Source organism: Halichoeres trimaculatus, unplaced genomic scaffold (assembly GCF_033239565.1).
Source record: "Halichoeres trimaculatus isolate MK-OKI-2021-1 unplaced genomic scaffold, fHalTri1.1 fHalTri1_scaffold_5, whole genome shotgun sequence".
In the NCBI taxonomy this organism is placed as follows: domain Eukaryota; kingdom Metazoa; phylum Chordata; class Actinopteri; order Labriformes; family Labridae; genus Halichoeres; species Halichoeres trimaculatus.
This window is the reverse complement of record NW_027437183.1, coordinates 16,710,414-17,239,119: the sequence shown is the minus strand read 5'-3', so window position 1 is coordinate 17,239,119 and position 528,706 is coordinate 16,710,414. Positions and strand designations below refer to the sequence as shown.

At 40.9% G+C, this 528,706-nt stretch overlaps 33 protein-coding genes, 1 long non-coding RNA gene and 2 other non-coding genes across 52 annotated transcripts in view; 19 read left to right on the top strand and 17 right to left on the bottom strand.

The window, feature by feature from the left end:
• Window positions 1-43,645: 43,645 nt before the first annotated feature.
• rgmb (repulsive guidance molecule BMP co-receptor b) lies at window positions 43,646-52,336 on the top strand. Its single transcript, XM_074671265.1, has 3 exons — window positions 43,646-44,222; window positions 48,050-48,603; window positions 50,104-52,336. The coding sequence occupies exons 1-3, from the start codon at window positions 44,105-44,107 to the stop codon at window positions 50,860-50,862; spliced, it is 1,431 nt and encodes a 476-aa protein (XP_074527366.1). The 5' UTR covers window positions 43,646-44,104; the 3' UTR covers window positions 50,863-52,336.
• Window positions 52,337-56,503: 4,167 nt separating this feature from the next.
• erap2 (endoplasmic reticulum aminopeptidase 2) lies at window positions 56,504-63,536 on the top strand. Of its 2 annotated transcripts, none has more exons than XM_074669812.1 (21): window positions 56,504-56,542; window positions 57,090-57,444; window positions 57,548-57,734; window positions 57,874-58,043; window positions 58,123-58,261; window positions 58,344-58,478; window positions 58,562-58,682; window positions 58,768-58,922; window positions 59,013-59,126; window positions 59,235-59,366; window positions 59,627-59,758; window positions 60,025-60,093; window positions 60,172-60,347; window positions 60,449-60,528; window positions 60,627-60,810; window positions 61,072-61,228; window positions 61,333-61,517; window positions 61,659-61,820; window positions 61,967-62,107; window positions 62,425-62,506; window positions 62,661-63,536. In XM_074669812.1, the coding sequence occupies exons 2-21, from the start codon at window positions 57,281-57,283 to the stop codon at window positions 62,805-62,807; spliced, it is 2,832 nt and encodes a 943-aa protein (XP_074525913.1). In that variant the 5' UTR covers window positions 56,504-56,542; window positions 57,090-57,280; the 3' UTR covers window positions 62,808-63,536. The 2 variants fall into 2 exon arrangements, with proteins under 2 accessions (XP_074525913.1, XP_074525912.1); XM_074669811.1 differs by having other exon boundaries at window positions 56,536-56,610.
• Window positions 63,537-63,897: 361 nt separating this feature from the next.
• lnpep (leucyl/cystinyl aminopeptidase) lies at window positions 63,898-77,210 on the top strand. 2 transcript variants are annotated; one of them, XM_074669809.1, is made up of 23 exons: window positions 63,898-63,967; window positions 64,231-64,333; window positions 66,482-66,576; window positions 67,235-67,437; window positions 68,602-68,713; window positions 68,847-69,104; window positions 69,290-69,480; window positions 69,664-69,802; window positions 70,027-70,161; window positions 70,295-70,415; window positions 70,514-70,665; window positions 71,301-71,414; window positions 71,505-71,636; window positions 71,775-71,909; window positions 72,326-72,486; window positions 72,569-72,657; window positions 72,750-72,933; window positions 73,088-73,244; window positions 73,649-73,833; window positions 73,935-74,096; window positions 74,354-74,494; window positions 74,574-74,655; window positions 74,812-77,210. In XM_074669809.1, exons 2-23 carry the CDS (start codon window positions 64,306-64,308, stop codon window positions 74,941-74,943), a joined length of 3,108 nt encoding a protein of 1,035 aa, XP_074525910.1. In that variant the 5' UTR covers window positions 63,898-63,967; window positions 64,231-64,305; the 3' UTR covers window positions 74,944-77,210. The 2 variants fall into 2 exon arrangements, with proteins under 2 accessions (XP_074525910.1, XP_074525911.1); XM_074669810.1 differs by lacking the exons at window positions 63,898-63,967; window positions 64,231-64,333 and adding an exon at window positions 66,719-66,793.
• Window positions 77,211-82,311: 5,101 nt separating this feature from the next.
• Window positions 82,312-85,966, bottom strand: slc14a2 (solute carrier family 14 member 2). The gene is made up of 10 exons (XM_074670911.1): window positions 85,906-85,966; window positions 85,406-85,474; window positions 85,139-85,310; window positions 84,556-84,745; window positions 84,297-84,425; window positions 83,965-84,157; window positions 83,458-83,605; window positions 83,126-83,260; window positions 82,912-82,961; window positions 82,312-82,830 (listed from the first exon to the last, which is right to left on the bottom strand). The coding sequence occupies exons 1-10, from the start codon at window positions 85,927-85,929 to the stop codon at window positions 82,420-82,422; spliced, it is 1,521 nt and encodes a 506-aa protein (XP_074527012.1). The 5' UTR covers window positions 85,930-85,966; the 3' UTR covers window positions 82,312-82,419.
• Window positions 85,967-112,605: 26,639 nt separating this feature from the next.
• Window positions 112,606-150,288, bottom strand: setbp1 (SET binding protein 1). The gene is made up of 7 exons (XM_074669902.1): window positions 149,477-150,288; window positions 142,618-143,211; window positions 125,313-125,686; window positions 122,522-124,435; window positions 122,190-122,397; window positions 121,036-122,092; window positions 112,606-117,296 (listed from the first exon to the last, which is right to left on the bottom strand). The coding sequence occupies exons 2-7, from the start codon at window positions 143,050-143,052 to the stop codon at window positions 116,791-116,793; spliced, it is 4,494 nt and encodes a 1,497-aa protein (XP_074526003.1). The 5' UTR covers window positions 143,053-143,211; window positions 149,477-150,288; the 3' UTR covers window positions 112,606-116,790.
• A 10,130-nt stretch (window positions 150,289-160,418) lies between these two features.
• On the top strand, window positions 160,419-166,018 carry cdk7 (cyclin-dependent kinase 7). The gene is made up of 12 exons (XM_074670147.1): window positions 160,419-160,536; window positions 160,768-160,827; window positions 160,914-160,947; window positions 161,043-161,110; window positions 161,228-161,296; window positions 163,121-163,231; window positions 163,378-163,496; window positions 163,813-163,912; window positions 164,007-164,093; window positions 164,187-164,336; window positions 164,776-164,914; window positions 165,584-166,018. The coding sequence occupies exons 1-12, from the start codon at window positions 160,471-160,473 to the stop codon at window positions 165,610-165,612; spliced, it is 1,032 nt and encodes a 343-aa protein (XP_074526248.1). The 5' UTR covers window positions 160,419-160,470; the 3' UTR covers window positions 165,613-166,018.
• Window positions 166,019-169,182: 3,164 nt separating this feature from the next.
• serinc5 (serine incorporator 5) lies at window positions 169,183-189,567 on the top strand. The gene is made up of 12 exons (XM_074670837.1): window positions 169,183-169,395; window positions 179,388-179,552; window positions 182,784-182,962; window positions 183,146-183,228; window positions 183,369-183,462; window positions 183,906-184,117; window positions 184,409-184,501; window positions 185,615-185,741; window positions 186,355-186,424; window positions 186,618-186,654; window positions 187,084-187,228; window positions 187,557-189,567. Exons 1-12 carry the CDS (start codon window positions 169,369-169,371, stop codon window positions 187,699-187,701), a joined length of 1,377 nt encoding a protein of 458 aa, XP_074526938.1. The 5' UTR covers window positions 169,183-169,368; the 3' UTR covers window positions 187,702-189,567.
• A 260-nt stretch (window positions 189,568-189,827) lies between these two features.
• thbs4a (thrombospondin 4a) lies at window positions 189,828-199,322 on the bottom strand. Its single transcript, XM_074669993.1, has 23 exons — window positions 199,144-199,322; window positions 198,151-198,348; window positions 197,768-198,015; window positions 197,383-197,506; window positions 196,482-196,573; window positions 195,778-195,829; window positions 195,477-195,679; window positions 195,264-195,401; window positions 195,105-195,185; window positions 194,867-195,019; window positions 194,609-194,713; window positions 194,405-194,512; window positions 194,159-194,318; window positions 193,120-193,238; window positions 192,973-193,025; window positions 191,949-192,033; window positions 191,744-191,840; window positions 191,452-191,630; window positions 191,289-191,337; window positions 190,971-191,167; window positions 190,312-190,484; window positions 190,095-190,234; window positions 189,828-190,011 (listed from the first exon to the last, which is right to left on the bottom strand). The coding sequence occupies exons 1-23, from the start codon at window positions 199,223-199,225 to the stop codon at window positions 189,962-189,964; spliced, it is 2,886 nt and encodes a 961-aa protein (XP_074526094.1). The 5' UTR covers window positions 199,226-199,322; the 3' UTR covers window positions 189,828-189,961.
• A 1,652-nt stretch (window positions 199,323-200,974) lies between these two features.
• mtx3 (metaxin 3) lies at window positions 200,975-205,993 on the top strand. Of its 3 annotated transcripts, none has more exons than XM_074671336.1 (9): window positions 200,975-201,100; window positions 201,703-201,772; window positions 202,141-202,217; window positions 202,307-202,399; window positions 202,487-202,669; window positions 202,856-202,932; window positions 203,566-203,723; window positions 203,952-204,095; window positions 204,209-205,992. In XM_074671336.1, exons 1-9 carry the CDS (start codon window positions 201,008-201,010, stop codon window positions 204,214-204,216), a joined length of 903 nt encoding a protein of 300 aa, XP_074527437.1. In that variant the 5' UTR covers window positions 200,975-201,007; the 3' UTR covers window positions 204,217-205,992. The 3 variants fall into 3 exon arrangements, with proteins under 3 accessions (XP_074527437.1, XP_074527436.1, XP_074527439.1); XM_074671335.1 differs by having other exon boundaries at window positions 203,952-204,040; window positions 204,209-205,989; XM_074671338.1 differs by lacking the exon at window positions 203,952-204,095 and having other exon boundaries at window positions 204,209-205,993.
• Window positions 205,994-207,864: 1,871 nt separating this feature from the next.
• cmya5 (cardiomyopathy associated 5) lies at window positions 207,865-218,725 on the bottom strand. The gene is made up of 13 exons (XM_074669701.1): window positions 218,562-218,725; window positions 217,121-217,760; window positions 213,561-216,947; window positions 210,976-211,071; window positions 210,604-210,848; window positions 210,193-210,317; window positions 209,928-210,062; window positions 209,574-209,720; window positions 209,256-209,403; window positions 208,990-209,123; window positions 208,792-208,909; window positions 208,538-208,714; window positions 207,865-208,460 (listed from the first exon to the last, which is right to left on the bottom strand). Exons 1-13 carry the CDS (start codon window positions 218,666-218,668, stop codon window positions 208,208-208,210), a joined length of 5,712 nt encoding a protein of 1,903 aa, XP_074525802.1. The 5' UTR covers window positions 218,669-218,725; the 3' UTR covers window positions 207,865-208,207.
• A 4,376-nt stretch (window positions 218,726-223,101) lies between these two features.
• Window positions 223,102-230,394, bottom strand: LOC141790069 (voltage-dependent T-type calcium channel subunit alpha-1H-like). Its single transcript, XM_074669700.1, has 19 exons — window positions 230,280-230,394; window positions 229,957-230,172; window positions 229,803-229,883; window positions 229,596-229,681; window positions 228,936-229,059; window positions 228,774-228,842; window positions 228,452-228,636; window positions 228,124-228,250; window positions 227,793-227,918; window positions 227,538-227,627; window positions 226,794-226,968; window positions 225,512-225,663; window positions 225,299-225,408; window positions 224,972-225,105; window positions 224,721-224,779; window positions 224,332-224,410; window positions 224,020-224,141; window positions 223,342-223,494; window positions 223,102-223,257 (listed from the first exon to the last, which is right to left on the bottom strand). The coding sequence occupies exons 1-19, from the start codon at window positions 230,385-230,387 to the stop codon at window positions 223,198-223,200; spliced, it is 2,256 nt and encodes a 751-aa protein (XP_074525801.1). The 5' UTR covers window positions 230,388-230,394; the 3' UTR covers window positions 223,102-223,197.
• A 7,619-nt stretch (window positions 230,395-238,013) lies between these two features.
• LOC141790494 (CCA tRNA nucleotidyltransferase 1, mitochondrial-like) lies at window positions 238,014-241,750 on the bottom strand. Its single transcript, XM_074670388.1, has 8 exons — window positions 241,636-241,750; window positions 241,296-241,425; window positions 240,052-240,245; window positions 239,784-239,922; window positions 239,481-239,607; window positions 239,156-239,349; window positions 238,723-238,976; window positions 238,014-238,376 (listed from the first exon to the last, which is right to left on the bottom strand). Exons 2-8 carry the CDS (start codon window positions 241,423-241,425, stop codon window positions 238,131-238,133), a joined length of 1,284 nt encoding a protein of 427 aa, XP_074526489.1. The 5' UTR covers window positions 241,636-241,750; the 3' UTR covers window positions 238,014-238,130.
• Window positions 241,751-242,814: 1,064 nt separating this feature from the next.
• Window positions 242,815-248,953, bottom strand: tent2 (terminal nucleotidyltransferase 2). 2 transcript variants are annotated; one of them, XM_074671268.1, is made up of 15 exons: window positions 248,653-248,953; window positions 248,418-248,572; window positions 247,679-247,786; window positions 246,942-247,209; window positions 246,712-246,826; window positions 246,546-246,634; window positions 246,373-246,430; window positions 246,035-246,101; window positions 245,858-245,934; window positions 245,594-245,722; window positions 245,457-245,500; window positions 245,101-245,237; window positions 244,150-244,241; window positions 243,950-244,029; window positions 242,815-243,856 (listed from the first exon to the last, which is right to left on the bottom strand). In XM_074671268.1, exons 2-15 carry the CDS (start codon window positions 248,534-248,536, stop codon window positions 243,770-243,772), a joined length of 1,470 nt encoding a protein of 489 aa, XP_074527369.1. In that variant the 5' UTR covers window positions 248,537-248,572; window positions 248,653-248,953; the 3' UTR covers window positions 242,815-243,769. The 2 variants fall into 2 exon arrangements, with proteins under 2 accessions (XP_074527369.1, XP_074527368.1); XM_074671267.1 differs by having other exon boundaries at window positions 248,697-248,953.
• A 2,622-nt stretch (window positions 248,954-251,575) lies between these two features.
• homer1b (homer scaffold protein 1b) lies at window positions 251,576-273,982 on the top strand. Of its 2 annotated transcripts, XM_074669474.1 has the most exons (9): window positions 251,576-252,259; window positions 257,468-257,624; window positions 259,368-259,499; window positions 261,754-261,846; window positions 264,543-264,691; window positions 270,502-270,658; window positions 270,894-271,004; window positions 271,092-271,172; window positions 271,267-273,981. In XM_074669474.1, the coding sequence occupies exons 1-9, from the start codon at window positions 252,240-252,242 to the stop codon at window positions 271,456-271,458; spliced, it is 1,092 nt and encodes a 363-aa protein (XP_074525575.1). In that variant the 5' UTR covers window positions 251,576-252,239; the 3' UTR covers window positions 271,459-273,981. The 2 variants fall into 2 exon arrangements, with proteins under 2 accessions (XP_074525575.1, XP_074525574.1); XM_074669473.1 differs by lacking the exon at window positions 251,576-252,259 and having other exon boundaries at window positions 257,322-257,624; window positions 271,267-273,982.
• A 69-nt stretch (window positions 273,983-274,051) lies between these two features.
• On the bottom strand, window positions 274,052-293,097 carry LOC141789920 (junction-mediating and -regulatory protein-like). The gene is made up of 10 exons (XM_074669472.1): window positions 291,640-293,097; window positions 286,542-286,715; window positions 280,503-280,653; window positions 279,729-279,898; window positions 279,447-279,612; window positions 279,051-279,220; window positions 277,537-277,614; window positions 277,344-277,439; window positions 276,715-277,261; window positions 274,052-276,620 (listed from the first exon to the last, which is right to left on the bottom strand). The coding sequence occupies exons 1-10, from the start codon at window positions 292,471-292,473 to the stop codon at window positions 276,313-276,315; spliced, it is 2,694 nt and encodes an 897-aa protein (XP_074525573.1). The 5' UTR covers window positions 292,474-293,097; the 3' UTR covers window positions 274,052-276,312.
• Window positions 285,006-285,077, top strand: trnaq-cug (transfer RNA glutamine (anticodon CUG)). The gene has a single exon. It is a non-coding gene; the product is annotated as a tRNA-Gln (tRNA).
• Window positions 293,098-293,669: 572 nt separating the features above from the next.
• On the top strand, window positions 293,670-293,741 carry trnaq-uug (transfer RNA glutamine (anticodon UUG)). Its single transcript has one exon. It is a non-coding gene; the product is annotated as a tRNA-Gln (tRNA).
• Window positions 293,742-295,025: 1,284 nt separating this feature from the next.
• LOC141790741 (betaine--homocysteine S-methyltransferase 1-like) lies at window positions 295,026-297,748 on the bottom strand. Its single transcript, XM_074670810.1, has 8 exons — window positions 297,634-297,748; window positions 296,943-297,075; window positions 296,639-296,751; window positions 296,350-296,541; window positions 295,953-296,100; window positions 295,682-295,864; window positions 295,276-295,504; window positions 295,026-295,135 (listed from the first exon to the last, which is right to left on the bottom strand). Exons 1-8 carry the CDS (start codon window positions 297,649-297,651, stop codon window positions 295,051-295,053), a joined length of 1,101 nt encoding a protein of 366 aa, XP_074526911.1. The 5' UTR covers window positions 297,652-297,748; the 3' UTR covers window positions 295,026-295,050.
• A 2,035-nt stretch (window positions 297,749-299,783) lies between these two features.
• On the bottom strand, window positions 299,784-302,915 carry LOC141790579 (betaine--homocysteine S-methyltransferase 1-like). The gene is made up of 8 exons (XM_074670559.1): window positions 302,750-302,915; window positions 301,904-302,036; window positions 301,432-301,544; window positions 301,143-301,334; window positions 300,724-300,871; window positions 300,458-300,640; window positions 300,096-300,324; window positions 299,784-300,019 (listed from the first exon to the last, which is right to left on the bottom strand). The coding sequence occupies exons 1-8, from the start codon at window positions 302,765-302,767 to the stop codon at window positions 299,935-299,937; spliced, it is 1,101 nt and encodes a 366-aa protein (XP_074526660.1). The 5' UTR covers window positions 302,768-302,915; the 3' UTR covers window positions 299,784-299,934.
• A 587-nt stretch (window positions 302,916-303,502) lies between these two features.
• Window positions 303,503-305,988, bottom strand: LOC141790648 (betaine--homocysteine S-methyltransferase 1-like). The gene is made up of 9 exons (XM_074670664.1): window positions 305,826-305,988; window positions 305,675-305,745; window positions 305,392-305,524; window positions 305,193-305,305; window positions 304,903-305,094; window positions 304,670-304,817; window positions 304,398-304,580; window positions 304,014-304,242; window positions 303,503-303,841 (listed from the first exon to the last, which is right to left on the bottom strand). Exons 2-9 carry the CDS (start codon window positions 305,693-305,695, stop codon window positions 303,736-303,738), a joined length of 1,125 nt encoding a protein of 374 aa, XP_074526765.1. The 5' UTR covers window positions 305,696-305,745; window positions 305,826-305,988; the 3' UTR covers window positions 303,503-303,735.
• Window positions 305,989-306,021: 33 nt separating this feature from the next.
• Window positions 306,022-308,204, top strand: cenph (centromere protein H). The gene is made up of 10 exons (XM_074670667.1): window positions 306,022-306,312; window positions 306,527-306,666; window positions 306,810-306,865; window positions 306,934-306,979; window positions 307,074-307,142; window positions 307,288-307,344; window positions 307,437-307,500; window positions 307,676-307,727; window positions 307,815-307,975; window positions 308,056-308,204. Exons 2-10 carry the CDS (start codon window positions 306,548-306,550, stop codon window positions 308,146-308,148), a joined length of 717 nt encoding a protein of 238 aa, XP_074526768.1. The 5' UTR covers window positions 306,022-306,312; window positions 306,527-306,547; the 3' UTR covers window positions 308,149-308,204.
• A 64-nt stretch (window positions 308,205-308,268) lies between these two features.
• dimt1l (DIM1 dimethyladenosine transferase 1-like (S. cerevisiae)) lies at window positions 308,269-311,780 on the top strand. The gene is made up of 12 exons (XM_074670666.1): window positions 308,269-308,487; window positions 309,130-309,203; window positions 309,307-309,393; window positions 309,958-310,019; window positions 310,124-310,217; window positions 310,297-310,346; window positions 310,431-310,554; window positions 310,667-310,759; window positions 310,840-310,904; window positions 310,998-311,061; window positions 311,163-311,269; window positions 311,382-311,780. Exons 1-12 carry the CDS (start codon window positions 308,430-308,432, stop codon window positions 311,422-311,424), a joined length of 921 nt encoding a protein of 306 aa, XP_074526767.1. The 5' UTR covers window positions 308,269-308,429; the 3' UTR covers window positions 311,425-311,780.
• Window positions 311,781-313,069: 1,289 nt separating this feature from the next.
• LOC141790224 (kinesin-like protein KIF2A) lies at window positions 313,070-330,530 on the bottom strand. Of its 3 annotated transcripts, none has more exons than XM_074669942.1 (21): window positions 330,320-330,530; window positions 323,837-323,931; window positions 323,252-323,374; window positions 322,333-322,387; window positions 321,245-321,361; window positions 319,664-319,764; window positions 319,423-319,518; window positions 319,285-319,339; window positions 319,035-319,197; window positions 318,833-318,923; window positions 318,639-318,702; window positions 317,861-317,952; window positions 317,633-317,775; window positions 317,302-317,506; window positions 317,104-317,214; window positions 316,951-317,018; window positions 316,611-316,703; window positions 315,015-315,162; window positions 314,371-314,472; window positions 314,085-314,220; window positions 313,070-313,983 (listed from the first exon to the last, which is right to left on the bottom strand). In XM_074669942.1, exons 1-21 carry the CDS (start codon window positions 330,378-330,380, stop codon window positions 313,898-313,900), a joined length of 2,205 nt encoding a protein of 734 aa, XP_074526043.1. In that variant the 5' UTR covers window positions 330,381-330,530; the 3' UTR covers window positions 313,070-313,897. The 3 variants fall into 3 exon arrangements, with proteins under 3 accessions (XP_074526043.1, XP_074526042.1, XP_074526044.1); XM_074669941.1 differs by having other exon boundaries at window positions 316,578-316,703; window positions 330,320-330,529; XM_074669943.1 differs by lacking the exon at window positions 316,611-316,703 and having other exon boundaries at window positions 330,320-330,529.
• Window positions 329,909-340,027, top strand: unc45b (unc-45 myosin chaperone B). Its single transcript, XM_074669940.1, has 20 exons — window positions 329,909-330,122; window positions 333,713-333,874; window positions 333,975-334,011; window positions 334,131-334,306; window positions 334,594-334,683; window positions 334,779-334,946; window positions 335,169-335,334; window positions 335,460-335,630; window positions 335,739-335,910; window positions 336,007-336,307; window positions 336,490-336,584; window positions 336,766-336,907; window positions 336,991-337,131; window positions 337,238-337,365; window positions 337,550-337,616; window positions 337,719-337,832; window positions 337,918-338,033; window positions 338,160-338,277; window positions 338,373-338,528; window positions 339,387-340,027. The coding sequence occupies exons 2-20, from the start codon at window positions 333,713-333,715 to the stop codon at window positions 339,657-339,659; spliced, it is 2,793 nt and encodes a 930-aa protein (XP_074526041.1). The 5' UTR covers window positions 329,909-330,122; the 3' UTR covers window positions 339,660-340,027.
• Window positions 340,028-345,838: 5,811 nt separating this feature from the next.
• Window positions 345,839-348,113, top strand: LOC141790850 (uncharacterized). Its single transcript, XR_012598286.1, has 5 exons — window positions 345,839-346,075; window positions 346,736-346,765; window positions 346,852-346,902; window positions 347,074-347,287; window positions 347,371-348,113. It is a non-coding gene; the product is annotated as an uncharacterized LOC141790850 (long non-coding RNA).
• An 807-nt stretch (window positions 348,114-348,920) lies between these two features.
• Window positions 348,921-384,738, top strand: pip5k1bb (phosphatidylinositol-4-phosphate 5-kinase, type I, beta b). 2 transcript variants are annotated; one of them, XM_074669394.1, is made up of 15 exons: window positions 348,921-349,152; window positions 360,732-360,836; window positions 360,947-361,015; window positions 362,572-362,702; window positions 364,927-365,044; window positions 367,918-368,070; window positions 368,532-368,831; window positions 376,055-376,257; window positions 376,588-376,671; window positions 377,214-377,262; window positions 377,379-377,463; window positions 378,989-379,147; window positions 381,150-381,276; window positions 383,251-383,374; window positions 383,508-384,738. In XM_074669394.1, the coding sequence occupies exons 3-15, from the start codon at window positions 360,947-360,949 to the stop codon at window positions 383,508-383,510; spliced, it is 1,605 nt and encodes a 534-aa protein (XP_074525495.1). In that variant the 5' UTR covers window positions 348,921-349,152; window positions 360,732-360,836; the 3' UTR covers window positions 383,511-384,738. The 2 variants fall into 2 exon arrangements, with proteins under 2 accessions (XP_074525495.1, XP_074525496.1); XM_074669395.1 differs by lacking the exon at window positions 360,732-360,836.
• Window positions 384,739-384,833: 95 nt separating this feature from the next.
• Window positions 384,834-405,867, bottom strand: LOC141789881 (ceramide transfer protein-like). 5 transcript variants are annotated; one of them, XM_074669388.1, is made up of 18 exons: window positions 405,197-405,866; window positions 404,830-404,964; window positions 402,383-402,499; window positions 393,598-393,705; window positions 393,219-393,357; window positions 392,629-392,715; window positions 392,386-392,543; window positions 390,306-390,398; window positions 390,070-390,156; window positions 389,788-389,880; window positions 389,334-389,411; window positions 388,487-388,582; window positions 388,023-388,155; window positions 387,852-387,922; window positions 387,632-387,760; window positions 387,195-387,324; window positions 386,583-386,720; window positions 384,835-386,434 (listed from the first exon to the last, which is right to left on the bottom strand). In XM_074669388.1, exons 1-17 carry the CDS (start codon window positions 405,284-405,286, stop codon window positions 386,593-386,595), a joined length of 1,872 nt encoding a protein of 623 aa, XP_074525489.1. In that variant the 5' UTR covers window positions 405,287-405,866; the 3' UTR covers window positions 384,835-386,434; window positions 386,583-386,592. The 5 variants fall into 5 exon arrangements, with proteins under 5 accessions (XP_074525490.1, XP_074525491.1, XP_074525489.1 ...); XM_074669389.1 differs by lacking the exon at window positions 389,334-389,411 and having other exon boundaries at window positions 384,834-386,434; window positions 405,197-405,867; XM_074669390.1 differs by lacking the exons at window positions 402,383-402,499; window positions 404,830-404,964; window positions 405,197-405,866 and adding exons at window positions 393,893-394,045; window positions 396,555-396,641 and having other exon boundaries at window positions 384,834-386,434.
• Window positions 405,868-406,771: 904 nt separating this feature from the next.
• polk (polymerase (DNA directed) kappa) lies at window positions 406,772-413,639 on the top strand. Its single transcript, XM_074671201.1, has 15 exons — window positions 406,772-406,905; window positions 407,022-407,164; window positions 407,451-407,570; window positions 407,682-407,834; window positions 408,079-408,210; window positions 408,347-408,497; window positions 408,669-408,878; window positions 409,207-409,331; window positions 409,554-409,720; window positions 409,812-409,844; window positions 409,960-410,056; window positions 410,643-410,814; window positions 410,959-412,008; window positions 412,917-412,965; window positions 413,109-413,639. The coding sequence occupies exons 2-15, from the start codon at window positions 407,036-407,038 to the stop codon at window positions 413,188-413,190; spliced, it is 2,670 nt and encodes an 889-aa protein (XP_074527302.1). The 5' UTR covers window positions 406,772-406,905; window positions 407,022-407,035; the 3' UTR covers window positions 413,191-413,639.
• Window positions 413,640-414,312: 673 nt separating this feature from the next.
• Window positions 414,313-418,782, top strand: ankdd1b (ankyrin repeat and death domain containing 1B). Its single transcript, XM_074669344.1, has 15 exons — window positions 414,313-414,463; window positions 414,851-414,951; window positions 415,087-415,185; window positions 415,274-415,372; window positions 415,504-415,608; window positions 415,687-415,788; window positions 415,949-416,047; window positions 416,550-416,648; window positions 416,793-416,891; window positions 417,017-417,115; window positions 417,214-417,312; window positions 417,514-417,609; window positions 417,958-418,159; window positions 418,369-418,500; window positions 418,611-418,782. Exons 1-15 carry the CDS (start codon window positions 414,313-414,315, stop codon window positions 418,664-418,666), a joined length of 1,638 nt encoding a protein of 545 aa, XP_074525445.1. The 3' UTR covers window positions 418,667-418,782.
• Window positions 418,783-418,860: 78 nt separating this feature from the next.
• poc5 (POC5 centriolar protein homolog (Chlamydomonas)) lies at window positions 418,861-426,091 on the bottom strand. Of its 4 annotated transcripts, none has more exons than XM_074669342.1 (13): window positions 426,016-426,091; window positions 425,625-425,708; window positions 425,044-425,197; window positions 424,235-424,342; window positions 423,855-424,054; window positions 422,899-423,075; window positions 422,530-422,634; window positions 421,711-421,890; window positions 421,360-421,543; window positions 420,509-420,639; window positions 420,140-420,241; window positions 419,786-419,956; window positions 418,861-419,652 (listed from the first exon to the last, which is right to left on the bottom strand). In XM_074669342.1, the coding sequence occupies exons 2-13, from the start codon at window positions 425,706-425,708 to the stop codon at window positions 419,518-419,520; spliced, it is 1,731 nt and encodes a 576-aa protein (XP_074525443.1). In that variant the 5' UTR covers window positions 426,016-426,091; the 3' UTR covers window positions 418,861-419,517. The 4 variants fall into 4 exon arrangements, with proteins under 4 accessions (XP_074525443.1, XP_074525442.1, XP_074525444.1 ...); XM_074669341.1 differs by having other exon boundaries at window positions 426,012-426,081; XM_074669343.1 differs by lacking the exon at window positions 426,016-426,091 and adding an exon at window positions 425,831-425,918 and having other exon boundaries at window positions 420,509-420,636.
• A 6,548-nt stretch (window positions 426,092-432,639) lies between these two features.
• sv2ca (synaptic vesicle glycoprotein 2Ca) lies at window positions 432,640-467,675 on the top strand. The gene is made up of 14 exons (XM_074670150.1): window positions 432,640-432,720; window positions 433,184-433,393; window positions 441,144-441,952; window positions 452,792-452,972; window positions 453,782-453,933; window positions 459,917-460,050; window positions 460,515-460,604; window positions 460,994-461,104; window positions 461,208-461,296; window positions 462,413-462,577; window positions 462,762-462,895; window positions 462,992-463,198; window positions 463,426-463,585; window positions 463,713-467,675. Exons 3-14 carry the CDS (start codon window positions 441,355-441,357, stop codon window positions 463,894-463,896), a joined length of 2,205 nt encoding a protein of 734 aa, XP_074526251.1. The 5' UTR covers window positions 432,640-432,720; window positions 433,184-433,393; window positions 441,144-441,354; the 3' UTR covers window positions 463,897-467,675.
• Window positions 467,676-468,852: 1,177 nt separating this feature from the next.
• iqgap2 (IQ motif containing GTPase activating protein 2) lies at window positions 468,853-502,518 on the top strand. Its single transcript, XM_074669544.1, has 38 exons — window positions 468,853-469,241; window positions 472,169-472,268; window positions 479,477-479,633; window positions 480,053-480,130; window positions 481,125-481,201; window positions 482,967-483,034; window positions 483,884-483,997; window positions 484,127-484,305; window positions 486,151-486,238; window positions 486,405-486,568; window positions 487,068-487,155; window positions 487,319-487,482; window positions 487,601-487,761; window positions 488,211-488,335; window positions 488,518-488,681; window positions 492,147-492,237; window positions 492,463-492,630; window positions 492,778-492,920; window positions 493,084-493,254; window positions 493,451-493,534; window positions 493,638-493,709; window positions 493,801-493,870; window positions 494,254-494,462; window positions 494,657-494,806; window positions 494,892-495,055; window positions 495,249-495,473; window positions 496,576-496,716; window positions 497,209-497,293; window positions 497,446-497,678; window positions 498,199-498,331; window positions 498,969-499,071; window positions 499,163-499,304; window positions 500,179-500,266; window positions 500,403-500,615; window positions 500,733-500,893; window positions 501,038-501,181; window positions 501,642-501,750; window positions 501,870-502,518. The coding sequence occupies exons 1-38, from the start codon at window positions 469,196-469,198 to the stop codon at window positions 501,981-501,983; spliced, it is 4,986 nt and encodes a 1,661-aa protein (XP_074525645.1). The 5' UTR covers window positions 468,853-469,195; the 3' UTR covers window positions 501,984-502,518.
• On the bottom strand, window positions 488,675-490,863 carry f2rl2 (coagulation factor II (thrombin) receptor-like 2). Its single transcript, XM_074669546.1, has 2 exons — window positions 490,606-490,863; window positions 488,675-490,343 (listed from the first exon to the last, which is right to left on the bottom strand). Exons 1-2 carry the CDS (start codon window positions 490,676-490,678, stop codon window positions 489,301-489,303), a joined length of 1,116 nt encoding a protein of 371 aa, XP_074525647.1. The 5' UTR covers window positions 490,679-490,863; the 3' UTR covers window positions 488,675-489,300.
• Window positions 502,519-502,737: 219 nt separating the features above from the next.
• f2r (coagulation factor II (thrombin) receptor) lies at window positions 502,738-504,975 on the top strand. The gene is made up of 2 exons (XM_074669545.1): window positions 502,738-502,859; window positions 503,617-504,975. Exons 1-2 carry the CDS (start codon window positions 502,790-502,792, stop codon window positions 504,837-504,839), a joined length of 1,293 nt encoding a protein of 430 aa, XP_074525646.1. The 5' UTR covers window positions 502,738-502,789; the 3' UTR covers window positions 504,840-504,975.
• A 2,160-nt stretch (window positions 504,976-507,135) lies between these two features.
• LOC141789958 (saxitoxin and tetrodotoxin-binding protein 2-like) lies at window positions 507,136-509,820 on the bottom strand. The gene is made up of 6 exons (XM_074669547.1): window positions 509,592-509,820; window positions 508,982-509,124; window positions 508,119-508,183; window positions 507,874-508,002; window positions 507,688-507,783; window positions 507,136-507,609 (listed from the first exon to the last, which is right to left on the bottom strand). Exons 1-6 carry the CDS (start codon window positions 509,718-509,720, stop codon window positions 507,551-507,553), a joined length of 621 nt encoding a protein of 206 aa, XP_074525648.1. The 5' UTR covers window positions 509,721-509,820; the 3' UTR covers window positions 507,136-507,550.
• Window positions 509,821-513,769: 3,949 nt separating this feature from the next.
• Window positions 513,770-528,706, bottom strand: part of ssbp2a (single stranded DNA binding protein 2a) — a 54,672-nt gene continuing 39,735 nt past the window's right edge. The window contains exons 5-17 of the mRNA XM_074670228.1: window positions 520,549-520,638; window positions 519,192-519,251; window positions 519,016-519,082; window positions 517,987-518,057; window positions 517,842-517,909; window positions 517,481-517,529; window positions 517,364-517,399; window positions 517,201-517,255; window positions 517,035-517,105; window positions 516,790-516,868; window positions 516,647-516,675; window positions 516,448-516,546; window positions 513,770-515,787 (exon numbers count right to left, since the gene is read on the bottom strand). Of these exons, the coding sequence (XP_074526329.1) occupies window positions 515,758-515,787; window positions 516,448-516,546; window positions 516,647-516,675; window positions 516,790-516,868; window positions 517,035-517,105; window positions 517,201-517,255; window positions 517,364-517,399; window positions 517,481-517,529; window positions 517,842-517,909; window positions 517,987-518,057; window positions 519,016-519,082; window positions 519,192-519,251; window positions 520,549-520,638 (804 nt within the window). The 3' untranslated portion in view covers window positions 513,770-515,757. The remainder of the gene's footprint in view (window positions 515,788-516,447; window positions 516,547-516,646; window positions 516,676-516,789; window positions 516,869-517,034; window positions 517,106-517,200; window positions 517,256-517,363; window positions 517,400-517,480; window positions 517,530-517,841; window positions 517,910-517,986; window positions 518,058-519,015; window positions 519,083-519,191; window positions 519,252-520,548; window positions 520,639-528,706) is intronic.

The following is a 528,706-nucleotide window of genomic DNA, read 5'->3' as shown; positions in this document are numbered from 1 at the left end:
AGCGCTGGATAGGTCAAAGTGATGAAAGGACCTTTGCAGTACTGAAGTGCAGTGAAATGATTGCTACATTTGATGCACATATAGTGTGTCAAAGCTTCCCCCTACCCCCTTATTCCACATGAAGAGAAGAAATGATGTATTATGTTTTAATAATGCATGAAAGATTAACATTGGTAGAATACCTAACACCAAATCTAAATGATTCTCACAGTGTTTGCTGCTACAAAAGTGTCTGTTTTTGTATCTCAAATTATCTATAAGAGATGAGACACATTACCTTGTAACAGGAAATGTAGAGGTTACAGTCAAGCTGCTGCTGTGTAAATATGTTTTTACTAGGGACTGAGATATTTCGGGGAATGTTTGTGTCAGTGCCATCTTTTAATGTTTGATTTTCCTTACCTGGTTTGCTGCAGAGCTAGTTTAGGATCACAGGGGACTTGCCCCCATCAGCCCACAGAGGATGTCTGCTCCACAAACAGACAATTTTGAGGGTAATACACATAAACACCCCAGCACACACGCTCACAGTGTCAGCCTTTTAAATTGCTTTCTTGTTGTTTTCCAACATTAAGCTTCAGGGAAGGGGGATGCCAAATTGAGGCAGGAATTGGAGAAGCTTAGGTAAGTCTCCAGCAACAAGCGTGGGCTTTGTTCCTCGGGTATCATCGCTGTGCCTTTAGCCAGCTGCTGTGTGTTTGGAAACATCAAATTTGATTAGATTAGAGCAGAAGAGAGGAGATCTACTTACTCTGCCTGTTCTGCTGCAGGTCTCCTAAACAATAAACCACTCTCAGGTGCCGGCACAAGCAGGAGGTGAACGAGGGGCTCTAGGAGAAATATGAGGAAAGAAGACATAACCTGTTCTAAGCTCAGCTGATAAAGCTTGGTATGCAGATTCATGCGCACAAAAGACGATTTGACTCAAATGCCAAAGAAGTTCTTTTTGAAGTTTTAATGCAGCTTTTCTCTATATTGTGGTGTCAGCATGATCACCTCCGCTCAACAAGGTACGCACTCATCATAAATGCTATAAACCTTTAAGCTTACAGTTTTTACAGCTGCAGTTCACAGACATACAGGATGTGTATCCTTGCATTATTGCTGGTAAGATTTACATAAACATAAATTGTTGGCTATTCATATAACAGATATTAAGAATTGTTTAACTTATACATATTTATGGACCAGGGGTTTGTATCTACCTTAAGCTCCATGTTTATGGACCTCAAAGTTATGCTAATGAATATATCAACAAGTGTGTTGAAATGTGTACAGCTATGTTTGCATGCACAGGAGTATACAACAGGAGATGTATCATTTTGCTATGTTCACACCTTGACTTGACCGGTTACATTGTGCTTCCCTGTCAGTTGATCAGGTTGGCGCTGCACACAGTAACAAGGCGCTGCAGGGCAGGTTTGCATAGATAAAGCCTGGTTGGCAGCACAATGTGTACACAGCGACACGGCCAGCATAGTTTGATATATTCCTGTTTTACTGCTGCACCAAAATTTTCAAAATGATCCGTACTTGTTATTTATAAATGCATCATGTGCACTGCATGTTGATAATGTTTGCAGGGGTCTGTGTCGACATGAGCAACAAGCTAGACTTCCCTTTTAGCTTTCATGACACATAGCCAGCCCCCGAGAGTGGTAGAAATCATGTTACTTTTATTTTTCTGAGCTCATTAAGTTGTTTTTAAGTGGCTTGACTATCGATTTGGAATGCGGTTTGGATGAAAAGACAATTTGTTGTTTTACAGGTAGACACTTACTTAATCTCATTCTTATTTAAATACAGTCATGGCTGTGAAGTTTTTATTAAACAAGGTAAAAGCCAGGGAAAACAGTGCGCCATTCCAAAATATAGTCCCAGAATGTATTTCCTCCCAAAAACACAACTTGCTACATAATTGACTGAAAGACACAAGGCAAGGCAAGGCAAGTTTATTTATATAGCACATTTCAGCATGGCAATTCAAAGTGCTTTACAGACAGAACAAATTAAAAGAAAACAATTGAAATTCAATTAAAAACGTAGTTTAAATTAAAAAGATATAATAAAACAATAAGATTAGAGGTCAAGAGAGGTCCCAAAGCAGTTTAAGCTTGTACCTCATATATGGAGGGTATGGTCCCTAGGGATGGGTACCTTTCACATGTGAAGCGGCACAGTACCAATTCCTGGTACCTGGCAATCAATATCGGTACTCAATGGTACCAATTTTGGGTACTTTTGTGTATGTTAATGTTGTAATAAATATTATTTTGTTTAATGATAAAACCTATTTCTCAATATATAACCTTGCTATACTGTCTCTAAATTTACATGAGTTGGTACTTGGTACTACAGACAGGATTCAGTCTGTACCTATAAAAGTACCTAATTTGGTACCCATCCCTAATGGTCCTTGTGGCTGATTTGACACTTAGCCAAAACCTCTTGCCTCCCCTTACTCCCCGTTCCACACTTTTCTTTTCTCCTTTTAGCTGTCATCATCTTCATCATTAAGGTCAAAAAAGCCCCTTAGAAATTGAAGTTGAAAACGAAAAACGAACAACAAAAACACGAGAGCTAACAGTGTTTCTTTTAACACATGGCCAAAGAAGTACAAGTCAAGTCCTTGTTTGAAGTGTTATTGGACAGGAAACGGATGCGGTTGATAGAAAAATGTGTTGAGACAGATCTGTGTTGGTGTATGTGCTCGTGTCCACGCGTCTTTGTGTGTAAGTATGAGTGATGCAACATAGGCTGTGGCCACATAATAACATGCCACAGTGACAGAGAATGCTGCTAACTAACAGCAGTTCTCAGATGATCCTCTCCATCACACACACACACACACACACACACACACACACACACACACACACACACACACACACACACACACACACACACACACACACACACACACACACACACACACACACACACACACACACACACACACACACACATCGCCCTTGCTTGTCAGACCCTTGTAATGGGATCACTGAGGGATTGGTCCTGCATCAGTCACAGCACAGGTGCAAATGTGGACTCACACACAAAGATACAACCACCCACACACTCTCTCACACACACATTTTGTCTAGAGGCTGAACATGGCCGTGTATCACTGGAACAGGAAAGCTGCTCTTTATCTCAGAGCCTGCCGTTGTTAAGGCCATCAGATAGCAGCTACATTTTGTGTGAGTGTGTGCACTTGTGTATGTGCGTTTGGATGTGATGTACGCACATTTGAGTGTATCTGTGTGTCTAGTTTAATAGCATTAAGTCCTGCAAGCGTGAAATGAGACAGTCTCCCACTATCTGTCTTAAAGAGCAGGGCTGAGAGAGCAGAGTGGCTGAAATGTACTGATGGATCATGCAGGCTTTCAGTTAGATGAGCCTGTTCACTGCGATAGAAACTGTGCAGGTCTTTTCGAAAAACGTTGCATGACAGATCACAAAAAGAGGAATCAGTTTTCTTGTTTTGACTCATTTCACAAGTTGTTTTCACTAGAAACACTTTTGATGACATTGCTAAAAATCTTCTTACAGCTCATTTCAACATCATTCTTGTTGATCAAAACTAAGAAATCTGGTTTGTTCTTGGAAATGAAACCAGTTGTCCCCAGGGAGCCTGCTTATGAAATGCACGTCAGCTTAGATGGTCATTTTGTATTGTCCTGTTACAGAGGGCAAAGATCAATACGTATCAGACTTCCGATTACTGTAAGGAAGCCAGATTGTGTTTCATTGTTTTTACTTAAATTAAAATGTAAACAGAAGATTAGTAGAATCATAAATTCATGCTAATGCTGGAAAAATTGTCTGGAGTGAGCTTCATAGTCTAACTGCAATGACTGCAAGAGATATCAGTCTGTTGCAAAAAAATATGAGAAGTTGAATTTCCCTCCTCTTTCAGATAGTTTTGAATCTCACTTGTGCCCAAATCTCTTCTCTAGCTCTCCAGCTGCTTCTGCTCTGTGAGGAATAAAAAAAACTCTCTCAAGCACACTAGAAAAAAGATTGTGCATCACAGTAATCACAGCGCAAAGGATGCTGGGTAATTTGGTTAAAGATGTCAGGAGCGTAAATCACCTCCAATCAGACTTGCTCTCCCATTGGTCAGTTCCCCCACCTCCAGAAGAACTTCATTGGTCATTTGCTCATCTGGCTGTCTCTGCAGGTCTCAGAGTTTAGCTGCTGCTCACCAGAACACATGGAAGTGTGAGACTTACAGGAAGCTTGATATAAAAAACAAAACAGAAAACATGCTGCATGACAGTTGAGTGGCTTATATTTTAATTCTTTTTTTTCCTCAAATTCACAGTGTAGTTGAGTACTACAAGGATTAAACAGACCATTACTCACAGTAAAGCTAACTAGTTGGTAGCAAAGGTTAGCATGTGACAAAACAGACTAACATAACTGAGCCCATCTACCATCACCATAAGATGAAGGTTCTGTCAATTTTGTGTTTTTTAGCTATGGTGTTGATGTGTCAGACACTGCAAGATAGTTTATTTATCGCATACAAGTTTATTTCAACCCCCTGATTTTATAGCTCTGCTCTCAAAGCAGCTTGTCTTTCTTATGAAAAGATTGAATCAAACACTGAATTTAATTTTAGAATCTGCCATATGTTTCACATCAAAAACAGGTGGTGGAAAAATTTCCTCACTCTATTATCTGGTGTTGCTGTGGCTGTATGTTGTTCTCCCTCTATAGTGTTGTAGACTCACACACACTCACACACACACACACCCTTACATACATTCATATTGTAGATGTTCTGGCCTTTGATTTTATTCCATAGTGTCTCTGCGAGTGATCATCAAACAATAACTCGATAACAGTGTGGCACCCTCACTGCATATCTACAACTAATAATAACTTTTTATGCACAATGCACACTCTCTCTTTTGCTATCAAACACACACATGCTTTCATAACCCATGCTCATACAGGCCTGAGCTGAGCTTAGACTTAATGATTTTCTGAACACTACACATCTCAGAGAGCTTTTCCATTTGCTCTCCCTCCCCTCAGGCAAGGACCTTCATCACGCCACCGACCATTGATTGGAACGATATACAGCATTAATAAATGAAATGAGTGCATTGAGCTAATAAAATGGCGACACACAGGTAGAAATATGCATGACATTCCCAAGTCTATCAAGAATGACGGAAACGTCAAACTGTGGCAGCAAGTGTTTACTTTCTGGACGGAGGCAGTGGAAGTGATGGACAGTGAAAGGGGCATACAAATGAACAGCCACCCACGGGGAAAGTCATCCCACCTTGGATGTTTTCTGCACAGGGATTGCTCTGTGTGAGGCTGCGGTTCTCAGTAAATATTCCTGGTATGTGTGTATGTGGTGTAGTGTACACTCCCAGGAGAGGGTGCTGTGTGCAGTGGCAGAAAGGATGCTGTGTGTGCGTGTGTTTTTGTGTGCGCGTGGTTGAGTGTGAGTGCCTGTGTCCTGTCCAGGTGAATGTATTCTAGGTCAGGCTGTTTGTCAGAGCTGAGACCAGATCGATGTGGCTCTAATCTAAGGCAGTATGATGTGATTGATTACCTCATATTCTGAGCCCTTGCACATAGACCTCCACTGAGTATGACACAAACACATTGTGGTCAGTTCACCCAAGCAAAAGAAAAGATTGGGATGAAATAAAATAAGAGCAGATTGGTTTTTCTAGGCACACACGGCTCGACAGTCTATTGGGAAGGTCAGAAAAGATGATGAGAGCAGAAACTGTTCATTGATACCATCTTTCATGTCTGAGATGTCAAAGAGTGTGTGCCTTTTTTAAAAATTGTTTTTCCTTTTCTGGATTAACACTCCAAACTGCCCTCCACCAGCTGTCTGTGTGTGTTGATGCAAACGTGCACAGTGTTGACATGTTTGTTTTTAAAAGCTGAGGAACCCCGACGGATGAGAAATGGTTTCGTCTGAGCGATTCGACGAGTGTGTCAAATGAGCGGAGCTGCTCATCCCAAAAGCCTTGCAGGGTGTTTGCATAATTTTCCATGTTTGAAATGTTAATGACACCTGTAGGCAACAGTATAGTGGCTCTGCTTGTAACTGAAAATGAGAGCGATGTGTGCATGTAAACATGGGAATTTCTCTGACTTATTGAGTTTGTGTGTGTGCATTTTCTTGTGTTTATTTGCTCTATTTGTGTGTGTGTGTGTGTGTGTGTTCACACTTGGCCTTCAACCTCTCATTGACATGCATGGTGTCTGGAACCTCACATGAACTGGTGGCGGGCTTCCCTGTGTGTTTGCTAACTTGGTAATACACTCCACCCTCTCATGTCAAGCTTGCTTTATGTACCATTTTGGAGATGCCCAGCTCCTCCTCTGATACCCTCTCATTTACATTGAGAAATGAAGCATATTTCCTCCACTTTAAATAGATAAGCTTAGCTTTAGATACAGGTAACAATAACTATTGTGTGTTTTACCCATAAAACTCATCACTTAGAGAATTTTAGTAAAGGTTTGGATGTTGAACTGTTTTCTTTACTGAGGTCTAATGTACTAAGGATGTATAAAAATGGATGGATCAGGGTTAATCACTAAACTTTGGACATACCATTGGATGTTCTTTGTTTGCACCCTATTTCCCCAATGTCATACCCAAGAGGCAGCCTCGTGTATAAAGATATGAAGCAATGCAAAAGCACTAAAATATTCAGTTTGCTGAGTGTTCACTTGAGGCTAGCTGCTTAAGTACTGGAAACCATATACACACCAAGCCGAAAAAAAAAAAAAAATCACAGCAGAAATAATTATTTTTACAGACTGGTTCAAAAAAATCTTCAGCTGAATAGCTAATTTCTAACTTGACAGTCCAGAAGATATTAAGAATGCACAGCTTACCTGATTGACAGAGCCTCCCATAGCTGTTAGTGAGGAGGCTCAAAGCCTGCCCCATTTCCAATATGGCCCCTGTTGACATTTTGCTTCAAAATTCTGTTTCAGAAACCGATGGGTGATGTCATGGAGACAACATCCATTTGTTATACAGTCTGTAGTCATACCTGGTCGGCTGTCGCTCAGTGGTAGAGTCGTCCTCTGTTAATTGGAAGGTGGGGGATTCCATTCCAGCTCCTGCAGCCACCTGCAAAGTGTCCTTGTGCAAGACACTGGACCCCTAAATTGCTCTCACTGTTGGACAGTGGTGTATGGATGGGTGTGAATGTTCTGTGAATGTGTTAGTTAGGACCGACGGTTCCTAATAGGAACCTCTGCCATCAGTGTGTGAATGTGTGAATGAGGCTGGTGAGTGGTCAGAGAGACTAGAAGAATTCTATATAAGCACTGGTCCATTTACCATACCTGACACTTTCCCAGTCAGGTTTTGTGTTTTCTTTCTGTTACTGATTAGGGATTCATTCATTTTCTGAACAGGTGTACACCCTGGACTGGTCCCCAGTCAATCACAAGGCTGACACATAGACAGACAACCTTTCACGCATGCACTCATGGAAAATTTAGAGTGTTCAGTTAACCTGATGAGCGTGTTTTGTGGACTGTGGGAGGAAGCCGGCGGCGTACCCACACATGCATGGGGAGAACATGCAAGCTCCACACAGAAAGGCCCACCGGCCAAGCTTGGAATCGAAATGGTGACCTTTTTGCTGTGAGGCTGTAGCGCTTACCGTTGTGCCACCATGCTGGCCCCTGTTACTGATAAGTTGAATAAAATTCCCCTGACTGACAAACAAGGTTACATCTTCAAACCTTTCATCTTTCCTTAAAGTGTAACATCCAGTCTTTCTTGTGATTGATTTAATTTATGTCGGAGCTTAAACTCAACGACGAAAGGAGACAAATACCACTAAAGTTTGTGTCAGGCCACAGCCCCTAAGGAGGATAATGGGTTTCTTTTGGTCCAAATACATGTCTCCCCCTGTCTGTCTGCCTTGTGGCTGCACAGACCTGCTCTCTCAGCCTCGCAGGACCAAACTCACCGTATGCAGTTTCACATCTGAGCACAGATAAGGCCCAGTCTGCTGGTTTTATCACAGCATGTTTCACTTGCCAAATGTGTGAACCACTCCCTGTCTGCCCCCCCAACCGTCTGTCTGTGACACCCCCCCCTTCCTCATCTCTGGACATGCCATCATGGCTCCATATCGTTGTTTTATCTCTCTCCCATTTTCCCCATCCCATCCATCACTCTGCCTCCATGGCATCATGGGAGGAGGACAGTCCTTCATGTTGTGCCCAGGTTTGCCTCTCTGAAGTTACTGCATGTATGTGTGTGGGTTTGTGAGCTTGCATGAGGCCTTGAAAGCTGGAGCGAGAGCATCTGAAAAATCACCATTACAGAGCAGGTGTCCTTCCATCTGTGCAGATCACAGTTAACTTCTTTTCTTTCTCTCCCTCTCTTTATCTATCTTTCTGAGTCTGTCACACATATTCTGTCCTCACAAGACTCACCGTTACAAAGAGACATTGACTGCAGGGCTGTGTGACATTACAAACTGAAATACAAAAATTCAAAGAGGACAAAGGGACTAAAGAAGAAAGAGTCAGGAGGGCTCGAGGAAAAGGAGAAAAAAGAGGTCGCCAGAATGAGGAAACAGCTGAGAAGAGAGATGAAAGTTGAGGTTAAAAAGAAAGGCCAAGACAAAGAATGATGCAACAGAAAGACAAATATTTAATGTGTGTATAGACTTTGATGAAAGGGACACCAAAGATATGTTATATGGAACAATAATTGAGTATGTGGTTTATAAAGGTTTGGAGTATTATGAGAAAGAGAGGTGCTAGGAGGCACGATCCATTGATTAAGTCACCACTGCTGTATGCAGTTATATGCAGTGTTTGATGTGTGTGAAAGTGTGTGTGTGCATCCAGAAGAGCCTGAGGAGCCTATATAGTCGAAGCTCACCATTAAAACATGTCTGAGGGCTGCAGGAGGCAGCTGAGCCTCTCCCAGGGGACACCAGCCCACTGCCGGTATAGATGGTTGATTTCTATGAATGTTAACGCGGAAGTAAGGATGAATGAATGTAAGTCAGACGTGAAGATGGATTGTCAGGTGGAAAGATTGATAGATAGATAGAGATGTCTACTGGTAGATGGATGGAGAGACAGGCAGTTTGTTTAATATTATGCTTCAGAAAAGATGCCAGGGAGGTGAGGTCTCTGCAGTTATAATCATTTTTCAGCCCTGCCACAATATCTGTCATTCACAATGCTGTGATTTCTGAACCAAACAAATCTGTGGCAGCGCAGCCTTTTCGTGAGTTATTTTTTCGACTGCACTCTCCAGAAATTAATATACTGTGCTGCAAAATGCTGCTTTATCCTTTTTCCTCTGGATTATTCCTAATTAGGTGATATGTTAGAGTTCAGTATTTTTTGTCAGTTGGTGACCAGGTATTAAGGTAAACGCCTGTTTTTATTAATCAATTAATTTTTTTAACTTCTGTGTCTGCTGTCAATATTACAAACTTAATCTTTGTTTATTTTTCTTATGCTTGAACAAAACAAAAACAGGCCGCATGATACTATGGTTGACTTTGCTGTGACACGATAATAATAAAGAGACCTTAAATTTCTTTCATTACTAAGGTTTCAGATGCAGTGGCGGCTGGTGGAGGGGGGGGCTGTGACTCCAAAACAGACATATACTAATAAGCAAACATACGTGCATGGGTATCACACCTGTGTATTTACATCAATGAAAACAACAAAAAATGCAACATTAAACTGTTAAGCATTTGAAACGGTTGACACAGTCCATTATTTTAGATAGGATGTGCCTGTTTTTGTCAACCTCTTCATTGTGATTACATATCCCTACCCTGTAGCCATCATCAGACTGACATGAAATATTTATTTTTCCAAACAAAACTAGTCGCAGGGCATTTTCCATGTGGATCCCAGTATGTTCATGCCTCTTTGCCTTTTCTGAAAAGTGCTTTAAATCAGAAAAACCTGTCAATCATCCACACTTTATAATGGACGGCTGGGCTCCATAGCGGGAGGGTGGTGGTAAGCAAATCCAGCTGCATTCAGCTCTGGGGCCAAGACAGGTGCGCCCTGACATGGTCCCATCTCTTGTATTGAAGAGGAACCACTGCCCATGTACAATTTATAACGAGGGTCTATGGCCAAAGATTTCTGCACCCCCAGGTGGAAACACGTCACCAATCAGATAACACCGATGAATGAAACAACTTTATTCATTATACATTATATTTTATTATTTCCTTTTCTTTTTAATGTTTCATTCTTCAAGGTAATGTTGACGGTAATGATTGTGGGGCGGGGCCCTAGCGCCCACTATTGGCCAGCCACCACTGGTCAGATGTTTGTAGAACAACTCATATCTTAACTACAGATACTAGACCAATGCAGAATGGAGTGTTTAAGGGTAGACCTGCACCTGTGTTCCCACAATGGCTTCTACATAACTCTGTTTTAGGGTCAACAGGGGAGGTCCAAAAGTGTGATGACAGCAGAGCTGCATTACACTGCTATTTTAGACTGGCACCATAAAAAGTAGAATTGTCTTCAAAAGGAAATAAAAGTTTTGCGCATCAGATGTCTCAGTCTTAATATAACTCAGTATCAGCCTCCTATGACGTCAGTGGCCTGATGGGTTATTAAATTAGTTTCACAGTCTTTGACTGTGGATGACTGAACTGATTGTGTGTGTGTGTCTGTGTCTGTGTGTGTGTGCGTGTGTGTCCAACATCCACATGATCTGCCCCTCCCATCATTCATGGACACACACACACACACATGCGCGCACAAACTTCATTAGCTCATATGTACTTTTTAAAGACATCATGAGGTATGAATAAAGTTGTTTGAATTAAATCTTCTTTATCAATTGTGCAAACAAGACTAAGCTTATTAAACTAACACTTTCAATACTGTTGTTTATGGCACACAGAGGTTATTTAATGACATTTCCTTATCTGACATTGTGTCTGTGCTGTAAGTTATTTACTGATATATTTATCTCAGCTGATTACTGACAGCATCTCGTGTAACTGAGGCCCTTCTTGTCAGACTGTCAGAGACTAGTGGTGCACTAGCAGTGTCCCTTATGTTCAAGTTGACATAGCAGAATTGTAGATGTCTGATAAATTCTTAAAACGGTGAGCATGTTTTTGTATTTTAAACGTGAGGTCACCGTAGACTGCTTAAGTGGAAGTGAAGTAGTAGTAGTAGTTTGAGAGTAAACACCAATTCTCTTGGGTTCCCTGAGACACTAAAACAGCTGCACTTGCACATTTTCCACTCAAGCAACAACGATTAAAATGACACACTTTCCCCAAACAATGACAGCCAAGCACTTGACCCAGTTCTTTGTGAATCAGTGAAATGATGCAAAAGTCTCTCGTGCAACCACAAACCCGTACACTGTTCTTGTCACCCCAGAGCACCATGGTACTACAAATGTAGCTCTCGCTGGAAATGCATCTGCCATCTCAAGACACTCCAGAGCTGCAGGTCACTCAGAGGCCAGCCAATCAGAGGCCTTGCAGTGAAGTCTTCTCCAGACCCCCCTTGCAGAACTGAGAGGCATAACAGTGTATCATCTTAATCAGACAGACATCTGGACTCATACATTCAGCCATCCTGCCTCTGTGGTTTTATGAATGGTGTTAATATTTGTTATGGTTGACCCTTGCGTTCAACATAACACCTTATTGGATCTGTATTAGACACACTCGAGGGGGAATGGAAATAATTGAAGCCTTTCTGTGAGAATCTGCCCTTTCTCTGAGGTGATTTAAGGAAACAAGCAGCACTTAGAAGCTTTGAGCCCTGAAGTTGAATGTCTGGAAGCATCAGCCCAACCATGCATGTGTGTTGTGTGTTTTTTACATACGCGTGTGCTTGACTGAAAGTGTAATTCTGTGTGATGCACGGTTGCAGGCACCTGCTGTTGCACTTTTATGGGACTGACCTCGCAGACAGGCACTCACTGAGCTCCAGAGTCAGGTTTAGTGCACTCAGTCTGTTGGTGGTTGTGAGATGGAAAAATGGTGCTCACAGCTTGAAGTGGTGCTGTTTGTTTCATTTGCCACCATTTTGCAAACACCCTTTCACTGCCACACTCACACACACACTAGCTGTTGAAACATCATTGTGGAGAGCTTTTGATGGATGCAGTACATTTTTATGTCTGGATTTCTAGTCTCAGTTTAGACATCAAATAGATTCACTAAAACCAGGGATGTTGGGATTCTTATTCCACTCATTCTTTTTCCTTGTCAAAACTTGTTGCCTTCATTACAGGATGCAGCTCGTCTGCTGACAGTTTGGCAGGAGCCTCTGGTGTGTTTTGCCGGTGGTGGCGGCAAATGTAGCCTCGAGCCACTTGCCTCAAGCAGAGATGAGAAGTGCAAGAGTCTGGTAAATAGTTTTTCTTGAACATCAGATTAACATTTTTACTTTCAGCTATTTCAGCCGTGTAGTCTTCAGCCCCTCTGACACTGCCTCATGAGTTACTTTAGCCAATTTATCTGATTTGGAGCCACTCTCTCTGGAGCCACAAAAAGCTTCATACACCTTCTTTTCACTTATGCAGTCTTTCTGTCCGGAAGGGGTAAACAGTGTCCCTTTAATGAAAGTTGCATTAGGCCATGATTTGGTTTTATTGGTGTGTGACAGCGATTGCACTCTTGTAGGTTCAGTAATGGTATTATATTTTGGAAAAACTTTCTCGGGAGCAATTTTCATGAACATATGCCCTGCAGCTACCACTTGGGACCAATCATTGCAATTAAAAATTCTATTATGACGGTGAAAAAAAATAATTGCTTGAGTCCAGTGGGAATTAAATTAATCACTCATTTTTAACAGCAGCAAAAAAGACAAGATAAGCTGTGAAATAAACACCATTTAGCAACAAACTACATTGCTCCAGCATGTTTCAAAAGCAAGGGCCTGTCAGTCTTGACTGTTGTATCAGTGCTGGGAGCAATTAACACTGTCACTGTTGATTTTGTTCTTGACACAAGTGTTTTCAAGTATTTTTCTTTTCATTTGTGTGTTGAGTTGTTTGTGCTATATCCTGTAATTGTTTACTTATCTCCATGGGCTAACACAGCCAATTTGGCATCAGTTTCCTTTGTAAATGTCAGTCAGGCCGTCTCAGAAAGTGTTCCTCTGCTCCTGAGAGGTGGCACCTGGAGCATTACACTGCCCTTGTTTTGCCTGTCAGCCTCCCTGAGCCTCATCTGTCCTCCTTCCTTCCCTTTCCTATCACTCTGATCTTACCTTCTCTTATTCTCTCCTTTCCTCTCCTCTCCTCAAATTCTCCCCCTGTCTGCTGCCCTTTCTTCGTCTGCCTCTCTGGTCTTCCTCTGGTTGTCTTGGGCTCTTTCAGGCCCTCACATGGCTGTCCTCCGTCTGACAGCCTCAGAATGGAAACAAAAGAGTGGATGGAAGATGGAGGAGGAGAGATAAAACAGCAAAAAGCAAAGTGAAGTCACACTTTCAGCCTCACCGCTGTCTCTCCTATTCTTCCTTACTTTGCTGTCCTCTCTTTTGCTTAATGTTTGAAAGAGCTTTTATTCCACAAATTCTCTGCACCCTCATGAATAACACATGAGCATCAGCGGCAAACTCTCGTTCCTTTTTCTTTATAGCCACCCCATTCTGCTCCCTGTAAAAACACACGCACACACACACACAAAGACAATTACACACACTTCACTCACAGATGGCCTGGTCCAGGTCATTTCCTCTGAGGATGGAGGATAACTGGATTTACCAGTCTGCTGTGTTCTGCTGTTCTGACATATCTGTTTATGAGCAGAAAAAGGCAAAAACACAACCAGCTGATAAAACTGCTCTGTGTGAGTGTATGTGTGTGTGTGTGTGTCTAATTCCTTGAGGTCTTTTTAAGCCTGCAGCAGCAGGGCCCTGCTGTTGATCATACTGCCCCTACAGTTCAGTATTAGTGGTAGTAGTAAATAGGATATCAACCACCTTGTGACAGTATAATGTTGAGTTAATGTCTCTAGCAGATTATTCCATTATAGCTCTCTGTGTTTTGCTGCAAAGACTTAATGATATTATTCCTCAATTCTGTCACTATATGAGGTTACCATTTCTTCTTGCTCTGTGCGCTCACAGTCTATGCATGTTGTATAACTCTGCTGAAAAAAGCTATTTCCCCATCAAGTTTGACAGTTTCCAAAGGACCTCTGATGTGTCATTTTGCAGAAATGTTTCAGTCTCTGAAAACTAAATGCGCCTCATGCCTTTGGATGTGAACGAATAAAGCTCCCCAGCAGGATGCTTGGATCCATAAAACATGTTCTGAAGCTGTGAGGGAACTATTTGGCTGTGGAGGTTGTACGCTCTTTAGTTATTTCCCGTTGAAAGGAAATAAAATTCTTGTCATTAAACTGAAATGGTTACATTATGGTATTTCTCAGAAAAATAAAGTGAACACATTATGAGCAGGCACTGGTTCTGTGCATATACTAGCCTAATCCTATTTCCTGGTCCTGGTCCTTTCACCCAGCCCTATGTTTGAACCGGGCTCAGTGTCCTATTTCTTCCTTGGCTTGAGGGGTTATAGTGGTGTAACAATCCAAATGGCTCTTCGGACAGAGCATTTTCAGAGGCTTCTTCCAAATTAAGCCCTTGATGCCTGTTGTCGCAAATTTGCAACATACCCTGTAAGGTCTTCATGCAGCTGAAATGACCTTTGTTTCTCATTATTACCTCCACCAAGGAGGTTATGTTTTTGCAGGTTAGTCAGTCTGTCTGTTTGTTTGTCTGTGAACAACATAACTCAAAAAGTAACAAACAGATCTTGATGAAATTTTCAGGGAATGTTCAAAATGGGATAAAGGAAAAGTGATTCAATTTTGGAGGTGATCTGGATCACTGTCTGGATCCAGGATCTTTTGAAGGATTCTTTATCATTGTGAGATAAGGCCGTTTTCACCATATGCGTATAAAACTCCATGATAAATGGTCAGATTGCTTTGCAAAACAATACAAAACAAGGTCACCATAGTTTCTGACAGATGAAAAAGTATGAGCCAGATCCTGGCAATATTCTGGATACTAAGATCTGGAATATGAAATATGTACTGGGTCATTATCATTTTCAACACTGTCATGTAACAAATTATCATTAAAATCTGCAACTAACACCAAATTGTAGCAGACAGTCTGCTGAAAGGGAGTATAACATTGAAGTAGGACTAAAGTGCTGCGTGACAATCACAATATGCTTGGTGGAGGTCTGTGCTCTCTGAGTGCTTTTCTAGATACATATTGATTCATATTCTACACATATGAGAGGTCATATTAGATCCATTATGTCACAATATATTGGTCAGGGGATGAACTTCTCATGTATTTCCAATAATATAACTTAGTTATAACTATTTTGTGTACTATACAATATCCACTTAATTTCACATCTGTAAGAATGCAAAAACACATAAAAATAATCTATTTTAATATTGGTAATTAGATCAGCCATTAGGGGGTTAAGTTGTGGTACAAAATTTCCAGAATAATTTGTGTTCAGGAGGGGTATGAGCTTTTAGTCCACTAAACAGTTAAACAATGTTAGTCTCTATTGTTTGCATTAAAATCACAGTTTGGCCAACAAAATATCAATATGTTCATTACTGACGGCCAAAAACCTTCTCATACATTGCGTCTACTCCTTCCTCATGGAACTCAGTTGTACAGATAGTTATTAGGTTGCATGCTCTGAGGTTGGGCCTTTGAGAGGTTTTGAATTGGACCATATACATGAGAGCTACCTGTCTGCGTATTTATACTTGGAAGTTGACAGTAACGTAACAAATAGAAACGCTGTGTTTAGACTGAGCTTTCAGCAGGTGTGTGTCTCTACATCTGTGTGTGTGTGTGTTTGTGTGTGTGTGTGTGTGTGTGTGTGTGTGTGTGTGTGTGTGTGTGTGTGTGTGTGTGTGTGTGTGTGTGTATCCAGGTCTGCATGTGGAAGTCAGCGTTGCACGGAAATAACCAAGTTGGCCAATTAACTGAGCGTGAAGTCATCAGCCCACACAGCCATGTTGCGATTTCTTTGCCCCCATGGTTCAAAATAAACACACGCAGGCAATACACACACACACACACACACACACACACACACACACACACACACACACACACACTCACACACACACACACACACACACACACACACACACACATACACACACACAGGTCTCCAAACTAAACAAACCATTAAAGTTAACTATCCTTCCCCAGGGTGTCCTCTGCTGGGAGGTGCTGAAACATAACATATTTCATGTTTTTTGACTGGGGCTGTCAGTCAGCTGCCAGCTTTACTGTGAGCTGCACCGTTCCAGTCTGAGATCATGGATCAACTGGCAGGCAGGGAGACAGAAAGAGACAGACAGGCCTGCGCTGCTGGAGATTTTCCCCTTTTTATAATTCAAATGGTGAAGATGACATGCTGTGAAAAACTAATTTAGACATCATAAAGCCACTGCTTAACACCAGTTTAGCTGTAATTGAAGGGAAGGTCACCTAGTTATCACAGATCTGTCTTCTTTGTTATTTGCATGACATGGCTCGATAGATGTTTAAAAAATGACCTGTTTTATTCAGGGATCGCTCTCGTGTCGGCGGATGTGTTGTGTGCCAGGTGGAGACAGGACTAGTTGAATTCGGATTGATTAGTATTTGTCCTCTGAGCACCTGCTTAAACACATACACACACCACACACACACACTGGTATACAGCGGTAAACGAATTCCCAGTCTGATGTTTGAGCTGCATTACAAATGCATATGTAGTGTTTAGAGTGGCACAGAGCTCCTTTCATATGGAGATGGAGAGGCTTTGACCTGCCAGCGCCTATCTGTGCAGCGTTACAGCCACAGCTGCCCCCTCTGTCTTTAATATATCTCTTATCCTTTCTCTCTGCGTCTGCCCTGTATTATAATAACCCCAACAATATGTGCTGCAGGGAAACTTCTATTAATAGTGATGATAATATTGCTGCCCTAGATGTTTGCCTTTGTTCACAGTCTAGATAATAAATTAATAAATCTAAATTCATAAGGTGGTGTGGTTAAAGGCTGGGCTGTAAATGCATAATGAAAATACTTTAAAAAAGAGCTTTCAGTTATCAGGGGTGACGTCCTTTTCTCCAGCCTGCCTGCTGATAAATATGATGGAGATGAATGTCAGCCAGGCTCATTGTTTGGCTGCCATTAGATCTGTGGGCGACTCATCATGTATGTCAGCGTGTGTCATGTGCATATGTGGGTGTGTATGTGTGCTAATTATATGCACGCTCTGAGCTCCAGCCTGATTGTGAGTCTGACATGAGCTCACCTCCGTCTGAGGGAAGAGACGGGAGAGGAGGAGTGCCTAACGAAAGCAGTGAGGAAGACAAAGATTTGGAAGAAGTTTAAGGAGACACAGGCGGCGACGACTGTGATCAAGCTTTTGTCAGAGATTTGTCTGTGTGTGTGTCTGACAGAGCGAGGGGGGAAGAATCCTTGCCATGACAATATATTCTTTGCTTTGCAGGTGAAGTCTGACCTGTCACGCTTTTCCAGAACACCTGCATCCCTCTGTTTTTTGTTTTTTTCACTCTTTTTCTCCTCTCTGCCAAACAAAGGCAACACAGTCTGTTCATGCTGATGCCAGGCTGAACAAAGACACAGGATGAAACACCCTCCTGATGTAGCAATCCCTTTATGCCAACACTTCAAAACACATTTTGTTTTTTACTTCCACTGTCACTTAGTCTCTGTGTTTTTCTGACACATTCCCTTTCTATTTATATCTTTTCTTATGTAGGGTGTGGTGGGAGTTCCTGTCCTGTGTTTTATAGTACGGCTGGGCCACCATGTTTTCCCAGTGAGGGGTTGTGTGGGCATTTTAGCCTTTGCTTGACATTATCCTCTAAAACAGCTTAAACCTATGCTGAGCATATAGATGGTGTGTTGACTCTTCCACCCTCCCCACACACAGGAACACACACAAACTTGCACAAAGATCAACCATTGATCTTCTCTTTCGCCCCTGCCCGGGCAATTATCTCCCTAATTATTCAGAATCCATCTTCTGCTCAGTGTAGGCCATCAACCAGAAAACAAGGACTCTGCGTGTGTGTGTGTGTGTGTGTGTGTGTGTGTGTGTGTGTGTGTGTGTGTGTGTGTGTGTGTGTGTATAGATGAGACATAGGGTGGGACAGAAACTGTTTCCTTAATTGCTTAAAAAAGACAGGGAGCCTGCTCTGGCTGACATTTGCTTGCACCTTGCAAACAGCAACCTGCAGTGTAAATCAGGCGAAGGCTTATGCACAAACACACACACACACACACACACACACACACACACACACACACACACACACACACACACACACACACACACACACAGAGAGGGACCACCACCATGGACAATATGTCAAAGCTGTCATATTTACGCAGCCATTAAGGGAGAGTCAGCACCCTGGCTCTTATTAATGATGTCACTGTGGACAGTATGTCGTATTAATGATGTCACAGCAAGAAGTGAGCTACAGCAGTGGGTGTTCATCAGCCTGGGTGTGTGTGTGTGTGTGTGTGTGTGTGTGTGTGTGTGTGTGTGTGTGTGTGTGTGTGTGTGTGTGTGTGTGTGTGTGTGTGTGTGTGTGTGTGTGTGTGTAAAGTGGATAGGAGAGGGGTGGAGCAGTGCTTCATTTGTAACACTGTCCGACCTTGATGCCTGGGAATGAACGATGGGGGAGGGGAGGAGAGTCGAAAAGGGGTGGTAGAGGAGGAGGAGGAGGAGGAGAGATGGTGAGGTGTAACATCTCTTTGTCATCACCTCTCTCCTGTGGTTTTCCACTTGGCCCTGACGCTCTGCTCCATGGTGCTTGTAGAAGCACAAGCTTGCTTTGTGTGCATGTGTCAGAGCCGCTGTCCTTTACTTTTCAACGTGCTGCATGTGTGTGTGTGTCTCCTGTATGAGTGTTTGAACAGGCTCAGACACCAGAACAACACCAGAACATTCCTCTGGCCTGACCGGGATTACACCAGGCAGTCATGCAGAGAGGGGAACGGGCAGAATAAAGGAAAAAGTGTGAAAGGGGAGAGTTTAATCAGTGGGTGTGAATACAGGATTAGCTTATCGTCACTGGCAGCAAAAATGTGATACTGCAAGAGCATCGCATCACTGACAGCTGAGATACTGATTCAGAGCAAATGTTTGGCTGAATCCAAGTATTTCTCAAATGCATTGTAGAATCAAAACATGATGTGTTATATAGAATTTTGACTGACATTACACTTTCTTCTAGCATTACACTGTTGTTGTATGTTACTTTCCACAATAATTTACCCGAAAAAAGCTGATTTCAGAGCTAAACTGCAGTCTGAACAGTGCTTTGATAAATATTATCATCTCACCAATACAACATTTAAGTGACTTTAAAGGCACACTTGGTAATAAAACCATTGAGGATCCATGCACATTCTAAAAAGTAACAATCTTGTTTTGTGAAATCCTTTAATCATGTCTAAAGTGGTTTTATGAAGCCTTAAAGCTGACATCAGAGGTTTACATGGAGCTGATGTCAGTTCGGAGGAGTTAAGAAAGGGCACGGGTCAGGTTACTGTGTGTGTGTGTTTGAAAGGTGATGTGCACATAGGTGCTGACTGCACTATTCCTCGCTGCACCAGGGTTGGATTAGTGTGAACAAACACAATTTACAGTGATTTATGCCCTGACTCATGAGGACAAGGTTACAGAGGGGCCCTCTCCTAAGGCTTTGTGCAAGATGGACAATAGATATGTGCACACATTTTCTCCCTTTTTCCCCTCCTCTTCACCTTTACCTTTATTTCTTTAGATAAACAGTATAATGTCTGTGTTTCAGTGTGTGGGGTGTACTGCTGCTGCTGTGTGCTCAGCCTCGGAGTGTTAGTAGGGGCCACAACCCCTGGCAATAGTATAAGCATCTGGATAACTGTGCGTGCGTGTGTGTGTGCGTGTGTGTGTGTGTGTGTGTGTGTGTGTGTGTGTGTGTGTGTGTGTGTGTGTGTGTGTGTGTGTGTGTGTGTGTGTGTGTGTGTGTGTGTGTGTGTGTGTGTGTGTAAGAGGTTGTATGTCCTGCAGGCTGAGACTAATGATGCTTTTGACCTGCTCTTTGTTTTGAAACAGAGGTGCTGGTGGCCTCACAATAAATACACACTTATTGTAGGGGTTGCTTGGAGTGTGTGTGTTGGTGTGTGTGTGCACTCTAAAGTCGTCACATGTGGACGTAACATCCCATACTTGCATTATTCAAACAAACATACAAACACTTTTTCTATCACTCTCCTCATACACAACACACACACACACACACACACACACACACACACACACACACACACACACACACACACACACACAAACCACAAGACAGTTAGGAGAGCTGCTTCAGACGCACACATCCCAAATTTATTTTAATGCATTTCAATGAAGAGCCCTCAACACAGACACAGCTGTCATTGACAAAAAAGGAAACAAAGGCAGACAGACAGACAGACAGACAGACAGACAGACAGACAGACACACACACACACACACACACACAGACACACACACACACACACACACACACACACACACACACACACACACACACACACACACACACACACACAACTGGATTTAGGGGCTAGGACACACTAATGCGCTTAATCATTTCCAGAGTCGGTGTGTGCTGTGTACTCACACAAACCAGAGCTGCAAATAAAACAGCAAACAGTTGTGGACAAACAGAGATGTGGACAAACTCAACTCAGTCTCATTCACACATTTAGTGAACAGTTACAAACACTCAGCCTCATTACACTCAGGCTTTTTCAGGCTTCCTTTTGTGCACACACACCAGCTACCACTAGAGCGAATTCATCAACATAGATAAGAAAAAGACCTAAGAGATTTTTCACACATTAGTCTCAGTTTTTAGTGAAGCTGCTCAAACTTAGAGGTGTAAAAAAAACCTGTATGTGGTTTGTCTCCTCCCATAATAACCTTTGATAAAGTTACACCCAGTATTTGCATGTGTGAATCCACACAGACACATTTTGCAGCATTTCTATAAATAATGCAACTTAATTTTTCCATCATATAGGCTAATTAAAAACTCATTCACCATCAAGCTCATTTTTAAATTTTATGACATGACTTTAATTTTCAAGAGCTTTTCTTTGCAGGCAGTGACTGCCCAAGGGTATGTAAAATTACTGAAATGCAATCATCCTCTCGCCAAACGAAACCATTAAAGCCACAGCCGGTTAGCAGCACTACATTTACACTGAGGAAGTAATTAGGTAAACTTAGACATGGTTAAGTATTGCTATGCTACACTAAGTGACCGGTTAGACTGTTTGCCAGATTTATAAGTTAATTTAGAGGGCTGTCTACTGCATGGCGTTCTGTCTCTTGAGACAAAAGAAGATGCTGCTGGTGGCATCACGGGTCTTACACCTGTTACATAATGCTAAAGCACATCTGGATGGCTCTATTGTTGCTCCTGCTGAAGCTGATCAAAGTCAGGAAGAGATGTGCACATCTGAGATTAATGAGTCTGTGCAGTTCTCTGGGAGTGTTACTAAAAAACCAAGATGACGTAATGGAGCCCACCAGTGTGCAAAACTAAGTGCCGCTGGAGCAGCCAATGTTGACTTGGGCGTCATCCATGGTCACTGCTTTGCATTATTTTAGCTCCAAAGCATCTTTGACTGATAGATGAAAAGTAAAACCAAAGAACAAAAGAATAAGAGCATGCCAGATCCCATGTAAGGTACATTTCTCTGTTAATGACCACAGCATTGGGAGTGTCTAAGGTCCCGTTTACATGACAATGGTTTTAGGGTGAAACGCAAAAGTTTTGTTGCGTTTTAGCCTCACGTATTCACAGAAACAGCATTTCAGTCGACCTAAATGCAAACTTTTGAAAACGGCCTCCAGAGTGGGATTTTTCTGAAATGCTACCGACACCATTGACGTGTCAGCTGGCTTTTTCAGTGGAAACGCTGACGTCACACTCCCCTTTGCGCGAGCGCATACAACAGGACAACAGTTCCATTGTTACAATTGTCGCAAACTTCAGTGTTGTGCTTGTGCTGCTCAGTCTGCTGTATCTACTGACTGTCTTCATACAAAATGTGAATCTGTTGCTCGACTTTTGCTCTTAGTTTCCCCCAGTTTTACACCAGATGATCAGCTCAACTCTACTTTGGTGGAGATTGGTAGAGGTCTCCCAAAAGCTGCTTCTGGACAAGATAGTTAAAGCACCACCTGTAGGCCTGGCATGCTTACTACAGCATTTTCAGCCCCTTGCCATTTCTGTGTAAACGCAGATTTTTTCACTACGTTTTCACTGTATTTTAGCGTTTTCAGATGAAACGTTGTCGTGTAAACGGGGCTTAAAACTTATTGCAATAAATAAAAAAAATTGATGATTTTTTTGACTGTATGTATGTATTAATGGTAGGAATGTTAAGAATGTAAAAATTAAATCTTTGTCCATCTTTGTCTATGAGAAGTGTGAAGAATAAAAAATAATGTTTGAAATAAAGGCAAGAGAAGATTTACAGTTTTGCTTTAACTTCAATTTGTGTTCCAGGACGCCCTGTTTTTATTTTTATCGTTTTTAGATGAAGCAGAGTTTTGGCTGTGTTGGTTCCTGGTTTGGTGCCATGGGTGCAGAGCATTCTGAAACATCCTCCCTTGTACCCCCACAACACACAACTGCATACCCCAGTGGAAAGCAAAGGTTATCTTCAGTCCCAGGCGGGCGAATGCCCACCGGACCCCAAACAACGATGTACTGTGTGTGTTGTGTGTCCTAAGGATGCGTGTGTTGCTAAGTCTTTCCTTTCCTCCGTTTCTCCTTCATTCCCCATCATTCTGCTGGGGTTGACAGAGGACAGATTGAGCGCTGGACAGCAAATGTGCTGATATCTGCGCCTGTGTGCACATATGTGTGTGTATGTCTGAATGTGTAGTCAGGGATAGCTATGGGAAAGGATTAGGACAGCTTTAGACAGGCTTTGTTTAATAAGCAGCACAACGGCTGCTCCGGATGGGAAACCACCCAACTCCAAACACGCACACACACACACTCACACACAGAAAACACATAGGAAAGATACCAAAAGGCTAAAACAGCTTGGACTTTTGTCATGGTGGAAGCCAGGCCGTGGCTAAGTGAGGTGTGTGTCTGTTTGTGTGTATGTGGGGAGGTTCTGTTCCAGGGATTGGGGTCCCTGGCTGCGGTAATGGGACCGATGGAGCTGAAAGGGAGGGATGAACCAAGGGATAAAGGATGGATAAAGGAAAGGATGGAACTGTGCACATTGCCCAAGGAGCTCTGCACTGATTGGCTCAAAAGTGACCATATATATGAGTATGTGTGTGTGTGTGTGTGTGCATATATGTGTATGTGTGTATGTGTCCCTGCAGATGTGAACAGCTTAGTGATTTTCTCAGCGGACCAATTAGCGAGAAGGGGTTTGGTCCCCATGTGCGGAAGCCCCCGACTGGTAATAGGAGCTTGATTAGTGGTTGAATTAACTGAGATTCAGCTCGTCTTAACGCAAGTGTGCTTTTTGTGTGTGTGTTTATGTGGGGCTTGTGTGGATTTATCACAACAACTGAGTCTAGTCAGTGAAGTGATGCTAATTCAGCTAAGGCAGCACCAACGAGTAAAATCCCATTCCCATCCGTCTTCTTAATACATGCAAATGGATTCCCAGTGCGTGCATCACAACAGAGATTTTACCGTCAGAGATGTTCCTCAACTAGGTCAGGGGGATCAGACAGGCTGAGAATCCAGAGCAAAGGATGAAAAAAAGGCTCAAAGTGTGCATCCTATCCCACAAAGGTGTGATGTTGGAATCAACAGTTCCAGTAATGGAGCGAAAAGATGAAAGTGTGATAAGAGCGAGTGAAAGAGGAGAGAACGGTAGAGACAGAAAGGGCAAGAGGAGAGAGGTGAGGCCTGCTTCTGAGCACCACTCCTGGGAGCCTAAATGCTTCCTCATCAGTAAACAGTGAATAATTCATCTAGTTACCATAGAGAGCACACTTACTCATACACACTCGTCTATGTGTGCACTAACACACACACTGACACGCACACACAATGCAAAAATTATATTCATGTCACAGACAGGCCATTTTTACAGCAGACAGACAGCCAGGTTCAGCGTGCAGCTTTTATTATTCACTAGCTTATGAACTCTGCAGGACCCTTCACTCTTTGACTGTCTGCATGTGTGCACAAGTGTGTATTTGTGTGTGAGCATAATGTGTGTGTCTATTTGTAGCATGTAGTTTTATTTTTCTGCATCTGTAAGGGTGAAAATGAGGACAGTGAAGAGAGGCACGCAACATTCCCCTAGCCCTGACCCTGAGGCACACACACACACACACACACACACACACACTCATGGAAATGGCTCGAACAGATGACACTTCACTGCTCTGGTTTTATCCCGGAAACAATATACAGTCCACAAATTCTCAGGACCTCCTGCGTATACTTGGCCTAAACTATGGATTCAAGGTTGCCTATATTACATAAACACACACTTCTCATATCTGCACACACAAACACACAAATGCACTTCTTCCTGCAGCAGAGAGGCTCTGTGGGAGGTGCGATATCTTCGCCTCTATTCCTCTCTTGTGTCTTTAATTCATGTTTGTCATATGTAATAAGTGGATGTCTCTGCAGAATAGTGCTGCGTGCTGCAGAATAAAAGGACAATATTTTATTTCATTTCCATAACTCAGCCAGAGAATTATCATTATGCTAATGTTGTGGGGGAACCACTGCGCTAAGGTGGCCGCCTGGCTTTGTTTTTTATAAACTGTGAGGAAGACAGGGTGAAACACAATAAGCGGTGGAATAATCAATGCTAAACTGTTTACAAAAGCAGCCCCCATCGCCTTTTACTTCCATTATTTGATCACAGCAGTATTTCACATTTGAAACTTAACCAAATATGAAGCAGGGGGCTGTGACATGGTAATGAGCTACAAGAGGAGGAAATGGGTTTTTGTCTCTGGGTAATTTCAGCCCTGCATGTGTCTACGTGTGTGTGTGTTTGTGTGTTTTGTGAGATGACTGATGTTTCTGACCGTAACCTCTGCCCCAGAATACTATGGACACCTGTCTTCCCACGCAAGATCCTCCAGGACCCTCCTGTTCAATGCAGGCCTGATTTATTAGACCCAGAGGGCTCCCTCTCCCTCCTTTTCTGCTTTCTATGTCTCATACTCTTCCCTTTTCCCCCCCTCACCCTCTGACACACACTCACATACTCACACACGATGAGACACCCCTCATCCTGAAGGGCCATGGAGAGGGAAAGAGAGAAATGGCTCCTGTCATTTTTCCTCTTTTAACTGGGGCTCTGCAGCGGTCTCTGTCACCGAGCCCCCGAGGGCAGGACATCAAACAAAGGAAAAACCTTTCACACTTTATTGTCTTTTACCACAGAGAGCTCATATCTCTTTTTTCCACTCTGTCCTCTCCTTCTTTTTTAACACGTCTCTCATATTCCTCCCATTCATCTTCTCCTTCCCTTTCCTCATGGCTCTGCACATCTCCTTCAATATCTATATTTTATGAAGTTTGACGTTTTGACAATGCCCTTTTGAGTGTGCCAGCTTGTCAAAGATACAGAGAGGCCAAAGAGGGGGTTGTAAAAGAGACTGCAGAGGAGACAGACATTTTGAGGTAGAGAGGCGGGAGATGGACGGCTGCCTGGAATCCAAACAGTCGACTGTCAGATCAAGAGGATGTTTGCGGAGCGGAGGTGCCAGACAGGAAGCCTCACCTTTAAGGGGAGAAAACTTAAAATTGACACAATATAATGCTTCAAAACTCACAAAGTAGTACACATGTAGAAACCAAAAGAAAAATTATCAAATTAGTGTTGATCATGCTGTTATTGACATGTTTCCAGGTGTATAGACTGGAACAAATTGGCTGTGACGGATGTCCAGGTTGTCATGTATGCTCTCCACACATATTCTTGCAAGACTACTGGTCACTGAATGTGAGTTTCCTTCTAAATGCTTGTTTTTGTGTAACTTAATCAAAACTGAAGCTGATTTAAAGGAGCTGGATATTCATGGAGTAAGGGTTTCGAAAGTGAACCTTTATCAGACACATTTTGGATTCTGGCAAGCTTTAGCTTTTTGCTTTTTACTCTGAGTAAATTCATTAAAATGAATTTTGGGCAGAGATAAAAAAGAAAGCAGATCAGGCTCCAAGAATATACAGGAAACATCAATCCCAACATCAGAAAGAAATAAAGCATACCACTTTGAAAGCTACACTTCAGGCTAAGTCATGCATGAGAAAATGCAATTAATCATGGGCAAAGTGTGCCATATAAAAAAGAAACAACTGATTTTCCTTAATAACCAAGGGGAAGGTAATTAGTTTCATGAAACTTTATATTTATAAACCTTTTTTTCTATAATCCTGAAATTTTAAGGACATTTTTTGAAGCAGAAGCAGACAGACTACACATGAGATCTTATCACTGAACATTAACATTGATTACATTAACAGTGGAAACTATGACTGCATAAATTAAAACAAATTCAAGAGCCTCACAGTATTGCAGGGGGATTCATCCAAAGGAAGACTTACTTAAGGCTAATGCTCACTATCCAGTATGAAAAACAACAGGATAGTGAAGCCAATTTCAGGTAGCTCTTTGTGTGTATCGTAGATGCACTTAACAGCATCTGTTTTGTGCTCCTCTAACACCTGCCTTAAAAGAATAGTTTCCTGTATTTTTTGAGGTGGGACTGTTAGACTTGTATAGTGAGTGTACACAATCAACAGGAGGCACCTGTCAGCTGAAAACCTTTGCTGAGACACCAGCTGGTAAAATGAGAAAGAAGCTAAACTAACAACTGCTGAAGGTGGAGTCAGCTTTATCATGTTATTTAGCTAAATTTGAGAAATTCTAACCAAACTAGAAAAGCACTCAGAGAGCGCAGACCTCCACCAAGCATATTGATTATCACGCAAAACTTTAGCCCTACTTTAATGTTATACTCCCTTTCAGCAGACTGTCTGCTACAATTTGGTGTTAGTTGCAGGTTTGGTTGATAATTTGTTACCTGTCTGTGTTGAGAATTATGATGACCCAGTTCATATTCCATATTTTGGATCTTAGTATCCAGAATATTGCCAGGATCTGGATCCTACTTTTACACCTGCCAGAAATTATGGTGATTGTATTGTTTTTGCAAAGCAATCCGACCATTTATCCTGGTGAAAATGGCAATATCTCACAATGATAAAGAATCCTCTAAAAAGACCCCGGATCCAAATGGTGATCAGGATCACCACCAGAATTTAATCACTTCTTTCTTATCCCATTTTGAACATTTTCTGAAAACTCCATCAAGATCTGTTGGTGACTTTTTGAGTTATGTTGTTCACAGACAACAGACAAAATCGCCCCAAAACATCACCTCATTGGCTGAGGTAAACACCTAGCAGTCCCTCCTAGGATCAAATATTGCAGCATGTGGTTTTAGGTTTCAGTTCATTGGATGTCATTGGACGCTTGGTGCATCTCTCTCTTGTGTGTCTGTGAGAAGCCTGACAGTAACAGACCATCAGTTTTAACACTTTTGAATAAGACTATAGCATAGAATACACTGAGTGTCTGTGTAGTTTGGTAGTAGCTTAAAACCAAGGTCATTAAAATGCAAACAGTGGTGAGGGAATATACGTTTCCAGAGCCTTCAGACTCTCTGAAGGTTGGAGCTGGCACTTGGGGAATGAATGGAAAACTGAGTTGTGTTTTCAGCAGGCGTTAGAAAAGCCTACAGGGATTCAGAAAGTACCTTAACATAGGGAGGCAAGTGTTTCAAAGTGACTTTCTGGGGTTTTCATTCCTTATACTCCAAAGTGCACTCTTAATCTGTGACGTTAAATTTGAAAATCCACATACCTGGGGTTCCTCATTCTGGACTAAGACCCTTATTCTGCTTGATGTACTTGACACATGGTTTTCAAGCTGACAACAATCCATCTCAAAACAGTGCGTAAACTTAGTAGGTGAAATAAAGTTCCTCTTTATTTTAGCTCCAGCAGCAGTTTTCCCTGCTTGTGATATAACCAGCGACTGTTGTAGCTATGGCGCAATACAATATTTCACAAAAAATAATATGTAGGCCAAGAGCAACTGTTGTTTAAAGCAGAAATACTGGATTTGAGTCTTTACCATTCCCTTCTTTATAATCCTCTGATCTTATCCAGATTTAGCTGCAGTGTCATTAACTTTTAGATTGTATCAGAATTTAAAGAGAACAGAGAGATGATGTATTTTCACACAACACACAGACAGAATAGGGAGGAAAGCGGAGGCTATCTGAAACCTACAACCCAAATATCCTGGAGCAGCTTATTAAACTTTGCTAAGCTAGTGAACCCTACATAGCGATATCGCTGAGTCTCTTGAGTAGCTTTGGAGGAGAAACTTATTCATGATTTGATAAATAATTAAATATAACTTTCCCGTCTTAGGAGAATAAAACACTCTAAAATGATGTTTTAAATATATCCCCTCATGTTAATCCCAGCTTTGCATTTAAGTGTGTGACAGCGAGAGTCAACACGCAAATCCAAAGCTACAAAGAGACTAACCCTGGAGACCCATGGTTTGTCTAGCGGTAAAATGGCTGATCACACCACACTTAGAGCTTCACATTCCAGCCCCACAAGACATAAAGCCTTCTACACAGGGTTTCACACACACACTCACACATACACACTCACACATACACACTGTCAGTATGACCAGGGCAGGGGTTCAAGCTAACGGCTCGGGGCGACCTTCCTCTGGGGTTACCGTCTCCCTGAGGACTTCCTGCCCTTTTGCAGCCTGCAGAATTTCTCTGCCAGAAGACCCTTACAGCGTCATTATTTTCATCTTCCAGGCAGGAGACGGAGCACTTCAGGAAGCAAATGGCTCCACACAGCTGCTATCTTCTGATCTGAGTCGGGGGTCGGCCAATCAATACCTCTGAGGGGGATCAATCCTGCTGCGTGTCTCTTAGTGCTTTTCACACTGTTTGTATGTTAGAGTGTGTCATTTCCCAGGTGGTCATACTGTTGTAGCTGCTATAAGAGCTGATGGGGGACCCTCTGACGACGGCTGTGAGGAGCTTCATTCTGCACAAATGCAGAGTTTAAAACATAACAGGATTGGCTGCTGGAGTTTGACGCTTATTGTTTGCATGTTTGGCTAAGTGAAGGCGCATTTGTGTGTTTTTGTACAGTCAAACGTGCTGGGGAATGTGTCTATGCACACATTTTAGTATCTGTGTGTGTAAGAGTTGTTCCCAGGTGCACTGCCTGAAGGTTGGTGGGGTGAGAGGGGGGAGTATGTGTGTGTGTGTGTGTGTGTGTGTGTGTGTGTGTGTGTGTGTGTGTGTGTGTGTGTGTGTGTGTGTGTGTAGGGATGACAGGATGTGTCAGGAGGATTCTTCTTCCAAAATCCCAGGACATGAAATAAGGTCAAATTCAAAATATTGTGTCAGACAGAAAAAAAGAAAGAGAAGAAGAGCTGGGAGGTTTTTTTTATGTAAATTAGGTTCTTCAACTGAATTAAAATGTGGAGCTGAAGCCGCAGATTTCAGTAAAATAACCTTAACAGCACATAATAGAACTGAGGAGAGGTTTTGTTGATGATAGTAGTAATGACACTGTAGGAAGACTTTTCCAGTGCTTGGGAATTTGAGTTCATCTGTGTCTGAAAGAGAAATGTGTGGTTTCTTTTTTTTGTCAGCTTAGGTTTAAAAAAAGTCACAAATTATTTCTGTGACTCAGGAGTCACAGTCAGAAGAGGATGAGATGCATTTTTTGAGAGTGTTTGAGAATCAAAAACTAAATTATCAAGTATGCTGTGTTATTTGAGTTTTATTCTCTGACTGTAAAACTTCTACTTTCAGCGAGTTGAAAGCTGCACAGAACACTCTGTAAAACATTTTTTAAAAAGAATCTTTGCCTAGACACATTTAAGTGTTAGTGATTTGTAAATGAAAGCTTTAAATCTGATAAACCTCTGCACACATACAGAACTGGAGAGAAAGAAAGAGGCAGAGAGGATCATAAGGCCGAGCTGAACGAGACAGAGACAAAGAGAGACACAGAGAGAGCAGGGAGACACCTGCGAGGCCCTTCACCTCTTTTCTCCGTTATTCCGTTTAGCCCTCTGGTGATTGGGTGTGTGTGTGGGTGTGAGTATTAGCTTGTAAAATAACAGAGTAGCTCCACACGTAAACACAGAAACACATGCTGACACAATAGTATCTGAATATTTCTCAACACCCAGGCGTTGAGGAGAAATCATCTGTGCAAATATTTGTTTCACAGCCCGTGGTTCCATCTGAATAAGCCATCAGTTAAAGTGTGTTTGACGACTGAGCGTGTGCACATTTGTTTGTGCTTTGTTTCTTGTTTTATTTGTGCAGATCCTTGAATATCCGAACATGTTTTTCCACCAGCTTTTCATGAAATAAAAGAGAGGTGTTCTTAAGTTTTGAAGCCTGAAACCTGAGGATTGAATAAAGGAGTGAGGATGTGCTGTTAGCGTGAGCTGGTCTCTTCAGTTGGAGTGAAGGATAATAATAATACATGATGTGAAACAGTTGGAAATATGTAAATCATTCATGTTTAGTGCAAACATTTGTTTCTGTGCTTAATCTGCTGTTGGCTTAGATTTAACTCCTTGATCTGAAAGGTTTCACAGATGTGTCTTCATTAATTGGAGCTTCTTATTATCATAGTGCACCAATCCTTCATGCTGATAAATGAGAAGTCATCAGTGCTGATGGCTTTGGTCATTTGTTTTTAACAGAGTTAAATGAAAACCAGTCATGAAAATGATCTCTGATGGATGAGGTCTTTTGAGCTCTGGATTCTTGTGTTGTTTTCTTTCATCTCAGAGCTTTTTCACATCTCTGGTAGATAAACAGGACTCAGAATTGGAGCTTTGGGGTCCTACATGTTCCCTAAAAACAAAATATTTATTTCGATTTCATTCCTGTCTCTCCATAATATTCTTCTTAACTAGACTTCACTGTGATACAATACATTTTTTATCATGCAAATATTAATTTTAAACATCTCTGGGTTGTTGATTTTTTCATTTCAATAGGGAACACTGCCCTAGATTGTGCAATTTCTTCCCTCAGCAGACAGCTGCTCCAGTGTATTTCCACGCTCTAACAGACAGATTGTTGTTAAATGACTTTTGGACAGCACCCCACCCCTCAACCCAGCCTGGGTGGGCCTGTCCGCAGGGTGCCAAACGGGGTGTCTGAGGCCAGTGATGTGAATTGACATGCTGTTTAAAAATGGATCTGTCTGAATTATTCAGTCTGTTATTTTAGTGTCAGCAGTGGATGGTGATGTCTGGTTGTCACGGAAACATGGTCCCATGATTCTGAGGGTGCAGCTGAGTCCCCCGGAAGAAGAGGAGAGGGAGAGACTCGGCACACACGCTGGATCATTTCCGCAGAGAATGAGGTGAAAGTAAACACTGTCAGTCCCACTCAGAATGCGTCTCTCCAATAAAGAAAGAGAGCCCAAGAGAAAGAGACTCTTTCTGTACGAACAGAAGAAGTAAGATGTTATACAGCAGCCACACAAATGACGGAAAACATGGTGAGTGTAGACTGCCAGGAGGGTGTCAGTGAAATACAACTGTTATCTGGAACTGATGAGTACATATAGGCCGCTCTCTGGCTCTGTCTTTCTCTTTCTGCCTGTCTCTTTCTTTCAATTACACACACACACACACACACACACACACACACACACACACACACACACACACACACACACACACACACACACACACACACACACACACACACACACACACTCATACACTCATGCAGGATGGGTCCTGGGGCTTTATGAATCTCCAGTGAGACATGAACACATGGAACAGTCATCGAGCTTCCAGCTGCTGGTGTGGAGTTTCTCTCTGTGCTGAGAGGCTGGCTCTTCACTTGGTGCACACTTGTCTGCAAAGAAAAACTCTTTGTCAGTCAGTTTTCCTCATGCATTTGTCCACATGCCTTGGTCTCTGCATTTGTGTGTGTTTGTGTGAGAGAGCCCAGAAAACATCTCTTTGTGAGCGGCCGAGGCTGTCGAGGCAGAAAACCGGCTGTGGGAACAGCTGGGGAATCAGACGGTGATTCCTTCTTCCCCCCCTGAACGCTGAGACTTACACGCTGTCCAAAGCCCAGACAGAAGCGCTCCTTTGCCAAGATGAACATGCATATGCATGCAATCATGCACATGTACACACAAAGGCCTCACTTGCACAGATTGTTTCATACATTTCAGGTCATTTCATCATCTGTTCGTCATTTTTCATCCTAAACGCTCCACCGTAAACAGTCGTAATGCACTCATTGATTTATTCATAGAAAGAGTCTTGTGTACAAATGAGTTCCTAATCAAGCAGCTTACCTTTGATATGTTGTGCTACCTATTGTTTCAGCTCATTACACATTCTCTCCACAGCTGTTTAAGCTTTATTTAACCAGACACATTGATAAAGTCAGCACTGATTCCTTCTTTCATAAGCAGGGACCCTTTCGTTCTCCTTTGCTGTCACAGTTTTCTTTTTTTGTGCTGTTGAGAGCATCACTGTTGTGTCTGCATTCCCAAAAAGCTTATTGAAGTTTAAAGCTGAATCTCTCAGTCACATTTACACTAAACGAGTGTTTAAGTCTTCAACTGAGCTGCTGAGTGCCACAGATCACCAAAATGTTCACTCCTGCTGCAGACATTCAGAGACACACAGCCTGCTGTCTTCCCGGTATGACTCCAAATCCTACTGTCCCTATTTCACTTTCATCCCTACCTGTCAGCAGATGAGAGCTCCACACACCTGCGGCAACCTGTGTGTATGCTGGTGTATGTTTGTGTACATTTGTGTGTGTGTGTGCTCAACGAGGAGCATGCTGTGCAAGCATATTCCCAGCCAGCGTTTCTGACAAGCCTAATGAATCTCCAGAGAATTCACTACCTGCCAGCTCGCTCTTGTTCTGTCTTGTCTTCATTGTTCTCTCACTCTGTTTTCTCCACTCTTGTTTTCTACCCCCTCCTTCGCTGTTTGTGTTCCTAAATCGACACTGCCTGTCTCAGCGCCGTGGGTTTCTCCTGCTTCAACTAACAAGCTTCCTTTTATCTGTTTGGGTTGCACTCTTCACACATCCTCATAAACTCCCAAGGAGGTAAATGGTCCGAGAGAGACCTCGCTGTTGTTCATGATGTAAATTAGATGAACTTTGCTCACGATAATCTTGGTGATGCATTGCTCAAACTTCTCCGGTATAAAGAGTAGGGGGTCTCCCTCCAGCGAAGAGCCTTTAATTATACTTACCCATGCTGTATTAGTCATGCCTCAGCTCAGTTTGTCTATCCAAAATCCATTACCTATGCCTGAAGAGGCCTTGTTAGTTCACAATTGAGCGCTAATTACCCAACATTATGATACATCGGCCTCATCTTGCAGTAATCACAGTAATTAGTGAAATAAAGTCGCTCTACATGAGCAGGGAGGCAGAAGAACCACAACGGTGCGGAACAATAGACTCAAATTTAGTCGCTGCAGCACCAACCTTAAATGTCCTTCAAAGTACATCTGCACACACTCACACAGACACACACACACATACACTCATATATATGTCTGACATGTTGGTTTCCAAAGTTGTGACTGCATCACTGATCTGTTGCCTTGCTTGAACTGATGGAGGGGGAGCACACACAGAGCATGAGTAATGAAACGCTTCACACTCATTTGGCTTTTGCACTTCAAATGAGATTGGCGCGGCACAGCATCTAAAACACAACCATTAGATCTATAATGACTCCACAGCCTACTCCCTGTAGACTGACACACACACACACACACACACACACACACACACACACACACACACACACACACACACACACACACACACACACACACACACACACATAAGCAGCGCCCTCCCAGCCCCCCAAATAGTCTATGTATTATGCATTCCACCCATCTGCCACTCTGTGAGCACTCTATCCCAGGGGGAAGAGAGGGGAGGAAAGGGGGAGGAGAAGAGAAGAGAAGAGAGGGAGGCACTCACAGCTGGATGGAGAAGGGAAAAGGGTGATCCCTCTCTCCCTCCCTCCATCTGTAGATCTTTCAGGTTGCTGGAATGTGCGAGGCTCACCTGTGTTCAGGCCTCTCCTCACAGACAGGTATGAGCATATGGCTCTGGAGTATGAGTGATTTATAGATGCCCATACCTTTAGTGTGTGTGTGTGTGTGTGTGTGTGTGTGTGTGTGTGTGTGTGTGTGTGTGTGTGTGTGTGTGCATTTTGAGGGGTTTTTGGGTTTTGTTTACCTCTCGAGGATGTTGAAAGCCCAGTAGGAGATGGAAGCTGACCATCTGTAGCCCCAAGACTCAGAATATCTGTGATGCATCAACAAATTGTGTGTGTGTGTGTGTGTGTGTGTGTGTGTGTGTGTGTGTGTGTGTGTGAGTGTGGGTGGGTGTGTGTGTCTTCATGTCTTTGGTATTTAAAGAAATGCACAGAAAGCAGCGTTAAACTGCATGAAGAGTATTTTGTGTAAGGGGGAGAATCATACCAACACCCAGACTTGTCTCTTCTCCTAAAACTGAGCCGGTTGAATCACATGGCCTCTGCTTATTCATGTCGATGTTAGCTGGCAAACGGACTGACAAAACAAGTTTCTCTACAGAGCCAGCTGCAGGCAAGAAGGGAGCAGTTTTAATAGCGAGTCTTTGTCTCACAGCTGCCAAATATTCACCCTGACCCAAACCAAACTGCAACCCCATGATCCTCATCTGCCGTGTTACATCCTTCAGCTATTTCCCTCTCACCGCTCCCTCTCACTGCTCTCTCTGTTTGTGTGTGTGTGCTCAGAGAAAACAGGGGCTTCCTTGTCATTGTGCTGTCTGATGCAGCTGTGTGAGCTTCAGATGTTTTCACACAAAGGATGAAATGATAGATAAGGGAAATGAAGAGGGAGAGGAGGAGGAGAATGAGGACAAAGACGATGAAGATGAAGCAGAAAAACAACGGAAGAAATTGTCAAATGTGTCGTGTTTGTTTACTCCACGTTGCTTTTTAACATTAAAAATAGAAAATAATTCTCTCTACAGTGACAATGAGAGTTTGTTCCTTCTGAATGTCTCTGTGGACTTATGGCACCTTTGAAGACAGGTGTGTCGTCACTTTTAATAATCTGTACATCGTCTGTCAAATTTTGATCTGATCTTTGGAAAATCAGTTAGTGCAAAAATAATAACTCATTCTGTCTATATTTAACATTTCAACCTTGTTGCTTACCTTTAGCTGAATCTTGGCTCAGTGTAACTAATGAACTGTCAACCTTTTATAGAAAGCAGTGTTTCATACTTCAAGAGCTGGTCTTCTTCTTTCAGGCATTTAAAGCTGCAGAGTGATGATCTATTAGGTTAATCTGAGCTCCCTGATGATGCTCTCACCCCCCATGCTGACACTTTCTGCATACAAGCACCTGAAACCCGCCTCGGTCTCCCTCCCCTCTTTAGACCAGTGCACGCAGACACAGGAGGGCTCATAGGTTCAACTGGAGTGAAACACAACATGAGTTTGGCCGGCGGAGAAAAAGCTATCAAACAGGCTATTATAGGATAAGGTTTCCACTTCTATTACAGCGGGCTTTGATACCTGGATTTTATCTTTTCTGTTATCGTCTCGCATCAGGAATATAAACACACACACACACACACACATACACACACACCCATATGCACACACACACACACACACACACACACACACACACACATACACACACACACACACACACACACGCATATGCACACACACACACACACACACACACACACACACACACACACCTGTAGTCTCCACTTACATTTACCACCCATCTGTGAGCAAGGAATTCTGAGATTTCTGTGTGTAAGTGTGTGATTGTGTGTGGCTGTGTGTTCTGAATTTGTGCTAAGTAGTATTGAGAATGAAAGCCTGTATTTACTGTGTGCTGTAAGGCGGTGTGGACGTATATTTCTTCAAGTACTAAACTCGATTACATTCTCTAAGGTTTTCTGTCTTCATGAATTTCTGAAGTTACCAAATACTTCTTTAGTTTAAGAGGGGAATTATTCCTTAAACTTATTTTCATGCAGACTTGAACAGCCTGCACACCATGTTCAACCCCATTCCACTGTACATGGTGATACAAGTGTCACCGGCAGTTATATTTTCTTTTTAACATATTTGACCTCATATTTATTTCAGGCTAGGTGCCTCCCTGTTGGCTATGGCTGCCTTTTGTAGCAGCTCTCCCTTCTCTGCCTGTTCCTTGTAGTTTTTTAGTCTCTTTTCCGTAATCTTTGTATTTGGAGTGGATCATTACTTTGTATGGCTCATTTGTTCGTCATGAACACCAAACTTTTTGTGGCTTCAGTCATATTTTTACTACTTTTTCTCTTGTGTTTGTCTGGAGATCCTACATGTAACACACATTGCTTACATGTGAACTCAGCTGTTAGCAGCCTGTAGCATAATGCTAACTGGTGTAAGGCCTGATTTCTTTCCACAAGGTGAGGAGAAGAAGGTGAGAACGACGTGCTGGTTCTCAGGTGTGAGCAAAGAAGTGACGACGTAGACTTGTCCTTCCATCCATCGTTATTAGGAACGTAAGATCTATCTCAAATAAGATGGACAAGCTAGCTGTGCTAATTCAGCAACAGAGGGAATACCAGAAGGCAGAGTAGCATCATGCTATTCACAGACATGGCTAACTGAGCTAACATCAGACACCAACGCCACATTGGAAGAGCTTCACCTGCTGTGAGCAGACAGGATACAGGAGACAGAGACGGAACAGACTGCTGAAGAAGCTCAGTCCTGGACCCTGTGGAGGTGGAGGCTGACTGAACTGGAGAACATTTCAGGTATCATGCTGATACTTTTACACTGAAAAAAATGAACTACAGCAACAATTTGGTCACTGTGTGTAAAATGATAATGAAAACTGATTTTGTAGGTTTTTATAAGATTCTTTCATTAGAAAATGTGCTTTGACAACAAATCAGATGTTGAAAAACAAACTTCTTTTTGTCTTGTGGAAAAATTAAATGTTCATTTTAAATTTGATGCCAGCAACATGCTTCAAAAACTTTAAAAACAGAGTCAACAAAGCTCTGAAAAAGTTGTGTCATGTGAAACTAAATCCCCCGGAGGGAATTTTCCCAACTAATTTGATAAACTTGAAACATGTCAGTAACATAACAAGGTATAAAGAGCGCATCCTGGAGAAACTCAGTCTCCCAGGAGAAAAGACGGTAGTGTAACAGTTTCAGAATGTTCTTCAATGCAAAATTGCAACAAAACTGTGGATTTCATGATCTACTATACATGATGCCATTGAAACCTGCAGAAATCTCTTCACAAAATCAAATCAGTAAAATTGACAATGCGTGGCCCTCAGTAGCACTGCATTAAAAACAGACGTACTCCAAGTTATAATCACTACGTGGACTCCAAAATTCCCTTCCAAAACCTATTGTCTGTTAAGACTTTTTGTTTCCTTTAGTGTAGTTACATTCACTACTTCATTTGTGCTCCTGTGAAGCACAGGAAATCATAGATTTATTGCAACAGCTTTTCTTTTCTATAGACACTGCAGCCTCTGACATGTGCAACAAAGTAACTCTCAACACATACACACTCACGCATGCAGAGACAGGTGTTCATGGAGTTGGGAGAGCCATTTGTTGAATGACGGGCTGTTTGGAGTCGGGGCTGGGGAGAGGGGAAAAGGGGGGTGGAGAGAGGTAGAAGTGGAGAAGGGAGGCAGAGGTGTGGAGGTGAAGACAAGCTGGACGTTTGGAAACAGACTGTCTTTGTGCCTGAAGTTCACTCAATGAATGCGTGTGACAGGGCAGAACGGCTCTGTAGACCTGTGTGTGTGTGTGTGTGTGTGTGTGTGTGTGTGTGTGTGTGTGTGTGTGTGTGTGTGTGTGTGTGTGTCTCAGCCCTCTGCTCCCAGGCCTCAGCTGTGTGTAATTGATTAAATGAATTAGTGTGAAATATGGAATTAAACTACATGAATAGGGTCATATGGTGTCTAGGTTTGATTGGGGGGAATCCGTGTACAGAGATGTGTGATTACAATCAAATATGAATTAACTCATAATGAAGAGCACCATATGGGTGCACATGTGTAAATGAATTAACCAGTCTGCGTCCATGTCAATAAAACATCCTCTTGCAGGGAACTCAAAGGTTTTTTACCTCCATGATCAAAAACTACTTCAGATCACTCTACTTTATTTCCGTATTTCAGAAACCTCTGGATGACGGTTCTTGAGATGCACGATCAAATCTGTTAGAGGAGTGTTGTTTTTCCCCTCAATGCATCACTTGTGCTTCACAAGTAAAGCAAACAGTGATCTTGCTTCTAACTATGACCCTTAGAAATTCAGCTCACATGTTGAATCAAGTCAGCAACCTCTGGTCTGGAGAAACCAATGCTGAAGTGCAGAAAAACTGCAGTTCTTTGAGTGTCCACTTGAGGCTGCCTGCAAAAGCACTAGAAATCACTCAAAACACCCATACAAAAAAAAGGTCTTTACCACAATAATGAAATGTTCACAGCCTGGTTCCACAAAAAGTTTACAGGTTAAAACTCATGAGTTTTGAAAATGTTAAGGTTTCAATCATAGACTGTGAAAAACATGGACGTAGTCTCGTCGACATCACTCGTCTGTTTCTGAAACAAAAAATGAAGCACATCATCTATAGCGGCCATATTGGTAGTGGCAAGGGCTTCGCCTGCAGCCATAGGGCGCCTGTTGGTCACGTGACCCTCAGCTGTGCCTCTTATTGGGGGAGCTTGCAATCTTAATATCCTCTGAACGGCCAAGTTAGAAAAAAATTCACCCCGTATAGTGGGTGCCAGCAGTAAAATTAGCGACTCAGACAGGAGACGTTTTTGAACCAGGCTGTAAATGGGTTAATTTCTGCTTTGAAAATGGCTTTTTCTGGCTTGGTGTGTATGACTTCCGCTACTTCCGGAGCCAGCCTCAAGCGATCACTCAAGAAACAGCAGATTTTAGCACTTCCGCTTTGTCTCATATTCTTAGACCAGGGGTTGCCGCTTGGTTTCAGTTTGCCATAAAGAGGGTAAGGCTGACTTCACTCAAAGGTGGGTACATTGTAGTTGTAAGTGGGAAAACTAAAAGCTCCCCTCAACAGAAGTCATCTAAAAGTTAGTTTAGGTCAGCATTTACAATATGTGACTGCTGACAAAAGTCTTCAAAAAACTGCTTCTGTGACCAATGAGCGACATCACTAGTGTTATATCTGTATTATACAGTCAAAGGTTGAAGCTAGTAGTTTGCACATATATGTTGTTTTTCCATATGCAAAATTACCTTTATATATATTTTTTATAATATATAATTTACTTTCACAGCTTGTTATTCAACCAGGTTTTTCAACCTGTGACACCTTGATTACAGTCAAAAACATCAATGCCGAAGCTACTTCAACATTTATTACTCTTGATCTTGTGCCTCATTTCATTTCAAGACACAAATAAAAGTCCATTACGTTTTTTTACACTTTGAAAAATATATTACGAAGACAAATTATAAGATATCTTAATCAGATTTGTTATGTGTGTGTTAACTGAACCCCTAAAAATGGCTACTTTTCGAGAAAAGGCACAATGTGTGTTATGGTTCATTGAAACAAAAACAGACACACTGAGTCAGCAAAACTACCAAAGCGATAAAGGTATTGTGTATATCACAAAGATACGGGACGTGACTGAGCCAAAGCAAATTAGTGATGTCATTGCCCCTATTGATGGGGCTGTGCTGAAGCGAACATGGCAAGAGAATGTAAAGAGACTTTGTGGACACCCTGTATAACTACACAGTGAGTCCCATTCCCATCATGCTTGGTATACAAACATATGAACATCTGTTTTCAACATTCATCCATCAATCTTACAATCTTAACGTTGGTCTTCTCTGAAGGTTCAGCTAATTCTGTATTAAAAACACTCCACCAACTGACAAAATGTCCTGACTCATGGTCAAACACACACACACACACACACACACACACACACACACACACACACACACACACACACACACACACACACACACACACACACACACACACACACACACACACACACACACATTCAGACTCCCTGGTTGCTGAGATCACAGGCCTCTGGCACAAACAGGAAACTAATATAATCTAATATCTGGGCCTGCTCGAGCTGCTACCATCATCTCCTTAAGACGCACTTTCTGTCAGACCCTGCCTTTGTGTGTGTGTGTGTGTGTGTGTGTGTGTGTGTGTGTGTGTGTGTGTGTGTGTTTGTTATTTTACTGACACAATCAGCAGAGACTCACAGCCAGCAGTAATGTAAGTGTACATACTGTGGTTGAGTCATGTTAGACTTAAAGTACCCAGCTATGACACACAGCACATAAAATATCAGCCACAGAGACACTCTGTTTGCTTCACAGCACACATATGCACACAAACACACACTTCAAACCCATATATACTGTTATCTACACATATTCACACGTACACACACACACGTACACACACACACACACACACACACACACACACACACACACACACACACACACACACACACACACACACACACACACACACACATACAAACCAGCCAGGCCAGAGTGGCACAACAGGCAGCAGGCAGAGGATTACTGCCTCTGCATATATGCAAACAACACAGCACACACACAAACAAATTACAAGATTGCAAACTGAGCCCTGCACAGACATGTACACTTGGTTGAAGAAAAAGTCCAGATCCTTCTGTGTTTTTTCAGCTTCTTTAAAACTTTTGCTGCTTCATTATCTTAAGTCGACACGGGGCGTTTGGGTCAGGTTTAACTCCAGTGCAATAAAAAGTTAATAATAAGAAAAATCATTGGAACAGGCTGCAGAAGGTTGGTGTGCAGTTATTCATTAATGAATTATAGCTGTAGGTATAGAGAACAAAAGCAAAGGTGCTGCTTGTGTTGAAAGTATAACAGTGTGTGCAGTGTGTGCAGTGTGTGCAGTGTCTTTCAGGCCAGAGGCTGTTTACACTGTCTGCTCACCTCGTACCTCCTGCAGCTCTGACTGTTCAGATTTATGACTGCTACCGTGTGAACAGTTTGTTGTCTGTTTATGTCTGGGCTGTTTTGTCGTGCTCAGACACTTCTCTTTCAGACTTTTTCTGTTCTGTGTTCTGTTCTTTTTCCAGTGAAGTCAGTCAAGATTTAAAGTTTCTCCTTTATATAAACATAAAAACATACTGCCCAACTTCTTTCATCTGAATCATCATTATTTGCAATTAAGTTTAAAGTCTGATGTTTAACTCCAGGAGGGTTTCATGTAAAACAAGATATCAAACATAGACTTAGCCTTTAAGTGAATATTTTTCACCAATTAACTTTTCTTCTCGCAAATATCGAGCCCATTTGGACAGTGGATCAAAGAAATCAGCGATGAAGAAAACAGGGAGTCGTCTTGCATTTAAAGTTGTGACAAAAAATGGAGGAGTTATAAATCTGAATAAACTCTCGCTGAATTATGGTGTTAGTCTGGTTTTCATGTTTTTGTTTATTTATTACCGGTGTTCAGTCTCAGACTGATCAGTGCTGTGTCTTTTCATTGAAACACATTTAAGGTAATCACAGGTTTTAGAGAACTTCTTTAGTTTGGTTTCTTTTGGTTTTCAGAAAATTGTTCATGTAATCCATCAAGCAACATAACAAGTCTTACATGGGTCAAACGTACAATTTGAATGAATGAGCAATGAAGATAACAAACCATTCACAAAAACATAATTTCCAAGGTGGTAAACACAGGATCTGGATATCAGAGTCAGGGGCATCAATTCTGGACTCCAGAGCGAGATTCTCCATCTGTCTTCACCACCACAGACCAAACCAACTCTGCAACTGCTGTAACCACACCACCATTATACTCATGACCCACTGAAAGCTTTTAATAACTAGAGTTTCTTACTGTGTTTGAGTAGAGTTACTTTCTAAAAATTGGAATACGTAATCTTAAGAGGAAAGCACATTTCCCAATAGCAAAACAAGGAGATTTCTTTTAATACATCTTTGGGTGCTTGAGTTTATGATTTCTTTAACCCTATCATAGACTCCAGAACTATCTAGATCACTTTACTTTTAACTTGTGTGACCATGTTAAATATTACAAGTCAGAAAAAAAATCAGCAGCACAGTGGATTGTACTGTCATGAGCAAGTTAAAAGCCCCAATAAGAATGCAGAAGAGCAGCTCCGCCACCCTTTACTTTACTTGTTTTGCATCTCAGAGGATATTTTATTTTGATTTATCTGAAAAGACAGCTTAAGAGACAGAAATTGTAGTGAGTAGAGGGAGTGGGGAAAGGTATGCAGTGCAGGATCGAGGCTGGGAGTCAGACCTGTGCCAGCTGTGATGAGGACTGTGGCCTCTGTACAATAGGGGGCATGACTAAGCCAAACCAGAATCACTTGACCTTACATTTGGTAATGCTCCTCCCTTCTTTGTTTATGTTCTAGTTTTCAGACTTAAGAATATACTGACGATCCTTGGCTTGTCAGTCCCACTCCCTCCCCCCACTATCATGCTCATGATCATAATAACAGGGCTTGTAAAAATCTAAAAACAAAAACAACAGTGATAATTAGTATAATATTTTTTTTAAACCTAACTTTATCTTCATTCTGTATAACATGTTTCATGGTAACTGGTAAACCCAGTACCCTCAAGCATGATACTCTATGTGTTCTGTTTTTCAATTATGTAAATTATTCATTTTTTAATTGTGCAAACAAGGAAATTACATCCAACACATAAAAAGTGTTTCATATTAACTTGAATCAAGTTACATTACATTCTTTTCCTTCAGCTTAGACTGCTCTAGGTGGCAATGTTTGCACATATTGCTCAAGTAGAGTAGCAACTATAAAAATGCATATTTGATGATAGGATTACAGTATTTATAGATGTCTTTATTAAATGATTGTTTGTATAGTTGAAACTAGTGGAAGTTGTGGTAATTTACACAAATCATAATTAAAAAATAAACAGACCGAGGGGGAAAAGATGATCTCTTTGAAGTTTCGGATGGGCTGGATCAGCCAAATGAAAATTTTGGCAGCACAACATCAGAAAGCCATTATTGTCTTCAGTGCAGTGATTTAATGGCATCTTACCAACGTTTACTACTTTTATCTGCTGCCTCTTCATTACTTTGCAGACTGCTCTCACTCTCTCCTTGTGTTTGTGTTTGTGTGTGTGTGTGTGTGTGTGTGTGTGTGTGTGTGTGTGTGTGTGTGTGTGTGTGTGTGTGTGTGTGTGTGTGTGTGTGAGAGAGAGAGAGAGAGAGAGAGAGAGAGAGAGAGAGAGAGAGAGAGAGAGAGAGAGAGAGAGAGGTAGTGGTAGGCGGGTTTTCCGCCTGCAGGGTTTGGTTGATTCTCTATTGATTTGTCGGAGGGGAAGAGGAGGAGGAGAAAGTGAAAGGGGAGGAGTGGAGGAGAAATCCCGGCCTGCCGAGGAAGAGAGAGATGTGATTGTGCGTGTTTGGGACGAGAAAGCAGAACACGGAGTGGTCACAAACGAGGCAAAAGTCCACGCGCGGAGGCAGCGCACTTCTCTCACGTGCTGGCGTAGATTCGTGCAGTGAGAAAGTAAAAAGTGTCGACGGAGTGACTTCTACTATTACTTTGTTTTTCCTCCTCTCTTTTGCCTGTCCTCCCCCTCCGCCCTGCATTCCGCGGAGCAGCTGTGTTTTAATGCCCCTGCGCACCCGAGGAGGAGAGGAAGGAGAGAAGAGTGAGGAAGAAGAAGAGGAAGGAGAAGAAGAAGAAGTGAGGAGGCCTAGACACCATCCCTCCTCGTCCTCTGGAGGTCTGTGCACTCTCCCCTCCTGGCCCTGCATGGACGGGGATGGGGAGAGCCGGATGCTGTTGCCGCGGGGCTGAGCGCCTCGCCTCCCCGTCTCTGGTGCGCCGCTTCCGGCCACTGCTGCTGCTGATCATCGCTCTGTGCTATGGAGCTCATCTAGGTAACTAACACCTCAACACTACAACAACTAGTGTGACATAAGAGCAACTATCATGCCATTCTACTCACTTTATAATGCAATTACGCACAGATTGGTGTGTGCCACACCAAGTGCAACTCAGTGACAACAATTCCTGTCAGTCTGCTGCTTTAACCATCATCAGAGCTACTTTATTGTTTGTTATTAAGCTTTTGTAACGACTGTGTGGCCGATACTTGTGCATGGCCCACTGCTGCCTGACAATGGCTCTCTCTCCAGCGGCAGTGCAGCAGTCTGAGCAGGGATCGAGTTTCTCCTCTCTCCTGGGCCGTCATTCTCCTGTCTGCCCCTTAATGGCTCGTGGAGGAGGGGAGGAAAAGAGGAAAAGAGGGTGACTATCTCTCCTCAGGTTCAAATATATCTGAGTACAGCTTTAATCAGAACACTATCAGAAAAATCAGAAGATTCCCTGAGTGAAAATCTGACTTTAAAAAGTTGGGATCTGGGTGGATGTGTGATAGAAATTTGACTTTTTAATGCAGGAGCAAGAATTGCAGGATGGAAACCACTGGAAAAATCATTATATGGAGTCTATAAAGTCAAAAGTATAAAATTTGGCTTTTAAACATATAAAAGGTTTGATCACAGAAGGGCTTCCCTGATCAGTTACTTCCAGTTTTCTTGGTTTTCCATCCCAAAATAAGCATCAAATGAGACAAAATTGTGACAGAAAAAATCTAGGTTTCGACTTGTACATTGTACCACAGGGGTTCATAAAGAATACTGATGTTGAAAAGAAAAAAAAAAATACTTTTCTATCACTGTAAAAACTAAATTCATGCATTAACCTTTTATTTTCCATGTTGCACGTTATTTTGAAATCTGTTCAAAGAAGTTTGGTTAAACCACAGATTTCTTTCAGAAATAAAAAACGCTGCATACCCTCCTCTTTCCAGAAGCCTGCTCTGCTTGTGTTGGAGTGTGTGCAGGGGGTCGGCTGTTGTGGTGGCTGTCTGTTGAGCAGTCACACCTCCAGTAATTAGTTTAACACGGCTCAGGCAGCGGGACAAAACGGCCCCTGCACGGTGGGAACAGAGAGACCCACTCCACATTAAAGACCCTCTTGGCACCTTCTGCTCTGTGCGTCATGTGGAAAGAATGTGCATTATGTTTGTCTGTTTCAGCCAACAGGAAAGTTTTATTCGTCAAAACTTGCACATTTCAACCCATTTAGATATATGTCGTTGCCACTTTGTGTCTGTTTGGACCGGGAGGAAGGAATATCAGAGTTGTGGACTATTGTTTGCTCTCCTGAGTGTCTTTGTTGAGTGCGAGCAGCAACAGCAGTGAGCTCCTGTAAAGCTTTGTGTCTCTAAGCTTTGCAAGGCTGTTTGTGTGATTTGAGCTCAGTGTGCGAGAGACAGAGATAGGGAGTGCACACAACAAGGTGATCAATAAGCACTTCACAAGCCATTCCCTCAGTTTGAGAGATGATCCCAGTAGATCCTCCCTTGATCTCCAGAGATCAGAGAAGTTGGAGGCTTGTCGGATGGGGAGAGAAAGAATCGAAGCCACCGAGAGATTCAGCTGGAGGATCTTTTGACCTCTGTCTGATGGGAGTGAGGGAGCCTGAGGAGAGATGACCGGGGAATCAGCCGGAGGGGGCTGCAAGCTGAAAACACAACAGAGCCTTTGCTGTATCAAAATAGTGCTGATGGGAGGAAATGATTTGAGCTTGGAGGATAAAAACAGTCTGTAAAAGAAGAGATGAGACCGGTGAGGTGATAAAAGCATCTGGGAGAGATGGTGGAGAGAAAAATAGGGGTACATATTGTGAGGAGTGGTGTGTTTTATTGTGTCTGTATTGAAAACTAACCCAGGGGATGTAGCAAATCAGGCTGTGGGTGTGTTGGACAGCCCTGGTGTGTGAGCTCCTCTCATGAGGAGTTCTTTTCTCTCTTTTTAACACTATTTTCAACTCAATTTAGTATTCATCCCCTCATCTCAAGTAACCACAAATTGCTTATTTATATGCATGGATTGGGTTTTCTTTTGAAAGTACAGCTGTGCATGCTTAGAGAGAAGGCTTAAAAGAGCAGCTTCACAAAGAAGGGAAGACGGTGGAGCCTTGAAGACCAAAATTGTGCTCCAAACTCTTCTTTTTGCTCACAGAAGTGTTCAGTGGTAGATCAGCACTTAAGGCGGTGTTGTTTTGTTTAAATAGACACTTGTTCTTGGAAAGGTTTTAACATTTAGTACAAGTTCGGCGATTTAAACGGAGTCCTTCAGGTCCAGAGTGAACTCCCTTTTGGCTCCATCACCCGACACTGAATGAGTGCTTTTGTGTGTTTTTGAGCAGCTCATGATGTCGATACCCTTCGAAAGAGAATAAACCCGCTCTGATTAGATTGGGAGCGGTATTTCGGCACTGCGAGGCAGATAGGAGGGGAAGAAGGAGGCTACTGGAGCACCAGTCAAAGACACAATGTGTCCTCAGTACTCAGACTGTCTGCACAGTGGTGGCTGGCATGGCAGGCAGCTTATATGTGTGTGTGTGTGTGTGTGTGTGTGTGTGTGTGTGTGTGTGTGTGTGTGTGTGTGTGTGTGTGTGTGTGTGTGTGTGTGTGTCTGTGGGTTGGTGTCAGTATTTAACAGGCAGGAGAGAGATTCTGGAGCGTGGTGTGAGTGGGGGTCTGTACCTGCACCCCTGTTCTCTGAAACTCAGAGCACTACTGCCCCCAAATGGTGGCACCCAACTCCTTCATGCCCCAAAAATCAAACAAATGTAGAGAAGAGCTGCAGTGTGTTGTGTGCGTGTCAGATGAAGCTTGTGCTTGTTAAGACATGGTGTAACATTAAAAGAATCTGTTGATTTCAGTGAAAAACACGTTCTCAATGGTTTTGCTTTTGATCATCCCACTATCTGAAGATCACTGACTTTGTGTGTTAAACGGAAGCGCGACTCGCATTCTTTCCAAGATAGCTATTTGTGTGTATGAGTGAGTGTGTGTGTGTTTGTGTGCAGCTGCCCATACACTGCAGAGCTTCTCTCTGCCCTAATCTAATAGGAGCATGCTGTGACTGATGCATTAGGTCTGCTCTCTAATCGCTCTCCCTCTCCCTCTGTGATCTGTGATGTAAAAGGCTGGTTTGACCCCTGTTTCATCCAAAAGTAAAGCAATAGATGAAACACTAGGGATGATTAAAGACCAGAAACATGTTTCTAATTGTTAAAAAGCAGAAAAGTCAGTCTTCTGGCTGAATTTTTTCAAACCTTTTCTGTAAACAAACAAAAGGAAACTTTGAAGTTTATTTACTTCTTCCACTGCTGTTTTAAATGTGGTGCTTGTTTCTATCATTATCCTGCAGAAATGACCACAGAGTCTTTTAAAGTGCGTCAGGTGGTATGTTAGTACGCACAGCACATCTTGTATTCTTTGTGTAATAGTGTTTGTGTTCTGTGCTCCTCAGCTGTATAAGCAGCATTATCTCTCAGCTTGTGGAAAAAAAATCCTTCTTTATCTTCTCCCTCTGGCTGCTCTTTGGTTTATTACACTCCAGGTTTATTACTCTCACAGAGCAACCGGCTGATTGATCAAGACTTTCATCCAGCAGCAAGGACTTTTTTTCCCTTCTACTTTTATTAGCTTAGATTGTAACAGCACGGTAACTTTGTGTGCTTGGATTTAAAGTTATCTGTACACACTTATTCTAGTTTTTTGTGCTCTTATACTTCTCATTTCATGGTAAATCTAGCTTCTTTTAAAGACAATACCTGTGCCATCAACTTTAAACTACATATCAAAAGCTTAACATCCCTTTGCTGATCTACTTCCCTGTCTCTCCAGGTCAGTGCCAGGTTGTAAACTCTCAGTGTCGTATCCAGAAGTGCACCACTGACTTCGTCTCCCTCACCTCCCACCTGACTCCAGCTGTGGATGGCTTCCACACAGAGTTCTGTAAAGCTCTGCGTGCGTATTCAGCCTGCACCCAGAGGACCGCCAAGTCCTGTCGGGGGAACCTGGTCTTCCACTCCGCTGTGCTGGGCATCTCTGACCTCATGAGTCAGAGGAACTGTTCCAGAGACGGGCCAACATCCTCCACGCACCCCGAGGTGGTGCATGAGCCCTGCAACTACCACAGTCGGACCCAGCACACACACACGCACTCACACGTGCACACACACACGCACACCCACGGTCACAACCACGCACACAGCCACTCTCGGCCTGGGTACCTGTTCTGCGGGCTGTTTGGAGACCCCCATCTGAGGACATTTAAGGACAGCTTCCAGACGTGTAAGGTGGAGGGGGCGTGGCCTCTCATTGACAATGACTATCTGTCAGTGCAGGTCACTAATGTACCTGTGGTACCTGGCTCCAGCGCCACAGCAACCAATAAGGTAAGGGGACAGTTGTAACACAGTTGAGTCTTGTTTCTGTGGCTGAGTCTGGAAGAGTTTGAGTGGAAGCAGCTGATCAGTGTTTGTGTGTCGGAGAGAAAACACCAAGTTCTCAGCCTTTGATGAAGAAATCTTTGCAGATGAGACTGGAAAACATTTCCACTACTCTTAATTTTTTCTGATTTTCTCTCTCAGTGTCCCTTTTTTTCTCTGTCAGACTTGTTGGTGTGAGTGGTTTTGTGTCTTTCCCTTTTGACTGCGGCAGTGTTGGAAACTGAAGTGGGTTAAGGGCTGCATTCAGCCTGACCTCTAATAACGTGGAATGATATGTGTGAAAGGCCCCACTGTTTACTTATGTGTGTATTTGCACGTCTTTATGTGTTTGTGTCTGTGTGTGTGGCTCATAAGTGGCTCAAATTGCACTGATCTTAAAGCACTAAGTGTGTTGAAGGTGTTTTTCCGTGTTTGACAACAAAGACTCACACGTACGCATAGAAACAGACACACACTTACGGACATCATCGTCACTGAATGAATAAGGAGCTACACAAGGTGATCTTTGTGGTGTTAAAGAAGCTTTGTTGATGTTTCCTTCGATGATCTGGTCTCTCTCCTGCTTGGTCGATAGCTTTAATTATTAAAAATACATACACACCCATGCAGACACTTAGTCATGCACACACTGGCACTAACACACTCACACACACACACACACACTAAACAAATAGCAGGTTTGCTACACTATGGAGCGAAGTTTTGACCTTATGTCAGAGGTGGGGCAAGTTATTAGTCATGATTATTAGGAACACACACACACACACACACACACACACACACACACACACACACATTAACAGCCCTCCAGGCTTAATGGCTCGCCAGGCTTCATTCCTCATGGCTGTCATGTGAACAAAGCAGCCATTCACCGGAACTATGATGCTAGTGCTAACCGTAATGCTCACACCACACCCTGCATCCAGCCAGGCCTCCACACACCACTAGAGTCTTGTGTGTATGTGTATGTGTGTGTTTGCATGTTTGCTTAGCTGTGTCAAATTACAACTTGTTAAAAAGTCGTAGCAATTTCTCAAGAGCAGTGTGATGGGACTCAATAACCTGAGTTATGTGGAGTGTTTTCATGTTTGTGCAACTGAAAAAAATTCCTCTGCCCTATGTGGCCTACAACATCTCATTAAAGGGTTTCTGATAGTCTATTAGACAACATAAAATAACTGAGTTTTAAACCAAAAGGTGCAAAACTAACAAGTGAGAAATGTCTCACATATAGATCAAATTACAGATCCCTTTGAATTGCTTGACTTTCCGGATCAATGTAGATGTGAAATTGTCTTAAAAATGACAGCTGTTTGTGTGTTCATGGTATCAAATGAATTGAGCTCAGTATTTTTGCCATTCTTTCTAAGTTTGTCCTTCATACAGCACATTTAAACTGAACAGATCCCCTCAGCTTACCAGATGATTCTCTCTCCTCTCCTGTAGATCACAATCATCTTTAAGCCGTATGAGGGCTGCACAGAGCAGAGGGTGTACCAGGCGGTCACAGACAGCCTCCCTGCTGCCTTTGACGATGGGACAATAAGCAGTGGAGACCCAATTCATGCCTCTGCTGGTACAGACGGTGCTACCAGGAAGGTCCGGGCTCTGTGGATCTCAGAGCGCAGTCCAGGGCGCCACGTGGAACTGCACGCCGGCTACATTGGTGTTACTGTGATTGTACGCCAGCTGGGCCGCTACCTCACCCTGGCAGTGCGGATCCCAGAGGAGCTGGCTCAGGCTTATGATGCCACCCAGGACCTGCAGCTGTGTCTGAACGGCTGCCCCAGCGGAGAGCGAATCGACCAGGCAGGGCATCTCCCCCTCCCTGTCTCCCCTCCTGCTCTCGGCCTGCAGCTTCAGCAGCTGCGTCGACCCAGCTACGCTTCACAGACACAAGCTTCCCCCTATGGTACTGTGCAGGTCTTTGGGGTGGAGGGGGCACAAGAGCGCTGCAGGGAGCAGCTGGAGGTGCAGGACATTTACTTCCACTCTTGTGTGTTTGACCTCCTGACCACCGGGGATGCTAACTTCACCGTGGCTGCATACAGTGCCCAGAAGGATATGGAGAGTCTCCACCCTCACCAGGAGAGGTGGAGGATATACCCACGCAGTTCTGCCATGTCCACCCTGGGTTCATACTCTCAACCTGTCAAACAGCTTGCTCTGCTCTTGCTGTGTGCTCTGAGCATGGCATCAGTTTAAGGGCAGTGGAGGGACTCTACGTGTGCCGTTGGCATTTTGGCTTTTGTTGTGTGCACTAGAAAGAGTGCCTTTTCTGGGCACTGTTACCAACCACTGGTTCCTGTCTTTGATGGAGAGGAAGCAGTGAGCTGGACATGCATTGGGAACTGTAGTTATTGTAAGAGAAGTAGCAGAGCTCCCAGAAGACACAGGGAATACCTGCAACACAAACTGTGTCATCAGTGAAGAGACACTTGTGGGTAAAGAGTGTGTGGATACACACTTCAAACTGTAAATAGCTTGTCTTCAGTGCACAGTGTAATGGCGTAGACTTTTTTGGTGTCTTTTAATGTGACTTTCTTTTATACCTCAAACAGAGGATGTTTCTTTTAACAGAAGCACTTTATTTCATTTTTTTACGAATCCACGTCAGTGTTTCTCCAGCTCATTTACCCTATCCACCAAATACACCCAGTAATAGGTTTGTGATGGCGTACATTTTGGAATCAATGTATTATTTTACTAGTGATCTTTTCAAAGTAAAAGTCTGTTGAATCCAAGGAGCTGCCATTTTTTGTTGAAATGCATCTTTCTTCCTGAAGCTGATTTGACTCAGCGTCCCGTGTTATGTCAGTCAATGTGAGTTGTTCTCTTTTGAATGTATTTTGAATTTTGTCAAAACAAATGACATCGGTACTACTCTGTTGCTGTATGAGTTTGTTGTTTTTCCTCAGTCCTGGTTTCAAATAAGTGTGAATGAGTGTGTGTGCGTGTGAGTGTGTGCACAAGTGTGTGGCTGTGACAGTGTTTTTTTATTCCTCTGAGAATCGAGTTGCAGGTGTTCCCACCTTTTGTTTTGCCAAGATGCTGTGACACAACAGGCACAGTGTTTTCCTTTGTTAATTTGAGCCAAAGAGAGTTAATTTATGTTTCTCGTGTACAAATGGATTCAGAACTCACTGAGGAACCAGCACCCTCCTCCTCCTCACACTGTCTGTTTAATGTTTCTACTGTAGACTGTTTTAGTCCCACTGCCAGGACTGAAGAGCTGCTCCAAACTGGGGTACATGAAACACACAAAACACTGTGAATCAGCAGTGTGTTGTGGCAAATGTATTCCATTTGTTTTCAATAAGAAAAGCCAATCTTTGAAACTATGAACCTTTTTAGCATTCTGTGTCACTGTGCCCTGTTTGGTCATCTGTTTGAGCTTATTCTCACTCTTTGGCATCGTGTGAGTGTCAGTTTGGTAAAGAGTGACTGGTCTATGTTGAAATACTTAACTTATTTATGATTGTAGTGTCCTGTAGAGGAAGTGAAGGTCCATATCCTTGCTGTTGGATAATAATTTAAAAAATGTCAGATGTGATTGTACTGCCACATAGTGGTGCTCTCTTGCTATGTCTGTGTTACTCATGGCGCTCGAAAAAAAAGAAAAGAAAAAAAAACTGTGTGCAAGTGTTTTATTTAAAAAACAATAAATTCAAAATGGTTCAAGTTTTCTTCCTCTTCATTTATGTTGCATTCAAGCTTTTTGTTAACATGTTACAGCCTTGAGCTAAGTTTTCCACACAATCCTCTTAGTACACCATGTAATTCAGGGTAACAAGTAAAAGAAGAGTGAGTCACTGACACAGCACAGCAAAATGTGTGTTACTCCACCAGCCTGAGGTTAAGCTTTGATCAGATACAAGGTTTTCCCTCACAAACATAATCCGTTTTCAACTGTCAACCTGAAAACACCTGCTTGGAGGTCAACGAAAGGCATACCAAAGGCGTTCCAAAGGCATACCAAAGACTCATAGCACTGACACTTTGCACCCCTGTGATTCAAACAGATGGTAATTTTCCATTTAATCCATATGATTCAGGTCCACAACTCCAACTATGAAGTCAACTGTCTTTAGTAAGTCCAGAAATCTTCAAGTGTGGAGACTCCAGACAAGACAGAGTTGTTCTCTTTGGGTCTGTTTCCAATGTGAGATTTTGTCATGCATCAGATGCCCGTCGTTTCCAACCATCTGAAAGTTCAAACCCAAAATTAATACCATTTAACAGTAAAATATTATGTATATATTGATTGCATTTGTAAATTAAAGATAAACTAAAATGATATAAACTCAGAGAATTTGCTTAGAATGATAAAGATAACCAGACATTTTTTATATAATAAATTTATATACAACTATGTATAATGTAGACTTTATCACATATATTGAATTAGGCCAGCAGATTAATCTCCTACCATGTAATGACAGCATATGTGGTTATCAAAGTGTTAAAGATGATGCTCTTCATGAGAAGTAGCCTCAATATCGTGACAACCACTGTGTTCGTCCAAACAACAACATCTGGAACATAAACCATACAGACAGAATATGAAACAACATCTGTATGGATCACTAGGATTTCTTAGGTTTATAACTAATAGTCAAACTTCTCACCATCTGTGTCGCCTTCTTCATGGCAGGTTTTCTTTCGATGATCTGATTGTATAAGAATAAGTTCATTAAAAAGTGAGGTTGTTATAAATTTGTGAGTTTTAAACACTGAAACTTAATCTAATGTCCTTGAACATGAGTATCTTCAGCCATACCTGATGGAGTGGTGTGATGTTTCCTTGGGAGTCTGGGCCGTCGTCTTTGAGTCACAGAGCAGCTGAAGGATGGCCAGTCTCTGGTTGCCACAGTAATAGTTGCCACAGCACTGTGGCTATGGTGTTTGCTCTTTACAGAAAGGCTATATGGAGAGCTGGACAAGTGACCTTCTACTGGTGACCTCCAGCTGACCTCTAGGTGCCCTCTTCTGAAGTCAGTCACCATGCAGACCAGCATCGTCCAACCAAGCCTTTCACCTGAGAAATGGACCGGAGGGGCCAGAAAAGCCAGAACATTACCTTCCACACTTCCTGGAGGGAGATGGAGGATGACACGAGGAGGAATTAATGAGAGATGAGTTAAATACATGACACATTATAATGCACAAAATGACAAAACTCAAAACTATACAATAAAATACAAAACAAACTAATACAATACAATACAATACTGAACCTCAAGACAAGAAACAAAATGAAATGATGTGATACAGAACAATACCATGCAATGCAATAAGTCCATGCAACATGATACTCTACAGGCTAACGGTCCCCTTGGGCTCAGTTTTCTGGGACTCATATTTTGAATATGCTGTGCTGCCTTCACAATAAAAACAATCAAAAACAAACAAAAATATACATCTTGACAGAAAAGTACACAAAAGAAATCTACAAACATCAAATATTGCACATTACACATTATGCCAAAAATCTGCACAACAACGTAAATTAAAAAAAGCATAAGAAAGAAGAAAAGAAAAAGCAAGGAGAATTCCAGTGATGGGGAAAAGGTGTAACATAAGTTTCAAATACAACAATGAAGGGAAAAATGCAAGATGGTAATGAAATATGGAGCAGTAATGAAGTCTAATACTTTTCTCTTAAATTCATACAGACATAATTTTAAATTTGCACAATAAAAATAATAAAAAGAAAACCATAAACTAAACAGCATAAACAGAAAGGCTCAAAACTGCCCTCTGCAAAACTGCTGGGAATTTGTGTTTTTGATCTTAATGACTAAAAGAAATTGCCTTTGCTTAAGTTCAACAGCCACTGATTGAATTCAAGTACAGGCTGCTCCTCAAACAAAAAATGAAAAGATAAATATTTTGAAATTGATGATTTTTGCTTGAACGCAAACTAAAATCTCCAGCCCCATTGTACCCATTATATCAAGATAAACGTTATGATCATGAATGAGAAATAAAAGGCTCCTACCTGTCCACAAATAGATGATTGGAAGGTAAAATAGTCCTCTGCTGGGCTCAGTCATGACTGATAAGGTTACAGTAGCTTTAGTGATAATCTGATATGTGTCTGGGTGTGTGAATGAGTCAATGTACTATGTGTTTATAGGTGTCTGAATTGAGGGGTGTGCTGGTTGGCTTTGCCAGGAGCATTGCATTGTGGGAGATTGAAATATCTGATAGTTGTGACCTTATAGTGACAATGGACACCCTTCTGCACGCGCGTGCGCACACACACACACACACACACACACACACACACACACACACACACACACAGTAAAGTAAAGTGGAGAATAGAGAGACAGTTAGGAGTAAATGGATCGACTAGAGACACACCTGCTGCTTACTGCTGTTAGGAGTGAGGTAAGACAGCGATCATATCAACACACGCCAAACATCACACAAGACAACATGCTTTCAGGGTACACCTGCACACACACACACACACACACACACAGGGGCGTATTTAGTGGTTTGGGGGCAAACACAGTCAATGGGGCCCTCCATGTCCTTGTAACTCATCTTCCTCAGAGCTAGACTGGCCTTCCCTGGGTTTGCTGTCTCTTTCCCAGAATCAAGGCATGAGACAGTGCTAATCTTGTACATGATAACTTAACACAACTAAATGCATTTCCTTAAGTTCTGTACCTAAGTTTGATTTTGAAAAAAAGTGAATTCATAATCTAGTCCACTTTGTCCTGGATTTGAAATCTTTTATGGTCAATTGACAGCTTATTTGTCCCACAGTGAGGAATTTACAGAGTAACAGTAACAAACAAGAAAGTATGAAGTGAAAAACATTAGAAATAGGTAGGTTAGGAAGGTTATTTACAACAATAGGTAAATATTGAAAAAAAAAATTGGTAAAGAAAAAATATGTAAATATCATGCACAACATAAAACTGGGAAAAAATCTACTGAAAGAGGCGATACTTACAGTTACTTTTTGGTACTATTATTTTAAAGTTAATGTATTTTTCTTTGACCTCCTTTCCAGTGAGTTATGTTTCCAAAAAAGAGATTTTGTACAATAATGTTTATCACCAACTCAAAAAGTTTGATTTTGAAAAAATTATCCAATTTCCTGGGCTAGATAAAGTCCTTAAAATCCTAAAAGTCTGATATGTTTATCTCAGATCTCAGAGCAACATTGTTTTTATTACCGACTTGGTTGAAAATAAGAAAAAAATGGGGAAAAAGTGTTTTTTACCACTTTCTTCCTGAATCAAATTATCAGATGTGTTGTAACATGGAATAGCCCATTGAATAAGAAAGGAGGGGGAGTACCCAAAACCATCATTAAAGATTAAGCCTTTTGATGTATTTTGAAGCATGTGAAGTAAGATTTAGAAAAAAGAAATGCTTTCAATTGAACAGAACTTCATAAATCAGTTTTTAAGAGATGCTTTGGGGGCCCCTGGGAATCTTGGGGCCCAAGGCAACTGCCTGTGTTTGCCTAATTGTAGCTACGCCCCTGCACACACACACACACACACACACACACACACACACACACACACACACACACACACACACACACACACACACACACACACACACACACACACACACACACAAACACTATAAAACTATTGCAATAAACGTGTTGGGAGTCAACATGTCAATGTGAAGCTACATCAGGACAATACATTTTATTTATTTTTTCCCCATGTAACTTGTTTCTAAATTTATACATCTATATATTTGGATTATTTATTACAAAAGCAACCTTTCACGTGCACTTTTAGGATTTCTCTTTCCACTCCTGCAGTGGGCGGGAGAAGCTTTGCTGAAAACAGAAAGTGAAAGCTAACAGCCGGAAGGATGATGAAGCTCAACCTGTGTAAACGAGGTAAAGCTGTAACTAGTTCTTTGGCTTTTGCATTTACGTAATTCTATCAAAAAGGACCTCCAAAGCAGGTAAAAAAAATATAACTACCTCATCAAAAATAGAAATAACATTGCGTTAAATTTGAGTTAAACTTGTTTTAGCGAACACAACTTGTCGTCCTAGCTTGGCGGCACATAGCCTCAGCCTGTGCAGCCTGATTTGAACTGCTGCTCTGCTCCTGACCTGCAGCTGTTGTCACCTCACAGTTATAGCTGTGTCCTCATCTTGTTTTGTCCGCATGGAAAATCATGTGGTCCCTTTGTCACATGGTTGAGTCTCTGTCGGGTTCGAGATGTGTTGTGGTATGGGCTAATACTTTAATGTAGCTCTCTTTTTATGTTTGCAATAGTTCTGTATTTTGAAAACACAGACAATTCACCAGTCGGTGAAGTCAGATAGTTGATTTTTACTAAGATTTAAAGGTAGTTTTTTTTCAGATAGCGACTCTGAAACATGCCACATCTATAAAACTGACTGGAAAATTTAATTCTGTTCTTTTGTCTTACAGATTCAAGATAAAAGGTCCTGATTCATTTTACATCTGCTTTATTTTGATGGTCTGAGATCCAGCAAGGCGATCTACAGTCACACCAGGGGTCCTTCATCACTCTTGTTTGGCATGTGACGGAGTTCAAGTCAAGCTGCCAGCCCTTTGTTTTTTTGTTTCTGAATCAGTGGCTGAACAACATTTCCTCTATAATGGCCTTGTTTAGGACTTTTATGCTGTCTTTACTCCACATGTCACTTGTGGGGTCTCAGCCCTCTTCAAAACAAAGTTTTGATGCTCCTCACCCAGTGGGAGAGCAGTCAACTTTGGGCACAGATAATCTGTCTTTTCCATGGAGCCGTCTCCGCCTGCCGAGGTATCTACCGTACTGTCATTCTGTACACTGACTTACTAAAAGTTAACGGGAGCCTGCTTTGGGGTCACATTTATAAAATGAACCATCCTTTTCTTTGTTGTAGGTACATCATTCCTCTACACTACCATCTGCTCATCCATCCAAACCTCACCAGTCTAAATTTCACTGGATCAATTCAGATCCAGGTTGATGTCCAGAACAACACAAACTGGGTTGTACTGCACAGCAAAGGCCTGAACATTACCAAAGCCACAATCTTAGACCAGAACCTCGCTCATCTGTCTGACCAGGTAACACTAAATACAGAACTCAAAGTTATCTATCTGTTTCACAGGTCTTCAAGCTTATCCTCATATTCAGACAGCTTTTAATATCTATAAAATAAAACTGAAGGTGTCTGGATTGATTACATACTTTTTCTCCTCACAGGATCTTCCAGTTCTTCATAACCCCTCCCATGAACAGATTGGTATTTTCTCACCCAGGGTGCTCACTAGTGGTCAAAATTACTTTCTGTATATTGAGTTTGGAGGTGAACTATCAGAGGGCTTCCATGGCTTTTATAAGAGCACATACAAAACCAGAGCAGGAAAGACCAGGTAAGAGCAGACAGACTGATTCACAGCAATGACTCCACAGTGAGTCCACAGTGCCTCATGTACTTTCTGATCATTCCAGGACTTTAGCTTCTACACACTTTGAGCCCACCAGTGCCCGGATGGCCTTCCCTTGTTTCGACGAGCCAAGCTTCAAAGCCAACTTCTCAGTCAGGATAAGGAGGAATCCTGAGTTCATCGCTCTGTCGAACATGCCTGTAGTGAGTGATGCTTTTTGGATGCTTTATTGCTCCATTTAACAATGACCTTTTCCTAGTAGGTAAATTTTTTTCTTTATTTCAGGTTAAGACAGTGAGAGTCAGTGATGACCTGCTTGAGGACCAGTTTGATGTGAGCGTGAAGATGAGCACATACCTTGTAGCTTTTGTCGTCTGTGACTTTAAGTCTGTCACTGCAACAACATCCTCTGGGATCCAGGTACAGTCTCAGACTTGTTGCCATGTCTTAAAAATGTTGCTTACATTTTTGGGAGAGTTTTTATGCACTGCTTTGTGTTTTAGGTGACTGTCTACGCTGCTCCTGAGAAGATGCAGCAGACACACTACGCCCTGGAGGTTGCTATCAAGATGCTCGACTTCTATGAGGAGTATTTCAACATTGAATATCCTCTACCCAAACAAGGTATACTTTTTTACATATTGTTATTTCCTTCTTTTATATGAAGTGCTTTTCTGTCGCTTCACCAGTTGTTTTTCATCTTTCTTAGACCTGATAGCCATTCCAGATTTTGAGATGGGTGCGATGGAGAACTGGGGTTTGACCACCTACAGAGAAACCAGCCTTCTTTTTGATCCCCTCACATCCTCTGTCTCTGATAAGCTCTGGGTTACTATGGTGATTGGCCACGAGCTTGCCCATCAGGTGAGAATCTGATTACATGCTTGTTTAATTTCATTAGTTCATACGCTCATAGATGTGAAAGAGTGCAGACTTGTAAAACTTGTGCCGCAGTGGTTTGGTAACTTAGTGACCATGGAGTGGTGGAATGACATCTGGCTGAATGAAGGATTTGCAAGATACATGGAGTACATTTCAGTGGAGGCCACCTACCCTGAGCTGAAAGTGGTAGGTGCTTTGTTTAAAACGAGAATCTGCTAGAAAGATCTTTTTTCTGGATTGATGTGAAACCTTGAAGAAAGCACTGATGATACTTTTCTGCGCTCCATCTTGCAGGAGGAATATTTACTGCACGTCTGTTTTGCAGCAGTTGGCCTTGATTCATTGAACTCTTCTCGGCCAATTTCGAGCCCAGCAGAAAACCCCACTCAGATCAAAGAGATGTTTGATACCGTCTCCTATAACAAAGTATAAATCAAGTCCTTGGTCTTTAAATGTATCCAGTCCTTAGTCAAACTTGTGGTGCAAAGTGTGTTAATGGATATTTCTGTATTTTAGTTTTGATCTCCTTTAATGAATTTGAAAAGCCGGACATCAGCCCCTTTTTATAAGCAGGTGTGAGTGTGTATGAATATTGATGTGTAATCAGGAAACTTGTGTTTTCCTATTTATTAATGACTAAGTACTTGCATTCAATAATGCATTCAACACACTGTTTCTCCCTCCAGGGTGCATGTGTGCTGCACATGCTTCGACACTTTCTGACTGATGACGTGTTTCAGAGCGGGATTGTACGATACCTTCGCAAGTACAGCTATAGAAACACACACAACCAGGACCTGTGGGACAGTCTAGCCAATGTAAAAACGTATTCAATAATTATACAGCCCTTTGTTATCTTCTTGTGTCTTTGTTTTTGGATGTATTTTTCCACCTTAAGGTTTGCTTTATGAGACATAAAATGCATTTTTATTGATTTTGGTGCCACATTGATTGGCCATCAGCAAAATCATGTTATGAAAATCATGCTAAAAATCCTTCGGTGGGGCTACAGTCTGTCATAATTAGTATTGTGCAAAATACGTCAGTTCTCTTTCAATAGGAATAATACGGTTTTTATTCTCAGACTTGCTCAGAGGAGGACTTCATCTCAGGAAAACATTGTTACATCAGCAACCAGGCCTCCAAGAATGCAGTGAGTAAGCTTTTAACATGAACAGTCCCTTGTGGTATTGGTTATTGTTGATTGCACATCTCTGACTCTCTCTTGTAGTACCTGTTTGCAGGGGAACACCTGGACCTGACAGCCATAATGAACACTTGGACTCTGCAGAAAGGGATCCCTCTGGTGGTCGTGAAGAGGAAGGGTTCTCGTCTCTTGCTTAGACAGGAAAGGTTCTTGAGGACTGTGCTCCCCTCTGACCCGCTGTGGTCTACAATGCAACAGGGGTGAGAATTTCCACTATTTAATTTACATGTGTTAATGGCTGGCTCTTTTTTTACATTAAAGTTTCTTCGATGTTAACTCTCCTCTCTTTTCTTTTGTATAGTTTCCTGTGGCACATCCCTTTGACATACAAGACGGCTGCTTCCAGCTCCATCCACAGGCACCTGATGACAACACACACAGGTAACATTAAAAAGCATAAAAGTATATTTATTTATTTCTATACTTAGTTATTTTTTGTTCCAGCTGTTATTTTGTTTCTTTTTTCCTGTCTCATGTAGATAGTATACATTTAGAGGAGGAAATCAGCTGGGTGAAAGTCAACAGTGACATGACAGGATATTATGTGGTTCATTATGAGGACGATGGTTGGGACAAGATGACAAACCTGCTGAGGAAAAATCACACTGCTCTGAGCTACAAAGACAGGACTCATTTAATTCACAATGCTTTTCAACTGGTGACGTAAGCAAACGTATATACAGTAAATATATGTGTATGCATACTGTGTGTGTGTATATGTAAGTATTCTATACTATCGCTGTACAGTAATTCTGCACTAAGTGATTAATCACAAAAAAATGTAAGTCACAATAACTAGTGGAATCAGTAATGTGTGCCGTCTTTAGTCCGCACAGTAATAGACAAATAAAAAGAGTATACAATGAGAAGCTTTGAAAAATGTTTTTTTTTTTACATTTTGAATATTCTTGTCGACCCCTAAAGAGCAGGACTCCTGCCATTGAATAAAGCCTTAGACCTGATTGGATACCTACAGCTGGAGACCCACACTGTGCCTCTTATCCAAGGGCTGGGCTACCTGGAGTTCTTTTACCGCATAGTTGAGAAAACGAATGAGTTTGATCTGACAAGGAACCTGGGGGTGAGAGGACAAGATTGAATTTTTTTTTTTTTAATTTATACTATTAAAAAGTTCATTTCAGATGCAGCATGACTTCATGTGAGATACTGGATTTCTTGGTACAGGTTTACATCCTGGGTTTTTTCCGGGATGTCATTGACCAGCAGACGTGGAGCGACAGCGGCTCTGTATCAGAGCGACGGCTGAGGTCAGAGGTCCTGTCACTGGCCTGTCACCTTGATGACCCTTCCTGTATAGAGCGAGCACGCAACAGCTTTAACGACTGGCTTCAGTCCAACGGTACACTCAAGTATGTGTGTCCAACTTCTGTTTAACCACATACCAACCTCAGTCAGTAACTGCTGATATGACTAATATAAACTGTAGCTATCCCTGTACCTGGCTGACTGGTTAGAAGTTTCATCACATCTCTGTGTTTTTTCTTTCTTAGCTTGCCCACTGATGTCGCAGAGACGGTGTATTCAGTGGGAGCACAGGATGACCACGGCTGGGCTTCACTCCTACACACATACAGTGTCTCCATCTCTGCAGCTCACAAAAACAAGATTCTGTTTGCGCTGACCTGCAGCAAAAACAAGGACAAACTACACAGGTACTGCTTCATGATTTTACACAGTTAATGCTGCCACCTTGTGGTAAACATGTGTCGTGCCTCATGGATGAAAACATGTTGCATCACAGATAGAGGAAAGAATTTAAGCTTTAATGAGTGGGTTATGTTATGTGTTTGTGTTTCAGCCTGCTGGAGTTAGGTCTGGAGGGAAAAGTGATTCGATCACAAGATCTATCCAGTCTCATTCTCATGGTGGCCAGAAACCCACAGGGACATCACCTTGCCTGGAACTTTGTCAAAAAGAACTGGAACACACTGGTTCAGAGGTTGGTGCAATATATAAGACACATTGTGAATAATAAAACACTATAAGTCAAATCACAGATGCCATTTAAAATGTAGCTTTCTTTCACAATTTTCACTTAACAAAGGCATCTGAGAGATTTTGTACTTACTCACTCCGAGCTTTTCCATTTTATTTGAACCAGGAAGTTCTGAATTTTAAGAGGCTTTAGTAAGAAGTCAAACGGGTTTTTGGTTTGATGAAGACCTGATTAAGCAACAATTTTGTAGCTTCCTTCCACAGCAGTGAATTAAAATGACAGAATGTGCACATCCTGTCTCCTGTCTGTCTGGACTACAGGTTACAGTTGGACTCGTCATGTATTAGACACATCCTTGTTGGTACCACAGGCCAGTTTTCATCTCAGGAGGATCTCACTGAGGTAACTCTGATCTTATAAACCACACAGATATAGAATTGATTAAATTTTTTAAAGAGCAGTGTTTCAGTAGTGTCTGTGAATTCATTTTTTTCAATTCTTTTTCTCATATTTACATTGTCTGATGTTGAATTAAATATGCGTGTTTGTCCTTTAGGTGCAGTTATTCTTTGACTCCATCAAAGAACAGACATCTCAGCTCAGAGCGACTAAGATTGCCCTGGAAAATTTGGAGAAAAATGTCCGCTGGGTTCAGAGGAACCTGGAGCCTCTGAGACTCTGGCTAAAAGAGCAAATGAAATGAAGGACAGCAGCAACCGAGCTGGTGTTAATAAATGCACTAGAGTGACCCTGTCTACCTGAACCACCTCCCAGTGACTTCTATGTGTTATTTATTTCATGAGAGAGGTTTTCACCAGACTACATACTTCAGAAAGTGATGTATTGTAACAGTGTCATCATGAAAACAGTTTTTACAAGGTTTTGTTAAATTAGAGAGTTGAAATTTTGTGTACAAATAGAAACAATCATTCAAGATGACTTATTTTTCAGACAAAAAGGATTATCAATAATAGAGATGGCAGCTGAGCTGGGGTTGTGTGTAAGGAGCTTTTGAATGCTAAAAATTCTGTTTAGTGTGTGTTTTTCTGCTTGTTTGTGAGACAGAGGTTTTTTCTTGTGTTGTTCAAAGTTTTGTTAAATATTGTGGTCTGAAATTGTGTATTTTTAAATCAAAATCAGCTTGTGCTTGAAGCTTTTCAAGAACTGTTTCTATGAAACTTCCCTGCCCACATGATAAGGTTGATTAAAAAAGAAGATGTCCTTTCCAAAGTGATGCCTTAATGTTGAATGAATGGATGATGAAATATATTAAAATGGGCTAAATTGCTAAAGTGTTGAGGTTAATGAAGCATCCAGATTTTGTTGTTGTTGTGATTATTGCATTTTTAAAGTTGTATTTTAATTTTACATACCGAAAAAAACAACTGGGAATCATGAATGTTGTTTTTAATATATTACAATATGACTTGCAGCAACTGGATTGTAGATATCTTAAATATGATTGCTTTCTTTAGGATAATTTTTAGTAGATATTGTAAATGGTCAACTGGACAGAGACTGAAGTGGAAATCTGATGTGATTGGTGTGGATAGTAGAGAGGCCTGTGTCATTGTCGATAACTCTAAGGACTATTTAAACTGCTGGGAATAGTTCACGCCATGAGAAATACCCTCATTGATGTCTGAAATGTAAATATTTACAAAAGTGTTCGGATTAAATGTTAAACGGCTTTTGAAACAAAGTCCTGTCAAATATGTGGTAGCGTCAGAGACGAGGCCCCGCCCTCTGCAACATCAACCAATAGGATTCCTGTAATGTAATTTGATGGGAAGTTGTCAACAACTGGTCGGGGAGGAAGGAAAGTGTCATTTGGTCGTTCGTGAGTTTGCGGAGCATGTAGTAGTAAGATTTGTTTACACATTTTAGTATTCCGTTGGGTCTTTTTTACACCACCAAGCCGTTTTGGTATTTTTGTTCAACAGCATGGGCGACAAATTAATTAAAATTAGCTAACGCTAGCTTTATGAATGTCTTTCAGTCAGTTTGAATTGTCAGAAGTTGGCTAGTTCCAAGCTAGCAACTACGTAGCTAACGTTGGTACAGTGAAGATAGGCTGTTGTTTACTGTGGGTGTCTGATAGCCTGCGGTCTGTTGTGATCATACAGGAAGACATCTCGGCAGTCAAGTTGCTATAGACGTTTCCTTGTTTTGAACACCGGGAACCGTCAAAGATACCCATCATGGATCCCTTTGACAACCACACCTCAGGTAAGGAAGGAAGAATGTGACAACAGATATATTCAACGGGAAGCTAACAGCAGCAGGCCAGCTAATAACTAACGGGACAATAGCAGCAAGCTTCCTGACTGTGACATTCACCCGAGGACATGTGTGGAGAGGGGTGGGCTTGACTTTTAACAAGCGTAACCAAAGCTTACTTTAACTTTTGCTCTGCGAGAGACTGATATCTCTTTTGCTGTTTGAATGGTCTCAAGCTAACCTAACCTCAGCATCAGTTAGTTCACCGCTCTGCTTTTAGATGAGAACATTTCCCTGCACAAAACTAAGTCAACCTCTGAGCACAAAGTCATCCATATGTGATTACTGTGGGGTTACAGATTTTATTTCATTAGAGCAGAATCTAGTTTTTTACAGCTGAAAAACTTGAGGAATTGGGGAACTTGAAAGGCACAGAGTCTGCATTTCAGACTCAAGCTGTGTTTATAACACAGCAGTCCAGTCTGAGCCCCATGGTTTGGTAGTAGCTGTGTTTTGTCTTTGTGTGGAGAGCTGATAAGTAAGCTCAGCGCAAACAGCCTGCAGCAGCCAGCTGCTTTATAACCTCTGCTCTGGTCCCAGGGTGTCAAAAGCTTTATTAAACAAACAAAAAGCTGCTGCAGAAGCTATATAACAGCAGAAAAACCGAGTGTTCTCCTCAGGTTCCTGCCTTTTATTTAGGTTGTTTGTAACCAGGGGAAGGGATAAACAAAAACCATTAGTTGAATTACTTGTTTGTGTCTTGTTGTAATTAAGGTATTTTCTCAAGTAAATCCCAAAGTCACATCTTAAGATAACATTATGACAAGGTCATTGCAACCCCACAAAATATTTTCATTGAAAGAAAACCAAAAGAAACAAAAAGCAAACTTATATGCATCCATAAAAGTAAACTTCTTTGCCTCTTGTAAAGGCTTAAGATGTGTTTTGAGTAAACAGGAAGGCTGCAGATAACTTGCCTTACTGCTGTATTTACACACAAGCATGAGAAAGCAACAGAAGGTGTTTGTTCAAGTGTGCCAGGTGTGTGTGAAATTTTTGTCTTGAGATAACCATCAAAAGACATTTCCACCTCATCTATCATCTTGCTTAAATAGAATAAATTTGATCAAATTATCACAAAAATAGTCCACAGGTAAAGGTAGAGAGTTTGACTTTTTTTTCCTGTTCATCAAGTTAAGTGTGGATTTTATCCATCTTTATTTTTATCCAACTCTCTTCTACACATTTTACATTACCTACTACTTAGCTCTCAGCCTATTAATATACCTCCATGCCAGAGCAATGACAGAGACACAGTCCATACAGTCTTATCAGCAACACTGAACAGGAAGTACATGGGAAAAAAATCACCTTTCTGAACAACTCTCTTCCTCTTGGGAAGCTGAAGATTGTCTTTGTTTGGTGGCATTGTTACTGAGTGACACTGTCTATGTAGTTGCTTTCACAGCTTTTCACCTAAACCCATGAACAACTGACACTGACAGTGCATTGTATCAGGCTGGTAAAGGCATGGATAAAATGTGAGCTAACATGCAGGTCATTTTACTACTTTCATTATTAAATCAAGGTGTTGAACAGGGCTCTTATTGTTCTGCAAAACGCTGAATGAGGTATCCTACACATCAATATACTAAAAAACAGGGGTTGATTCTTATTGTTTTATTTATTGTGTTAGCATTGAATGATCATGTTCAGACAGAGTGTATGTGTTTGAATTTTTTCCTACTATTGATGAGGCTTGTGAATGAATTGTGTTGGAAATAGAGTGATTTCATAATACCGTTTTTCAAAAGGAACTGTTTGCCTATCCTGACAAACTGATTTTAAGTAGGTCAAAGCACCATGAACAACTGAGGTTTACCAACAGGAAAATGAAGGTCCTCAGTTGGTGCTCTGTTAAACGAAGCTTCAGGTTGCCTGTGTAAGCCTTAAAAATAACAATGCTTTGTGAAACAAAATAAAGCCTGTTGCTATTACTGCCCTAAAGAAATATTAGACACTTGCTTTAAAGAAAGATGCACAGTGTGTTATTGTAAACACTTATTTGCTTCCGTTTTCTCTCCTTCACCCTCTTACCTCTCTCATTTCTCCTTTCGAAAAAACACTGACGGATTTCACTTCCTCTGTGTGTTGTAGAGCGAGCAAACCTGCCGAGAAACATGATTGAGAACAGCATGTTTGAAGAAGAGCCTGACGTTGTGGATTTGGCAAAAGACTCCTCTGCTTTTCCGGTACGTCTATGTAGTGTTATCTTATCCCTTGCATGCTATGTACGTCTTTATTTCAAGGAGCAGTCTGGCTACATCATTTGCATGAATCAGAATTCAGATTTGCGCCACCCTGCAGACATCTTATGAGTGCTTTCATCTTCAGAGCTGGTGGTTTTAACACATCAGAGCCTTGTACCTGGATAAACATCAGTAGATTGGAGGTTGGCTGACACTTTAGGTTAGCCTTTGATGCTTTCCTGCATGCCTTTACTTCATTACATACATGACAAACTTATTTCTCATTTTTCACTTACATTATCTGCATGTTGAAAGTATTGATATTTGTGTACTTGAAGCCACCTAGACCCATTTTTCTCATTCAGCTTCTGCTGAAAAACACAATATGGCATTAATCCTCATGAGCAAAGTCTGATAGAGATTAAGATTGTGCATCATTAACCACTGTTACCTGTGCCCCGCTCTTTTTCTACTTTGTGTCCCTGTCCTGATCATTTTCCATCATTATTGCCTCAGCTCTCATCCTCCTCACCACCTCCACACATCTTACCCTGTGTTAATACATTTACCTGTGCAGGCAATCAAGTTATTAGCATTATAAAGGAAACACTGCACTGCTTAGCTGGAAAATAACTGAGTGCAGCGTCTCTGCTCTCCCTAGACGTTTCCTGCTCTTGACCCAGATGAAGTAGTGTACGAGCCTCGTAGCTCTCGGTTGCTAGTGCGTGGCCTGGGAGAGAACGAAATGGACGAAGATGAGGAGGACTGTGAGTCTTCAGCCCGTCTGCTGGGCATGTCCTTCATGAACCGGAGCTCTGCTCACAGATCCAGCTCCTCTCCTTACACAAGACAGTCTCCTCCCAGGTAATACACTGAAAAGTATACTTTTGGGTTTGAGTCTCTGCTGTGGTCTGCAGTTTTTCTCTAAGCAGTGGTAAATTAGTATCTATAATTTGTGTTAACTATCCAGTCAGAAGAAAATTCACATTTTTGATACAGATGATGGATGTACGCTTTCACTTCCCTAAACTAGCATGTGAAATTAAAACAGAACTCATTTCACACAGGGTGAAACCTGTTTTAAATAAAGAGCTAAATGCAGTCACAGTATTAGATCAAATACACTGCCTGGCCAAAAATAAAGATGACACCAGAAAAATAGGTCACACATGCTACTATTTTGTCGGACCACCTTTAGCTTTGGTTATAGCATGCATTCACTGTAGCATTGTTTCGATAAACTTCTAGAATGTCATACGATTTATTTCCATCAAGGCTAACTGGGAAAAAAGCTTTTTTTGGGCGCATCAGGGTAAGAAGAGAGGTGGATGAATTGATCACCCATCATGCCTAGTGCCTACTGTACAAGCCTGTGGGAGCAGTGCTGTGATCTGGGGTTGCTGCAGTAGGTCAGGTCTAGGTTCAGCAACAGTCTGTGCTCAAAGAATGAGGTCAGCTGACTACCTGAATACACTGAATGACCAGGTTATGCCATCAATGGAGTTTTTCTTCCCTGATGGCACGGCCATATTCCAAATTGACAATGCCAGGATTCATTAGGCTCACATTGTGAAAGAGCGGTTCAGGGAGCATGAGACTTCATTTTCACATATGGATTGGCCACCGCAGAGTCCAGACCTTAACCCAATTGAGACTCTTTGTGATGTGCTCGAGAAGGCTTTGCACAGCGGTCAGACTCTATCATCATTTACGCAGGATCGTGGTGAAAAATTAATGCAACACTGAATGGAAATAAATCTTGTGACATCTCAGAAGCTTATCCAAATAATGCCACAGTGAATGTGTACCGTAATCAAAGCTAAAGGCGGTCTGACGAAATATTAGAGAGCGTGACCTTTTTTTTTGGTGGCAACTTTTTTTTTGCCAGGCCATGTATAATTTAAGGCAAAAATCCAAACTTGTTTAAGTGCACACCAAATGCTTTTAGTTCTTCAACCAAACCTACTACTGCTGTTTATCAACCTGTATGTGTTCAGTAATTCAGTGTTGAACCTTTTATTATCTCAGGTCTTGTTCACGTCCATCAGCACGGACTATGGTTGTTTGTGTGTTATTCCTGGTGATTGTGGCCTCGATGACCATGGTACTCTACTTCTTACCTGGATGCACCTTTACCAGGGTAAGCTGTATTGACTTGCTCAGTTCAGATTTTCCCTCACCATGTTTGCACAGCCAAACATGACTCTTTTAACATGATGTATGAACATCCCTGTTGGATCATTATTCTCATTTCACTGGTTGTCCTTCTGCAGGCAGGGTGTCGTAAACCAAACAAGACATCTCCTTTAGAGCCTGTCTACCCTTTGTCCACAAATGGTGAATTGTTTCCATGGACACAGTACCGGCTGCCACGCAGCATTCATCCTCTGAGCTACGATCTGACCCTGAACCCCAACCTGGACACTTTGACCTTCACAGGCATCTCTGTTATCAGCATGTCAGTGCTTCACAACACCAAAGTCATTGTCTTGCACAGTTCGGACCTCAACATCACCAAAGCTACATTTAAGGTTGGTGCTAATGACTGTGTATAAGCACAGAGTTGGAAAATTAGGTGTTCATTTTGTGGTTTCTAAAGCCTACCTGACTGCATAAGCTGTCTACGCACATTTAGCCTTGCCTGAAGAAATGACTGACTCAAACATGTTTTCTTTGGTTGTCTGCCACTGTTAATTCATGTTTTACCTCTTTCCAGATTGGTGACAAAAAGGCCAGCGATGTGACTTTACTGGAGTACAAACCCAGACAGCAGATAGCTGTGAAGTTCTCTGAGGAGCTGAAGGCGGGACAACACTGTGTCCTGACCCTGGAGTACTCAGCCAAGCTATCACACACCTACGATGGTTTCTACAACAGCTCGTACACTGATAAAGATGGACAGAAAAGGTGCATGCCTTTTCTTTTTCTTTTTGGAGAAATAGAATCAGTTTAAACAACTGATCTTATGACTTTAACTCAAACTTAAAACCCGGCACTAAGGACACAATGCTGGCTGTTTTTTTCTTTTTTAAAGAATTTACTTAATTTTCTACCTCTGTATGATCATGCTGCTGTTCCTCTTGTCCTCAGGGTCCTCGCTGCAACCCAGTTTGAGCCGCTGTCAGCTAGAAAAGCTTTTCCTTGCTTTGATGAACCATCATTCAAAGCCACTTTTCTGATAAGAATCAGCAGAAAACCAGAATACATGACTCTTTCCAATATGCCCAAGGTGATATAATGCATTTTTTTCTTTAAACCTTTATCATTTCAATACAGAAAAATATCCTTTCATATTATATTAGTAACTTATAAATCAGCCCATTGGACATTGTGACTTATATTTTTTTAATAAGCTAACAAAACATAATTGTTCTTTCCTGCATCTTCGTTTTTTAACAGCAAACAGAGACTCTGACAGTTTGTTGTTAATTGTCCTCATGCTGTGGGTTTCAGGCTAAAATCAATCAACTACCCAGTGGCCTCATGCAAGATGAGTTTGAAAGGACCAGTGTGAACATGAGCACTTATCTGGTGGCCTTCATAATCGCTGACTTCAGTCATCTCAGCCGTAATGTCTCAGATACTTTGGTAAGTCTAACTCAAGTATAACTTGTGTCTCTCTTATATTAAAGCTCTTCATGAGTGTTTTTCGAGTTAAGTGCTCAGTAGAGTTGTCTTGTTTCTTTTGAATCATTGTCATATGTGTAAATGTGTCTTCTAGGTGTCTGTGTACTCTGTGCCAGAGAAGACCGAGCACACTGATTATGCTCTGGACACAGGAGCCAAACTGTTGGAGTTCTACAATGAATTCTGTGAAATCAACTACCCCCTCAAGAAACTGGGTAAGTACAAATAGTATGGTGTAAAAAATACTTAATCCTTTTAGCTGATTTTTCATTGCTTCCCTCTTTACACTACAGACATTTTTCTCTTTTTCCAGACTTGGTAGCTATTCCTGATTTCCTGGCAGGAGCTATGGAGAACTGGGGACTCATCACTTTTAGAGAGACCAGCCTGCTGGTGGGCAAACAGTCCTCTTCTCTGGAGAAACAAGTGGTCGCCTCTGTCATAGCGCATGAGCTTGCTCATCAGGTAGCTTTATTACCTCCACCAAGAAGGTTATGTTTTTGGGAGAGTTTGTCTGTTTGTTTGTCTGTTTGTTTGTCTGTTTGTTTGTCTGCGAACAACATAACTCAAATAGTAACTAACAGATGTTGACGAAATTTTCAGGAAATGTTCAAAATGGGAAAAGGAAGAAGTGATTAAATTTTGGAGGTGATCCAGATCATTGTCTGGATCCAGGAAACTTTAAAGGATTCTTTATCATTGTGGGATAGGGCTGTTTTCACCATATATGTATATAACTCCAGGATAAATGGTTTGATTGCTTTGCAAAACAATACAAGACAAGGTCACCATAATTTCTGACAGATGTAAAAGTACGATGTAGATCCTGGCAATATTCTGGATACTAAGATCTGGAATATGAAATTTGTACTGGGTCATCGAAATTTTCAACACTGTCAAGTAAATATTATCGTACATACCCGCAACTAACACCAAACTGTAGCAGACAGTCTGCTGAAAGGGAGTATAACATTAAAGTAGGACTAAAGTTTTGGTGACAATCAAAGTATGCTTTTCAGGTGTGACTGTGAAACAGCAGATTGACTGAATACGCTGCAGACTTGTTTTCAACTATCTTTCATGCTGTGTTGTTTCACAAGTGGTTCGGAAACCTGGTCACTATGAGCTGGTGGAATGACCTGTGGCTCAATGAAGGCTTTGCCACCTACATGCAGTACACGTCGCTGCAGACAGTCCTGCCCCAGCTGGATATCGTAAGTTTTGCCTTTGAACTAATATTTATCCAACAGATGAAGCTGTTTGCTTGAATGTGTGCTTAAGCAGTGATTCCTGTTGTTTTGCAGGGCAATTTGTTCCTGTCAGTGCGGTTCAGAGCCTTAGACAAAGATGCACTGAACTCCTCCCATCCGGTATCGACAGAGGTTGATTCACCAGAGGAAGTGGAAGAGATGTTTGACTCTGTCTCTTATGAAAAGGTACAGCTTTATAAAATGTAGACGGGCAAAGACGTATTTAATTTTAATGAACTTCTACATCTATTGTACAATTGAAAAGACAATGTTTCTACTGTTATCACACTGAGTTCTTGGTTGCTTTGTGCCACTGTTTTTCAGGGTGCGTCCATCCTCTTGATGCTGAATGCCTCACTGCCAATAGAACAACAGTTCAGAAAAGGCATCATTCAATACCTAAAAGAGTTCAGTGGATCCAATGCAGACACAAACGACCTTTGGAACAGCCTAACAGAGGTGTGTGTTTGTGCTTTTCTGAATTTTGTGCTATAGTCAACAGCAGATGTACTGATTTGGCTACATCTGAACTTTCCACTCTAAACTGTCAGCCAGTCACTTGGCTGCGGTATTCCTGGCCTAACCCAAGTTGCATTTGGCTGATTATATGGTCCTCATGTGATGAGTGATCACAGGAAACTGTCAGGATCTGCTTCATCAACACATGAAGCAGTAAAAACCATGTGCTTTTGGTGTGCTTTCTGTGGTATTTATCAATTATATGAGAGAGTTTAGCCAGCTACCCTTACCCTGCAGTAAATACCATCATTGCATCATTATTTTTTGCCTCCATTAAACTGTATCTCTGTGGTTTAACATAATAACAAACATGCCATCAGATAGCTGAGACTGTGAATCTCCCTCCCTGTCCTCAGGTTGAAGTCTCACCGCAGCACCTGAATGTGTCAGAGATGATGAACTCATGGACATCTCAGAAAGGCTTCCCATTGGTCACTGTAAGCCGCAAGGGAGATCAGGTGACCCTCACACAGGAACACTTCCTGCTCACTGCTGACAATGCTACACACAATTCCAGGTAGGTAACATGAAACACACAGATACACACAGCGGTCACAGAAACACAGTACAGCCCCAACTGAGTTTTGTGCTGTCTTCAGCTTGTGGACTATTCCAGTGACATACGTAAACGACAGCTGTAGTTTGGCCCCTGAGTGCAGACAGGTGTTCACCCTGAAGACCAAGTCAGGTAAAACAGAAAGAATCAACCGGCAACATCAAGTCTCAGAGTGTCACTGTGTCACGTGATACATTTGAGTGTGTGTCTGTGTGTATTAACAGGGTCTTTTAAGGTGCCAGAAAGTGTGAAGTGGTTGAAGCTGAACTACAGACACTCTGGTTTCTACATCGTCCACTACGGAGACGAGGGCTGGGCTGCTCTCGTTTCTGCTTTGTCTACAAATGCCACTGTTCTTACACAAGATGACCGAGCCTCGCTTATACATAATATCTTTGCTCTCTCCAGGTAAAGCCTACAACAGCACTTGTTTCATGTTGAATCCCATTCAGTGACAGGAAAATCCATGGTTAAGGAGGATATTCCAGTATCTGTATTTGACTTTTAACAAGCTTTCAATTTCTGCCTGTCTTTCCTCTCCCTCACTGATCTGTGTGGACAGACTTGGACGTGTGACCTTCAATCAGGTCCTCAACTTGTTGAACTACATGTCCAATGAAACTGAGACATCTCCTGTGTTGGAAGCCTTGTTGCAGCTAAACAATATCTATCGGCTACTTGACAAAAGACACGAGACTAAACTTGTGGCCCGCATGAAGGTACACTAAAACACACTCATAAGCACACTGGCACGTATGAAGTTTGAATATTTTTTGAATGAACATGCATAAATCTACAGGTCTCACAAATTTTCAGACATTGGCAAAAGAGGATTTTGAATACTGGTGTGTCACTGGTAAACCCTGTGAATGTTAAGCTGAAGCATTTATTTACTTGAACCCTACATAGGCCTACATGTTTAATCTGTTTTACCCCACATTTTAGACACTTCACTTTTCTTTAAATACAAGCTAAGTAACATAAGATGCGTCTGGTTCTGATTTGTTTACTCATAAGAAGTTGGAAAAAGCGTTAATGAATTATTCACTTGTCCTCAGAAAGTGATAAACTCAGTGATGTGTTTATAGTAATGAATCCATGGTTTCCTTTCCTCTTACAACAGAGTTATATAATGCATCATTTCGGTTCCTTGATGAGGAAACAAACATGGGAAGAGGAGGAGAGTGTGTCCAAACAGGAGCTGCGGTCAGCACTGCTGGAAACGGCTTGTAATCTAAATGAAGAAAACTGCACTCAGCAGGCCAGAGCCCTGTTCAAGAAGTATGTGGAGTCCAACGGGACATTGAGGTACTTTAAACACTTCACATGAATTTTACCTTTCAAGGCCACATTGAAACTCAGAGTACAGGTAACCTTAGGTATGTTTGCTTCTGTGTACAACTTTGTAGGATCCCAGGAGATCTGCAGCAAGTCGTGTTCAATGTGGCTGCTCAGTCCGATGAAGATTGGGAGACTTTGCTCAACTTGTATTCTGTAGTCACCTTTGATGCAGAGAAACGAAAAATGCTACGAGGCCTGGCATCCACTCAGGATGCACGGCGCATAGTCTGGTAAGTGTTTGTCTTTAATCTTTGTCAGGTTCACACCTCTCTACCCACCAATGATTTCTTAAACTAACGAGAACATAATCACAGTCAATGCACAGAGTGAAAGAGTGTTGAAAGAAAATAATGTTCAGACCTGTCTGAGCCAGTAGCAGATAGTGCAGAGATACAGTTTGCAGTATTTTCTGTGTTAAATAACATCAAGAAGTCTTTTAATAACACAGGAAGAAAAATTAGTCTCTCATCTTATGCTCTGTCTACAGGATTCTGAAGGCAGGTCTGAAGGGGGACATTATCCAGACACAGGAGCTGCCTCTGGTCATCAGCACGGTGTGTAGCGGCTTCACTGGCTACTTGTTTGTCTGGGATTTCATACAACAGAACTGGGACCTCCTAATAGAGAGGTAAGTGCCTGTCAGCTTTCAGCATGAAGGTGAGTTTTAGGATCATGTCTATCAAATTAATTTGTGTGTTTTTCTGTAGGTTCCCTGTGGGCTCCTTCGCCATCCAGTCAATCATCAAATCTGCCACCTCCCAGTTCTCCACACAAGCACACCTTGATCAGGTATGAATTTGATATAGTTCATTAATGTGGTATTGTATTCCAGGCTGGTGCACTTCTTTGCAGGAAGGAACAGTATACATGATCCTTCTAGTGCTCTTATTTATTTTAAGTTTGGATTGGCTAGTAGCTGAATATGTGTGTATATGTATTTTACAGGTCAAGAGCTTCTTTTTGAGTCTAAAAGAGCGTGGCTCTCAGATGAGGAGTGTGCAGGAAGCCTTGGAAACCATCAGGTTAAACCAGCGCTGGATGGATGAGAACCTGTCCACTCTCCATAACTGGCTCTGAAAAAAGGCACTCTATCCAGTTTCTATCCAGCAACCGCAGACAGTCGCACAGACAGCAGCAGTGTTTGCACTATTGTAGGAGTGTGTTTCTTCACTTTCTTTTCCTGGTTAGAGTAGGAATCAGAGTCAGAGATGGTGCTCTACCTAGGATGGGAAGGTGTTTGGTTTTTCTTAGAGGTTGGGCCTGTAAGTTATGTTTTTTTTTTTTTTAAGCTCAGGGTGGCTTTAACAGGGAGATGTCAGGCACAAAAGTGCACTCCTCACACTTCATGCTTTTGACCAACCCTGTACTCAGCAGCTCTCAACCTCCTCAACTCCTAGCAGTTAACCATGCTTCATACACACTCCTCACCTTCAGCCTGCTCCGAGACATCTTGCCTGTCTGAGCAGTTGAGTAAAGACCACTTTGAAAAAGGAGGATTTTCAACTTTAATGTCACTGCAAGATCCATCAGTCACTCCTGGACCTCCTCTTAGCTGTCAGTCATCTGTAAATGCAGCTGTCAGAGATCCCCCAACAATGAAGGATGGGATTTTTATAACCTTATATTGTTATCTTATTAAAATCTGTGTGAAATCAATAGCTGCCTTCCTTTCAAAACTCCAGTTACTCATGCTGCCTGAAGCATTTCCTTTATCAGTCACAGTTTGGCAAGAGCGTTAGTTGCTTGATTGATAGCTCAAATACTAAACTTGTTTTGGCATCGGATGAATGTACTGGAAAACCCTCGTACTGTGTACAGTAGATGCCGTACTGCACTATAGTGCCAGTTAAAATCAACCAATGTGTCTTAGGAGAGAGCAGGCAGTGCACACTGGAGCCAGATTTTCATTTTTCTTTTTCTGTCTGTCTCATAAACCTGTTTCTGCTCCAATTTACAAGTTAGATTTCCTTTTCACCTGTAGTACAGTCATGTATCAAGTCTTTGTTTCACTCCATGTGCTTGTAAACTTGTAATTATCATGTAAATACGCTCAGCCCCACAGTTTCCTCCTGCGTTTTTAAATGTGTTGGTTGAAATATCTTTTAATATATTTAAAGATTTTAAGATTTCAGTTTTGTATATAGAGTGTAAAGAGGATATGTATACATAGACTTGATTGAGGTCAAATACTTTAAGTGTATTTTTTGTTTAAGGCCTCCTCAGGGAGGGGAGGTCATTTGCTGATGAATGTTTCCGTTTAAGGGCTAATGTGCATATTGAGGACACAAATTGTACAGAAGAACATCTATAGTGGGCACGGCTAATCTGTCCAGTTAGCGTTTGTTTATTAGCCAAATAAAAATACTGAGGGACTGAAGTTACTCTAGTAAACTGGCAGCATTGCTTCCAAAAATGAAGGGTCAGCTATTTATTAAGAGCGTGAACAAGCTTCTTCAGCTTAAGTTCTAAGATTACATTGTAACACTTTTATTTTTTCACTTATAGCTACATTTAAACTGGTACTTTTTTTCTTTGTTTGAGATCTTCATGAGGACTGCATCTGTTCCTCTGAATCTTTTTTGTCTCAAGTTAAAGAATATCTGCAAGACTTTTTAGGCCTTCACCAGAAAATAGCAGACTTGCCTCATCATGTGGTCCTTTAAACAAGGTTGGGAAAGCTGTTCATTGATGCCCTTGTGACTTTTGCTGGTTTGGTCTAAGTGATTCAAAAGACTGAAGGGATCCAGGAAGGGACACTAAAGTCAGAAGGGAAAAAATAAGAAGTAGATATAGATCGTATCACAGTAAGGGTCAAGGTTTAAGTCATCACAGTGCAGATATTTTAGAGTCTAACAGGGGAATCAACGTGTCAGTTTTTCACTTGAAGGATGTCATTGCAGTTTAAGACTGCAACAGTATTGCCTTGTACCAGTCCACCAAAGTTTCATGTACAATGTGATCAAATGTTTTGCTGGTATTTGCTTTAAATACATGTCTGTTATGTTCCTGTTCAAGCTTTATTGTGAATAAAGGTCCTACTGTCCAGTTGTAGCTACCACATTAATGTACCTGCTTGATTTAGGCTCTGGGACTTAAAATGTTCATCATGTTTCTGTTTTAAGGTCGTTACTTCATGTGATGTCACTTGATGATGTCATTCAGGCACAGGGTCCGGTCAGGGGTCGTCTGATGTCAGGGTGTAGTTGGCAACCACATATGTTGTGAACCTGATTAAACTGGCTGATTTTGCACTGAGATGAAAGTCTGCAGATGCTTCTGAAACTGTGCTGCTCTTTATGTGAACAAAATATGAATAAAATTGCTTTTCTGAGGAGCTTGATTTTTTTTTTTCTTGATTAAATTTCATATGGTTGTGTTGGTGTCCTTGAATTCAGGGTGTAGTGTTGATTTAAGTCAGTCAGTCATGCAAATTATTTTACCTTTTTTATTATTATTCTTAAAGTCTAAAACTTGCCCATTGACTGAATGATGTTTATCCTCCAGAGCAGCAGCAGTAGGAACAACAACAACAACAATAATAAATCTCATCTGACTTAACCTTCAAAAAAAAAAATTAAAAAAAAAAAAATCATTGGATCACATGTGAACTCTGTCCTCATCATGGTCTGCTTCACTGAGATGAGATGTCACTGTGTTAATAAAGCTGCATAACCTTTTCCTTTCTCTCCAAACAGTGTTCGCAGTGTGTCATGTAAGCTGTTTCCCTGTAGTACCAGCAGAGGTCCTTTTAGCTCCTTGTTACTTTTTTGACAGTTCTTTGGTGCTTCTAATTTATTAGACAATGCCTTTTGTTCGGATCTGTTACTACATAAGCTGTAGCTGTCATTTTCTCAAACAGATTCATTTGCAATTTGAGCATATTTTAACTAATGATCATTTCAAAGGCACTTAAACCTGTGTGAAAACCATCACTGCATGAAAAGCAGTTAGAGAAAATGCTTTTTTTTTGGGTGACTTAAGGTCTTTTTCTCCTATAAGCGCAGGTTTCTGTGCATTTCAATTCAGAGTACGTACTGAACTGCTCTCTCTGTGTTCTTGTGTTTAGTGTGTGTGTGTTTCACAAAATTTGTTTTGGGTCTTGAGTACTTGTTTGGCAGTATGCCACACAGCTGGAAGACATCACAGTGCCAGTATTTTCACCCTCATACTTCCTTTTTTTTGGCCAATTAACTGAAGTGCACACAGACAAGTAATGGCTTTGTATTTAAAAAAAAATAAAAAGAAATAAAAAATCAGTGAGATTACTGAAGAAGTACGAGACCTGACTCACACCACGGGTACAAATTTATCCTTTGCTGATGGCAAGAAAGATGTCATTAATTGTGTTTGCATGTGTAAGCATTCTTTCTTTGTTTGTATTCATTACACATTAAAAACAAATTAGTGCATTAAAGCAGAGTAAACAGCTATGAAGACAAACTTCTTAGACCCAGTGGATAACACAGAGATTTTTTTTTTTAAGTAACAGTGTAAGGCTTTATACAGAGAGCAGAAAAACCAGCAGTTGTAAAGGAAAAACTGTCAAGATCACTGTTTGAAGCCGTATTACAGAGCATTTGTGTGCCAAAAGGCGCGCGCGCACACACACACACACACACACAAACAAAAAACCAAAAAAACAATCACCCCAGGTTAATTCACCATCAAAAAACACCAGAGGTCACAAATCTTGTGCTGACGGGATGCAAATGCTACTTTATTTGTGCCTTGAGTCATCACTCAGTCTCCCTCTGTTGGCCCCGTTCAGTCACGGGCTCTGTTGGAAGCTAAACCATCCCAGGTATGCAGCTCTGCCAGGTGGAGAGGTCAGGCTGACATAATCAGCAGAGCTGGTCATGGTCACAGTAACCTCCACTGGCACCTCCTGCTCTGTGGGCATCAGATTGATCTGAGTGATTCGTCTGTGAGTGACTGACATGAAACAGTGTCTGATCTCAGATACACACAAAATCTTTGAGGGACAATGTTCGTATGAGGAAGTGTAAGCTACGGGTAAACCATGCAATCAGCTTGTTGGTAACACAAACTTGATTTTTCTTGATTGATCTATGTTTGCTGCCTCCTGTGCTGTGTAGCTTTTACGTTGTACTAAGCTGTGTTCTTTTTGCATTATTGCCATGGACTAATTTCTCCACATCATTTCATCTAATCTTAACTTGACCTTGTTTAGGGTCATGATACTTGAAGAGTGTGGGGATATGGGTTATCAAAGAGGTGGATTAAAGAGACAACCCAGCTGCTCCATTGTCTTCATTTTGTGTCAACTATCCTGTGAACACTGAGAGTTCAGCTGTGGAGAAATGCAGTTTATGCAATCAGAGGCAGTTTAAATGTTGGTTGTGATTTTGTCTGCTAATTCCTCACAGTTAAGTTGTTTAAAGTACACTGGATTTTAACAAGATAAGACTTTTCATATCGATAGAAAGTTAAATTGGCCACTTTCAGTCCTCATTGCAATCATTCCACTTTGGCGGGATGACGTCTGTCTGTGGTCATATGCTGAAACTTTTTTTAATCTGAGTTGACAAAGTTTTGATCTTGAGTCTTTTTGGTTACAGCCTCACCACCCTTACGTAAGCAGGAATCCATCAGACCGCCTGATAAAGCTGGTGGAGTCTCTTATTTTGTAACAACCTGCATGTTCCAGAGATGTTAGGATAGGGGCATGTCCCACATTAGGACATCACCTCACTGACAGCTGGCTTGTGTCACACATAGGTGACTTAAGCTACACATAAGTTGATCTGTGAGGATTTTAGAAAATGTCAGAAACCAGGCTGACCTTGTTATATCCATAGACTGTATGATAAATGGACGTAGACTCCATGACGTCACACACCTTGTACTGATATAAAGTAATAAAGCCTTTCGTCAGCGGTGGGCATATTGAAGTTTCTTGCTCAAGAGTCAGGCTTTGAGTCTACTGTCTGTGAACCTGGCTGTAAATGTTTTAAAGCTGTAGAGAGTCAGTCTTTTGGCTTGGTGTGTATGTCGTTTCTTGTTTTTCCGCAGCAAGCCACATGGGCTCCTTTTCATTAAATCAGGTTTGCCTCTTGGTTATATCTGAGAGTGCACATTTGTTTGTTAGACTCCTTTAAGTGATCATTTAAACACATTTATTATTGAATAATTCAATTTATATGACATAATATCCTTTAAGAGCATCCATGTAACAGCTGTCAGTTCAGGTCAATGTCACGCTGAAAAAACCCAAGGGAAGAGTATGCATAGATGCCCCACGCTGATTTTAACGGTTTGCTTTTACATCACTACCATAGAGCCATGAAGGCTGGCTGCTAATTCCCACAGCACTTGAAGGATAAAGACAAATGCAACTGTTTAAAAAAACACTCACGCCAAGGTTTGTCTTTATGATTAATTCTCTCCATCATTATCCTTATATTCATCTGCATATCTATTGTTGTCAAAACATGATCATTTATATGTATTTCAGAACATTAAAAACAACAACTAAAAAACCTTTGGTCTAAAATTAACTTGGACAAACTCATTTCCCACCATCATCCTGGCACGGGACCCAAAGTAATACCCTGATCAAACTAGGCTCAGTGAGAAAGTGTAACCCAATACTCTAATAGAGTTTTGAGCAGGTTCTGGTTCCCAAACTGAAATTTAAATCAGCCGTTGGTTCAGAACCTGAAAAGTTGGTGACATCATCAGTGGGCGTGTCATATTCTTTATTGATTAAAAGTGCAGGAAGTAAAGAAAGTAGGGGGAAATAAAGAAGAAGATGCAGTATACTTTTAATACATTTGAGTGTTAGCCTACTTTATGTTCAGAGATTTTTACTGTTAAGTTTCTTTTATTTATGTGTCTTTGTTTAAATTTTATACCATGGAAGACATGGTGCTTTTTTGCTCCAAAGCAGACATTTGTTGTGTATTTCTATTTTCAATTGTTTGGGGAAAAAGGCATTGATAAAGCACATTTTGTTAATAAAACACTTTACTAACAAATAATGAAATCATGCCATCTCTCAGTCATTCTTTAATTAAAAAACAAAACAAAACTGCACAGCAACTAAAAGAGCTGGCTGCATATGGAGTGGAAATAAAGAGATATGTGCAGCAGAGAAAGCAGAAATTATACATCAAAACTATTGAACTGTCCTTGATACAGTGTTAAAAAACCAAAGCAATGAAGCTCTCACAACAGTTCCTTCTACACCCTCCCTCCTTTGTTCTGCTTCAACTGGTATGAACGTGTGCTGGTTGGCAATAAAGCACCAAGGTTGTTACAACCCAGAACAGGATCAGCTCCAGAGCCAGACCTGTGCTGGTGTGAAAGCCCTCCAAGATTTCAAATTTGATGTGGTCAGTTCAGGCCACATTTCTTCAAGCTGCTGCTTCATTTATAAAGGTTATATGGTCTTTAACCCTCTTTATCAACATTCTCAATCTCACATGAGCAGCAGGCAGCCCTGGAAGCCTCTCGACTGTGTTTTTCACCACAGATACTGAAATCTTAGGGGCCGTTTACACTGCAACGGTTTTAGGCTGAAACGCAAACGTTTTGTTGCGTTTCAGCCTCAGGTTTACTGGGAAATGGCATTTCACCTGACCTAAAATGCAAACTTTTGAAATTGGCCTTCAGATTGAAATTATTCTGCAACGTTGCCGTGTAAACAGCAAGCCTGTGTTTTCAGTGTATTGGGGAATACTAAGTTATAGACTTCTGTAGATGTGAGCGTTGGTCCAAGGCTCCTATCAAAGATAATGAATGAATGAAACCTCACGTAGTTTTTCAGTTTATTAATGGTTGAAATGGTTTAAACAGGCTTCCACATAGATTCCTATATTTAAATTTCACTAAAAAAAAATAAATTAAATTAAACATTTTTTCTGTTTTATTTGATAATAAAGACATCAATACTTCACTAATATGGTTTTGGTTGATGAGAGCATTTGTAAACAGGCTAGCACACAGTACTGTAAACCACTAGTGAAAGCTGTGAGGCTGAGAGGCTCCAGCTCAACCACCAATAATTATCCTCTAAATCTCTGCAAACATGTCAAGATCATATCTATTGTTAAAAAAAAACTCACATTTTTGAAATACCACTGATGGAAAGTTAACCTCAGTGGTGCTGTGTAAATAAGCATGTGCACGTGGGTTTTGTTCATCACTGTTGGGTGTTCTCAGGAAAACCTTCTGTTGAGTCTGAACTACTCATGACACGTGTGTATTTGATTTGTAAGTTGTATTAAGATAAGTTGATAGTGTTGTTAATATCTTAATATCTAGGAAGTATTTTGGACAACAATAAATAAACCACCATAGACAAAATGCCTTAATATAAAATAATTTATTACAGAAATATACATTTGCAGTGTAAAAAAAGTTGCAAGTCTTCAAATCATCCAGTAAAAAACAACTGAAAGGAAGAATCACCAGTGACCACAGTAAAAATATAAAACTCTGAAAGATTTTTTTCAGATATACTTCTTTAAATTCACACGTTGAAAGCCATACACTCTCACATTCTCTCCCGCTCTTTGCAGATACACCTTTTTAAACATAGTCAGCTGGATCCAAATGAGTGTGTTGAATTCCTTGTCCTTCAGTAGCATCGTCTTCTCCTTCAGGTGCATCAACTTCCACACACATCTCGTCAATGTTCCCCTCCAACGCTTTGCTCGCGTCTCTCCTTTCTGCTTCTTCAAGCTCCAGCCTCAGCTGCTCTTTCTCATTTTGTATCACTTCCTCTTCCAATGCTCTCTGCTTTTCCTCCCTCTCGCTCTTTTCCTTCTCAACTCGCTCTCTTTTCTCCTCCTTTTTCATCTTCCAGAAGAAGACCAGGTTTTTCTCGGGGTAGGTGACTTTGGCCAGCGGCAGCTTGAAGATCCTGTTGGTCCCCGTGGTCAAGAGGAGGAAAGTGAGTGCGGACAGACAGAACGGCCATGTGCAGGCTGGCAGACCAAACTGTGAAGGTAAAACACAGCGGTTAGTTTTGTTTACTTCAAGTTGATAAACAAATAAAATCAGGAGACAATATGTGCTTACCCTGGACATGATGTTGGCGATGGCTGAACCGAGGTATGCGCAGAAAAAAGCTGTGGAAGAGGAGAGGTGATGTGAGATGGTGCTCTGCTGCATGCTGTGGTAAAAGATTGAATCTGGTTTCTCTTTTACATAGTTTTACATGTCATTTGATTTTATCAGTCGCACATGATATGACTGGAAAGGACAAGTCACAATCATGTAGTGGTCTACTCACCACATGTGATGGCGAGTAGGTGCACCTGCCAGGTAAGAGCATAAAACATTCCTCCAATGGCAATGCAGGCTAACACACAGTTGTACCCCCAGAGACCAAAGTAAATGTCACCAAACGGAGCTGCCAGAGCCAAGCCTGCATGAAAAAATCCCAACTATCAAGAGGGTTCAAAATTCAGTTAAAATCCCTTGGTTAGTCATGACTGTGGCTTGAATTCATTATGAAAGCATGTAAATCATGTTTATTGAGAGGAGAAAAAGTGATTTATTCATTCATTACTGTGCTGGCTTCCTAAATGAGATACCAGTTCATGTATGGTCAAGTCAACTCACCAGAAACCATGCCCACAGCAGATCCAAGGACGGCATGTGCACAGGTGATGGGCGACGAGATAAACAGCGAGATGATGAAGATTCCCCCAGTCCAAGGGTTGTCACAGCCATAGACCTGTCCAATCCCCACAGGCACTGACATGAACAGCTTTGGAGGATAGAGACAGAGAGGCGACAAAAAAACAGAAGCACAAAAATTATGCTTTGAATCCAGAAAGTTTTGCCTCTCTGTTGTGAGGATAAAGTAAGAAATTGTCATGCACTCAACTTTCCTGCTAACTAAAAGAACCACGCTTGGGTGAGCATAGTAACCTTAATGCTAACTGAAGACTTGTACTTCGGCAAGGTTTTCTCTCTGAGATAATCTTGAAAATGATTTTTTTTCTGGCATTAAAAAAATCTAGAGAATCTGCTGCACATGCATTGCATAATGGCTGTGTTATCAGAGCAGAGCATCTCCAGCATACCAGGCCTGGGAGGGGAAAACAGTCCTTGCGTGTCACTTACCTTGGCCACGTCAATTTCAGCCCATGTGATGTTTGGTAGTTCAGAGCGAGGCTGGATAAGGACTTGGGGAAAATGATGATTGTAGTGTCCAGTGGCGACCATGTGAAGACACACCAGGATATTGAAGGGCAGCGTGAACACAGGCAGATCCCACCGGCTGTTGATAGATGCCAATGCACTGGACACAACAGGACTGGAGAACAACAATTAAACATAAGTATTATATTTGTTTTCCTTTTCATTTAATTTTATCTAAATATGTTTACCATGATCTTTATTGCTGCCTGCATTTTTCTTCAATATACATCAGCATTTATCATGAGGTCTCTCACCACATCATGGACATGAAGATGTTTGGTAACAGGAGCCACCAGTACCAGTCTCCTCCATTGGAGAACACAGCCATCAGCAGACCCACAAGGATGCCGTTGTAACCATAGAGCCCTGCAGCGATTGCACCCCTGAAGAAAGCACAAAGTATTGAGACAGAAATTGCACACATGGGAAATGATGCTAGTCTGCTTTGAGAAGTAGCAAGTACGGTGTAAGGTATTTATGTACAGACCACCTTTTATTATATCTTTCCTTTACCTGTTCTGTTGCAGAATAAGGGCGGATATGGTGGCAAATAGTGTGCCAACAAAGCCATTGAGAGCCCACCAGTAGTTCTGCAAGATGAGGCCAGCAAAAATGATGAGCCCACTTAAAGGGTTGTTGACGAACATCACCTGCGCAGCCCCACGCAAGACCCAATCTAGCACCTGAAGCAAGAGGAACTGTTCTGTACAATGAGAAGAGGAGACAGGCAGAAGAGTTACATTTCAGATCTTTTTGGCCACAAAGAGTCAAGCATTAGAATCCCTATCAGTTTTTAATATAAAATCCCTAAATTGACACAGTTCAGATTAAGTTAAAATATGAGAGACCATCAGCTAAAAAAAAAAATGGGTGTTTGAACTTCCTGAATGATTCAGAAGCTCTTACATATCAGCAGATTTCTATCATGTGGGTAACTGTTTGAGTCATGCGCTTCTGTGTAGCTATCACTTTTCTAACCATGTAAACAAAAAATTTAAAAGCAGAATCCTTCAAAAAGTTGTATCTAAAATAAAGGTTTTATGTTGGCTTATACAAACTGTATTTATGTCGTGACCAATGACCAGTGTTGACTTACTTTCTATCCATTTTCCAAACACTTCCATGTCTCCAGCAAAATAGGACACTCCTTTGAGGAAGCATGTTTTTGCCTTCTGCAGGTTTGGGTGTTTTGGGTCCTTTTTCACGTTTTCCTGGGATTTTTCATTCTCAGATGTCAGGTCGGCGTGCGCCATCAGGGGCTGGAGCTCCTGCAGAGTTAGATAACAGCTGCTTACTTCAGCATGAAATAAAAAATACAGCATCCATTTTATTCTGTTATTTTGAACTGTGTGGACGGACTCACAATGGCCGTGGCAGGAGAGGGTGTGAAGAGGGCTGCAGGAGTGGAACAGTCGATATTCCTCTGAATATCCTACAGAAATGATATGTTGTGGATCATTAATCACAATATATTTACCGAAATCCTTTGGATTAGCCTACATGACACCAGTGTGGAGAGTAAAACTAACAAAAAATGCACAAAAACTCAAAAATACATTTTTTGTTTTTGGAACTTTCATAAAACAGTGAATAAACAAAATTCAATTAGTAGCATCTTTGTAACAGTATTTTTTGATCTTTTTTTAATTTTATTGTTACATTAAACAAAAGTACAGTTTACAGTATATTACACAATTTTTATCAATTACCATTAAATACCCAGTTAAATTACTGCTGGTATAAAACAACTTAACATGTACCTTAACCTGTGTCTGTAAACTTTGTTAAAATTAAAAAAATTTAAACACTAACGAGAGTTTGAAGACTGTCCTGACTCAACCTAACAGTTATAAATGCTCTTACCGTCGCACAGTGTTGTCCAGGCATAAGTCCCAGAATAGGCTCAGGCTGCAAGGGTCGCCAGCTTCTCTAAAGCTGTATCATGGAGACTTCCTGTGAATGTTTTTTTATAGCCTCACGAAAAACCCTCCTCTTTTCTTTCTCTGCCATATCTCCTCAAGGGTCACTGATGATTGGTCTTACACCCTCAGCTCCACCCATCTCTCAAACCCCTCCAGTTACATTGACAGGATGCAGCAGGTATTCAGAGCTAAATGTGACAGAGTCATTGAAGTACCTAAAAGAGGCAATCTACCAACTCTCACTTTTCAAACCAGAGGTTCATTTAGATTTTCTTGACCTTTGTGCTTCAGAAATTGCAACAGAAGGAACAAACATGTTAACAAAGCAGATGAGGCTATTGAGTAAACTGCTGACCTCACGTGAAATTTGCAGCCCTGTTCTTACAAGGGAGGGCTGAAAAGTTCACAGCCTGACTAGGAAGGAGTTATGCCATGGTGATGAAATTTGGCGTGCATTAAATTCAACTTTTTTTGACAGTTAAGGCATGATTTATTATCAGATTAACTGACGATGATGTAGTGTCTGAAGACTTTGAAAAGTAGAACCAGAGACATTTTGAGAATATGAAAAAAAATGGCACCATGGTGTCATCAAATATCTGCAAAAAAAAAAAGGAGTCAACCCCCAAGGACATTCACACAGACACGGTAGCCACATTAGGGGAAGATGCTCCAGCTTTATCAACTGTGAAAAAGAGGGCAGCTGAGTTCAAGAGGGGTAGGGAGAGCCTTGAAGAGCAGCAACAACCCAAGAAAACACCAACCGTGTTGAAAAATAAACCAGCTTGGATTAAGGCAGTTTGCTCTTTCTTATCTTTAATAAGAATTTTGTATCAGAATTTTTTTTCAATCATTGTTAAAGCTCCTTTGAGGGACCTTTTGCCAATTTATCCATCCCCTGTGGATGAAGTGGTCTTTGCTGATCTTGTGTCTACTTACGAAACAATCTCATCCTGCTGGCTTCTGGCTGTCAAATGCATCATTCGTTCATCCAAAAGAAAAAGAAAAAAGGTGTTCAAAACACATCCTCACAGGAGCTTTAAGTTCATACAAAGGGACAGAAATGTACATACACTTACATAACAAGGGGCACAACTGAGATGATGGACAGGTGTGTGCAGAAGTTTAAAGCCTCACCTCTCTGTCTCTGGGTTGATTAAAAGTTGGGACAGTGTTTTCATCATGGCAGCAGCCATTGCTTGTCTTAAGAGCATTTCTAACTAATGGGCAACATTACAGAAACTATACAGTCGATGGTCTGATGTTATGTATTAATTTAATTGATCCAAATCCTAAACTAAACATATATTGAGTCAAAGGCATGACTAACCACAGGTACAGGTGCATATGTCCCCAGAGGCAAGTGTCTGATTACTTTTTAACTGAGAGGTTAAACACAGCGGGCAAGTTGATGATGTAAGGACAATTCTTAGCGCTCCAGACTGACAGTGGCCTAGAAAATATTTCATGTAATGCTATTTTTCCCCTCAGCTTAAGTACTTAGCACGTGTTTGTGTCAGTCAATGTTTTGACTTTATGCAGTTTACAGCTTAACAAATGAAGCAAAGTGTTAGTTCAGACAGGCACTGAGTCAATCTGCTTGGCCGAGCTATCGCTCATTTGCTTATGGGGGTGGCCTTGTCGGGCGGTCTCACATCAGCTGGTCGTTCCCCCTCCCAGCCAGGTCAGCTTATCTATTTGGCGCGGTATTTAAACTCCCCCAGTCTACCTGAGTGTCTGGCTGCTCATCTGCACGCTGCTCATGACCCACCTCCTCCTCAGCTCCTCCTTTTGTGTTCTGACTTATCAATGTCATTAATGCTTGCTCTGATCTGGGGGTTCTTGCTGACCGCTCTCTCCCTCCCTCATGCTCCTCCAAGTTGGCACTTGGAAAGGCAGGGAGGAGTGCTCTTCCTGCCTCAGGCTTTCCCCGCAGGCACAAAGAAGGGGAGGGAGGAGAACAGAGCCACACCGCCAAAGTTCAGTTTGTTATGTAAAGCTTTTGCAATTCCATTGGTCATCATTAACTCAGGTCAATGTTATTGCCATGTTATTATTGTGCAAGCAGTTGTAATTAATCTTGATGTTTTATTGTAATGCAAGTAATTTTAATTCCAATGGTTATACTTTTACTGAAGTAATTGTAATAAATTTTTGACAAAGTGATCCTGGCTGAACTGATGTTGAGCTAAACCTTAAACTGAATGTCAGGAGAGTGTTGGTGGTTTTAGATACGAGGGTGGGCTGAAAACTTAATAGCTTGACTAGGGAGGAGTTACACCATGGTGACGAAACTTCACATGCATTAAATTCATCATTTCTGACAATAAGATGAAGCATCTTCTCCAAATTTTATCCATATTCACAAAATGTCTCTGGTTCTACTTTTTAAAGTCCTCAAACACTACATCAGCATCAGCTAATCTGAAAATAAACCATGCCGTACGTGTCAAAAAAAAGCTGAATTTTATGCATGCCAAGTTTCACCACTATGGCACAACTCCTTCCTAGTCAGGCTTCAAACCTTTCAGCCCTCTTTTTTTTTTTTTTTTTCCCTGAAATATCCACCAGTCTTCATTTGTCCTGTAAAAGCTGGACCACAGCACACTGCAGTATTACCCCAGCACATGCTACTACATGCTCCCGCTTGCTACGTCATTCTTTACTTTTGCTGTGTAGTGAAATGTTTTAAAAGAGGTCTGCACCAGGGGAGGCAAACTTTTCTCTAAACTACATTCCAGAAACAGAGACTTGACATTACTTGTGAACTTTGCCTTGACATCTGATTCACGCATTGAGAAGCTAGTCTTAAGTCGAATGTTTTTGTGCTTTCTCCTGTGTGATTTGTTAACCTCACTTCCAGGAATGCACCACACAGTCAAATGTCATGTATGTTAAGAATGACAGACAGCAATCCCCCCCTGTTCAGAAAAACCGATGAAACCAATTAGAGGAGCGATCAGAGTAAAACTTGTCAACAACACTCAGGAGTCGCCTCAGTGCTCTAGTATTTAATCTCTTCTCTTAGAGTTGAACTGCTGTGACGACTGTTCATGGTCCTCTGTACATCATTATGCATTTACAAAGTTTAACACAATGATAAAAACTTATTTTAATAAGAATCTGTGTTAATGTGTGTATTTCTCTGATGTTGAACTTTTTCTTGAACTCACAGATCCTAAATATATAACGACAGACAAACAGCTTTACAGCATATGGGCCACAAAGTTTCACAAGCTTTGAACATTTCTTAGGATGTTTTCCCTGAGAACTTGAAATTTTATATGCAGGAAATAATGGACTCAAAACTTCCTGTTCAGTTTGAAAGTTTGTTCAAATGACTTCCTACCAAGTGTCTGCCACCTTCCCAGTTTAAAACAGGAGGATAAGAAATAAGGTGCACATGAATCGATTTCTTTTTACTGCATTCAACACCAAAACTTTTGGGTACAATTTTGACACTGTTACTTCTTTTACTCTGGGACAGTTTTTCCAAATGAAACCATAAACAAACATTTAGTGCATTATTTAAATTGTACATTTGGTTCCTTATGTAAAACCTGAGAGTTACATAAGTGGGAATACTCAGAGGACAAGTGCTGCCCACCAGTGATTTTCAGAGTTCCAGTGGAATTTGTAAATATTTATCCTGTTCCACTAAATTATGACTGCTGCATGATATTTCAGTGACATTATCATAAACCACACTCACACATAGGTGCACACGCCCGCACATGAATGCACAATAATAGGAAGAAGACAGGATAAACAGGGAGGGGTGTGTTTGTTCCTTTAACATTTATTCAGTCATTAAACACAATTAGAGTGAGTTTACAAAAATGATGAGCTGCACTTAGTGCTGCTGCAGACATCAAGTTATCTCTGGCGGAGGAGAGAGCTTTCTTTCGTCACATTGATAAAGAAGTCTCGAAGACACTGAAAAGAGGAGAAGAGTGGCATCTGAAGTTGTTTTGGATTCAAAACTAAAAACATAAAGCCCTGAATTTTTTTTTTTTTTTTTTTTTTTTTAAAGCATGTTCTTTTGGTAGACTGTTTCTCCCGGTCTCATCTGCTTCATGTGGTTTTTCATAAAACATTTTTTTGCTTTGTTTTGTGTCAGTTATTATGACACCAATCCTCTTTGCAAAAACTTCATTCAAAGTTTTTGTTTTTCTCAATCAGATGATCGAGAAGTAGATCCCAGGTCCATCTGTCCACATTCCCAAGTATTTTTGGCTAAGAAACTTCTCAATACCAACGACTGCTTTACACTGCATCCTCTGAAATTAGCGTGTGAATGTGACATATGATATAAAACCACTTTGGGAGGTCAGAGCTTTGCCAATCCAGTTCTTTGACCATCAAAGTTAATAACAGAATTCATCTACTGCAAACAAGAAGAGCTGTCCCTCTAAACTTTATTCAATCTATTTGACAGAAGCCTGTTGGTGCCATAGACTGTATATAGAGTGGACAGTGTGGCTCTGTTATTTATCATTGTAGGGTTTTGAAGCCAAAATACCCCCGGCACAGGCGCAGCCATTGAAACAGTTGTGCAACCAGAATCTGCACAGTACAGACGATGAGGGATTCTGGGAGAATCTGAGTGGAGCTGGGTGAAAAAAATAATACGTTTTTTTTATTCGAGAGTCTAATCACTTCTTGACACTGCCTCCTGACATACTGTACAGTCCCGGAAAAAAATACACAAGAACGGCAGCTGTCAATCATCGTTGAACGTGACAGAAAACCTTGTTTTTAACTTTGGATAACTAATTAAATGAAACTTTTCAGAAAAACAGAGGACTTGAATACAAGGCAGCCAAATGGTATCTTTAAATCACCACAACAATCAGATATGAGAAACATTTCTACGAGGTGTATTGATTATTTAGAGTTTAACCACAGCCCATCTGGAATGGCTGGAGAGTTGGATTTTTTGACCTATACTGCAGCCAGTCACCAGGGCGAGCAGTTTTTGTGGCCACCTCACTTCTAACTGAGCAAGATGACGTCCATTTTTGTTATAGTCTATGGTTGGTGCCCCAACGTTGTACTGATGCTGTCAAACAAAGCTAGCTAGCTAGCACTAGCTATGCAGACAGGTCTCCCATTAATGCACAAACTGCTGGAAAACTGGCCCATGTTTTTCCCACACCTCAGACTGTTCCATCCGTCCACCTTTGTTCCCATCCCCAAAAACACTGATACCTGGTTTGAAAAGGGTCCGTATACTTGAAGCATCACTCATTCAGCTCATCCTCTGAGCACTCATCCTGAGCTCAACCTGCAGATGTAAACTGTCACTCTAATTAGCCTCTGGTACACGCTGTGCTGATGCACTTAACTTCACACAGAGTATTCAACCTTTAAGGGTTTTTTTGTTTGTTTGTTTGTTTTTATTTTAGTTTACCTGCTCAACCTGACATTGTCAGGAAGGGGTCACAAGTGCAGACCTAGAGGGTTCTTGAAGCTATCCCTAGGGAACAACCACTAGTCTCAAACAACTAAACAAGGGGACAGGGAAGAGGGGGAAAAAAAATCAAACGTAATGCTGAATGGAAACTGAGCTCACAGGAATTACTTTTCATGTAAACAGAGCAGCAGCCAAAGAGAGCACAAAGTGTTTAGGTGATGAGGCCCTGTTAAGGATTTTTTTCAGAAGAAACTAGAAATACAAGAAAGACACTGGAAGAGAATGTCATAATGTCATGCTTGAGTTGACTACAACCTCTGACAGTAAGATAATGAGTCTGCACAGGGACCTGTAGCTCATCAGTATTTGAGATTCCCCCTCCTGCTCCATTTCTGGGGCAATCAGGCACACACACCTGACCCTGCATTATGATAGCATTGATAACTTATATAAAACAGTGATGCAAACAGACATAGTTATATTTGACCACAAATCATACCTTCATTTGATAACACATAAAAATCTATGTTCAAGGGAAAGTTTGATGAAACATGTCCATTAAAACAAAAATATTACATCCTGTTGATTTTTGGTGTCAAATTTGTTACATAACTGAGTTTACTTTACTGACCCTAAACGCTGCAACCTGTTAGACAGACAAGGATGAAGTAGTTGGCTGCCAGACTAGCAAGATAAATGGTGAGGTTTTATGCCTACATGTTCGAAATCATACACACACATTTAACATGACATGTTTACTTTTTTAGAGGCCACCACAGGCTATGTGTACATATCCTCAACGGCCAGATCATTTAGGACCGTCCTGACCAGGTTGTTTAACATCAGTAGGAGCCTTTAGGCTGTTTACATAAATTCCTACACATATTTTCTACCTGCTGTTTAAGAGATCAAACGCTATGATTGGCAAGACCTGAATCAGGTCAGATTGAAATCTGTCTGAACTGAAGCAAGCATAATGTTTATGAAGGACAAGATGTGATGAACTTATAGATTTGTTGATTCCCTGAAACAGCTGCTGGTTGATTTTCATCATGACCTGTGGCCTAACTATTGAACCAAGTTTAAAAACACAGAGGCCAACTTTGTAGACTTCAGAGTCTGGGTTAAGGTGAGTGAAAACAGATTTCTGGACATGATGACTTATAGAAGTAATGTACACAAACATCAGCTTAAAAGATGATATCTTCCTCCCAATGGCCCTCTAAATCAGTTTTAAGATGCTATGAGGAAGATCTGTCTTTACTGGGCTGACCTCGCCACCTTCTGGACGGGAGACTCCGCACACTGTTATGAAAATGACTTTTAGTGAGGTGTGTATTTGTTTTGAAATGAAATAGAGATCGGATCGTAACAAATTTCGTTTGTTCAAGAAAACTTTTTACTGGGTACAATGCGCCAAGGTAAGGGACTTACCAGTACAGCTACTTAGCGCTACAGTTTGAAACGGGACATCAAGCAAAAATTGTAGTAGCTGTCTATATGTAGCGCTATCGTCAGTCTGGTGCTCCAACATATCTGTAGGCTAACGAGACAACAAGCAAACTCTGGAAGTTTGTAAGTACTTCAGTAGTTATCTGTATTTTACGTTACTCACAGCCCAGTGCTGTGAGATGTGATGGAACTGTATAACGTTAGTGAATCCTGGTTTCTCACTTTCTTTTAATTGATTGACTCTCAAGTTTGAACAGACCAGTGCAGAATAACTGCTGCATGTAGGTTGGAATAAACATTATCACAAACAGCTTAACCCCTGTATTAGCCTTAAGCCTGTGCACCAGCACCCAGTTTAGCTTTCTTCTGCTCTTCTGTCCTTTTTCTGTCTGACAGTTGGGCTCCTGTGTGCACCATCACTACAAAATTAATCAGGCAAATTGTTTTCAGCAGAGATAACACAGATCTCTCTTCTCACCGCTAAACTTTGCCAATCCTGCTCAACCCGAAGCTGAGAAGTAGCAGTTAGGAATAACCTGGAATATTAGCGCTGATAATCTCAAGTTAAAGTGTGGATTATGATCAGACATATTTCTAGAGGGGAGACTTTTTCAACATCCCTTAGAAACTCCTCACAGCCCCTTTAACATCAACTCAGAATCAGTTTGCACAGAGGATTTATAACACTGAGAATAAGTCTGAAAACTCACCATACTTTAACATTAGTGATTTTTTTTTATTCAGCAATCAAATCCTTATCTATGAAGAAATAGAAAGATTCTGAAAAGTTAAAGCCATGTTCATGCAGCAGCCACTTCAGTTTTAATAGGTTGACAGGGACATCTGGTGGTAGTACAAGATATTACTCGTTAACTATGTCCATTCCTTTTTCCTCCATGGTTGTTAGATCTGCAGACCTCATTGTTGGACACTTTCATCTTAAAGCTGCTGTTTACGAGAACTCAGTTTTACAAGAAACTGAAGAAAGTTTCCTCATGTGGATTGACAAATTGTCACAGAATAAAACTTTTTGGGCAAAGATGCACACGGATCAGACTCCTCTGGCTTTCCCTCTGCAGACCTGAGTCTGACATGAATGAAAAAGGCAGCACCACTGTGTGTTCATTAAGTCAACCCATTCTCATCTACACACAAATATGATGGAACTGCAATGTTTGCCCCTATGAGTGTGTGTGTGTGTGTGTGTGTGTGTGTGTGTGTGTGTGTGTGTGTGTGTGTGTGTGTGTGTGTGTGTGTGTGTGTGTGTGTGTGTGTGTGTGTGTGTGTGGTGAAGGGGCTCTTCAACCTCTGCTGCAGTCTATGGAACCTGATACTTCATGACTCCTCATCACAAGAATGTGAGTTTCCTTCTCTCAGAGCATCTGGCCCAACGCCCGGCCACATCTCCATCTGTGTGTGTGTGTGTGTGTGTGTGTGTGTGTGTGTGCGCGTGCAAGTGTGCGCGTATGAGTGTTACTTGTTACTATTTGCCCCTTTCTCAGAATGAGCGGCCTCTTGCAGCACAGTTAGACATTCTTTGTATGAAGGTTGTCTAATTTGTTTTCTACGTTGATGTGTTGTCTCTTTAATTTCTAACTTTTTATCTTAACTACGGAGTCATACCAGCTTAGACCTACAGGGGGTTAATCACAGGAGATGGTAACTAACCATTGACTGTACAATTAATGGATGAGTCTCCACAAAGTCACCCATCTCTCTCTGAAACAGATTTTTGAATAAAATTTGCTGGTGTGGTCATATTGAAAGTGATACAGGCTTTGAGTCTCCACACTAACATCTAGAGGGTACCCGTCAGTCAAGTGTGTTGAACTGTGCCTCTGATTGGACAAACTCACAATCTCAATATCTTCTAAACTGCCGAGTTAGTGCTTCAGTATTGTCCCATATTTTCAGACCGCAGGTTGCCGCTTGTAACTAACACGTCCTTTGATGATTTCTTACATCACACAAAATAAATAAACTTCTTTTTTTATTGATTAGGACACAAGTCACTGTCTCCAAATTACCATTCCATCCTGATGAACTTTGTGTTTGTGCAGTTGTCTTTTTTTTCCTTCAGCACATTTTTGAATTCTCTTCTTTGTGCTATACAGTTATAGACACAAATGGCTATAAGTTCTAAGACCATCCAGCATCTTTCCCTCTTTCTACCATTCAAGTACCTCTGACAAACTTTAAACCTGCCAAGTATCAGCTTTAAAAAAACACTATAGTATCATAGGACAAAGCATGTGCATAAACTATCTTTATATTAACCACAAACCTAGCTCAGTCCCCACAAAACCCATATCTTAGAATCTTCTGTATTCGCCATATTTCTCCATGTGTCCAACATGTTAGCATCATCGATGCTAAAATTAGCAATCTGTAATCTTCATAACCAACATTATCCTCCCTTCTTGTTTCTTTTTGATAAGAAAAGTAACAAGGTGGATAAGCAGTGTTTCAGTAACTTCTGTTTCAGCTGTCCCTCAAATTAAAACCAGATTTAGACAACAGCCACCTTAGTCATACTCCACAAGTATCACCAAAAGCCTTAGACGTTTTCTTTCACATGCTGGTTTCATAGTCACTCTGTGATAGACAAGTACCATCTCAACTGTACTGTGAAGGTCTGCTTTAAAATGACTGAAGTGCAGCAGAAGGGTTGGAGCGAATATTGGGTTTCCAATACTGGCTGTACATGTAAAGTGTATTTTTTTTTTCTGTTTGTTGTTAGTTAGGCTACAACCAAAAGAGCTTTTCAGGGGTCTCAAGCAGCAGAGGTCAAAGGTCATTGTAAAACTTCAAAAGAATGTCTCCATCTCTGTCACTAGATGAGTGTATATCACAGTTTTTTTCTCTACAAACATCATTCAATAAAAAAAAATCAACCAGTCACTAATGTTTTTTGTTTCTGTTTCTGTTAAAGCCTTTTTGGGGCATAAATACCTGGTAGCTTCCCACAATGGTGTATGCACGGCTTACACCACTGGCTTCTAGATGGGCCAAAATCTAAAACAGCCAGTGTTATCCTTGGAGTAACATCCATTAAAGATCCTGTGGTGAGTTTTTTCAAGTTATGACACAGTCTGAGAATTTTTTATGATCGACAAAAGCAAACCAGAGCATCAGCAACAACACTAAAAATGTCTGTTACTGCTGTCAGTGTATTCTCAAATGATGTAAATCAAAGCACATGACACAAAAGTGTCTTTATTTGCATTTTCTACAGGGAAGATTCACAATTACTAGACAGTGAAAGACAGCAGGAGATTTTTTTTCCATTAAAAACCACTTGGCCATTAGATCCTTAATACTGATTCAATATGAAAGATTTTGTAAAACGAATTTCTAAGACTTACTCTGTAACATTTTCACACACTTTTTGACACAATTTATTTTGTTTATTTTTTTCCTACAGGAAACCAAGAAACCGGTGGTATAAATTACATTACACTTACAATACATTACAAGATGTTGAAAAAAGTCTTTTTATATTCAAATAAAGTTTTTTTTTTTTCTTCATTTCATCACTTGGAAATCAGCTTTCAGATTCTAAATCACTGTCTTTCAACTAAAGAGCTGAATTCTGTTCCTCCTCAAACACTTGGTAAACCTCACTTCTCAGAAACCCAAAACATAATACAGCTGTTTATTTGTGTGTGTGTGTGTGTGTGTGTGTGTGTGTGTGTGTGTGTGTGTGTGTGTGTGTGTGTGTGTGTGTGTGTGTGTGTGTGTGTGTGTGTGTGTGTGTGTGTGTGTGTGTGTGTGTGAAGCAGGTATGTGTAAAACAAAGGCTCACTTGTTCACAGCAGTGCTTTATCCTCATTACACTCCTCATTTGTTTATACTGTTAACTCTCCTACTTCCTACATCCTTCACTGCCCCCCCACCCTCTCTCTCTCTCTGGTGACACATTCATTCAGTACATGATCTGTAATCAGTGTTTACACTCTTGCTGCCCTTCACTCATGACATGAGTTAAAGCTCAAACATGTTGCTGTAAATTGCTCCGTGATGGCAAGACATGCAGGCTTACAAACATTTCACATCTGAGTCAATAAGCCAAAGTGTTAAGCAATGCAAGGAGAAGACTCAAGCAGAGAAACTGACGCATGAAAATGGATGATGAGGACGGCTGGGATAATGAGAGTGAATGATGGGGTAAAGGTGGAGTGAGTGTGTTCGCTGGTGATATAAGTTAGTGTAAGGAAAATGTGAGAAACAAAGGGTTAATTGTGCAGAAAGCTCTTGGCTCAAACAGAGACAGGCCTGCAGAATTAAAATCAGACAGACAGAGGAAAGTGGGAGCAGAAGAGAGAGATGAAGGGAGCGAGAAGAAAGAGCGAGAGCGAAGGAGAGCAAAAGACAGAAAGTAATTGGTTCTATGATGGCTTCCAGCTGCATGGCACTGAGCCAAACCAACTCTTCATGTCACACACACACACACACACACACACACACACACACACACACACACACACACACACACACACACACACACACACACACACACACACACACACACACACACACACAGGCTTCACATCAGAGGTGCACTATAAACATGAGATCTTGGTAGTTTCTGACTGTGTACGTTAACAACTGTGACACGCTCGGTTGCTCAATGTGAAAAATTCATCTTCTGATTGAAATAATAACTTGTTACTCTCAATAACGATTACTTCTTGTTCTGGTGGCAGAAATGTGTGACATTAATAAAAATGTGTGCTTGTGTATACTGGCTACATGATAAGATGGCCATTATTTTAATAATTTGATGTTATTATTTTCACAAGTGCATCCTGAGAGCAGATTCCTGTAAAGGATTACAACAGCCACCACTAGGGGGCAGAAGACTGAATACTTCTTACAAGACACTTGTACTCAATAACTCATTGTAAACACAGCACAGCCTCATTTAGCGAGATCAGAGATAGAAAACAGTGAAAAACTCTGTTAAAGATGTTGACACTTGGTGACTAGAATTCCCTGACAGCTGAGTGAAGCACATTTGGACAGATGTATGTCTGTGTGTGGCATCTGTTTCAGGGAGAGATAGTAAATTAGCAACTTTCCCTGCAAGGGAAGCAACAAAGTGTCACTCAAAACTAATTGCTGTAGCACACACACACATACTGATTCACTGAGAGCACGACAAAACCACACAGTCATTACGCCAGCTATCATAAACATTAAATAGTGGAGACATGATAAATAACTTTGGGACAACTCAGGGCTGTGAAGCAGGAGAGAGCGACAGATTAACACCCATGTTAACGATTTTACGACAAACAAACACTGTCAACAAATAAACAATCAGAATGAGTTATAATAATGAGAGGAAAAAAAACAGAAAATTAGCCTTTTTGTCATAAAACACACCCAATAAAAGTAGTGACCGTTAAATTATTCAACAGACAGGCAGAAGAATGGCCTTCCAACAAAAAGAAACCAAATTAAATCATCGTATGACTCCAAACAACAGGGCTGTGAACAGCTCCCATCATGCCTCACAGGAATTGATTTTGGCATTTACAATTAAGGGATTTTTTGTGAGTGTTTAAAAAATGCAAATTAACAGTCACAGATGTCCCTACAATGGACTTCAAAAACTTGACAAAAACACAAAAGCAGCGTTTATTTAAATGTGATGTTTTAATGATGTATCAGAGTTTGGCTGAGATATTTATGAAGGCAGAGCTCGGGCTGGATTTAGGGGACTCTCTAATTGATATGCAGCTGATACTTTGTTTTACACTGTTAGGTTAGCCACGGGCTGATCAGTAACACAGTAACTCCTCAAACAAGGCTTCTGAGGGCTAATCCATGTCTTGAGTCAGTAGAGCCGTCTGCTGTTTGACATTCTCACAACTTCTTGCTCTCTCCCTTCCTCGAACTCTAGTTGCCTGGAGGCTTTCTCCACTAAGTCAAAACATTGGCAGTTCCAACATTTTAATTCCTTTTTGAAAACTGATTTCCCCCCTTTTATGGCCCCTGCTCATCTGTTTTCTATGCAGCCGTGACCAGGAGAATAATGTTATTAGAGTCCAAGTAAAGACGAGAACACAGTTTGGATCAGATGGCGCTTGATGAGGGCTGGAAAACGCGAGTATTTTAATGGCATGCCAGATTTCTCTTTCTCCCTCTCCCTCTCTTGCAATGACGATGACGGACGTCCACTGCTCCACAGATGGTGGAGGCATTAGTACGAGGATCTTCAGAAACCGGAGAAGTAAAATTATTATCTCTGACATTTCAATACAGCTTTCTGGTCCAAGCCTCCACCAGGGCTTCCAAATCCATTCAAGCTAATCTTTACTCCTCTTCACACAGATTATCCTGCTCAAGGCTTTTCCCTTTAAGCCTCCTGGGATCACGGCACTTCAAAATCATCTCAAACAATTTACAGTATGTAGAGCGCAGCCACAACATAAAGACACCATCATGTAATGATATTTAAGCCTATAGATACTGACGGGGAGTGACTGTAGCCATTTCTCTGGGTGTTTGCTTCCTCAGCAGGAGGTGGGCTAAATCCCAGGCAATGCTATGCTAAATTAACGTAGCATGAGTTAACTGTGTTCTTCACTTTCACAGCAATATGAGCAGTTATCACAATCACATGAGAGAGTCTTATTATGCATGCTCGCAAATGACTAATCTTTAATGAGACCCACATTTAACCTTCTAATGGCTCTTTATTAGACTAACAAGCTATGTCCCAGTGTGTGTGTGTGTGTGTGTGTGTGTGTGTGTGTGTGTGTGTGTGTGTGTGCATGTGGTAGGAGGAGAAACGTGTGTGTGAGTGTGTGCAGACTGTATGTGAGTGCAGCAGTGAAACACTAATTAAGCTGTCGGATGGTGCAGCAGATTAAGAAGGGCCCCCCTGCAGAGTCTTCAGCCCCAGTAGGCAAACAGGCTTCATCCCCTCAGCCAGCCAACCCAAATACATCTCAGCCCAGCACTACTACCCATAATACACTGCTCCACAGTCACATATCTGCAGCCCAGAGAGGCTGGATCAGATGGCCAGCCAGAGCCAACAGCCCAGACTGCTGCTAAAGTTTGGACGGAGATTATTAGCTGCTCTCAATGCAATGTCTGCTTTATACGCAAAGATTTCTCTCATATGCATCTCACGCGTATGCACACAGACATGCACAAAACAGGAACATGAAAACACCGAAACTAGCAGGGGGAGAGTTTGTTGAATGTTTTGCAGAGGGCAAAGCGTTTGTTTCATGGTCAGAGAAACCACAAGATTATATAAAGTTCTTGTATGATGTGTGTATGTGTGTGTTTAAAGATGGAGTTACTCCACCGCAGAAGGAAGGAAACGCTAGCCTCCACTTTGCACAATAACAGTCAAAACTTTACTGTAAGAGTTATGAAGGGGAGATGTTAAAATAACAAGCCTGCAGTTTAAATAATTCCTCCGTCTCTCTCTCTCTGTCTCCCTAGCTTATCACACACATACAGAAACACACACTCACACACAACCCATCATCGCAGTATGTGTACAGCAATTATTCCAATCCATCTGCTGTCACATAAATTAAAGAGGTAACTCTGGTCGCACTCAGCAGGTTTTGTGATTCCTGAATCTTTGGCTGCTGCACATCCTGACCCGAGTGAGTTTAAATAAATTAATGAAGAAGGCTGCTGAACATTTCTCACTTTATAAATGACCCAGTGTTTCATGTGTCTCTGGTGGATTTGTGGGTTTTTCATTCTGGGTGGCCACAGAGTCTGATCTGGGTTTCTCTCATAATAAGTACAGTATCAAATTCAGCGTCCAGTCCAAAGGGAGCACAGCACTGTTTCTCTTTGCAGTGTGTGAAATGACAAACCAACCACAAACAAGGGTCAGACAGTTTACACCTTTTACATGCTCACTTTTCACATTTTATGCAGAAACTCCATCCTAAGTTGTGTCCATGTACCTGAGCCTGACATGTCAGTGATTTCAGCTCCTTCGTCCTGGAGGAGGAAACGCTGCTCTTCCAGCTTCTCAAAATGGCCGCCTTGAGGCATGGAGGAGCACAGCTCATTTTATTAACGCTACACCTTTGATTAATCTGAGCAAATCTGTTCCCCATCCAATGGCTGACAGCTTTGGGGCCGAGGCAGGGACCCCAATGCATGCACAAACACTCACACACACACAAACGTGCACACACACAAACACACTGTGGTGAGTGTTGACACAGTCCAGATGTTGGCAGCTCTGTTCCAAATGAAAGCGGGGCAGCCGGCCAACAACCTGAACCGCTCTCCCCATCAAATGATATGTTTACAATAATACTGTTCAGAGACTCAGGAGACACACGCACATGTGCACACACACACACACACACACACACACACACACACACACACACACACACACACACACACACACACACACACACAGAGCCATGTGCGTTCAGATGGCGCACACACGCATGAGCGCAACATGCAAGCGTATTCTCAAAGCAAGGGGAAATGAACTAATGGAAAGGCAGCGAACCACATTGGGTGCAGAAGCAAACCTTGTGGTGCGATGTAGAAAAAGGGAGCCTGGTAAAAAAGCGACAGCAGAGACAAAGCAAAAACAGCAAGACATGAGGTGACAGAAAGACTCATCAAAAGAAAGGAGAAGTCATTATCGCAGCCTTGTTTGGATCTTTATCCCTGCCTGCTATGTCAGTCAGACAGTGAGAGGCAGGGGATGAAAAATGATTATGTTGTTATGTAATGTGCTGGTGAGGAAACTGAAAACAACAAAACAGGAAAAAAAAAAACCCATAGGTTTCACACAGAGGTACTGCAGAGGTCAGGCTGTACCTACTGCCTCTACAGAAAACCCATCAAAAACTCCCTAAAACACAACATGACCAACTTATCAGGGCCAGGCTATAACAGACAGATTCGTTTTCACTTCATTTCTCTTTATCTTTGATGTCAGCCCAAGGGCTTTTCTAACACCAGGCATGTTTCAAGTTGATTAAAAACATGATCATAAATGTATGAAATGTAAACAGTTTCCTCTCAACATAGACAATTTGTTGTCTTGCATTCCCCTAAACCTGCATGGGGTGCTATAAATTTAGCAGTCGGTCTTTCTCTCACACACTCTTCTGTTGACACACCAAAGGATTTGCACAGGTGTTTACATCTGATGGCTGCCTGTGACTATTTCCATACAATGTGTCATAACCAAATATTGTCAAAATGTGTCTAATGAGCAGCCACTCAGTCTCAGTCTGCTGACTCTGATCCAGCGTTTGTTCTCGGCATGTTACTCGTGACTGTCACACAGTGTCAAACCTGCAAGTGTACCTGACAGCTCAAAGCGTCACTCTGCCTCTTAATGTGCACACGACAGACACACGCATGAGCGATATGTGCATGTTGGCTGATATGTTTGGTTATGTGAAGATTAGCATGGGTACCATTACCAGCAAAACCACACATATGTTGCGATGAAAACACTTTGATCTTTGTTTCTGTTTTCACTGTCTCCTCCAGTAATGAAAATCAGATCATACTTCTCATTGTGGACCTTGTTGAAGACAAGCCACCACAGGCCTGAAAGAGAGGACAGAAAATGACTCAAACAAGCCTGATAAAGTTAATTTATTCATCTGTTCCCAAAGATCAAACAACAGGAAGTCCACTGCCTCCACATGCTTGAAAGGAGCTTTTTAATCCAGACAGGTGTAAAACTACAGATTAAAAGGATAAGAGCTGATACAGATGTACTCACAGTCAGCCTGAAGAAGGACCTTTATGGTTATCCACCCAGTGTCATGATAGCATAATTATATTAAGAAAATGATTTCACTTTACTCTGAAAAAGATTTCCTCTGAAAACTTCTGTAATCATTTTCAGAAGCGCTCTAAGGCACACAAATCTGCTGTCAATGAGAAGAACGATTCTATAAATATGCAAATTTAATAAAGATTCTGAGTGTGTTTGCTGTTAAAGAGGTTTTCTTTCATCCTTTGAGCAGCAAGCAGTCTTCTAAACTGACCAGTGTGTGTGTGTGTGTGTGTGTGTGTGTGTGTGTGTGTGTGTGTGTGTGTGTGTGTGTGTGTGTGTGTGTGTGTGTGTGTGTGTGTGTGTGTGTGTGTGTGTGTGTGTGTGTGTGTGTGTGTGTGTGTGTGGTGTTAGTATGACTGTGTAGCAGAGGGTGTAATATAAAGTAAGATAGTAAGAAAGTAACAGAGAATTAAGAGACAGAGAGAGTAAGCAAGCGAGAGAGTGTGAAAGAAAGAAAGAAAGAAAGAAAGAAAGAAAGAAAGAAAGAAAGAAAGAAAGAAAGAAAGAAAGAAAGAAAGAGAGAAAGAGAGAAAGAAACAAAGAAACAAAGAAAGAAACAAAGAAACAAAGAAGAGCTAAAGTATTGTATTAATTACCTATATAAAGACCAAATAGCCACCCCAGTTTTAAAATATGAGGCAATGCAAGAGTGCTAAAATCTGCAGTTCCCTGTGCATCCACTTGATTTGCCCGAAACCACGTCCACACCAAGCCAGAAAAAGCCATTTTCACGGCAGATATCAACAAGTTTACAGCCTGGAACAAAAATTGTCTCCTGTTTGAAAAGCTAAGTTCACTAGCAACACACCGTACAGGCCTACAGAGGGTGATTATTTTTCTAACTCAGCAGTTTAGAAGATATTAAGGTAACAAGTTCACCCAATCAGAGGCAGAGCTTAGCTAAGTGACACAGCTGGGTGCTCTATAGCTTCAAGTGAGAGGACTCAAAGCCCAACTTATTTCCAGTATGGCCCCTGCCGACAAGTTGCTTCAAAACTCCCTGTCAGAACAGAGAGGTGACGTCACAGAGACTACCTCCGTTCATAACACAATCTATGATTAGGACCAACTGTATTAGAGTGTAAAAACAAATGTCGGCGTAAAATATGATAATTTGTATTGTAACTGTAACATTGTTTTGTACATAGATTTGGCAATTACACCACTGAACAATTCATGTCAACGATACGGTACTGATGCCTGGTACCTGGTAATTGGTAATCAGTAATGGTACTCAACGGTACCAGTTTACGGTACTTTTCTGTGTTTGTGTGGTAATATATATTATTTTGTTTAATAATAACATCTCAATCTTTTGAATTCAACATTTTTCTTCTTCCGTATATAACCCTGTGTTTCAATAGCTTAACATGGTACCTTTTGATTTTACGTGAATCGGTACTCGGTACTTCAGATGGAATTCGGTCGGTACCTACAAGAGTACCTAATTGGGTACCCTTCCCTACTTGAAATTGAGTGAGAGAGTGTAAGGCAAAGACGGAGAGAAGGAAAGAGAGGACACAGACATCAGATGAGTAACTTTATCATAAATGAGTAGATATTTATTATGAACTGATGTTTTTGTGTTACTGTTTTATGTACATAGTAGTGTATTTTCTTTCAGTTGTTACATGTGTTTTGTTGTTAATGCTCTGGCTGTAGGACCTGACCCTCATTCCAGTCAAGCTGAATTAAAGAAGAATGTAATTTGTAAGTTAGAGACACCGGTTTTCATCATATCAAACAAACAAACAGTGATTACAGATTACTCTGTGTTTAAACTCTGTGCATATCATTTTAAAAGTCTGGTTATTAAGTCAGGATCGTTCTCGTCAAAGAATTAGTTATTCATATAAAATAAGTCATTTCCTCTAGTATGGCCCTGGTCTTGGAGGTCTCTGCCCTTCAACATGCCAATGTGGAGGGAAAAACCTGTGGTAGGGAGAGCACACCTGCTTTCTTTCTTGCATATGAAAAGCCAAGGCAGGGAGAGCAGCAGCAGCAAAAACCTCAGCATCAATGACAAAACATGTGACACTGGTGAAATCAGGCACCGCATTAAAGGAGGAGCTGGGGTGGAGGTGAGCAGGCAGACGAAAACGGTATAAACCGAACTCCAGTTTTGCCATTTACCAATTGAACGAGTAGCTGCAATGAGCCAAACTGTCAGCTGACTAGGCCAGCACTACAAGCACCTCATATCACATCCTTGTTAACACAGATTGTCTTTAAAACTTTGACCATTCTCGATTTCGTTGTTCCAACCACACTGGACTTAAATATACCAACAAAGCAGGGTGTACAGGAATTCATAGTTCTCAGCAGAAAGACTGTGGTGATTTTGATGTTTTTGATGATTCTCAGACTAAAGCATTAGCTCCTCCTTGAGATTCAAATTGAGTGACTGCTGAATGCAGTGCCTTAGAGTTTAATACAAACACATTTGCGTTGCTTTTGACATGGAGAACTTTTACCAAAATCATGTCAAAATGTATATTTCAGCAGTTTGATTCCCCAAAGGTCTGAAGAGCTACTGACATGCTGAACTGCCTCAGCCATACTTTGTATTAAAACATACATTAAATGTGGCCTAGGTGGACATGATAAGAATACTTGCTCGTCAGCAATCAAAAATTCAACTCACCAGGTCTCCCAAAGGAGATAGCAGCCAAATGACAATCTTTTTTGCACAGAGTCACCCACGTAGGTATTTTTTGTACTTGATAGTGTGATTGCACATAAGCAAATCCCCTTCTTCATTTGTCTGGTGATACATCATTGAGGCAGTATGAAATATTTGAGGAGTTTGGAGGAGTGTTGTTCAGCACGGAGCTTGAATGCTTGGCACTGCTGAAACATATGGGACAAATTATCTGTACAACACTGAGGAGGAGAAAGAGACAGAGAGAGACGGAGACAAGGAGAATATTTCCACCAAATGTTTAACTCCATAATTGAACATTGCCTTTTATTTTGCAGTTTTCGGCCTTTTGAAGCCGCACTGTTCCATGCTATCACCGAGCTGATGGAAGTGTAATGAAGTGTGGAGGAACAGTGCCAACTTCAGCAGGAATGCCTGTGGTTCTGCCTTCCAGCCCAGCGCTAACAACACAGCAGACAAACGGTGCAGATGAAAACCAACCGAGAAGCCGAAATCATTTTTAACACAGAGACACGCTCCCTGTGCGTCACATAATCTCCTCCACCAAGGGGTGTGTGTGTTCGCTACGGGGGTCCATTAATAAAATATGACTGTATCATATAATAGACTCGTCTGCCAAATTACAGGAGACAGAGAGACAGCTTATTAGGAGGATTGAGGGGGAGGTGTGTGTGTGTGAGAGAAAGAAAGACTGTGTATGTGTGTGTGTGTGTGTGTGTGTGTGTGTGTGTGTGTGTGTGTGTGTGTGTGTGTGTGCAAGATGGAGCCTGAATAGAGAGATTAAGTGGCCTACTCTCATCAAAAAGGCACATTACCTAAGTGTTGGCATCATTAATAAGACTAAGGCAGAGCCAATCTGCTAACAAAGGCTCTAACTGTGACCGAGCAGACATAAGAGGGTTGGACAATTACTCTCCACTACTGCGCTTAGAAAATTCTCCCTTTCAGTTTTTTTTTTTTTTTAAATTTTTTATCCCACCAGCACAGAAAATGTAATCCTATATTACACTAACCTCCTTATTTATATACAGGCAGGTATATTTCTAACATGCTCATACACACACACACACACACACACACACACACACACACACACACACACACACACACACACACACATTAAACACAGCACCACACTAAATCCAAATCAAACTGCCATGAGTCACACTGTCACCGTGGCAACAGTGGCCGGCTCCATGCAGAACACATTGTGTTATATCTCCGGTGTTTTTTTTCCAAGCACCACACAAAGACACAGACATGACCAACTTTCAGCTACAATAATTCCTGCACTGATCCTCTGAGTGAAGCCATGAATAAGGCACTGAGCTGTGCAGCTTTGACTCACCAAAGGTCAGAGTTCACATTTTATCATTGAAATCCAAACACTTTTTCCCCTTTTCTTTGATCTGAATTGAGAACCTACATGCATGTACCTGTCACATTTGCTGCTTCCTCCACACTGAGTGGTCCTGCTCTCTGTCCTGTGGATATGACAGCAAGATTTCTGAAGTGTTCTGCGATGCACTCATATTTTTCACCACCAGATGGTGTCTCCAAACCCTGCCATCACTTTGCAGAGGAGAAAAAGAGAAAGGGAGGTGTGCTTAGATGTTGCCTGCTCTATCCATCTTCATAAACACAAGCAATAGTCATCCTCTGAAAACAGCGACAAAGATAAATGGAGGGGATGCTTGGTTAGATGGCAGGCTTCCTGGTTAGTTGGCTGGACTGCAGGACTATCTGTTGTAAATTTATGGCTCTGTCTAATGTGTTTGTGGTCTGTGTGGCTGTGGACGTGCCTCAAACAGTCACTGATATTCACTGGCACATACTCAGGCATCCTGTTGCAAATTTTAATTAAGACTTGGAGAAAATTGTTAATACATAGTGACTGGTTCAAAATTGTCACAGAAAAAATACTGTTTCACCAAGGGCTATGGAAAACTCACTTAATATTTGAAGAGGCATTTGGATAACATTTTTAAGTTCTTTGTCTTAGTCTAGAAAGCAAAGATACTTGCAATGTGTCCCGACACTACGCAAGAGACACAACAGTCTCACCATAATGCCACAAGAAATCACAGTAAATCCTGTTTTGACAGAACTGGAGAGGGGGGTTGTTGGCACTGACATGAAAATAAACCACAAAAGGCCAGTTTGCAGCCTCTTCGAATGGTTGTGCTTATGGTATCTTGACAGAATCCATAGTGAAACACTTATTTATTTAAGGCATCTGAAGTTGGCATAATTTTTGATCACAAACTAATAATTTGAAACTTAAATTAACCAAAGCCAACCTTTTCCATCTGTGACAGATTTTATGAACTAACTCAAAGCTCCTCCCAAAAATACAGACTCACTAGCAGTGGGCTAGTATTTTGGTCACTCCCCTTGCTGTTGGAACTGTTAAGAGCTGTTGTCATACAATGCTAATGCTGACCGTAGTCTGCAGGACGGATGCTCCTCATTCTCTTTTATTACAGGCTGTATAAAAATTGACTACACAACAGCTCCTTCAGTGTCAAGCCAAAAGGTTTGAGGCTCATCCATCCAACAGGCAAGAGTACATATTGTAAACCACACCTCCTCCATGTAAACAAATGGGACATGAGTTAAAATTTAAAATCAAAGTACACAATCCCAAATTTGATTTCTTTGTTATTTGATGAGGCATAACGTCACGTGTCAGGCATTATAACAAATGCCTATATGACTTTTCCATAACAATTAATTTCAAGCTCTAACTTGGCTGTTTGTAGGTTGCATGCCTTGTTTAGCTAACTTAATGGATGCCACATTAACATCGTGACCGCAACTGCATACCAAACTGCACAGACTTTTAAGCAAGTTGTCACTGGATACAGCATGGGAATTTTGCATCACTCTTAATCCCTTGAAGCCTGCTGTTGCAAATTTGCGACATACCGTATCGGGTCTTGATGCAGCTAAAATGACCTTTTTATCTCTTTATTACCTATTGCCAATAGGTATCAGTGATTCATATTCTACACATACCAAAGATTGTATCAGATGAACTATGTCCCAATATATTAGTCAGGGGATGAACTTCTCATGTCTGTATATATAATATGACTTAGTTAGAACTATTGTGTGTACTCTACTCAAATTTACAATCTCCACCTAATTCAACATCTGTAGGAATGCAAAAACACATTAAATAATCTATTTTTATATTGTTAATTCAGGCAGTAATGGGTTAAACAGTTGGTAGAGGTGGAGGCATGTCATCCAGTTTTATGCAGTCATTGTCTTCAAGAAACACTGTTAGTTTTTTCTTACACAGGTGATGAATTTGTCATCAGCTGACCATTAACTACAGTCTTTCTCACAGGTGACATGGCTTCATTTAAAAGCAAACTGACCAAGCTTGACAAAATAAGTATCGGATAAAACATGCTGATCTAAAAAGTATTTTGCCATATTTTATAAATATTTATCAAGGGTCAGAGGTGGTTAGTAAATTCAAAATGTATTTTTGCTAATTTTATTTACAAGGATGATATAAACCTGTTTATCATGTTTAAAGTCAAAATCTCCGTTGGTCCCATATAATGCTCCTTTTCTGCAGTTTAATGTGGTTCATTGATGTCTTCATGAAATGGTAGTAACATTTCTTGGTCCAAAAAGCCAATAAATCAAGCACAGCAGCATTGTTTCCAGGCTCTCATAGCCCCTCTGTTCAGAACGGTCTGATTTAGTGGGCGTGACCTTTATATGTAAATGAGCCACCGCTGATACCGCCCCGCTCTTACGCGTCAGGATAGCGGCGCCACCAGCTCCGAGTGCACAATGATAAAAAAAAAAACAGCGAAGCTCGTTTACCGCAGCTAAAGTTAGCATCCTGAAATTAACACAGAGACAGGGGGCACTGAGGAAAAGCTCTTCCATCTGCTCCACAGCACACAGCATTTAAAATACTCACATTTCCAGGGTCCGAGGTTTGTTGGCGGGTGGTTGGTAATGCGCCTGGATTCAGTACCTGTCTATTCGCTAGCCCTCTGTTGTACTGTCCAAAGTTTGAAAAGCAGTCGGCCGTCAAGTGACTAGCATACACATGCATAGTTTTACTGAGTGTAGCTGGCATATTTCCCGTATAAATGAACTCTAGCCACTTAGTCTTGTCTTCTTCCGAGATGGGAAGCTTGAGCATTGAACTATGTGGCCGTTTACATCCAACAACGGCGCAGCTCTTCAGGCTAGCATTCAGAACAGCAGCGGGGAGGGGAGGGGGAATCTGCTCCGGTGGACCAATCAGGCCAGAGTTGCTCCTGATTGGTCAAAAAAGGGAATCACTCACGTCTGCAAACCCTCCTAACCCTCCTGGATATTCTAAACAGCACATTTTAGGTCACAAGCACTACTAAGTACAGGTTTGGTCATTAAATGTCACATTTTGTGGCCTGGGAGGAAAGCCAAAGACCCACAAATTTCACTAAAAGACTTAATAAAGTGGTTTTTGCACAATATGGGACCTTAAGTTGTCTGTGATCCATCTTACCAGGTAAAAGCAGGGTTTTCATTTTTGTCTCTCTTATATAAATGTAAATATTTTTGCTTTTGCTGATGGGAATTTAGGCCCCAAATAGTGATCCAGGTCACTTAGCGTGGCAAAAACTCACTCTTTGGTTTATCAAAGGGGGCTAACTAGAGCAGGGTCAGGACATATAATGAGGCTCCAAATCTGCTGATGAATTCAGGTAATTGAAAACAATAATTTTACAAAAAAAATAATTTAACAGGGTTAAGGGTTTGAATATATACACACATTTTTTTAATTAATTAGTCTATGTTAAAATCTAAATTTAGAAAGTAGCACTGATAATGAATGATTAATAGAGGTGTTCCAATGCTCTGTCTAATCTTAAAAGCATCAACTCAAGCTAACCCACTATCACATTAGCATACCTGCCAACACTCCCAGGAGTCACCCGTTTTTAACACGTTCTTCCACTGTACTCCTAATTTTGCATTTCTCCCGATTTTTCACGTTGATACCAATTAAAGGTTCATAAGTACTTTGAAGGCCACATGTGGTTAGACATGGCAAGCCAACTTGGCAGCGACAAGCATAGGTAGATTTCAGCAAACATGGAAGTTAAAGAGTATGTTAGCAGACCAAGCGGCAACATCCAGTCTAAGACAATGCGAAAGTGCTAAAATCTGCCGTTTCTCGAGTGTCCGCTTGGCTCCAGAAGTACTGGGAGTCACATACACACCAACCAAAAAATGCCGCTTTCAAAGCAGAAATTTACATATTTACTGCCTGGTCAAAAAAAAAAAAACATCTCCTGTCTGAATTGCTCACTTTACTGCTGGCACACACTGTACAGGGGGTGAATTTTTTTCTAACTTGGTAGTTCAGATGATATTAAGATTACGAGCTCGCCCAGTCAGAGGCATAGCTCAGGTCACGTGACTGACGGGCCCCCTTTAGCTGTACGTGAAGCTCTTGCCACTTCCAATATGGCTGCAATTTCTGATTTGCTTCATTTTCCATTCCAGAAACAGAAGGGTGACATTGGGAAGACTGTTTCCTGATTTTCCCCTTGGGGATAAATTAAGTATTTTCTATTCTATTCTATTCTATTCTATTCTATTCTATTCTATTCTATTCTATTCTATTCTATTCTATTCTATTCTATGTAGCAGACAGACAAAATGTTGAGATGCTGAGGCCTGCTTTGTTGATGTCCAATATTGGCAGGTATGCACTGGTCAACTTACCAACTGTGTCAATATTCTCTCTTCATGATGCTAACTCATGGTGTAAACTTTTTCGTTCAGGCTCCAGTTGCCAATGACACAGTGTTCAGAAATCAAACTTTGCTCTCCATCTGAAATCAGGCTTGGAATGTGAAATACAGAGGCAGCCAGGCAACAAAAACAGGAATCACACCTGACAAGTGTTTCAAACACCTGCTAAGTCAAAAACATGTGACAATAATAAACTGTATGATGCTCAATGTCTTCAAAAGAATAACATGTTACGTTCAAGTCCACATGCTATTTCTTTCAAGATACCTATGTTTATTTTTCTAGCTTCTGCCCTGGTAGTATAATTTATATTGTTACATTACCCTAAAGGGGCATTGAAGTTTTCTATTTGAGAGATGTTCAAAAGTATTGTTTTTGGCTTGCTTTGCTTTTTTTAAAAAACAAAAATTTCCATGTTGATTACTCACTCAGTCATTTTAAATTTACTACTGTTCTGTGTGTTTATCAAATTTTTTTTAATAATTAACACATTTTACCTTTTTATTTATGGTATTGTATTGGTATCATTGTTACTTTGCTTGTGTAGTGTCCCACAGTGTTTTAAAATAAGCTGTCATTAAACAATTCTCCCTCGCGCTGCCCCTTAGTATGAGGGTCCTGTTTTTCTCTTCTGAGAGCAGCTCTGGCTCCACAGTACATCCTTCATGCAGGATGTGTTTTTCTGTGCTGTTTCATGGTGATCACAGTTCTGGTGATCTGTCTCATCCTCTCTCTGGTGCTGGAGGTGGAGTGAGGCCGTGCAGGCTCATTTACAGGCATCAGTGGAAAGTGATTTGGGTGCAGCCTCTCTGCAGCCCTGACTTCCATCAGAAGAGGGTTTTTTTTCTTTTCTTTTTTTTTTTTTTCAGCATAACACCAGGGATGCCAACAGTTCCATCAGCACCACTCGGTACACTGAGACACATTTGGGCAGCTCACCCTGCAACCATGGTAACAGAAGAATTTTACTAGTTGGCAGCAGCCAATAGAGGGGCACTTCCCACTCAGCTCTATCCAATAAGGGAGCAGCCTACAGCCCAGCCCACCTTGAACTGACACTGATGGGCTAGTGCGGGCAGGATTTAGAGATGTAGGCTTGGCTGATGAACAAGTACGAGTTAGAGTGTGTAGGTCTGTGTGTGTTAGCGTGTGTGAGTGAGGCTGTGGCATAATCTGATGAGAGGATTCCCTCTCTTTTAACCGCAATGAGCGAACACGTAGTGAAGCAGTACTCATTCACTGAGACCTTCCAACACTGAGCACCAACAGTGCAGTGAACCCTTCGGTAATCTAGCTCCCACACATTCACATGCAAGCTTCACACACTTGCTTACACACGCTCACACAGTCTAAGCCAGCCTGGAAATTATTTTTCAGCCTCTATATCAGCCCCGTCTTTTTATGTGACCAATCAGTTTTTAAGGAGTCTGTATACATTCAGTTTCAAGATCAAGAAGAAAAATAATATGCCACTATAAGCTGTCAATAAAGTCATTTATTATTTCACACAATGGATAACATGAACAACTTCAACTGTAGTTCTTTTTAATAAGTGCTCAACGCTGCCAGCCAACAGAAGGGTAGCAAAAGAATGAGCTTTTCTCTCTGAGGAAAGAGAAATAAAAAACAAAACAAAACTTAAAAAAAAAAAAACCTACAAAGATCATGAGAGATAAACATGACCAAAAGCATGCCAGCGGACATGGATATACATATATTTTGCATGTATATATGTGCTTAAGACATATATCTGTATGCCAGCAAATGCAAATACAAAATATATGTGTACAATTACACATACATACTGTGAAGGATATATGCATATGCATGCGCATCTAGTATTTACTCTATATGTCAAATATTTGCAGTTTTTAATATTCATACAATGTACAAAAATGCTTCATGAATTAAAAAATTCATTACAAAAAGAAACATATCAAACAATGTACAAGTCTTGCTCCAAATTCAATTGAAAGTCAACTTTTCGGCTCGTCTAAAATATTTATGCATACAATCAAGTTGAGCATGCAAATAAAGGAAACCCACTCTAGAAAAAGGTTCAAATACACTATGTATACAAACTAAAATATGCCCACACTGTTAGAAGAGCTCACTTTGTGCTCTGAAGAAGTACATTTATTGGTTTTCTCAATGCTTTATCTGCACTTTCAGCTTTGAATAACATTATAGCTTAGAAGTGTAACGAATGCTGTGAGGATGACGACATGTACATTAATGAGGCTCTGTCTCATGTGACCCCCTCACTCCATGTGTAGTACACTCATCACAGTGCGCATCAGAGGGAACTGTGGGTGGGTGTCGGAAATCTTTTGCCGTTTTATCCCATGCTAGTTGCTGTTAAGTGTGGATCACAGTTAATAAACCCCAAACACTGATATCAGGTCAAACACTGCTGCGTTGTCCTTAATGCTCAGACCAAAGACAACATAAAAGACCTTCACATCAGTACTTGAGACCTGCTGTAGCCACTGGTCCAGATTAGCTGCTAATTAGAGTAAAACAACAGGTATCTCAGACACTTATCATGGCCACGTGCCCTCTGCAGCCTCTGTGTAGAGTGAAAGCTCTGGATTTGGACAATACTTGTCAGTGTTAAAAGGCACCGGAGCATTGGCTGGTAGGAGAGACAGACAGGACAGACAACACCTGGGGTCTTAAACTCGTACACCAGAGACCACTGCCGGACCACAGTATGGAGGAATAAGCTGCCAAGCATGTAGTCTCTACACCTTGAAAACCACGTCTAGACCTCATCTTCACCACAACAGACTGCAGACCCAACAAGTTATCTAGAAAAGCAAGGTTAAGCACATGAGCATTAGGACGAGTGTATTTTTGGCTATTTCCTCTGAGAGCTTACACACAACCTTCTTGCTTTCTCTTTAAGCTACTGCACTGCCCCAGTTGGCTGCAGGCGAAAAAGCTGCATGTCAGCAGAGACTCCTATTTTTGGTCAGGTACACAACAATGGGGTTTATATCCTCCAAACTTTTAATGGTGTGAAAAAGCCTATTGTTTTAGCATTCTGTTGAATTTAATGGACTGGAGCCAGGACTGTTGATGTACAGCCAAATTTTCTAAATAAATAGTAATGGTTTAAATTAATTTATATTTTTTGATCTTTAGCAGTCTTATTATGGAAAGAAGGTCCTCTGTGGTTTAAGGAGACAGTCCCAGATAGCAGAGCCCAACCAGTATCCATGCAGGATGGACATACTAACACTATTTACAACAAACACTTCAATACTGTAGGTTAACATCTGGTTAAGGCTGTACTGCATAGCGCTGCAGTAACTATAGTTTTTATGAAATGATAGTCACTTTCTGCACAACTTATTACAAATTATTACTGGTATTATTCACAATTCGTGTTACATGAATTCATTTTATCAAGTAAATAAGACCACTTATTTCTCTTTGTCGAAGGGTGGACCCAGAACAGAAATTTCTTTTAAGGTCATCGCCAGGCATGGCCTGATGCATAGCAAACAACAATGTATGAGAGCGTGGTTTTCATGGCATCCTCTGTCCCTCCTTTGTATACCGATTGTATGTTGTAAATAAGTGGTAAACAACTGGTCGGACTTGATGATGTTCAGTTGTATCTGGGACATTGAGTAGGATCGATATCTTTGGATAGAAACACACGTGATGTGGTCTCCGCCACTGCAGTAAAGGAGCACAGAGGCCAGTACATGTGTGCAGCTAAACCAGTTTTTTATCCTATGTTATTTATAAGTCCAGCCCTTTTAGTTGTGTTATAGTGACAAGGAGACAGACGAGGTGCCGGGCAATAGAGTATGCCGACTGTGGAAGCTGTGAAGGGACACAGGCAGTGTCAGGGCTCTGATGACTAAGACACATTAATCATATGCACAATCATGAATATTTGGGGTCAATTTCTGGGGGCACTCTTAGCCCATTTGATAGTTCTTGGGTCAAATGTTATCGGCGTGTGAGAAAGAAACATAAGGCACAAGTTAAACTGCTGCAACTGAGAATCCCATTCGAGCCAAAGAAGACAGAGTCTCCTGGAACAAAACTTGAACAAAGTCATGAAAGAAACACTGATCCATTGCTTATAGTCTGAATACTTATGAGAGAAAATACCAACCACTATCCAAAGCCATGTACATTGTAGAGTTTAACAAAGGCTTAACATACTGACACAAAAATGCAAGATGGCTACATTCTAGAGTGCATATAGGAATGCTTCACTTTAGTGCCAACACGATGGAGTTTGTCAAACTCTGATTTATTCTTTTAAATAATACATCCTTACACTGAATACTGAGACTTTGGTTTCTAAATCTAAATAATGGATTTACTTTCAAAAAATATCTGGATTGAAAATCATGTTAAGTAGAAAGTATGGGGTTCACTTTTTAAAACACTGTTTGTGAGCCCTCTTCAGCTGAACTGTCCAATCAGGATTCAGACCTGGGCTTCGGTTTGACGCTTTTGGCTGCGCAGCCTGCATATACAAATTGATTAAAATAATGCATGCTCTCTGGAATGGATATCCACACCATCGAAGGCCAAAACATAAGGCTGGAACAAGCATGTAAGTGCTGCATTTGATTGATGCAAGTGTATGGTTTTTTTCATAGTGCATTAAACCAAAATTACACCTGATATTCCTCCTGTATGCAATGCCCCCTGGTTATACACACAACGATGAGGGTATGAATGATTACATGCGGTTCTTTCTGTCTGAAAACAAACTTGTCTTGAGTCGCACCCATGTCTGTTTTTGGTTATAAAACAATACACAACTTTCATTGTCTATGGTACAACAATTCTATTTGATATACTGTGTGCCAGTACACATCTATGAGCTGGTTTCTCACTGAACAAGGCAGGCGACAGTGGACTTTGTTTCTATGTACAATCTGGGACAGTTTTATCCACCATATTGCCTTGATGTCACTACTCAGGACGGGCCTGAGCAGGGGGAGAATAAATGAGACAGGGATAAGTTTGAGGAAGGAGCAGAAGCAATGGCATATGTAAAACATGACTGGGAGAAGATGGAGGAGATGAAGTTGAACGGCACGCACCAGGGAGGGCTAAAAACTTTAGGTGAGTGTCGAGCAGGGACAGGGAATAAGGGTGAGGAGTTTACAGAAAATGTTAGTTACTCCTCAAGGAGGGTAAAAGAAACATGAAAGGTACAAATAATAAAAGGAGTCAAGAACAGGGAGAAGAAATGGGGTAAGGTGGCTTATTTACTGCTATTTTGTCCCACATGTCTTTGACAAGCTTCTTCAAAAAGGCAAAAATAAGCAGAGCTGCACAGTTTAATATTAACCATCCCCCCTCCCCTTGCTGGTAAATATATGGCTAAAGCCACATTCAGATACAGTTTCATAAAGTACCATACACATCACTGTATCAGATACATAAAGAATCACATAATGTCCTAAACTATCATAAGTACCACACACTTTATAGCATCAGATTCAGTATCAAATAGTACCATATAGTGCCATTGTAAATGAAGGTCCAATGAATCCTTGAAAGGCTCATGTCTGGTTTAGCAGAGAGAGAACACAGGAGGCGCTCTTTCCTCCCGATCCTCTGCAGATCAGAAAAAAGTCAAAGTGCACTGAAGAGGCACTGCATTTGATAGACTTAAAACAGCAGTGACTCCAACTCAGTTACCGAGTCACTCCCTCCTGCACATCTATAGACTAGAGGGAGCCCATAACTCGTCCCTGCTGTGGCCTCGGCCCCTGCGTTTCCCAGCTTTGACCGGAGGAGGCACAGATCGTGCTTGATGCACAACTGTTTCAATAGTTGCTGAGATGGAGTCGTGGTTTGAGAACTCCAGAGGCTCAGGGGTCAAGCTGGGCCTAAGGCTCTGCCTTCCTGGCAGGTCGTCGCACCTCTCCAGGACTGGCATCCCCAGAGTCCTACCATCACCTCTCCTACCAGCCAACATGTCCAAACCCAGACTGTCACCCCGATCGTTCTCTCTTCTGTCAGTTGGCTCTGGTTCTTCCACAGGCTGTTTTCTGGGCCGTCCGGGCCGTCTTTTGATAACGTTGTTTCCTGTTTTGGCTTGTCGCTGCAGGCGCTTGGCACGGAGGATCTTCTGCACATGCTCAAAGTTCAAAGAATGCATCCTCCTCACGTCCTTTTGGATCTGCTCCACCTCGCGTCGCTTGTACCTCCGCTTACCGGGAACACCTGGTGGTGGAGAGAGTGAAGACAAGTGAGTCAAGACTTCCTACAGTAAATAAAAAAAGAAAAGCTCCATTAAAAAAAGCTAAGAGTTTTCATGCTAGTGTGTCAGATAAAATGAGCAGCCTTGGAAAGACCAGGAAAGACATCGTGCCAGTATAGCTCATGGAAAGAAGAGCTTCCTGCTAATTTTGACATATTCATGTAAGCCTTTGAAAGCCCAGCTGAGCCAGGAGAGCAGATCCTGTCCTGTAATTGTCTACTAGAGAGCAGAGAGGGGAGAGGAGAGAGAAGGAGATCCCATTCTGTGAGCAGGAAACCCACAGAAATGTCTCCTTCAACCATTTAATATGTCGCTCCACAATAACAACCCTGTGCATCTGGAGCACAGGCTGCCAAAAAGCCAAACACGCACACAAATGCAAACACACATATTGACACACTTACTCACATGCGCACACTCACACAGGCACAAGCACAAAAAAACAACGTGCGGTCACGCTCACATGCACAACATGCACGAATAATGAATTCAGCAGTTCAGAATGGCTGAGCAGAAGAAACTGGAGCCATATTGTTTCTTTCACACTGGTGAACTGGGCAGTGTGCCCTTTACACGCTGTTCTATCATTCCTCTTTCCTCCTTTCTCCATCACTCTGTCTCTTTTCCTCTCCATTCTTCTGCAACATGCTACTCCCTAATTTTCAATTAAACTCCTATCACAGCACCATTTTATTTCCGCCTCTATTCCAGAAATCACTTCCTGGTTTCTGTCTGTCTCTGTCATTTTTTTTTGTTTTCCATCTCTGCCCCCATTTCTTAGCTTCCCCCTCCTCTCTGCCTGGGCACTGTTCCCAAAGCTCAGACAGAGGCACAGCCAAAATGGAGGAAAAGCACAATCAGGCACCAGTCCCCCAAGTAGTGTGCATACAGCATGTTTTTCTTTTTCTTGAGATATTTCTCTGAACATTGGATTCCTTCACAATTCTTCTTCCCTTTCCCCAAATGCTGCTGCTGTGGTGCAGCAGGTTAAAGCAGGTGCTCTAGAGTTGGACTGCACTGAACCAAATCAGCACTGAATTTTACATAACAAATATTCCAGGCCAGATTGCAGATTATTTTTTAAGGTCAGTGCTCTTATGAATGAGATTATTTTCCATGTTTCATAAAATATAGAGAGGACTATTCAGTTTTGTTTTGTAAAGCTTTACAGAGATTCAATTAAGCTGTGAAACAAACAGATACTGATCATATCTGTGATTTTTTTTTTGAAACAATTTTAAATCAGCTAAAAAACAGAAAACTAACATGAATGTTAAAGTGTCAGAGTGTCAGGCTCAGTGCTACAGTATTTGCATGTACTCTCTCAGTACTCATGTGCTGAGAGGGAGGAAAGGCCTGAGTGCCCTCGATTTAAACCCCAGCTGAACATCTCTCCCTTTTGTTAATCAAGAGTTTTGTGCAGACAGTGAAATTAGTCTAATGCAGAGAGCACTAAGTAGCAGTAGTTTATGAGCTGCACAGAAATGTGCACACACTCAGCTATCTTACACTCACACACACACACACACACACACACACACACACACACACACACACACACACACACACACACACACACACACACACACACGCACGCACACACACACACACACACACACACACACACACACACACACACACACACACTACAAAGTAGCAGAAATTTATGAGCTGCATACACGGAACATAAAACCGGTGACCTTCAGCAGTGTGAGGGGCTATATAGCACTGAGGACCTGTTTCTCTGTGGAGTAGGAAGTGACTACGACACAGAGCTACATGCTCACTTATCTTCTGTAGTGACCAAAACCAGGTTTCAAACACAACACTGATCTTTGATGCATGCTACTCTGTTTGAGAATTCTGCATATCCGTCTTTCTTGTGTCACAAGTCATGTGACACAAGAAAGTTATTCCTAGTTAAAACATGTACACATATGTAACATGAGTAAATAAAAGCAATGTGAATCAGACAAAAATCACTGAAAAAAAACTATTAAACCCAACCCAACAAAGAAGCTCAATGATGGATTCTGTTATTTATAAACCTACAGATGAATATTTTGATATTAATAAAAATTCACATCTGGACCAACAACTGGTGAAAATGTATCTGCTGTGTGTATTGGACTGGGGCTGTGCCTGTTTGTGCATAGCGGCATGATTGGTTGCGCTGCGTGCATGTGTATGCACATGCGCCTGTTTTAATTGGGCTAAAGCTGTGAAGTGAGGCAGTAAGTCATGCTAGAGGAGGGGCAAGGGAAAAGGGGGACAGTAAGGGTAATGGGGGAATGAGGGGGAGGGGAAACAAGGGGGGAAACAGAAAGAGAAAGGAAGATGGAAGGAGGAGGGGTGAGGAAGAGGTAAAGAAACAAGGGGAAGTTAGTATGTGGATGTGGGAAGCTAAAAAGGAAATCAAGGGCATAAGTGCAGAAGCAGCAGAAAGAGGAAAAGGTGAGGACAGGGAAGAAGAAGAAGAATAACAACACTGGTGGGATAACACAGACTGGGGGTTGGGTAGGGGGAGTGTGGGGGGTTAGCTTGTATATGAGTCATCCGTCCTGGTTCCCCTGGGGTGGGGGTGTATTCAAACTGAGCCCCTGGCTTCTCCTCCCAGCCACTGGACTAGGCCCCAGTCATTAAACCTCTGGCTGCCAGCCAGCTCTTTTAACACAGGCAAGGGCCTTTTACGGCGTGTCTGTAGAAAATAAATCACACTGTGTGAATAATATATCTCTGGCAAAGGCATTGGCAGGAGAGGAGGGATGGGAGGGGGGGAAGGAGAGATTGGTGAATTATAGTTGTCTCCATCCATGCATTACGTTCTCTCTATCCCCAGCCAGATGTGCTCAAAGACAGCAGAAAACAGAATGTACCAAAATACACACCAGTCGGATAGTAAGAGTACGGTCTGCTCCCTGTCCTTAGAAGGTTTAACAGGAACCACTTTGAGGATTATGCGGCCGTGTATGTTTAAAAGGTGAAATCTCTGTTAAGTTCCATTAGATATCATTAAGTTCTTCACCTGCAAATGATTAGCCAGTTATCACCAGGGAAAACAATATCACACAACACACCTATTAGATCTGCACCCTATTTAGCTTTAATAGTCCCGAAACTTTGGTAGGTCAAAGCTGTGCACAAGCAGGCTTTACCATTTAACGTCACACTATTTACCTTATGCACATGCAGTCTTTGCTCAAAATACTGGATCTGCACACATAAGCTTTGTGCAGGCTTTGTCAACATGGCAGTAAAATGAATCACTTAATCTGTGGTTGAACAGGTGAGTCAAAAGGAAGCCATGGAGTGAGAACACTGCCTGTGTCAAGTGGTTGTGCTTTTACCTCTGAAACAAGAAACTTTCAGTTTTGTTACTCAATCATACTTTTGTTCCTACTTCCTTTAAGGTAGAATGTGTTTTTTGTTGTTGTTTTTTTTAACTCTGAAGTTAGATTCAGTGGCTTTTCTCAGGTGATGGAAGTGGAAGGAAACTACAGATTGATCCCGTGTCAACTGGATAAACGTGAGCAAGCAGCAGGGGGTTTTACAGTAGGCCAACTCCAAAAATTTCACCTTAGCACATCAACCATTCAAAAAGAAGTTATCTTTTGCTTCCCTGGCTCATAACACACTGAAACTGAAGCTATTACACTCCATGGTTTTTAAAATGAACGAATAGTTTTATTATTGGGGTCTTACCAGTAAGGGAGGGACTGGAGTCCAATTGTCCAAGCTCTTGTCGAGCAGTTTGGAATGACAGTAAGCCCTGATCTCCAAACTCAGTGAGCCTCGTCTTCCTGCTCCTCCCACCACAACTGTCCTCATGTGACCCCATGATGAGGTCGGGCGTAGACTCAGATCGCTGAGATTGGCTGCTGTAGCTGCTCATGAAGCTGTTAATTGGCTGTCGAGTCTGACGGGAGCGGAACTGGCTGTCAGCGAGAGAGTGTGTGGACAGCTGGTCCGACTCAAACATCCCTAAACTGGACCCCAAGCCTGATGCTCTCCCGCTGCCCCTCTGCTTCTCCAGATGCTTTGAGGAAACCTGATTGGCCAGGTCCCTTCTGTCACTCAGCATACTGAGGCGTGCGTTTGTCTTGGCTCCACTAAAGAGCCCGCCCAGCTCTTGGCGGTCTCGCAGTGAAAGAAGGGGTTCATCCTTGTGCTTGTGTTTGTGCTTGTGCTTCCTTTTATGGAGGCGAACCCCTGCAAGACTTCCTGCATTGCCACTTCCCAGGGAGCCCAGACCCTCTCTCACTGAGGGCCCCTGGAGGGGGGCACTGGTACTGCGGAGCTTAGCCCCTGGCTGGAGCTTTGGGTGTCCACTAGGGTGAAAAGCCTTGGGTGGGGGGACTGCTGGCCTCATGAAGGGGGATGGAGGTGCAGGACCAAGTGAGTGATGGGGCAGGTAAAACGGGGGAGGAGGGGGGAAGTAGCCCAGACTCAGATGAGGTGCGTAAGGCATTGCATATGGTGCTGCATAGTAATTGCCCCCAGCCAGCGGATAACCGTATCCTTGAACGAAAGGCAGCTTGGATGTGATTGGCTCGCTGACTTTTGCTGGACGGCCACGTCTCCTCTTAGCCTTCAGATCAGCACTTCTGCGGAGATACGAGCCGGAGTCACATGAGTAGGAGTCGTAGGTAACAGGGTAGTAATGATGGAAGTTGAGGCGGAAAATTGATGGGTATGGGTGCTGGGGGTAGCAGGTAAATCGCCTGTGAGATACTCGTAGCTGCTGGAGCTTCAAGACGACCTATGGGAAGGAAGAAAAGAAAGAGTGTTTAGGAAAAGATGGGAAATATACTTCTCTCAGAATTAAATGAACAGAGTTTATGAACAGTTCTTCTAACCTCCTCCAGCTCAGAGAGAAAGTGAAGGTGGTCTCGACTTTGTAGGCACTTTCTCTTCCGCCGATGATGTTTTTGCTTCTTTTCCTGCTGTGACAGGAAGTTGTCAGCAGCAGTAACTTGACGATCACAGCGAGGTCGGCTGTTCCTATTGGAGGCTTCTAAGGCTGCTGCCTCAGCAGCCTCATACCCACACAAGTCAAACGAGTACCTGTTTGAGCACAACAACAACATTAATTTCACCACCTGTGGGAGCATATGTCAGTTTAAAAACTGCGAAATGAATAACCTTAATAATGGGTGGAGTAATGTAAAGAGGTGTTTAAACTCTGTACCTGCGTCTGGAGGCGGGGCCCTTCTCAGTTTGGTCTGAGGTGCTGTTGTTGTCTGTTCCAATCCCACTGTCACTGGGGATAGTCTCCTCACTGTGGGACTCGCTGATGGGGGACAGGGTTGCTTCTTTAACCGATGCACCCTCTGACAGATGTGAGGGGGAATTAGCCAGAAGACGTGGAGGAGACAGCTTCCATCCCCCAGAGAGAAGGCCTCTGCCTGGCGGCTTAGAGGGCAGGGCTGAGATGGGCTGCAGACTGGGCATGGTGGCGTCAGGGTGGCTTGCTCTTAAAGATGGAGCAGTGGAGTTTGGAGATGAGGTGGAGGAAGGCACTGCAGGGCTCTCATAGAGACTTGATGTGGAGATGGACATCAGAGGCTTGTCCCTGGAGGGTTTAGAAGGGACGGAGCCTTGGGTCTCTGCTCTGGGTTTACGCCCTCTCTTCTTACCAATGTAGATGGTTCCTCTTTTACTGACATTTATCTGTTTTCCCAGCCGAGCCTCGATGGTTGATGCCATGGCTGTCATTGCTGAAGTTACTGGAGTGGCGGTGGACTTCAGAGCCAAAGTGCCATTCTGATTGGAGCCTGAAAGAATCTCATTCAGGATGCTCTGCATTTTCCCCAGCTTCTTATTCACTGGTCTGGAAAAGCCCCTGCCACGCTTTAGTTTCAGACTGGAAGAGTTGACACTGGTAGTGGTGGCCATTTGAACTAATGTGTTTAGAGTGTGAGTCTTTCTTCTTCGGATCAGCCCTGCAGATGCTTCCTGTGCCAGCGGGCTTGGAGGTGACGTTGAGGTACCTTCATGGATGGTCTCCACTGTTAGGAGTGGCTGTTTTTTGGGGCGGCCTCGTTTCCTCTTGATGGGTGTGTGGACAGTCAAACTGTCAGTGTTGGTGTAGAGTGGGCTGGAGGGGGTAATGGGGAAGGCAGAGGGTGGGTCAGCCAAAGCGGAGGGGCTAGCCCTGATGTCTCTCTGAGGTGGTGTGAGACAAGCATGGCTTTTGGCTTTCAGATAAGACCACCTGTCCTTGGTCTTGCTTGGTCTGGAGCTGGTTGTGGAGCTGGTGCTGTGGCTGGGGCTTGGACTCAGGGCAGCCCGTGGTCTGGGGCTTGGACTGGGACTTATGTTGAGCCTGGGTTTAGGACTTGGGATGGGACTAATGCTACTCCTTGGGCTTGGGCTGGGATTTGGGCTTGGGAGCCTGGGGTTAACGTTCAGACTGGGTTTGTTGATATGATTGTGGATTAGTTCTCTGGGTTTCAGGGCATCTGTGCTGATCTTGGGACGTCCAGCAGGGGTCTTTTTCATCCTGTTTGACTCTGGGTCAGTTCCACTTGTGACTACTTCTCCTCTTTCGGGCCTATCAACCCATTCTCCTTTTTCTCTCTTATCAACTTTATCTACTTTATCAGTCTTATCTCTACCGACATCCACCAGGCTTGTGAGTCTGGGATCATTTTTATGAGTCTCTGTCTTATGTGCTACTTTGGGTTCTGGCGGCCCAGCCTGATGCTTCTCAGTACTTTCTTGCTGTTGCTGAGATTGCTCCTCTGCAGAAAATGACTCGTCAAAAGATGGCCTCCTCCGCCTCTTCCTTCCTTTTCCTTCCTCTGTCAGCAAAGGCATCCCTCTTTCCTCTTCTTCTCCTCTCCTCCCCATATTTGTTCGCTCTCTGTCCTCTTTCCTCCTTTCTTCTCTGTCTTCATGAAACCGCTCAGTCGTCTCCTCCTGCCTGTACTTCTGTCTCTCCTCTGAATCAGTCGGGCTCTCCGATCCTTTCTCTGCCTGTCGTCCCCAAGGTGTTTCAGCACTATGGGGATTACCAAGCGTCCTTTGGGAGTCCTTCCTGCCGTACTTCCTCTTGATGTTCCCAAAGAGCTGTTCACTGACCTCCTGCAGACCCCTACCCCTGGAGACGGTAAACATAGGAAAAATGATGATGTGAAATTAACAGAGAGAGAGAGAAAGAAAGGTATTCTGCCTGCACTGTAGAAGCACTAGCAGTTTGGAAATGTATTACTGCTGTGTGTCACCGCACATAAAACTGATGTCATAACTCTAAACTCTTAAAGGTACAGTGCACAGTTTGTTGCAGCATTTAGCAGAATTGACTTGGGGGCACTGAATATGTTATGGTATAAATAAGTATGGTTAAATGACTGTTCAATCACTAGGATGTGAAGATCATTTGGTTTTTGTGTCCACTCTGAATGAGCCTTCTATATAATAAGCTGAGCTCTTTCTGCAGAAGCAGTCTTGCAAGGACATGTTTCTACAGTGTCATAGAACAGACAAACTTGTAAAGTACTGGTTGAGACACACAGCATAGGAAAAAGTTGTTGCTTTGAGAGGAGGCCTGAATTAATCATACATCACAGGGGCTGCTTGTCCCCAAAGGCCACCATCACTTCTGGGATTTCACCAATGGAAGGGTGAGCCAGGAAGTGTTTCAGTCTAGATGTCAACCCCTTAATAATACTAAATATTTTGGTTTCCATTTACGGTACTTTTAGTAACATGTTTTCTGGAGTCCTCAATCAACTGGTTTTAAAATGCTTCTTTACACATAAATAAATAGATACAAACATTTATATCAGAAGTCTTCATTTCTCCAAAAGTAGCTTTTTAATATTTTAGTCAATGACACATTTCACATCAGAACCTTTTAACGTGTTTTGTGTATAAAAATGTATTTCCTACATACCCTAAGTTAACTATGCTGTTTATATTAATGTGTCCATGTTTTGCCCACAAAACAGTCCATCACAAAGTACCATGAACCATACCTGCTAAGAGAGGTCAGGTTGAGAATACTGGCATCTGTAACTACTGGCAGCTGCAGGTCTGGGGTCAGAGATCTCTGAGGTGAGGGGCTCTGTGTAGCTGATCGTGAGAAAGGTTGGCCCAATTCTCTGGGTGTCTGTGAATCTGCAGGATTGGTCGGGGAAGCAGAAGGTGCTGTAGACGTGATCCAGTCTGGATTGATTTGGTGTTGGTGGAATTGTGGCGAGTGGGCGTGATGTGTTTGCTGTGTGTGTGAGAGTGTGTGTGCAGGAAGGAGGGAGCTGCGGAGCTGGTGTTTGGGTGGAGTGTGATCTCCCAGTAGTTGCAGCAGGCCTCCTTCTCGCTGCTCAGGCATTCTGAACTGGCGCTCGTAAGTCTGGAGACAACAGAAGAGGGAGAGAAAAAATCTGGTTACTACACACAAACTGATCACAAGACAACTTTCTACTGCTGCAGGGAAGACAGATGATATAATAATGTGATCATGACTCTATAACTGCTCTATTTTCTGCTTTCATAGCAGCAGCATATATTCACAGAGAACACACATGTAGGACAGCATCCATTTCTGCATCCACTTTATTTTTGTCAGCACAAATCAAATCAGTGAATTGTTGTGCTGTGATGTTACATTCTTGTATTTTCACAGCAGGACCGAGGCTTTAAATACATCTTGTGTGCATGAGCAAACAGTGCGGCACAAACAAAAGGCTTGTTTACAGAGCAATTAAATTCCTGTGGCAAGGATGTTGCATGCTGGGAGAGCTGGGGGGATGTAGTTTGGGTGTCTGACTGCACACATATTTAAACACAGTAGTCTCGCTCTGCCATGTCCCTGTATGCTCTAAACCAAATATTACACTATATAACATTTTATTTCATTGGAAACTTGTGTGCTCCGTTTACAAACATACCTTACAGAACCAAAGTGTTTACTCTTCTACTGCTTACTGAATATAAATCCTGAACTATGGCATCTTTTTCAAACAATTTTCCGGTGAAGGGCCAAAACTCTGTACTGAAACATTTCTCAGTCACCAATTAAAATCTTTCTGTGTAAAACTGAAATGCTAAACAAATGACACAGTGTGTTATACAGTAAAACCCTGCTGAATGTATCCGTGCTGCATAATCAGTGTTCTGTTGGAAGATGAGAAATAGAGCAGCGGATGGCCTTTGTGGTTTAGCCTGTTATTAACAGACTCAGTATGACGCAACAAGACACTGCTCTGCTGCGCTGCAGGGAGATGTAACCTAACCACAGGCCTGCCTCTCAGCATATACACACAGGCAAGAAATCACACACTAATACACATTGCTACAGTGAATGTACACTTTCAAAGGCTTTATGAAATCCTGCCTGCACAGAGAACAGAACAAAATGTTTATGTACGACACACAGGCAACTAATTTAAGTCTTGATGGACGAGCACCTTGCACAATACACACATTTTTACATGCATGATGAAGAAATATATGGTGCACAGAGATCTTATCACGCACATATCAAAGGAACAATCCCTTCACTTTTCTGTCTTTGCTCTCTGACAATATTCGTCCCTCATACCATCAGCACCTTTTAACTCCTTTTCTACTTCTACTCCATCATAAGTCAGCAGAGGCTTTAACTGGCCAGATACAAGCTGCAGGATCAAAAGCATGAGAAAAAATACACACATGGACACTTAGTAACACAACACTTAGCCAGCTCATGGATGAGAACACACACTGCAAACATGGAAGCAAATACTGCGCATGGTAAATGATTAACAGCGCCGCAAAACACACGTGCACACATTTATAAACTGCACACACAGCTACAATGGCCTCTTTGCTGGGGCGTGTGTGTTTATGTGTGTAAGTGTGAATGTGTAAGTGTGCATGGTGACACTGGAGAAGAGACCTTGTGAGTCCACAGAGAGATAAGATGACAGACACCTGATACACACATGCTTTCTCATTTAACCTGTCCAAGAGTACCTGCTGTTTCAGGTTAAAAGACAGCACAGAGGAAAGGGAGAGAAGGGGATGCAGCTTGTTACACGCACATACATACACACACACAAACACGTAATGTATCCTCCCCTCTAACCACACAGCAACCACAGGGAGATAATAAAGGGAAAGGCGCATGTACACCTTTCCTACTAAAGATAGAAGAGCAGCAGAGAAGAGAATAAAAGAGGAATGGGGCGCTCACCCTCCTCTCTAGTTGTGGTTTGGCACTAGTTCAGCTTTTTGTTCTTAGTTTCCGTCCTTCTACCACATCCCTCTCCTCTCTACCTCTTACACTCCATGAAGCTGTTCAAGGGAAAACATTCACTGTCTGATATGAACAAAAGCAAATATAAATAGATAGAGGTACTCCCGTGGTTTCTGTAGTCAATACAGAACAAAGAGAACTCCTTATTCTCCTTGATTTCCAGACAGTGAGTATACAGCATGGTCACTCCTACAGCCTGACTCATTTTGACAATTACACAAATGTTTTGGGCTTTGCAATAGAGCTGCCAGAAATGATAATGAGGGGATATCCTTATGTATCCTTTATGGGTGTGTTAAGTTGTGTAATATTCAGAGTATAGAAATAACTGCCTCTAGATAACAAAATAAGAAGCTCTGTTTACAGAAGACAATAATAATTTATCTTGCTTTTACCTCAGAGTTGAGTTAAATCCTTGGCCTAAGCTTTTCTTTACTCACAGCCTTTAACCCCAGAGTTACTGTCTGTCCAGCCTGTTCTTTGTCAATACTTTGTCCAATTAAACACTTTCTAACTATTATGGGGCCTTGTTTTTTAATATTTGATTGTATAAACATCAGTTTTCCTTCATTCTTTTAAATTGTTGTCATATTCTTTTTCTTCTTTTCCCTCCGTTTCTATTTCAATAACTCTCAGCTGCATGTTCGACTGAAGAGTGCTTTGTAAATAAAGTTGAGTACCGTCTCAGTTTAGTCTATAACCTCCCTGTGCTGCTGCTGGTCTGCAGCAGGGGGCAGTGCTCAGGAAATCAGCACTCTCATGGACTCTGACCCTCTGGAGCAACCCACTAGCACAAGAGCTGCAAGGCTTCAGCCTTATCCACCCTGTCTGTCCTCCTACAAGCCCCTGCTGATCACGCTAAGATAAGGAGAGAAGCCAACACAAACCAGAGCCACAGCATGTTCAGTCCTCAGCCTGTTTGATGCACTTTCCCTCCCTTGAGGCTCTCGGGGCTGTGTTTAGGGGTTAGGGGTCATGCTCTGCGGCTAGGTCAACAACCATTTCTAGGATGTCTTCCTCTGGGTGAGCACTGTAACAACATGGATTGGTCTCAGTCAGTCACACAGAGCTCTTCCGACACCCGAATGCAGGCAGATATGGACCCGCACATTCCTTTCAGCTGGTGATGTAACCATCAGATAAGGTCAGAGCGCAGTGGAGGAGGTCATGGATAATATGTGACTAAGTGCTGCAATCACCCAGCTGAAAGGCACTTTGCAAATGACATGAGGAAAATACATGTGAGAGTGTGTCTGAATGTTACATTCTCACTCTGCAGGTTGTTTAGAAAATCTGAATTTTTCTACTCCTCTGGTTTGATGTGAGGGGAGGTATGTGACGGCCCCTCCTGTCCTTTCCTCTCCTGCAGCCTCTCATTTTCCACTGTTGAATAAACTTAAACTCTCTCTCTCCCTCGCACACACACACACACACACACACACACACACACACACACACACACACACACACACACACACACACACACACACACACACACACACACACACACACACACACACACACACACACAGCACCCTGGCTGCACCATTATACTGGGAAAAAGAACACCCTAAACAGGCACACCCAAATCTCACAACCCTAGCACAACACAAACACACATATACAGGACTAAACATATACACAAACTCTATGCACACTAACACACAGGCACACACAGGCACACACACACACACACACACACACACAAACACGCTGCCCTTCAAATAGTTTTTCGCAGCCTTTTATTTGGCTGCACGCCCGGTGGTTAGAGTGTTTCATTTTTCCCTGTGTATGGAACTGGGCAGCTGTCCAGACAGACACACAAAGAGAATGAGAGGGAGACAGAGGGGGAGAGAGAGAGAGACAGAAGGAGAGTGAGAAACAGGGAGGGGGGGAGAGAAGAGGGGAGGGGGTTAGTAAAAGAATGAGAGGCAGAGAAGAGGACCAGCAGAAAAACATGAAGAGAGGTGCCTAGACCCGTTAAAAACTAGTTCTCTCTGAATCGTTATGACTGATATGATCCCCCCAAACACACAGACACACACACACACATACACACAGATATACACACACACAGACACACACACTCTTTGGCTTTGACACCATGCTGTCTCTCGCTGCCCCTGTGGCCTTGTGTGCTGGCCCCCCCATCTCATCCCTCCTTTTCTTCTTCTTCTTTTCTCTTTTCTGGAGCTGACCATTCTCCCCCTGTGGGAACTACCATCCTCCCCACCTCCCCCTCAGCCCCCTCACCCCTTCTCTCTCCAGCTCCATTCAGTGCGCTGCCTCTCTGTGATCTGGGTTTCTGACAGCTTTGCGTGCACACACACACACACAGACACACACAGACACACACACAGCTCCTCTGCAAACAAACACCATGAATACTAACACGGCTTTGTGTCCGAAGCACTTAAAACAGGGAAGAAGGAGAGGGAGGTGGGGGTGCAGAGAAAAAGGAGGGAAAGCGACGAAGGAGAAAAGAGGCACTGTGTTGATCTTGTGGCCACTCTCACAGACCCCCCCCTCCCTCCACCACCACCACCTCCCATCCCTCTCCACCACCCACCCCTCCATCCCTGTTTCTCGTTCTCTCGTTCTTCCCACCAGTTCTCCCGGGAATAAAGACTTCCATTCATGCGCCTGAGGAGACCCACAGCAGGGGAGAGAAAAGAGGGAGGAGAAGAGGGGGAGGAGGGAGATGTCAAGGTGGGATGACTGGTATTGAGCCCGCTGCCTTAAATGTGTGTGTCAGTTTTTTTCTAATATCACTTAGCATGTGCTAACTTAGCCAACGCTTCACTCTCTCAGTCCTGGCAGCGTGTGTGCCAGCCAAGGCATCTTCTGGGAAAGCTGGGTGGGAAAGTTTGGAAAGTTGGGCTCCATTCAAAACATCCAATCTCAGACTAATGCTGCAATTGCAAAACTATGTGTACAGCCTACAGCCACTATTTAGCAAAACAAAAGGCTTGATTACTTGGAGAAAAAACCCTCTTCCCTTCCCTCTGTTTTGTGCTCACTCTGCTCAGCATTATCGTGTATTTGATCTACAGTACAGCACATTCATCCTTCAAGCAACAGATTTAATGCACAGCAGTAGGTGTCAAGTAAAAAGTTCCCTCCTGCGACCACAGCAGTAATCCTTCAGATTGGAGTGCTCCTAAAGATAGCAGCAAAACACACAAGTGTTCTTGTCACACTCTCTTCAGACACGCTTACATGTAGACGACTCAATCTGAACAAAAGCCTCTGATTGGCTCAACCCAGGCATGTTATTACGGTGCAATTGGAGGTTTTCACCCTCTCAGTAATGACAGACACATTTACATGCTACACAAAGTATACGTCTAATCCCTGCTATTAGCATTAATGGTGCGTGTGCAGGCATATGTGTGAATAGCTCAAAGAACCACATTAGGAGCATTTTTTTCAGAGTGATTATTACAGCGATTATGTCGCAATTGTTCCTTTTATGGACGTGGCCAAACCTCCAGTGGCAGTTTTATGCATTTCAGTCAGCACAAAGAAAATGTACACAGGCATGGAGATTAGCCCCACACACACGCACGCACACACACACATACACAAACTCAGCCAATACAGGATGGAGTGCCTCATAAATACATATAAAGCTGTTCAATCAATGCATTTATTGTGGGATTTAAATGACATACCCATTCATACATGTGCACAACACACAGCACAAAACCAAAGGGACGTGTTTCTCAAAGCACACTGTGCACCATATGAGCCAATCGTACCACTTCAGTCCAACAGGAAACAATTAACAGCCAATGAGCTGCTCTAAATCCTAAGGGATGACTTCCTGTGTGGAATGATGGGTAATTCAAGACAGAAGCTGTGCTGAGATTAAACACTTCCTCTGTGGTAAACAGTGGTGCAGCCAAGCACCACCCGCTGTCAAGTTATTCGGGAATAACTCACTCGTCTGCTTCTTTATAACTGGGCAGTAAGCACTCAGAATCATATCACTTGAACATTTCTGTACAGAAGTAAAGAGTTATATATAATCATGGGGTCTATTCTGCTAAAATCTCTTTTCTTTTCTAAAATGATTTGTTGACAGTATGCAACAACAAACGGCACACAGCACAAATTGACCAAAGTTATATTATGGACACCCTATACTGATGTTAACATGGTCAGTATCAGTATCCATCTCCCTGCTTTTCACTTCCTCCCTTATGCACACTGTTGTTCAACATTTCCACAAAAAAAACATTCTCTAGTATTTCAAAACAATCCCAAGATGGCAAAGAAACTTTTTTTGTTAGGCTAGAGATCCTCGCTTTTATCTGCTGTAAAGGCTAGCTAAGTGGCGGACAACATTAGCTGACAACTGAGTCTTCTTCTTTTGCTCCTGCTGCTTCTTCATCATCTGTCCTCTTCTTGTTTTAATAGCAGATGACAAGCAGCAAAAACAAACTTCTACCAGCCCTTGCTTTGCACCAATTAGTTGCAAAGTAATGCAACTAATGTATCCTACTTTTTAGCATTATATCAACTTTTCATTTTTAAAAAAGATAGTTATAACCAATACTAAAGGCCTAATTAATCATAAATATAAATGCATTTTGTCCACTAAATCTAGAGCTTTCTTGCTCTCAAAAGTGTTCATAAACTTCACATTTTAAAACTCAAAAAGTGCAAAGAAATGCGAGTAATCTTAGCTAACAGAAGCAGGTTGTCCAATATCGGCTCAATTAAATCCATGTTGTGCATCCTTGATTTGACTGTTAGTATGCAAAACAAAGGAAAGAGATTTAAGTCATAAAAAAAGAAGAAATTAAAGGCTGTACAATTATCTCTGTAACAGATCAGATATTAATCCATCATGAATATAAATGCTATCTGTAGTACCGCATGGAAAAATCATTCATACAAAGATGACTGTAAGCTGTTAAGAAGAGACAAGTGACTAACTCAAAGAATGACTCCAGACTTTAAACTTCAACTTAAAATAGTTACAGTTTCATTGTTTAGTCTGTATATTCCTGTGAATATCTCCAGTCCTCAGATGATCTCTAGTTCACAGGAGGCAGAGAGTCACAGTGCTGCTGTAATGACATCCTCAGTGACAGGGAGAATGGGCAAAGTGAGACACAATAGTCTTAACCAATCAGACGGCCCGCCTCCCCTCAGGCCCCCTCGTACCAACAATAACGCCTTTGTATGTGGCTGCACTCCACTCGCACGTTCACACACACACACACACACACACACACACACACACACACACACACACACACACACACACACACACACACACACACACACACACACACACACACACACACACACACACACACACACACACACACTCGAGCAGAGCATCCTACACTTTTTCAGAAAGTCACAAAGGGAGAGAAAGAAGCAGGGCACCAAATCTAGAGCTGCATCAGTACATGTAAATAAACAATGTTAGAATCAGAGTGTCGGTATTCTATCTCTTTGTGTTAGAGTGTGTGTGTGTGTGTGTGTGTTTCCTTCCAGGCTGAGCACATGACTGCAGCTGCCCCCTCGCTCCCTCGCCTCAAACTGGTACCCCTCCTTGTTGTAGGTGAGAGGTCACACGGAGTGGCATTCCTCTCGGTCTGAGAGTGAGCAAGTGAGCGAGCATTACATGGAGCAAAAAGGGGGTTAGAGAAGGGGGGCGGGCAGAAAACTCAGGGGGGGCACAGACGCAGTGGAGCAGGGCAGGTAGAAGATAAGGAGCGCAGGGCGTGAGTACGGGTGAGCATATGTGTGTGTACATGTGCCAAGATGGACAACTAAACAGGAGACTCTTGTGACTCTTCACTGCTTCATAAACACAGCTGTTTGTTTAGTCTGAGCTGACCCAGGGGACAGACACACAGACAGAAGGACAGACAGACACATTTATATCATTTATTCATGTCAGCATTCATACTTAAGAGACAAGGAGCGTAAACAAACAGCAGAACTATGGATGGGTTGTTGTTTTACAGTGTGCTACAAAGACTGGAGAAGTAATAGAGGACTGGGCACAAAGGGACACACTTAGGCACAGGTCAGTGCGGTCCGTGGCAAACTTCTGTTTTTACTGTACCAATACATGTGTAAAGTTAAGAAATGTTTATACCCCATACTGGTGCTTGTGTCTATGATTAAAAAGGTCAAAGACATGAATTACAAATTAAATAACTCTGTGTTTCTAATACTGACTAAAATGTTTACAAAATAAGTATTTGCCTTGCCATCCAATGCACCAATCCAATTTCATGAACAGTTCATTCAAAATATGTCACAGAAACTGTGTGAACAGAGCCTAAATGCTAGCAAACACTGTTTGTGTATCAAGAAATGTTTAATTCTTGGCATTCAAAACATAAAAAACTAAACCAAACCATCTCTAAAAATCACAAAAGTCCAAGGTTTTGTTTTTCTTTTTGGTGCTCAACATCTTTCCGTGTCATTCTCCTTGATCTGCTACACACAGATTCACACACACACACACACACACACACACACACACATTTCTTCTTGCAGGCATGTCCCAGACAGCTGATGGGGCCATCAGATTTCACTGACAAACATACTTACACTTCAAGTGAGACACAGTGAAAGTCAATACTCTGCTGCCTGCTTCTCCTCTCCTCTGATTCGTGTAAACCCACTCCCTGCACCCAGCGTCACCCACTATCCCTGCTGGACCTCTTCTCTGGACCGCAGAATACACTCCTCACATAAACACACAACCCTACACACATGCATACCCACACCGACTAACCACAGGGGCATGATGGAGACACAGCTACAAAGCAGCCACCAGGAGCACATGATCCTGTGACTCAACGTCATCCTCTGTGACCACAAGAAACATCCAACATGGCTGTCCTCCAGATAATAACAGAGTTATGGGAGTCTCATGCTGTGTCCCAAATCACGTACTTCCGCACTTACACTTACTTTTTTGAGTGCATGAGTGCGTTCACACTGACAAAATGGAAAAATGTAATGCACTTTGATTTCTCAGCTGGCACACTCAAATGGTTCAAAAGTTGGGAGTGGAACGCTGGACACTCAATCAATGGTCTACATATTGGCTTCTCAGAGAAAGGGGCAGGAACAGATCAAATGATGAATCATGGATGTTATCAGTGAAGCAGATGAACACCTGTGCATGGTTGTGAAATGCGATCGTAGTTGTGCAAAGCTGCAGTGTTTGATTTGGGACAACACTACCCTGAAAGATTTTGTGTACGCGATTTGGGACAGTCTACACCTGACAAAAAAATCTATTTAGGTCAGAAGATACTTTTTATTCTCTCAACTTAACTACCGATGTTTCCATGATGTTCTTCTCTGTAACTGGGGTTAAATAGCTTTTAATTTACTGAACAAATCAGTTTTGTTTTGTTTTTTGAATACGCTTATGGGTGAGTAAATTGCTGCTAACATTAGTTTGGCCTGTTTGTAGATGCTCTTCTTGACACTGGGTAAGGATTCCTCTATTATTCACTTTAGTTAAACTGAACCTGAGGTCTCCTCTTCTATAAAACAAAATGACAGTATCACACTAGACCGTTACAACTGATACACTAAAGTGGAGATACAAATCCATGAGATAAAAAAATAAATTTTAAGTAGCAGAGAGTGGCATCTGCCTTTGACTTCTCTTATTTTGACGTTATTGTGTGTCATACTGCATGTGCCGAAGATAAAAATTTTGTAGCAAGGATTCAGAACTAGGCTTTTCCACACACACAGACAGAAACCTGGGCAGTCTGCCAAGCTGACTCTTTTAGCGTTTGTCTTTCCTTTTTTATCAATATAAGATCCACTATTAATAAACCAATAAACTTTCTCTCTCAAACACACTTTCTGTAATCCTCATGTAGGCTACACAACAGTGGTAGTTTCTCCAAAGCATTTCTCTAAGCAAGAGGGAGAAAGAGTTCCAAAGTAAAAGCACAAGATCCAAACTATATTGTCTGGACGAGGTACCTCTTACATCCTTTCAAAATAAAAGCATCAATGATAATGAAAACAGGAGAAAAAGAGACCATGGTGTAAAGGGGTAAAATGCAAATGAAATCACTCATGTAATGCATGACCTTAATATAGTAACATGTGCCCAATACCATGAATCTTAATGTTGACTCCTGCTTATTATTACATCTCAGGTAGCTACCCTTTGAAAATAAATATTTTGCCAACACTTTTGCAGGCTCCTTGTTTTCCACTGGCAATATAAGTGCTCTTTTATACCTTCTAAGCCAATTTGACAAAAATTAGCAACCACATCATGTCCATCCAGGTTAATAACTTCAGTTAGTTTTTCTCGGTCTTCTGATCTCACCCAATCACTGGTGGGACTCAAACTCGAGTGGCAGAAAGAAAATAAGGTACTGGAGCATCCTTCGTTGTAACAATGTTCATAGCTGCCCCCTGACAGAGCCATGGCCATTTCTTTAAATGCAGAAGCTGCCTTGGGTCTTCATTAAAATGTAACTTGAGCTAGACCAGCTATTATAGTCTGCCTGCATCTGCCTGAAGAGGGACAGCGACCCACTGGGACTGGACACAATAGTGAATGAATAGGACCTGACCTTTGGGACAGACTGAGAAGATGGTATGTGTGTGTGTCTGATTGAGAAATTAGCTACAGTTCCAACCAAATGGTCGGCACACACACACACACACACACACACACACACACACACACACACACACACTAGAACTCCAAATCCAGCCCTGAGGGTAAGAAAGCAAAGGCCAGACTCCAGTTGTCTCAACCCTGACCCACTCGCACAAACAAACAATTCAATGCACACACACACACACACACACACACACACACACACACACACACACACACACACACACACACACACACACACACACACACACTGATGCACACACAACTGTGGAGTCAAGCTACCAACTCAACGTTTGAATGTCCAGCAGGGTCAAAGTTCAACCCTTCTTCTGCCAGTCTCCCAAGTTCTTTTGTGTGTCTGTGTGTGTGGGTGTGTGTGTGTGTGTGTGTGTGTGTGTGTGTGTGTGTGTGTGTGTGTGTGTAGTGTGTGTGTGAGACTACATATACATGTGCTCACTAGGAGTGACCTTGCAGAGTCATTCATTGTGGATACACTGAAGGACCATTACTACCGCAGAGCTGATTAGGGAGCAATCTTGCTTAGTGTGATGTAGTGTGCGTGTGCGTATGGGTGTGTATGTGTGTGTGTGAGTGTCTGTGAGTGTGTTTTGTTTCCTGTGTGTGTGTTCAGAGTGAAAGACAGATGAACAGATTGTGTTTTGACTCTCTTCAGGTCTCTGAGATACTCAGGAGCAGATCAGAGGTTAGATGCTAGGAGATGTGTGTGAGTGTGATATCGTTGTAGAGTGGGCGTTGGTGTGTATTTCGGGTGTGTATGGGGGTCAGACACAGATGGACAGCTGGTGTTTCAGTGGTGCTAAATCACTCACCCCTCCCCAGTATGCAAGCACATACACACATATACACATGCACAGACACACACACACGTCCCTTCCCCCATCAGCCACAAGGAAACGCCCCTTAAAACATTCCCAGCTCTTACTCTACAAGACTGCTTACTACAGACACACACACAAACATACACACACACATTTAACAAAATAAAAGCATGACTATATTAACCAAGACGATGGAGACTGAGAACTTCCAGTCTGACAGTTTGGTCAGGCTGTATAAGAGGTGAGCATTTCTCATCATACACATTCATAGATCAGTCAAGGATTTTTGAGGATGAGCCCTGTCCCACACTCACACACACACACCCACACACGCTCCCATTTTATGAGCTCATCACGTCCCTTAGGTCACCAACCGCCATCTCAGCCAGGGATAAAAAAGCTCACATCAAAAGGCTAACCATCTCACACACACTCATGTGCACGCCTAGCATGCGCACACACTTGGCGTGGCAACTGTGGCAGCATTAATTTCCTTGTGAATGCACTTGACAAACACATAATAATCCCAGACACTACTGGGAGACCACCAAGCAGTAACTCACACACACACACACACACACACACACACACATACACACAGACACACAGACACACACAGCCAGGGGGACCACCAAGCAGAGGGGCTGTCAAGACAAGATAAGTGTGTGTCTACTGTCAGGGTTTGGAGTGGGCCTACTAATACACACGCACGTATACAGATAGACACACACACAACAACAGAAGCACACAGCCTGGCCTGGACTCCTGGAAAAGCTCTGGCTTATCTCTCCCCACAGATAGTGAAATGGATTAAGAGCCACATTTGGCACGTCCTGAGAACTGGACAGATAACCAGGAAAACACTCTCTCTAACTGCAATCACTGCTCAACATGATTTGTGTGTTTGTGTGTGTCTAAGAGTGTGTGTGTGTGGGAAAGATGCTGGATGCATTTTAGCTTCCATGTGCTCCTGCATGTGTAGGCATTGAACCAGTAACCATGAGTTAATGCGTGCACGCGCGTCTGTGTGTGTGTGGTGTCTGGAGGAGTGATGCAGCGGTTGACCCAAGACCCAATCTGTTAGAACACACACATTCATCTTGCAAACACACACAGCGTGTGCAGACAAAGAGCTGTGTGTAAGGGGACGTTCAGCATGTGTGTGATGTCAGTGAGAGACAGAGAAGGGGAGAGCATCATATCCCGTTTATGTGTGTGCGTGGGTCTGTCCCCTGACACTTGGCGGCTGCTCATTGACCCCCCTGGTTACAGATGACTGCTGTGGAGATGGTTCAGAGGTGAAAGGCATGTTCAGATCTCAGAGTTGTGCCATTTCTCTCTTCTCTTTGGTATGATCAGTGGCCACATCACTCCCTTATTTGATTACTCACTACTCCCTAAGCTCAAGAAACCCAGCTGTCTGATTCATCATCTCTAATGACTGATACTTTCTTTCTCAAAATTTGATTAATTGCATCTTCGTTTCATTTCAATTCAGGATGCAGTTGTGAGCAATGACAATTTTGTTGATGGTTGATTTTAATTTACAAAATAAATTATTTTTTGGCATTATTTCTTTGTTATTCTTGTTTGTCTTCTTGAAATGTCATGTCTAACAAACTGTGTGTTGTTGATCTTTCCAAGAGACGATATTTTACTCCCATGCTGCAACCCTTAAAGCAAGCCAGTGTTTGTCCAACAGGTGACTTTTTTTGCCAGTCAAAACACCTCTAATCAGCTGTTGAATAGACAAGTTTTCTGGTATCGAATCAACACAATACATAGATGACAATAATAATATAATTGTAGTCTTTCTTTATAAAGTGGTTTGGGAAAAAGTTGAGATGTCAGATCCCCTGATCAAATCCTAAAAACTGACTTACATATGAAGTGCATTTTTGGGGGAAAACATGGCTCTTGATATAGCCTGTAGATTCAACTTTTTTTCATGGTCTAGTATTAAAAAAGCAAACTAAAAAATGCAAAAATTGTAAATATAAAAAAATCACTATTTAAATCGAACCGACACCCCAAAAGTCAGGAGAAACACATATTGTCCCAGTCCTGTGTACTGATGCCAGTCAACCTGGTAAACACCAACACCAATAGTGCACTGATGCTGAGGCCCAATGTTTTAGTGTTTACTGTTGTTTCTGCTTCAAAAGCATTGTAGTTGCTACCAAATTGGCCAGCCTATGCTCCAATCCTGTACCATAATTTAATAACCTCACCAAAAATCTACATCAACTAATTAGCTACTGTTAAAAGAACATGAACGTCTTGGGGCTGGTGCATATTGTAGCAATGTTAGTAAAGTCATCAGTTGGTGTTTTTTTCACTGAAATTATGCATGTGTTTTAGTTTTATTATGTATGTTATATGTTGTTTCTCATGTTAAATCTGTTGAAAAAACTTATATACTATTAAACTATATATCTAACACGTTATATATTACAACACTAGGCACTTAAGAGAGTAAAAAGGTTGGTTGTACGAGTAGTACTAGATATGAGGTGAATACAGCGGGATCTTTGAATGAGCATGTGTTAAAACCCGTACTTTTTATTTCACCTTTGAAAGAACCAAATCTACCTCACTGCCTTATGTTGGTGTTACTGTTGGCTGTCAGAAATGTACATTATCTCTCTCTGTATTTGGTGCACTCAGAAAATGGTGATTCCTAATTCAACTATTGCTAAAAGGGAGTTATGCCAGTTCCTCACATGGATAACGGAAAGTTTGTCAGAACAAAAGTTAAAGAAGAGAAGAAAAGAGGAGCTGTGACAGCTGAGTTTCATTCTGCAACAAAAGAATGGTTTAAAAAAACACCATGTCCATGTCTTTCTTTGCTCCCTTCTCCGTGTTTGCCTTCTTATCTGCCTGTCTACTTCTCCCCTTCTTCGTCTATTAGAGTCAAATCTTTGTCTTAATGGGCATCTATTGTATCCTGCCTTTACCCCCCCTCTATTCATCGGACTACCACACGCACATACACACTCCCTCTGAGGGGGCCCCTTAACCAGGCTCTCCATATGCCTGACCCCCACCTCTTTTCTTCTCCTCCTCTTTCCTCCACAACCCCCGACTCCTCTCTCCCCCCCCCGTCTCCTGCTCACACTCTGGCTTCTGCTCTGCTGCCCCACGCTGCCATCTGCCACAAGACAACAGAGGCTGAAAGAGGGAGGAAGAGGAAAAAAAGAAGGGTGAAAAAAAGCGAGTGAAAAGAGGAAGACACGAGGGAAGAAAAGAGTGGGGAGGAAAAGTGGAGTAAGAGCGACAGATAACAGATAAAAGATAAAGAGAGAAAGAGGGAGAGAGTAGATGTGGACACAATATAGCAGAGCGGCTGTCCATCTGCTCTTCCTCTCGCCTCCCCCCTCCCCTCCTGACACACAGCCTCACACACACACCACAAAGAGAGTATTTAACCTCAACACACACGCAGGCACACACACATATGAGAGGTAGACAGAGAGCAGCCTAGCCTCTCTCTTTAACCCGTTCTTCTCCACTGAGCTCGCCTGTATTACACCCTTGGGGTGGCAGGTGATGGCTGGATGGAGGGAAAGGATGCAGGAGGGGGAGCAAGGGGGAGAGGGAGGGGTGGGGGTGTGATTGAGGGACAGCACGTAGGGGATGAAGGATTGAAAGTGATCTGAATCAACACCAACACATCCTCCACCCCCTCCCCTCCCCAAACCTCAAACCTCAATAGAGAGCAGCTTGCTTTCCTTGTCACTATGACAACCTCTGTCAATCATACTGTAACAAGGGGACCAATGGCTGGATTGGGGATGGGTGCCCCCAATTTAGAGTGTCAGCTAAGTTGTGGATATAATCACCCTTGAATAGTTGACTGTATGGTAAAAATCTAAATCCTGCAGATGCCTCGCTAAAATTGTGGCTGCCAGGATCCTTAAAATGTCAAAGTCTTGCATAATGAGTCACTATTTTAATTGTTTAAAACACCAGATATACATTTTGACTGGCAACACACCTGATGATTTTAAGCCACATTAATGGCCCAATCTAACACTCCTAGTGATCAAAAGGCCGTGTTCTGATTCAGGCTCCACATAACTGATTATTTGTCCAAATAATCCTCAAATATGTTGAGTCAATATGACTACTTGACTACATTAATATTAACAATTTCTGGACTTCTAATGAAATACCTGCAATAGTCAAAGAAAGCAGCTGACTGGGAAGTGTCATCGGCTTGTTGTTACAGCTCAGGAGCATAGCAGGGAATGTAGACAAAACTGTACCCACAATTTTAACATCAGTAAAGAGCCAAAAGTTGTCCAGAGTGTTCTCAGCTTAATGTAAAAATACACTGGTTACTTTTCATTTAGTACGTTTAGAGCATAGTCTATCTTTCACCCTTAATAGTTGATACTTCAGTTCTTCTGTATGAGTCTGAAGACAGCTATAAAGAATGTGTAATACATTCATACACTGCTGGTCAATGAGACTATGGGGAGCTTTACTGACTCTATGAGCTGTATGCAGCCTGTAATTGGCAAACTAATGTCTCATTTTATAGACATCATATCTTATAGAAAATTGGATGTCTAATATGATACATTATCCATGATCTGGCTATCTAAGGCTGTGCTATTGGTAAAAGTAACAATAATTCAGGGCTTTGTACTCACAAGCTTTCTTGAATCTGAGTGAAAATCATAGGACGGAAGCATAACAGCAAAAAACAGCTCAGCATCACGTTGACAACACGACACCTTTGCTCCTGCTGGGCCTGTCGAGCTTTAAGACATGGAGATGGCTGTCATGTTTGGACACACAAGCACACACACAGACACCAGACTGTGTAGGTCAACACACCCTGCAAACACAGGATTCCCCAAAGGACCTGTACCAACACAGTGTCACACACAACTAACACCAGTTTACAGAGTGTGATGGCTGAGAGGGGGTAAAGGGAGTACAACACAAAAGGGCTGATTTTATCATAACAGACGAAAGGAAAAGAAAGGAAAGGAAAGGAAAGGAAAGGAAAGGAAAGGAAAGAAAAGAAAAGGAGAGTGGAAAGGTCTCTGTGTATATGACCACAAATGGAGAGAGCAGACACCAGCTGTCACTTGCTTATGTCAGCCCTATTCTCAGCTCCTATGTGAATGTGTGTGTGTGAATGTGTGTGTGTGTGTGTGTGCATGCGTGTGTGTGTGTGTGTGTGTGTGTGTGTGTGTGTGTGTGTGTGTGTGTGTGTGTGTGTGTGTGTGTGTGTGTGTGTGTGTGTGTGTGTGTGTAAAACTGTGTGATCTCAGCTAGCCATGACTGGTTTCAATTACACAGCAAACTTTGACCCTGTGCAGCCAAGCAGGGAAACAAGCTACTGAGCGAGAGGTACAGTGAGAGGTGCAGAGCATAAGAGAGGCGGGGTTAAGTTCAGAGATGTTTAACTGGTAAGACCTCCACAGAGTTTTTCATTGTGTAAAGACTAAAACTTGTAAAATAATAAATAAAATCATTTCAAAGACATCATTCTGCACACGTTACAAAAGGGAATATGACTAGCTTCACCTCAGGATTGCACTTACTCTTTTTCTCGGAGGTCCTCGTTCCTCATCTTTTTGGCCCCGCCCTGCTGTTGCCCCGCCTCCTGTCCGCCCCTGTCGCCCCCCTTTTCCATCACCAACTGGGGGTCTGATGGTCATCCTGATTTCAGGTGGACAAATGTAGTTCTCCAGATTCTTGGGGGGCTTCTTGGTGCGCTTGGTCGTCTGGATCTTTAGCTTTAGACTTCCTTCCTGGAAACTTGCTTCCTTGATGGAGAACTCCTGCTCCTCTAGAAGCCCCTCCCCTTGCTCCTCTAGCCCCTCCCCTTCACTGACGGCACCATTAATCACATCATCACCACGCGCCAAACCCATGTCCCCTGCTCCCTGCTGGTCCCCTTCATTTGGCCCCACCCTGCCTCCCTGTAACTCCGCCTCTTTGGGTCGGGCCGAGCCAACAAGATCCCTTGGCTCCATCCACACTCCCGCCTGAGCCAATCAGGATGGGGGAAGCTGTGGTAGCCAGCCAATTGGTAAGGTGAAGAAAAGTAGTCAGTCGGGCTGGTTGCTTGTTGTCAATCAGCTACTGGGGTTGGGTTGGTTGTCCCGCAGGAACACGGCGAAGCCAGGGACAGTCTGCAGAGAGAGCAGGTGAAGGACATGATTAGGGAAAAAAAACAAAAAAAAGAGTCCTGTCATCTCTTTAGCTTCCACTGCAGTGCAAGCTTTCAGCACAGGCCTGTCTGCTGTCATCAACATCATTAGCTGCCTGTTATGTATGAAGACAAACACACAAGCTGCACAGAGCTGTGGAGGCATGCCGCCACACTTATTTGCATTCTGAACCCTCGCAAAAACAAACTCTGTTTTGACACCCACTTGCCTTCCTCTCTTCCTACTCTCTTCTTCACTCACTCTTTGCTAATCTCCTCTCCCTCCCCTGTCCCTCACTCTATCCCCAGGATGGATCTGAAGTAGAGCCGTGCAGACACCAGAGTGATCAGCGCAAAATAAGACATTCCTTTTCTCTGCTCTAAAACCAGGCTGAAGTTAGCCTGAGGACACAAGAAGCTGACTTCTGTTTTTTTTTTATCTTTTTCTTTTCAGCAGAGCAGAGAGGCAAAGGAGGGAGGGAGGGAATCACACACATGGGGAGAAGTGGAGGCAGCAGAGAAAGACGGAGGGAAGGAATCTAAATTCTTTCCCCAGATGTGGTTTACGAGCTGGTCTGGAAAAACTAGCGTCTGAACTGTTTTACACATGCATGAAGTGGCACTGATACACACAGGCATGAAGCACAGCATACAGTTATGCACATAAATACTCAGAAATAACGGTGTTGCTGTCACTTGGTTCAGTTTTACTCCTGCTGCTGTTTGTGTGTTCTAGAGAAAAGATTGGGTCAACCATTTATCAGAAACTTGATTTTCCTTTTTCCTTTTTGGACCACTGCACATGCAGACGCAGATTTATAGGACATAACTCCATCAGTACACACAGTGACATATGCATTCACTCAGGCTTACTTCCACATAAACAAAAGGCAACCCAAACAAACACTGGACTACACTTCTCACTGCAGCTCCAGGGAATCCCATCAGTCAATATGACATGAGGCATGACTGAGCTGGAAGAGGGGAATGCCGTCTAACTCACTGAGCTCAGACCGACACCATTTTCACTGATGTGAACCTAGACTGGACCACTACCTGCAGACATGACTCAAATAAAAGCTTACAGCCTGCTGCAGATTTACAAGGACCTGAGAGCACAAAAGGTTTACAGCACATAAACCTGTATACGGTATTACCCAACCTGATGGGGGGAATATAGAATTACCCACCCTTTACCCTTCGCTAATACCCGTTCTGACATGGTTACTACTGCTGGTATTTTACACTAGCTGTGTGTGTGCGTGTGCGTGTGCGTGTGCGTGTGTGTGTGCGTGTGTGTGTGTGTGTGTGTGTGTGTGTGTGTGTGTGTGTGTGTGTGTGTGTTTCTACTGTACCAGCCTACGCTACTGTACAAACAGCTGATCCCCTTCATAATACCTCACAACACATGCTATGCCTGCTTATCCTTTAAGGTCCCCGGGGGCTGGATAAACTGAGCTTGGCGCAACACGGACAGGTTGCCAGTCACTCAGACTGACACATTAATACTCACATCCACACCAACAGTAGTTACATATTAACCCAAAGTGTTGTCTCTGAGCATTTGGAGGAACTAGAAAGTAGAAAGTGAACCTCCCCGCTGTGCTGTGCTGACCAGTTCAACCCCTGTACTTACAGTGTGATTGAATAATCATAATCCACAGCAGTCCAAGACTGCACACAAACAACATTTAACCCTGAGGTTAAAGTTTTTCTTCTGCTATTGCAAGATTATATTAAAAGGGAAAAGATCTGTGTCTACGCCTCTTTATCCTTAGCCCTAAGTTTTCTGATCTAAAGCCTCAGCCTCTTGAAGGTGACTCATGCTGGGTTATGGATGCAGGTTTTGGTAACCGCATGCTGGTTGAGCATGTGAAAGGCTTAAAAAGACCAAATTGTGGTTTGGCATGTTTAAGTTTATCAACTTAATGTTTTTCCATTACCAAAGTCTAGTTGGATTAATTGCATTACATTTTCCAAAGCATAAAAACATTCTCATACAGGAGTTACTGATTTTGATTTAATGACCAAGGTATGAAATGGAAGTTGCTTGAGTCTATTTTGCTCTCATATAGCAGTCACATTGTTGTCTCACGGTTACACATCTCTGAGGAGGTACTGTTATAAAGATGAATCCTTCTTATTGCCTCAAGGAACTCTTCCAACTCAACTTTCAAACTGCCTTGCAATGACCTTCATAAATGGAGTAAACTTCCAAATTCCTCTCAGTCTCTAAAAACGTCTCTTATTTGATTTTTTCTGTTTGATTTAAAGACAAAGATTGTGAGTGCCATGCTTTTGACAGCTTAAAATCCCAGACGTCAGAGCTTGCTCAATTAAAGTCTTCCATTCGTAAAAGTCTTTAAAAGAGATGCTACTGCTGCATAACCACAAGATGATAAGGGTTACACCAATCAGCAGAAATGACATGTAAAAAAGGATAATCTGAGGACAGTCTGCAAAATTATTTTTATATTGAATGGAAAATACTTATGAATTGGATGCTACAAAATCAGTTGAAAACATCCAGTTTGCTTGGAGAATTTGGCAGAGTTTACGTTTAGCGATGGCAAAATCATGACACTAGCCTCTCCTTATAACTTTTATGTATTCCGAGTTTTAGAGGCTGTAACAAATGACAGCAAGTTCAGGCTCTGTCTCTGATCATACAGTGCCCACATGACCTTTTTTGGTACTCCAGGATCCTCCCAGTCCCTAATGTCAGCGCGGTGACTCTGCCTCATGGCATGTGTGAAAGCCACCCTGTGTCATGTGACTGGAGGACAATGACAGGAAAAAGAGACAGCTGCCAACCCCAACATCATACACACGTACACACGTGAAAAAAAAGGACGCCAATCCACTCTTGGTGGTGCTCTTGAGACTCCTCTCTCAGCTGTTTGACAACAAAATGGCGTCATATATTAGTACAATCCTCGGTCTGGGCCATTACTGTTTAAACTACTTAGCCTTGTCATGACTACTTCTCCTGCCCCCCTGCTCGGTGCCCTAAGCTGTGTTAGTTCTCTGTTAGCTGAGAGTTTATGTAAGACTGACCCCTCCTCGGGCCTCACTTGCCCAGCCTGAGCCTCCCTGTCTCCTCTCTCCTCTCCCTCTCTCAAGCTCTTACACACACATACACCTCGAGCAGCCTCAGACAGCAGGCTGATTGTAAGAGGCCAGACTCGCTGCATAAATAGCTTTATTATGTTCTCAAAAACCTAGCAGCTCTAACAGGCAGCTTCCCTCTCAAATAGCATAAGGTCGCTCCCTGTGCTGGATGTGAGAGGCTGTGAATGAGACACTTTGCCTCGTCCTTTGAAAACAATTATGTTAAAGCATTGATAATGGAGTACAGACGGACAGAGCAGAGATGGTGAATGATATGGACACACAGACAAAACAGAGGTAGACTGCCTGTGTTTATGTGTGTGTGTGAGAGACAGGGAGAGAGAGAGGGATGGCAGCAGAAACACAACCTTTTAAGGCTGCATACCCAGCAGCCCAGTGCCTGAGGTGGACTCACAAATAGCTCATACACACATGCAGACAGATGCTCATACACACTCATACACACACATCCAAAAGCACAGCAAACGCCTGTGTGATTGCGCAAGGTGAAGAGTCTTTTTTTCTCCTCTCCTTTGATGTGAGAGTGGAGTAGAGGCTCGACCAGCCCTGGCAGAGGATGAGTATCTCAGAGGGATGATGAACATTGTCTCTCTGCCATTTTCACTTCTCATTTATCTTTTTTTCTCTTTCATTCCAGCCCTTTAGTTAAGAGGCAATCACCAATGTTTCAAGAAGAATCCGGTCTTTGGTTGCAGACGTATAAAAAGGCATGGCCCCTGACTCAGAGTCTATCAGTCTTCTGCCTCAGAGCGGGACAAGGTGAAGAGAACATGTTTTACCTGCCATATCAAAAACAGGATCTGTTTTTCAGGTTAATAAACTCCTCTTTTCACTGCTTGACATGGAAGTCACAGGCATGTACTCAGCTAGAAGGGCAATCATAAAGAAGCATGTGTGGCAGCTGTAATACAAAATGATGGCCTTGTGCAGTTAAGCATGCACACACACACACACACACACACACACACACACACACACACACACACACACACACACACACACACACACACACACACGCACACACACACACACACACACACACACACTCCTCTGGATGAACCATATGCCAGGTAGTACTAAAACCATCCTAATCTAACTACCTCTGCACAAGCAGATGAATGTTAAACCATTTTAACTGCAGCAGAAGCCACAAAATGGCTGTCAGCAAAAAAACACCTCCCCTTCTCCCCAACTGTCTTCCTCCTTCCCCTCAACTCACCCCCTCCCCCCTCCAACCTCTGTTCTCTCCCCTCTTCTCTCTGCTACCTCTTTCCTTTCCCCTCTCCCTCCCTCTCTCACTCTTTCTGTGCGCTCTGCCAAAAGGTGCTCCAGTGCTGATATTCCGTTAAGAGTGCCTGCCAACAGTTAGATTTGTCCTTGGATCCCGTTCACATTCCCTCCTCCCCCTCTCTGTGATCCTGTTTCGGCCCGAGGTATCCAACTCAGAAGGGGGATACACCTAATCGATTTCTCACGCTTTAATTTAAAGGTGGCATGGGCATCTCATTACCTAATAGGGGGTTTTTAATTGCCTGCCTTATACTTCTATGCCACAAAAATGCTGCCAGAGTTTCCACTTCAAACCCCCAAAACCTGTTAACAAGACAAGATCGATGGTTTCAATCACCTCTATTATCCATCCCTCAACCCAATTTCTCTCCACCTGGTCACACACTTCTCTTAAATTGCCTCTATATTGAAGTCCTTTCTCTTTGTTTTCATTCAGTACCCATTTCATCGCCTTCTTTCCCATATATCCTACAGACCTGACCATGTTTCCACACTCTCTCTGACTCATTCAGGCTTGTCTATTTATCTTGTGGTCCTGTGGTTGTGACTTGGGTTTCTGGAGGCTACTGATAACAGCAGCATAGTGCAATTCATTTCCAGCTCTCACCTTCATGCACTTTTGGCAACTGTTTCCGACTTGCAATTGAGTGATCAGCTATTGATAAATGTAACCACAGTAGAGTAATACTGGCTTTCAACAGCCCAACCATGTGTAATATGGGAGACAAATTTGTGTATATCAGTCAGGGATGCTCTGCTACCATTTTTCCTTCCATTACCTTGACTTTGGAGTGCACTAAAATACAGATAGCGGTTGAGAACCAGCGTTAGATAGCTTTAACCTACATTACAGCACCATACTGTAGTTTTTTCTTCTTTTTTGAGCTATCAGACCATTACATAGGCTGCCATGCTTGTCAGTATTAGGCAACAGATTTTTGGCAGTTTTGGAGTTTGATACCAATATTGCTATTGGGTAGGATTGGCTATATTAGTACTAGAAGCACTATTGGTATTGGAATAACTCTGTTCAACTTTACAGAAGAAGCCAGAAAAATAAAGGTGTGAAGTGAGACATACTCCTTGCATACCAAGTGTGTTCTAGCACAAAACTTCCACTGCACTTTTCCCTTAACATTTGTCCCTCTCCAGCTTCTGTAATTTAACCAGCACAGGTTACAAAGCCACGTTCAGTCTCTGAATAATCTAACATTTGAATGGTTACAGGTAAACATGACCAAGCTTATGACAGACTGAGATACTCATAACCATGTGTCTGCATGCTGCATGTCATAGACTGCTCCACTGTGTGATGGACTATCGATGTCAGTGAAGAAGCAGGAGGTCCACTCCGATAGAAAAACATTGGAGCTGAGCGCTCGAGCGGCAGTGTTTGAGCTGCCTCTTGATCAATGTGTAGTGGACACTTTATCCCATTGACCTAATTAGCTGTTTTATTTTACCGCCACCTAATTAACAAGGTATTACACACACTAATAATAGCTGGAGCCCGAGTGCTAGCGCATTGTTTGGGATGGTCTGTGAGTACGTGCGAGACTGTGCGCGTGATGGACTGAGTATGTTGGCGCGTGCGTGTGCTAAGTCGAATTTGTTGGCATGTGACTGGAAGAAATTTCCGAAATTTTATGTTGTTAACTGAGTAAAAGGTGACCAATGTGGGATACAAATAATACATATGTTCGGTAAGCATGTAAAAGCGAACATGTAAAGCAGACGCACAGCAACACATTCATAAAAACATGAAAACATTTAAAGCAGAGGTGTATTCAGGTGTGGAATGTGGCCAGTCAACCGGGACTACTTACCCATGTCTAATGTTGTCACACACTCGGCTCTAACGTGTAAATATTTTATCAAGATCATTTACAATCCATTTAGACACATTTTACACAAGCGACGGATGGGATGACAGCCTCCCGGGGAGCTGTCAAACGGTGCCACAGAATATGCAGATATTGTTTTTGACAGAAAACCCCGAGGAAAATGGCGTCAACGGGGCTTTGGGAAAGAAAAAAAAAAGCGAAAATAGGTTTTGCAGCCGATATGATGACAAGGGCGAGAAAGGTAGCCTCACAGGGAGCAAAAAATCCAATAGGAAACTTGGCTCTTGTGTCCAAATCCAGTCAGAAAAGAGATCTTTGGAAGCTCCGGCGGATTGACTCGTGTTGCAGATCCGCGGAGATGCAGAGAGTCTCCGGTGCCCTGCAGGATCGCTGGTCACTCGGGGAGCTGCACAGTGCTCCGATCCCTCGCAAATCCGCTACTCGGCTCGGGGTAGGAGAAGGAGGGGGGACTAGGACTATTACTGCAGTCAAAACAAGCCCGCATTCGACTACAAGCCCAAATCCAGCGGGAAAATGTCAGAGACAAGACCGCGCTTTCCTCCGTCACTACACGAGAGCAGGGATCCGAGGAAGGAGACGGTGGGTTAGGTTGCTTTCCTTCGCCTTTTGCATCGGATCAGGGTCTCCCTGCGTCCCCCTCTCTCTCTCTCTGCTTTTCGAAACGGTGAATGTCAGGTCCCGGAGCCTGGTGTCTGGTAATGATCTCACCCAGCAGACTGAGAGCTCTGACCGAGCAGATCAGGGGAAGAGGAGAGGAAAGAGGAGGAGCGACATCGCCTCCACCTGGCAGCGCGGACGCTTAACGTGTCTCCTTTTGCCACCTTCCCATAATTCCCAGGGCTTTTTTTCCTACGGGACTTTAGCGCAAGGTGGGAAAGCAACATCTGGCATAAAGATTGTTGTTTGGACAGTCATTGGGACACTAGTAGGACATTGTGATATGGTGTATTTTGCCAACAGGTCCAAACACAAGCATGCATACACTTTTGCTGAGTCTGGCTCCGAAATAGTTTATGCATTGCATGAGAATGAAAATTGAAATAAACATTTTGTGCTTTTAGATGAATGCTTAATAAATTTTCTGAGTCTAAGAATGACACATCCCTACCAAATTATTCAAATGAAATAGTTTATTAGAGTTCAATGTTTCAATTAAGCACACACATAAGTAGAGGAAAGTTTAAGTTACCTTAAAGGAAAAAAAAAAATGGGGGGAAGTTAAGCGTTTCTGTTTACCATCCAAAGATTTGGAAGTTTCCCTGCCAAAAAGCATAATCACTAACAGCACACAACTATCATTTACAAAAACCTTTTTATAAAAAGAAAATTTTTTTAATGTACTTGTTAAATGTTGAATTCATAAAACATATGCAATTGTATGTTGCAGTCACTGTGTTTTAAGATGATATGTCTATGATGACACTTTTACTCATAAACAAGTGCATAAATCTTGTGAAATGTTGGGGGTAGTTTCTACATGAAACATTTTTTCAAACCTGTGAGCTAACCTATAAATATGGTTTATCACCTTTGTCATAACAGAAATAGGGTTGTCTTCAAACCACAACTACAGAGCTGCCTGCTGATGATGAGATTTGACAGGCACAGTGTAATGAAATCCAATCCAGCATGCCTGTAAAGTGAGACAAAAGCAGCAACAACACATTGATTCAGAGGAAGACTGTGTGGGTGAGTGAATGATTACAGGTAGGTTGATGATCTGTGTATCTGTATTTGTGTGAATGTGCTTTCCCCTTACTATGTCAAATTTCTGCAGGATGGAAAACTCACACCAGCCAAACATGAACGAGCCACATTTGTTCCATTAACTCATCATCGTCAAGTTGTGTTGATATCGCGTCTTCATGCAAACCTTGACCTTCCCTGTATGGAAAACACCCTTTAACATTAGCAAGTGATGCAAATGATGTCAGATGACCTTTTCTCTCCTAGAGCCACACAGTTAGCTGTTACTCATCCCTGCCATGTGTGTGTGTGTGTGTGTGTGTGTGTGTGTGTGTGTGTGTGTGTGTGTGTGTGTGTGTGTGTGTGTGTGTGTGTGTGTGTGTGTGTGTGTGTGTGTGTGTGTGTGTGTGTGCAAAGCATGTGCGGAACACCTACTGGGAGGTATTTCATTAGCTGGGCTGATGTTTATGATTATGTGCCCAGTAGCATGTAAATACTTAACACACTTTCACATTTGTAGTGAGAAATCTGCAGTGCTGGCCCTGGTTTGGGTGTTGTTGCTTTTCACTTCCCCTGCGGCTGTGGCACACTGGAAGACACACAAACTTGTGGTGTATGTATTTTTCTTTTCTTTGTGTGTCTTTTGCCTGTGGTTTAGTGTAGGTACAGTATATTGTCCTTAAAGTCTCAATGCCATAAACTTAACTTTTGCTCCTTTACTGTCATGCATACCCTTAAGTCTTGAGTGCATTTTCATTTCATCTCTGAGAGGATTTAATGCCTTTAAATGGTCATAAGTGAAGAACCAAGCTTTTAAATTAGCTGATTTTTGTAAGAGTATGTTTTTTTTTGTTGTTGTTTTGTTTTGTGTTTTTTTTTTTAGATCTTGAGCATTTAGAATTTTAGTAACAGGGTTAAAAGCAGATTTAGGTTTAAGTTTAGCTCAACATAAGCTTTCAAATTAGAGATTTATTGTAATTAAAGCTACTTAAGATTGTAAAAAATGGGAGCAAACTTAAGATTTTGGGGATAAAGAAGACTATAAATACAGACTAAAATAATAATGTGTGTGAGTTTGTGTGTGTGTGTTTGCTCTCACTCATGTGTGTCTATTGATTTGAGATGTGTGCAAGAATACAAAGAGACCCCTGAGAGTGAGGGGTCAACAGCTGCTCCCCAACACCCAATCAATTGCCGGGTATCGGTAAACATTACACACAGACATACATGCATACACACACACATGCACGGACACATACAGACGGCACTCTGTTCTTGAATCTGTTGCCATGGATACCAGATACAGGCAGCCAAGAGGGAGCAGTTTTCCAGCTTAAACTGTAAATATTGAATTATGACGGAGAGGAAGAAGACAGCAGAGCAGGGAAAACGTTCCTGCCTGAATGATCTAAATATTCAGATCATCCTTTCATCTCTATTCACTGCTACAGGAAATCTGGTGCATCATTCATGTTCATCAAGTTCTACACAAAAAGATCAATGTGTCTTCTCCGGTCTCTGCCATTTATCTGAGTCTCTATTACAGACTGAGAGCTGCCCCCATTCCTTCATCTCTGCCTGCCTTTTTGTCTGCGAGATCTTCATTCCCTCAAGTGGGACGCTAAAATAAACGCTTCCCCATGCTTGATTTGCTATACATAAAAGTGAGTCTCATTCACAGCACTTTACCAGACGCTGGAGCTTTTATGTGGCTACAGCTCCTCTGTGGTTTCATCAATGGGGAGAAATAGATTGAGATAAAGAAGTGAAAAGGAGGAAAAAAAAGTGGTTTAACAATTAATAAATCTTTTAACTGAGGCCATTGGAGAGAGGGAGGGAGAGAGGAAGCAAATGAATAATAAAAGCTGCAAGTGGAGTCTACAATAACAACAACACATGGATACTCACACCAAAGCTGAGATACTTAACTGTGTTGGGAGTCCACACGCTAACCTTGAGCTGACATTGCAAGCTGGGGAGACTCACATTCAATCAATGAAGGGCTTTTCTCAGGGAGTCCACTAATCTCACAGGGCAGCCGAGGGTTCATCAGAGCCCATAGCCCCCTGGGACTGACAGAGCTAATGGGGTTAGCTCAGAGAGGGAGGGAGTGTGTTTGTGTATGTGTGTGCGTGCAGAAGCTGTGTGTTGAGCATGCAATGATCATGCAATGGTGTGTGATAACCTGCACTTGTGTCTTGCAGATACAGACGAGTGCATGCATGTGTGTGTGTGTGTGTGTGTGTTTGTATGTGTATGTGTTAGAAAGAGCAAGAGCCGTGCTGATGGAGTGAGAAGTTAATGGGACGTGTGACAAGGTTGATTACCGAGGCCTCAGTGATCTGGCTGGGTTAATGAAGTAAATGACTTCTTGGACAACACACCGCTGAGGCGATCTTCAACTCCTGATACACTCAGATAAACCAGAATGGCCTCCTCTTCTCCTTCATTTACCTTCCAACGACCAGTGGTTTGAACTTCCTGCTGCACTTAGCTGAACACGGAGTGCATATTCAGAGACATCACGGATTTGAATCCATCCTAGAATACTATGTACACATCCTCCACTTGTCATCTTTTCTGAAGGATTTCATCATTTTTTATTCATCAAGGGACAGTGTACAGCATAACAAGCACAACTTTTACTATTTGATCAATTATAGCAGAGTTAGCTTAACACTTCTTTACATCTACAGTGTCTTGGGAGGCCAAAATAAATCATCTACATCGTTAGCTCCTGAGAGTAGTTTTTATCTAGTAATGACACAGACTGAAACTGATGCCTCTCTATACTCTGGAAAGATTATAAGAGAAAAAAATGACTGATTTAACTCTGTGTGTTTATTTTAAGGCCTGAAACTGCTGCAGGGTCAGACAAAGTGATTCACAGGATGCAGCAGAGGAAGCAATTTCATAAACGTCATGCCCAAGAGTCTTGATGAGGGATAAATTTAACTTTTACAATATACAAGGATCAATTTGTTGTTAAAACACTACTTTACACATTATCGAGTCATAATCAGTAAATAGTAAAATGTATGGCTCTGTGCATAGAGGGCGCCAACATCAACACAAACCCAAAGTTCCCTACAGGAGCTTTAAATAAACAAAATTGACTATCACACATATTCGCACACATATACTACATTATGCAGTCATACAAAGCAGTACACACATACTCACACACATCCATGTAAAATAATATGATGGTTAAGGAACAAGAGAAAACCACGACCAAAAAATTAAAAGTTCTTGCCACATTTCACATTTCATTACATCAAAGCCATCCTGAACTCAGTGTAAAGGCTGACTTAAAGTGGCCACCTGCTGTTTGTACATTCTTGCATGTACACACACAAAGGAGGAAAAACAGACATCGCAACACTTTGTTTTATCCATTTGGGGCTGAGATAGAGATTCTTCCTCTAATGAGAGCGATAACGATGTCTGAGAGGAGATGCAGACCAAAACAAAACAACAACACAGATGGGAGCTAAGACAATAACAAAGACAGCCCCTAAATGCAGTTGACTGTGGACTCCCTGCTGGCTCTGTCTATGTGAAGAGATGACATCGAGCTCATCCCCCTGCTACTTATAGGGACATTATCATAATGTTGTTGCTTTATGAGCAGAGCCATCAAGTGGGCTCATTTTGAAGTCCTCCACAAGCCCTGGTGCACAAAATGCCTCTGATGCTGCAGAAAGACAGCAGCGCACAAAAACGTCTGCCCTAATATTTATTCAAACTGACAGTCCTGGCATCTAACAATGCAGCCCAGGACTGACAGCCCCAATTTGATGAATCTTTGCTTTGGTTGTAAACAAACGGCAGCAAAGGAAGATAATGACTGTCCTTCTGTTTGTCCTACTGCTTTCTTAATGTTTCCTCACTGCAGATGACTGCACAGAAGAAGCTTTAGATGTGAATAACTGTGGACTGTGAAGGACTGCTGTCTGACAGTAATTGCTGAAAGTTGATCAGATTTAGGTTCCAGTCTCAGCTATTAATCTATATGGAAAGACATAAAGCATCTTATCAGCACATGACTAATAAACAATTAGTTCTCGGAAACAGATATTGTTTGCCACGGCTTGTGTGAACCTTCACACCTCTAACATCCACCCTGCAACATCCTGTTGTGTTATAACTGTGCATGTGGTCAGACACAGCTGTGTGTGTGTGTGTGTGTGTGTGTGTGTGTGTGTGTGTGTGTGTGTGTGTGCGTGCGTGTGTGTGTGTGTGTGTGTGTGTGTGTGTGTGTGTGTGTGTGTGTGTGTGTGTGTGTGTGTGTGTGTGTGTGTGTGTGTGTGTGTGTGTGTGTGTTAGAGTCAGAAACAGAAACAGAGAGGAAAACTCCCTAGATGACAGAACTCTACCACTTCCCCAGAGACTGTGTGAGTAAAATGGAGACAGAAAAGGACAGCAGGTGTACCAAACAGCACCAACTGTGATTCAGCTGAATCATTTTCACCTTTTTCTTTTTAACCTTTTTTTTTTCCAATTAATTGACCTCATGGAAGGTTTATGAAAAGATGACAAAGATATGTACAACGCTTTGGTAGTGTTACTGTTATTAGTGTTACTTGACCAACAAAAAATCTGACATTTGATACATTTTACTCCATAGTTAGAACATGTTAACTAATTTTTCAAATTTAGATAAAAATGACTGTCCATTGGAGAACTGGTTTCCTTTATATACTGTGTACCGATATGGACCCTAACAGTTTATGTATGATGAAAACAAGGCAACTACCCCCCTGTCAACAAGAAAAACAACAAGAAGTCACTTGAGCTTTTAGCAAGGAACACAAGATTTATTGAACTTGTGACATCACCACTTAGTGAATCTGTGACTATAAAAAGAGAAACAAGACTTTATTGTAAGACAACCGTGAAGAGGGCTTCTTGAATGCTGGGTTCTGGACTGTTGGTAGAGGTTCTTGAAGGGGAGGTGGGTGAAAAGAAGCATTTAAGACTGACAGCCTGAAACTAATAATAATAATATCCTTTGTTAACCAGGTAAGGAAACTCACCTCTTTTTCAAGAGTGACCTGGCCAAGACGGCAGCACAAATAGAAATAAAACAAATTTCAATTACAGATACAAACAAACAAACAATGCATAGGAATGTATAATTACACAGTGCAGTCACAAGAACCAATTGAGCTTATTTCTCTGTATTTCATAATTGTTTTAAATTCCCCTAGAGTTACAAGATGTGTCAACTGTAAGTCCTTCTGCACATCATTCCAGGCAGATGGGGCAGAAAATGCAAAAGCCGTTTTGCCCAGTTCAGTTCTTACTCTTGGGACATGCAGCTGTATGGTGTCCTGAGAGCACAGGCCATATTGGCTGAGGTTTCTTCTCATGTGTGAACACAGGTATGTAGGAAGAAGTCCAAGAATAGATTTATAAATGAAAATCAGCCAATGAGAGTATCTGCGAGCGTACAGAGAGGGACAATGTGCAATAGCATATAGGGAACAATGATGAACTTGATAGCTGCAACCAGTAATAAAACGCAGGGCACAGTGATATACAGTATCTAATTTCTTTAAAAATTGATTAGGAGCATTCATAAAAAGCAGGTCTCCACAGTCCAACAAGGGTAAAAATGTTGTGGTGATCAAATGTTTTCTAACTTTTAGAGAAAAAATTAACTTGTTTCTAAACAAGAAACCCAATTTAACTTTCAACTTTGTAGAAAGTTTATCAATGTGCAATTTAAAAGATAGATTGTCATCAAGAAGATTGCCTAAATATTACTACTAGGTATTCAATTAAAGATATCAGCCTTATGATTATGTTTTAGTTTGTTTTCTACAGATGTTTAGTCTCTTTCCCCTGCCCAGGGACTACAGATGCGAATTAGCTAACAGCATTCATGGGTAAAGCTTAGAGACTGTGCCAACGAATAGCTTTTGTGAAGTTACTACAAAGCTATCAGAGGGACAATAGAGACCCTAAAATGAGCATAACACCCCCTCTTTAAGCCATATCACATGAGAGGGAGTGAGGTTGTACTGAAGATCAGCACTGCTGTGATTTGGTCTTACCGTTGTGTAATATTACATCTTAACAACTTTCCCTGTAGTAGTGATTCCCCGTAGTTGCAAAAGCAAAAGAAGAAACTGATTTTTAGTTTCTGTAAATTTAATCATTCATCTCCCTGCACCAACAGAATTTGATTCTTGCTGGACTGTTGCCAAGCAACCCAAATATTTTCCTGCACACTTGTTCCTCCGAGTATGTCCACAGCTTTAACAGACCAACTGCAGCTGTATCTTTTGTTGGATTAATGTTTCTATTCATCATCAAACAGTGGAAAATGAGTCCTTCTTTTACAGTAATTTGGTAGGCTGTGTGATTCTGAAGTGTCAGCCAAATCAACCAAGTTCATGTGATGTCTGCTGTAATGATTTTAATGGTGTGCAGAACACTTGGCTGAGGTAGAGTGAGACGAGCAACAAATCCTCCCAGTCACATTGCACTTGTTACCAGCACTCATAGAACTGCCAGTTGTATAATCACCTGACTTGGTCAAGAGTAAATCTTTTTTTTTTCTAAGAACATTTGTCCTCCTCTTGAACGATGGCCATAGCCAAACAAAGTTAATCAACTAAAACAAAAAAAATCTTTTACAGTGAAGCCAGTTGAAGCTTTTGACAGTGATATTTTCCTCTGAGAACTTATCTTACCTCCTTATTCAAAACTCTCACATTGTTTTTTTCACAACATGACATTTTACCCATTGTCTTCAGTTGGTGGTGATAGCTTTTTAGGGATGTAAGTTCAAAATGTGCAGCAGATTTTTTTTTTCTTATCAGGGTGATAAAATAAAGGAGTTTAAGACAAGGAAAATCACACATTCAGGGATCCAGTAACATGTCTATTTTGAATGAAACTGGTCAGATTTTCATATTTACAATCAGGGACTTGAGGGAAAATACAAAGTGACCACATTTTCTCGCTCAGGCACATTCACATTCACACTCACACTCACACTCACAGAGAAGCACACACAAAAGACACCTGGCCTGCATTTGTTGTTTACTGTACATCTTGTGAACACTGTCCCATCTAAAGCTGCCTCCCAGCAGCAGGATGTGGTGGTGCGACACGTCCTCGCTCAACAACACCCACTTCCTATGAGTTTGATAAACAACCCTGTGGTTTCACTCACTCTCCTCCTGCCCGTCAAACAGAGGAACACACACATACACACACCAGCTCAACAGTATCACCATCTGCTAATGTGACACATAAGCAGTGTGAGTTATTGTGCATAATGTTACCCAAGCTAACATGAGATTTACTGTGACAAACTGTATAAACTCCACCACATTCATTTATGTATCCATAACTCAGCTGCTGCTCTCTTCATCCACTCAGGGAGAGACTGAGGGGAACGAGAAAAGGGAATGACCTCAAATCATCGCAGAATTAGGAAAGGACGTCAGGATGTCACATTTGTTTTAGAGCAAGTGATGTAAGTGAGTCTGAGTTATGTCCACCCCTGGACAGATATATTTTCTGCTTTAAGCCCGCCTTTATGACCCTAAAGGTTAATGGAACAATGGCAATAAACTATAAACTTCTCTTCTCTTCTCTTCTCTTCTCTTCTCTTCTCTTCTCTTCTCTTCTCTTCTCTTCTCTTCTCTTCTCTTCTCTTCTCTTCTCTTCTCTTCTCTTCTCTTCTCTTCTGCATGGCTGCATAGGCACATACGGTCCTGTCAGTCACATCTGCGAGCTGTCAGGATGTGAATATGTGGATGCATCTGGGGGGTGGGGGGGTATAGGGGCGTAGGGAGTAAGGGGTGTATTAGGCCTGCTGATCCTTCACAGTCCTCTTGTCAAACTTAACATGAAAATGAAAGTCAGTGGGGAAAAAGAGAGATTGTGTGATAGGGTAGAGAGAAGGATCACACACACACACACACACACACACACACACACACACACACACACACACACACACACACACACACACACACACACACACACACACACACACACACACACACACACACCAGAGTCAAAGAGAGACAGGGAGGGTCAAAGGAGAGGAGCCATGCCTAATCCTTTGGGATGTGAGGGTATCTGCTGTGTATGGAGATGGGATGTAGAGATGTAGAGATGTGTTCAGCGGTGCATGGATCACAAAACCTTCCTAACTGACAGAGGAGACTCCCGGGAGACTGGTGTCAAACTGATAACTGCTGAAATTTGTATTGAAACACACACACATACACATACACACACACACAGTGTGGCTCATAACAGTTTGCTACATTGCATCATAACTTCAGAATTTAAAAATTTAAAGGGTGCATGGGATCAACGATTGGATGTCGTTTCTCTGACAATACACAAAATCATATTCAAAACTTACCAATTTGCTGTATTGTGTTTGTTTAGAATAGAATAGAATAGAATAGAATAGAATAGAATAGAATAGAATAGAATAGAATAGAATATAGTGCAGCACTGTTGCCTCACTGTTAGAAGGTAACAGGTTTAAGTCTTTGAATACATTGTCTTCTGCTTCCTCACACAGTCCAAAATCATTCTCATCTGGTCAATTGATCTGGTCATAGCTGTGAGTGTGTCCATGAAAAGTTGTCTGCCTCTATGTGTGAGCCCTGATAGACTCACCTACATAGGCCCCAGACCTATAGGGAAGCATAAGAATAAGGGCAAAGCAGAAAGGATAATGAATGGAAAATAAAACCTTTTTGTTTGTTTTGCTTTTTTGTATTTGTTTTAAAGGGTTGTTCTCAGGAAAGGTTGCCTTCATCTCACCAATCTGCAATGACAGCAAATGCATTGACTTTTACCTTGAAATCACACCATCCCAAAGGAACCTTTTTTTCTTTTATTTTTTTTTTTAAGAATCCTTCAACATCTAATTAACGGCAAAGTTCAATGCATTTTCAATACATCTGTAGTCTTTTGAAGTATTTGAAATGTGATGTTTGTTGGTGCTGGACTTGACAGAGGAAAGATGACAGTCAGTTTTAATCAAGAATGTAAATAATGCAAGGAAATTGAAAACATCAATAAATATAGCTAAAAATGTGGTGATAGATTGAAATGAATTAAAAATTAAAGGATGCTACTCGTGGTTTTGTGTACTCGGTGTAACAAAGGGCCGGTGGGTGGCGATGTTGGTCAATATAAAATCTCGTTTAACCCGGATACAGTACTTGTGGACCTTTAACAAGGCAGGAAGTTTTCCTTACTGCGTCTGACAGTTGGCTACCATGGCGCTTGATGTAAAATCCAGAGCTAAGCGATACGAGAAACTAGATTTCCTCGGAGAGGGTCAGGTAGGCATTGGTCATATCAGTCTTCATGTGCTCTGACGTTTGACGCTCGCAGGTTTTGGGTGGTTGCGTGAAAAGCATGTTAGCAGGCCAACTAGCATTAGCTGGTTGCTACTGTCAACAAAGCATGGCTAGTTAAAGCTGATGAGCTCACAGCAGCAGGAATGGTAAAATTATGTGTACATTCTGGGCTCTACTGTTCCGTATTAATTGCTTTCTACCTGTCGTCTCCAGTTTGCTACAGTGTACAAAGCCAGGGACAAAATGACTGATACTATTGTTGCCATTAAAAAGGTAAGACACATTAGCTTTGTGCTGAGCTCTTGTTAGCATTTGGACTGATGTATAATAACAAGCTTGTATCCTTTCTCTCTTGCAAGATCAAGGTAGGCCACCGAACTGAGGCCAGAGATGGTAAATGTTTCCATAATGCACAGACGTTACACTTTAATTTTACTGCATGCAGTAACGCACGATCCACCTGTTACTGATTACACTTTTCTTTAAAGGTATCAACCGAACAGCTCTCCGAGAGATCAAACTGCTGCAGGAACTTCATCATCAAAATATTATTGGGGTAGGAACGCATTGATTAGTTTGTAGCTTGTATCTTGAAATTACCATTTTACATATATCTTCTTCCAAAATGTGTTCCCTTTGAATGATGGTTGTTTGAAATGTGCTCTTTTTGTAGCTGCTTGATGCCTTTGGACATAAATCAAACATCAGCCTGGTGTTTGACTTCATGGAAACAGATCTGGAGGTAAAAAAACAAACAAACAAACAAAAAAAACAAAACTTAGAATTAAAAAAAAAATCAGACTAAAAAATACTATTTATCTGCCATTCTGTCCCTATCCAAAGTATAATGCTGACCTTATTTAAGAAATTATTGAGATAGACGGTTTTAGTGCACTCTAGCTTTGAATTAATTGAATCTGAAATATTTCAATGAAGGTACATTTCATGTAAACACTTAGTTTAGTTTAGTTTAGTTTAGTTTAGTTTAGTTTAGTTTATTTACACACAAATCATCATCCAGAAGATACAATACAATACTTCGAGTATACAACAAGCATCTATTCCTCATTATTATTATTATTATTATTATTATTATTATTATTATTATTATTATTATTATTATTATACAATCAGGTGTTTGAAAGGGATCTCCCCAAGGAAGCTATTTAAAGCTTTTAACAGGGGGCCCGGTTTTCCATGAAAATAGGATATTAGCCACTTGCCAGATATCTTCAAAAAATGAACTGCCTTTTACAGGAAAAATGATTTGGAAGTTGTACATTTGGAAAAAGACTGAACATGTTGCCATAGATATCTTGGTAGAACACAAATTAATATATAACTTTTCAAAGTGAATTATTTTTTACTAGTACTTCTGATACATAAAATTTCAATAAACAGTGACAGATTATTTTGATCAAAGACAGCACAGTCACTCTGCCATTAAGTAAAAAATCACACACCACTCTCTGAGTTTAGATTTTTTTTGATAAACATTATATATATATATATATATATATATATATATATATATATATATATTAAAAGTGCACAATAAAATAAACAACTGTCAGAGTGTATGTATTTTTTTAAAGTTAAAACAGTTTAGCTGTTAACCCTCCCTGGTTTATTCATGTTGTTTCATATTGCTAATTGCTGTAGTGTTAAACCACATCAATTAGAAGCAACTAGTGGTAAGGAGGAGTTGCTCAACACAAGATTTTCTTGCCTAGAGTATCTGATGCTGGTATCTGCAGCCTTCACGAGTACCGATACTTTGAAAAAAGGCTGGTATTGGCACTCGCCCATCCCTATCTTTTATATTAACTATTAATTATTTATTGATTTTTTATATATATATATCATTGATATGTATAGAAATAGTGATAGCATAACGATGTTCAGCTTTGCCAGAACAGAATGTATTTAGAGAGGAGCTGAATGGTCACAAAGAAGTGTAATGTTTGGAGGCTCATATAGATCCTTGAAATATATGTGCAGAAATACATAGACAGCAGCGAGTACACCCATCTGACCATCAAGGGGTCCTTTGAGGTCAATACGGCTGTTAGATGTCTCTCAGACTCCTCCTCTGACTGGTTTTAGCATGCAAGGCTCCAGATGGGTTCAAACCACAGACGCATCAGGCTTTTACAGAATGATGCAATACAAGATAAGCACACTTTAAAATCAATACCACTCTGCTCTTGGCCCTCACATTGAATTGATGCCAGTAGTAGCCTGTAGATAGGAAGGACAGGCTTGAGGATGAAATATGATGCTAATGTCTTTACCAATAGTGAAGGGCTATTTTATCTACCATGCTTACATTTGAGTGTAGGAGCTTATTAACTAAAGTTACTGGTAACAATGGAGGCTTTCAATATGGAGAATCTAAACTATGAAGAAAACTCATTGAGATGCATCGTGTTGTTTTAGATGTAAATCTGCTCTGAAATCATCCGAAACAAATGTGTGGTCCACAGCAATTTATAGATGTGTAATGGATGAGTATGTGTTGTCAGATATCCTGCCTCATTTCAGCATTTTTTTTTATTTTTTCAAGGTGATCATCAAAGACACCAGCCTCGTCCTGACACCAGCAAACATCAAAGCCTATATCCTCATGACTCTGCAAGGATTAGAATATATGCACCAACACTGGGTCCTACACAGGGTTAGGAGATTGATACTCCCTACACACACACACACACACACACACACACACACACACACACACACACACACACACACACACACACACACACACAATTGCATCATCACACTCTGACAGTAGTTGGTATTTTGCTGCTTTTTGTTTAGGATCTGAAGCCAAACAATCTGCTGTTGGATGGTAATGGAGTTTTGAAGTTGGCTGATTTTGGTTTGGCCAAATCATTTGGAAGCCCAAACAGAGTCTACACACATCAAGTAGTTACCAGGTCCGTGAATTTTATATATTTTTTTGTGTTTTTGTGTTGTTATTGTAAACCTTTCAGTAAATACATAATAAGCTGGTCAAAACATGTGTGATAGAACCTCTGATTGAGAGTACACTACACCGATTAAATAGCAACATTTGTGCTCCTCTTTCAGGTGAGAAGAAACTTAAGATTTACCCAGTCCTGGCAGCTTCATTGTAGTTTAACATTGTTAAAATCTTAAAGATAGTTGGTTTGAAGTGTAAAATATCTAGTGTGCTTTCTGAACAGCTGAAAACTTGAACTCTGCCTCTATGTTGATTATTCCTTTTCTCAGATGGTACCGCGCCCCTGAGCTCCTGTTTGGTGCCAGGATGTACGGTGTGGGTGTTGATATGTGGGCAGTGGGATGCATCTTGGCAGAGTTACTTCTACGGGTACACAAACCATACTTCTCCCAGATATAAGAAAAGGAAAAGTTTCATGTCACAGGAATCATGCTTATTACTTTGTGTCTCTCACTTCTTATAGATACCGTTCCTTGCTGGAGACTCAGATCTTGACCAGCTGACTAAGATCTTTGAGGCTCTTGGGACGCCCACAGATGAGACATGGCCTGTTAGTATCTGTTTTATCAAGTTTCTGATTTTCTTGTTAACCCCCTCAATATTCGGATACTTAAACACATTCGTCTGTCCCATGTCTCTGCAGGGAATGAGTAGTCTACCAGACTATGTGTCCTTCAAAATATTTCCTGGCACACCTTTGGAGCATATATTTAGTGCAGCTGGAGACGACTTACTGGAGCTGCTACAGGCCCTCTTTACCTTTAACCCCTCAACAAGGACCACAGCCACACAGGTAATACAAGGATTAAGAACAGTGCTGCTTCATTTTACATTATGTATTCACATTAATGTTTATCCTGCTGAAGATTTTTTTTTAGAAAACAAAACACAGAAAAAGCATCAATAATCTCTTCAAAATAATGTGCAGTAGCACCACAAGTGGCCAAGTTGTAAACTCAGGTTTGTTCATATAGGACAATCTTTTTCTCTGACAGTGAGTTGAATTTCCATGCCCTTAAAGAAACATTCATGTGTATTTATTCTACAACTTCTTCAAGAGTTGTAATTAAAATGACTCAAATACAGTGGAAAACAGTAATTATAAAAATACAGAGAATAAATAACTAAACACATGTTGAAACTTTTTTCAGAGCGTATTGCTCTCTAGTTTGTAATGATGTGTTTATTTATTGTGTATTTCTTTGTTTATTCTGCCATCTGTTGTTCTTCAGGCACTGAAGATGAGGTACTTCAGTAACAGACCTGGTCCCACTCCAGGTCCCCAACTCCCCCGACCCAACTGTTCAGTGGAGGCTCTGAGGGAGAAGGACACAGTGGGGCTCAAGAGAAAAATTGAGGGCCTGGAAACAAGTAATAATCAGAGATTACCTAATAGATGGCTTTTGGATCTTTGTGAACTACTGAATTTACATAACCTTGACATACCCATAATCAAATAAAGTTGTTTGGTATCACTGATGGAGATAAAAAAGGGGGCGAGGATGTTTTTGTTATAGAATGACTGAGGTTGATTTAAAAAAGAACTGGTAAATTTAGAACAACCCACTCAGACCAGGCTTACATATGGACAGTTGTGAATTTTAGCCACTCGTGTGTTCTCATGGTTATACACACTTCAGTCAAGAACCTAAAAAAAAACACTGGACTGAACCCAGTAATTCAAAGGGTGTTGGCTGCTCATTTAGCTGCAGTTAAAGATTATAACACACATACGTTCAAATGTAAGTACAGTTTGGTGGATTGTGGGAGTGGAGCCGTTTATAGAAGGAGGATGTTGATGTTTCTGGGAGGTTCAAAGCTTCACCAGCTCCTTCTGTGGTTTGAAAATATAGGTTCCTTATTGCTGTTCTTTATTCCACTGTGTCTTACAGAGAGACCTTTTGACTACTCAAGTGGTTGCTACATTGCTGATTATAGATTTGCTCAAAATGCATTTGTAACGCTGATAAAGTTTGTGTCAGTTCAGCTCTGAAGGGCTTCAAAAAAACAGTTTGTGATGAAAATTTTTGTTCTTTTCAGCTGTGATGAAGAAGAAGCTTGTTTTCTGACCAGACTGGGCCTACTACATCTGATGATCCCTCCTCAACTCCATGTGTGTCTCAGCGTTCCTGTGCGTCTCAGGATTCTACACTGTAATGAAATAAAGAAGTCCAAAACCAGTAGAAGGAATGAGTCTGAGAAGAGCTGCCTTTGAGAACATTCCAGAGGTTTTAGCTGACTGTAGCTGACTGTAACATCAGTTGAGAAATGTGCCTAAGGTTTAAAGTGCCCAAGTTGCTGCTGTGTTCTGCTGGGATCCAGCAGAGGCTCTTTATGGTCAGTAGTGCTAACTCCTTCATCTCTGGGAGCCTGTTTGAAATATGTTTATTTATTTTGCTGGAAACAAGAACAAGTAAGCTAGCAGGCCTAATTGATCTCATGTAAATGTATTTTTTGTATGAAAGACCAATAAATGGTGCAAATGAAAATATAGTTAGCTTTGTGTTTTCTTTTTTGGTTAAGTCGACTTTTGGGGCTGCTTAAGCTAACTGTAAAAGATTGTTGCATGAGATAACTAAGATAACTGAGAGATATCCCCCTAAAATTATGCTCTTGCAGTTGATACTGAACACCAGCACAGTGTACACAGAAAACAAACCAAATCTGTGGAAGCAGTATTCACAAAGTCTCCTTTTTTCTCTATTTAAACATGTATGGACACAAGTATACTCTAGTTTATTCCCCCAGTATGTTAGAGTCAGAGGGATGTGTTTCTGACAGTGTGTTATTATATGGCATAAGCCCTGTCTTTAGGGCAGACAGGTTGACACAAGGCTTGGCACCAGCACAGGCATCATTGTCCCACTAGACATTTCTTCCCCCTCTTGTCAGTTCTCTTTAATATTACTGTGATCTGACACAGCCTGACACGTCAGAGGCCTGATGCTCTGGCAGGTGTTCAGCTGCTCTTTTGGTTTTCTGTCAAACAGGATCAGATCTGAGAAGAAAACAGAGAGATCAGAGTGGGTTAAGAAGAAAGCTGCCTTGTGTGAGAGTTGTTTACTCATATATGTTCACAATAGAGCACTGAGAGGGGACGCAGTGACTGCTGATGATGAATGATTTCAGTGTGCCGTACGTACTGACTGATTGGATCATATGACAGGTTTGGTAAATACCAGCACAGTCAGAGAGTGCTCAGCATTAGCCTTATCATCCAAGGCCACTTCATTGGCCAGAAAACCCTCTGTGTCCCACGTTCTGTCACAAAATGGGATTGTGGGAGAAACTGATATTTGCTCATGTGTGTGAATCAGCAAGATACACTCGTGGGTTGATCTGCGGTGAAATGATGAAGACTACATTCTAAATAATCTGCTGTGGAGCTTCATGTTTATCAGATTTTAATAACAAGTAAAGGCTCTTAATGTGCACAATTACTTTGTATTAATGGAAAATGTTATAAAAAGGAAATTAAACTGCACAGAATGCGGCTAGGTAATCCTAAAACCATAATAATAAAGATTTTGATTCCTAACCTTTTTTGTGTGAACTTTGCTATATTTGGATTCTTAACTTTTGAAATGGGTATTTAGGATAACAGATATTATGATTACTCTAAAGGGAAAAGAAAGTAAGACTTGCTCCACAAATAAGAGAGGTTATCTTTAATGACAGACATTGCCTCATGTACTTTTACTCTATTTACATTTTGCTTCAGGGTGGTTATTCCCGATTGTTGAACTTGAATTATTAGGCATTTTACATTTCTTTGCTTTGTATCAAATTGAAATTGAAGCTCTTGTGTGGACTTTCCAGTTGGTTGAGTAACAGGCTGAAACAAATACTTAAGCCTGCCTATTCATGAGCCACAGAATCAAACGAGACCTCCATTGACATGAATTAATATTTCTCTGTTTAAACTTTTTAATGCCTGACACTGCTGCCAGGGGGAAGTGTCAGACATAGGGATTCACTGCATGCAACAGTGACAGCCTCTTATTACATTATCCTAAGCATATATTATTAAAGACACATACAACTGTTAATGTAGATGATACACTGTATTAAATTTATCCCCAATAAATAGACAGATAAATAAATATAAAGTTAAGGTAATTTAAAGGGGACATGTCATGCTGATGCCTGATTTAATACTTACATATAATATAATAAATTTGAAAACAAGACCTTACACCCCCTGAATTTTCAAAAAATTAGATATTGTATTTTTTTCTGATATCCTAGAACGAGATTTGATGCCTCTGAAAATAGGTCATTGCCAGTTGGCCGCGAGATCTCGACCGTCGTAACAACACGAGGTACTTTTCTTTTTATTGGAGTAATCTGATAAAGCAGCTCCTCCTCTGTGATGTCAGTCAGTCACACAACCGCCACCAAGGGATACACCCACCAAGAGCCGAGTATCCCCCCTCAGATGCTGAATGCTGGGACTCTGCTCTGCTGAGCAGCTCGGCTTTACATGGTGAATTAGCAGTTAAAACACTGTAGTTTTAGCAGACGTCGTAATACTTGTGAGACTGTGATATTTGCATGCGTGTTCTGACATGCACTGCGAACCTGGACCACAATAATGCTGCAGTGATAACATAGTGACGAACTGACGGTAGAGGCGATCTTTAGACTACACTTTCAGCATGATGGATAAAACAGACAGAGAAAAGTGAAGGGGCAGGATGGAGCCCTGTTATAGAAATAGTTTATTGGTGAAGTCTCCCTATATTTTCACACATAAACTATACATGTTACAGTACTGGTTTGATTCACCACACTGAAGCGTCCTGAGATGATCTGTGTCAAGGTGGATTTTGTTCCTCCTGAGCTGCAGAACCGTCCGGGTCTGACTCGGGGTCCAATACAAAAGGACGTATCCTACACTCTGCCATTTTATTACTGCTATCAATGCCTTACGGTGAAGTTTTGGCAAACAGCAAACTTGCTCGGTCTGCTCCATCCAAAATGATTCTGCCATGCTGCAAAAACCGCCCCCGAGCTCTACCCCCCCCTCTGATAGAACTGACCAATCAGAACACAAAGGGCTTTGACGTTGCGAGGTTACTGGAGGTCATTCTAGAAACGGAGCGTTTCAACAAGATCTTCAGAATGGCCTAAAATGAGGATATTGTGAACGTTATAGTGGGGCAATAAAGGAACTAAATGACTTGTACTGAGGGCAGAAATGCTTTACAAGCATCCTAGTCTGGCATAGTGAAAAGGAGAAACAAGCATGATATGTCCCCTTTAAAGGATAAGAGCAGCAAAGATGATAGCTCCCTTTTGGCCACAGGGGGCACCATAATCATCACAATGAAAGAGTTTCTTGCAAAAGCTTTGAAACTGGAAAAAAAATGAAACAAAATAAATTAAATGATTTTAATGATCATTGCAGAAATGGTTTCTATATCAGTGATAATCAACTCTTTGGTTCTCTGTGGTCATATTTTATGCTATATTTGTGAGGCTTGATCTAAGAGCCTGTCATGTAATTAGTCACCTAGTTTCAACAACTTTTTGATGTTTTCTTTCTGTGGATAAGGAAGCTCATCTTTCTGTTAGGTTTGTAATAGTATGATTGTGGGAGGAGAGACGAGGAGGAACCGAAGAGGGGGGAGGAGAGACAGCGACAGCAGCGGCTCGGCAGGCAGGCAGGCAGCGAGGAAGGCAGGAGGGAGCTCGGAGCAGTTTGAGGTTCCGCGCGTTGCTTCCCGTGTGACTGATTTCATGTGGAAGAAGAAGAAAGCGCATGAGAAAAGCAGCACGCTCCTCTTTCTCTGAAACGGAATTAATTTAGTGACCCTCTGAAAATGTGCACACCGTGTTGTGTATCGCAGGTAAGGAACGATGCTGCTGTTTCATTGTTGCTGTTCCACGGTAGAGGGATGAGCGTTATATGCTAACGTTTCGTCGACTGTTGTTTCAGTGTTGTTTACAGTTTGTATGAATGCACGGAGCGTTAGCCATTCACCGTCGGCTAATGCGAATCAGTGGGGGTTTTGATGTCGTGGTGATTTCCCAAAACACTGTCAGCTGTCATAATTCCTCATAAAAAACACAGTTTCAGAATTTATTAGACGGAATGATTGAATAAGTTTACAGTAGGAGCATAAAAGCGGCTGACAGACAAAGGAAACTAGCCAAACCGTCACACGGTACTGTACCTGCTATCAACAGAAACGTCATCTCTGTTTTTACAGATGTGCTGGATGAGAGCAGTGATATAATATAGATTCACGGGGCTCAGACTATGTAGTTAATGACTTGGTGGTGGTAATGTGTTTTCATTGTGCTCGTCTTGATGTTCTTTTCAATAAAGCACAGTCGCACTTTTTAGGAGCAGTAGCTTAAAACTTCAGCCCAATCCGACTCACAGCTGGAAAGTTTCATAGACATCCAACTGAAAATAAAGTAGTAGTTTTGTACATTTCTCTATAGTTGAGGACACGTCACCTGTAAGTTTGTAGAAACACTCAAGAAGATTGCAGTTTTTTAGTCGTACAATAAACACAAGTACACATGTACCAATAGATAATGCTAATGATGTTTGCCCCTAGTTGTTTGTTCATGTCTGTTTTGAAAGGTGTCTGATTTTGAAAGGGTATTTGGCACTTGATAGGACAAAGAAATGCATTTTAATCCATCTTTTAACCACTTTGTTTGTATTTTGAGAGTTAATCAGACAAATAGTCAGAAGCTAAGTCATGAGGAAAAGAACTAATAGTTAAAAAAGTTTGATACTTGAGTATTTAAGGTCTGTAAGTTAAATGGAGTGAGGGAAGCAGACAAACATTGGTTCATGTGGTTAAAAAGGCTTTTTTCTCAGGGCTCGAGGGTTTGTTCTCCATCAAACAGATTGTTTTTGACCACAGAGTTACCACTGCTGAGCTGGTCTGATCAGTAATTTAATTAGGGATACGCATCCATCATCTAAGTGGAGCTCCATCTATTTCCTGCTCTTTTCAAAAGCAGGGAAACAGGGAGGATTAAGAGGAAATGAATGGTAAACAATGAGATCAGTTTTGTGTTGCTTAGCTGGTGGGCTAATCCCTGTCACAGACACCCTATTTAGTTTAGTCACCATCTCTTATTTACGTGTATACTTGTAATTAACTTCTTTCAGGTTTGTTTATATGTGCCCCTCTTGAGGTTTTGAGTCACTCAAACTGATGTGTGGACTGTTAATTTCCTCTTTGGCCCTGAGGTGGAAATGAAGAGAGGGTGGGCTTTGTTTGGGTTAAATTTAGGGAAAAAAAACTGAGCAAGCATGGTGAGAGAGCAACTCACTCATATTTTCCCTGCTGGATCAGGGATGTGTGCCATATTGTGTCGTGATAGGGGGTTAGCTTTAGCTCAGTGCTTCGTCCAAAGCACTGCGAGCGTTGGCTGTGAATGTGGGACGGGACTGAAACCATGTGGGTGAATGTTAGCAGCACAGCGATGGTACCAACAGCTTTGGCAGGGTTCATGAGACATTAAGAGCAACAGTCTGTTTAGAAAGCAACTTTTTCTGGTACAGTATGCTTAAATAAGACATTCAGCTCTGAACTGATGATATGGCCTTTGTGGTTGGGTATTGAAGAGAGGGGTTTTGTATCACAGAGCTCTTCCTAAGTACATGCTTAATGCATCAAATTGCATGTCCACATCATCACGTGGGGTGACTGATGTGTGTTTGGTAATGAAATAAGGATTTCTTACCCCTCAGAATCCCAGCTGACTGAGATATGGTCAGAAACATGATGAAATTTGATGGAAATAACAGTTAAACTGTGTCCAAAAGGATGTCTCAATTGATCATCCTCTGTCAAAAAATAAAAATGCAACATATTAATTGCATACTGATGGAAAATAAGCAAACCCTTAAACAAAAGAAGCATTGATTAGCAACTGCTTTTTGTTTTAGCTTTCAAAAATCAGCAAAAATTACTCTCACACTTCTTTTTATCAATGAACAGTTTCATCTCTCGTCATGTCATTGAGGCTGTATTGTTGCAGACAGGCAGGTGGTTTTACAAATCCTGTAAAATCATTGGCATGCAAACTAAAGCCTAAGTGAATTTGGCCACAAACATCTGTTGCGCCCCCTCCAACATAAATTTCTCATTCAGACACAGATTAACGTTACAGCCAACTGTGTCCATACGAGACATGCCTGCTATTTCGAGCCTCTCCTCAGGAATTTTGCTGTGGTCAGCAGCCCTGCAGGGGTTTGTTTTCTTACATGGACATCACTGTCGATCTTTTGTCTCCCTCTGAACCGTCATGTGGCGGCTCTGGAAGCTTCCTCGGACTTTCTCCTCTTCCCATATCTTGTCTCTGATTTATTTATTTATTTTTTGAGGAAGGGAAGATAGGGCTGATGAAATCATGTGAAACGTCTGCTGAGCCCTTGCATGGGGCCTTAAGTGTCAGTTGTCTTGCAATAAGGCTGTGTGACTTAGAAATGTGGAATATTTTGGACACTACCCTGTAGCTCATGCTGATAAACAACAGGTTTTCAGATGTAGAACAGACGGGATGTTGAATTAACCTCTTGATCTTAAACCTTTCATTTTCTGCCTTCCTGTTCTTGTTTGCTCCGTTTCCGTCGCTTATTTTGGTCAGGGACTCTTTTGTCTGCATGTGATTGTCCAGCTTCTCTGTTGTTTCATTTCTCCACGATGCATCTGCTTTGTTTTACTTTTTTTTCTGCTCATTGGACTTAACTTTCTCTCTGTCAGTTGTAGCTAGGGGCCGTGTTTGCCAAGTGAGAGGCAAAGGCTTCTCTTTGTGTATAGGAAACAGAGCAGTGATACATTTTTGCTGTGTGTATACAGCTGCCTAGCTATATAGACAATAGAGCAGCTGTCAGTCACGATATAAGAGCAAATAGAGCAGGTCTTGATCTGGAGCTTGGCTAGCCTCAGATTTGTGTGAGAAAGATCCAAACTTACAGCTTTAAGGTGTCCTGTTACCCTTTTCCACTTATATTCACCCACTTTGCTGGTTTCTCTTCTCTATATTCAGAGCAAAGCTTTGTTGTAATTTGAGATACGAGGGTGTGTCTACAGTTTCGTCTGAGCCATTTGTCATGATTCATAGTGGTAAACTCTATCCAGAGGCCTCTATCATTAAGCTCTCCATAGCAGGGAGTTCCCACAGCTTTAAAGCTGTATGTGAGAATGTAAAGTAGGACAGCAATAAAATACACTGCGTTATTTGTGACGAATGAATAATTCAATAACACCACTGATGATTTAAGTCAACATGAGTGTTTGACTCCCACAGTGACAGCCAGTGAAGCTGTTATGCTACATTCTTGCTATATTCAAGCTGTTCTGACAGAGATCCTCTCAGGCGTGAGTCACGTCTGTCTGTGCTGCTCTCTGTGTTTTCCCTGTGAAAATAAGTCCTTAACTGCACAACTGATGGTTTACTTCTTTAACTTTTCTGAAAATAGAAAGTCAACATCTCAAATCAGCTGATTAAAGTTTTCTCCTACACTGTGTGTGTTTGAAAATTTGAGCATGTGGGGAGATATGTATGCATATGTATGTACATATGTATGTGTGCGCTTACGAGCAGATGTAGGTAAATAATTAATGAATTTTTATTCATATGGACTAATTTAAATGTGTTCAGTAACACTATGTTAAGACAGTAAATAAAAATAAATGATATAATATTAGGTTGAATTTTATCAGAGATTAGACATTCTCTAAAAAGAGATGTTAATCATAGATGTCAGTGTATAAAAAAAGGAAGCTTGGTGGATTAATATTTCTTAAATAAAAAAGGAGAAGATTCAATAAGTCAACGTCAAAGCAGTTAAGTCAGTCCTCTTGTTAATACATGGTTTGTAAAACTGTAAAGTTTTCTCTGTTCTGACTTTATTGTAGTATGTAGATTCGTTTTGTTTATTCTTTTCTTTTAAATGCTTGAAGTAAACATTTTCAACTCTGTTATGGCACATTTGATGGATGTTGGACTCTTATCTGTTTAACCAGCTCTTCACTTTTCTTATCTATGCTTCCTGGGGTTTAGTGAGTGACCTGGCCGGCTTGCTATTGGTCCGTCAGATTTCACGTAAGCAGCTGGGTCTGTGTGGCTGTGTGTTTAATTTAGGTTCCCTCTGCTGTTTCTTGCTTGTTAGATATTGTTTCCCCTCCTGATCTCTGCTGGTTTGACAAAATAAAGGCATAAAAGAAAAACTTGGTAATTATCATCAGTGCTGAGCTGAACAGCTCACAGTCTAACCCCACATGTGCTCTTAAGATTGTTCTTTTTGAAGGACTGTTTGAGTTTTGTTGATTAAGCATCCAGCTGTAGGTCCGAGTCCTTTTGGAACAACAACTGAAGGTCACACAGACTTATTCTGCCTCTGTGGCTGCTATTACTAGCCTTTGGGTTCATTTCCTGAGGGTACGCTCACCGCTGTGTCCAATCCTCCCTCTATACTAAAAGCTGGGGTGTGAGTGTGTGTGTGTCCTTGTCTTTCCAGCCTTGAACAGCTGGAAGGTGGCCAAGCATTGGTTGGTGAGGGATTTCAGGGTAAAGGGCAGCTGAAGATAATGAAGGAAGGGTGGAGAGGAGAAAAATGAAAGGAAAAGACAAGAGAGGTCAACAATAAGCCCCAAAAGTACCAGGGTGGGGGAGGATAGAGGAAATAAGAGGAGAGAGGAACACAACTTCAGGCCTTTGTCTCCTTAGAGCCCCACAGACACTGAAGCCCTCAGTAGAGCAGTGTAACAGTCGTGACTGAGTTAAATCTGAGGGTGGACCCAGCAGGTGGCTGAAGTGCTGTCTTATGAGTTGATAATCTTCAGGAATGGCTGCTTGGGGGTTGCTGTTGATGGTGAAGAAGGGGTGCACGCTGCAGAAACACCAACCACCTGTCGACATGCTGGTGGGGCCGGCGTTTCGCTGTAAAGGGGGTGGATGGCCCTTGAAGTGCGTAGGGTCAACACTGGTTACCATGGATACACTCTCTGTGTATCTATGTTTGGTGGAATTCCCCTAGATGTCCTCTTCTTTTGCTCCCCCCAGCCTGCTGTTGGCCCCCTCTCTGTGTTTAGAGTCCGCTGGTGAAACTCCCCTTAACTAATGAAATCTAAACACCCTCATGACTCTAATCACCCCACTTTTTTCTCTCTGGCTTTTTGGCTGTTTAGGTTAATTAATCGACAGTTGAGCAAGACGCGTGGGCGAAGCAGAGACAAAGGAAACAGCTTATCTTGTTAAGCTCTGTTATGTGTCGTCAAATGGAGATCAGAGACCCTGACATAAAACTTGCTTTCGATCCAAGATTTGAAGTCTGTGTTTGAATGAAAGCACAAAGTGTCACATGCAGCCTTGGAGGCAGTACCTCAAACCTCTTCATTGGCACTCATACCCTCTATCTCAGGCTTAGGTAAATGGTGTTCAGATTTATGAGCACTCCACAGTGATCTGTGAGAGGATAAAAGCTCTCTCCTCATGAAACCTGAGAGGGGGTGAACTGATGTTATTCACTGATTGATCTGGTTTCAAAGCATCAAAGAAGTCTTTGTGTTTGTTGCCCATAACTGCTGGCCAGAGAGCACATGTGGGCAAACTTCTGAATTGACCTATTTTCCTGCTGTTCTGCTTTCATCGTTTCAGAATGAGCACATTAAATGAGTCTTAGATATTGATATTGATTCATGGACTCATGCTTTGATATCTCAATGGGGGTCAAGTGACGTCCTTTCTGTCTTAAGACCCTTTGTTGTAGCAAAGAAGACAGACGTCATCAGAAAACTTTAGGCCAAGATTCTAGATGAAAAAAGGATTTTCCTTGTTATGTTTCTCCTGATTGTTTGGGATAACGCTGAGTGCTTTGCAAACAAAACACATATGTTGCTAAGAGCCTTTAATTGTTAAAAAGTTAATTCAGGATTCCAGAGTTTTAAACTTGACTCATACCATGGAGCATATTTTTCTGATCTGTAAGAACTGGGTCACAGATCAGGTGCTGTAACAATCGCCATTGTGCTTGACGACTAGCTGCCTAAACTTTATCCTTGATTTTTGCAACACAAGAGTATGAGGAGGTTCAGATACAGCTCCTTGAAATATTCAAACACTGTCTCTCCTCCGTATTCAAACAATGGTAATCAGTGAACCTCCCAGTGAACTGCTGCAGCACTCCTCCGTCTGCTCAGGCTGAACTTTCACAACACGTACAAGAACAAATCACTCAGATACTAAAAGTTACAGAAGGAGAGTACAAAACAAACTTAGAGCACAATTTCTCTGCAGTTACTACATGTTATTCCCACCAACAACATCTCACAGGCCTCTCAACTTCCTTTCAAACTAAACCAAACAAAATGTTCCTGTTCAGGTAAAAAGTCCAACGCGTTCACCAAAACAAGTAGAAGATTTCTCCTATTGGTGTGTTTACAGACCCAAAAAACCAAAGTTATGTTACAAAAATGGTGCCAAAACCATCAGACCCCCTAAGATGTCCTTTAAAAAATATTAAAAACGGAAAATTTCATTGAGGGCCTAATCATTCTGACCTCAGCTGCTTGGACTGTACGGGGCAGGATAACCTGCTGCCTTTCCATCTTTCTGCTGTTTATGATACTTCCTGATCATTAGCAATACATGTTCCGAAATAAACAATCATTTGACCTCAACACATAATCTACTGATTTCTGATCCTAAAGATATTCTTGCTAAAAACTATTTTGATCCAGCAACTGTAAAAAGTGCATCAGATATTGATATTTTTATAAGCTCATACACAGTTGTATGACAGGAGAGCTTTCCCTCAATGTTTTGTTTTAAAGACTAACCCCAGTAAAACAAAGCCCAGACAAAAAGTCATGGCTCACAGAAACCCTTCTCCAGCTTGAGGTTATAATCGACAATGTGTCTGGGAAGACCAGCAGGGAGACATCAGGGCAGACAGCAGGGGGGTCAGACCCATGTGGGCAGAGAGTCTTGATCCTGACCATGTGCCTCTGTGGATCCACGAGTGAGCAGCATACCGCACATTACTGACATGTGAAGCGGAACGCAACACATCACACAATGTTGCACGCTGGCTTTACCACATCTGTAAACTCTGGCTGGATTACAGAACCCAGTTAGGACAGGATTGGATTACTGTTACGGCTGAGAAGAATATAAATTACACTGCAAAAAACTCAAATCTAAGAGTGTTTCTGACCTTAATTTTGGTCAAGAAAATGTCTCATTATATCACATTCACCTGAAAAGTCCAGGAAATGCCTTATTTCAACACATTAATGACAAAAAGGACATCTGAAATGCAGAGTAACCAAAATCTACCACACTTATAAAGTATCTCATATCAAAACATTACTAATAGTATTTCAAGAAACTTTACACTTTTTTTCTTTTAATATTTTTACTCTTCAACAAGTCAGGCATCATTTTTGTCTTTAAATACCTCAAAAAATACATTTCTCCAGGACTTTCCAGGTGATTGTGGGTGATATTAAGTCTAATAGAACAGAATAGAATAGAATAGAAAATACTTTATTTATCTCTGAGGGGAAATTCAGAAGTCACGGAAGCAATAAAAGAAAACAAAAGTAAGAAAGTGTAAAAAGGTCCACAAGAAAACAGATGATGACGGCTTGACCATCATTCTCCAGTCAGCCAGGGTCCACAGGGTTCAGGACTTAGCTGCTTCAGCAGTCTGTTCAGTCTCTGTCTCCTGTATCCTGTCTGCTCAAAGCAGGAGTTCTTCCAATGTGGCGTTGGTGTCTGGTGTTAGCTCCATTAGCCATGTCTGTGAATAGCATCATGCTACTCTGCCTTCTGGTATTCCCTCTGTTGCTGGGTTAGCATGGCTAGCTCGTCCATCTTATTGGAGATAGATCTTACGTTCCCAATAAGGATGAATGGAAGGAAGGTCGTTGTTGTCACTTCTTAACTCACACCTGAGAACCAGCACGTCGTCCTCACCTCCTTCTCCTCACCTTGTGGGAAAACATCAGGCCTTGCACCAGTTAGCATTGACATGCTACAGGCTGCTAACAGTTGATTGCACATGTTACCAATGCAGCAATGGTTACATGTACAATCTCCAGACACACACAGGAGAAAAATGGTAAAAATATCACTGAAGAAAAAAACAATTTGGTGTCCATGACCAACAAATGAATCATACAGATGCACAAAAAATAAGAGTAAACACTGGATTAGGTTTCAGTTTTTAAAGTGTAACCATGCTTTGAGATATCGTAAGTCTATAAGGTAGTATAATACAAATTTTTAGAGGATTAAAGTTAAAGCTTAGTTATGGAAAAAAACTTTGGTGACAGGACTGATGTCTTATGGCTGTAAATTCTATATGTTGGTATGATGTCATCAAGTTTGATTCTCTGCCTTCATTCACAGATTTAAGGCTAAAAACTGATGGCTAAGGTTGATTTGTTGGTGTTGAAGAGTTTGTAGCACAAACCAGTTGTTTTGGTGACTGCTTTAAGTCAAACATGCTGTCACAGAGTGTGTGATTTGCCTGAGATCATTCTTGACACAATCTAATGACAAGCAGTGACCTGCAAACAGCTGCTGGTCTATCCGCCCATGGTTTCCTTCCTCTCACCAGAGACCATGATGACAGCAGATGGAGTTCAGCCACGCTCTGACCAGCTTAGCATGTACCCTCACTAGCTGAGGGAGAACACACACACACACACATGAAAATAATGGTTTGTAGCAGCCCACCAGCATTTAAGAACCACTGTACCTTTACAGTGCACCACACCCCAAGTCTAGACCACATCAGAAGTTCACCTCTCCCAGCTCCAGAGTTTGCGGGCTGAGGAGGCTCACATCCACAGGATGGGGTGGATACGTATAAAGAGCTCACACAGTAATTATAGAGCGTCCTCTCTCAAATAGAACGCAGGGCCTCCCTTTACAAAACTGTCCCTATATGAGGGCCTGTCACAAGAAACAGAGTAGGCCTCTGTGTGTGTTTGTGTGCAGACAAGAGTGTCTATGTTGACCAGAAAATGCCCACTCTGAAGCAGGAGGAGGATTATGTCCCTCGTGATAGAAACCATGAATGAGCAAACAGGCAGTCAGGCATTTGTCCTCTATTTTGAGTTCCTCATGTTCAGTAAGGAGACCTTTCCTTTGCTTTGGTTAGCAGTAAATAACAACATTCCACCATTTTAAGCTGAAGCTCTGGGAGACAAAAAAAGACGATATTTTCTTTCATTTGTTTCAACTTTAACAAGCTAAAAACTAAGGTTCTCTTTTCTTCATGTTCATATTGTTTAAATCATGCATCCGTCATCATCACAGCCTATAGCACTAACATGCTACACACCATATGCTGCAGTCTCCATCTCTTAGACCCTGGAACATGTTCGACAGTTAACAAAAGTTTAGTATTTCATGAATAAAATGAGTCGTTAAATGTCTGTAACTGATGATAATCTTTCTAGAGGTGTACCAGCTGTGCTCTCTTGTCCTCTCTGTCCATGCTGCGTATAATTCACAGTCATGCTGAGATATCAATCCCCCTCCTTTCTCCTTTGTGATCCCTCCTTATTCCATCTAAAGATTTTTTTCTGGGTTCTTAAAACACTGAGAAATTATTCTTCAAGGAATATTAAACTTCTGCTTTCAGAGTATTTTCAAGCGTTGATACTTTGTGATGTTTCAAGATCAAAGCGTAACCTCCACAGCTGACAGATGCTGCAAAATAGACACCGTGGTCCTCTGAAAAAAAATAAACATTGTTTTTTTAATTGATTGCATATAATTGTGTGGAAAGTTGTGAAAGTGATGTTTGAATTATTTCACAATCTTTCTCTCTTTGTTGTTCTGCTTGCAGCTGGCCTGCTGCTGCGGCTCAGCGGCCTGCTCCTGCTGCTGTAACTGCTGCCCCAAGATCAAACAGTCCACAGGGACCCGAATCATGTACGCCCTCTACTTCCTGCTGGTCACTATCGTCTGTGTCATCATGATGTCCCCCACTGTGGAGCAGGAGATGAAAAAAGTAAGTACAGAAATCACACTCAAAGCTCAAAACAATACATGTTCAAGATAGTTTCATTCATTTTGAAAACAGTTAATTTCAAATAATTTAGATATGTAATCGAAGAATTTCAATGTTACATGCATAGTGGAACTAAGTGTTGGAAGCAGCTTCTGTTAGATAAGTGCTTTCATAGTTCATTGACAAAGACCAATGAATAGTTATGATAAGAAGATTTAACAATGTGTTTTTGAAATGGTTTATTCGGATCATAATTCTTAAATGTATCAAACAGGTCAAAACCCATGTTGCAGTGTTCAGCCATTGTTTTTATCTCTTTCTAAAAGTGTGCATGCAGTCCATCAATGGACAAAAGAAGTTCTGTCCCTGGGTTTCTGTATATTCTTTGGTCTCTGAGTGAGCAGATATTGGTCAAGAACAGCTGAGAGCACTAAATCTATCATTCCTGGTAGAATGGAGTCATCTTCTCAAGTTGACAGCCAGGCTAAAGTTGTCAAAGGGGCAAAGGTTAGCTCCTGTCCTAGCTTCTGTACAAGCTGCAGGCTTCTCAGGTCTTATAAATCCTCAACACTTTCTGAAGAGCTGTCAGGTTTTAACCTTTTTGGTGAAGACTGGAGATATGTGAAATGGGCACATTGGTTCAGACTGGCAAATGAGAATTTCTGCTCTATTAAGGTTTTTGCTAGGGATGCACGATATTGGATTTTTGCTGATATCTGATATGCCGATATATCGAAACCCCTTTTGGCAGATACCGATACCGATACCGATACCGATACCGATACCGATACCGATAATCACAAGTTTGTTTGTTTTTTTCACTGTAAAGAAAGCTAAGTCTATCCTGTACTGGAATTTATATGTTACTCTTATTGTGACGGTCTTATTTGTTTAAGAAACACACGTAAAACAAGAAAAAAACCATTTGATTTTACCATTAATAAGAAATATATTATTTTTTCAAACTAAAGACATTCAGTATTGAAATACAGAAAAATAATTTCTTTAGATCACATAAACTTTAAATGTACAATGCATTTTTAAACATAACCAAGTTGCATTTGATTATTTTAGAGCTACTGTAACAACCTGGTGACAGACACAGAGCTCTGCAGTGCAAAAAGTGAAGTGCTACATTTTATTTAAGGGGCTTATTTTTCAGATGGAAAATAATAATAATCCTAACTGAATAGCACCTTATTGGCTGTGCATATCGGCAGAAATTTTCATACCTGCCGATACCGATATTGTGCCGATAATATCGTGCATCCCTAGTTTTTGCTTCACAGCTGCTTTCTGTTAATGAGGACAAAATGTAACAAGTCCCGTCTACGTTAACTCACAGAATTTAGCAGCAGCACATACACTGAGGCTTGGGTGTCCATTAGAGAACTTTGATATAAACCCACATAAAATAAGATTTTAGATTCTTAGGTCACACACCCTCCACAGATCTATGTCTTAACTGGGTGTTGTCTCATCAGATGAGCCAACATTTGTTGTTTTTTGCTCTCGTCTATAAACAGAACAAGCTTTCAGAGTGATTTCAGAGTTTCCTTGTCAATGCCAAAAGGCAAAATTAAAGATTTATAACATTGCTACAGGCAAAGCAGACAACCTACTTCTCCACCTGGAGATCTCCAGTGAGTGTTCACAGCAGTAAGGTCAGAGCCTGGGAGGCAGGAGTTCAGGCTGCCTGCGCGTTTGTTTTAAACCGCCCACCTTGCCTCTGAGGCTGGGAGAGGATACACAGGAGGCCTGCTGCTCCCGTTCTTCTGATCTCTACCACTTTCATGTGTTTTTTCCCTCCATGTTGCCTCTTTGATGCGTCATAATGCAGGATTATTGTCAGACTGACTCTTTCTGGTTTCCTCTGAGATGATCCAGCTCGAATTGAAGTTTCTGTGCTGTTGTCCTCATCCGTTGGGTGAGTCAGGGTGCAGGTGTCAGAGATGATTTCCAGACACATCACCTTCCCATCCTTTAGCCTTTACTAAGATTAAAAGCTGAATATCAGGGCTTGTGAGTGAGGTACATTTCCACTGGTACAGCAGAAAACTACTGAGAAATAATCCCTCCTGTCGTCTTTTACAGTTTGTCTTCTCTTTCCCTGTCAGTGTCTGCTCTAAACAGCTCCCCACCGCGTGGCTCCTTGTGAGAGGAGAACCCAGCAAAAGGCACAAAATGGCCTCTTGTAGCCTCATGCAAAGCCTGCTGAGTTACACACAAATATATGCACACACACACAACACTGTCAGCGCCACACTGAGCGCAGCAGGAAGTCTCAGCTAAAAGAGCAGCCTTTGTATATATGAGAGTGCTGTTCTTTTCTGGAGAGATTTACAGCTGTCTGAATCAGCCCCTCTCCCTCTTAATCACGACACCATGGACATGCTAATATGGTCCTCAACATGAGACAAAAGCTCCAAAACGGGCTTTTACTCTATGTTGTGATCTGGCTTTGGACTGTGCTGCACACTACAAGGATGACAACTCAATCCTCAGCATCTAATGCATGTGATGAAAGAAAAGAAAACTCAAGTCATTTCATATTTTGAAGTAAAAAGCTTCTGTTTTCTTTAAAAAAGTGACTTTTATTTATAAAAGCAGTTCCTTTATTTGACTTTGACTTTACATCTCCACAGTCCTCACAAGACAAGAGATATTTAGCCTCTATTCTGTGGTAATCGTCTCAAAGACTCTCTCTTCTGTTGGCAATGAGCCACTGAAGCACTTCCAGTTTTCTTTTGGAGACAACAACAAAGTCCTTACCCACTCCACTTCCTTTCATTTTCCTTTCTTCTTGTTTTTTTTCTTTCTCCTGGACTGCAGGTGAAAATAAACATTCATGAATGTATTTTAACACGAGTGTCCCCATCTTTCTCTTGATTCTTCCCTTTCTCGCTCCTCCCCAATCCCTCGGACGTGCTGACAAGAGGCGGTTAATTTATTCATCTGTGTCTTTTGTTTGTGTACACTGACAGTTGGTTGTAAGGCCTCTCTAACAGCCTGTAGAGAAGGAGGAATGAAAGCGGGCTTCATGGAGAGAAAGAGGGGTTGTTGTTGCTGCCTGTTCTCTCTTTCTGCTGCTTTAGAGGCGTGACACTCAGAATAGCAGCTATTGGGTCTTTTTCTCAGAGGCCGCAATCAAGACAAACACAGTCAGAGCTGTTGGTTTCTTTTTGGACATCATAATGATCTAATCAAAGTGTGTGTGATTTTGTCAATCAGATCCCTTACTACAATGAGCTGTGTGAAAAGGTGAACGCAGGGGAGAACTGCAAAACTCTGGTGGGCTACTCCGCCGTCTACAAGGTGTGCTTCGGCATGTCCTGTTTCTTCTTCTTCTTCTTTCTCTTTACCCTCCGCATCAACAACAGCACTGGCTGCAGGGCGGCCGTGCACAACGGGTAAGACATTCGAACAATATCATCTTATCCTGCTGTAATTATTCCTAAGAAGTTTTATATGTGACACATTTCCTGCATTGTAACAAAGTTTTCTTATATGTCATTGTTTTTGTTTGTATTTCTGTTCATTGCGTGCCCTTTTTTCCTGTGCAACTCTCAGTATCATTTCTTCTTCACCTGCAGGTTCTGGTTGCTTAAGTTTCTTGCACTGGTAGGATGCTGTGCTGGAGGTTTCTTCATCCCAGAGGAGGAGACATTTCTTGAAGGTGAGGAGAATGCGCTCAAAAATAGTTAATTTTCATTGTCATGCCATCTTTTTTTGTATTTAACACCAGTTTACAGTACATTTCTGATGTAAAGTCTTCTCGCTTACATAAACCGTTTCTGCCCCTGTTCAATCCCACAGTGTGGCGCTATGTCGGTGCAGCGTGTGGGTCCATCTTCCTGCTTATCCAGCTCATGCTGCTGGTGGAGTTTGCCCACAGATGGAATACGAACTGGTGAGCACAAGTATTCATCACTTTTTCACTCTGACTCAGTGAGTCAATGAGTCAGAGTCTGTCCAGCTTACTCAAGCACCATCACCTTGTAGTTGGAGCAATGCAGAGTGTGGGACATGTTACACTGTGAGAAAATTTGTATGAAAATATTCATCCATTTTTTTCCATACCATACCATCACAAACGTACTGCAGCAGATTGTTACACATTGATAAAGTTTTACTATCACAATCAAACTTTTAATTTCCTGACAAGGTGCTGATATAACAAAACTTTCCCTTTCTTTTAACTTTTTTTAGGACAGTCTTCCCTGAGTCAGTTTTTTTCCTTTCTCCCGTTCACTTGATCTTTTTTACTTATTTAATTTCCTTTCTCCTTGTTCATGTTTGTTTGTTGTCTTTTCTTCTGTCTGTTTTCTCCCTCTCTTCTCTTTCTGTCTGCAGGAGCTCAGGAGTGAAGTACAATCGTCTTTGGTACGCAGCTTTGGCATTCGTGACTCTGATGTTATTCACTATTGCGGTTGGAGCCGTAGTCTTCATGGGTGTGTACTACACCCACCCTGAGGCATGTCTCAAGAACAAGATCTTCCTGGGCATCAACGCCAGCCTGTGTCTCATCGTCTCTCTGCTGGCCATTTCCCCGTGCATTCAGAAATGTAAGAGCTCATGCTCCAAAGCGCATTGTCTCATTTGAATCAATAATGCATTATGGATGCATTTACATTTAGGAGAACTATACTGAAAGCTAGTTACCTGAAAGAGAAACACACAGAATAGCAACGTATTACACACATCGGCTGTCATATTGCAATATACAGTAACCACAAAATACACACTGTTGGTTGAAGTTCTTTTAGTATTTCTTTAACTTCATGTGCAGCTTCTCAGGTATCTTGATCCATGAAGTTCTGACATTAAATCCCATCATTTGATTTGTGTCTCTGCAGTGCAGCCAACATCAGGCCTGCTGCAGCCCGGAGTCATCAGCGTGTATGTAATGTACCTCACCTTCTCAGCCTTTACCAGCAAACCAAGAGAGAGTGAGTCCTTTTTATGCTCTTATCAGCAGGTGTTATATGTACCGGTGTTTGTCAGACTAACTACAGGCCAGTGGGACATTATTTCTGTCTGCATTCACACCACTATTATGATGACTCATACAAACTTATTACTGACACAAACCGACAATTACTGAATGAACACTTAAAGTTATGCCACAGTGTTGATCAATTGATATGAAGAGCCAGGTATTAAAGAACAAAGCTCCCAGGGCAGGAGTCAACAAAAGCCTTTAAAAGCCAAACTGCTAAATCCTTTGCTCCCAGGTTACTGCCAGCATATGCTGGGGTCTGTGTCAGAGGATAGCATCTAGGCTAACATAATACTTGCTCATTTTATTGTTAGTTTCACTTTGGTGGTCTGTTCTTCTTGAGGTTTTCTTCCAGCGTAGTGAAGTGGCAGGAAAGACTTAAAAGATGTAAATATTACACTTTTGCTGGATGCAAAATCTCTTAATTGAACACACAATAAAGCATGGATTTTATCATCATGTTTTGGTCTTTTGCTCAAGTTGTAAAAAATTTTTGGAGCTTTTTTTAAAACTTTTATTAAATTATGTTTTGCTCAATTTATAGTGGAATTTAAAAAATGATGGTCGGTTGTTCTTGACAGCGCAATTGACGTACCCTCATGTATAGACCAATTAATGTGCACTTATGTCCCTCATAGTCCCTCTTGTGCTAAGAGACGAAGCAGGAGTGACATAAGTTCCTCTTAACAGGGTTTTAGGAACTAAAACAATTCATTATACTTGAAATGCATAACCAATAGAAAGAGGGGGCTCCTAAAACTCCTATGGAAGTATGATGATTAAAATATGATAATGGTCTAATTAATAAACGTGACTGAATGTTTGAGACAAACGGCTGTCTCCCTGACTAACACTCCAGTGCACTACATTCAGCTTTTGTTCTTACTGTGTTGTCCCATCTCTTCTTTTCCTTACCCACCCCCCTCCTCTCACCCCTGCTCACACTGTGCCAAAACACACACTCTCACTGCATCTTTCACCATGTCACTCACTACTACTACAATACTCCCTCCTCTTCTTCCATCACCTCATCCATCTCTGTCTGCACATCCTTTCTGTCCAGCGTTGGAGATAAATGGTGTGAACACAACCGTGTGTGTTTTTCCCTTCAACTCTGGGCTGGAGGGCGACAAGAAGATTGTCACAGCTTTTGGAACCGTTATCCTGTTTGGCTGTATCCTTTACTCTTGGTAAGACTCACAGACACAGACACACACACACAGACACACACACACACACACACACACACACACACACACACACACACACACACACACACACACACACACACACACACACACACACACACACACACACACACACACACACACACACACACACACAACACCTCTCCCAAGGTCTGGATACAGACCAAGTCTCCCTGCGATATATTTATATGTTTTACTGTTTTATCATTAAGACCAGATATAATTTAGAGGCAACAGTCCAGTTCCATCAACACAGCGCTGCTTTGAAACAGTAAGAAATGAAAGTCCTGTACTTCATGAAATGCTGTGGAGACAAGGATGGGGCAGTTTTGATTGGCTGTGACTCAGGAGAAACGGCGCATGATTGGCTGTTGGTGTTGAGAGTCAAGAATTGTGCTTTTTTTTCTGTCTGTTCACATGTGTTTTCCATCAAGCAGAGGCATCATGTCTTTTGTGGTTTCTCCTTGAAGAAGGGGAATTAGACTGTGCAGCCGCTTGAAACTGCAAATTATTCATAAAGAGACGCAGTGACTGAATTACAACCTTTCTCTCCCTACATCTGTCTCTCTGTTTCTGTTTTCCATCCTCCTTTTAGCCTGACTTCTACTACGAGGAGAAGCTCTGCAGCGCTCAGAGTGTGCAGGAACAGTGAGCCAGCAACTGAGGTAAACACAGAAATATTCAGATCACACTGGATGTGGGGTTAATGGAATATACAGAGTGGCTAAACAGATATGAAGGACAACCAAACAGGCCGTCCCTATTAGAGAAATGTTTCAGATACAAGAGAATCAACTCAGGAGACATCACGTGTGTGACTTTTGTTCAGTCACCTGCATGTTTTCTTTTCTCCTGCAGAGAGCTCGCTGCTGTTTCTGTTTTGGAGACGACACAGGTGAGGAAAGTTTCCCCACCCCCACACTACTATCACATCCAGTTTTCCCTCCCCCTCCCTCCCCCTGCGTATCTAGGCTGTTTGGTGTGTACGCAGAGAGGCTGCGCTCATTGCTATTCCTCAGACAGACGGAGGATGGTGAGAAAGCATTGGTCAGCAAACACAGATGATGTCACTGTTACTAGGAGGTTAGTATGACACAGTGATGTAGGACCAGCAGTGAAGTGGGATTATGGGTAGTCTGACACTGCCCCCTGCTGGACATAAAACACAAAGTGTTTCAAATGGGCCTTGCAGAAAAACTGAATCACTTCAAGGAAACATGATATGGAGTTATATCTGATGAACGTGTTTGGACTTCCAGGCTCACTGTGTCAGAAGGTTTCAATCATTTGACCCACAACCTCTCTGTGTCACGTGTGTCTTCAGATGACTATGATGAGGAGAAGAGCGGCTCCGGCCAGAACGTGTTGTATGATGAGAGAGAGGCAACCATCTACAGCTACGCCTACTTCCATTTTGTCTTCTTCCTGGGATCGCTCTACGTCATGATGACTGTCACCAACTGGTTTCAGTAAGTGATACTTAGCGTGATGCTTTTCCTGAGCTTGTTTTACACATGCAACCAGTTCCTGTGGCTGATCAGAATGAGAGAAACAAGTTAAACAGAGTAAGCATTGCAAGACAAGAAAATATTTGTTTCAAGTTGGATTGTTTCTGGATCTTATTCATCGCTCATTAATTAAACAAGACACAGATTCAAGGCTGTTAAACTTAAAATCATCTCCTCTCAGCGAAGGCTTGTATGCTTCTTGTAATGTCGCCCTGCTGTTAGTGAAGGTTGAGGTCATCTGTCCTTCATTGTGTCTTGTCTCAGCTCTCTCTCTCTGCTTCTCCTACAGTTATGATAACCATCAGATCGAAAACTTGATGGATGGTAGCACATCTGTGTATTGGCTCAAGATGGTTTCCTGTTGGGTCTGCCTGCTCCTCTACATGGTGACCCTTATCGCTCCCATGATCTGCCCGAAGCGCTTTGAGGCCTAGGAGACACGTCACTTCACTCGAGTCAGACTGCTCTGATTCTTGAGGCAGAAGCTCGCGCTGAGCCAAGGGACCACCACAACCCCCTGTTATGTTGTAATACAACCCGATACTACCCTCAGCATTTTTACACGGAAGACTATCTGTTGCCTTTTTGTTTTATATAATTGTGTTTTTATTTTCTCTGTTTTATAATGTCAAGCTTTTAATACCTTGATGGTAATTTTGTTATCTATCTATCTACTACCACTTGCTCCTGGAGCTTTTTATTACTTCACTGTCTACACGAAGTTGAATCACATTTTAAGATATGTGAAGCATCTCTTGTCGTTTTGAATTCTTTTTGTGTTTGTCCGTTTCCCCCTCAGCCAGGCATTTCACTTCAGTTTTGTACAGTTGGATCACAAAGTTGTTGCAAAGTTTAGGGACAAATTTATTTCAGATGTGAGTTGTTACCAGAGACTTGTATTTATTAAGGTGTGTCTTAAGTAACCAGAGATCATTTTGTGAAGAAATGTGGTACTGAATCAGATTTGTCCTTGACTTTGTTCATAAACTCATCTCTCAGGCTCAGATGTAAGCTGTTTATGTTTACGCTTTGTTATGTTGCGCCCTTTTGTAGACGTTTTCTATGCAACAGAACAAGCTCTTTTGGATATTATATACATCCTGTGTTGTGCAGTTTCCAGTTTGGCCTCAAAGATTTGGTGTTTTAGATTTAATAATGTCCTCGCTCCCTTTGAGCAAGACCTTTTCTTAGGAAAATCCATGTGTTCAACATTTCCAGTCATGATGGTTGTTATGCAGGGCAGCACTGTTCAAATCAACCTGCCTTGCGTAAGAGTGACGATAGTCTTTACGGGAGTGAAGTGTCCCCTCTCTGGATAAGATCGTGTTTGCCAAAGGTAGATGTCAGAACATAACATACTGTACGACTCAGATTGTCTGGTCAGTTATAGAGAAAAATGAAGAACATGATGTATTTGCATGCTCACGCCAACTCTTAAATCAGCTGTTTTCTGTACAGTTTTACAGACCTGTTACCTTGTTTCTGCTAAATATGTCAGCTCATTATTGAGGTCAGAATAAAGTAGCATGAGTGCTTTTCTTTGAGTTATTCAACACTGGATGTTGAGATTACTGCCAATTTAAAATACACACAAAGACCTTCAACTCTGTGTTAGTTGTGTAACATTTTAATATTGTATAATACAAAATATTTCACATCTTAAACCACATGTTCGTCTCCATTCATTATTAACAACTGTATTTTCCTGTCAGGTATTACGGCTAACGTGTTTTATAATGACTCTATGTACATTCTGGCTTAAGCTCTGTGATCTGTGGAAAGTTTCACTGACGTCTGCAGGATTTGTTGTTCAACTTAAAGCTCCTGTGAGTTTTTTTTTAGCTGGTTATGAAAGAGACTGAATTTAACCCTGATGCCTCTTCATGGCCTACAGAAGCAAACCCAGCATTGGTCATATAGTGTTTTTCTTTTAATCAGTGCAGCAGGGAAGTGTCACAGTGATTGACTGTACTATTTCTACAGCAGAGATACTTAGTGCTACATTTCACTGTCTAAAAAGAGAAGGGACATTTTGTCAAGAACTGCAAAAAAAAGAAACATTGTTTTGACTGCAGGGTTCACCGAATTAACACAAAGTGAACTTCCCTCACAGGAGCTTCAAACTGGGAACTCTTCTGCATTTTAACTGTTCGTGAGAACCTTTAATATAAATGGTGCTCTACGGCTGTGATACCAAGCTACAAAAAGTGTCAAATCAGACAGCAGCAAAACATACTGGATCTCTTTTTGAAGTACAGAAACATGATTCACAATGTCAATAAAACATCCATTGAACGCCATTTGGTGTCTTCATTTGGTGATGGGATTTTTCTTCAGACAGACAGGTAGACAGCACACTGACATTTGTATAAAAAACTGAGAGAAACTTCTTTGTTTTAGTGAAATGCTCAACATTTTATTGGACTATGTTCAAAGGCAAGTATTTCTACAGTAGTAGTACTCAGAATGGTGACAAAAAGACATACACAGACCTGTAAATGATAAAAACAGGAATGTACAGGCTTCACCTGAACTGATTAAAGGTATATAATGCCCTAAATAATGTTCTCTAAAGATCCTCATATTTAAATGACAGATTTAAAATACCATCATCAGAGATCCTCTCTGAACTGTTCTTTACACGCCCTCACGTTTATCTCTTTGTATTTCCTAAGCAAGCCTTCCTCCCCTGCTTTACTCTGTGTTTTGGTTGTTGAGATCTTCATAGTCAAAAGGAATCGTGTCTGTGAAGAGAAAACATGAAACCCATCAGCATTCTTAATATGCAACTAAGAAAAAAAGAAACTCCAATCTTGCTGTCTCTCACCGTTGCATCTGTACTTCAGATTGGACCAGATTATATTCTCCTGAGAGAAGCAGAACACGCCCAGTCTCCCACCTCTCATACTGGTGTCAATAATGGCCCCTGTGTCCGCCACTAGGTCTGAACCCTCAAAGAAGCGAGCCCTGGTCCACACAGGAAATGACTTAGTTTATCAGCACACACCATGTGAGTGTGTTTGTCTCTGCGTGTGCGTCTGTACCTGATATATCCAACCTGTGGTCTGTGCTGGAGGAACCAGCGGTAGGAGACCTTATCCTTCCAGCCCACGTTTCTGGGGTCCTTCCACAAGAGACGGACCTGGTCTGTGGTGTCACCTGTGTGCCAGAGGGAGTTCCTCAGATACTCACCTGGACCAGTCTTAGACTTGACAGCCTGAGGATAAAAAGAGGGACCATGAGGAATCCACAAATCTATTAACAATCTCTCAGGAGCTGTGATCTCTTTCAGATATCACACGAAAGACAGAGGATTCCCTCTGTCTGATCATTGGATGATAAATAAGAAACTGGTAAAAACACATTCACACAAAAAAAAGGCTGGTTCCAGGAAGTGGCTAAAATCAAAAAGACAGCTGACTTTAAAAAGATGAGCCAAATCAGTAATGGCTATTTGATGCACTGCATTTTTATTTAAAGCTCTTGCAGTTAACACTTAATTGTATTTGTGCTGATGCTGTTTGAGATTAGGAAAACAAAAGTTGAAGGAAAATATCCTACGAGAAAAAATAAACTAAAGCATGTCTGATAGCAGAAAAAAGGTCTAACCAGACCTGAAGTCTGAGTGGGTGTGCACTCTGTGAATTAGCAGCTCTGACAGGAAAACTTAGTAATTGTAGCAATTCGTCAAACAGCATTTTACCTTGAGTTGTATTCCAGGATCAGCCACTGCTCTGAAGGGCGCGGCCTGCCAGTAGGTCTGCTCTGTCTGTTTCCACATCACCACGTAGAAGGAGGAGGAGTCCTGGTAGCCAAAGATGAAGCCAGCGTAGTCATCATCGGTCACTGTGTTCACATGGAAGGTACCCTCGAAGTCAACCCCACTGAACGCTGTGTAACCTTTAGGTGTGGAAAGAAAACACTGCATCAGACGCAAAGGCTGAGAAAAACATTGAGAATATATGAAATGCATCGCTGTTGAGACATCATCTGTGATAAGACGGTATAAAGGCATCGTTACCAACTGCAAGGCCAGGATCAGAGTTCATGGTCTGAACTATCTCCATGCCCTGTGAGGAGCAAAGAGAAAAGCTTCAAAACATTCATAGTTTACATTCGTTAAAACTTTTTACATTAACAGCATTAAAGTGGCTCTCTCAGACAAAGGGTCGGGTTTCAATCACCTGATTGAGGACCACCCAGTTGGGGTCAATCTGAGAATCCCCCTCTGGATCCAGCACCACAGTCTGATAAGCTCTGAAGTCGGTCAGGGTGACCTCAGCGTTCTCCGGGCAGTGATCAATTATGTCGATGACATCATCTTTGTCAAAATCTCCTTCACAGGCATCCCCGACATTGTTTCCTGAAATACCAGATCTTCATCTTAAAAAGAATACACACACTGAGCACAACAGAGGGACAAACACTGTGGACACACACATCCAGGCACAGGAGCAAACGTGAAGTCATACTAACTATCTGTGTCCTTCTGGTCTGGGTTGGGGACCAGTCTGCAGTTGTCGGATTCATCCAGTACACCATCATTATCATCATCATCGTCACAATCATCTCCCTATGCAGAAACAATGACAGGTTAGGAGTACTACTAGTCTGTCTGTGCGTTAGCATACGTAAGATGAAAATTAAAGATAATCAAGCAAAAGAACAGAGCATGACAAACCATCCCGTCCTTGTCTGTGTCCAGCTGAGAGGAGTTGATGACTGTGGGACAGTTGTCTTTTGAGTCCTGGTGGCCGTCGCCATCACTGAAGAAAGACGAGTTGCAAGACAAGCAGAGAGAACAAATGGTGAAACAACATGATACACACTTCTCTTCTTCTGATATTTTTTTTTCTTTTTTCTTTTGCCTTTTTCCAGTCTACCAGATAAGACTATGAGAGCATAAACTGTTATTTTTACACTTCATGGTATGTTCAGCTGATGTTCTTAAAGCTACAGTGAAGAACTTTCTGCTTGTGTTGAGTATGGCACCTCCTGTGGACAAGGCAGATCAATTTATCACTTTGCTGATCTAATCCTGTACACAAGTCTATCCCCTACCCCACTGCAGAGATGACAGGTACATAAAATAACTGTTAGAAATCTAAAGTCTTTTCTCTGTAGGTCTGGATTGCTTTTGTTGGTCATGTAGAAGCATCAGTACTACTTTTAGCCTGTTTACTAACCGCACATAATCTCCTTTCAAGAGCTTTATGGTTTTGGTTAAACTTTTCTAAAGCAGATACTGAATAATTTACCAATGCTTGCTTATTTCAGATATTCTTATTTACAATAACTATTGCAGAGGAGTATCTTTGTCAAAAGAGGGGTCTAGGACTATTATTTTCCATCAGCCAGATTTCAAGCAGAGGTCATATTTACCACTTGAAAGCACAAAGACACATCTTCACGAGTGAAAACAACACTTCTATAACCTGAAAACAAACAGTATGTTTGATGAGGGAAACTAATATCTATTGTTTTCCGGATGCTGTTGTGTTCGTTCCCTTTGTTGTTGATTATTTAACCAGAGGGTAACTGTAAACGATTGGCTACCAGCTGCATCACTCATCTAACTGCCTGTTCAAAAACACAACCAGATGAGTGTCTTTCCATCGTTCTGACTGTTCTGACTCAAGCTGATACAGCACATGATTCTGGATTTCAAAAAAGAAGTGCTTTTGTGCCAAGGCTTTGGTCTCCACCTGTCTATGTTGTTGTCACAGGTGTCTCCCACAAGATCATTATCCGAGTCAGACTGCAGGAAGAAAACACACAAAGTTATGACTCTTTGGTATAATCTCTTCTTTCAGGTTTTTATTTATTTCTTTGTTCATCTATTTTTTTTTTACCTGGTTAGGATTGTGCATGTCAGGACAGCTGTCACAAGCATCTCCGACTCCATCCCTGTCTCGGTCTTCCTGGTTTGGGTTGGGGACTCGCTGACAATTATCCAGAATATTCTTCAAACCTGAGAAATAAACATCTCAGTGCTCTCATTTTTGGGTCATGTGTTAAAGCTCTGACAGGACAAAGAAACAAAAACACCTCATGACAGAATGCAGAGCACAGACAGGGGCTGTCGAATGCATCAGCAGATGGCAGTGTTTGTTTAAGGCAAAGGTGAAATAGTTTCCAGTGGCCTTCAATGCCTGGCGGAGGCTTACGGTGGAAAAATGCTTTGAGAGAGGAGACAGACATGACCAAGCGCTCAGCAATCCGGTCTTGGAGTTAAAGACATAACCAAATGATCAAGAGTTTGGAGTTCTGCCAGGCTGAGTGAGCATGGGTCACTACACAGAGTCTAAACATGCAACCTGCGTAAGCATGTAAAGGTAAACACGGAGGCACCACAATGGCAACAAGTTTCAACTGTGTTTCCAGTGGAACAAATGAGATGTGCTCTAAAAGGGCAATTAAGTGAGGTATGTGAGAAAAGTTTGTCGGACAACAAGTACAACTCCAGTTGGAACATTTGAGCATTTAACAGTTTTCTGCTTTAATAATGCCTGAGTTGTTTTCCTGAAAAGTGGTGAGCTAAGTGGCAGAGGATGTGAATTGGAAACAGACACAAAAAGACCTGAAGGATGTTTTGAACAGATAAATTGCTGCTCCTCTGTACTTTTTCCCAGACAGGGTGGTAAGGGGTGTGTTCTCGTCCAGACAGTCTGCGGCTTGGATCGCTCTCACAGACACTGGAGTCTTTTAATGTGATTATCAGCCATTAGGTTTCACGATGCATTCCGAATTTTATGTCCTCAAATTGATGCAATAAAAGCCATAATGAAGACATTACTACACCTCCCACCAAACGACATTTTAGTCACTTTAACCGTATACAAGAAATGATGGTAGAAGAGATGCAAAGAAATATGAGATGTGCTCTCTTACCATCTCCATCGATATCATCATCACACTCATCACCCAAGCCGTCCTTATCGGTGTCCGTCTGAGAGGGATTTTCAATTGTTTTGCAGTTGTCACAGGCATCACCGTGAAGATCCTTGTCGCTGTTCTTTTGGTCCACATTAGGAACAAGCCAGCAGTTGTCCTGAGACAGAAAATGTGTATTACTATGCAGGACATTAAACATGAGTGGAAGAGTCTCATTTGTGTACATGAGCCCCAAAAACCTACTTCTATGTTAATAATGCCATCACTGTCTGCATCATCATCACAGGCATCTCCCAACCCATCCCTGTCCGCATCCTCTTGACCAGAGTTTGGAACAAACACACAGTTATCCTGGAGAAAAAAAAACACACACATATAACACAAACATTAACTTTTAAACAAGCAGGTTATCAAATACAATAAGGAGAGACGGATCAATATGTGTACCTTCTCACAGTTGTTGTCTCTGCACTTCAGTTTGAGGTCTGGATATGCATCAATATCAGTGTCCTTTCCACACACATAGCCGTTACCTGCCCAGCCAACACCACACTAACACACACACATACACACACCAGCACAAGCAAGAAGAAAAATGTCATGCTGCAATGATGAAATGTTGAACACTACAATAATAAATGACTTCCATTCATGTGAGGCTTTAACAGAAAGCTGGATATGAGTTCAGTCTTTTGAAGTTCTCACCTGGCAGCTAATGCTGCCGTCTCTCTCCACCACACACTCTGCGTTGGCGTCACACGGGTTTGGTTGACCGTTGGGGCAAAGCCTCGTTCCTTGGCAGCCACTCACCTGGTCACCTGTAAAGCCTGTTTTGCAGTCTCCACAGCGGAAAGAGCCCTGTTCAACACAGCACAGAGTAAAGAACCACAGCCTCCGATGATGAGGTGGTTTTCTTTGATCACTCTGGTCTCAGTGGTCTTACCATGGTGTTGTGGCAGTTTGAGTTAGGAGTACAACCTCCATTTTCAGGTGGGCCGAGACACTCATCTATATCTTCACACACCTGGGATGAACAGATGGGTCATGGTACTAAGAAAGATTTACTCTCTGCTAAAAGATTTTTACTGATTTTTGGATGTACCTGTTTATTTTTCTTTGCATAAGCTACTCCAACTCCATTTATCTCTGGTCCCGTGTATCCCAGAGGACACTGCCCACAGCGGAAACCAGGAGCAGTGTTCACACACTGCACACCAGGGAAACATGGCCCAAACTGACACTAAAACACACAAAACATCCCATTATCCCCATTTAAAGTACAAATTTCACTTTAAAAATATTGTTTTTAGCATACCTCATCGACATCATCACAGTGAACCCCATCTCCAGTATATCCATCCGGACAGGGGGCACACTGAAACCCCCCAGAGCCAGTGGGGATGCACATGCTCTGTGTGAAACAGGTACCCAGTGGGCACTGCGTCAGGGGCTGAGGTGGCATGATGAACTGCCCTGGAGTTGGAGCTGGACCGTTGTCGGTTGGACGGCCATCTGGACCTGCAGACACACAAAGACAGACTTGTAATGTCAAATTTCTATGCATATTTATCTAATGTACAAAGGAAAAGTCTGATTAAAGCTCTTATGCTGCTTACCACAAGGAAGACACTCTGCGATGGTGTTCCTCAGAAAATTAATCTCTTTAATCTAAATCAGAGACAAAAAGAATGGTATTGTGTTGTTTGAATTTATTGAATAGGGTTTGAAAGCTAAGTTTTTTTTCTTGTTTTATAAGATTTTGATAAAATTTTTCCTGTTTTATTCCATTATGTTAAGCTCTTGGCTGCTTTTTGTCTGACAGAAACTTTGTGGACTGTGCAGAATTTTAATCTCAATAAGTTTTTATCCTGAACAAATCTTCTGCTTTAAACGATCATCTGAAATCATCCACCCCCATCCCCTCATGAGATGAATGTCCTTGTTTTGTCTGTTGCTGGGAAAATAAAGTCTGAAAACAAAAGAGCAGCAGAGAGTCAGCATTCTCTCACAGTCTGGGTTCTTGATGTTCACAACAAATTTGCTTTAATTACAAAAAAATGATCTTAACCTGGAACTTCCAAATGGTTTTGAAGCAGCCAACATTCTTCAGTATTAAAAATAGATAACTCCTCAAAAAAATAACGAGATAACTACTTGTTTTCTACAGCCCACAGTTTCCCAAAAGGCTTTACTTACTCTTGCTGCCAGCATCATTCTGGTATGTACCAAATTTATCCAAACACTGGATTGTTTATCATAACTTACAAGTCTTTTTTTTGTTTCCAACTGGAGATACTCATGAGGTACACAAATAGGTTACCTGCTGGTTGAGCAGCTGCTTCATTTCAGCAAACATGCTCTTTAGCTCCAGCATGGTGGTCTGGTCATGTGTTGTACTGCCTCCCTGGATACCTGAGGGGATGTTGCAAAATAAACTAAACCAGAGAGTAGAATACATAACACATGTACCAAATCTAATTCTTTAAACCATCAGAGTTCTATAGTTATATATATAGCAGTAATTTAACTGGGTTATTCATGTATGACACAGTCTGGGTGTTTTCTCAATAACCAGTAAATAATCTAAAAGTTATTAGAAATATAATCTAATGATAAATCATGCAAAAGCCCTCAGCTCTTTGGATCCAGACAGAATCTAAGTTCAGGTAAATGTGAAAATGTGCCAGTAAATCTGCAAATATGTGATCAAATCAGATTATTGTCAATCATTTCAAATCAGCTACTAATCAATTCTTTCTTCTTTGGTCTTTGGAGACAGTTCATACATTTCTCAGTGTGTATTTCATTGTATTATATAAACCTTTATGAACCTTTATGAACCTTTATGGACATATAGAAAACATGAAAACATACTTTTCTGACTATCACAGGAAAAGAAAATAAATTGCAGGAAACAGACTGACTTGAATGCAACAACCGCTTTAAATTTAGAAATAATGACAAGAACATGCTGACACTTAATTTACATGAAAAAAATCTTTCTTTGGAGGCGTTTTTTATACAGAACACAAGATAGTTTTAAAAGGCAAACTGTGATTTGTTTTAGCTCAGCGCTAAAGCTAGCTTTAAGAACAGTTGCATGTGTTTTGATCAACAGAGGTTTTCATTTGCAACAGTCTGAATGGGGTGGCTGCTCAGGTGGTCTTTTGAAGTTGGAGGTATCAGATCATGTCAGACAGTAATCTGTTGGATGTTCTTACCCAGCAGCTGTAGAGTCTCTCTGGCAGAGTCCCCAGATGCACTGTGATCCATTGAACAGTCCTGCAGGGTGGCCACATTGTCTACGGTGTCTTCTATTACCAGCTTCAAGTCTGTCAGTTCATCCTGACCAAGAAACAGAGGACAGAGAGGGATCAGAGGGTTGGATGTGGCTTATGCAGATGGTGCACAATTCAAACGGAATACAGGTGGAGTGTATCGTACAGAGCTGCAGCTCGCGCACAGGCTTCTGCCTTTGCCTCTAACTTTCCCTGTCCTCCTTCAAACACCTCTCTACAAAGTCCTTTCTATGTCTTTTTTAAAGGAGTATTCATTGTTCCCATGCAGATAATCTTTAAGTTTGATCACAGCAAACATTAAAGTCACCTGTCCTCTCGTCTGCAGCGTCCTCAGTGCCACCTTATTGGAACCAGGTGGGATGGACCCAAACGCAGCGGGCAGATCATCCAAAGTGTGAGCCAGTCGACAGTCTATGTAGATGTGAAGGCGAGGAGGACCACGCTGCAGACCGCTGGCATGCAGCATCACATGGTGATCCCTGCCATCTGCCAGAGAGGGGTGGTTGAAACTGGTCGTGCCAAATCTGCCATCAGTCTTCTGGTAACGAATAGTCACTGGAGATCGGACAGAAAATAATGAAACACAGCAGAGAGGAAACAGAGATTTGGCAGCAGGAAACCATGATAAATACAGAGGCTACTTCTGCTGAAGTAGTTTTCACTGTTTCATGTGATGGTATAATAACTCACCCTTGCTCAGTTTGGCCTGCACACTGAGCTCCAGATATTTGGTGTTGTCTTGAGGGTTGATGACACTAAAGAGAGAGGTGGGGGCCTTGTTCTGGAGCCTAAAGGAAGAGAGGAGGAAAGCCTCATCTCGCCCTTTGTTCTTCAGACTTCCTTGGAGTAAGTCGGGCAGGCAGTCTGGAGACACCAGCAGGTCATAGACTAACACAGGAGAGGACTGTTAGAAAACAGCATCATGTTACTGTAAATTAATTGTATTTTAGTGAGCAGCTTCAGAAATATTCAACACACCCAGAACTCTACATCTGGTAAACTGTTAGCTTTTTTCTGTGTTAATGGATGGTGTGTGTTAATGTCTTTGGCCCACAGTGCTCTGTGAATCACCACTGCTGAGTCACAGCACTATGGTACTTTATTATGTGTGATTGTGTATTTGCATGTGTGTGTTCATGCATATGAAAGTGCATATTCGTGTCTGTATCCTGCTGTGTTTTATGGAGTGGTAGATTGGAGTTACAGAAAGCAGCAGCTGTAAACTCTTTCCACTGGAACAAACCAACCACCTCACGTGCACAGACACATTCACACATGTACACAAACGCACTTGCACACAGCCATGAGCTGAATTTGAGACTAATGTGAAGAGACAAGGAATGGTGTGGAAACACTGAAGTGCAGGTTCAAGGCAAAATAAATGTTGCATATGTATTGTCACAAATAGCAGATGGTTTTGTTTGGACCACCTAAAACTGACATTATTTAGGTCTCTGTCCTTTCTCAGACGTAACATTTAAAAAGTCCCAGACAATCAACTCTGTAACAACCATGGTCATGGTTTCATTTATTTGAGACTTTCTGCAGATCAGAAGTTGTAAATCTCACCAGCTGATCATGATGCTTACATCGATAGAGAAGGCAGGGTCATTAAGAGATTTTTAACTAGTGCTGTTCAAAGGAAAGAGAGTATGCAAGAGCTGGATGGTGAAGAGAACTTACCAATGCCTTGTGCTGTGATAGTGAGCACCAGCTGTTGCAGCAGTAGAGACAGAGCTGTTGCTCTGGCCCACAGACCCATCATCAGAGCTTCAGTACAGGATACACCTCAGGCGTGAGCTGGATTCCTCTAGAAGAGAACTGAGAGTCCTTTATATCCTCTATGTCCCCGACTAATAACCCTCTTGTAGACTGTCCATGTAATAATGGAAAAATCCAGATGTTGAAGCAAAACCTCAGCAGAGGTGAGGTGATTTTGTGGCGGTCGCTTTTAAAGCAAAGGGGAGTGTCCTTTACTCAGCTGTTACAAAAGTGGAACAGTGTGGGGATGATTTTAAAAGTTTGTGGGAGTGTCCCCCTGCTACTACGGTTCCATCAGATGATTTGTTTTGTTTATTCACTTGTGGGTTGAAGCTGAAACAAGTACTTTGAAGTGATAGAGACTGTGTAAAAATCCTTCAGCTAAAAAAAACAAAAGTCACTATGTAGATATAGTTTCTAATTTCATTTTATCTTCATTCATATTTTTGAGTCAACATCAGAATTTCACTTATTGAGAATTATGTTTACCATCTTTAGTGGAATTACTATACAAAAAAATAAAAAAAATACCCACTCTGAATCAAATTGTATACAGTCAGCCAGATCTGAAAATCTTTGAAAAGGATTGTGCTTGGGTCCTGAGGGAGCACAACTTGACTCCAGCTGGCTTTGTTTCCTCCACAAACATCATCAACCTGTCCCATAGTTGTGGAGCTTATCCCCGAGCTCATCTTCAGTAAGCCAGTTTAACTGTGTGCCAGATGTTTTAAAATTAAATTCAGTTGCATCTAACTCTCCTACATACCCCCGCAAACCCTTTCTTAATCCTATTTGTTGAAGAACTGGGGAAATAAAAGGAAAAGAGGTCCAGACTCTGGACCCTGGAAACACTTCATGATAGATGTCTGGAGCTCATCTTACAGCTTTCTCTACTTTCCACAAGTACATTTCAACATCTGAGCTGCTGTTTCAGGCCAAAGAGAGACACTCAGCATCCTTTGGTGCATTTTGTGTCTGTGTTTGGCCCCCTGGACTCTGATCAAACACCAAGTTTTTCCTGTCAGCACAGGGGCGGAAACCAGAGAAAAGAACAATGGCACAACAATATTAATTACTGCATGACATCACATTAGCAACATGAAAGTTTAGAGAACTGATTAAACTCTTGCTGAAATAGTAAGCTAGCCTTTTAAATATGCTGCTTCATTTAAGACAATTTCTGTGGTTTACTTCTTGTTTAAAACACCCAATAAGAAAAAAAAAACTAACTGAATGATATGAAGGTATACTTTTAAGTTAGCAGTATATAATGATATAATATCTTATTAATGAACATTATCATCTAAAACAACTAGATGACACTAGGGTGTGCTGTTCAATTTTTGCTTTAGGGCAAATGAGGATGTTTCTCAGGTTGAATGTTCTCAAAGTTGTTTTTTTGCATTTAAACTTACCACCAGTAGCTATGTCATCCCATTTGAGATGCATCAAGTCGAGGTGTTGCTTGCTTGAATACTTAACGCTTAGCTCAGCATTGGGCCCTATAAACGATTTATGATCCTCGGTGAAGTAAACATCACCTCAACTGACAAACAGCCAGAGGTTTTACTGGAACCAGTGGCACCATTTAAAGGTGGATGACGGAAGTTTGTGACTCTTTTTTAATGAGAGGAGTTGAATGTGGTGAAAACATATTTTCATAAGCGGAGCTAGAGAAACATTTGGACATTTTGTGTTTGTAGAAGTCTTCACGTCTTCGCTGGATTTCTGGAACTCTGCAGCCTCTGAGACGACAGGTACGTAGTGACGTCACCCCGCCCCTTCCATGAATGAAAACATGGCGGCTGCCATGGAGCTGAGATGCTGGGGAGGAGACTGGGGTTTGCCTTCCGTCCACACAGAGTCTCTAATAGTTCTGGTAATGGTATTGCCTGTTTGTGACATGAGGAAAGCTCTTTATATCCAGCCCTCGTTTTAAAGAGAAATGCATTTTCTCCCGGGCTTCTTCGCGTATTTCTTTGCATATCTCTGGTTAGCTCTTATGCTAACTCACCTACTGCAGCTTGTCAGTTGACCGTGCTCCGCTTGATGAGCAGGAGAGAAATAAATAAAACCGGTGTATTTTATGTTTGCCCAGTTGCGACTTTAAAGCTGTGACTGTTTGTTTATCCTTCATGTATTGCTGGTCGTCAGAAGTTACCATGTCAGATAACATAAGTAGTGTTCTTCAAGGTCAGCTTGTCGACGCGAATATTGTGTTTTGTTTGAATGTTTTCAACTTTGCCTCACGCGAAAGCTATCGACGGTGGCCGACGGAGGGTTCATCATGTCAGAACAATAAGAAATCATTTTTTTCTAACTGCTCATCGTGTGTTTGTCTAGGAAGCACGTGCACTAACAATGCTGACCACAAGAGGACACTTTAACCTATTTCCCTGCAGAGTAGACATGAATGGCACCTGTACCCTTTTTTTTATTTAACATATATTGAATAGTAGACATATTTTCATTTTTTTCCAGGCATATGCCAGGTTTTCTGGGGCAAAAGTCGCGGTTTCTCCCATAGATTGGACTTGGAAAACTCTAACAGGTGGGCTGCAGCTTGCTGTAAACCATAATGTCATAACATTGAGGTCAAAGATTCGCAGAGAGATTGTTTTGCATGTGGTTGACGGTAAATTTTATGGCTCTTGTAGTAATATGTTTACGGTACATATACACATAAATGTTCTGAAAATATATCTCTTGCAGCTGTCTTTCTAAAGACACTCCTCTGATAGTATCACTCATGAACTTTGTAAATAACCACAAGACGATTCAACACAACTGCAAATAGTAGACTTAATGAAAGTACATCACATTGAATTTCTTAATCCCTTATTGTTGATGTAATGTCTCTCTTGATTAAATAAGCCTTGTTTCAGTTGCAATGTATTCTCCCTTCCTTTAAATCTGCAGCAACAGTCCCAGAGTTACTTTGTGGAGACTCATCAGTCCAAGAACCAACACAGATTCTCAACTTCCTGAGGAAACAGGTACAAGTGGATGTTCATTGCTAATTAGCTGGTTACACCCCATCATTATCAACAGATGTGCCATGATAGCTGTATTTCTCTGTTTTCAGAGGTTCAATGCAGACTTCGAGCTGACAGCCAGACAAGGAGCAGACACCATGGCATACATTGCTCTGATTGAAGAAAAACTGCGACCAGCTGTGGTAACAGCATCTCTGTTCTGCTTAGATCCTGACAAAAGCTTTTCTTTAAAACTGTACGTATTTAGAGTGATGCTTTGTGTCTTACAGTTGCACACATTCTGGGTGGATGCAGAAAACTATGCTAATCTGACACGCCCTTGGTTTGCGTCACGCTCGCCATTCCCTCTTAACTTTATCGTCCCAAGTCGGTGTGCTAACACCGCGCTCTCTCGCATCCTGTTGACTAAAGGAGAAGCACCACTGCACAGGATCACTGAGGTGGAGGGAAAGGTAAACATTAGCATGTCTGGTGCCCCCTGAAAGTTGCGACTGACATGTGAAGTTGTAATTGTTATTAGTTGTATTTTTAGCCTAGTTTTGGGGTACAACAAAAAAACTGAGAGAGAAAGTAAGACAGACAGACTGTGACCCCAGTTGTATCACTTTTTAACCCTTGTGAATATTTGTCACCCTCAGATCTACAGTGATGCTAAAGAGTGCCTGAATCTCCTTGCCTACAGACTGGGAACTGCAAACTACTTCTTTGGCAACTCGTAAGCTCCATTAAGTTTAATTTGAGTGTTTTTCCATTTTAGATCACAGTTAAGTGTTAAGTATTCCAGGGACGATTTTCTGTGTAATTACACTTGTTGTTTCAGCACAGACATTCTTCCTTTTTAAGATTTTGGTCTGCTACTTTATCACTGCTCACAAGCAAAGTAGATGTGCATGTTTCTGATCTTCCTCAATAAAGGTGTACTTCACCTCACAGATCACATTTTCTTTCAGATTTGACCATGAAAACAATTGAGGGTTTGTCAACATGTGACTTTTCCTGCTGATTCAAAACCTATTCTCTGCATCGGCAGTTTGGTGGATAAGCTTATCAGCAAGAAACTGACGTGAAACAACAAATACACAACATCAGCAAATTATGTCGGTGTGTGGCATGTTATTTGCTGATGAGCAAGTGTCTATACACAAAGCAAATATCAGCAGATAGTGTTGTTCAACAGATACACCGGTGAATCCCTACAACAAAGCTTGACATGGTTTGAATTGTAATCTCTATTTCAGGGCACTGATACTGTAAGTCTCACTTCCTTGGATGTCTTGAAGCACAGCATCACCTGTCACTCTGTGTGTGGCAATATGTAATTTTACACATGTGTGTTTATGTTTTATAGGCCAACCAGCCTGGATGCATTTGTGTTTGGTTTTGTGGCTCCAATTTACAAAGCCAGTCTGCCCAGCAGCCCTCTGCAGAGCCACCTCACACAGCTGGAGAACATCACACGCTTCTGTGACAACATCCTCGCTGTCTACTTCAGCTCAGACCACCCGAGTAAGACCTCTGCACATCCCCACACACTGGGAATGTTGGTTCTCTCGTAGCTTTGATTTGGTGAAAGGGAAAGTCCACTAACAGCAGCAGCATTTTCTCTCTTCTTACATTGGTGTTTCACTGCATTCTGACTCTTTGTATCTTCCTCGCTTTTCAGGTGCTCTCTAATCTAAAACTGCTCCTATTCCTCTGCTTCATCTTTCCTCTTTTAACATCATCTCTCTCCAGGTCCTCCTCCACCTGTCCACGAAACAATGGATGCCAACCTCCAGAAACTAACCCAGCTTGTAAATAAAGAGTCCAACTTGATAGAGAAGGTGCTTCTGCTTTCCTTTTATCCTCTTTGCATGAGTGCATGGGTGCATGTGGCAGGTACAGTCTCAGCAGAAATTAAACATTCAAATAGTGATTTTTTCTGAATTATTGTCAGGATATTTTCTCTTGCATCATGTGACTGCAACTAAACTGGACTTCCTGAACTTTAGATGGATGACAATCTCCGCAGCAGCCCACAGCACAAACCCCACAGACCAGAGCCCAAACCCAGTCTGGCCAGTGAGAAGAACTCAACCCCTGCCTAAATCTCGACCTCTCAACCTCTGTGAACAGGAGAGGACCAGCCTTCAGATTAAAGGTGCAGCTCTCTGACGGACTACACTTCTTGTAATGAAAAAGGTCATCCAGCTAACCTTAACTTTGAATGGCAGATGATCTGATAATTAATGGGTGGATGCAACAGAATTATTAAAGGGACTCATTTAGAAGAAGATGATGATAGATGTTTAAGATGCTGGTCTGAAAGTGAAGGAAAGTGCATGTGTGAGGGTTTTAAAAGGTTCAGTGCATGTATGTGGTTAAGAGTGGAATGCAATGAAGAGGTGCCTGATGAGAAAGACACAGAGTTTGAAGTAAATGAAAAGACCAGCAGAAAGAAAGAGGGACCTGAAGATTAATGATTCTTCTTTTTTATTTTAAACTCATGAAATGTTTTCCTGCCAATATTTATTTTCTACATGTTAAAATGCTCTCACCTGTTTTATTGGGGTATTTGAATGACTGAGATTATATATCTATTGCAAAAAAATCTGGCTTTAATACCATAGTAAGTTATTTAAAGCTCCCTCTGAGCATGCTTTCTTCTCCATAACACTGTAATAATGCTCAGTAGACTCTAACAGCATTTAAATTGTAATGTACAGTATGAATATTGGTAGTCAAAGCAACAGAGATTACCGTGCACCTATTGCTCTGCTCCTTCTGCTTTGTATAGCTTGTAAACTTGTAAATAGTGTCATTATTTAAAATTCTTCTATGATAGGGCTGATCAGCTTGTTCAAAGTCTCTGACAGATGCGTAAAGGTAAAGGACAGGCCTTACAGATATTTTCTACGCTCCATCAGAATAAAAGGGACTATTGTGTTTGTGTGAGAGAAGTCCCAGGGAATCTTGTAAAGCAGTTCGTCTCTCATTGGAGAAATCATTCATCCTTAACAATCCACTCATTTCTTCTGTTGCCATGTTTGTTTTTCTCTCTCGTTTTTTGTACATTTGTTTTTATTTTGTTGTTGTTTTTACTGCCGTGTTATAATTTGCTGTGCCTATTTAACGTCACCTTGTGAAAACTCAAGTGTCTGTCCCACTTAGGGATGTCTCATTAGCTGCCTTTATTTGTTTTTTTTGGACCACCTGAATTTCTTCGAGTGAAATTGGACTATGACTATAACATGGGTTGCCAGTGTTTGTGTGTTTTCTCACTCTTGCGTCCTCAGAGCTCATACATTTACTCAACTGTGTCTGCTCCATATGATTGATTTCTCAGAATCTCAGTCAAAAAGGTTTTAATACTTGAGACAACACTTGGCCATTGCAATGTCAAAAATTCCTGGTTACATTCCCTTTAAAGCACCATATGGCATACATTGAAATGAAAGCATTCATTGGTGTGTGTGTGTGTGTGTGTGTGTGTGTGTGTGTGTGTGTGTGTGTGTGTGTGTGTGTGTGTGTGTGTGTGTGTGTGTGTGTGTGTGTGTGTGTGTGTGTGTGTGCGCGCGCGCGCGCGTGTGCGTGTGTGTGTGTGTTTGTGTTTGTGTGCGTGTGCCTCTGTGTGTGTGCTGCCAATCCCAAAATGTTGTTTTTGAGGACCATATGGGTGCAGTGTGCCTTCATGACTGCTTGTGTTTTGTACAATAGTCAAAATGCGACCTCTGTAATTTTGATACACTGTCATAAAGTGTCATGTCTATTCATCCTCTGGGGATAATCAATAACATCTTATTGAAATAAAACATTATTTCAACACTGAAGCTGTCCCCTTTTTTGAAGCATGTGAAACAACTGTGTGTATCAAATGTGCATGTCAGCTGTTTGGCTCCTAGTTTGGGCATAAAAAGATCTTCTGATGTGTCCTTGTCTGTTAAGCAGGAAGAAAAAAGGCTTATTTTTTGCCTTTCACTGTGGGCTTGCCATGTAGATTTTTGGAGAACAAAGATATCTTTGTTTGGTTTTGGACTTTCACTTGGAAAAAATAAGTCATTACACCAAAAGGGTGTGATGCAAACCTGATATCAGATATTTTCAAAGTCAAGTCACGGGTTAAGGGCGAGGCTCCTGTTGAGGCTTTACTTGGCCGGCTTGTCAAATCTTCTGTGAAAGCCACATTCTTTTATCATGTTTGACTCTTTCCTCTTTTGGAGTTGTGAAAACTCAAGTTTGTCATTTTTATGAGATAGCTTCAAAAATCAGTTTGTTGAAAATGTTACAGAACCCTCCCATCTGCTGTTGTGAGACTTTCACAGGAAAAGATCCTTCTGAATTCAAGTCCGAGGAAAAGTCGTTCCAACTCTTTGACTCAGTGTTACCCACAGCAGGAGGACAGATAAGAGTCAGTCCAAGTGGAAATGAAGCTGTTACTTTTCAAAGTCCTCTCCAAGTTGGAGTCCAGTAGATCACATGAAAACCAGCAGCTGCACCACACTCCTCCTCGTACTCTTCCTCTCACTCTCCTCCTCCTCTCTTTGATTGTTGGGAAATGAAGCAGAGGTTGTCACAGATGAGGGAAAAAAATGTGAGTGTCTGGAAAAATTGTAACACAGTAATTATAAAATGAGATGTCCTCTGGAAAGCCTTTTATTTTTTGTCAGTGAGATGTGTCTCCTAAATCTACAGTAGCCGTAAGCAATAAAAAGTCTGGAGGTCTAACAAGAGAGATGAGTTTTGCAGAAATTGTTGGTATTAATTTCAGCCTAAGGCTTCTCAGTGTGTAATGTAAATACCAGGAAACGCAATCACTGCTGTGCATGTTTTGATTTATATGTTGATAATCATTTACATTATTTTACATCCCAGTAAGAGTAAGGGGCAATAAAACAAACATGGCAACCAGACACAGAAGGTATAACAGAGCAATTACAGACAATTAAAGAAATACATTTGAGCCCACAGCTGTAGTTGTTCATCAGTCCTTAATTGGCAGCACGGCTACTTTGGAGTTGTAGAAGCCATAGAGAAGTTCTCAGTACAGCTGATTTCCCTAAAAAGAAAAAAGTTAGAGTCCACTTCAAGCAGGGCTGTGATGAAATACATCTTTGGCTGATCCGGAGCCAACAGCAACAGTGTGGAGTGCTGAGGCCCCCTAGTGGAGACTGTGAATCAGAGAAAATAACATATGACCATTGACAAAATGATCCTAACAGTCCAGTTTGTTCTTTTTTCAGATAAATAAACCTGGTAATTTAGTTTGGATCAGTCTGTAAGACAGGGAAATAACAAATCCAAACTTCCTGAAACAAAAATAGAAGCAATCACATCTTTTAAAAAGTTATTTACACAATTTAACAACATGAAACACAGTTCAAAGTGCTACAGAGGATTTGTTGGAGTCATTTACTTGTTTTTTCTAACCGTGCCAAAAGGAAAGCCTTGACGGTTAGTTGTCAAAGTAGACACATGAAGTGTTTTTGACAACTGCCATTCAAGCCCTTTCAATAAAGACAAAAAAAAAAGAAGAGTTAACCAGAGAACATTTACAAAGTACAAAACTATCAAATCAGTTTATGTTGAGGTTAAATTTACACACATTTCTCTTCTCTCTAAAAAAATGTAATCACATTTCAGTTCGGTTCAGTTGATTTTCACACTCTCATCATTTCTCTTCACTCTCAGTTTTTTTAAATATGTTATAATTTTTTTTTTAATTTACAGTTTAATTTCCATCACAAAAAAAATCCAACTGATTTTTCTTTTCTATTAAATCACTCTTTGGAACAGTGTGATCTCATTTAAACATACAAACCCATAAATGAGGATCAGAACGTAAGAAAACTGAGATGAAGTGTAATTCAGCCTTCACAGTGACTATCAGAATAGCTATTTGTGTCCTTCTATGTCTGCAGTTCTCTTTGTAATGCCATCATGCTAAAACCAGTGAAACCAACACGTCCATCATGGACTGTAAACTTCTTGTTTGTGTGAAGCTGGAAGTAGAGCTAGCTGTCCCTCGTAAACTCCGGCAGCTCCGGCACCATGCTGACCTCCAGGTGACCTGGCAGCTCCAGTGCCAGAGCAGGGTGGCACGGCTCGGTGAAGCACTGACAGAAAGCTCCTAACAACTGTCCGGTTTGGGCGTTATAGAAAGACAGATGACCGAGTTGGTAATCCAGGAGGGTGCCCACTCGCTCAGGCATGTCAATTACAAACACACTGGAGTGTACATCATTGTGGAGCAACTGATACCTGCAGCTGAAGAGGAAGCTGGATTAGACCAGAGAGAAGAACTTGAAATATGTTGTTGATACTGCAAAATGTTTGATACCTACCCTGACGGAGCAGGGATACACTGCAAACACCATGACAGGCTGTTCTCCCCCAGCGGGCTGTTCCTGCTGGCTGAGCCTGATGCCACTCCAAGCCTGTAAGCTGTGCTTCCTGACACAACCGTCTCCCAGTAGTACCGACCTTTACACGGCAACAGCTCACCCAGAATGGACAGACACCTGGAGAACAAACAAACTCTGGTTTAAAATGTATCTGAAAAAGTTCTTCAGGGCTTTAGGCGCCTTCTGTAACTCACAATTTGTCCACAGATGGGGTGTTTTCAGGTGTGTCCTGGGGGAAGTGGACGATGGTCTCATCTACTGACAGCTCCAGGGCGGGGTGAGCTGTGGCTTTTAGCAGGCAAAACTTTGTGCCTGAAGAAAAACACAGGTCACAAAAATCATGACAGTCCATGATGTTACACACGACTGAAATATAGAGTTTGTTTTGTTACCTTTGGTGGAAATGAGAGCAGCCTCGCTCTGTTCACTGGCTCCGGCCTCATTCACAGCTTTGATGTAAAACAGATAATTTTCATTGGGCTGCAGGAGGACTCTCTGTTCACAGCTTCGGATCCCTGAGATGGTCCTGATAAGAGTATATAAAACAACACACGCACTTATAAATTAAAGGTGTCCGTGTATTACATATTTTACTGTAGTTTTTTCTACATTTGTGTGCCAGAATATTTTCTGTTGGTCATCTCAGGGTGACGCTTACCTGAGCCCCTCTCCTTCAAGCTCATACTGACGGCAATACTCTAAGATGAAACTCTGCTCTGCAGCCTGTTTTTCTGAGCTCCATCTCAATGTGGCTGAATCCCACATGACAGTACAGCGCTCCGTGTCAATCACCGGCACTGATGGAGCTGCAGAAAGCGCATGAGATATTAATTAAAGTGTGACATGTGCTTTCAAGTGCCCAAAACCACATCCCTATGGCAGAGATTAACATGAAACTCAGTCTCAACCTCCATCATTTGCATTTCTTTCAAGTAATGATGTGTTGATGTGCTTCAGCTTCAGAGTGTGGACTGACCGGTTCTGAAGGAGAGTCTCTCGCTGGGCAGAGAGCAGCCTGTGTAGTTGACAGCCATCACCCACACCTTGTAGGTTTTGTCCGGCTCCAGTTCCTCCAGGACGCAATAACTCTCCTTTACTGTGACACGGTACTCTTCTGATACAGCTGGGACAACAGGAGATGGGATACACACTAAGGACTCCTCTATAATCTCAAGGAGTCTAAAAAATTTTTATGAAATATCACATCACATTATGTTATTAAATGTGTATTTGTTGTATTTGTGAAAAGGGAGCTATTAAATTAAAACTTCACTTCATTTGGAATTTGAAGTAACCTTCATGTGTAATAAACAAAATAGAAATATTTTACCTCCCTGTGGATCCTCCATACAGTAGACCTGAAAGCAGTCGATGATGTCCCCAGCGTTGACCTTCCAGTAAACTGTGACGCTGGTGCTGGAGGCTGAGCCGGCCTCCTGAGGCTGCAGCGTGGGCCTCTGAGGCACTGAAACATAGACCAGAAAGCACACACACAAGAATTGTAACCTCCATATACACAAACATGACTAAAGACTCCTTGGAGGTGTGTCAGCATCAAGTGCAACAGCAAATTAATGCACTAAACTCAGCCTTACCTGGGATTCCTTTGCGCTGTGCGAGGTGAGAGCTAGAGGAGTTGCCCTTTGCGTAGTCCTCAAACACCAGCAGTCCCCTGGGACCCAGCTCCAGTGACATGGCTGAGTCCAGAGCTTCCTTTAGCCTGACCACACAAAAAAGCCTCTGCTGAGAACCGCAACCTTCTTTCTGATATCTACTCTTGTAGCTTAATTTTCAACACAATGAAGCAGATTACACTAGCTTTGCATGCAAAGAAGCAAACTGCTGGTTATGACTATCTAAAATAAAGTTTAGTCCAAAGTAACTCACACTCCATTCACAATAAGCACTTTACCTCGAGTGAATGTCTTCAGGTGACTGGTGGGAGGAAAGAGCATAGAGGGGTTGATCAGAAATGTGATCTATGCAGTGGTTGGACAATATGACACCTTAATCCAACAGCCTCAGCACTCACCCGTGCGTCTGTCTCAGCCTCCCTGTCTGTGGTCTCCAGAGTGGTTTTAGCGGAGTCAATGCTCTCCTGGAAGGAGACAATCTGGTCATATAACTGCTCCAGCTTGGCCTTCTTTTCCTCCTCCATGCTGATGGACATGGTGTTGTACTGCTCCATCACTAGAGCCATCATCTCATCATTCTGTGCTTGCATGGCTGCCTCACACTCCACACACTGGTCCTGGTCCGGGAGAGGAAGGGAAAACACAGGGGATTACAAACAAATAGTGTATAGCTAAAAATAAATGGTAACATGATATTTATCTAATAAAAATATCAAATGTCAATCTTGAGTCAGCATGCTTTACCTCCACTGAGTTGTAGCCCAGTTCAAGCTCAGACACCAGGTCCTCGATGTTTTCTGACCTCCCCTGCAGCTCTGAGATCCAGTCACCCAACTTTTCCTGATCAAAACAAAAACATAAATCAAACACCACGTTTAAAGTTTTTAGATCATAACATGGGTCTGTGTGTCAAGACCATAGACTGTATAAGGTCAAGACAATAGTCACACCTGCTTATTTACTTTTGTAGAGCTACCAGAGAGGCTGATATTAGATAATCAATATCAAGACTTTTCCCTGTCACTACAGCAGTAGTGACAGGGGATTAACTCTAACAAACAGTAACCCCCCTGCCCCTAGTTGTAATACTGGAATAAAGAAGAAAACTGTCCCTCATGTATTTAACTTTCCCTCTTGTTTTTCTTTTAAGCTGCAGCTGAACCACCACACATCAAAGAGGTTATTATCTGACTCTTTTCCAGTCTCACTAAGGTAACTTGATGACTCTGGGGGATCTAAAGTAATGAGAGAGAAAATCTTTTTTCCTGTTTTCATTATATCCACCACAGGTTAAAATATCTGTGAAATGTCGCCCCCTACAGCCATGGGAGGAATCAGCGTTAGGTGGAGGAACGCTAGTGATCTCCTCTCACCACCTGAGCACCAATGGATCACATTTAACTGGGTCAAGTCAAGTGTGTCACTTATCGTTCCCTGCTCTGTCCGAGGCTCAGCTCTCTGCTGAGATTGAAAAAACAGGTGTATATGAGTGTGTGTGTGGGGTGTGTGTGTGTGTGTGTGTGTGTGTGTGTGTGTGTGTGTGTGTGTGTGTGTGTGTGTGTGTGTGTGTGTGTGTGTGTGGGGGGGGGGGGGGGGTGCGTGTGAGGACGAATGTGTAAGCATGCTTGCACCCAGCCAAGCTGAACTCCAAGTTGAGCTCTTTTCCAAACCTCTATAGTAAATTTGTCAGGATTGCTCTTCCCCCTCTGTGGAAAATCTGAATATTCTGCAAGTCTTGGTGCTGTACTGAGACTATATAATAACACTCTGATCGATGTCTTATTTACAGTACAGCTGTCAATGCTTTACACACTCATACACATGCGTATATATATATGACCCTCTTTTCAAGTTCATGTGGAAATGTCATCAGATCATTTTTAGACTTTTCAAGCTTTCCTTACATTTTCATAATAAGTACTCTGCCACACTCTTCTTCAAACACAAAGAAACATCTTATTTCCCCTTACACTAAAATAAGAATAAAAAAATAACACCTGAAAGGATGGTGATAGTTTCTCCCAGAAAATAAAGCATCTGCAAACACAGTGTTCTTCAGGTATCCTATAACTAACCTCACAGCTATTAAAAACTGCAAGTTAAAAAAGAAAAGCAGCTTTCTTTCAGACTGGACAGAAGCTTTAATGTCAACATGAGATTTTAAAGAAAGGGCACATGTTTGACCCTGTGCTGACCTGCAGGGACAGCAAGCAAGAAACAGATCACATTTCAGTCGCCTCTTAATGATGTCACACTGGACCTTTCCACCGATCAAAGCAGAGCATTACATCACATCAGCTCAATGTGGATGGTCCTCGGCCTGTGCCCAGCCTGAGAGCATACAGCCGCCTGATGTGAGACTGCTTTAATATCTGATGACTACTGATGGGTACTTTTACAGGTACCGACTGGATTCTGTCAAAAGTACCAAGTACCGATTCGGGTAGAATCAAAAGGTACCATGTTTAGGTGGCTAAATGCATCTTTGTGACTGTGAGGCAGTGGAAAAGTAGGTGATTTTCCATGCTGGACATGAACACAGAATTGCAAGTTTATATACTGCAGAATAAATATGTTAAATTGAAAAAATATATATACTTCAGTATTAAACAAATTGATATTTTTTTACCACATAAACACAAAAAAGTACCAAAAATCGGTACCGTTAAGTACTGATACCGATTGCTGGGTACTGGGCATCGGTACCGTATAATTTCAAATGTGAGAGGTACCCATCCCTGCTGATGACCTGATCTGATGCTGGTATAGTGTAGTGATCATAGCTGGGTGACTCAACACTGGTTAGTGTATGGTGATGAGCTGCTTTATGTGATAGTCCGCGATCAGGCGTAAGAACTGCTCCATCACTGCAGCATCAAGACTGATCAAATGATCCAAGATTCATATCCAAATGGACAACATCATAAAAAGGAAAGGAAATTTGTGTTTGGTAGATTACTTCTTAGTTGTAAAATGCTTTTTGTCATTAATTATTATCCCGTTGCCAAATCTGACAATGCCAAACAGTTTATTCTGATGTTGGATCTTGTTTGGTGGACAGAATGATTGAAGTCTGAAAAAAAGGACACATCTAGAATTCAACAATTAATTCTTTTTACAAACAGGAGGCTTAGTACTGCATGGAAAAACCATACACAGCCATAACAGCCTCACACTTCATGGTTTTATGGAGCACCAGCTTGAAGTAGCTGATCTCACAGGCCCTATCCAGATCAGTCAAACTTAAAATGCTGACTCAACCACTGTAGCTGGGCCCATGCTAATAAGCAGCACCTGGAGGAACCTGAAGAGAAAGTTAATAAAGTTACCTTAATATCCTCATAGGCTTTGTCCACAGCAGTCACCTCGTGGCTGTGATGCTCTCCAGATGAGAAGTCCTCCTCTGACAGCAAACATCCACATGAAAAACAGAACCAGTCCATCCCCTGCAGCTCAGCAGCCAGCCGGGCCTGATTCTCCTCCTCTTCATCAATGATTTCATAACCAGCCTCAACCAGCTCTTCTTCTTGGGACAAATCAAACGCTTCCTCCTTAGTCTCCAAATCCATCTTCATCTTCTCCTCTTTCACCTGCACAGTCCCAGGAATTGGTGGTACCTCCTCATCTCCCTGTGTTTCTGTTTGCGGCATCTCTTTTGCATCCTGTTCAGTGATGATCTCATATTCGAGCTCCTCCACAGTGACCTCTGGAGCTTCCTCTGTGACTGCCTCAGCTTGCTCTACCTTTTGCTTTTCCTCCTCTCTACGAAGATCAATTTCTGGACTCGTATCCTCTGCAACGATGATTTTTTCTGGGACATCCTTCGCTTCATGTACGTCTTCACTTTGTTCCACATTTGGCTCCTCTGACTGCAAATACTCTTTGTTTAGCTCAGACAAATCCTCTAGGGGAGTGAAGCTCCTGAGACGAGAAAAAACGCCCTTGTCTTCTTCAAGTTCCTGCTCCTCTATGTTGGCTTCCTCTACATATGCAGAAGGAAAGCATGTTGTGCCAATTTCATTTTTAGGTTTTGTTTCTTTTTCAGTAACAATCTCTGGTTTTGATATTTCCCTTACAATTGTTGGTTGGGCTTCTTCTTCTTTTACATCTATGCCTGGTTTTACATCTGTTTTCTTTATAACAACAACCTTAGGTTTTACTTTTTCTGAGACAACCTCAACTTTTTCTTCTTCTATAACAACCTCAGGTTTAGCTTCTTCAATAAAAGCAACCTCAGCTTTTGCTTCTTCAACAGTAACCTCATGTTTTGCTTCTTCTATAACAACAACCTCAGGTTTTTCTTCTTCTACAACAATCTCAGATTTTACTTTTTCTAAAACAACTTTAGTTTTTGCTTCTTCTACAATCACCTCGGCTTTGGCTTCTTCTACAATCACCTCAGGTTGTGCTTCTTCTACAATAACCTCAGCTTTTGCTTCTTCTACAATAACCTCAGCTTTTGCTTCTTCTACAATAACATCAGGTTTTGCTTCTTCTACAACAACAACCCCAGGTTTTGCTTCTTCTACAATCACCTTAGCTTTTGCTTCTTCTACAATAATCTCAGGTTTTTCCTTCTCTATTACAACCCCAGGTTCTACTATCATAATATCTGTATTTTCTTCTTCTTCAGTAACAATCTTTGGTTTTGCTCCTTCCTTTATATCAACCTCTGGTTTTGCCTCCAGCTGAGACTTTGCTCCTTTTTCCTCATTTTGAGCCGGCAGACTCTCCTGGACCTCTGTGATGGATTCAGGTGCTGTGGGAGCCTGGCATGTTTCCACAAGTTCAGTGAGAGCTGCTGTGACACATGGCATCTTCTCTAGCTGCTGACTGACCTCTATGTCCATCTCCACTGCTTGTCCTTTGGGGACAAAGACAATGAGCTCATCGCCCACGCTCACCATCTCCTGAACCGTGGACCCAGTCTCCACTGCAGGAGTTTCATCTTTGGCCTCAGTTATCAGTTGTGTTTTGTCAAAGCTCTTCTCAGTGTCTAGTTTCTCTTCTTGTTGATGCTTATTCATCTCAAGGATTTCATTCTGTTTCTTATCTGAATCTGTTTTTAGCTCATCTGGTTCAGTTTTACCCCCTGACCCCAGATCAGCCTCAGTTTTAGATTCAGTCACATGGCTCTCAACTGTTTCTGCTTCAGCCTCACGTCTTTCTTCTCCTGCAGCTGCTGTCTGAACATTGGTTACCTCCTTGAGATCAATCTGAACTTGAGTTTGGATCTCTGTTTCATCCACTGCTTTTTCAATAACCTCTACAACTGCCTGCACATCAGAGCCGCAGTCAGTGGTAACCTCGACGGGTACAGCAGCTTCTTTCTCCTTACTCAAGGATGTTACAGTCGATGTCTCATTTTCACAGGGAGTTAGCTTATCTTGTGTTTTATCCTCTGGCTCTTCTGTAACAGCCTCAGTTACTACTTCATCCTCAGAAGTCACCACCTTTGTGTCAGCGGCTGTTTCTTCAGACAAACTCTTCTCAGAGCTTTCTCTTGTTGTTTCGGACTCTATGATGGTGAGAGGAACCTCACTGCCTACAGGTTCCTCCATGGCTGTTTCCTCTGAAGCACTGACAACAGCCTGAGCTGCTTTTTCAGCCACTTCCAGCGTCTGATCTGTCTGCTCAGCTACAGTAGCCTGTTCAGTTGTTTCTGCTCTCACCTCTCTCTGCTGCTCCTCACAGTCCTCTGTTGTCTCTGTTTTACTGTCCACCTGTTGAGTTTCAAGAGGATGTACCTCCATCTGATCGTCTGTAGATTTGCTCTCTTTAAATGACTCTTCTTTCAGTTTTATGTCCTCTCTTTCTTTATCTTCTTCAAGTTTTTCTTCCACTGCTGGTTTGATGTCTTTTCTCTTTTCTTCAGCACTGATCTCCTCTGTGCTTGGTGGCTCCATCTGTACCTCATCCATGTCTTCCTCTTGGACGGCTCTTGTCAGACACCCCGTCATATCAAATTTATTCTGCGACCACATCATCCTCCCCTCTCCCTTATCCTCAGCTAACTCTGGTTGAGCCTCCACTGCAGGTATTTCATCCCTCAAAGTAAACTTCTCCAGGTAGCCCTCTGTCTCCTCTGAATCTGACATTCGCCTCTTATAAGACTTTTCAGATGCCACGCTCTCCGCCTCAGAGTATTCCTCGTCACTCCTCCTCCTCTCGCCGACTGCGTCTTCGTAGAGGTCAGAGTACATGAAGGACATGGCCGTTGGCTCCTCCAGAAGGATGGGATCAATGATCTTTGGTGGTCCAGGGGAGATGAAAATGGGTGTGAGGATTGTTTCTTGACTGCCAAACAACACTGAGCCATTCCCCTTCAGAGATCTCTGGCTCTCCCGTCTCATCCTCATTCCTCCTCCACTCTCTGCTTCCTCATCCTCTTTGCGCGGTGGAGGTCCTTCTCCATAGAAAACCTCATCTAGGTGTTCCCCAACTATCTCTACATCTGTGACAAAAACAAAAGAGTCTTCTGACGCAGAGGGGCTGTCTGTGGCTTTTTCTTTGGTGGTTATTTGCTCCTCTTCAAGGGTCTTTCCTGCAGGCTTTTGTGCCTCCTCTTTGATCTGTGGAGCTTGATCTCCTGGACCACCCACATCAAGCAGAGTGAACTTCTCAAAGTAGTCTATGTCTCCAGTGGAGTCTTTTGGAGTGGGTGTTTTACTAACTTCAGCATCTGTTGGGGACTCAGATGAGTCTTGCTCTGACCGCTGAGGAAAGATCACAAACAGAGGTTCAAACCAAAGTCAATGATTTGGTAATTTACAGAAATTTGCGATGCAAGTAAGGGAAGTTATTTTATATAAATGGCAGAAAACACAAACAAACCATGATATGACTAAGTCAAACCTCTCAAATCAATCAGATAACTGTTTTAATATACCTCTTTTTGATCCAGTATTTCCTGTGGTAAGAAATGGTTCTGTTGCTGTGTCAAGTCATGGCTGTTCTTAGACCGGATCTTTGGAGTCTGGTCCAGATAAGACAGATTGTCTTGCAGCTCTGTGCTCTCCTCTTCATCCACAGTGGGGAGTTTTGAGGGAACTCTGATGTTCAGAATCTCATAACCCTCTGAAATCAAACTGAACAGCTGCTGATCCTTGTTTCTGATCTCCTCTAGGTCAGGCCCTGCCGGGGTTTTCTCTGGTTTCACGTTAGGGAGCGACACCTCTGCCATCTCCGGTCTCTCTACCCCCAAAGCTGAAGCTGATCTTGAGCTGCCAGGTCGGCTCAGCCGGTCCCCTAGCCTGCTGCTCCTACCTCCAGACCTGGTCCTCCTGCGAACTATTTTCTCCTCATCAAAGACGATGGTAATTTTTCCCGCAGCTCCAGATCCCTCCATGCTGTAGGCTTCAGAGGTGGAGCTGGTCTCAGAAGCCCAGGGTGTAGAGCAGCGGCTAGAGGCTGTCTCCCAAACAATCCCACTGTCCTCGCTCTGGACGGTCACCATGGAGAACGATGGATCCACCATCAGGCACTGGAGTTTGGGCTGCACAGACTGGTCCTGTACAACCTCCCGCAGACTGGAGGAAAAAGAAATGGACAGGGTTAGAGGAAAGTAAACAGGCTGAAGAAAGAGGGCATGACTAAACAGTCTAGATGCAAGAGGAGATCCTTTTGGCAGCGCTCAGAAGTGCAAGCAGAGAACAAACTAATGAATCAAATCAAAACACATCGGAGCATGACGTGCCAGCATGAGGAAAACAATCATGTTCTTGCACCTGAGTTAGCTTGGCAAATCTAAACTGAGGAGAAGATAACACCTGCTGATCTATTCTCGATTTGACAAGCCGAGGAGTGCAGATCTCCAGCATTAGACCCAAGCTGCCAAACGTGAGTGATGAGCTGAAAAAAACTAATCATCAAATGCACTCTGAGCTGTCCCTTCTGCTATGAATACAGCTCAGATCCTGCTGGGTTATTGCCAGGTGACGTCCCAAAGCGTCATTCATGTAATATTAGAGAGGAGATGCCTCTGCCTTTCCAGATACACTCAACATATCAGTGTCTTCTACTATTTCTGACATGGCAAAGGTAGCTAAAGCACCAATATAAAACATGATTAATGAGATGTAAATTATGAGGTGGTAGATTAATGTTAATGCTAGAAAGCCACACTGACTTCGCAGAGTATGAGTGAAAAAAACAGATGATCCTTGGATACACTGTTCTGATTAGTCCAAGAGGCACAGGAACAAGTGGTATCTCTTAGACTCCATGCAATAAATTTCATGTTTACAGCTTTGTGCAAAAGACATGATTCATTATTCACTGTTTAAGCTAATTCAGTTCATTTAGTGATTGAGGTTCAAAGAGTAAAGCACCTGTTTCGTAGTTCCTCCACTTCATCTTCATCGTCCTGACTGTTGGCTTCACTCTGAAACTCCTGCAACTCTGTCATCTCAGAGTCCAGACTCTCACACTCCTCCATCTTGGTCGAAACCTCCAAATCTTCCCTCTGTAGTTCCCAGTGTTGTTGTTATTTTGTTGTTTTTTGAAGGGGGTAAGTGCTTTTTAGAGTCCTCTTGATTTTTTCAGCCAGCCTGATTTTTGAGAAGTTGCTCTGCCTGTTTGTGTCATTCTAAGCTGGGAGCCGTCCATCTGACTCAGCTGGGAGACAGAAATAGACTGAGGGGAATGAAAAGAGGGGAGTGGGCTTTGAGAGGGCTGAGGACGTGACAGAAACTGGGCCACACTGTTTTGGGTTGAGTGCACTCAAAACAGAGAGAAACACTTCATCTGAAATAAACGTGAGGAGTTTTGTGCTGTGCCAAACATTTTTTTATGTTCACAACTGGAACTGAAAGATACGAGCTGAATGAGCCGGTGTGGCTTTAAGATCAAAATCCCCTTTGCCAAGTTAAATATAGGCCTGAACTGAAACAGGACCCCCAGTCTAGCTCCTCTACCTCTCTCCCCCAACCACACACACACACACACACACACACACACACACACACACACACACACACACACACACACACACACACACACACACACACACACACACACACACACACACACACACACACACACACACACAAAACACCTTTATGATGAGGAATTTGAAACAAATTCCGACTGACATCGACATGGCAAAAAGGCAAAGGGTAATGAATATTAAATTTTAAATAAGAAAATGTACCTCCATAAGAAGGAAAATTTTGCCTCGTGGCAGACTGTGAGACATTAGGCAAATCCACTAAGGGAACATGTTGAAGCACATGAGCAATTGAAATGAAGACCATAGCTTAGACCAGGGGTCTGCAACCATTGCCTTCATAGGAGCCATTTTTCCTTAGCTCACCTGGATTAAAGTCATTCAGGAGCCACAAAATCTACTTTATCTTCACAATATAGACAAGAGGTGTATAAATTTGAAACATACTAAAAATCTAGAGAATAATCAGCTGAATGAGAAGATTTTGTGTTTATGAAATTGTACATGTTACGTGGCCTTTTTTTATTTTCAATAAATTTGCAAATATTAAAAATTTAGGGAAATATGTAATACCATAAAGTTCATAAATAGATAATAAGATATTTCAGTAAGTTTGTGATTTGAAAAAAAAAATGGCTGAAAATGCAAAATATTTCAAAATTTAAAACTGTTTTAAAATTTCATAAATTAGCAAAAAAATATAAAAAACTCTTTTCACAAACTTGCTCCATTTTAAATTATTTCAAAAATTTGGGGGAAAAATGCAGAAATTGAAAAAATGAAATCTAAAATTTTGAATTTTTATTTCTAAATTTGCAAAAATTTTACAAAATAATAATTTAAAAAAGTACTCTAAAACTTTAAAAAAGTTAAACAAATAAATAAATAATGAGACAAATATTCATTTAATAATAAGATTATAAATAAAAATTCTTTATTTCATAATATATATATTTTTTTTAATCTACAGGGAGCCACAGGAAAGGAGTCAGAGAGCCGCATGAGGCTCCAGAGCCACAGGTTGCAGACCCCTGGCTTAGACCTACGTGTCATATTTGATGCATCAGTTTCAAAGATCTCTATTTCATCAACATGATGAATAATTTCTTTAAAAACATGTTGCAGTAAGAATAACATCTAAATTGTTACTAATTTTTTTAAACAAGTATTTTCTACATTGAAAGAATAAATATTAACTTAAAACTTAAAGTCTGTGACTCAATTTTCCATCTTTGACAAAACTGCCTAGTGTGTCAAAGGTGATAAAATATATCATAAACAAAATAATAAAGTTTTTTTTGTGGATTTTGTTAAAATGGTTAATAAACATCTCAGCACCAAAGAGTTAGAATTTCCCATCTGTTTTATTTTATTTTATTAATATTTTTGATGGGTCTGACTTTACAGGGTTAAGTGATGCTGTCCAGACCAATTGGTGAGTGAATAGGGACCAGGCCCAGCCTCAGAGCAAGAAAAAGAGAGCCTAAAATCTGATAAAGGAAAACTCTTCACAGAGATATAAGAAGAAATGATCAAACTAAGATTTTTTTAAATAGATGTTTTTCTTGTTAGATTTTAAAAAGGCTTTTTTAAATAATGTCAAACAAAACTGTGACATTCACTTCATAAGAAATTCTCTGCTTCTGATTCTACAAACAATAATTTCTGATGATTTCTCGATATGATTTTCTTTATCTTTTCTCTCTACCTGTACTATGTTACTACGCTGTGAATTTGGCCTGATCGTCAAAGGATCAGCCCAAACGGCCGGTCAGTCTCATGTCGCCCCTGAATAGTGTTGATTAATAATACACGTGAAGTGGCACTTTGGACAGGCAGCTGCTCACAGCCCTCTCTGCATCCATTATTGGGCATCACATTGGCTGAGAAAATCCTCACTTATTCATCATTTGACAAAGTTCTGGTTAACTGGGGCTGTGACCTTAGGCAATGAAAGCCACAGCCTTACTGATGGCTGATAGAAATGACAGCTTCTGGCCCTCCACCGAAACTGATACTCAGTTAGCAACCAAGGTAAAGATATCTAACATCTAGGATCTTCACTCCAGCAGTTTATACATGGTATCACCTTAACTATTATTACCTTAACTACCAAACAGTGATCACACCTGAAAACTAAGGGTCTGACTAAAGAGTGGTTAGTGGTGTAAGCACCTGAGTGAGTAATCATGACCACAGAGTACCGCTAAAAAAAATTGACGGGGTTTGAAGCTCAATGAAAAAAATTAACTGTTTAGTAGCTTATGAATCCTTACATGTTCTCTATTGTAAGAATAGTCATGAGGGTTTAATTATTTTCTGGGCATTGAATTAATATAAAGCAAATCAGACTTAATAACAAGCAAATTATTCGTTGTTGTGCAACAACATTGCAACTGCATTGTCTCTGGATGATCTGAACTGTATTTGGTTAAATTAAATGTGATCATCTTAACTTTTTGATAAGACAACTCATTATTGGATATTTTGTCAACTGCATCTTTGTTGAAATACAATGTCCTCTTGAGGGCCCCCCCCTCCAGTTACAGGTTGAACAAACAGGACCTGGACAGTTAGATCAACGCACAGTTAATTGACATGATGCACTGATATGTGATTGATAGATACTAAAGATTTACCAAAAGCAAAGCAATCTTTATTTGTAGAAGCTGATTTGAAGCTGATTCCAAAGAAAAACAAAGGTGCAACATATGTATAAAAATGAATACAATCAATTTAAGTTGAACAGTAATAACTTATAACCAAGAAAGAAAAACATTGTATTTACATGTGGCTACAATGCTGCACCCTCACAATAAGTTTTGTGTAGTTCTCTCACAATTACAATCATCAAGAAAAATTCAAACTAAGAACTATCAATAAAGATAAGTCGAACTGTCATGACTTAAAACCAAGAAAGAAAGAAACTGATAACATGGGGCTGCATGGTTGCCATGCATGGTTGCAAGATACCAAGAGGTTGCCAGTTTGACTCCTCTTAGTGAGACGGATGCCGTACAGCTCTGTTACAATTAAAAATCATTGGGAGCAATCAAAATTGAATACAATTAAATTTAATTTAAGTCAAATGATAATGACTTTAAACCAAGAAAGAAAGAAATTATTACAACAGGGCTGGAGGGTGGCGCAACTATAAGTGCTGCAGCCTCACTCTAACGAGTTCCATGGAGCTCACCAACAATAACAATCATTAAAATTCAAACTGAGTAAAATAAACGAAATATAAGTCAAATTGTCATGACTTACAACCAAGAAAGAAATAAACTATTGAAATGGAGCTGCAACGATAAGTGCTGCAGCCTCACACTAAGGAGTTCCGTGCAGCTCCCTCACAGTTAAATCATTAAGAAAAATTCAAACTAATTATTATCAATGAAATTTAAGTCGACTTATGACCTGAAACCAAGAAAGAAATAAACTGTTGAAATGGAGCTGCATAAGGGCGCAACGATAAGTGCTGCAGCCTCACTCTAACGAGTTCCATGGAGCTCACCAACAATTACAATCACTAAGTAAAAAAAAAAAACTGAGTACAATAAATTAAATATAAGTCAAATTGTCATGACTTACAACCAAGAAAGAAATAAACTATCTAAATGGAGCTGCATGGTGGCGCAACTATTGAAATGGAGCTGCATGAAGGCGCAACGATAAGTGCTGCAGCCTCACTCTAACGAGTTCCATGGAGCTCACCAACAATTACAATCACCAAGAAAACTCAAACTGAGTACAATAAATGGAATACAAGTCAAATTGTCGTGACTTACAACCAAGAAAGAAATAAACTATTTTAATGGAGCTGCATGGTGGCGCAAGGATAAGTGCTGTAGCCTCACACTGAGGTGTTCCGTGCAGCTCCCTCACAGTTAAATCATGAAGAAAAATTCAAACTGAGTCCATTAATGAAATATAAGTTAAATTGTCATGACTTACAACCAAGAAAGAAATAAACTATTAAAATGGGGGCGGATGATGGCGCAGCGGTTGGTGCTGCAGCCTCACACTGGCTGAACTGGTCCAGTGTTCTCCTCCACAGATGTCTGTTGGCCTTCTTCCTCCTTCGGGGAAGAAATTAGTAAGCTGATACTTAAATCATGATATAAGAAAATTTATAAATATTGTTACTTTTCTTTCTTACATACCTCTTTGCTTTCCTCCAGAGCCTGCAGGATAACTGCAACCACCAAGTTCAACAGCACAAACTGGGCTATGATGACAAAGGTGATGAAGTAGGGCGGGGCAGCCCAGTGCAGGTAGTTTGCACAGCCGTCTCGAGGACACTTGCCAAGGGTGTCCTAAAGACGACAAAGAGCAAAGTTCAGGGGCTGAAAAACTCATAGTTAAGTAAGCTCTGGTATTACCTTTAAACATTCCAGGTGGGACCAAAAATTCACAACCACAAAGAAACTAGTTTCCAAAGGTAGAACAGAAAGTTTGCAGTGTTCTAAATTAGCCTCAGCTTAGTTTGGGTACTTGGATTGAAGCCCTGTCCATGCTACACCTGAATGCAACTTTCACGCCTAAGAAGTAGAAAGCACTCTCTTAAGTGCCACTGGTCAGCATATCAAAGGAAATAGAAACAGAAAAATAACTCTCTTCAGATTCGTACCAAATAAAAGCAAGTGTTAACTTGCTCACAGCTTGACTCATCCCTTCTGGAAGGTGACCAATTTTGCGTCAAAGATAAAAAGAGCAGTAGTTCCATGCTATAGATTACGTCAACATGCAGAATGTGGAAATTTTTCTTCTGGAAGTCAACATGTTTGGTTTGAGGGAAAATATTTGTGTGGAGCTCTATATGGATATGACCATGTGCTTACTTTCAGAATCCCATGCCAGTTATCTCCGGTGCACACTTTGTAGAGCGTGAGTAGGGCAGTTCCAAAGTGCTTGAAGTTGGAATACCGATGTAATCCCTGGCACGGGTCCATATGGGTGCACTCTGATTAAAACAGAAGGAAACAAAGAAATAAGCACTGATTTATTTGAGTTGTGGACTTGTTGATACAGAATATATCCCTGTTAGAGTATGAAAGGCCAAAGTAAAATAATCTAAGTAAAGTCTACACAAGTTGTGCTGCTAATTAGCAACTTAAGCTAGATGTTTACAAAGATGCTTCCCTGGTACTGACCTAGCTTGCCAAACAGCTCCACTCCCAATGCAGCATAGATAAAAAAGAAAAAAATGAGGAGGAGGCAAATGTTTCCGACCTGGAATACAAACGCATGTTAGATCAACTGCATAAAAAACACTAAAAAGTCTCAGTCAGCAACCAGGGCTGAATGACCTTGTATTAAGTGGAAATCACAGCCTTTTAACTATTATTTCTAATGATGACTCTTTATGTACACGTAAGCTGCCATGAGGTGGTCAGTGTAGCCAAGAACAAAACGACTGAGGGTCAGAGTATGCAGAAATGAAAATGCTTACAGCAGTGAATAACAAAATGGTCATAATTACTTCGCGGTATGTTAATGATGAAGAGAAAAAAACACAACATCCCTCTGTGTCTTTGTTTACCTGTGTAAGTGTCTTGATGATGGTTTTTAGCAGGAGCCTAATCTTCTCGGCTTTCAGCACTAAAAGAGACACAGCAGTAGTTACGAAAAACACAGAGACAAATATTTGGGAAAAGTTGCACCCCTGCATTTCAATTTCTCAGAGGAGTTAACGTCAAAACTCAAGTAGCACTCCACTAGTAGCTGTATACAAACCCTGACAGGACATCTGTCACTTAAAGATAGCTTTATAGTATAATATAGTGTGTATACCTTGTGCCAGACTGAGCACTCGGAAAATCCTCAAGATGTTCGGATTGATGGAAATCCTGTCTGTAAGATTCAAATTGTTTGAGATGATGCTCACTAGGGAAATCAAGAGGATGCCAAGGTCCAGCAGGTTTAACCTGAATACACACACACACACACACACACACACACACACACACACACACACACACACACACACACACACACACACACACACACACACACACACACACACACACACACACACACACAGAGGTCCAATTTAGCAATTCAGACACTTACACAATGTAACAAGCTGAAGCAAATATTTTACTTGTTGGAGTGCTTTACCTGTCTTTCAGGAACCTCCGAACACCAAAAGCCACAAGTTTAAGCAGGATTTCAATGGAGAAGACAACAGTGAACACATAGCTGAAATACTCAGTTAGTTGTGTGACGAACTGAAAGAACAAAGACAGCCTCCATTAAAACTCACACATTGCAAAAGTCACAGAAAAACCTTTAAAATGCTAGATTAAGTCTATAAATGTGTGCACGTTTTACCTTAGGCTGATTATAATGTTCCACACCCATCACTGTGACATTGAGGAAAAGGACGGCAGTCACAAACAGGTCCAGGTAGTTGGTGGTGCACAGAGTGTGAATCACTCGACGCAGTGGGCCGTAGTTTTCAAAATAGGGAGTCTGCTCAGGCTCTGAAACATCACACAAACAAACATGTATGTCGTTAGAGCAACTATGCATCAACGCTGATTAGAGAGGACTTAGTGGAAATCTTGTTCATTAACGTAGAAGGTTGTTGTCTTTACAGTGAGCATTACTCCCATCTTACTTTACTTTTTTACAACTTTGTGAAAGTCTTCCTCTAAATATTTGTTCAGCTGTTTCTGTTGTCATTTTAAAAAAGCCTTTAAAGATGCTTTTATTCAAGAAGGCCTTTGACTCTACCTGTACAAATAAATGTTTGTTTTTTTAATTGCTTGTAGTCCTTGCTGTTTTTTTAATGGTTTTCTGTGTGTGTTTTTGAGATCTTATTTAACATTTTATGTTTTCTGTGAAGCACCTTGTGACTCCGTTCTATGAAAGGTGCTATACCAAATAAAATTAACTTGCTTACTTTTTTTTTAATCCTGAAGGATCGTTAGTTAAACGTGTTTTGATAGTAAAACTTGATGCTTGTAATATTTGGCTAACTAGCTCAGTTATCACAGCGGCCTGGTTCCATATCCAGCAGAGACACCCATCTTCTCATCTACACAGAAGGCTGAAATAATGAACGACTGGTTTGTTGTCTGACCCCTTTGGATTCAAGTTTTTGGCAAAGCTACATTGTTTTTGCCCATTTCCTTCATTTACCAATGAATCATCAGTCCAAACTTTTCTCCCAGACAGAAATGGTGATGATGGTTTCTAAAGGAGATGCTCATTTAATAGACAAAAGAAGCTGAGACAGACAGACAGACAGACAGACAGACAGACAGACAGACAGACAGACAGACAGACAGACAGACAGACAGACAGACAGAAAGAGTGTTGACATTTTCGCTGTCAGGAAAGTCCACAACAATCTAGGCCCAAATGCACTGGCTGCTGCAATATTTGCAAAACAAAACCAGATAGATTGATCCAGTCAGCGCAGAAACCAATGTCTTCCCTACACATACACAGAATAATAAATGCCTCTAAATGAGCAGCCACCCTAGTTTTGGCTGCTAACTTTGTTCCAAACTACAATTACCTCCCTAGATATTTTGATACAAAGCATATTTCAAATAACTTTCTCTGATCTTTAAAGGCCCGGATAATCATCTCACAGTTCTGTTACCTCTATTCTGTGGAAGCACTTCTCTTCTCTCCTGTTCGTCTGTCCTTTTTTGCTCCAGCTGACACTGATGGAAGGTCTCGACCATCACGCCAATGAACATGTCCAGAAGAAAGAAGCTCAGGATCATGAAAGGGATGAAAAAGAAAAGCATCCATTCGTTGTGGTTCCTCTTAGGCTGAGAAGATAGGAAACAACGGTATTGAGTTTCAACTTTAGCTAAAGAAACAGGTGACACATTTCTCACTCTGTTGTCATCCGAGAGAAACACAACTTCAGAACTTTGCTCCTCTCTTTGAGGAGTGACAGAATCACCTCCACGCTTTTTGTTTGTTTCGTTTGACAATTTCTAGACAGTTGGAGGAAATGTTATCTTCCTATCGTTGCTGAGGGTATATTCAGAGGAAGCACACTCAGGGGGCTTACTCGAACAGGGGATTTAGACGTAACCGACTCCTGTAGAAGTGCAGGTGTAGAAAAACACGATATGCGTATAAATAAAGGTGGGTTCATATCAAACTGTGTTTATTAGTTTAAGTCCCCTTTACCATAGATTTTTTTCACATTTTCTAAATTCACTCTCAGAAACCGCACAATTTGACATGTAAAGTTGTATTTTCTGACCCATCAGACAATATTTGGATTTTTTTTTAACCCAAGAAACCATGGACCTTTCCTCCTTTGTGCAGTTACTCAGTATAACCACCAAATCAATCCTTTTTTTCCTCTTATGGACAAAAAAACTACCTGTTTGTCCACTCCAACAGCATCCAACCCATCGTACATGATGCTCACCCAGCCGTCCTTGGAGTACATCACAAACAAGGACATCAGAGCCTGAATTAAAAACAAGGGGAAAAGGTGTGTGAAAAGAAGGGCTGGTTGTTGTCTTTAGTTTAAAACATCATCCAATTATACAGTCTATCAGCATCATGTATCTTTTTTTTAGTTGTACTTTTAAAGAAGAGTTGACTAATACATCTGCTTCTTTTACATCTATACCTGAGGAAAGTTGTCGAAGTTGAATAACTTTCCTCTCCAACTATAGTTGGCAGCCAGACAGTCGCTCTTGGTGGTGATGTTCCTGACGTCCCGACCCAGGCAGTGGTGGAACTTCCCTTTAAACAACTGAAGTGTGTTTGAAAGATAGACAGAAAGAGTAAGTGTGTGTGTGGTGCTATTCCACCCATAATCCTGAAATTATTATTATTATTATTACTTTTTTATTCGAAAAAAAATCATTCTTCATAACAGATGTTTGAAAATTGACGTCACAAGTTGGCCAAGGTCATACAAAAATAATCACAGGACCATGTGTACGTTTTTATCTTACCTGCACTCCCAGAATGCCATAGAAGAACAAAAAAGTACAGCAGATGAAAAGGATGTTTCCGATGGGTTTGACTGATGCGATGAGAGCTTCCACAGCCAGCTTCAGTCTGGGGGCTCGCTTGATCAACCTGAAATATTTAAACACACACACACACACACACACACACACACACACACACACACACACACACACACACACACACACACACACACACGTCCAATTCAGAAACAGTGTAAGAACCAGCATAGTGCTTGTGCAGACACAAACAAATTGAGGACAAAAAAACGTGTAGGAACATCTATTTTACACACATTGATAAATCACGTACCTCAGTGGACGAAGTGTGCGCAACAGACGCAAAACCTTGAGGACCTTCAGCCTGTTGGTTTTGCCCTTACTGATCAGAGAGACGAGGATTTGGACCACAGACAGAATCACCAACAAACCGTCAATGATGTTCCACAAAGACCGGCAGTAGCTGTTCTTCCCAAAGACCAAACCCAGAGCAACAACCTGGTGTTTAAAGCAACAACTTATCAATTACTTTATGAAGTTTCCATTCACTCTTAGCTGAAAGTTTGAGCTACGAAGGATTGAGAAGTTAAGATCTCCACAATAATATGCAGATAACATATCAAACTGGTGTTCACCTTTAGAAGCATCTCCACTATGAAAAGAGCAGAGATCACGTAGAAGGAAATGTTAAGGATGAACCGCTCCTAGGTGGCAAGATGGAATTTAAGTTTAGACTGCATGCATTATATATCTCATATAACTATTATCATAACGATTATCAATATTTTGTGTCTCACTGTGCTTTGAGGATCTATCCCTGGCCTCTCCACAGCAATGCTCACACAGCTGAGGAAGATTATGAATAAGATTATGAAGTCGAACACCCAGTGAGAGACCACGCGATGGCAGATGATACGGAACCTAAACCCCAACAAATACTTCAATTAGAGTTTTCAACACTCACACAATCGAGGTGTATAAGGCATTAACAGAAAAGATCATTCTTCATGAAAAACTGTTTGAATTCACCTGCAAAAAATCGGAAATAAAATGAAAAAAAACTGTAGAAGTGATTCATGAATGTTTTTACTTTTTTGTTGCAATGATAATCAGAGAATTCAATTATTTTCCTTTTCAAATTACACTGATCATTGGGCTTGTTATATATTTAAAATAAAACTATGATGGCTGGATCCTTAAATATTTTTACAGGCATCAATAAATTATCAATTATATTTACATATTTATCAGCATGATAATTCACAACTAAAATCCTTCATAATTTAACTAAAATCTAGTTTAAAGCTAGTTTTTATGTGATCTGGTTGGATCATTAAGGAGATCTCAGGCTGGGATTCAACAACGTGAGCATCTCTTGCTAAAAGACACCTGTAGCACTGTCCAATCAAAATCAACCAAATGAGTGAACAAGTTGTTCTGTAATGTTTAAAACGTACCTGTTCTGAGGTGAAAACACATAGAAAGACCACTCTTCGTGATCTTTGCACCATTGGAGAACTTTCTGGATGAAGCTCAAAGATCCCTTTAAAGTGAAAGAAAGAGCCACAGAAGCCCTGCGTTATTCTAATGTATGAGCAAATGACTTGAAGGCATTAACACTGGAATATATGTGGTAAAGTAGCAATCACTTCTACTAATCTTACCGTGTTCTCACTAGTGTCTGGCAGTGGAAGGTGTTGGACAGGAGTGAGGTCAGTGACAGAGGATGTGCTGGGCCCTGGGTCCTGAAACCACAGGTAACATGAAGTGCTGGAAAGCAGGTATAGCTAAACCAAAACAGGACCTCAAGAAACTTACAGGTTTGCTGCCGTCAATCTGCTTGGGGTTATTCCCAGAGGACACGGGATCTGGACTGGAAATTTCATGAAAGCTCTCATACACCATGCCCACAAGAACATTAAGAAGTACCCTCGTTCCCAACACAACAAGTAGGAAAAAGTAGATCATGGCCCATGGTGACGCAGTGGACATGGCATTGTAAAGCACCAGATTCCAGTCCTCCAGAGTCAGAACCTAGAGTTAAAGATTTTGTAGCAACATCAATCAAGGTACAACTTGTATGGTGTTGGGACTCAAAGACTATTTATGGAGAGAACACATGCTAGCAGGTGAAAATGTACCTGAAACACAGTGACCATGGCCCAGCGTAGGGTGTCAAAGTTTTTGCGGTCAGTGATGATCTCTCCATGTTTTGTCATGAACTTGAATTTCCCTCCAAACAGAAGCATACCAAATATACTGTAGAGAAACAATAATGTAATGTCAGAGTTCTTGGAATACAAGCATCTTTTGTGTAACGATCACTGCTGTGGTAGAATATTATTTAGTATTTCTTGACGTATCAAAGTTTCAACAAATATTAGTAAGGAGGAGTTTGGGTTATCAATTGTTTACATGCCTGAAAATGAAGACAAAAAACAGCAGGAGCAGGAAGAAAGAAGCCGCCTTTTTGATACTTTTTTCCAGCACCATCAGCTGTCTCTTAAGGTAAGGCATGTACTGTAGAAGCCTCATAAATCGCAGCAAACGCAGTGACCGCAAAACTGATGTTTTGTTTCCAGTTTCACTGAAGACATCCAATAAGCTGCAAAGGACAGAAAAAAGGAAGCAAATAAATTAAACTGACTTCAACATCACAACTTTGCCTCTGACGAAAACAAAAGAGAAGGCAGGCCTCATAGAAAGTCTTTAAACAATATAGAAGAGTGCCATAATAATATAGAACAATTAAAAAGTATCTCTGTCAAGTCATTTGACTGTGAGCAGATCAGGGGAATTGTTCTTCACCTGATGATGACAAGGAAACAGTCAAAGATGTTGTTTTTGTCCTTGAAGTACTCCCAGTTGTAAGCCAAAAGCTTTAAGACCATCTCCGCTAAGAACACGTTGACCAAGACAAGATTTCCGATCCGTAGTATGCGTGTCAATGTTTTGGGCTGCAGAAAGATAATTATGACATGGTATTTATTTTGAAGGACTTTCTCTCTTGTTCTGTACTCAAGGTAAACTGAGGCAGCTCTCAACAGCCTGCCAAAGCTTTTCAGCTTTACTCTTATCACTCATCTCACCCATCTAACTTTTAAATAATCAGAATTAAATAATCAGACTGAACAAAAAGAGAGCAGACACTTTTCTCCTCACCTGCTCATGGTGCTCTATAACCAAGGAGAAAATGTACACGACCACAGCTGTCGTGATGATCCAGTCAAACAGTTTGCTTTCCACAATCCTTATGTAGACTCTCTTGATGGGGTTCCAGACCTCACTCTTAAAGAAAGGGGTCATTGATGTGAGCCTGGTTAGTGTTGCAATAGTTCAGCTTGAGACTGTATCACAAAATGCTTCACATTAGTCTCACCAAGACGTTGGGCCTATTATGACTGCCACTGGGGTGCACTCTGTTCCACCTATTGAGAGAAAAGGACACAGGTAAATAACCAGGAGTAGACCAAAGGGGGCGCCATTTCCACTTTCATGTTTGCACATACTATGCACTGACAATGAACTCCAGCATATTTGATTACTCTAAAAACAAAACATGAAGAAGTTATTAACTACAAAATATTTTCTAAACTTTAAGGGACTGTGAGGACTATTTGAATTGGACTGTAGCAACACCTTCGGCCCAGAGTCATGCTTACAGTCGTGAAGACATGACTCTTAACAAAGTGTGTGTTTGTTTTGAAAATGAATGGAGATTGGATCTTCTTCTTAATACAACTTCCCTTTGTTCAAGACAACCTTTGACTGGATACAATGAGGTAAGGTATTGATCAACAGTTATTTAGTGCTGTTGTTTGACACCTGACAAGAAGCAAACTTTGCATTGCAGCTTTGTAGCTGGCTATATTTAACACTACTCACAGCCTGGTGCTTTGAGAAATGTCTGTAACATGTAATGTTAGCAAATCCTTGTTATGTCCAACCAGTGTGTATCTACCAAGCAGAGCTAACATAACCTCACTCTTCATTTTATTGATAGGCTGTCACATTTGAACAGACCACTGCAGAATAACTGCTGCATTTGGGTTGGAATGGACATTACAACAAATAGTTTATTTTAGTCCATATTTTTTGCTCGTGTTTCAGCCTTTAGCTTGTGCTCTAGTCCTCTTCTTTTGCTTTCTTCTGCTTTCCTGTACATTTTTAGTCTTACAGTTAGGCTCCTGTGTCCACCATTGCTACAAAATCAATCCAAGAAATTGTTTTCAGGGGAGAAAGGCACAGATCTGTCTTCTTACTACTAAACTTTGTCAGCCAGCGTGGTGTTGAGACTTAATTAATCCTGTCCAACCTAACCTGATCGGGAAGCCGAGAAGTAGCATTTTTAAATCACCTATATTTACCCTGAAAATCTCATTTTAAGATGTGGATTATGAACAGGTGTATAGCTAGCAGTGAGATTTTTTTTCCAAGACCACTTGGAAAGTCCTCAAAAAACTTTGAAATATCACAAGGGATAAGTAATCAAAAATGTACTTTTACTTTTAAAAAACAGTTAACAGTAAGGGAAAGCCAGCAGTAACCTTAGATTAGAGGCATGTCAAAAGATATTTAAAACAAATACTCTTGACTGAAATGTTATTTTAACAACAATTTCCATAATGCAAGGTGCAATCTAAAGAAAGACATGTTTAAGTTCACACATAGGGGTTAATATGAGTTACTTATAGGCTCACAGACTTTTAAACCTTGTGTTAGAACACACCAGGTCAATAAATGCAACCAAGAGAACATGTATCTCAGACCTTTGGAATGATAGGAGTTTGGGGATTTATAGTTTCAGTACAAAAATAAACCTGTTGAAGTTACACACTTAAATAGTTTAAATTTACAGAAACTGACCTGATCATTTTTAGGATGCCTGTCACCAAGGACTTGAACTTGTCACAAAGCTCTGGGATGGTCACGATGCCAACGCGTTTTTCTCCTCTTCTCTTCTCCATGTTCTCTGTAAACTTGCAGGAGATGACCACCCCACACACGTTCATCATCACTAAAGAGCCCATCTGGTAAGGGAGATATAGAGCTACAGTTTAGAGTCATGGTATTAACAGAAAAAAAAACATGAATAGCTTCAATAGAAATGAAAGATTTCTACGTGTTAGTTATTCTGGCTTAGACAAGCTTTAATTAAGTTTAACATAGATTAACAAGGATAAAGTAAAATACTAAAGCTCTGATCCAAAAGCACTGGCAAGTGACTGCTTACAATTGTGACGAATACAAAGAAAATGAAGTCCCAGTAAGAGTGAGCATCCATCACATAATACATAATCTCCGACCATCCCTCCATTGTGACAACCTGGGGACACAAACAGTGTTATAATGTAAATATAACTCCAGTTAAACTCCATCCCCTTCCCTCCATATATCAAAACTTCTGTTTGAACTTCTTTTTTGAACACATGTACAAGCTGCTCTCACCTGAAATATGGATGTCCATGAGTAGCCAATGTTATCAAAATTGATAGCTCCCTTGAAAGGATTGTTGCTACTGGCTCGACAGACGTTATAATACTGGTTCCAGTTGACACAGCCATCCACAGCAGGTACAGCAGCTGAAGTATGGTGGGTAGCATCTGACGAGCAAAACTCTCCATCCACTCTGTAAGGTGGGATGTGACTGCAGCGCTGCATCCCATACTGTTCCTCCGAGGAACAGATGAACGAAGACTTTTCACCAAATTTTGGAATGTAGTACGGACTCAGGGACACATTGTAATTTCTAAAAAAAAAAAACACACACACACAAAGGTTGAAAAACAAAGGAACAATGCTTCAACTCAATTGTATAAAAGTTGGTTATGTACGGTATACATGACTTTGATTTTTACTGTTACACCAGCAATGATAGTAATCAGTTAATAGCTAGTGTTAATCTGGATGCTATTTCAAAAAGACTTTACATATTAATGAATTCTAAAACACAAACACTGTGAACATTGCAAGAGCAGAACATGATTTTCCCTCACTCAGAAATGTTCTCTCCCAGAAAGCAGCGGCTGCGCAGCTGACCGGCCCACAGCTGAACTCCCACAACTGAGAAGATGTAATTGATCAGCATGCTGAGGGAGAATACTTTTGCAAGCATTGGCAGGGTGTCCATAAGTGCAGCTACCAGGGCTTGCAAACCTATGAAAAAAAAATTAACGAGAGAAAGTGTACTCACACATTTTGTTCCAGAGGTTGCATGTACATGATCATAAATAAAACATTACAAGACACTCTGAGGTGTGCCGAGTAGTCCAGGAAATTACTTACTATGTATTCTGCAAACCAGGCGCAGCGGCCGGAGAGCTCTGAAGATTGGCCAGCGGAAGCCAGTGATGGCCAAGATATAGTCAATCACTCTGGAGGAACAGTTGCATGAGATAAAGATTTATCTTCAATCACAAGCATCTTATTGTAAAATGTAGATGCTGTAGACGCTGCCATTTGTATACACATTAGAGAGCGGCTGTAGAATACTAACACTCCAAAGTTGATGAAGACATCAAACTTGTTCCAGCTGCTCTTAAAAAAGTCAACGAAACCAAGTCCCAACATCTTGATGACCATTTCCAGGATGAAGAAAGCAAAGGTAAAATCATCTAAAATCTAGACATACAAATTACAGATTGATTAGTAATCTGTATGTCATAAAATCTGACTTCATTACAATTTCTATAAATAACCATCTTACTTTTAGTGACACAGAAGTTGTCCATTTTATTGTAAGTTTAAATAAATGAGAGGGCAGAGGTTGTGCTAACCTTCACGGTAAGGTTGGGTCCTTTATTGAGCTCGTACATGCTCAGGGTGACACAGGTGAGAAGGACCATCAATATAGACAATAAATCCAACCAGGTGGAGAAACTGGTTAAGTTCAAAACTGACAGAGAGACATCCCTTCTTACAACTTTGGAATTTCAGGTTCAAAGGGGAAAGCGTAAAGCCTCCTCTCCATAACTTATTATCTGAAGGACAGTGACACCAACACAATGAATATAAAATATATGGAATCAGTTCAAGACATAGTTGGACTTCCAGAAGAATGACAAAAAGGATATTGACTGTGGGTCACTTGTAAACAACAACTACGAAGTTTTGTGAATTGCTTAGCGACAGGAGCCATGGCTGGGTCGGGCTGTTGCTCATCTTCGGTTTCAATGTCGAAAGCCACCTCCTGCTGAAGCTGCTCTTTCATCTTTACTCCAGAATTAGCCATGATGGCTCTTAAAACACGGACACTTTGAGGGGATACAAGTCAGGTTTAGACAGGTAATAGACAACAACAGGTAAGAGTGAGAGAGGTAAATTCTAATGGAGACATAAAATATTTAAACATTAAATATGCGTCTTTTGCTACACTACTCAGTTGTACTGAAAAAAAAAGAAAAATATCTCAAATTAAAAAGTTAGTTCGTTATTCCTTGCTTTGCGCTAAACTAAATGATCAAATTATGCAACTCTAAACACTAAAGCTAGTGTAATGAAAAAAAAAAATTGAATGATACATGTTTAACTTTGGATGCTGTCATTTTCCAAATTTAATAAAACAATACCCTCTGGCACAGCCTGGCAATTCCAAGGCAATAATCTTGGCAATGTTTGACTCTGTTCACAGCATTTTTTGTCCCAGGCCATCATGGTGACACTGATTCGACTGGTTTCAAATAGGTCAGGACTGGGTTCAAAGGAAGCTCTTTTGGTTACCTTGAAAATTCAGAAATTTTACCTTCAGCTTGTAAATGGTTTCATTTACATTTCTTTCATTCATTCATGTTTTAGCTACTTTCCTGTCTCATTCATTCAAATATCAACAGCTTCTGCTTCTAGGGTGTTCACTGATGTTATCAGTGTTATGTTTATTTGAATGACACCACTTATAATGTAGCCAATAAGAGAAAAGAAGCAAAAACAATGCAATTCAGAAAGTATTTTGGGTTGAAATATGCAGTTGTCTTTATTGTTGATTTTACAGATCGCCCCTCTAATCTTGATGGCACAGTATAAAAATGGTCTTTTTTTTTTACAAGCACCATACCATTGTTAAATTACTGATTGATATTACGCCACTAGTCAGTCGCGCACATTTCAAGTGCAAGGGGATGATTTCCTACTCGATAAGCTTTAGTATGTTCTGTGCGTCTTTCAAAATTTTCTCACGGATACAACCCTATTCGACCGTGCACCTCTCCCTCCGTCCCTTCAGTGTTTACATTCGTACATCTCCAATACGGCCACGCATCCTGGTGACTACCCAAACCTTGACGTCAGCGCAAACCATTATTTCTCTGCTGCTAGAAACAGCTATGTCTAAAACCCCAAATGTCTCAGTTATTTTTCTTTTAGCCATGACTTTAATACCAGACATGCTTCGAGAGGCTGCTACTTCTGTTTACAAAAACTTATTCAAAGCAGCGCACCGTTTTGGAAGGTGTGGAATGCTGTTCCAACAAATAGCCTATTACCACCTCGACCAGTAGAAGTTCTTTCAAAATTATTTTAAAGCAATATTATTGTGTCACAGAGATGCCCTTAAAAAGATATCATTGCTAACAACACTAATATATGCAAACTAGGTCAATGGGAAGGGGTGAGGGCGTCAATCATTATTCGATAGCCTACTATTTGTTAATTTTCAGAAACTCTGTCGTTAATATTATTACAAGAATTATTTTTAATAATATCTTTTTATTCTTAGTCAAAGTGGGTATTATTTTGTAGATACTTTTTCCATACACCTCATTGAGAGAAATCAAATCACAATGAACGTGTATTCAAAAAAGTTTGTTTTGATTCGATTTCTCTTATGCTAATTGTTATTAGCATACAACAGGGGCAGAGACAGCGTTTCACGTGGGCTCAATAAAAGTGATACAGTACAAAAGCAAAGTATTTCAAACACAATGCTCCTAATTCATCTAGATTTGTAGCAACGCCAACAAATTTACACAGGCTTTTAGCATTTCTGAGGATGATGTCATCTAGAAGGTGGCTCATTCCTAAACGAATACATATTTATTTGAATTTTTAAATAATAAATCGACAGATTATAAGACACTTATACACTAATAAAAAATATATAAAAAAATGTTTTTCAAAAAAAGATTTTTTTTTGGATGAAAAGCACTTACCAGATGAAAGCTGCGGTGGTGGTATTCAATTTCGTTTCGTTTCCTTTAAAGTTGTCTTGTACGGTTCAGAGAAAGTACCAACCCGAAGCTGTAACACTTTGAGGTTTGAAAGATTTTTTCCAAATAAACATCAGTTTCTCTGGACGATTTGTTTTGGAGACACAAGAATCACTGTAAAATCAGATAAGTTAAATAAAAGTAATACATGTTTACTTTTGGATGCCCTCATTTTTAAAACTTAGCATGGTAACCACCAAAAATAGCACTTTTTTAAACTTAAACTGTTCCTTGGCTGTTTAACTGATTTAAATCTGTTCAACAGCCAATGTACAGTTTTACCACAAGGGGGCGACGGCGGCTCATTACTATAGCTAATTCATATTTTTGAATACCTCATGTAGGGTTTACATTTTATTTAAGATAAAACTTCAATAAAGAAAAAAAATAAAAATGCCATAAATGTTAAATTTTCCTGATAAAATACTAAGCTCACAATTTTTCTTTAGACATAATCGCTTCTCCTTTTATTATAACAAAAATTACATTCTCAAAGGAAAAGAAGTTTGAAGAGTTTATATAGACCAGTCTATCGAATTATTGCATCATAGCTGCTTTTGCTGCTATATAGTTTTTGATATGGGTGCCGCTATGATGCAAATATCAAATTATATTTCTGAATTTTACCAATTTAAATTGGAGATGAACAAACCTGCATTTAATTTACAGTCAAACTGTATATTCACACTTTATTTCTCAAAGTGGTCTCTTCCCAGTAATCCCCAAGTCTTTTCACATAAGCAGAGCAATTACCATTTGAAGTATCCTACACACAACATATCTGCTTGTCTTTTACGTCTTAATGTAGCTAAGGAGTTCATCTTTGTCCATTTGATAATGACTTTTCTTCCAAATGTCCCGAAGCTTCAGTAAGGTGGCCCCTATCTCCTTGCCTGATGTTACACCAATCCGTCTCAGGTCATGACCACTGACAGGGAAGTGAGGGATCGACCACCTGCAGAGCCCTGCCAGAAGCTTCTCCTCACCTTGATACTTCAGCAGCTCACACACTTTGTTCTTGGAATCCAGCTCCCGACTCTGAAAATAATTTGTGTATAGTAAATAACCTCAAATAGATGGTCTAGATCAAAGTATTTGACAACATTAATGATTTAAATACTTGAAACATAATTCCATTTTAGAAGGAATTTTCTGTGTTGCAAATCAGATTAGCTTAACTCCTGTGTCTGGGCTGTGTGGGCCAACAGAATTTAATTGACAGTGACCTTGTCCAGTAACATTTTTTAGTTTAGGTATACTAATACCCTAAAAACAATAACAATCACCAAATAATCAGGAATAAAAAAATTGTTGGTGTAACAACTTCAAGCTCTACATTTCAGATTGTGATTCTTTGAATTACTTGTAGGGCTCCAACACTCACATCAATAATAAAGTCAGTGAAAGGTTTTAGGCTGTCCGGCTCATCTTCACTCTTGCAGAGATCTCGTCTGTGTTTGACAATGAACAGAGCCAAAGTCTTCTCCTCCTTGGATAATTTCAGCCTTAAGTCCATCTTTTCCACCTCCTCTTGGCAGTGGAGGAGAGAAGCCAGGATGGTCATGGGTTTAGGAGAATGGTCTTTGGCATTCTGGCATACTTTCTTCATCTCCTCAACATTGCCATCTGGAGGCAAACCTGATGAGTAGCACAGACAGAAGGCAGGAGCAACCTTTTAATAGCAGCTACAACAATTTTATTCTAAATCTGAAAACAGCTAACTTGTTGAAGGTGGATAAATGATCCCTGGCCTGAAGTTAATATGACATCTTCTTTACATAGACTCCAGATCCTCTTACAGTAATGCACAAACTCACCTAAGTACTGGGCCAGCTCCAAACTGTACATCAGCTCCAACAGATGAGCGGCATGGTTACCAGTCACCATCTTTTTTAGTTCCATCCAAATTCTTTCTCCTGATATGGCCGACAGTCCTCGGCCGTTTTCCTTGATGGCAGCCAGTGTCTCCGGCTCATGGTCATCTGGTTCCAAAGCCACTCTGCCGTAAAACCTGAAGAGGGAGGATAGGGTATGTCTTTAGTCATAGATATAAACTTCCTTTTTCTCTGATATAACTAGTCTTTAAGAGAAAAAAATATGGATTTGTTTTATCAAAGTAAATTAAAAATAAAGCTACTTTACCTGAAATATCGTAATATTCTCAGATAGTCTTCCTGGATTCTTTGTTCAGCACTGCCGACAAACCTAACTTTACGGTTCTGCAAATCTTCATATCCTTTGAAATAGTCATATAATTTGCCATCAAGTCCTAGGGAGAGGAAAAGTTACAAAAAAATAAGCGACTTGAGGTGCAAATTTAAAAAAATTCTTGATCCTTAAAATAACTGACTTTATGTTCAAAACTTATCAAGAATGAATAATTTAGCAAATCAAACACAGTAATTGTTTTCAGTATACAAGTGTAGAAAATAAACATATTTAGACCTAAAAACATAGAATTGATGGTTAAGTCTCTTCGTTCAGCATCTTTCTGCCAGTCTGTGGTGAACTCCACCTCCGCGTGGCGTCCATCTGTTTGAACATCCACCCTCAATGTGGTCACCTCAAAGTTCTCATTGTGTAGCTATCCAGAAAGACGATGAATAAAACAATTAGTCACTGTAAATTAATGAATTTTCCATGCTGCTGTGAGTCAATCTGAAGAATTTTTTTGGTCAAAACTACATTGATCTCAAAGAAGACAGTGTCTTACTCTGGCTGTGATGGTCCCATGCTTCTCCCCTTTGTTATTGATCATTCTGATACCCGCCCTCTGGAACATTTGCTTCATCTCATCTGGAGTGGCTGTTGTTGCAAAGTCCACATCTTCAGGTCGCTTTCCTGATAGCAGGTCTCGAACGGCTCCTCCAGCTATCCTCAGTTCATACTGATGCTTCTCAAATATTTCTGAAAATAAAAAAAGGAAAATTGTAGTACCTAACGTTCTTGGTGGTCTATTTTTGAGCTAAGGCAGAAAAATTGTGATAGATTAAAGAATTTTCACGATAAATTTCTACTACTAACTAAATTAACTACTATAAAATAAAAATAATTCTCCAGTTACATTTTGACAGCATTTCTGATGTTGACAAAACACCAAACTGTCTTTTCAAACTCAACTATTGCTTTTTACTCACTGACTGCTATCTGGGCACATGGCTTATGAAGAAATATTTGAGAGTCCACCAATGTGCCTTATAAAAAACGTTCAACTATTAACAAGGAGAAGTGCTTAATCTGCAAGTGTTGTTTTCCTCCTTTGAAAATTGGAAATCATATTGGAAATTATACACTTAATCTTCAGTTTGTTGTCAACCGAACAAAAATTGCTTAAGCTTGGACTTTGAAATTAATCATTTAGAAATACAGGAATCATATTCGTACATCAAAGTATTGGGGCAATATTAAGGCCTAAAATTCTTACTTCAAGAACAAAGTCCTAAATGTATGCAGAATTAAGTGCTAGTTCAATAAAGTCATACATTTCCAAAGATAAACTTCATTTACAGTGGGTGAATATGGTATATGGTGAGAGCTGGCATGGAGAGGTGGTGGTTCTGGGACACCTGTTAAGGAGTTGGGGGCCTAACTTAACGAAACTCGTGAAAAAAATGCATTACAGGCCATGTTCAGTTTTTCCCCTCACAGGCTTTAATAGTCATATTCAGTCGTTCATCCTAGAATTGTGGAGTAAACAGGACAGATGTTTAACCTATTGACTAATAACATAGTGAACCGACAAGATGATTTTAGAGGTTGTAAAATCCACACAGAGGAAAATTTTCCAACTTCTGTGACTGGTGGTGTTGTTTCTATTTTATCAAACTGCTTTAGTGAAATAAGCTTCAGTACGCATAAGTAGCTTAAACACATTTTATGTTTACTGAAATTCCAGGGAATGATAACAAAAAAGGTAGAGTGGACGATAATCCATTTGAGTCATCCACTGCATCTCACCTGCTAAACCATTCAGTCCATCGTTGAACAGAGACTTAAACTCACTGGAGCTCAGCTGCATGGTGAAAAGACGTCTCCGGTGTACGTGCAGTCTACTAAATAGACAAGGATTCACAATTCTGCTCCACATCTGCTAAATAACAAGAAACCGTCATGTGTTTTAAGATTGGGTGGTTATTTTTTCTAGAAAGAGTACTCTGCATATGAAATATAAGCCACATTATTTGTCACTAAAGCTAAAAACGAGGTCCCTATTGAAACAGACATCTCAAATTAACGACCTATGTGGCTCTTTTGAAGCTACACATGCCATCATATATATAAAAAAAAAACATCTGACCTGAAACCTCGACAGAAGTTTTCATGTGCAGCTATTGCACCTTGTTAGCCATGAGTGCTTGAAGTGTTACAGGAAGTTTCGCTCTCGCTGACCAATAGCGTTCGGCTTCGTCATGCTAGCTGGGCGGGGTCAGAACCTCTGGGCGGGGTTTAATACACGCGTCGCTGACTTCTCGCGATACACCGATTGGAGGAGAATTTTCGTCTGCTACTGTGTGGCGGGCTGATCGTCAATTTGAGCTGCAGGGGAGCAATGGATTTAAACCAATACTATCCCTTTCCTTGACATAGTTTTCTGGTTCCCTTTTCCCAGGTCTCAGACTCAGTGGTATGTGAGTTGGTCTTTAGTTTCAGAGGTTTTGTGGTTCATTGACACAAGTTCATTTCTTTATATTTCACAGTCAGGTAAGGGTACGCGAATACTGCAGTCACATAAAGTGACTTGTGTGTTTAAACTCTTCTCTTGGGTGCACGCTGCTCCACTTGACGTCTAACGCCGATTTCTCACAAACCTGTGAGTCGTTTATATTAAGTTGGTTTTATTTGGGCATCAAATGAGTTATTTGGTGGTCAGCACCAATGACAAACCATTGAGCACCGCAGCCCTTCTGTTGCCAAGATGCGCGCGGCCGTAACTGCTTACAAACAATAAATTTATATGATGAAGTAGTGATTGATGATCAAATGTGCTTGGAATTGTTTGCACATGTGATTTCTCAGGGGAAAAAAAATAAGTTTACAGCAACAAAACCCTGAAAATTTTCAGTACTTCTGAACTAAAATTTCAATGGAAATTTCAGGAAACTTTCCTGAGTTTACCAGAAATTTTCCACCCCTTTGCAGCCAGTTCTAGGTGAGGTAGTTCCAGAAACGGTCCAGAGTGGATTTTAACTACAGGCTGATAAAGAAAAATGCTGTGGTGTGATGGAATGCCATTTTTTTAATTTCCATTTCCCATTTTCCATTCCATATTCAAGATGAAAATATAAACTAAAAGGTCCTAACAACAACAAAGAGTTAGGGGTCAATTTAATATGATTCAGCACTTCTACTGTATTTGCAAAGCAAAAGATTCTCCAAGCTCAGAAGGAAACAAATTTAAACCAATCATACATCTTCAGAGGTTTATTTTTTAAATAAACATTTCAAAGTCCACAATGTACAAAATGTACAAAAGAGCAGAAGAAAAACATCAAACAAACAGGAGAAAACAAAGTTATAAATTGGCGTGAAATCTTCAAATAACTTAATGTGATAGGTAATGTATGCATTTAGCCAAAATTGAACAAGAAAAAGCTGAACTCAAATGATACAGTGTAGGCCAGACAGCAAAGAAAATTAATACACCAGGTGCAAAGGGTAAGTAACTGGAACATCTGGTTCAGCACTCTAGCGTTACTTCAACAATGACAATTAAACACCGCTTACTTAGGAAAGCATTTTGCAGAGAAGCCCAGAGACATAAAGACCGGATAGTGAAATGAAAATAACATTTAAGCTTCTGTAGAAATAAAGTGTTAATGTTGTTTAAACTTACAATAGCATTAATGTTGACCTAGAAAAATAGAGACAAAGGCTTTCATGTTACAAGTTGGCCCTGACAGGCTAAAAATGTGTTACTGTATATTTGGAAGAAATAAGCCATTGGATTCTTGAAGAGACGCCTATATAAATCAGCTTTAGCGATGTGGAATCAGCTTAAACCAAGATAAGAGGAGATAAAGTTGGCTGAGACATGTTGACCTTGAATGCTGCTGCCTCTGCTTGGCAATCTTCAGGTATAAAAGGGATGCTATTTTGACTTTTCACACCTGGTCAGTAAACTGAACTTCTTCCATTAAAGGCAAATGTGTTTGATCACAGGGCCACGTAGCAGCACTGCCTATTATTGGTGTCACTACACAATAATTTTTATTAGCAGTTAGGATTATTTGGCAAAGTCTGCAAATCATCAAAATTTGAACGACGACCACGTGACCTACAGACTGTGGACAATACAGAGGCATAAAGAGCATTCAGAATCTCACAGTTGTTCCAGCTGTGGGGATCGGAGACAGCGTTGCCCCTCTTGCAGTACATCCCAAAGATCTCTCTGAGGTAGAAGATGAATCAGCTCGTCTAATTAGAGGAAACCCTTATCTTCTGGATGACTCTTTATTAATGATGGCTCTGACAGGGAGGATTGAGTTCAGGTCCTTCCTCTGCTGTAGTATCCGCCATGACTGTTCATTACACAGAGAGACAAAAGGCAGGAGGATTATGGATAACTTGTGACTGGTCCACAGCAAAGAACAGTAATCAAGACTTGTGTGTACCTCAGCAAACTGGGCTTTGATGGCTTCAAACTTTGGGTTCTCATGGACCGCCCGGGCAACATTATTTCTTTCAAACGGCTCTGAAACATAAGGGAATCAGTTTTTTCATTTAGCATCACTAAGGACATGATCAACACTGATGCTAAAGTTATTGATAAAAGGTGGTGGCAGGTGCATGTTGGGCCCAGTGAAATGCTTACCTTCCACACAAATATATTTGTTTCTCCACTCACGGGAGCCGTTCTTTGACAAAGTTCTGGCCTCTCGAACAGATATCACCTGCTTGTCCCAACTACAGGACACAAAAAAAAAACAATGCAAGGAAAAACTGAGGTTTTTTGTTTGTTAAGACTATGAAAAATGTGAGGAAACAGGTTTTCAAGAACTATAACAGCAGCAAGTCTTGTTCCTGGACTTTGATTTCAACTTAACATTGAACATTTTGGACGAGTGACTCCACTTGGATTGAGCACTTAGGACTCAGACTTTGACTCAGACGTTAGTGTTGACTACAGTCAGACTTACTCAGAAGATGGACAAGTGGACTCAAGCACTTGTGCTCTGAGAGAGACTGTTGTGTTGTGTTACAGTTTTTCTATAAGAGCCTTAACAGCCCTTGTTGTATCCAGTATGAAAAAAATGAGTCTTGCAAAACATAAGATTGTAAAGTAACAACAGTGATGTGAACATGACAATTTATTATTTTTGCTACTTTTGATCAGAGCTTGCAGTGGTAGTCCAAACCGAAAGTTTTTTTTTTTTAACTCAATCTTACTGAACAGTTAAAACGCTCCTGAGACTAATCAGTCAACACAATAACACCATCATGTCATTAACGTTGTATTCAGTGTTCAAACTTTGTTGCACAAATCATTGCAAACATAATTTTGCCTGAATTTTACTTCAACCCTAGCATCAAGATGACACACATACTGCAAGAACAGTAATCATGGTATGTCATGTTAGTGGTGTGTAAGGCCAAAGGTCCCACCTGCTTCTGCTCTCTACCCAGAAACGTAAAACCAGAGAAGAGGATGCAGGATGAGAAGGAGGGAGGGTGAGAGAAGAGTTGGTGGACTTGAGAGGACTACAGAGAAGTGGTAAGAAGGAAAGGAACTTTGAGTGCATATCAAGATGTTTTTGGGAGATACCTGAAGCCTAAGGCATAGTATCTGAGGAAGCCCAGAAGCAGCTCTCCCAGAGACGACTGGTTTGTTGAGACAAACGGGGGTATGGGTAAGGGTCCAAGTGGAACCAGGTCAATGTCCATGAGGGGATCAAAACAGTTCTGAAAGTCAAGACACAAGACAAATGAAAGATCATTTCTCTATAAAGTGACATAAAGGTGATGCAGAAAGCCCTTTTACAAAAAGAAAAAAGGGTAAAAATGAAAAGTATTGCAATTTATAATTTACATCATTTTCTTGTTTGTGCACAATCTGATGATCTCGTTATTAATCTCTCAGATGGAGACAAAACTAATTGCAAAAACAATGAAAATACTCACTGGGAAGTCCCTCTGCAGGGATGGGAGGACAGGGTCCTTCAGGGCTGTAAAGGAAGCACCACACAAAGGAAGAGATTGTGAGTCAAAAGTGGAAATTAGAATACAAAAGATGAGCCTATATGCAGGACTGTACTGACTCTGGAGGTAGTTCAGCACCATCAGCACCAGTGCGTAGCTGCTCAACGTTCCTTTGCTTGCATCATTGATTTGATTGTGCCGTGCCCATTTCTTGATGACAAGAATCATGGGTCTTATCCTGAGATCAGCTGAAAGACACAACACATACTCAGCTACACAAACCAACAAACTTGACATCTTCTTTTCAAGGCACAAATACACTGCTTAAGAACAGAGTGAGGCTACTTGGTCATGAATCAAGTATCATCTACGATCTCACCTACCATAGGCGTAACTTCTCAAAAGGAATGTGTTTCTGATTCCCACTGTGTTGTTGACATTCAGATCAAACTCCAGATCACTACAGAAAAAAAAACTTTTATTGTATTTGTGTTATATTATACAGATGTCTTACTGATGGTGGGGGAAAAAACAGGCTTCAGCTTTTGTTTTGCTCCTACCTGCCCCTCTCTCTGAACCTGAGGATTGGCACTTTGGCTCTGATCAACTGAATCTTCTCTACATATGCTGTAAATAAGAACAAGCATCATGTGACTGTAAGTAACTTAAGTATCATTTCCTTGGAATCTGAAACTCTATTTACTAAGTCAATAGCTCCACCTGGTGGAGCTTTTGGACAACATGAACACTATAAGGAAAAATCCCATTCAATATTTTCTCAATGATCCCAGAATTCTTTAAGTGTTTCCTTCGAAAAACTTGTTGGTCACAATTAGCATAGATGTCAGATGGTTAAAGAAAATAATCTGACAAACAAAAACATGAATTTATTACTCACACAGTGATCTGAACATCTTTTGGAGGACAGAGAGTACTTGAATTGGATCACATCTTTTCTAAAAAAGGAAAACATGCAGACAATCAAAAAGATAGGAGTATCACTTATCAGATTTTGGTTGACTTACTTGAGTCACTTCTGATGACTGTCAAAGCTCAGTTTTACCCACTCACTTTTTCCCTGATGACAAGACACAGGTCGGCGTCACTGCTCCGACAGCCCAATCCATTCATGGAGGATCCAGTCAAGTAAAGTCGTGCCACTATAGGTACATAACACAGTGGCTAAGGCTCTTGACAGAAATTCAGAACAGTGTGTGACTGTATATTTTATGCACACCTGCATAGACTCGCTGTATGTCAGTCTGTAGGTGTGCTCGGAGTGTCTCCTTTCGGATCAAATCAGATACTTGCTGCTGACATGCCTCGAACAACTCCACCATCTGACCACTTAGCTGGAGGGGAAAGCACAAAAAACAAGAACATGTCTAAACCATGGATACCCTCAGGTAGATGTACCCAGACAATCTAAATGTAATCAGCAGGGCAAAACTATCTAAATTGCAGTACCTTGTCATTAGCATAAGCTTGCAGGCTGCTGGAGCCGTCTGGGACAACAGGCACCTGAGGGTGGGGACTAAGTTGTGGGATGGGATGGGAACATGGGCTGGGATAAGAGTTGTCAAAATCAGATCTTGATGATCCAGCTGGTGCTTGGGTAGGATGATAAGGAGGATGTACTTGACTTAGAGGGGGACCTATTAGTGGGTGAGAGGAGGCGTCAACACGTTGGCGCTTCACCACTGGGGATCTGTACTCATATTCCTCATTCTGTCTCCTGTAAGAAACATAATGATAGCAAAACATTTACAAAATATGAAGTGAATAAACTTTCACTTCTAGACCAGGCTCTATTTTGATGGATGAATTAACCTATTGAGTGTCTCATTGGCTAAAATAATGTATTTATTTAAACAGTGCCTCTGTATTATACAGCCAATTCAAAGGTGGTGACTTGAAGTGTGGTAATGTGATTTACTCAGGACAAATATTGTCCAAAAGGTTTGTTATTCTATTTTCTCCAAACAAATTCCTGACTAGCACAAGCTGATCACTTAACACAAAACAACTGTTTTGGTTTTTAAGACTTTCACTGCAGAAACAGAACTCCTGTAGCTCGGATAAAATTACTTAGCTGGTTGTATGTGTCATTTAGAAACATAAAACAAAGCAAATAAAAATACATCAGTTAGTTTTGTAGCTACACAGAGGAAAATTTTTCATAAATAGAAAGTGGAATTACAAACTTGCGCCTGTTGGTCACTGCAGGTGTCGGAGGGTAATGGACCGGAGAGGGGGGAGGTGGAGGATTCCATTGATAAGTCGGTAACCCCTCTAATGAGGGCACTTGGAAGCTACAAACATACAATTGTATTATCAATCAATCAAACCAACTTCATTTGAATAGCATTTCTAATACACAATACAGGGGTAACGCAAAGTGCTGTCCATATAGATACCCACACAACCCACACAACCCCCAGTCCATATAAAGAGCATGACATAAATAAAAATAGAGCAGACAAACTACACCATCAAAGATCATACTGAGGGAACCCTTAAGGTAGAAGAAGAATGAAAAATAAATAAAAAGAAATAAATACAGTACTAAAATACCAAACAATTAAGCAGAAAAAGATTCCATTGTAACGCTAAAACAAAGGTTTAAAGAGAAAATAAAAGATTAGGTAACTAAATAAGTGTATAACTGTAATATATTTAATTTATATGTCTTTAAAAAGAATTAAAATTTGAAGTTTTTAAATAGGTAAATAACTCTGTGAAACCATCGGGTCTATATGCAGGTTGTACCACAGACCTTGGCCATAGAGGTTAAAAGCTGCCTCAACATGAGACTTTTGTCATAATTATTACTATATATTTACGGAGCTAGACCATTAAGAGAGTCATTTCAAAAGGAAAAATAACTACTGAGATCTGGCTCAAGTCTTACACACCAGTACACTGAGTTTTCTTTCAGCTCACCTGTCGATACCAGGCGGACTTAGGTGGTTGTAATCGTATCGCTGAAACGCAGGGGATCGTGGGTACAGGCCGTTGTGGTGGGCTGAACGACCCCTCGGAGCAGTGCTGCGGGGGTACATGCTGCCGTTCCTCCGAGATCACCAGCATCAACCCCGCTGATATCCCGAGAAGTAGAAAAAGATACCAACCTCACTACTGGTAAATTTCACCATCAACTTTCACAACTGTTACTTACTTGCAAAGGGAGTGCCACAAGTAACCGAGGAAACCGAAACTTACCGGTGACCGAGCAGCAAAGCGTGCTAACAAACGTTAGCTTAAACCAAGTCAAGTTACGCCCAGCTAACTAGTTCGAATGTCAGTGTAGATGTTATCTCGACACTACATTACAGTAAATTAGTATTTGTATTCCCGGTATGTCTGTGTAGAATGGGCATTCAGTGCTATAATCGCGTTGAATCAAAGCGATATACTCTACATGTCGCATGTAAACAAAACTCAATCTGCTCGTGCGCTTGTTTCAAGAGTGTCACTTCCGCTTTGGTACCGTGACGTAGAGTAGAACTGTATTTAAAGGGGGCATGCGATAACATCATATCCAACCAAAGCTCAGAACATAAGAGAAGTTACCACCGCAGCTTTCCCATCATTATTTGTTTGATGGTAACTTCAAAACGTGTATTTAGACGACTCTCTCACGACAGTGAGTCTGTCTCCGTTGCTGTATGGAGGCTTTGTACTAAATACACACAATAACGAATTCTAGTGTTTTAGTGTTGTGAAATATAGAATGCTTTGGATCTAACTAATTGCACTTATACATAATATATGAGTGGGAAGTAGGTAAACACAGTTGGACAGACTGGTATATAAGACTTAAGACGCCTACCAGGCTGTATGAGCACCGACTTTTGCATGGTTGGGCATGAAGTAGAATATCTGTCATGATGTGGCATGAATAGCATTTGTTAACTCTTATCTTCACTTCATCTGATTTCTGCTTGTCTGTATCTAGGTGTCATGGTGGTGGTTAGCTGGAAAGCATCCTGGCCAGAGGTGTTCCCTGCATCTGGAATAAACTGTCTCTCCCCTATTGAAGTGTGCACAACAATTTTGAAATAGCAGACCAATCTGGAAGGTAAATAAACCTGTAACAAGAAACCACATAAGGCAGCACACTTGTTTAAGGGTTGGCACTGTGCAGCAAAATGGTTATGCATTGAAATCCTGTCCAGGGCCTTTCCATGCAAAGCTTAGCCTTTGGCATTCTCATGCTGGTGTGGCACATGATTTTGAGCCACCAAATGGATCTGAAAAAAATAAAAATAATTATTAAAAAAAATAACTACATAGGGCAGCATGGTGATTAGCAGTGGGGTTCAGGGTTGTATCCAAGCCAACTTCTTCCACTGTGGGCTAAAACTCTCTTCTGGTCCTATCTCACTGAAACAGGCAACATGATTGAACACTCAGGGCAGAGCCATAAACCCCAAACACGTGTGATCTGCCGGGTAGAACATTTGTGTTGTGTTTAGTGCAGCTGCTTCACAGCACAAGTTTGTGTAGTCAGATCCAGGCTGGCATATTTTGCGGCTGGAAGAGAGCTTTAAAATCTACCAAAATGAACTGAAGAGTAATAATGATCCAAAAACTTAAAACGTAAAAAAGAACGCAGCACTGTTGCCCCACAGCAAAAGGGATCCAGATTAACTCCTTGGCCTTTGTTTCGATGGTGATCCTGCATTGGCTATGTCACGTTGGATGGCTGGTTGTTTATTTATTTATTTACTAACTTACTTACTTGCTTGTTTTTTTTTTTACCACTTGAGTATACTGAAAGGAAACAATCAAAAAATGCAAAATGTTAGTTTTGTAGTTTGTGTGTGTGTGTGTGTGTGTGTGTGTGTGTGTGTTTGTGTGTGTGTGTGTGTGTGTGTGTGTGTGTGTGTGTGTGTGTGTGTGTGTTTGTAAAATGTTGCTTTTAATTGGTAGACTTGCATCTGCATGTCCAGTGATTTAAACCATGAATGATGGGTGTGTTTTGTTTGATTCTTGCTTTACCTAAAACACACCTAAAAGGTGCCTTGTAAAAGATAAAGAATAAGTAAGGCCTCCAAATCTGTATGGACTCAAAAAAGATATTTTTCCAAAAGTCACAATATAAAGAGAATGCGCTATATTGTAGCCTTTCAAAACACTGCCTGGATTGATGATTCTAACAATCTCAGCCCCAAACAAGGCAGATATCCTACTGTAGTTAAAGATTTTTGGGGTTTCCACAGGGTAAACATGTGGGATTTACCCATCGTAGATCTGCCCTCCTGGTTTTATACAGTCCAGTGGTATAGTTCGGAACATATCAAACAAAGTTAATGACAAATTAACATTCAGTAACAATTTCATGTGGATATGAAGCAACATTAAAATACACATTCTGCTGACAAATCTCCAAGCTCATCTCCTCTGGCAAGGGATAATTTCACAGAATTATAAGCTAACGATTGCTTCCTGACAGTAGAATTATTCTGGGGTATCCAGAGGATAGCTGTGCATTTAACAACATGTTTGTTCAAATGTGTATTTTAGGGGTCAGGGATAAACCTGTAACATGCTGCATTGATAGTTTAAGACTCATTCCAAGTTTGTAAAGCTTAGTTGTTAATGCATTATCAACTTGGTTTGATTTAGTATTGAATACAGTGCCTCTCAGGTTAAAAAGTTCTGTTTTCTATTTCCTAAAAGAAAACCACGTCACATATGGACAGCGTTTGATAAAATTTCTCTTGTGTAGAAACTAGTGAGTGGGCCACTTTTCAATAAACTTCTTATAAAACAACAAAGCATCAAATGGCACCAGTCCCTTGAGCATAGAGTGACGTCACTGCGGAGGACGGTATGATGACGTAGGCAGTTCAATACTGACAGTGAGCTGAGTGGGAGGGAAGCGCATGCATCAGCCAGATGTGGAGCGGTTTTGGGGGCGGGGTGCGCAAAGGGGTCTGTGGATAGGCTCAGATCAATAAGGCGCACGTACTGCTTTAGCATAGAGACTGCAGGTTATTTAAACCCGTGCGCTCGAGCCCACACGCTAGTACTGATGTGGAGGGAAGGGGTTTGGGACGTGAGCAGATAGAAAGGGTTTCCGATTATGTTGCAGAAGCACAAAGGATGCTGTAGGGTTAGTCCAAGAGATGTACAGGAAATCGGCTTTATTAAAGAAAAGCGCTGGTAATACTGATTGCTGTGGTATAGCTGTAGTCTGGGCGAGAGTGGGGGTGTAGGCTGAGCCTATGGTAATGAGAGAGAGAGACACACTCACAGAAAGAGAGAGAGGGGGGGGAGAGAGACGCGGGTGGACAGTGTGATGCTGTGCGTGTGCGTTATCTTCTGGCTAAATGAGGGTTGTCTTTCCCAGTTCAGGCAGCACGGCTTCTCCACCCTTCCAGCTAGGATCTGTAGTTTACACGACAACAGCAGGAGCCCTTTCGGATCTCCATTGGACCCAGCGCTGGATCTCCCATAGCGCTGCTGCTGCCGGTGCTGCTGCTGCTGCTGCTGCTGCTGCTCCATCCACAGCCCCTCAATACCAAGGGAGGAAAAGAAGATCTGATTTCCCTGCCATGTGCAGAACGACATGTATTTGCCATTCCAGTCGGTGACAGTGTAGGGGAATGGAGCAGTTGTCATCAAATTCCTGCAGACGCACTGACGGTGATACATTGAAGGCTGTCGTGTAGAGAGACCTTCATACGCAGCAGCAGCCAATCCACGAGACACATTTTCATTACCAGCGAGAAGGACCTGCGGTTAAGTGTCGCTTTCATGTCAGCCACAACAATGGGGTAAGTGTGGTTATTATCCCACAGGCTGACTGAGTGCCTTATCACTTCTTTCTGAATCTAATCAGCTGCGGATGAACTTCCCTGCCATGGAAACCTCACCACGCATAACACCAATATTGACCTGGGTGAATGCGTAAAAATGTATCTGTCTCATGTGACTCTTGATAGACCTAACCAGGCAGGCTGACTAATATTTGCGCTAACTTAGACATTTTCGGACGGCCTCGACGTGCTACACCTCACAGCCAATTCGGAGACACATAACCAGGCAAATAAATCATCAATTTTCCTTTGGACATGCTCTGTTTGTAAAGATAAGAAGACACATTAGGCCCAACAGGCTGACACATAAATGCTGTCTAAAAAAGTTGCTTCATCATCAAACTTTCAGGATAAAATAGTGGGTTAATCTGCAGTGATTCATAAAGTCAGAGTATCAGTAGATCCAAAAGGGGTTTGTGTATTTCTAAATCAGCAGAATTTGTAATTCCAATATCGCTTTAGAACAACTAAAGAGTAGATGAAGACAGTTTTTTAAATCCAGGTCTTTGTTTCCTAGTGTTACCTCAACAACTACATTATAGACAGTTATGTAACTCAGAAGAAGGCATGATGCCTCACCAGCATTTCTTCTTTTCCCTCTCAAACAACGATCTGAGGTCTGATCAGCTGTACATTTTGTTCCTGTGCTTGAGCAGATTTGGGAACAACATCATGTCAGAGGCAGCGTAATGTTAGCAGCTACAACACTGCATGGTGCTTCAGTGACAGAAAGTGGCTTCCTGTCTCTATGGCAGCACAGCGGCTGCAACCTCACACATCCTCCACAACATGCACCCATCAGTGATCCGCCTAGTGCGCAGCGCTGCTCATTTGCATGTCCCCTAACCCTGAGCTCAGCGGTCCATTTCCCTTACCAAGCCTGCCGTCCATTAACAGCTGTCTCCCACTGCTCATTGTGATTAATTGCACAGCAGGAGGTTAACAATATGGCACAGGCATGGTGCGATTTAGAGGCATCAGCTAAAACTCCTGCATTAACTATTTACAATACACTGGAGGCCTCTGAGGCGCCCACTCTGCCCTCCTACAGTGTGGGCAGCACATCATTCAGCAGTCTCCCACTCAGCTGCAGCTCTCCACTGGGCCCTGCCACACTGGTGACTAACTTACTGTTATGCAACTGACTCAATGACTCAATTGATCTACAATGGAATAAATTGTAAACTGGGATTCAAACACTGCTGCCCACAGAGTGAATCTGGATATGTGCAGGTGCAGGTGAAACGAATGCATAGATAACTGTGGGCGTAGGTCTGTTATTTGTCTTACAGTAAAGTCACACACAGGAATAGGGTCATATTTCACTTCCAGCCTGGTGGTTAAAACCCAAGCCATTTACAGCACTACAGTGGTTATAGCACATTAATGCTGGACAGTGCATGAGATGCCTATCAACAGTCTCTCTGGTGGGTTTTCACCTCCCTGGGCAAATACAATCAATGCACAGACAGACTCAGTTTCTCTGCCTGTGTCTTTGCTAGTTTGTGTGGGTGTGTGTGAGAGAAAGGGAAAGGGTTTGTGATAACAGGAGAAACTCAGGTCATCCAAGCCACTTCCAGCTACATACACAAGCGGAGGGCTCTTTCATTAATGACCTCTCTCTACCTTGAATAAGATCTACATGCCTTCAAGCTCTGCTCTGTGGAATTAATGAAAAACTCTGGATTGAAGGACAACTTTCAGTTTCAGACAGAGGCGGGGTGGGGGTGGGGGTGGGGGTGGAGGTGGCAAGGGAAAGTGAGATCTCCTGAGATGGATTGTTGAGTAATGCTTCTGTTTCACTGACAGTGTTTGCAGAAAGAGAGGCAGCTGCACAGTTTAAGGACATACTGAACTTGAAACTAAAATGCAGCCTTTTGAGGTATGAAATGACACGTGGGAATGTGTATGTGTGTGTTTGTGTGTGTTTGATGATTACACATTTGGCCTCTAGAAGTCACACATCTGTGCATCAAACCCCTGGAGCACAAGATGTGCTTTAGACAACACCTGTTGCCTCTCCTGGAGCTGCAAATTCGTGTGTGTGTGTGTGTGTGTGTGTGTGTGTGTGTGTGTGTGTGTGTGTGTGTGTGTGTGTGTGTGTGTGTGTGTGTGTGTGTGTGTGTGTGTGTGTGTGTGTGTTATCCTCCATTACTTGTGTAGAGTTGAAGTTGGGCCATATCCAACGTAAGTATTGGTTTGTTTGGTTTGTCATCCAGCAAGCAGTGCTTTCTAGCTAAGCAGCATATTTGGTATCACATGTCACACTAAGGTATCTCATCACTGTTAAGAATGTGTCATGATACAGTGAGGAGTAGAAATATCTTTCTGAAGTCTTTGTGCGCTGGCCCTTTAAATCCAACCTCACCTGTAAGCTAGCCTGTCTGTGTATCAGTCCACCTGTGGAGCAGCTTTGGAAAAAAATAGTTCTGCTAATTTGAAGCCTGTATGTGAGTAATAACTGTGATTTGACACCCAATAAATCCTGAAAACATGGTTTCTCTATATTAAAGTCCAACAGTGTAAAATGAAAACTCTGGAGCCATTAGTTTTAGGCCAAACACTGTCAACACCTTCTCAGACTACTGAACTCTAAATGAAAGCTATGTGCTGAGGTGTTAGCCATGTGAGTAAAGGAATTTCCCAACATGCCTTCCACTGCAACACTGATTCATAATGACATAGTGCACTGTTCGTATGGAAGTGAAAAGAATTGCCTTAATCAATAACTCAAAAAGTCTCCTTTTGTATTGCTTTTCTTCATATTGCTCTTTCACCATCCATCCATCATCATCGTCACTATTCTCCTGCTTAAGTCTCTGAGGCTAACACCCCACTCTTGTGTCTCTCGCTGACACTTAACCAAACTCCCTCCTTAAAAACTCTGATAGTGTTCCTGAAAGTTCAGATTTTAGCAGCACAGCCATAGTTCACATAATTGTTTATGCCACACTGTGAGGCAGTTTAGAGCCTCCCACTGCCTTCATCTTCTTCTCCACGCTCTCGATCTCACCAGCATTCATCACCTCCTCCACGTTCTCCTCATCTCTGCCTCCTTCTCTCACTTCACCCTTTTCTCCTTCCATCCCTCCCTCTCTCCTTAATTCTGGCTGCCTCCTCTCTTTGTGTTTTAACATTCACGTTCCATCACCTGCCCTTGTGTCCCACACTGCCCTCTGCATGCTAAACACCTCTTTCTTCTTCTCCTCCTCCTCTTCCTCCTCTGTTCCTCCCTCCAATGCTTCACCACTTGTTCACATCTAAATGAAAACTCCCAAATATTCACCTCTATATCCTTAAACGTTTCTCTTCATTTACCACTGACCATGATACCTCCCTCATAGTGGGGCTTTAATTTTGCAATCACACTTGTGCATGCACGACTTTTACGCACCATTGTGGAGTAACACTTGGTGAAGCCTTACAGACTGTTGTGTCTCGGATGCTCAGTTTGTGTAGATTTTATGCAGCTTTTATGATATTATAAAAGTTCATTGGGAGAGTGCAAAAGGATCAACCAGTTTTGAGTTGACCTCCAGGAAATCCAGTAATCAGAAAACTATATCAGACTATGGCTCAGTGCAGGATCATAGCATAAACAGCTGAAGTGGCTGTTTTCAGAGGAGGCAAAATTATGGTTGGAAATATTTTTCATCTTATCATTTATCGTGCTGTCATCAAAAGTTCAGTTGTAGGAGTAGGCATTGCTTTTTTTTCGACTTCTGGTGGGTGTCTTTTTTTGGAGCCAAACTCTTTGGCTCAAGCATCCATGTAAGAATCAAAGCACTAGATCGTTGCTGCGTTTGGTAGAGACACAATCAAGCAACAAGAAGCAGGGAAATTTGCAACAGCTCCATCAAATTATGCAATGAAGAACGGCGCCTGTTGCCAAGCGGCTATTGCACGGATCATACGGACAGGCTGTGAGGGTGTGATGTGTGCTGGGAGAGAGCTGAAATGACTCACAGTTCCGCCACTTACACTGCTGTCGATGATTATGATAATTTGTGCACAGTACTCCACAAGCAGCTTTGTGGAGCAACATTAATCATCCAAAATTCACTCTCTGACTTCCTATACTCCCCACATTCCCTATCATTCTCTTCCTGTCTAATTTTCCTCGCTCTTTCTCCGTCTCTCCTTGTCTCCATGTTGTTCTTTCTACCCCAGTCTTGGCTAATCACACACAGGAGGGGTGCTGCTGCTGAATTTTAATATTCATTTATACAGCAAGCCTTTGATGTCCCCCATCACCCCCTCAGTGCAGTGTAAGCACTTCTCTATCTCCTGCTCTGCCAGCACTGCCAGCCCAGAATATCTCCCTCTGCACCCTGCGCTCTGAGTGTGTGTGTGTACTGACTGTAGATATTACCCCAGAAGCCCCAACAATGCTGTAATATGCGGGGTGTTATAGGAGCAAAGCAAGAAGTGGGAGATAAATGGACTGAGAGTTAAGGTGGGGCACGAGTGACGTAAGATACGATTGACTATTTTATAAAGACCGACATGACCAACTCTGGTTAGTGTCACTCAAAGGTCGATAAGGAATTAAGCCATCTCAAATCAAGCCAATCATGAGCTTTCATCATCCACACGGGACAAATCCACACAGACTTTAAACTCCTGCACGTCTGTATTGATACATGCACATGCTTTGTGTTTGTCTGTGTGGAAACTGCAGCTCTGTGGGGTGTGTCTGTGCTGGTTTACCGTGGCCTACTGTCTATATTTAGCCTTAAACCCTCTCTTCTCCCCCCTATGCTCCCCAGCGTGACCCTCACTCAGTGCTGCAGGCATTCCCATATCAGAGCAGGGGGAGACGGCTGCCTTACACAAAGAGAGAAAGAGAGATTCTGTCAATTAGCTGTGTTTACTGTTTGGGTCTGCAGGTGGAGGGATAATGCAGTAAAGAAAGTTTAGGTGTGAGGTGTTGGTGAAAACTCTGCTCAAGTTTGAAGGATCAGTTCTAATTCAAGACATGTAGTAGCTATCTGACTGGCTTTTTTCTTGTGCTGTAACTATGGAAGATGGCGAGCTGGTGATTCGGTTGTCAGGGAGATCTGACTCCCCTTTCGGGAACAGGAGGTTTAGTGCTGGTGCTGGTTTTGGTGAGACTTTGGTGTTACGGCACAAAGAAGTTCACAACTTCTTCTTCGTTCCCTTTAGAGAGCAGCCCATCTACAGCACCCGGGCTCACGTCTTCCAGATCGACCCCAACACCAAGAAGAACTGGCTGCCGACCAGCAAGCATGCTGTCACGGTCTCCTACTTCTATGACAGCACGCGCAACGTGTACCGCATCATCAGCCTGGATGGCACTAAGGTGAGCTGCTGATCCTGTACACCTGCTGTGCTCCTTAAACACTTTGTTGGACTCAAAACACAGATGTCATTACACTGCCCACTGCATGTTTTTAATTTTAGATCCTACAATTTCTGCCAAGTTGTTACAGTAAGCTGTCAAACAGCTTTCCAGGAGAATTTAGTGGCACTCTGATACACAGAGTGTTAATGGTGTTAATAAGCTCTGCATTGGAATCAAATGTGCAAACACATCTTAAAAGAGCTCAGGATCTCAGCCCGTCTCAGGACTGACAGCTCATGTTTCATTTTGTGTGTGCATGCAACCACTGTGTTTGTGTGTGCATGTGTGTCTGTCTGCACTTCAGAGTCCATGCTTTATGTCTCAGGATAAATTTGTTAGTGATCTGGGAGGGATATTTCTACACACACACTGCCTGCCAGTTAAGGACAGAGAGATGGGGGTTGCAGTCAAATGAAAGAAACAGATGACAGACTGACACGAGGAGTAGCAAAGAGAGAAAAGAGTTAAAGCAGGCGAAGGTTAGCAAGTGTAGAAGGCTAAAGGAAGCAATGTACAGTATCAGAGTGTGTATGAATCATTTCTGACGGCCAATTTAGCAACAGTCTCATATCATACAGCTCTCAATAGACATCTGATCACTCTGTTCACTGTTGTGTAACACGCACTGGCTGCTCACTGATCATTATGTATTGATGCTGAGAAGAATGTCAGCCATTGCACAACAGTGTAAATTGATCAGCCATTAATTTGATCTTCATTAATGTTATTTAACAAAGTGAGTTATATAAGATTGAAAGGTAGTATTTTGAGTTTTTTTCCCGTTTAAGATAAAACAACAAATTCTGTAGATGTGGAAAAGACAAAAACCAACATCCAAACTTTGTGGTCATATATTCTTTGAGTCAGTCAGTTTTACTGAGATCAGCCTGAATGGTTCCTTATGAAGGTTTCATTTGATATAAAGTAGCATTTTTGAAAGCTTTTGTTTTTCTCGAATTGGTGTACACCTCAATTCTTCCCAGATTTGATTAAATCAGGATGGACAGCTGTTGAAGAGGACTATTGTCAGGGGTTAGGTTGGTACACGAGAAAATATTTGTAGTATTATAAAACTCAAAGTTAACCGAGACGGATCAACACTTCAGCCAGTTTAATAGTCTACTATGACACCGAAAATATTTTTAGTTTCAACATTGTCTTTTTGGTTTGGCCCTGTTGTCGCTCTAATGGGCAATAAGAAAAAATAATTCCCCCTTTCCCTGTCCACTTCATTTCCGTCTTTTATTCAATCATATACACACGTGACTACCCCCTGCTCTGTGTGTATGCACATTTTCATGTTTGTGTGTATATTTCTGTGTCTGACTGATGGTGGGAAACTGAATCTGTGACTTCATGACTTCAAAGTGAAACTCAAACTCAAAGCCGCTCTCTGACACTGTTCACAACCTTACATTTGTTGAACTGGTGCGTTGGTTCTGCATCTCTGTGGCTGATTGGTAGCTGTGTAATTTTTATACTTAGATGCAAACACACAAAACGTGATATTCAATAGTAAAAACTTATGAACATTTGGCTTGAGGAATATATAACTAATGATGATTATTATTTTCCTATTATTAATTGCATCAAAAAGTCAACCCATTGTTCTTGTCTCATTGATGTAAATGTTGAGCACATGCAGCAGTGTGAATATTGATTTATAACTTTTGTATTTATCTCCATGTCTCTGTCCAATAGGCAATAATCAACAGCACCATCAGTCCCAACATGTCGTTCACGAAGACATCACAGAAGTTTGGCCAGTGGGCAGACAGTCGAGCCAATACTGTGTATGGCCTGGGATTCTCCACTGAGCATCACCTCGCCAAGGTAACACCCCCACCCAACCCACACACTCACACCCACACACATGCACGCATACACACGCAGAGACGCGTACACACACACCACAAGCACTACAAACCTTTCTGCAGCAACGCCACTTTTCTTCTTCTCCTCTGGTCTCCTATAGCCGATAGCATTTAGTTTTAATGCTATAGCTTGTATCAAAGTGTAAACATGCCCAGTGATGAGCCCTAATGATATTTTTTTCTGTGTGTATGTGTGCACGTGTGTCTGTGGGGGGGTATGCTCTATAAATGAGTGTGTGTATGTGTGCACTAGTAGAAGTTGATTTCTCTCCTCTGCAGTATGATGAAGCTCTGACTCGTGCAGGGGAGGCTCACAGCATCAGTTCAACGAGCACACACACACACACACACACACACACACACACACACACACACACAGACCTTAGTGTCAAGAATAAAAAGATAACAGGCTGATAACATTACCTAATACATTACCTAACATTGAAGACATTTTCTGTTTATTATTACAGCACCTAGTCATGTGACCTGATAGCGGTCAGGTCAGGTGATCTGTATAACATCAGCCCTCATTGCCTCCTGTTCTTTTTACATTACTATTAGTCTGGGCACTTGTGTTACTGACGGGTGAATTTCTTGAAGGTTTGCAGCAGCACAAATATGGACCTGGTGATAGTTGCTTCAGAAACTAAAGGGGCATTTCAATGAATTTCTACATATATTCAGCAACAAAAGTATAATAAAGATACATTTATAACCTGGTAAACATCATCTCCAATAGCTCCCAAAAATATGTCATCAGAATCCTAAATGTTTTGTCTTAAGGTTTGAGATGTAAAGATGACAGCTTTCCAAAACCTTGGCAGCATTTTTTGACAGTATAGTTATTAAATCTGACACCCATACAACCCCAAACCTCATAAAAAGTATCTAGCTGTAGTAACACCAAAGATGGCAAAAGTATACAACACATCCTGGCCAAATTCAAATTAGTGTAATTGTGTGCGTGTAAGAAAAAGAGATACAGCCGCAGTTATCTGTCTGCCTAAAATAAATAATTAGCCATCCGATTCAAAGTTATATGTAATACCTTTTTGGTAATTAAAGATCATAGTTTTCCTCATTAAACAGTTTGATGATCAGGGTTTCAGTTTCAGTTTGTGAGGATTTTCTTTTCAAACACAAAAAGTGTTTTCAGGCAAAAACAGACTTAGTAAATGAAAAAGGCAAGACTAGCATATGACTAAGCTCACTTTACAGACTGGGTGTATCAATTTGCACTTTTTAAAGACATCTGCCAGCCAATAGGATGTATTTTCTGTGATATAAAGTCAAAATAATTAGATCCACTTCTCAGGTAACTGCAGGGCCAACGCTCTTAGAGCACTTAGACTGAGAACTACTGAATTTAGACCACTCTTCCAAGAACTATCATATTGCACTGAAGTGAAATGATATTGAGTTACTTGTTTCAGTTCCACCAATGCCAGGCACAAGACTGGCTCCAGCAGAGTTGTCAATTTAATTTCCTCTCCACTCAGCCCTCTGCAGCTCTGACTTTACTGAATAACTCTGGAGCCCTGTAGGAGTAGTGTTAGTGATGAACCCCACCCTAAAGGGACATTGGGGATATGTGTGTGTGTGTGTGTGTATGTGTGTGTGTGTGTGTGTGAGGGAGAGAGAGATAGAGAGTGTGTTTATACTTGTTCAAAGCCCCTCAGCTGAGGTCGTCTTACTGCTTCAGACTCTCTGCATGTATCTTTGCTCTCGACTAAAATAACCCTGAGATCAACTCGAGCCACCGGCAACTTCTGATTAAAGGCAAATCTGAGCTCAGAAACACAATGAAACACTCTGCTTTACTGTGTGTGTGTTTTTGTGTGTGTCTGTATCTGTGTGTCTGTGTCTGTGTGTCTGTGTATAGGTGGCATAGGTGGGTTACTGTGGCTGACCTAGTTAGCTCATGTTTCTGCTGAGGCATTGTGGGTAAGGGCCTTCTTTTCTAAGTTCAACCCCAGGTCGTTATTGGCAACAGCTTCTCCCGATCCGTCCTCTGGTTTTACAGCTGACCTATTACACTCTGATCCGTGTGTGTGTGTGTGTGTGTGTGTGTGTGTGTGTGTGTGTGTGTGTGTGTGTGTGTGTGTGTGTGTGTGTGTGTGTGTGCGCGCGCACATGCATATGGGGCTTTACTGCACGGATTAATCCCTTTGTAGGAATTCCAGTCCATACTGACGACTGTTCTCTGTGTTCAGTTTGCAGAGAAGTTTGCAGAGTATAAAGAGGCGGCGCGGCTTGCTAAAGAGAAGAGTCAAGAAAAGATGGAGATGGCTACGTCACCATCTCAGGTATGTTTATTATCCCAGCCCATCACCATTTCTTAACCTTTTCGAAGAAACAAAAGAACAGAAATTACAGCATTTAAGTTAAAACTGCTCTGGAAATGATAATGGAGTAAGAAGTGCTCAGATCTATCATCTAAAAGAAAACTAAGAGTTAATAGCAACAAAATTTAGGTAAAGAATCAAAAGTCAAGGCTGTGTTCTTCAGCCAAACATTTCTACGAAGTGGGCTGAAATTAAATAATATTATCAGTCTAGAGGTTTACAAACACCAATTTTAAGAACTTTATTTACAACAAAGTAATTTAGTCCAATTCAGTTCCCAACTCTTGGTCAGGCCTCTCCTAAGGCGTGAAAAAAACATCAAAATCAGCTTAAAAGTCAGGAGGGGAAAGAAGCCAAACTGAAGGAGCCATGGATAACTTTATTAACAGCTTAGTTTTATATTTCAGAGTTTGGGAATGGTATTGTTTGTATATTATTTGTGGTGCTGATTTGTTTTTTGTTTTTTGTTTTTTTTTTGTTTTTTTTTTTTGCTCAGTTTATCGCTTAATTTGGGCAACACAATGATTGATAAATGATTGATCATATGGATAGGGGCGGATACTTTTACAGATTAAAATGATTCTTTTGATTTAACATGTCGGACACAATACTAGGCCCAACTTCAGCCTCTCAGCAACTTGTTTGTTCACTGAAGCTGCAAACTGTTTAAACATGGTGGAGGGTCCCATGACCCTGTTCTCTTGAAAAGATTCAGAATCCAAAGGCCAAAAATGAACCATGTTTTTAAAGTTGAAATGCTGGACTTCAGACTTAATGAACATGCTAAATGCACAGCAATAACAGTAAAATACTTAACTGGACAACAAGCACCTTGAAATTGTACTTTTCCCATTAAATACTACCTGAATTGCTGTTAAGTCCACACTGAGGTGAACAATTATAGTCTTCACACAATAAGCACCAGTATTTTATATTTTCCTTGTATTTTTCTACTCATACAAAGAGAAGACAAAGCAGTCTGATGATTCCCCATAAAAAGGAGAGCATAATTAGCCAGGATGTAGTTATTTGTTTGTGTGGAATTGCTAATTTAGAGTGTTTTCCAGCGGCTAATCTCCAGAGAAATCTGTTCCTTTATTTAAAGGCTGTTAACAGGCTTCTTGTCCTTGTCTGTTCATTATGGATGCTGGGGGAGTGTCCCCCTGCTGTGCTGCACTCTATTACTTGTACTATTAATGCTGTGGCCCACATGGGCTGATATGCTACAGTACCTTGTGTCTCTCATTGGAGGTTGTTTTTAATGAAGCCAAGTGGACAGCCGGGTTCTCATCAGGGGTTAAGGCTGCATGTGCACAGGTCACCACCACACCAAAGTGAGAAAACAGGAAGAGTCACTGCATCAGTGATGACTGCAGCCTTCCTGCTTCAGGCCTGCAGTGGTCTGCTAAATTTTTCTGCTCTGTAACTCCAATCATTGTCACTATGTCGCCGTCTTGCCTCCAGATCCTTTCTTTTCCCTGCTGCAGACAAAGTAGAAAACATAAAAAAGAAATAATTCTGCTTGAAGAAGATGGGGAGATAGAGCTAAATGCTATACTCTGGTCCTGTTAGGCCCAGCCCCGGTGGGAGTGCACCATGAACAGATTTTAAATGGTGTACTAATGAATGCAGAGGACAAAAATGTAACGCCATCCATAATCTTCCTCTTATCTCTCACTTCCTTCTCGTCCATTAGAGACGTACAGGCGGTGTCATTGTTCTACTGTATTGTGCTCAAGCCCTGAGACTTAATTGCTTTGTTTTATGTATGAGCAGCAGCTAAATGATTTGTCCCTCGTATAATTCTGTGGTTGTATGGGATATAAAGATAAGCATAATCTGTAATTCCCAGTGCTCCAGTGAGCTATTTATTGGCCTTTAGGCATGTGGAGCTGCTCACTACAGGCTCAAGTTTTTAGCACCACACCAAGAGTTTTATGAGTGTGAGAGGCAGCACCTCCACCAGCCATCAAAACACAAAAATACACCTGGATGGCTGAAATGTATGAGAGTCAGTGTCATCCTGCTGTTTTTAAGGGCTTTCCTTACTATTTTTCTTTTTTACATTAATGCAATATTTGGTACTTGTAGTGTAAATAGATGTGTTTTGTACACTACAATTGATAAGTTGATCGACTTAATGCCTCAATCAAGTGCCATAAAATCCATTTCTCCCTAACATGAGGCTGCTGATATCATAAAGCAGGCGTTGAAGTAAAATATTACTCACAAAGAAGGTTTGACTGTTTTACATGATAGTCCCAGCCTCAAGAGCCAAATTGTTTTTCTTATTCTCTGTGTGTCTCTGTCAGTTTCTGCTCACACTGTCTGATTTCAAGTTCCTCTAAACAAATCACCTCTCTGCTTTTAGTATCATTAAATGAGCAATGTACTTTGTGCCAGAGGCTGTCTCAGAAAAAGCAACCAGACACTATTAAGACTTATAAATGACCCTGGACATTAAAACTTCTGCTACCTGGTAATAGGCTTAGGCATGTTTATCCGTGTTTTCAATTGTCACATTTGGGTATCATACCATTTTTAAATATAACTAAACAGCTGTGTTTGTGAATTTATTTTGAATTTTTAACCTTTTGATTTTGATTCTTTGAAGCCAGACTGACTATAACAGCTCAAAATCTCTGTTTCATATTCAGGAGTCTCCAGGAGGTGAGCTGTCATCACCTTTGACCCCTGTGACTCCGCCCATGGAAAACATCAACGGTACAGATGAAATCTGTGACACGACTCCAAACTCAGACACCTCTCCAGGTCCGGCGCAGAACGCGCTGGCATTCGCACACAGGTACATCCCAATCCCACAGATTATCATCTCATGTCCTCATGTTTGCTAGGCTGCAGCCTAGAGCTCACAGCCTTCACAGCCCTCACAGAAGAAAATATCACAGATATATTTCCCATAATTTACACACAATACTTAAATGAATGAGTTTCTTATTATTTTGTGTTTGTATGATGTTCAGAGATATGCACTATTCCTCCTCTTTGTCTTTCTTTCAGTATTCTTGCACTTATATATGTTGCATGTTAGCATGGTGGTGAACTCACTCTCTTCACTGCTGCTCTCGTGTGTTTCCCCCTAGGGAGCAGTTTAAGACTTGTCGGGTCTGCTCCTTCTGATAGGGATATCATTACAAGTCCTGACTACTGCAACATCAAAACTGCACAAACAAACAAAGAAAATAATGCTCAAGGCAAAGCCTTCCCAAAAATAAAAGCCTGATGCGAGCCAGCAACAGGGGAGGTCTTTCCGCACAGAAAATCAGATACACTTTCCTGCTGTCTTTGTGTTCTGTTGCACACTACCAGAAAATAATGCAAGAGGACACACCATTTATAACATTTATCCCGTAGCCACTTCTGACTGACATCACTCTCAGGGTGGGACCATCATGTTGCAATCTCTAAATGCTGTGTTCAACATTTTAACAGTATTTGAACCTTACATTTTTAAGGTGAAGGAATCTGGTACATGACTATCATATAATCACTTCCTAATATTTGGGTAACCTAAAGAACAAATGTGCAGCTTAAATAACCAACCCTTTGCTACCGTTTGATGAAAGCTAGCTACATTTGTTCAAGAGCCATCACTGAATGTGATTGGAAAGAAAAAAAATTCCTCGCTAATCTCGTTAGCTAGCTAAAGATAATTTACCCTGGAAATGGCTTAAATTTGATGTTAGCTGCTTTGTCTTCACTGTCACAATTACATCAAGTGGTGCCGAAAAATGAAGCCGCTACAACCCAAGGCTTTCTGTGAAACACCAAGAGACCTTATTAAAGCTTAAATAAGGGCACAACTGATTTTCTTGACAGGTGGACTTGTCGCTATTTGTCAGGAGGCTGAAAAACCGCCTCAGTTCCACCTCTTGACAAACTGAAAGTAAGGTTGAGGCAGCATGTCTATGGTTTTTATAACACCTCTTCAGAAACCATTGGGTGATGTCACAGAAAACATGTTTCATTGTATGATTTTTGACAACCCATTAGCTTAAGCTAGCTAAGTCAAAACAGCAAAGATCAATAAATAGCAATTTCCAGATTACACTTTTTACTTCACATTCCTGGAGTTACCCCTTGTCCGATGTTTTGTAGTATTTTTCTCTTGGAACTGTTTATACTAACACTCATGTACTGATTAGCATCTGATAGCGTACAACGCTGGACATGCTATCTTTCAGATCTGAAAGTATTAAAATGATTACAACTTGTTAGAATTCCTACATTTATGCAAAAACAACCTGTAACTTAGCCGTAGGAGTCCATAACAGCGTTTAAGTCTCCCACTCTGAACGTAATATCAGAGGAAAATAACCGCCATGTGAATATGGTCACTTGCTCCAGTCAGGAGGAATAAGGGTGCTATGAGTTAAACCTTCCTACTCTTATACTGTCACTACACTGAGACCAGCAAAAGATGTCGCTTTGAGTATTTCTCAGGAGTGAGGAATAATACAAGTTTTTAAATTCACCGATCTGAGCATGCACGGTGAGAAATTTACCTACATTTCCTTACACACTTGTGTTTTCCTACTGTCATGCAATAATGTTTTTTTTAATGCAAACTCCAGTTTATTGACTTTTTATGTTGTTTGTGACTGTGCCACCTCTGAGCATGCACCCCTGCTGTTGTACACATTTCTTCTGTCTCTGTGTCCTGTTAGCAGGACTGAATATTGAAATGGATTAGTCATATTTCCTGTGATTATTAGTACTGCTGTGTTTACAGTGGATTGTATAAGACAAAGAGGTCAAAGCTCCATGTATACATTTCTGATTTGTATAATGGCTCTAGAGAGGTGTGGCTGTGAAGTTCATCACCAAAAAGTGTCGATGAAGCGTTTATGTAAGACTTATATAACATACTGTGGGCAGTGGGAGGCAGAGAAAGAGCAAGACGGATAGACAGAGAGAGAGAGAGAGAGTGTGTGTGTGTGTGTGTGTGTGTGTGTGTGTGTGTGTGTGTGTGTGTGTGTGTGTGTGTGTGTGTGTGTGTGTGTGTGTGTGTGTGTGTGTGTGTGTGTGAGAGTATGTGTCATAAAGAGGGAAGACAGAGAACGATCGGGAGAGGGGTGCATTGTATAAAGTCTGCACATGAGTCACTGATACCTAAACTTCCACCAACTGCACAAATGCTGGCTACAATAAATAAACTGAGCAGGAGAGTATGGACAATCACTCAGAGAGTGAAGTGAGTGAACTGTTATTTCTCAGGAGAGTAAATGTTCATAATATCTTCTGTCACTTGTAGTCAACTGTACGCACAAATATTTTCATTTGTAAAACCTCTGTAATCTTGTGCCATTCGTTTGATTATTTCTCTGGCTACAATTCTTATTAATTAAAGATTTCAATCAATCGCTTAATGTATCATCTTTTTTTCTTTTTGCTTTTCGAGTGTCTGACAGGAGAGGTGACACACTTTTTGATACTCAAAGATAATTTTAGAAATCTTTAAAGACAAAGCTGTTTATTAGTCAGTTAAGATTCTGTAGCTTGAAGCTTTGACAGGCTTCTGCGCAAATGCTTAGAAATCCCTGCCGCTACATCATGAACCCTGTGAGGCTACACAGATCTGAGTGAGCAGTAAGAGCAGAATGTAGAGAGGACACCCACTGCCTTCTGCAGCCCTGCTGCTGATGTGTCTATTAATGCTGCATGCGTGGGAGACAGGGTCGACTCCCGGCATTCGCAGTGGCAAGCAGGGATGTAACAAGCCAACCTTTATCTCACATGTTCTCTGAGGCATATTCAGCAAAGGGTAGATGCTTGGACGGGCCGAATGTCTCAACACATAACCTTTTTTTTTAAATTATTATTTTGGTTTTTTTTCTGGAAGATTTTCTGCTGTGGGCATCATCTGACTCATCTATCACCTTGAAGAAGCTCCGTCAGCCTTTACTTACTGTGCTGCAAACTGCAGTGGAATATGATTTTATTTTGTGGAATAGTGTAAAAGCTTGTCGCTGGTTTAAGAGTCTTAAGAAAGGAATAAAATGGGTGTTCTTTAAGTGTTAACTTGTAGTTCATCAGGGTTCAGACCCACATGTACAAAGACCCCATCATTTACACGAGTGTCTGCTACCTTTTTGTGCTCGAGCTGTTTGATTGTGTTTGGTTTGTTTCTCTTCGGTGTGTCTGGGATTACATGATCATTCATCTGTAACATATACTCCACACTGCTGTGTCGTAGGGATGTGTGGGCAGGTGTGAGTGGGCACACAGGGCAGAGGAAGAGGCAGGAAGATGAAATCCATGCAGGCCTGTGAGAGGAGTTTTTTTTATATCACAGGCTGTAGGCGTGTTGGCAGGTCTGCAGTGGAGTCATTTTGAACAGCTTTATGAATATTGACAGACCTTTTGTTGGGACTGCTTTGGCTGTGTGTGAATGGTCCTCTAGTGTTGGAGGATGTAGGCGTCTGTCGGTGGGTTTGTGGTAGGCTTGTGAGAGCGTAGACGATAACGATGTCATACACCTCCGTTCCCTCTGTGCTGCCATGGCAACTGTGCTGCCTCCTTGTTTCTTGAAGTGCTGAGAGAGGAGGAAGAACCTACCTGGCAACACTCAGCGGTCAGGACACGGCACAAACACAAGAGGGCTGTAGAAAAGCTTATTCATACAAGGTTATCTTTTGTGTTTGGAAGCTTTGCTGAGGCTCAGAATGGCAACAAACTCAATTGGTGCAGGAGAAAAACACAAAACAGAGAGTTGAAGTTTTTATTCCAGAGTTACGGTGAACTGGCAGTGTGTACAGGTCATTTTTAAACCACATAAAAATCTAAGTTCAGTACAGTAAATTGAATGGTGATAAAAAAAAATCTGAAACAACATTAAATGTGCACAAAATGTCAAACCCAACACAAGTCCTGTTGCAGTGTACTGTAGCAAATATAGTATTTGGCAAAAATTTGTTTCAAAAGAACAAATTACAAGAAAAGTGTGTAAAAAAGAGTTAAAGCATTGGTAACAGAAATAGGATTTCAAACCAAAGATTTCAATTTTTTTTACATTTATTTCAAAAGTGCAGAAAAAATAACAACAAAAAAATAGAAATAACATTTTCAGTTACAATAAAATTACACAGTGACCAATAACATCAGAAGTCAGAGCATCATGTAAAATCTTCATCTCAAACAAAACATTTTATCTTTACAATCATCTTCTCAGTGCAAAGCAGCCGCTAACTTACCCTCCATGTGTCTCACACACCTGCTCCGCTCTGCTGTCCTCAGTCAGAGTTGTGCTCTGGTGCCCTCCTGAAACCCTTCAGCCACAATCGTTTAATGAAGACGAACGGCGGTGTCAAAGCGTCTTGCTCTCTTTCCTCTCCTCTGATTCTCCCTCCATCACTCTCCCTTTGCTTCCTCCGTCTGTCTCCATCTTCACATCTTGACGTCTCGCCTGCTCTCCTGCTCTCTCCGAGCTGCTGTGTGGGGTTTATACATTGGCGGGGCTGCGTGCCTTGGTGACAGCATCGCTCCATGTGTGTGTGTGTGTGTGTGTGTCAGTTGATATGTGCATGTGTAGGATGAAGTGTCGTCTCCCTCCTATGCGTCACACACACACACACAGACAAACTTGCTCTCACAGAGGGGGCGGCTGTTGTGTAAGAACTGAAGGCGCCGTGGGAGTCCAGAGTGAATTAGATCTGGGCTTTCTCTCTTCTACACTTCACAGAGTGGGTGTTATGCCATAGTGGAGTGCTGCTGCAGTGTGTGTGTGTGTGTGTGTGTATGAATGTGTGTGTCAGATTGGGGGGGTAGAACAAAAGTGAAACAACATTTTTATGTGTCAGACCCTCATCATTACTTGAGCGGGCTGAGCTTCCCTTTGTGTTTCTCTTTGTGTAAGCTTCCTCTGCTGTGAAGAATGAGGTATGTAGGAGTAGGAGCTCCTTTTAAAAGGAACTCGACTCAGTGTCAGTATTCAACAACGTTTAGGTCTGTCATACATCCTCCTGCCTGAGGTAGACATTACGTGAGCGACAGAGAATGGGCATTATGTAAATCTTAAATGAAAGCCTGCAGCACTCATATCTAACAGGAGGGATGCACAGCGGAAGCATGTTCCCTCCAGAAATCGGAGCTTATACATAAATCTAATTTTAAACTCTAACTCTGAGCTGTAGAGTGCCTGACCAATATGAAAGTACATTTCCACCAGACTCTTCTCTCATATGTAGCCCTCCATCATAAGTTCATTTCAATCAGATCCAATCACTTATCCTTTATCTCTCATCTCTCATCTTCTTGTCCATGAGTAGCTGGACCAGATTAGGCTCCAGTCAGTCTGAGGATATAATCTCAGATTACGGAGCATGGGGCAGACAGCTGCACACAGCCACTGGCCAGGAAGTTGCAGGATGTATGGATGCAAGCTTGGTGAACTCTGTGGGCCAAGGAGTGCAAAGAGGCTTCGTTTCATAGACCAGCTGCTCATGAACAAAAAAAAAATGTTCTGGCAAATTCTTAAAAGTTAAACATTATGACAAATTGATTTTTCAAATGAAAAACATCACACTTCAGATCAACATTAACCTCTATCAGCCATGTGTTGCTGTTGTGGTAATCTGATACTTCTGTGTTTTGCAGCCCCGCCATGACAAAACACTGGGAGGCCGAGCTGGAGGCACTAAAGGGGAACAATGCCAAGCTAACAGCAGCACTGCTGGAGTCCACGGCCAACGTTAAACAGTGGAAACAGCAACTGGCTGCCTACCAGGAAGAGGCTGAGAGACTACACAAACGGGTGAGCGATGGGGCAAAAATAAGCTTGCATGTCTCCCTATGTGTGATTGATTCATTCAAAACAAACAGGCGAGATCATTGGGGAGGGATTGTGTGAAGTCGAGATGAGAGGATGGAAGAAAAACACAGACAGAAGAGATGAGTGTTGGCATATGGGAGGGAAATAAAAAGACATGTTGAGATTAAGGTTTTTGCCCTCATTAATCAAAGTCTTGATTTCTATTTTGCACTGTTAGGTGACTGAGCTTGAGTGCCAGAGCAACCAAACTCCTGTGATCAAATCCCAGAAGACTGAACTCAACCAAACCATAGAGGAACTTGAAAATACACTAAGAGATAAAGAAGAGGTGACTGTGTTTTATATTGGTGTGCATTTCTGGTTTCAACATCCAGCTCATGCTGCTCAGCCTTTAACCCTGTTTTATGTCCTGTAGGAAATGGAAAAGTTAAAAGAAGAACTGGAAAACATGAACGACCTGATGGAGCAGAAAGACACACTTACCCAGAAACTTGAGGTGAAAGATAAAAAGATGTGTTTGACATATTTATTGTTCCTCAAAGTATGATGAGTATTAAAACTCACTGGCAATTGCATCTCCCCCCCCCCAGGAGACAGAGCTACGCGGTCGAGTACTAGAGGAGCAGCTGGCAGGAGCCGAGCAGCGGCTAGAAGAGAACCAGGAGGAGCAAGAGAATTTTAGGAAGAGCCTGCGGACGCTGCTGGAGATGCTGGATGGCAAAATCTTTGAGCTGACGGAGCTCAGAGACACCTTGGCACGGCTCATAGAAGAGGCCAGCTAGAGTCAGAGCTCCCTTAACCCCACAGACAGAGCCATATGATAATTTACAACCCTGCACTCTCAAATCTACCACTCCTCCCCCTCCACTTTTTCCTTATTTCCCCCCTTCAAATTACAACTGCTACAATACACTGCCCCTCTGATTTTGCTCAAAAAGGGCAGCTAACCCCTCTTTTATACCTTGCAGGCATCAAGCTCTTACCAACCGCAGGCACTCCTGCAGTTCAAGCGCAGGGACTACCTCATCTTGCCTTCTGATTGGCTGGTGTAGGCGTAACCTCGGTTCAATTGATCCCTCTCAGTTGTAAAGATGCCAATGCAACTGCCCCCCAAACCCCCTCCAACCCACCCACACACTCACAGATTTAACTTGAGAACTGTGCCTCAGTGCCATCTGCTGTTTGACCGGGGGATCTGCAGCACAGCGTGCAGCATCATCACATTACACACAAACACTTTCTTTTCTTCCTGTCTAAACTGCCCCCCCAAGGGGGATGTTGAAAGTCATGAGGAATAAATGCTGTTAAGACTCAGAGAACTGCGCCAAAGCTGCCAAATCCCCCCAAAATATTGTCCTCTGACTAGCAGATGCTTTGATCCAAAGTGACTTCCTGTACAGAAGAAGCTCTGAACAGAGAAACTTGAGCTGGGGCTGCCGGCAGAGTGTAATTGAAACAGAGAATCAAAAGACGGCTCTCAACAAACCCATTAGTTTTACCTGTTGGCCTTTGGTGATTCCAGTGCTGCTCCTCAGCCTGGACACACAGGGCTCCTGGGAAATGAAGTTTGTGTTCCTTTTCCATAAGACTGCTATATTATATACACAACCTGCTCAAAAACCCCTCTATGAAAGATGAGTAATGAATCTTCCAGAGGCATCCTTCATGCCACACTGAAATTTTAGATTTGACATTCGATTTCCTGTATCCAGACTGCTTCCACCATCACTGACAACTGACCTGTCTTCCTGCCAAACTCAGTGTGGTGTGTGTTCCCAACAAGGCCTGATCGAAGACGTGTGCCTTCAAAGCACACACGTGTGGACACATGTTTGTATATAATGTGTGTGGGTGTGGGTGTGTGTGTGAGTGTGTTTTGTGTTGTGAGAAAGAGAAAGACCCTGTTAATTGATACTGAGGCCTACACACACACACATACAAACACACACACACTGAGCAATACCAGACAGGCTCTATATGACACCTCTATGTAACTCTATCAGGTACTCTACTCAGTGGACTCATGCAGATAGGTCAAATGCAACTCAGCCCATCCCCCCTGTCCAACAGAAAGTGTACTACTGTTGACCGCGAACCTGTGTGGCAGCCCTGTCTGGACGAAGTAGTGCATCATGAAGGGCTTACAGAGTGTCATCTTAGTGTTCATACAGCTCCACCCTCAGTGAAACTGGCCACAGGTTTTCCCCTCTTCACGGGTGAACACAGAACTGTATTCAGTTTCCATACTTTTTCTACACAGGCTATAACACTAATGATATAATAACTGAACTGTACAGGACAACTTTGTACTCATGACGCCAATTGTAAATGAATGGATGGATAACTCAAATGCAGTAACACCCTGCAGTGGCTTATTGTTGTGTATTAACCCATGGAAAAGTATTGCATAGTCATTATAGAGTATGTAGTCTGTAGTAAACAATGAAAACCTCTTCAATATATACTTAAAGTGCGTAACAACACAATGTAAACACATAGTGTTAAACATCCTGTACCAAAACATACACGTATCAAGCAGCCCCCCCCCAGCCCCCCTTCCAGTAAAACCCCGAACTGTATCTTAAAATCTATGCCTCTGAAATCACTTTATTACTCTAAATTTACATCCTCATGTGAAATGCTGCTTACAAAACCTTTCTATTGAGCACCCTGTTTGCACTGTGTTATTACACTGTTGTAACTACATTATATATAAAGAGATTTGCATTCAGCACTAGCACAGCATAATTCTGTACTTTTTGTAGTTAGTCACACAGGTTAATACACTGGAATAAGACCCATGTTAAGGGGAAAGTTACCCTTTTTTGTTTTCTGGTTTAACTTTGACAGTCGATCGACGGATGGAAAACCTTAATATTAATTATATTGTTGATGAATGCCTTTGTACAGTAGTGGATAAGAAGCTTTTCATTCTCCTGTTTTGTAACTTATGGTATTTAAATGTAGGTATTATTATTGTATTTAGAGGTATGAGAAGACTGGCAATATTTTTGACTATTTAAAGTAATTTTGAACTCATGATATTAAAGAGGTACCTCAGGCTAAGATGTGTGAAGATTGGTGAGAGTTGTGTGTTTGCAGGTGAAAGGGTTTACCAAATGTTGGTAATAAAAAAAGACAAAAAAAGATCAGGAGACACACCTGTTGGTGCTGCAGCCAAACTTAATCCTTTGTTGAATTCAAACAAAGGCAGCCCCACCAGGCTGAAAACACACCTCTGTGAACTGAGAAATGTTATGTTTTATATTCAAATACAGTAAACGCAAAATTCAATGTGTGCAATTTGTTTTTTTGTTTTTCTATAGAAGACACATAATCTAACTAAAAGAAATGAGCCATCTCTGAATTTGCTTCACAAGGTTTTTATTTGAATGCAGGGGCGGGATCGTAAATGAAAAGTGGTCTGGATAATGACAATGGAAGGACTAAAGGCAAAAAGGCATTTTTGGAACAGTGTGTCTATACACAACTGTATAAAAACATACTCAAAGTTTTTAGAGTCATGATCACCCATTAACTTTTTATTTCTGCTCTTTCTATATTAATATTGCACTTCTCAGGCGACAGACCGACTTATTCAAATAGGTCATGAAGTCAGCTTGCATGAATGAGGGGTCCACATGAGAGATGTGTAGAAACATAAACATCACATTATGATTTGGCTTGAAATGCTTTAGAGAAAGACAGGAAACAAATAAGAATAAAAAGCAGAGGGGAAAAAAGCATCGTAACAAAAGTAAAGATCAGTGTTTAACACAAAACATTTTATTTCCAAGGTCAGTCAGGTGATTCGTGGCAAAGGTGTGAGATCCTGGACTCAGTTTACCAAAAGTCTTAAGCATATTTTTGACCCTTGTTTGTTATGAGAGGTTAAGCTTTAGCTGTAAGATCTTTTGTAAACCTGTTAACTTTAAATGACAGTGAGTCAGGTTGGATCTGGATCAGGTTTCAGGTTTGGAGTCAGGATCTCTATCTTATGCTACATGATGAGGGTACCATGGAAGAACAGTGTGCCAACAGGAAATGTGAACATGCCTCAGGTTTGCTTCACAAACAAATCATTGACGGTCTTTAGCACAGAGCTTTTTCAAGCTGAACAGTGTGAGATATATTCAGTGCCTGTTCTTTGTACATGTAATGTCTACCTACAGCTAACCCGCAACTGGATCTTTACACATAAATAACAGAAAAAACGTATCAAAGTTTAAGAGTGCATGCCAAGGCTGTCCAAGACTCTTGAGATCCTTTTTTGCTAATTCATGTGCTCATAAGCATCCCACTGATCCTCCCTCCTCTGAACTGTGTGGGTCCAGTACCAAATGTTGCTAAGTGCTTTCAAACTTTCTCAACTTTATTTCTGATATAATCTTTGTCAGTGACAGAAAAACAAATTTGTGGACGTAGTGTTTCAGAATTTGTACAATGTACCATGAAAGTGCTGAACCGTTTCTTAAAAAGTACTCTTGAATTGAGGATCGACTCACTATGACACCAAATGTTTCATCATGTTGGCTGAGTTCTGGACAAGAGTCGATGTGCGCATAAGCATGTTTTTACTTGCTGCATCGTGAGTAACAGACCTCCAACTGTGCGCCTCGGCCCACTGAGCGCAGAGAAAGAAATGAGGCTGGAGGAGAGAAAGCGAATAAGATATCTGGAGGAACAGCATCAATCATGGCCGCCTGCTCAGCTGCCCACTGTGGCTCCCTGCGGCGCTGAGAGTATCTAACCTCCCACTGAACATCCATCACTGAAACAGGCGTGACCAGTTTCACACTGCCCACATGTGAACGCTGCTAATCACCCACCATGTGAGCCCACACTTGACAAAGAGTCCTGACACGAACCATGACCCCCACCTCGCTAAAGAAACTCTGCTGCTCAGGCATCGACCCTTCTTCTCCTTCTCTCCTACTCAAGGAGACCTTCCTCAACTTGAGAGAAGCTGTTGGTTGTAGGATCGACTTATGAACTTATTATGACTCCTCATATCTCCCACCAGCCTGGCCAAATGCCTCAGCTGCAAAGCCAACAGATGGGCGGATACACATTACATGTCTCACCTCGAGACGGGGGTGAGAGTGGGAGACATTAAAGGCTAAAGGATGAAAAGAAAGTGGGAGTTGAAAAAGATTTGTAGATTTTTTACAGTTTCTATTCAGACAAAAGAGGTTCTGGTGTATAAAATGTCCAATTTTTGTGGGCATGAAACTCAAGATCACACGCCTGGCTTTCCTCAGTGTCACACACTACTGTCAGTGCAGAGTGTCAGTGTTAGATATGTGATGTGCTCTTCCTGTTCCTGAATCCTCTAAGGGCCAGTGCAAAGCAGTACAAGTGGAAAATAGGAATAAAAAAACAAACATGGTATTATGAAAAACTGATCACATGAATGAAACCACAGAAACAAGACGAGATGTCCTTTATGATGCTGAATATAGAGTGAAACACAAATGGAAAGGTCAGACCTTTAGAGCATTTGGTGAGTTTGTGATATTCAGTATGATTAAGTCCCCGTTGTGAGTGAATGATGGAGAACGATGTGTATTATGTACGTCTGTGTACAGTACAGTGCAGGCAACTGTGCAAGTATTTTTGTGTCTTAGCCTCAAACCCTAGCTTTCCCAGTCAGGTCCTGCCAGCCCTTCATCGTCTGAGTCAGACTCTGGCGAGGCCTCTTTGATTCGGCGCAGTGCCTCGTGGATGCTCCTGGTCAGGGGATCAGTGGAGGCAGGGAGCTCTCCCTGATCCTTTCTCTCCTTTCTGGGTACACGCCTCAGTTTGACCCCCTTGCGGATTTGAGCCAGGATGCTGTTGGAATCGTCGTCATCCTTGGCAGGAGGCAGGGACCGCTGGTCAACCTTCCTCAGGATGAAACTGCCTCTCTTCAGGGAAGCCAGCACTTCATCCATGGGTGAACTCACTACACACAGAAAGAGAAGAGGAGGAGGACTCAGATTGGCTAATGTTTACAGCTAATCAAATAAAGCCTACTATGGCAATAAAAATTGTGTTACCTCTCCTGCTGTGGGAGTCAAACTCTGGAGTCTTCCTCAGCTTTTTTCGGGCACTGACCAGTTGACTGCTGTCAAAGAAGCGAGGGATAAATGGGCCGAGTGGGGAAAGGGAAAGCTCTTCTGCTGCACTCTCTCCCTCCACCTTGTGTCCGTGCTGACCTGGACTCTCAGACGGCGATAACTCCTCCCTTGCGGGCAAAGGTGGGGGTGGGGGAGGGGGAGGAGGAGGGGAGATTGGGGATGCTAGCAGTGAAGACAGAGAGCAAGGAGAGCAGGAGGAGTCTGCAGTAATGGGCACAGGAAGTGGAGGGAGGGATGCTGTGTGAGCTGTGACCGGCTGGGTGGTGAGTGTAGAGCTGGGGCTGGGGTCCGTCTGAACACTGGTACTGAGACACAGCGGCTGGCCCTGCATCTCAAGACGGACAGAGTCCATATGCTCATCCCTCTCAGTCAAGCTACTCATTTCCATGCTCCTTCCACGCTCTCTTCTTCTGTTGTGAGACGTGCGTAGACGGGTGGATTTCAGAATCACCTGACCCGGGTATCTCTGAACGCAGACAGGGGGGGAGAGACTTCAGTCGTTTAGAACAAATAAAAACCCTGACAAAAAACCTTGAGGGGGCACAAACCTGCTTGAAAGTGCGTAGTCTGTCCAAAGTTTTCTGTCTTTCTTGGCTAACCCTGATATTCTTCCTCTCCTCATCTTCATCGTCTTCTTTCTTCATCTTCAACAGTTTGGGTTGCAGAGAAGAAGAGATTTAAAGAGCTGTACAACCTTAATAAATATCTTAGAGAAACATCATTAAGATAAAGGATCTGTACCTGTAAGACCTGGTGGGAGTCCCTCTGCATAGTTTGTCGTTTCTGCTGTTTCTGAGTGTGACTTGATACACAGATCTCCTGCAAGGCAGAGAAACAGTAATAACTTCAGTAAAAAATACTGACAACCAGTGTCTAACAGTGTATAACACTATATTAATTTGAAACTATTAATTTCCATTTCCTCTGGAAGTCGAAGGAATACTCATTATTGTCTCAATGCTAAATCCCGCTGCCAGTTCAAATGCTGTTATAATATTTTACTGCTGTATTCTAGGTGTGCAAGTTTTGCATGACCCACTGGTTTTCAAGTGCAGGAAAGTCAACTCATAGTGAAATTTTGGCAGGAGATTGAACATCAAGTGAAACATAATTTGGCAGTTACTAGCAGACAACAATTCAGCTAATTGACTAGAAAGTGAAGCTTGAAACTGGTTGAATGCTCATGTTAGCCTTTGTAGCTCTGCTGTTGTAGTTAAAAAAAACTTTGTCTTTTTTTAACCCCTCATGTCACACTTTTAAACACTGATATTAAACAACAGCTGGTGGCTGCTGCTCTTTGTAAACGTGCTGTTTTAATTTGAAATATGGCCAAATGCTTAATTTAACAGCTCATTATCTTTTTATGATAGCAGTAATCCAAAAAGCATAAATGTCAAAGTTATTTATTAGATGGCTTTCACTTAAAGGACTTGCAAACCTAGAAAACAGATGAAAGTTAACCCAAACTCTAAGCATCACATTGTATGTGAGTTGTTTGCATTTGTAGCTGTATGAGTGTGTGACAATGATGATGCACTGTTTGTTAAATACCAGTGCATCAAAAAAGTCATTGTAGCATTTCCCCTAAAAAACAAAGCCATTCCTAAAACATGATGAACATTTATTCTATGATTCTCAAACAATGTAGCAATTTGGTCTTCAAAAGAAAAGAGGAAAAAGTGATGGGTAATTTCTTGGACTAGATCAGTAAAGGTATATTTAAGTGTCTCCCAGAGTTTAAAGTATACTTAAAAAAAAAAAAAGATAAAAAAAAACAGAAAAATTGAGCTCTCCAAATATTCCTTATTAAAACACATAAGAGTAAAAAATTAAAAGATTTTTTTTAAAAACTTTAAAAATCAAACATGGGGTTTAAACTGTATAATAGGTCTTTTATGATTTCATATGCTTATTATAGACTGTATGATATATGGGTAGTCCCTTGACTTAGTAGTCTTAAAATCTTTGAAACCACCCAGCTTTCAAACAGAGCCACCCCCTCACCAGACGTCCTAGTCTTAAACCGTTTTGGGTATGAGCTGTAAACATGTTGTTTTCTGCTGTTAAGATCAGCCTTTTTTGAATGACATTGGATAGGACTAGGTTGCTGCTTGATGCTTATCTGGAGACCCTTTAAAAATGCTCAGAAAGGGCAACTTATCCCGCATTACATAATGTTACTGTTCCTGAAAGAAACTGTTTAGGAGGCCTTCTGGGATTTAGAAAAGGGGTGTATATGAGTGTGGTGTACACACCTTCTTGTTCCTCAGATAGGAGCGCTTGGCAGTAATGCGCCCCCTCCTTGCCTCCAGCTGTCGAGCGCTGACCTGAAGTCTGCGCAGCTCTTCTCTCTCTGCAGAATCATCCTCTGTTATATCATCTGCACTTTCAAAGGTGTCGTAGTACACCACTTCATCCTGGAGCTCTGAAAACAAAGATCTTCCATGAGCATGACAGACACTGTACACTGACAGTATCATAAATGATACTTCAGAATGTCATGCTGAATGTTCATGGGCTGTCAACAGTGTGAAATACTTGGTGAAATGAATGACTGTTAGCATGCTCTCTGAAAAGGATACCACATCTCAAAGGGGCTAATCCAGAGGGTCAACTCACCCTGAAAGTGGAAAATAAAGGAGGACAAATACCTGTTATCTGTCGGCGAATGCTGTCAAGTTGGGCTGTGAGCAGCAGCTCTTCACACTGCAGTATCTCAGCCTGGATGTCATAGAGCTGGAGCTGGAGCTCATAGTACTGTGTCTCCATGTAGTCCAAGAGGGCCATAGCATCCTCACTGCTACACAGACCCTGCATCTGAGGGGACATGACACAAATTAAGTTGAAAACTGCTGTGTGTGCATCTGTCTGTGTCCGTGTGCGTGTGTATTAATGTCTATGCGAAAGTGTTTCACAGAGTGTTACCCCCACACCTCCTCTCGAAGTGTGTGTTTCCGCTGCTCCAGACAGATCTCCCTTGCTCTCTGGAGCTGCAGAGTTTCCTTGGCGACAGAGTAACGGAGCCTTTCCATTCGCTCCACCGCTGCAGTCCAGGAAGACTTGCCAAACTTACGTTGGTCCACCTTCATGCGCTCATACACTCCTACACCCACAAACACAGACGAGGGGGAAACGACATGGAGACATAAAACCTCCTCACATCTTAAAGGTAGGTGCTCTAGTTTGAGAGTGAGTCAGAAATAAGATCAAGAAACATCCTCCTTTGGTACAATGAGACTCATCCACTGATGACTTCACCCTCACAGGGAAAACCTTTACTACCACAAAGTAGAGAGAGACATCTATTGGCCAGTTTTGGACACTACAGCATCTTTCCCTCCAGTTTGTACTTGAAGCCTCTCAATTATTAGATTTTTGATTTGATAAGTGTCAAATACTAAATAGAGCAATCAGTAGTGGGTACAAACTTGGATAGGCAGGGGCACATTGTGGAGTCACTCTGCAGAGACACAATCTGCTGGCAGAGCTGTTTGATCAATAGCTTGTCCTTGTTTCCTCCTGTCCCTGTCAAAGCATGGCTGTCTGCACTCCCTCATTACTACCAAATCACATTAGCCCTGGCGTTCAGAACCGCACACAGGTCAATAGCAGGCCAATACTGCTACTATGTGTGCACGATTATACAAAGTCATTCCTCTACTGCTTCACTGGTTGACATTGATGGTGGTGGTGCTGGCATACTGTACCTTTCTGGGCTCTGGCAGTGATCTCAAAGTATTTCACAGTAAACTCCTGGATGTTGAGAACTGCCCCCTGAGCTTTCTTCTGCCAGTCGCAGTCCTCCTTTTTAAGGGTTTCAATTCGCCTTGGGCCCAAGTAGTCATTTTCCATGGATATCTATTGAGAAAGAATATTTTTTGAGCTGTTACAGCAACATATTTTGGCAGACAGACAGCAGTTTTACCCCATGAAGAAGATAAGTTACGAGACAGAGTAAACCATAGCCCGGAGCCAAAGGGCTTTCTCACTCCCTTAGTCTTAGTAGCTTTAAGCAACTTTCTGGACAGCTATGAAAAAGAAGCTCTCTATTATGGGCTATTGATACCACTTTGATGTTGGTAACATGAGACACTTGATTAAATTTGGCTTCTGATACTTCACTGCACTTCACTAAACTTCAAGTCAGAAGCTTTTAACTCATTCACATCTTTGAAGCCCAGATTGATTCAACTCTTCCTGCTGCTTTCTTCTCCTTTTTCTTCAGTACGTGATCCCTTTTTCTACTTGCTCATGAGGATTTGCAATTCAACTGTCACATCTTTACATCCAGGTTTACAGACAGCGTTGTGCAGCTGAGCCATCACATTTTTCAGGCAACTCTTTAACATTTAAGCAATGCATCCAAGTGTCTCAAAGCTTGAAGCATTCAAATAGATAAATACAACAGAGACAATCCAGTTTCACCAATGAGGCTTGAGACAGAGGTCCAGACCTACACATGTTGAGGGAAACTTGTTGAAACGTGTACAGCTGGATATTATGTAAAAAAACACCTTGAAAATCGTGCAACAGGCCTGAAGAGGGAGCTACACGCAAACACACAAACAGACTGTTTTTTTGTCATTCTGGCTGCACCATTATTCAGATATCAACACACATTCATTAACCTGTGTAGAATAATCAAAGACATGGTATGATATACTATGAACCATTTATAACCAGCACAAAGGATTGATAATCATCTTGCTTGTCTGTTCACTGAAGGACAGGGGGATGTTTACGGAGTAAAGGTTGGTTAGGTTTTATCCCTGACCCTAGGTAACCTCCCTGCACCTCGGCTCACTCTGCGCTGCTCAGCGGTGTATCATTTACTACTGCAACTTCCTGCAGTCAGGTTACACTGTCAGTCCTTTGATTTCCATTCTGTCTGCATTTCTTTTAACTGTGTAATTTTAAACCTGTCAGCTTTACAGTTACCATAAATCTAAGCAAAGCAACATTTTACCTATTAAAGTTAACTTTAAAGGGGGTTAAACATTTTATGGTGTTGTTTAGGGCTTGAAAGTAGAAGTTTAAGGTTAAAGTGACTGTTTTTCAGCCCACATCTTACAGGAACCTTTTTCAGCCTTTACGTACACTATTAAATCCAAGTTTGAAGTTGATCTGAAGAGACCTTTAAGGTTTAACACACGTCATAAGTCAGACAGTCTTTTTGTCTCTTGGTGATTTAATAGTGAGCCACAAATTGCTTTCAAAAGATTCTCAAACAAGACCAGTGTAAAAGATTTGTATGTACCAGGTTTTAGCGCTGTATGCAATTGACAGTGATACACTGCCATGCCAAAACAAAAGCCATAATGCCTTCAGAATTATGATCGTTTCTTTCAAGTATTTCAAATGTAAATTACAGTGTACAGGGCTTTTGTACATGCGACCAAAATGCCTTGACTAAAACTCACACTCATGGTAGAATCATATCGTGAGCCAAACCAATAAGAGATAGAACAGGTCTTTGCAGCATCTCACTCCAGGTTTTATATTGTCGCTCTATTAAAATAATGGCCAAAGTCATTTTTTCAAGTTTTTGGGAAAACACAAAAAACTTAACCAAATACAGAGCATATGACATTTATAAATCATTTCAATCAAAAAGGCCTTCACAGTGGATGACTGTAGACATGCATAGAAAATTGTGTGTCAATCACTAAACATTAAAGAATAAAGTGACTTGTGCCAATTTCTCTAAAATTCTGGTGTGATTTAGGCTACTTTAAACCTGGGTTAAACTGCCCTTTTATCCCATAGTGCAAACTCAAAACTGAAATTACCCTAAGTTAAATTAAACAAATGTCAGGAAAAGCAAATTGGTCAGGAGGCAGTCCTTCAGGACTTCTTTGCTGGGTTTTGTATTGAACTTAAACCATTTCCAACGTCCAAGTTTTGAAAACTATTTTGAAACCTGACCATTAACGGTCCTTTAATTCCATAAAGCAAACTCAAAACGTTAATAAATCTAACCTAAATTGAACAAATGTCAATCATACACTGAGTAGGAATATTCATACATTTCCTACCAAAAAACAAAAAAACAAAAATCTGTAATTTTGAAACTGCACAGCACGTCATCCTGCTGTTAATCTGTCTTCACTGGCTTCCAGTGGCAGCTCGAATCAAATTCAAAGCTCTTCTTCTGGCTTACAAAATATAGACAAAAACAGCTCCTGCCAACCTGGGGTCTCTTATCCAGGTCTACACTACAGCTCGCCAAATACGCTCTGTTCATGAAAGACGCCTGGTGCTCCAAGCCAGGGCAGCTCTAGATCTCAAGCCAGACTCTTCTCCTCTGTTGTGCCCAATTGGTGGAATGAATTACCTAACTCTAAACAAACTGCAGAGTTCCTCTCTACTTTTAAGAGATGTCTGAGGACTTATCTGTTCAGGGCACACTTCAGCCCTTGATCTGACCCTTCTCCTCTTTGTCCTCAGGGGTAGAATGAGTCAGAAGGTCTCAGACCCAGCGCTTAGTCAATTTTTTTTTAGCATTAACTACTGAATTTAATTCATTTAATTTATTTAATTTACAGGGACAATGCATATAAATGGACATTACAGTAAATATGCCAGAGTTAGCCAAAATAATAGTTTTCATCTGTAGTCCCCGGCCACTTGTTAAAGTAGGCAACCTAAAAAGTACAAGATAAAATAAAACAAAGCAGAATAAAATGAATGCAGAGTCAGTTATTAGAAAATAAATCACACCCTAATGTTAAACAGTACTAGGATCTGAGAGAGAGAGAGAGAATGTTATCGAAGGTTGAAGTATATTGTTGCAGCAACTAATTGTGTTTATTTGGCTACATTGCTCGATATTAAAATAAACAAATAATAAAAAAAAAAATAAATAAATAAATACATAAATAAATAAATAAATAAATCTTCTTGCACTTCATGGCAGCACCTGCAGCCAAACATTTTGGCTCCAAGAAAATTGATTTTAGATAAATTAATTATGTATTCTTTGGTGGAGTCCCATTTTTAAGGCTCAACTTGACCTAGATGTGAAGGAAATACAAGGAACAAACTCATAGTGTGATAATTTTTGTTCTACCTCGATAAGGTTGTATTAGACCATCCGTCTAAAAACTGATATATTAAAATTCTGGTATGATGGTATCTGCTTGGTGTCAGCAGCAATAGAGACACTGTACCAGTCTGTTGTGGTAAAGAGGGAGTTGAGCCAGAAGGCAAGGCTATGGATATATTGGTCAATCAGTAAGTAGTAACTGAAAGAACAAGACCACAAATACAAGGGGCTGACATGAGCTTTCTCCACAGGGTGTCCGGGCTCAGCCTTAGAGATAGATCTCAGACCAAGGGGAAACATCGGGTTTTGAAAATGAAGCCTATGCATTAGTGGCCAAAGGAAATATACTGACACTATGCCGTAAACGTGCTGCTGTAAGTGCTGTGAAAGGTGGTCAAACCAAATATTAAAGTTAAAGGGACAGTGAGGACTTCCTAAGTGATCTTGAAAAACTCTCACTGCCAGATGCCTGATTGTTATCCACAATTTAAGATAAGATGATCAACACCAACATAGGTTATTCCTACAGTCTACTTCTTAGCTTCCTGATCAGGTCGGGAAAGACCAGATTGACTTTAGGTATGTCAAAGTCTCCGTGACAGCACCACGGCAGCTGACGAGGTTTAATAGTGAGGTGACGTTAGCTAGTTTTGGTCGATGAGCACTTATCGGACATAACCCGGATTCATTAACGTTGCACATGAACGTATGAACATGTCTCAGAGCACTGGGCTGCCAGGAGCACTAAATATAGACAACTACTAAAGTATGGTTGCAGTTCAAAGTTTGTATTAATTGGATTGTTTTGAAACATCCATAAAAAAAACATTGCTCCGTTGTATGTTTTTCTAGGTTTGGCTGTAGGACAAACCAGGGCATCCAGAGAAAACCCTGTGCGCTTTATTAATATTTCACTCAGAGTTCATACAGACAGCACAGCTTTAAGCTTGTAAGTTATTATTTTATAACATGAAATTGTTTCCCAGACAGAAATAATGAGAGTGTTCAAATTTTTAACCACTAGAAGAGGTTTCATGGAGAAGACAAATATCAGCTCATTCAGAGCTGCAGAGAGCCTTGCTGTCTCAGCCACAAACACGACAGGTTATAAATAGACCCGGATGTGTGAGTTGAGGGTCATGTCGCCCCTCCCACCCAAGCAGGAGGTTCCATGGTGTAATGGTTAGCACTCTGGACTCTGAATCCAGCGATCCGAGTTCAAATCTCGGTGGGACCTGCAAAGTTTTTGTTCTCCTGTCTGAGAATAGCCTCAGAGGAATTCTTTGACCTGACATGTTTGTGAACTGCTTGATGTACTGCAGGGGAAATCAAAGAGTGCAACAGCAGAGAGACGGTGGTAAAGAGAGTGTCGCTGGTGAGAACAAATGATAAGTGCCGTAGTTATTTGATATGAAAGTCAATGTTGACCTATTACAGATGTAGCAGATTTGATTATTTCGCTGGTTTGCAAGGTAAGAATATAGTACATACAAAAGAAATCCTTTAGTGAGTGAGCTGAGAAAAAGGAAGTGACAATAAGTAACAGCTTCCTGTTAATTATTCAGCTCAAAGGATAGAAGATAGATGGGTTGAATTTTATAGAGAAGATTTTTTTTAAACTTTTTCATGAGCTTGGCTCAAAATGTAAAAGCCATTTAGCTTCTAAACAATATTTTTAAGTACTTACCGTCACTCTAGTTTTTATTTTAAGGGAACTGAACCAAAAGGGGTGTTACTACAGTTTGTATAAAACAACAATAAGTGATGTAAATTAACCTTTTACAAAATATGAAACACACACACACCAGCTCACATTCCTGTCCTGGTTTGTCTCACTTCAGGGACCTGAGTTGAGATCATTCAGCTAGCCACACCCTAAACTGGAAAGTCCTCTGACTTTGCTCTCTTTCTTCCATTCTGCGCTGCATCCCTACCATCCCCAGTGTCAGCATCATCTGTGCCTGCAGTAAACCTATAGGGCCACACACAACATGACTTATTCATACCTCTGTGAGACTGCAGGAAATAAGAGATCCACAGGGCTCATTTCCAGCTCACAGTATGTCACTCAACCACCAGATGCCATACCCCAAAAGCACAGATGGTATAGGAAAAGCAAGACAGAGAGGTCTTAACATTAAAGGTTTGGAAAGTTCTAGATACACAGAATCAAAGTTTGCTTCTTTACTCTAAGATGTTAAGATGTTCTATAGAAATGTTATACTGGCGTCCCTTTATCACTGATGTGCCGTGTGTGAGTCAGAGAGCTAAATATAAATGTGCCATCATTAACTGAACAAAACCTCTCAACTACTATTCCATATTTCTGCCTCCATCTTGTACTTGCAATTAGATACATCTCAGCCCCCCTTCCTTAAAGAACCATGAGGAACAAACAAAACACTCTATCCTCCATGACACATCACAGTCAAATGTACACATTTAACAAACAGACAAAACGGATCCTACACCAAACATGAAATTTCCTGACAAAAAGTATTGTGTTTCATGACGGTTTTACTTCACTGTATCATCAGCAGAGCAGCCAAAAACTGTACTAACCTATTTTTCAGGGGCAAATTTCCTCAATGATGAATGAGATATTTTGCTTTCTTGTTCTTCTTTGAGGAAATGCTCTTAATTCATTTGCTAAAATGATGCACCTTTTTATTTGTGAGCTTCAACGGTTGAAAATGTTTACCTTGATCTGCTGCCTGCGTAGCATAGCTAGCTCCCTCATGTCTCTGAAGGGCTGCAGCAGGTACTGGTACAGCTGTGTGGAGGCCTCCAGCAGACCTCCGTAGGCTTGATCTTCCTCCTCGTACAGCTCCAACAGGTCCACCATACTTTCAATGGTCCTGTGTTTCTCCAGCAGCTGCATCATATACAAACACAGGAAGCAGATTAACAGTGATACCACATTAACAGCTATCAGAAGGTAAAAGATGTGCAGCCCCTTATAAAAACATGCAAATGAAGAATTAGGAGTGACCTCTATTAGGTGTTGTTGGAGGAGAGGCATCGTGGGAGTTCAGAACAGAAATGCAGACATTACCTTTATGTGTGTGTGGTGTGTGTGATGCAGAGTCAGCTAACCCTTCACACATAAACATACTGTACACATCTTTTGGTGTCACTTAGCAGTGAATAGAAACGTGCACCTTACAGTTAAAGTAAGACGATGCTTTATATAAGTATAAATAACAGGAGCTTATCAGACCACAGCTGAGTGAGCAGAGTCCTTTGTGCTGCTGGGAATAAGATCAATACACACACACACACACACACACACACACACACACACACACACACACACACACACACACACACACACACACACGCGCACACACACACACACACACACACACACACACACACACACACACACACAAACACACACAAACACACACAAACACTTTTGCCAGACTGAACAATCCCGTAGGCTACCAGCAAGCACTGAAATAGCCATTAACTCAGCCCTTGGATAGAGTGGGTGGATCAATAGGCGTGTGTGTTGTGTGTGTGTGTGTGTGTGTGTGTGTGTGTGTGTGTGTGTGTGTGTGTGTGTGTGTGTGTGTGTGTGTGTGTGTGTGTGTGTGTGTGTGTGTGTCTGAGATCCTACGACACAACAAAATGTGCTTGTGTTTGAATGAGCTACTAAGCGTTTTCCATGATGAAGACAGGAATAAGATCAGTAGCTCTTCCTCCACATTCAGGATGAATGCACCCCAAAGGAAACGGGAAATCCCACCGAGTCACGACATTTATTGAAACAACTGGTGCAAATAAGCTTAGTGCTGGCGCGCACAATACTATCCATTTCTGTTCAGGCTGCAAAGCAAAGCCTCTTGTGGCTCGTATCCTGTCTGTTTATTTTGAGAGTGTGTGTTCAAACTGTGAAACAGGACTGTGGGTGAAATGACATAGACGGTGTGTCTTTGCTGCTGGCAGCCTATGTGACTGCTCAGAAGTGGAGCAGAGAGGAAATGCTTGGGACTAAAAATCCTACAAACTCACCAGTATGGACCAATGCAGTCTCTTGACCATGTCTTACTCTTACAAGGAAAGGGCCACACAAGCAAATATAAAATCAAATGTACTGTGATGCTGCTGTTGCTGGAGAATAAAACTGTGCATGCTGAAAAATGAATCTATGTTTTTCTTTTTTTTGTGCTTCTGTCTTGAATGTATGTATGTAAGAAATGGAAAGTCCAGTGCTACATTTTAACACTTAGCATTGATGCACCAGTCAGTGTAATGGTGGGGATTGATTCTGTGACGTTAATAATATCAAAGTCTTGCATTAACACTCGCTCCTACCTGCTCTCTCAGAGGGCTTCTTATACTGTCTGGCTCAATAATTCAAGGCTGCAAAAACCTGATGCCATTGATTGGTCGAACGAGTAGGAGCCAACAAGTATCAGCAGCGTTATGTCTGTGTACATAAAGAGGGGTTGATCAATCACTGGCTGCTGCTAGCGTGTAAGAGAAGCAGACCTGGACAAATCGTAGTTGCTGTCTGGATTTGGTCTGCACTTTGATATTGACGAATGGACAGATTGACTGATAGCGCTGCTGTTCGAATAAATCTACAGAAAATTGTAACGTCAATGTATATCAGTATTTTGAATTTTCAAATATCAATTACATGATTTTTTTTGCATTAATCCCACACAAAATGCTAATTGGTAGAATAATTAGCTTTCACTGGGAAAATATGTGGTAGCAAATAACTAATCTATCTATTATTATATGTAATTTTATTCCTTGATTTTCACCAAAAAGACTGTCTCTTAATCATTCTGTGCAGTTTACTCCAGCAGAAGATGCAGGGTATTAAGGTTTATTTAAAGGAAAACCTCTGGTGTTGGAAATGAAGCCACTATAAGAGTGTTAAAGGGGACATATGCTTGTTTCTCCTTTTCACTGTGCCAGACCAGGATACCTGTAAAGCATTTCTGCCTTCAGTACAAGTCATTTAGTTCTTTCATTGCCCCACAATAGCATTCTCAATATCCTCATTTTAGGCCATTCTGAAGATCTCGTTGAAACCCTCTGTTTCGAGTATGACCTCCAGTAACCTCGCAACGTCACAGCCCTTTGTGCTCTGATTGGTCAGTTCTATCAGAGGGGCGGAGGGGATAGAGCCAGGGGGCGGTTTTTGCAGCATGGCAGTATTTACAAAATCGCCATATTGGATGGGGCAGACCGAGCGAGTTTGCTGTTTGCCAAAACTTCACCGTAAGGCATTGATAGCAGTAATAAAATGGCAGAGTGTAGGATACGTCCTTTTGTATTGGACTCTGAGTCAGACCCGGACGGTTCTGCAGCTCAGGAGGAAGAAAATTCACCTTGACACAGATCATCTCAGGACGCTTCAGTGTGGTGAGTCAAACCGGTACTGTAACATGTATAGTTTATACGTTTATACTCAGCTCTTGGTGGGTGTATCCCTTGGTGGCGGTTGTGTGACTAACTGACATCACAGAGGAGGAGCTGCTCTATCAGATCACTCCAATAAAAAGAGAGGATCCTCGTGTCGTCATGAAGGTCGAAATCTCGAAGCCAAATGTCAATGACGTATTTTCAGAGGCATCAAATCTCGTTCTAGGATATCAGAAAAAATACAATATCTCATTTTTTGAAAATTCAGGGGGTGAAAGGCCTTGTTTTCAACTTTATTATTTGATATGTAAGTATTAAATCACGGATCAGCATATGTCCCCTTTAAAGACTTAGATTGCAGTTTCTCAAATGTCCACTTGAGGTTGGTTCCAAAAGCCAAAGAGGCCCAATTAACACCCACATTACAAAGCCCTCTCTCAGAGCAAGGTAAAGCATGTTTACAACCTGGTTTAAAAACAGACTGAATCTAAGTTACTTATTTCTTTATTTAGACACATTGTACAGAAGATGAATTTTCTTTGCAGCTCACCCATTTTCATAACATTGAAGCTCAAAGTTATGTTCAGATTTGCTTAATTAAGGGTTTGACTGATTTGACAGAAAAGTAGAATTCAGCTATATTATGCTTTTTTAAGGGTGACAGGCTGCTTAACAAGGTAAGCTACCCTGAAAGACCTGTTTGTCTCCTACACAATTTTTTTTCTCTCTGCTACTATTGTGACATTGTTCAACTGAAGCTACAGAAGGTTGTTGACATCCTGTGGCATTAAGGGACAGAGACAATCCATCACAGATTGTAGTGTGATGAGTTTGAGAAGACACAGCAGAAGAAAACTCACATTATTTAAACGATGAGACATAGTCTGTATTGAATCGCTAAACAATTCTTCTAAATACAAGGTCTACTAAGGCCAGGCGATGACTTTCTGGCCTCAGTAATAAAGCTTATGCACTAGTGCCAAAAACAACACTTACTCAAGTGGGCTACTCAAGCTTTTTTCACACACAAAAATTCTAAACAAGGTCCCATATCAAAATGTTCTACTTTACAGCAGAATTAAACATTTCTACAGCCTGATACACTGTTTGAGAATCTATGTCTAATTTCTCTCAACATCAACTGCAAAGACTGGGTTTGTAGTATCTGCTAAATCAGGGGATGCATTTTCTTTTGGATCAAACACTTGGAATACTTAAAAGACTAGCTTTCTACAAAAACTGCCTGCTCCAGCTTTGACTGCCCCACCTCTATCAAACATTCAGCCACTCCCCTGAGTTTCCTCCAGAATCATCAGAAACCGTCACCCACACAGCAGGAGGCAGATCTACAACCAGGGAGCAGCACTGCAGTCACAACGACGTCTCTACTCATCACATCAACTGGTTAACTCTAAAAGGAAAGAAATTCTTGAACTGTGTCTCACTGTGTGTGTCTGTTTATTTGACTTTCTTTCTCAGATATGTAAGCAGCCATGCAGACTGTATAATAATCCAGAGGAGGACTTGCTTACAGTTACAACCTGATTTTACAATTTCTTCTCTCACCAACAAAAATAGCTTTGTAGATTACAACAACGGATTAATCCTCAAAGAAAATAAAAGCTTTAACTCTGCATGTGTGTGTGTGTGTGTGAGAGAGAGAAAGAGAGAGAGTATGTGTGTGTTTGCACTTGACTCTCTCAGCTGTGTAAGCAGCAGACAGTAACCATGCAGAGATAATAATATTCACAGAGGTCTGATGATTGCAGCCCAATTTGACAAATTCTTGATGAATTCCTAAATTACCCCTTTGATAATGGAAATAACTAAATAGTGTAAACACAATACCTGTCAGGTGTCTCATCAGTAATAGTCAAAGGACAAGTCTGCATGTTTATGTCTCTTGGAAAATGACTCTTATATTTCACTCTGCCATTTAAAGGTCTACATATTTGTCATGTCATAAACAGGTAAAGTAGTTCTAAGAAGCTGCAAACACAAAGGCCGAATAACCTGCAGCCACTTGATTTTGACTGATAGTGATATAAGACTTCAGGATATAGCATATTAAACTGTACTTCTTAGTTAAATACTTCACATTTCAACCAGTTTATATGTAATTATTAAAATTTTCATTTTCCCCCCGAGACATCTGATAAACATGAAAATTATGCACATTTTCATTGATTCTGTGTCAGATGAGCCCGCTAGTGTGTTATGTATGTTTATTTAACACTAGTCATAAAAGTAAACTGGTGTTTACTCCTTCAAGAAGTCATCCAGGTCACAGACAGACTGTGTGATAGTGTGGTGAAATTTAGTGCAAATTGCGTCAAGACAGACCATGCAGAGTGTATTTATGAGTGAATGATCTCATCTTGAGGTTAATGTGGGAGCAGCTCACAGACTCTCACCTCCTGCAGATGTTTTGTTGCTCGGTTGAGTGCCTCCTCATGCCCAGACTGTCTCAGCTCGCTCAGGCTCTCATAGTACTCGTCTGGGTCGTCGTTTTCAGTGAAAAGAACCTGCGAGAGAATCTTCCATCCACAGGTATCAAGTGCGTGGCCCAGGTACACCTGTAAACTGTGACAGAGCTCGTCCATTTCCGTCTCGGGTACTTCCGCCGGACCGAACAATACCGTCCACATCCCGGCTGGTTCCTCCGGAAACACTGGGAGACAGGGCTCCAGGGCCGAGTTCACCGAGCACAGCTGCTGGTGGATGGCCCGGAGGTCCTGGAAGGAGAAGAGTCCAGCCCAGCTGCAGTCCTCCCTGCTCAGACAGTCCAGTTCCTCCAGGTCCAAGCTGTCCAGTGAGGAGGACAGTGGGTCATCTCTGGGTGACTTTAACACCTCAGCATCAGGACTAACAGGGGATGCTGCAGATTTAATCACAGTTGCAATTTTGACAGGGCTTGGTTTAGGGGCTATCATTGACTTGTTTTTAGGACTGCTGCCTTTCGCCACAGCCTCCCTGGCCCCCTTGCTCGGGCTCCTTGATACTTTATCCCTTACAGGACTTTCGGGCCATTTTGTTTTGTCCCCATCCTGGCTGGTCGCCTCCAGTAAAGGGTCCCTGCCAAAGCTTCTCCTCTGTACCGTCCTGTTGTGACAGGTTATGGCAAATTTACCCTCCACCTCATTCCAGGCGACGATAAACACAAATTTGTGCTTTTCTTTTTCTTCAAACGCATTCGGGCGAACAGCTACCCACCCCGACTCCAAATTATCCTCCATCGTGAAGGACATTTCTGCAAAGTGATGGGACACGAGAAAATGGTCCTCGCTTCAACAGAGCCCGTGTTTTTACCGAGTAAATGTCGTCTGAAGCGAAGTAAATCGGTGTGTGTTTAGATAGCGTTGACCAAACACAATGTTCTCACCGGGGATATTCTGCATGAAGGGCTATCCTCCTCCTGCGCTCAAGCGGATAAATGTTATGCACCGTTGTGTCATTTCCCATCCCAGCAGTCTGACTGCTTATCCCAGCCTCCTGAAACAGCTAGCTTTGAAATTGGCTCTGCGACAATTCAAGACTCGCCTCTGACACATTACATGGGGCTGTGTGTGTTTACCAGGTCCTGCGGTCGTTGCGTCTGTCAGTTGTGTTCCGTTATTCTCGATGTCTCGGCTCCAGACCTCCCTTATCATCATTGAGTACCAGAGGGACCCAGAAACCACAGCTCTCATCCTTCAAATATAGCAGACTGAGGCCATGAATGACTGTGATGAGGACGCATGTCCATCTGCACTGTCTTAAGATAGGTTAGCATCGTCTCCAAACTCATAACAGTACCATGTTTTCTTCATCGTTTGCTCAACAAGACCTCATACGCAAAAACTAATAGTGCTATCTTCATGTCTTGTCAAAAAGTCGGAATTTTCAGAGGAAAAGCTTTAAGCAAGAATAGGCTACGACCTTTTATGATTTTTCAGTGCCCTATACTTTCACTTGTTGTTGCCATGGCGTGCTTGGGTAGCAAAAATCCGCTTCGAAGGTAAAGAAAAAACTTATATCGAAATGCGACTGAAGTCCCGTGAATACTGCAACGGTGATTCAAAAGTTCCGAGCATGACCTAAAGGCAACGTCAGAATCTCATTTTGAGTCGGGCACGTAGGGACGCGCTGACGTTTCAGATTGAGCAGAGTGGGATGGTTTGCGGATTGGCTGCGGTAGTGGGTATACTAGTATGCAAATAAACAAACGAATACATAAATAAATAAATAAATAAATAAATAAATAAATAAATAAATACATAAATAAATAAAGGGAAATAAGGGACCTCTTCAAACCATGTGCATATATCTACAAAAAAACCCTTACATTATTTCATGAATGACTGGTGTACATTTTTTAAAATAAAATGAATGAAAACTGAAATGCTGCATGTTTGCCATACCACGAAAAGTTGAGAAAAATACCTACAGTTCATAACAAATGTGCGGTTCCATGGTGTAATGGTTAGCACTCTGGACTTTGAATCCAGTGATCCGAGTTCAAATCTCGGTGGAACCTGGTGATTTTCAAAAATAATACCCAATGGTATGAAAGGCAAATTTCATAACAAAAGTTAAGATGCTGCATGTTAAAAGAGGTGACCTACAATCAAGTGAATTGCCCATTTCTGTGGGCTTATTCAAAGGCTGATAAACTCATGAAGAATATTGGTAGATCACCAAATAAGCCAGCATATCCTCAAAAAGCAGTACTGAAAAAACTTAGTTGGTACCACTGTGATAATATAAAGTTTTATTCCTCAACGAACTTCATCAAACCCCAGCCTCCTCCATATGGAAGTCATGACTCTGAAACTAAACCACAAAAACCCCTGGCTGAGATCTTAAGGGCATTAGCCATATTTATGAAAAAAAATGTACATGTGCAAATTTCTTAACCATCCAATAGTTTTAACTTCATTTGTAAAAGGAAGGATGTTAATGAAGTCAATTTTAAGTTCAGTATACAAGAGAAAATGGTAGATATCATAATTAGACAGATAATGGGGCAGTGTAGTACATGGGGAGGGGAAACTTCTCACACTCATATTTCTTATCATCACAGATATTTAACTGGTTCCATATCATAACAATCAGAAATCTGGTTTCTGAATCCGATGATCAAAGTCTTTTGAATTGTTGGGACTCCCTGGCTATTGGCCCTTGGCTTACCATGAAGACTGAGGGAAAGTGAATACTGAGTTGTAAACAACCATCTATATGGGCTACTTTATGCCAAAGCAAAATCAAAAGTATATTTTTTACGTAACAATCCCTTTTGTAATTTTTATTGCCTTGTATGGCCTCAACCTTTCTCCTCACTTAACCCGACTTTTACTCCGATTCATGTTAATAAGTGACACACTGATAATGATAACAGAAGTGTTGAGTCATGAGTGAGGTGAAGTGAAAATGTGATATTTTAAGTCATCCAGTCAAACATATCTACATATCTACATATGTACTCTGCACATCACTGATGAAAACATGCACCAGCATCAATATTTATCACAGTAGTTCAAAGGGCAGATGATCACATCACGGAAAAACATTTTCCCTGAGTGGTCCTTCCTCACTAAAGGACTCAAGAAAGCCAATTTTCTCTTCAGGGGCCCAGAATTTTTTTGAAACACTAGATACTGGTGTAAAGAAAGGCCAAATTAAGTGTTTTAACATCATTTTTTAATTTTCAGTAAATTTCAGTAGCAGTTATAATACAAATTTGAGGGTGTTGTCAAATCAAACATCCAATGAGAAACTTAGCTAGGTTGTAAAACTATCATACAGTATAAAATCAGCATTGGTCTGTTAATTAATAATCTTCTCATTTATTCATCTGCTGGTGTTGCCATAGATGGGCACTTAGGACGTCCAGAAGCAGGCAAAAGATTTTCCCAGTACTCTCGTCGCGCCCTGAAACAAATAAGGGTCAGTAAGTGAGCAGAAACACACATTTCCCTAAAAACTTGTCAGTGTTAAAGTTTATGATTGCGACAAACCAAACCAAAGGCTGTCAAATTAATGTGGGTCCCTTTGTTTCTTCTCAGTCTTACCTGGCTCTGACCCAGGGTTTAGTGTGCATCTCTAGAGCAGACCACCAGAGTCCATGTTTCTCTGAAGCTGGTGGGAGGAATCCTCGCTCTGCAGCCAGCTCCTCAGCTATAGCTCTGATATGGTATGGCTCAAATCCACAGCAGCCACCAATGTAGCGAATCCCTGCATTATAAGCCTCTCTGGCGTACCTATGGATGTCCCAGCGAGTAAGTGATCTGGTCTCAAGAGCTGAAATGAGGTAAAATAGTCATATACGGGGGTTTGGGTTTGTTTGTTTTTTGCACTTCTGAGTGAAAAATGATACAAAGCAGTTTAACACATTTTATTTACTTACTTATTTATTTATTTATTTATTTTCATTTACCAAAGTATGGATTTTATCCTGTAAGAAAAAAAAATACTGACCAAAGGGGAACTCAGGTAGGCTCAGGTATCCAGTGTGGTTACACTCAGGAGTGTGAAAGCCCAGAGGCTGCACCATGAGATGAGCTTTCAGACCAGCTTTTTTTAATCCTTCTTTCATCAACTTCACAGTACGAACACACGTCAGAGGGTCCAGGTGGCAGTTTATTCCAACAATGTCAGCTCCTGCAAAGATAAACATAAAGAGACCCTTTCAGATTGGGAGGACACAAGATGACCCCAGACTTTTTTAAACCAAAGAAGCTCAGTGTACCAGCTTTGACCAGCTGGACTGCACACTCTCCAGGGGGGACTCCATTCATGTCTCCCTGAGGGGAGATGCACAGAGTTGCACCCACTGGTTTCCCACTGGTCTTCATCACCTCTACTGCCCACACTGCCTCTTCAACATTCTCGAAATACTGCAGAGAAAAGACTTATTCTTAATAAAAATTAGCATAGCATTTGTGCTTAAACTCTCAGTCTCAAACTTTGGATCTTAAGTTGCTGTTGTACATGTAGAACATGATGTTGTCATCAGTTTACTTGAAGCTTGACCCTGACATGTTTAGGCAAACAAGGATATTGCATGAAACATTATTATTTCTTTTATTTAATCACGATTGAGATCAAATTTTCATGACTGCAGGCAAGTAATTAAGAGATCATACCTCCACCATGTAGAAATCAATGTCCTTCTTTGAGAAGTCGTCCAACTGCTTCTTAAAAATTGCCTTGACCTCATTCTCGCTGTGACTTTTGATGTAGCATGGAGTCTGAGACACACCTCCAGCGACCAGAGCACCACCTTCATCTGCCACCTCTCTGGCCAGGTCACAGGCTGCATCGTTGATCTGAGCCCCCTGGATCAGATGAGAGCAGAATGTAAATGTCCCTTGGCAAACAACGTGAATTGTACAATTAAATTTTCTAGTTTGGCCATCACATTTCTGCACTTACAGTGATGCTGGTGACATTGCCACTGATCTCCAGCTTATCCTCACTACAATAAAAGGTGAATGTTTGCATCACGTTTGCTCCTGCTCTCAGGAACTCTTTGTGCAGCTGCCGCACTGTGAGGGAGGGAGAAGTGGCGTATTTTAAAACTACAGATCTTGAACAATGCAGACGTCACATACAGTTCTATGTTAAAAGGGGCAAAGAATACCCACCATGCCAGGCCCACATAAAACTAATTCACCCAGTATCAAGAGGTTAATATGAAATCCTCAACAGGCTTACGTAATTTTTGAGGGATTTTTACCTGCTTCAGGGTGTTCAACAGCAGCCTCAGGTGTCCAGTGTCCACCCTTCACATAACCACGCCGCTCTAGCTGCATTACATAACCTCCATCACCCACGATCACCTCTCCAGCATTCAGGCGCTCCAAAATACCCTGAGTGTAAACACACAGCAGTCAGAAACACACAGATGGTTGGTTCCATGTGTCCTTATCTTTGAAAGTAATAGGAAGACAAATCAACACTGATCAGGTCTCCTGGAAATGTTTAGATTGTCTCAAACTGATTGTAAATAAGGCCTCAGTACTCTGAATAGTTAATGTTTAAGATATAATGCATCTCTTATAAGTAAACCAGCTTGTAAACATCTAATGGGTTCTTTCTTCTTCTTAGCCAAAGGAAAACCCTTCTAGTTAGATCATTTGTGACAACATTTGGCCTGCCAATCTCCCATTTATAAAATTTTCCTCCTCGGTTTTAATTTCAACCATTTATTTTTTTCATCTAAACATATCAATGAAAAAACTATTTCTGTAATTTTATTACTCTCTTCAGCGTTTCATACTAAAATTTTGCACGACATTGCAATGTAAAGTGACAAAGGTTTTAAATTTCTTTTATATTCTGTTTGTTCACTTCAAAAACCTGCAGGACACACTAGACTCCCATTAAGTTTCAACAAGTGCAGAGAAAATAATGCCCTCTTGACCTACCCTCCTCCTGTTCTCCATTGTAGACCACGTCCGGTTAGCTTACCAATTCAATGAAAACGTAAAATATTAGCTTTATAAATTCTGCACAGAGGGTCCGCAGGTGCGACACCTTGTGACTGTTACCGCGTCAACGTAGATCTGCAGCTGCAGGTCCAGTGGGCTGTGGGGTCTTTGCTTGGGACACGCGGTCCAACAGAGACACTCCCCCTTTACACGATCCGCCCAAAGCTGGCACCTTTTCACTCCACCTGTCAATGTCAGTTGGTAAAAATTAATTCAAGCCACCTGATGCCGCTGTGGAGTAAGAGTAAAACGTAGTACAATCTCTTTCAGTGGAAACGTTTAAGTCGGAACTCTCAGGCCCTCTCACATTACATGATGAAGAGCTCTATTTGTGAATAACACTCATTTTATATGTTGATTGCCAATGCTTATTGGTTAAGTTTTTTAGAAGGTCTTCTTTTTACTTTAATTTAAATCAATAAATCAATTCTTGTATTTGATTTACATGAGACTTGTTTTGAAACGACCTAAATAAAATGTCAAATCTTGAATCTTGGAGTTCAATCTCTTATAGTATGTATCAGAATATGTTTTCTCTGTACACAATTAGATTTACCCCACAGACTGTTCCGTATTCACCACAATGACTTGAATTGAGTGTTAAATACTCAAAATTTTCTCAGTAAGGACCCATAGACCCCCTCTTGTTACATCTGCTTCTGTAAAAATAAAAATAAACACCAAACACCATGGGTCCAAGGAGATGGAAAAATGTATTTCGATTCAGTAGCCTTCAGACCAACTATTGTCAAACTCGTCTTTATTTGACCTGTCATCCTGCACGATATTACAACCAGAAAACATTCCAATGTGCTACTACCTCCTGAAGTGAAGCAGGAAACTCCAGAGACAGAGAGTACCTGGTTTCCAGGTTGAGAGCAGACCTGGCTGGTGGATTGATTTTTTCAGAAACATTGCTAAATACACTTTCCTTTTGAAGACTTTGCATCAATGCATTATTGAACATTGACAAATATTTACAGGAACATATTGTGTTTTTAACAAGGATATGTTGTGAAACAAGTACTTGTTCTTATAGACCATATTGAAGCATGTTGGTACTGCTGGATGCAGACCACAGGGTGTTGAGATCCTTTTTTTTTTTTTTTTTTAAAGTCAGCTGTCATCATCATGGATGTCTTCATCACTTACAGGAACTATAGAAACACTTCAAAGCCATTTTCAAACATCTCAGTCACCATCAGTGTCACTCACATTTCCGTCACCTTTAACAGCAAATGACCAGTTGTGGAGTCCATTTGAAGTCTTGGTAGAAAGGGGCTGTGGCTGGTTAACCTGTTGGTTAACCACTGGAGAATACAGAGGAGAAGAGTCCAGCTTAAGTGCATAGGTATTCTTTGGGCTGGTATTTAGTGTTTTCTTATTGGCAGAAAGGGACTCTGCAGCTTTAATGGGCTCAGTAATTCATTCCACCACCTGAGGACAATAGAGGACAAGAGTCTGACTATCGACTTTGGCCCTTGATTTGATGAGAGTAGTGTCAGTTATGTAAGCAAAAGTAGGGGGTTCAATTTTGAGAGAGCTATAGCTGGAAACCAGTGAGAGAGATAGGGACTGCATACTCACAAGCTCTTCCTGGGGTAGTTGAGGACCAGACATGCTGCTTAAAGATGACCTGCAGAGGTTTGAATGTGCACGCACAGAGTTCTGACTGTAAGAAGTCGCAGTAGATGATGAAAACTGTGCACTCGGAATTTCTGACAGAAAGCGCACACGTGAAGCCAGGCTGTAGTTGTCTATCTGAGCTGGGTTGAGGGAGGTTTCTGAGAAGTGGGGTGACCTGAGCCTGCTTTAAATAGCGTGAGGAAAATACCAGGTGACAAAGAGAAGTTGGTGATGTGTGTTACTTCAATGTGAAGTGTTGGCAAGAACAGTCCACAGGAGGTTTGTCGTGATTGTGTCGACTGGACAGGCTTTGAGTCAAGCAAAAGTGTGAAAAACGGAGGAACAAGGGTAAAAAAAATAGGGCTCTTTTCTTGAATTCACCAAAAACTTGGTATATGTATAAGAATATTGATGTAAAGTAAGAAGTAATGCCAATCTTGAACAAATTTCTTTTTTTTTATTAATTTCAATGACAGAACAGGCTTGTAGGTACCGTCATATCAGACTCCAGGCTCCAATACAAGAAATTCAGCTTCGTAGCAAATACTACATAGAGTATTGGACAATAAAGACGGATGTTAGTGTCATTCAGGTCATTGATAATCATCTCACTTATTCATCTGCTGGTGTTGCCATAGATGGGCATTTAGGACGTCCAGAGGCAGGCAAAAGATTTTCCCAGTACTCTCGTCGCGCCCTGAAGCAAATTAAGGTCAGTAAGTTAGCAAGAACACATTGCCCCGAAACTTTCCTGGTCATCTGCTCAGTCTTACCTGGCTCTGACCCAGGGTTTAGTGTGCATCTCTAGACCAGCTCCCCAGAGTCCATGTTTCTCTGAAGCTGGTGGGAGGAATCCTCGCTCTGCAGCCAGCTCCTCAGCTATAGCTCTGATGTGGTATGCCTCAAATCCACAGCAGCCACCAATGTAGCGAATTCCTGCATTATAAGCCTCTCTGGCGTACTTATGGACATCCCAGCGAGTCAATGCCCTGGTCTCCAAAGCTGAAAAAAAAAAATTTAGGAAATTTGTTAGCTGTTTTTTTTTTAATCTAGAGAATAGATTTAGAAAAGGGTAACGTCATTAATAACTCATTGTGCTTTTATTATAAATTGCTAAAAAGGAAAAAATACTGACCAAAGGGGAACTCAGGTAGGCTTGGGTATCCAGTATGGTTGCACTCAGGTGTGTGACATCCGAGAGGCTGCACCATGAGATGAGCTTTCAGACCAGCCTTGTCTAATCCTTTTTTCATCAACTTCACAGTACGAACACACGTCAGAGGGTCCAAGTGGCAGTTTATTCCAACTATGTCGGCTCCTGCAAAGATAAACATAAAAAGACCTTTAGATTGTAGCTTTAACATCTTGTTTCAAATTTAAATTCTCAGAAGCTCAGTGTACCAGCTTTGACCAGCTGGACCGCACAATCTCCAGGTGGGACTCCAGCCATGTCACCCTGAGGGGAGATGCACAGAGTTGCACCCACTGGTTTCCCACTGGTCTTCATCACCTCTACTGCCCACACTGCCTCTTCAACATGGTCAAAGAACTGCAAAAGAACATGCATGTTACAAATAATTATAAAATATTTCTAACGTAAATGATTTAATTGCCACAGTGTGTTCACTTTTTCTAACTTTGCACTTGAACACTGCTGTGAGCAGGTCACTCATGATGCAATCATCAAAGTTTATTGGAAGCCAATCCCTGAGATGTTTAGGAAAAAAAACAAGGATGTGGCATGAAGCAATATTTCCATTATCTAATGACTGGTTTGATTAAGTTCTCACGACTGCAAGCAAGAAATTAAGAGATCATACCTCCACCATGTAGAAATCAATGTCCTTCTTTGAGAAGTCGTCCAACTGCTTCTTAAAAATTGCCTTGACCTCATTCTCGCTGTGACTTTTGATGTAGCATGGAGTCCGAGACACACCTCCAGCGACCAGAGCACCACCTTCATCTGCCACCTCTCTGGCCAGGTCGCAGGCTGCAGAATTGATCTGAGCCCCCTGGGTCAGATGAGAGCAGGAAGAAAATCTCCTCTGGCAAACAACGTGAATTGTACTATTAAATTTTCAAGTTTGGCCATCACATTTTTGTACTTACAGTGATGGTGGTGACATTTCCACTGATCTCCAGCTTATCCTCGCTGCAGTAGAAAGTGAACGTTTGCATCACGTCAGCTCCTGCTCTCAGGAACTCTCTGTGCAGCTGCCGCACTGTGAGGGAGGGAGAAGTGGCTTGATTGACTGCTATAATTCCTGAAAGATAAAACCTGAGTGAAAGAGTAGAGGACTGTGTCTTTTTGATCAGTGATGAGGGGGAGGGGAAATTATTACCTACTGGGCCTGAAAGTTATAGTTTTGATAATCATTTGATAATTATGCAGCTCTCAGAGATCCTCTGTCTACAGCTTCTTTTCGGAGCTTTGATGTTAAGTGTTGACTTACATGATACATATTTTGGTAGGTTTATATTTACCATAAAATCTGACCAACACACAGGTGTTTTGAACAACATGGACACCCTCAGCTGGGGCCTTGTTTGGGTTATTTTTTGGCTCCTGGCTGCTTCTCACCTGCTTCAGGATGTTCAACAGCAGCCTCAGGTGTCCAGTGTCCAGCCTTCACATAACCACGCCGCTCTAGCTGCAGCACATAACCTCCATCACCAATGACCACCTCCCCGGCATCCAAGCGCTCTAAAATACCCTGAGTGTGTGGACAAACATCAGACAGAAACACACAGATGGTCGGTTATCACTCTTGTGAGAAGCATGCTTTTACAGTGAGGTGGTTTCATACAGTTTGTTCCCCCGGGGTCCTGGATAAAAAGCAGAGCAGAGGAATCCCAGGTATGGAGTTATGTCACAATGTGCTGTGGGGGGCTGACAAAGTGTTCTGAAAATGGTGTGAGTAACTTACAGTGCTTTCTTATTTGACTACAATTCTCAGAGTAGTTATTTTACAAGTTTTGAAATGCATCAGCAGTCAGTAAGCCAACATGTAAACATCTTCTTTCTCACATCTAACTTCTCCTCTGACAAAGTGTTCTAAATAGATGTGACAACACTTGACTTGCTCATCTCTTTTTTATGAATTTCAGCAAAGTTTATGTTCCCCACAAATTAAAATGTGTATTTCATAAGTGTATTCGTTGATATCATTAAAAAAACCTGCAACTGTGAGGTCAATATTCTCAGGTTAAAGTGTAGGCGTCTCTTTAGCACTTCATGCTAAAGTTTTGCATCTCATTAAAAGTTCATGGGAAGGGCGTTCGTTGAAGTGTCTTAAAGGTTGTAACTTATCTGGTATTTGATTAGTTCACTCGTTCCCTTCGTAAAAGTAATCGAGAGATAACACTCAGCCTCTCCCATCAAGTTTTAACAGGTTCAGAAAAACTTGAAATTGTTTCTAGGACTTACCTTCCTTTTGCTTTCCATTGTACACAATGTTCCTGGTGGCAGGAAAATGAAAAAGTTTGATATAACATGCACAAACAATATGTCTGTACAGAGAGGATTCCCAGGTGAGAACCACGATGACGGTCACAACATAGATCTGAAGCTGTGGGGGCTCATCAGGCTGGAGGCCTTTACGCACTATAGGGTGACGCTCCCGATTTAAAGGAACCACCCCCCAGATCCCACTTTACTCTAAAACAGTGGTTCTCAAATGGGGGTATGTGTACCCCTGGGGGTATGCGAGGGCTCTCCAGAGGGTACCCAAGTTTGAAAAATACATATTCAGAAAATTGCAACCAAGCTAATTTTCTTAAACCCAATTTATCTAATCAGTGTTTGAATACAAGATAAGTTAAAGTTCATAAAGTGAGTACTATATTCAATAGACACAAATAGTACAGTGCTGTGTTTTACGCTTTTTTTCCCCAACCAAAACTGCTTTGCGCTTATCAGGAGGTACTTGGCAGAAAAAAAAAAGTATCATAGGGGGTACATTACTGAAAAAAGCTTGAGAACCACTGCTCTAAAACGTCGGTAGATATACCACCAATACCACTGCAAAAGAACGTTACAAAATATACTTTCCCTTCCCAAATGTTGCAACCATTCACCAAACTTGGCTCATACAGTTCACTTCAAATGCTTTGTTAAGTCGGAAACACATATATTGAAATAAAAATAATAAAAAAATGGAAAGAAAATATTACTTTCAAAGATTGTCCTTTATTAAAATATTAAGCAGCACATCAAACAAAATAATCTACTAATTCTAAAATTGGTGTTAAAAATTAAAATGCTTTTGGGATGCACAAAGTAATGGAAAATAGAAGGGCAAGTGTTAAAACATTGTTTACAGAAACCAAGTTATTAATGTTCATGACTGGGTCATCCTTCAAAATAGCACATAGAGCTGTATGGTCAACACGATGGGTGATGATTGAAACATGTCAGGACTCCATATCTTTCTCATAATCAGCAGCTGGAGTGGACATAGACGGACATTTAGGACGTCCAGAAGCAGGCAGAAGATTTTCCCAGTACTCTCTTCGAGATCTGGAGATAAGAGGAGGTATATTGGTTAGCCATCAGCAAGAACTGTACTGAACACAAACACTCATAATACAATCTCCTTTCTCATTTTAATCACAAACCTACTGACTGGTCTTTTTTGAATATTAAATGACACTTTGTTTTTGGGAGGTGCTTTGTTTCTTCTCAATCTTACCTGGCTCTGACCCAGGGTTTAGTGTGCAACTCCAGACCAGCTCCCCAGAGTCCATGTTTCTCTGAAGCTGGTGGGAGGAATCCTCGCTCTGCAGCCAGCTCCTCAGCTATAGCTCTGATGTGGTATGCCTCAAATCCACAGCAGCCACCAATGTAGCGAATTCCTGCATTATAAGCCTCTCTGGCATACTTATGGACATCCCAGCGAGTCAATGCCCTGGTCTCCAAAGCTGGAGTGAGAGTCAGACAAGTATTGGGTTATAGGGATACTGTTGAGCATATAGAGTTTGTATGTATTTTATCAGAAAGAAAACAATAAAATAAAATAAATTTGAATTGTAAAATTGTAATTGAATTCAAAATGTGTACAGAAATAAATTCAGACCAAAGGGGTACTCAGGTAAGCTGGTGTATCCACCAAAGTTGCACTCAGGTGTGTGACATCCGAGAGGCTGCACCATGAGATGAGCTTTCAGACCAGCCTTGTCTAATCCTTTTTTCATCATCTTCACAGTACGAACACACGTCAGTGGGTCCAAGTGACAGTTTATACCAACAATGTCGGCTCCTGCAAACATAAACATAAAAATCCCCTCTCAGATTGTGAGGACACTAGATGACCCCAGACTTTTTTTTAATCAAAGAAACTTAGTGTACCAGCTTTGACCAGCTGGACAGCACACTCTCCAGGTGGGATTCCAGCCATGTCACCGTGAGGGGAGATGCACAGCGTTGCACACACTGGTTTGCCGCTGGTCTTCATCACCTCTACTGCCCACACTGCCTCTTCCACGTGGTCGACAAACTAAACAGGAATTGTGTGGCGAATCATTAAACCTCAACTTGGTGTGAAACTGGTTGAAAAATATGCATTTTGTGAAGTGCCTTACCTCTACTATAAAGAAGTCAATGTCCTTCTTGAGGAAATCATCCATCTGTTTCTTAAATATAGCTTTGACTTCTGTTTCATTGTGACCCTTCACATAACAAGGAGTCTTAGAAACACACCCAGCAACCAATGCACCACCTTCATCTGCCACCTCCCTGGCCAGGTCACAGGCTGCTTCATTGATCTGAGCCCCCTGAATCAGACAAGACAGATTTATACTGATGTAAGAATATAATGCATAAAGAGCAAACAGCTTGAGGTTATCTGTAAGTTTGTCTAGTTCTTACGAACAGTGATGCTGGTGACATTGCCACTGATCTCCAGCTTATCCTCACTGCAGTAGAAGGTGAACGTCTGAATCACATTGGCTCCTGCTCTCAAGAACTCTCTTGCAAGCTGCCGCACTGCATGAAAACACAAAGAGATATGATCAGTGGTATGATTGTCCCATAAGAACAGGCCCATGCCATATGAATCAGTAGTGTCTCACCTGCTTCAGGATGTTCTACAGCAGCCTCAGGTGTCCAGTGCCCAGCCTTCACATAACCACGCCGCTCTAGCTGCAGCACATAGCCTCCATCACCTACAACAATCTCCCCAGCATTAAGGCGCTCCAGGATACCCTAATCGTGAAGACAGAAGGTTTAAGAATGCATAAGGGTCAGATGGTTCAAAGCATGTGCTCAGTTGTAAAAATACAAAAGTATGATTAACTCAAAAGGTGTTCTACAGATAGTGCAAAATGTAAACGTTGATGTTTCTGTTTCTCCTACCCTTCTCTTCTTGCTCTCCATTGCGCTCAACGTCTTAACAGATGCCACGATAACTTGTGTGTGGCTACAATCTGAAAATGGTCCGTAGTTGATAAAACGTTACATAAGCCTGGACATTGACACTGCCTCATATACAGTTCATGACATCTACCTTTGAACGACCTCTAAACCGGTAAACAGACTAATCTTGAACTCCTTGGCGCATCTGGCTTAGGTAATAATTGTCCAACACGGCGAAAAATATGCAGAAAATAAAGCCCTCGAAACTATTATTGACATTTTCGTCGACGTCAGGTCTTAAGAGGGCGCTGTTCCATTTGTTGGCTCAACCAACCGGTCAGCGTACTGACGTCACTTCCTGGCGGGCTTTCGTATCGTCAACTGTTGTAAACAAAGTTACAGACTGACTGACATTGAACATTAACAATACAGCGAAACTTAACATCAGCCAGTCATTGAAATAATATTTTAAGTTATGGTAAAAGTTGACACGCAGTGAATATTTCCACCACCCAGACGGCGTCACAGACAGACAGATTTATTCCTGTGAAGTCTTAACAGCTGCAGAGACTTCCGCAGACAGCGCTTTCTTTATCTGTTTTAGGTTTTTCTTTAACTTGAACCTCCTTCAGAAAAAGGTAGGGATTTTTAAAAACTTATTCTTTGTGTTGGTTGTAAGTGTTGACCCTTGAAGCATGTCCCAGAACTTTAACGTGGAAGTTAATCATCGATGCCATAAACACAAAGTGGTTCATTTTTTGTACGACTCCTTCATTTAACTCTTGACAATCCTTGTAGATAGAAGCAACTCCACGTATGCCCTCACATGCTTATATTTATTTGTCACTGCAGAAATTATTTTCTCTGTTGGTGATGGATCCGCCTGACCCTGTGGGAAACCTCAATCCTATGGTGGAGTCTGGGGCACTGAGTGGAGCTTCTTCCCCTGAGAACAATGGACGAAAGGATACCTCACCTGCAGACATGCTGAGGTTCTTCCTTTAAACTTGCCTTAGTACTGCTGTAGCTATTCAAATAACAGTGTCTCAGTGCTGCTGTGCATGTCCTTTACATCCCTTTTACCTGATGCAATGATTATAAACCTTATACTGTTAATATGTGACTTTATTCTCAGGATAAAACAACAAATGTCCAATCAGTGCTTTGAGATGGCGGTACAGATCAATGCAGGTGTGTAACAATATGATTTTGATTGAGTTTAATGACAACAGTCAATAACATAATGTGTCTCATGACAGAAAAAAACAAAAGATCGTGCAGCACATCCGAAGCTGAGAGAGACTTGTGAGTATCTGAAATCATTCTGTTGATTTGGTCTAAGATTTCAGCCACGAAAAAATGCTTACCAATGATTTGTGTTTTTTATTAAATTTTGCAGGCCAGATTATGTCAGTGAACTGGAAAGAGTCAAGACTACTCATTTTAACAGCATGTTGGCCTTGCACAGGTAAACCATACCCTGGTAAACCTTGCCCTATCTATGGGAAATATGCTGGATCCTCAGTTACGTTGTTACTGAAAAGAACAGGTAATAAAGAAGACAGTGAGCTTGATTAAGTTGTCAAATAATGTTTTTTACCGGGGTTTTGCAGAATGCAGATGTGGCACACAATTGGAGAAAAACTGAGACAGAATGACTCCGAGGCAGAGTAAGCCAACACACGTAAGATTTAGATCACTGGCATAAATAAATGACTTTACCATGTTTGTTAACTGTGTCACTCATTTGTGATTTTCTCAGTGCCTTAAAAGCTGTGAGTGATCGCTGCATGGCTCTTTGTTCACGCATAAAACAACTCCAGCAGGTAAGCATTGTCATTATCTATCACATGTATACTCAGTGTTTGTCTAAATTTTTATTTCATTGAATAAAACACAAACACAAACTACTGTGCATTAAAAAAGAGAACATGAAAGCAAACTTAAACACAGTACAACATAAAATGAAAGTATCTTTTATCAGACTTTTTTTGTTACCAGGAGTCAAAAGCTCTTCAAGATGACATCACAGAAATACAGAAGAAACGGCTTGGTATACAGTAATTTGAAAGAAAAAAAAGTGTGATAAAGTTTCCCTCTTTTTTAATGTTTGAATCAATATACATTATTGTTTGTGTAGAGATGAAGCGGCTCACTCATGAGAAAATGAAAGAGATGGAAGATTTGATGTCAAAAAAACAGCACCCAGACACAGAGAAGAACAAAGCTGCGCTGGAGAAAGGCCAGGAGAACCTAGAGAAATATAAAAAGATGACCATCATGACACAGCATGTCCTCAGGGTAATTCAAAGAAGAATAATTAACATCATACAATCCATTTAAGTTGCAGCCAGTTTTCTGATGTGCTTGTCTTTTCTTAGGGGATCCTCATGGCCTGTAAAGTCAACTGGATGGACGATCCTAAACTTCGAGACATTGCCATGTCACTGGAGGAATTTCCTGTTTCAGACTAAAAGTGCTACATTTATTTTCTGTTTAATCATTTCTCTTTTGTATTATTTAATAAAAATCACCAAAAAACCTTCATACTTTTCTAATTGATTTGCACAAAGAAAAACTGCCTATGTCCGCCAGGGGGCGACACGCGAAACGACTCATTTAACACTTGATACACATCCTGTTGGTGAAGAAGAAAGAGTGGTTTACACGTGTGTATGCCGTACAGAGATTACTTTTTGAAAATTTACTTTTGATTTTGATTAGTGGCCGTTTGTTTATCAGAAAAAGAAACAAAATGCCGAAGGTAAGGGCGGAAAAGAAGAGCAGGCAGCACCAGGAGGTCAAAAACCAAGGTATGTTTCTAAGCGTTAGCGTTAGCATGTTAGCAAACATCACTGTCAGCCGCAGGACTTCTGGACTTAAGACTCACAAGTTTCGATTATATTGCGAAAAAACTCGTAAGCTTGTCCAAGTTTAACTGTAGTTACAACAGTAGCTATTGATAAGGATTTTGTTTAGCATGTTGGGTTTGTTTACGTTTCTTATGAACGTATTGTGTTGGTCTCGTAAGTGTCGCCAAACTAAACACGTTATTAAATGTACCGTGGCTTGCCCATGAATGCCATATCCTTATTTTGTAGTTTTTTCAGAAACGAAATGATATGTTTGTTGTTTCTTATTGGTCAGTCTATGTCCGTGACGAGTCACTTCAGAGCTGATTATGTAAAGCTCCAACCAAGTTTCATTTTTGCCTTAAAGATAACTTGTATTGCAATAAAATTTACTTAAAAGAAATAACAGTAATTTAGCATATTGGACAGTATTGCATTGAAACCATAAATTGAGAAACAGTTGTAAACCGTGCTCCTGAGGCTTGCTTTAAAACTTTCAGACACTGGGAGTGACGTCATGGACATCTTATACAGTCTGCGTGACGTGTTATACTATTTAATTTTTTTTCTCTGTAAAAAGTGTCCATATCAAATCTGTTGCAGGGATTATGTTTAATACTGGTATTGGCCAGCATATCCTGAAGAATCCATTGGTGGTCAATGCTATCATTGAGAAGGTATGCTCATCTACTGTACAATTGCAGAAAACTAAACTTGTGTTGTCAGTAATCACACAGTATAAACAATGCTCTTAAATCTTGTGTGCGGCTGTTTTTTCAGGCTGCTCTGAGGCCAACAGATGTGGTTCTGGAGGTTGGACCTGGTACTGGTAACATGACAGTAAAACTACTGGAAAAGGCCAAAAAAGTAAGATATGAGAATTTAAAGTAATTAGGTGGAGCCTGCAACATGTGTGCAGTCAAACACTTACAAATTTTATCATAGTGACATCTTATGTTGTCCAAGAAATAATGAAGGGTTTAAATCTACAAAAACTACAGAATTATTATGAACTGTATAATAAGTGATGTGAAGATGAGCTACGCTGAACCATTTTCTTTGGCAAGTTATTTTTGAGTTGCATTTGAAAATTGCCAGAATGAGTTGGTTTGCTGTTTGAACAAGAGAGGTTACTTTTATCATAATGCTTCTGACTTTTTCCAGGGTCAGTCCCCTGAACTGTCTTTTCTTCTAATATAAAACTGCTGCTTATTAATGTCTCTAGTTTGTAGCAGAAACCCATAAACTTGATCCCACTTACATAAAGCCTGGCATGGGAAACCAACAGGTAGTTTAACAACCTTTTCTGTCTTTATCCCACTTATATTCAGCCTGACCTCTGTGAACTTTTGCTCCAGCCTCACTAGAGCTGAAATGATAGATTGCCAGCATTAGAAAGTCATCACTAAATGAACGTGCTCTTTTTTTCAGGTGGTGGCGTGTGAGCTGGATGGCAGATTAGTAGCTGAGCTTCAGAAACGAGTGCAGTGCACGTAAGTGAGGAGAGCTCTTCCACCACGTTAATGTAAAGTATCTATCTAGACTGCAAATATGAGTTTGGTTGTGATGTTTTAAAAGAAACCTTTATTTTCCACAGACCCATGCAGACCAAACTTCAAATATTAGTTGGAGATGTTCTTAAAACAGATCTGCCATTCTTTGATGCCTGTGTGGCTAATCTTCCGTATCAGGTAAAGACATGTTTCTTCTGCACAGCACACGGTCAATTTTATTCTGTTCATTTCATTTATGGCATATTTTTCTGCACAGATTTCTTCCCCATTTGTCTTCAAGCTTCTGCTACATCGACCTTTCTTCAGGTAAAATCCAGCTCAGAGTTTTTATCTGGTCTTTTTTCCACAAACAGCTCTTGTTGAACCCCTCTTTTCTGTACTTCCTGTCAGGTGTGCTGTGTTAATGTTCCAGAGAGAGTTTGCCATGCGTCTTGTTGCCAAGCCTGGAGACAAGCTGTACTGCAGGCTTTCCATCAACACACAACTACTAGCCCGAGTTGACCACCTTATGAAGGTCAGTGTACACTCTGATATTTGGCTGCCAGTGGCTGTTTCGATACTACAGCATCATGTTGTTCCGTGTTGCGACAGCCGTTTGTTAATGTTGATGTTTCCCTCTTGATCAGGTTGGAAAAAATAACTTCCGCCCCCCACCGAAAGTGGAGTCCAGTGTGGTCAGGATAGAACCAAAGAATCCTCCTCCCCCAGTGAACTTTCAGGTGAGGTTTGACCACATTAAGAGTTTATAAATTGTAGATGATGGATATTTAACTTTGTGTTTTCTTTTCTCTTGTGAAAGGAGTGGGACGGTTTGGTCAGAATAGCTTTTGTAAGGAAAAACAAAACTCTGAGTGCAGCCTTCAAGTGAGTACCTGTCTGTGCTTTGACCACTGCCATCCTGACTTAAGGCTGTTCTCTATCCCAAAAAAGTAATCACGTTTAATCTAAACTTTCCAGATCCACTGCAGTAGAACAGCTGCTGGAGAAGAACTACAGAATTCACTGCTCTGTTCACAATGTGGTGAGTCGTGTTTGAATATTTGTCTGACCCTCAGTGTTGCCATAATGCTGCTTGTTTTGAAATCAGTCTGATTCTTAGATTTTTGTGCTCCATCTTATCAGGAAGTGCCAGCAGACTTTAACATCAACAAGAAGATAGAGAGTGTTTTACAAGAAGCTGAGTTCAGTGAGAAGAGAGCCAGGTCTATGGACATCGATGACTTCATGGTGTAAGATGACTCTGCTACGTTTTTTTCTCTTAACCAGTGTTTTAATAAATACATGTGGTAAGACTCATTTCTGTTTCGACTCTGTAGCAATATGTGTTCTCTCTGTTCACAGGCTGCTTCATGCATTCAACTCTGCAGGGATCCACTTCTCCTAACTGAAACTGGAAACTGAGGAGATCCCATAACTCTAATGTTCTGCCTTTATGATAACAGACTATATGGTTTTTTTTTATTTAAGAAAAAAAGATTTTACAAACACCCTTCTCATCTGAAAATGACAGTTGTTGAAATGCTGATATGCTATATATGAAGACTGTTTGGGGATATATTATGGGCTCATATTGAGTTCCTGTCCACATGATAACAGTGCATTTGACAAGGGAGGACTGTAGTTGTTAGAGTTTGTCCATCATTAACAAATACAGAACAAGGATGATTATTTATGTATAAATGAGTCTTGTGTAAAAGAAAAATGCAGAAACGTTTTTTTTTCTGATGGAGATTGCAGCCTCTTCAAATAAAAAAAAGATGTCTACAAGTGTGTTTGAAACTTCTTTTTCACTCAGTCAACACCAAAAGATCCTAACTACCTGGAACATTGTGTATAAATGACTTTTCAGCAGTGTCAGAAGAAAATTAGTGTACTAGTCGATTTTCATTTAAGTTTTTCCATCTGAAAATCTTGTGAAACATCAGAGAGAGAGAGAGTATTTTCAAATCAAGCCAATTGAATTGATTAAATGTTGGACGTTTTAAGTGTATGATGACTTAAACCATTGTTTTCCTCATCCTCAGAATACTTAGGGCAACTTTTCCAACAATATAACAATAAAAATTTTGTTTTTCTATCAAATGATAAGCAACAATGTTTATTAAACATACCAAATATCAAACCACAGAAGAAGTACTAGGAGGTAATATTGCAAATTTACAACAGTTTGCATGCTGTTGGTGTTCATGTTTATAATATATCACTTATCATGGCCCATTTAGAAGTTTTATATTTTACTGAAAAATAACGACAAGAAGAATAAAAAAAAGAATAAAACAAGAACAGTAACTAGCACATGGATAGGGGTCCCTTTAGATCCCCAAAAAAGTATTTAATTTTATGTTTAAGTAATTTAACAGGATTTGTCATGCGCCCAAGAATAATTTTTTTATTATTATTTTTTTTTTTTAATTTTTTACGAGTCTAAGAATATATAAAACGAAAAATCATGTTCAAGTATAACTGTAGGCACACACTCTGACCGCTTGGGGGCAGTCGACGCCATGAAGCTCGCATATACTGGATATGCTCGCCGTCGGGCCATTTAGTCAAGTCAGACGTAACTAACACAATCGTTTCCGTTTTAATATTTTCAAAATAAAAGTGATATCGAATAATAGAATTTGTGATCAGCTGAAATCAATCAGCTTAAAGAAGCGATAGCTTAAACTAAAACGTGTTCACTTATTCAGTCGATATTTTTTGAGAGATAGATGCACTCAAATGCAAAGTTTTAAACCATGCATTGAAGTTTTTCCAGTTTACGTGATGGATCGTGTGATTCTTCGAACGACGTGTTTTTAAAATTTCCATCAGTTTTCTCAGTTCTTGTTACGTATTACAGGAATCACGTGGTATTATAGACGTCGGATGATGAGGTCCCCTCTCGTAACTACTCGTTTACTGTCAGAGGTGAGTAATTCTAGACATTTTCAGTCAAGGAGTAGGATAAAAACGGTAAAATGGAAATTTTGTCCTTCTATCTGTAGGCCTATGACTCACTGTCACAAAAGTCCTTCAAATGAAACATGAATCTTTATTACTTCATCCAGCATTACATCCGGTGCAAACACTGAGCAACATAACCAATTGTAGGTCAGTGGTCTTCACTATACATTTATTAATAGCAGATTTCCTAGTTTCATTTTTTTTAACAAAGTGTTAAACTGGGGTGAAAAATGTTTTACATTTAGTCAGTTTTTTATTCAGTGGCCACATTGAATTACATGGCTTAAACTGAAGCAAACTACATGTAAAAACCTCTCAGGAGCACAAGGAAAGAAACAACATAGTTAGAGTCTCTTAGAAGGAAGGAAAAAGGACAGTTTGTAATGAGTTATGACTTTACAATGCCAACAGAGGACCTAAAAGCATGAGAAAACTGAGGACAGTGGTGTACATACGCTATTACATAATGCACATGCAGACATGTCAGCCAGAGCAACCAGAAATCAAACGCTGGTTTTGTGCGGTCAACGTTTAAACATGTTCATTGAAGCTCTCTTTCATAACCAGGTCAAAAAATCAGTTCAAAGAAAGTACAAACAAGTATAAAAGAAAATAATTTAAGAAGAAAAGAGAAGAGACTAAATGCTCCCCATAAAAAAAAACAATCTACTAAAAGGAAAGGAAATAAGACTATTTTCCTTCCGAGTTTTCTAACAAGACCATAGTGAGTAAACAGCCAGTTTTGTTAGGAGAGGGATCATTACAGATGCAGTTCCTTGAGCCTGTTGGTACATCAGACAGTCTTTCAATTTGTGTTTTTACAGCTAATTGTGACAGCCCATGTTGTGCCAAACAACTAGTGGTTATGTTGTCGTATGTGCCACTTCCATCACTTCAGCTCCCTGTCTCTACAGAGCACGCGGCCTCTTGGGATTGATCTGCTTACTGGCCTGCTCCTCCTCCTGAAGTGCAGAGCGGAATGACTTCACTTTATCTGTTGAAGGAAAGATGGGAAATAATGAGTGTCATCACAAAAGCAAGCTTTGCTTCGATCAACATCATTTGACCAATGTGTGTTCCTCAGTGGAGTCATACCTCGAAGCTCGGTGAGAATTTCTATTTTCTGGTCTAAGATCTGCTCCAGTTGAGTGGCATACGACTCCACGTCATAATCCACTTCCTCGGTCATCTCCAGTAGCACTTTTTCATCTTCCAGCCACCGGATGGACTCCTGCTCACAGGACATACACATCAGTATATTTATCCATCATGGGACATACACACACCTGTCAACCTGCATCAATGTGAACAGAATACCCCATCTCATGACCATGGGATGGGGTATCTTTCGTCTTGTGCATGTTTCACTCAGTGTCCTGACCTGGAAAACTGCTCGGTGGTCTTCCAGGACCTGCTCCTCCATCTCCACTAGCTGAGACACTGCCTCATGAAAGGTAAAAAGCTGAGGTGACACTTCCTCCTCCTGAAACATATGAACAGTAGCATTAAACTCAAACACAGTCAAAGGTTTTGAAGCAGCACAAACTGAACAAATAACCTGCTGGAATCAGGATTTCTGTACAGTCTATCCACTTTTAAATAATTGATCTTAAAAAGCTCAGAAAACAAATTTCACGCTGTTTCACAAGCAAGATGGTCATTATTCTTGAAACCTGCCTTGTTACGTCACTGCAAGCTACGAAGCTTCTCGGTTGTAAATTGTTGCATTACAGGCTACAGCAGCTCTTTACAAAGAGCTTATAATATGTCTCAACCTCAGGGGAATGTTGATGTTAAGAAAGAGGTTGTGCTATGGTTTGCCTGTATGTTTTTGCAGCTTTTTTTTTTTTTTTGTAGAACTTTATTCCAAACTTGTTAACCAGTAAAACATTGGTCACATCATCACAAAAAACAACATTATATTGAGGCTTTCTTTTTTTAAACAGTTTTTAATTTTCCACACACTTAAAGACCACACAATGCCATCTATCTTCAGTTTGAACAGAACCGACACTGTGTACTTACATTCTGCTCACAGAGCAGTTTGAGGTCGTCTCTCTGCGGTGAGATACTCAACCAGTCCTCGTCCAAAAGGTCTAACTGGTTGACAGCGTGGATGTTGGGTCGGCCCCCCTCTATCATTTGGTTGGGATCCACAGTCAGCTCCTTCACCCTGTAGAGAACAGAAACGCAGGTATGTCAGGACTGAGTCTTTCACAGGGCAAACGTGCTCGGATCAGTTTCTGATTGAGTTCATTGTCTGAAGGGTCAGACGTGTCACAGAGAGCACAGGATGGTGGTACATGTGGCACAGATGACATGCACTGGGAAAGATGACTGTGATAGACTGTGAGTGTTGGATCATTCCATCTGCTTGTTATTAAAGTGAGCTCATACACAGATCACCTATAACATTATGACCACCTGCTTAATACTGAGTGAGCCCCTGTCTCTCATCAGGTCAGGGTCAATACTGCTCCAACCTGACAATGACATGGACTAGACTAGACCTTGGTAGGTGTGCTGTGGTACATGGCATCAAGACATTAACAGCAGATTCTTTAAGGCTGTAAGTTTTAAGGTGGAGCCTGCATGAATCAGGCTTGTAGAGTTTGTTGTAATGCACATCCCACACATGTTTGATTGGATTGGAATCTGAGGAACTTAGAGACCAAATCAACACTGTTTAGTTACTTCACACCATCTTTTTCTACACAAGACATCCAAGGGTTAGACTTTGTCCTCCACCTGCACCAAAGAGCCTTAACTGTCCATGACCACAACACAGATTCACTGGTTCTCTTTCCTTGGATCATTTGTAGTACGTATAGTTCACTGTAGACCGGGAAAAAGCCCACCGAGGCTGCAGTTTTGGAGATGAACTAAGCCAGTTGCTCAGACATCACATTTAGGCTCTCACAACCTTACCTTTATCACTTTTACTGCATCCATCACATCAATTTAGGACCAAATGATTCCTTGCTGCCTGATGTGTCACACCCACTGACATTAAACAAGACGATGAATGATATTCACTCTCCTGCAGGTGGTCATAATTTTATGGCTGATCAGTATATACAGAGGCAGAGAGAGATTACTTCTTTAATGGTTGATAAACTATAAGTTCCACACACGTGTGGATATTTAGTGTTATTACTGGTACCAAACAGAGCATTCTGTTCACCAAATAAAGATTTAGTGTTCCGATTAATTCAGACCCAGATGTTAAAGTCATCCTCAACATCCTGAGTCTCAACATTGATGGTGTCACAAAGAACTATGAAAGGTTGACAGATGGATGGATTGTTCTTTAGGGGGCAGCACATAAAAATACTGACGCTCACAACTCAGCCAAAGATGAAAGAGTAAGCTCAGGTAGAAGCAGGCAGGCTCGAGGATGAAAAGTGAGAATATCATGCAGATGAAAAACAGAAAGGATAAGACTATGAAGAAGCTGCTGAATGGGCTCATGGATGTGTTTAATGAATGTAATGAATACCTGTGAGGAGCACATGCACAGTGTGTGTATGTGAAAATGTGTGTGTGTTAGCCAATGCGTGCAGTGCTGTGCTTTGGGGAGTGCTTGACCTGCTGGGAGAAGTAGCAGCAAAGTCATCGTACTCAAAGGTATTGGTGGGCGAGTGGTCAGAGCGACTCCCCTGACCGCCCTGGGAGAAGGGGATGTCCGACGGACTAATCCCAAACTCCTTCACTCTACGCGGTGGCACAGAGGAGCGGAGAGGCAAACAGAGCAGGAGAAGGAGAGAGGGAATACAAGAGAGTCAGACAGATCTACTGAGAGAAGGCAGAGAAATTTACAACAACGCTGGTACAGCTAACAATGATCTACGCTAAAGACACTGGAGAGTAGAGAGGAGCTAACAGAGATTTGATTGCTCAATTGGTTTCTGTGGTAACAGCTCAGTTTCCAGATCACCGTAGAGGGGAAACTTATTCCCACCTGTTGGCGTAGCGTAGTGTGTTGAGGGTGTTCTCACAGGACGTCATACCGGGAGAGATTGTTGCAATCTGAGCAGAGGATATCATTGAAATGATTAACTGGTAGAGATATGGAGACACTGTTAAAGAAAGTAGAAGAGAGCCAGGAACTGACCATGCATGTGCGTGAATTTTCTCCAATGAAGGAGTCTCTCAGGACCTGGGTGAGCTTACTGGCTCTGAATGGAGTGTGAGGCTTGTTACGACCAAGAGCTCGGATACATTCCTGAAACAAGGAAAGAAGAAAACAGGTGGTGATTTCACTGATAAACAAATAGAGAGAAACTCTTTAAGATCACTTCTGCTCACAAACCTTCAGTGCCAGCAGGCTTTTGTTGATCTCAGCTCCCTCCAGACGAGTTTGGCGGTCAGCGCTCGATGTATCTGCTCCCCTTTCGTTCCCAGCAAGGTCGATGAGTGAGAACTTGCCATGCATTTTCCCCTTCCTCCGAAGAATGATCTGGAATACGGCATGGCTACGGGATGAATGGGCATTGGCTGACGTCTGACCTGATGTTCTGAGGGATGGGGAAAGATAAACAAAATGATAACCAATGAGGTAACATGGCTGAAATAACAATTGTATCATTTTAAAGCATAGGAGAATTGACTGAAAACCACAGAAAGAGTTTTTCTCATTATACCTGCAGCTGTTGCCAACTTCTATGAGCTTCAGCACTTCCTCTGTACATTTGACCTCTTTCTCCTGAAGCCCAACAACCTGCACCTGCTGTTTGCCGTCTTCCAGCACCCTCAGCTTAGCTTTACGATTCAGTAGGTCAAACACCTACAAAAACACACACAGACAGCAGGCGTTTAGGTTCAGCATTTCAGAAAGGTTCACATCTCACAGATGATTTCATATCACTTGCCTTTCCACTGTAGATTTCAAAGAAGGTTGCATACACTTGAAGATCTAACTTCTTATAGTTGGGTTTTTTCAACATGAGAAAAACATCCCGAGCTGTAGGAAAAGAGAAGAGAGATGACAAATTTAGACACTCTAATGCCTCAAATACACCAGAGACATCTGCAGTGCTACTCTGTTACCCTGCGTCTTGACTGCATTTGTCAACTCACACTGGCTGCGTGTTCGGTCTGACAAGCTGCATGACTGACAGACAGCTGGAGTCACTAGACCGAGGAGTTCCCACACTTCCCTTTCCATTGATAAATCTTTCTTCATTCATGTTGGTCTGTGAAACCTCAAACCTGTGGTCTCCTGGTCTGGCTCTGCTCATGTCTGTTTGTCATCATAGTCAGGCTAAATAGGAACTGATTTGGACACAGTCTATATTATTTTGAAAGTCACTGGGTATTTTTAGGTAGCTCCTGGTCACTACTTCCTGTCCCGCTCCATCCTCCCTATGCTGAGTTTATGCTTTACAGCTCCACGTCGAAAATGGGATAGCTGCGTATTACTTGCAACATGACAGAGCAGCCATGCAGACGTACTGCAACAGAATGAATCCAGCGTAAGTTGAAACACTGACTTGAATGGAAACCTATTTGATCTGTTTGCCGTGACGAAACGGAGACGCACTGCAGACCCATCTGGTGTATTTCAGCTGTAAGGTATCCTAATGAGGCAAATTCAGTTTTCAACTAACAAGAGCAAGTAAACTAGCATAGAGAACATCGATCACTCACCAGCTAATGCATAAATTCCTTTAGAACAGTCCTGGTTTTTCCCAGAGAAATCTCCACCCATCGTCTAAAAGAGGAGATTATGTTAAACCGTATACATAGGTCACATTAAAGGAACAACCATGGGAACATTAGACTTGATCCCTCACACATTAAGTGGTTTGGATTCTTTGAGGGAGTCATCGCTTGTAACTCACATGTGTTTTTCCACTGCCTGTCTGCCCATAAGCAAAGCAGGTCGCCATGCCCCTCTCAAAAATCGTCTCCACTAAAGGTCTGGCAGTGAACCTGCAGAGGCAAACGGCACACTCAGTCACTAAACATGCATCATCTGACCTTAGCATGTAGATGAGGTGTAACATCATGAAACAGGTCTGGTGGCTCATTGTTGCTACAAACCTGTAAACCATCTCGTTGGTGGTGCTGTCGTCGAAAGCATAGTCAAAGCGGAAGGTCTGGTTCTCCAGGTAGCGGGTGAGGTCAACTTTTTGCTTAGGTTCATGAACCATAACCACATCTTTACTGGGGATGGTGATTACATCCAAATCCTTCACTGTCAACTCTAAAACCAATCAGAGGCAAGGTTCAACAAAATGAACACTTTGGAGAAAATACTTACAACTCCTTTATTCCTGATAGCAGACCTCACCTTTCTTGTTTAGGGGACGTTTCCTTACACAAACACATATTCTGTGCTCTTCAATCTGTAACAGAGGAGATTTTCACACAGCTGCTGGAGTTCAATTTCTCAAAAGAAGGAGAAGAAGTGATGACAAATCCTGCTCACCAGATCAGCTGTGGTCAGAGGCCGGTAGTCTAGACTGGCTCGGAAATCCCGGATCATGTACATGATCTCATAGTTAGGGATGGTGGTATCCACTTCCTGATGGATGAACAGAGACCGAGAGAGGTGTCAGCTCAGTCATCAGAAGTAAAGAATTTGTCTAAAACTTATTTCTCAATTTCAAGACAGTTATCAAGAATCAATAAATGTTTTGGAGGAAGACAGGTGAATTATATTGACGTACCTGAGCTCTCTTCTCCCTGAGCTCCTGCTGCTGAAGCCGACGCCTTTCTCTCTTCTCCTGAAGTTTCTCCACCTCCTTCACACAGTTCGACTTCCTCCTCGCTGCCATGAGGAGAAGACGGACAGTTATTCCACTACTTTTCACCGGACATACCTGCAGCCTCTATGTGGAAAGGTCTTTTTCTTTATCATCCCACTTCCATGCTGTCCCACTCTTTCTCCTCTCTCTTTTCTCTTGGCTTCAGCAGTATCATTCTCTCAGTGGGTCTTTTCCTCCTTCTAAACAGACAGGACACTTTGGTCCATTTCCAACAAAGCACAACAGTGAGCTGTGCTCAAGCACAGACCAGTATGCGGTGTCTGGAACACGGTGCCTCCAGTACAACACTGGCTGCGTTCTCCACATAACCAACAAAAGGCCTTTACAGTGTGTTCAAAATCCGCTCTGGTCATTTATTTGCATTGTTAATCAGAACTGGAGCAGAGGACTGCTTAAAGTAGGATTTTCACCTTTCCTTTCTGCAATCACTGCAATTCAAATTAGCAGCAATATTCAATCAATGTATGACATCAGAGTTAAGCCACAAGGTTATTTACCCCACAACAGCACACCCACAGATTAGGTCAAACTATTAGTCACCATAATAAAAGAACATGTGAGTATGAGTCCTCACAGAGTTAATAAAAATACAGCATTATCTGATTGGCCCTGCTACAGCCCAAGCTTCAAACTGCAAAGTCTGGATGAAGCCCTGTGATACAGTCCAGGCCTCCTGCTGGCTCCAGTCCCTGTGAGTCCACCACCAGAGCTGAGGGATTAATAATCTGCTCTAATCTGTGGGCAGAAGATGAGCTGGGTCAGCACTGGGAAAAGGATAAGGACCAGTGTCACTACTGGTGGGTCCGATGGGGATCTGTAAGGTGAGGATGGGCGATAAACGGCTGTTTCCCCCGTCTCTCATCAGCTCATTTAAAGAGGAAACACTGGAGGAATGATTTGATAAAGATGGAGATGATTGTTGCTGCCTGAGCCTGCAGGAATAACCCACAGAGCTGCAGGCTTTTCCAAGTGTCTCTGTGTGTGACTCAGCAGAAATGAGACCAGGAAAAGACAGACAGACCAACAGCAGAACAGGCTTTTTTTTACCCCGCTGTCTAATACCCGGAAAGCCTGTCTGTTGGATGGATTGTGTTTGTGCTACTTCACCACCACAGCTCTGAATAGCATCAGGCAGACATTTCTGGAGCACTATCTTCTTGTAAGACTAGAGGAGTCTCTGTTTCTATTGGGGACTCTATTAGAATCACCATGAATCATTGAGGGCAGGGGAAGCATGCAGGTGATACATACAAAGCTGTCCATACTCCTTTCTGGATATCGGTTGATGAGAGGATTCTGTGATAAACATGAACATTAGACACTCAACAGATGTGATCACTCATCCATTTTCTGTAGATGGCCTAAATCATTGGTTGAAGGAGATGCTAACAATAACTTCCTGAAAAACATTTGTGGAGGAAGATCACATTTGGATCACAGCTAAGGTTAATGTAAGACACTTGTTAGTTTTGTCCATTTTACCATTCTGCAGTTGCTGCTGTGTCTGAGCTTGAGTGGGCGGTGTAGGCTGCTGGGATGGAGGCGGGGGCGCAGGCTCTGGTTGTTGGGGTTGTGTGGGTCTGGCACGAGTCGGGATACCTAAAGTTCGAAAGCAAAAAAGTTAATGACTATTTTCAACCTGCATTTGGTCTTTTTTAATCTTGTTACACTCACATATTAAAAGTAACCCATCAAAAAAACTTATAATTAATATGATGATGAAAAATCTACTTGGACTTTGTACATCAAGATCCGGTTTGGATCTGTTGTTAATTTTGTATAATAAAGCAGAATCATTTTTGCTAGCATGTTCTTTTTGCAAGAGCAGACCAAAAAGAAAAAAAATCTTTCTAACCAGAGCCCACCACACTATACAACCACAATCCCACTACAGTGAATCATACTACAATAAGAAATCAACATGTTAGTGCTGAGAAAGTGATGATTTATTGCAGTTTTATGGCATTTCATCAGATTCATATTTCTTCATACAAGGCTTCATCAATGGTATATACTAACAGCCTCAGTGATTATGAGCTCTTGAGCTAAACTACAGCAGCATCACTCTGCAATGACACCGCCGTAACACTGGTGGGATTCAAAGATTACATGTGGCTTCTTTGGTAAGCTTCCTCTTGAAAACCGATTTACTGCCGACAATTGCAACTAAAACCAACAGAATCTTAGAGGTGTTGAAGCCAATAAATAAAAAATAAAGTTCAAATTACTGAGCTGGCTTTAAACAACAAAGAAAAATGATGTTCAAAATGAAGAGCGTAACTTGTAAACAAATCTATGCATAAGATACACAGATGGCAAAGCTGTATCCACAGTCTATCAAACTGCACTGGTTTAAGTGAAGTGTAAACTATCTTGTAATAATGAAAACTGTGACATAAGAAATAGAAATGAAATAAGGATAAATGAGATACAGTGATAGTTAGGCTCAAAAAATCCAGAATGAAGCAACTATTTTACTGGTGAGCTGTGAAAGCAACGACTGCTGATTTTCAAGGGCTTCTCGATTGGTACAGGTTTGATAGAACTGCAAGAAAACAGTGCATACAAACCTCTGTTATCCCTGGACGGAGTGTCATTCTTAACAGGTGCTATCGTCCGACGGTTCTGCAAGAGAATTAAAGTCTCAGTTGATATGATGAAGATGAGAATATTATCCTAAAATAAAAGAATCTGTGTGAAGTAATTCCTGGACTTGTCTTTTTACTGTACTGAAAGTCCCTGCTATTCAGCATCCGAGAAAGGAAACACATGATTATGTTGGTTCAGTTTTCAGCCTCTTCTGTTATGTAGAGACACAGAAATAGACAAAGCCTGAGAGTCAGATTAGCACTGAGCACAGAGGACTCCTTTATTAACACTAATGTTGGTGATGACACTGAACACATTCTAAAGTGTCCTTTTTATAAAACTGGGGCAGACCATGTCCAAACTATAAAAGGCTAAATGTTTCTGTGAGCAGGATTCCTGTGCAGGTCATGGGTTTGTTTGAACACTGACTCTCCTTTACAGTTTAATCAAATCAATTATAAAAATAATTACTGGCTTATTTACTCTATCTTGTTAGAGTGACAGAGTCCATTACTGATGAGTTTAACTACACGGTTCAGTAAATAATAATATATGGAAGAGATTACAAAAAAAAGAGTTTTTACAGTGCAGTTGTCTGTCGTGTGCGCAATATTTACCAAATAATCCCAGTGTTAACGTGGCAATGCGCCCCTAATCTTCTGTAAACCATACACAGTGTGCTTAACAGGGCCAATCAGTTAGTTACTTAGAAGGATCCAGGATCTATATTAAGGTCCAACAAACTGCAGCCAACTGCTCGAGCAAGTCCAAGTACCTCAGATGTGCTCAGGCTATACTGTGAATGAAAGTTGTAAAATGGTTTCTTTAACAGAACTACCTCATATCCCACTGATTTACTAAACCTGTGGCTGAATAAAAAAAAAGAATGCTGGAACTCACCTTTGCAATTTTGTTGACTTTCACACAGGCAGGTGTAGGTGGAGGTGGTGTTTCTGGACTAGGAGCAATTTCTTCATCTGGAGCCACATCTGGGTTAAGTGCAAATATACTCTCCAAGTCAATCTGTGCAGAAACAGAAGGGGATTAAGATTACGTGTGCTAATAACTGACATATGGCTATATCACTGTGAAAGAAAAGTGGGGTTGTTGCTTTTTAAGGCACTACATACTGTGACAAGTTTAGTTTTTTAAGTCAATGACTTGTCTTTGACCCCGTAACCCCCAGCCATGAGACTTAAAGTGGCACCAGCTTTGGCAGCTTGCTTTTTCAAAAGTGGTTTTGAAGTGTGGTTAAGTGATCTTTTGCATCTCCAATTGAAAGCACACTGTGGTTAAACAGACTTCAGTAAAGCTGTGTTTCATGTGTACACTCTGTATAACTGAAGTTACAGACTGTGTCAGCTCATGCACATCAGTTTAAGGGGCGATGTCTGGTAGGACTGTAGCACATGCAGGCTAGTTGTCTACTGAAACAAAAACACATTGTGCTGTTGATGCTTCTCACAGCAGTGAATGGTGGTTTACCTCTTTTCCTTTGGTGTCTCCATTTTCTATCCACTCTACTGTGACGCTCTCGTTGTCCTCATTCAAAGAGGTCACCATCGCCTGGTGTATACGTCCTGTGAGAGCATCAGAAACATGGTAAACACCAGACATCAAAAAGGTGGACGACTGAAAGTCTAGGTGGTCTTAAGAAAATGCCCAAACTATGGGTTTGTTTTAAGTTCCAATGATGAGAAGACAGGCCAGGGATAATTAACTTCATGTATCTTTAATTAAGTGTGTTACTTTTCTTTTTCTCTATCCAACACATGCACGCACGCACACACGCGCTGGCTTTAACTGGATTTTACTAATACCTTTTAGTTTGCATATTGGTAAAGTAATGTGGCCTAATTACCAAATCCTGATCAGATCCGTATCCAATACAGCCACATTAAATCTGCCTGTTTATCTGTCAGCAGGAAATACAGCAAGGCCAAAACGCTGGAAAAGGTTTCTGAAAACATTGTGAATCATTTTTTTAGGATTAATAGTTTTAACCACAGAATCACTGATGGTGACAGTCAGTACACATTTTTTATATTCACTGATTTTCAATGTGGTCTAACCTATATCACATTGTTGTTTTGTGTATTTAATAACATACTACAATTTAACAATAATAACACCCATTATTCCACAACACTTAAAACTAGTATACCAGGTTATCTTAGCTAATGCCATTTTTTAGAAATTCTTTAGCTTATGCAAGTGAATCCAAACATGACAGATATTCATGTCAAATTTACACTTCACAGCATTATTCTATACATCAAAAAATGATTTATTTTTAACACAAGCTGATTACATTTTGTGACTCAATATGCTGTCATGTAGGACAGAAAGATGTGTTATCATCCTGGGGATGTTAACATTGCTGAATAGCAGCAGTGCTTTAGAAGCTGCCTGCCATGCAGATGATGTTTGTTTATTTTTTGATCAGCCTTATGAGCATGGGCATCAGCTGATTCCAATTATTTCAGAATACAGTGATCTTTAGTTTTGGCTGTCAAAAATTTTCTCTAAACAAGGGAGCAACTGTTTCACAGGTTGGTTTTAAAAAAGGATCTGAAACCAGTCAATACTCATGCTAAAACTAACTAAATTACAGGATGTCAATGGTTCCCTCGTGTTTCAAGAAAAAGAGGCCAAAAAATTGGGGTAATCTCAGTATGATGTAGTGAAAAGGTTTGATAACAATCCCTTGGAGTAAACCACTAATAATTAAGACAAGCACAGCTGCTTCTTGCCTGCATGCATCTCTCCGCCTCCGTCTACACGGTAATGATACCAGCTGTAAGCGCCTGCTCAACTCTCCCATCTTTAAATATGTGGTGCTGCCTGAACGCTGTAAATTCCCAGCACAATCCAGGGAAACACCATGTTTCTTCATCTATTATTTACAGACTCACAGTGAGCAAGTGAACAGAGATGATTTTAGTCTTCTCTACTGCTGAACATTTCTCTACCTGACTTTACAACAGTTCTAAATGATCAAAAAACAAACATCCTGCAAAACCTTTGAAACAGGCAGATTCTGGAGGAAAGGAAATCACAACGAATGCATTTTTATGATCACAAGTCTGTGTTTTAAGAGGGTAGTTCCTGTGCGTTTACAAGACAAATCTCCCTAGTACATTAACTCAGGGGTTCCCAAACTCTAACATGCTGAGGCCCACCAAACAGCATTTGCCTCTAGCCAGGGACCCCTTTTGGAAAACAACGACTATGCTTCAAAGAATGGAAAGTCACCTTTAACAATGTATTTCTTAACTTTTATTCACTTTTCAATTATTATTGAGAATAAGAAACTACAAACAAACGCCATGATTATGGCACTCTGCGTGTTACACCTTCAGGACAAATTTTTATTAAATAAAATACACCAGTTTCTATTTTTTCTCCTTCCTCCAATTTTCTGAGCCCCCCCCCTAGTGCCTAATGCTGCATTAACTTATGCATATATTTAATAAATTCAAATAAGCAATCCAATAACTGTCACTAGCTGCAATTTTGGGGATGTCAATATTTTGCAGACTGTCTTGCAATGAATCATACTTTATAATATTAGTTTGATCACAATAAAATCATGATCCAACAAATATTTCTCATTTCTAGTGAAAGCACCATTAACCTCTTAAGACAAGGCGTCCACATATGTGGACATTACATTTCTGCCTCCCAGAGCTTTGACCTATTAGACACATTTAGGGACACTGCCCACATCATCTTTTGGTAATATCACAACATTACGCCCGTTTTAGTGAAAAAACACCGTATTTGAATACAATCACACTAATAACAAACAACTATTGGAGAACTCAAAACGAAAGTAATCAATCTTTCTGTACAAAGACCAAGTTTAGTTATTATACTTTTCTTGCTCCCAAATAGCAAGGTAAATTAGAAAATGTACACCAGACAAAAGCTCGGGTCTTAAGACTTTAACACTGTAATAAAAAAAAACAAATAAATCATTGTAACGACTTCTCTAACAACCCAGTCATACCCTGTCTCTTCTTAGAAAAGCAAGGTGAGGTTAATAAATGTGAGTTGTGTCTCAATTAAGAACAAGTCTGAAGTCTTCAGGTCTGATCATATCTAAAGCCCTGCTCCTATGATTCATGTCATTATCATATTCAAATCTGCAAGTCTTCTCGTAGATGCCCTGTCATAAGGCATCTGCAGTTGTTTTTGGTTCTGCACACATTGAAGGTCTCCTTTTATTTTTTCTTCACTGCAGAAAGGCAGACAGGTGTGAAAATATGTTTTCAAATAACCAACTGTTGAACTATGATTTGGTAGGTTACAAAAAAACCCTGGCAGCAGTAAAGGTGACTTGCAGACAGACATGTTGCTTAGTGTTTGAGAGCATGCCATGCTGCAACAGTCAACACAAGGTCAGGCGAGGCCCTCTTAATCCCTGCTGCTTCCTGCTAATGGCTCTTAGCTGGTGATAAAAAAACAGACATAAAGAGAATATGACTCAGCTCATACAGTTACTACTGAGTTCAATCACATGCTGAGTAAACAACAACAGAGCAGACTGAGACGCCAACTTCCTCTGATCTACTTGTTTAAAATTCTTATTCCTCCAAAAGCAACCAGCAAAGATTCAAAGATTATTATTATACTACAGGGTTTGAAAGATAATCACACCATCAGTAAACACTTTATTTTGCCGGTCTCATTTGGAATCGCAATGGAGGATAAAGCAGGTGAAACCAGCTTGACAGAGAAGTGTTACATGTGATCTGTTTCTTTACAATTCTGCTGACCAGGTTTTTTGTGTGAGCACATTTTAGACCACAATTTGTACTCACAGCGCTGCATCTCTACTCTTACACAAACTTCTTCCTTATTATCATGTGGTGACTACATATAGTGACACTGATAGCGATATAGATGAGTGAGCACAAGTCAAATAAAACACTGACATGAGTAGAATATGTGACCAATACAGGGATCCAGATTTAAACACAAAAGAATCCTAAGCAAAGTCAGAGCTTAAAGAAAAATCAGTTAGCATGGGGACCTGAGGGCAGGTAGTGTTACCATGCACACCAATGGGCCAATTGGGTTTGTCCAACCTGTTGCAGACAGAGCTAGCTCCATGCTATCACCAAGGCACAGTTCATACTGAGAGAACTTTTTACATCTACTCCCGGAAACGGCAGGGTGTTGTAATACAAAAGGTGTTAATACTGAGGATTTTTTAAATAAATGATGTTACTGTCATTGTTTAAAGAGGGGGTATTCTGCTTTCCCAAATTTTTCTATGTATCTTCAAATATGTATAGAAATCCCAAAATCAGAATCAGAATCATAAATCTCTATCTGCATGATATTCAACATGGATATAAAATAACAATACTTGCTTTTCATATTACACATGGGCAAATTTCAAACTGCTATATATTCATTTGTTGTAAAAATCCCTGAATCAGTCTGTTCTAATTAAAATAGGACGAGATCTTCATGAAATCTTCATGAGACTTGCTGAAATGATTATGTCATGAGATTTCCCAACTGGTTTATGACACAACAGGCCTCCAGAGGGCTTGCCAATCAAGGAGTTTGTGTAGCAGGAACCCTTAAAGAAACAGCAGCTCAAATGGACAGAGGCTGAAAAGGGTTTTCTAAAACACCAGTATAAAAGAAAAAAGCTTTTTAAAGCTGTATATCATGTAAAGCTACTACAGGGGTGACAGCAAGACAGTGTACATCAAAAAGAACATATATCCCCTCTTTAAATAATTAATCAGTCAATAAAACAATTTGACCCAAGACTGATTTTCCTAAAAAACAGTTCACAGAATCACCAAGATAGACTTTTCCATCCTAATCTGACTATCTGGCATGGGAAAGTGATTGAGTAGCATCTAAAGAGTAAAGTAACTAGTGATTTTATCCATCATTCTAACACAAGGGCTGTTAGATTTAAAAGGATAAATAACACTGTGTCTAGCATGTGGCTCTACCCATGAACAAACATACTCCAATATCTGGTAACGTAGGTTACATGGCAGTCACATGGTGACTCGTCTTATAGCAGCTGATATGCAGATTAGGTGTAACTAAATGAACTGCCCACTGTGTCCCACTTTTATACTAAAACCTGGTTGGATGATTATGCTGACACTTCCCAATAGTCAAAGGGGCTTAGGAGAGGGCGATTCAATCACTGCTAAGCCTGAGAAACAAACAAAGCCTTGGGAGCATCAGTTTCACAACAAAACAATAGGCAGTCATTGATGAAACTGTGTCAACACTTCGCAGATCGAGAAAAACTCTACCATACTTCAATATACAATAATTACATTGTACAAAACTGAATCTCTATGTAATAGATCATCTCTGATCATATTTAAACAAGTGATAGAGCTGCTAAAGAACACCATGACAAATAACTAACAATCCCCAAAGAACAGCAAAAAGTACTTTTTGTGAGACAGGTCTCTCATCAGGCATGACTGTGAAAGGGAAAAAGTCTCAGATTAAGCAGGAGAGAGTCCTGGCAGAGTTGAGGGAGCTGGCGGCAACAGATGGGGTTGTGGCTAATGGCCTGAATCTGGCTTGAATCTGAACCAGCCTCGCCACCAACCCCCCAGAGATCGGGCAATCCCTACTCTGGATGCATCACCAACCAGCAGGGAAATTGACAGAGCTGCTTCCTCCCCTACTGTTTGCATGATGTGTCTCTCACATCTTGCTCCTGGGTTAAGGGTACAAATTTATTCTGAGCAACTGCTTCAGGGAAACAACAGTTAAAAACACACCCTTTCAAAGAGACAGTTTACCTTCAATCCAGAGCTTTGTTTAAAAGACTATTTGTTGTGTCAGGGTTTTGAGTCAAACAGTATACTGGGTGGAGCCCGATCCTGGAGGGCCAGCAGGAATGACACAAACTTTTCAGTCATCTTTGGCTTATGGCCCTGGAGCCATGCTGAATATCCACAACATGAATGCAAAATAAAGCTGACACTCACAAAAGAAGATGCAGCAACATTATCTATGAACCACTGGAATGAATTGAAGTTCAAGGGGAATTTATTATAAAGAAAGGTTTTTTAATTGGGATTTATTTACAATATACAGCTGTCCTTAATAAGTCCAGACCTACCTGGGTTGTTTCTAACATTAAATTTGGATTGACCCCTCACGTATGCTGACTTACAGTAACGTCTACTAAAGATGACTCCTCTCCTTGGCCCAAGCAATTAAGTAATTAGTTATCTTTGACTTTAATGAAGTGGTACTATTAGATGACGACAGGGGAATGGGGTGAGTCTGTTTGTGCAGCCACTAATTAAAATTCAGACTATGCTGAAACACAAGTCTTAAAGGATGATTTTTTGATAATAAGAGGGTTCCCATAACAACCAACGTACACCATCAAACAACTGGTAATTGTAACATTTGCTCAATTAACCCCTTTAATAAACTCAAACCTGGCCTTTTGGGGGGATTTTTTAAGCTTCACGAATTTTTGCTGGGTGTCAGTAAAAAGCCGGTAACATTAGCTTGCGCTAGCCGTTGAGCTAATCTCAAGCTAATGTTGCTCCCTGCTGAACTAACGCTAGCTTTGGGAGGCGACTTAGCTAGCTTGGCTAAGTTTGAATTTGAATGCCGAGTTAGTATTGATGATTTAATTAATCGTGTCTCAGATCAATTACAATTCAACTCTAAGCATCTTATGTTGTCAAGCCATGGATATACAGCCAACAGCAGATGCGTAATGGATTTACACGGACGCTAGCTAACAAAGGTAACTGCTCATTCAAAGGCTTTGGCCATGTTGAGGCACTCCGCCCTGACAGCTACCATTAACGTCTCCGTGCTGCTAACGTGAACGCTACGCTCTGCGGGCACGAACAACGGTTGCTGTATTCAACAGCACCGCAGCAACAAAGCTACCTAAACAATTTACACAGTGCGACGAGGAGAGAATAGATAGAAACTTACCATCACTGCGCTTTATCTCTACATAAGTACCGACGACAATCTTCCCAAAGCCCGACGCCATTCTACATTACTTCAGTATTCAATAAAACGGGGCACCAGACTTAAACAAGCCGGTAAAAACAGCTTATTGTGTTTGGCAGTCTTTGGCCGGGGAGGAAGATGCAGGCAACAGAGTAAGCTTGCTAGTGTTACGTAGCCACCGAGGATAGCAAAGTGTTTCCGGTGTTCTGTTGAAATATGCTGCTTTGTCAAAAATCCTACCCCAGCATGAAAGGGTAATATGCCTTATTTGTTTTCATTAACAGACATGCATATGCATCATAAAAAAAGACTTGATCGTTTTGATACTGTGTTTTAACACTTCTTTCGGAGATTCCACGCGGAGTGGATCTAAATGCCCCGAATGGTTGCAAGTTTGGGATTATGGGCATGCGTACAGTAATTTACTGGCACATCTCGATAGGAAGCGGTATTCAATACAACACCACTCCCCTGTTTCAAAATTAAATATGGCAAATTTTGACTCGCAATTCTTACTTTCTAACCAGTGGAATCTTTGCTTCTGGTTGAACTGGAGCAGTTACATGCAGATAGGTTCTCGTAGGAAGATTTTTTTAAAAACATAAAGTAAGTTGAGAGAAGAGACATGCCCTAGCAACATTTTGTAAATTCTGTGGCAGCATACTTCGGATGCAGAAAGGCTGCGACACGGATAAAAAAAAAGTCGTTCGATACCATTGTGTTTAACATCATGTTTTTAATAGGGGACTTGAAATTCAATGAAATCTCAATGCATCAGTGAAAACTTCTACTGAACGACTTTTGATACAGGAAGCTTTTGCTATATTACAGAAAAAATCCAGCATTTTGTAAGAGTAAATTTTTGTCGAGCATTCAGTGAATGGCACCCAGTGGCATAACTTTATAATCGATGTAACCCAATCTTGTAGTCCTGTGGTCTTGAGGCATGAAATTTTTACTTAAGGTCGCATCTGAAAATTACTGAAAAGGGAAAAAAGCGAGGACAGTAAGCTTAATTTAGAATTTCACTTTCGTTTTAATTTGCACTGTTATATCTGGTTAAGTTCCCGCCATGCCCTTAGCCAGACTTAATAGCTTTTTTTCAGACATTGCCCTTAAATTACTGGACAATAATTTAAGGCCTTGTATAAATGTGGTAGTTGTGTACGTGGTGCCACATTTAACCGCTCACGTGGTAGAACATAAGTTTGCTCAAAGGTTGATTGATCAATAGAGTAAAATACAAAGTTTCATTACATTGTTAGTTTTGTTCCTGCAAGCCAAAATGAGAATAATTTAAGGCTCTTAAAGAACTACTTTAAGTGATATATGGTTGGAGCTGAAAGGCCACTAGGGGGCTACAGACACTTGTATTGATCATGGGCTCAGTCAAGGAGGAAGTGGGAAAGGAAGGGTTGAGGAAGTTGCATCTTAATTCTGTTCAGTATTCACTGGCTGATGTAAGGACACTGACTGTAGAAACAGCATAAATTATGAGGAAATCCCCCTGATTCTGTTTCTTCTGAACTTCCCGAGGGAATCTGCCTAAGGGATTAATAAAGTTCTTCTATCTATCTATCTATCTATCTATCTATCTATCTATCTATCTATCTATCTATCTATCTATCTATCTATCTATCTATCTATCTGATGTATCATTGGAGAAGTTTTACATTTCAAAATGGCGAACATCACACAGTAATGTTTCACAAGTTAAAACTTGTATTAACTTGTATTAAATGGGTTAAACATGATTAAACAAACATGTCTTAGAACAGTAGAATTCAGAAGGTACTTTGAAGAGATTTTCAGATGTCTGCTAAAAACAACACATCCTGTTCAGGGTGTGTCACCCACCTGTGTCTGAATCTGGTGGTCTATCAGTTAATGACCCCTGTCACACCTAATGAAAAATTTAACAATTTTTACCAGGGAAAGGGACACATTTTTACATGCTTTCTTTTCATTTACCATGTCTTCAGTCTGCCCCTGCATGCACAGGTCAACAGAGCCCTTACCATCACAGTGGAGTGCCTGACCAAACACTCCAGATCCTTCTCTTTCCAGAAGCTACCAGGTTCTTCCGTGGTCCTACAGCTGTCAGCCCCCCCACCCGTCTAGAAACACCCACGTTTTTTCTAAACCCTCCTCCCACCACTTGGGCAACAGGCATTTGCTAGTGAGTTCTCAGCTGTCTGTGCCCTAAATAGACCTTATCAGGAACAGACCATCTTAAAGGGGTCTTTTTTCAGAATTTATTGAACAAAAACTAGTTTTTTTATTCACAAAACCTTTGCTATCTTCAAAACATTAAAATTGTATTTGTTGCTTTAAAACGTCTCTTACTTTATAGTGACCATTGGAGCAAAGTTTTTCTTTGCAGTTTTAGGTGTTCCTGGAGTGAACCACCTATGTGTGTAGGATGGTGCATCTAAGTTCTGCCCCACCTCATCGAGTCCCATTATAAATATAAATTGAGGTAGCGGGGGGAGGTTGCATAAGAAGAGAGATTGTGACAAACACGAGGGACTTCTGAAAGCAGACAGTTAACACAGAGCAAGACCTACAGCATCTAATCCTCAAGGTAAAGGATACTTTCCAAGAAGAGCTACTGCTTTATTTTTTATTTAAAGTGATTTTTAAATATACAGGGGGTACTTTGGATAAGGACACAAAAAGTGTGGATTGCGCTTATCAGTGGAACAGTGTCTGTCCATTAGGACAGCAGCATTTGTTGCAAGGCCTCTACAGGGGTCTGAGTCTATGCCCAAATAAGGCTTGAGGGGGGGCATGTGAAGTTAGGGATAGCATGTGCATGACCATTTGCTTTTGGGGAACCCAGGTCAGCAGGACACTGATTAGCAGCAACGGTAAGAATAAAACTTTTTTTTATGTTATGTTGACAGATTGATAGTTGTTATTCTGCTGTATTCAGTAATGGGCTATGCTGAGTGGCACTCTTGTTTTTACTTACTAGCATGATCTTTTAAAAATTCTTTACATTACAAAAAAAAATAAAAACACATAGTCAAACTGCAAAGTTGATTCATTTTTTTTATCTTTAGTTGATTTAGAATATTATTTGAACGAAGTTCTGGTTTTCTTGCTGTTCATTTCACTTACTTCATTCACCCCTTTAGTCTATTGCCATGCGTCTGTGTCAAACCATCACTGCTAAGTTGTGAATGATACCAAAAAATCTCCCCAAACAGTCTACCGTATATAACAAAGTGGTCTCTATTTTACTTTGTTAACTGATGACTCTGACATTGGGCCTTTAGTGGCAAACACAAATAGCTATACAACTGAAACGGCTGAACACTATGGTTTGTAGAATTAATTTGCTATAACGAGTCATTTTTTATTAACCAGATGGGAGACCCACTCCAGTTAAAAGATGAAGGAAACAAACACTTTCAAGCAGGAGAGATTGACAAAGCCATTGAATGCTATTCCAAAGCCATCAAGGTGGGCAAGGACAAGAAAGTGCTCGCAGTCATCTACAGAAACAGATCTGCATGCTACCTGAAAAAGGTAAGTAGTTTAGTAAAGCAGCACAAACACTACACCGTTTGTATTTGCTGTTTTTGAGACATCTGTGCATTTATTTATGTGATTCATTTTTTTCTTTTAGGAAAGCTATGCAAATGCAGCATCTGATGCATCTAAAGGTAGAGTAATAAAGGCACAGGGAACCAAATGATAGCAGCACAGACACAAAAACTGTTGGATTAAATCTACTTTTCAACTTACACTCACATGCTCATGATGATTCATTTTCCTTTGAAAGCAATCGATGTGGATGCAGCTGATGTCAAAGCCTTGTTCCGACGGTGTCAAGCTCTGGAGAAGCTGGGTAAACTTGACATGGCTTTTAAAGATGTACAGAGATGTGCCACCATTGAACCAAAGAACAAAACTTTCCTGGAGACTCTTCGCAGACTTGGGGCAGAAATACAAGCCAAGGTGAGCATCACAGATCAAGAGAACACGCACACACACACACACACACACACACACACACACACACACACACACACACACACACACACACACACACACACACACACACACACACACAAAGAAGTAAAGGATGGTATAAAACAATGCTGCTTAACACTTGGTCTTGCCACAAGTTAAAATGCTACGTGTATTCTTTGTGTGATGAGCGACCACAAACATACTGGAAGTTATGTAAATGAGTGGGGCATGTTTGCACTTGGAAATGAAAGTATCGTTTTTTCCCCCCACAGCTTAAGACAACATTTTCCACCGATTCAAGGGTACAGAACATGTTTGACATTCTTCTTGATGAAGAACTGGACAAGGATAAAAAGGAAAAAGTGTGTATATCAACAGTACAAAGCATGAAATATATGAAGTTCCTGTTTGTCAAGATGACTCACGTCACTCAGGAAACATGTTCCTTCATGGTTAGGCTGCAAACAACCTCATTGTGCTGTCCAGAGAGGAGGCTGGAGCAGAGAGAATCTTCCAGAATAATGGCGTGTCTTTGCTGCTCACCATGATAGAGACAGGCAAACCAGAGATGATCCTGGCTGCTGTTCGTACACTGTCAGGAATGTGCACAGGACACAAAGCTCGGGTGAGTATACTCATAGAAAATAGGTCAAAAGAAATTGAAAGTGAAATCGTAAATCAAAGAGTTAATGGGAAACGTCTGACAAAAGCAAGTTGTAGAGTTGTTTTCTAAACACAGCCACTGTTGAAAGTAATTTCCCTGTCAAAATAAGTGAGCATTTTAAAACTATGTGTGTTTACTTTTATCGTATAAAGATATAAATTTATTTTCATCCCTTTTAAACAGGCCATGGCCATTGTAAACATGGTGGGTATTGATAAGATGTGCAGTATCATGGCTGTTGACAATGAAGAGATTGCACTGGCAGCCTGCAACCTGTTTCAGTGTATCAACGACTCCCTCACTGGGGGAGATAAAAGGGAATATGGGAAAGAAGAGGCCTTAGTTTTGGGTAAGACATTTTAGTTCACACTTGTAGCAGAACTTAAAACAGAAATGGTTGGAACTGTAAAGCTGTAGGATATCTTTACCATAACACTGCTGAGACTATTTGTCTTGTAATTTTTCCTTTTACAGATGCATCCAAAGACCTGAAGACTATTCTTCTGTCCCTGCTGGAGATGGTTGCTAGTAAGAAGGTGTCTGGCCATGGTAGAGACCAGGCGCTAAACCTCCTGAGCAAAAATGTACCTCGCAAAAACAAGAAAGAGCCAGACCACTCTAGGACGCTTTTCACGATTGACTATGGTGAGCCAGAAAATTACAGATGATTTTTTTAAACTGACTGTCTGGTACCGCATCCTAGCCTCTCTGACATGAAATATGTGAATTTGCTTGTATGTGTTTGTTGACCAGGTCTGAAGAAAATCCTCAAGGTGTGTGGCCAGGTCCCTGAACTGCCAGACCAGTTGCCCCTAACAGAAAACACACAACTGATTGCCAGTGTGCTTCTCAACAAGCTCTATGATGACCTTAAATGTGACCCCGAGAGAGACAACTTCAGAGACCTTTGTGATGCATACATCAAGTATGTCAGACGTTGTTTGAGAATGGATAAAAGTGCTGTACTAAACGGAGCCCAAGTCATTTGTTTTATATTTGACTCTTTTTTCTCCTTCTACAGATCTAAAATTGACCCCAATGACATGGACAAGACCATCCACGCAGTTAATACCATCTCAGGGCTCCTTCAGGGTCCCTTTGATGTGGGCAATGCTCTGATTGGACACCAAGGTATAATGGAAATGATGGTAGCATTGTGTGCCTCTGAACGCGAGGTGGACCAGATGGTTGCTGTGGAGGCTCTAATCCATTCCTCCACAAAGATGAGTCGAGCCAGCTTCATCATCTCCAACGGTGTGTCACTGCTCAAAGACATCTACAAGAAGACCAAGAATGAGAAGATCAAGATTCGTGCTTTGGTGGTCAGTATCCTCAAAAAAGTTGTTATACACTGGGATTTTCTTTTTTTTTCTGTAATTTTAGCAACAGCCTGAAAAGAGTAACACATTAAGAAATACAATGAAAAAATCTCACAAGAGTTGAATTGGACTTTTCCGTTCTAAAGGATGTTTTAATATGTGACACATGTCCATTTCTTTTGCAGGGTCTGTGTAAACTGGGTTCTGCTGGTGGTGATGATTACAGTTTAAGACAGTTTGCTGAAGGCTCCACAGAAAAGCTCGCCAAGCAGTGCAGAAAGTGAGTAATTCAGCACTTATCACCTGTAATCAAAGAATGTAGAGTGATGAGGAAACTTGTCAGAAAATGGATAATGTATTTTTCAAGTTACTACAAAATTCTTTAAGCTATGTAAAAGTAGGAAGCTATAAATAATATAATGTGTAACCTGGGTTACCTGCAATCATTTTTTGTCTTCTAGGTGGCTTTGTAATCCCCAGATTGATAACAAAACAAGAAACTGGGCCATAGAGGGTCTTGCCTATTTGACTAATGATGCGGATGTGAAAGATGACTTTGTTGAGGATGAACTTGCCATGAAGGCTATGTTTGAACTGGCCAAGGTATGAAATAAGAGTGACAGACAACAGAAATCATATTGTGTATCTGAGATTCCTTCAGAAATAACCTTCTTTTTTTCTTTCAGTCCAAGGATAAGACAATCTTATATGCAGTAGCTTGCACCCTGGTTAACTGCACCAACAGCTATGAAAAGAAAGAAATTATCCCCGAGCTGGTTCAGCTTGCCAAGTTCTCAAAACAACATGTACCTGAACAACACCCCAAGGTAAATAGAAAAGGAAAGGGAAATAAAACTAATGCCTCGACAACAGTCAGTATGAAAAGTGAAACTGATGATGACATATGTACAAAATGTTTTATCCTTTGCTCAGGACAAGAAAGATTTTATTCAGAAGAGAGTGAAAAGGCTCCTGAAGGCTGGAGTCATATCAGCCCTTGCTGTCATGGTTAAAGCGGATAGCTCTATCCTGACCGACCAGACCAAGGAGATGCTGTCAAGGTGGGAGGGGAACATATGATGCTATTTATTTTGAAATTTCCATCACATCATCACATCACATAAAAGAGGCAATGCAATACCTACCATAACTGAAAGGGGTGTAGATTATATCCTGATCCCTGACCTTTAGATTGCAACACTGAAGAGAAAAAACTTTATGATTGTGTCTTTCATGTCTGTCAAGGGTTTTCTTGGCTTTGTCAGAAGATTCAAAGGACCGTGGAGTCATTGTTGCCCAAGGTGGGGGGAAGGTGAGTCAGAGATTTTTAATTTGGATGAGCAACAACTTGTCAAACTGGTTGATGCAAACATTTCCACTGTAATGTCATTTGTATTCGTCTTCTTGGTCTCAGGCTCTGATACCACTTGCCCTCGAAGGCACAGAGGCAGGGAAGGTGAAGGCCTGCCATGCCATTGCCAGAATTGCATCGATTTCAAACCCTGAAATTGCCTTCCCGGGTGAGAGGGTAAGAACAATGGACACATCATTTTTGAATTTTCCTTTTGGTTTTGACTTCTTCTGTCTCTTATCTTTCATTTCTTGGTTTACAGGTGTATGAGGTGGTGCGGCCTTTGGTGAACCTTCTTCACACTGACAGAGATGGAACGCAAAACTATGAAGCTCTCAGAGGCCTGACTAACTTGGCTGGTTTCAGTGAAAAACTAAGGTAATAATTACCACTATCACTGTTATGTTGAAGACAGTTGAAGGTTTAAGGGTGATTCACACATGTCAAGTTTTGATTATGTGACGATTTCTGATTTCAATCTCTTTTTTTAATCGATTTATTCAGAGTGAAGATTGTGAAAGAAAACGCCCTGCAAGATATTGAGAACTACATGTTTGAGGAGCATGATGAAATCAGACTGGCTGCCACTGAATGCATTTGCAACCTTGTGACATGTAAAGATGTAAGAACAGACAACCAGTCAACAATCCAAAATACCATTACAAGGTGTGGCTAGGTGTGGCTCAACTTGAAAAAATTAACAACTATGATTTATAGGTCCAGGACCGCTACCTTCAAGATGGCAATGATAGGCTGAAGCTGCTGGTGCTGCTGTGTGGCGAGGATGATGACAAACTTCAGATAGCTTCAGCTGGAGCTCTGGCCATGCTCACTGCTGCTCAGAAGAAGATCTGCACCAAAATGACCCTGGTGGTAAGTACAATTGAAAATAAATTATTTTGTCAAATCACATGGTTTTATAATTCAACATTAGCCACCTGACCCTGTTTGCACTTGGCATCAACATGAGATGTGGGTGATCAGATCACAATTGATAAGATGCTAATTGTGTAGCTAAAAAAACTGACAGCTGCTACAAATGACTTTTGTAAACATAACACAACATAGCTTTATGGGAAATTACAAGCCTTAACCACACTGCAGATCACTGCAGGAACTTTTCTTTTTCAGTTTATGAGCTTTATGCCTTACCACAGAGGTTCTGTAGCTCGCCTAGAGGTTAAAATGTGCGCCCCTTCTGTACAGATGTTGAAATCCTCAAGTGGGCAACCTCGGTAGAATTCCATCTTGTTGCCTTTTACTGAATGTCATTCCCCACTCTTTCTCCCCTGTCTTGTCCTCTCAAAAAAGACATATTAATGCAAAAATTAACCCTATTTTTGGATCTCTATTCCTTTGTTGAGAGGAGAAGACAGGGGAGAGTAGGGAGCTGTCTTAAAGACATAGAAGTCAAAAAGTAAACTTCAAAAAATAAGGTCACTGTTCCCTTTTTTCCCCATATGATTTGAGTCATCTCAAACATGACAACAGCTTCCCAGCAGGTTACTGCTACTAGCAAAAGGCTGCATCTCTTTCTGTGACCTATATTAATCAATTCATAATAATAATCGTTTCCTTTACTCATGCAAAAAACAAGGATTTTTGACTGATTTCTTTACAAGGATGAGAAAAGCCAGCTCAGGAAATATCAAAACCATTTAAACAAAATGTTGATGACTTTTGAGATTTTTATTCACAATCTTTGTCACTGACTGGCACTGTTCCCAACAGACGACCCAGTGGATGGAAATCCTTCAGAGGTTGTGTCTGCACGACAATCCTATGATACAGCACCGTGGACTTGTAATTGTCTACAACCTGCTCAATTCAGACGACAATGAGCTGGCGAAGAAGCTGATTGAGAGTGAGATTCTGGAAATCCTCTCAGTGATCGGCAAAGCTGAGGACAATCCCACGAGGCAGGATTCCATCGAGGCAGCACGCGCGTGTCTTGTTAAAGCCATGGATCTTGGTCTCATCAAACCTTTCACCAGCCCTTCTTAAAACGCCGACAAGAAAAACATGAAATGGACACTCTTTTTTTCTCTGTTACCAAGAGACATTTTTTTTTCTTTTTTAAGTTTTTCAAATCAAAAATATTAAAGGTTAAAGGTCAACCTGGCTTCAATCCCCCAAAGATAACCTCCACCAAATGGTCACATAATGCACAACACAACATTTAAGACTGATCAGTTCATGTGTGCTAGTCTGTAGCCAAATGGAGTCCAAGGCTAAAATACACCATATACACCACACTTAAAGGCTTCCTGGTAACAGTAACACCTATTCACCTCTTTCCTGTAAGATGTTACCAACTTTCAGGACTTTTTGTAATCTCAGGTTAGGTTTAATGCATCAAGAGAGAAACAACATGTAATGACACTCAACTCCTTTCAGTTCTGAGTTAAACATTTTTTATGCTTTTTTGTGATTGTATTCTCCTGTTTTGTAAGGATATAAACTACTATTTCGGTAAGAGAAATAAAACCTGTCAGAATAAACAAGTACATCTTATATCTTCGCTAATTTCAGGTAAAATCATAAAGTTTGGGACCAGAAAAAGGTCAGTTGTCTCATAACACTGTTGCTGTATAAAAACTACTTTCAGTGATACAAAAAAATAAAATAAATAGAGTTATACATCATTAGAACTGTAACAACAACATATTAACACAAATCCTTCATGTCAGCTTCACCTATACCTGTTTTCATAGTATGTTTAGGCATTTTAACTATCATGTTCATATGTTTGCCACAATATAGGTCTACCTAAAAAAAACATTTGTACACTCTTTTTGATTATATAGATAAAGAAATCAGAATCAGAAATACTTCCAGGGGGAAATTTGGAAGATACACTCCACATGGAAATCAAAGCAAACAACAAAACTAATCAACATCAATTCTACTGCATTCTATTCCATTATTTATTCAACTTTTAATCTGAAATGTATGATCAAACAGTTTGCATTATAAATATTAAAACTTAACTGGTGGTTTTCTGGTTGTAACTGCAAGCGGAAGCAGTTTTGACAGACAAGCGATTTTAGTTCAGTTATAAATTTCATACATACAATTTCATACATTATTAATAAGTAAGTCAATAAATTTAAGGAAATAAATAAATACGTTCATATTTATAGCGGTAGTATTTAAAGTGCGGAGGCAGTGGAACCCTCGTGCTCTGTCTTTGAAGTGCAGAGTAAAATAAATGCGCACATTAGTTGGGTCATTTTGGACGTGACCGCAGTGAGCGAAGGTCCGTTTCTCAATAGATTTGTCATCTAGGAGGGCTTAAAAAACAAATTTAGCCAGGGTGTATTTTTTAAAATGGCAGGGAAAAATTTTTGGAGTCCAAAATCCAAAATGGCTGTCATGGAAATGATCTTTTTAAAAGCTCTACCTACAATGATGGACAATAAATGTTTTCAGACCTTATTTTTGTTAAGAAATACATAGTTCAGGGTTACATAATGATTTGACCTTATTTTAACCTTCAAATTCAAGATGGCTGGCACTTTTTTTAGGGAGTTTTTTCTGGGGCGTATTTTTCTCTGTTTTGTTACAGAGTCTCTATAAGGTTAAAATGGAAGCTCTGCTCATGATGAATTGAATAATATACAGTTAAAGTTCACAAAAATACCTGAAGTCAATAAAGTAGATGTTTATGTGTAAACAACACTTGTTGATTGCCCATTTCCCATTGGAAAGGGCTATGCAGCTATGACTTTTCAGGTCTATATCACATTTTTTTTTGGCTTTATTAAATTCTTTTGCAGTTTCAGACCAATGGAAATGAAAAGATCCCTTTATTTCGCTCCCATTTAAATGAATGGAGATTTACCATCACCATGGAAACCGCTGGAGCAAAGTCAAAGGCTATGTGTGATTTCACAAGGAAAACGCAGGCTGTTTCCGAATTCCTCTACAACATACTGTGTATGAAGGTAGTAGTAGGCACTGCATACTACCTACTACACTTAAGGCCCACTCTACTCTGCTGCTGCGTGTCGCCTCACCAGCGCCACCAGGAGGTGGTAGTGTAGACATCACCAAATTTATCAAAGCCGAACCAGTTTTTGGCATTTTTTGTAAGCTGTCCTATTTGCCTTGATTTATAACATCTGTGGGCTTATAAGGCTTACCACATTTTAGAACACATTCACAGGACATTGTGTAGTGTGTCTTTCATTAGGAGGGAAAACAACTTGCGTAGCTGCTGATGGGAGTGTTTCTTATACATTAAGAGTGAATGAGATAAATATGAAACTAACCTGGATTTCCTTGCAGCTGAATGTTGAAATGCTGAGCCCTATATAACTTTGCTTGGAGAAATGATATCACAAGGGAAAAGGAATGTTCCTTTATCCAATCATCATAGTTTTTTTTAATGTAAACAAGCAGGAGAACACTGCGGCCGTTTTCGATTTTGCCCGCTACACTAGCATTTCAACATTGAGTTTTCATGAGCTCTGCTCTGTACGTGCTCCTCGACACATCTCATAACATCACTATTTGATAGACACAAAGTTAGCTATGACACACAGGAATTTCAGGGCTCCTTTGCCTCTTCTGCAGCGTTCTTTGTGTGTGTGTGTGTGTGTGTGTGTGTGTGTGTGTGTGTGTGTGTGTGTGTGTGTGTGTGTGTGTGCACTTCCTTAAAGGCTGAGGGAGTCCACGCCCCTCCTCACTACTCAGAGGCTGGCGGTAAATTGGGCCGACGCGAACACGAATTGTTTGGGGGAGATTGAGAGGAGGCGCAGTCGTTGGGTCCATCTCAGCCAGCACAGATCTACGCCCTTGTTGCAAGTAAAGCCTTATAAATAATCTTCATCAGACACCTCGTGGATTATCATTTTCCTGCTTCGTTTATCTGGAGCTCTCCAGGTAAGTTAATTCTTCTACTAACAATTATACAATTATTGTACCTCTGTGCTATAATGTTGTAAAGTACTCGCTTAAACTTCGAAAATACGACGTATAGCCTACACTACGACCTGATCTCTTAATTTGCTAGCACTTGCACTCAATGGAATTCTTCTCGCACATGGTGCACCTTCACTCTACAGCAGATAGAATCTGATGTGTTTCGATGGTAATACATTATTGGAATTTATAGTCTGCTTTTGAATTAGCTACTGATTGATGTTGCTTCAATAATGGGTCATAACAACAGATAAATTTGATTTGGAAGGTGTTTTTTTAATCCTAAACATATAAAAAACGCACTAAAACTTATTTTTCCTTGAATTCTCTGGATAAAATGTATAGCCAAGAAAGACTAAATCAAAAATCAAATGTTTTAAAACCCTTTTAGGACTTAATTGAAGCCATCGTCAGTCGACAATGCACTTGTCACTTGGGTAACGTTGGAAAGATATTCACAGATTCGGACTTTGCGGGTCAATAAGTCATGAATAAAACAACGTACGTACAAACCAGGCCAGGCTCTCCTGCCACTCGCGCAAAGCAAGTGTATTGAGCTCTTAGCTTTCATGGCTCCAGCTGTGGCTCCAGGAGCTATGTGTTTAATGTAATGTCATCTTCGACAGTGTCGTAGTCAGACATGTTATCGTTAACTTTTTTTAAGTTGTAATGACAGTGACAACGCGCGCCGGGCGGCTGGATACACCGTGCGGCGCAGTGATACGCACCAGAAAGTAGTGCCAATCGATAACGGAGTCTGACTTTTTTCCGGTTTGCAGTTTTGTGATGCAAATGCATCACTCTTTTGAACACAATTTGTTTTGAGTGGGAAAACGCTTTATTTTCGTGACCCCAGCCATGTTGCCGGACTACTTTCGTCTGGACCAAAACCGCACCAGATCTCGGGTCACAGGACGCTGACAGGGGTAAGACAGCGCTGATGCACGTAACTACAGATGAGAATGCCATACATGTTCATGTAAAAAAAATCCAAACTATCCCTTTAAGGGTAGGGCTTTGGTACCTTTGTCTTTTTCGAATTAAAAAAAATGGCGTCCATCAGTGCAAGTGCATTTTATGGGAAGAGGAAAAGTAAGTGTACAAAACTTTTTAATATGCAAATTTTGGCTTGAAATTTTGGTGGCATATTGTATATGGGACTCTTAACAACACATTTAAACATAGTCTGAATAATTTTTACTGTATTTTAGCATTGTAATTAAGTGTTTAAAATTTTTCCTCTGTAGTGGACATTAGTAGTTATTTACTTCATTTTGTTCTGTTTTTTTTTTCAAATGGCAAGAAAGGGGCTCATTCTCAGAAGCAGAGAGAATTTTTCTGCAGTTGTTGATAGAAACTCAGATATTAAGTTGTCTGATGAAGAAGATTAAGATGCAGAGGCAGACGAACATGATTCAGAGAGCTCTGAGGATGACACTCAGGCAGGGCAAGCAGATGTCAGATGACAGACTAGTCCACATCTAAGTCCAGTTGGTGTCAACTGTGGAGCAAAAATCTAAAGTACACCTTCAGTTTGTTTTGTATAAAAGGTCCAAGAAAGACAGGCGGTTTGTCCAGGTGTCAGGGCCCCTTGTGATTGCTAAGTACAACACCAACATGCCATCTATCTTCCAGAAATGGAGACAAAAACATATGCATCAAGATGTCGCAGATCCGGCTGCAAGGGCAAATAATATTTAATTTTCACTAAGTGCAAGGTTTTCCTTTGTATTTCCAAGAAGGGGAACTGCTTTTTGAAGTATTAAACCAAATAAGCACAAAAAAGCAAAACAAAAAGGAAAATGGACAGTTAAACTCGTTCTTATATCCACTTTTTGCTATTTTCTTTGGCACTAAATGATTGCCATCAAGGTTCAGTTTCACATGTTCGGTGTTCCGATGTCCTCTGTAGTAGACACATGATATCTGAAAAATAAAATATTTTTTTTCCAAAAAATGTATTTAGTATTCTAATGACCTCACAAAGATTGGGGAATCTTAAAAACTTTGTGATTGGACAATATTTTTTTTCCTGGTAGTCAGGAGGTTATGTGGTAATAGATATCAATTTGTTTAATAACCTAATCTCAAAGTTTTGCAGTTCAACATATTCATTTCTCAATATATAATCTTAAAATGCTGTATTCTTGTCCAGCATGGAAAATCGCCTATATTCCCACCCGCTCAGTCTCAAGGATGCGTTTAGGTACATATACCTGGTACCGTAGTATTATATATGAATTTGTTCTTAGTACACTAGACAAACCTGGTTGGTACCTACAAAAGTACCTGAGGTACAGGTGAAGGCAGCCCGAAAGTGTTAAATTTTCAGTGGTAATGTTGAAAGCGTAAACAGAGAGTTGATTAAACTCCAATTGAGAGTATTTAATCTACGAAGAGCTGTTTTCAAAGATAGAGTTGATTTAGTGAGTTAAAAGTTATACTCCTTGATTTCAAACCTCGTCAGTGTCAGTTTTTATTTCTGTTATTTCTATTGAGAAGTTGATGGAATTCAAATTATTTGAGGTGTGGTTTTCTAATGAGACAGATTAAAAAACTATATGGTGCAACTATTGCTTATGATGTCCGGTAAAACCACATTGGCCCCACCTGTGTAGTAGCTTTGCTGCTTGGTGTTCGCATATTTCATTCTCTGTTGCTTTCTCGCACAAAAACATGTTCATCAAATTGATGGTCCCTCTTGATTGTGTGTGTGTGTGTGTGTGTGTGTGTGTGTGTGTGTGTGTGTGTGTGTGTGTGTGTGTGTGTATGTGTATGTGTGTGTGTGTGTGCTAATATGTGTCTACATATTAGCCATGGATGGTAAGCTGTCCATCCATACAGTAAAGATGATAAATGGGTGGATTTTATTTTATTGTGTGTGAGAATTGAGATTTTCAGTTAGAATTAACAGCCTAACAGTGATTAGCAATGAAACACTGTATTTTACATTTAAATTTCAAAATTTACTTTGAACCCTCTTTCAATTGAAACACCAGTGTTAGTCAAATTCAACTCTGGCCTGTAAGTCTTAACTAAATTTTAATTTTCAACTACTAAAAGAGTCGGTGCAACTCTGCCATAGTGAAATATTTAAAATTTTGAACAGTGTAGTTTTAACTACATTTAGTGTGGACCAATACAGAAACTTAATCTTGAATATTAAGAATTAATAATTAATATTATATGTGTTGAAGTAACTGATTATGAAAGTGTGATCTCTTTCTCAGACTATATACTTTTTGATTTCACAGGTGGAAACAGGATCATGGGCATGTTTGTTTGTACACCTCAAGGATGTGCAGCTAATGTAACATTAGTATATTGCAACAACAAAAAGGTCTGGGATTACAAGGTCATCAAGGATTGCTCAGGCCGTCCACCACCAAACACTGTATGCCAGCATGCTGGACGAGCATTTGTCTCTTCCGACACAGATGCCAGGTGTGACTTTGAAGGAGAAGGATATCCCATTGAGACAGAAAAATGTGAAGGTATTCAAAACTACTTTTCTTTCTTAATTTTATTTTTTAATTCACTTTGATCTCTTCTCCATCTTCCTTCCTCCTAAAGTCTTATTTTAATTGTGCTCTGAGTTTTCCTGGCAGTATTATGAGGCAAAGTAAATAACACTGTAAAAACAAGTCTCCATGTCCCCCTGAGTTGACTCAGCAAATTATGATTTTTATGTGGGTATAATGTTTACTCAGAGTATCTCAGAAATTCAACAGGGGTTGCCCACATTTTTTGTGTCAATGAGACTATTAAGTAACTGCATCCATAAACTAAAAAACAGCAAAACCTTCAAACTCATTTGGTTCAGTTACAGTTTAATATATCCTGTCCTCTTTTGTGTGTAAGAACTGAAAATACTACAGAGGGCGCTGTTGGTCAAAAAGTTGTGGTTGAGTGCTTTTGATTAGTTTTGGTTGTTTAACAGTTTCCCTGACCCCAAATGTCTGTCTATCGTACACAAAAAACAATTAACACCCCAATACCAAATTGGTTTTTCAGACCAAATTGTTTACATATATTATTGCCACTTATAAAAAGTGACAATGTTAACAAGAAATATTTCAGTTTTCAGAAGTCACACAGCTAATGCCATTCAGTTACATCATGATTTGTTATGTTTTTCTTCTTTTTCCACCTAGTCAACAACACCATTTGTAATTTGGACCAAGGTAAGCTTACATGTAGATCTACACTTATCATGCTGCTCAGTGTTCTGTCCTTTCTTTAACTCAAGTCTTTTCTCTCCATTGTCCAGCACCACTTTCCACTCCAAATCACAGTGGAGCACTTATTGTTGGACTTGTTTGTGAGTTTTGAACACGAGGTCATCCTCTTCATTGTGTGTGCTTACGCCTGGTGTCCTCTGCTTTCATGTCTTTTGGGTCTACTGGATTTGCACTCTGTTAAACAGGAGAAAATAATGCTTTTTACTAATCCGACTTGCTTTTCCTCGTATTTTTCTCTGGCTTTTGCTCAGGGCAAAAACAAGACTATTTGTCTTTCAAATACTAAAAATCAGGTGAGGACAAAGTTTTATGGTGTGTTTCAGTTCTTGTTTTATCACTGCTAGATTTAAATTTCATCCGCTGGTCCCACAGGTGGTGTTCTTCTTCTACTACTACTGCTTCTGGTAGTTATGCTTGTTCGTCGGTACTTCAGAAACAAAAAAAAAGGGAGACAAATCCAGCAAGGTAACAAGAAAACATTATTGAAAAAATGAAATGGTTTATCCAGGTCACCAATTTATCCTAGTGTTTCATGTGCATTTGTTTAGGGAGTCAACTTAACAACATGGAAGGATATGGAACCCAAGATGGGTCTCTCCTAGACCCTGAATCTGCTAATGGAACCTCTCATCATTCCCAAGGACCTCAAGTGAGAGCTGAACATCAGCTCCATCACAATGAAAGCCCAGCAGAGGTTGCACTTTCTGCAGCAGCTGAAGAAATTCAACCTGCCAAAGACTATGATGGTGCACTTCAACACCTCCATCGCCTGCTAGTATGCTGCTGCCACCGTCAAAGACAGGGGTCAGGTGATTAGCTGCAGCAACTTCTGGATGTCATCACTTCAGAGTTAAAGAAACAAATATGGTTTAACAAAACAAATTATCACTAAATCTGATCAAAATAAAACAAAAAGTGCAGTTACATATGGAGGATGTAAACACTAAAAGAGTAAATTGAAATTAATTTCTTGGAGTGTCAATAGATGACATAATTTGCTGGAAACCTCCCATTAGACATATCAAATCCAAAGTGTCTGGTATGCATTTCAGTCCTTGCTTAAGCCTGTTCTAGACCAGAAAACACTCCACATTCTGTATGATTCATTAATTCTTGCTTGTTTAGATTACTGTATGGAGGCATTCGCTCCCACTACTTTTCATTCTTCAAAATGGAGTGATCAGATTCATTCATAATGCTGATATTCAGGTAAACACAAATGACTTCTTTTAAATCCAAAGCTCTAGTTTTTTTTAATTGTGAGTGCACTAAACCGCACAACTACTTGTACTAAGGGGGTATTGTATTGGGGCGAGGGCACTATTGTATTCAATCCGTTCCGTTTCTTTTTCTTCTTCTTCTTTTTATTCCACAGGGTCTTATTAGACACTCTAAATGCGCTGAAAACTCACCAAATTTGGCACACACCCCACTATCACCAAAAGATTCGATATGACACCAAACTTGACCCCCAACATCCCATAATTTGCTCTCTAGCCCTACCTAGGCGGACTAAAACGGCTTTGTTGGCAAAAAATGTTTGTCTCAGTGAGGCGCAAAAGTATGCTTGAAATTCACTCAGATGATAGGGTGGACCCTGTTTTACAAAAGTTCTTATGGAAGTAATTTCGGAAAAGGTTTTGGGATGACGAGCCCTCAAAGTTGGTGTACCCCAAAGTAGCCCTCTCAGCTCCCTCCATTAGAATGAACTCAGCTGCATTTGGGCCCTATACAAAAAAAAGTTAAGTCATACAGCTTTGAAAATGACATGGATGGATTCCTGACAAAACTTACCACAAAAAATCATATTTCAACAGAAATTTAGGTCAAAATGGTGGCATCTATGTGAATTATTATTATTATTATTATTATTATTATTATTATTATTATTATTATTATTGTTGTTGTTATTGTTATTGTTGTTATTATCATTAAACGTTGTAGAATTAAAGTGAAGATAATTGAATAAAGCTAGCCATGGTGCTGTTCTTTGCTGTCCTGTGGTCATTCCTTGTTCAGCCTGCAGATGGCATCAGTTTACTAACGTTGTGTGTCTTGACGCACTGAACTGCATGGTTGTATGAATAGAGGCTGGGCAGGGACATAAGGAGACACGCAGCTTCTTGCTGTCTCAGTGGAGGGGTGTCTCTGCTGTGGTACGGACAGGGCAGTCGGTGGTGAAGTACACGGTGTGTACACCTTTCTTAAACGCATTTGTTTATGAGTAGGGAGTGGACTGCATAAATAAGAGGTTTCCAGCGAGCTCTGCAGCAACCGCTCTGAGGAAAATATTGTTTGTAAACGACTACCGAGAGGGAGACGATTTACCGGTAAGGACCCAATGAGTTTGAAGCATTCCGTGCTTCTATCTTAATATCTTGTTTACCTTTATATAACTTTTCAAAATCCACGTTATCTTCTTTAGCCGTCATGTTTGGTTTTTGAAAGTGTCAGTCCCCAGCTGCTGCGACAGGTGAAAACTGCAGGTGCGCCAAAACTGTTACTGGCAGGATTCACGGCAGGCGGGGGGTTTTACGACCTAAGACTTGCTCTTTGCACTGAAATTCAAATCAGTCAAAGTAAAGTTAACTATGCTCGTGGGTGTAGGTGAATCATCAAACATCCAGCCTTAAAAATGTACAAACTACTTTATTGGTAGGAGAAAGCCTTTCGTTTGACACGTATAGTTACTGAACAGTCGTGAGTGTTGTTGGTCTGATGGGTGTTGACGTATTGCTGATGGTTCTCAATGAGGAAACTATCTTGCACTTTTACAGAGAAACTGGAAGTCTGTAGTTTGATGGGAAATGAGGCAAGCTGTGAGGAAGGTTGTGTAAGACATTAACAAAATTAAGTCTCTAGCTGGACAACATTATTAAAAACGCCAAGACCTTTTTACCTGTTTACCTGTCAACACCTAGCCCAGTTGAACCTTCTGAGTCAAGTCATACAGATGCTAAATCCCATCAACTCAACATGTACTCTGTTGCCAGGTGACAGATTTAATGTTTCCCAAATACACTGTCTGTGTACATTATTATATCCTGTTCTTGTCTGTCTCTTTATTTCACTCATCTGAGCCTCAGTATTTATCACATTATCACAGATCCTGACACTTAAGTGTTACATTTCCCCTCCTGGTTATTTGAAGGCAGACTGTCCCTATGAAACAGCATTGCCAGTCCGATCAAAAGAAATAATCAAGTATATTTTATTACATACTTGGAGATTAGGGGCTGTCCAATGAGCTGGGAAGTTCAACATCAGTGTCCAGCAGTGACTGATCTTTACTAAATCACCCAGTATCAGGTAAACTGTTTAACAAAAATAGTATATATCAAAAAAGATACTGACTTAAACAGAATTAGTATGTCATCTTTTCTGAGTTTTTTTTAATTTTTAATTTTTTATTTATCTTTGCCTTTGTTGTAGAGTGGCACGTCTTTTAATGTGGGTTTCTCCCTCCTTCCAGAGAAGCAGATTAAACCATCCTTTGAGCTTGGAAACCCTCAAAAAAGAGATTGAGATGTTAGTTTTCTCAAAGAACACAATTATTTGTTTGGGAATTTCAGTTGTACATAACCATTCCAACTTCAAAACTCTGGGCACATCTATTGTGTGTGTGCATGTATGTATGACGTATATTTTTTTCTACTTCTCATTTTAACCTTTGACTCTTGCAATGATGCCGTCCTGTGTATCTGTACTACACAGAGGTTAATGGAGACACTTATGCTAAAACGGCTTGTGATTATTTCTATTTATAGGACACACACACACTGGATTAGGACTGATATGGAGAAAAAAAATCGATGTATAACTCTAACTGGCTCAAAGCCAGCCTTTAGGATTAGGACAAGGTGTTATGCAGCATACGGAGTCCGTGGTGGCTTTCGGGAACTTCCTGTTTCTTCCTCATTTGACTGGGAGGCAGGGGAATTGGTCCGACTTGGGTCAGGTTGGTCAGCTTGCCGCAGAGGATGTTTGAAAGGGAAAACAGCTCATGCAAATCCCATTCTCTCTCCTTGGGACTAACACCTGAGCTCCTGTGCTGTGCTGTCTTGTGCTTGTGCATCAGTGGATTGCCCGACAGTGGGCAGGGTCTCTTTCTTATGTAATGTTTTCTATCTGAGTGGCAGCAGGAGTGTCACAACACTGTAAGGGTAAAAATTCATCTACCAACTCATTTCTTTTCTAATTTTCTCTTTTTAGGCTTTTACTTTGAGGGATAAGATTCTTCTTTGTCTACTGATAAAACTGTGACTGAAGCTTCGCACATTAATCAGTTACTTATTCAAAACAGAAACTACCTTTTATATCCTCTTCCTGCTGTGACAGCTCCTCGTGAAGAGGTAGCACAAAATAACAACTAAAGGGTTTCCAGTACAGTCTGGTGATTTTAGGTCAAAGAACACTTTGTCTACTCTCAGGATCCCAGCAGTGATAGGACCAAAATTAAAGGCATACTAGGCTCATTAAGAGTTACATAAGTCAGCCAGTCTGACAGTAGTTCCCAGTGCTCTCTCTGAATCCTGATAAGTGTTTGAGTGAATGTGCAGTGTGTCCACACACAGGGGTGTGGCTCCATGTTGGGTCTAGTTACATTAGAGATGTTCTGATTAAGAAATGCCTCACTGTGTTGTGATAGTGAAACCCAGCACCTCATCTTATTTGTGTGCTTAGTGTAACTTCTCCCACTCCAGTTCTTCCCCAGAGGATCCCCTCTCTTATTCCCATCTACAGTGTTGTATCCTCGGACCTGAAAGTGCTAATGTGCCACGTCCCAGGTGATGACATGAGTGATTTTCTTTCCAGCTTTCCCCCCTCTTAGGATATGAAGCACATGTCGTTCATTTCTAGTTTCTTTTTTCATCTTGGGTATCTTTATTTCGCTTGCTGTAGTTTAAGTCAAGCACTAAACAAGTGACAGTGCTGGTTTAAGGTTTTTCTAGACAGCATTAAAAAAGTCTTTGAGCTAATTAAGTTATGTATTTTGGTTTACTGTGATTATACAAGTCCATGTTGTTGAACAACTTAAGATGTGTCTGTCTGCAGATTCTGATTACAAAATGTGTCGAGCTGTGCTCCTTTCTCCTTAGTAAGTCAATAGGTTGTTAATAATGTTTACCTTCTAAATGGATCAGCTAGTATTGTTAATCAGTTACAAAGGTTTAAATTTTGTTCATAAAATGCCCACCCATCCCCAAAAACATGACCAGAGTCCGATCTTTCTAAAACAGGAACACAAACCAAGTGTCTGTATAGTTAAATTTGAGATGTGTACAGCTTGAGACATTATTTCTTCATTTAATTCTTTGGTATTTCTGTTCTGTGATGTACTCAATGTCCAGTGGACAAATGTGGACTATTCTAACATCTGAATGGATATTTACAACCTTAAATCATTTGTCAGGGTCTCTGTAATGCACCATCCAGCATGCTTGCTGTTTTTAATGGATCATTAAAATCGGTTCATTGCTCAGCAGAACTGGAATAAATGAAAAACAGAATTGAATTCAGTCAATTTTCTCATAGCCAGCAGCATGAATCAGTGCAGTCAAGTAGAGAGAGGTGCTTTTATCATAAATTTTGATCAGGGCAGTGAGTAGTTTAAACTCACACAATCTGTTCATTGAATGGTTCAGCCTCCACACCTCTGTTCAGTTGTGTTGTACCTCCAAAGCTGCTCTCTGTCTGTTATCTGTTTTATTGTCCTCATTCATCAGCCAGGCTGCACTCATGTCAGCACATACCACATACTACTGATAGCCACCAGGACTTCATAGCCATCTGTCTTTTATTATCACTGCTATGATCAATGTTCAACCTAGATGTTAAAATGTGCTATGATATGAAACCTCCTGCACTTCTTTCTAACAGCAGGAAAAACTTACACTAGTTACAACAAAAACAAATCATGTCTTAAACTTTGAATCCCCTCTTTGAGTTTTTGTGATCATCATTTAAAACTTGAAAAATAAACAAAGGTACTTTTAAATCCAAAGGCCATAAACTCACCTTTCATGATAGGCTTTGAGTCAGCTCAATCCTTTTTAAGAACACATACAACAATATTATCTATCAGTATTTCCTTTTGCTTTGCTTACGTGGAAAATGATAACGGTCAAAGTTAAATTTTAAGGGTTGTCCCACTAATTCAACCTATGACAGAGAAGTTGTGTACTTGTCATTAGACAGTTTTTATGTCCTCCAACAGTCTTGAAATCCCCAATCTAAAACAATACCTTTAGATAACAGATTACACTTGATGTATATTAATGATTTGAATGATATTCTCCCAGATATGGAGTATGGTCCAAAAAATGAATCAAGTTAGCATAATTTAAAAAGGGCCATCCAGAGAGACTGAATCTCTTCACTGAGCTGTAAGAAGCTATATGAGCACATAGTTTATTAAGTTTTGAAGAATATTCCTCAGCAGAAAATCACAAAATATTGTGGATTTCATCATCGCCAGTGTAATATTATGAGAAAAAAAAAACAAATGATCAGAGAACTCTCTGACAAAAGGGAAAAACTTGGAAAAAAGAAAAACAAAACGACAAAAACAAAAACAACTGGAAGATCTTTGGCTCCCACGTATCACTGTTTTACAAAAAGACATGACTCTGTAATTGAAATCACTGCATGGATTCAAAATCACTCATAAAAACCACTGTCTGTAAGCACATTCAATAACTGCAAGACCTAGCATATTTCAGCAAAACAGACAAACAACAGTCTGTGAGTATATAACACCATGGCTCTATAGTAGAAGTGTCTAAATTGGGCTGCCTAAACACTATTGTTCAAAACATATGGTGCATTACGAAGTGAAAAAAAACCCTAGAGACCCTAAACTTGAGCAACTTAGGCACTTAATCTGATCATTTTCCTCTTTGTCTTCGTGGGTAGAGTACGTCAGAAAGTCTCAGACCCAGCTCTTAGTAAATATTTAGCACTGGCTATTGAATGTTGGTGAAAGTTGAATTATATTGTTGCATTGATTAATCATGGTGAGTTATGGCTACATTACTCAACATGAGAAAGAAAAAAAACTTTCATTTTGCACTTAATTGCAGCACATGCAGCCAAATAACTTGTATCACTTTGTTGCACTAAATAAGGTTTTCCCTTGTGCCTAAATCCTTGCTTTTGTTGTATGTCTCTTTAAACAAAAGCATCTGCTCAATAAAATTGTAGAATTGTAAACTGTTGAGCAGCTGAAATCCTTTGGGATTCAGGCAAGAATGTTAAAAGGAGAGAAGATGCAAATTAATGGCAAACCTCTCCCAGCTTTTTTTTAAACAGCTGTTGGCATCACATTTAAACGAGGATGTACTTTATGAAATCATCCGATTCCTCAGTTTCATGTACGATTTGTTGTCTCAGCACTCCTTTCTAATAAACAGAGGTTCAATTGATGTTTAAACTATCAGACAGCATTTTTCAAAAATGGGATTAAAGTCACAGCACTGCCCCTTTAAGAGTGAAGATACAACTATATTCTTCTTAACATGATCTGATGTATAAATTCAAGGTATGTTAATCTTTTAAGACTATCAACTAACACCATTTTGATGGATTGGTAAAATTTCAGGCATCAGCGAAGCACAAGCTTAGCATTAAAATGGAAAATATCTGGATGTACTTCCCAGTACCATTGTATTCATCGTAATGTTCTTTAGAGCAGAGACCCCCCTTTCCTGGCCTCCCAGCATGTTGGCACCAGCTTTTTAGGGGACGTAATAGTCTGCCAAAGGAGGCCCGCTGTAGTAATTGGCTCATAATTGTCTCCCTCTCCCTAACCATTGGTCGGTTTAAGGGTTGCAGGCAGAACGTTAAGTTGGCAGCCCTTCAGGAATTCAGATTATTCAGAGGTTGTGGTGTTTGTTGTTGTTTCTTGTTGTTGTTTTGGCCATGCTAAATTCCCCCTCTTGCACCCTGTCTTCTGCTTTCCTGCCCTACTGATGACAAGGCTTTTGGAGGCCCACTTAAGAGATCCAAGAGTGCTGGAGTTAGTGATCAGAAAGGAGAGATGGCAAAATGTCAGGTTCAAAAAGTAGGACAGAGAAATAGATGAGGGAAAACATGACAAGATAGGATAATCCTCTTCTTTTTCTCTGTAGTATGCGTTTATTGACCCCCGCCCAAATCAATACAGACAGTTTAACAATCCCTGCTCCTACAATTAATAACTTCAGAGAGATAATTAAGTGTTGCTACATATAGCATATGCATAAACGCATCCGTCACACTCATGGTTAAAGGAAAGTTAGAGGACCTTTAGACTTCATGGCACCACAAAGTAATACTAAGCTAGCTTTGCTGAAGTGGGCAGGTCTCGCTCCTCCTCACTTCATGTCAGCTTCAGTGTTATGCACTGAACGCTGAGGCAGCCTGGCAGAGATCACTGGTAGTTGAACATAATAAGCCTGCTGTAATGAGTCCTCGTTTTGGAGTGTGTAGTGTTGTAGTGTTCATCCCTGCAGCAGGGCAGCCTTTCTCAGAACATTGTCTGTGTTTTCTCTACATTTACTCATCTCTGCGTCCCCTCTCCAGTTCTTCCATTTAGGTCATGTGACTCCAGATGCAGGAGGTGACCTCCTCCTCACTGCTTCTTATGCAGAGTGGAGCTAGAGAGAGAGACACTCTTTGAATTACAAACACACAAGCTAAGCCCTCACTGGGGGTATCCTATTATGCATGTCAACTTAGAAAAAATGAAAGTACTTGTGGTCTTTGTGTCAGTAACTTATGCTTTGTGAAATCTTTTCTTCTGCTGAGAAATGCTTTGAATGAAAGTCTCCATGTTGTCTCACAGTCTGTTAGAGAAATCCAGATGGGTCCCGAATAAATATTAAAAACAATAAAACTTCTTTTCACAACACCTGTTCCTCTCTGCCATAGTCTTCCTTCTTTCTCGTATCTACTCTCCTCTCTCTGCTAAGCTCAAAGGTCACATCATTCTGTAGCTGCCCTCCCTCTTCCCCCCCACTTATTGTTTTTCTCTTTTTATTGTTGCCTATAGGTCAATTACCATCTACAGCTAACTTGAACTTTATATGATGGTGGTAGTCTTCTGACTGGTGTTGTATCTCACATGTGTACACTGTTTACGTCACTGAATGACTGTTCAGGTTTATGCTATGCTTGGCAAACACTGTGTGCTCTGCAATGAGTGATGACGAGTGTGTTTGTTAAGCAAATTACTGGTTTTATTAGCTATGCTAGCAGGTTGATCAGTTTTTTTTAAAAACATCTTGAAATGGTGGTTGACACAATGAGTCCAAATCAAAAGAGGTCAATGCCCAAATAATGTAGCATGCTAATGAATCATGCTAGGCTGCATTAGCATACAGGCTAAGAGTCCACATATGTACAAGCCATAAACTACTTGCTATAGACTGTACATAAAGGCAGAGTCCTATGATAGAAGCAGCATTAAAAAGGCTGAGCTTAAACATTTGCTCAGCTTCTAGAAATCCCAATAAAGGTTTCATCAGTGAAACATCAACCTGAGCTTCCAGTGAGGCTCCAGACTTTTTGTCTTGTTTAGACATATCCTGTTCACACACACTCACTCACACACTTCTCCCTCAGCTTTGCAATGCTGCATAAAGCCTGGTGAACACAGGAAGACACTGTTCTAAAGCTGAAGCACAGCTTGTCCCTCAGAGTGACGATGAAAACAAACACAGCAGAGGAAATATCACAAACGCACCAAAATCAATCCAAATGTTATACCTGTCTGCTGTTTTACTACTTCATTCGTTCTTGGAGAATCAGCAGTGACAGAAACCAAAAAGGAAGTACGCAGAAGATGGATACACTTAGTTTATGTGGCAATTGGTTTATGTATGCACATGTGAAAACTGCAAATGTTATCTTGTGTTTGCTTTGCATGTGTTTGTATTTCAATGTAATTAATCTATTTATGGGTGGGACAAGCTCATAGAGCCTCCTGTAACTGTGTCATTTTTCCTTCTGAGTTTGATTGATGGGCTGAAATTTCTGTTTGAACATTTTACAAAGTCCGTGTTGGTCTCTGCTCTAGCCCTTCACTCTCTCTGGCCCCCACGAGGCATTTCCCAGTGCAGGACTGCATGCCGTTTGTTTATTATTGTCTGTTTTTTCATGGCTGCTGATCATTTGTGCTCTGCTCGTAGAGCAGGGCCCACACACAGAAGATGTTTGTTTCCACACCACATGGTTCATAACAGAGCATGACACATTTCACAGAAGCAACTTTTTAACATGGTTCAGGTAACTAAACCAATTATGTAATCACACTCACACACCAAGGAGGGAACAAGCATTTACAGAGTGTGTCACAATGAATACATACTTATCACCAGCCTAAGACAGAACATGTAGGAGTCAGTTTTTAGGTTTTAGTGATAGACTTCTGTGAGGCTAGACATTTAGTAAAAGAGTATCATACAAGTAAAACAAACAATAACTTGGTTGATCAAGTGAGATTTGACTTGGTTAGAGTTTTTTTAGGAGCTGTACTCAAGGATTGAAGCAGCTAACATGATGAATCCCTTGCTGGCCAAGCTAAGCCGGCTCCCTATGCATCTTCTTGATTATATCCAACCAAATCCAGATATCTGTGCTTATCTAACATCTCACAGTCAGGGATTGTGAAGGTCATAGAGGCCCAGCAGTCCACTCCTCAAAGCTCCACAGCCACCAGCTTTGCTTTTCTGCTTATTGATCCTCCATTATGTCTCTGCTCTGCTGCAGTAATCCAATAGTATCTTGGGATTGATGCAAAGCAGAACAAAAAGGGAGCTAAATGTGGAATCAGTCCTGTTGAGGGAGTCTCCTTGAAAACCTCTCTGCGCTGTGGTCACGATTGTTAACTGTGAAAACTGACATCCCATTGACTTCAGTACAGAGAAGAAGATTCTGTGCTCATTGTAATCATCACCACTCCATTGCCTACTCAACCAGTGAGGGAATATTACCACAGCTACTTGACAGGTCAGATGCATTGGATCTGCATTTTTTTCATACCAGACGGCTCATGTCTGCTCTCAGCAACATATTTTCCTCGCCAGAACTGCTTGGCTCCAAAGAAGGCAGACAGACACCATTGGCAACAGCCTTGAAACCATGGAGGAGACATGGCGTGCGAGCCAGTGTTTGATCTGCACTCAAGTATGTTTGTTTGAAGGGTGGAAGAGTTTCTTCCAAAGGTGTGTGGACGAGCTGGAAAACGGAGTTGTTGAGGTACAGAGAACAGAGCAGTGTAAGTAAGGATTATTGATTCTTACATCACCTTTGAAGATCATAAGTTTAAAGAGGGGGTGGGAAAAATGAAGTGACTTAAAGTTCACGGAGGTGTTGATGATGACAGTCTCTGGAGGAGTTGTTGTTAGTTTAAGATTTCCTTTTGGCAGCATCTTTAAAACATTTATTGGATATTTGTGTATTCATGTGCAAGATGGTTGTTTGTGATAAAATCAAAGCTTGGAAATGTGAAACTGAAATTTCCTTTGGTCCACATTGTGCACAGATAATTTTGCACTTTGACATGATTTATGGAGATTTTATGATCTTTTTTGGCTTTAGAAAGCACTCAAACAACACAATCCCACTGTTCAAAGTGGTTTTTATTCCGACTTTGACTGCATATTTTCTTTTTCCTTAAGTATTTGTACCATTTTGCAAATGTGATCTCCATTCTGGGCTGAAAACTTTACTGTCTGCAAGAGACCTCAGATAATAATCATTTTTGTGTTTGTAGCTAACAGTAGAAGTATTGTGATGAATTGCTGTCTATGTATCAGGCTGTCCATGTATTCAGGCCATCTTCCTGTCTTTGCTTTGTTTGTGTTGCTTGTTTGCAATGGGAGTGTCCAGCAGTGGTAAGACACAGCTGATTAGGGTGATCCATCCCTCCATTTTCATCTGCATGTCCAACCATCTGTCTGCCTCCCTTTTGTCGAGAGGTGAACAACAGACCTGCTGTTGTTCACTTCAGCTGTGGGCCTCGCATAGATTGTTCTGGAAACAGTCGGTTGGAGCACCGGCTGGGTTGTGGGGTCAGGTGAGACACAGTCAGAGTGAGAGAGACAGAGAGATTCAAACAATCCCTTTCTGCACTAACACTCAGAGCAGGGCTGAGCAGAGAGCCACACAGACTGACAGGCTCATTAAAATTCCTCAGGTTCAGAGATGTTAATAATGGCTGAGGTGAATCAACACCTCATTACTCAACACTGAAGGAAAATACTCTGATTCATTTCTAATTATGCAGCTAATGAGTGATCTGAGGATTATGTTGTGTAAAGACTGTTCTTGGTGACTTATGCCTCAGTTTCAGTCTGACAAAGTCATGTGACAGACTTAATGTTGTCTTTAAGGATGAGTTAGCAAATTTCCTGACATTGTGTAACTGTTTTCTTTGTAAAAAGGAAGAGGGAAGAATGAATATTACTTTACAGGAAACAAATAAAGTAGAAATTATGCATGAACTGTAACACAGACAGATTGGTTGGTTGGGAGGTGTACTTCCTGCAAAAATGTAGCAGTATCAGTGTTGTCTCTTTGTTTATGGCAACAGAAGAGCTGTTGGACCGATAAGAAGCCAGTCTGGAGATAAGAGCTCATTGTCTGCTCCATTCCTTTAATATCTGACCAGGAACTGTGAGAACACATAATCATCCAAAGACTATACACTCTCTTTGAAGACTATTTTAAACATGGCTACCACTTATCTGTTGTTTTTTTTAGTCATCTGCAGCATTGTTGTTGCTGCAGGTGTGTCATAGTGATGCTTTCAGAATAACACGGTGCCAAGGAGTGGGTATTTTCTCAGTGTAATGGATTCAGATTTCTCTGGGTTGTGATTGATGGTCTCACAGCAGGTGAGTGGAGGACACAGTGCTGCAAGCGCTGATGAAGCAGAAACACATTATGTAATAGTCGTGGCTCAGAGGCCTGCAGGTGCATTTATATGCAGGTGAGCTGCTGACTGCAGGCTTGCCAGAGCTAAGCAGACAAAGTCCAAATTTTGCAGTTTTTTTTTCTTTCTCTACTTTCCATCATTTCTCTTCTGATTCCACGCTGTCTAAGTCACTCAGCACACATACGTATTCACACACCGAGGCTCTGTTATGTCACGGTTTAATCGACTTGTGTCACTCCGTCTTATTTTCTCTGGAGAGAGGGAGTGAAACAGGAGGACAGGACACTGGTGTAAGTGTGGGGAGGAAAGGAGAGAGGGTGACAGGGAGTGGTACAGTAAAGCTCACAGAGAACATGAAGGAAATGAGACAGTCTGGTGTTTTGTGGCTCAGTAAGGACTTGGTTATGCCACAAATTTGGCAGCACCAGTAGATCATTTTCAGGCCTTGGAGCTACACCTCATTCATACAAACCCTGTAACTCTGCAGCTTTATGAGGTGCTATTTATCCTCCCTGCACACACAAACACTTGGCAGGAACTGTGGAACAAATTATGGAAATAAAGTAGTTGTAAATGAGAAGGAGGAGAAGGAGTGTCTTACTTTACATCACCACAGTGTGAGGAGGACCCCAGTAAGGACTGTGTCCAACAAAGCACGGCAAACAGAAAGACTTATACACAAACATTCACATTGTTCACAAGTGGCTTTCACAGCAGAGGTCTGATGCTGCACCACAGATGAACAGTTAGAGGCTAGAAACAGATTTATTTTCCTCTCCTACCAGGCAGAATAGATGGAGGATGGAATCAAAAAGCAGTGAAGCTTAAAGGAGTTAATCAAAGGATCTTTGCTGCTGGACATGTTCCCTTACACCCTCACCTTGTCACATCCTTACACCAGAGCTTCTTCATGTAACATTGATGCTGTGAGTATGTATTTGCCCTGGTTTCTTTTTACGACAACCCTCTGTGTGTCTTGTCTCTCTGCAGAGGGTACCCAGACAGAGAGAAAGCTCCTGATGTTTGCTAAGCATTACAGTCAAGAGATGTCGCCCTGATTTTTTTATTGTTGGGCGCAGCTTTCCATTAAGCAAGGTAACTCCCTGCTGGTGCTTTTTTTTTTTTAAGGAACATAATGGTTTTAGTGTTAAGTTGTGACTTAAGAAGCAGTTGTTTATATTTCATCACACTGTATGTTCTTTCAGATGTCCACTACAACAGAAAATGGGGTGGGAGGACCTTGGAACACAAGCAGAGAGAAAACATACAAAAAGGTATGAAAAAGTCACATAACTGCTTTAGCGCAACCGACATGAACCTGCTGCTTCAACTTTTTTGGGGGATTTGTCGGTTAAGAGCAAAAAAGGTCTCTTCTGTAAATGTCACATGGTTGCTCATAAATGTCCTCCTCTAGCACATAATGTCCTGACCCCTGCCAGGGCCCGCTGCCAGAGATCAGTCAAGTACTGGTCACACTTGTTTTCTTTTCCTGTTTCTTACTTCAGACGTCACTGCTTATTGCAGCAATTCATGAAATGTCACCACAGCAATTCTTACAAAGCTGACACTATTCAGACTGAGCCCAGGAACTGATGAGACGTGTTTTATACAAGTTAATATTAATGTTCAGGAGTTACAGGTTTTTATTACCCCACATGATCTCTCCAAGCTACATTAAATACTCAACTCTGATTGGATGAAATCCTGTGACGACTCTTTGATGTTAACTTTTACTAAGAGAGAAAACAAAATTCCAGACGTCAAGTCAGTTCAATTTGCAGAAAAGCATCTGGCACGTTTTTCCAAACCTGTTTGTTCCTGTCAGCATAATATTAATAATCAATGTGGTTAAACATTAGTTTTTTTATTAGCATGCTAAAATCAACAGGTCAAACAGCATTGATCCAGATCAGAACAGTTAGATAAAAACCCATTGCTCTGAATGCTAACTGCTGCACTATTTTTAAATATTTTTATCCCCAAACCATTTTGAATTGTTATGACAGGCAGTGTCCAGATTTTCGAACTATACGTTGTATAATTCAGTCTACTCCCTCTGGATGGGGCTCAAAACAGGAATGGGTGGAGGACACAACTCATTTCTTTTCTTTTCCATGTTTATTTATCTCTTACGCACATAAACGCAGGCTGGTAAAAGACAACTAGGTTGTAAACCTGGAACATAAAAACACACAAAACTCAAAATTAGCTTAAATAAATCCACATTACTCCATAAACACTCTCCGACACATCATCCCTGTCCTGAAGGTCAATGTAATGAAAAATGAAACTTATTGATTAATAAGGGAAGGCGAAACCCCGCCCACCCCATGCATGCAGCATGTGATAAATGCATGTTAGTTAAATGAACATCCAAGACCTATGAAAGTTAGAAAGGCAGATGCACTTGCGCTAATCAAAGTTTACAAAACATATTTTTATCACATCAAGTATTGAAAGAAGAATGGAGTGTGAACGTCAGTATTAGTGGTGTGTGTAAACGTGTGGCTGTGATGGATCTAGTGGGATGCATGCTGTCTGTGCAAAAGTGACAAAGAAAAGTGGCTGCAGCGGTCAAAGCCAAAGAGAGATCCTGCGTGGGGGTGGGTGGACATAAATAACCTGGTAACTAATCAGCATCTGAAAAATGCAAAACATCAACAGGACATGACCCAAAGGCCTCTCAAGGCTTTAACAAAACCAATAAAATCATCTTTACACTTACACTTTTTACATTAACACCCACTGATGTGTGTAACAGGGAGAGCAGTGACAGCAAGCTTTAACAGCCTGACTAATGCCATGGCGTCTCCTCTGTTTTCCCCTCCAGACTACGTCATCGGCCTTGAAGGGTGCCATTCAGCTTGGTATTGGTTATACAGTAGGCAACCTTACCTCCAAGCCTGACAGAGATGTGCTTATGCAAGACTTTTATGTGGTGGAGAGTGTCTTTCTGCCAAGGTTAGTATCACTCACACATTCATACTCCACACAGCTGCCACACTCAGTAGGTTATCTTCTTGAATGTGTACATTTACTGACATGATTGAAAAAGAGTTATTTGTGTGGTAATATTTTGCACATTGTAATCATAATAATAGCCAGACTCTTTCGTAAGCTCAAGGTTGTTTGTCTACAAGAGTCAGTGAATCAGAACTTCTTCATAAAAACAGATTATGTGTAGGTGGTAACAGGCTGGCAGTGACAGTTTCCTGCCTCTGCTGAGTGAATGAATGGAAAACGACCCAACACAAGGCTTTGCCTGTCTGCCTGCTTGAACATCATCAGTCTGCAAAACATTTCAAACTGTTACTACTCGTGGAAAACGCAGCTGCTGGACACAACGTCCAGACAAATTTTACTGCTACCACAAAGTGCCACCATCATCATTTATCAACAAAGTGGATTTTGCAGGTTTAAGTCATGATGCAAGGATCCAAAGCATAATGCAAGCAAAAGTGTGAAACCAGTATGTGACACAGAGCAAAACATGTCAGTGTGGGGCTCAGCCTAAAGAAACATTTTATACAATTTTAAAACAGAGCAGGGAACTCGTGTTTTCACACAGGTTGATGCTTGTTGTGCTTATTTAAAATGTTTCATCACTGTTATTATTTAACTTATTTACCATTTAAGAAGCAAAGTCAATCTTCAAGGGGATTTATATCCTTCAGTTTGGTTTATAATTCAAGGTTGTCCCTTTCAATTAAATGTCAGGTAGATAAGAAAAAAAAATAATAAAGTGTCTCTCATTCCAAAACTTGAGCAAAAGATCTTGCCCTCTTCGAAGAAATGCTTGGTAGTTGACTCTTCCAAACCGGCACCAGGATATGCAAACTCCCTGTGGTTTATGTAAACTTGATCCTAGCACGCACATTTACTGCCCTGCTCCTCAGCAACAGCCAAACAACTCCCTTCTACTGGGTGTTGGCCTTGCTGTGAAGAGTGATGAAAATCCCCGTAATAGTTTTTACTTTTAACTTCCTGTAAGTGTTTCTTGTCTATTCTGTTACTGTGCACAAACACAAACCCTTTCTGTTCGTTCACATTGAAGGCCTCTCTCTCAGGATGCCTTGAGTGATGCAGACCACTCTCAGATGCTTTATTAGCTCATTCTCTCTCAACACGCCTCTCCTTCTTCCACCCTCATTATGTTGCTCCTCTCTGGAGGGTCCTCTGTCAAAGCTAGTTTTGGACATGTGAGGATGTCATGGATCCTTGTGACACAGTTTTTTGGATCTTGTTGCCAAAGTCTAAAATCAGGGATACATCTGTCTCCAGTCAAACACAAACAGATTGTTTTCTGATAAGTCTGAAAGAAAGACCTCCAGGCACCTTGTTTTGCTGAATAGTTTCCATGGAGTGTCAGTCATTGATGATGGATAAATATTGTTGCTCTCGCACACTGAACGGAGCAGTCAGATTTCATTGTACTGTAATTACAGGTGTAGGGTTTCCCCATTGTATCCTGTTACCAGGGGGGAAGAACACGTTAGCCTCTTTACCCAGAAAAACATCCAAGATCTCAAAAATGTTTCCACTTTTAGAGACTCCTGGGACAACTTGAATGTGTATAAACCTTACATTTTAAGATTAGGGACAGATTTCTTGGTACAAATAAAAAAAAAAAATGGTGAAAACTGAAGTCTGATAACTCTGTACTGTAAATCAACTAAAGTTTTTGTTGAAGGTTATCTGTGTGTGGGTGTTGTGTTTTCATTTTCACATTATGCTCCCCCCCCCCCTCCATGACAGAGTAAAGGATCATGTGTTGTGTTGTATTGTTCAGAGATCTTGTAATCAGAGCCACCTTCATTCCCCAGGCGAAAAACTCAATACAGCCCAGTTTGTGACCACAATGCTGGTGAATCTGAGTTCCCATAGATGACTTTACTAAGGCCTGTTCATTCATAGATGGAACACATTACAAGGGCCCACTGATACACTGACTGGTGGCCAGAAGCCTAGATACCCAGGCACAAAGATTGGGTGTACGGCTACACTTTGGTGCTTGTCTTGTATCATCAGCGTAGGGTTCTTGAATAGATAATAACCGCCTGGGATGATGACGTCTCATTTTTAAAACATTTTCATAGATGAATCCTTTCTGTAGTGAGGTTATTGTATTTAATTTTGAATGTATGTTCTCTGTTTTGCATGCTTGGCTCTTCATTGCACAAACAAGCGAGGGAAGTAACTTGACCCCAGCTCATCACTATCCCGACTTTCGCTTCAAGACCTACGCCCCCCTGGCCTTCAGATACTTCAGGGATCTGTTCGGCATCAAACCTGACGACTACTTGGTAAGACCACAGCCTGGGTGGCGATGGTTTGTCTTCTGCTACTGGATGATTATGCACACACATAAGCCAGATACATCAGGCCTCTCTTGCTAAATGTCAAGCAGATGTGACAGTGTACAGCAGGGGTGGCCAACCTGCGGCTCATGAGCCACATGTGGCTCTTTGCCTTTCGGTGTGTGGCTCTTCTATCTACTATATAGTCATGAGTACCGGTGTGCCGATCAACCTAAAATATTGATATATTGATGCCAAAGTTGGGATCAGTATTGATCAATACTTGGGTGATGAGATTGATACTTAAGTTTCAGTTTCTTTTCTCCACATGTGCTCCTATCAATAGCTCATGTGCTCATATCCATCTATAGATAGATAGATGGCACTTTGTCTCTTCTGCAGTAAAACAGACATTTGTCTTTGACACGGCTCCAAATATGAATTTAAACACACTTACAAATACAATAAATCTCACTTTGAAAATTGGAAACTTATCAATTTTTATTTTATGTCATTTCATATATGTGTGAGAGGAAGTGTGTTTGTATGTGTGATGTGGCTCCTTGTTGTACCATTGTGATTTTTGCAGCTCTCTGTCCCTGACTGGTTTGCCACCCCTGGTGTACAAGATGTTTTAGGGAACGTCCCCATTACATACCCAAACAAAGAATTCTATCATAACGTTATTCTTGAATTCACCAGATTAACAGAGATTAAAAAAGAGAAAAATGCCTCATCTATTTTCTTTTCTAAAATATACTGGACATGAGTTACAGACAGTTTGTCATAATATTCTCCACTTTGTGCCTCTGGTGTCCAACATACCCCAGGAGGTATATTCAAACCACCCTGTCTGAAACTTATACACACTTCACACCATCTTACATGTTGATTTAATTTACTGCTCACCAAAAAGCACCTTGTTGCTGTATTCTTCCCTGGTTTAAACACACGCCTCTTGCTTGGGTGTAAATTAAAGTTTGCATAATCTTGTTTTATGGGTTTCATTTTATTGTGATGCTGTTTCCTATTTTCTCTCTGCCTCTAAGCCTTTTAAAAACCTCACAGCTGCATTCTTGCTTTTAAAAGCTTAATTTATTTTCCACATAAGGGAAAGACAAAAGACCCCTGAGGCAGCAGGGAGGAAATACTATGAGGTAGTAAACAAAGGATGGCATAAGAAACTTCCGCTTAGAGCATGTAATGCTGATTGATGTCCTTAAGGTGATGATAAATTGTGTTAGGCAGAAGCCAAGTAGCAGACTCTAATTAAAAGAGAACACACACACACACACACACACACACACACACACACACACACACACACACACACACACACACACACACACACACACACACACACACACACACACAGCATCCTGAATACAAATGCAATAACGGGGGAATTGTTTGTGCTGGTAACTTAATGTGACTGCAGATGGTCATCAATGGAGGGGGAGTGTGGAGGCTCCCACTGTTTCTCGTCTCCTCTCAGTGCGCTGAGCTCCCAACGTGCTGATTCACATCCAAGCCTCATCTTTAGTCAGCTGCTCTCACAGTCTCACCCTCACACGTTGACTGCCACGCTGCGATGACGTCTCTCTTAATGTTTACTGAGCTGCAGCACTTACAGATTTTGCTCATAATAGATGGAGCTTTGGTGCTCATGTTTCTGCCTGTGTCAGTGGATTTGTTTTCTCTGTCAGGGGCTAAAGTTCAAAATATTTTATTAAAGTTTTATACCTTACATTATCCAAATCTCTGCTGTAAACTGATTTATGGTTGTTGTTTTTAATGAAAATAACACAGAGTTTCTTCTTTGGGTTGAACTATATTCCCTAACAGCAGTATCTTCTCTCACTGATACAGTTTTTAAATGATTTTATATCGAGGATGGTTTAGTGGGTAGGGTTGGAACATTTCTTTAACAGTCAGAGCATAATGTTTACGTTAGCTGTTGTGTAGTCGCAGCTACAAAAAAACAGTTTCTAAGCATTGAATATAATCAGATTTCCTCCAGATCTCTGTTTTATATGTCTTTTTGCCATCCATTCTATTAGCAGTTAAATGTCAGTGTCATGTGGCACTGGTAAAACCCAGCAGTCTAGGTTGCCCACCCCATGAGGTAAGCCCTTGAGTGGGTGGCCCGGGAAACTCCAGATATACTTTTTTGTCATGTTTGTCCAAAAATCTTGTTAAACTTCTCTTAAAGAAGGGATTTTATGCTTTCCAATAATTTAGACATGGATATAAAGTAACAATGCCAGAGGCCAGTACAATATGTGCACAGATTTTCACATAGTGAGATAATTCTATGTTTTAGAAGAAAAAAAAAGCACCAGAGCTTCATGGCATCTTCATGGGACTTGCTGAAACAATGAGGTCATAGCTTAAGGAGTAATCACAATCTGACTGGTCTATGACATGTTGGAGGGGCGGGCCTTAAACACCAAAGTCTTGGGGTGTCCAATCAGAGGGAAAGGGGGTTTGTTGAGTGAGGAGTTTTAAAGAGGCAGCAGCTAAAACAAGAGTTTCAGGCAAAGGCTGTAATAAGGGTATTTTTAAACACCACTGAGTGAAAAATACAGATTTTTTTTAGCTTGAAATTATATAAAGCTATTATGTGGGTACAGAAGTACAGTACAAACACTAATAGGATTAATACCCCCTCTTGAAACAAAAGCCTGATCAACAGAGAATTCAAATAGAAACTTTGTGCCTTTGCAGTGAAGGATTTACTATAAATATTCTCTGGCCAGGGAAGCTTTACAGAATTGTTTGAACAAACAAAAGTACCGTGAAGTTTCTTTGTCAGGCTCTGTTTTTCAACTTTACAGTATTACATATAAAAAGAGATGTTGATGTTCTCCCTTCCTCAGTACTCCCTGGTAAATGAGCCTCTCATTGAGCTGACCAACCCAGGGGCCAGTGGCTCTCTCTTCTACCTAACCAGCGATGACGAGTTCATCATTAAAACCGTCCAGCACAAAGAGGCCAAGTTTCTCCAGAGGTTGCTTCCTGGATACTATATGGTAAGACATTTGTTTCTCCACGAGTTCTCCATCAACTGGAGAGGTGGAGAAATCTCCTGTGGTAAAGGGTTGTCTGATAGCTTTTCAAATTGATCACTGAACAGATGCTTCAGTGACATAAATAAGATGCAGTGAGGATTTTCATTAGAGCTGGCTCAAGGGCAACATCACACTGAACATTTCACAGCCTGGAAGTTTGAGGATACTGAGGCTACATGCTCAGAAGTTGAACAATTCTTTTGTGGCAGTACATTTAAGACAAATACATTTAAAATCTTGCTTTTACTTGATTTTCTGCAGAAGTTTTAACACCTTAAATTCTGTTATTTCTGGTAAACTGCTGCATAATATACCAAACATTTACCTTTAGACCCTCTTAAAGCTTCCACATTAGATTAAATGTAGAGTCCAGGCCAATTGTTGCCACTTTATTGTTGCCAAACTTGTCTTTCTATTCACAGAACCTGAACCAGAATCCCCGCACGCTGCTGCCCAAGTTCTACGGCCTCTACTGCATCCAGTCTGGAGGTATTAACATCCGGCTGGTGGTGATGAACAATGTGCTGCCACGCTCCATCAAAATGCACTACAAATATGACCTCAAAGGGTCCACGTACAAGAGAAGGGCATCCAGGAAGGAGAGAGAAAAGGCCTCTCCAACTTACAAGGATTTGGACTTCCAGGATATGCACGAAGAAGGGCTTTACTTTGACGCAGAGACTTACAACAACCTGATGAAGACCCTGCAGAGAGACTGTCGGGTAAGTGGGAGTCATTCTCTTCTTTGCTTCTTCTGTGCTGACTTTGAAGCTACCACAACAAGAAAGTGGCTTTTATTCCATATAAGGAAGCTGTACAAGCAAACAAGAAAGGCCAGAGTCAGATGATTTACATAACCAGAATATTTTCCTTCAAACAGCAATTATCTTTATATTCTCATGCTTTCATTCCTTCAGGAATCATTTTGACCCAAGTGCAGCTCAGCCCTGCATGGACATTATGTCATGTGCCATATCAAAGCTCAAAGCAGATTACTTTGAACCTGGGACTCTTCAGAGTCAGGGCACATTAATGTTGAAGGGTTGTCACTGACTTCTCATTCTTGTGACCTGTTATGCAATCTTGGACACATGATTAGCATACGTTTACCACAATGTGCATTAGATTAGGACAGCATGTGTGCAGTGGGATGGGAGAAAATGTTTGGAGAGTTTTCCGTGTGTTTTCTCAGGGTATTCAGAGTAAGCTCTGTTTGCCCCAGGCCTTGTTTTCCTGTCTCTGCGCTGCTGTGTTTCACTTCATGACAGCTCTCCAAACACCCAGTGTGATTAAGACGTGATCCTGGTAGCGTGAGAGACTCTGAGCTCGGACCAAAGATAGTTCTCCAACCTAAGGGCTCGTATTCCTCCCTGTTTTAACATGGAGGACAGAAAACATCTGTTGCACAACAAAAATTGAGTTCAGTAGAAGAGAAATTCTGTTCCCCTGTGATGTTGTATTATCTTCAATCTGTTATAATACTGCGCTTGGAAGCATGAAAAAGGCAACAACTGCAAGTTAAGTTACTTGAAATGGTGCAAACTTCAGAATTTGAACTTTTTATTTAGCTAAACTACAAAGAATGCAGCCTAATGGCCATTCAAGGAAAGTTTGTGCAGTAAATTTTCACATTTTGCTGACGCATTTGCAGACATTTTAAGAAAAGAAACAAGCCTCAAGGTTTAAGAATCAAAGAGAGGAGCTCTTATCCTCTGCATCTAAAACAACAACAACAAAGATAGTGTGGTACATAAACCACAAAGCTGCAGACAAGAAATATGAAAGAAAGTCACAGATGAAATGATTAGACATCAGACTGTACAAGAAGCTTTTTGTGTTGATTACTCAACAAAATAAATTCATTTCTGTACGGTTGTCCTTTAGGTGGACGAGTTGGATGGGCTTTGTATGTGATGACAGCGTGGCTTCCAGACACTGATTCAATATGTTTTACCCTCACAGTGGCTGGTTAATGATGGGGTTTAGAGAATAAAGCCTCCCGTGCTGTAATCCCATTTGTTCTGCATGATAAACAGTAATTGCACACTCACATTCACATTACACACAGCTCTCCCACGGGGCCTGCTCTGATATTAAACCAGGAATCTGACCAGGATGTTACTGTAAGTGGTGGTCAGTGTATCAGAAAAGGTCCTCAGACCTGGAAGAGAAATTTCCCGTCAGACTTCCTGCTGGCTCTGTCCTGCAACCTGTCAGACCAGGCAACCCTGCACGGCATCACAGCACTGATGACTTAGATACTTCCATTACACCGGCCTTAAAGCCTAAATTATGTAATTTTTGGTGTGTGGGAATAAAATAACCTTGATGGCTTTATGACCAAGCAATGATTGATGACGCATGAAACTAAGCTAGTGGTAACAAAGAGTCTGATGGTGTGTGTGTAGTCAGTACAGCCCCTTAAGTAACAGTACACTGCTCTCTTCTTTGTAACTTTCTGTGTCTTAGTAAAAACTCGTAAAATACAGAGTTGGGATATGATATTCAATATTTACTCCATTACCCAAGTTGACACTAAAATGATCTGAGTATTTTCATGTTATAACACTGTTTCATTCTGACTGTGAAGTTTAGGGATGGATACCAGATTAGGTACTTTTATAGGTACTGACCAATTTCTGTCTATAGTACTGAGTATCAATTCACGTTAGATCAAACAGTGCCATGTTTAGGTACCTGAACGCATCCTTGTAACTGTGAGGGATTGGAAGAGTAGGTGATTTTCCATACAGGACATAAACACAGCATTGCAAGTTAATATATTGAGAAATAAATATGTTAAATTGAAAAACTTTGAGATTGTATTGTTAAACAATGTAATACTTATTAGCGCATTAACACACACAAAAGTACCCAAAATTGGTACCGTTGAGTATTGATACTCATTGCCAGGTACCGGACATCAGTACCGTATCATTTCAAATGTGAAATGTACCCATCCCTACCGAAGCTTACATTTTACTCCCAGATCAGTGTTGTAACTTTCGCCACAATGTTGCTAGCAGCAGATCCCAAGCCCTGTGATTGGTCTGCTTTTATGTCTTCAATGTCTCTTCTCTATCCCTCCTTGCAACTAATGCTACATGATCAGTGGCAACATGTACCAGCTCCAATTTAAGACGTGCTTAAAAAAAAAACATTTAAATCACATACATGAAGAAAAGCTACCTAGGTTGAGGTCAGAGTCACTCATTACTTGTGTTTTTACAGAATGGGATCTGTATGTTTCTTCCTCTGCTGATAAAATGACACAAGTTCTCTTATGTTTGTTATTTTCCCACACTAGTTTGTGGTTTAGTGTCGCTCTTGTGGGGCGGTGGAAATTCATTCATGTCGTAGTGTGTAAACAGGTGTGAACATCTCTGACTTTCCCACGCCTTGTTACTCGCTGTTAAAAACAAACCTGTGATGTCTGCTTGAAATAAGAAATTCATAGGAACTTCATGCGATTTCATCACCATTATCAAATATGCTGCCTTTGTCTTGCTGGGATGGTAACCTGTCAGCACAATCATGCTAACAACCTGGGACGGCAGCGTCTGCCCTCTGTGTGTGCATGCACAGGCCTCTTTGTGTTGCATGTGTAATGTACATGTTGTGTGTGTGTGTGTGTTTATGTGAATGAAAGTGTTGACCAGCAGCTATTACAGACTCTGTGGTGTACAGTCTGTTATTGTCATGGCTTCCTGCCCTCGCCTCCTGAGCGGGAAGCAAAGTGCCCTCTAAGCAGAATCAGGATCTGTTTCCATGAGTAAGCAGCTAACCCCGTCACCCCAGGAGAGGCTGTGGATCAAAACACAGAGGAGGGTCTGCAAACGTCAAGCATCAGGGGGTGAGAGGCGTAGAGGGGGCGAGGAAATGAGAGGGATTGTTGTCATATGAAAGTATGTGCGCAGGAACTGTGAAAAGTACGTTTTTGTTTTGTGTTCCTGAACTTACAGCACTATGATATCTGTAACAGAAGAGGTTAACGCTGAAACAAAACGCTTAGAAATGAGACAAAGAGGAGGATGAGCCATGTTTTTAAGGAGTAAAATATCACTGTTATGTGGGACGCTGTAAAGTCTGGTTTGCTTGCATGTTCATTGCTCTGCAGATCCCCTGACACTCTCCTAATGCCAAAACAACACAAGGCATTAATAATTCATTTGAAACGCTTCTGTACAGATGGAGTGAGTGTGTATTAATGGTGTTCTGATGCTAGGTGTGTGTCTAATTTGAATCACAGGAGAGCATCATGTTCCTGTGGTGAGAAAGAGGTGATGGTGATGGTGATGCAGATGAAGATGTCAAACTGTTTTTCCTAGCCAGCTGATTTCATGTTCCTCACTCTGCTGGAGGATCAAACAGGAGCCCTTTAATGCCACATACAAAATGAGCGCAGAGATAAGGATTCAATGTAGGCACACATTCTTGGAAGTGGGGCAACAGTCTGGCCAATCATATACAACCACTTACCGTATATAGCCCCCTCTCCTCTGCCATGTGATGCTGGGGAAACAATGGCTTCTCTCACACTCAGCTGCAGAGAAACTGTAGCTCTGACCCTGCAGCCGGAAATCTGTGAAGCTTCAACAAGATCCTGAACCATGGTTGCTACACATGTCAGTAAACTGATATGCAGAGCTGTGACGCATCAGTCCCGCTTGGTCAACTTATGTACTTATTTTTTTATATGAGTCACCTTGCTTGGTCTTTAAGTCCCCACCAATAAGTAAAAAAAATCCACAGTTCATGGGTGCTCAAACTAGAGTATGGACTATAATCTAGCAACATCAAAGCCTCTGGAGGGATGGAAAATTTTACCAAACTTAAGTAAAATCATTAAAGTGAAAACAGCCACCTGACGCAAGAATCAGTGTTTATAGCAGATGTTTATCTGCAACACCTCTTTATATAAAGGGTTTTGGGAGAATCAAAGATTAAAACTGTAAGTTAAAAACGAAAAACAAAAGTAAATAAATAGATATGAGTAGAAGATTGTTGCTTAAGCCACCAGGATTTAATAGCTCTAAAAAAGTGGTGAAGTTTACAATAAGTGTTGAGTGATCAGGGAGGAAGTTTGGGGGATTTTGCTTCTTTCATGGAAAAGTTGTCTGAGTCAAAGATAAAAATAAGAATAAGAATAGAACTTTATTTTCATTTTAACAAGTACAGCGAAATTGAAGTCACAGCAGCAATCAAGAAAACAAAAGTAAGAAAGTGTATAAAAAGTGCAAAATGGTCCATAAGAAAATAGATGCTGACAGCTTGTCCATCATTGTCCAGTTCAGCCAGCCTCCACCTCCACAGGGTCCAGGACTGAGCTTCTTCAGTCATGCTCCATCTCTGTCTCCTGGATCCTGTCTGCTCACAGCAGGTGGAGCTCTTCCAACATGGCGTTGGTGTCTGATGTTAGCTCTATTAGCCATGTCTGTGAATAGCATGATGCTACTCTGCCCTCTGGTATTCTCTCTGTTGCTGGGTTAGCACAGCTAGCTTGTCCATCTTATTGGAGATAGATCTTACGTTCCCAATAACGATGGATGGGCGGATAGGTCCATGTCGTCACTTCTTAGATAACACCTGAGAACCAGCACGTCGTCCTCACCTCCTTCTCCTCACCTTGTGGGAAGACATCAGGCCTTACACCAGTTAGCATTGACATGCTACAAGCTACAAGCTACAAACAGCTGAGTTCACATGTAAACAATGCAGCCATGGTTACATGTAGGATCTCCAGACAAACACAGGAGAAAAAGTAGTAAAAATATGACTGAAGCCACAAAAAGTTTGGTGTCCATGACCAACAAATGAACCATACGAAGTAATGATCCACTCCAAATACAAAGATTACAAAAAAGAGACAAAAAACTACAAGAAAATGACAAAGGGGAGAGAGCTGCTGCAAAAGGCAGCCATAGCCAACAGGGTGGCGCCTAGCAACGATATTTCTCAGAATGAAATTTGACAATTTCCACTGTCTGGCTTGTAGCTAGTGAGATGAGACTGTAGTCAGTGTCAAAAAAATGAGAGCTAAGAGCAGGATCTTTAGCTCAGGGATATATTTATTTGTATGTAGAAATCCTTTTCAGGTAGTGCTTCATGGATTTTTTCACATTTGCATGATGGCTGACTGTGTTCAGCCTCTTTTCCCCTCCATTCAGGACGTTTTCCTTTTTAATCGTGCTGAAACAACAAATACAAGAGCACTTTTGATACTAGTTTTAACAGCAAGCAAAAGAAGACAAATTCAAAGTGCAGAAACCTTTGTTCTAAGGTCTAGGTGCAGAAATTGATTATCTTAACCTCTAAGGCTTTAAATGTCTGAACAAAAGACTAAACAAAGAGCCTTGTGTCCTTAATTAAAGCTGTTGAATCATGGGTAGAAGCAGGTTGTATTCATGAATTATAGATGCGTACTAAAGCAGAGTCAATCCTGTGACTGTAACTGAACCCGGGGTGAATGTCACAGCTGATTTCTACTGAAGGAATGTACATTGTAGAAGTGTCAGAGCAGAGTAGGGGGGAGATCTGCAGCTCTGCTGACAGACAGAGGAGTGCTTCAGGTTTGAATGAACTGAGGAGAATCATGAATCTGTTAGAGATCAGGCGATGCTGTGATAAAGCTCACACCCTAAAAGACCAAAACACTGAGGATCAGAATTATTTCACAAGCTCCTATTTTAAAGAATCCAATTAAAAATTATTTTTAAAAAAGCTGCTGTTTTCTTTCTGCTGTAGAGATTTGATTGTTTGCTGGCTAAAGCTGGGGCCAGGACACACAGTAATGTCCTTCTGTAGGCAGCCTGGTGTGTGTGGCTCCATTCAAAATGTCTGCAGTTTGAATAGTCTGGGGGAGTACGAGTGACAGGATGCAAATCGTTGATATGGAAAAAGCCCAAACAAAAGCCTCAGTGTTTGTTTGAGTCAGTCATTATGTCTATTTTGTATTTGTTTGTTTGAGTATGGATGTGCATGTCTTTGTTACAGATGCAAATCGTACTGACTATCAAATCAGTCAGTGTTTGCTTTGAACATGGAGGGGAAATGACTCAGAGAAAGTTGTAGGTCAGCTTTAAAATGTGATTGGTCTCACCTTCTTGACAAACACAGGTCAGTTTGCTCTGTATTCTGGGTCATGGATGTCTCTGATTGTATCAGAATTATTAGTTATCCCTTCGCTCCTGTCACGCTTGGGACTTAGTTGTTTAAAGCCTGTTAGTGTGATGGCCAAGGGGAGATGACTGACAGAAAAAAAGTTGGAAGATTTTTGACTTTTAATCTTTACTTGATTATAAGTGGGAAAATATATTTATAAAAGTATCCAGCTCACCCTCATCAGGAATACCTTTTCAATGTGCCTTTAAGCCCTTGTAAAGCTTATTTTGATAATCAAGTCAAGACCTACATTCCTCAACAGTTACATCTGTGTCCAGAACTTAAGGTCATGAAATAAGCCCAGCTACCTGGCAGTGACCCTGATCCAGTTCCCAGATCAGGCCCCCTCCTCACTGTCTCGCCTTGTCCTGCCATGAAAGCTTTGCTCGAGCAGGGAGAGACATGAAGTCGCAAAGTTTCTGGGAAACTGGGTAAAAGGCTCCTCAGACAGGTCAATGTGTAACACTTGGCTCAGTGTGGAGAACACCTTGTTTTTTCAGCTCAACCCGGTTCAGACAGATTTTCTTTTGCAAGCTCACAGCCTTTTAGCTGTGAAAGCACTTTGGATTATTTAAGTGTTTAGGGATAATACGAATTAGTGATTCCAGAAATGTTTTAATGATGTTATATTTACCATCAGTGAGCTGGAGATGAAGCATGAAGTCCTGGAAAATAAAAGCCTCTGTGTTCAAACAGGTCACAGCAAATAAGAAAATGTTTCTTTATTACAGTCTGCATCTTTTCAGAGGACTTAGAAAACTGTCTGTCTGGTTTCTTCTTACAGGTGCTGGAGAGTTTTAAGATCATGGACTACAGCCTGCTGCTGGGCGTCCACGTCCTGGACCACAACCAGAGAGAGGGGGGTGAGCCGGGCCAGGCAGGAGGAGACGGGCGGAGACCTGTGGGTCAGAGGGTGCTTTACTCCACTGCCATGGAGTCCATCCAAGGAGACGGCAAAGCAGCTGAAGCCCTCACTACAGATGACACGTGAGTGGGCTCAGCTGGGAGAAAACACACATTATGCACACATATTTGGGCGTACACACACTCTGCCTGTGTGTGTCTCTTAATCTCCACCTTTTCTCCAACAGTTGAGACACAGTTATACAACGGGGCTTAAAACATTCACACAGTGTACACACGGTCCAGCTCTGATATAACCCTCGCTGCACAAATACAAACACCACCACTGTTCTGAATATTTACAGCAAAAGATATGAATATTAACGCTGTAGGTGCCTCTTTCTAAACCTTTGGGAGGAATTTCAAGTGTTGCAAAGAAGAATCTGTGTGATCTCTGTCTTTACTCTGTTCCAGGATGGGGGGCATCCCTGCCAAAACACACAAAGAAGAGAAACTGCTCATCTTCCTGGGTATCATAGATATTCTACAGTCATACAGGTACTGTTACTTTTGGCAAACGCAATAATCTGGAGCCTAGATTAAATTTAGACACCACAATATGTGTAAAGGGCTTTGATTGATCATTTCTCTTTGAAAAAGGCCTTTTAACATTGATTATCACCCTGCATCAATGAAACGACCTAGAAGTCAATTTATCACACCCCTCAGAAGACTCAGGACTATTTTATCAAGCTTTCATCATTAAAATAGACCCAGCAGCTGATCCCTCTTCTTTATTTACACATTGATTTTTTTGTCCTGAGACCTTAAAAAAAATCTCTTTTGGCATCAGAAGAAGATGGGGTGAGATCAGGTCAGAGAGGAAGGATAAATACGCTGCTGTTTGTCTCCTATTACTTGTAGCATGTGTCTCTCTCAGACGGTGTTACATAACTTGAGACTTTGATGTGCTTTCTGCTAAACAGCAGAAATGACCTCAGCTTGTTGTGCCAACGAAGGAGAGGGAAGTGTAAAGGAGAAGTAGTTGGGCAAGCGGATACTTTCTGACCAGCATTGCTCTCTGTTTTGTTTCTTCCCAGGTTCATTAAAAAGTTGGAGCACTCGTGGAAAGCCCTGGTGTACGATGGCGTAAGTGGATACACTGCTCAGGCCTCACTCTGCTGCCTTATCAATGAGCCTTTTATTTGATCGCATACTTTTACATCCACTGATAAAAGCCCAACCTTTTCCCTTCCTGTCCTCAGGATTCAGTGTCAGTGCACAGGCCTGGGTTTTATGCAAGTCGCTTCCTCAAGTTTATGAGCACGCGCGTCTTCAGGAAGACTCAACGTAAGTCTGCAGGTTGTCAAGTGGGGTGGAAATCAGTGCTCATGCAAAGTGATCAAAGACAAAGGAAAGCAATAGGAAGTAGGAAGTGCTTGTTTGATAAGAAGACTTAATCTGTGGCCAGTTTTTATTGTTTATTACGTCTGCCAAGGAGCTTATGTTTTGGGGAGAGTTTGTTTATCTGTGAACAACATAACTCGAGAAGTTACAAACCGATCTTCATGAAATTTTCAGGAAATGTTCAAAATGAGATAAGGAAGAAGTGATTGAATTTTGGAGGTGATCTGGATCACTGTCTGGATCCATGGTTATTTTTTACTGATTCTTTATCAACGTAAGATGGGCCCATTTTTATCATACATCTGTAACTCCACAATAAATGGTCGGATTGCTCTGCAAAAGAATACAAGATACAATTTCTGACAGATGTAAAAGCACAATCCAGATCCTGGCAATATTCTGGATACTAAGATCTGGAATATGAAATATGTACTGGGTCATCATAATTTTCAACACTGTCAGGTAACAAATTATCATAAAAACCTGCTACTAACACCAAATTGCTGCAGACAGTCTGCTGAAAAGGAGTATGACATTAAAGTAGGACTTAAGTGTTGCGTGACAATCACAATATGCTTGGCAGAGGTCTGCGCTCTGTGAGTGCTTTTAAAGTTGGATTAGTGATGATATAGGCTACTTGTGACATGAGTTTGAATAATGTTTCCTTGGTTTGTTTTTGTTCACACAAAACAAGTTTATTGTCTGTGCCTTCTTCTCCCAAACATTTGAGGCACATGATCCTTTTAGCACAGAGTTTATTTAATAAAACACTTCTTTCAGATAAGGGACTCCACATTGGTTATGTCTGAGTAATTGAGCTGCAAGTTTAGTCAGAACAGCTTAAATTTGGTGTGTTGAGCTTTAATACCAAAGGACAAAGTTGTAACTTTCTTCATTGGGTAATAATTTGGTAAACAAATCAGATGAGGTTTATCTTCAAAGCAGCCTTCAGGACAGAGCCAAGCAGAACTGAAGCAAGTCTCTGTCCATGTGTTGACCAGCAGTCTGTCAAAGGTTGTTTGTGTCTTCAAAGTGGTCCTGAAACTTTACATTAACATCACTTACACTGTTGGTATTACGCAACCATGTGGGGCTAAAAAAAACATGACTGAGGCGAGGATTTGAGGATTTTGCAGTACTATTAACCATTGCCAAGTCCCCTCAGAGGAAGATGAGGAGGAGGAGGAGGGCTTTAATTTCATGGGCTGCTTGTGAGGCACAGAAAGGAGGACTTAGGGGACACTTGTGTAATTGTTGTGCATTACAACTGTTAACTACTCACCACTTTGCTAATTTTGGAGGCAGATCTGTGGAGTTTTATTGTGCGTGAACATCGCTTCAATCAGGATTATCATCTTTTCCCGCTTGCTCCTCCAATTATCTCCTGCATTTACTTCGTCTGCTTCATCGAATCTCTCCCTCCCTTCCTCTCATATGCCTCTTGTTTTTTTCTTTTTTTCCTCTGCAGCACTGCGATTCTCCCCTTCAAAGAGGACTCGTACCTCCATCCCCGCTCTGAAGTCGTCCTCTCAGGAGATCCTTTCACTGCAGACAGATGAGAGGAATGAGGAGGACAGGAGGGTCAGGCTGGGAGGGGCCTGTAGTTTGGCGAGTCTGGACGGACAAGGTACAAAATAAAAAGTGTTTCATGAAAACCTCACTCTCATGTCATCCTATGAAACAGTTTCTTCTGTATAGTTTGGATGACAGATTACCTTGAATGTTGAGCTATTACTATCATCACCCAGGTATCACACAGACCACCTGGACTCTATTTTGTTATTTTGGCCTCAGACAGAGTCAGAGATCATGCTTGGAAAACTCTTTTTTTGAAATTACTGTTCGGTTGGTTGAAGAGCCAACAGCTTGCATCAATTATTGCCTGTGATTAGAACATTGTTGAACGATGATTCCTGTGCAGGATTGTAACACCCCAGACACTGCAGAATAGTATTTGTTTCTTTTTTAAGGAGCTGTTCGAAATTTTTCTCTCGCCCAAATAGTTTAAAAGTTACTCTAATTTAAAGTGATTTTGTAAAATGGGATCACTGGCGCCCCAAGGGTTTTGGAGCAGGAGTTTGTTGGAAAGCCAAAGCTGAACTGTTTTGAATACAATTTTAGGATTTACCTCAATATGTCCTCCCCCAGACTCACCTCTAAGTTATTGCCAAGTCATTTTCTAGTTTCTAGTTTATCAGAGCTGTTTAGAAACACTCGCCCATAAGGAAAAGATCTTGTCCTCCCAGCACTGCCCAGGAGGGGAGCTGTCACTGGATGATAGAGTAGTCAGCTGTAATGGAAAGTAAACACAGTAACTTGTTATTAGCAGCCATTTAAACACGATCTGTATGTGTGTGTACATAAGGCATGTAGAAAATGAGGTTCCAGTTTGAGGGGTAGTAAAAGTGTCTCTGAATGGCCATGATAGCACAGTCTGACTTTTGAATCTGATAATGAAAAAGGAGTGAAGATACAAAGGTGTGTGCGTGGGTGTTGACTGTTGAGCAGAAAGAGCAGTCTAGACGTCACGGTCCTTGCTGTGATGCAACATAGTGTGAAGCTGTTTTCATTCTTGTTTAAGACTTCTTTACTCTCTGCATGCTGTAACTGTTCAGCCTCATAGAGAGGAGAGAAAATCAAGTTAAACAGAGAAAAAATAGTTTCTCGACTGGAACCATTTAATTTGATAAGTTATATTAGATTCACATGCCTTTGGCTGAGTTCATAGGATTGCATAACTTTGCAATTACAAGAAGAACTCTTTATGTGTGGATGATCCAGTGTCAACAGTACATTTGGATTAGTGCAGCCTTATTTAGGTGTATCAATCAGATTGATTGACTGATAGGATTTATGATTTTACAGTTCAGTTTATCCTTCATGATTCTTTTGAGGCTGTCAGAAAATATCTCAAATGTGTTTTCATAAGATGAATGAAGCTCATCTCAGCTTTGGCCAAGAAATTACAAATGAAGGAATATAACTGTGATATATCTAGGATTTCTCTTATAAAATATAGAAATTGAAAAATATTTTAACCTCGGCCAAGGAGACTATGTTCTCGGGAGAGTTTTTCTGTCTGTTGGTTTGTTTGTCTGTCTGTCTGTCTGTCTGTCTGTGAACAACATAACTCAAGAAGTTACAAACAGATCTTGATGAAATTTTCAGTTAATGTTCAAAATGGGATAAAGAAGAAGTGATGAAATTTTGAAAGTGATCTGGATCACCGTCTGGATCCAGGACTTTTTTTAGAGGATTCTTTATCATTGTGACATAGGGCTGTTTTACCATATGTGTGTATAACTTCACTTGCTTTGCAAAACAATACAAGACAAGATCACAATAATTTCTGACAGATGTAAAAGTACGATCCAGATCCTGGCAATATTCTGGATACTAACAACCAGAATATGAAATATGTACTGGGTCATCATAATTTTCAACACTGTCAGGTAACAAATTATCATACAAACATGTAACTAACACCAGATTGTAGCACACAGTCTGCTGAAAGGGAGTATAGAATTAAAGTAGGACTTAAAGTGTTGCGTGACAATCACAATATCTCTGCTCTCTGAGTGCTTTTGTAGTCCTTTTTTTAATGTGAATGTTTTTTTTTTTTTCCTCAGCTGTGTTTGGTTCCTACCTGCGTCCAGATCTGGTCCCAGCCAACCCATCCTTCTACGAGGGCTCCTCCATGGGAACCATCTCCACCTCCTCCATCTTTGTCAACGTGGACAACCAAACAGAGGAGAGGTGCGGTGTCTGCTTGTTTTTCCCTTTTCACTCTTCCTTGTTGATCCCTTCCATCAGGACACACTGAGTTGGTTGGGTGGTGTAGGTGGGGCTACTGTACACAGTGTTGCCTCGTGGACAGGAAGGAAAAATAGGCCACGCCCAACACACACACACACACACACACACACACACACACACACACACACACACACACACACACACACACACACACACACACACAAACACACACTCTCATGTCATTGTCACCTGTGCTCTAACATGACATGGTCTTAATGGTGACGTGCGTCATGGAGCATGTGACTCAGCTTGCTCATTAACATGGATTCAACACATGCACAATATACATGTGACAAAGCATATATGATGTGTTATTTTACCAGAGTCTCTTCAGACTGAAATTATTCTACAAGGAAGAGATTGAAACTAGATGAAGAAAGGCTTTTCATTCCAGTTAGACCTATGTTGAATAGGGATATTTTTTTCAAAGGGTCTAAATGATTCAAATGTAAGATTTCATGCACATTAATTAAAGTAGAGCAATGCAAAGTTGAAGAGCACAAAAAGGCCTTCCCCCTGCTCTCCTCTGCATTATGTAACCATAATAAATGTATCATACTGGTAGTTTTAAGCCACTTCTTCCCCACATCAACTCATACTCCGGCTGCTAGCAAAGGGCAGTTTCACACACCATCCTGTCCCCTCTCTGTGTTTCCATCACCTCTCTGTACACGCAGCGGTGTCAGGTTCAGCTCCTTTCTGAGGCTTTATTGTGTGACTTGCCTGGTCTTGTCTCCTCATCAGTCACCTGCTGCTGCCCTGACATTGTTCTGTCAACTGTCTTTATAAATATTTAAACAGAAGCTTTGACACGGACTTACTTAGTGTCATTATGCTGCAGAAAGACTGTGACAAAGGAAGACAAGCAGTGCAGTGGGGACTGTACACACACCAACAGTGATCTCTGTGTGATAGATGCTCTGCCTGTTACAGTAGCAGCACCTTATGTTGGGATACTCCAGGCAGGGAGTGTTTTAAAATGGAACTGCTGAACATTTCTCACTATTCATCTTTCTGTACTCATGGATCAATTTGCCTACTCCCTTCTCTTTACCTTGATTTATTTTGACTTTGAGCACAAAAGTGGTCAGTCACATGGCATCAGGGGTAAAAACACATTCCTGAATATATATCAGGGAGTCACCTGATGTTTAAGAAAAATAGATCTCCATCGCCCCCTGGTGGAAGCTGGTAGGGATGACAGGTACACAACATGCTCAAGTGTTCTTGGTTCAGACATTTTACCCCAAATTACCCTTTGGTTACTTAACAGCAGACTGAACCATCAGTGTTTGGATGCGGGGTGAAAGGGTTAATGACATGCAACGTAAAGAACTCACGAGTGCTCAGAAAGATAGATAAAGCACTGTATCAGCAAGGTCCTGTAATTTTCCCCCCCAAGGACTCCTTTAATAATGGAAAAAGTCAGGTTTTACAACTAGTTATGAACCACAGCTTTGCATGCTGAGACACAGACGCCTTTAGTCCGAATGTTCTATTTGAAAATGTAGAAAACAAAAGCTTTACATTTAGGTTGATGCTTTTTCTGTTTTGATTTTGGTTCTTTCTCAAGCCACATGATATATTTTGCATGAAACAACAACATATCACTACTTCTCTTATTGATAAGGCTGAATGTGAACACCTGTAGTTCATAATCTCTGAGCATGAGTCTCATTTTGGCAGTCAATGTGGTCTGACATTTCCACTCTTCAGGAGATTCTCTTCATTTCCTGACCATGAGCCTCAGCTCACATGACATCAGACAACATCTTTCCTGATCAGCTTTCAGAGTCCCTGCCTTGTGCACAGCCTGTGCTTTGTTTTCAGGCTCTGTCTCAACAGCTGAACTACTTAAACTCTCAGCACTGTCCTCTACATGCAGGAGGTTAATGTGACCTTTCTTTTCTGTAGAGAGGACGTTGCATCCAGCTCCACATTCACTTTGGAGGACAGCGCTATCTGCCTCACTTCAGAGCAGAGCACAATGGATGTGGACATAGACCATGATGATGGGTCTGTTCTGGATGTGTACTTGGTAAGATTTTTGCAGGTCTTTATCTTTAATTTGATTAAAATGTTGAGATTTTTTAATGTAGTTATGGTATGTTTATTCCCAGAAATGAGGCACAAACGTTGTGTAAAATCATTCTTTTCTCCCTCTCCAACAGTGAAAACTGCAGTTTTACAGCCTTCATTTCCTCCTGCCAATCATAAGACAATCCCCCCCCCCACTCCATTCAAGAAGACCCAGCCGGCCTTTGACTACACTTCCAGTGCTGCTAGATCCATGTTGCCACACATTTTGCCAACGCACACAAAGATTCAGATCCTCCTCCAGCTGATGGACTTATTGAGGATACCCACACCGTCACTGTGGTGGTCATCAACAGGGGTCGTGACATGGGACGTGATGACCATCGAACTGAACTGAGTGCCGCTTTTGTGAACACAAGTCAACGCAGTGCCATTTAGTTTTATATATGTATACTGTTTTCAATGCCTACACAAAGACTTAAAGATATACCATACTGTATGTATGAGTAGAGAGTAGATACATTCCAGTATCTTCTTTTTCTGCTGACCAGAAATAAATGAAGGACCCTTTTAAAGTTTGCACCTGCACAGTCCCTGATCAGAGCGATGACTTCTTAATCCTGGTGAACAGGACTCTGATGGTAACGTCAACAATCCAGTCTGAAGCCACAGCCAATACGTACGAGGAAGTACTCATTTGAACAGACTTGATGGATCTTGAGCTCAAACACAGACTGTGACATGGTTCAAGTGGCCACTTCCTCCTAACAGGGCTGTTTTTTTCCTGCTGCCCTGTGGCCTCGACAATGAGCTGCTGTAAACGAAATGATGAAAGACGGTTACTGGATCTTTGAAGAAGCAGCCCAGAGAGGCCGCACTTGCTCTTGATAAAAAGGCACTTTGATATTGGTTGTGATGACTGTAGTTTTTATTTTCCTCTGACGGAGTTTCTTAGTTGGGTGAGCAGCCTAGCATAAGCACAGATTTGGATATGTGAATATGCACTTTCTGTTTTCTCTTTTTACTCTACAGGTGCACACCTCTGTAAGTCATTGGTACTACGTGTACAGAGACAGCAAAGGATCACTGAGAGATCATTTTTGATGTGGAGCTTCTAGTTTTGTGAGGTTTGCGTCAAGACTGAAATGCTTTTACTCAGGATATCCTTTGATACTGAAGAAGCTGTTCGATACCTCTTCATCAAAACCATTTCCAACCTTAAATGTTCAAAACCATGATCACATGTTGGTTCTGACCATAATTTATTGTGTAGCTCTCAATATTTTACCATCTGTTGAAGAAAACCTTAATTGCTGAATGTAAAGACAATGCATATTTATATATAGAAGAGACTCCTATGAATAAACTGCTAAATTTCAACGTGTCCTGGTGTATTATCATAACACTGCTGGTGAAACAGTCGACAGCTTGGTTCAGTTGTGTAACAATTTTAATTTACAGAACATTGTCAAATTGCATTACATTTAGTGCAAATAATAACACTTCTGATGTACAACTTAGAAATATACAAAGTGTGTAGATTACTGACAAGATATCAAAATTAAAAATACTAAATGCAACTTTTAGCTGACACTGATCATCAGCAAAACAAATATGCAGATCCTTCCTAACCTCAGACCCTTAGACCAAAAATCTGATGGTTAATTCTCAACCAATCAGATCTAATGATTGCAAAACTCCCAACTTTAGATGGCATCAGACACGATCTAGAGTAAATTTAAATCTTGAGGTATGACGATGTGAAATGCTGACCCTTCCTCCTGCCCTTCATTAAGTGTTGATAAATGCACATCTGGTGGCTGTACAGTAAAGAGAGCCAGGATTCTTTGGGGTTCATCCTGATGTCTAAGGCATTCTGGGGCTAGTTCATCAGTCAAAGGGCAGGAGGCCACTGCACTGTAGTGTGGCAAGTGAAATGCAAATTGTTAGAGTATGACAAAGGTCTTAGGGTCTAGATTATATCTTCTGTGTTTCTCCTACCCTGCTCGATAAGCAGCAGAACGAATGTACAATCCTTTTGTTTACTGAGACATTTTCGGTGCCTCATCGGGGGCTGAAAGGGTGAAAAACAAAGCAGAGTGTACAAAATGAACACACTCACCTCTCACTGAAAGAGAGGAGTCTTTATATCAGACACTACTGCAGGCCGTTTGTAAATAGCTGTCAGACCATGTGACACGGAGGTTCAGGATATCTTAATGAGGCCAACACACAGCATCTATAGACCACAGCATCGGCCATCGGTTCAACTGTGTCGAAAAACATCTTCCAACAGTCAGACCAATGAAAAAGCTCTTTATCTCCCACTTCAGGTTTCCTTGGCCCATTACTGTCACCAAATTCAAGTTCATCAAATTTAACAGTCAATTCACATTTCTCCCATTAGTAAATGAACTGAAAACCTGTTTTCTCTGTACAATTCATCGTGTCCATGGTGCTCTCAGTAAGCTACTTTTGAACAACCTAGAAATATAAAGATTTCAAAGCTTTAGGCTCTGACCCCCCCATCAAACCGCAGGGCGAGTTATCACTAGAGGGACAAGAGAAGGCAAGCAAGAGGAGACACTGTACCACACTTCATCTATGCTCTTCCAGTCATGACCTGCTGTCGTCTCTCGTGGTCGTTACTTTAGCAGCAGCAACACGTGTAGCTGTAATACTAGTGATTAAAGCAAACCCAAACAAGTCAAGAAGTATGTAATCATAAGAAATGTACAAAACAATTTACAAAAAGCAAATAATCGGTAACAACAATTCAAAAACCACTTAGGAAACTCTTCAATTTACATATAAGTATACTCATGACCAAGTGATGGTGTTAGGCCACTATAATGAGGCTGAATGACGACTACTGATGGGTTAAAGCCATAAAACCAGTCCCTCCTACAAACAGGCGTCCTGTGGGGTATCCTGAATGATATGGTGTCCAGCATGTAGGAAGATTGAAAGCACATTCTAATCGACTGGTGAATGGGTCATGTGGTCATTGAGAGCCATGAACAATGCAGTCCACCAAAAGGCAACCTTGGCCTCCCAGAGCCTGAAACAAGAAGAAGAATTCAAGGGTTCACTTCAGAAATGAACAAAATCCACCAACAGATTATGATCTCTCGACATTAAACCTACTAAAGGTTCAGTTATCAGTCAAAAGTTTAGTATAAAAACAAGATGTGTTTCAGTTCTGTTACCAGTTTGTGCTTAAAAGAGGATGGGCTTCCCAGCAGTTTTCTCCTGGACGTAGGAGGTGAAGCGTTTAAGGAACTTGGGATACTCTCTCTTGGCCACGGCTCTGAGGACTGAGGCTGGAGCCCAACCTCCTGGGTTTACTGCAGCCAAACAGGAAAATCAACATCAACAGACTTCATGTATATATAATTAACGATAGATGATGGAGTCATGAACCCAGTAAGCGCCCTCTAGTGAAAGGTAAGGTTTGTTCTTGAAGTTTAAAACCACCTCTCACATCTTGATAAGTTTGCTTAACTGTCTAAAAAACCAGCAGCTATAATATTCCACAACTTTATAAATATCACAACGGATTAAATCTTTAACTATTTAACAACAGTAATGGCCTGAATACTAGTGTTAAGTTGTGGTTTTCTCCTCTCCACATGTGAATACTGTTCTGCTCCGACTAAATATTGTAGAAATAGTTTGTTAACCAGAAAAATATGTTCTGACCCAAAGTGACATTTGCTCAGCAAAACACAGTCACATGGGTTGTAATTACATAAGAGTTTTTATTCTCTTGTGCAGTGTAAATTATCTGAGATCTTCTCAGGCTGAATAAAAACACTTACCATTGGCAACATAGGTGATCTTACAAAGTATGTTGTCTCTGCTGATCTCTTTGTCGCCCTCTGGTGGGCTGACCAGAGTTTGGCAGATCATGGCAACATTGATTTTGGCACGAACACAGCGGTTTGTAGGCTGAAAGTTAAACCAAAACGTAAATACAAGCAATGTTCAAGCTGCCAAGAATTACACTCAGGTCAATAAAAAGTACATAAACAAGGTCTGAAGCTATTCTTTCCCTGAAGTGAACAGGGCCCTCCCGTGAAGCTTCAGAATGGTTGCAGGATAGTTAATTATTATATTTTCAATCTGATTGAAAAAATAAATCCTTGAGACATCTAGGAAACGTCACTCAATAGATACAAATATTTATATCAGGAAGTTTTTGTCCTCACTTGCTTGTAAAGTTGCATGCTACCAATAAGTAAAACAATGAACTTACTGCAGCATTGTCATGGTCCACAGAAAAATTGCAGACCAGCCATGTGTCAGGATCGTTTTCATTTGTTGCCAAGATTTTCCTGATGGCAGACAGGTAGAGGACATCTCTCTGCGATGCTGGCCACACTCTCTATAAAACATCCAGAGGTTTTGAGCTGACATCAAACAGGCTCCAAATAATAAATCATCAACCTGCTCAAGGCACCATGAAGGCAACTCACCTTGTGTGTCTGATAAACAATGACCGCATTATCCGAGAGTGTTTCCACAACGTTGAAGTTTTCAATGGTGGCTGTGGGAGGAAGAGTTCAATTGTGTCATAATGTTAAAAAAGAAAATATGGACTGAGTTATGTAAGAAGAAGACTTTTGTGTGTGAATGTGGGAACTCACTCTCCCAGTCCAATCGGACGGCTGTGTCCCAGAAGTAGTGACAGACCTCGTGCCCCGTCACCCCCTTGACTGCGTGTGTCGCTTTGAGAGGATCCAAAACAATCCCGTTCTCCTCGACCTCTCTCCTGTACACCTGTGAGACAGAATGAAGACGAAGCAATCAGGATTCAAATCTGTGATGTAGAACGAGACACATGCTGAAGAATCTCCTCAGTTACAACAGAGTACGACTTTTTGTTTTAAGAAACCAAAGGATCTTACTCAAGCATCTCATGCAAATAACAGTTTCAAAGTTGATGTTTGTTTGTTTTTAATCCTCGAGCTCTAAATGCTCCTGCTTCTGCTCTTTCATTCTTCAGCAATTCCTGCTCCTCTTTTTTTTAAGTGAATGAGAATTAAATATTCTCAGCCAGCCATCAAGGGAAATGATTCATAAGCTTCTTCTCTCCCTCCTCTGCGCTTACCTTCATCTCTCCTTCTTCTATTACTAGCTGCCAGTTGGCATCTCCTCCCACATCCTGAAGCGAGTAAGTCATATGATTCTGCACCATCTCCTCCACCTGAGACACAGACAGAAATTGATTAAACACTACTGTTAGTGTGTTGTTTAAACCTCTCCTTACCTGCCCTTGGGGACATGCTTTCAGACAGGACACAGTTTTGGGGAAAGGAGAGAGAACCGTGTCCAGCTTAATGATTTATAGACTTAAACTATTGATAGACCTAACACCTGTGCTTATATTTCATAACACGTTTTGATAAAGTCTTAAAGGATAAGAAAAAAGAGGGCTCTCTGAAATCCCAGGCATTCCTTCAGAAAACACAATAGCCGCTGAACTGTATAAATATTAAACATCTGACCCTCCTCTGGGTTTTTAATTCAACATCCAAGGAATGCGTTCAGAACACATGCAGAGTCAGTCTGGATTCATGCTTGCTCATGCTGTGAAGACGAGATGTGAGGAAAGGAAATGAGGTTTCTAGATTCCAGACATGCATTGTACCTATTTTACTATCTGCATTACAAAGACAAACATTTTGTGACAAAGCCAGCCTGTAAGGAATTCCTGTTTTGTCCAGTCAGGAGTTTTTTTCTTCATGCATCATGGAATAGAAAAACTTGAAAATAACCTCCTAACACATGCTGCTAAACGCACAGTAATGCTTTTAAAATCCTGGAGAAACTGGTTAGTAGACATTCTATCTGCTCATGCTCTCTCCCACTACAGAAGAAAGCAGTAGGCGTTTGTGTACCCCTGCAAAAACCCTGCAGGGCTACACAAGGAGCTCACTTTTGACCAAATACAGTACCTGCGTGCTGAACCTGTGAATGTCATCCGAGGCACTGACTAGCTCAACGGAGGATAGTGAAGAAGAATGGCTATGGGGCTGTACGGCAGAGAGGAAGAGCGAAAGAGAAAGGAATAAGCAACAAAACAGAAAGAGGTCCTACTGCAGACGTCCACAGGGAAATAGCAGCAGCAACTGTAATCACGTTTGCAGGAGGATGTTATGAAAGCTCTTAAATTACCGCAGTAATGAGCATAAACTGATTCAGTGTAAACACATTAAGATTTTCAAGTGTAAGCACAGAAGTTACACCTTCAAAGTTTATAGACTGACGGGAGTGTTGGAGGCTGACTAGACTGCAGACAGGAACGATGAGACATTTCTAGCAGCTGCATTCGATAACCTTATATTAGAACAAGAGGAGAGAGAACATCAATGTGTTCCCTAAAGAGAAAGTAAGAACTTTGTTGGGCACCTTGGTGGCATATCGGTGTGTACCGATTGTGGAGTAGGCGTCTCCAGGAGGCACTGGAGTCAGTCGAGGTATCCTCACTTTCTCCGATTGGCACTGAGGGACAGAGAGTAGGAGTTTCAGAGAAAAGACACATCTGTGTGATGTAACTTCAGTACGGCTCTGTTCAGTTTGCTTAGTTTAATTGTTGTTTAAAGCAAAACAGAAACCCTGAAAGACAGCGTGGATCAGGGGATTTGTTGTGTTCCACCTAGAGTAGAGTTATCTTTTAGGTCTGCATCACACCTGCTCCTCTATCTTGTCCTGTCTGTCCAGTGCAGCTTCTACCGCGTCAAAGAACTCGTCCTCATTGATCAGGCTGTTCGGTCCCTCCTGTGGAAAGAAAAAGTTATGGATATGAGCCTCCCTTGGTGACAGCACTGAGAGAGAGCAGTAATAAACATCAAAGGGTAAGCAATCAAGGAAAACATGACACGGGATGGTCCAGAAATCATTCAGAGGGTGATTTTTGTCAATCTTGCCTCATAGTCTGGGCCTCCATAGTGTGACTTTTTCTTCAGTTCATTCATCGCAGACTTGTAGGCATCTTCTACCCTCCTCCTCTTCTCTAGCTCCTGAGAAGATGGATATGTGTGGGGTAGTTAGTGCAGCTATACCAAACAAGAAATAAAGGACAGCCTTTAAGAGGGAACACCCATTGAAATAAGTGTCACATTCAAAAGAGATCTGCTCTATATTTAGACAACACACAGAAGCTTTGTTGTTATCAATTCAGAAAATGTCTCTTTCCAAGTGATAGTGCTGTTTCATCAGATGACAGCTCACAGAAGACCAAATAAAGAGGAGGAAAAAAAGAGGTCGAATAACTGGGCAAACCCACCACTTCATTTAGCAGAGAGAGCCCGAGCACTCAAACAGGTTTTACATAATCTCTCATTCCCTGCCAGAGGCAAATACCCAACAGACTGCTCCTACTGCTTCAACCATCCATGTCTACAAACAGAGAAACTAAGAAGGCCAACCAAAGTCCCAGGGCCACAGAAAAGTAATCACAAAGAACTTCATACACTGAAACCACTCAACAACTAAAGATCAGATTTTTAGATTTTCTCACTCACACAGTGACAAGAAGCACACAAACTAACGAAAACAGACCTTTCCTTGAATATACTGTCATAACTGTTTAAAAAACACTTAAACTGAAGGAATCCAAACAGACAGAGGCTATGAAACCAGTCTACAGCAAGGTGTGGACATGTATCATTAGGAACAAAATCAACAGGAGATGATCCCTGTTGTCGGCTGTTTGAGCCCTTCACCGACAGACAGACAGAAACCTACTGTGAAGAAGAGACTGCAGGTCTGCAGAGGTATCCATTTCTGTGTCTGGTATTTGAGCAGCTCTGTCCCTTTATGCAGCGAAGGCCTCAACAAACTGCACCACGACGTCCGAGAAGTCATTTTGTCAAATTCACTGTCCGTACACTTTCAGTCTCAGCAGGCAGGTAACTCTCCTCCCAGTGTGTGTTCTGCGGCTATTTCTGTTTCTGTAATCCACATGGGCAGCTAAAGTTCACACCACATAGCCAGACCCAGATAAGACTGAGGTAGTTTCACTCCGATGGTCTCACTAACTGAAAACACTTCCCGGCTGCTGGGTTAGCTTTTAGGGTTGGGCAGCACGCCTTTACACGGGGGAAGAAAAGAAACTGGTTTGACAACATGAGCTTGGCTGATCAGCATGAAGAGCTGTGAAGAACATACCTTTAGACACACACACACACACTGGATAAAGCTCAGTCAATGGTTAAAAGAGATATGACAGAAACTCAAACCAATCAAAACAACCTAATAAAAAAATGAGTAAGGTCCATTATTGTGCAACAGGTGCATTAATAACCTGAGTCAGCAAGTTTTTATCAAGCTGTACAGCATAAATTAAAGCTCTGTGATTAACGGCGAGATGTAAAGCAATTCAAGTTTTATTTCCTATGACTGTATGATAAACAAGTTTTTCTATTTTCTTGCTTTACAACCAGATTTTGCAAATGTTTTAAGACTTAAAATTTAAAACGCCCTTTTAAAATAGTTTCACTTGAGGAACCTAAACATTTCTCAGAAAACAAAAACCACTAAGGTTCCCAAAGAAATATAAATCTAAACCAACCCACGTCATGTCTTTACGTCTGACAGAGAGGCTTAGAATAAGGAATCAGGGCTGGTCAAACCTGTTCATTCATGGCTTTTTTTTTTTTTTTTACCGCTACTGTTTATGTGTAAAACCATTTCAGTGCTTCCTCCAGTTTATAAATATTTACCTTTCCAAAACAACTGCTGCACCTTTTGTGATACAAGACTTACCATCCTTTCAGTATCAACATGAATAGCTGTCTGTTTCAACATACCACAGTGTTGGTTAAACATTCTGACAGCCCAGTGTTGCAACATACGTCACTATCTGAAGGCAACAATTAGCCCCATGGCCTGCTGCACTTCCATGTGTCAGTAGCTGATGACACGCCCGTTTATGAGGCTGCTTATTACCGACGTGACACTGTGCACTTTGAGGTGTGAAGGACATTATAATCAGGAAGGCTGTACCTTGTCCAGTCGCTTTTGCCAGCTGTCCTCTCGTTTCACCATCAGTTCGATGCAGTGAGACAGGGTAGAGAGGATTCCTGCTGTGGTGGCCTTGAAGGTGATCGCCTCTCCCTTGAAGTCGATCCCGTTCATACCTTTTGGACTCGTTGGGGGACACACTGAATCGGGAAGAAATAGAGAAGCGGTGAAGTTTGACAGCTGTCCAGTTTATTACTTGAGATATGACAAACGAAGCACACTTACATTTCTCTTTGCTGCCATTGTTGTTGTGATTGTATTCACCATCAGGTCTTGTAGTGGTGGGGAAGTCATCTTCATCCTCTTCTACTTCTACAAAGAATACAACACACTGATTATCCACTAAGAAAACATCTTAATGTGAAAATTCAAAGATTTTAACTGAACTACTTTCAAACCTGTTCAACAGAAACAGCAGAGTAACTTGAGCCAGCTACTGCACTTTTTTAACATATTTCATCCAGCTTCATTAATTAAAGTACACGTTCGCAAAAGAGTAGGTTCAATAAAAACTGGTTACTACAAAGCATCCTTGCTCAGAGTTTCAACATCCCATAAAATGCTCTGTAAGTGGATATTGATTTGTGCTTCCTTTCTGAATGATCTTACCAACCACTCTTCCTCACCACTCACGGCACACAAGCCAAGTAAAAAAAACTCCACCCCACATTTATTAATGATTTCTTTCCAGAAAACACCCAGACCAGCTTGTAATGCCACGTCGACACTTCTTCTAATATCTGACTCTTTCCCCAAATGAATCTAAACTGGGATGTGACACGACCTCCTTCACAGTGTATTATACCAGTAATTACCTCTGTCTCTCTGAAATTCATCTTTGGACACAGCGTCAGCACAGGAGTCAAAGTATTTCTGCAGGGTGTCCACTTGTCTGCACAGAATGTCCCGGAAGGTTTCCATCTCTGCTAGCTTCTCACGCAACCTGTGCCCCTTCTGAGCAAAGGGAGAAATGAAAGTAGAGAGATACGATTAAAAGGATGTTGGTTTCTTGTTTCAGTCACGTGCTAGAGTCAAGATTAAAAAAAAGCACACCTGACACAAACAGCACAGGATTTCTACTAATCTGACTTTTATTACAGGTTTATTTCAGAGGGAGCTTTGTATTTCTGGTCAAACGGTTACATTTACAGATGAACATGATCTCGTGATCAGGATCTGTTTTCTTTTATTTACCTTAAAAGAGGATGTAGAAGTAGCCGACAAGGCACTGGCTGCAGAGGTGAGAGACAGCATGGAACCATGACGCCTGAGACTGGTTTCTGAACCGTAGCCAGACTCGGCCTGGATTAAAAAATAGAGATGATGGGCGAGGAGGAAAGTAGAGGAAAATGTGGAGAAAGGACAAGAAAAAAGTAGGAGAAGACAAGATCAGCAAGTGCACAAAAGAATTACACAATCTGAAACATGAAACAAGCAGTCTGCAGCTCTGAGTAAGGCTGAGCTCGACCACAAGAGGCTCTACACCTACATAGACAAACAGTCTTTTGTAAGGGACGAGGGATGACAAACAGCAGCATGCATTAAAACCTTCCAGCAGGTCGGATGCTCCTTGGTTGTGTAACAGGAGAAATAAATAACTGATGATCCCAGAGTGAACAGATTTGGGCGCGAGTATAACTTTCTGGAAGAAGGATTGCAATATGAAGTGTGCGACCTCACATGGCATTGTGTAACAGTGTATAGCCCGGCTTTAAGAAGAGACAGTGATCAGCATCAGTTCCATTTCTTCATCACTGAGCAAAGCCAACTCAGCACAGCAACAGAGTTTTACAAGACGATCTACAACCAAACTAACAAGCACAGCCAGCACTAAAGCTGAATAGTTGTTTGTGACACGCAGAGTGTGACAAACCACATTATTCAGCAGCAACAGAAACAACAGACACGTCAATTCTACCAGCAGGAGCAGAAATGAGGTGATACAGTGGGCTCAGGAGTCTTCATTGGTGTGTTCAAGTTAAGTTTTAGCTCGAGTTACAGTGCATCTTCCTACTTCTTTTTAAAACTCAAACATCTTCAACAGTTTATAGATTTATGTTTTCAGCCCTAACATGGGCGTTTCTTCAGAAAAGTGAGCAAAGTGAAGAGGCAGGCAGGTAGCTGAGCCCACATACATCCCTCTGCTGGGGATTGTTACATCACTTGTATCAGGACGACAGGAGGAGGAAACTGACGGCGACTGCTGGTGAACAGACAGTGGGCTGAATCACTCTCTGATGAAGACAGGCGGAGGAAAGAGTCTCATTGTTTGCTTAAGAAGGTGAGTAAACTCACACATCCCCATGGTTACTCTGATACAAAAATAAAAGTGATACTGAATTTACAAAAATGAGAGAAAAACAATTAAGTTATTTGGTTGTTTTGAGTACATATGGATAAATGGGTATATCATTTATTACAATCAAAACTTCAAAATGTTCTTTTTATTCTATACTAAACACAACCATGTGGACAACAGACCAATGCAACTAGTTCAGCAGTTAAAATATTACACATTAGTGAAACTAAGAATCTTAATCAGAGCTGAAACGATTCCTCGAATGATTCGAGGTACTCGATTACAAAAATTACTCGAGTAATTTTCTCCGCCTCGAGGAATCGTTTAATTTTAAAAAAGATCAAAGAGTGGTATTTCAAATAGAGCTGAAGCCATATTAAGAGAGTTTTCAGACCCGTCAAGCTACCTCTTATACAAAATAGCAACTAGCAACAAATCTAGCTTCTTTTCTGGAGTTTAGAGACTAATGGGTCATTCTACAAAACGGGTGCCATTTGGGTACGCAACATTTGATGAGATGTACAAGGCACAAAAAATGTGTCAAAGTGTGTTTACAAATTTTGGAGCTACCAAAGCAAGTGCTCTTATTGACATGCTGTATCAGAAAATTCTATTTGTTAAAGAGAAAAAAAATAATTTGAAAATCAACTGCTCTTTAACCAAACAAAAATGTATTTTATCCAATTATTCGATTAATCGATGGGATATTCAGTAGAATACTCGAATACTAAAATATTCGATAGCTGCAGCCCTAATTTTATGGTCAGATTGAAAAACGTCACAATGTTTGAGTGAGGCCGGACCATCGCCGGCTGGTCGTACTGCTGCATTGCTGAGATTTTTAAAAATAGAAAACATTTCCCACACGCAAACAGTAAAACAACTTCAGGTGGAGAAGCTGCCTGCAGGAGTTTTAAAAGAAATTCAATACTTTTTGAGACTTAGACCGGAGGTCTGCAGACAGCTTCAGCGTATCACAGATTAAACCTTTACTGATGGGGGATTTTAACACATCACAACTTTTTTTATTAGACTCACACAGCAGTGTGATTACACCAAATCTTCCAGTGTTAACCACTATCTTCAATCTTTTTTTGATGCTACAACACATTAAGTCTTTGAACAAACACAAAATGTGTTCATGTTGACTTCACGTTGACCTTTAGGCGACGCCTACACTCCAAACAACCGAGTGCAACAGTTTGGCAGAAACACGAGGAAATAAACATTAGACTAAGTGTTCCTGGTGAAAGGCTGCTCCTCCAACACCACCAACATGAAACAATCTTATTTCCTTTGATTTATTTTTTCCAACAGGTTGCAGGAGTCGTAGAGATGTTGCATCTTGTTCAGGCACAGCCGAGCAGCGATGAAACAATAAGGCGGGTGTGTGGTATCAGCAGAGACTGCCATTTTAGCGCCACCGCTCACATTCATGACACCGACATGCAAACCTCACACCCACTCATACGCAACATGTGAAAAGGCATTTTGAGACGAGATTAGGGTAACTAATCACAGCATGGTTCTATGTTAGCTCAAGAAAGGAATTGATAAATTATTTCTTAGCAGACCCTCTCATACAAAGCCATGTGCAACCTGGTTTCTACAAAATTATCTTTATTACATATTCATGTTTGATAATCTTTTCTCAGACAGACTCATGTACAAGAGTGCAAAGCTCATCCTGTCTCATCAGTAATGAGATACACTGAATGCATGCAAACAGAAAATGTTTATAAACTCCATAAATGAGAGCAAACACAGGTCCTTTCTGAGTCAATCATGCAACTTAAAGACTCTAATGAAAGCCAAAGCAAGACTGCAGCATGCCAGCATGCTATAAGCCCACCATTCGGCCATTCCAACACCCAAAGCAGATCAGGACACTGCTGCAGTCCCGGCGGTTAGCTGGCCCCAACATGGAACTGACGCTCCCCCAACACTCCCGCTGCTCTGACAACTGAGAGGTTTAAATCCAGCACAACCGTTCCCTGGGACACACCTCACTGAGGAACAAAGGGGAAGAGGAAGAGGTGCGGAAGAAAAGCCACACAAGCCCTGCTTAGCACATCGAGTGGAAGAAAGCAGCGACGAGTGAGAGGAAAGGAGGAAGAGGAAAAAGTCATTTGCTCTCTAGCAGCCAGGGGAGAGGCAGACACTGGCTGTTCCATGAAGCATGAGAAACACACGGAGCTGAAAGGATGAGTCTCGTGTTTCCTCTGCAGAGTGAAGCAGGGCTGCTCTCACATGGAAACACATGGATTCAAGACACACACACTAATGTCGCTACACTCTGCTGCTGCTGCATGTATGAACAGAGCACACACCCTGATATGAGAAACCTTTTCATCCTGTCCATCTTTCTGTCCAGCATCCATCACTGAGAAAGCCCTCGTCACTGAGTGTGTCTGCATGTTGTGTGAGAATTGGGTGCATGTGTGTATGCATTACAGAGCCAGAGTCCAGGGCTGTCTGAAGCTGTTTGTGCAATTTAACATTTAAGTACCAAATGGGTGGGCGAGTGAGGCAGCCCACTGTATGTTATGACAGAGAGGAGAGAGAGGGAGAGGGACAGAGACGCAGAGAGTAGGAGGCAGGGAACAATATTTCTCAGCATCTTCTGCGTCACTTCTACCTTACTCTCCTTTCCTCCTTTGGCATTTTGATTTGCTGAAGCCAGATCTGGGTCAGCTGTGTTCAGACTGTGCCACCGACCATCCCACAGATGTGGCCAAAAACCACAAACACAACAAAGGGGGAGTCCCCCTTCTCTCCTGTGATCCCCCCCTGAATCCAACACAATGGAACAGCCCTCCCGATATGATCCAGAGTTTCATGTGTCCCTCTTGATTTTGTTGCTGTGAGAACACGCGACCGAAAAAATACATTATTCATCAAGAGCTGCACTTAACGTCCCCACGGTGAGCACGACTTTTTCCACCACCAACACAAACACACCTACACATAAGAACACAAATGGCCTTGCACAAAATCTGCTCTTATTCCCTGCAAAATAGCAGACACTGTGGTACGATGAACATGTGCATGGGGGTTGATCGACTTTGCAAAGTAGCTTATAGTTTAAAAGCAGATGTTTAAAACAAGTAATGAGCTATTGTACCCTGAATGTGAGTATGGTCAGGAGTGAATAAAACCAAATGTGTAACTCTTCATTACAACACTTAAAAAAAGTAGATGAAGTTGACTACAACATCACACCATATCCAAAAGCCACAACATCAAACCTGTTTTTAGATCTGTTTTTCAAGACGAAAAGAAGTAGTTGCTTGGTGTTGGAGAAATGTGCACATTTGTTTTGGAGGCGTGTGAAAGAAAGTTACAGCTTTTAGTTTTGAACAGCAATGTTTGTGGTGATGTACATTTGTATATATAGTATCATTAGAGGATAGTAGTAGTAGTTTTAGTTTCAGTACAATTGTAAACACAATCTTAAGCCAACAACTTTAAAAGTTATGTTCACAGCCATGTCTCGTATTATACTACTTCAGAGTGTCTGAGGACTCTCCAAGTGATTTTGAAAAAATCTGACTTCTAGATATATTAGGGGTGAGTATTGGCAAGACCCTCACAATACGCATCACGATACTTAGGCTATGATACAATAATATCACATTATTACACAGCATTGTCAAATGCTCGATCCTGATTGGTCAATTACAACAATCTACGGTCTGTTATTTCTTAATAGCAGACCATTGTTGAGGACACTTCTGAACGACTCGGGCTAATCACGTCATATCATATCAATCTGCCGAAAGACGTTTATACCTGCGGCAAGACATCGTTAATTTTCTGTTGTTTTCTGGTGCTCCATCAAAAATTAAATATTTTTCCAAAATCAATTTTAATATACTTGGAGAAGACGAAACATTGGATTTATGGTTGATGGCTGACCAGTCCCCGGTAAAGAAAAGAAGAAGAGAGGAAACCAGCAAAGAGAAAGAAAGAGAGGTGAAAAGACACAAGGAATTAGATGACACCGAAATTGACAAAATTGAGGAAGACAGACACGAAGTTAATACTAAACGAAACACGGCATGGGCCATGAATGTGTTTAAAGACTGGCTAATTGAAAAGAAAATGTCAACAAACTTTGACAGTTATTCCGCAAAAAACCTCGACCAGGTGCTGCGATCATTTTATGCATCTGTCCAAAACTCCAGCGGCAAGACCTACTCAGTTGCCAGTTACATTGCAATTAGGTCTGGGATATCTCGAAATTTCTCATAATTTGATATTATGAACTGTGCTACTTTCAAGTCCCGCAACGGGGTATTTAAATCAGTCATTAAAACCCTCCGTAAAAACGGGAAAGATGTCACCCAGCATCACCCTCCCATCTCAGCAACAGATTTGCGGCTCCTCAGGTGCTCAGAGGCGTTGTCCCCACACACAGTGGTCGGGCTGGCCCGAAAAGTGTGGTTTGATGTACAGCTGCAACTCGCAATACGGGGAGGGAAGGCAATCGAGACCTGACAAGAGACTCTTTCATTGTGAAAGAAGATGAGAATGGTAACAAGTATATTTCTCTCGCCCACAATGCTGAGACAAAAAAACCACAAAGATGCCAAAGATCCATGCAAAGAAAATTACAGAGGATGCATCTTTGCTGAGCCTGACAATCCAAACTTCCCTGTTGCCGCTTCGCGTCGGGGTCCTGCATCACCCTGTCTGTGTTTATTTCTCTATAGAGACCGGCTCGCTCAACATTATTCCTTACATATCAAATTATTCTGATATTCTAGACAGTTAAATATTTGATTGAAAACAACTTTTTTTGTTTCATTGTGTTTGAAATAACTAATACATACACTTAACTTGAAAACATAAAGTGCATCAAGTTTGTCACTTAAAACTACTGTGACATTAAACTAATGTTGCACAGAAATTGTTGCGTGAAAGTTGTGGTCAGATGGTGAAACTGATAAAAGTCACTTGGTGTAACCAATGTTACTCATAATATTGCGCAGAACATGACCATGATTATAGTTTTATCAGTTAACTATACTGTAAAAATTAAACCTAAAATGATTTTAAACTAACTGACCCAAGAATAAAGAAAATACATCAATGTGTACGTCATGAAAACCCACATCATCAAGTTCAGGAATAAAATATTTTGAATATACTTTGAGATTATATTCAGTATACAGTTTATGGGCAACATTCAACGAAGTAGCTCCTCCATGCCATCTACTTATAGTATTGTACTTCTAACTCACCTAAAATATGAATATTCAGTTCAACAAAAATATGAATATCAAGAGTTGAAATATCAATATTTTATCTCAGGTCAAAGTATCACGATATGTTGCTGTATCAATATTTTTTCACGCCTTTAAGATATATACCAAAATATATGATTTTTAAATGCTAATTCTAAGTCTCCCAGGTGGGTTGTCAGGACCAGATAAATTTATGGCACCTAAAAGTCCAAATTACAACACCAATCTGGCTTAGTTTATCAGTGAGAAGAAAGAACTGTGTTTCTCTCTGCTGAAAACCATTTCTTGAATTTATTTTGTTGTAATGGACACTAGAGCTGGAAAGCTTAAAGGGAGAGTGACAGAACATTAGCTCAAACACGAGCTAAGCTGTTTGTGAAAATGTACATTCCAACCCACATGCAGCAGTTATTCTGCAATGGTTTGTTCAAACTTGAGAGTCAGTCAATAAAATGAAGAGCGATGTTACATTAGCTCTGCTTGGTGAGGTTGGAGTTGGTAGATGAGCAGTGGTAGGACATAACCAGGATTCACTAACTTTACATGTTAGAGTCTCGCCTTAAAGCACTGGGCTGTGAGTAGTGCTAAATATAGCTAGCTGTTGAACTTAAGTACAAACTGAGTCTACAAAGTTCGTTTGTTGTCACGTTTCACACAGAAGCGTTACATATCTGATACATAGCAACATTACCTCGTCACTTAGCCTCCTGGATAAAGTTGTCTTGAACAAAAAGCAGAGTTAAAAAGAAGATCTGATCCGTATTCATTTGCGTCAAAACAAACACACAACTTGGTAAAAGTCATGGCCTCACAAGAGTGGCTGCAAGTGCTCTTGGGAAACAGAGTCTTTAGTCAAATTTTTTTTAAATGGATTACTCACAAATCTGGTCTTGTGAGATATATACACTTCTCCCTGAGTCATTAGTTGCTTCGTCTGTATCAAAGTGAAAGCAGTCACAGTCATAATAAATAAATTGATGAATAAAATGATCAATAATAAAGGCATTAAGTACCAGATTTAGACTCTGAAATAAGCAGTAAGAGACTGCAGATTGCAGGCTTAATTACAACATTTGATGACATTAACACACGCTCCCACACAAGTTTGATGAATGAATCAGGAAAAGTGTGGCCGTAAAGTGAAGTAATCCAAAGGCAGTCTTCTTCACAAAGATGATACCAGGCTGCAAGAGGTTAACACTGCATAATGCAGCGCCTTCTTTGTCCACCTGGAGGCAGTGCAGACATCCACACACACAGCTATTAATGCTGTAGCCTGCCCTGCACTGGGCTTTCAGAGGTTACTAAAGGTAACCATTCAGACATTGCCCTGAAAACTCTCATACTGTTGTAAATGAGCAAAATGAGACCAGCAGTCACTCTCACTCAATTAACACGCTGACACCGAGAAGCAGGAGGAAAAAGCATCTCTTGGAGGAGAAGAAGTTCCAGTCAGAAGTGACTGAACAGGGATTTTGTCAAAGGGTGGTATGATGAGGGTCATCTCTTGACTACACAGCTTTATGGTTTAATATGCAGGCAAGTAATCATCATAAGTGGCATGAAATGAAAACATTCATTCAGATCATTTGGGCACTGATGATATTTAGTTTCCTTTAAGCAGATATTTTACAAGTAGGTCATGAATTGGTATCAACTCACTTTAAAAACAAGTCAATATAAAACAGGTTTATGTTCTATTTGTAGAGTTTGTTGGTTGTGTGCAAGTAAAGAGCTAGATACAATTAGAAAGATAGTTTGAAATTTTTTCAATCGGGAGACAAGTAAACTGAGTTAAAGATTCACTCAAATATTATTTCGTACTTATCATTATTTACTTCTCTTGTAAGTCATGATGTCCTGACTGGTATATTTTAATAATTCTATATCGAGAAGAAATGTAACTTTTACTAGATTTTGTAACAGCTGCCTGTTATCTGGTGACAGGGGATACCCCCACATCAACACCTCACTCCTCAGATTCCTCACATTCCCCAGGGGGGAAGGTCTGTGTGTGTGCCTTGTGTGTCTGAATCCCTGCCACACCCAGCTCCCTGAACCAAACAGATAACTCCCTGTCTGCTCTGAAAAACACCCCAAACTAGAACCGAACCCACATACCGTCAGTCTCATTCATTTGGAGCGAAAGACTTGGCAAGTTTGAAAAACTGGAGAAACTTTTATAGTACAGCATGAGAACATTTTTTTAGACTCTTGACAAACACCTCACAAATCCCCCAAAAACAAAAGCTCAACAGGGACTGGATTTAGGCACACTGCGTATTAAATTATTACCAGGGCACTACAGATGAACTGCTTCCAGTTTGGCACAATTCCAAGGAGTGACTAAATCCCAAGAAAATCTGAAAGGTGTAAATAGAACCAAGAAAAGAAAAGTCTATTCTAAATGGGAAAAACACATTTTACTCACCTTGTGCAGCTCTATCGACTCAATCCACTGTAATCTGTGCTCAGGGTCTTCAGCTCTCAGGTACCAAACGCTGTCGTTCACACTGATGTCAAAACGGCACTCATCGAACTCGTGAGGCTGCACAGAAAGAGGAGAGGGCTTGTTTATAGTCGCTGGGTGAGGACTCTGAGTCATGTGAGGACATACTGTCACAAGCTTTATTTGAATACCAAGACGTACAAAAAATATTTCAAACATGTTTCCCTACTCAAACAAAATCACAGTGCTAATTTCTTGCCATACTGTTTCTGCTTACGATCCTGACTGACTAGATATGACATATTCTGGTCACACATGGATTTCATCAGTCACAGAAAAGATTTTGCTGCACAATAAACCAGCATTTTAATTAGAAACTGGTGTCTTGTGTCTGCAGGCACAACTCTAAACATTTGCAGCAGACAGAAATGCACAAAAGCACAGATTTCTTTAGCATGCCTTTGTCTGAACCTGGGTCATCGTAACCTTCCTTCTGTTATTAGGCCAAATTGTTCAACTATTTCACTCCCCTGTTCCACAATGCACCCCACCCAACTCCAATCACTGACCGCCTAGGGCTCCCAAACACGTGCACCAAAGAATTCCCCCGTTTCCTCTGAGATTGGAATTTGACCACTGCACTCAGCTGAAGAGAGATCTGCTCTGTAAAGGTTCCTGTGAAGAAATAAGGCGTAGCTGATTTGAACCCCGTCCCATTTCTCTTTTCCTCAGTGGTACTGCACTAAGTCTGAAACTCCTGTCAGCTGACACAACCTCACGTCCTTCAAGTTTAATGACATTTGCTGAATGCCGCTCATGTGCTGGTTTATTGGCGGCACGAGACAACAGAAACATACACTTCAACTCAGAACGTCAAGCATCAGTCTTCTGTTTACATATCTGCAACAAAGCCTCCACACTGCATCACTGGGCTAGAATCTCACAATTTGCATACCTGGAAGAGTTTTTTTTCTCTTGCCCTTCAAAGCTTCCCTTTATAGTAACCAACAATTTAGCCTCAGACAGGTACAACTTCAAAGTGCCCTCTAGTTTCAATCTCTAAAAAAAGAGGGGTGTGCAGCAATGGCAACCTTAAGTGCATCCAGGCATGTTGCCATTTCTAGTTGGAGAAATCCAGTTTATCTTACTGTGCTGTATCAGACACGGTCCATAAAACTCTGCTTTACAATCCCGTTTATAACTTGCTCATTGGCCAGGGACAATCTCTTTCTCCTTGTGCAAGCACTACCGAGCACTCAAGCTACACTGGCTTTTTCTGAGTATAAGATAGTGGCATCTTTACTGTATGACAGAGCACGTTATCAAACACTAACAGTCATCGTTTCTGAAAATGAATTCAATAGCTTCTTATTTATATCATGATCGATGAGATAGTAAAACTTCTTGCACATATTTTCCACAAGCCGAGAGTCCGGTGCTTGTATTTAGCCTCACAATGTATAACAGACACAGTGTATAACGGACGGATGTTAGGCAAAAAGAGAGCAGGGGCTTGTTTCTGCATTCCTGAGTCCTCATACCACTGGCTTTACATATTCTGGAAGAGCAGAGAGGCAGTAAGAAGAGACTCATGGGTCATACTACTCTAATTATTACCGAACATGAAGCAGGACTGTGTACACTCTTTAATTAGTGTACTCTAACACAATTAGAAAACACTCTGAATGTCTCAGAGGATTCCAATCTAGTCAGCACAAACACAGGAACTGGTGTAATGCTCCCTCAAATGAACACTCTCACAAGAGGAAACTAACTGTAATCTCAAATGTTGTGGTTTTAATCCTGTTTTGAGTCATGTAAGCCTATTGCACAAATCACAGCAAAACCGTTTGTTTGGCCTCTGTACTTGGTAGCAGTATGCACAGAATGAAGAGTGAATATTTAACCAGGGTGTGGGATTTCAACTTAGCTCGCCAGCAGGAGGCCTACGTGGGGGAAATTCAGGTCTGATTTCCACAGTATTTGTTAAATTTATATCCTAAGATGTAGGGGATGTCAGTTATACACAGTGAATACATTCAGTGCTGTAGCAAGAGGTAAGAAAGTGTTCTCAAATATCTCCTGGAGCAAGAGTACCTAAGGCTACTAAATTACAGGTCACATCTTAATAACAGCCTCATTATGGTTAATGTTTACCAATCTATTTTTGAGGAACATGGATTGAACAACTTAAAGTTCAACTCTATGCAAATGACAGGGACAGGCAGGATCAAAGCACAGAGACCTGCTGGAGAGGGGTAACTTTATTCCAAGTGCACTGATGCAAAAACTAAGCCCTTTCATGGTCCCTGTCCAATAAAACCCACCACCTCAAATGCAGACCAGGTGCTGAGCTCACTGTGCTTCTTTTTAGTGAAACAGACAGCAGTACAGTGATGTCCAGTCCTCATAACATGGTAAGTACTTACTGTGATGACAGCCTTGCTAAGGCACAGGGACCCCCTGCAGCCGTACTCCCGTTCATCCTCTGACTTGTAGTAGCTCAAAGTATTGTTTTTCAGCACGACCCATCTGTCCTGCCATCCGTGTATGTAATTTGTCCACTGTACACACACAAGGGGTAGACATTGAAGACCAATGGTCAGCAGAAGTATGCAATCATCATTTCCTCCTAAAGTTGTCTGCAGGATTTGAACTATTGCAGTTTGTCGTTTATGTTCATGTGACAATGCCTGAGTAGTTGTATGTTATTATTAGCTATGAAGGGTAAGAGTTGATGATACATATCTGCAGTGGGACACGCCGTAATACTGAAAGTGGTACAACTAATATTACCTTGCTTAAAACGCCTCCGAGCTCCACTGGCTGCCCGGATTCAGGGTCCACATCCTCATCCGAGCCAGACGATGAACTCTTTTCGGACATTTAAATCCAAGCTTTGAGTGAAACTTAAGCCTAATTTTATCAGACGCAAATCAAAGCCACTTCGCTGCACGGTTGGTTATGACGTTAAGTTCACAAGCTTGAGTGAAACCTGCAGCTTGTTTAACTCAGCTTTATCGTCATCAAAACGGGGTTAAACTGCCATCAACTGAGAGTAAAAATGGCGAAACTGATCTTCGATATGTTTAAAGATGTAACCACACCAGGTTATCTTGCAGCACGTAGACAGCTAAGTCTGAACTTCTTGGTTTTGCGGGCTTTGTTTTGAAACTGACGTCGAATACCAATGAGACTAGCTAGTTAGCGTTAGCTGTCAAACGACGCAACCAGCTAACATTAACCTAAGCTAACAAGAAACTTGTGGCTGTTCTTGTAAGCTGTCTCACTTGTAGTCGATAAACTCAAAGTTGTCGATCGGATTGCCCAACGTCTTAATGCCGCACCTCAACTTCGAGCTACAAATGCGAGCAAACGACTGTTTCCCTCCCGTGGTTCCGCAGTTTAGTTAGCAGTAGCGAAGGACTGCCTAGCTCGTCTTCATTCAGGTCGGGGGGAGGAGTTGCAGCCACGCTTTACTGTGTACCTGGAAAGCTGCGTCAAGTTTTACAAATTCACTGCAACACCGGAAACTGTATATGAATTAAAAGCATACTGTTTAACGGACTGAAATGTTCGTGCGACATAAAGTTTGTCAACTTCAATTTCCTTGAAACATAATTGTGTTGTATATTGAATTAAAAAGTAAAAATTATAGAAAAAAATTTCAATTATTTACTGCTGAAGATACCAGTAGTAAAAGTCATACTTTGACCGAGCAATCTATTTTTCATCATAATGACAACGTTAAAGCCAGACTTCATTATAAGATGATTTTGGAGACAAAATGAAAACGTAATCCAACATGCTGATAGGAGAATTTGTCAATGGATCCAGCTTGATTCGATTTCTGCATAATTATCTTGCCTTTTAGTTCCCTTAAAACGTTGAAATTGACTATTCCCAAACTATGTCAAAGGCCATGTTTCGTGCTTGCTTAGTCGAGATTTGTGGACCAGTTTTTATTTTCACTTTTCTGGTTTTATTTGATTGAGCCAAAGATAATGGCATGTCTACATTGCTAAAAAAAAAAAAAAAAAAAAAAAAAAGCAAAGTAATTCTTCCAATAATGAATAGTACATTAAACAGAATAGCTGTACATTTTTAGTGATAGCATTTAATATGTAATAACTGTCAAATTTGAATTATGCCGTCAAGGTTCTAAAGGGACATTTAATAAGCAATATGAAATGCGTATATGATTAATATTTTTAGAATTGTTTTTTAGGTATTTATTGCGTATAAAACTGTTTGTGATTTCAAATAAATATCCAGTCTTTTTCTAAAGTCTTTTCCAAGCACAAAATTGCTTTTGATGATTTTTTTTTAAAACTTGTAAACAAAGCGGCTTCAAATTCCTATTCCGGTGATGACGCATCAACGCGGAAGTGCCGCCAAAATTGTCATCGACGCTCACTGTTTCGGAAACATGTCCAAACATGAAGTCAAGACCACTGAACAGCTGAGCGATTTCTACTCTTTCTGATCCATATTAGAGGGAGGTGGTAAGCGGCCAGTTTATATTTTGAACCTATTGGAGGAAAAGCCTTTATGCATACAGCCAGAGCTGAAGCCCTGTCACTTTTGTGCTGACAATAAAACAACGATTGGTTCCCCCCAACAAGGATCTTGGAGATGGAGAATGGGCTCCCATCCACCAAAGCAGAGGGCTTCCTCTCCAGAATGGCCCTTAATGACAACAAAGCTGGTATGGAAGGTCTTGACAGGGACAAGATCAACAAGATCATCATTGAGTCCTCTAAGGTAAATATTCGCAGTTCCCTTGTACGCTACCTTTCTTGGAGACATGCCTAATATATTTATCAGCAGAAGTTCCCTTTCCTCCCTTTCCCTTTTTGAACAAACTAAAGAAATATAGTGATATGCTAGAAGGGTTAAGACAATTTGATATGTGAGGTTCACTTGAACTGTGCCCAGCCTTGTGTGAAAGTCGCTTATACTCAGTGTTACAGTACTTAAATAAATGTGCTAATGTAGCTTTTTCTATTATGGTTCATCAGTCTCTGCTGCCCTTGTCCTTTTTCTGCAGGGTTCAAAGTTTTATGAGAATGAACAGAAGAGAGAGCAGCAGGTTAACCAGCGTATTGAGAAAATGATGCTACAAAAGGCACAGGTTACAGAGCATCAGTTAAAAAAAGCACAAGCCCAGGTAATGCATGTTGATTTATCTCTGCGTGGTTCTTTACAGAGATCTCACACACATTTCTTAAATGGAAGAGCTACATCCCCAGGTATTGTCAGCCTAAATCTCTATTTATAGGTAGAGAGGATGGCAGCAGAGCTGGAGAGCAGTCGGGATCTGAGCCGTGTGATTGTACATGTAGACATGGATGCTTTCTATGCAGCTGTGGAGATGAGGGACTGTCCTGAGCTGAAGGACAAGCCAATGGCTGTGGGATCTACGAGCATGCTGGTAGGTTAGACTTATAGACTGTATAAGGTTAAAATATGATATGGAAAAAGGGCGCAGTTATGATACATATATAAGAATAATGAACATATATAAGGATAATTTAGTACTTGAATATGAAGCATTATGAGTATTTAAACCAGTGTCTATATTGCATTGTACAATGTAGCATTTAAATGAGGGTTTTATATTGGAAACCCCTTTGCTAAAATGTTTTTTTTTTTTAAATCCCTCCATTTTTTTTCAGTCAACATCTAACTACCATGCCAGAAAGTATGGTGTCCGAGCTGCTATGCCTGGCTTCATTGCAAAGAAACTCTGTCCCAATTTGGTCATTGTTCCACCAAACTTTGATAAGTACAGAGCTGTTAGTAGTGAGGTGAGTTTCATGGCAAAACATGCAAACACAATTTCAAAGCATCTCTTGCCTCTCATAAAACTGATTTATGTACAGAACTTTTGTGCCTCTCTGCGTAAAACTAACAGGTGTTCGTAAATTTCTATCTGTCTGTTAGATCCGGGAGATTTTTGCAGCCTATGACCCCCACTTTCAGCCAATGAGCCTGGATGAAGCCTATCTGGATTTCACAGAGCACCTGGAAAAGAGGCAGAGCTGGCCAGAATCTGCACGTACACACCGCTACCGAGCCAGCTACACAGCTACAGGCAGGACTTAATTATACCACAAGGATTAGAGTCTGTTGTGTTGTTTTAAGATGCTGAAACGTTTGCTGCATCAGCTATTAACATGAAAACATTACAGGAAGAATATCTGCTGCATGTTAAATTATTAGGTAGCAAACAGACTGTTTCTTTGTTTTGTTTTTTTATGTTAAGGTGAGGAGCGTGATGATGTTATGCAGCAGGAAGTGAGGGAGATGAATGACTTCTCTCCAGTCCTGTTTGAGGACAGCCCCAGCTCATCAGCAGAATCTGAAGGTGTCAACACTAGCTGCAAGTTTGAGGTGTTTGGGAAGTCTGTTGAGGAAGCTGTGAGAGAAATGCGTTTCCGTATTGAACAGAGGACCACTCTGACAGCTAGTGCAGGTGAGGAAACAGACAGTGTAAAGTGATGATTTAAAGACATTTTGCTTTTCATTTGGGTCTGACAGGAGAATTTACTTATAATTAATCAAATTTTGTTTCACTGTCCAGTGGCATGTATCATGTAAAAATTTATTTTCCTTATTACCCTCTGAACTATTTTCTGCTATTGAGTAAATTTAAACACTTTTGAGACTCCCCTTAAAACACAGGTTGTCCTTTGCAATGCGAAAACGGCTTATTTTGTTTGGAATAGTGATCTATATTGTTTATGTTTAACCAGCTGCTCATTTATAAACAATTTATGTGATTACACTTTTCACTCTTCTAGGAATTGCTCCAAACACAATGCTGGCCAAGGTGTGCAGTGACAAGAACAAACCCAACGGCCAATACAGACTCCCCCCAGCTAGAGAGGATGTCATGGACTTCATCAAGAGTCTCCCAGTTCGCAAAGTACAGTACACACTGTCCAAACTAAAATAAAAATACAGCCTCATGGCGGTGATAAAGCATTCAGTTGTTTTAGAATGCAATCATTAATTTATGTATCATTCAAGGCGGACAGATGGGGCGTAGAGTAAGAAGTAATGCCCTGTAGACAAGGAAAAAGATGGCTGAGGAGAAATCAAAATCAATATCTTAAGACAGAAAAAATGTGTCTGTGTGCCTCTTCAGGTTTCAGGCATAGGGAAAGTGAGTGAGAAGATGCTGAATGCGCTGAGCGTCACAACCTGCTCTGATCTCCGCCAGCAGATGGGGCTGTTGTCCTTGTTGTTCTCAGAAACAGCTTGGCATCACTTCTTGCAGGTTTCCATGGGTCTGGGCTCCACATATATACCCAGGTTAGTCATTGTCTGCTTAATAAGTCCAACTGATTTGAACAATGAGCAAAAGAGAGGAGGTGATATTAAACTGTTTTAATTCTCCATACAGGCACGAAGAAAGAAAAAGCATGAGCACGGAAAGGTATGACATAAAATAACACTGGCAAGGTTGAATTCGCTTATTTTTTGCGATGATCTCATAACTTTCCCCCATTTCTTTTTTTGCTCCCCTAATTTCCAAACTGTTAACTTGACAGGACGTTTAAAGAACTGAGCAAAGTGGAGGAGCAGTTGTCTTTATGCCGGGAGCTCTGTGAGGACTTAGCAGCAGACATGAAGAAAGAAGATCTTAAGGTACATACTTTAACAATCTCTGTGTATCTCTAGCCACATTGGCCATGAATGACAAAGAAGAACGAGGGATATTCAAGCTGAAATAAGGGCACAAAATGTACTGAAAAAGGCTTTGTCAGTTAAAAGAAACAGACATACTCTCTGATTCTTGTCCTGTCAAGAATCACCCGACTTCAGACCAAATCTTGTACAACCACTCCGACCTGTTCATTCTGTTTCAAATCGATTGAAAAAGAACTGGATGGCTTGGCACGACCATCACCCCCCTGCCTGAGTCCCGATGTGGCCTTGATAGCTGGAGGAAATGGAGGGCCATTAAGGCGACAGCAGGGGCTACTATCAGCCTTGGAAATGTCTCCCCAGGAGATGATCACATTACTATGAAAGCTCTTTGTGGCGTGCTTCTCACGAAATATATTCTGACGAATCAATCAGTGATGTGACAGATTATACAGATTTCCACCTCTTGTCTATTTATGGCTCCTCCATGCAGTTATCATTGATCGTTATAATTAGAGTTTATTGGAAATAAGACACTTTTTTTCCTAATATTAATTCAGCCTTATTTTTCCCATTCTGTCTTTAGGGTAAAACAGTTACGCTGAAGCTAAAGAATGTGAACTTTGAGGTGAAATCCAGGGCGATGACGATGCCGTATGCTGTTGCAACAGAGGATGAGATCTTTGCTGTTGCTAAGGATCTGCTGAAAACGGAAATAGACAACGAAAGCCCCCAACCACTCAGATTGAGGCTCATGGGTAATTAGATACAGCAATGCTAACATACTTGCTTGGAATACATCTAAATGATCTCTGGCACACTGCATGTGGAAACACACACATAGGTGAAACTTTGGTTAATTTAAATTTTCTCTTTATTATTTATTTTCTTTGTTTTTTAAGGTGTTAGGATCTCTGCCTTTGTAAGTTCAGATGACAAAAAGCCCCTGCAAAAAAGCATCCTTGGATTTCTTCAGCCAGGCAAGGTGGACTCCAGCAGCTCCACCAGACAAACAAATCAGAAGTTCGATGAAAAGCCTATCCTCAATCACTCCCTTCAAACCCAACCCCTTCCCTGTCCTTCTTTAGTGCAAAAGTGCCAAAGAGAGCAAGGAGACCCTGTGTGCACCAGAAAAAGAGTGTTAGAGGGAAGCTTGAATTGTAATGGACCCAAACAGTCTTTCTTTCAAATGGCTCAAGCCAAAAGACTGAAAATTCAGACAGAACATGCAAACAGACAAGAAGAAGAGCATGATCAGGATGCTTCGGTGGTCACTTCCACAGGCACTTCTCCTCATAAGCTTGAAGAGTCAAAAACAAATGTACATGAGAAGATCTCTTCAGCCTCTGACCTGTTAGAAAACAATCATGTTTCTCCATTAGAGGCCCGTGCATCCACTTCAGGCTGTGATGATAAATTGTCAGAAAGTCTCACCTGTCCGGTGTGTTTCAGGAGAGTGGAAACGACAAATCTGAATACCTTTAACACACATATCGACCAGTGTCTTCATGATTCCTCTCGTAGGCCAAACCAGTTTACAGTTTCTGATTCAGACTCAGATCTGGATATGCAGACCGACCAAAAAGAATGTGAAGTGGTGGAGGAATGGAGCAGGGAGCATGTGACTGAGGAAGAAAAAGACAGCAAAGCCAAAGTGTCAAACACAGATGCTCCCCGGGATAACCAGCACAGCCCCAAAGAAGATTCTACTGGAAAGACTTTGTTGATCACTAGTGAGATCAAAACTGTGACCTTGCAACAGCCTCAGTCATGCAACGATGAAAGCCGTATCCTCATCTGCCCAATCTGTCAGCTGACCCAGGATAGTGATGATCTCATTATCTTCAACCACCATGTTGACCTCTGCCTGAACCAGGGGGTTTTACATGAACTGAAGGGACAGACTTCATCACCCATAATCCCCTCCTCAGTCACAAATCCCAAGGCTGCAGGTGAGTGTTTTAGGAACTCAACACTTGTGTAAAAGAAGTAAAAACCCTGCTTTGCCACACTTTCACCTTCAGTCACCTCTTTTTGTAGCCACTCGAGGTCAGCAGGAACAGATTGTAAACATGTTCACATATCCCCACCGTTAATTAAAATAATGATACTGTTATGGAAAGAAATGCTTGATTCTGAAAATGTAAACATTCATTTTAATTTGTGTGTCCTGCACACTGATGAAATTTTGTCCAATATGCATTATTTTTAAAATTATCCTTTGGTTTTATTGTGAAATCCTCCCTGTTGATTTATTAGCTAGTTACAATTCTGTCATTATATGAGTACCCATCTCTTGTCTCATTTTATAAAATTGTCATTCCATGTCTTTCCTTGATAAACAAAAAGGTCTGCGTATTTGATTTCAAAAAAGAAAAATATTGCTTGCGTACTGTGGAGACTGGTATGTCAACACAGACCTAAATTCTGAGATAAATGATGGATCTCTCCCTGTAAGCTACTCCTATAAAGAGTGGAGGTGTTACAGCTTTGGAGTTAACAGAAGGAATGTCTATTTGGGAGACGTTGTTGACCTCCGACCTTGTTATTCACAGACTGTGACATTGTGTGAAGGGTTTCTATCGATTCCTACAGAGAAAAGACATCTCATTTCAGCCCCTGGGGCTTCCTATGCCCTGGTCTTGGAAATGGCTAAATCACTTTCTCACCTATTCATTTCCTACAATGAACTGCACCCTGGTTTCCCCTTAAACAAGCCTGCCTCAGAAATTGCGCTCTTTATATCCCTTAAAAGGTGCTGCAATTGTGTGTATCCTCAGTGAATTTCATTTTTTCTATCAGAAAAGAGATAACAGTGGAGTGTCTGTCTTTTTTTATGGGTGTCTGTTTTTGCTCACAGGAAGAGGCCGTCACCTGCCAACAGGAGCAAATAAAGGCAAAACCAAAAGGTAAGATTACAGATTATCTCTGCACTGAATGTCGACATGTATATACCATGTGGACATTAGGTAAATGAGAATTAACAAATATATCAACAAGTAATTTTTCTGTTCATTTATTAAAATGGTGTGTATTCATTTTGTAATTTTAGACGGGATGCACCTTCCTCTCCCGCATCTAAAAAGGCTAAAGGCCCGGGTTTCCTCAACACCATTGACAAGTTCTTCAGGTGACAGTCGCACATGCTGGGTGTTCATCCTGATCTGGAACAAAAGAAATGCAAAACATCATCAACGTCTTTTTCTCTGTTAGCTGTTTTTATTTTTGCCGTGCTGTTGAGTCTTCTGACAATCACTGACCGAAAAGCCATATTCCTTTTTGAGCTGTGTATGCTTAGTTAAGACCCTAATATGCCTTTACTGTGGTTTTATGACTCATGTGCCAGACAAGAAAGTTGAAATGACAGAAAAGAAAATCCTGTTTTAAATCTAGCAAATTAATGTTGTTTTATTCATTTTTCCTTGCTATTGTTTTTGTCTATTTTTTCCAGTCACTTGAGGATAAGCCTAGTGATTTTAAGACGAGTACATGCTTTATTATGTTTGATATTGACATTATTTAATTGATATGATTTCAGTCACTTGTTGTTCTATTTATTATTTGAATTATTATTATTTTGAGAGACAAAGATGAAAGAATCCTTCTATCATGTACATCAAATTGAAATAAATAACTTATTTGCTGCAATTCCACTTAGTATGAATGTATCTTTCGCTATCAGTCCAAAAAAAAGGTTGGCTTGCTGGAGAAAACCATTCATTTCAGCTACTTAAAACAGTTTTAAGACCAGGGAGTTGGTTTGTCATAGTCCTAAATTAGATTGAAATAACATTTTAAAAAAACAGACGCAGTTTAAACTTGTGTTAACTGTTTTGCCAAGTCAAACTCCCCAGCAAAAACAAGTCAAACTGCCATCTGAGCCTTATGGTAATCATGTGCAAACACATCTCTGTGCTCACAGATACTAAAGTTAAAAACATTTTTTTGAATATCTCATTTTATTAAATGCATGATAGCATTTAAACAATACATTTCACCAGGCAGTCATGTAATCCAGGTCAAGTGTGACCAGATACACATTCTTGTTACTTTACGAAGTCTACCAAGGGTGTGAGCTTGTAAAGTAAACATTGATCAGCCCTAAGGCAGAGGGAAAGAGGAGCACATGTCCATTTCGAGACTAGCTCTTCATCATGTGAGGACAGGAGCTACATGAAGCTGGGAAGACAGGTCCTCAACGTTTATTGGCCTTTTTGTTCATACACTGGGCTGTTGATGCTTTAAAGAGCCTCAAAATGGAGAGAGTTTCATCTCTGAAATCAATGATCCAGAAGCATCGTCCCAAGAAGGAGAATTTGGACCCTCGAAATTGGATGAAACAGGACTTTATGCTGAACAAGCAGCCGGATGAAGATGAAGACAAAAGCTTTGACACTAAAGAGATGTGTGAGTATGCAAAAACTAAACACAGTATAAGACAGGGGAAAAATCAACAACCTGACTTTAAAAGTAAAACTGTAGAGAACAATGGGAAACAAACCGTAGCAGTAAGTCTCAGTAAGTAAGACTTGTTTTTGCGCTGGTAAAGCTTGGGTTAATCATTGCCCTTTCAGTGGGCTGTACTGACTGAAAACTATTTGCATGAGACGTTTCTTACATTTGCACAAGGCTAAAGCCTTCATCATTCACTCATCTTAGTTGAGTTTTCAACATGTTCCTGCTTAAGTTTAATCTCTGTTGGCAAATGCTCTGAACAGGGTTGTGTGTCTAGCCTGAACTTACATGCAAACATAAGTGAAAAGTCTTAAACATACCTTTCTGCCCTTTGAGCAGTGCTTGAGGCAGAGAAGCAGTTCATGGAAGCAGCCAAGAGAAATGATGTGGAGACCATGAAGACTCTGGGAAAAGGCCTGAATGCTAATGCAAAGAATGTGGTGGGTCCAAATAGAAAACCCTCTTTTTGCACCAAAGCACACTGTGTTGTATGTTCAGAGCCAAGAAGCACAAAGCATATTAATGTCTGATCAAAACGTCTTTTAAACTGTTGCTTACTGAATTGTTTGCCTTAGCATGATAGGACTGCCCTTCATTTTGCTGTGGCTGGCAGAAATAAAGAAGCTGTGCAGCTTCTTTTACAGCGCAGGGTCAAGGTGGACCAAAAGGACAAGGTAAGAGGGGTTGAAACATCTTCATCTGAACTCATAAGACACAGAATTTCATATAATATCTGAACCATGTCTGTTATTAATTTAACAGTATGGAGTGGCACCCATTCATCTGGCTGCCTGGTTTGGCAGTTTGGAGATACTGAAATTATTGGTCCAGGCCGGGGCCGAGCAGAAGGTTGAAAATGAGGTACAAGACTAAAGAGGAAGAAGCGAGGACTGTTCTTGTATTTTTAGCATGATAAAATCCACAAATGTTTACTCTTGATGCACCTCTTGATCGTTCTTCATTATCTTTGTGTCAATTTTCTTCTTCTGTAGGAAGGTCTGAACATCTTGCACTGTGCTGCAATAAACAATCACACAGACATTTTAGAGTATATTGTTAATGACCTGCAGATGAAGGAGCTCGATAAGGAGGACCAGGTATCTACTTGACAGGATTTTCTTATCAATCAGCTGTAGCATTCTGGGTAAACATGCCTTTCCATTCTTCTATTTCAGTCAGGACACCGGGCCTTTGCATTGGCAGCAAAGAACGGTTGCGTCGAAATGTTGGAGTTGTTAATGGATCCATACAACATGGCCACCATGAAACCCAACAAGGTGTGTGTAGACTGGTTTCATTTTGGTTTGTGTGCATCTATTTACGACATGAGGCTGTTTATGCTCATATATCAGAGTGCACCTTTGTGTCACACTAGGAAGAAACCTCAAAGTCAAACACTCTTTGATGCAAGTTGTTTTCCGCCCTCCCTTCTGCCAGAGAGGGGACACGCCCCTGCACTTAGCTGCCAGGAGCGGCCACTTGGATGCCATCCAACTACTGCTGCAGAGCTTTGATACTCGGGATGAAGTCAATATGGTACATAATCATTGTAAACACCCGCTCTATCATGGTCTGGTTTGTGACAGTGTGTGATCAGTGGCTAATCCACTGCTGGATGGTGGCTCTAGTTTGGATTGATTAAGATGTATCCAACATGTGCTGGGAACTATTATCTAACAAACCAAACAGTGATATGAAAAACTGTACTCAATAAGACTGACATTGTTCTGGTGGTCAAAAAATCATCTCAAAGGTTTCTAGCTTAGGATGGAGTTCAGAAGAACATCTAAATTATAATAATTCCGACTTCCTAGAAAAACAGCATGAATCCAACTATTTAAAAAGTGCCAATTGAAGAACAAAAGTTGTATAATTCAGGGCAGTTAAGTCACCAGGCTACTTCTGTCTCAAGAATTTGATTGATTCAAACCTACTGAGTTAAATGTCTAAATTTTGGTCCACCTGAGAAGAATCTTCTGCTTCTTTGACTGTTATCCAGTATTGTGAGTCTCTCTATTGATAGATCTCTTTGTTTTAGGATGGTGAGACAGCTCTGTATCAGGCCGCTGATAACGGTCATGAAGGATGTGTCCATGTCCTGCTGGATGCTGGCTGTGATCCCAACATCCTTACAATGGTACACAACATTGTTACGAAGCCTTCCACAGAGAAATCAGTGACTGGTTGTCCTGGTGTGTTGGTGATGCATTACTCAGAGATAATTCAGTGTGGGACAGTTGATATGGTTTTGTTTTAAGAGTAAGACTTTCCTGTTTCACAGAACAAATGCAGTGTCCTCCATCCAGTTTCAGAAAGAGGGGAAGCCTCTCTTGTACAACTTCTGCTGGAGTACAAAGCCAATCCTGACTTTAAGGATCAGGTAAGATAACACAACTTATGTGGCAGCAGTACACTCTTCCATCAAGTTTTTGCTCACTCATGAGCTGTGTAATTCTCTCTTATCTAGGACTTTATTATTTGGGCTTAAGATGTTTGTACTTTCAGCACCAAGATGCTCCTCTCCACCTGGCAGTTAAGCACAGCCACATCCCCATTATCCATTCTCTGCTGGAGGCAGGCTGCGACATTAACGTTACAGATAAGGTATGAATTCACTAAGACAACATGTATCTAATTTAAGAATCAAATGTTGAAACATGTCTTTGCATTGTGTTGACCTGTGCAATGTCACAAACTGTCAGAGATCCCAGACCGCCATGCACATTGCAGCAGAGCAAGCCAGAATAGAAGTGGTGGAAATGCTTCTTAAAGCAGGGCTGGATCTGACACTCAAGGACAGGGTAAGACTTCTCAAATACTTTTTTTTTTTTTTTTTTTTTACAGCTAACGAGAAGTGCCTCTGATAACTAAAACAGAGAGCATTAGAAATTTAAACTGTTGGGGGAAACTAAATTTATGAGCTCACTGTTTGAATGAAGGTTTTTCTCTTTCTCTCTCTTTAAAAAAAAAAAACAAAAAAACTTGTGTTGGATGTCGAGTAGCAGGGTAAGACAGCTCTGGGTGTAGCAGTCAGAGCAGATGAGGTGATCATTGTGGACATGATCATCAAAGCAGAGAGATACTATGCCTGGAGGAAGGTAAGGAGGTAAAATTATATTCACAACTTTTACGATCTTCATATGTGTAATTAGCTTTTCTTGAGGCCTCAAAATTAATAATTACAGTCCTTCATTTATTCCTGATGGCACAGTCAAGCTGTCTGCAATTTGATACAATTTAATCATGGACACTAAAAAATGACCCACATCTCTGTAACATTTGATAGCTAATCTACCATCAGCTCAATATCTTTCTCTTTTTATTTAAAAAATGTTTAATATCACTAATCACGCTTGAGTGTCTAATAATCTCGTCTCACATGTCTTGTGCTCTCTGGGGCTTGTGGCCTTTATCAATCTGTTGACGTGATTTAATTGCCCTTTTAGGCCAACCCTGAGCATAATGAGAGCGTTCACAGCGAGCATCCTCTAAATTTTAAACTGGACCACCGCTCTGAGACCAAGCAGCTTCGAATGATGGCGTGGCGACTGGCGTACGAGCTTCTGAAACCAGGAGACTGGAAGCGTCTGGCAGAGCACTGGGGCTTCACCAAGGAGCAAGTGTTGGCCATCGAGCAGCAGTGGACAGGTGCCACAAGTCACTCTAATGGACCGGCGCCTCACAGTACACGTGGCAGCTGTAGTCAAAATGCTAAAGATTTACATTCCTTAAAATGAAAACAAGTCAATTAAAAAGATATCAAACAGTGCTAGATACCCTCCTTTGGCATTATTTTCACAGATCTTTATGTAAACCAAAGTTGTCCTCACTGTACAGCTGTTTATGTTTGTCCACAGGTCACCACAGCTATCAGGAGCACGGGAACAGGATGCTGCTGATATGGCTCCATGGGGATGAGCTGGTTCAGATGAGCCCTGCCAAAGAGCTCTACCAGGGCCTCATCTCCATAGGGAACAGGAAGGCAGCAAGTAAATTCAGTTTATATATACAAAAATAAAAGAAATAAAACTGAACATGTAGCCGTGCTGCAGGAGAGCATGTACAAAGTTTTAAAATAAAGTGTTTGTTTGTCTTACAGATAAGATTCGGATGGAGGGAGAGAGCACCAGTGGAAAGGGCTGCAGCATTTCGTAAGACGAAAATCCATTTGGACTAATACAATTTGTTTACATGATTTTCATCAACAACTGACATAAACACAAATTCACATTATAAACAATTTATTTCAAAATTCAAACTGTGCATTAGATCATTGCCAAATGGCTTTGGTTGGATAAGTTAAATTATCTGTGGCATTGGACAGGCTTAATTTAAAAAAAACAAAAACATTTAAAACAGATCTTTACACATTGTATACATTATCACACTTGTGCATTACTTTTAAATCATTCACTCAAGTGTGGAGCTCTTCATGTATTTCATTCTTTCCTGAGAAAAATTATGAAAGGAAACTGAACAATAGTGATGTTATAAGGGACGGGTGTGAAATTGAGCCCAGCAAATCGGGAGACAATAAACTCCAAAAAAGTGTCACTATTTCTAAGTATTTTACACACACACACACACACTTACACACTTACACACACACACACTTACACACTTACACACACACACACACACACACACACACACACACACACACACACACACACACACACACACACACACACACACACACACACACACACACACACACACACACACACACACACACACACACACACACACACACACACAGCTCTCTAACATCCTCAGAATTCCTTGCTGTAAAGTTGTTTGTTGTTTTTTGGTTTTGTGCACACTTGTAGTTGCAATTTTACACTGTGTTGTATAATTTTTTTTGCTGTATCTGCCACCTGTCTTGTGTTGTTCTGCAACACTATGTTAAAAAAAATGAAAGTTTAAAAAAACATAACTAATTTGAAAGTCTGTATTAAATGCTATTTTCAAACTAAAGAGAATAATTTTGTGTTGAATGTGTTTGGTCAGTCGACTACTTTGATGGAGTGAATATGGCACGTGCTGGTGTGTGTTTTTGAGGAGCTTCTGGCCCCCGTGGAGCTGTGGCTGTGTTTGGAGGAGCGAGGAAACTTTGCTGCAGTAGCCTGGCCAACTGTTAGCTGTTGAATGAATGATAAGGAAGCTGTTATTGTTCAGCTCAGATAAGTCCAGGTACATAATTTATAAAAGTATAAATGCAAAGTAAAGTGCAGTAATATTTGAGAGTGACAACAGCTGCACACTTACACATACCTGTGTAACTGGGAGATGGCGTTCAACTATCACAGAGCTCATGGGCGGAGCCACACCCATTACCTGGAGGTTACCGCGTGCAGCCTTGGCAACATCAGCTCTTGCAGTGATGCGAGCTGTTACAGTCTTTGAGGGTTTTTGTTGACTGGCTGTTACAACACGACCACTGACCTGAAGCATAAAACATATCATAAAAAGGTTTGATACTGAAGGAAAGAAGAGGCCTGCAAATTACAAGTTTTTGCCAACTAAATATATTGATATTTATTATTTAATTAGTTTCTATACTTATTACATAGTCTTCACATGTGAAACTTTAAATCAAATCAATAGATCAGCATGTGCAATACCAACCGATTTAAGGGAACTTGTAGCGCCACCAAGTGGCAATGAGCTTTGTACCACTGTTGTAGAAGGGGGTACGTCTTCTCTGGACACAGAGGCACCAGAGCCAACCTGAGGAACAGGGAAATCAACATCAACATGTGAAATTAGCATTTATAGAGAGATAACAAAACAACAGCTAATTATTTCAGTGAAACAGAACATATAAAATTCTGACAGCGTTTGAAGGATAGGAGTTGTTATATATGGAGGACTGATAGATCATAGTGATAGATCGATTACTCCTACAAGAAACTTGAGATATTGTTCAACTTTTGTCACGAAGAACTGTGATTTTTAATTTAAAGTATTTTTTGTAAGAATTTTCCAGTATCTCACCATATCCTCTGCTTCACTGTGAGATGGGTCTAGGCGTTCAAAGTGGACAGGGCTGAACTGTGTGGATGAGACAGGACGAGGCTGAAGTTGAGCTAATGGAGAAGGCTCATCTTGAGGAGGTAAAATATCTACTGCAAGGGAAAAAAAGTGTCAATGACAAAGAATTCCAAAGATATCCTTGATAAAATTTGCACTAGTAATCTCTCTCCATCAATTGACTGAAATCCCTTGATGACTGTCATGATGTGAATGAATGAATATGGCAACATACTACTTCAAACAAAATATTTTTGTCAGTCTGCTTGGCACTACAGCATCAGTTATAAGGAGGAATATAAAGACAAACCACAGCTCATCTCAAGCAATCATATGTCTAAAAATATACACCAGCACAGTAAAGTTGTGGACTAACTTGACAAACCTGGGCTTTTTGTGGTCCTAATTATGCTGAACACTTGTGTTAGTATATTGCACTTCCCTGTCTATTCTTGAGTAATACAGTGAGGTTTAACCTTTGTGAATGAGTCCTCAGTCAGCACATCCAGAGCCATCACTTCATTAGATGAGCCAGTGATGACTTCAAGAAAACAACAAAGACCCTGTCCATTCCATCGATTTATACATCTGCACAGCTGTCAATGACACACTGCGACACTCTGTAGCGAAATGACTTTAGTCCTGATGGCTTGCTTAAATCAATGAAGTGCAGAGACGAGGATAACAATACTTTTGTGGTCTGTTTTATGGAGCCAGAATCTATTTTTGTAGCCTTGGGAAGAATAAAACAGTGCAGTGATCTAGTTGATTAAAGCTTGGGTATTCACTGGGATGGCAGTCATTCTGATACAAACCATGTGGATCATGAAGTGGGGGCTGCTGTGGTCGTCCTTCTGATGTGTGGAACATGCCAAGAGCCTCCATGTTGAGAGCGCAGACGCCCCTCATGAAGGCTTTCTTCATTGATTCTTCATAGCGCTCTCGTTCAAGTCGTAGTCTCTGAATCTCTGTCTGGGCTTTCTCTATAGCATCACAGTGCTGTGGAGACAGTTAACAGGGTGAGGGGAAAATCATGAAAACACTGTTTTCTTTATTTACAATCTATTTCTTAAAAATACATGGTGCCCTCATAAGGTGTTGTGATGATTAAATTAATCTAAGATGAACCACCAAACACATATCCAGCCACAGGTTTGCTTACTCACCTCTGCCAGCTTGGCCTCATACTCTGCAGACAGTTGGGTGCAGACCTCCTCAGCCCTTGCACGACAGGCCCGCTCCAGTCTGACCTTCCAGTGTTTCTGGACCAGAGACTGCCAGCCTAACCACACCTTCTTCTTCAGCTGCCTGTTGTAGTGCTGCCGTGCTGCTTGAGCAGCATGAGCCTGGGGGGGAGCCACGAGAGCATGAAAATATTCACAACGAAATAATTACTCCCATCGTTGATTACTGTGCAGGTGATGTTCGTTTTCTACTGTGAAGCTTTTTCTGTGTCATGGTTTAGACAGATCTGAGTGTCCTTCACTAGTTTTTCTATCTTATCTAAATGGCATTAACAGCTTTTTATGACTATAAAACATAACTCATACTTTTGTCTTTAAATATTATTATTTGTTTCGTGTACAGTAAGTTAAGAAACACATTGTCCTTACAAGATTTTACATAGAAGAGTTTTGTAAAAGGAGATTTTGGGCCAGTAACGTGGCATGTTCAGTGATTAGTGACATTCTGACAAAACTAGATGGACAGTAACACAACAATGCTGAGTTCATTACATGTAAAAGACAAACTCCTCTGTTGATTTAACTTATACAATCTACAGTATGTGAATTCTCCTGGTCTTGAAAATTAGGTAAGAGAGACAGTAGTGTGTTATACACGTTGACTGAGTTGAAGATTTTACATCATACCAGCCCTCTCTTATCTATACAAAAGCCTTAGAAAACACCCACCCACTCCTTCTTTTCACCTATCCTCAAATCGGTTTTTAACCTATAGGAAATGCCACAATGTTATCAGTTTACCTCTTCTTTAGCCTCGGCATGTTGAAGTCTCCAGTGGGTGAAAGCCCTCATCTTTTCAAGCCTTTCTTTTTGTCTGTCCAACACCTGGCTCAGGTTGACTATCACCTGAGACACATTTACACAGTAAACTTGTAAGTTCAAAAAACAGAAAAATGTGCTTACGTTCTCTCTTTCCAGTGCAGGAAGAATATTAATAGTAGAGAAGTCATGTGAAAGTGAGTAAAGATACAAGTATAAGTTTGGTCTAGCATGGTTAAATCCCAGTCTGTTCAACAGCAAGTTTTACAACTAAATAATACAATCTTAAGCTGGTATTTTTCCATAAACTCTCACATTCTGAAGAAAGCAGATAAAAATGTGTGCAGTCACCTCATCTTTCCTCTGGTTGGAGGTCTCGTAGGTTTGTAGCAGTTCCCTCAGACTGTCTAATTCAGACTGAAGACCAGCTGTTTGGGCTGTATGCCTCTCCCTCTCTTTCCTCATCTCCAGCTTGTGTTGCTCTTTGAATGCCAGCTTCCACTTCCTGAGCTCAGTCAGTACATTCGACTAATGAGGAAGAAGAATGAAGGATGGTCACAGTGTGATAAGCTTTGGAAAATACAGACAGGTGTACTAACATCTCCAGCAGTTTGGGGAAAAAGTGTCAAAATATTAAGACTTGGCAGATACGTTAGTCTTGCTTTGTTGAATTAATTCTAAATATATCCAATTTAATAACACTACCAAAATACACAAAACTAGTAACCACAAATGTGATGTGATTCTGGTCTACAGGCCATCACTGCCTTTTAAAGGCGACTTTTATAAGCAACACTCTGCAGTTGATTGGTTGTCATCTGCCCTCCATGAGTGAGCAGAGAAGCATTAGAGGAAAAGGGCAGGAGAAACATCCATGTCCAGGCACTCACTCCCTCCAAGATCAGACACATGATTAAAAGGTCACTTGTAACCTTGAAGAGTAGAGCTGCCATCCTATTCCAAGAGCCTTCTAAGACTCAAGCCACTTATAGTGTCTTGATAATATATGACTTCAACCTCACCACCATCCATTAAGATTGTCCAGAGAATTTATTTACTCTAAATCTCTAAATGCCTCATTTTGGTATAAACACAAAAGCTACAATCATGTAGCTTGTAACACTTGATTTTGCAAAAATGTGAATGCCATAAGCAGAACAATACTGCATTTTACATTACTGCAAATATTCTTAACTAATGACTCAGCTTTTTGTAGAGCCATAAGACAGTATCTTTGCTAGGATCCATGCAAATTTAAGCCAAGAACTGATGAACTGTGAAAGGAAAGTATGACTAAGCAGACTAACCTTCAGGTTGTGGCTCCATGTTTCAAGAATGTTCTCCATCTTGCTTATGTTCTCCTCTGAGATAAAAAGCTCTGTCACACTGGCCTCAAGGGGGTCTGGGCTGTTTGACCTAGACCTATCAGATGGCGTCTGTAACCTGTCTGAGGGAGCGTTTGAGAGGGCTGATGCTCTACTAGATGAACGACCCTCTACCTCCTCAGCTGAGAGTAAAAGTAATTGAAAACAAAAAACAAAAACACAGATTGATCAGAAAATGAAACAATTTGAAAGTGAATGTTTGCTTTTTCTCTTTGGTTTTAAATAAAAAATAAGAGAATTTTAAGTAAAATATCTTATAGACTTAACCATTCTACTTCTTTGTATGTCTTGATTTGATTTACCATGAGAGGCTCTTGAGTGTGTGCGGGGCTCAACAATCAGAGGGGAAGCTGGTGATAATCTCACATCCTTACTTAAAGGCCTTCCATCCTTTGTTTCAGAGGCTGCATCTTGTAGAAAGGATAGAAGGGAATGTTGTTGAATGATTTTGTTTTTTAACCTCAATAGTTGAATAAAATCAAAAGGGGGCACAGTGAAGATAAAAGTCAGAAAAACAAAGACAGTTAGAAAGAAAAAAAAAGGTTCTGGCAAGAATGCTGAATAAGATGAGCACTGCTCCTTGTCCAGGAATGCATTTGTGTCAATATCTTAATTAAATCCTGCAGGGAGGGAAGGCCAGCACTCTAAAGAGCAGTACGGGCAGAGAGCCAGAAGATCATTACCAATCGTCTGTCTGCTCTCTACATCCCTGTGCACTGCTCCATGACAGTTAAAGCACTAAACCTCTGATGAGAGCTACAGCTGGAGCTCTAGCTGAAGGGGAGGCTGATGGACTGTTTAAGATGTAGGTATCTTTGGGGAAAGAGATAGGGAAGACAATCTGACAAGCTGATATCATACCCATCATGACTAGACTGGTTTACTCGATAAAAATATGAGGCTGATAAAGCACTATAATTTTTCTATGTCGTGATACTAAATCCTTTTTGACAGCTGATCATTTGATGAAGAGAGTGTCTGGAAGGGCTCAAGATATGTTTCTGTCAGAAAGGCTTAGAGAAATGTGTGTGTGTGTGTGTGTGTGTGTGTGTGTGTGTGTGTGTGTGTGTGTGTGTTAAAGTGTCCAACACACAAGAGGAACTTTAGGTACCTGCTGGGCGCTGTGATTTTGGCTCATCTTTTCGCTGGGAAGTCCGACCCTCCGCAGACAGATGTGAGGCACCAAGCCGCTGCATGTGAGCAGCTGTAAGTGTCTCAAGCTTGGGGGTGACCACAGCATAGCGGAGAAGCTCCTCATACTCATCCTTTTAATCCACAAAAAGCAAAAAGTTAGTTTTTAATTTTGATTAATATTTTTTCCTTTCAACCGATCACAATTTTGGTTTTGATTTCAGTTTAGTCCCAGTTTATGATTTTAAGGCCCAGGGAAGGGTTGGAAATAAAGTCACAATCTGCTTTATTGGCCAACTATCTGTACACACTCAAGCAGTTGAAATCTGTTTGACCACACTCTGTATTGACAAAAACAGAATAAGTTAAACGTACAGAGATAAGTTTTTATGTAAACAAATAAAAGACAGCAACATAAGCTGTCAAACAGTTATTGTAAGTGTGTTGTCCATGAAACTGGGTGTATATTGAAATATTGGAATGTGTCACACATTTTGCAGCGTGGAAACATTTGAGGAACACACAACCAAACATTTATTATGTATTAGTTTTCTTAATCACCTGAAGCTCAGAGGAGACCGAGCTGCCCCGATCAGAGTCCTTGGGCAGAACAGGACTTGTTGGTTCCTCTTCGTCTGACGACATCTAGGTTACAGTAGGTCTAAATACATTAGTTTCTGGAAATACTATCTGCAACACAACCTTGTAAAGTAAGGCAACGTGTATCCCTCATTTACGTACTTTCTACCAAGACAAGTTATAGTTACCATGAGTATAAAAACAGTGATACACGTTTCCTTTCCAGATACATTCAACTTGAAACGCAGGTTGATGTTTTACACTTACTTTACAGCAAATTATACGAATGAAACAATGTCCCTACATAAACCACAGATATTGACTAACGTTATCAATGCTCACTAAAACAGATATTCCTCAAAAACTTACACACTTTTTTCGCTCCTCGGAGCTATTCCGTCAGTTGGAAAACGCTTGCTTAGCCGTTTGAAACTTGCCTACTCTTAAACAAAACACGCTGTGATTGGCTCCCGTTTCCTCAGCACCGTTCTAAGTCGTCTCTGATTGGGTACAACGTTTCCGTGGTAACGGTAAGCGGAACAACGCGAGGTTCACCCATAGACTGTAAGCTTGCCGCAGTCAAAATCACTACAACACAAATACAAGACTAAGGCTGCATTTTCTCCCTGTGTACTCAACCAGCGATTTATTTATTTGTTATTTGATGAAACACACCCACTTTCTTTCTTCATCATTTGCTACATGGAATCAGCTGCGATCAGCCAAGAGCAATTCAAGGAATGCTGCTGCATGAATTTCAGGCTCCAACAGTCATAGCAGAAGGAATATACCCAAATAATTGCAATGAAACGGACTAGGTCTACATGATGTGCCTACAGAGATAATTCTGCCTTACCTTTGCTGTAAGTATACACATGAATTACCAGCCCCAAAAATCTAATATTTACACATGACTAGCTAGACCCATTCAGAGAAGCAGCAGCCTTTCAAGAGTAGCCTGACATGCTGCAAAGAGATAAGCTGATTAAAACTGTCACAAGACAGAAAACCTTACCTGTCTTTTAAAGAAGGTGTAAGTCTTTGGGGAATACCACCACCCTGTGAACCTCCCTGTGGCCATGTCTCTTTTTTTCATTTGGGCAAAAACTCACTAAAGTACAATGATTGCTAACCCTCAGAGACCTGCAGTGCTTAACAGTATTAAGTCACATATGTGGGAGAGGCCTAAGGGCTTGGCAGCCCTCGAATGGGACAGACTCTAGAGAGAGGAGACATATGGTCCTTCTCAGCCGAGGCAGAGCTGCAGGCAGCACTGTTGGACTGGAGCCTCCTCACCACCTGGCTGAGTGCTGAGAGTACTTCACTGTCCGAAGGTGTCCTGTCAGCATTGTTATAAAGGCTGACTTTGGAACGAGGTTACGCAGGGATGTGACACTGGTGACAGTGCAATAATCTGCCAGGGAATAAACAAAATAAAACAAACAAACAAACAAAAACAGCTGGCATTTGATCAGCCATGTTTGGTATGAGATTTGAGAAGTCAATCTGATAGAATTCAACATATCAAATACTGAACATATTTTAGCTTGTGTTAACACCCTTTAGCACACATACACAGGTACCTCCAACCCCCCTCCCCACACACAGAGTTTTTACTATTACATGTCTTGACAGTTGATGCAGGCACATGAATTTGAACCAGAACCGTGAGGCACAGAGGATAATCCTCGCTGCTCTGTGGGGAATGGAGGTTTCCTGTTGAATGACAGGAAGCCATAGCTCCCACAGATTACTTACTTCCTTTCAGAGCAGATGATTCACATGCTTTGAAAGGTTTTGGTGATGTGTTCTTCACAATTTCTCTGTTAGGCTGATTTTTTGTCACCCCAGCTTGGCTTGTCAGTTTCTCTGATTTTTCTTCGTGCAACTGATATTAAACTGCATCTCTAAACCACTGAAACACGAGCTGCTTGGCATAAGTATTTATTTGTTTTGAAGTACAATTAATACATATGCTATACCTACATATATTTACTCTTGTTGTGTCTAGTGTGTTGATGGATTTGTGTTAATCTTAAATCAATTTTCCATCTCAAATCATGAAATACTCAATAGATAAAGATAAAGAAAAAGAGATTTATTACCAATCCTGTGACCAAGATATTACATCCACAAAGTTATAAACAATAGCCAAGAAATAAGTTTAACATGCAGGGGATAGAGACAGACCTTAAATCTGTGCCCACCCTGCAGATGTTTTCCTTTGTTTGCAGACAAAAGGAATAATCTATAATGTTTGCTGGATTAAAGCAAACATTACTGCCTTGAATCCTTCTTCAGACCTCTTTTGTAAATTTCACCTTCCTTTCAGCAAAAGAAATGCACCTGGGTCTATGTGTTGAAATGGGATTCAGCTCACATTCTCCTCTCATAGCCTGTTCAATCTGTTCCAGGACAATAATCACAATCCATTTGACTTTCTTCCCTCTGGTATTTTAGCTCAGGTACGTTAGACTATTCAGGACCTTGCAATGGTAGAGAGAGCAGAAATTAGGAAATAATGTTCTGTGCTTATGAAAGCTGACTTTGTTACAGAACTTTCTCTTACTGTATATTTTCCAAGTCTGTAATAGATTCCTCATAATATTTCCAGGTCCTATTCCATTGTTTCCTTGTAATTGTCTTTTCTTGCATTACAAATGTGAAACCAGATTACACACTCGGAGTGGAATTGTTTCTGCCCTTCATCGATTTTAAGTCAGACGTATTTACAGACAGCCATAACTCCTGTAGACAACAACTAATGTGCCACCATCAATCGTAATGTTATCAACCCATTTTTCTCCCATGCCAGACAATGATGACCTCTCTGTGAATGTAATGTTGCCAGACCTCATCCTCCAGTTATTCACAGCTGCCTGCTGTTTTCAGATTAGTTTTCATTACATTTTGATGGAGCTGGACTTCCCCCTTGGGACACTCTAATCCATCACATCTCTGTATCTGTGACACCAGCGTCCTTTTGTTTTGCTTTAAGAACGCTCAGAGACCAAATTTGCCAGCACTTGTACACACATCATGAATGCCTTTTTTTGAAGATGGTATTTGCTGACAGGGACCCTTGACATTACATGCCGGTATAGAAAGATAATTGCTGACTCTAGTACATACAATGTCAACAGTATAAGTTCAGATGAGCAGGAGAGTCTGTAAGAGAAGATGGGGACTAAATCAGTTAGCCTGAGCTTTATCTCCTCAAAGCAAAAACAATTTCCATCAGTGTCCACATCCTTTTCTTTTAATCCAGATGACGATAAGCAGCAGACAGTTGTTCCAGTCCACCTCCACCTCTCAAGTCATTTCACAAAGAAAGCTGGCACTGCATGTAAAAATTTCATTTTAGGTTGATAGTCTGCAAGAAAAATACAAACTTATATGAGAAAAGTTGTAGTAGTAAAAGAATTACGCATAATTGCAACCAGTTCAATTTCAACTGATGTATTCACTAGTATTAGTCACTGCATGGATGTAACAAATCCAACAGGACTCAGATCATGTCATGGATGATGCCTTTTCAGTGTGTTAAAATCAAAGATTTCTTGGGGGAAATGTTTGATCATTTTGTGTGGGGAGATGTGGTGATCCTCAGTCATTATGTGTCATTTATTGTGTGTGTCTGTGTGTGTGTGCGGCAGGTAGAGAGCAGTGACTGGGTCCTGTGAGAGTGACTGCTTTGTCGGGACCAGGAGAAGCTGAGGACATCACTCCTTTTAAGCAACACCTGGCAGAAGCTCGGCCATCTTTTACCTCTGCTGGTCCGGACAAAGGACCATATTCTGAGAGATGTAGGAGTTTGTGAGGTTATTTAAAACTTTCTATGCATGGGAGCAGTTTGGTAGGAGAGAGGAGCCTTTCATTTGGGTTTTAAATTTATTTTTTAATCTAGTTTAGATAAGAAATCTGTCCATCGTTTGTTTAATACTTTTGTTCGCTTTTAAGTAAGTTCAGGGATTTAGGGGTGCGTATTTTTGTTTGTTATTCTAGGCACTGCTTTTGTCCGAGGTAAATAAACTAGCTTACCTTAACTTGTGATATTGTGTTCACTAGCCTTTCTTGGGAAGTAGTGGGAAGGGTGGGGAGTGTACCACATAACAAAATGGTAGATAAAAGCCTAATTGATCTTTTTTTTCTGTATTTTATTGTACACCTGCTATATTAGAAATACTAAAGTTTTACACAAAATACCATAAAGATAACACAGCGAGCGAAATCCATTCAAATCTGTCTCAGAGAAGCAAAATGCAGTCAGTAAATTGTATTTTCTATGACAATGTGCATGAATGGCTGCCTATGTATTAAAAGCTATGAAGTTCATATGTACTATGAAGGGAAAATAAATTGGATGAACAGGAAGGTGAATTGCTTTGGCGGCAGAACTGTATGGGATTATAGCACTGCCACTTACCACCAATATCAGGCAACATTCACTGACAGTGGCACAGAAATTAATCAATTTGACAGCTATTCTTTATATATGTCCGTGTCTAACCTCGAAGCTCCAGGAAACGGGAATATGATATTGATTGTATCTTTCCTGTGGTAAAAAAAAGACTTGCATTCATAAGCACCTTCAGTGATTGTGTGCATGTGTGTAATAAATAAGAGTCATACAGCAAAACTGAGAGCATCGGCAGTCACTCTGTGTGTGTGTGTGCGTGTGTGTGTGCGTGTGTGTGTGTGTGTGTGTGTGTGTGAGGGTCATTCTACTGTCCCGTACATTAAGCTAAGTGCTCCTCAGCTCTGCAGCAGTAGTAAATGGAGTCTTATGGCTTCAGGGGGGTTTGTCTCCCAACTCAGAATCAAAAGCAGTGAATGTCCCAAGCCTTAGGTCACTGCTTCTGTGAATCATCAAATTCAGTGGCTTGAATAGAAGCCTCACTTTTTGTTTGTGTGTGTGTGTGTGTGTGTGTGTGTGTGTGTGTGTGTGTGTGTGTGTCATTGCGTGCTGTTGAGTGTGCATCGTTAACAAACCTTTTCAGTATCTTTTGTAATGAATATGATGCACAGTATAAAATTCCTGACCTGTGTTTAAACTCAGCACAAAAATGTATCAGGAGGCTACATCATGTATTATCTCCTGCTGAAGTATTCCAGCATGATAAAGGTGAAAAAGGAAACTAAGGACTCAGATGGGTGGTAAATAATATTTGACAGAGTTTGTCATTTTTGCAGTGGAACAAGTTTTTCTCGTAGAGCTGGTACACTTTGGCTGTAATGATGTGGATACTAAAAGGCTGAGTGTCCCTTTGCTTGCATCAGTGTGTTATCCCTTTTCCCCCTCACTCTCTTTCTCTGGGAACCTCTTGCAGGTTTCAGAGGCGTTTGGATCTGACATCGCAGGCACACAGGCAGTCACTGTCTCACACTTCATCCAAAGAGCCTACTTATCTCTGAGAGCCTGCTAGGTTATGCAATTATTGTAACAGCATTGTGTAATCTTTGTGTGGTGCTCGTCAATAGCATTACTCCCTCTGCGGTCATTTTTGGTGGACATAAAAAGAATGAAAGTGGTTCTCCATACTGAGACTGTAACTAAAAACCAAGGCCTTCACTTACTGTAGCGGCTACTTTATGCTGTCAAATTAAACTGTACATGAAAATGAACAACTTAAGATGAGTACTGAGGGTGTGGCCATGCATCAACAGAGCCTTACAAAGTTAAATATGAATAGGCCCATGCAATATGGTATGTTGAAACACAATGTATTATTATATGATACAGTTATCCACTGTATTCTAAGAAAATAATAGTATTGGAAAATGACAATATATGGCACAACACAACACCATAAAAGCTAATGCTTATCTCAAACAGCTTAGTACAATATTACAAAATTCAAAATGATTTGGGACAGGATGCCATACTATAGGGCTCAGGGTAATATGACAGAATAAGATAATATACAACAATACATGTTATATGATACACAATCACGCTCTGTGCTATGATACAATACTATGTGATACAATACAATACTGTGGGATACATGCAATTAAGTTCTGTATGATATGCATTTAATACAATACAAACTGATGTGATTGATAGGATGCAATATGGTACTACACAGTTGTACTGGATAGGGTACCATAGGAAACAATATGTTACAATAAGATAAAAATACCAGTTCATTACCTCAGGTACAACTACTGTCTATTTCTTTTTTGCAAATTCATTTTCCATTGCAAATTGCAAACATTTTGTTTCTGTCATATAAATCTTGATTTTCTTTATTCAATTTATGATCCTGATTTTTTTTTTTTTTTTTTTTTAAATATAACTTTTTTTAATCCCTTTTCTGGTGAGTTGCTGGAATCAGCCCGGAGTTAATGTGATACAGTTCTGGAGGTCAGTGTTGCCACAGCCCTATGGTTCCACAGTTCCCATATTTCTAAGATTTGTTTATATGACTTGATGAAATGAAAATAAGATGAAATTTGGGGTTCACATCTATATGCCAGGATAGGATAGGATAGGGCCTAAATTGAAAGAAACACAATAATTTCGTCAATTTTCTAGAAATGTGGGATCACAAGGGCTGACCCCATTTTAGTCAGGAAAACAAACAAACAAAAAAACCTGGAGCTGAGTTAGGAATGTTTTCAGGGGATTTTGAGGATATATAAATTGCATTCTCTCAGTCCTTAAGTTAGTTTTCTTTTGGTGTAGTCAAAAGTGTGCTTGAAAAACATGTTTCATGTTAGCCCTCTCTGCACTCTCAGCATTTTTGTTGGATAACTTAGAAGCTATAGTCAAACGCTGAATTATGGACAACAAATCACAGAATGATTTTTCTTGTCATTTGCTTTAGTGATGTTTCAGTGGAGAAAAGTAAGGATATTGTAAGATGTAGGGTTTTACGTATGCAACCGTGACTGGCAGAGCTACAGCATGTATCTTTCATGACACAATTCAGCAAACCAGCAGGATGAACGATACCGTCCCTGAATGCACCATCGTCCAAAGCTGGCACAGTCACGCTGGAACTTGCAGGTGTTTGTGAGCAGAGCAGGGGCCGTCGTTAAAATGCATTGTGAAGCTTCTGTACTCTGCATCAAGGTGAGGTCCCAGACAGACACCACAACTTCTGTGTAAGCAGTTACAGCAATGAATGAGCATCAAACGGGACAAAAAAATCACTGCGCAGCCAGTATAAAGAGAAACTAGATCCAGACCAACCCTGCAGCTCACACGTGCGGACAATGAAACTTTCTGGAGAAGCGGCGGTTTTGTCTTAAGCCGTACATTTATTATCCTCCTTCAGAAGCTCAGGGTAGTTTGTCCAGTAGAAACAATTCTCCTACACTGAAACTTGTGTTCACTGTCCACGTTCACACGCGTCCGTGCAACTATAGCACGCTTGAGTTTAGCCCTTCCTTATCTGCTCAGCATTCATGCGTTGCGGTGTTCCGCGTCATTCGGTCACCTAACTAGATGGTTCCATCATATGGAATTACCCGCATCACTCAATGAAGTGCAATTATTGATCACGCTGCCCCCTTCTCCCTCTCTCCTCCACCAGCTCTCTCCGTCTCTCCCTCTCTACCCTGAAGTGCTGCAGCGAGGGAGGACTGACTGCATCGAAAAAAGCTCACTGTCGTGCGCTTGCAATTACCTCTGATCTTATTCTACAGTAAAAAGCCCACAAGATTTGTTTTTCCCATAAAGCAAAGCGGAGTTCGATGCAATGGGTAACTACCAGCTCAACCCACTCTTCTCGCCATAAATGAAGGTAAGTGATGACTACTTTTTTCCTAAAACATGCAGTGTGATACTTCCTAGTTGAAGTAAGATCACGTATTTTCAACGAACAGTTTAATGGCGAGCTTTTAAGGGACTAAGAAATGTCGTGCTTAAGGTATTTTAAAAATCACCAACTTAGGCTATATGAAAGTTGTGTTATCTTATTATTAATTCATACGTTTGCGCATCTTTGTTAAAAGTTTGGAGCGTGACCTGGCATGTTTTTTCCTCATTCCCATTGGTCAGTAATACTCATGCAAAAGTAGAAATTGGCATGTTTAAGTAAATTAAAGCCACAAAAATGAACATTAAATAAAAGGGGTGAACTGAGTTTTCTGTTACCAATTTGTACTTTTAACTGTGGAATTTAATTAGCTTAGTATTAGATTGTGGCAACATTTCTGTAAAGCCCACAGATTTTAATAAATCTGATGAAAATTGAAAGCATTTGGTCTATCAATGGATTTACAAACTAGAACTGATAATGAAGTCCTGTGCAGTTGTTTCTGTTTGTGATGATCACAGACTGGAGCCTGGTTCAGAGCAGAGTTTGGGGTTGTGGGTTGCGGACAGTGCACTCTGTAGTGCAATTCAGCCACCTGCCCCGGGGCAGTTAAAGCACTCTGCACTGCCGCCAAAAAGAGTAGAGGATGCTGGAGCAGGCAACTGACTCATCCGTGAACTGCACCTCGAGAGGCAGTGAGCGATTGACAGGCACACAGCCGGTGAACTGGAAAGCTGTGGCAAAGTGCTTTGTTTGCAGTCTGAAGGCTGCTGTAGTGGTGCTGCAGGTTTACACTGAATGTGTCCAGCAATGAAAAAAAAAAGGGTTGGGTGAGTGAGAGTGATTGCAGGTTGCAGGTCTCACTCATTTAGCGCTTTTCTTATTGCCGTCAACTTGATGAAAATTTCTTTCCAATAGGATAAAAAGGATGTAATGGATGAAAGGATCGTAATTCTGAATGTCTATCATCTCTATTCAGATCTATCTCCATGTCAAGCATCCGCAAACCTGTAATTTTGTTGTTTTTCTAAAGTTGATGCACAGTCACACGCTCTTTTGAGAAGACAGATATTCCAAGCTTTTCTCTTTTAAAAGAACTTGGAGTACAAAGTACAGGTCCATGAAGCTGTTGAAAACTTTGAGATCCAAATAACGCATTTTACATTTTTCATATTTTGCAGTGTTTGTGCAAAGCCTTGTGTCTTTTGCTTTCTCATAGATTTTAATTGTTTGAACATAAAGGGTAAGCTCTGCACCAGACAGATGTGTTGGGACATTGTGTTTTTTCCGTACTGGAAATATCAGCACAGAAATCTTGCAAGGTGGAGAGACCATATGTTTGCTCAGAAGATCAAACTGTTATTAGTCTGATAAAACAAAAGCAAAATGGAGTTTACATAATGTAATTCTCTGAGTTGGATTTAACTTTTTGCATTGTGTAAAGACAAAGTATTTATCTTTCAGTTGTGACACCCCTGCCTTTAATTTACGAAGAAATCAAGACAAGCCGTCTGCTTGCTTTAGGATTTCCATCGAGTAGTTCAGATTAGAGATGTTTAAATACACTGGAGAATTTCCTTTTTTGTAACTATGATGAGCAGGGCAGATTTTAAAGTCAATTCTAATATTGATAGAGGGGAGGAAAGGCAGGCGCCAACTGACTGCAGCTGCTCCATGAATCTATGTGATGTAATGTAGGCATGGTTTGCAATCTGTTCTGCTTTTGAAGTTTTATCTTTGATGATGAAACTTGAAATGTTGAATGAAGGTGTCAAAAGAGGCCTAGATGCTTTCAAATATGTTTTAACACTTTATGCATTTCTTATATAGAACCATTCAGGGATATGTCCGTTTTCTTCCTCTCTCTTGATGTTTGTCTCTGTTTATTATTCTGAAATGATACTTCTCATACATCCCCCAACCCCCACTCTCTCTTGTCCTCTTCCTGCTCCTCCGCTCAGTCAGTAATGGCATCAGTGTTTGATGAAATCTCCTAACGGAAGACGTCCCGGGCTACTTTTGCCTCTGCCTCTCAGATGAGGTCATGGGTTCTCCGTTTTGATGGGATTACATGCAGCTCTGCCCACTTAGAGATTGGACCTGCCCATTCTGATGCTAATAGAACAAACCAGCCATCAAGCCGCTGTGCATCTTTGAAAGGGCAGGACGCTGGCAAGCTAAACCTGACTGAGATGGAAAGCACTTGTGGGGCCTGAATAGCAAGGGACAGAAACCGTTACACTGGTTCACTGCATCATTGAGGTTAAAAAAGCAAAAACAAAACCCAGAAAACTAATAATTAGAAAATATTCTGACAACTGTCATTGTAAAATTTAAATGAACAAAAAGAAAAAAAAAAGGGAGCACACGTAGGCCCTTAGTGTTTGGCAACATTCATTTTTTCCCTGGAAGGGCTGGTGTCTGGAGTACTGAACTGCACCCAGCTAAAAAAGGATCTATTGATTTTCCTCCAAGCCTTCATGGAAAATAAAAAGTATATGTCTCCTCCAGCAGTAAATGGTCAAGCACACGGACAAATTCTTTGACCAGAATTTAATTTTTCACTTTTAAACTGACAAACTCTTTGTCCTTACTAATCTATTTTATCTGAACCTACACTGGCACCAATCACTCAGACATTTAACAATGCTATCTTTTTAATGTTTTTTTCCCTTTTAATGCCTTTAGCAGCTTCATTATAGCAGCATTTTTTGCCCAAACTTATGTGCATAGATAAAAACTTTTTGTCACTCTATTCATTTTAGTTTCAGTTGAGTTCAGACACAAGGAAATTTAGGGCCAAGTGATACTTGACTTGGTGTTTTTTAGTATTCTAAAGAGGTTAAACAAAAGGAGGGCCACCATCCATCATGTAGACAGGGTGTATTACCAGTGCAAGGCCTATTTTCAGCACCCTCACATGGTTCACAGAAACCATATATACATACTCCCATATTCTAATTTAAGAGAGCAGTTTTGTCCTAGAACAGTGTGTGTGGACAGTATCCTTATTTTCACATCATTGACTCTATTTTAACAAAACAAACGTGCCTCAATCTTCCCCTCAGTGTAAAAAAAGTGAAGCCAAAATACAACATGGTGGTGAGTTATTAGGGAATTAAGGCATATGAAGAGGGGATATGGCTGGCGAGGTCAAGGGACTAATGTCACACCCCACTAAACTAGTGATAATGGAACCCCCCCCCCCCCCCCCCCCCCCCACCTACACCTGCAGCTGCAGTCCTGGCAAGTTGTGTAGAGGGACTGCAACATAAATGTAATGCACATCAAATATCATAGTGACTTATAGAAAGACAGGAAACTATGAGTCATAGCTCATCCTTGGCTTCACCTTTACCTACAGTCCACTGCCCATAGATTCAAAATTTGGAGGTTGCATGTTGCTATGTCACTTTCCGTTGCCTTCACTGTAGATATGAATATTTGGTTTTCAGGTCCATGTCATTCACTGGAAATTGCAATTTTGTATTTTTGTGATTTTTTTCCCCAAAAAACTGCAAAGAAATGGGAAATTTCTAACCTTGGACATGTAGGGTAATGTGTTTCGGAGGTTGTGACCATAAGATGTACAGTGCCTAAAATAAGTATTCATCCTCCTTGAGTGTTTTACCCTTTTACTGCTTTCGTAAATCAATCATGGTCAATAAAATTTGGCTTTTTTCACACATTAAAAAAAAAAGTAATGTCAAAGCAAAAACAGATTTCTACAAAGTACTGTTAATGAAACACAACTATATAAAGAAAAATAATTGTTTGCATAACTAATCCCTCCTTTCAAGCCAATATTTAGTAGGTGTACCTTCGACTGCAATTACAGCACAAAGTGTGCATGGATAAGTTTCAGTCAGTCTTGCACTTCTGCACACTGCAATTTTGCTCCTTTCTTCTTTGCAAAACTGTTCAAGCTCTGTCAGATTGTGCTGGGATCGGCCATGAACAGCCCTTTTCAAGTCCAGCCACAAATTTTCTCTAGGATTGGGGTCTTGGCGTTGACTTGGCCACTACAGAACATTCATCTTATTCTTTTTAAACCATTCTTGTGTAGTTTTTGCTGTGTGCTTCGGATAATTGTCTTGCTGGTAACTGAATCTTCTCCCAGGCTGTAGTTCTACTGCAGACAGCATAAGATTGTCCCCCAGGATTTCAGTGTATTCTGTAGCATCATTCTGGCCTCTACCTTTGCAAGTCTTCCAGCTGCTGAGGAATATCCCCACAGCATGATGCTGCCACCACCATGCTTCGCAGAGAGGATGCTGTGCTTTTGTTGATATGCAGTGATTGGTTTTTGCCAAACATAACATCTTATTTTAAGGCCAAAAGCTCAATTTTGGTCTCATCGGCTCAAAGACCCTTCTTCCACTGGATCATGGGGCCCTCAGCATGCCTTTTTGCAAACTTTTGTCAAGATCTAAAATGAGTTTTCTTCAACGGTAGCTTTCTCATTGCTACTCTCCAATAGATTAGTTTCTATATGCAAAGTCTCTCCCATCTCAGCAGCTGAAGTAACTCTTTAGAAGTGGTCGAGAGAGCCTTGGTGGCTTCTCTCACTAGTCTCCTTCTTGCACATTCACTCAGTTTACGAAGATGGCCTGATCTTGGCAAATTCACACATGTGCCTTGTTCCCTCAATTTCCTGATGATTGATTCCACTGAAGTTTTTTGTATCCATGTCCTGACTTGTACTTTTAAAGAACTCTTTCCCTGAGTCGCGTTCTTCTGTCTTCATGGTGTAATGGTTGCCGGGACTACTGATCAGCCAGTCTCTATACCCTCTAGACACAGCCGTTTTATACCTCAGTCACTTGAGACACACCCACACCACTCAAGTGATAGTCTTTTCACAAATTGTGAGACAATTGGCACCAATTGGAATAAGACCATTAACTTAAAATAAGGTGAATATTTATGCACATAGTTATTTTTGTTATATAGTTTTGTTTCATTGACTTAGTAGAAATCTGTTTTCACTTTGGCATTAAAGAGTTTTTTCCAAGAAATTTTTGTGTGAAAAAAACCTAATTTTACTGACCATGATTGATTTATGAAAGCATAAAAGGGTAAAACATCCAAGGGGGCTAAATACTTATTATAGACACTGTAAGGGATGGCTTGAATTTTTTTTCAATCTATCAAAGGTAGGTCTTAAGAAAAGTTTTTGAAACCACGGCACTAGACAAGGCACACATCTATCTGACCTGTAAAAAAATTAAGGAAGCAACAATAGGTGAAGTCTAAGGCAGAGGACTTTTAATTTGAAAAGGACAGGCATGGTTTATGAGAATGAAGTGATTCTTTTGTTTACATCCGTTACATTAACCGTCACATCCCCTGCTATCTGGATAACTTAATGAATAATTTTATCTGAAATTTACACTTGTACATACATGGAAACTAATAATGATGCCTGAAAAAAATATAAAATGTATTTTAATTTCTAGTTTGACCCATGTTCCATATTTTATAATTGATGAGGCTGGCTTTATGATCTCCAGTGCAGCCAGTAGGAGAAAAAAACTTTAGCTTCACTTATGAGAGAATATTGTGTTGTCCATGTTTTACAATCTTTGGCTCGGATCCATTTATTAATCTCTTTATTGGGTTGATGTTCTTGACAGAATATAACTGTGGCATCAAATGGTCAAAATAAATTGGTAAGGTTAAGAAGAACAATAGGCTTAAAGTGGAAACCTGGGAGTGAGGCAGAATAAAAGGTGACTGCAAATTGTATGGGTAGGAGATCGTATGAAACAAAACAGAGACAGGTTTGTTTGGGAGTGCTGGTGCCTTCCCAGTTTGATTGTGATTGCTCCCATTGCGCAGGCTGTCTGTGTTGTCAGGGTCTCATCAGCCGCGGTCAGGTGAGGTGGGTCAAGTGTGTGCATGGCTGTCCTCTGAGCTTCATCACCGCTGACAGGAGGCTTCACCATACACTCCAATGATTCCCTGACAGACAGGCACCACCATGATACACCCCATTGGCTGGTTGTTTGGAGTAAAAATGATGTGTGATAGCTAACATGACCTGGAAATAAATAGAACCACTTCAGTGACACAGCAGTGAGCTCTGACGTGTTTCTGCTGGCTGTCAGTGTATTGGGTCATTCAAATTGCTTCACTTGTATAAACTAAAATAAGTTCACATGTGGCAAGAATCCAAGATGTCCAAATGGTGGTAAGGAAACTGTTTGAGAGACTGCATCTGTCTAGGATTTAGGAGAGAGCTCTTCCATCTCAAATGTTGTGCAAGACAAATAAAAAATGGATCATAGCTCTACATGGTGCACTGTTCCTGTAGAGCGAACAGTTTAGAATCTGTCTTTGTAGATCCACCTTAGAGAACAGTGTCTGAGGAATCACCGGTGTCAGTGGAGCCATTAAAAAATTACCGTCCCATGTATGAAGGAGTGTGCTCATAGGCATTGAAGTCGTACAATGAGCCAAAAGGGATTAGTAGAGTCACCTTGAATCAGCAGTGTCATTTTGCCCAGTAAAATTGCATTATGGGAGCTGGAGCTGGCCCAGTGATTTGTGTCCTCCTGACAAGGCTTCAGTGTTCATTAGAGGCTGTGGTGAGCAGCTCCTAGGCACACAGGAACCGCACAGTTCTGACCACACACACACACACACACACACACACACACACACACACACACACACACACACACACACACACACACACACACACACACGCACACACACACACACACACATCTCTGACCATGTCCAGTATTCTCCTAAAGATTTTAAAAATGAGCATTTTAAAATTCTTTCTTTGACTTCTGTAGTCCCTTGAGCATTTCGAGTTTATTTAAATGATTCTTTTGCAAAATAAAACATAATTCATGCCAGAATAAGTATGTGGCGGTAATGCGATGTGAGTGTGGATCACAGTTTGAACGCTTGCATGAAATCATATGACATCACTTGCAGTGGCAGGTTGGGGTCTCCCTCCTATTGGTGCAAAGGGAAAAGGGCTTCCCTTTCTGTGCTGTGAGTGTGCTCTCTTATATTCCCATGACATGTTTTTGACTGTAATCAAGTCCTTTTGTGAGTCCTTTTATGTGGATCTTGCAAATATCTGTGATCTGTTTTTTTGACCAAAGACAGCTGACTGCAGAAAACCAGTGATGTTTTGGAATGATGTGTTTTTCTACTAAAGGTCTGCTTCTCAGCATGCATTTATCTACGCATCTACTTATAACTGTTTCCCCCTTTCTCCTTTCTTCGCACGAATCAAATGTGACAGTGCCGTTCCGGTTGGATCGTCACTTCCATTACAATAAACCAGCTCTTTATTGGGGGCAAATTGATTTTCAGGCAGGGCGTGTTTATTAGCTTCTGTTACTCAGAGATGATCTTGAGTCAGCAGATTTGGCATCTCTGTTTAAAATCTCTCCAAACTAAGTTCAAGTTGTGAAAAAAGGGAGAAAGAAAGTCACCTCAGGATATTGAACATTCATCCTGAATCAAAACTGAGAGCTTCATAGACAAAGAATTTTTTCTCTCCAAATAACCAAAAACCCTGCTGAATGGGTATGAATGACTAAAGAGGGCTTGTGCTGTCAGGTGGGTGTTACTTGTTTGTCTAAGGTGATACATAACCTAATGATTTCTCTCTTTTTGTTTCCCTCTCTTTTCTTTCCTTATCATTTTGTTTGTACTCTACCTCTTTTATTTTTTTCTGGTGCTTCCCCCCTCCCCCTTTCTCTCTCAGCCAGGCTGATGATTGCTGCAGCCATCCTGAGTTATCTCCTGTGGTGAATGCGGACTCAAGAGTTTTCTTCCCAGCTGTATCCCTTGACCTACTGATCTCACCACCTGCAATTCCCCCTTCAGCGTACACTCACCCCTCCTGGCCTTCTTTTCTTTTCTTCTACTTCTAAGTCTCCTCTGAACTCCTCCGAAGACCTACTGTTGGAGCAGAAATGGAGGACACTTACAATAACAGGACTTCCCTGGCCAAGGGGGCCAAGGACATGGTGAAAGAGGCCAAGCGGCATGCTACAAAGAAAGTCAACAAAGTGGTGGACCGTGCCTCGGATGAGTACTCATCCCATCGAAACTACAGTCGATTCCAGGATGAGGAGGACGAAGACGAGGATTTCTACAGGAACCCGCCAAGGCAGGATGGGGAGCGCTACCATGACAACGAAGAGGGCTCCAGCGATGCCACAGAGGGCCATGACGATGAGGACGAGATCTACGAGGGGGAGTACCAAGGAATCCCCTCTGCAGGAGACAGGAAGCATAAGGAGGGTCAGGTAGCCCTGGGGCAGCCTGTGTCGGATGCCACAAGGGACCGTAAAGTGTTAGAGGAGGAGAGACAGGCTGACGAGGAGGAACTGGCCCAACAATACGAGCTGATCATCCAAGAATGCGGACATGGGAGGTTCCAGTGGCAGCTCTTCCTGGTGCTTGGGTTGGCCCTCATGTCTGATGGGGTGGAAGTGTTCGTAGTGGGCTTTGTGCTGCCCAGCGCAGAGACGGACATGTGTGTGCCTAACTCTAGCTCAGGATGGCTAGGTAAGTCACTCTGTGTGTTTTGATGTTGGTGAATGTGCAGTAGTAGTTTTATTGCTATGCATATTAGGGGTGGGAGAAAAGAACGAAAATCGATATATCGGGATTTTTTGTTTGACAATATCAAAATCAGGATTCTTTGTCAACAAATTGATTTTTTCCCCATTCAAATTCTTCATTCAAGTCTGGATTGGAAAAAAGTTACCACTTTTCTCCTGCAGAGGGTGAAATATTTCTCTCTGACTCAGGTGATGTGCATTTTATGGGAAAATATGGCTCCTCATATAGTCTGTAGATATTATCATCATCATTTAACTTTTTCACTTGGTCTGGTTTTAAAAATCAAACTACAAATCGCAAAAACTATAAATATTGAAGAATCGCCATCTAACTTGAATTGGCACCCCAAAAATAGCATACGAATTCGAATAGAATCGAATCTCGAGAATAGCATGTTGTCCCAGCCCTAATGCATATGTATTTTCTTCCTCAAACACTCCAGCTCCTTCTTATACGCTGTGTCTGATTTTACCACTGTCATACTGTCACTTATGCCTGCTCTAGTTTTCTCTAGTTTTGCATGTCTTCACACTTAAAATGCTGCACTGTATCCTTGTGCTGTTTCATATAGATGAGGTGTTTCGGTCCACCGCTCTCTGTGTCTGGATTAGGAGGGAAACTACTATTCCCTGTGTGCACTTTGTGTTGAGAAGGAGTCCCAGCAGTCCCAGTCGCTGCAGGTGTATAATCCATCACCTCAGAGTTGTGCGCAAGGGCTGACTCACTGTGTCAGTACCAGAGAGGGGAGGACATTAATTCTAGCACACAGATTTTAGATACTAAGTGCCACTGTGAGACATGAAAATGCATTAACTGCACTGCAACATCTGATGCAGAAGTGATACCAGGTGGCGTCTTAGAGAATGGAAGTTCTGACACCTTGAATTGTGTTATAATCATACTTCTACTTGTACTTTGAAGATAGGTTAGCTCATTTTTTCAGATAACGTATAGTAATTTTCTTTTTTGTCCATCAAAGGATTGCTAAATATGTCGATTTTTTTCTGTGTGGGACTGTTGTAATCCAAAATACTATATTAATTTGATGTACTTGTAATAATACAGGTTTAGAAGTATGTCTGCAGTTGACCCATGCAGTTGCCTGGGACCCCAAGATTCCCAGGGGCCCCCAAAGCATCTCTTAAAAACTGATTTATGAAGTTCTGTTCAATTGAAAGCATTTCTTTTTCTAAATCTTACTTCACATGCTTCAAAATACATCAAAAGGCTTAATCTTTAATGATCATTTTGGGTACTCCCCCTCCTTTCTTATTCAATGGGCTATTCCATGTTACAACACTTCTGGAAATTTGATTCAGGAAGAAAGTGGTAAAAAACACTTTTTCCCCATTTTTTTCTTATTTTCAACCAAATTGGAAATAAAACAATGTTGCTCTGAGATCTGAGATAAACATATAAGACTTTAAGGATTTTAAGGACTTTATCTAGCCCAGGAAATAGAATAATTTTCTCAAAATCAAACTTTTTGAGTTGGTAATAAACATTATTGTACAAAATCCTTTTTTTGGATACATAACTCACTGGACAGGGGGTCAAATAAAAATACATTAACTTTAAAATAATAGTACCAAGAAGTATGGTAACTGTAAGTATCACCTCTTTCCGTAGATTTTTTTCCAGTTTTGTGTTGTGCTTGATCTTTACATGTTTTTTCTTTACTAAATTATTTTTTCAATATTCACCTATTGTAATGTTTTTCACTTCAAACTTTCTTGTTTGTTACTGTTACTCTGTAAATTCCCCACTGTGGGACAAATAAGCTGTCAATTGACCATAAAAGATTTCAAATCCAGGACAAATAGGACTAGATTATGTATTCACTTTTTTCAAAATCAAACTAAAGTACAAAACTTGAGGAAATGCATTTAGTTGCGTTAAGTTACCATGTACAAGATTAGCACTGTCTCATGCCTTGATTCTCGGAAAGAGACAGTGGACCCAGGGAAGGCCAGTCTAGCTCTGAGGAAGATGAGTTACAAGGACATGGAGGGCCCCATTGACTGGGTTTGCCTTGGGCCCCAAAACCACTAAATACGTCCCTGCCTACATGTACATGCAATTAGTAACCCTTTCATATTCAGAATATTAGCAATAACCCTGTTGCACACGGCCATGAAAACACAAATAACCCTTTTGAAAAACAGAATATGCTCATATTCCGGTTTTTAAAATCCCCCAAATCACCCCTTGTTTACTCCTTTTCTAACCCAAGTATAGGCCTAAATGGATATCCCCATCATAAGGAACATTAATTTGTGTTCTGCGCATGTTCTGTTTGCAAGGAATCTTGGTCTTTTGAGTACAGGAAGTTCGCCATACTACTGCTGCTGCTATTGTTGCTGCTGCTGTTGCTATGGATACAGTAAGAAGAAGAGGAAATGACGCTGGGTTATGATGTTCTTCGTGCGTTGAGATGTTAGTGCGTCGCTGTTTTGATGGGTATGCTATGTAAATAGGAATAGCCCTGTTTGCTCACCCATGTAAAGGGTTATTCTGAATGTTTCACAAACCAGAATATTGACCTTAACCCGAATATTGACTGCATGTACACGTAGCCACTGTCAGATTCTTACAAGATGCTGTGTATGGTGCACCGTCACTGCTCTATCTCTTTCCAAGTATCCATGTAAACTCTTTTCTTCCTCTATAGTCAAACAAAGTCCTGCAGGCATTCATGCTCCACGCTCTGCTACTTCTTGGTCGTGACTCCATCCCTCAGCCCCTGTCCCTCCCTCTCACCCTCCATTCTCTGTGTTCCTCTCTTTTCTTCTTCCATCCTCCCCCCATTCTCCTCTCCTTTCTCCTGCTGATTGCCCCCAGGCTCCTCCCTGTTGACGGGAACATGATTGGTGTGTGTATATATGTGTGTGTGTATGTGTATGAGCATATCCAACATGATTACTATGACCTTGTTGGTATCCATTTGGAGTTTTCCAGAGTAATTACACTTAATTACAGCAAACAAAAAGGAGTGACTTGATGTTGTACAGGTGGCATGGTAATCCTTTATAGCTTTGAGGGGGGCTGTAAAACATTTGGCTGCATTTGATTGAAGGGATCTTAAATTTCAGGTGTTTCAGATGATCTTTATTTAACCACGTGTTCCTGCAGGGATGCGGGAGAATATTTTAGGGAGGGGGCCAGCTGGATTGTTCATGTATCACAAAAATATTCCTACATGTTTTTGGATAAAATAACACTGGCTGGTGGGCTGAGCAGTGTTTAATGTCAAAAAGGTACAGTTAATGAGGGTTTTTAGAATAAACAAAACTATTGTAACGACACTAAAAAACATCATTCCTTAATGTTAACTTGTAGTTTATGCAGCTCAGTCTACTACTACAACTACATCAACCCACCTGACTGGCACATTATCCTCAATGCTATCGCAGTTCTAACCACGTAAGCATCCTGATCACTTCTACTGGTTATCTGAGTGTCTGCAACATCATCCACTCTTCCTCCTTTCCCATAAATTAACAAAGGTGAAGAACAAACTTGTAGTTTTCTGCATCGATTCAACACTTGCAGTAAATCTATGCCTAGCCAAGGAACTGTAAAGAGTAAAAGATATTCTTATTTCATTCCTCTCATTAACTCATCTTAATTGATGTCTCTTTATCATATATACCTTTTTTTTCTCCACTAATTATTATTATTTTATTTTTATTTTTTATTGCCATGGCTGCTCTGCAGTTTCATATTGAGATGTCTAGTGGTTGCAATAGCTTTGCAATCGTGGTTGTATAACTATCACAACAAAATTGGTAGGGCCACTGAAGGATCATGCCCTTGTTTGGAGGGCACTAGTGACTCAAAAGCCGCATTTCCGTACCGGTTCGTCTCGGTACGGTGCGCATTTTTGCGGTGTTTCCACTGACTTATCCCGGGTCGGATCCCTAAAAACCGAGATGAGCCGGCCTACTTTTTTGGGACCCTTCCATATGGGTGCCAGACTGAACCGATCCACTCTCGAAAGGTGGAGCAACACACTGCAGACTGTTTAGTCAAAAGAATCGTCACTTACCCCGATAGAGGCTGGATTTCTCCTGGCAGCACACAAAATGCTGCATGTCTTCCATCTTTGCTCTTTGTTTACTGTGGCGCGTTTTTCTTCTTTGTTGGATGTAATAGCGGGGTAAGCTGCTACGACGTCACGCTATTGTTTACCAGCTGCGGCTTTCAGCATCCGGCTTACACGCCGCCTACCACAAGAGGGCACAGTTTGCTGTGGAAACGCAAACGGGATCAGGCTTAACTGTACCAAACCCTCCCAAACCGTACTGAACCGACCCAGACTGCTTGGTGGAAACGCGGCTATTTTGACTGGTTATGGCTTCATGTAAGAAGATTCCAACTGATATTTTGACACTTCTTAAATTTTTTAATATTGTAGATATTGATTTGTTCCAAATATAAATTCACCCAATAAAACTACTTTAGTAACATTAAATATGTTGGTTTTATCTTAGCTGGTTACTGTAGTTGTATTGTGAAGAACCGTAACACTCATTGCGGCCAGCTGCAGACTGAGCCGGTTGTAATGGGATAATGCTGTATGAAAAACACAAAGGCAAAAATAGATGACTGAAATCCTGATTAGATTACAGCAATCAGTTTGTTCCTACCAGTATACCAGTAATGAATGAAGGCCTGAGAGACAGGGTAGGGGGGGCTGAAATACTGTAAATCCTCTAAATGAGAGTGGATGGTGTGGGAAGAAAGAAGTGGTGGAAAACAAATGCTTTGAGATGATAAACAGGGTACGTGAGAGGAGGAGGGACAGCTTTGAAGGTAGAGAGGAGTAATGGGGAAGGAGGTGTGGGTGGATGGGAGAGGAGAAGAGGCGGATTGGTGGTGTTGGTAAAACAACAATGTGAGGGAGAGGCTCAGCTATCATCTCAGACACAACAGACAAAGGGGACACATCACCCTGTTATTACTTATTTGTTATCTTGGGCTATGGTTATCCTCCTCAAACTCCCTCCCATCTCTCCTTCTAACTCTTGATCTAACATCCATCCCATCCTTTTGGGCATCAACACTTTTCTCTTCTTCTCTTCTTTCTTCTCTGTGCTCTTCTCATTCTTACTTTCTTTTTTCCTCATGTCCCATCTTCACTCTTGCTCTTTTCAAGCTTCATCTCCCTTTTTCCTCTTTTCTGTTGCTGTTGTTCCCCCTCTTCCTATCTTCCTCTCTTCGCCAGCTGGCAGGCTGTGTGGGGCTGTGTGGTCTAGGGGCAGCTGAGCATGGCTAAACTGCAGTAAGATCACAGCATCACTGCAGAGATTCGCTACTCGAGTTGTGCAGCTCCACATTGTGTGGGAGAATGTAAGTGTGTGTGTGTGTGTGTGTGTGTGTGATGGATAGAGAGAATGGGGGAAGTGTGTGTGCGTTTGTCATATGGACCAAACCTGCTGCCGGCAGCAATATACGGCATAAGTAAACCATGTCTAACTGCTCACTCTTATCAGGAGTTCACGGCATCACATGCAAATTATGTACAGTCTTTAATGTAATGAAGGTTGTATCATTACTGATGCTGAGTGACTCACTGTAATGCCTGCACTCGAAGCCTTACAATAGGTTACTTTCATATAGATTGCATTGAAATCCTGCCCCCACTGATATGACTTAAAGATGACAAAAAGCTTCAATCCGTTTTTCTGCGGAGGTGGCAGAAGACGGAGGCACGAATCCGATCAAACTGACACCATGTAGTACAAATGTGATTACACGCTGCTCAGTGTAAAGAAGCTGATGACAGCGGAGCAAAGAGGAAACTAAGGCAAATAAATGAGAGGGAGAAGCAAGGGAAGAGAAATGGGGAGGGGGAATAAAAAGTGAGCCAAGACACTGGAAGGCTGTAGGAGAAAATACTGTACACCTGAGAGGAAGAAGGTTGGGAAGAGAGGTTCCAGTGACAAAGGAGATGGAGTAAGATCAGGAGAGATTAAGAGAAACAGAAAGAAAGAGCAGAGAAGTATCAAACTAACCGAGAAAGCACAGCGTCACTGTACCGAGCACCAGGGATGCTCTCGAACGATAGTATGGTCATTATGAATAAAGGAGGATGGGTGTTTTGTGCGACACTGAAACAGTTTGCAATGCTAAGAGCGAAGAGCATCAAGGCATGAAATCAGAGAAGAGGTCGTGATGCAGCTCAGCGCTCCCACGGCTCTCAGGGGGCTCCTTCTGGATGTGACAGGACAGAAAACACTGCACCAGGGCCTTCCCCTTCCTCCCTGTTCCACCTCTTTCTCCCACCTTACTTGACATTACTGATCCCTCTTCCATCTTTACTTTTTCTCCCCCCATTCATAGCATTTACTCTTTTTCCCTGTTGCTTTCATGTCATATTTGTTAACTCCTATACAAATATTGTTCTTTATGTAACCCATTGAAAAGATTTAAAGTGTAGTTCTGTTTTCTGCTGCTCATTGTTAGTGGAGGTTTATGCGTATGGCGTTTTATCACTGCTTACCTCTCTTGAATTTGTCTCGGGTTTAAGCTGGTGCTGGTGATTTGCCTGAATATTTGTCATTCCTGGAGATGTGTTTTGACACCTCAACAGCGTGTCATTGGGCAAAACCCTTTGTCCCTGCCTGACAAGACACCTGACACATTGTCATTTTCTGATGGCTCTCCAAGACTTCATGGGTCATCAAGTGGAAATGCAGCACTTTCAGATTAAATCTACTCTTCTCTTTTTGGAACTATTTAAGGGGTTTTGTTTCAGAATATGTCTTACATGTCAAGAACCAAGCCCACACAGGTCACAGCTCATAAATTTTAAATTTATATTTTGCTTTTAAAGTCAAGTCAAACTGGGCTGAAGTTTAATGATTAAAATCTGTCTTTCTAATTTGCAGAGGTGAGGTGTAGGACCTTCATTTACAGCCCTGCTGAATCAATGACATCAGCTGGTAGCACTCAGGAAAGAGGTTTCATTAATCAGGATAATATGGTTGATGTTTCTGTGACTTAATCCTTGCATCTGAAATATGTCTTTATTGACAGAATGAGTCTGACCAAAAATGCAGAGACATTTTTGAATGGGGTACACTGTTTAGGTTAAGTGAATGATTGGTGCATGGTGGTTATTTAATAAAACTTAAAGCATTAGTGCCATATGCTTATTTCACATGCTAACTCTGTTAATTTCGTTGGTTTTGTATCTCAAAAACACAGTCTGTGGTAAAGGTTTGATGTGTAAGGGATAATTCCTTAGATATGAGATCTCACTAAAACAGGGGTGGCCAACCTGTGGCTCGCGAGCCGCATTTGGCTCTTTTCCTTCCGGTGTGTGGCTCTTCGATCCATTTATACAAATATATAGTTGTGACTAGTAGTGTGCCGATCAATCTAAGCTATATATGGATGCCAACATTGGGATCAGTTGGGATTGAAACTTAAGTTTCAGTTTCTCTTCTCTAGTACGAATTGAAACACACAAATACCCAGACTTTGTCATCTGTCAGAAATTATGGTGAACTTGTCTTGTATTGTTTTGCAAAGCAATCCAACCATTTATCATGGGGTTATATACACATATGGTGAAAACAGCCCTATCATACAATGATAAAGAATCCTTTAGAAAAGTCCTGGATTGAGACGGCGACTTGGATCACCTTCAAAAATGTAATCACTTCTTCCTTATCCCGTTTTGAACATTTCCTGAAAATTATATGAAGATCCCTTCGCTACTTTTGAGTTATCTTGTTCACAGACAAACAAATAGGCAAACTCTTCCAAAAACACAACCTCCTTGGGGGAGGTAAGAAAAAACAAAACAAAACACCTAAGAATCACCAAATCAAAATCCACAATAGTTTCACTGGTACACTGAGGAAAAGACATTGGAGTGGGGTAGCGAGACTCAATGAGCTATGAGACAATCTGTAAAACAAGACAAAAGTAACACAAAGAGTACCACAACACAGGTAAAAAATAGCAATAAAATATGTGCTCCATGTGTTGGATCAATGTCTGTCACTTGGCTTAATGTGCACTTCAGCATCCCTTTCTGTTAGAGCTCATCCTCTTGTCTTCGTTTCTCTGCTGGTTTTTTAAACAGCTAAGCAGTTTACTATTACTAGTGCCAGGGTGCAAAAGATTTGAGATTAAGCTCCATGTGCTCTCGCCTGATCACTGTGTCAATGAGTCAGTGTGACTGACTGTTCTTGTGGAGAGCTTTTCAACCTTCAATTCTGCTGCAGTGTAGTAACTGCTTGGTTGGTGTCCAAACAGAGACTGTATCGCTCTGACATCACACTGAAAGCGTAGAATGACTCATGACTGAATTGGAAAAAAAGAATTACATCCTTTTCCTGGCACGACAGGTTGATGCTTCACAAACGGTCTTGTAGTCTTTTGGTTATGAGACAGACTCGTAACATTAAGGGATGTCTGCTTTTATATTACACTCCCGAGTTATATTACACCACAGTGTACGACTCTGTGCTGGCTCTGCTGACATCATGCTCAGAGATACCGTGCAGGAAGTCGGACAGAACATCAATAAATTCATTACGTAATGGACTGTCCTGCAAGAGATGTTCTCATTAGTCGATGTTTTATTGCTCTTTACTGAAGGACATTGGAGAAGCAGGAATCAGAGGTTTTGTCTTTCTCTTGTGGTTTAGTCTGTCTTGTAGAAAGTTGGGAACAGAAACTAAATGAAAAAGCCTCTGGATGTTTGGGTGCATGACAATTAAATGGGAGGCCGGTGGGTGTTTGCCTGGGCACCATGTATCCAACATCTCCTTAATGAAGCAAATGTGTACTGTGCATAGACGGAAGACTTCCGACAAATTTAGAATTGAATTTATGGCACCTCCAGGGCGAGTATCTAGATGGCTGCCAAATGTGACAGATAGCTAGGTTTTGACCCCTGAAGCGAAAGAGTCAAACAGATATCAGCTCGCAGCAGAGGAGGAGAGACCTGACTGCAGACATTACAGAGAGGAAATGCATCTTGCTATTAAGATTATCGTAATGGGATGAACAAAGTGTCCATGTGGCTGAGTCATACCACTCTATGACTGCGACTTTCACAGTCTCCTCTTTTTGTGTGAACTTCACGCTCATAATGAACCATCGTGTTTCTGTATTCACATACGTTTGTCTAGATATGGATGGAAAACTGACACAATGTTGGTGAAATACTCTGCTCTCAAGTCTAAAACAAAAACCTCAAAAGTGTTTTTCTGGATAGAAAAAGTCCACATGTAGGTTCATGGAGGCTTCAAATACGCCAAATACGATGTAGACTAAAGCAGTAATAATGGGCTCCTCTCTCCCGAGCAGAATCATGATGATCAGAGAGAGAAATCGATGCTGTTTTGTTGGAACATTGATCCCATTTGTGACGAGAGAGATTAAAAGAGAGCTGCGGGGCCTTTTGTTTAGTCACCTCACGTTACTGTCCACATTTGTCTCTTCATTGATCAGAGCCTGTTTTCAGTCTATTACAATCTTTATTTACTCTTCAAACAGAGAGATTTTCAGTCGGATGTCAAGCACAGAGTCACAGTCAGGATTCTTCACTTCTAAAATCGTATACAAATACAGAAAGCTCTGTTTATAGCAAGTAAAAATAAATGATCTATAAATTAAAGTTCAACTGTTACATTTAATGAGCAACATGTTTTTTTTGCATATGACAGTGGTTAATCTTTCTAATAGTTATGTACAAGTAGTAATGAAAACTTAATGTATTTCAGTGATTCAGTAAAATATTTTTTCTCTATGAGTAAAAAAGTGATTCCCACCAATGCTCTGGTCCCAAGACCTGGTCTAAGTCACCAGTACCAGCACAAAACAAAGAAACCCCCAGCAGCCTTTAGCTACCCAGCCCAAGTAGTTTATTGAGCATACAGAAAGTCCTGCCACCCACAATTTTTCCATCTGAAAATTAAGCTCCTTAAATAAAATGTAGCACTTCATTTATTTGCACTGCAGAGCTCTGTGTCTGTCACCAGGTTGTTACAGTAGCTCTAAAATAAGCAAATGCAACTTGGTTATGTTTAAAAATGCATTGTACATTTAAAGTTCATGTGATCTAAAGAAATTATTTTTTTGTGTTTCAATAATGAATGTCTTGAGTTTGAAAAAATAATACATTTCTTATTTATGGTAAAGTCAAATGTTTTTTGTTTTGTTTAATGTGTGTTTCTTCAACAAATAAGACCGTCACAATAAGAGAAACATATAAATTTCAGTACATGATAGACTTAGCTTTCTTTACAGTGAAAAAAAACAAACAAACTTGTGATTATTGGTATCAGTATCGGTATCGGCCAAAAGGGGTTTCGATATATCGGCATATTGGATATCGGCAAAAATCCAATATCGTGCATCCCTAATTATTTAAGATTTTGGGTTGGTTTGCTAGTAGTTTGGAAAAATATATTAGGCCAGCTACCCCTCTGGACAAGCCTCAGACCCAGAACAGGTCTAAAAGCTGCTGAAAGTTTTCTGAAGCTCATACTAAAGCCAAAGGTGGTTAGTTGCAGCTTGATTTGGAAAGTAGACAATTTTTAGTTAGGTTTAGTTTTTCCACATCAACTCTTTCTTCTTATTACCTCCTAGAGCCTCATACTACTTGTGACTACAGCAAAGATAAGATGATTCAGTAAAGTCAGTATGAACAGAAATCACAGGAGGTCTTTCAGGGCTGGTAATAATTATCTCTATTAGTCTGTGAAATCAACTCCATAACAAAACAATGTGACCCCCTCTCTTCTCTCATATTTCCAGGCAGTGTTGTTTACTTGGGGATGATGGTCGGAGCGTTCTTCTGGGGCGGTATGTCTGACAAAGTGGGCCGCAGACAGTGCCTCCTCATTTGTATGTCCACCAACGGCTTCTTCGCCTTCCTGTCATCTTTTGTCCAGGGATACGGCCTTTTCCTTCTCTGCCGTCTCGTCGCTGGCTTCGGGTAAGTCTGATAAAGTGGAGATCACTCAGGGTCCGACAAGGCGTGACAAGCCATCAGTTTAAATGATTTGTGAAATGTCGATTCAAATGGAGGGCGACACTACGGCACCTCAGAATCTCCCTCTATGGCAAAGGATGGTCACATTATCAAGGAGAGTGAAAAAACATCCACGTGAGGTTCAATTGATAATGTTTCTTTGAAGTCATGCAAGCTGTTTTGATGAATCATAAATCTATTTGCTGATGCCCAAGAATTCACCGTTAAGTGACTTTGTAGTAAGTGTGTTTGTAGTGTACTATTACAACCAATATCCAAGATGTAGCGACCAATATCATCAGTTCACACAACTTCAATGCACAGTGCTACAACCACTGACTCTAAAACTACCTATCGTTTAAATGACACTGCCATTCTCCCTCTACATAGAAACATGGTGTTGCAGTAATTCATTACATCCTTGGCAGCGTAGCCGTCCCTTTAAGAGCTAATTCAGTAATTGCATCTGCAGCACACTCTCCCCAGAGACCTTCAGAGTAATTGAAAAGGCTGTCCAAACTGCCAATGCAACCTGTGCCCCTGAATCATGGGAAATGAAGAATTTTTATGTTGAAAGAAAAAATGCTTAGTTGTGCATAATTTTTGCTTACTAGCTCTCCTTTGAGCTCTGAGCCTGCAGAACGCTTGTTTTTTTATTGGAAAACAATCAAAATTCACTTATCAGAGTTAAAAGGCTGAAAAATATCTGTTAATATTGAAATAAAAACCTGCCTCACATCAGCTATCTGCCTTATTCTCTCTGGTTCTTGTAGGATAGGAGGCGCCGTGCCCATCGTTTTCTCCTTCTTTGCAGAGGTGTTGTCCAGGGAGAAAAGAGGAGAGCACCTCAGCTGGTTGTGTATGTTCTGGATGATAGGAGAGATCTATGCATCTGCTATGGCTTGGGCAATCATACCACACTATGGTAAGATTTTTAAACACCTCTCTTGGGTGTGCAAAGTGTTACGAGTGAGTCCAAAGTTTTCAAATCACACACAAGAATCTTGTCAACATGACTTTGTCTAAAACTCCAGACTACAGGTTAAAGAACTGTAAGGCTTTTCTGTGGATTGTGGGTTGAGGTGCAAGTTTTTCCCGCCAGGAGAATCAATTACTTAAAAGCTCTGAGCTGCAGGCTGTGAGAGGCAGAGGTTAAGAGATTAACGTACGCATGGAGACCATAGAGAAGACGCATGCTGAAAGGGTGAGGGAGGGCCTGTGGGAGAGAGGAAGCTGTGATTTATTGCAATACTGCATTAGATCTCAGACACAGAAAGAAAGGAAGAGGCTTTCTCCTTCTCCTCTGCTCCTGATCACGTTCTTCTCTTTTAACCTGCTGTCCCTTTCTTTTTACTGCCTCCCCTCTGCTTCTGTTTTGTACTCTCACCATCTCTGTGTCTAACTCTGTCCTTCCTTTTATTACCTCTCCTCTCTCTCTCTCCAGTCTCTGTCTCTGCAGAGTGTTCTTCTTGATCAAGCATAATTAGGTTTTTCTCCTTGCTCTAATAGGACAAAGCTACAGCTAGAGGTGATTTATGGCCAGACCGTGCTTTAGCCTACCTGTGACGTCAGCGAGAGGCAGACAGTGTGTCTGTGTGTGTGTGTTAGAGCGTAAGTGTTTGTGTGTGTTGCTGTAAATGGTAGGGTGATGTTTCACTGGGGCTGCAGCCACATACAGGTCTTCTTCAACGGAAATTGAAGACAACATCATCTGACATTGTAAGAGGTCATTTGGGTTGACACACATACATGCTCACCACACATGCACAGTCACAGACACACACTGAAAGGCCCTCACAGATTTTTTAACATGTAACTCAGTGTGATGTTTACACATAAGCACAAATGCACACACAGCAGCTCAGATACACATGTTGAGAAACACACTGATAACTCATAAAAGCCTGGTCTTCATAAGGAAACTGCTGTCAGATCTGCTAATATCGTACCGACAGGGTGACGTGGTCGTGGCCTTACTTTCCTCTTATTCTCTCTGACACTCACTACAACTCTTCTTCTCTTTCTCTGAGAGCAAACTACGTGTCTTGCATACGTATCCAAGTGCTCACCAGTGATTTTTATGTTTTCTCTAAAACACTGCAGTGCCTGTAACCAACAGCGCATTGATGCTGGGACCAAAATGTCTCTCGTAGTGCTACCTTTAGGTCTTTGAATTTAGACCTGGAGATATGTGAAGAGGGGAAATGATGGAAGTGCATGAACACTGTTGTTTAGTACGTCATTAGAGCTCTCATTTATCTTTTCCACTCCCTGACTCCTAATGTCTTTCAAAGCCCCCCTGCCAAACTCACAGCTGGGGCGCTGAAGGAGGTCTGTGCAACACAGACCCTCGTGGCGCTGATGTAGAGCTGGAAGAGTGTACTCACTGCAGAGCGGGCCCACAAGAAGAGTAATCTCATGAGACACTCTTAAGATCTGCAGACTAAAGATGAAGAGCCCCCCCACCTCCCCCCTGTGATTTCCACATTATAGTCAGTTAATTCAATCTCTTCTGCTTGTGCTCAAAAGGCATTAAAATAATAAAATGTTTTCAGTAAACTACAAAATGCACTTGACGCAAACATGAATCATTCAATAATATTTTATTGATTCGAATGTATACACTTATTTGTTAAACAAGGCAAAGCTGGGAGTCAAATGCAGTATTTTGTCTCACAGTAGTATTCTCTTTTTAAGGAAATTGTTGGGCATTAAGGGATATGGGCATATTCACTTTCTGAACAAGCGGTTACTGGGTAGGTTCATACAACTTTCCTTTCTGTGTGCTAAATATAGAACTGCAGCAGTTATTTAGCTTAGCTTTTCAAAAACACTAGAGCCACGAAAAAACAGCTAACCTTGCAAACTGTTGAACTGTTTTTCAGCTCCAGGAAACTTAAATTGACAATCGCCTTCTAACAATTCATTTAGTGGTTCAGATACAGAATAGCTCTGTTAAAAATGTTTGAAATAGGTGTTAAACTTAAAGGGCAACTCTGTTTTTTTTTGACACCTGGACCTAATTTATAGGTGTGTGCATGCTCATATACTCACTCAGACAAACATCGTACAGCTCGGAGTCCTTCAGAAGTTATCTAGATCCAACCGATTTTAGCCGCACTTAGCCGGGGCCACGGCAAGGGAGCTTCAGCGCGGGACATAATCTCTGCAAAATCGCTCATTTCGGCTATATTTTTTCATCCATCGCTATCCATCGTTATCACAAACACACTCCTCTTCTGTTGCCATAGACAAACACTGTCCACAAGCGCACCACCAGTTAGCATTGAGTCGTGGACGTGCTCCTGTTTGTTGTTCTCGAGCCAGCTCTTTGTCTCTCTCCCTCTGCATCCTTCTTTCATGGAGCTCCTCGTCCGTGTACTCAGGCTCAAACTGGTAAGGACAACCGTCAAATTCGAAGTCGTAGTCTGAAGACGGTAGTCGAGCTGACTTTATGATAACACTGGCGATGGATGAAAAAATATAGCCGAAATGAGCGATTCTGCAGAGATTATGTCCCGCGCTGAAGCTCCCTTGCCGTGGCCCCCGCTAAGTGCAGCTAAAATCGGTTGGATCTAAATAACTTCTGAAGGACTCCGAGCTACACAATGTTTGTCTGAGTGAGTATATGAGCATGCACACACCTATAAATAAGGTCCAGGTGTCAAAAAAACGGAGTTGCCCTTTAAGTAAGAAAGATCTTGAGAAATGTTTTCTTTTTTGTACTAAATCTTGACAAGCTTAAAGCTTTTGGTTTTACAGATAAAAGGTAAAGCTGTTCAGCCATTGAAACCAAATACTATATAAATAAATAATGTGCCCATATAAAGTCCAAAGATGATATTTGTTATATTTGAAATGTTGTCTCCATCTAACTTTCTGTTGATCAAGAAACTGACAAATACCTGGAGTTGAGTTTATAGCCTAGCTGCCTGGAACAGCAACATGCACCTGTCTGTGAGCCCTGTAATGCGTAGTGATGTGTATCTTTTAGCCTTGATTAGAACTTAAAGATAAGTAATGACAAATCATATCGTTCTGTTTTACTTTATTTTTTCTGTACCAGGCTTTACCTGTGTTAAATTCTGCTTGAGAAATCAGTTTTTCCAAGTAGGCTGATGAGGTTCTCCTTAGCTCAGATCCAGACAGCCTATTCACATAAGGAACTGCAGTTTCTTGACCTTTATGCCCTTGCATTTTTCAACCAAATGCAGATTTTCTATACTTGGCTTTAGTATTGCCTTTGGGTGAGATATTGAAAGCCATGTCCCTTTTTGGTATATTTGACAGCAAAGGAGTCCTCCATATGCTGGTAGATCTCGGGCATGTAAGGTGGCTAACAGTATACCATTGTAGCAGGGCCACGCGTGTTGGTGGATAGCCTGGTGAATGTGGTCCCACATCATAGAAACTTCTGCTTTGAGTAAACAGAAGCAAAGTTGTCGTCAGCGAGTTATGCATTGACACTGAACTATCTATCTATCTATCTATCTATCTATCTATCTATCTATCTATCTATCTATCTATCTATCTATCTATCTATCTATCTATCTATCTATCTATCTATCTATCTATCTATCTATCTATCTATCTATATATCATTTCTTGGAACAATGTACACTGCTGAATCAGTCATCCATGAATTTAGTCAATTATGTACATAATCCCTGTAATGAGATTTCCAATAGCCTGGGTGAAACACTAACCCTGAGGGGCAGGAAGCCACACTACATTTCTGCAGAAAAGGCAATCTCTGTTGAACAACTCTTTCTCTTTCACTCTGTTATTCTGCCTCTTTCTTTCCCTCTCTTTACTCCCCTCTCTCCCTCTGAGTCACTCCAGACACAAACACACTCAAACTCTCACACTCACATGGATGTGGAAACAAAAAACACGACCACACACAGGCAGGAACTGTTTACAGAAATCATTAATTTACTACTAACAAAGAAGACGCTTAGAGAGCGGAGTCCACCCTGGACCCATTTGTTGGTATTCTCCCACTATGATACTAAAATCTGTGTTTGTCATGCATTGTGCTCTTTCAATTTTATAACTTTTTGTTTAATTGAACCAATAAGTTTTGTTTAAACCCTCCTGATTTCTGCCTTGTGCTGTGACACCCCCTTCTAGAAGAGTTATTTATAGCAGTTGATATGCATTGCTTTCAGAGCCAGATTTTAATATGCTTTGAGATTAATTCCAAGCAGTGTTTTTTGGCATAACCATTAGCGTTAACCCCCTCCCCACCCTCTGACTTCCCTCCTACGCCTGTTGATGGATAATGGTGCTGTTCCCTTTGGAGCAGCATCTCCATGAGGCACGATCTGTTGAGAAACGTGGGAGGTCACGACTGAAACAGCAACCCTTTTCTGTGCTTCCGCCAAAAACTCTAAAAGTGAAATACATGATGGTGCAAATTCCAGTCTGCATAAATAGTTTGTACTTTTGTAGTGGTATCCATTACATGTACATTTCTTTTTATGGACTTACAGTAAGCTTTTCTCTGCAAAAATGGCAAGTACTTTTGTGTATATTCACATTACACAAGCTATACTTATGAAAGAGCCATGCACTAAAACTCAAGAGAAAGTATTCTCTTACTGTTTCAAAGATATTTAAATTTAATATCGTGCTTCATGCTGCCTTAAGAGAATTAGAAGGATGGATCTCAAATCATCCTTCCTTAAGATTTTACAGTTAGTGTACATCTGCAAAAAATAAATTGTCTGCTGTTTTTTTACTTGTGTGTGTGTGTATGAGAGGGAAGACTGTATTATGGAATTACGTTAGCTGTGACATTGATATCTGCATATGGTAATTTGTGTTATTAATTTCGCTACATTCTCCCTGTTAATGTATTTTTGTACGAGTATGTATTAGTGCATCTGTGCTTTTGCCAGAGTCTTTAAGTCTCTACAGGGCGTATGTGTGTATTTGTATGTGCGTGTGTGTGTATTTGTGCATTTTACAATGATTAATGAGTCTGAGAGAGTGCCTGTGGGCTGGGATCAGGTGCAGCAAGGTTTAACTTAGCAGAAAGCACTCAATTCCTTTCCTACACATTCAATTAACCCGTCCCCGTGCACTCCTCTCGGCTCTCTGCAGAGCCATTCATCTCTGAGCACGCACACCACTCCCCTTGGCTGCCGAGTGCTTTCATCTAAATGCTGTCCTTTATTTGCAGCTCTGTTCTGTTTACAGTCTGAATATGTACGCGCAACAATGCTTATCGTTCTCTAAGATCAAGTAGTCCAGTCTCTTATGATGAGCAATTTCAGATACATTCACACTTAATTCATTGTTTTTTTGTCACTGCTACTTCTAAGTGTCATTTGGAGACTAACTACAGCAAGTAATCATTTCCTCTCAGTGAGTCTCTGTAAGCTGCAGATTGGCTAAATAGCCACCTGCAAGCTTCTCATGGCACACTGAGCTTTGGTGTCTAATTCATCAATTACAGGTTGTTAATTGAGGTTTGGCCAGAGGGCCAATGACCAGAATGATTAACTTCACTGGTTTTGTATGCAGAAAAACAATTACTGTCATGAATACAAGGATGTTTGATTTACATTTAATAGAACATCTAATACTGCTGTATAAGCAAATAAACTGATTTACTTGTACACCAAACTGGAAAACATTTATTGGATCAAGTCAATAACAAATTTTGCACATCCCATGTACAGCTAACAATATCAAACTGAAATGCCTAAATTCTATGTGTTTCCGATCTGTGTCTCTTTGTGTTTAGTGTATTTGAAGAACTGGTTAGTCTGAATCAAACAACCAATTAGAAATAAGCTTGCAACCCAAAGTAACTGGGGCTCATTGTATTATCCGCTTAATTTTAGGACTCTGTGGTATCCATCTGTATCAGAGGTGACTCTTGTGTTCACTGTTCACAGGTTGGAGTTTCAGCATGGGTTCAGCGTACCAGTTTCACAGCTGGAGGGTATTTGTGGTTGTCTGTGCCCTGCCCTGTGTGTGTGCTGTGGTGGCACTTACCTTCATGCCTGAGAGCCCCCGGTTCTACCTTGAGGTAATGGTATTTTTCCTTACTGTTACAGGGTAAAGCACCCTACATTTTGGGAATCTGTTTTGACAATTGAAACTTGAATAAAGCCATCTCATGGTGCTGTGTCATGGTCCTTGACGGTCTGTGCTGCAGTACGATCAAATAGTACCAGAGTACCAGCCAAAACATATCTATCAGACCGAAACTGTGTGAGTCATCCAAAAATCCTGGAAAGGCCTTAAATTTCTGTCAATTGAAAACCTGCAGGTCCCTGACAGTAGGTGTGCTAGTTCAGGATAATTACCCCTTTAAAGTAAAATGACTCACCGTTGTCACGATTTCCATAATATTTGGCTCATCCTGGAGATGTGTGTACAGTACATATTATTGTGGGTGACAGGATGATGCTGTCTCTGAGTAAGCGACACTGGTGCTGATCCCATTAATTTCACTTGTCTTGTCTTTTTTCTCACATTCCCTCCTGTCAGGTGGGGAAGCATGATGAAGCATGGATGATCCTCAAACAGATCCATGACACCAACATGAGAGCGCGTGGGCAACCGGAGAAAGTCTTCACTGTGAGTATTTTTTTCTGCGGAGCATCGTCTTAGCTGGGTTTCCTGATGCTTAAGGAAGTAAAGAAGCTTATACTCTGCCACTGCTGAGACAGGTTTTAATGCTTTCACCAGGCAGGATCATATCTAAATTATGACGGTTCTGAAAGCTGTTTCATGTCGTTCAGGCTTATCAGCTGAGTTAGCTGCACTTTGGAGACGCTTCTTAGTCAACATGTGTTTCATAAATTGATTGTTTAGTGTTTACATTCAACTTTTTCACGTCAAATTTCTAGTAATGTAATCTGTGACAAGACATTTACTGGATGTCTGCACAACAAAAAGTAAGAAAAAAACTTCCCCTGATGATGCTGTTCCTGAATGACACCCCTGTCTCATGGTTAATTTCCCAGGTGAACAGAATTAAGATCCCAAAACAGCTGGATGAGCTGGTGGAAATGGAGTCAGAGTCTGGCAACCCTGTTTCAAAAGCTTTCTTCAGGATTAAGGCTGAAGTGAATGGGGTAAATATTTGTTTGTGTATGCAGCAAAAGAGTTTTTGACTGGATCTCCTCTTTTTTTGTTAGTCTGTTCACCAACCAAACTCCTTCTTTCCTCTTTTTTCAGATCTATTTAAATCTAATGAAGTGCTTCAACTACCCTATGCGAGAAAACATGATGCGACTTGCCATAGTGTGGTTTACACTCTCATTTGGGTGAGCTTCTTTTGGATGCTGTTTATGTTTTCGAAAATGCCATCCATCCATCCATCCATCCATCCATCCATCCATCCATCCATCCATCCATCCATCCATCCATCCATCCATCCATCCATCCATCCATCCATCCATCCATCCATCCATCCATCCATCCATCCATCCATCCATCCATCCATCCATCCATCCATTTATTCCAGGGATCAACAGGTTAAGAAAGGTAGCTCAGATGTGCCTGTATCTGGCAACACCGTCTAGCTTTACCTCTTCTGAAGGTGGGACCAGAGATGAAAAGGGAAATAATCCCTTTCACCTCAGGGACATGACTTTACTCAAATCCACAAACCCTTCTAGGCAAGATTAACAAACTCCAAATACCCTTCAACAGCAAGGGTTAAGGGTTTGCTCCACTGTTTCATGGGCAGGACAGAATCCACATTGTTCCTCCTGTAGCTGAGGTTTGCTTAACACCTAGAGATTCCTTTCCAGCATCCTAAAACAGGTCCCTCTGCTGTTCAACAGGTGCTTTCCCTAACCTCCATTTATAACACGTCTTAGCCAAGACAGGTCAACAATTTCCGGAGCTTTCAGCTTCTCAGTTTCAGCTTTTTGCCACCAGAGGCCTTCTTAACTAGCTCAGCAACCTTTGGCAAAGATTTAAGCAAGGCTTCACCTGGAGCTCCAAAATCTTCCACATCAAAGAACTGTTCAGGATTTCCTTGTACTGTTTTTTTCTAACCCTAGAAAAACCAGACAAGTCTAATTCCTCTGGTCACATAACCGTATTGGGCAGCCAGGCTTGTGGCCATATTGAATTTCTGTCATCCTGATCTCGAAGTTTCATGGTCTTAAAATCAATCAGCATCTGTCGATCAATACTTGTCCATTTGCATCTCTCTTGGAGCAGAGACAGAGGTGATGGCAGCAAGACCATGGGTGTCTTCTTTTGAATCGTACTACACATTTATTTTTCATTTTCTATCTGACTTTGATTTTAAAAGGAGTTTTTCCCCACTAACATACAACCCCCTTTTTTTTTCAAAAGAGTCCTGATATTAAGCTGTGTTTTTGATATCAACTGATTTATTTTGACACATTATTTCCCTCTGATTGCAGGTATTATGGTCTTTCAGTATGGTTCCCTGATGTCATTAAACACCTTCAAGCAGACGAGTATGCCTCCAAGGTGAAGATCCACAGCAACGAGCGCATAGAAGACTTCACCTTCAATTTCACCCTGGAGAACCAGATACACAAAAATGGTCTCTTCCTCAATGATAGGTACGACAGTTCAACTTGGCAGCAGCAGAAGTCATGCTAAATCATGTTGGTCATTAGGTTCAAAGTGTTAAACCTACAAAATTAACGTGAACATCTTTCTGAAAAAAAATGGAACGTCGCCTGTAGAATGACAAGGTGTTTCCACAATGAGATATAAACAATAAATTCACCTCTGCTTCTTCAGGTTCATCAATATGAAGCTAAAGTCAGTCACCTTCATTGACTCGACCTTTCGCAACTGCTACTTTGATGATGTGACATCTGTGGGCTCTTTTTTCCGTAACTGTACTTTCATTGACGCTTTCTTCTTCAACACAGGTGAGATTTACCGATCAGTTTTTACCTGTGAATTTGTAACTGGCTCAGAGTTAATCCTGCTCCTTCATAATTTCCTTCTCTTGTGTTCTTGTACAGATATTGATGACTCTAAGTTGATAGATGGCACAGAGGTGGTCAACAGCACATTCACTCACAATAAGACAGGATGCCAGATGACCTTTGATGATGACTACAGTGCTTATTGGGTTTATTTCATCAACTTCTTGGGGACCCTCGCAGTTCTGCCTGGCAACATCGTGTCTGCCCTTCTCATGGACAAAATTGGGCGTCTGTCCATGCTGGGTGAGAGTGGGGAGGCTTGTGTGCGCACTTTAGTAATTGCTTTTCATGTCGAATGAAGGTTGTGATTCATGACATGGATGTTTCATCTTTTAATTACTAGTATGAGAGTCCACTTTGATCAGGCTCTGTAAATCATTGATTGAATGAATCATTGAAAATTATTCAGATGAATGTAACATGCACTAACTCTTGCCCCACCCCTTACTCTGGGTTTGTTTGTTCATCAGGGGGCTCAATGGTCCTTTCAGGCATTAGCTGTTTCTTCTTGTGGTTCGGCACAAGTGAGTCCATGATGATTTTCATGCTGTGCCTGTACAACGGCCTGAGTATCTCTGCCTGGAACTCCCTGGATGTGGTGACAACTGAGTCATTTCCCACTGTCAGGAGGTGAGAGGTCAAACAATGGATGTGTACATACTGACTTACATTTGTGTTATAATAGACGCATATTAACGTCAACATAACCCTCTTCCTCTATTTCACTTTCTCCCCTCTTAAAAATTCTTCCCTCCAGAGGAACAGGTTTTGGGTTCTGCAATGCTCTGTGTAAGCTGGCTGCAGTCTTGGGGAACCTGATCTTTGGGTCTCTTGTCGGCATCACAAAGGCAATCCCCATCCTCATGGCCTCGTCTGTGCTGGTCGGAGGAGGCCTGGTTGGACTCCGATTGCCTGACACTAGGGCAAATGTTCTCATGTAACACGAGCCTCATGTGCATCAGCTGGAGTAATGCTTCGGTAAACCTGGGTGGATCTGACAGGATGCCCGGGAAGTGATGAGCAAGGAGTGCAAATGGCTTGGTTCATACATTTCTCAACACTGTTTAATGCATTTCCCTAATGTTCTTTCACCCCCTTAAGATGCTGTTATAAGATGTTATTAATACCATTACACTGCTTCTTTGGAGGGGGTGTCTATAATATTAATTTTATTTATCAAAAAGTCTGTAGTGCTAGATGGTGTGTTATCGGACCATTGGTTTGACTGTTAGGGTAATAAACACTAGATTATTATAGCAAAAGAGCTCTCATATTATATAGTTCAGGTGACAGGGTTAGGTTTAGACGAGAAGTCTGTGCTTTCAACTGTTAAAGGAAACTAAAAAAAGATGAGAAGCAAAACCATAATCTATACACATCATAATATATCCTTTCATTATCTTAACTATTTATCCTGTTTGGTGTCAAGGGAGGCTAGAGCCTATCCCGCAGTCATTTGGCAGGAGTCAGGGTTCACCCATGTTTATTTATTTTGGTTCCATGTGCTTAAATTTTACTCTAGGTTTCATATGAAGTAAAAAAAACTCCAGCCCCCAGGGGAGAAGTCTCATTTTTGTTAGACCCATCCATCCTACCCCAATGCCTATTTATGCAGACTTTTAAAAAAAAACTGTGACTGTTGATTTCTTACTATCTGTATCTTTCATAAAAACAATGACCTCTAGGTGTTAAAGCATTGATGTAAATACAGGGGGTTTAACATTAATTACTGGTAAAAGCTGACTTAGCTGACAAAAAGGTACACTAGAGCCCAACTACCTCATACAAGCACTCCTATTGAAAAAATTGATAACATTGTCTATGTTATCACACAAAGCACTGGCCTACTGCTGGCCACTGTTATGTTTTCTCCGTCAACCAAAGAAAGAGAAATGTGTCATTTCTGGCACAGACTCACAGGAAACATATCTGATACCTTTCAGCTTCCACCAAGACTGCCCAAGTCACTGAATTTGCTTCTACCCATCTATGGCTAAACCTGTGCCCCAGTTAAAAATCTCTGATTAACATGATTAGCAACCAGTCTTTCTTTCTACTTCCAGCAATGTTTCATTGGGAGACTTCTCATGTCAGGGTTTGCACAGGATGCTTGGGATATGGGACTTAGGTTCAGTGACTGGTTGAACCTTCCAGCTACAACTGTAACCCTGTGTGGAGTCACTGCTCGGTTAAAGCTGGAGGTTTTTAATATTAATATGGTCTTATTAAGACATGCCAGATGGGGAGAAATAGGAAAAACAAGCTGTAATGAGCACTGTCAACCTGCTGTATGAAAGTTGGGAATAGATGATCAGACAGAGTGGTCACACCACACAGCTGGATGACAGCTGGCTGGCCCACAGGACATGCTGTAGACCAAGTGCAGAAAGTCAGCATACAAATATTAAGAAACGCACATTGGTACATGTGTGCTTACATGTTTTAGAAAAGACTGATGGACACATTTACCTGTACTAACAAACAGTGTACTGTATTTTATCAATTCGGCTTGAGCTCTGATATCATATTTTTTTGAACACATAATTGATGTGGTAAACCAAGCCATTTGCAATTCCTACTCAACCAGGAATCAAAAAGGCCATATTGAAAATTGTATTTTCTTGAACCAATGAATCCTATGGTATATTATGTGTGCAGCTGCTATCATTACTTTCTTCTGTGTTATAGTTGGAGTCGGAATGATGAAATATTCTCTCAATCCAAATGTTGTGCCTCCAGCTCCTCCCTCATATGTTTCATTGTTGTTCAAAGGCTCTTTGGTGAGCTTTCCTTCTGATTAGCTTGTGTTGGGTCTCACTTGTGGCAGTGACGTGGATTAGACATGTCATGCTGCTTGCTTTTAAAAAATACTGAATGGCCTTTTTAAAATGTGCCTCTCCATAGCTGGAGCAGTCTGCTCTGAGTCATGTGATGTCTAAATGTGAAGAACAGATAGAAACGGAATGGGAGGAAAATAGATACGATAATCATGGCTCTAGTGTTGATTTTTGAATTATCAGCCAATACAGTATTTTAATTGGGTGTGAAATCCTTTCACACTGCATCTTCTGTTATATACCCCTGTTTTGATAGGACTTTTTCTGTTGTAGGATAAGTCTGCTGTATTAAATTATACAAATATAACTATGAATCAAAGTACTGTCAAAAAGTATAAATTAGTATGTGTGGCCCAAAATAATGATTATACCCTCCACCCATCTCTTTAGGAAGGTTAATTGAGGGCAGTTTGTGATAAGAAAATGTCTCCCAAGAATAATGTGCCAATTTGACCTTTTTACTTAAATCAGCAGAAAAAAATCCTCCAAATGTGATTAGCACATTTGTTACATTTGAAATATTGAAACAAACTCAATTCTATAATCCATCATTTATTGTCTTTTGTCTCAATATAAATTTTTCTTACCATGCAGTTATAAATACTTTTCTGTTTTCACATCGACACCTCGACACAAACTGCTTAACGTAATAGTACTTGCATAAAGGGGTTCCAGTGGGGCTCTTGCAAAGGAAATAAGATGAAGATAAAGATAAGATCATGTTTCTACTTAAAAATGTTGACATACATCCAAGGATCTGAATAGATATAGATGTTTTCAGATTTGTCTATCACTTGATCTTTGTCTCGTTGTACCTTCACTGGCTAAAAGCCTGTGTCTTCCTGCTTTTCTCTGTATTTGTGATATCTGCGATTGCAGCGTAGAGATAGTTTGTACTTGCTCTGCAGTTGGCTCCATCAAGGCTACTCAACATATACAATCCCTGCAGGCTTCTAAATCTGGCCTGTATATGTGCATCCTTTTCCCAGTTGGTCCTCATAAAGTTTATTGAATATACTTAATCAAAGTGTTGCATTGAGACAAGATCATTTTCAACTTTTTTTTAAAAACAAAATTATTGTGTAAACATTAAAGCACTAAGATAAAAAAGTAGAGCCTTCTTCCAGGGTCATTTAAATGCTACTTACTGCAGCCAGTAGAAAGAACTGAAGAGCTGATCTGTCTGGATATAGCAGATCATCTCATTGTGTTACATCGGGGAGACAGTATATAACCTTTGAGGTATTTGGACTATTGCTTATTGTCACTGTATTTAAGTTTGTGTGTGTGGGAGTATAAAAGAGGTTCAGTGTAATTGTGGATGTTTGTGTGTGTGTGTGTGAATCTATATGTAAATAATGTACATATCAAATCTGATATTGGTGGCGTCTGGGTTCCATGTGTAAAAACTCTTTGACTGACTCGTGTCCCATACTTTGTCCAAGCAAGAAGTCCATACACTGTATCTCTGCTGTACATCCCTGTGTGCCCTTGTTCACCACCCAAACTGTGTGTGCGCTTGTGTGTGTGTGTTCACCAGATTGCATGTATGTAAGAAAACTTATGTTCCTGTGTGCTACACTTTGTGTTCTCATTGTAAATTCTTCTTCTGGCAGTAAATGATGGCAATATTCAGATTTTTGTTGGGGAAAAATGTGAATGTATCACTCTAGTAAGTTCTGTTTATCCATTTGATGGAGATAATCAAATGTATGTGAAGAATAAAGTCTTGTGAATTGTTGTGAAGACTCAGCCATCATAGCTGAATCTTCAGAGGTCCACGAGTGTGAAAATATATGGAGAAATATTTGCCAAATGATGACCTGTGAATAATTGATTAAAACAGGTGGAAATGGGACTGCAGATCGTGCTGCTTTTGAACATATAGACATTAAAATATATGTTCTCTAGCAAAAATAGTCTGTGTTTTTATTTCCTGACCATTTCCCTAAAGCTCTTCTTACTTTTTCTTGTTGCACTTAAACATCTGAGCACTCAGCATTATTTCCTGACACAGTACTGCAGAAAATTAAGCAAATGCTGACCTGCAGTGTTTTAAGATATACACAATAATATATACAAATTGATAAACTTTGTAAACACACCTAGCAAGCATTTATTCATAATTAAGGCAGAAGACCAAAGGCAACTGGGCCTTTTCTGTCAAAACTCACACCCTCTGAAACAACTTGCTCAAGATCAGAATGCTAGACTCTTTGTCCTCTTTTAAATACATATTTTCATTGATGTACTTTGGCAGAAGATTTTTAGCTAAGCATGTTTTAATCCTCCAGCGCTTTATTATTATTATTATTATTATTATTATTATTATTATTATTATTATTATTATTATTATTATTATTATCAAGTAAGAATACATGGCATACATGAAAAATATGCAAGTATGTGAGCACTTGCAGGCATATACGATACTAGGCACTTCTTTTGGCTGATACACTAACTTTATAAAATGCTACCACCTAGTGGGATAATTGATGTATTTATACAGCAAAAAGTATGACCACAGTGCATTTTATTGATAAATTTCAATACCAGTTTTACTTCTCAAAGATTTCCATCTCCTTGATTTTTGTACAAATGTAAGAACAAAGGACTTAATTATTTTTTTAATGTTTTTTTTTTTTTTTTTTTTTTTTACAGTATTTAGCTTAATCAATTTTGGTTAAATATATTATAAGTCCCAGTTAATGATTATTTTTGGTTAAAAACAGTAAACCATCGCCTATGGTGTTAATATGTTATCAGAACGGGACATGTAATGAGGTTGTGGTAGGCAAGTGGGGTTTATAAAGGAATATAAATGAATGACACTTTTAAAACAAACAAAAGGTATGAAAGCTTGCTCGAGATTCAAAAAGGGTAGTAAAGACCGGAAAAATACAATAGTAAGTAACCCAAAATTCACGTTCATATTACAGGAAAGTTAAAAGGCCACATTAGGAGATGACACGGTGAAGCCGTAGTAGTGATTTTCTCTGGTGACGGTAAATGCAACAGAAGGCACAGGGCCACCATCTGTCCAGCAGGTGGTGCACTTTGCTAATTGTCCATCTCTTGTCTCGTCAATCATTTCACCTCAGAACTGAGCGTAGGAGCAGAGCAGCGCTAAGATAACAGCGACAGTTGTCATGAGTCAACCTGGAGTAGTACACGACATGGGGATCGTCTGCTCAAAGTGACAGTTGTCGTTTTAATGAAACATTTTACAACTGTTTGGGTCAGTTTCCGACACTGAAGTCCCGAAGTTACCCAGCCTGGTTATTTTATCTTTCTATATAACCCAAGAGGCGTGGCGCGTCATTGGCTGGTTGCTGAACGTTAGCTTGTAAACTGAAGTTATTTCCAGTTCAGGCGGGTTCACGAGTGGAGGAAACGAGGCAAGATGAATCATGAAGAAACCACAACTTTACAAAAGCCGCGCTATGGAAGTAAGTAACACTTTTCTCTTGTAACGTTCAGTGTTAACTGTGTTTGGCTAAGAGGGGCAGATGATGCGTACGAGCTAACGGAAGGTGCCACCACAGTGATGTTTGATGAGCAACAGGTGGTTTCACAGCACCTGTCTCCGCTCAATTGCAGGACACCTTCAGCAGATGTGGAAGTCCCTGTCAGTTTTGGAAACTAACATTAAAAGTGATCTGAGGATGATATTTCAGGTGGCAAAGAAAAAGCAAAAAATTCTAATCCAAACTGTAGATTGCGCATGCTCGAGTTAGTCCGTTTTAATATGTACTGTTCCTTCAGTGAACCCAAACTACACCACAGTGAATATTATCTGTTTGATGTAATCCTGGCAGACAGCATATCAGGCTGTCCACACATAAGGCATTTTCTCATAGGTTAACCATTAACAGTTGATTTAGCTGCTGTTGAGAAATGTATAACAGGGTACATGAGTGTCTTGAGATTGTGAGGGAGCCAGCTGATATAAAACAGCTCTAAAGTCTCCAAAACACTCCACCAAGTCAGAGCTGACTTTATGTATCCTGTTACTGACCCACATCTGTGGGCAAAGTACAACCTGTGGAGATAAGACCAATCAATTGTGTCATCATTGCAAACTTCTTGAGTCTGACATGGTTTATTGAATTTCAGTGATCAACTTTGTTCTGCTCTGCGCACAGTCACTCCTTGCTTGTGCAGGGTTTTATGAATGTGGATTTGAAGGAGGTGTGTCTGGAATAACAGTTCAAATAGTGAGCAGTTTGTTGCAGAGAAACTGACACAGAGGAGAACCAAAGTTGGCCTTGTTTATGTGTGAAACAGAGGAGTCACTTTGCCCTAAACTTGCAAGGACTGCTGTGGGACTATAGTTACTCCCTAAATAACTTCACTAAATGGTGGAGTAACCCTGTTTTTTCTATCTGTACCCAACCTCTAAAACAAAAAAGTGTGTTGATTTGTAGTTTCCCCTCCGGACCTCCCACAAGGTTTGGGAGAAATAATCCTTCTGACAAACAAGCACCTGAGTAATAAACACAGGAGAATTCGAGGTCCAGTGATTCTGTGGCAAAAAACGAAAAGATTAACCCATCCAGAGGGGTTAAAAATATAAAGCTAAGTTTAAGAGTGCAGACAGGCTCTTCCAGGAAGTGTGAGTGACTCATTTGAAGAGGTAGCATGTAATGGCTGCTTGGAGGCAGATCTGGCCCTGAGATGATTGTTCATACACATTTGCATTCATGTAAACTGCACGGCTGGGCCACTGATCCGTGGTTTGGTGGTTGAACACTGTACTGAGTGTTTAGCACAGACTGTATCACCGGGAGGCTGTCATAGGATGACCCATTTTGTGTGAGTGTAAATATGCAAGTGTGTTGCCGGTCTCCTCTTACATGTGGGAATCATGTCAAGGCTCTATGGAGACCTGTGAAACGGATGTTTGTGCAGGTGGTTGGTGTAGAGACAGAATTTAGAAGAAGAGTGACGACACTGAACAGAGGATGACACAGCAGGTGATTCTTTTCCTCGACTCAACACTGATATCAGCCAAGCATGAGCTCAAAATGTGTCATCTCAGGGTCTACTTTTTGCTGTTTTTTTTGCATGAACATGAAAAATATCATCAAACTATTTTGCTCCATTTTGTTGATTGAATGCTCATTTGGTCAACAAATAACTGCAGCAGTTTAACAGATGCCTGACTTTGTTTTGTTGGAATATTTTGAACAACAAAATGGTCTTTAATTAAAAGTGGATCATTGTCAGTGCTGCACTATTTGATGTATAATTCTGCCTCTTTTTGGCATTTTCAAGAGATTGTTTAGGCAAATGAATCTGCTGGTCTAACCAGTTCAACTAGGCATCATCAGAAGTGATAATCTTCATGTAACCCATGGACATCTGAAAGCCTGCCAATGTATGTTTGTTTTCACGTGTTTATACAATTTGTGTTTGACTTAGTTGACGTCCCACGCCCAAGTACAGAAGAGCTCAAGCTACACAACCATGTTATTGCCGCTAAACTCGAACACAGGGTATGATCTGTTGTCCAAAGGGAGAAATCCTCAACTCAAAGTTAGCCACTGAACCTGAGATTGTACCGTCAGTCAGCCAGAAATAAAGAGATGTGATTGGATTAGATCGGCGTAAGAGGCGTTTGAGGGGAGGAGATCTCATTAAGCTGCAGGTAAAGGTTAACAGGCACTTGAAGTCACTTGACTGTTCAGCCCCCTGCTAAGTCCTCTTTAGATATTTGCGCTTCCTTGAATAAAGATGTATTTTGGCATAAAGTGCAGAAGTCAAGGAGCACTGTAACCCCTGACGGTAAAAAAGCAAAGCAATCTTAAGCATTACTATTTCTATCTATGCCTGGTGCTACTGTACCACTGAAGCTCATACAATGTATCTGTTGAACTAAAAATGTCAAAATACATGGTCAGACATTACAAATAGTACCTGGTAAGGAATACATCTCCTCTGGGCTCATTTGAAGTTCTAGTAAAATAAACTTCTTATGTCAGGCCCCTTAAAAGATTAGATATGACTTCTTATCTTGTCTTGATGTTTGGTTTCTGCTACTGAAATTTCATTAACGTGGATGGGTCCAGACCTAATAGTGTCTTTGGGAAATATCTTGAGATAACGCTTGTTTTGATTTGGCTGTAAAAATAAAGATTGATTGATTAGATTCCCTATTCTTAACCGGTGTGCATCTTTTTCTTCAATATAATGTGAAAATTATTGAGTTATAGATACAATTATTTTGAAGTAGTTTTAAATGATTAATCTAGATAACATGGATCTGCAACCTGAGACGATCACCTCAGTGAATTGCTGTTAAATATAAAGTGTTTTATTTTTTTGCTGTAAAATTAAACGTCTGTTTGATTTAAAACCATCCTTCTCTTTTCAGCCATCCAGGATGATGAGCGTCTGTCAGCAGAGGAGATGGATGAGAGGAGGCGACAGAACATTGCCTACGAGTACCTGTGTCACCTGGAGGAGGCAAAACGGTAAGATGTGGGAAGCTTCCTGCAAAGTGAGGAGAGTAAGAGGAAAAAGACTTACCAGAAAAGAGTGGGAAAAGAGCACATGCTGAGTTTTGGCAGTTACTTTTTACCTTTTGTATTTCAGAGTGCACACGAGTACAACCCCAGTTCTAAAATTGGTGGGATGTGTAAATTTTGTCAGGTATTATATTAAATGCTAAAAACTTTTTTGAATTTTTTTTTCGAACACAATATTTTCATTTTAAATTTGACACTTTGGGACAACATAGTTATGGAAAAATCTTCCTTCTTATGAGGGTTAATTTGCAACAGTTCAGTAATCTCACTGGGTATCAAAAAAATCCATCAAGACTGAGTCCTTCAGAAAGATGGTAAGAGATTCACCCATCTGGGATGCTGCATGAGTAGGTTGTTCAACAAGACTTTGGGGATTTTATTATCTGCAGTCAATCATTCAGAGATTTTGAGCAATCTTAAATAAAAAGGACATACCAAAAAAAAAAAAAAACTGTACTGGCCCTCAGTGCAGCGCTGCAATAAAAATAGATACAACACCCCAGTGTGAATCTCTGCATGGACTCAAAATCACTCCCAAATCACCACTGTCCATTAACATTGTTGTGTTTGATTTCCACAAACCATGGTCAGAACTTTACCATGCAAAGAAGAAACCACACTCAAACATAATCTGGAAACAGCAGGGACTTCTCTGGGTCTGAGTCCCTTTGAGATAGACTGAGGGGACGTGGAGAATCATCCGGTAGTTTGATGAATCAAAATGTGACTTTAATCCTAAATCTAACAGTCCGAGGAAGTGATGGACGCCAGATTCCCCAGGTTCTCAAATCAGAGCACAGCTCTAAAGCTAGCATCATTGTATGGGGATGCACAAATGCCCATGGCATGGGTGGCTTGCATATCTGGGGAGATACCATTTGTGTTAAGCAGTATATATCTGTGGTAGCTCTGAAGTGCCACCTCTAAAAAGTACTTTGCCATCCTAGCTGCCAGCACAAATGTGTGTCTGATCAAACCCTTTCATTTTTTGAGCACGAGTGAATGTGTCTCCAACTTACTGTGGAATGAAAAGAGAGATGCTACAAAGTTCAAGTTTCATTTTGGAAAAAGTTTGGAAAAATGAAACTCCCTGACAATTCCCTTCTTCTTCTTGTTCCTGAACAGCAGCAGGGGATGGATAAGAAGTTTGATACTAAAGTAGCTTCTCCAAAAATGTGGGCCGATAAGATTATGCCCCAGTATTTCTCTAAAGTGCTGCTGTCTTATTCTTGCACCATTACTGTTTGATCACTCTGCACAAGTATGGCCATTCAGATGGGCAGAGGATAAAGAGTGAACAAACACCAAGAGATGGAGAGAGTGCATCAAGAGTACTTTTTTCTGCCTATCTTCAAAATCTTAATGCCACCCTATGGATGTTTTTTCTACATCTTCCCATGAAGAGAAACTTTTGCTGACACCTATAAAATGCCTTTTTTTTAAAGACCTTTCAACAAAATGCCAAACCACATTCTGCACATATTACAACAGCATAGTGCGGAGTTAAAGAATCTGGGTGCTAAATTGGCTGTAAGTTGTTGGAAAAAAATTGATACATCATAAAACAAAAATGTGATGGAACCCTGAACTAATGAGAAACTTTTTTACAATTTTCTTTCTTTCTCTAATTTTGAATTTATTCATGTTTTTGTTAATGTTTTTAATCTTCACTTTCATAAATGTTTTCTGTGCAATAATTGTAAATACATAAAAGATTCATATTATTTGAAAACAATCACATTCTGCTCATTATCCAAAGTAGTCCAGTATGATATATATGTATATATATATTTAAAACATTGGTATGCTGAAATAAAAACTGCAGGATGTGACTTAAGAGAGGCAGAGCAAGGATGCTAATAGGACAACTTGTTCTTTGAAGGTGCAGGAATAAGAGCTAAAGCTTAACCACTTCCTGTCTTCTTCTACAAAATGGGCATTCATCAGAACAGACAGGAACAGGAAGTGGAACCCTGCATCTTTCATCGCAGAGATTTTGTGACACCCCGCCCTATCACAGAGAGATAATTTGTCATGATCTTATCCACTGACAAGATGTAAACTGTTGAACAAGCATACTTCTTTGGCATGCTATTTGTAAGAGTGTGTGTGTGTGTGTGTGTGTGTGTGTGTGTGTGTGTGTGTGTGTGTGTGTGTGTGTGTGTGTGTGTGTGTGTGTGTGTGTGTGTGTGTGTGTGTGTGTTTGTGTGTGTGTGTGTGTGTGTGAGTGTGTGTGAGTGCGCGCGCACACCGAGCGGCTGCCTTTGCACCAGAGTTTCTTCACAGATTATATTTTAACAACCAAACGTGCACTTTGACTTTCTGGTAACCTGAAGGGTGTACATTATCTGCTTATGTCACAGGTTTATAAGGGTCTCTGGGGGCAGTAAGGTTGAGCTGAGCACAGTTTCAGTCCTTCATAATTGGGCCACACCTGGATTATGAAAACCTGTTTTTCATAGAGTTCTGGTTGAGCAGATTGAAACAGTGTAAGGAACATCCTCCATAAGTCTCTGTAGTCAACCCAAAAATGACTTTTATTTACCTCTGTCTCACACTCCTACGTTCACTATCCTACTTCCTGTTACTCTATTCCTATGCCACTGACTCATCCACAATCCTGTCGGTTGTGGAATGGAATCACTATTCTGGGAATGTGTCAAATTAGATTAGGATTACGACACACACCTAATGAAGCTGTCAACTACAGAGAGCATGGGATTAGGTTCTGCTCCTTCTCTGAGGTCAAAAGTCTGCAGTCACTGGATTACGCTAACTATGAGGACTTGGCTCATTCATTTACACTAGGGTTAGGATAGAGAGAGCTTTTATATCACAACATAAGTTGTTTCTTTTTTAGAAAAGCCCTCAGGATTTCCTAAATTGATTAAAGTCGATATGCCACTTTCAGAGGAAGCATTATGACTTGTCAAAGTAGAAAAAAATAAGTGTTACTGATTGTGTAATTATGGCTATGTATCCAAGTTTCCTGTTAACTAATCAAAGGACGACTGTTTGAACTGATAAAAACAGGAGTGGATTAAGAGCAAATTTTCATGATTTCTTCTACTTTACGCAAGATTTTTTTCACATTATCCTTTCTAAGAGCCAAGCCACTTTGTCCAAAAGTGTCTCTTTGGTTTCTGTTAAGACTTGAACATTTGTCCAAATCACAAATAGCTCCCAGAACTTATCACTGATGTGAGATCATTGGTATTTGGTCAGCTGCAGGATAGTACGAATCCTGCATGAAAACAAAAACATCAAGTAGCTTGCTTGTAATTTATGGTACATATGCACTGTCATCTTGTTAGCTCGCAATTCTGCAAGGAGTGGAAAATACTTCATTTTTTGTTTGCAGTGGTTTTTGAGTCTTTTTTTCTTGGTTTATGCATTTTTCAAGTTAAAAGTACAAATATTGAGTAAATACATTTTAAATTTTTAATATGAAAAGAAAAGTTGCTAAAGCACTTGTACAGTTAAATTGTTGCAGAGTCTGTCTGTAAGTCTTGTGTGGTGTAAACCTGCCTTGGCATCTGTAACAGTGCTCAGCTGTGACCTTTTACTCGTGTCCTCACCTGCATGCTTTCATCCTACTTGTCTCTGGGCTGTTTCCTGGCGCTGATATGATGTGGCTGTGTTGCTAAGTGACGTGATAACTTCAAATATGCAAGTTCCCCAACAGTTGATTTTTTTTTTTTTAATTATTATTTGGTTATTTCATTATCGGCTTGCTTGTCACTCTCCTGCTCGTTAACATCCATGTTGGTCACAGCTCTTTATAATCATGCTGAGCGTACACACACACACACTCTGTAAGAGCAGCTGATAGGTTTAACTTAACAGAATCCAAACAGTCTGAGGAGAAGTTGTATTGTTTACAGACTCATTAATCCACATTAATTTAAATCCCAGCCTTTTGTACACATCTGCAATTCCAATGAGATTAATCGTGCAGCACCCTCCCTCACACACACAACCATCAAATACAAACAAGTACACAGACAGTCGGCATTTCATGAAGTGAGACTTTGTACTCAGAGAAGAGTCAACAGTGGCTTCATATTGATTGCTTTCTCTGTAGACTTGTTTGGTTTTGATGGACAGCCACCTCATGATACCTAGAGCAAGTTTTTTTCATCAAAGGATGCCATTATAATTTCAGGACACACCCTCTGTACTGCTCAACATTTCTCCCCTTACACACACAGGCAACCGTCAAAGACACAACCTCATGACCAGCATAACTAAACAACATGACATAAATTATCAGACGACACTGTGTTTAGACAGAAATACTTCAGCTAGCAGCAGAGGAGTTAAGTTTAGTTCATCAATTATGTGTTGTGTTGAAGCTGAACAGTTTATAGTGCCAGAGTCCAGAAAGCAGTGTTTTGTTAATCCTGGTCAGATGCAGATTGGACAATGACAGGAAGGCCTGCTCAGGGGGGGTTGTAAACAGGAGTGCTAGCCTGTCCTTCTTCAAGAAGCAAGTTCCCCCAACATTGTTTTAAGTGCAGGAAGTGGAGTTTCACAGGAGAACCCAGTCACCAATGCAGGATGTCCCTTCTACTATGTTCAGTAATCATGACTGTCAGCTGATTTTTATCCTGTCTGTGGAGTTGATGCTCTGGTTTCAATGGAAGCAAAGCCATGATTTTTATATCCTTTACAGACAGCTAAAGTTAAAAAAAAGACCTAAACACAAACAGCCTTTCTCAAAATGCAACATATCTTTTGGATTTGGGGTTCACTGTTATTAACGCAACAACAAAACTCAACCCAGACCAAAGACCTGCCAGAACGGATAATGTGACAACTACATTTACATTTCTGCTCAAGCAAAAGCCTGGGTTGAAGAATTTGTTTTCTCATGAGAAACAAAGGCTTGTACTTCAAAGCAGATTATGTTTGCAAATAGTTTAACCTGTGTAAAAAGACTGCCTACTTACCGGTCAGCTAATACCAGAGCTCTATGTCTGAAACTTTTGAGCAAAGAATTACATGAATGTTGAATTACGTAAAACCCTAACCCCAAACCACCTCTGCTTTCTTGGATGAGTTTTATGAGAGATTATCACTGTGTACTTGTTTTGAAATTTATAGTTTTATTTTCCACGTGTTCAAACTTTGCTCAAAGACTGAACTTATTCAAACTTGGTGGACCAATTTTTAGCGTGGTGTCACATCAATGATAGAGTTTTTTTTTCTTTTTTTTTTTCAATTACGAGCATGAACTCTGAGCTAATAGTAATGAGTCTCTGGTCAGTCTACCCCTTGTTTGCCTGGTTGTTGGTGTGCATTTACAAGGATCTACTTAAAACCATATGTGAGGGGAAGAAACAAACCAGTAAATGAACCCTTGAACTAGTTCTACTTTGTCTAAACTACTAATGTCATAAACCCTGATCCTTGACACTAATCACTGACTACAGATTGTAAAACAGTGTGTGCGTGTGTGTGCTTTTGTGTGTGTATAATTCTATATTTTTGGAGGTCTACATTAGAATTCAAAGTTAATGTAAATCCAAAACTGGCTCAATGTACTTTAAACTTCATAGAGACTTAAGCTGAGTACAGTTCTTACTCTTAAACGATTGGTGGAATCAGCTCATATAATTGGTTTCCGAGATGCTCTGTTCCTCAAGGTACCTAACTTTACACACTTCACTGAGCTTGTGTTGACACTGCATGGTGTGTTGTGGTTGTTCTTAATGTGCTGACACATATTTTGCCTGACAAGATCCTTTGATGGCCCCCACAGCCTTAATTAACCTAAACAAGGTGCCTGTGTGCATACATGTGGGAGGCGAGGCTTTTTATTTGCAGACTGAAAGGTAGGAGTTGGTGCAATAATGAAATTCAAAAACAAAACAACAGGAAGTTAAAAACTGAGCTGTGGATACCGTCTTTGGCAACAGATGAATTCAATTGTGCGAAAAGTCAAACAAAAGAACAAAAGGATAGCGGTATTTCAGATAAGACTTGTGGACTGAGCAGTAGTTTTGCTGCGACTGTAAATATGGAGTCACTTGCAGGCAGTGGGATAATGTGTAACAGAGTCTCAGACCATGATGATTTACTGTGTTCACAAATCATTCACCAGCTCTTTGGAATGGATTTTTCCAAATATCTCTGGGAATAGTCTGGCACAGATTGCTCTGAAACTGCTGTCGAACCTTTTGAAAGGAAAATTACATGAGTTTAAAAAAGGTCAAATTATTTTTATTCAAACTACTTACCCTCTGTCTAGTTGTAAAACTCTGTCTATACTAAGACACTGTGAGAGGGGTGAACTCAATGATAAAAACTTGCAGAAAGTCGAACTTACATACCTTAAAAAGTGATCAGTATAGAGCAATGGAATAATTCAACTTATTTCACTTCCTATCTAACACCAGTAAGCCCAAAAGTGACCTTCATATGGTCCCAGAGTTCAGGCTAAAGTCTCTCCTCAGCCCCCTTCCTAAAGCATGCTGGGCTCCGTGTGGGTGCGGCTGTAACTGTGCCCAGCTCTCACCAGCCCACAGACCACTTTGTTGCTCAGAACTTGAGTTGATATACTGTGATGCTTTTAAAGGTGGTCAATTCACTGTAAAATAAAGTTGCATTATACATTAACAGTATGCTGTAGATCAAAAATCATGTCATCATAGATAGACAAACTCCTGTTAAGACCAAGAATTACAGATCTAATTTTGCTCTGGATGTGTCTGTTCCTGGTCAACTGTTTGTAGTTTTTTCAGATCAGGAGGGTCATGAGGTGTTAATTGAGGAAAGCCAATATTTACCTTCTGGCTGCATGCAGGCGTCCAGTCACTTCATAAATCGCACTGCACCCTGTAAATCTCCTGAGGCAGGCTAAACAGAGAGGACTAATGCCTGTGTCAGTGTGAATGTTACCATAGTGTGTTGTGTTTATGTTTGTTTGGCCCAGCAAGTTGAGAAGTCGATGACATCACCCACTTTTAAACTTTCACTGCTGAATGTTCACTTGAAATTTAATTTTTTGTATTTTCAGAAATAAGTAAGACTCTTCAAAATCATCAGAAACTGATGCTGGTGTTTGGCAAAGAATAAAAAAGGATTCTTATTCTTATTCTGTATCAAAAGTTTTTTATTTGTGCATATTTTTTTATTTTGTGTGACCTCAGGTGGATGGAGGCCTGCTTAGATGAGGATTTACCCCCTACGACAGAACTGGAGGAGGGGCTGAGGAATGGTGTCTACCTTGGCAAACTTTCCAATTTTTTTGCACCGAAAATGGTGTCAGTGAAAAGAATCTACGACCGAGACCAGTCACGCTATAAGGTACATCTCCGTACGCTCTGTATTGTACCGACTGCTGATATCCTCCCTTTTTTCGGTTAGGTCATAATTTGTGCTATTAGCGTTTTCTCACGAGACTACATTAGAGCAGAGAGGAACCTTGTTTCCTTCACACACTTCCTGACTGTTGAAAGTTTCACACAGGAAAGGGAGAAACATGGCAGGCCTCAATGTAACATGCAGCTGTTGTGCTGGAATCGTGAACTGCTAAGGTCACTTTGAGTTTATCTCAGTAATTCACGATTGGATTAAATCCTATGATGTGTTTAATGCTATATTATCTGCTACTCACTAACAGTCCTTTAAGTTGTAGAAAAATATTCAAACATTTCTGTTTGAATTCTGGCAAAATTAAATGACCTTTTTTTTTTTTTGCCTATGTCTGCTTTTTCCATCTGCAGAGCAGAGGCCTGCACTTCAGACACACAGACAACACAGTGCAGTGGCTCAGAGCCATGGAGTCAGTGGGTCTCCCAAAGGTAAGGGGGCCTTTCACCTCTCTCAGCCATTCAAATACGTGCTCCTTTTACAAGCATGTCCACAGATATATCTGCTATTATGAACTGTTTTGATATTTTAAGTTTTCCTCAGTCACTCAGGAGCATGTGATGTCAGCATACCAAACACCATGATGTGTTCAAGTACGCAGAAAATGACTGAACACTTTGGTAACCTTTGCTTTTGCTTGATTGCATACTTAAACTACAAAAGGTACTATAGAAGATGCTCCAATTTGTAAAGAAAATGTAAATTCCTCAATTGTTTGGTAATTCCTACAAACACACACTATACTGTTCATCTGTAAGACTGTCGTTTATGAGTTTACACAAAGCAATTCACTGATACATATCCTAGAAAATGAAGAAGGCCTGAAAATTGATGCCACTATTTTAGTACCACCACTTATGTTTGTGTATTGCAAAAATTTTAACTTCAACTTGTAGAAAAAAGGCTTTTATCTTCTGATGATTCAAAACAAGCTGTTGGTCCTTCAATTGGCTCCATCATTTCATGATTCTGAAAAAAGTCACAATTAAAGAGCATCTAAAATGGTTTGCAAAGCTTTTCCATGGAGCACATCCCACTAAGATAAGTGTTCATCAACAAACCAGGACCACCAAAAACTCCCCATGAGTAGTAATGAAAAGGGCAGAACCACAGCAGCAGAAGAAAATATAAAGCAGTCGAGTGGGAAATTCTGCCTCAGTGAAACTCTGTTTGGTGTTCTGCTCTGTGGTATTGGAAATGATATGCTTCATAAGGTTTTGTTTATTGTTGAGCCATTACCTCAGATGTCATTATATTTTACTAGTGTTCCTTCTTATTATGTCGACTTCTCTCATGCTGCTTCAGTTTGAAACCTGTAGAATCATTTTTAAATGATATGGTGCAGATGTTTCAAAAGGTAGACTGAATGATGCCTGACAAAGATAACTGAAGATCAGTAAATATCTGTTGTGCTTCTACTTCCAGATATTCTATCCTGAAACAACAGATGTGTATGATCGTAAAAACATGCCAAAGGTCGTGTACTGCATACATGCTCTAAGGTAAGAAAGGAGTCTGATGAAATGCTGAGTTTTTCACTCTAGTGTCTTCATGCATTATTCACCCAGATCAAACTCTTGAGGTTGACTGGTGGGGTGTTATTTTGCTATCAGCATGACAGTGTATTCAAGTTACAGCAATTATGGACAGCATACACGTAGGAAAACAAATGAATGAGATCTCCTTACACCAACATCTTTTTGTGGGGTTTAGACACTGCCTCTTTTATGCCCTGTTAAGTTTAACCTCTAATTTATGTCAGGAACAGAAACAGTTCTCTGTGAGTGACATGAAACAGGAACTAGAAAATACTATTTCTACTTATGTGAGGAAGAGAGAGCCCTTCTTTTCAAACACTTTGATTTTTCTTAAACAGGTCAAGGTTGAATTGTACAGCACAATGTATGTAACTGTGAAAAGAAGTGTGGCAAGTTTAAAATGAGTTCCAGAAAATTCATTTTTTTTATTGTTTTGCTTAAATTGCTTTGGATGAGAATAGCCACTCACTACATGTGTAAACATCTGTACAACATGCATGCCGGGGCTTTCTGACAGATTGTATGTGGTGTTGCTCAGTGCTCAGCTGTTTACCAACAGTTTGACCACAAAGAGTATGTTATTTTTTCAGCCTCACATTACGTTTAATCACACTTTGAAAAAAGTGTGTGGTCTCACTGTAAAGTGGGCTGGGTCTTACTTTTCACAGATGAGATTACTTTGAATTAACTGAAGGGCCAACTTTATCTCTCTAACCCGTCCAGTCAGCCAAACACAGATTCAGGGAGTGGTTGTGTGAGCTGCTGGGATTGTTTTCTCTGTTGTAGTGTTTTGGTCAGGTCCTGAGAGATTTGGTTTCCTTTCCTGCTTATGCACACACGTGCTCTTCCTTCCTGCTTGTCCAGCTCAAGTCCCACATGGACCCAGACAATGCTCTGCTTCCCTGGGTACAAACACACTGAGGCACAGCAGCTGATGCCTCTGCACTTTCAGAGTGGTGGAAAATTGAAAAACTATCAAAAGATTTAAAGCAAAGATATGTTACATGGAAAGAACACAACTCTTGGGTAACTTTTGTTTCGCTTGAGACAACGTGGTAGAAAGGCAAAGCTCAATGTTTTGTCTCAAAGGAAGTAGAAAGCATGGATACAAACAAGTCGGGGTTCAGCATTCTGGAAAGAGCTAGTTTCCCCCCATGCTAGGCTGCTGATTATTGGTCACTACCTTTATCATTGCCAGTCAGCTGTTTTTGTGTTTGTATTTGAACTAATCAGCTGCCTGCTTGTTTAAACATTTGCTCACTTTGGATAGTAGTCTGAAGCCCCCACTTCCCCAGGGACAGAGTGCATTTAATGTGCACACACTGACTTAGAGTAACTAGCTGCTACAACTGCTTCACCCAGAGCTGTGTTCTTGTCAGACCTGCCTCAAATATCTATAATTCATCACCACTTATCAAGTACCGCAGGTGGATGAAAGTTTTATGAAGTTTCCAGCCACCTGCCTGTTGAATTCAGTACTCACAGATAGACTGAGCCTGTAGAGTCACATGGTGCCTGTTGTAGAGTGAGCCAATACTCCCCCCCTGTGGTGCAAGTGTGACACAGGTAAAGAAAATGACCAGCCATGAGGCACAATTATGAAGAAAGCCATGAATGAATACAGAATATTTTTTTAACTTGAGTTTTCATGATTCCTTGCTTTTAATAAACAGAAAACTTCATAGTTCTCAGTGTTCTGTAATTATTTACCTTGTGTGAAATGTTTCAGCCTCTACCTGTACAAACTGGGCATTGCACCACAGATCCAGGATCTACTTGGGAAAGTGGCCTTCACAGGTAAGAGCAATGAAATTCCACTCACCCCAATGGAAGTCATTCAGTATGCTGCGAACGTACACATTTCCAAACAGACATGAAACACTGACCTTCTCATGAATTGATTGTGAATGAAGGATAAAGGCTTCAGGGCATATTTAAATACTTGTTTACTTTAATGAGAATTGTTTTTGTTCTACTGTTCTGGTTTTCATTTTAAATTGAAAACCACAGAATCATTTTCTCACATGCTTTCAGGCATTCACAAATGTATCATAAAGCATCTTTGTTTTTAAACGTTTGAATTATCAATCGTTGCAGTTTATTTAGTCATGCCTGGGAGCAGTTGGAATATTATTGACATGGAAAGTTTCAAAGTTTTGACTTTGGAGTGTCCTCAGTAAGCCTCAGGGCTAACTCACATCTGGACAGTTTTTTCTTAGCTTATTGAACATTTAACTTTTTTCTTAAATGTCAAAACATTCTCTTTGTAGTTTCAAAAATCCATTATCTAAAAGAGTTTTCTTTACTATACTAATTTAATAAAATGGATAAAAAAATCTGATATTAGCATCCTTAGTGTCTTCACCAGGTCACTAAAACCTTTGATATAGAGTTAAAAAGTTTTTTTTCACTTATTTTGAGTATTTTACATGCACATTGCACAATGGGAAGATCTATGAATATATACATTTAATGTGTTTATTATTAGTTATTTTACTTGAACATTTGACTCATGGAAAAAATCAGTTAAGTGTTGATTATGTTTTTTTTTCATTCAGTTGTTAGGAAGAAGCTTAAAAACCTTGTAAAAACAAGTATCTTTTGTTTTCACATTTTTAAACTATCATTTGCATTATCTGCCCCCAGAGGAAGAGATCAGTAACATGAGGAGTGAGCTGGAGAAATATGGCATTCAAATGCCAGCTTTTAGTAAGATTGGAGGAATCTTAGCCAACGAGCTTTCAGTGGATGAAGCTGCCTGTAAGTCGACTGACTTTATAAATATTCTTTAAACCTTTAAAGATGAAGAATTGATGCTTAATACTATATTGTTTTTTGTTATCTTTTGGGCAACACTCAAATCCTGGCGTATATTTTGATGTTCTCCAGTGCATGCTGCTGTGATTGCCATCAATGAGGCGATTGACAGAGGTCAGGCATCTGTGACTATGGGAGCTCTCAATAATCCAAATGCAATGCTGAGGAACACAGACGACGCGCTGGCCCAAGACTACCAAGACACACTCAGCCAGGCCAAGGATCGTAAACAGAATCAATCATCTGGCAGGGTGAGCAGCCTCACAGACACTGAAGTAATGCTTTATGTATGGTTTATTCCTGGACAGCATATTTAAATAGAGTTTGTGTAACAGACTTTGAGTTCTCTCTTTTTATGGTTGCCTACCCATAATTCTCTTTCACTTTCTACCCCAGTTATTTTTCGTACTAGTGCTTTGGCTCATTTGTCAGATCAGAATTGAAATTCTCAAAAGTACTTGTTCAATCTTCAAATCATTGTGTCACTTGTGCACATCAAAAAAGCTGTTCCTCATTTCTTTGAACAATTTGCAAATGCTTTGGGACATCATTGCAAATGATTATGTACAATTCTCTGCTGTTTCCTACATTATCAGCTGCTTATGTTATGTGGGTCAAAATGGATTATCATGGGTCTCTGCCAAACAGTCTCAACCCCCACTGCATTTAGTCATGAGTTCATCTCATAAGTCTTTGCATGCAAAAAGGTTGAACAAGTTGTAATTTGTCAAGCATCTTTCCACACAATTCCATTAGACTTTTTTTCTAAATCTGTCTGGATTGGTAAATTGCTCCCTGATCAGTTTCTCTAAAAAATGGAAATGTTTGAAGCATCAGATAAACCAATGATCAACCAGTTTTCTGAAATAGCTCAAAGGTTCATCTCATGAATCATCAAATGGCAAGTATGTCTGTGTACTTTCCTCTTTACAGACAGTGGCAACAAATTTCCTGTAAAGGACAATAAAGACCTATAATACCTGTGGACCATGTTCTCAATCATAAGGGTAGGCTAAGGTTGGTTGAAGGATTAAGCCAAAAGTTGGGAGAACAACTGTGTCCTCAATCATTCAGACTTTTTGTTGACAGAGAAGATATTTGTTGTGATGCAGATGATGAGAATTTGTACCCAAACAAGCAGGAACATAAGAAGGTGTAGGAAGACTGCGCTGCACTATAATTCCCACAGCACTGCATGAACAGTTAACCCTAAGACTGTCCTATATTCACAATTCTACTTTTGTTTTTTTGTTTTTTATTTATGCTATGCAGCCTCTTCTCCTCCTTTCTGTATCACAATGATTGGGTCAGTCAACAAATTACAGCACAAACAGTTAAAGTGAAAATGGGAATTTTGACCAGTCTCTTGAAATCAATCTCCCCCATACACTAAGATGTAACTTTCAATTTACAATAACTGTCATCAAAACTTAAGCCATAGTTTACACCAGAACATCCGTCCAGAATACACTGTTATTCTGACAACATGACTAAGCAATGTGTACACAATGACATGAGGACTTGTCATTATGATGGCACTGACATGTTCACTGACACAGATATTTACTTTTGAGGGATGAACTCTGAATTTTGAGAAAAAGTCTGGCTTTTGCAGGCAATCCATGGTCCTTTGCTGTTTGTACGAACTGTTTTGAGAAATGCACTTACTGTTCTACTGATGGCGAGGATGATTTGAGAAATGCACCAAAGAGACTTAGAAGAAATGTGAGCATTTAGATTAGGATGCATCTGACTGCACTCTCTAATACTGACAACATAACTGCAGAGATGTCACCAGTGAGGTCTGTAAGAGGATGGTCTGTACGGTCTCACTTCGGAGCAGCCAGCACATTCCTGTCGCTGCAGTGTCAGCTGTACTCTACCAAACACAAAGCCCCATATCCTATTGGCCTTACAAATACTGTACATACACAGACCATCTATTTACACTTTACAGCTGAAATGTGATAAGTTAAACATGCAGCTTCATCTGTGTGAGTGGAAGAATTTAATGTGGCCTGGTACAAGTGATATTCTCCAGAAAATTATTGTGAACTTGATATGTTCAACCATCTTTGTCTCTCTTTGTCTATTAGCGCTCCTCTGTTGCTACTGAAGAAAGAGATGTTTATGAAGAGCTTCTGACTCAGCAGGAGATCCAGGGCTGTATTGACTTTGTAAACAGTAAGGACTCTGTCAGTTATGACCCTAAATGTGTCTCTTTACTCTTTAGCAGTGTTAATGTTTAGTGTGTTAAATTAATCTAGTGTTGGGAACGGGTTGCTTTGAATATTTAACTTAAAGACTTTGACTTTGTGCTTGTTAACTCGGTCTGCAACTCTCTCTGAAGTCCAGGCAGCGATCAAGCAGGTGAATGTAGCCGTCTCGTCTCAGGATGAGGTCGCTCTGTTGGCTGCACTCAGACTTGAAGCTCTGGCACTGCTGGGTGTTCAGGAGTCAAACCGCCATTGGTACCTGGAACATTTCACTGCCTACTGTCAACACACATCCAAGGTATGAGATGCAGAATCTTATGAACAGAGTGATACAGTTTTTCTTTCCAGGAAGTGATTCATTTTGTAAATCTAATGTTGTTAAATATATAAAATGATTAGCCTGTAGAGGATAACTTGGTTTATGGTTATAGGAACTGGTTGAATCCACAAGCTGCAGTAGATATAAATGATAGGAAAATGTTTCAGATATTTTTATCAGTGATAAAATTGTTTTTATTGTCCCTGACTTCTTTCATCCAACAGAAAAGATCTACCTCCATTTTAAGTAGTGAGCACACACCACTTAACCCACTGAACAAAGGTAGTAGCCAGGCTGATGAAAGGACTGTAGATGTGGAGCTTTAGTAAAGTTACTACTTGGAAAGTAAAAACTGCAACAGGGAAAAAAGTGAGCTCTGCAAGAAAAATATTAATCAGCAACAGGAACCCCATGGCTGAAATGCTCAGTAACGCTGAGATCTGGTCATATTTCAGTACTGTGCTCTGATGTTCTGCAGGAAGGAGGGAGGGCTGTGATGGTGGACAGAGAAGAGATTCAGAGAGTCGTCACCTCTTGTAATGACTTTGCTGAGGCAGAGAAACGAAGTAAGCACCTTTTGTTATCTACCATAGATTTTATTCAGTGACTAACAATGATTAATTTCTGGTTGGCTGAAAGATCCACTTGTTCTAGCGTACAATCCAGCTAATAAAACTTTTCCAATATTTTTGTCCGGACATGAATATCTGTAATTATTTTCTTGTCCAGAACTTGATGCCGTTGCAGCAATCAATACAGCCATTCGTCTTGGAGATGCTGCACAGACAGTTGAAGAGCTAATGAACCCTGAGGCACAACTTCCAATTGTCTATCAGACTGCTGCCAACCTCTATCAGGCTGAGCTCTTCAGTTTGCAGCTGCAAGGGGGGCGGGTAAGACATTATATCTGGGAACAAGACATTCTAACTGACATCCATTACACCTTTGCTAGCAGCATTCCTTCATTAAGAGCCACTTCATGCATGTGATTCTGACCTTTATGTTTGTCAGTCTGGCTTGAGCCATGAGGAGCTGAGTGTAGCTGTGGAGATGCTGTCAGCTGTGGCAGTGCTGAATGAGGTGCTGGACACCAAAGATCCACAGGCTGTGATTGAGCAACTGACTGACTCTCCTCTGGGCTTCACCAACATGGACCAGGACAACCTCAACAGGTGATGTAACTGGTGGAGAGTTAAAGATGGTACAGGTGGCAAATTGATACACTCTACTTTAAAACAACGGGCAGATACTTAGTTATAGTAAGTTTACATTTTCTCTTTGTAAATATTTGTATAGCTTAATTTTTTAAGACGTCTTACTTAAAGGACTTTGAACTCTTCACTCTCTGGTGTTTCTGTAACTAACCTCATTCACTTACTGCTCCTGCTGCCATTTCTGATGCAGGTGCTTCTTCCATTTTTCTTGAAAATTAATCTCTTATGAAATACTTTCACAAATTGATTTAATAAAAATAAAACAATAAACAACACAACTTTGATTTAAATCTTGTAAGCCACATCTGATTTGCGGGCAGTTTGCATTTGCTTGGGTCAGCTGATGAGTGGTTGTTAATTGCATTTGACAGAACTAGATTGAACTTCTTTATTTCTCTTTTCATCAGGTATGCTGACACTCTTATCAAAGAGAGAGAGGACGCTCTTGTCAAGGGCCAAGAGTTTCTTACCTGGAACGATGTCCAGAAATGCATCGACACAGTCAACGTCCAGGTTCACGAGGAGCACGAACGTAAGAAAGTTTAAAATATTTTAGTTTTTTTGAATATAATATCATTTTTTCTTTTATTAAGAGCTTGAATTATCTTGGAGATGTTTTTATTTTAGTTTTATTCAACAACAGTGGTTTGCAAACACACACATTGAATGGTACACAGTGGCTGAACTTGTAGCTCTTTTATCCTCTTCCTTCAGGTATCATAGCTATAGCTGAGATCAACGAAGCACTTAGCTCTGGTGATCATCAGCAGACTCTCGCAGCTCTGCTCCTTCCTACAGCAAAGTTAACAGGGGTGAACCCAGCCATAGCCAAGCACTACCATGATGTTCTTCAACATACCAAGCAACTCCTCTGTCAGGTATTTTGTCTCCAACTTGTTAATTTTTCAACAGCTTATGTAAGAGTTTTCCAGATTGCACAGTTTGACAATATAACAAACTTTATTGTACAGTACAACAATGATGTCGCCACGTCAGGCCTGATTATTATTTCTGTTGACCTGGACAGGAGGTTAACAAACCTGAAATACCTACAGTGCTGCATCATGACAAAACTGATTTCCAAATATTGATCATTTTAAGGAACATGTAATGCAAATAACTTGAAATTGGAAATCCATACAAAAAGACACATTGATTAGACATAGATTTGACATGTGATAAAAAGTACAGAATGGATTATAGCTGTCCACATTTTCTGACTTTATTTTGTCAAGCCAATCTAAGAACTTGCTCAGTTAAAAAGTGAACCTGAGAGAAGTTTCACCTTTTAAATGTTCCTTTCCTGATCCTGATTTCCTCTTTAAACATGTGAGCTGGCTCATGTAGCTTGGTTTTGTTTTGGACCTTATTGATATTCCAGCTTTACCCGCTTCAATTCACAGTTTCAAGCTGCACCTTGCTTTGTTTTGGGCGTGTACTTCCTTGCTGGTTGCTAACAATTGTCCTCAAGTAGGTGCTTCTTCTGTGCACACACAACTACGGACGCCTTTGAGGTGTCCCGGGGAGTGACATAAATTGCAGATCTGAGGCTGCCGTCTTGGAAATGAGCATGCACAGGAAAGGGTCCAGACAACTGTGGAAGCTGCACAGACACACTGCTACTCTGTAGTATCCATAGAGTCTGTCATCCCCGTTCAACAACAGACGGAGGTAGTGGGCGATATGTAGGATGCCACTTGGCAAGAAACACATCGCAAAGATGATGAAAACCAGAGTACTGACCCTGATAAATGGTTTCCAGTCACAGCGTGATTGTCCTAGGTGGTATACAACTGCTGCATGAGCAAATACACAAATCAGGAAGGGCATGATGAAGCCTGTAAAAACCAGAGTTAGCCTGTATGGCACCAGCAGTGAGTGAGAGTCTTCTTCTAGTGGAAGTACATCATGGCAAGTAGTGATCCCTAGCTGGGCAATGTGGTAGCTCTGCCTCACTGTGAGTTCAGGCACGATGGCTGCCACAAACAAAAACCATACAACAAAGCATGTCCACGCAGCTAGAGGAGTCTTAGCCAGTCTTCTGTACAGAAATGGTCTTACCACAGCCAGGTAGCGCCTCAGACTGATGCAGGCTATGGTTTGAGCTGAACAGTAAACATTACCGTAAAACAAAGCTGTGACAAGCCGGCAGGAGATTTCCCCAAATATCCAGTTACTTCCGTTGAAGTGGTAGTGAACCCGCAGTGCCTGGGACAGCAGGAGCAGCAGGTCAGATAAGGCCAGGTTCAGGTACAGAACTATTGTGGTGAAGGACTTTGCTCTGAGTCTGAGGAAGGCCAGGATGTAGGCATTGGAGGGGATGCCGACCAGCATGGCCAGGATGTAAGACAGAGGAATGACCCAGGTGCTGAAGATACCTTTGGTAAAAGCTGCCACTGGATCCTCTAGGTTGACCTCTAGCTCATGGTTTGTGCTGGGATTGAGCAACTGGTATGTGTGGTTCTGTTCATGTGAACTTCCCCGAAAAGTTTTTGGTGCAGCAACAGTTGGATCTTTGTTTTCAGTCCTGGTTCTGTTCTCTGCAAAGAGTAGTAAAACAATGTTTATTACTTTAAGAAACTTATACTGTAATAGTACATTTAAACTAGCTACAGGGGTGTGTAAATTACCACCCACTACACCTTTTGAATATCTTATTTCCAGTAAGAACATTTTGTGATCATTTGTGAATCTGTTCTGGTAATAAGATGAGAACCACTACCACAATGTGTTAACTAAAATGACTTGAAATAAAGAATCATCTTTTAACTGTTAATTCTGTTAGTATTTAAATAGACTTACCATCATGCTGGAGGGCCTGCACTGCCGTCAGACAAATGAGTAGACCTGGTACAAGGTTAACCATATTAACCATATGTCCCAGACTTTGTAAAGTTTGCTCGTCCTCACCCCTCTCCGTGTCGTTTCTTCTCAGTAAATGAAGGAGTTTTCCATATGTGAAATCTGCTGCTTTGCATCTTTACAGAGCAACAGTGTTGAGCTGATAACGGTGTGAACTGAAGCTCAGCTTCCCTTTTCTGTACGTGGGACGCTTGTGTGTTTGCATGGAGCGCTGTGCACATTTCCTGTCCAGGCTTAAAGGCTGAATTCCCTTCTGCCTGCGTCAGTAACTGCCCACTGACTCACCAGGGAGGGAGGATACCGCTTCAGTGATTACCAACAGCTGCAAATTAATATTAGAATGAGATAAAATTATGCTAAGATGAGCAATTTTATTGTGAAATCGGTCATCATATCTTATACATATTTGTAAAGCTGTAAGGGTGAAAGTAGTGTGGTCTTGTCAACCTGACCAGAGTCAAAGACTCAGTTTTGGAATAGATGTTTGGGGACATTAAAAGCTGCATCATCAGTGTAAAATTTGTCCATTTTTTAACACTATGACATTTAGAGCAAAGAGATCATGTGGATGCAGTGTGGGAACTGGATAACGTGCTCAAGATGTATCTGTTTATTTTACAGAATGCAAATTATTCAACATGAATGTTTTGCTTGCTGCTCCAAACTCAGTGGTTTCATGCCCATGCTCTTTAAATAATTATTTTTTTAGTATTATCAATTGTCCTACTGATTTGGACAAAAAAACTTTACATAATAAGATATCACACACTGAAAAAAACAGAGATATGATTTGAGGACTAAAACATGTGGACATTTTCTTTATTTCATGACAGGAATGAAACCACTAAAAACAAACAAAGCTGACCTGCTGTTCTCTTCATACATGGAGGGTCTTCTGGTAAATCTTTGGCCAAAAGCAGATGTAAACACAAGCCTGCTTTCAGTCGTCTTAGTGTGTTTTAACGGCAGCTTCCTTCCTGTCGGCTCTGTGGTCAGGAATACACTCACATCCCCACCAGAGCTGTCTAAAATTAGCCTGAGAAAAAATACAAAACTCAACCTGAATAAACATTCTCTGTGGTTGTTAGGATGCTTTATTGTGGCACTTTTTTTTTCTTTTTTGTTGCTCAGGAAGTGGTTAATTGAGTTGGGGTTAGGGTATTTTTTGTAGTTTATTGCTGACCGTTTCTCTGGCATTTTATACTTTTTTTGAGCTCTTATCTCTGGACAGGGTGCTACCTGTTATTGTCTGTTAATGTAATCATACCAGCTAATTATTCTCAGTGATCATTTCTTACTGCAAAATTCACAAAACTTTCACAACTTAATACACAATAAACCATATCTACCAGAATGTTTCAGAATACTGTGTAATTTTACATCAAGTTAGAATCGATAACAATGCCTTGTTTGCTTGAAGAGTGCTTTAGTGTTTTCATGCTGAAAAAGAGGTGTGACCTTGTGCTTTTACCTGCTTGTAGAATTCTGGAGATGAATCTGCTGTCCTGTGGCTGGACCAAATCCAAGAGGCCATTCACACAGCCAACCAGGATGAAGAGGAGGCTCTCACATGTATGTCAATCTAAGATGTGCTCTGTCACCTGACAGTTTGTCTTATTTCAGTTTGTCATTCTTCAAGATTCTGCACATTGATGCTGATTGTTTCATGTTAATGATTTCTTCAATATTACAAAGAAAGCTCTTAATATTATGGTTTGAAATGTAGTTAGCTGACTGTGCTATCTTAAATTTGACTTGGCGGTTATTTATCTTTTACAATCTTGCTCATTTTGCCAGTGGCTGCAGCTGTTGCTGAAATTAACCAGACAGTGGCAGAGGGGGACCCTCAGAATACACTGCAGGCCCTGCAGGTTCCCGGTGCAGGACTGAAAGCAGTGCTCCCTGAATGTGCTGACACATACCACACTGAACTGACACAGAAACAAGCAACCAGCGCCACTGAAGGTAACTCAACTGTATGCACAAGCATCATAGAAATGGATGCCCACTGTTTGATAAACTAAAAACTGCACAGAGTTGACATTAAATTGAAGTGTTCTGCTCGTTATGAATTTCACTGAGTCTGATGGAGCTGTTTCTACTTTCATCCAGGCAGCACTGAAAGTATGTGGGTAAAGCATACCATCAGGGACAGATTTGACTACTACTATAACCTGGAGACTGGACAGGGCACCTGGGAGGAGCCTGAGGGATTTGAACACAAAGGTGGTCATCTCAGTAAAGAGGAAATCCAGGTATACTCTACTGTACTACATCTTTTCATCTTTAAAGGATTTCCAACAGCTTTTTTGAAATTCTAACCTTTAATGGCATTATGCATTTGATTAAAAAATGTTCCCTCTCTGCAGGCACTTTTTTCCTTCCCTAATGACTTTTCTGTGTCTGTTTTTTCCCTAGAGTGTTGTCAGCTGTGTGACTGTAGAATATAACAGGGGACAGCTATGGCTGGCCAATGAATCCTTGGTGACCCAGCTGCAGGCGAGGATCAGAGGTTACCTGGTTAGGAAGAAGCATCGTGACAGAATGGAGTATCTACACCAACAAGAACCGCATGTGGTCAAATTACAGGTAGATCTACTCCAATGATCTCTGAGATCCCCTCAGGTTTTTACAGCTTCAGTTAAGTAGGCTAGATGACTAGAGAAGTAGTTCACTTGATTCAAACTGAAAGTAAATTTATATAAAACTAAATACCTGTGGTGTCATTGATGTAAAGCACACATGTCAAAGTGTTGTTATCATTTTCTTTTCTTTTCTTTTGCAGGCCTGCTGGAAAGGTCACAAACAAAGGAAAATGTACAAGGACAGAATGAATTTGCTTCAGGACAACATTAAATCTGTTATTAAGGTGATACAACGCTTACTCTTGAAAATTAAAAAAGAAATGGTCATTTAAAAAGCTGTGTCTTCCAAGTTTTGTTTAACATCTGAAATGCTACATTTTGTCCTAGATCCAGTCTTTGGTGAAAATGTGGAAAACCAAACGTCAGTACACTCAGAGGTTGCAGTTTTTCAAAGAACATGTGAGCAAACAAAACAAAACCACTGAGCACTTTATCCATGTTTCTGTTGTTTGTTCCATGTAAAGTTGGACTCACTTTTTTCTGTGTTTAGGAAAATGACATCGTGAAGATTCAAGCTTTCCTTAAGGCTAACAAAGCCAGAGATGACTATAGAACACTGAGTAAGAAAAAAGTGAATTTTCAGTGATTTAGAATAACATCACTATCTAAATATGCGGCTAGAAACTTCTCCACTGTGGTCATATAAAATTATTGGTTCAATTTTTTTTGTTTTTCTGGCTGCTGTTTCTTGTGGTCATGTGTAGATTAAGTAATCTAAAATCTGAGGAGTAAAATGATAAATGTCATGACCCTTTGCAAAATTCATCATGCTAATTTTCTCCAGTATAAATATGTGACTCATCTTTAAGCGCACAAACCATTCCTAAATAATTATAACTTGGTTTTGAGACATGTCCCTTTGTATAGGGAGTCAAGTCCAGAGAATGTTCTTTTATCAAATAAAACAACTATTTCTGACTTAAACTTGTTTATTGAATTTCAGCTGGAGCAAAGGATCCTCCTCTATCAGTGGTGCGCAAGTTTGTCCACCTGCTGGAGCAGAGCCCCCTGGACCTTCAGGAGGAACAGGAAGTGACACGGCTGAGGGAAGAAGTTGTCACTAATATTCGCTCCAATCAGCAGATGGAGAAAGATTTGAACCTGATGGACATAAAGATTGGACTTCTGGTGAAGAACAGGATCACTCTTCAGGTTTGTGTTATTGTTTTTTTGTGAGAAAGGAAATGAAAAGCACCGTGTGTGACGATTGTGGACATAATTTATAGTTTGGTAACTGTACAGGGCTCAGTCAGAGGTTGCTAACAACTGTGATTACATTATGTGATTATATACTGTTCTGTCGAGTGTGGTAATGGAGTTAATTTGGTGTTTGCTTCTTTGAAAAGGATGTAGTGACCCATAATAAGAAAATGAAGACCAAGAAAAAAGCAAGTAAGGATGACTTGACTGCAGGTGACAGACTTGGTATCAAGGGTTTAAACAAAGGGAAAAGAAGAAAACTGGAGGCCTACCAACACCTTTTTTACCTGCTGCAGGTAATTCAAAAACTCTTCTCCAACCTAAACTGAAACTTAAGTCCATGCAAATCAATTTATGTTCCTCTTTCTGCTTCCCATCCAGACCAATCCACCCTACCTGGCCAAGCTGATTTTCCAAATGCCTCAGAACAAGTCCACTAAGTTTATGGACACTGTGATCTTCACCTTGTACAACTACGCTTCTAACCAGAGAGAGGAATATCTGCTGCTCAAACTTTTTAAGACAGCTCTGGAGGAGGAAATCAAGTGAGACCTGCAGACTTACACTGTTTTATCGATGAGCGTCTTTGTTGTGTTATCAAGTTGATGACATATTCTGATTAATACATACCCATAAGAACCTGACATAACGTTTAACTGCCAAAACTAACAACATTTTTTGCATTTGATGTTTTGTTTTGTCAACACTGCGGTTGAATACTTGTCCAATGTTTCACAGCTCTAAGGTGGATCAGATCCAGGACATAGTGACAGGGAACCCAACTGTCATTAAGATGGTGGTGAGCTTCAACAGAGGCGCCCGGGGCCACAACACACTAAGGCAGCTGCTGGCTCCTGTAGTCAAAGACATCATCGAGGACAAGAGTCTGGGCATCAACACTAACCCAGTGGATGTGTACAAAGCCTGGGTGAACCAGCTAGAGACAGCTACAGGAGAGGCCAGGTCAGAAACAGTGTTGCTGAGTGTTTTCAGATGTTTTTTAAGGTTTTGTTTAATTGCAGATATAATTTTCGGTTGGGAGACGCTTTGTTGGTTTACTTTTATACTTACAGTAAAACATTTTTTTTCATATCAGCCAAGATTTCTGATGTCGTCTTTTCAATGAGCACACAACCAAAGAGAAATTCTGAATTTGGATTTCACAGAAATCTGAGTTTCCTTACCAAATAAAAAAACCACATAAAAGTAAATATGCACAGTAGTGGCCAAAATTATTAGAACACTTGGCATGTTTAAGAGGTTCTTGTTACTTTTTTTGCTTTAGCCATTAAAACAACAATAAAACATCTAAGCTCCGAGGGGGCTATAGAGTTCTTCTGGCCAATGGTCTTTTTAAAAAATCTTTTCTATCAAAAACTACCACCATTTTAAATATGACTAAATGAAAAATCCACAAAATTGACAGAACTGTTTTAATACTGTGATTTATTTATTGAACTAGATCTTGTTTGAACTATTCTTTTATATTTTTTAATAAATGATTTTATGTATGACATTTTTTGTATTTTAGTGCTGTCTGTCTCTTGTACTGGTGGTGTATATATATATATATATATATATATATATAATAGAATTTAATAGAGCCACTGTAGGGGTATTCAGGTAATTTCTTTATAAAAAAAGGAGCATCGAAATTGATAGACTGACCTCCTCATGTCCAGACCTCAACCCCATCCAGCAAATTTGGACGAGTTGGAAAATGGACTGGACAGATCCATTGTCCATTAAAAGGAAAGCCTTTGGCTTGAGGTAGAGAGGGCATTGGATAACATTAGTGTTGAAGTTCTCCGAAAATATGTTGACACTATGCCAGACATATGGTGTCACTGAGGACAAATCATGTATCAAAGGTAAAAGTACATGAAAACAGTAGGGCTCACTTCATCTGATCAACATCATTTATTGTGCTCCAAGCAACCATCTGTATGTTGTGATCATGATCATGCTTTGTAAAAAAGATCAACACTTCAATTTTGGCTATTGCTGTAATGAGAAGGTGAACCCCATGCATAACTGTTTACCACTCTTGCTGTCTGTTCCTCAGCAAGCTGCCATATGAAGTCACGCCTGAGCAGGCCATGTCACATGAGGAAGTGCGCAACAGGCTGGAGGCATCAAGTATGTCGCTGCGGGCAGCCACAGATAAGGTCCTGAACTCCATTGTGTCCTCGCTGGATAATATCCCGTAAGTTTCAGGACCTGTTGAGTGTCCATTTCCGCTTTGTGTTCTCTGTGACACTCTCACTGTTCAGATCACGATGGCCAGTATGTTTTGTTGACCCCTTAATGCTTTGCCTTTAGAGAAATCAGTTCATGTATAAGAAGAAATAAGGATCAGACAATGCTGGATTGTAACCTGTCACTGTTATTTGCCCCAAACACCTTTACATGCTGTTGTTGGACTGCTTCTATGGAAATTCCTCTTTTCAGAGAGATAAAATGCTTTCAGTGTGCTGTTGACTTGGGACTAAAATCTAATCACCAGTTCCAAACATAATTTCAGACTTTTACACCACTGGATGGTGCTCATGTTTTGTTTTGGTCTTAGTAGAAAAAAATACTCCTCCAGACACAACATTTTCTCAGTCCTGGGGTTTCCATTTCATTCATTGGATGGTGTGTGATAGCATGTTGTTTTGTGTTGATGTCCCCTCATTGTGTTTTGTTCTGCATGTAGCTATGGCATGAGATACATAGCAAAAGTTTTGAAGAACACCCTCCATGAAAAGTTTCCAGATGCCTCAGAGGATGAGCTGTTGAAGGTAGATGTCCTCACATGTTAAATGTTTTGATTTTCTTCAGTAGAGTGAAAACGTGGTCATACACATCCATCATCTCACGTTGTTATTGTGAACATAATCAGTTGAGTTTAATAGGTGATGTGTAAACAGGCTTTCACTTTTTCTTATTACAGATTGTAGGGAACCTGCTCTATTACCGCTTCATGAATCCAGCCATTGTGGCCCCTGACGGCTTTGACATCATTGACATGTCAGCTGGAGGGCAGCTGCACTTAGACCAGCGCCGTAACCTGGGATCTGTGGCCAAGATGCTGCAGCATGCTGCTGCTAATAAGCTGTTTGAGGGCGAGAATGCACACATGAAACCAATGAACGACTACATATCACAGACCTATGAGAAGTTTAGGTAAGTCAGTAAAAATAAGTGTGTTCTGTAGTGTGTACAGATGACCAAAATACATTTGTCTGTCAACATGTTTTTTATCCAAGGATTGTTTAGTGCTGCATGAGGCCGTAATTATATAAAGTGTGTTTTTGCTCACGGTAAAAACAGAGTTATAAAGGGAGAGACACATGAGGTAGGCACTTTCTCCACTTGGCTGTTAGAAAATAAACATTAAAGGTCAGGAAGAGGTTAAGCTGACATGGTGGAATCAGAGGTGATTCAGGCAACAAAGAAAGCTCTAAGGGCCTTAAAACAAGAAGGGTTGGGTCAGGATGTGCAGCAGTCAGCCTCAATTTGCCAAAGTGTTTGACTCATGGTTTCTAAAAATCAAACCCTAAGTTCATTTTCTGGAACAAGCCTGTGAGTAATGTACTCTGATGTGCTTCAGTTGTCCTTAATTTTCTAATGCTGGTCATTATCTCAGACATCTGCAGGGCTCGGAGACTAATAGCTCTAACCTCTGGTATTTTTCTTCTTTTAGGGTTTTTTTCCAGTCAGCATGTGATGTTCCTGAACCTGAGGAGAAGTTTAATATTGATGAATATTCAGACATGGTGACTCTAAGCAAGCCAATCATCTACATCTCGATAGAGGAGATCATCAATACCCACTCGGTAAACTAAAGAAAAACAACTGTTCGCCTTCTTCAGTCCTGATTTTAGCTGCGAAATCTTGTCAAAAAGCCATCTCTGACCTTCTGTCATGAGTGTTACTCTGCACCCATTCACACAGAAGCTAATGTTAGAGATAACGTGGTTGAGTAGATGTTCTCTTAGCCTTCACTTTGTTTTCTAGCTGACAGCTCCATATGTTGATAAAAACATCAGGTCATGGTGCAGATGCAGGTGCATCTCAACAAATTAGAAAATGTTAAAGTTCACTTTTCACTTACTTTATTTTCAAAAGGTAAACTTTCATATTTCTACTTTTGAATTACACATAAGGTGATACAGTCCAAGCTATTTGGTTAAATTTTGACAGTTATTGACCTTAATTGCCTTCAATATGCTTCTGTTAAGGCACATTAATCAGAAAACCAATGCTTTCCATCAGTTTTAGTGTCATGTGATATTGATGGTTTTTAGAATGATTCACTTCAAAGATCAACTGTTTCTCTCATCCTTAAAACTTCTGTGTTTCTCTCAGGAGGCATATTAACAGAGAATATATGTCCTGTCATGTTTTTTCTGATAGTTACACAGTAAATACTTTATTTTTTTATATACTGAAGTCTCATCTGTGTTTGTTCAGCTGCTTCTGGAACATCTGGAGGCCATCTCTCCTGACCACAATGACTTACTACATGAGCTGCTGCAGGACCTTGGAGACGTCCCTGATGTGGAGGCACTGCTTGGTATTTCCACCAAAACATTTATCTAAATTCATCAAGAGGTTATCTTATCTTGTTTGTAGAATATTAATAATTTCATGTTCATGTATTTCAGGTGAGGGGGCAGTAGACCCAAATGACCCAAACAGAGAGAGTGCTCTAAGCCAGTTGGCCAAGACAGAGATCTCCCTCACACTCACCAGCAAGTTTGAGCTGCTGGAAGGAGACGACAAAGACTTGAAGACTCTAATGACAAAGTAAGTGTGGCGTTAAAAGATTTGAATAAAAATACTGCATGCACACCCTGTTGTAAAGGTTAACATTACTAATTTTAGAATTTGCATTCTTCCATATTCTTAATAATGACAGCAGTGCTTGCCTTCTAAGGCATTGACCTAACTCTCTATGACATTGTGTGTGTTTCTTTGAAGCTGTCACTCAGTAACGTGTCTTTGCTGCTTTCCTGCTCTTTTATCGTTTCCTGTCCAAAGAGGAAGAGAGCTGTTGTTCAGGGCTATCTTGCCAGAAAACATGCATCCGTCTGAACATTTTTTTCCCTAAGAAAGACTACTACTGGAGACTAAAAGAGACTTTTTGGGCATTTACAACTTATTTGATTGGAAAGTGAACTGTGAAAAACAGGACTTCTCTTGCAGCAGATAGGATCAAGTTCCCCCTAAGTGGCTGAAATTACACAATGTGTGTGATACTTGTTTGTAAGACTTTGAGGAGCAGAGACAGCTCAGTTGGTTGAAAAGCAACCAAAAAAAGATTAAATTTTTAACAAAGATTTAATCAAAATCAATTCAGTTAAGCATGAATCTGGTATTTATTATATGTACACTCACATGGTAGCAATGTTGACTTTAACCTTGCAGCAAAGAGATTTATGTCCTGCTGACAGTAACTTTTCACCAAATGCCAGTGTAAACAGTCAAGAAGCAGTGAAAAGTAGAAAACAGAAAGTGAGAACAGGCATTACATGTCTCATTCTAACAAGATGGATCTTTTTATTGTAATCAAAAAACCCTTTTTTCTCTTCATTTAAAGACGCTTTAGTGCAAAAAGTTAAAACAGAAGGAGAGGTCCTGCTTTCAAAGATGACGCTATTTCCTCTGTGTTTGTTCTCAGGACAAAAAGGCTCATAGTGGATGTCATTCGTATTCAATCTGGAGAGAGCTTACCTGAAATCCTCGAGACCCCAGCTACTGCCCCACAGGTGACTCAGTCCTCTGTCTTGTTTTTCCTCACTTATGCACATAAACAGCCCCCTTTATTGCTCTTTGTGCACTGGCTTCATTGTTTTTGTTCTAAGTTAACTGTAGATTGCAATTCTTTCTTGATTGCCTCTCAAGGAGTCGGAACATACCAAGAATGTGGAGCGGCGAGCGGTCCAGGATGCTCAGACACCAGAGGGTCTGAAGAGCAGCCCAGCAGCACTGGAGGACAGCCAGCTTCCTCTTGAGCAGAAGAAGAGGAAGATCCAAAGAAACTTGCGTAGCCTGGATCAGGCCGGCCTCATCACTGCTAGCAACAAATACCAAGACCTCATCAACGACATATCAAAGGTTCAGAAGCAGCTTTAAATTCACTAAGAAGGATGTATACTGTGAAAAAACAGTGTTCAATTGTTAGAGAAAAGTCTTTCAAATCAATTAATTTCTGAAGTTAACTTCAATTGACAGGACATCCGCTACCAAAGACGCTACAGGCAGAGGAGGAAGGCAGAGCTTGTGAAGCTGCGACAGACACTGGCAGCCCTTAACTCAAAAACAGCTTTCTACCAGGACCAGATGAACTATTATGACACCTACATCAAGACCTGCCTGGATAACCTCAACAGGAAGTGAGTTCAGTTTTTACTTCTCCTACTTTATATGGTCAGTCCCAGCTACCACCAGGTGAGAGGCAGGATACAGACCACCAGCCGGGGCTGACATGTTGAGATGATTAAAAAAAAAAAATCATGACTGTTTTTGTGTGTGTCCAGGAATTCCCGCAGATCAATAAAACTGGACAGCAAAGGAGACAGCAAGGCCAGTAAGAAGCTTAAGCCTCAGTCTCTGAAGTACACAGCTGCAAGGCTGCATGAGAAAGGAGTCATCCTGGAGATAGAAGGACTTCAGACAAACCAGTGAGTTAAGCTACTCACCACACACACACACACACACACACACATATCTAGAAGGCAGATATCCAAAAGATATCCAATTACTCTCTCAGATCTGAATTTTTGTTATTATTAGTGCAATCCAGTTGGTTTCTTCATACCAGTACCATTTGTTGCCATCGGTTTATTTTCAAAATGAATGTAGGATATGCATTGTCAGCTTTCCTCAGGTGGAAAGAAAAACATTATTGCGGGTATTGTTCAGACGACAGTTGTCTTTTGTTGACACCATTTTTTAATCCTTAAAGCCATGACCATCCGCTTTATTGCCGAGTTGAAAACAAAGCACTGAGCAGATTTTCCACATACCGGGGACATGCTGACTCTTTATTTCTGGAAAAAAAAAAACAGAAATATTACTGTATAGGATTTCGCCTTTATTTTCCATGTTATAAACACACTCTTTTATCCCTGGCCTCTTTAGATTCAAAAACGTCATGTTTGACATTTCACCCACCGAGGAAGTTGGGGATTTTGAGGTGAAAGCCAAGTTTATGGGAGTTGAAATGGAAAAGGTTCAGCTACATTTCCAGGTAAAACTCTCCCCTGTGGGTCAGGATTCTACCCAAAAAATCATACTCAAATATGTTCCTCAGATAAATCGTTTAACGAGTTTTTCATTCCTCCAAACGTCTTGCTTTGTTTCACCCAGGACCTCCTACAGTTGCAGTACGAAGGGGTTGCTGTCATGAAGATGTTTGATAAAGCCAAAATCAACGTCAATTTACTCATCTTCCTTCTGAACAAGAAGTTCTATGGAAAATAAGAAAGTGGAAAAGGACTGTGAGGAAGCAGCAGAAAAGGCGGGGACACACTGTGCCTTATGACAGTCCTGAGTTTATTGAACAAAGTTAATTTGGGGAGGAAGCTTCAGCTGGTTCAGAACAGCATTTTGCTTCTGAATTGATGCACCACAAAAGGAAATGAAATGCTGTTAGTCTAATTTAATGTGTCTGTTCTGTGTTTTTCAATGTGGTGAATGTAAATGTCATATTTTAAGAATGAAATTGTGATGGTTTTCATGTTTTGTAAGTAAAAGATATTAGGAAACACGCTGTATTATTCCCTTTAAGTTGAAGCTACTTGAGAAGTTTTGCTGGAGATTTCAGACAAACATTACTTTGAGAGTTAAGAGATGTCTCCACCTGCCTGTATGATCAGTGCCTTTTAATTCAGCTGTTTAAAGAGACACTTTTTAATTAATAAAACATTCAAGAGGTTTGAAAGCTACAGCTGATGTATTTTTAATATGTATTATCAGTATACAAGTGATTTCTTATGTTTGAACAATGTTCATAATAAATAACACATCTTCGATTACTTCTCTCATCTGTCATCAGTATCAGTCCTTTGAAACATCCCATCATCAGAGCAGGAAAACATTAAGAGCTGAACATCAGTGCCATAATGTTTTTTAACCAAAGGGGAGGAGATGCAGTACACTGAGAGAGGAGGAGGAGCATCCACTTTGTAATGTAATAACATGTTTGATTCCAGCCGAACAACACTTGAGTCACTCCTCTGGCCAACAGATCATTTCTGCACATTCTCAGGTGTTACAACCGTCAAGTCATGTATCACCTATCAGTTGTGTTGCTGTTAATATTTTCTCTTCATAGCTCAGCGTTTACTCCTCAAAATGGTAAGTTAATTATAAATTACTGTAATAGTTAAAAACATAGATAAGTGTTAAACTCAGTTGTCTGGTTTATCTGCTGGATTTTATACATGGATAAAGCATTGTGTTTGCATGTTTCCTGTTTAACATCCTTTATGCTCACTGCTGCGATATTTGGAAGTCTGAAATGATCCAGGAACAATACTTTACTCAGTTTCCCAGCATGCAAAAGTAAAATTATCAGAGGAAAATTGGAGCATTTTACAGTAATGACAAACAACAAAATGCTTTTTATTTGTGAACTAAAACAAATTACATTTTCTAGTATTGCAGGTTTGTTTCTATTTTTGGCTTCTTGAAATTTCAACCCACTAGTTTGTTACCACTAACTTTTCCATAAATGTTTGCCTCTAAACATGACAGAAATACATTATTGTAGCATCAAATATCTGAACAGAAATTCACCATTTCAATGCAGCTAATTGGGGAAATGCTTTGACATTTCAAGGGTTGGCCCTTGTTAGAAAAAACAAACAAAAAAAGCTTGTTTTGTAATTTATTTACACTGCATCAGTATCCAGATACTTTGAATCCAAGTGGCTGAAAAAACAAACCAAAAAAAAAAAAATGTTGAAAGGAAGGTCACTTTATCTTTTTTACCAGGAGTCAAGTGTAATGACAGAGGGTTTTGTTGCCCAAACACAAACCAACTTTTCAGTTTTCCACTTGAATGACTAAAAAATGACCAAAAATTGAAAAAGCCTCATGTGTTTCCCTAAAGGCTCGGGACTCCAACCCAGGACTTTTGCGGGTCACTATGTCATGCCTCCTGATGACTCTGTGGATTATCTGGACCTGTCTGTGTCTGAGGAGGCGTATAAGGAGTCCGGCTCAGGGATGGATCAGGTGCCAGTGAAAAAACACAGCGTTCATGTTCCACACCCCCACAACCAGAAGAGCTTTCACGTCTCAAAGGAAGCGAAACATTTTCTCAAGGGTCACTTGGCGACCAGATTTGTCCCGACTGTTTATACCTTTGTCTTCATCATCAGCGTCCCCCTCAACCTTGTTGCTATGGTGATGTTTGTGCGCCACATCCGTCCAAGGAAACCTGCGACCATCTACATGCTGAACCTGGCCTGTGCTGACCTCCTGTTTGGCCTGCTCCTCCCCTTCAAGATCGCCTACCACTACCATGGCAACAACTGGCTGTACGGCCCCTTCATGTGCAGAGTGGTGACAGCAACTTTCTACTGCAACATGTACTGCTCCGTCCTGCTCATGACGTGTATCAGCGTGGACCGTTTCCTGGCTGTGGTTTACCCCATGAACTCGCTAACATGGCGCAGCCAACAGACTGCCTCGGTTGTGTGTGCTGCCATGTGGATCTTGGCCCTTGGAGGAGTTTCCCCTCTTTTGACCTCGGGCCAAACAATGCATCTGTCAGACCTAAACATCACCACCTGCCATGATGTGCAGGATGTAAAACAACTACAAGCTTACTACCTCTACTTCTTCCCCATCTACTCCTCTATCTTCTTCTTCATTCCTCTTGTTTTTACTGTCGTCTGTTATGCACGAATCATCCAGGCTCTGCTTGCAGCCAACGTGGAGAACCGCTCCAAGAAGACCCGAGCTGTGGTGATGGCTGTGGTTGTGCTGGTGGTGTTTGTCGTCTGCTTCACCCCCACCAACATCATCCTCATGGTTCACTACGTGCAGCTGTCCCACAAGTCCAGTGACAGCTCCTATCAGGCCTACCTGCTCTCTTTGTGTGTGGGGAGCCTCAGCTGCTGTCTGGATCCTGTCCTCTATTACTTTGGCTCCTCTCAGTGCCAGAAGCAGGTGGCGGCGCTGCTGAGGTGCAGGCGACCGACAGGAGCGGGGAGCAGCTCAGAGACACAGAGTACGAGAAGCAGCGGGTGGACGGACAGCACCAGGTCATGTAAGATGGAGAGTCTTCAAAAAGGCCTGGGGAGCCAGTACAGCAGGCTGGTGGCATGAGGGGCCTTTCTATCCATCTGTGTGAGACACTTTACAAACCTGCACAGCTGATGTGTGATAAACCAGAGTTAAACTATCCCCAGTACAACTTCACTGTTTCCAGTTTAACAATCTCATCAAAGGAATCATTGTTTACATCAAATTATTTTTTATTTTGAAATCATTACATATAAATAAAGCAGTGTGACGCTTTGTGATAACTTGAGTTTATTTCCCAGAACAATTTAGTACATTCTTTGCATTTTTTTTATAATCTCATTGAGAGTCCTTAAAATTAAAACAGTTGCCAAACTCTTAATAACGCAGTTGTATGTCATTACCTGTGACAGATTTTAATAAGAGCATCATAGAAGTAATTAATCAAAAAATATGTTAAAGAGTATAGAAGAGAGAGTCTGACTAAGGAATAGATAAACTGCTTAAAAACTGGACTAAAGTGTACATATATGTGCTGAATACCACTGTTTCTGTATCCCATTCGTTTGTTTTCACTGCTGGTCACTTTCTCTGTCGTCAGGGCACAGCTCTGAAACAGAAATAAAAGATGAGAACAATATGAACAGTGGAGGATAAATTCTCCCTCAGCATTACAGAAGATGTTTGTGTCATATCCATATCCCAGTGATGACATTAATCCATCAGTAATGTTAAAAATGTGTCAGTCTCTCATCAGATCTAAATGTTGCAGCCCCACCTTGTGGCAGCAGCTTGTGAAAATGTATCCTGCTCCGTAAAGAGTCACTGACCTGTTTTACCATCAAAGCTGTGAAAGTTCACAGGGAAGTTAAGACACCCGACTTGTTTCTTGAAGATTTCAACATCTTTGGGGTCTATTTTCCCTGTCCGGGCTAAAAGACAAAGATGAGGCTTTAAAAACATCGAAAACATGTGCGTCAAAACTAAAAGGAGGAGGAAACTTACTGAACTGCAGGATGTATCTGCCAGTTGCGTCCCCGTTTCGAAAGGTGTCCGTCCACAGCAGGCAGTCAGAGCAGGTCTGCAGAATGTGACCTTTGTGGTCTGACAGATTCTCTGTTCAAGCACAAGGAGTGTCAGGTTATTGTACAGTGTTCATGAGATGTGTGTGGAGTTGCTGTAGTATACTGGAGTAAACTGCCAAAGTCTGCCACTCACTTACTTCTAAATGTGGTGGCCAGTCCTGACACTGTTGCATTGACCTCCCCTAGGATGCACCGGTTACTGGGAAAGAAAGGAGAAGCTGTGACACATGAGCTCAGAATTCAACATGCTGTCTGAAGGTCAGACACACTGCCATTAATATGTCTGATGGTGATTTAATACAGTACATTTGACAAACTCAACAACTAATCTTACAAGCAGTGATCTCCCCAACGTAAAGTCAAAATGTGACTCTGAGAAGTGGGCGACAGCTCGATCCAGGAGCTTTTCAGAGACTCCAGTGCCTTGTGGTACGGTTTAGGATCCCCTGCTCCCATCACATACACCCATTTCCCAAACACCTTCACAGAGAATATCAAAATTACTTACAAAATGTATAATGTTCTAAATAGTGAGCTGAAAAGAGAATCCTGAGCAGAACTCACCAGTTTAGGATCCTCTGGCATATAAGGCTGGACCAGGTCCTTACAGTCAGGTGCAACCGCAGCACTGAAGGGAGCGAGAGCCAGCAGAAACACAAGCCCTGACAGAGCCATAGTCAGACGGAGGATGAGACAGCAGGACTGCAGAGGATATGTCTGCTGCTACAGAAAACGTCTATCACTTATTCATTTTCCCTCTGGAGTCTCAAACAAGGAAAAAAAAACAGATTGTGCAAGCACTTGTATGGGGGAAGCAGGGGGGTCCAGTTGCCTGCTCACATGCACCAGTGAAAATTTTCAAAGACCGTGCAGAGCCGTTTTACTCTGCAATAAAAGGCCAGCTCAACAGCCCTCTGTTGGCAGTACTGCTGCCCCTAAATGAACCCAGGCAAGGTGCCATCACTTGTCCAGGACTATTGAGACATTTTAAAAGGAGCTGAAGCAGCTTTTGTTCACTGGAACTAAGGCTGTTTCCTTTTGGGCCTGTGTGGACCGCCTGCTGGAGACAGTTTCGTAAGTTTGATATCTTTTTTTCTCTCTCTGACAGCGACAGCAGATGCTTTTGTTGAGGTTTCTGGGAACAGCAGAGCAGCTGTGAAGAGCAGTAACAGAGTTTGAGAAGCATGTGATCTTTACACATGGGTCAGCAGGGCATCTGTTTTTTTATTTGAGTGGTTTTAAGAAATGCAGCTTGGAAACTGTGAATGAAGGTGAAACAAATGAGTGTGAGACACTGCAGAGAGGGACTGAAGCTGTTTTTATTCATTTTCACACAAGCTGTTAAAACAGTCAACTATTCACAGATTGTTAAAATGATTACAGTAGACGTTTCAGCCATTACTGTACCCAAATATACCATGAATTTCTCATTTCCTAAACCAGCTATGACAGGTCAACCAGCTCAAAAGGCAGAAACATACGAGTAAGTACGTCCTCTGCACATGACACACCACGTATCTAACATGACTCGACACCATCAGGCCTCAAACTCATCACTGCTCCTGAAACCAACAACCTGATAGAGGAAAAAGTTATTCCAGAGCTCGATGTTAAATCAGAGATTCAGGACACATTAAAAAACTACTTAATGCAGGTTTACATGAGTGTAACTATTCAGAGAGCTAAGCTTTAGCGTGCAGGAGGCTGGACTTAAGCTTCTGAGTTCTCTGCAGGAGATGAAGCAGCTTCTCTGGCATCAGGACACAGATCTGAAATAAAAATGATTCATTTGTGAGGAAGTGACCAAAGAGTAAGTTTCAGGAATAAGAGCTGAAAACGTTGCTGACCTGAGCCTCCAAAGAAGTACCATTCAGGGAAATTGAGACACTCGGCCTGCTTCTTGAAGACCTCCAGCTCAGATGGCTCCAGATTGCCACTTTTTGCTTCAAAAAGGCAGATTCAAAAACCACTGTGTCAAAAACAGTGTTTACCTCTTTGAATATGTAATAGAGAGGAGTAAAAAAACAACTTACTAAAGAGGAAAAGGTAGCGTCCCTTTGACTTGCCGTCAGGGAGGAGGACGGTGTCCTCAGACAGGAGGCAGTCAGTGCAGGTCTCATAGTACTTCCCCTCATGGTATGAAGTGTGACCATTGATATTAACTGTGACACATCAGGAGAGAAACATCAGTCTGTATTATTATCATACATTATGAATAATTTGCCTGCTTGCATCATCACAAATCAGTAAATCCTTTGAATAATGTTTGGATACAAACATGTAATGTGACTTGTCATTCCTGTGACAGTGGCATTGGTTGATCCTTGAAGGCATTTTCCTCCCCTTTAATAAGAGAAGAAAAGAAAGAGATTCAAAGATCAGAGTTTTGACTGATGTTTAAAGCTCCTGTAAGGAACTTTTTGTTTGTGTTGGTTTTGTCGCCCCCTTTGGACAGTTATACCTCTTTAGCTGATCTTGTCCAAAACATTTTTTTGTCGCAATTTTGAACAAAGAGCCACAGCCTTCTATCTTAAAACAGTGGAATTATTACTCACTGTGAATACACACTGAGAACCAAATTAATACTGTAACTTGTCAGGTCTCACATTGCTCATATTTGCAATAGACTGTATAAAACATAGACGTAGTGTCCCAAACGTCACCCGTCTGTTTCTCAAACAGAAAATGAAGCATATCGGCTATCACGGGCATATCGGCTATCACGGGCATATTGGGAGTGGCAAGGGCTTTGAGTTCAGCTATAGGGCTCCTGTCGATCACGTGACCTGAGCTGTACTTCTGATTGGGTGTGCTTGTGATCTTAATATCCTCTGAACCACCGAGTTAGAAAAAAAAATTACCCCCCAAACAGTGAGTGCCGATAGTAAACGTAACAATTCAGACAGGAGACGATTCTTGAACCAGGCTGTACATGGCTTAATTTCTGCTTTGTAAACGCCTTTTTTGGCTTGGTGCGTATGTGTCTTCCAGTACTTCCAGAGCCAGCCTCAAGCGGCCCCTCGAGAAACAGCAGATTTTAGCACTTCCGCATTGTCTCATATTCTCAGACCAGGTTGCCACTTGATATTTGCACATGGGAGTTGTCATGTGACGGAGCATCTCCAGTTGCAGTGTACTTACACCCGGTCGGCCCAGTACAGGGCGATGAATCCAGTGTCTGATGAAGCCGATAAGTCCACCCATGAGCTGTTCACCACAACCAGGTCACTCTTTAGATCAGGTTCATCCCAAGACGCCACATGGAGCACCCACTTCCCATAAATCTGATACAAACATACAGACATGGGCTGTTGTTTATCTCAACAGAGAGGGTGTTACATTGACAAGTTTAACACATAAATAAAAACGTGACCATTAGATAAGTAAGAAATACTTAGACTACACATCTACACCACATCTGCAGAAGTCAGTGTGCAAAATGATAAAGAGCTTCAGAGGGTGTTTAAATGGTGCAAAGAAAAAAAGTTTAAATATAATTTCTTTTGGAAATATTGGAATGTAAAATGCTTGAGCTCACTTTAACTCAGTTGATAACATAGTGACAGCATTATTGACCTGTTGACACTTACTACTTACACGGCACTTAAAATAGCACACACATGCCCCACATTTTCAGGATGTCAGCACCACTAAAAAGTCAACTTTTTAAGTTACATAAACATGCTGCAGCAGCCTGCAGAGCCTCCTCACACCTACAACCTGCTGCGAATAAATGATGGCTGATACTCACAGGGCTGTGGGAGTCCAGAACCAGGGGCTTCACCAGCTCTTTACAGTTGGGTTCAGGTGCAGCAGCACACAGGGAGGCGAGAGCCAGCAGAGCGACGACCAGCTGTGCAGCCATGACTCCAGACAGCATGCAGCCACAGAGCAACACTACAGTCAGAATCCTGCCAGCTAGAAACTCTGCTTAGGAACCTGTGGGGTGGGGGTGTTGTGTAAGAGTGGGCCGGGCCACACATACACACGGACACACACATGGACCCACATATAAACACACACACACACTCTTCTTCTCCTGGAGGGAAGGATTTTGCTTCACTTCTCACATCCACTCCACAAGGGATTGTGTCCTATTTATCTTGTTACATAACAGCCAGCTGGCAGAGACTGAATACAAGACCCCCACATCTTTCAATATGTGAACAACCCCCTGCGCACACACACACACACACACACACACACACACACACACACACACACACACACACACATACACACACACACACACACACACACACACACACACACACACACACACACACACACACACACACACACACACACACACACACTGGAGAAAATTTTCTCTAATGTTTCAAACTTTTATTTTTCAATAACAGCACTTTGAAACTTTTTGTGTATTTTCTTTGGGCGTAACTCAGATTGAACACACATGACAGAGATTGGCTCATTTATCATTTTGTTCGTGTCTGTTTGAGGAACAAAATTACATAACATGCATTGATCCCCTTTCCCTGGGAAGCTGTTTTTCTTTTTCCCAGTAAGAAAAAAAGGGAATTTGGCACTTGCTGAAAAATTCTGCGTCTGAAATTAGGACTCACACCAGGAATAGTGTACCTGCATAGCTCCAGATTTTGATAGGGTTCATCAGATGAATTTTATCTTAAAAAAAACAAAAGACAATCAAAAAATCATGACCTGAGATCCAGACTAAGTGAACTTCAGGACAGTCAACAATCAATTTGTCAAGGGTTTGTTATAAAGGGCTGTACAATAACTTTTTTTGTAAATCAAAGTTTGGAACTTGTGTGTGTCTCTCTTTAACCTTACCATGTATTCTTTTTATTCTTAGTTCAGCTGTTCTTGAGATACTTTTTCCGTATTGAGCAGAGACTTAATATAGTTTTGCCTCAATAGTTAGAGGAGACATTTAACTTAAAGTTTTAAAACTGGGAGAGGAAGAGTATTTATTGTTGAGTTAAAATGATAAATAAAATACTTAATCTCTCAGAAGTCAGTCATATAAGCAAGTGTTTATGTCTTCTGTAAAAATGCTCATTTAAATTATTTTGAGCCAGAGTCACCTGACAAGCCCAAGAAAACCCCTTATTTTTAGACATTTAGAGACAAAAAAAAGACCTAATTGCTTGAAAAGCGTAAAAAAATGTCTAGATAGGGTAAGAAAATGTGCTTTTCAAGTCTTAATAGCAAACTTGTCTTTACACCGATGCCAGATTATTTGCATTCTTTACATGGACATCAGGCCTTGTGTCTGCTTTTTCACATCTTTAAATAAGAAGATTCTTTACTTTTAAGATCAATGTAGCACATAGTGAGTCTAATAAGATGTTTTTTGTTTTTATTAGTACCAAAAATGAGGCATAAAAACTTGCGTAGATGTCAGTTTTTGTAGTCCACATGCTGATTCGTCCTTTAGCAGGACACTTAACCCTTGCACGGCCCCGGGTTTGAGAATGGGATTAGCTAACCCTAATGAGTGCTTTGCTTAGCTCTCTCTGCTGTCAGTGTATCAATGTGTTGTCAGTGTGACATGGAATGTAAAAGTGCTGTGAGTGGTCAGAGGAACACAGTCCTCTCTGTTAGGGCCGCATTCCCTGCTTAAATGGGCCCCACAGGCAAACACACAACATGAAAAGACTGTTGATGTTAAAAAGAGAATGTGCTTACATGCTTGTCCTGAGTTCTGTTTTGTATGTCCATCTTTAGCTTAACAGAGTTAGTCACAGTCAAAGGAGAGACATCGTAAATCACTGGAGGTTCACTGAAAGTCAGGGCTGTTGGAGGGTATAAATCAGATACACTTACAGAGAATCAAAGAGTGCATAGAGGAAAACTCCATTCAGGTGGAAACCATGGATGCAAATCTTAAAAAAGTCCCTCTTGTCTTGCATTAAACCCCCAGCAGGATGAAAAATGTGGTATCTTCACAGCTAACAAGATGTTGGTAAAACGCTCACCAAGCAAAATGAGGTAACTCACCCCCTAAGGTATAAAAAAATAAAAATGCAACCTAAAGCAGGGTTGGCCAACCTTTTGCTCTGGAGCCACATGTGGCTTTTTGCCTTTCGGTGTGTGGCTCTTTGATCCATTCATATGAGTAGTAATCTAAAATATTGATATATTGATGCCAATGTGGGGATCAATATTGATCAATACTTGGGTAATGAGGTTGATACCTAAGTTTCAGTTTCTCTTCTCTGCATGTACTCCTCTCATCGCTTGTGTGCTCATAGCTATCTAGAAAGATAGATAGATAGATAGATAGATAGATAGATAGATAGATAGATAGATAGATAGATAGATAGATAGATAGATAGATAGATAGATAGATAGATAGATAGAAGTTTGCCTCTTTTGCAGTAAAAATAAAAACTTTGACACAGCTCCAAGTATGAATTCAAACACAACAAATGTTGCTTTGAAAGTTGGAAAATGTATTGATTTTCATTTTATGTCATTTTGTTTATGTGTGTGAGGAAGTGCTTTTTAAGACCACCATGGCTCTTGGTCACTGACTGGTTGACCACCCCTGACCTAAAGGAAGGTTTATCATGGAGAAATTTTAAGAGTTTCTGACTGTCCCTCTGAAGACTCTTTGTCAGGACACAGGCCTGTAAAAAAAAAAGGTCACATGGTGTTTAAAACTCCCTTCAGAGATATATACTCTTTTTTTAAAGACAGAGACAACATCACTCTTCCTTTGTGAGCTCCAAGGTGTAACTCTGATAATAAACTGACACATGCAGATGGCTTTTTGAAAACTTGCAGATTAGTTTGACCCAGTTCCCAAGTCTTCACTGCAGGGCAGAGTGGGAGGAGGGGGAATGTTATCCAGTTAATGTTAATCAGTTAAAGAGGTCAGATGTAACAGTAATGAACATAACAGACTGAAAACATGCTGAGTTTTGGGCTGGACACACTGAAGAGGAAAAGTTTTGAGATTTCTTCTCCTCCTCTCTGCCTCTAATCACAGAGCTGTACTGGAACAGGCTGCAGGCTGGGCAGGCCACCCTGAACCCAACACTCCCACTACTATTTGGACTGGAAATACAGAGTAAAGGTTGATGTTTCCCATAAGTGCAGTTTTAAACACACTGACAGGGCATATTACTACTACACTTACAGATCTCTTCGGTGGGTTTGCCTGTAAGTATCCCCACCGCCTTGTAACCAGCCTCTGTGCCTAAGAAAGAAAAGACAGATTAAATACATAATAAAACCTCAGAGGTGTCACTTGACTCTTTGTTTCCTGGTTGGAAACGCTGTTTTAAGAGATTAATATTCTTTTTTGTGATGAGAACAAGCACATTATCTCTAACAGGTCCACCAGAGTCTCTGTCGGTTTCAGGTCTTCCATGGCTTCCCTGCTGTTTGTGGTGCTTAGGGTTACGAAAAGTGGAAAATTTCCAGTCAATTTCCAGACACTTTCTGTGGAAAGTTAGGTTTGGGGAGTTGTTAAGTATTCTGAATTGCTTTATCAAAACTTACCTGACTTTGTGCAGTCCTCAGGTGGTTCCTTTATCTTGTGCATCCTGCAGGAAGGCGTGATATAAAGACTGGTAGAGGGGAGTTACATTCACATTTGAAAGAGGGGACAAAGTAATGTTAAAATGACATGTTGGTATTGTGTTGTAAAATGTTAAAGTGTACTTCTGCAGGTTAATTTAGCTCGGCTAAGAAAAACACTGTATACATGCAGGAGATAACGATGAGACTTTTAAGTGAGACTCCTGATTGAGGAAGATGTTTTTGTTACGTTACATTACATAGAAGAAAGCATATGCTGTGAAACTGTCTCCTAGTGTACAGAATATTTTTTTTTCTGTAAAAAAGGAAAACCATGGCTGGACTTTAAAGTAACTATAACATCACTCTGTCTGCAAACATGAGCGAAACAAAATAAGAAGGAGCAAACACTTGGAGTAAGGGAAGAGAAGCTTTATACTAGCATATTTAAAACCCATGAAATACTTCTCTGTGTATTTACAAAAACATAATACAAGAATAAAAAAGAGAAAATGAACACATCACAAATGGAGTCCAGTATACTGCCACAAAACAGAAAACATGATCCAATTTACAAATGTGTCTTCTTGTACTCCCACTTATGGCTTCGATCTAACACAAAAATAAAAACAAAACATCTCTGTGAAGTTTTGATGATGCATCATCAGTCCATCCCTCCCTTTTGCAATAATTCTCTGCAGGTTTTCTTTAAATAATAATATTATCAAATACACATACAAGACAGAGGCGCTACATTTGTGAGCTGTACACTTTGCAGTAAGAGGCAGGGGAAGGAGAATGTTCACAGGAATATTGACCTTTCGGATATGATAATAATACATCTTGGGCAGTGAAAAAAGTTTAAAACACTGATTAAAAACAAGCTCAGCCTTCTGTACCCACAGACCCATAACATCCCACTTAGATCACAGTTTATCCGGATGATAATAAAGAATGAGTGACCAGAGTGACTTTATAAGCTTGTGTCTTACGGTTTACCTCCAAAAACTGACTCATCATGTGGACTGAAGTTTGAGGAAATAAAAGATGAGAGCAGGGCCTTTGGGCAGCAAACAAATCCAGGTAACGAAACTTCAGTGACACTGCTTGTTTGGTAAGAATAAAAGATTTTGTCCACCCCATCTTTGACTGTATCTCATGCTTGTGCAGTCAACAGAGTGTGAAACCCTCCAAAAAGAAACACTTCACGCTGGGGTGTAGACTAGCAAATTGAAACGCAGCAGAGGTTTATCACTGAATACAGAAATTGAGGTCTTCTTCCTCAAGGATTTCCTTCCAGCTCTCTCCTTTTCAAATGTCAGTGAGCACAGAGACTGATCTGCTACAAGCACGACACTTCGTCTTCTTACAGAATGGTTGAATTCATAAGCTTTTAACTTAACATTAAACTGATACATGTAGGGCTTCTGACTTGGCTCGGTCTAACTTAAAGAAAATGTTAGAAACTTTTTGTTAGATATTTCTCCAATAGAGCAGCTCAAAAAGCTGAATGTATCATCTCTGCTTGTGGCTGTTTAAGTTTAAAAAAGCACTTTAAATAATCCTGCAACTGTGACATGCAGCAACAGTAGTGACTGTTCAGATAAAGTTGCATAGTCTTACTTTATATATTTGATTTAAAATGCAGGTGTTTCCAGCCTCTCTGTAAATCAAAGTTAAAATCTGAACAGAGTTTTGATGTGCCCTTTACGCTCCTCATTAGGCCTTGAAAACCTTGGCCATAGGTAAAGACAGTATTACTGCTAGACTTAAATAACCATAAAAAATAAGAGGCTTTAACTTATCTGCACAAGCCTTAAATAAAGCCCCCGGTAACATGATTGTGACTTCGCTCCAAACCTTCCAGTAATGGACAAAATTTTTGGTCAGTTAAAAATAAAGAGATGTTCCACTTTGTAGCTAGTTTGATGACATTTTTCATAGATCAAAAAGAGTATCTATACCTCTACAGGTCCTTGGGAAATTTAGCTTTAGGTTAAATAAGATTCTGGCCTTTTGTTTTGGGCATGAACTCCGTGATATGACGCAGAAGGCAGAGACATCAGTCTGTGACTGGAGTGTGTGTCCCATACACACTGTACGGGAATATACAAAGAGTTCTCCTCTGGGTAGTTTGGTTCCTTTGTACAGTCATATAGTTGCAGAGGAAGATCTGATGAATGTCGTAGAGTCACCATGTAGAAGGGGAGAAAAAACAGCGCGGAGGAGACGCAGACAGAAACAACAGAAGGGTCAGGTGGGAGTTGTAGAAGGGGTATCTGTCCTGACTCGCCAGGCGGTGGAGGAAGTGTCACTGGTCTTAATGACATCACATCCAGTCTCTCTGCTTAGCAGGGGTCCTCACCATCTCACTGAGCAACAGACCAAATCTGCTTCCCGAGCCTTCACACGCTCATTGTCATATTCGGAGAATACTGCAAAGATAAGATGACAAAAACTCATGTGATTAGCACGTTCAAGAGAGAACAGCTTTTTCCACTGTCAAACACAAAGAGCTGAATCTGAAATGTTGCAATTATTGCTTTTCTGATGTGTGACAAGAGTAAGGAAGTTAGAGTGGTACCACACATTTGTTCATGTGATAAAAACATCTCTCCAGATATTAACATGAAAAATGGAGAAACACCTAGTTTGGCCTTGTCAGAATATAACAAAATCTACTGATTAATCAAACTTATTTTACATTTTATTATCACTTCAGTTTGTTGTAAGGGGTCTACACAGGCAATGAATGCTGGGTCTGCCAAATTATGCCACTCTTGCAGTAGGACACAGCTTTATCTGGATTGTTTCCTCAGTTACTCTCTGCATTATCATAATGTTACAGTGAAGTTTTCAGGCAACCATTTGAAATTCCAGGAAGTCACTGCTGCTTGCTTCTTCTCCCCATGAGGCCACTGGGGTCAGACTTTTTTCTTCATAGAGAGTGAGCTCCTAATTCTATTCTCACAAAGGGAAATAAAGGATCTGATTTCTTCTCTAATCTTCTACAAGACAGAAAATACCCCAGAGGTTAGAGTGGAAATTCCCTGATCCATCTTTGTTTTTCATACACTTGATGTCTTTTTACTCACACTTTCATTCTGAAAAGGGTTCAGGAAGCTTCCTCCCATCTCTCCATCCTCTCTGGGGGTCCCAGGCTGGTTACTCATACTGAGGTTACCAGGTGAGTTCTGTAGGGAAAATATGTGAGAGCAAAACTTATTGGCCGCTGTGTCCCGTGAAGCTGCAAAAATCATGTTTAATCACAGATCAGAGTTCTTCTTCTCTCACCTTGGGCAGACTGTCCATATCCCCTGACCCTGAAAGAGGGTATAAAAACACAGATCAGTAACACCAAATGAAGTATTTAAGTAGTGAACATCCAAATATGTTGTGTCATAGAGCCAGACTGTTAAGGTTATGTGTTCTCGTACCCAATGATCCATTCATGTGATGAGGCTCCATTCCTGCCATCCCACTTAATGGACCATCGCCACCTGCACCCATAGGGAACTGAGGAGGACATACACAGCAGACAATAACCAACCTGGTACAACATGCATCATTGATAAAGCCATTAACTGCTGGCATCACAGAGTAATTACAACAGCAACAGACTCTGTAATAATCTGAGCTGCAGTTCACTCAGTCATGTTGTACAGAAAACACTATGACTCACATTTGGTCGGTTTCCAGTTGGAGGAACTGTGTTAATCATAGTGTACATGTTGTCCCCAGAATTGGTCGAATCTGGCAAGTAACAACAGTAAAAGGACATCAACATTTGATGTATGGACACACACACACACGAACCAGAAACACTTGAAAGCAGACCATGAGCTCACCTGCTGGACTTGGCATTATTGGCGTCCCTGGTGGCCCCCCTCCTCCTGGAGGTCCCTAAAATGACACTTTTGGTTTTCATTTGACTTCGCAATGAACTAATGAATGAATGTTTGGACTGAAAGCGACAAGCTAAGAGAACTATTTAAACTCTGACATACGTACCACGTAACTTCCTGGAGATGCAGAGGAGTATGGTGTCTACACAGCAGAAAAGGAGATCATTAAAGAAATATAAACATAATGAAGTTTCATCTAAGTGTCTTTCTTTTGGGCACTTACTGAATTGGAATTTGGAGGGTTTGGCCAAGGTCTACCCCCACCAGGTCCCCTGAAACACACACAAGCACACATTTTAGTTTTCTGTTTTTGGCAGGCTGCTTTTTCCCCCCAGTTCATTTGGGCAGAGTTGGCAACAACAAGCTTTTCTGTTGCCTGAGAGAGGGGATGGGAACATCCATCAGAAAAGAAAAGAGACAAAACAAAAGAGAGCTGGCTCTTTGCTCCACTTTCAGACCTCTCAGAGCCAAAAACAAACGGTGAAGTTGTAATTAAAACCTACATTTAGGAGAGCTTATGGCTTCTACTTTAGTGAGTGCTAAAGGATGCCTGTGTGTTAACAAAAAATAAATAAAACACTCACATGTTCATGCCAGGCATCCCAGGTCCGACAAGTGCATTCAGGGGCGGTCTCATCCCTCCTCCGTAGCTCTAAGATGAAAAAGTGACATGAGTAACTATCAAAACCAGTGGCATTAATAAATATCTTCATTCATCTGGTTCTATACCTGAGGGCCGAGTGGTACCATGCCTCTGGGTGGAGTCATCCGCTGCATCGGTCCTCCCATGTTTGGATGTCCTGAACCAGAAAAACAATGAAACTACTTAAAGCCAACTCTTAGTGTAAACTGTGTCCACTAAGTGTCAGACTGGAGTGCCTTTCTGTTTGTCATTCACTCTTCTTCTTTAATTACCTCTTTCTTTGAAGAACACTCATGTATAAATTTAAGTTTTTTTAAAGGACATTGACATCTTAATTGACTATTACTTATTTAAAATGAGCCAGCATGTGCGTGTAAATACAATAACTAAAATTCATTGAAGTGCGATACTGGATTTTTTTTTTTTACCAATGTTCAATATGCCTAACCTTATGCTGAAACTCAACTCATTTTGGCCACAAGTTATACACACATTAGTTTCATTATGAACAGCACCAGGTCTCCTCTGCACTCTTACCTGTTACTTTACTTGTGACTGTCTATTTGTTTCAGAGAAAGAAGAAAAACACATCTAACCCTTGATTCACTAACAAATCAATATTTGATTTGATTCATTAGCAATGAAAAGAAATTCACATACATAATCACGGTTACATTTCTAAGTCTGGATGAAGACCCGAGGTAGAGGCTGCTGTCAGGTTTTCACTGAAACTTTTTGTTGTTATGTTTCAGAAAGTCTTGGTGCTCTGTCTTCTCAGCTTAACTTGGTGATTAATACTAATTCATTAATGTTTGGATATAGGATCAGATGCTGAAGAAACCAAAAAGAATGACCATGTTGAAGCTGTTGTGTAAGCAGGTTAGCGCCACTGTGCCTTGAGCATCTTAGTCCTGATACTAGTTTTTGGTCGTTTGTTTGATGGGATCAGCTCCCAGGATTTGTTGCACTTGCTCTCTCTTGAGAAAATATTTTACAAGTTAATTAAAACAATTATTACATTTTAGTGTTATTCTCAAAATGTGGTCCTTCTGAAAAAAAATAAAAATCTATGAATTCTTAAATCTCTGTGTTTGTGCACTGAAGTGTGTCCCTACCTTGCTGTCTTGTGGGGTCCATCCCACTGGGTAACATAGGCTGGCTACCCGGGACTCCTCCAAGTCCCTAAAAACAGATCAAAGATCCACCAGCAGCTTTATCATCACTGTCACAGTTAGGACATTCATCCTCTACAGTTCTGAGTGCTGCCTGCAGGTGTCAGTGTGGCTCTTACCTGATTTGGTAATCTGAGGGGAGGTCTGGGTCCTCCGGGGTACCGGGGTGACATGAATGGCTAGAAAAGCAGCATTAAAAAAGATAACTCACTCTGGTGTGTAGGATAAACTTGAGGCTGCAAACATTTCGCAGGAACAACAATCATATAAAAATGATGTGGAGCTCTGTGGTTAGTTGTTCTAACACGGGAACCAACCAGAACTTCTGTTTGTGCTTGTTTTTCATTATTACCCCAGAGTCAGGGAGCAGTCTACGTTTTATCACCCAAGACTGACAGAAAAACAATGAGGAGCATAAAATATGAGGTTTGTCAATAATGTTGCCAGCTGGTTGCTAACTGCATGCAGTGCTGCAGCATGCATGAGAATCTCTTCTGCAGCTGTGAGTGGGTTTCCACTTGTCCTCACCACAGACAGTGGCAACACTGCTGCTATGTCTGCTGACCTGATGCCACTGTGGTCGGGTCTGCAGCTTTGGAGAAGCATCACAAGGAGTCACCACTAGAGAGCAACACTATGCTTGTTTTGATCTGTGGCTCCTCTTTAATTACTCCCTTTTTTCTCCCAGCTGCCTGAAGATTCATCAAAGGAAAACATCTGCAGTACTTAAAATCTATTCAAGTACTATAATGATTCAAAACACTGTTCTCACTCATGCATGAACAGAAAAGAGAGCAAACAATTTAATGTAGTCAGTTCTTTAAAGAATAGATTAAATGCATGACTGAATCACTTGTTTTCAAAGCTGGATGTGGATGTTTTTATTGGTGCAACACTGTGCACATTGTGTGTTGTTCTCTCATCGAGTAAATTTGTGTATAATTTCACTGAACCTGAATGAAGTCTGTGCATCTGGTAGTTGTTACATTTTTCTAATAGATAGGTCTTGACAAGAGCTTCAAAGAAAAAAAGATCTTCCAAGGGAGATGGAAAAGGCTGTTCAGACCTGGAGTTTTCTGAGAGTGGAGCTGAGAAATGTCTATGAAGACTATTGATCTGTGTGTCTGATGCAGGCATAGGAGTTTGACTTATAATGACGGGTAATCAATACACAACCAGCAGGGTCATTCTGATTGAGAATGGGGATGATCTGAGAGGAGGATGCATGTGTGACTTGTAGCTCACTTAAGATGTATTTATCCTTTATTTCCATACAATGCTGCCCCGAACAAAGAAAAATCCACGGATGTATTAGGTACAGATAACTGTAAATCAGTGCAACAACTTCTCAGATTCCCACTTTTTTAATTATGTGTGTTGGTGGCTAAAGCCCAAGCTGAATTTTCTTTTTAGCTTTACTTTTTTGTAGGAGTGTTTTCTTGTGTGTGTGTGTTTATGTGTGCGCACACAATGCACCTGAAAGAATCCTGGAGGGACAGGTCCCACTGGCATGCCTTCTCCTGGGGGAAGGTTCCCAAGGACAGGACTGGGAGCTGCTGCAGCACTCTAAAAGATGTAAACACAAATACAAGCAGACATGTAAATACTTAATGGTCAAATTCTCAACATAAGGTGCTTTTCAAATGCAGGAACTTTCCCCAGAAACCACAAACCAGGAACCTTTTGAGTACCCCCAGTATTTGTGTTTCACCCAACACCCACAGTATTACTTCACATACTGGCGGTGTGGAGTGCTTACTTCTTTTTTCTTCTACATATGTCAATGACTGGGTTTGCACAACATTTACTTCAGATCACACATACAACAATGGATTACATGAACCATTTAGATCCTTAAAGGGATAGTTCAGTTTTTTTGAAGTGGGGTTGTATGAGCTCTATGTGACCACTAAGGTCATTAGATACAGTAGAGAGTTGTCTCCTCTCCCTCAGTAAGACACAAACTGTAATCGCTGGTGACGAGGAAATAAACGCTAACAGGGAAGGACGGTACCAAATTCAAAGGCTATTTTCTCTGCCTACAAGAACTAAAATCAAAAAGTAATACCACAGTTTAAGAGTACGCTACATGAAATATTTTTAAAGTGCATTAAGTCTTCGGAAATATAAACATTTATCCGGACCTAACTAACTGGTCATGTGTCCGTCCGCGCAGAGCTAGTGCGCTCCGTCCCCCCTCCTCCTTTCAGCTGTAGGGAATGTAAACAAGCTATGCTTCAGGTGCCGGTTGTAGCCTCGTGTAAGTTTGATCAAGTATTGTTATTCTTTTGTTTGTACTCTAAGGATTGTGAGGCAGCATGGCAAATTCAAAATGAGTGACTATGACAGTGACAATGAAGTTCCATTCATTTTGGAACCAAAAGGATACCTGTATGAACCGGAGCACACAGAAGAGGAGCTGCTACAGATGGCGACTGAAAGGAATACAGAGGAAACATCCGCGGACACTGGACATAGTCGCTCATTTTGAATTTCCTACACTGCCTCACAATCCTTTGAGTACAAACAAAAGAATTACAATACTTGATCAAACTTACACGAGGCTACAACCAGCTCCCGAAAGATAGCTTGTTTACATTCCCTACAGCTGAGAGGAGGAGGGGGGACGGAGCGCACTAGCTCTGCGCGGAAGGACACATGACCAGTTAGTTAGGTCCGGATAAATGTTTATATTTCCGAAGACTTAATGCACTTAAAAAATATTTTATGTAGCGTACTCTTAAACTGTGGTATTACTTTTTGATTTTAGTCCTTGTAGGCAGAGAAAATAGCCTTTGAATTTGGTACCGTCTGTCCCTGTTAGCGTCTATTTCCTCGTCACCAGCGATTAAAGTTTGTGTCTTACTGAGGGAGAAGAGACACCTTTCTAGTGTATCTGATGTCCTTAGTGGTCACATAGAGCTCATACAACCCCACTTCAAAAAAACTGAACTATCCCTTTAAGAGTAGTTCCTGGAACTGAGGGTTCTTGATACTTGAGATCAAAAAGCACCTTTAGGTACAGGTAATACAAATTTTTAAAAATGTTTTTCCACAGAATTTCCATTTTTTTCTCAAACATTTTTTTCAGACTTAAGGGAGGAACTGTGTATTTCACTGCACTACATTTGCTCAACTGCTTGACAGTTAGCTGAGGGATTACAAAATATATCATCAACAGTTTGAGTTTTTATTCCTAAATTGGAAAGTTGTTTTTCAGTGCCTGTGCTACAGCAGCTCCCCTGAACATCCCTCAACTGCAGCACTACAGGCATCATACAAACAAAGAAAAAAAATGCAGCACCCACTGTATCTTCCCGCATGTCTCACTTGCTGTCTCTTCCACTGCGGGGTATTTCCTGTTTCTGCAGATGCCCTACCATGCTGGCCCAGGTTTATTTTTATACCTTATGTTTTTGTTGTGCTTCCCCCAGACGGGCGGAGCTGGCACATTTCAGCACAGCCTTTGTCTGCTTCCTGTGGCATTGTACTACTAACTAACCCGGGGCTACCACCCAACCCCGGCCTCTTCCTCATCCTCATTAGAGCAGACAACTTGCAGTGTGGGAGGGTGTACATCCATATATATGATAATGTGTGAGCAGTGAGCACATAAAGCCAGCATGCCTCTGTCTGTGTGGATTGTTGTTTTTTTTCAGTGTCTGCCCACTCTGTTCTATTTCTCTGATCTCCCCTCTCGCTTTCTCTCCCTCTCTGAAGGCATTGGCTGGGTGTAAAGAGCTCCAGTGAAATTCACCCACAGTCTCTGAAGTTTCCGCCAGCTGACTTTTTAGGTCAGACAGGAACAAGGTTTAATCAGAGCTGAGATAAAAGCAGACTGACGACACTCCTGCATCCTCCTCTTCTCCACAAGCTCCCTCACTATTCCCTCAGCCTCCCTCGTTGCGTTCACATCTCCCGACTGTTAATGTTCTGCTGTAGGGAACAGGACACCGTGCAGCTTTTTAAATCCATACTCTGCTGCAAATGGAGCCTGTTTCTGTCTCTGCAGACAAACCTACAGATGGACACAGATGGATATTGTATGTCCATGGTTCAGTGGCGAGAGACTGGATTTACTTTGTTTGTTTGCTTGTGTGTGTTTGTCTCAGTGTACAACATCATGCACAGCATCAAGTGTGTGTTGTAAATTTGTCTGTTATTTTCCCTTTCTTTCCCTCTGCCTTCTCGCACCCTGGATTACCCAGAATGCCTCCTCTCCCTGGCAGCCTGGAGGTCTGCTGAGTTTGCCTTCATGCTCAGAGAACAAGAGGGAGAGAGGGAAAGTGGAGAAAGGAGGACAAAGCAGAGATTATGAGTTTGCATATGTGTGTATGTGGAAGTATATGAGTGTGCTTTATATTCCTGTGTGAAGGAAAAGTAAAACTGGGGGGAGGAACAAAAAAACTCTACCTGACCTGCTGACAAGGCAACATTTTTTGGATACAAGAAAACAAACACACACACACACACACTACTATCCATCGCTGGAAAACAACACTGAAAGCAACACTAACTGCCCTGGTACTAAGTCTCTCTGGATGAGGACAAATCAGGTTGACTCAAATGGCTTTAGAAAGTCGGGATGAATCACTGTCTACGACTCATAAATCCTCTTGAGATGAGGACTTGAGAAACTTTTCCCATTTTGTTTGAAATTCCTGCAGTAGGATATGAAGTTGCTCCAAAAGCTGAACCTCTGTGTCTGTGCTGTTAATACTAAGCTAATCCCATCAGTCTGTTATCTTGTCTTAGAAACAGGTGTACAGTTAGCTCAGCTCTGTCAGCATAACAAACTACCCGCAAGTCTCGCCAAGCTAACAGAGTAACATGCTAGCTCGGTGAATATTTTCATCCCGCTTTTAGCAAGAAAAGAAACAGAAAATTTCCAGAAGACGCTGTGCTTCTCATTTGAATGAGTTCTGGTTTAATACTAACACTCGGTTTCACAAACAAGGCTTATATTAAGCCAGGACTAGGCCTAAGTTAGACTAGTAAAGCTGGGTCATTTAAGTAGCTTGCATAAACGTAGCTTACATTTGCTTTAGTTAGTCCCAGACTATCAAGTCCTGGAGTAAGCTTAAGTGACAACACCTGCGTCAATTCTCATTAGCCTAAGTGGGAGCACAGCTCATCAGCCTAACGGTGATAATAAAAACCTGGAATGGAATTGAGGGCAGCTTTGCTGAAGGGAATTTTGACACCAAACTTAAGTGGAGCCAAAATAATGTGTTAAAAGAACTCAACTGAGTTTGAAAAAACTCCACCTAAACAAATTGTGGGAAATCATGCTGTCATACGAATTAAAGGCCATACTGCTGCCATTGAACACAAGAAGAGAAGTGCTTTGGATGCTGAGAACCTCAAAGTGATCAGAAATTGGAGAGGACGGGGTACAGGCCCTCCTCTTTGAGACATGGAAGAAAAGTCTAGGCTCAAGCAAAGTGATTATCTCCATCTTTTCACATATGAAAGCGGTCTAGGAAAGCCATTTCATCAAACTGAGTCAATGGATTGCTCCGATCCACAAGTGTTTGTCTGGCTGGCCTCTGCAGTGGATACTAATCTTCATTTAGATATTCCAAATATTCCATGCTCCCAAACCATTTGTGTGGTCCCTTTCACAAACTAAGGGGACTAAGGGTGCTAAGCTGATGTTCAACCTGCCTTTTTGCAGGATTAATATAAACTTAAATTTAGTCTTGGAGTAGCTCTTTTTTACACCCCCCCCCCCCCGGCAATCTGCTTTGTTTAATCCAGAACAGACTAAATCTATGACTATTTTAAGAATAATCTGTGTAAGTGACTTAAAGTTAAGCCAGCTCAAACTGCATTTTAGTCTTGAACTGGGCTTAAGTCTTGTCTGTGAAACCAGGCCTATATGTAACTGTTAAAATCTTCTTCTTGTTTGTGATCCTACAAATCTGACTTATTATTTGCCATTCAATACGAATTTGGACTTCATTAAGGATCCCCAAAACCTCATATAATACAACAGTAACCCAACAGGAGCTAATTGGCAAAAACACTTTAGCTGCGTTTCCACCAAGCAGTACGGGTCGGTTCAGTACGGTTTGGGACGGTTTGGGACAGTAAAGTCTCATCCCGTTTGCGTTTCCACAGCAAACTGTGCTCTCTCGTGGTGGGCGGCGTGTAAGCCGCATGCCGGAAGCCACAGCTGGTAAACAATAGTGCGACGCCGTAGCAGCTTACCCCGCGATTAAATCCAACAAAGAAGAAAACGCGACACAGTAAACAAAGAGCACGGATGGAAGACATGCAGCATTTCGTCCTCTCTGTGATTTTCACGTAACTCTCTGTTACAAAGTGCAACCAAGCTTCGTTTCAGAGAAGTCTGTGAGCCGCAAGGAGAAATGCAGCCGCTGTCGGGGTGAGTGACGATTCTTTTGACCAATCAACTGTCTGCAGTGTGTTGCTCCACCTCCCGAGAGCGGATCGGTTCAGTCTGGCACCCATACGAAAGGGTCCCAAAAAAGTGGGACGGCTCGTCTCGGTTTTAAGGGATCCGTCCCGGGATGAGTCGGTGGAAACGCCGCTTAAAGCGCACCGTACCGAGACGAACCGACCCGGACTGCTTGGTGGAAACGCGGCTTTTGTTACTTTCTGGGCAGTCAGTGTTGATTCAACATTAACACTTTTGCAAGTTTTGGGCAGACAGCAACAAAAATATCATTATCTAATTATACAGTGACACAAAAAGACAATTTGTCAATGGAAAAATTTTGACTTCAACTTTGATAACTAACCCAATTGTTAAAGTCATAATTTAAGAAAAAGAAAAGGACAAACATTTTTTCTGCTTGGCTAGCAAAAAATTAACATACAGATATACTTTGATCATTTTTCTCGCTACAACAGTAAAATGATGTCGGTGGAGGACTTGAAAAGCCTGTGAACTGTGAGGGGATAACAACACTCTTTACATGTTAACTTCACACCACAGACAGAGGCATGAAAGCTTCAAAGCTCCTGTGAGTAACCTTTGGTTTTTGTCAGTTTCAGTGCCCCCTGTGGACAAAGCAGTTTGTTTTATCTCTTTGATCATCTTGTCCAGTTTATGCATCTTACATATTTCAGGAGAAAAATCTTCATCCTGCTGTCTCTTCAGTCCATTTCATAACCTGCTCCAAACTCTTCACAGTGGCTTTGGAATTTTCAATAAAATAAGAAGTGCATCGATTAATTCTGTTCAATTAGACTGATTGGTTTGATAACAAGATGAGTGCTGAGTCAAAGCACTGCTGGCCATCAGTCGATGAAAGGAATTTTAATAAGAGCCTGTATCTGAACGGTGCAAAGTGATGGAGAACTATTTGAGCACTTAATGATTATTCCACTGGTAACAACTTGAAATCGCTCTGATAAATGCTGATAATATTAAAATCAAACACATTGACGTGCTAACTCCTTCAAAGAGCTCCGCATTCAGAAATCCATGTGGTTACTCATGGCATGTTGATAATTGTATTGACAGTGAGATTGCACAGCTTCACCTCTTGTAATGTGACCACATTAACACAAAGCAATCAGCTCGACAGCGTAGTGACCGGCAAATTAACATTCGTCCCTCTTACACTTGTGTAAACGACTCTGAATTAGACTCAGTGATTCACTGCCAAGCTCGACATATTTCAGCACTTAACCTTTGTGAACATTAAATAAACAGCGATTGTTACACTCTGTTAATGAGGCCATCATTTACACTTCTCACACATCAGTGTTTACACTTTTACTGACAAGGCCGAGGGAGAGGAACAATGAGACAGTAAGCTGGCTGAATCATTGTGTACTCTGTTGTGTTCATGTAAACAACTGTTTGTTTTGAACCACTGTACTCTTTAAAACCAACACAAAAATTAGGTATTAATGTTAATACATGTTAGACCACTTGCTTTATGACAGCCTGACTTTTGTGTGTTTAAAATTTTTGTGCGGTTATTTGTTATCTCCCGTCTTTACTTTGTCTCTTCTATCAGGGAAAAAAACAAACAGAGAAACTTGATTACCTTCGACTTCATGAGTCACCTCACTTTTTTAAATGTTTGCTCTTTGTCTGTTGTTGTGAATATAATGAGCCTGACATTTGTAGCTACTGGAGTTGTAACCAGAAAGTGTTTGTGATGAAACCTGAGGCAGTAGAACAGCCCCCACATGTGCTCAGATGAACACCTGCATCTCCTGGCCAACTCATTTGTTGTATAAATTATTCAAGCCTACAGCCTCCAGCAGAGCGATACAGTACACCAGACATACACAACATGGCGTGTAGTACAGTGCAAAACAACATCACCCAACGATAAGGAGAAAAAGACGACATGGACACGGAAACGAAACTGAACAAGTCAGGACACGAGCCTCTATTTTTGATAGTGGATGTGATCACATGATGTTTTTCCTGTTGAAAAGAACAAGGAACACTGAAATGTGTTTCAATTACACAACTTTTTTTTAACGATACAACCTAATCAGACTCTCCTCACTTCATTCACAGTACACTAATCCCATCAGACTAAAAAGCTTAATGAGATAACTTCCAAACTCTTTCACCCCTTTATGTTTACTCATTGTGTTCCTCATTAGCATGTGCACTTAATGCATGCATGCTTTGTGTGTGTGTGTGTGTGTGTGTCTTTGTGAAGGTGGGGAGAGTCATTTTCATTCAATACTTTAGAGACTGAGAGACACTCAGAGATTCGTGAGTGGAATCTCAAAAGGCCGTCTCCCTGTCTCTCCCTGTCTCTGTCTACCTGCGTCGCTGTCTGCTTTCTCTACCCCTCTGTGACTCACAGGCACACTCTTCTTTTCACACATATCTGCTCCTTTTTTTTTTGGATTCATGCCCATGACAATATGATTCAACCACCCATAAGGACGCAGGCTCAAAGTCTCACTTAGTGATACTACTTATTTTTATAGTTGTCACCAAAGTATCAGTCAATCATTGCCTGAAAACACGACACGCTTTCAGAGTGATCCGGCTGCTCTGGACACAAACTCACCCATGACCAGCTCTGTATAACACTTACGCTGAGGTGGCAGAGATCAGTAACCACTGACACAGCATCAAAGTCTTTGCGTACAGGAACACTACATAAGTCGTTGGTTTGGGCTGATTGTTAATATTTCAAGAAAAGTTGCGGCCTTTGGGAGCTGTAAAAGCTGTTAATCTAGATAAAATGAAAGAAGACAAACACACCATGAGCTTTCACCCAGAACAATTTAAATCTCAGTTGAAATGTAGGTACAAACCCTCTAAAAGGAAAGTAATCGACACTGTTTGGAGAACATATGTTGAATGTTTCCCTTGAGCTTGGTCCTCCTCACTTCTGACTGGTTAGGTCTGTGACATATGATTGAACAACAAGGAAGGGTGCTTTGTTGTGATGCTGATCAAATGTGTCTGAGAGTTTTATTTATCGCCAGCCAGCTGATTAATAATTGGAGAGTAATTCTACCAGCATGTTTTTAACCTGAACTTTGGCATCTATTACTGACATTTTTTAGTAATTTTTGTGCTTTTAAGTGACCAAATTGTGATGTTAAATTATTGTCAGCACTTTTTCTTAAGTTGTTTGATTATATTTCATTTAAAATATACTACGGTGGCTTTTAC

What these genes read in the sequence shown, in the direction of transcription:
- rgmb (XM_074671265.1), top strand. Translation starts at nt 44,105, where the DNA reads ATGGGGAGAGCCGGATGCTGTTGCCGCGGGGCTGAGCGCCTCGCCTCC. An exon ending in GTGCTATGGAGCTCATCTAG is followed by an intron (nt 44,223 to 48,049) that starts GTAACTAACACC and finishes CTGTCTCTCCAG; the next exon opens with GTCAGTGCCAGGTTGTAAAC. An exon ending in GCGCCACAGCAACCAATAAG is followed by an intron (nt 48,604 to 50,103) that starts GTAAGGGGACAG and finishes CCTCTCCTGTAG; the next exon opens with ATCACAATCATCTTTAAGCC.
- erap2 (XM_074669812.1), top strand. Translation starts at nt 57,281, where the DNA reads ATGGCCTTGTTTAGGACTTTTATGCTGTCTTTACTCCACATGTCACTT. An exon ending in TCGCTCATCTGTCTGACCAG is followed by an intron (nt 57,735 to 57,873) that starts GTAACACTAAAT and finishes TTCTCCTCACAG; the next exon opens with GATCTTCCAGTTCTTCATAA. An exon ending in ATATCCTCTACCCAAACAAG is followed by an intron (nt 58,683 to 58,767) that starts GTATACTTTTTT and finishes CATCTTTCTTAG; the next exon opens with ACCTGATAGCCATTCCAGAT.
- lnpep (XM_074669809.1), top strand. Translation starts at nt 64,306, where the DNA reads ATGGATCCCTTTGACAACCACACCTCAG. An exon ending in CTTTGACAACCACACCTCAG is followed by an intron (nt 64,334 to 66,481) that starts GTAAGGAAGGAA and finishes TGTGTGTTGTAG; the next exon opens with AGCGAGCAAACCTGCCGAGA. An exon ending in ACTCTGTCTCTTATGAAAAG is followed by an intron (nt 71,637 to 71,774) that starts GTACAGCTTTAT and finishes ACTGTTTTTCAG; the next exon opens with GGTGCGTCCATCCTCTTGAT.
- slc14a2 (XM_074670911.1), bottom strand. Translation starts at nt 85,929, where the DNA reads ATGCCTGGACAACACTGTGCGACG. An exon ending in CTTATTCTGCAACAGAACAG is followed by an intron (nt 84,426 to 84,555) that starts GTAAAGGAAAGA and finishes TGCTTTCTTCAG; the next exon opens with GGGTGCAATCGCTGCAGGGC. An exon ending in CCTACTCGCCATCACATGTG is followed by an intron (nt 82,962 to 83,125) that starts GTGAGTAGACCA and finishes CCTCTTCCACAG; the next exon opens with CTTTTTTCTGCGCATACCTC.
- setbp1 (XM_074669902.1), bottom strand. Translation starts at nt 143,052, where the DNA reads ATGGAGCCAAGGGATCTTGTTGGCTCGGCCCGACCCAAAGAGGCGGAG. An exon ending in AACCTGACCTCTCTTAGCAG is followed by an intron (nt 124,436 to 125,312) that starts GTATGGTTCATG and finishes TACCGTCTCCAG; the next exon opens with GGGTAGGGGTCTGCAGGAGG. An exon ending in GGCCCCGCCTCCAGACGCAG is followed by an intron (nt 122,398 to 122,521) that starts GTACAGAGTTTA and finishes GTGCTCAAACAG; the next exon opens with GTACTCGTTTGACTTGTGTG.
- cdk7 (XM_074670147.1), top strand. Translation starts at nt 160,471, where the DNA reads ATGGCGCTTGATGTAAAATCCAGAGCTAAGCGATACGAGAAACTAGAT. An exon ending in CCGAACTGAGGCCAGAGATG is followed by an intron (nt 160,948 to 161,042) that starts GTAAATGTTTCC and finishes TTTTCTTTAAAG; the next exon opens with GTATCAACCGAACAGCTCTC. An exon ending in ATCATCAAAATATTATTGGG is followed by an intron (nt 161,111 to 161,227) that starts GTAGGAACGCAT and finishes CTCTTTTTGTAG; the next exon opens with CTGCTTGATGCCTTTGGACA.
- serinc5 (XM_074670837.1), top strand. Translation starts at nt 169,369, where the DNA reads ATGTGCACACCGTGTTGTGTATCGCAG. An exon ending in TTCCCCGTGCATTCAGAAAT is followed by an intron (nt 184,118 to 184,408) that starts GTAAGAGCTCAT and finishes GTGTCTCTGCAG; the next exon opens with TGCAGCCAACATCAGGCCTG. An exon ending in CTGTTTTGGAGACGACACAG is followed by an intron (nt 186,655 to 187,083) that starts GTGAGGAAAGTT and finishes GTGTGTCTTCAG; the next exon opens with ATGACTATGATGAGGAGAAG.
- thbs4a (XM_074669993.1), bottom strand. Translation starts at nt 199,225, where the DNA reads ATGATGGGTCTGTGGGCCAGAGCAACAGCTCTGTCTCTACTGCTGCAA. An exon ending in CGCAGAGTGTCTTCCTTGTG is followed by an intron (nt 195,680 to 195,777) that starts GTAAGCAGCATA and finishes GTGTGTCTGCAG; the next exon opens with GTCCAGATGGCCGTCCAACC. An exon ending in TGTGACAACAACATAGACAG is followed by an intron (nt 192,034 to 192,972) that starts GTGGAGACCAAA and finishes GTCTTTCTTCAG; the next exon opens with TGATGGCGACGGCCACCAGG.
- mtx3 (XM_074671335.1), top strand. Translation starts at nt 201,008, where the DNA reads ATGAATGAAAACATGGCGGCTGCCATGGAGCTGAGATGCTGGGGAGGA. An exon ending in CAGAGTCTCTAATAGTTCTG is followed by an intron (nt 201,101 to 201,702) that starts GTAATGGTATTG and finishes ATTTTTTTCCAG; the next exon opens with GCATATGCCAGGTTTTCTGG. An exon ending in CTTCAGCTCAGACCACCCGA is followed by an intron (nt 203,724 to 203,951) that starts GTAAGACCTCTG and finishes ATCTCTCTCCAG; the next exon opens with GTCCTCCTCCACCTGTCCAC.
- cmya5 (XM_074669701.1), bottom strand. Translation starts at nt 218,668, where the DNA reads ATGGAGGAGTGTGAGAGTCTGGACTCTGAGATGACAGAGTTGCAGGAG. An exon ending in GTGGAGGAACTACGAAACAG is followed by an intron (nt 217,761 to 218,561) that starts GTGCTTTACTCT and finishes TTTTTCCTCCAG; the next exon opens with TCTGCGGGAGGTTGTACAGG. An exon ending in GAGACTCTCCTTCAGAACCG is followed by an intron (nt 209,404 to 209,573) that starts GTCAGTCCACAC and finishes CGCTTTCTGCAG; the next exon opens with CTCCATCAGTGCCGGTGATT.
- LOC141790069 (XM_074669700.1), bottom strand. Translation starts at nt 230,387, where the DNA reads ATGCTTCTGTTTGGAGGGAAATTCAAGTTCATGACAAAACATGGAGAG. An exon ending in ACTTCGACAACTTTCCTCAG is followed by an intron (nt 227,628 to 227,792) that starts GTATAGATGTAA and finishes TTTTTAATTCAG; the next exon opens with GCTCTGATGTCCTTGTTTGT. An exon ending in AGTGCTCAGTCTGGCACAAG is followed by an intron (nt 224,780 to 224,971) that starts GTATACACACTA and finishes TGTCTCTTTTAG; the next exon opens with TGCTGAAAGCCGAGAAGATT.
- LOC141790494 (XM_074670388.1), bottom strand. Translation starts at nt 241,425, where the DNA reads ATGTGGAGCAGAATTGTGAATCCTTGTCTATTTAGTAGACTGCACGTA. An exon ending in ATGGGACCATCACAGCCAGA is followed by an intron (nt 239,923 to 240,051) that starts GTAAGACACTGT and finishes CTTTCTGGATAG; the next exon opens with CTACACAATGAGAACTTTGA. An exon ending in CATCAATTCTATGTTTTTAG is followed by an intron (nt 239,608 to 239,783) that starts GTCTAAATATGT and finishes TCCTCTCCCTAG; the next exon opens with GACTTGATGGCAAATTATAT.
- tent2 (XM_074671268.1), bottom strand. Translation starts at nt 248,536, where the DNA reads ATGTACCCCCGCAGCACTGCTCCGAGGGGTCGTTCAGCCCACCACAAC. An exon ending in CATACAGCGAGTCTATGCAG is followed by an intron (nt 246,635 to 246,711) that starts GTGTGCATAAAA and finishes ATGTACCTATAG; the next exon opens with TGGCACGACTTTACTTGACT. An exon ending in TCAAAGCCCAGTTTGCTGAG is followed by an intron (nt 243,857 to 243,949) that starts GTACACACAAGT and finishes TGTAATGAACAG; the next exon opens with TCATGGCGGATACTACAGCA.
- homer1b (XM_074669473.1), top strand. Translation starts at nt 257,322, where the DNA reads ATGGAAGATGGCGAGCTGGTGATTCGGTTGTCAGGGAGATCTGACTCC. An exon ending in CTGAGCATCACCTCGCCAAG is followed by an intron (nt 259,500 to 261,753) that starts GTAACACCCCCA and finishes CTCTGTGTTCAG; the next exon opens with TTTGCAGAGAAGTTTGCAGA. An exon ending in CACTTACCCAGAAACTTGAG is followed by an intron (nt 271,173 to 271,266) that starts GTGAAAGATAAA and finishes CCCCCCCCCCAG; the next exon opens with GAGACAGAGCTACGCGGTCG.
- LOC141789920 (XM_074669472.1), bottom strand. Translation starts at nt 292,473, where the DNA reads ATGTCCTTCACGATGGAGGATAATTTGGAGTCGGGGTGGGTAGCTGTT. An exon ending in CACTGCCAGAGCCCAGAAAG is followed by an intron (nt 279,899 to 280,502) that starts GTACAGTATGCC and finishes TTGTGGGTGTAG; the next exon opens with GAGTGTATGAGCGCATGAAG. An exon ending in ACTCCCACCAGGTCTTACAG is followed by an intron (nt 277,440 to 277,536) that starts GTACAGATCCTT and finishes AAACTGTTGAAG; the next exon opens with ATGAAGAAAGAAGACGATGA.
- LOC141790741 (XM_074670810.1), bottom strand. An exon ending in AGTCCAGCTGGTCAAAGCTG is followed by an intron (nt 295,865 to 295,952) that starts GTACACTGAGCT and finishes TTATCTTTGCAG; the next exon opens with GAGCTGACATTGTTGGAATA. An exon ending in AAACCCTGGGTCAGAGCCAG is followed by an intron (nt 295,136 to 295,275) that starts GTAAGACTGAGA and finishes TATTTGTTTCAG; the next exon opens with GGCGCGACGAGAGTACTGGG.
- LOC141790579 (XM_074670559.1), bottom strand. An exon ending in GAAATGTCACCACCATCACT is followed by an intron (nt 301,335 to 301,431) that starts GTAAGTACAAAA and finishes CATCTGACCCAG; the next exon opens with GGGGCTCAGATCAATTCTGC. An exon ending in AAACCCTGGGTCAGAGCCAG is followed by an intron (nt 300,020 to 300,095) that starts GTAAGACTGAGC and finishes AATTTGCTTCAG; the next exon opens with GGCGCGACGAGAGTACTGGG.
- LOC141790648 (XM_074670664.1), bottom strand. Translation starts at nt 305,695, where the DNA reads ATGGAGAGCAAGAAGAGAAGG. An exon ending in CTTACCTGAGTACCCCTTTG is followed by an intron (nt 304,243 to 304,397) that starts GTCTGAATTTAT and finishes CTCTCACTCCAG; the next exon opens with CTTTGGAGACCAGGGCATTG. An exon ending in AAACCCTGGGTCAGAGCCAG is followed by an intron (nt 303,842 to 304,013) that starts GTAAGATTGAGA and finishes TCTTATCTCCAG; the next exon opens with ATCTCGAAGAGAGTACTGGG.
- cenph (XM_074670667.1), top strand. Translation starts at nt 306,548, where the DNA reads ATGGATCCGCCTGACCCTGTGGGAAACCTCAATCCTATGGTGGAGTCT. An exon ending in AGCATGTTGGCCTTGCACAG is followed by an intron (nt 307,143 to 307,287) that starts GTAAACCATACC and finishes GGGGTTTTGCAG; the next exon opens with AATGCAGATGTGGCACACAA. An exon ending in CAGAATGACTCCGAGGCAGA is followed by an intron (nt 307,345 to 307,436) that starts GTAAGCCAACAC and finishes TGATTTTCTCAG; the next exon opens with TGCCTTAAAAGCTGTGAGTG.
- dimt1l (XM_074670666.1), top strand. Translation starts at nt 308,430, where the DNA reads ATGCCGAAGGTAAGGGCGGAAAAGAAGAGCAGGCAGCACCAGGAGGTC. An exon ending in CCAGGAGGTCAAAAACCAAG is followed by an intron (nt 308,488 to 309,129) that starts GTATGTTTCTAA and finishes AATCTGTTGCAG; the next exon opens with GGATTATGTTTAATACTGGT. An exon ending in GAGTTGACCACCTTATGAAG is followed by an intron (nt 310,555 to 310,666) that starts GTCAGTGTACAC and finishes CCTCTTGATCAG; the next exon opens with GTTGGAAAAAATAACTTCCG.
- LOC141790224 (XM_074669941.1), bottom strand. Translation starts at nt 330,380, where the DNA reads ATGGCGTCGGGCTTTGGGAAGATTGTCGTCGGTACTTATGTAGAGATA. An exon ending in ACAGCAGCAACTGCAGAATG is followed by an intron (nt 319,765 to 321,244) that starts GTAAAATGGACA and finishes TCCTCATGGCAG; the next exon opens with CGAGGAGGAAGTCGAACTGT. An exon ending in GCTGCTACTTCTCCCAGCAG is followed by an intron (nt 315,163 to 316,577) that starts GTCAAGCACTCC and finishes TGTTCTCTACAG; the next exon opens with GGTGAAGGAGCTGACTGTGG.
- unc45b (XM_074669940.1), top strand. Translation starts at nt 333,713, where the DNA reads ATGGGAGACCCACTCCAGTTAAAAGATGAAGGAAACAAACACTTTCAA. An exon ending in CTCGCCAAGCAGTGCAGAAA is followed by an intron (nt 336,585 to 336,765) that starts GTGAGTAATTCA and finishes TTTGTCTTCTAG; the next exon opens with GTGGCTTTGTAATCCCCAGA. An exon ending in GCACCAAAATGACCCTGGTG is followed by an intron (nt 338,529 to 339,386) that starts GTAAGTACAATT and finishes TGTTCCCAACAG; the next exon opens with ACGACCCAGTGGATGGAAAT.
- pip5k1bb (XM_074669395.1), top strand. Translation starts at nt 360,947, where the DNA reads ATGTCCACTACAACAGAAAATGGGGTGGGAGGACCTTGGAACACAAGC. An exon ending in GCCCTCACTACAGATGACAC is followed by an intron (nt 376,258 to 376,587) that starts GTGAGTGGGCTC and finishes ACTCTGTTCCAG; the next exon opens with GATGGGGGGCATCCCTGCCA. An exon ending in CGTCTTCAGGAAGACTCAAC is followed by an intron (nt 377,464 to 378,988) that starts GTAAGTCTGCAG and finishes TTTCCTCTGCAG; the next exon opens with CACTGCGATTCTCCCCTTCA.
- LOC141789881 (XM_074669388.1), bottom strand. Translation starts at nt 405,286, where the DNA reads ATGTCCGAAAAGAGTTCATCGTCTGGCTCGGATGAGGATGTGGACCCT. An exon ending in TCGGAGGCGTTTTAAGCAAG is followed by an intron (nt 404,965 to 405,196) that starts GTAATATTAGTT and finishes GTGTGTGTACAG; the next exon opens with TGGACAAATTACATACACGG. An exon ending in CTTCTACATCCTCTTTTAAG is followed by an intron (nt 393,358 to 393,597) that starts GTAAATAAAAGA and finishes CCCTTTGCTCAG; the next exon opens with AAGGGGCACAGGTTGCGTGA.
- polk (XM_074671201.1), top strand. Translation starts at nt 407,036, where the DNA reads ATGGAGAATGGGCTCCCATCCACCAAAGCAGAGGGCTTCCTCTCCAGA. An exon ending in TGGGATCTACGAGCATGCTG is followed by an intron (nt 407,835 to 408,078) that starts GTAGGTTAGACT and finishes ATTTTTTTTCAG; the next exon opens with TCAACATCTAACTACCATGC. An exon ending in AGAGTCTCCCAGTTCGCAAA is followed by an intron (nt 409,332 to 409,553) that starts GTACAGTACACA and finishes GTGCCTCTTCAG; the next exon opens with GTTTCAGGCATAGGGAAAGT.
- ankdd1b (XM_074669344.1), top strand. Translation starts at nt 414,313, where the DNA reads ATGGAGAGAGTTTCATCTCTGAAATCAATGATCCAGAAGCATCGTCCC. An exon ending in CTTTGACACTAAAGAGATGT is followed by an intron (nt 414,464 to 414,850) that starts GTGAGTATGCAA and finishes CCCTTTGAGCAG; the next exon opens with TGCTTGAGGCAGAGAAGCAG. An exon ending in AGGGAACAGGAAGGCAGCAA is followed by an intron (nt 418,501 to 418,610) that starts GTAAATTCAGTT and finishes TTTGTCTTACAG; the next exon opens with ATAAGATTCGGATGGAGGGA.
- poc5 (XM_074669340.1), bottom strand. An exon ending in ATGCCGAGGCTAAAGAAGAG is followed by an intron (nt 421,891 to 422,529) that starts GTAAACTGATAA and finishes GCTCCCCCCCAG; the next exon opens with GCTCATGCTGCTCAAGCAGC. An exon ending in ACAGTGAAGCAGAGGATATG is followed by an intron (nt 420,242 to 420,508) that starts GTGAGATACTGG and finishes CCTGTTCCTCAG; the next exon opens with GTTGGCTCTGGTGCCTCTGT.
- sv2ca (XM_074670150.1), top strand. Translation starts at nt 441,355, where the DNA reads ATGGAGGACACTTACAATAACAGGACTTCCCTGGCCAAGGGGGCCAAG. An exon ending in GGCAATCATACCACACTATG is followed by an intron (nt 453,934 to 459,916) that starts GTAAGATTTTTA and finishes CACTGTTCACAG; the next exon opens with GTTGGAGTTTCAGCATGGGT. An exon ending in GCCCCCGGTTCTACCTTGAG is followed by an intron (nt 460,051 to 460,514) that starts GTAATGGTATTT and finishes CCCTCCTGTCAG; the next exon opens with GTGGGGAAGCATGATGAAGC.
- iqgap2 (XM_074669544.1), top strand. Translation starts at nt 469,196, where the DNA reads ATGAATCATGAAGAAACCACAACTTTACAAAAGCCGCGCTATGGAA. An exon ending in TTCAGTGGATGAAGCTGCCT is followed by an intron (nt 483,998 to 484,126) that starts GTAAGTCGACTG and finishes GATGTTCTCCAG; the next exon opens with TGCATGCTGCTGTGATTGCC. An exon ending in TGAAGAGGAGGCTCTCACAT is followed by an intron (nt 492,238 to 492,462) that starts GTATGTCAATCT and finishes TCATTTTGCCAG; the next exon opens with TGGCTGCAGCTGTTGCTGAA.
- f2rl2 (XM_074669546.1), bottom strand. Translation starts at nt 490,678, where the DNA reads ATGGTTAATATGGTTAACCTTGTACCAGGTCTACTCATTTGTCTGACG. An exon ending in GCAGGCCCTCCAGCATGATG is followed by an intron (nt 490,344 to 490,605) that starts GTAAGTCTATTT and finishes TACTCTTTGCAG; the next exon opens with AGAACAGAACCAGGACTGAA.
- f2r (XM_074669545.1), top strand. Translation starts at nt 502,790, where the DNA reads ATGTATCACCTATCAGTTGTGTTGCTGTTAATATTTTCTCTTCATAGC. An exon ending in AGCGTTTACTCCTCAAAATG is followed by an intron (nt 502,860 to 503,616) that starts GTAAGTTAATTA and finishes GTTTCCCTAAAG; the next exon opens with GCTCGGGACTCCAACCCAGG.
- LOC141789958 (XM_074669547.1), bottom strand. Translation starts at nt 509,720, where the DNA reads ATGCTGTCTGGAGTCATGGCTGCACAGCTGGTCGTCGCTCTGCTGGCT. An exon ending in AATGACAAGTCACATTACAT is followed by an intron (nt 508,003 to 508,118) that starts GTTTGTATCCAA and finishes GATGTGTCACAG; the next exon opens with TTAATATCAATGGTCACACT. An exon ending in ACGCTACCTTTTCCTCTTTA is followed by an intron (nt 507,784 to 507,873) that starts GTAAGTTGTTTT and finishes GCCTTTTTGAAG; the next exon opens with CAAAAAGTGGCAATCTGGAG.